We start from the raw sequence: 477265 nt of genomic DNA, 5'->3' as shown, positions 1-477265 counted from the left end.
CAGGGACAGGGGACCGGGGCGTGGGGACCTCCGCCTCGGCGACCCACGGGGGCAACCCCTGTGGATGTGGAGGGTGGTGGCGCGCCTTCGGGCTCCTCGCACGCCTTCCCCAATTAGGATCTGCCGCCTGACGTCACGTCTGCCGGAGATTGGCTGCTCAGGTCTGACACTCGGGGCCACGGGAGAGAAACTTTTAAAAGACTTCGCCGCCGGGGCTGCCTCGGAGTGTCCCGCGCGCTCTCGCTTGCTCTCGGCCACCCTCGCCGGGCCCCGAGGCGGCGCGCGCTGCACCCCCCTGCCGGGCGCGCGGACCCTCACCTTGCACGGCCCGCTCCCCTCGCCCCTCCCCGCTCCCGGGGCTCCGCGCTCCCCACCCCCACGCCCTCCTCCTGCTCCCAGCCACAATCGGCCGGGGTCTGGGGCCGCTCAGCCGCCCGCAGAGCCTCCTCCCTCGCCACCGACTTGGCCTCCTCCCGCCTTTCCCGGGCTCTCGGCAGCTCTCGGGGGAGCCTGAACGCGCGGGGAAAGGCGAGCCGCACGGCCGGGGGAGGGAGCCGGACCGCGCGCGGCCGGTCGCGTCGGCTGGGGCCCGCGATGGCGGGGGCCTGGCTCAGGTGGGGGCTCCTGCTCTGGGCAGGGCTGCTCGCGTCCTCGGCGCACGGCCGGGTGCGGAGGATCACCTACGTGGTGCACCCGGGCCCCGGCCTGGCAGCCGGCGCCTTGCCCCTGAGCGGGCCCCCGCGTTCCCGGACCTTCAACGTCGCGCTCAACGCCAGGTACAGCCGCAGCTCGGCGGCTGCCGGCGCCCCCAGCCGTGCCTCCCCCGGGGTCCCCTCGGAGAGGACCCGGCGCACGAGCAAGCCGGGCGGCGCGGCCCTGCAGGGGCTCAGACCGCCGCCGCCGCCGCCGGAGCCTGCGCGTCCCGCGGCCCCCGGCGGGCAGCTCCACCCCAAGCCCGGCGGCCACCCGGCAGCCGCCCCGTTCACCAAACAAGGCAGGCAAGTCGTGCGCTCCAAGGTGCCGCAGGAGACCCAGAGCGGCGGGGGCTCTAGGCTGCAGGTTCACCAGAAGCAGCAGCTGCAGGGGTAAGCCCACACCCCCTTCCGCCCGCCCGCCCGCCCGCCTCGCGCGCGCCGCCCGCGGAGGGACCTGCGGGGTCAGGGCCACTCGGAGCCCCGCGGTGGCCAGGGCGGTCGCGCGCGGTGGGTCGGCTGTCTCTCCCCGCCTCCGCCTGCGCTGAGCGCCGCGGGAAGAGGGGAGTGCGGTGAAGCCCAGGAACTTTTACTGACGTGAAACTCCGAGTGCATTGTTACCGAGCTGCGGGTAAACACAAAAGGCATTTCTGCCTGGGGCGTAACCTTCTGCGCACAAACCCAACTGCTTCTAGAAGACGGGCGTAAACTTGAGGTCACTACAGTTTAATCCCTCAGCATCAATTAAACTCTGCAACTGAGTTTTAATTTTGGTCTAGGTAATGAAAAAAATGTTTCGAGGGCGGGCTAGCCGTCAAGATCCAGCTCCTGTTCTGTGGCCTGGAACTTTGCAGCATCAGAGAAATCATGGGCTTGGACTTCGCTGCACCTGTGGGGTCTGCTTTCCTGGGGTGGGGTGTCTTGGTATTGATAAAAGTTTTGGTTGGAATGTTTCTGTTATTGGGCGCTCATAGTGTCTTCCCTTTGTGAGAATTCATCTCAGGTTGGGGTGTGGGGGAAAACTTGTTTTGCTTAGTTGGCATGTTTTTTTCAGGGGTGATTCCAGGCCGTGTGCCCTCACTCCTTTTTGGACAGTTCTCTCTGAAACTCATTTCCAATTTAAAATGTTGGCCCAGATAATAGAAAAAATAAATTTGGCTCTACTGTAATTTGGGGGTAAGAAAACCATTTGTTGGGCCCTGTTCTCCCTTCCTGTATAGCCCTAGGTTATGCAGGCTTTTTGGTTCTCCCAGCATTCCCTGATATATGTATGGGCCTTGCCCCTCTGCTTGGGCAGCTTTGGGTTGGGCATCCGGGGTACCTGTTAGGACTCTCTCTCATCCAGAGGGTTGCAGAAGCTGGAGGCTGGCCTTTCTGGAACATGCTGGAAGCTTGGGTTCTTGGGAAGGGGGTCTTTCTGCTGCTGGACTCAGCGATCTTGCTTTGTTTCAGGGTCAATGTCTGTGGAGGGCGGTGTTGTCATGGCTGGAGTAAGGCCCCTGGCTCCCAGAGGTGCACCAAACGTAAGTTGCCATGTTCATAGTGGCCCTGCACAGTAGGCAAAGGTGGGGGAGGTGTCCACATGGGGGCATCTCACAAGGGCCTCTTGAAAGGGCTCGAGGGAAGTTGAAGTCTGAAATACAATCCATCCAGGCTTCATTACCACCTAGGAAGGGCTGAGTCAGGGTAATGTTAGTATCAATGCCAGCAGCAATACATTGTACAGAACAGTGCTGTGCATCCAAGACTTCTCTGAACTCAACGGAGATATTCATCACTCGGGCACATCTGTGAATCAGGAGTTAGGAAAAAAATTTCCATTTGAGGATATGCCGCATGGCAGAACCAATGTAATTAATTTGAGCATGATACCAACAAATGAAAGACATTCTTTACGGTGATGGCAGGAGGGGATTGGGGAGTAGAGGGCCCTATTCTGGAGTAAAACATCAATAGTTTTTATAGCTTCCTGAAAACAGCAACCAGAATCCTTCATCCTTGAGGCCTGATGGTTTTCTAGAATGCATTTCTCTGCTGCTCATCAGAACTGACGGATGGGGTTCTCTGCAGTGCTTCTGCATTTCACATGCATGCCCAGCAGTGTTTTTAAAAAAATGTGTTAATGATGCATATAGATTTGAGAACACTGGAAAATTTTTCTCCTATGCATTGTGAAATTAAGGATCAGATTAAAATGTATTTTGAGGCTCTTCTTGACGAATTGATGCTATCGGGTGCTCATTGGACATAAAGGAGTCTTACCTTCTCCCTCAGAAAAAGTGAAGCATTCTTAGTTGTTCTTTGCATAGAGATTGAGGCATTCCTATGTGGATTGGAATTGTCCAAAATTTCTGCTGCTTGAATTTTAAAATACAGGTGGATGAATTTAAAAAATTTCCGATACAGTCAATCTAGTGACCTTGTTTGTTAAATGTCTTCAATCCTGAAGGAAACAGAAAGGCTTTGGCATACTGGCCTTACTTTTGTAAAAAGGGGAATGTCCACAGGTTTTATGATGTCTTATGATCAAGCAGTAATTGCAGGCATGAACAGCCTTCTGACTATTGAACTCAAACCACTAGATCAGAAATGCTCAGGGTTCTAGGCATTTTAGATTAAGTCATAATTTTTCATTTTGTAACTTCTTAAATTATACTTGTCAGAAATGTGTTAGCATTTGTTTAGAATTTAGCATTGCTCAGGCCAAATGACACGCCCCCACTCCCCTCAGTAACTCATTCTGTCCAAAACCTGCTATGATATGGTTTGTCTGTAACATGGAGATAACTCATCTGTTACAGCACCATTGCAATGGGATATTGCTGAGTAAAGGTTAAAAATACAGAATGGGGCCTGGTGCAGTGACTCACGCCTGTAATCCCAGCACTTTGGGAGGCCAAGGCGGGTGGATGACTTGAGGCCAGTAGTTCGAGACCAGCCTGGGCAGCATGGCAAAACCCCATCTCTACTAAAAATACAAAACACTAGCCAGGTATGGTGGTGTGTGCCTGTAATCCCAGCTACTGGGGAGGCTAAGGCAGGAGAATTGCTTGAACCCAGGAGGTGAAGGTTGCAGTGAGCCGAAATCGCTCCACTGTACTCCAGCCTGGACGACAATGACTCTGTCTCAAAAAAAAAAAAAAAAAAAAAAAAAAAATTACCCGGGCATGGTGGCGCATGCCTGTAATTGTAATCCTGGCTACTCAGGAGTCTGAGTCAAGAGAATTGCCTGTACCTGGGTAGAGGAGATTGCGGTGAGCAGAGATTGTGCTGGGCGATGCAGAGAGACTCCATCTCAAGAAAAGAAAAGAATTCAGAGCAGGATTTTACAGATAGGCAGAAGCTCCTTGATGCCTGTTGGAGAGAATGCTCTAAGGCTTTTTAATAAGTTTGCTTGGCAAATGATGCAATTGAGTTCTGTCTCTGAAAAGAGGATAGGCCCCCATTTTCAGGTTGCTTGGGGAATTCGGGGATCCAAAGATGTTCTAGAAGATCCCAAGATGTTCCGGATCTTGGGGAATCAATTCATGGCTTCCTGCTTCTGCAGGCAAGAGAGGCAAAGAAGTGTGTGCCTGGGTTTAGCTGGGTTTGCCCCCTGGTAATCCAGAGAGATCACAGAAGACTGCTGGTCGGAAAAATCAGTGTTGAAGTTACTTACAGGGCTCTAGAGGAGGTTGCTATATTGGTTTAATCTTACGGTACCTACAACCGATGCTTCTAGCATTTGGCTTAACTTTTCCCGCTGGCTTCTAGGAGGTAGCCCTTGGACAGTACCAGCATCTAAGCAATGTGACATCACTTTCCTTTTCTATGGTTTTCAGCATTCAGAAGTTGAACCTTCCTGTACTTCCCAGTTTAACAAATGAATTTAGGTACAAATGCTAGAAACTTAATTCACAGCTCTCTTCAGAAATAATTGTGTTTTTAAAAGGCATGCTGGGGTAGGTCAGCGTGCGATCCAAAATAATGTCTCTCTGAGATGGATATTTAAAATAGGGGACTTACTTTGCATGTGTCTGGGAGATCCAGAGAGCTGAGAGAGCCTTCTACCTTCAGATGGGACCACTGCGGTTCCTGCTGATGCTATAAACCTTGTGTCCATGACTGAGTAGTATGATGCCAGGAAAGACTCCTGGCTTTGGGGTCAGAAGACCTAAATTCAAGTGCTGAAGCCCTCACTAGCTGTGTGGCCTCGGGGAGTTCACTTGACCTGCCTGACCTATATCTTCCCACTCAGAAATGACTGTGCCAAAACCTTGCCTTCTTTATAGGATGGTTGCAGGTATTAAGATGAAAAAAATGGGTATGAAAGCCTTGGTGAAACCAGAAAGATTAATATTAGAGATTAGTATTGGATCAAGCCAAGTAAATTCTGTCTCCTTTATCGATAACTTGGTTTTCTTCTGTTTGTGGTTTCCTTCTCTCACTTCCTTATTATGCTGAGATTGAACAATTACACTTGGGTATAGTTTATTACAGATAAGAGTACAAAAACCAATGATATGCCCACATGAAGTTCCCCCTTATAATAGTCATCATAAAATATGCATGTACATTTAAATGTATAACCCAGGATGTCTTCTAATTGTCATTACACGTTGAAGATAATGAAGAATTTGAGTTTATATAGGTCATGTCCAATTGATGCAAAAAAAATTTCTGTGTAAGAGATTGGAAGTGTTCATGTTGTTCAGTATTTGCCTAATCCAGTGAAGAAAATAAGGTATCCCTTTGAGCAAGCCTGGTTTGTTTTTAGTTGATTGAAACCTAATTTAAATGGACCATGATCAAATGCTTCTGAAGACAAAGATTTAGTGAACCTTAAATTGCAAATCAGAGAGATGTGAACAAGCAAGCGGCAGACCCACACAAGGGCAAAGAATGGGTATGTGCACTCACCAAAGTGGTCCTCTAGGTTGTAGCTGCCCAGTCACTATGTAGAGACGCCTGGTTGCGTGTTAATGTTGCTTTTCCAGACGCCCTTTGTGTGTGGATCCCTAGGAATTGAAATTATCGTGTGGGATGTGTCGTTTTAGTTAATATTGGATGACTCTTGATAGCGTTACCTGTTTTGGACAAAAGAGATGGAGAGATGGAACACATTTGTGCTCTTTCCAAGGAATTAACATTTAAAGGAAGGTTTTGTGGGTTAGGGACTTTGTCTTCCAAGTGGGGCATTAAACCCCTGATGTGTAACATTTTTGCCTCCTATCATTTTTGTAGTTTGTTTTTTTTCTGTGCCCAAACTGCACCTCCCCCCATGCCCTGCATTGGTTCTTCCAGTCTTTTTGCCCCCGTCTCAGGGTAAGTGCAGGCCAGACCGAGACATTGCCGGTAGGCTCAGCTTTAATGAGAAGACCGGACATGGGAATAGGCAATACAAAAGAATGAGAGGAGAGTGAGGCTGGGCTGGCAGGGTTATGGGGTAGAAGGAAGAGAGATGATGGCAGATACAAATCCAAAGCGGGTGCCTGGCACATTGCAGGCCTTCCATACACGCATGGATGGTTCTTTCATTTACTATTTAGCTTTTACCATGTGCCAGTTTCTATGAATAGAGGAGAAACACAGCCAGCTGTAGGGAGTGCAGGTCTGTTTTTACTCACTTAACTCATGGCACATCAAATGACTTGTTCTCTCCTTAGCGAGAAACAGAAAATCGATATTCCATTGCTTTTCCATTGGCATTCAGCCCATGCTACTTTGGGGGAAAAAACCCAACTCTAGACATTTTCCTTAAATTATATGCAAAGGAGACAGAGTCACATGCACCCTTGGTGCTCAGAGATGCAGTGGTGGATGGCATCATCCAGGAGGGTGTGATGTGGCTGGAGTTCAGGTGACCTAGAGAACTGTCTCAGGCTGTCCCCCATCCCTCTTGGCTTGGCATCGTGCTTGCCAAACTTGGGAGTCGAGCCCAGAGTGATTATATATTTTTTTGTATGCCTGCTATGGCCATTGGCAGCTGCTTTGCCAATAGATCTGCAGTGAGGTTTACCATGGCAACTGCTAGGAGGGCCACCCCGGCCCCCATGTGGGAGGGTCAGCTGGAGAATCTTGTCATGTGACGCAGACAACCTCGGTGAAGAGAGAGGAACCCAGAGGTCAAGTTCACACTAGGTCAAATATGTGTTCTCAAGACTAGTTAAAATCCGCATTTAGGAACCATAAATTCTACACTGTAATAGTGCTTAAACCTTCATGATGAAGCCCTCCTCCAGCCCATGGGCCTGCTGAGGACGCTGCCTGCCCCCTGCCTGCTCTGCTTTATCGAAGTTTTTGCTGCCCAGTAAACCCTGGGCCCTTAGGAAGCCTGACTTGTTGAAAAGACCTTTGACAACCACAGGGTTTTGCTGTTTCTGACCCTGTTATTTGTTGTTTTGGATATTTCAGACATACTCAAACATGTTCGAGAGCTCAAATTTTCCTAAAGTGCAGATTTTGCTTCCCAGTCCTTCCTAGCAATGAACAGAGGCAACTTGGAGTGCGAGGGCTATGTCACCACCCTTTTAATACGGACCAAAATCAGGTCCAGCAGAGAGGAGCTGCCGATGGGGTGGGGGTAACTTGCCCGGTGCTGTGGAGCTTACAGAGAGCATTTTCTTGATCTTCACACCCTGTAGTGTCATTGAGGCAGGCATGCTTTATTACCCCTATTCCAGACAGTGGGGCAGTGCTCAGATGCCACTGCAGGTCTTGTGGCTCTTCCTACTTCCCTGGGCTTCCTGGACGTTCAGTGCTGTGACATTCTTTCTTGAGGTCTTGGTCTGAAAACTGTCCTGACAGTCCTCAGTTATCTGGATTGGCTTCCACTGCCTGACTTCACATCATGATTTTCCAAGCTATGTGAGTTTTCTCGGGCTTCTGGAACAAGTTCCACAAGCTGGGTGACTTAGAACGATAGAAGTGTATTGTCTCACAGTTCTGCAGTCCAGAAGTCCAATGTCAAGGTGTTGATGGGGTTACTTCCTTCTGAAGGCAGTTCTAGGCCTCTCTCCTTGGCCTGTAGATGGCTGTCTCTTCCCTGTGTCTTTATACATTGTCTTCTGTGTGTGTCTGTCTCTGTGTCCAAATTTCTCCTTTTTATAAGGACATCAGTCACATTGTATTAGCGCCTCTGCCCCCTCCACCAATGATCCCATTTTAACTTGATTACCTCTGTAAAGAACCTATCTCCAACGGTGGTCACATTCTGAGGTACTTGGGGTTAGGACTTCAACACTTTTTTCTTTGTTTTTGTAGGGGGAGTACAATTCAATTCATGATGTAAGCCTGTGGATGCCTTGCACATAGGCTGGAGAGATGGGCTATTCAGAGTTGGCTCATTCCTGGGGCACTTGGGAACCCTAGCAGCTTACCCAAGGATGGGTGGGCGGGGCTTTGACTGGGCCCCTGCCACACAATCTGTGACTGTGGATCTAATTTGGTTACTTTTCTACTGCAGCAGCTCTGGCTGCTCCAGGGGGTGTTAGGAGAGATGAGGAATTGGCCACAGGTAATTTTGGTGATGCCTCAGGCCATTTTTACTGGGGCTCTTTTAAAGAGATTCTAGATTGGTGTTTCTTACACATGAATGTCCAGCGGGACCACTGGAAGGGTTTGTTAAAATGTTAAAACTTGTTAAATTCAACAAATTGAATCAAAATCTTTGGGGTTTTTAACAAGCATCCCAAATTATGCTGATGGAGGTGGCCCACAGTTTGAGAAACTGATCTGGAAGGAACTCAGTCCTGGGCAATATTTATGACCCTTTATGTGGTAATTTAAAGGCCAACCTCAACGCTTAACAATTTAGAGAAACCTCTCAAGCAAGGCAGGAACCCTCTAAACATTGGGATAGCTCGGATTTGAAGAATGTATATACAGTCAAAGATTGCTGCACATGCAGTTTTTACATCCAGTTTTTCTTTAGTTAGTTGAATGTTTAATGTATATATGTGTATTTTTGGGAGAGCTGGAAATTTGCAAAATTGTTGCTGCATCAGTGATTATGTAGAGTGCCTTTTAAAAAAGATTTAAACACTTTGGAACACTTGGGTGTTTTTTTCCACTAATTTTTTTTTAATTACAAAATTTTTAAAGTTATATATATGTATATTTTTGCGAGAGCTGGAAGTTTGCAAAATTGTTGCTGCATCAGTGATTACATAGAGTGCCTTTTAAAAAAGATTTTTTGGAACATTTGGGTGTTTTTTTCCACTAAATTTTTTTTTTAATTACAAAATTTTTAAAGTACACACAAACATAGAAGCTGCCCATCAGGGTCATGTTTTTAAAAGCTCCCTGATGTGGTAGTTAAGTACAATGATTTTTACATAAAGGAGAAACTGTGGTCTTATCTTTCTCTAAATGCATGGTTTACTAATGGTTTCCTGCTTTCTTAGTGGAGAGAAAATATTACATAATTTGTTGGTGTGACACAAATTGGTTGTTTTGGTACTTATGGAAAAATACATCAGGGCTGTATTTGCAAGCATACCTCAGATATGGAGGGTTCAGTTCCAGCAAATATCTCAATAAAGTGAGTCACAAATTCTTTGGTTTCCCAGTACATGTAAAAGTCATGTTTATACTATATTGTGGACTATTAAGTGTACAATAATAGCATTATGTCTAAAAAGGCAAGTGTATACCTTAATTAAAAATATTTTGTTACTAAAAAATGGAATGATCAAGTGAGCCTTGAGTGAGTCGTCATCTTTTTGCTAGTGGAAGGTCTTGCCTTGATATGGATGGTTGCTGAAAGTTGGGGTGGCTGTGGCACTTTCTTTAAAATAAGAAAATAATGAAGTTTGCTGCACTAATTGACTCCTTTCATGAAAGCTTTCTCTGTAGCATACAGTGCTGTTTGATAGCATTTGGCCTACTGTATAACTTCTTTCAAAATTGGAGTCGGTCTTCTCAAACCCTACTGCTGCCTTATCATCTGTTTGTATAAAATTATAAATTCTTTGTTGTTATTTCAACAATGCTCACAGCATCTTTGAATAGATTCTGTGAGTAGATTCCATCTCAAGAAACCACCTTCTTTGCTCATTCATAAGAAGGAGCTCCTCATCTGTTCAAGTTCGAACATGAGATTGCAGCAATTCAGTCCCATCTTCAGGCTCCACTTTTAATTCTCTTGCTATTTCCACTACCTCTGCAGTGACTTCCTCCACTGAAGTCTTGAACTCCTCCAAGTCATCCATGAGGGCTGGAATCAGCTTCTTCCAAACTCCTGTTAATGTGGATATTTTAATCTCCTCCCGTAAATCATGAATGTTCTTAATGGCATCTAGAATGGTGAATCCTTTCCAGAAGGTTTTCGATTTACTTTGCCCAAATCCATCAGAGGAATCACTATCTATGACAGCTATAGCCTTATGAAATGTATTTCTCAAATAAGAAGACTTGAAAGTTGAAATTACTCTTTGACCCATGGACTACAGAATGGATGATGTTTTAGCAGGCATGAAAATGACGTTAATCTCCATGTACATCTCCATCACAGCTTACAGGTGACCAGGTGCATAGTCAGTGAGGAGTAATATTTTGAAAAGAACCTTTCTGAGCAATAGGTCTCAACAGTGGGGTTAAAAAATTCAGTTAACCATGCTGTAAACACACAGACTGTCATCCGGGCTTTGTTGTTCCATTTACAGAGCACAGGCAAAGCAGATTTAGCATAATTCTTAAGGGCCCTGAGATTTTTAGAATGGTAAATTAGCTTTGGCTTCAACTTAAAGTCACCAGCTGTGTTAGCCCCTAAAAGGAGAGTCAGCCCATCCTTTGAAACATTGAGGCCAGGAATTGACTTCTCAGTTTTCTTCAAGAACTTTTTCTTTGCATTCACAACTTCGCTAACTGGTGTAAGAGGTCTAGCTCTTGGCCTGTCTTGGCTTTCTACCTGCCTTCCTCACTTAGCTTTTGATTTAAGGTGAGAGATTTGTGAGTCTTCCTTTCACTTGAGCCCTTAGAGGCCATTGTAGGGTTATTAATTAGCCTGACTTCAATATTGTTGTGTCTCAGGGAATAGGGAAGCCCAGGGAAAGGGAGAGAGATGAGGGAACGGCTGGTCGGTGGAGCAGTCAGAACACACACAACATTTCTCAGTTAAGTTTTCTGTCTCATATTGGGTATGATTTGTGGTGCCCCAAAACAACTACAATGGTAACATGAAAGATCACCGATCACATATCACTGTAACGGATACATTAATAGTGAAAAAGTGTGAAATATGAGAATTTCCAGAATGTGACACAGAGACAGAAAGTGAGCACTTGCTATTGGGAAAATATTGCCAGTAGACTTGTTGCATGCAAGGTTGTTACAAACCTTCCATTTGTAAGAAACACAGTGTTTGCGAAGTGCAGTAAAGTGAAGCAAAATAAAATGAGGTCTGCCTGTATATGTATATACTGATGTGTGTCTGTTAATTTTTCCTGCCTGTTATGGATTGAGCACATCATGTAGACACAGTCCATTGGATACTGAAATTCTGTGCATACATCGCCATCGAGACCCATGACTGTGTGGTTATAAGAAGGAGGTGCCACTGCTTACTCCCCTCCTCTCCCTTCTATCTTACCTGCTTTTGTTGCCTTTCTCCTCTTCCTCCCCTTACTTGGTCTCAGTTTGGTTTGTCCTGAATGGCAGGCATTATGGCTCAGTGGTTGGAAGTTCAGTCTTTGGCATTAGAATAGCTCCTAATTGACCTTAATACTTCCTCACTGTGTAATCTCAGACAGTCAAGCTTGAGACCTGGAGCAGGGCTAAGTTAACTCCATTCGCAAAATAGGAATAATGATGGTCTCTGTCATCATCCAGGGGCTTGCTATGGGGCTGCATTAGGTAATATATTAAAAGTGCATAGAGAGCAGGGCCCCTGCAGAGTAGTTGACAAAAATGAGCTCGCAGCACCTTTCATTTGTCTGCTCAGGACCACTTCCTCCTGGGCACCACTGCTTCTTCCATGCCCGTCTTCTGAGATCCTTGGGGGCTGATCCTGTTTGGTGCTCCCTAAGCAGATTCTATTTGATGCTCCCTAAGCACTCTGATTTCACTCTTAGTTGGCTCTGGGTATGGCTGAGCCAGGTGGAAGAGGCATCTGTCCCCTCATCAGTGTTGAGCTCCTGGGAAGCAGGTCCCTTGCTTTGCCACAGTACAAGTGCCACAGTACAAATGCTACCTAGGAATAGAATAGAGTTGAGTCAAACTAGCATTTCTGATTTTGCTGTTGCTGATGCTGTCCTCTAAATACTATAGAAAGAATTCTTTCTGTTTTCTTTGTTTACTCTCACCTTTTGGCAATAATTTCCACTTGTTTTTCTTTCCTGCATTTTCTGTCTGTACTTTTCCTTGCCCAGCAGACACTGCTGATTATGACAGCTTTTTCAAGGGCACAGCACCTTACTCTGTTTCCTCCTGCCTTTGCTCTGTAAGGCTGCTCTGGCATGGCCCAAATTGAGATGACTTTTCCTTTCTCCCTGCCAATTTTAGAATCTTTCTGTTCAACATCATCATCTGATAGAGATTTGGGACTAAGTAAAATGAATGTTGTATGATTTTCCCTGTAATTTTAGATCCCCAAATACTGTTCTTGGCCAACTACACTATTCCCTGTGGCTTTTTTACTCCACCACATTTGAGTAATATTGTTGGCATGGTCATAAGTAAACAGTTTGAAAATGTCGTGTTTTGTAAACTAGAAGATGGATGGGCTGGTTTTTTAATACATGCTCTTGGTTCTGCTGGGCCAAAGGAAAGATGAATTTGGTCAGTAGATGGGAAGATGAATTAGAGGAAGGTGTTGCTATCCGAAGTTGATGTGGCCAACTTTAGAGATCAGTTATTTAGAGGTGAAAACCGAGTGACTGGAGGCAACTCTTCAGAGGGATTTGGATAATGCAGTTAGAGGGAATTTTTATAGAGGAGATAGCATGCTACCAGTAAGAAGCCGCCAACAGAAAATATGATAATAAAGTAAGGAAAATAGAAGGATAAGGATCTTTTGTCTTTGTAAATTTAGACATGTTTTTATTTCTTTGTAGAATTACCAGACAATTCCAATGTGGCTTTTAATCTTTCATGAACTTCATTTTATTATTGCTGTATATATATATGTGTGTGTGTGTATGTATATGTGTATATACATGTATATGCGTGTGTGTATATATACGTATATGTACGTGTGTATATATACGTATATGTACGTGTGTATATATACGTATATATACGTGTATATATATGTGTATATATATATATATTTGAGATGGAGTCTTGCTTTGTCGCCCAGGCTGGAGTGCAGTGGTGTGATCTCAGCTCACTGCACCCTCTGCCTCCTGGGTTCCAGCGATTCTTCTGCCTCAGCCACCTGGGTACCTGGGATTACAGGCACCTGCCACCACACCTGGCTAATTTTTGTATTTTTAGTAGAGATGGGGTTTCACCACGTTGGCCAGGCTGGTCTTGAACTCCTGACCTTAGGTAATCTACCTGCCTTGGCCTCCCAGAGTGCTGGGATTACAGGTGTGAGCCACCACACCCAGCCTATTATTGCTATTTTTAATTAAATGTAGCGTCTCCATCCTCCCATATGCATTTCATGTTCACACCATAGCGAGTAGACAGTTAACACTTAGCATCTTCAAAATATGATTATTGTAAAAGCTATTTAAATAAGCCGAGACTTATCACTTCACCTTCATAAATCATTCAAGGATGACGATACTTCTGCCTCTTCACTGGCTGTGAAACTTCAAGCAGATTAATGAACTCCTCTGAGACTTTTCTCAACCTTCAGACGGGAAGAGTACCCTCATCACACAACTTCATTCATGTTGTTGTAAATATCAGGCATACAAATCCTCTTTGCTCTGAATGCTTGTCACATTGCATCATAGACATTTATGTATTGTCTGGCATTCCTGCTTGAATGTGAGCTCTATGAGGGTAGGGATTATACTATAGTCATCTTTTTGTCTTCAGTACCTGGTAAGCATGTACACCTTTATGGAATGAATGAATGAATGAATGAATGGATTGATTTGTTGTACTTTCACCAAGCTCCTATATAGTAGGTTTTGGTACACGGAAGGTGTTAAGATGACTTTTTCTTTCTCCCTGCCAATTTTAGAATCTTTCTGCTCAATATCATCATTTGATAGAGATTTGGGACTAAGTAAATGTATGTTGTATGATTTTTTTTCCCTCTAATTTTAGATCCCCAAGTACCACGTACTTGAAAAAACTAAAACAGGGTCACAGGCTAGAGAGTGACAGGAGGTGGAGATGGAGGTGGGGAGAGGGCTAAAAGAAGGTCTCTATAGGAAGTGACATGTGAGGCCTGTGTGATATGAAAGGGTCTGAGAGAAGAGTATTTTAGGCCAACAGAATGGCTAGCATAAAGGCCTTGGAGTGGGGATAGGCCTGGCTTGTTGTGGGAACATAGGTTATTATCGTTGGGTTGTCAGTGAGTGCTGCTGTAATAGGTGATATAAGATAGGGTTGGATCCCAAGTCAAGTCTTATAGGCTGTGTGAGGCCACAGATAAGATAACAAGAGGGGACTGTACAAGACAAGCACAGTCATCACAAGTACTATACAACACGAGTGCATGCAAGTGTATTTTATTACTAAGAAATTAAAGAAAATAAAGGATTTAGTATTTTTTAAGGCATGGAAAAATATCTTACGTAGAAAATTCATTAGATCACTTTGATTGCTATTTTTTTATTGATGAGAAAAACTGCATGTGGAACAGTGAAGTACCCAAGTCCACACACAAATTATTGTCATAGCCTGACCACCTGCCTGGTGCCCAGATTGCCAGACCAGCCCTGTGCTGATTGGACTTCTGGGCCTCTGCCGAGCTCTGGTGGAAAGGCAAGACCTTCAGCAGGGAGCTGCGAGGCTGCGGTTTAGGATGAAAGTGTGAGGGTGAAGAAAGCCAAGTCACTGGTCACTATTGTGTTAAAAGCAAATTAATGGGGATCCTTACATGGTACTAAATTTTAAAAAATGTTCAATCCTTTAAAAATTGATTAAAAATTTTATTTTGATGATCATAGAAAATCTACAGAGAGCTGATAGGTTGTGTTAAAGTGGGAGTTAAATATTTTTGGAACATTTGTATGCTGTTCTGAGGTTTTGTTCATCCCCCCACCTCAACATCTAATTTACAAGTTGGGTTAGTCATTGACTCCGCCTCCCATTTTGTAGTAAAGATCAAGTCAAATGAGGCTCATCACAATGCTTCACAAAAGGGGCCGGGTGTGGTGGCTCATGCCTGTAATCCCAGCACTTTGGGAGGCTGAGGCTGGTGGATCACCTGAGGTCAGAAGTTCGAGACCAGACTGGCCAACATAGTGAAACCCCATCTCTACTAAAAATACAAAAATTAGCCGGGCGTGGTGGTGGGCGCTGGTAATCCCAGATACTTGGGAGGTTGAGGCAGGGGAATCACTTGAAGCAGGAGGTGGAGGTTGCAGTGAATCAAGATTGTGCCATTGCACTCCAGCCTGGGCAACAAGTGGGAAACTGCATCTCAAAAAAAAAAAAAAAAAAAAAAAATGCTTCAATACTTTACAGAAGGGACGTATAAACATAAAGTGACCTTATTAATAAGGTTTTTATAACCATTTTGTACACATTTTTTTTTATAATGTGTTGGTGCATTCCTTGTCTTGAAAAATGGAATGCATAAAAGGTACCCATTTTCAATGAGTTTTTGGTAACTAAAGAATTGGTGTCTCTGATGTTTATACTGACCATCAAGTTTACCAACAGTGTCTCTGGTACATCTCCTAGAAGTTGGTTTGAAAATAAACAAAAATACCTACATCTCCACTTTAATTCTATCCTCCCTGGAATTTATTTTATTCTCCTAAAAGTAGGGTTCGTGCAAAGACAAGAATTCTTTCAAGAGAGCCCTGTTTCTTTTATTTTGAGGTAGTGAAAAGGTTATGTTAAGTTAGTCCAAAATTTCATAGTAATTGAAGGTGAAATAATACAGACAATAAGTAAATTAAAGGTAGAGACTGTTTTTGTTTTACTTTTTCATTCATTTAGGAGATTGGCCTACACAGCAGTTCTCTTTATATACAATAGACCCTCGGTAAGGTTTCTTGATTAGTAAGCATTGCAAGTTTCATTTGTTTCTGAGTGGAAGACCAGCTGAAATCCATTTAAATCAATGAATACTGAGATTATGTTATTAAATGGTTCTTTTTGTTTTATGAGAATGTATATTACAACAAATGTCACTGTGTAAGTTTGGAATGCTGTGTTTTGAGTGTTAGAGGCTCTTTTCTCTGGCAAAATTTTCCGATTTCTTCTTTTAATACAGAGTGCTTGAATGGCACTTCACAGACACTTAGCCTCGTAGCTCTCAAAGTATAGACCCTGGAATGGGGCATCAGCTCCGCCTGGGAACTTGTTAGAAATGCAAACTCTCCAGCCGTGTTAAACCAGGAACTCTGGGATGGGGCCAGCCATCTGTGTTTTAACCAGGCCTCTTGGGGATCCTGATACAGCTGTGGCTTGAGAACCACTGCTCTAGCAGAACCCATCTCCTCCTCCCTTTCCACACCCCCCCACTCTACTGTGATGACTTGTGGTGTGATGAGGGGGACAGGGAAATCAGCTCTTTTGGGCTCCAGGCCTTGAGAGCAGAGGCTTCATTTATCCTTTCCCCCTTCATTTCTGCCTGAGGATGAGTTTGTATGGTATAAAGCCCAGTGGAATGGATCATTTTCCCCAGTCTCAGATGGGAACCTTGGAATCGGATAAGATGTAGCTGTGTATGTTGTTACTGTTGTTATTAATTGTTATTCAGAGACAAGGTCTCACTCTGTAACCCAGGCTGGAGTGTAATGGCGTGATCATAGCTCACTGTGAACTTGCACTCCTGGGCTCAAGCGATGCTCCTGCCTCAGCCCCCAGAGTAGCTAGGACTACAAGTGCATGCCACCATGCCCAGCTATTTTTTTTTTAACTTTTTTGTAGAGGTGGGGTCTCGCTGTGTTGCCCAGGCTGGTCTTGAACTCCTGGCTTCAAGTGATCCTCCAACCTTGGCCTCCCAAAGTGCTGGGATTACAGGTGTGAGCCACTGCACCTGGCCACCATGCACATTAATACACATTCTATACTGTATGCTCACTGAGGAACGGCAAAGAAACCAGTTTTCATTCAGTGAATATACCTATAAATGTGTTTTGTACCTTTAGGTCGTCCTAATTCTGTTCTGTTCCTTAACATAAAAGATGCCTAAACCACACTTCTTCATATTCTTCAAAGCCACATTTATCAAGGTGTGGTTCCAGGACCTCCTACAACAGAACCCCTGTGGGATGCGTAACAAATGCAGGTTGTGGGGCTTTCCCACAGACCTACCAAATTGGAACCCCTGGTAGTAGACCCCTTGGCCCTCATTTTCACAAGCACCTATCTGACTGATCCACACTGAAGCTTGAGGGCCCTGAGTTTAAAGTACATATGCTGGAATATAAGATATCAAAAGTGAAGAACGATGAGAAAGATACTGCAAAATTAATAAAAGTAACAAAGGAGCAACATTTTATTTTAGAAATAGGTGCCATTACTTGTTTCTAAAATAATTTGAAACTGAAATGAAGAACAAGCTGTTGTCTAGAGCATACTCTTGGAATTGGCAGGGATTGTGCTTCCTCGTGTCAAGATCAAGAAGCTCAGATGCAGAGGAGACAAGGCTGTGCTGCTCAGTTGTTCCTTGGGGTCATGCTGACTCCATCCTGGAAGTTGCTGGAGGAATGCATCATATGTTTGGAAACAGCCCACTTGAGGATTTCAGCAATGACACACTTTTTTTATTACATGTGTATTTAGGAGAGGAATTGCCTATTATAAGACTAGGGCCCTTTGTAGAAGGAGCTAAAAAAGGAGCTGGTTTGCTTGTCCTGTGAAATAGGGACTGTTTTCCCCATTGTGCATCTTTTCTTTTCTTTCCACAAAATAAATAAATGCAAAGACATGTCACTTGAATGTTGTATAAAAATCAGGTCTTTTAAAAAATACTTGTTTCTCTCCAAGTAGAAAGGGCATTTTTTCCCCAGGGGAAACTTATTAAAATCATCAGTTATTGTAGTAATAGCTATGCCTCCTTAAAATAAGTAGATTTTTTTTTCTTCCCAGTGCCAGTAGCATGTAGCTATTTCCAAATATGTTAACTTTTGATGAAGCATCCAAATGTTTAAATATCATATAAAGGCCACAGTTCTAAGAAATGGTGTTAAAATTTTGAGAAAATTCAAATTTGAGGAATTACCTAAATACTAAGTACATTAAAAAGTATTTGTAACATTAAAAAAAATTTATGTCAAATATTTTTTAATGTCAAAAATATTTTTTAATACTTAAAAAACTTTAGCACTTTGGGAGGCTGAGGCGGGCGGATCATGAGGTCAAGAGCTCGAGATCATCTGGCCAACATGGTGAAACCCCGTCTCTACTAAAAATATAAAAATTAGCTGGGTGTGGTGGCGTGCGCCTGTAGTCCCAGCTACTCGGGAGGCTGAGGCAGGAGAATCGCTTGAACCAGGGAGGTGGAGGTTGCAGTGAGCTGAGATCGCGCCATTGCACTTCAGCCTGGGGACAGAGCAAGACTATCTTAATAAAAAAAACAAAAAACAAAAACAAACTTTAGTCCTTACTCCTTCAGTCTCAGTTGGGAAAACCATAGAATAATGAAGACAAAGTTACAGATTAAAGCAATAGCTCCATGGCCAAAGTGGACAGTGGAGTTATTAAATAGTGTATTTAAATAGACTTTTGAGAGAAGTTTTAGGTTCAGAGCAAAATTGAACAGAAAGTACAAAATTCCTGTATACCTCTGACCCCACATACACACAACCTCTCCCACCATCAAAATCCTGTCTCTGTCCTGTTACAATTGATGAACCCCTATATTATCACCCAATGTCCATAGTTTATATTAGGGTTCACTCTTGGTGTTGTATATTCCTTGGGTTTTGGCAAATATATAATGACATACATCTACAGTATCATACAGAATAGTTTCACTGCCCTAAAAATCCTCTGTGCCCTGCGTACTCATCCCTTCTTCCTGTCTAAACCCTGACAACCACTGATCCTTTCACTGTCTCCATAGTTTTGCCTCTTCCAGAATAACAAATGGTTGAGATCATACTGTAGGTAGTCTTTTCAGATTGGCTTCTTTCACTTAGTAATAGCCACTTAAAGTTCCTCCGTGTCTTTTCATGGTTTGATAGCATGTGTCTTTTTAGTGCTGAATAATATTCCATTGTCTGGATGTACCATAGTTTATTTATCCATCATCTGCTGAAGGACATCTTTGTCACTTCCAAGTTCTGGCAATTATGAATAGAGCTGCTGTAAACATTTTTGTACAGGATTTTGTGTGGACGTAAGTTTTCAACACTTTTGTGTAAATACCAAGGAGTATGATTCCTGAACTATATAGTAAGAGTATGGTTAGTTTGGTAAGAAGTGGAAACTGAAACTGTCTTCCACAATGGCTATACTATTTTGCAATACCAACAGCAACAAATGAGAGTTCCAATTGCTCCACTTCCTCATCAGCATTTATTGTTGTCATCAGTGTTTTGGATTTTGGCCATTCTAATCGGTATGTAGTGGTTTTAATCTTGTTGTAATTTGCAATTCCCAATAATAACATCCCAATAAATAACATGATGTTGAACATCTTTTTATAAGCCTGAGGTACTTGAGCTTTTTTTGGTAAGGTATTTGTTCAGGTCTTTTGCCCGTTTTTTAATCAAGTTGTTTGTTTCCTTATTGTTGAGTTTTAAGGTTCTTTGCATATTTTGGATAATGGTCCTTTATCAGACATGTCTCTTGAAAATATTTTCTTCCACTCTGTGTCTTTTCATTCTTCTCAGTGTCTTTTTTAGGACAGAAGTTTTTATTTTAATGAAATCCAGCTTATCAATTCTTTCTTTCATGGATTGTGCCTTTGGTGTTATATCTTGTTTTATTTTATTAGCTAGGACTTCCTGTACTATTGAAAAGGAGTGATGAGAGAGAATATTCTTGCCTTATTCATGATCTTAGCAGAAAAGCTAGTTGCTCACCATTAAGTATGATGTTAGCTGTATGTTTTTTATAGATGTTCTTTATCAAGTTAGAGAAATTCCCTTCTATTCCTGGTTTGCTGCGAGTTCTTATCATAAGTGGGTGTTGGATTTTGTTGAATGCTTTTTCTGTATCTATTGATATAATCATGTGATTTTTCTTCTTTAGGTTGTTGATGTGATGGATTATGTTGATATTTGAATGTTAGACCAATCTTGCATACCTGGGATAAATCCCATTTGGTTGTTGTGTATAATTGTTTTTATACATTGTTGCATTCAAATTTGCTAATATTTTGTTGAGGATTTTTGTATCTGTGTTCATGAGAGATACTTGTCTGTAGTTTCCTGTTCCTTTGCCTGATTTTGGTATTAGGGTGATGCTGGCCTCAGAATGAGTTAGGAAGTGTATTCTCTTCTTCTATCTTCTGAGAGAGATTATAGAGAATTAGTATACTTTCTCCCTGAAATGTTCCTAGAATTGAACCCATCCTGGCTTGCTGTTTTCTGTTTTGAAAGGTTATTGTTGATTCAGTTTCTCGAGTTTTGGCAGATTATGTCTTTTAAGGAATTGATCCATTTCGTTTAGGTTATTGAATTTGTGGGCATAGAATTCATAATATTCCTTTATTATTCCTTTAATGTTCATAGGATCTATAATGATGTTCCTGCTTTCATTTCTGACATTAGTAGTTTGTGTCTTCTTTTTTTCTTAGTTAGCCTGGTTAGAGGCTTATCAATTATATTGATGATTTCAAAGAGCTAGCTTTTGGTTTCATTTATTTCTTTTGTTTACTTTCTATTTTCAGTTTCATCGATTTCTGCTCTAATTTTCATTAGTTCTTTTCCACTGCTTACTTTGGATTTAATTTGTTGCTCTTTTTCTAGTTTCCCATGGTGGAAGCTTAGATTATTAATTTTAGATTTTCCTTATTTTTAAATATATGCATTCATTGTTATGAATTTCCCTCTAAACACTGCTTTCACTGTATCCTGCAAATTCCATTAAGTTGTATTTTAATTTTCATTTAGGTCTAAAATATTTTAAAATTTCTCTTGAGATTTCATCTTTGACCCATGCTTTGTTTAGAATTATGTTGCTGTACCTCCAAGTATTTTGGGATTTTTCCAGTTATTGTTATAAATTTCTAGTTTAATTCCATTGTGACCTGAGAACAGATATTATATGATTTTTACTCTTTTAAATTTGTTAAGATGTGCTTTATGACCCATAATGTGGTTTGTTTTGGTGAATGTTCTATGTAATCTTGAGTGAAATGTATATTCTGCTGTTGTTGGATGAAGTAGTAAATAGATGTCAGTTATTTTCAGCTAGTTGATGGTCACATTGAATTCCAACTGTGTCCTTACTGATTTTCTGCATGCTGGATCTGTTCATTTTGTGATAAAGGAGTATTGAAGTTTCCAACTGTAATTATGGATTCATCTGCTACTCCTTGCATTTCTATCAGTTTGTTTGTTTGTTTTTTTTGAGACAGGGTGGAGTGCAGTGGTGCAGTCTCTACTCACTGCAACCTCTGCCTCCTGGGTTCAGGTGATTCTTGTGCCTCAGCCTTCTGAGTAGCTGGGACTACAGGTGGATGCCACCATGCCTGACTAATTTTTGTATTTTTTGGTAGAGATAGGGTTTCACCATGTTGGCCATACTGGTCTTGAACTCCTTATCAGGTAATCCGCCTGCCTTGGCCTCCCAAAGTGTAGGGATTACAGGCGTGAGCCACCGTGCCTGGTTATCTATCGGTTTTTGCCTTACGTATTTGGTGCTCTGTCGTTAGGTGCATACACATTAAGGATTGGTTATGTTTTCTTGGAGAATTGACACTTTTATTATTATGTAATGCTCCACTTTATGCCTGATAACTTTCCTTGCTCTGACGCCAGCTCTCTGTTAAACTAAAGTAGCTATTTCTGCTTTCTTTTGATTAGTGTTAGCATGGTATATATTTTTTCATCCCTTTACTTTTCATTTATATCAGTCTTTATATTGAAAGTAGCTTTTTGTAGACAACACATTGTTGGGTTTTGTTTTTTGATCCACTCTGACAGTCTCTGCCTTTTAATTGGTGTATTGAGACCATTGATGTTTAAAGTGATTATTGATATAGTTGGATTAATAGCTACTGTATTTGTTACTGTTTTCTATTCATTGCCCTTGTTTTTTGTTTCTCTTTTTGTCTTCTACTTTTTTTCTGACTTTTTTTTTTTTAAGACAAGGTCTTGCTTTGTTGCCCAGGCTGGAGTGCAGTGGTGCAGTCTCATCTCACTGCATCCTCCACCTCCCAGGCTCAAGTGATCCTCCCACCTAAGCCTCCCAAGTAGCTGGGACTGTAGGTGTGTGCCACCACACCTGGCTGATTTTTTTCTTCTGTGTGTGTGTGTGTGTGTATTTTTTTTTTTTTTTTTTTTGAGGCAGTGTCTCACTCTGTCACCGAGGCTGGAGTGCAGTGGGCGATCTCGGCTCACTGCAACCTCTGCCTCCTGGGTTCAAGCAATTCTCCTACCTCAGCCTCCCAAGTAGCTGGGATTATAGGTGCCTGCCACCATACTTGGCTAATTTTTGTATTTTTAGTAGAGACAGGGCTTTACCATGTTGATCAGGCTGCTCTTGAACTCCTGACCTCAAGTGATCTGTCCGCCTTGGCCTCCCAAAGTGTTGGGATTACAGGTGTGAGCCCCTGTGCCTGGACTTGTGTTTGTATTTTTTGTAGAGATGAGGTTTTGCCGTGTTGCCCAGGCTGGGCTTCAACTCCTGGGCTCGGGCTCAAGTGATCCCTCTGACTTAGTTGCCCAAAGTGCTGGTATTACAAGCATGGGCCACCATGCCTGGTCCCTTTTGTGGTTTTGACTGAGCATTTTATGTGATTCTGTTTTTCTCCTTTCTTAGCATATAAGTTATACTTTTTTTTAAACTTTTTTAGTTGTTGCCCTAGAGTTTGCAATGGATGTTTACAACTAATTCAAGCCCACTTTCAAGTAACACTATACCACTTCACTGATAGTGTGAATACCTTATAATAACAGAATAATCTTGATTTCTCTCTCCCATTCCTTGTATCATTGCTGTCACTCATTTCACTTACATATAAGCACACACACACAATTGAATGTATTGTTGATATTATTTTGAGCAAACTTATATATCAAGAATTAGAAAAATAAAAGTGTTTTAGTTTACCTTCACTATTCCTTCTCTGGTGCTCTTACTTTCTTTGTGTAGATCTGATTATCTGTCCTATATTGTTTGTCTTCTCTCTGAAGAACTTCTTTTAAGGCAGGTCTTTGTTGTTTGGCAGGTCTACTGACAACAAATTTCCTTGACTTTTGTTTGTCTGAGGACATCTTTATTTCTCTTTCACTTTTTAATTTTTGTGGGTACATAATAGGTGTATGTATTTATGGGGTACATGAGATATTTTAATACAGGTGTATAATGTGTAATAATCACATGAGAGTACATGGAGTATCTGTTATCTCAAGCATTTATCCTGTATGTTACAAACAATCCAATTATACTCTTAGTTATTTTAAAATATGCAATAAATTATTGTTGACTATAGTCACCCTGTTGTGCCATCAAATACACAGAACATACTCATTCTGTCTAACTATATTTTTGTACCCCTTAACCATCCCCACATTGCCCCAGTCACACTACCCTTCCCAACTCCTCTAATAACTATCATTCTGCTCTCTATCTCCAAGAGTTCAATTGTTAATTTTTGCCTTCCACAAATGTGAGAGCATAAGAAGTTTGTCTTTCTGTGCCTGCTTTATTTCACTTAACATAATGACCTCCAGTTCCGTCCATGTTGTTGCAAATGACAGGATTTCATTCTTCTTCTTTTTTTTTTTTTTTTTTTGAGACGGAGTCTTGCTTTTGTTATCCAGGCTGGAGTGCAGTGGCACGATCTTGGCTCACTGCAACCTCTGCCTCCTGAGTTCAAGTGATTCTTCTGCCTCAGCCTCCCGAGTAGCTGGGACTATAGGCGCGTGCCACCACACCCCGCTGATTTTTTTGTACTTTTAGTAGAAACGGGGTTTCACCATATTGGCCAGGTTGGTCTCAAACTCTTGACCTCATGGTCTGCCCTTCTCAGCCTCCCAAAGTGTTGGGATTACAGACGTGAGCCACTACGCCCAGCTGATTTAATTATTCTTTATGGTTGAATAGTACTCAGTTGTGTATATGTACCACATTTTCTTCATCCAAATCTTGGCTATTGTGAGTAATGCTTCAATAAACATAAGAGTGCAGATATTTCTTTGATATACTGATTTCCTTTCTTTGGGGTATATACCTGGGAGTAGGATTACTGGGTCGGATGGTAGCTCATTTTTAGTTTTTTGAGGAACCTCCAAACTGTTCTCCATAGCAGTTGTACTAATTTACATTCCATCAACAGTGTATGAGGGTTCCCTTTTCTCTACATCCTTGCCATCATTTGTTATTTCCTGTCTTTTGCATGAAAGGCATTTTAACTGGGGTAAGATTATATCTCATTGTGGTTTGATTTGCATTTCTCTGGTGATCAGTGATATTGAAAACCTTTTCATATGCTTGTTTGCTATTTGTATGTCTTCTTTTGAGAAATGCCTATTCAGATCTTTTGCTGATTTATTGGATTATTCAAGTTTCTCCTATAAAGTTGTTTGTGTTCCTGATATATTCTGGTTATTAATCCCCTGTCAGATGGATAGTTGGCAGATATTTTCTCCTACTCTCTTGGTTGTCTCTTCACTTGTTGATTGTTTCCTTTGCTATACAGAAGCTTTTTAACTTGATGTGATCCTATTTGTCCATTTTTTTTTGTTTGCTTATAGGATATTACTCAAAAAATTTTCACCCAAAGTCCTGGAGAGTTTCCCCAAAGTTTTCTCATAGTAAGTTCATGGTTTGAGGTCTTGGATTTAAGCCTCTAAATTTGTTTTGATTTGGTTTTTATATATGATGAGAGACAGGGATCTAGTTTTATTCTTCTGCATATGGATGTTCAGTTTCCCCGGCACCATTTATTGAAGACTGTCTTTTCTGCAGTGTTTTTGGCACCTTTGTCAAAAATGAGTTCACTGTAGATGTATGGATTATTGCTGGGTTCTCTATTCTGTTCCGTTAGTCTATGTATCTGTTTTTATGCCAGTATCATGCTGTTTTGGTCACTATATTTCTGCAGTATAATTTGATATTGGATAATGGGCTTCCTCCAGTTTTGTTTTTTTTTTGCTGAAGATAACTTTGGCTATTATGGGTCTTTTGTGGTTCCATATAAATTTTAGGATTATTTTTTCTGTTCCTGTGAAGAATGCCATTGGTATTTTGATTAGGATTGCATTGAATCTGTGTATATGGCTTTGAGTACTATGGACATTTTAACAATATTGATTCTTCCAGTCCATGAACATGGAATGTTTTTCCATTTTTTTGTATTCTCTGTAATTTCTTTTTTGTTTTTATATTTATCTATTTATTTTGAGATGAAGTCTTGCTCTGTTGCCTGGGCTGGAGTGCAGTGATGTGATCTCAGCTCACTGCAACCTCTGCCTCCTAGGCTCAAGCAATTCCCCTGCCTCAGCCTCCCAAGTAGCTGGGATTACAGGTGCCTGCCACCATGCCTGGCTAATTTTTGTATTTTTAGTAGAGATGGGGTTTCACCGTGTTGGCCAGGCTGGTCTGGAACTCCTGACCTCAAGTGATCCACCTGCGTCGGCCTCCCAAAGTGCTGGGATTACAGGTGTGAGCCACGGCACCTGGCCAATGTGTGTGTGTGTTTTAATTTAAAAAGTTTTATTTTCATTTCAGGGGCACGTGTGCAGATTTGTTATGTAGGTAAATTGTGTGTTGTGGTGGTTTGGTGTGCCAGATTATTTCATCACCTGAGGAATAAGCATAGTACCTGATAGGTAGTTTTTTGATCCTCACCTTTTTCCCACTCTCCACCCTCACGTAGGCCCAGTGTTTTTGTTCTCTTCTTTATGTCCATGTGTACTTGCTGTTTAGCTCCCACTTGTAAGTAAGAACATGCAGTATTTGGTTTTCTGTTACTGTATTAGTTCACTTAGGATAATGGCCTCCAGCTCCATCCATGTTGTTGCAAAGGACATGATCTCATTCTTTTTTATGGCTGTGTAGTATTCCATGGTATATATGTACCACATTTTTTCCTATCCAGTCTACCGTTGATGGACATGTAGGTTGGTTCCATGCGTTTGCTATCGTGAATAGTGCTGTGATGAACATATGCATGCATGTGTCTTTATGTTAGAATGATTTATATTCTGGGTATATACCCAATAATGGGATTGCTGGGTGAAAAGATAGCTCTGTTTTAAGTTCTTTGAGAGAACGCCAACTGATTTCCACAGTGGCTGAACTAATTTACATTCCCACCTACAATGTATAAATATTCCCTTTTTTTCTGCAGCTTCACTGGCATCTGTTATTTTTTGACTTTAATAATAGCCATCCTGACTGGTGCGAGATGGTATCACATTGTGGTTTTGATTTGTATTTCTCTAATGATTAAGGATGGTGAGCATTTTTCATGATTGTTGCTGCATTTATATCTTCTTTTGAAAAAATGTCTGTTCATTTCCTTTGCCCATTCTTTAATGGGGTTGTTTGTGTTTTGCTTGTTAATTTAAGTTCCTTATAAATTCTGGATACTAGACCTTTGTCAGATGCATAGTTTGCAAATATTTTCTTCCATTCTCTGAGTTGTCTGTTTACTGTGTTGATAGTTTCCTTTGCTGTGCAGAAGCTCTTTAGTTTAATTAGGTTCCATTTGTCATTTTTTGTTCTTGTTGTGTTTGCCTTTGGCATCTTTGTCATGAAATTTTTTCCAGGGCCTATGTTATCTTTCAGGGTTATCTTCCAGGGTTTTTATAGTTTTAGGTTTTACGTTTAAGTATTTAATCCATCTTAAGTTGATTTTTTTGTTTATGGTGTAAGAAAGGGGTTCAGTTTCAATCTTCTGCATGTGGCTAGCTAGTTACCTCGGCATCATTTATTGAATAAGGAGTCTTTTCTCCATTGCTTGTTTTTGTTGACTTTGTTGAAGATCAGATGGTGGTAGGTGTGTGGCTTTATGTCTGGGTTCTCTATTCTGGTCCATTGGTCTATGTGTCTTTTTACAAAAGTACCATGCTGTTTTGGTTACTGTAGCCTTGCAGTGTAGTTCCAAGTCAGGTGATGTGATACCTTCAGCTTTGTTCTTTTTGATTAGGATTGCCTTGGTTGTTTGGGCTCTTTTTTTGGTTCCATATGAACTCTTAACATATTTTTTTCTAATTCTGTGAAGAATGTCATTGTTAGTTGATAATAGCATTGAACCTGTAAATTGCTTTGGGCAGTATGGTCATTTTAATAGTATTGATTCTTCCTGTCCATGAGCATGGCTTTTTTTTTCCATTTGTTTGTGTCAATTGTTATTTCTTTCAGCAGTGTTTTTCAATTCTTGTTGTAGAGATCTTTTGCCTCCCTGGTTAGCTGTATTCCTAGGTATTTGTGTGTGTGTGTGTGTGTCTTTTGTAAATGGAATTGCATTCTTCATGGGGCACTCAGCTTGGATGTTGTTGGTGTATAGAAATGCTTCTAATTGTTATACATTGATATTGTATCCTGAAACTTTGCTGAAGTTATTTATCAGATCTAGGAGTTTTTGGGCAGAAACTTTGGGGTTTTCTAGATATAAAATCATATTTTCTGCAAATAGAGATAGTTTGACTTCCCCTCTTCCAATGGAATGCCTTTAATTTCTTTCTCCTGCCTGATTTCTCTGGCTAAGACTTCCAGTAATATATTGAATAGGAGTGATGAGAGTGGGCATCCTTGTCTTGTTCTAGTTCTCAAGGGTATGCTTCCAGCTTTTGCCCATTCAGGATGATGTTGGCTGTGGGTTTGTCATAGATGGCCCTTATTATTTTGAGGAAAGTTATTCAATGCCTAGTTTATTGAGGGTTTTTTTTTTCAAGCATGAAGGGTGTTGATTGTTATCAAAAGCCTTTTCTGCATCTGTTGAGATAATCATGTGGTTTTTGTTTTTATCCCTCTTTATGTGATAGATCACATTTATTGATGTGTGAATGTAAGACCCAACCTTACATCCCAGTAATAAAGCCTACTTGATTGTGGTAGATTAGATTTTTGATGTGCTGCTGGATTTAGTTTGCTAGTATTTTGTTGACGATTTTTGTATCTGTGTTCGTCAAGGATATTGGCCTGAAGCTTTTTTTATTTTGTTTCTGTTTGTGTGTCTCTGCCAAATTTTGGGATCAGAATGATGCTGGCCTCGTAGAATGAGTTAGGGAGGAGTTCCTTCTCAAGTTTTTGGAATAGTTTCAGTAGGAATGGGGTACAACCTCTTCTTTATATGTCTGGTAGAATTTGGCTGTGAATCTATCTGGTCTTGGACTTTTTCTGGTTGCTAGGCTTTTTATTACTGATTGAATTTCAGAACTCGTTTTTTGGTCTGTTCAGGGTCCCAATTTCTTCCTAGTTCAATCTTAGGAGGTTGTATCTTTCCAGGAATATATCTATTTCTTGTAGGTTTTCTAGTTTGTGTACATAGAAGTGTTTGCAAGAGTCTCTGAGTTTTTTTTGTGTGTTTTATTTCTGTGGGTTCAGTGGTAATATCTTCTTTATCATTTCTGATTGTATTAATTTGGATCTTCTCTTTTTTTTCCTTAGTCTAGCTAGTGGCCTATCAATCTAATTTATTCTTTCATAGAACCAACTTCTGGTTTCATTGATTTTTTGTGTTTTTTTGCTTCTCGGTTAGATTCAGTTCAGCTCTGATTTTGGTTATTTCCTGTCTTCTGCTAGCTTTGGGGTTGATTTGCTCTTGTTTTTCTAGTTCTTCTAGGTGTAATGTTAGGTTGTTAATTTGAGATCTTTCTATCTTTTTGATATGGGCAGTTAGTGCTATAAACTTTTGTCTTAACACTGCTTTAGCTATGCCCCAGAGATTCTGGTATGTTGTATGTATGTTTTCATTCGTTTGAAATAATTTCTTGATTTCTGACTTAATTTCATTGTTTATCCAGAAGTCATTCAGGAGCAGGTTATTTAATTTTTATGTAGTTGTATGGTGATATGGTTTGGCTCTGTGTCCTCACCTAAATCTCATCCCAAATTATAATCCCCACATGTAGAGGGAGGGACCTGGTGGGAGGTGAGTGGATCATGGGGATGGTTTCTCCCCTGCTGTTCTTGTGATAGTGAGGGAGTGCTCCTGAGATCTGATGGTTTTAAAAGTGGCAGTTTCCCCTGCACACTCTCTCTCCTGCTGCCATGTAAGATGTGCCTTGCTTCCCCTTCACTTTCTGTCATAATTGTAAGTTTCCTGAGGCCTACCCAGTCATGTGGAGCTATAAGTCAATTAAACCTCCTTTGTTTATACATTACCCAGTCTCAGGTAGTATCGTTATAGTGGAGTGAGAACAGACTAATACAAATGGTTTTGAGTGATCTTCTTAGTGTTAGTTTCTGTTTTTATTGTGTTGTGGGTCCAAGGGTGGTTGGTATTATTTTGGTTTTTTTGAATTTGTTGAGAATTGTTTTATGGCTGATTGTGTGGACAGTTTTAGAGTATGTGCCATGTAAAGATGAAAAGAATGTCTATTCTGTTTTTTTTGTTGTTGAGACTTCTGTAGATGTCTGTTAGGTCTACTTGTTCAAGTGTTGAGTTCAGCTCCTGAATGTCTTTTTTAGTTTTTTGCCCTGATGATCTGTCTAATACTGTCAGTGGGTGTTGAAGTTTCTTGCTATTATTGTGCCATTATCTAAGTCTCTTGGTAGGTCTCCAATAACTTGTTTTATAAATCTGGATGGTCCTTTGTTAGGTGCATATATACTTCGTATAATTTAAGTCTTCTTGTTGAATTAAACCCTTTACCAGTATGTAATGCTCTTTTATGTCTGTTACGTAATGCTCTTGTCTTTTATATTTTTATTTTTAATTTTTGTGGGTACACAGTAGGCATACATATTCCCAGGGCACATAAGATGCCATGATATAGGCATGCAATGCCTATATCAAAAAAGCACATCATGGAGATTGGGGCATCTGTCCTTACAAGGACCCCCTTATCTGAGTTACAAACAATCTTAACTACATTCCTTAAGCCATTTAAAAATGTACAATCAGGTTATCATAGACCAAAATCACCCTATAGTGCTATCAAACAATAGGTCTTATTCATTCTTTCTATTTTTTTGTACCCCTGAACCATCCTGACTTCCCCTTCAGCGCCTCACTACTGTTCTCAGCCTCTGGTGACCATCCTTCTACTCTCTATGTCCATGAGTTCAATTGTTTTGATTTTTAGACACCACAAATAACTGAGAACATGTGATATTGGTCTTTTTGTGCCTGGCTTATTTCATGTCACTTAATGACTTCCAGTTCCATCCTTGTACTTGCAAGTGACTGGATTTTATTCTTTTTTATGGCTGAATAGTACTCCATTATGTACACGTACCACATTTTCTTTATCCATTCATCTGTTGATGGACACTTACATTGCTTCCAAATGTTAGCTATTGTAAATAGTGCTGCTTCAAACTTAGGAGTGCAAATATCTCTTTGGTATACTGATTTTCTTTCTTTCGGGTGTATACCCAGAAATGGGATTGCTGGATCATATGGTAGCTCAATTTTTAGTTTTTTGAGGAACCTCCAAACTGTTCTCCGTAGTGGTTGTGCTAATTTACATTCCATAAACAGCGTATGAAGGTTCCCTTTTCTCTTCATCCTTGTCAGCATTTGTTATTGTCTGTTTTTTCATATAAGCCATTTTAACTGGGGTGAGATGATATCTCATTGTAGTTTTGATTTGCATTTCTCTGATGATCAGTGATGTTCATTTGCCTGTTGGAATTTGTATGTCTTCTTTTGAGAAATGTCTGTTCAAGTCTTTTGCCCATTTTTGATGGGATTATTAGTATTTTTTCTATGGAGTTGTTTGAGCTCCTTACATAGTCTTGTTTTTAATCACTTATCAGATGGGTAGCTTACAAATATTTTCTCCCATTCTGTGGGTTGTCTCTTCACTGTTTCCTTTGCTGTGTGGAAGCTTTTTAACTTGATGTGATCCCATGTTTCCATTTTTGCTTTGGTTGTTTATGCTCTTTGTCTTTTCTGATTGTTGTTGGTTTAAAGTCTGTTTTGTTTAAAATTAGAATAGCAATCTCTTCTTCTTTTTGCTTTGTGTTTGCTTAGTAGATTTTTCTCCATCCCTTTACTTTTAGTCTGTGGATGTCATTTTATGTGAAATGGGTGGGTATCTTGAAGATAGTATACAGTTGGTTCTCACTTCTTTATCCAGCTTGGTACTGTGTGCCTTTTAACTGAGACATTTAACCCATTTGCATTCAAGGTTAATACTGACATGTGTGGATTTGATCCTGTCATCATGTTGTTAGCTGGTTATTATGCAGACTTGATTTTGTAGTTGCTTTATAGTGTCAATAGTCTGTGTACTTGTGTGTTTTTGTTGTGACCAGTAATGGTTTTTCATTTCTGTATTTAGCACTCCCTTAAGGACCTCTTGTAAGGCTGGTCTGGTGGTAACAAATTCCTTTAGCATTTGCTTATCTGAAAAGGGTCTTATTTCTTCTTTGCTTATGATGCATAGTTTGGCTGGATATAAAATTCTTGGTTGAAGTTTCTTTTCTTTAAAATGCTATGTTTTGGCCCTCAGTCTCTTCTGGCTTATACAGTATTTGCTGACAGGTATGCTGTTAGTCTGGTGGGGGCCCCTTTGTAGGTGACCTGCCCCTTCTCTCTGGCTATCTTTAATATTATTTATTTTATGTTGATCTGGGTGAATGTGATAACTGTGTATTTGGGGATGATTGTCTCATATAGTATCTAACAGGGGTTCTATGTATTTCCTGAATTTGAATGTTGGTCTGTCTAGTGAGGTTAGGGAAATTTTTGTGAAGCGAATGATATCCTTAAATATATTTTTCAAGGTGTTTACTTTCTCACTCTTTCTTTCAGGGATGCCCATGAGTCATAGATTTGGTCCCTTCACATAATCCCATATTTGTTGGAGGTTTCATTTATTCTTTTTTTTTTATTTTTGTCTGACTGGGTTAATTCAGAGAATCAGTGTTCAAGCTCTGGGATTCTTTCCTCAGCTTGGTTAATTCTGCTGTTAATACTTGTTATGATATTGTGAAATTTTTATTGTGAGTTTTTCAGCTCTATCAGATCAGTTTGGTTATTTCTTAAGATGACCGTTTTATCCTTTGGCTTCTGTGTTATTTTACTGTATTCCTCAGATTCCATTGATTGAGTTTCAACTTTCTCCTGGATCTCCACAATCTTTGTTCCTATCCGTTTTAAGAATTCTATGTCTGTCATTTCAGCCATTTCAACCTAGTTAAGGACCATTGCTGGGGAACTAGTGTGGTTGTTTGGAGGTAAGAAGACAATCTAGCTTTTTGAACTGCCAGAGTTCTTGTGCTGTTTCTTTCTCATCTGTGTGGGCTGATATTCCTTTAATCTTTGAAATTGCTGTCCTCTGGATGAGTTTTTTTGCTTTTATCTTCTTTGCTGCCATTGGGGGTTTGATTGTGGTCTAAAGTGGGTTCAGTTGACTAGGTTCAGTTGACTACTACGCTGTGTGCTCTAATTCTGTGGGGCTGGTATGGGGCCCCCAGCTTTGTTCCTTGACCCCTTTGGGTTAGGAACCTGGTGTGCTGAAGGGGCCAAGGTGTTCCCGGTCCACTGACCTCAGTACTCTGATGGGGGGTGCCAGCCAACACCTTTCCTCAGAGCAGTGGCAGTGGGATCCATGCTGGCTTGTGTGTGCAAGAAGCTGCAGTAGCGCGGTGGGGTGCACATGTGTTGGTTGGGGTGGGGTGCCAGTAGGAGCCTTTGCATTAAGTTTTCATAGGCACTATATCCTGGCAAAATATTTTACCATTGTATTTTGGGCTGTGATCCAGTGAGCACCATTTAAGAATGTTAGCCAGCAGATAGGCTCTTACTGTACTGCAAAGCTTTTTTGTTTTAGCACAGTGGGTAGGAGTGCTCTATGTTGGGGATTAGAGAGATGACTCCCTTACCTGGTTTGTTCCGGTGTGTTGGAGGAGGCCCCTCCAATCACTGGCTCTGTGCTTGCATTTCTTTTGTTACGAGTTCTGGTTCATGAGGATCCCTCAGGCAGGGGCCACAGTTGGCACATAGGCCATATCCTTGCTGTTTCCTGTGGAGGGAGGCACACTCCGGTCCTCTACCAGCCTGTGAACCCAGGCATCTTACTTCTCTCACTGACCTGAAAGTGAGGGCTCCTCCCTGCTTGGGTACAGCAAACAAGCAAGCTCTGCTTGGCTAGGAGCCATGAGGGTGAGTGAGGTTACCTAATCTGCTGTCTGGGTGCTTCCTGGGGGAATATGGGGTTGCGCCTGCCTGCAGAGTTCAGACAGAAACGGGATCACTCAGATGGAAGCTCTAGCATGCATGACCCATCTGCCTACCAGTGGTGGGGGTGGGTGGAGATGCCTGCCCTGCTGTCCAAGTGTTATCCTGGGGCAATAGGATATTGTGCCCCTTGGCAGAATTCAGATAGAAGAAGAACCAGTGGACTAGAAGCTCTAGCAGGTGTGGCCTGCCTGGCTACCAGCTTTGGGGGTGGGTGGAGTGGCCTCCCCTGCTGTCCGGGTGTTTCCCAGGACAACAGGAGGTTGAGTCTGCCTGCTGAGTTCAGGCAGAAGCAGGACTGCTGGGTTGGAAGCTCTAGTAGGCGTGGCCCACCTGGCTATGAGCCGACTGGGAGAGTGGAGTCACCTTCCCTGCCGTCTGGGTGTTTCCCAGTACAGCAGGAGGCTGTGGCTGCTGGCTGAGTTCAGGCAGAAACAGGACTGCTGGGCGGGAAGTTGGCACTGAGCCTTGTCTAGCAAGGGTGGGGTGAAGGCGGCTGGAGCAATCTTATTGCTTCCAGGTACCCTGACTGTGGCCTCTACTGGGGTTATGGCACTGGTGCCAGTTTGTTCTGGGGTCCAAGGCTTGTATAGGTGTCCTTGGACTTGAGAGTTGCCTCTGGAAAATCTCCAGGTGGCTCTGCTTCAGTTTAGAAGCATGGTTGGGTGTGCAGGGGCCTAGAAGGATTCTCCGATTCCCAGTCCTGCACAGGTCCTTGTGGAAAGTGTGAATCCCCTGAGGGGTTCTCACTCACCGTTCACTTGTTGGGGAGCTTCTCATGGGTCTGTGTTGGCTCCAGATAGGCTCCTGCGCGGCTTCACTCCTCTTTGCTCTCTGTGTCCCCTTGCTGCCTTGATGGATCCTGGAGTAGTTTCATGGATGATCAGCTTGTAGGATCAGTGTTCAGTTTGTTTCCCTCTTCAGTTTCTTGCATCAATGTTTTGTAGTTTTCATTGTAGAGGTCTTTCACTGCTTGGGTTAATTCCTAGGTATTTTATTTTATTGTAGCTATTGTAATTGGGATTACTTTCTTGATTTCTTTTTCAAATTGTTCACTATTGGCATATAGAAATGTTACTGATTTCCGTATGTTGATTTTTATATCCTGCAACTTTACTGAATTTGTTTTATTAGTTCTAATAGTTTTTTGGTGGAGTTTTTAGGTTTTTCCAAAAATAAGATCATATCATCTGCAAACAAGGATAATTTGACTTCTTCCTTTTCAATTTGGATGCCCTTTATTTCTTTCTCTTGTCTGATTGCTCTAGCTAGGACTCCCAGTACTATGTTAAATAACAGTATAAAACTGGGCCTCCTTGTCTTGTTCCGGATCTTTTCCCCATTCAGCATGATACTAGTGTGGGTCTGTCATACAGACTTTTTGGCTTTTATTGTACTCAGGTATGTTTTTTTCTATACCCAGTTGTTTGAATGCTTTTTTTCATGAAGGGATGTTGAATTTTATCAAATGTTTTTTCAGCACCAATTGAAATGATCACATGGATTTTGTCCTTCGTTCTGTTGATATGATGTATGACATTGATTTGCATATGTTGAACCATCCTTGCAACCCTGGGATAAGTCCCACTTGGTCATGATGAATGATCTTTTTAACGTGTTGTTGAATTTGGTTTGTTAGTATTTTGTCTAGGATTTTGGCATTAATGTTCATTAAGGATATTGGCCTGTAGTTTTAAAAAAAATTTTTTTTTTTTTTTTTTTTTGCATGTGTCTTTGGTTTTGGTATCATATACCAGCCTCATAGAATGAGTTCAGAAGTATTGCCTCCTCCTCTATCTTTTGGAATAGTTTGAGTAGGATTGGTATTAGTTCCTCTTTAAATCTTTGGTAAAATTCAGCAGTGAAGCCACTCGGTCCTGGGCTTTTCCTTCCTGGGAGACTTTTTATTACAGTGTTGATATCATTACTCGGTCTGTTCAGGTTTTGAATTTCTTCATGATTCAATCTTGGTAGGTTGTATGTGTCTGGGAGTTGATCCATTTCTCCTAGGTTTTCTAATTTATTGGCATATAGTTGCTCATACTGGCCTCTAATCCTTTGAATTTCTGTGGTATCAATTGTAATGTATTTTTTTTTGTCTTTGATTTTATTTATTTGGGTCTCCTCTCTTTTTTCTTAGTTTGGCCAGAGATTTATTGATTTTGTTTATCTTTTCAAGAAACCAACTTTTTATTTCATTGATCTTTTATATATATATATTTTTCATTTAAATTTCATTTATTTCTGCTCTGATCTTTATTATTTCTTTTGTTCTACTAATTTTGGATTTCGTTTGCTCTTGCTTTCTAGTTCTTTATAATGCAGCATTAGGTTGTTTATTTAAAGTTTTTCTACTTTTTTGATGTGCTCATAGCTATAAATTTTCCTTTTAGTACTGCTTTTGCTGTATCCCATAGGTATAGTATGTTGTATTTCCATTATCATTTGTTTCAATAATCTAAAAAAATTCCTTCTTAACTTATTCATTGACCCTCTGATCATTCAGGAGCATAATGTTTAATTTCCAGGTGTTTGTATAGTTTACAAAATTCCTTTTTATTGATTTCTAGTTTTATTCTATTGTGTTCAGAGAAAATACTTAATATAATTTCAGTTTTTTGAAATGTTTTAAGAGTTGTTTTGTGGCATAAGATATGGTTCATCCTTGAGAATGGTCCATGAGCTGAGGAGAAGAATGTATATTCTGTAGCCATTGGATGAAATGTTCTGTAAATATCTGTTAGGTCCATTTGGTCTATTGTGTAGATTAAGTCCATGATTTCTTTGTTGATTTTCTGTCTGGATGATGTGCCTGTTGCTGAAAGTGCAGTGTTAAAGTTTTCAGCTATTATTTTGTTAGGGTCTATCTCTCTGTTTAGCTTTACTAATATTTGCTTTATATATCTGGGTGCTCCAAAGTTGGGTGCATATATGTTTACAATTGTTATATTCTCTTGCTTTATATCCCTATATAATGACCTTTCTTTTCTCTTTTTGTAATATTTGTCTTGAAATCTGTTTTGTCTGATGTAAGTATAACTATTTCTCCTGTTTTGGTTTCCATTGGTATGGAATATCTTTTCCATCTCTCTATTTTCAGTCTGTGTGTGTCTTTGTAGATGAAGTGTGTTTCTTATATGCAACATAGCGTTAGTTTTTTTAAATGCATTTAACCACTCTTTGTCTTTTGATGGAGAGTTTAGTCCATTTACATTCAGTGTTGTTGTTGTTAAGTAACAACTTACTCTTACAATTTTGTTATTTGTTTTCTGGCCTTCTCTTCTTTCTTTTCTTTCTGTTTTCCTTTTAGTGAAGGCAGTTTTCTCTGTTGGTATGTTGTAATTTCTCGCTTTTTATTTTTTGTGTATCTGTTGCATGTTTTTAGATTTGAGGTAACTGTGAGGCTTGCAGATACTGACTTATAAACATTATTTTAAACTGATGACAACCTAACACTGATTGCATAAAGAAACTTAACAAACAAGTAAAAAGAAAACTAATAACTTTAACTTTCAAACAAGTAAAAAGAAAACTAATAACTTTACCTGCTTTTTAACTTTTTGTTGTTTCTATTTATATCTTATTGTACTGTGTATGTCTTGAAAAGTTGTAGTTATTATTTTTGACGAGTTCACCTTCTTTCTTCTGAAAATATTAGTTTACACACCACAATTACAGTGTTGTAACATTCTATGTGCTTAACATTACTAATGAGTTTTGTACCTTCAGGTGATTTCATATTGCTCCTTAATGTCCTTTTCTTTCAGATTGAAGGACTCCGTTTTAGCACTTCTTATAGGACCAGTCTGGTGTTGATGAAATCAGCTTTTGTTTTTCTGGGAAAGTCTTTATTTCTCTTTCATGTTTGAAGGATATTTTTGCCATGGATACTCTTCTAGGGTAATAGTGATTTTCTTTCAGGACTTTAAATATATCCATGATACTCTCACCTGGCCTGTAAGGTTTCCAGTGAAAAGCCTGCTGCCAGATGTATTGAGCTCCATTGTATGTTATTTGTTTCTTTTCTCTTGCTGCTTTTAGGATCTTTTCTTTATCCTTGACCTTTGGGAGTTTGATTATTCAATGCCTTGAGGTCGTCTTTGGGTTAAATCTGCTTGGTGTTCTGTAACCTTCTTGTACTTGAATATGGATATTTTTCTCTAGGTTTGGGAAATTTCTGTTATTATTCCTTTGAGTAAACTTTCTACCCCAGTCTCTCTCTCTACCTCCTCTTTAAGGTCAGTAACTCTTAGATTTGCTCCATTGAGGCTATTTTCTAGATCTTTTAGGTGTGCTTCATTCTTTAATTGTGTATTTTTGTTGTTTAGTGTAACTTATAATTTTTCTTGATTGCTGGATATGTTGTACTTGGTATTGGTTCCCATGGAGGTTTCTGCTCAGGGGTTTCTGTTCCAGTAAATTGTATTTCTCTGTATTTGCCTGTCTGTTTGTCCAATTTTGGGGCAGCTTTGTGATCTCACTTTTGCTTTGTGACCTCACTTTTCTGATGGATCTACACAGAGTTGATGATTTTTCAGTTTGTTCAGCTTTTTACTTGTTAAGATGGAATGATGACTTCTAAGCTCCTTATATGCAGGACTGGAAAGTAGAAGCTCAAATTTTATTTTTAGAACAATAAAACTATAAACATAAGCTCTCTGATATGGTTTGGCCATGTCCCCACCCAAATCTCTTCTTGAATTGTAGCTCTCATAATTCCCATGTGTCATGGGAGGGACCTGGTGGAAGGTAGTTGAATCATGGGGGCGAGTTTTTCCTGTGCTGTTCTCATGATAGTGAAAAAGTCTCACAAGATCTGATGGTTTTAGAAAGGGCAGTTGCCCTGCACATGCTTTCATGCCTGCTGCCATGTAAGACGTGCTTTTGCTCCTCCTTTGCCTCCCCAGCCACGTGGAACTGTGAGTCCATTAAACCTGTTTTATAAATTACCCAGTCTTGAGTATGTCTTCATAGCAGTATGAAAATGGACTAATACAGTAAATTGGTACCAGTAGAGTGGGGTGCTGCTCTAAAGATACCCGAAAATGTGGAAGCAACTTTGGAATTGGGTAACAGGCAAAGGTTGGAACAGTTTGGAGGGCTCAGAAGACAGGAAAATGTGAGAAAGTTTGGAACTTCCTAGAGACTTTGAGTGCTCAGAAGACAGGAAGATGTGGGAAAGTTTGGAACTTCCTAGAGACTTGTTGAATGGCTTTGACCAAAATGCAAATAGTGATAGGGACAATAAAGTCCAGGCTGAGGCAGTCTCAGATAGAGATGAAGAACTTGTTGGGAGCTGGAGCAAAGGTGATTCTTGTTATACTTAAAAAAAAGACTGGTGGCATTTTGCTTTTGCCCTAGAGATCTGTGGAACTTTGAGCTTGAGAGAGATGATTTGGGGTATCTGGTGGAAGAAACTTCTAAGTGGCATACTGTTCAAGAGGAGGCAGAACATAAAAGTTTGGAAAATTTGCAGGCTGATGATGAAATAGGAAAGAAAAACCAATTTTCTGGGGAGAAACTCAAGCCTGCCATAGAAGTTTACATAAGTAACAAGGAGCCCAAGACAGTGGGCTTAATCACCAAGACAGTTAATCACCAAGTTAATCACCAAGACAGTGGGGAAAATGTCTCCAGGACACGTCGGAGACCTTCACGGCAGCTCCTCCCATCATAGGTCTGGAGGGAAAAATGGTTTCTTGGGCTAGGTCTAGGACTCCCCTGCTGTATGCAGGCTAAGGACTTGGTGCCCTGAGCTCCAGTGCTCCAGCTGTGGCTGAAAGGGATCAAGATACAGGTTGGGCCATGGCTTCAGAGGGCGGAAGCCCCAAGCCTTGGCAGCTTCCACGTGGTGTTGAGCCTGCGGGTGCACAGAAGTCAAGAATTGAGGTTTGGGAACCTCTGCCTGGATTTCAAAGGATGTATGGAAATGCCTGGATGTCCAGGAAGAAGTTTGCTGCAGGGGCAGGGCCCTCATGGAGAACCTCTGCTAGGGCAGTGCAGAAGGGAAATGTGGGGTTGGAGCCCCCATACAGAATCCCCACTGGGGCATTGCCTAGTGGAGCTGTGAGAAGAGGGCCACTGTTCTCCAGACCCCAGAATGGTAGATCTACCAACAGCTTGACCATGTGCCTGGAAAAGCTGCAGACACTCAATGTCAGCTCATGAAAGCAGCCAGGAGTGGGGCTGTATCCTGCAAAGCCACAGGGGTGGAGCTGCCCATGGCTGTGGGAGCCCACCTCTTGTATCAGTGTGACCTGGATGTAAAACATAGAGTCAAAGGAGATCATTTTGGAACTTTAAGGTTTAATGACTGTCGTGTTGGATTTCAGACTTGCATGGAGCCTTGTAGCCCCTTTGTTTTGGCTAATTTCTCCCATTTGAAATGGGTGTATTTACCCAATGCCTGTACCCTCATTGTATCTAGGAAGTAACTAATTTGCTTTTGATTTTACAGGCTCATAGGTAGAAGGGACTTGCCTTGTCTCAGATGAGACTTTGGACTGTGGACTTTTGAGTTAATGCTGAAATGAGTTAAGACTTTGGGGGACTGTTGGGAAGGCATGATTGGCTTTGAAATGTGAGGACATGAGATTTGGGAGGGGCCAGGGGTGGAATGGTACGGTTTGTCCGTGTCCCCACCCAAGTCGTATCTTGAATTGTAACTCCCATAATGTGTTGTAGGAGGGACCTGGTGGGAAGTAATTGAATCACAGGGGCAGGATTTTCCTGTGCTGTTCTCGTGATAGTGAATAAGTCTCAGGAGATCTGATGGTTTTATAAAGGGCAGTTCCCCTGCACACGCTCTCATGCCACCCACCGTGTAAAATGTGCCTTTACTCCTCCTTTGCCCTCCGCCATGATTGTGAGGCCTCCCCAGCCATGTGGAACTGTAAGTCAATTAAACCTCTTTCTCTTTATAGATGACCCAGTCTTGAGTGTTTCTTCATAGCAGTATGAAAATGGACTAATACATTTTCTAAAGCATCCTCTGATAATCCTTCCTTTTATTCAAGTCTTAAGTTAGATCTTTGGAACATAAAGGCAGATTGTTAAAACTATACTGCATAATTTTCATCTAAGACACTTGTTTTAAGGCATTTTTTCCCATTGAGAGGATTTTGAGATTATGAAGATGACACTGTACATTTGTAATATTTTTAACTTTTTGGAGCACTCAAGGGAGGTCCCCCAAGAACACTCTTTAAGAATGACTTTTTTTGGAAATTACCTACTGTGTGATAAGGTGTCAGGGGTAGAGTGGCTCCACACACAGCTTAGAGTTTTGACAGCATAAGACTGTCTGTTTCCACTTTATTGCTAGTGATCATCTCATTCGACTCCTGATACTACAAGTGGTTTTGGCCAAGTCTCTCTTTTTTTCGATCTGAATAAATTTCAGCTTCTCCTTTCATCTTTCCTTCTGATAGTTTTCATCACCCAGCTTGCTAGTAAAACACACGGCTTTAAAGGGCCATCTGATCTTGTGAAATCTCCTTTCCTGATGGTTTTTCAAAAATAGGAGAGCAATCTCTCTGGCATGTTTTAACTCAGCTGCACTTGTAGCAGCAGCTTGACCTGGACCTGTGGGGGGTCAGGACGAGAGAACTGAAACTCAAACTCCCATTTTATAGAGGAGAAAAGTAAAGCTCAAAAGAAAAGAAGTGACCTTCCAGTTTCTGTGGGCTCTGATTGCCCTTTTCTACAAAAAGAGTTAAAAACAATTCAGGGCCAGGTGCGGTGGCTCACTCCTGTAATCCCAGCACTTTGGAGGCCGAGGCGGATGGATCACCTGAGGTCAGGAGTTTGAGACCAGCCTGGCCAACATGGTGAAACCCCATCTCTACTAAAAATACAAAAAAAAAATTAGCTGGGCGTGGTGGCGCATGCCTGTAATCCCAGCTACTTAGAAAGCTGAGGCAGGAGAATTGCTTGAACCCAGGAGGCGGAGGTTGCAGTGAGCTGAGATAGCACCACTGAACTCCAGCCTGGGCGAGAAGAGTGAGACACTGTTTCAGAAAAAAAACCAAAAAACAGTTATGCTCATTTTTTCTCTAGGGCTTGATAACATGTAAGACAAATTTTAAATTTACTTGAAAGAAAGTGCTATGTAAATACTGACTATCATTAAGCTTATATTTTGGATAAGGTATCTTATTTTAATATTGCTAAACTAGGATTGATATAACTACTAGTATTAAAAGCATAGAAGGTCAAATCTGTTTTCCCCTGGAACACAGGAGAACCCCCTACTTTTGAACAAGTGATGTTCCATTAGATCTTTATCAATTGATGGGTTGGAACATGGATTTTCCTTTGCTGAGTGACATGGTACTGTCTACTGAGCTCTTAATGTGCCAGGCTCTGGGCTGACAGCTCTACATGGATTACTTCAGGTAATCACTACAGTAAGCCCATGATTGGCTATCATTTTATTTTATTTTATTTTATTTTATTTATTTTTTTTTATAGAAAAAACACTTTATGTAATCAAGCTGGTTATAATTAAATTACTTACAATAGTCTTTCTAGAGTTTGGGCTTTCATATTAAAAATACACTAAAGAATGGGTTAGAACAACAAAATTTTCTTAAGGTATTGATTTACTCTTCATAAATTACAAGAGATTTTAATTTTTAACCCAAAAGTTTAATTTTTATTGTGTCTCACTGTTTTCAGCTTTCTCCCCCGATCAAGAAGGCCTGATATAATAACTCTCTTCTTCAGTATTTTTGTCAGCTCCTGTAGCTTTTTTCCTTCAGATTCTAACTGATGTTGTGGACTGATGCTAAAAATGTTTTATCTTAAAGGTCTAAAGGAAATGTTTTTTTCCAATATAACATCCTGTGCTCGTGGCTTTAAATTCTTATATAAAATAGAAAACTTTCACTTAGAACACAGGACACACTCTTCCTATGTCTAAGTAATTCAAGCCATTTTCATTAATTTTAACTTGCAGCCTATCTAAATGGACTCCCCGTAGGGAAAAGCAATCACATTGCAGAAGGTCTTTTGTTTGTTTGTTTTTGGCTATCATTTTAACCTCCATTTTATCGATGAGGAAACTGAGGTTTAGAGAGGATAAATTCTCACAGCACTCTTCTGTCTCCTAGAGGAACTCAGTACAAAGGCCACAGATAGTGCTTGCCCTAGTTTAGAGCCCAGCTACCAAGGCTGGAGATGTTTCTAAGGGACAATGAGCCCTCTGCCCTGGCTGCTGAGAGTCTGGATTTTCCAGACTACAGATGAATCAAATGCAGTCATCTGTGTTTACAAACTCACCTAATTGATCCAACAGGGTTAGAAAGACATGACAGATTCATTTGTTCATTGATTCAAATAATATTTATTGAGTACCTACCATGTAGTAGGTACATGTCAACGTGGAAGATGTTGAGGGGTGGCAGCGGGCACTCTCAGTGATGGATGGGGCCCTGTGTAACCCTCCAGGAAACTTCTTGGTTTTACATTTGCTCCTTTTTAACCTCTTCTTTTCTTCTGGAAACCTCAGGGAAGATCTCAGTGTTCTTTCACCCCTTCTGTATCTGGCTTCTGATTGGCTTCTTTCCTCCCTTCTCATACCTATAAGCTTCTCTGCCTGTCTGTTTCTGAAGGAAGGACATCGCTTATTTGAGGGTTTCTAAGGGTGTTTTTTTCCTATCAATTGCAAGTACAAAAAATGTTCCTTTTATCTCTCCTGTGCCTAGTACATGGTATGTAGTCAATAAATATTTCTTTGAATGAATGAACAAATAAATCTCTCGTGTCTTTCTGACCCTGTTGGATCAATTAGGTGAGTGTTGTAAACATAGATGATTACATTTGATTCATCTTTAGTCTGGGAAATGCGGGCTCTCAGCAGCCAGGGCAGAGGACCAGTCCAGCACTCCTAGGATGATGTTGGTGAGGAAATAGATGGACTAGAGGTGAATGCAGAGGCAGCCAGGGCTGAGGGGAATGGATGTGTGCAAGGTGTGGTGGGAGAGGGGGTGGTGGACTTAGAGGCAGTGGTGTGCAGATCCTTTGGTTGTAAGTGGATGATACACAGACTGACTTAAATAAAAGAGGTTGTTTATTGGCAGGTAACTGGGAATCCTAAGGTTTATGCTGACATTAAGCCTGATTGGCTCTCCAGGGGTTCAAATGGTGATACCGTGACCTGAACCGGCTACATCATTTGCAGGGCTCAGTGCACAAGGAAGATGTGGGAACTCTTGTAAAAATAAAAATCAAACAAATTTCAAGATGATGACAGCAGAATGTTAAATCAAGCACAGGGCCCTTCTAAGCACAGCACCTGTGGGACTGCACAGATTGCAGTCTCATGAAGCTGGCCCTGATCAGGATCCTGTCTCTCTCAACAAGTCTCAGCCCTGGTGATCTCCATTTGTCTTCATTCTCAGATAGATTTTCTCCATGTGACATCAAAATGACACCAACAACTCCGAACCTTTATTGTCTTTAGACCTAATGATCTCAGAGTGTAAGGCAAAATTCTGAACCTTTTTTCAGAGCTTTAGTGAAAGTCCCAGACAGAACTCTGATGGGTGATTGGCCAAGATTGGGTCATGTTCCCATCCCTGAACCAATCACCTGGCCAGTGGTTTGCATTGCTCTGATTGGCTAGGGTTGTGGTGATGGGGGTATGATGGGAAGGCAGGGCTAGCCCCATGTAGCTCTTATGGACGGTGTGGGTGCATTGTGGAATGGGAGGGGAAAGTCCCCCAAGGAAGGGATGCTGGATGGACAGAAAGTTAGGACAGCATCAGCTATAGCTGGGGAGGTGGGAGACGGAAAAGTAGCCCCACATCACCCATCTTGTGATGAGAGCAAGTGGGTATATGATTGGACAGGGGGGTATAGTTGCAGAAGATGTGGTTTCTGACAACAGATAGTTGAATGAGTATAGAAAAAGGAGAATGGTGAAGTGGGGATATCTTAGGGTGGGGGCAGATGGAGAGGAAGGAAAGGAAGACCCTTGGGACTTCTGGCCTATAGGTTAGGGTGGCTGTCCTTGCCTGCTGTTCACGTATTGAGGGGGTTGCCTCAGCTGGGCCAGCCTATGGTCACCCTGGGCCAGATTTTAGGAATTCTTGTAGTTAGTGAGGAGATGAGAAGTAGGAAGCTTTCCATCAGTTTCCTTCCTCTGGGAGGCAGAAGGAGCTCTGGGGCCATTTCCCTGCCACCCACTTTGTGATCTTGGGCAATTATATTACCCAAAACTTAGCTTCAGTTTTGTCATCTGTAATGTGAGAATCTTATAATTCCCAAAAAGTTAGTGGGAACTTGTAAGATGCTTGGTCTAATGTCTAAAGTAGGTGCTCAGGAAATACACACTGTTGTTGTTGTTAATATTGGTTTCAGGGCTTTCAGGAAACAAAGGTCACTGCTGTGCCACATCCATGCATTTACATACTCCTCCAGAATACCTCTAGCCATATTTACAATGGAGAACTAGAATAATGGTTCCCTCAAAGATACCAGCTCCTAATGCCTGGAGCCTATGAATGATACCTTATGGCACAAATACTTTGAAGATGTGATTAGGTTAAGGATCTTGAGATGAGGAGATTTTCCTGGATTATCCAGGTAGCTTTATAAGGCATCCTTATAAGAGAGATAGAGATTTGATGTGCCCACAGAGGTGGTAAAGGCATTGTGAAGATGGAGGCAAAGATTGGAGTGTTGCAGCCACAAGCCAAAGAATGCTGGCAGACACCTGTAGTGTACCTGGAAGAAGCAAGGAACAGCTTCTCCCTAGGGATATTCAGAGGGATTGTGGCCCTGCTGAAACCTTGATTTCATCCCAGTAATACGGATTTTGGACTTCTAAGCCTCCAGAGCTGTGAGAGAATAAGTTTCTGTTGTTTAAAGCCAATCAGTTTATCATAATTTCTTAAAACAGCCACAGGAAAATTGTACACTCTTTTGAGGTGGACCTTTGTGACTTGCTTTGGTTCTCGTGTTTAGCATGATATTGCACCTGCTACAGTTTTCTGGTTTAAACTCTGGGGAGTCAGATGAGACTTTCAAGATGGCAATAGCCCATGCCGTTTCTACCACACTGAGCCCCTAAAGAGCCATAGGAACCCTAGGATTCAGGTTATATGGAGCCAGCTCTTTAATTCTGAGATAATCAGCTAATGGTGCAGTTACAACCTGAGATGATGTATTTCATTGCGGAGTCTCTAGACTGAATGAGGCATGAGTAATTTTTAAGTTTTAGAAGAACAATTATCTATTCTTATAGTTCACACTTCATGGAAATTGTTGGTTGAATATGAGTAACAAGCACAAGACTTATTTCCTCAATTCTCCAGTATTTAGAAGTGTGAACACCCTTCAGGATCAGCCTGTCCCACCTTCCACATGCTGCAGAGGTTCACTAAGCAGAGGTCCACACCCTCATCTGAGAATTTACTGAATTCTGCAGTGATATTAACATTGTTTGTTCTGCCTTTCTTGATAGGAATATAATTATCCATATAGGATTAAGAATAAACAAAATGGCACTTGAGTAGTTGTATTCTGTCTTTGTTTTGGGGGTAATATTGCATAATTTATCCTAAATGCTTAGACCTCTTTTTTTTCTATTTCTCAGAACAGAATTTAATATTTTTGTACCACTATCAAACTTTGAATTCCAAAATGACGGCACATTTTGGACCAAGATTCAGATGATAAGTTCATTCCAGAAAGGTGGTGTTTGGCCTTGAAATGATGACAACAAAGCATTGGAACATTGCTATAACTGAGTCCCCTATTGAACTCTAGATTGATATTCTTCTCCGAAATCCATGTTAGAAGACAATTTTAAAATAAGGATATAATTATGACTCAGACAGATATAAAATGAACATTTGTGAGATTTTAACTTATTAATTAATGTGGGAACCAGTGAGATGTTTCAACACGTTCAAAAGAATGCCAAAATGAATTTATAAATAGATGCAAAATGGGTTTACCCATAGGGCAATAACCAAATTGGATTCCAAAGATACAATTAATTTCCATTTTATAGTCACAAATCATTTGCATAATTATCAGTTTTCTACATCTTACATGGTGTATATTACTCAAAGGTAATGAAAGGCAGAGGTAACTTGGCAGGGTGAGTTAGACCTTTTTTTGGGTCTGTTTCAAAGTCTTTTACTGTTTTTCCAGTACATGCTTTACTCTGACCCGTGGATCAAATTCTACTTGGAATAGCACTGTGGTAATGTGGACAAGGAGAAGCCCAGGGACAGAGTGTGCCAGTCATAGAAGTGTCTGGGGAACAAGTCCCTTTCTCCTTTCAGTACAGGGACTTGTCAGTTGTATAGATTCTGAGGAACCAGTTGCATTGTAGACATGCCATCATCAAGGACTGTGTGCTTACTTTTGAAAGATCAAATAGTGTAGTGGTCAAGGGAGCAAACTTGGGTTCACATTCTAGCTCTGCCACTTACTAGCTGTATGACCTCTCTGCGCCTTAGTATCCTCATTGGTAAATGGGCATAATATGGTACCTACGGCAAAGGTAGTAGGTAGCTAAATACATTAATATCTGTGAGGCAGTAGACTAGAACCTGGCATTTACCTAGCATTAGATAGTTGTTAGCTATTATTAATTTCCGAGCAAGAATAATAGCACCTGTAATTCCAGCTACTTGGAAGGCTGAGGCAGGAGGACCGCTTGAGCCCGGGAGTTTGAGGCTGCAGTGGGCTATGGTCATGCCACTGCACTCCAGCCGTGGTGACAGAGCAAGACCCAGTCTTTAAAAAAGTAATAGCAGCAATCAAGTGTAAGTCTTGCATTTCACCATTTTGGGAGCTGCTTTATGATCTGATGCTTATTGTACTCTATCAATATTCCATGCATATGCAATTGACAGAGGCCTCTGGCCAATAAGCTCGTAAACTCTCTTGTCTACTGGATATCGTCATGGTCTCTGGGCATTTTGCAGGACTGGAGCACTTCTAGAGCTCACATTTAATTTTCAAATGTCCACATAGTGATGAATGTTTATCTCAGATTACACGGAGGCAAAACACAGGGTATTAATTTTTTTTTAATGTAATGTTAGTTTCGTTAACTTTTCTGTAAAGTACTAAGGGAGTTCCATGTAAAATGCACTTAGAAACACACTGGGTGAGTTTCACAAAACTTCAGACTGTTGGGTTGGAGTCATATTATTCTTTAGTATTTACTTATGTTGTTTACATGAAAACTGATTTCAGAGTGACTGTACCTGGGTGATTAACCACATTTTCATAAATTTGGATGCTTTTCATACACTTTCTAATGAATGTTTGATAAACTGTTAAATAAATGAGTATGTGTGTGTGGGAGCGATCTTCAGATTACCTGTTTTGCACAGTAGTGCAAAACAGCTGTGTGGGGAAAAGTTATATGTGTCATTAGTAATTTTTATGACTCAGTTTGGTATTATGAGTCTACCTGTCTGCACAGCATTTTCATCTTGGTGGGAGAAAATTCAAATTAACTCAGCTTTTGGGTGGTGACACATCATGGTGGATGTAAAAGTTTTCCGTGAAAAAATTACTCAGTTCCTTTGACTGTGTAGGCTGTTGGATGCTGTCTTTTCTCTGGACAAGCGTGTGGCATTGGCTCTCAGTGGACAGTTCATCTCTCACAGATGAACAGTTTACTTTCAAAGATTATAATAGCTACTCCCCCTGGCTCAAAGTAGGATTACACAGTTAATAGAGAGAGCTGTAGCAAAGTTTGGAAAGTGTGATGACAACATTATGGCTTGAGAAGAAGAAAGTGCCGATTTTCCTTTGTTTGAGCTTGTTACTCATTTTGCTTTTTATCTCATATCATATAACTTTTTGCAAAAAGTTACTAAACAGAAGATATGATCTCATATGTTTCTCTTTTAATAAATATTTGCCCACATTAATACCTGCAACTACAGAGGATTCAAGCCAGTACATTTTAAAAATGGATCTTAGGCGGCCAGAATTGGATTAATCATACTTTTTGGCTCATTACACACTATTGTTCTTACTTGTAAATAAACTGTCATGATTCTAATGACTTGAATACTTTTTCTTGAAATATAGTTGTTTAATTTAACTTTTCCCTAAATTTGGCAAAATAATTGCTGTCTGAACTATCTAAATATAAAGCTAGCTTTGGACAGGTTTGGAACATGTTTTAAAAATCACACATAGGCTTTCATGATAAAAATCAGGGTTTGAGATCAGAGGATGAACTCATGGACTTCTTTGACCTTTTATTCTTGCGGAACTTCAGAGTTGAGTGATCCATTGATGCTTGGTTAAGTGACATGGGTAAGGGTTCAGTCAACTGTTTTCAGTTGTTGTAACATGACAGAACATGCTAGCCATCTTCAGTGGGCGTCCTCAAAACAGAAAGGGATGGCTTTAGAATTCTGTTTGGAAATGACCTAGGAAGTCAGTCATCTAATCTAGCTTCTCCAGCCCTGCTGCAACCCAGGAGTCCTCTGGGTGCCTCTGCCACAGGCAACTTAGCCTGCACTTGAATCTTTGTAGGGACAAGAAACTCACTCCCTCATGACCAATCCTTTTCTTTCAGAGACAACTTCAATGATTAAAAATAAAATTGGTTTTGTTGAGCTTAAATGTGATTCCTTAACACTTCTACTCATTTGCTGGTATTATTGGCCTCCACTTGTAGATGACACAAAAACAGTCCTCCTGCTTATAGGGAATTCTTTGTTGCATATAAATTCTGACTTTTGTCAGAATTTGCGTTTTCTCAGGGTGCTTCTCTCCGATAAGATCTTACGGTATCTGCTCAATTCAACAAGTTGAGAATCAGTTACATGCCAGGCACTGCACTGTCCTCAGTGCCTGGGTGGGAGAGGTAGGGACACAAGATGAGTTGGTTCCTGCCATCCAAATGTATGCTGCCACGTGAAATGCATTGGAAAAGCACACAGATTGATACAAGAGAGAAACCCAGTGCCATCGGGGTTCAAAGGAGAAAGAGTGGTATCAAACTCAGCTGTGCTAGAAGAGCTTCAGCATCAGGAGGGAAGGGAGATAGGCAGGTAGGATATTTTTGCAGGTTGAGATGGGAGAAGGGCATTCCAGGAAGAAACCAGTGTGGACAAAAGCCCAGGGATGGGAAACATGAGTTTGTCCTAAAGAAGGGGAGTATCTTATTTGCTCAGCATGTAGGATGCTTGCAGAGAAAGTGAAGGATTAGATGGTAGGTTGATCCCAGAGCTCAGACAGGCTTGATCTCTCTGCCTCAGTTATTTGTGTGTTGGTACTAGGATTCCGTTGCAGGAGCACAGACCTGGATTTGATTCCAGGTATTGCCACAGAGCTTCAGCAGCCTAGTCTGAAAATGGAGATTTGTGTCCATTCTAAGGATTCCAGGACATGTAAGGGAAGAATCCAGCACTCTGCCTGGTACACAGCAGAGGAGATCAGTGACAGTTGTTATTGCTGAATGTGATAGGCCTCAGGAGAAGATCCTGCAGGGGGTTCAGGGTGGCGTGTGGAGGAAGACCTGTGAGAGATGCTCCTCCAGCGGGAAGGGAAGGTGTGCGTGGCAGTGCTGGAGTGGGAGTGGGGAGTGGGAAACAGGGCTGGCATCAGTGGGGAAGCTGGAGTCAGCAGAACTGGAAGCAGATTTAATGTACTGGGCAGGAGGAAGAGGAGAAGTCACCTCAAGTTTTTGTTGGGGAAGGAGGGTTAGGCAAGAGTGGTTAGTTTGGTATCGGGTGCTTTGAGGTGCTGGTGGGCCTGCAGATGGAGAGAGCCCACAGCAGCTGGCAGCGGGGGGATGCTGGGCCTTAGGAGTGAGTCAGGGAGGTGGAAAATGCAGCATGAGGAGGGTCAGGATCCAAACGGTGTGCTAGGAATGCGGGCACGTGCAAGCAAGGGAGGGTCCTTGATCATGTAGAGCCTGCACTTTGGCGTGGGTACTTGGAAAGCAGCCAGCACCCAACCAGGGCTGGCATAAAAGCAAAGAAAGGAAATAATTCAAGAGACACGGGGAAGGGAAAATTGGTGGAGACAGCCTGACAGATGATTCCCAGTATCTTAGAGTTCTCAGGAAAAAACTGAAAACAATCTTCACATTGTTTTTATACACACACATATGCACACACACTCCCTCTCTCTCTCATATATACAAGTTCAATCCAAACACCATCTATTATTTGGTCCTGTTAGTTTCCTCAGAAAAACCCTCAGGAAATCCTTGCTCTCCCAGAGATTGTGTCTATGTTTAGAAGATTTTTAGAAAAAGCCTATTGTTAAATTTTAGTTTACTGGGTAGTCACTAGGAGACCATAGAAATGTAACCCACATGTTGGCTGTATTGAGTGGCCTTTTGTTTTACTGAAGATCGTGTGGGGAAAACAGGACTCCATCTTTGGTGAGTGGCTCTTCCTGGTACTGTGAACCCAGGGAACCCAAGAAGGGAAGCGCTGGGGGTCAGGGATCACATGGCCTGACCCCCTTGTGAAACAGATGAGGAAACTGAGGCCTAGGCCATTGGAACCAGCTCAGGGTCACATGGCACATGGCTCATTTGAGGCAGAGCCTGTGGCTTGATGTTGGGCATTCCTGCTACTTGAAGTTACCTATTTATCCCAGGCCAAGAACCTCTGGGCTCATTTACAAGTGGATGGCCCAAAGAGGGGACTTCAATTAGGAGCGTGTATGTGTGTGTGTGTGTGTGTGTGTTGGGGGTTATTCAGGGACCATTCATTACAGAGCTTGACTGTGGGAAAGAGTAGTCAGATCCAAGTGATTATTGTAGTGCCCTCATCATTTATTAGCAGATCTTTCTAACAAGTGTCCTACAGAGGAGAGTGCTAAAACATGAAGGGTGAAACCATTGTCATCAGAGGTCTTTACGTAGAACCTAAATATCCACCCACTCGAGTTAGCAAGAGTTAACATTCACTGAGGACTGATGGTGTGCCTGGCACTAAGTATGTTTTCTATGGAATGTGTCTCATTTCATCCTCTTAGTGTCTTTATGAGATAGGTACTATTATTATGCTAATTTTACAGATCAGGAAACCGAGGCACCAAGGGATTAAGTAACCTGCCCAAGGTGACACAGCCAGTAAGTGGTAGAACCAAGATTATACCATCTGTTAACCTCAGAGTCTGCACGCTTATCTAATATTAGTGAATCTTTTTTTTTTTTTTTTTTTTTTTGAGATAGAGTTTCGCTCTTGTTGCCCAGGCTGGAGTGCGATGGTGCAATCTCGGCTCACAGCAATCTCTGCCTCCCAGGTTCAAGCAATTCTCCTGCCTCAGCCTCCCAAGTAGCTGGGATTACAGGCATGTGCCACCATGCCTGGATAATTTTTGTATTTTTAATAGAGACGGGGTTTCTCCATGTTGGTCAGGCTGTTCTCGAACTCCTGACCTCAGGTGATCCACCCATCTCGCCCTCCCAAAGTGCTGGGATTACAGGCATGAGCCACAGTGCCCGGCCACATTAGTGGTTCTTAACCTTGCTGCGTATAAGAATCTCTTGGGAAAATTAAAAAAAATTCCAGTTCTCAGGCTACATCCCAAACCAGTTGAATGAAACTCATAGGAGATCTTGCATTGGTATTTTCTTTTAAAGTTCTTCAGCTGGGCTTGGTGGCTCATGCCTATAACCCCAACGACTCAGGAGGCTGAGGTGGGAAGATTGCTTGAGGTCAGAAGTTCAAGACCAACTTGGACAACATAGAGAAACCCCATCTTTTAAAAAATACTTAGCTAGGTGTGGTAGTACGTGCCTGTAGTCTCAGCTGCTTGGGAGGCTAAAATAAGAGGATCGCTTGAGCCGAGAAGTTTAAAGCTGCAGTGAGCTATGATCACACCATTGCACTCCAGCCTGGCAACAGTGTGAGACCCTGTCTCCAAAAAAAAAAAAAAAAAAAAAGCTCTTGAGATGACTGTTACTCATAGCAAGGTTGAAAACCACCAGGGTGCGCCACAGCTGGTGGAGATGTTGTAGGGCAGTGCCTCTCGAACTAATGTGCATAGGAATCTCCTGGGGGGTCAAGTGCACATTCTGACCTAGAAAACGTGGGGTGGAGCTTAGTCTGCATTTCTCACACGTGTCCAGGTGATGCTGTGCTACTGGTCTTTGACTTTTCTGTCTTGGTTGAAGGCTAATCATTGTGGTTGTGTCCAACTCCAAGATTTAATGGCTGTAGTGATACTTATAAGAACACATGATTTGGCCAGGCGCGGTGGCTCACGCCTGTAATCCCAACACTTTGGGAGGCCGAGGTGGGCGGATCATGAGGTCAGGAGATCGAGACCATCCTGGCTAACATGGTGAAACCCCATCTCTACTAAAAATACAAAAAAAAAAAAAAAAATTAGCCGGGCATGGTGGTGGGCGCCTGTAGTCCCAGCTACTCAGGAGGCTGAGGTGGGAGAATGGCGTGAATCCGGGAGGCCGAGCAAGATTGTGCCACTGCACTCCAGCCTGGAGACAGAGCGAGACTCTGCCTCAAAAAAAAAAAAAAAAAAAAAACACCACATGATTTTACTGTGTGTCAGCCTAAGAACATTACATACATTATCTCTTGCCCTCTCAGCAGCCTCTAAAGGAGGTATCATTTTCCCCCTTTTATAGATGAGGAAATCGAGGTCTATTGAGTTTAACCCTAGTCCTAACCTGAGTCTTCGTAATCTTACACCTGTGGGATTAACTACCATGCTATGTTGCTTTCCTATACATGTCGATATGTATTTCCTATATACATATCGATACAGTTACCAAGAACATCTTTTATGGCCTTGTCTTTCTTTTCTAACTTGATGGATTATGTTTGGAACTCTCTTAGTGTATTCAGGATGCTATAACAAAATACCGTAAACTGGGTGGCTTATAAACAGCAGAAATATTTCTCACAGTTTTGGAGGCTGGGAAGTCCAAGATCAGGATGCCAGCTGCTTCAGTGTCTGGTGAAGGCCTGCTTCCTAGACAGCCATCTTTTTGTTTATAACTTCACATGGTGGAAGGGGCAAGGAGTCTCTCTAGGACCTCTTTTATAAGGGCACTAACTCCATTCATAAGGGCTTCATCCTTATGACCTAATCACCCTCCAAAGGCCTCACCTTCTAATATTGTCATACTGGGGGTTAGGATTTCAACATATGAATTTTGGGAGAGTGGATACAAACATTCAGCCCATGATACTGTTCATTTATTTAATAAATAGTTTTTTATGCCTACTGAGTACTCAGAGCTGTGCTAGATGCTGGGGATGCAGTGGTGTTAAGAGCAGACATCTACTATGTATAAAGTAGAGTGGTTGCTGCTGTTGTTTGCTTGGCTACTAGTAGCCTCTAGTAGAGGCTACTAGAGGCTACTAGAGCTTCACAATAATATCTGCATGGCACTTTGGAGTTTTCAAGGAACTTGCACAACAAACCCATGAAGAGTTATTATCACCCACATTACACAGATCAGGAAACTGAGGCTCCAGAGGTTTATGTGTAGTCCAAGGTTGACTGTCTAACTTGCAAGGGGCAGAGCAGAAATGTACACCCAGGCCAGTCTCGTGCAGTTCCTACTATGCCACACTGCCTCCCACACTACACAGGGGTGGTATGGGTGGAACTTTTTTTTGTTTTTTTTGAGACAGAGTCTGTCTCTGTCGCCCAGGCTGGAGTGCTGTGGCACAATCTTGGCTCACTGCAGTGTCCGCCTCCTGGGTCCAAGCGATTCTCATGCCTCAGCCTCCCGAGTAGCTGGGATTACAGGTGCACACCATCATGCCTGGCTAATTTTTGTATTTTTAGTAGAGACAGGGTTTCACCATGTTGCCCAGGCTGGTCTCGAATTCCTGACCTCAAGCAATCCGCCCACCTCGGCCTCCCAAGGTGCTGGGATTACAGGTGTGAGCCACTGCACCCAGCCTGGATGGAACTTAATCTCCATGCTGATGCCAATCAAAACTCACGTGGCCAGATGTGTTGGCTCACTTCTGTAATCTCAGCGCTTTGGGAGGCTGAGGTGGGAGGATTGCTTGAGGCCAAGAGTTTGAGACCAGCTGGGCAACAAAACAAGATCCTGTCTCTACAAAAAATAAAAAAATTTGCAAGGCATAGTAGGGCATGCCTGTAGTCCTAGCTTCCCAGGAGGCTGAGGCAGGAGGATCACTTAAGCCTGGGAGTTTGAGGCTATAGTGAGCTATGATTATGCCATTCCAGCCTGGCCAACAGAGTGAGACTCTATCTCTAAAAAACAAAAGAAAACCCCACACACATGCTATTCCTGAATCAAATGGAGAGTGGCTTCCCCTGGGGTGCCTAACCAAGCTAAATGCTTTTGGGATGATGGGATGGTCGGGATCCTGTGCCTTCATTCCCCCGCCTTACCAGGTGGGTTCAGAGGATATCAGGGGTTGAAGAGCCAGGGCAACACCAAAGCTGTGACACCCTCAGGACGCAGCTGGACCCAGAAGATGTGCAGACCAGCTTAGGTTTGTTCTAGTTTTACTTGAATGAATTGTGGAGAACACAATTCTAGTTGTGGAGAACACAAACATTTTGACCATAGCAGGACCCCCAGAGACCATATTCCAGGAACCCAGCAGTTACTGGCAACTTTTCTGGTTCCAGGTGTCCTTGTTCTTGCCTCCTTATGTTGGACCTGGTAGTGGTTTATGAGAAAGTGTTGTATGTTTCTTTATGAAGTATGTTTATGATGTTCAGACTGTTTCCAGTAAACTTTGTTATCAGTACCAGAAAGGCTTATTGCATTTGCAGGATATAAATTCTAGATTTGAGCATGGTTCCTGACTTAATGGACCATACTAGTCCCTTGAAAAGCTTATTGAATTATAACTCTTGGACTCCTCCCCAGATCTAATAATCAAATGGATCAGGCCTGGCGACCTCTGTTTTTGAAAGCTCCCCAAGCCATTTTAATGTACACTAATATTTAAAAACCATGGTTGTTGGCTGAGCACGGTGGCTCACGCCTATAATCCCAGCACTTTGGGAGGCCGAGGTGGGCAGATCATGAGGTCAGGAGATCGAGACCATCCTGGCCAACATGGTGAAACCCCGTCTCTACTAAAAATACAAAAATTAGCTGGGTGTGGTGGCGGGCACCTGTAATCCCAGCTACTCGGGAGGCTGAGGCAGGAGAATCGCTGGAACCCGGGAGTCGGAGGTTGCAGTGAGCCAAGATCGCCACTGCACTCCAGCCTGGCAACAGATTGAGACTCCGTCTAAAAAAAAAAAAAAAAAAACCATGGTTGTTATGAACTGAATTTTTGTGTTGCAAAAACATATAACTGAATGTTCTGAACTGCAAAATTTCTATGTTGAAACCCTACCCCTGTGATGGTATTAGGAGGTGGGCCTTTGGGAGATAATTTGCGTTAGGTGAGGTACTGCAGGTGGAGCCCTCATGACTGAAATTGATGGAGAGTCATACAAGAGCTTTCCTCTCCACTCTGTTCTCTCCCATGTGAGGATACAAAGTGATGTTAGCAGTTTGCAACCCAGAGGAGATCCCTCACCAGAACCTGACTACGCTGGCACCCTGCCCTCACACCCACAGCCTCCAGATCTGTGAGCAGTAAATTTCTGTTATTAGCCGCTCAGTTCCTGGTATTTCGTTATAGCAGCCTGGGCTAAGACCATGGTCTGGACAAGTGGTTCTAAAAGTGTAGTCCCTGGACCATCAGCATCACCTGAGAACTTGTTAGAAATACAACTTACGAGGCCCCACTCAGACTTACTAGAAACTTAGGGATGGGTCCTGCAAAGTTTTAGCAAGCCCTCCCTGTGATTCTGTTGCTTCCTAAAGTTTGAGAACCACTAGATCCTTGTGATTCAAAATGTGAGCTGTGGACCAGCATCATCAGCAGCATTTGGGGGCTTGTTAGAAATGCAGGGTTTCTGGCCCCACGTTTACCAACTGAATGAGTATCTGCATTTTAGTGAGATCTGGGCATATTCACATTTGAGAAGCTGCACTCTAGATAGTCGTTTTCTTTCCTGGATGTGCATTTTAACCTAAGATGCCTTAAAAAGATACCAAGTCCTTGCCTCCACCCAAGGTGATGAAGACAGAATCTGTGAGGTTGAGCAAGGCCTAGACGTGTGTGGAGACCCCTGGTCTAAGAGTTGGTGCCTAGATTGGAGCCCAATTTTCACACCTAAAGGAAAAGGGGTCGGGACTCCCAACACTGCTTTCTCCTTCCTCCTTTCTGCTCTTCCACCATCCCAGAATGTGACCCCACACCCAGGCTCCAGGAGGGAAGGCTCAGGTCTCCCTGCCTCAAAAAGATCCAGAGGCGGCCGGGCGCGGTGGCTCACGCCGGTAATCCCAGCACTTTGGGAGGCCAAGGTGGGCGGATCATGAGGTCAGGAGTTCAAGACCAGCCTGGCCAATGTGGTGAAACCCCGTCTCTACTAAAAATACAAAAATTAGCTGGGCGTGGTGGCGCCAAGATCACACCACTGCACTCCAGCCTGAGCGACAGAGTGAGACTCTAAAAAAGAAAAAGAAAAAAAAGATCCAGAGGGAAAAGTTCTCTTTATGTTTTCAGGGTTGTGTGTGTGTGAGAGATGGAGGGAGGCACAGACAACAATGTTGTGTGTGTTAGAGGGATGGAATGCTTTATCTGGCACCAGGCCACAGTGCTTCTGACACCTGATGTATGTAAGAGTCACCTTCACAATGCAGATTCCTGGGCTCTACTCCAGAGAGCCAGTATCAGTAGGGCTTGGGAGGGACCCAGGAATCTGCATTGTTAGCAAGTTCTCCCAAATTCTTATGTGAAAGTCTAGGGTCCTGCTCTGAGACAAACACTACTCAAAGGCTGTGATCTGGCTGATTCTCAGAATTACTTGGAGAAACTAAAAAGTACAGGGCTCCAGGCCTTGCCCCAGCTCTTCTAATTCAGTAGGACTGACGAGGCCCAGGAATCAGAATGTTGTAGTGTAAACATATCTGAAAGCAATAACTTAAGCCTACCCTTAGAATGACCCTATATGGCAGATGCACCTGAATGTGTGTACTGAGCTACGGAATTCAGGATTCATTCCTTGTCTGTGAGGGACATCTGAGCCCCACGCTCATCCCATGGAGCATGAGCCGTGCATGAGATTGAGACCTTTGGTTTTGGGTTAAATGGAGGTTGCCAGATGGAGGTGGAGGTTGTTGGGGGAAGGGTGCTAAGTGAAAATGCGATGTAAACTGCATGCTGTTTGCAAGTGGTCGCAGGTTTCCTGCCCAGCACACTGCCACTGGGCCTTGCAATTATCTTGTCCAGCCCCTCCCGCTGGACTGTGTGTAAGGCAGTCTCCTGTGTGGCCCGCTGCCACTGGACTCTCTCCTGTCTGTAAGTGCCCCATAAAACCTCATGCCTCATTTGCTGCCTCCAGATCTCTTCTTGTCATTTCTGTTGAGGTTAATAGGGGTTCAGCATAGTGCACGTTTAATAAGTACTCTGGGTTTTTCAAACTGTGTTCTCAGAAACCCTTAGGATTCCCCCAAAGTATATTGGAGGCTACCAAGGGGGAGAGGTAAGAGGAGAACCAAGGTTGTTGACAGGAGGGGGGTTCAAACACTCACCCCGCTTCATCTGCTTCGTGTATTAAGCTTCAGTGTAAAATTGCATTTGAAAAGAGGATTTTTTTTCCAAATCTTGAAAACAAGTCATAGCTGTTCATTGATAAGGGCCTCTTTAAAGTTGGCAGTGTTCTCCTTTTGAGCCACAGTTCAGGACAGCCTCTCGCCCTTGTGACCACCCGTCCTTTGTGACACACTGACCTTTAGTCCCTGAGCTGCCTCATACCTGGCCCATGACGCTAACTGTCCACAGTGACCCTGACTCCATTCACATTGTGAGATTGCCTGGCTCTGCCTTTTGCCCCAATTACCAAATTCCTTTACTATTGAAGGAATGCTGGGCACACCAGAAATGTGCTTTGTACAAATCATAGTACCTCAAGACAGTGAGTCTCAAATATGACTGTGGCTTTCAAATACTTCTCTGCACCAGAGTCATCTGGAGAGCTTGTTAAAGCCCAGATTGCTAAGCCCCAAACCCAGAGTTTCTGATTCCATGTGTCTGAGGTGAGACATGAGAACTTGCATTTCTAGAAAGATTCCAGGTGGGACTGATGCTGCTGGTCCAGTGACCACATCTAGAACAACTGCCTGAAGATTAAATAATGCTGGATACAGCTTGGGTCCAATTCTCCTGTTAGGTGTTTTCTCACTGAGTAGTTCTTCCTTTGATGTTAAAATATGTGAGGAGAAGAAGTGGCTTTCCCAAAGGGTCAACAATAACTGGAATGAAGAAATCAGTGTCAATTAGGATTATGGTTCAGTCCTGCTCTGCACTAATTAGGTTTTGCTGGACTCACCTGCCCAGCCAACAGCCATTTATGACATTGTTTCTGCAGGACAGTGCATTGCATAGTATGGTCCCCGTGCTGCTCATCATATAGGCCCTGCCAGAATGGGTGGCAATGACAAGGATCTGACAGTAGCTTCTTATTGCCAGGGCTTGATCAGAATGTGACAAGTCATTGCTGAACATTGGTTACCATAAAGGCAAAGGCAAATATTTTGTCTTCCCTGAAACAAATAGTAAGAGGAGAAAGTATCCTGTTGTAGAAACTCCCATTTTTGTAGAGATTCCATCTTTTCAGTCTTACACACTTGCAGAAAGCTGGCATGGTGGCAAGGCAGAGGTGTCCTGTCAGTGGCCAATCAAACAGCAAACACATGCTCATGGTCACTGCTGTCTAGGTCAGAGGCCTTCAAAGCTTTGATCAGATACAACACCAGTCACTGTTGGGAAATCCTCCTGGACACGTCCCCTCAGTTGTTGAATGTTTTGACCAGGCAAATGACTATAATTATTGTTATATTAAAAAAAATAGCCTTTGAGTTTTTTAACCTCTGTAATGGTTCAGCTCAGTGGTGGAAAATATTTAACTTCAATTTTCAGCAGTACACCTGAGTGACTTTATTAACTACCCTTGAACAAATGCAAGGGGTGAGTTAATAAGGTGGTTACATTTGTGCAGGTGGTGGAGTGGGCATCTGTGAGACGGTGGAAAGAAAATGTGTGTGTTATGTTGGGTGGGTAAGGACAGGTAAAACCACCTTCTCCTTTTCTGTGTGTGAGGCTGGCTGGCTGCTTTAGGATAAATACTTCCAGGTGAGTGTGAGCACAGACGCTGCTAGGCACTGTCTGGGAGTACCCTGGAAGGTCAGGCCCAGCGTCTCTTCTCCATAGTGCTCTTGTGGGTGGATTTTCCAGCTCTCTTTATCCTGCCTGCTGAAGGAAGTAGCAGATAATCAAAAACGTAAAAAGAGGTCCTGGGCATGATGCCCTGAAAAAACATTTCTATCACTGGGCTGACCACTTTGGTTTTTTGTTTTGTTTTGTTTTCTTTTTTTTTTTTTAAAAACGGAGTCTCACTCTGTCACCCAGGCTGGAGTGCAGTGGTGTGATCTTGGCTCACTGAAACCTCTGCCTCCCTGGTTCAAACGATTCTCATGCCTTAGTCTCCCAAGTAGCTGGGACTACAGGTGCATGCCACTATGCCTGGCTAATTTTTGTATTTTTAGTACATGTGGGGTTTCGCTGTGTTGGCCAGGCTGGTCTTGAACTCCTAACCTCAGGTGATCTGCCTGCCTTAGCCTCCCAAAATGCTGGGATTACAGGCATAAGCGACTGTGCCTGGCCTAGGCTGACCACTTTGGAAACATCGCATTCGATTTTGTCCTTCCCTTACAATACGTAGAATAATAAAAGCTAGCAATGCTGGCAGGCTTCCTGAGTTCCAGACTTTGTACTAGTTGCCTGACATTGAGGTGGGTTCTGTTAAAATGGGGTTGTATCATAGAAACATTGAATATGCTTGAATGACGACATGTGCTTGGCAGAGGTAAAGAGATTGTGTTAAACAAAACGACCTGCTCAAATGTAGAAAGACATTTTGAGAGCCAGTATGTTGGTCCTACTGAGTAGATTTGCAAGAGTAATTATGACTGTAAGTGATTTTCATCTTAGGAACTAACTTCACTCCCTGCTTTGCTCCGCCTCCAAATGAGGCTTTTTTCAACCATCCCCAATTTATAGATGTTGCAGTTGAGGCTTAAGAGGGTTAAATAACTTGCTAAAGGTCATGCAGCCAGTTAGCGATGGAAGTCAGATTTAAACCTATAAACCTACGCATTCCGACTCTGAAGCTTATGCTTGTCGCCAGTGCTGGGGCATGCTGTAGTGTACGCAGAGCTGTGCAACCAGGTGACGGCAGAACTTGAAGCGCTGTCCACGCAAGGAGTAACTGCAGGAGTGGGTATATTGAGTCAGAAGAAAAGAAGTCACAGGCAGGGTGGTAGAGCTTCCTTCAAACATTGTGGAAAGGGGAGGCAATGAATGTAGCTCTGGGCATCCATTTTAACTTGGAAAGTTGTCAGAATCAGAATGTCACTTGTGTCAAAACCCTGACAAATAGAGCTGGGAGAGGCCATGAAAAGAAGGTTCTCACACATATATGCCTGATAACAAGAACTGTCACAAAAACGTCTGCAAAAACCACAACCTTGCACAAAGGCCGTGGCAGTCTTACACACAAAAACGTATTTCTGCAAGGACATCTGCCCAGCAACTGCCTGTCCAACGTTGGGTTGACGCCACCGTTGTTACTGATCCTTGTACCCAAGGATAATTGTCTCAAAACAACTTATATAGCCATCCTTATTTTTCCTTGAAAAGCCCTCGTTTTCCTTTATCTCCCTGAATACGCTCACATGGATTCCCATTGCAGTGCCCATTCCTTAATAAATATCTTTTTCTTTTTTTTTTTAAAGAGAGTCTGCCTCGCTGATTGTTACTTAGGTTTGATAAGGTAAAGTCTTTTAAAGATGGAGCTGTTCCAACTTCAGTGGGCTGTTTGCAGGTGGAGATCCTTGTTGGAGCTACTTGTGCAGAGAGATTGTAGGTGAGTTTTAATCCTAGGATAAAGTCCTGCCCATCCTGACAGTCAGTGACAGTGACTTAAGCTTTGGCCACACTTTGGCCAGTTTGTTTGTATTTGTCCTCATAGAGTTCTGTGGGCTTTATGATAAGCTGTTTGATGGAATCCCCTTATATAGGCATGGCGATTTTTTTTTTTAAACAGCTTTATTGAGATATAATCCACATACTGTACAATTCTCTTAACGTATATAAGTCAATTTTTTTGTATATTATTTTAAAAATTATGGTAAAATTGGCCGGGTGCGGTGGCTCATGCCTATAATCTCAGCACTTTGGGAGGCTCAGGTGGGCAGATCTCTTGAGGTCAGGAGATGGTGAAATCCCATCTCTACTAAAAATACAAAAAATTAGCCAGGCTTGTTGGTGCGTGACTGTAATCCCAGCTACTCAGGAGGCTGAGGCAGGAGAATCACTTGAATCTGGGAGGTGGAGGTTGCAGTGAGCCAAGATTGTGCCACTGCACTTCAGCCTGGGTGACAGAGTGAGCCTCGGTCTCAAGAAAAAAGGAATAAATATATATAAAAGCATAAAATTTGTAAAATAGTATTTATTGTGGCTAGTATTATCAAAGATGAGTATTTTTCTGTACCTGGTAACTTGGCCAGGAAATCATTGGAAAGCTGGCTTTGTATTTGTATTTGATAGTATTTAGTGCTTGAAAATGCATGGATATGGAGGCCTATGCTGGGTCTTCTCCCTGCATCACAGGATTCATGAAGTTATTAACCATATCTGTGCTGATTTTTATTTTGATGACTTGTTCATAACACTCACAGCTGTGAGTGTTAATGCAGCAGGCTCAGCATGGTGGAAGTAGCAGAAGCCCTGGAATGAAGTGAGGTGACTCTTTGGGAAGATTCAGTTATCCCTGCAAGATGACAAAATACCTAAAACCAACACAACGATTTATTTGCTTATGGTTTTGCAATTTAAATTGGACAGGGCTCAGTAGCGACAACTTGTCTCTGCTCCATGTATCAGCGTGGACGGCTTGACTGAGAGCAGAGGATTTACCTCCAAGGTGGCACACTCATATCACTGGCAAGGTGGCACTGGCTGCTAGTTGGCTGGGGACCTCAGTTTTCTACCAGGTGCACCTTTCCACATGGTTGCTTGGGCTTCTCCATTACGTGATGGCTAGGTCCCAAGAAGGAAGAAGTGTTGCTGCCTGACCTTCCTGATGCCTGGGCTCTCAGGTCTTAGTATGGCACTTCTGCACGTCATTGTCAGAACAGTGACAAGTCCAGCTCAGGTTCAAGAGAGAGGGAACATAAGCTCTCTCTCTTTTTTTTTTGAGACAGTCTGTCTCTGGCTGGAGTGCAGTGGCACAGTCTCGGCTCACTGCAACCTCCACTTCCCAGGCTCAAGCAATTCTCGTCCCTCAGCCTCCCAAGTAGCTGGGCTTACAGGCGCCCGCCAACATGCCTGGCTAATTTTGTATTTTTAGTAGAGATGGAGTTTCACCATGTTGGCCAGGCTGGTCTTGAACTCCCGACCTCAGGTGATCTGCCCGCCTTGACCTCCCAGAGTGTTAGGATTACAGGCGTGAGCCACTGTGCCCGGCCGGCTCTACCTTTTGATGGGAGAAGCAGCATAAAGTGGTAGGGAGGGGTAGAATCATTTGAGGTCATCTTTAGAGACTAGCTACCACAAAGACACAATGGTCTTTTTTCTCTTTCTTCCTCATTCTCACTCCACAGAAGCCTGTCCCTAATCATTGTGTGAGCCAGTGATGGCAAATACTGGGAAGAAATCTAAGAAAAAATTTTAAAATCAGTACTAGGAATACGTAGTATTTAGGAGATTGTGGCTTGGTCTCAAACTCCTGACCTCAAGTGACCTGCTCATCTCAGCTTCCCAGAGTGCTGAGATTACAGGCGTGAGCCACTGCACCTGGCCTGCTCTTAATGATTATTTAAATTTATATTTGTTTAGTGATTACACATTATTTGCTTACTTCTGACATAATCTGAGTCTCTCTCGGATCAGAGATTACAGGAGAGGGAATATATTTACTAGAATAATTTCTCCATTCAGAATGTCAGAAATAAGAAAGCCTTTTTTTTTTTTTTTTTTTTTTTGAGACAGAGTCTTGCTCTATCACCCAGGCTGGAGTGCAGTGGCGCGATCTTGGCTCACTGCACCCTCCACCTCCCGGTTCAAGTGATTCTCCTGCTTCAGCCTCCCAAGTAGCTGGGAGTACAGGCATCTAGCCACCACATCCAGCTAATTTTTGTATTTTATTAGAGACGGGATTTCACCATGTTGGCCAGGCTGGTCTCAAACTCCTGACTTCAAGTGATCTGCCCATCTTGGTCTCCCAAAGTGCTGGGATTACAGGTGTGAACCACCATGCCTGACCTGAGAAAACCTATTGAAAAATTTTAAATTTTATATGTTACTGCTCGGAAAACAGAGCTTTGCTTGTTCCTTTCAGCTATTCCCTGATGAGCCCTTAAAGTCCACAATTCTGTTTCAGCTTAATTTCTGAAAATAGTTATACCACATTTTCACAGTAAGAGAGCTAGTAGCCAGATGCATCATGTGTTTTGTTTGCAAATGCATCATCTGCTATCCAGCTTCCTTCCATGGAGAGGAATGGCCTTATATTTTACAGTGAGGCTTCAACTGCTGCTCCCTTTTGGCATGTCAAAGTCTAATTACTATGGTCTCTGTAGCAGGGGCTGTATCCACAGCCTGCGAATGTTTGTGTTCTACAATGATACTTGGGCATCAGTGACATTTGAAAGGGGTGGTTTTTTGAGACGGAGTCTCACTCTGTCGCCCAGGCTGGAGGGCAGTGGCATGATCTTGGCTTACTGCAACCTCTGCCTTCTGGGTTCAAGTGATTCTCTTGCCTCAGCCTCCCAAGTAGGTCTCGAACTCCTGACCTCAAGTGATCCGCCCGCCTCGGCTTCTCAAAGTGCTGGGATTACAGGCGTGAGCCATCATGCCCGGCCTTGAAAGGGTTTTTATTTTAGCATCAAAAATCTATGGCATGGCTTGGATTGCATTTCTTCTAGGCTGTTCCATCCTTAGTCACATAATGCTACTAATTCACCTGAAGGAATGCTGTCAAAATAAATCAAATGGTAATTTTAAAAGACTCTGTCTCATCCATTGTAGCTTTTACTCAGTTAAGAACAGTTTGGAAATATGAGCCTTGAGCATGAGAACACTCATGTAGCATTTTATTTTAGTTTAATGCTGCTGTTTGTCATTTTGCCACTATCACTGTTTTACGCTGAATGGTTAAATGTGAGAAAGAACGAACAAAATGGTAGCATATTGTGCTTTACTCACTGAGAAAGGCTGTTTTAGGTTAATGTAAAATTCCAGTAGTAGAAAGAAAATTTTATCCCACATGCAAATGTGACTTGTCTCTCAAGAGCTTCTTTGAAGGTTATTTTGGAGTGTGTGGGGGATGAATTTGGTGCATAGGATAATAATAATTGACATCTGTCTCGTGCTACTCTGAACCAGGAACGGTCCCTAAGTGCTTTGCATGTATTAATTAATCTACATGTAAGTGCTCTTTGTATTATTTCCATTTACAGATGAAAAAATTGAGATGTGAAAAGATAATAGAAACAAGGCCACACAGCTTGTCAGTGTTGAGCTGGGGCTTGATTTTGACTGTCTGGCTTCAGTGGACTCTGGCTTTTAGCCACTATATGACACTCGCTAATCAAAGTAAGTTATGTTTTCTTAGTCTTTTTTTCCCCTTTATTTGAAACCAAGTTTCAGATGTTGATTTGCAAGTTGGCAGTCATTTCTGTTTTATAAAGCTTATTTTTTATTGCCCCAGTTTTCAAAAAAGCTTTTCTTGTTTAACATTTTTGGCTGATGAAAATAAAAGTCAACTTTTCAAATAGATTATACGTGTTGATAATAGTGCTAGTCATATGAACCATTCATAGTATGTTAAGAATAAGTTTCAAAGTAAAAATAATGTAAGTTCCAACATAGTACATTTATCATATAGTTGAGTGAATAGTACTCTGTCTCACATATTGTTTAGATTGTAGAAATTACAGCCCTTAAAAATTTAAGTATGTTTAAACTAGCCCTTTAGTGAATTAACATTTCTTTTTTAAAAAAATATTATTGATTTTTGCCAAACAATAAAAGTAATAACAGACTGTTTTAGAAAATCTGGAAACTATAATATGGTATAAACAAAAAATTAACACTGTGTGTAATTTCACCACTTATAGGTAGATGATTCATGTTAGCATTTAAGTCTATTTGCCTTCCAGCCCTCATTCATGCATTTACTCCTTCCACGATTACTTACTGATTATCTTCTAGGCGCAGGGCAAAAGCAGCAACTAAAATAGTCTTTCTCCCTGTGGAGCTTATACTTTATTGGAAGAAGTGGACAATGACCAGATAAATATGCAATATGATGTCAGGTAGGGAAAAGTGCTTTGAAGAAAAACAAGGCAGGGTAGGAGAATAGAGGCACAGGGGCTGCTGTTTTGGGAAGGGCAGCCCCAGAGAAGGCTTCCCCACAGGAAGGGAGCCTGTGACTGTCTGGGGAAGGACATGACAGGTGGGGACACAGCCAGTGCAAGGCCCTGTGATGGAAGCAGGCTTGGTGTGTCTGGGGACCAGCAAGCAAGCCAGGGTGATGGGAGTGTGACGCTCAAGGGAGTGCTAGGCAATGACATGGGAGAGATGGCAGAGGTTTGCAGGCTGTAAAAATAAGGGCTTTGCATTTCATTGAGTGAGGTGGAAGCCTTTGGAGGGTTTGGGGCAGAGGAGTGATGTCATCTGGGTTTGGTTCTAACAGATTCTTTCTGGTTGCTCTGGTGAGAATAGACTGCAGGGGATAAGGTGGCTGAGAGAAGGGTTTGCGGGGGAGGTGGTGAGAAAAATGGTCAGATTCAGGATGTCTTTAAAGTAGAGCTAACAGGATTTGGAGCTGGATTGGATGTGTGTTATGATAAAAACAGAAGAGTCACATATAGTGATAACTTGGTGTTGTAGGCTGAAATATTGCCCTTCCCTGATTCACATGAAGTCCTAACTCCCAGTACCTCAGAATGTGAGCTTCTTTGGACATAGGGTCATTGCAGATGTAATTATTTAAGATGAGGCCATACTAGAGAGTGTGTATGTGTGACGTAATCCAGTGGACTGATGTCTTTATGAAAAGGGGATATTTCAGCATAAGCATATATAGAAGGAAGATGTGAAAATATAGCAATAAGGACATCTGTTAAGCCAAAGAACGCTTGAGGCTACCAGAATCTAGGAGAGAAGGATGAATAGATTATCTTTCAGTCCTCAGAAGGAACCAGTCTTACTGACATCCTGATTTCAGATTTCCAGTCTCCAGAACTGCGAGGTAGTAAATTTCTGTTGGTAGTAAATTTCTCATTTTGTGACACTTCGTTATGGCAGTCCTAGTAAACTAATACACTTGGTGAGCAACCTTCTGAATGGCCGTCCCTTTTAAGGCAGTGAATGCCAGGAAGGAGCAGGTCTCAGAGTTTGGGGTGGATGGAGGGGACACAAGACATGCTAAGTTTGAGAAGCCTGTTAGATACCCACACGGAGGCGTCAGTGAGACCGTTGGATGTGGAAATCTGGAGTTCCAATAAGAGGACAAGGCCAGACATCTAAATTCGGGCACTGAATTAGATCACCAGAAGAAGGGTCCAAGGATCAAGGAGGCCCTGGGAAATTTCGACATTTGGAGGTTGGGGAGAGAAGGAGGAGACAGGAGACAGAGCAGAGGATGGCAGTGAAGTGGGAGAAGGCTGGCAGGGTGCGGTGGCTCAGCAGCCATGGGAGGAAATGGGGAAGAGGAGGAGGGACCAGGTCTCTGTGGCCAGCATGGCTGTTGGTCAGGAATGGAGAGGACCAAGAACTCCCACTGGATTTAGTAGCCTGGAGGCCACTGATGACTTGGACAAGAACAGATTCAGTGGAAAAGTGGAAAAGTGGATGCACAAGGCTTTTTTGAAGGGAGTTCAAGAGGAAGTGGCATTACATCATAAGCATTATCCCATGTCATTAAAAATCTTTTTCAACCACAGGCTGACTAGGAAGAGTGTATGGGTGTGTGGGGGGGACGAAGACAAATTGGTTAATGAGCACAAACATACAGTTAGATAGAAGAAAGAAATTCTGAGTTTGATAGCAGAGTAGGTGGCTAAAGTTAACAACAATGTATTGTATATTTCAAAATAGCTAGGAGAGAGGACTTGAAATGTTCCCAACGCACAGAAATGATAAATACTCGGGGTGATGGATGCCCTAAATATGCTGACTTGATCTTCACACATTCTCTGCAGGTAACAAGATATCACATGGACCCCATAAATATGTACAAATATTATGTATCAATTAAAAAAACTTTTTGAACATTGTTTTTGATGACTGTATCACATTCTAGGATTTTAATCCTTTTTTTTTTTTTTTTTTTTTTTTGAGATGGAGTCTTGCTCAGTCACCAGGCTGGAGTGCAGTGGCTTGATCTTGTCTCACTGCAACCTCCGCCTCCTGGGTTAAAGTGATTCTTCTGCCTCAGCCTCCCGAGTAGCTGGGACTACAAGCACGTGCCACCACACCCAGCTAATTTTTGTATTTTTAGTAGAGATGGGGTTTCACCGTGTTGGCCAGGATGGTCTCCATCTCTTGACCCCATGATCTGCCTGCCTCGACCTCCCAAAGTGCTGGGATTACAGGGGTGAGCCACCGCGCCCGGCCTAATCCATTCTTTACTTGTTTTATGGGTGGGATGGTTCTAACTTTCACCACTATATTGGTTGTGATATTGCAGTGGACATATTTGCATACAAAATTCCCTAGATTAGGAATGACAAGACACAACAGGATGATTATTTTTAGGGCTTAATCCTAAAATATGGCCAGTCATTTACAGAAAGTCTGTACCAGTGTACACTCCCCTTGGCATGTAGGAGTGGGTTTGTCTCACTGCACAGCTCCCCTCCATGTAGTTTTGAATTGACTAGAACATCCAGAAAAGCATTAAATTACAGAGGTGATGGTAGGGGTTATGGGCTGAATTTTGTTTCCCCAAAATTCTTCTAGAGAAGTCCTAATCCCCGGTATCTCAGAATGTGACAGTATTTGGAATTAGAATCTTTAAAGAGGTAATTAAGTTAAAGTGAGGTCATTAGTGTGGGCCTTAACCCAGTATGACTGATGTGCTTGTAAGAAGAGGCAATCTGGACACAGAGACAGACACAGAGGGAAGACCGAGTGCAGTCACAGGGAGAAGACGGCCATGTACAAGTCAGAGTGAGGCCAACTCTGCTGACGCGTTGACCTTTGAATTTTAGCTTCCAGAATTGTGAAAGAATAAATCTCTGTTATTTAAGCCCATGACTCCATGGTACTTTGTTATGGCAGCCTAGCAAGCTAGTACAGTGGGCATTAGTATTTTGTTCCTGATTTACAGGATGATGTCTCTGGTGGTTATACTAAATCATACTGGACCTGCATACTAGACACATATATTTAAGAATATATTATAATTTATCCTCCCAAACCCGATCTCTTACGAAACATAAATCCTGAATCAGTGGGGTCTATTCCCATTTTGCTGCTCTGTGGCAGATTTTAACATTAACATTTGGCCTCGTCCGTGTGTTATTTATTTCTCTCCGATTTCAGGTCTCCTGGTTAACTTCATGGTCTCAGGGAGGTCTTCCCTAACTCCCCGACCCCCACTGAGATCACCCCCCATCAGACACTCCTCTTTCAGAAAGGCTGGTAATAGTTATAATTACTTTCCCTGTGGGGTCTCCCTGGCTGGGTTGTGAATGCCAGGGGGTTGTGAAGGATGTAAAAACATCATCTCTGTTTCCAGTTCTAGCCACAGGGCGTATGACAGTGCCTGGTGCAAAATTGAGCATAGAATTGCCACTCAGTATTTTGTTGAATGAATAAGGCATGAGTCAAACTTGGCCACTTGCCCAAGGGCACAGAGCTAGGATGGGGTGGGGGGGGGCTTCACACTCAAATCCCTGTGACCCCAGAGCATAGCTCCCTCTCGTACCTGTCTGCTCATCAGTAGATGAGCTTGGGCAAGGAGGTGTGTAGTCACATTTTTTGATTCTCTGTCTTGGGCTCGGTAGTAGCTCCTCAAGGAAACAAACCATTTCTAAGAATTCTTTGTATTCTTTATGGTCCCTTGAATATAATAACTTACAAATATTTGCCAATTGTCCAATTAAGGCTGCCATGTTCCTCTTTCTACACCTTTATTATTATGACACGTAGCTGTATGGTGATTCTTTTTCTGTACTTGTGTCTTTCCTATTGGACTCTGATCTCCTTGAGAGCAAGAAATTTGTCTCCATCTTTTGTCTGCAGTTCTTGACACAATGCAGGCATTTAAGAGGGGGCTGAATTGGATGAATAAAGATAACATGGATGGGATTAAAACAAATTTAAAGATTATTTAGAAAGGTATTGTCTTCCTTTGAATGAACTCTAAAGATAACAGTTATAGCAATATATGTGCATAATAGTTTACAGTCTGTAAAACCCAAGATTTGTCAAAAATATGTACTCATCATACATACATACTAGCATGAATGCACAAAGTAAAATTATACTATTAGAGAAGGTGCTTAAGGAATGAATGGCAGTGAATAATGAAATAACGTGTTTTAATTCACATTATCAATGCTTTAAAAGCTGGTAGTATCACTTTATAGTTCTAATTTTGAATGGCTGTTAATACCATATTCTACTCAACCTTTATGGTTCTTTTAAATTTTTTCTTGGCACAAATAGCACTGCTGTGGACACCTACATATATGTATGCCCAGTTATTTCCTTTTTTTGATTATTAGAATAAATTTCTAAAAATGAGGCTACTGAAATATTTGAAACATGTTGTTAAACTGCTTTCTAAAAAGGCTTGTACCATATTCCTTACCTCCTTTGCAGCACTTAGTACTAATATTTATATTTTCTAAAAAATGAGCCGTGATGTATCTCCTTGTTTTAGTGTTCATTTCTTTTGATGAGTTTGTTAATTTGGACATTACCCTATAAGTTTATTTACTAATTTCATTTCCCTCTGTCTAAATTATCTATTTCTGTTCTTTTTTTCATTTTTTGATTTTGGTCTTCGTTTGTTAGAGGCAACTTTTATTAATTTTTTTATATAATAGCATTTTCAGAAAAATTTTTTTTCTGGGTTATTTTTTCCCTTTTGCTATTTTAATTAATGTTAAATGCTTATATACACTAAACTGTAGATAGATATTTTAACTTTTTCTTTTTTTTCATTGAATGCCTGTGATTAAAAAAGTTATACATGGCAGTAATAAGATCAGAAACAATCCAGGAAAACTGCTGGTTGTTTTGTATTACATGACTTGTGATTTAATTACATTATATTCTGTGAGTGCTTTTACAACTATTGACGGTATTGGGAAGAGTGTGTTTGGCCCCAGCTGACCACCTATTTTAAATTACATCACATGGTTAAAACCACTCCTGCTGAGCTTAGGTTTAGAAAACTTCAAGCTTCCAGAACACAGCTCTTGGGGAGCTGGGAATTCTGGGGCTGTGTACTTGACATAAAGGCATTAAACTCCTGAATGAAACATGAGATTCTGTACCCAGCCTTTGTGACTTGTAGTCCCTTTAATTTTTGCTATGCTCAACTATCTGGTTGGTGAAGTTGTTACTCGTAGATTAGAAAGGCAAATAGGGTAGGAAAATAGGGTGGAAAGAATGCTTGTGTGACTTGACGGTCTGACTCCGAGGGAAGAGAGAGAACAATGAAAGCAAATACCCATCCCTCACAGGTTTCAAATAGATTTTCGTAAGGATGAAAGACCTGTACAGATTTATTAAATATATTGGTGATTGATGGGCATGGTTCACGTATTAGAAAATTTTGTTATGTGGAATTCTTCATTATTCCAGAAGACTGGATAGAAAAGGCATTGGGATGTCATGCTAATTTTTTTTTTCTCTTTAGGGATTTTAGAGGAGGCTGACCCAGAGACATTTACAACGAAACAACAGCATTTATTTGGGTTTGGTACAAGGAGCAAGCAGACAGAGTAGACTAAAATGTGTGACCTCATGCTATATTTCTTGTGATCTGATATCACTTAGTGTTATTGAATAACTTCAAAGGGCAGCTGGGAATTACTGTGAAGACACACACAGCAAAGCAATTTCTCACCTGCTGTCTCTGATCACAGAAGACACAGTTAGACTCACATTTCTCCCCAGGACACATGCGGTAGACATGCTGCAACTTGTTTGGAGAGAAAGGCAAGGGGCAGAGTGTCACACTGTTTGCACTGTGTGGACTGAGACAAGTTTTAAATATAACTAAGGGTTACTTTTTTAGAATTAAAAGCAGTAGAAGCTGAGCTTCAGGGCATGGGTTACTTCCTAAAAATACAATCGCTGAACTTTTAAAGAACTCTAGGATCAGCTTGTCAAACTGGAGTATATACAAATGTGAAAGACATCTGAGACTCTTTACTACTTGGCGCACAGATTGAGAATTAACTCAATTTTGACTGTTTCAAATGATGAAAATATTTTCAGAAGACCAACCTGGTAGCCAGGATGGCGTAGGGTTTTGTTGCTTAACCTGCTCACCTAGATCTTGATGTCAGTGGGCTTTCTGCAAGCCCACTATCTGAGTTCATCGCTGTCTTGGTGGCAGTTTTGGCCACTTTTTTTTTTTTTTTTTTTTAAGAGATGGAGTCTTGCTATGTTGCACAGGCTGGACTCAATGTCCTAAATGCCTACAATAACCTCCTAAATGTTATGCCCCTTGTGATGTTCTCTTCTCTTTGACCTTGACCAGTTTGCTTCACTGTCGCTACTCTTCAGAGTTCCTCTACAACACATTGGATCTGGCTTCTGAACTTGTTTCTATCTGTAACTATAACATAAGGTTAAATGTCACTACAGACTTTGTGTCTTTGCAGAGTTTACTTGAATTTAATTTTGATGGAAAAACATCTGCTTTGAAGGATTGGAGACTGCTTGATTGAATAAATCGCAAATCAAGTCTGCAAGTGTAGATGTTATCATGTAATGAATTAAGAGACCATTGGCCATCTTTCCTTTATAGACGTCCTTAAATCCCCCAGCATCATTTGGAAAGTAGTGCCTCTATGTTTATATCAGTCAGTCAACCAAGTTTAGGCTCCTATCCCAGGCTACAGAAAGTTCTGCATAAGCCACTTAACTGACCTCACAGCTTATAACCTAGTTGGCAAATAGGAGAGAACTGTAAGAAGTTGACTAGCATGTGGAATGTGAATGATGACAGTGGACAAGAGCCAGATGGTACAAAGGTCGTGATAGGGCTGGGTGGGTGGGTCTGTTAGTCACTTCTCACACTGCTATAAAGAAATGCCTGAGACTGGGCAATTTATAAAGAAAAGAGGTTTAACTGGCTCATGGTTCTGCAGGCTGTACAGGAAGCATAGCAGCTTGTGCTTCTGGGGAGGCCTCGGGAAACTTCCAATCATGGCACGAGGAAAAGGGGGAACAAGGCACATCACATGACTGGGGGAGGAGGAAGAGAGAGAGTGGGGATGTGCCACACACTTTTGAACAACCAGATCTCAGAATCACCCACTCACTCACTATTGCAAGAAGAGCATGGATGGGATGGTGCTAACCCATCCCATAGTCCAATCACCTCCCATCTCTGCCCCATAGTCCAGTCACCTCCCACCAGGCCCCACCTCCAACTCTGGGGATTATAATTCAACAGGAGATTTGGTAGGACTCATACCAAACCCTGTCAGTGGACATTTGGGAGAGACTTCATACAGAAGGGTGGGAGAAGGGTGGGCTTGAAGCATTGGAGGTTTTAATTGTTCTCATTGGATTGAGGGGCCTGTGTTCCTGCATAGGGCTCCCTCTGTGCAGAGACAAAGAGGTGGGAATCCCAGAGGATGGGTGAGCTTCTGCAGGGGCAGACCAGTGAGAAGTGAGGGTGGAAAAGGGGGTTTGGGTTAGATGTAGATGGCCTTAATATTTACCCTTGGTCAGCTAAAATGTGTGGAAAGTTTTTGAATGAAAGGGAAAAAAATGATTCAAAGAGTAGCATTTTAGAAGACTAGTCTGTCTGCAAGCCTGGATTAGGTTTTTGTTCCTAACCTACTACTTTTCAGACTTGGCTGTATATTTCAGTCACCTGGGGAGTTAAAAAAGTACTGAAGCCTGGAGCCCTCCCCCGCTAGAGACTCTGATTTAATCTGTTTGGAGTTAGGCCTGGGTTTGGGGAGTTTTAAAAGTTCCCCAGGTGATTCTAATGTGCAGCTGAGCCTGAGAACCACAGCCCAACCCACTGATAAGATCTTGATCTAGCCTCCACTCAGCCTCCACTCATCGAGCTGAACCACAGCACAGTGCTGGCCAGGAAAAAGCAGAATCCACTGATGGGGAAAAAATAAAATTAAATTAAAAAGTACTTCTGGCTGGCTGGGGGCAGTGGCTCATGCCTACAATCCTAGCCCTTTGGGAGGCTGAAGTGGGCGGATCACCTGGGGTCAGGAGTTCGAGGCCAGCCTGGCCAACATGGCGAAACCCTGCCTCTACTAAAAACACAAAAATTAGCTGGGCATGCATGCCTGTAATTCCAGCTACTTGGGAGGCTGAGACAGGAGAATCGCTTGATCTGAGGGACGGAAGTTGCAGTGAGTCAAGATCGCACCACTGCACTCCAGCCTGGGTGACAGAGTAAGACTATGTCTCAAAAAATAAATAAATAAATAAAAATAAAAGGTACTTCTGTGACAATATTTATAATATTCCACATAGTCCAACACCTTAGTTATAATAACAGTTTTCACATAAATGCTATGCATTTTTGCACTGGCCGTGAAGTAGATGGGGACAAATGTGTAGACTTTTGGCAGTGTATAGACATGGAAAATGACATCTAAAATTGCAATAAAAATGGCAAGATAAAACACTTTTATCATAGCCAAGAATTCAATAGCCTAAAAGCAATTACAGCGTGAAAACTTGCAAGTATAAAAATATAAGTCCTCAGAAACTTGCTGCTGGAAGACCTGTTTCCAAATGCTGTGTGTCAGTGATTCTCAAACCTGAGTGTGCATCGACGTCGCTTGGAGGGCAGTCACTGATTGCTGGGCTCCAGTTTCAGATTTAGCAGGTGTGGGGCAGCCCAAGGATATGTAGTTTCAAAGTTTTCCCAGATGATGCTGCTGGCCCGGGCACCATACTGTGAGAACCACTGATGCTTGCTGTCATGTAAGAAGTGCTACTGCATGGGTCCAAATATCATAGGAAAAAGGGCTTGATAAATGTGGTAGAAGGACATGAGTTTTTTGTTTTTTTTTTTTTTGAGACGGAGTCTCGCTCTGTCGCCCAGGCTGGAGTGCAGTGGCGCGATCTCGGCTCACTGCAAGCTCCGCTTCCTGGGTTCACGCCGTTCTCCTGCCTCAGCCTCCCGAGTAGCTGGGATTACAGGCATCCGCCACCAAGCCTGGCTAATTTTTTGTATTTTTAGTAGAGACGGGGTTTCATCGTGTTAGCCAGGATGGTCTCGATCTCCTGACCTTGTGATCCGCCCGCCTCGGCCTCCCAAAGTGAAAGTTTTGCTTTTTATGTCAGATGAGGGGCTTCTCTTGGGAGTTAGGGAATCTGTCCTCCTCCAATTCAATCCAGCCCCTCCTCATCTCCATGCTCTAGGGGGCACCTGTCTGAGTCTAGTTAGGGTAGGTAGAAGAGAAAATTGTCTTTTCATTCTCCTAATTGTCCTTTTAAAATTTACTACAAAGGGTGGTATTATATACATAGCCGTAATATTATGTAACATGTTCTTTATTTTTCTTCCAGTAGAAAATATTTGTAAGTGCAAAGTTTTGTTTTTTTTTTTAAATCTTTTATGACCGTCTCCCCACCCCCTTTACCCTACCACATGAAAAATTTGAAGAGTTAAAAAATTTGCTAACCATCCATGTCTTCCTTAAAACAGGTTCTTGCGGCTCATTCTTGGTGGTACGTTGGAGGATGTCAGTCCTTGGCCTCCACCTAGGTGCCAGCTTTTGCACCAAACAGCCTTCCTGGTAGAAAAGACATTTGCATTGTACCTTGGGCGGGAGGAGAAGTGGAAATCATTCTCAGATGTTAAAAAGAAACATGTTTCTAATTGAAAGCATTACGAGAGGGCACACATGAAAGTGCCTGGGTGGTGAGCTCAGGCAGAGGCACAGCTTTGAAAGCCCAGCTCAGTCTTTGCTGTGGCCACTTCCGTTCTCTTGGGTGGATCCCATTCCCATTCCTGTGACACTCCAGAAATAACCATGGCTGAGCAGGGACCCAGGACAGCATCTCAGATATAGCAACAAAGTTTGCTCAGTTGGTCAGGAAACTCTTGATAGTTAGAATTCTGAATTCTAGAAGCATAGAGCTTTTGAATTAGAATTCTAGAAGCAGAGTGTGGGAACAGCCTTTATTCTCATATTGTGGAGACCATTTTAGAACAAATCACTGCTGCCCTCCTCATAACCCCCAAACATACACAAGTGCAGAGGCCAAGGTTAAGTGGCTTACTCCAAGGTCACCTAGGGAGCTGGCTCCATTTTTTTTTTCTTTTAAAGAATCCTTCCCAACTTTCTGAAAATTTGTCAGCTTGGTATTCTGACACCCAAGGGCCATTTTAGAAAAATCATTACTTGCTGTAATGAATAGGCATCATATTGTAGAAAGATGTGAAAAGTATCTTCTCTCTTTTATAGAAAATCAATAGGTTTCAAGGCTTTTAGGTCTTGGTCTTTTGGATCTTCATAACCGAGTCTCCTATTGTTCGTTTTGCTTGTCTATTTTGTAATTGCTTGGTGGACTGAAGCTTGTATTGAACTTTATGGGAGACTTGGTAGTGTGATCTGCCTCAGGACCAACAGTTTATGTAAAAGGTGAGCTGACAGCAACAGGGCAGCATAATAAATGTATTTGAACAAATAATGAAGGGACTGAAGGAATCATGGCCATAAGCTTATGACATTACATAATAAAACTTAAGTCAGTAGCATGTACACTTCTTTTTTTTTGAGACAGAGTTTCCCTCTGTCATCCAGGCTGCAATGCGTGGCACCATCTCGGCTCACTGTAACCTCTGTCCTCCAGGTTCAAGTGATTGTACTACCTCAGCCTTCCGAGAACTGGGATTACAGGCCCCTGTCACCACACTTGGCTAATTTTTGTATTTTTAGTAGAAATGAGGTTTCACTATTTTGACCAGGCGAGTCTCGAACTCCTGACCTCAAGTGATCCGCCCAGCTCAGCCTCCCAAAGTGCTAGGATTACAGGCATGAGCCACTGTGCCCAGCCAGTAGCATCTAAACTTCTAAGTTTAGATGCCTTAAACTTAGAAGGCATCTTTTGCCTATCATAAAACCTACTTACTCTACTAATGACCCACAGCCCTGATAACTTTTCTTTTTAAATTTTTAATTTTGAGATTGGGTTACATTCTGTTGCTTAGGCTGGAGTGTAGTGCCGTGATCATGGTCACTGCAGCCTCGACCTCCTGGGCTCAAGAGCCTCCTGAGTAGCTGGGACTATAGGTGCGTGCCACCATGCCCAGCTAATTAATTTTTTTTTTTTTTTTGGTAGAGACAGGGTCTTACTGTGTTGCCCAGGCTAATCTCAAATTCCTGGGCTCAAGCGATCCTCCCACCATGACATCCTGAAGTGATGGGCTTACAGGCGTGAGCCACTGTGCCTGGCCTGATAACTTTAAAACTCTGTTTGGTCGTGAGTGTGGTGATTCAGAGTACATACATCCTTGCAAATAGGAGATAAAGAAGTTGTTTCTTTTTGGTTGCCTTTCATTATTAAATTAGGAATGGTGCCTAGCACACTGAATTTTTATACAAACTAGCAGGTGTATTTTGGGCGACTCTTAACCTTTCTGCCCTTGGTTTTCTCGTTTTCTCATATGTCAAAGAGTAGATTGGACTAAATTTCTGACACAGTCTCTCAAAGATCTGATAGCCTATACAACATGAGGTCTGTAGGAGAGCACTTTTTGGGGTTGGGGATTGGACTGAACTTTTGTTTTTTGCCAAGTCTTGGCAAAAAACTTAGGCTTAAAAATTTTTAACTGAAATTTTAAGTTAAACGTATATTTAAATTTAAGCCACAGAACATAACTTTAAAATAATGGCAGAGCTTTTCTTACGATTTTTCCTGGATTTTCTGATGCATTTCTGGGAGGCAGATACAGTAAAATGGTTAAGAATGATAGCTTTGGAGCTGGCTCACTTGGTTTCAAATCCGAGCTCTTCTACTGAGTAATAATTATGTGATGTTTAACAAATCACTTAATCTCTGTTTCTGTTTTTTCATCTGTAAAGTGGGCACAATAAAATATCTACAAAACACGTTGCTGGGAGATTAAATTTGTTTATATATTTTAGAACAGTGCCTGTCACATAGGAAGCCATTAATATTAGCTCTCTTCCCCCTCCTCCACCCAACTGCCCCCCCTTCCTCCTTATGAGTATTCATGTGGTTTTTTATTGGAGAACAAACAACCTGATGCTACTGTTAACCCTTTGGAAAAATTAGGAAGTCTACAATGTTGTTCTTCAAAGCCGTGCCTTCTGTTTTCTTTCTGCAGCTAGCTGTGTTCCGCCATGTCAGAATGGAGGGATGTGTCTCCGGCCACAACTCTGTGTGTGTAAACCAGGGACCAAGGGCAAAGCCTGTGAAACAATAGCTGCCCAGGACACCTCGTCACCAGTCTTTGGAGGGCAGAGTCCTGGGGCTGCCTCCTCGTGGGGCCCTCCTGAGCAAGCAGCAAAGCATACTTCGTCTAAGAAGGCAGACACGCTACCAAGAGTCAGCCCTGTGGCCCAGATGACCTTGACTCTCAAGCCAAAGCCTTCAGTGGGACTCCCTCAGCAGATACATTCTCAGTGAGTGTCTCGAACTTTCGTTTAGCTAAGGATCATCTTAATTACTCTCTTGGATGCCTTGCTTTAAATCACTGTCCCTTTCCTGCACAATTTGCAGAAATCACTTGGATAATAATGTTTTTCTTTCCTTTCTTAAGGCTTTACACGTTAGGCTTACACATGGAATCTCTTAAAAATATTTGATGTGTGTATTTCGCCTCTGCAGGAAAATTTACCATTAAGTACAACCCATGGCAACCATGAGGATTATAGGGATCAAGACTGGAAGGGAATGATAAAAATAGTTATTTGTGATAAAGTTGTTAGTTAAAAAATTCTGTTTTTGAGGGGGGAGCTGCTTTATAGAGTTTTGAAATAATAATTAAAAAAAAGAAACTTATTTTTAAAGTTATCTGGAAAAGGTAAAAACTCAGCTTGCACAGAGAAACTATTCAAATGAAAGGGAGTCCTTGCAAAGAGAGAATTTCTCAACCTCAGTAGCAGGTTAAGCGTACCTTCTGTTAACACCATGTTTATCTTGCAGTTGCCGTGTGGGTCCATTTTTGGTGAATGAGCTTGTTTTCTGTTTATGGGAACAAGGTTTTTTTTTTTCTCAGTGTTAGGAAGTAAGTGCTATTCTGAACAAAATGAGAACTCAGAGAAGAAAGATTACCCCGTTCTCTGAGTTGCATTACAAGCAGCCACTCAGCTGCACCGGGTCCTTAAACAAATTGTCTCCTCTTAATGAGCTATTCTATATGGATAATAAGATGCAGAATGTACTGCAACTATCACTTGTCATTTGTCTAGGAATGTAAAATACAGGAAGTTCCCAACTTAAAAATGGGCTTGACGTAGCAGTTCATTTGTAAGTCACTTGCTTGGAATTTAGAATGCTTCTTCCCTCTGTAGAGACAGCTTCCACATGGTGATTAGTATCCAGTCAGCCCACAGAAGTTATTCAGTCTGTTGCTATAGATGAAATTATCCTTATTTCTACTTCCCCTTTGAATAGACCACCTACTGTTTCTTCTGAGTGTGGTCTTTTTCTTTTCTCCTATTCCCTCCTCAATCCTCTCTCTTTTTTTTTTTCTGTTTTTCTTCATTTTTCTCTAATTTCTTCTTGTCTCATAATACTTCAGTTCTATTGTGGTAGCTAGATTTAGGGACTAGTTTGAAATGCTACTTTGCTATTGGAAAACACATTCTGCAGCCCTCAACAAGAAGCAAAGGTAAGATAGGTGTAGCTAATACTTAGTAAGGGCTTACTATGTGCCAGGTACTCTTTTAAACGCCTATTGTGTATCGTTCACTTACAGCTCACAAGGACCCTATAAGGAAGGTAACATTATTAAACCCATTTTACAGATGAGAAGACTGAGGTACAGAGTGGTTAAGTAATTTGTTCAAGGTCCCACAGTTAGTAAGTGACAGTATTACAATTTAAACAGAGGCAGTCAGGTTTCAGCATCCATGCCTTGAAGGAAGGAGTTGGCAAAAATTTTCTGTAAAGGGGCAGGTAGTAAATATTTTTAGCTTTGTGGGACATATGGTTTCTGTTGCATCTACTCAGTTCTGCCATTGTAGCACAAAAGCAGCCATAGACAGTGTACGAATTAATGAGTGTGACTGTGTTCTAATAAAACTTTATGGACATTGAAATTTGAATTTCATATAAATTTCACAGGTCATGAAGTATTATTCTTTTTAAAATTTTTTTCTCAACCATTAAAAAACATAAAAGTTATCCTTAACTTGTGGGCCATATGTTAAGGATATGGGCTGGATTTGGCCCATGAACTGTAGTTTGCTAACTTTTTCTCTAAAGGATAGTAGTGCTTTTTTGTGTGTGCCAGAACATGAATATAACTGTGTCCTTGGAACGATATAAAGCTTTGATTATATCATAGCTAGACGTCTCCCTTCCAGCATTGTTTTGGATATTAAAAACAAAAAACAATTCTGTGTTGAACTATGCTTTGGCGATCAAGAGTCAGATTACTGTGAATTGCAATTAGTTTTTTCTAGCATTATGACTTACATAAACTGTAAAGTAATTTACAAGCAACATTATTCATCTTGCATATCACCATCACACTGTTAGAATTTGACCCTCTATGATGTATATATATGGATTGTTAGTAAGAACCATATGTCGGATGTCAGATAAAGGAACAGTCTATTTTTTTTCCTTCCTTTTGGTAGCCGTGGTGTAATTTAGACAAGAATGTTGTGAGTCAAAGAGGAGGGTAAGGTTTCAGCTCTGACTCAGCTTTGGTAAAATAAAGTCGTTAGGCAGTTTGCTTTGGAGACTTCATCTGCTGAATGAAGATGCTTTTTTATGGTAGCATTGTTATAGGCATGTGTATATGGGTGTGCCTACTGGTGTGCTTTTAAGTAAAGAGAAGAGATGAGAAGAGATGGCCTTGGGTGCTATCAATCCTGATATTAATAAACTGTATAGATTGCCCCATTATCTAGTCACTGCAGAGAAGATTAAGATGTACAAGATCCAGTCCTGCTCTTAAGGAGACTTTGAAATGACAAATGAGCTATACAAAGGAAACTATACAAAGCTATACAATTAGCCCTTTGATTAATTTAGATTATGACATAATCACAGTGAGTCATGTTTAATCAAATGGCCAAGGAATCACATGTGATAGGCCCATTTTGGCTACTTTTGAGAAATGTTACAATCCTTATCTTTAAGATTGCCTATTTTAGGGTATTTCAGGTTTTGTGTTTAACCAGTAAAGGAGGAGATTGATTAAGCCTCCTTAAAGTATTCAACTATATACATAAATATGTCTAACATGCCAAAATGTTTAGTGTTACGTTCATTGTGTGTCACATGAAGTGCTATCATCTTGATCACTTATTCAACAAGTATTTATGGAGCATATTTTGTGTATGAGGGCACAGTCCTGGGAGCTAAGGATAGATAACACTAGGCAACTAAAGTGGAACTTACAGTTTAGAGAGGGAGAGACAGTTGATAAATGACATAATTAAAATATACATTAGATATTCATGAGTGCTGTGGAGAAAATAAAACTGCATTAGTAGATAGGACATGCTGGGTTGGTGTGTGGTGGGGAGGAGTGAGGAGTGTGGCAGTTTTAAATAGGCTGCCAGGGAAGACCCTACTGAGAGGCGTTTAAGCAAAGGCCTGCGATAAGGGCATGAACCCTGCAGATATGTGGGGGTGAGGCAGAGGCTTTGAGGCAGGAGTGTGCCTGGGGTGTTTGAGGAGCAGCTAGTTTGGCAAAATTGTAGTGTTAAAAGCACGTATTTTAGGCAGGTGGAGATTAGATGAATTGGTTTTACCTTTGGCTGAATTGGTTTTAGGCAACTTGATTTAGAACCAAATACAAATAAAGTTCCTTAGGAAATCAAAGGAAAGAGCAGTTGTTTCCAGATTTTGGAGTGTTAGTACAGTGGAGTCCAGGGATGGCTCCTTAGAGAAGGTGTCTGAGAAAAGATGGTTGAATTCAGATACATACAACTGGAGAAGGGTGTATCCAGGGGAGGCAATGATGTGAGGCTAGGTAGCCTGGCATATTAGTTTTCTTTGGTTGTGTAACAAATCACCCCAAAATTTAGCAACCTAAAATAACATACATTTATTGACTGACAGTCTGTGTCAGGAATCCAGGGGCTGCAGCCAAGCAGTCAGCAGGGGTGGCAGTCATCTGAAGGCTCCACTGGGGCGGGGGAATCCACTGCCAAGATGGCTCAGTTTCATGGCTGTTGGCAGGAGGCCTTAGCCCTGGCACTGGCTGTTGGCAGAAAGTTTCACTTCTTCTCTATGTGGACCTCTCTGTAGAGCAGCCTAAGTGTCCTTACAATGTGGCCATAAGCTTCTCCCAGAGTGAGTGATCCTAGCTTAGGGAGAGCGAGGAGAAGGCCACAGTGCCTTTATGGTCTTGGTCTTAAGGATGCCACACCTTCACGCTCACCTTATTGTACTCATTAGTAGTGAGTTGCTAAGTCTAGTCCTCACTCAGAGGGAGTAGAAGTATGCTGCACTACTTAAATGGAGAAATATCGAGGAATTCGTGGACGTATTTAAAAATGACCATATTTAGGATATGATTTAATTAGAACTTGATAAAGATGAAGATTAATGGTAATATAAGATAATATAAAGCTCTAAAGGTTGCTTGAAAACCAAGCTACTAAGATTTCAACAAAACAATTCCAAAAAGACACAAAATAGAGAAAAAAGTAATGGAGGGAGGCCTCGTAGCTTAAACAAGGCCTAAGAAACACATTAACCAATCACAGTATTTGGATTATGTTTCTATCCTGATTCAAACAAACTGTTAATAAAAGAAAAAGATAACGACGATTTATAGGACAGTCATGAACATGCTAACGTTGATTGGAAATTTGATGATATAAATGAATGATTGTTGATTTTGGGAGCTGTGATGATGGCATTGTAATGTTCATAAGGAGGAGAATCATGTTAAAGTATTTACAGATGAAATGATATGATATGTGAGATTTTATTCAGAATAATCCAGTGGGTTGAGGTAAAGAAGTAATAAGATTGGTTTGAGGTGGTAATTATTGAAGCTTGATGATGGGTACATAGGGGTTTCTTACAAAATTCTTTTTATATTTTTGAAATTTTCTGTAATAAAGAGTAATAAAAAGATGAAGTTTCTTATGGTCCTGAGTGTGGTCCTGAGTCTTCAAAAACTTAATGCTATGATATTTCCAAGGATGGAAGAACTTCTGGGATGTTCCTTGAAGTATGCCACCTCCTAATTGACAACAGTAACAATAAAACGTAAGCTCATTCCCTATATTTGTAGTAAAGGAAAAAAAATCCCATTATAAAGCTATGCCAATAGTTAAACACTTTGGGGAGAGAGTTCAAGCTTGTTGCAGTACTGATAGTTATTACTGGGACCTTGTCTGAACTTATTAAAGGATCCAAGGAATTGGTCAGTACTCAAACGGACGATTTCCTTAAATGATCTCTCAGACTGTAGGAGGGGACCTTGCTGAATATTGAACCCCCAACTCAACCCCACCAACTCTCTCCCAGGTTTCTCTCGTGTGCTTTCCTGTACTCTAAATGTATATATTTAGAGTTTTGCCTGGAGAAAATAAGTGTTAATAATGTCTAAATCCTTGTCTGTGGATTGTTTCACGAATGCTTATATTGCAGGAGGTACCCTTCTCTCGTGGAATAATAGCATTTGCCTTTGTAAAGCCCTGAACATTTTGCAGAGTACTTTCCGTTCCTTATGGTATGTGGTCTGCCCAACAAGTCTATGAGGTAGTTGAAGGTTTTGATCCTGACTTTATTATGTGGAAAAAAAAGGCAGTGAACGAAAGTTGAACAAAACGAACTCACTCCAAGGTGCTCAGTGCTCAATTCATGACACCTGGGGATGGGATGCGAACTAAAAATTTGAACCAATCACTGATTTTATTGTGTTATACACATTTATTTAACTTAAAAAGATGGACGTTAAATTGAAATTACATACAGAAAAGTACAAAAGTCAAAAGTGTACAGTCTAGTGATGATCCCAAAGTGAAATCATATTCATGTAAGTGCCATCAACATTAAATAGAACATTTCCAGTACCACAAAGCCCCTTGTTCTTAGACTCTACCATCTTCCTCCTCACCAGAGGGAGCTACTCTCTTAACTTCTAATGCCAGAGATCAGTTCTGCCTGTGTTTGAACTGTATGTAAATAATACGGCGTGTTTTTTTTCACTCAGTGTTATGTCTGAGATTCATCTATGCAGTTGTGTGACTATAGCTTGCTCATTTATATTATACCGCCAATGCTTACCACATCATGTGAATATACCACAATTCATTATTTATTCTGCTCTTGATGGATGTTTGGATTTTTTTCAATTTTTGGCTCTTTTTATCCCAGCTTGACTAAGGTATAATTGACACATAAAAATTGTATGTATTTACAGTATACATGATATTTTAAAATATGTACACATTGTAAAATGATTACCACAATCAAGCTAATTAACATATCTCTCATCTCACATAGTTACCATTTTTGGTTTGTGGTGAGAATGTTGAAGGTCTACTCTCTTAGCAAATTACCAGTATACAGTATTATTTACTGTAGTTACCATGCTCTTTGTTAGATCTCTATAACTTACTCATCCCTCGTAACTAACATTTTATACCCTTTGACTATTTTTTGGCTCTTAATACTGCTGTGTAGATATGTATATGTGAAAATTCTAGAAGAAGGCCAGGCATAGTGGCTCACACCTGTAATCCCAGCACTTTGGGAGGCCTAGGCAGCTGGATCATGAGGTCAAGAGATCAAGACCATCCTGGCCAACATGGTGAAACCCCTTCTCTACTAAAAAAAATACAAAAATTAGCGGGGCGTGGTGGCACGCGCCTGTAGTCGCAGCTACTCAGGAGGCCGAGGCAGGAGAATCGCTTGAACCTGGGAGGCAGAGGTTGCAGTGAGCTGAAATCGCGCCACTGCTCTCCAGACTGGCGACAGAGCAAGACTCCATCTCAGAAAAAAGAAAAAAGAAAAAGAAAAAGAAATTCTACAAGAAGACCTTTTTGAAATAATCACCAAGCCTGACTGGATATAGCAGTGTGGTAGTTTGAGAAGGACTTCCTAATCCATGAAAACCATGTAAAGTTTGATCATATCATTAGCTGTTGGTCAGACCTATTTTGTTGTTTGAGAAAAACAGACACATGGGGAAAATGGTGAGGTGAGGTAGTGTGTTGAGGAGCTGGAAGTGAGCAGCTCTTAATTTTTTCCTCCTGAGACTGAGTTCGGAAGAAGAGTAGACCATGGCATCAAGGTGGGAGAGATAAGGACAGAGTTGGGGAGGTCACTGCCTCACACTTCTGCTCACATCGCTGGGTCTGGTGGAAACTCAAAGTTTGTATCTAAAAATGGGAGGCGTTGGGATAGAGTTTGCTCCCTAATACAATTGAAAGAAATCAGGATAATGTTTTGGTGCTATGTAATAATAGTAGTTAATATGACCAGTTATTCTGTGCCAGACACAATTCTGAGTACTTTTTGAGTGTTGTCTCATTTAATCTCTTCAAAACTATGTGAGAGGCCTGGCACGGTGGCTCACACCTGTAATCCCAGCACTTTGGGAGGCTGAGGTGGGCAGATCATGAGGTCAGGAGTTGAAGACCAGCCTGGCCAACACGGTGAAACCCTGTCTCTACTAAAAATACAAAAATTAGCTGGGCATGGTGGCGAGCGCCTGTAATCCCAGCTGTATCCCAGGAAACCAATTCAAAAAGTCGCTGATTGGAATTAGCAAAACTTTACTTAATCATCCTGGTCACCATCCCAGGCCAGTAAATAGTTCAGCTGTGGCATCCCATTCTTTATGGTACTTGTAGCGAATGATGGGACCCACTTCTTGTATATCTCTGGATGTCATAAGGGTTTTTCATTGATCAGACCATATTTAATTTTCTGTATCTTATGTTCTTGACCTTGCAGTGTTGAGTCTTCTTGCTCCTTGCACTTAGAATGGCTGTGATAGACATAAGGCATGTTAACAAAGAAAAGGGTGACAGCGAAGCCCAGGCAGCCAGCCTTTTGGGAAAGTTACTGAAACTGGTACTATAAATCCAGTTTATGGGCTTGAAATTTTCTAGTGCTCATGAGTATTCAATTAAATATTGATATGAACCTTGACACAAGTTTGGCTCAAGTGCTGGTAGAAAGCAAACAGGGACATTCGACAAACTTTAATTATTTTTCACTTAGAGGTCATACAGTTCTAGAGTAGTGTGAGTAATGGAGTTAGCTCTTACCAAAACACAGAAGAAATATTTAATCAATATTAGTATCTTTGAATAGAATTTATCCTGGGCACTTGCTAGTTATTATTTGTCCGGGCGTGATGGCTCACACCTGTCATCACAGCACTTTGGGAGGCTGAGGCAAGTGGATCACCTGAGGTCAGGAGTGCAAGAACAGCCTGGCCAACATGGTGAAACCCTGTCTCTACTAAAAATACAAAAATTAGTTGGGCGTGGTGGTGCACGCCTGTAATCCTAGCTACTCAGGAGGCAGAGGCAGGGGAATCTCTTGAACCCGGGAGGTGGAGGTTGCAGTGGGCTGAGATTGCGCCACTGCGCTCCAGCATGGGCAACAGAGTGAGACTCCATCTCAAAAGAAGAAAAAAAAAAGAAAGTTATTATTTGAGCATAATGAAAAAGAGAACAAAAATTAGGGACAACTTTCCCTTCCAACTTTCCAGAATTTTCAACCAGTACAAACCATAAAGTTTTATAACTGCAAGTGTCTGAATGCCTGGCCCACCGTCACTCAGCAGGGCTGCAGCAGAGTTATGACTTGAACCCAGGCTTCCTGACCTTTTGTTCCATGTTCTCCTTGCATCGTTTACATGTCAGTGTCTGACTCCGCTTCACAAAATAATGGAAAAATACTTTGCACAGTATTTTTGAAGCCCCAAATTCAAATAAAAGGCATAAAGGAGTGAAAAATTGTAGTTATTTTATGAATTCTCAAGTAAACCACTGTTGTTTGAGCAGAAATTGTTCATTTTCAAAACAATAAAGATTCACCTAAAACATATTCTGTTTCATGAAGGAAATGTGACAACCTATTCATTATAGTCAGTTACCAATATAGAGAACTGTTCCCAAATCTTTAGAATTAGCTGGACTGTCTACTGTAGACACAGAATTTATTTTTTAAAAAACTCTCTTTTAAGGGCTTTTTTGACATAGGCATGACTTTGATTGCTTTTAGAGCACTGCCTTTTGTTTCTTTGCCTGACGTTGGTGTTTTGCCAAGTGCTAGTATTTGGAGGTTTGATGGACAGCATTCGAAGTGAGGCATCAGTCTTCCTTAATTTGTTCAAAGCCTCTTTATGCAGCAGCTAATCCTTCCTAATTATATTTCTAGGAAGGATGTTCTTAACTCAGACAGGAAGAAGACATAGACATTTTGACATTAGGATGCACTTTACTCCAAGAAAAGAAATTTGGAAGGAAACACTCTCCAATTCCCATTCCTTACTCCCTGGGCACAAGCAACCATTTTCCCCTGCCCCATTTGTGAAGCTCTTTTCTCTCCCTCTCCGTTCCTCTTTCATTCCTTGGCTCCTATTTATCTCCTGGCTTAATGAAGCTATTTTGAAGGAGCTAAAAAAAAATTCAGAAAAAAAACCATTTCCGTGTAACGAGGCAGGCATTTCACACCTTAATTGCTTTAACGTCTTGAAAGGTGACCTGTGAGTCTAAACAGTTGGAAAATTTAGTGTGCATATTTGAAATGCTTTACATAAAGTTGAAACACTTCACAGTCTCCTTGATTAATTTCTTTGTTGCCGTGCTGCTTTGTATTAATTTAATTTAGTGACTTTTGTGTGCAAGTAAATATGTAAGTCAGTGGCATTATGTTTATTAGATTATTTTCCTTTAATATTTTAAGCAGACTAAATGCGGCTTCTGTCAAATGAATCTTTAATAAATAAATTGCTGTCTGTGAAGTCTTAGTGGCTCTGAATGGTCTTATGAAGTGTGATCTTATCACCTTATGAAATAATTTTGTGTTTCTTAGTTTTTTTTAGTGAGGTTGAACATTTTCCACATTTTTATAAGTCCTTCATATTTTTTATGTGGATAATATCTTCATACCCTTTTGTGTTACATGTGCTTATAATTTTCTTTAATTTCTAAGAGCTCTTCATGTTAAAGATTGTTTTTATCAAATATTTAAGAATTCTCCAAGGGAAGGTACTTTTATGCAAAAAATATTATTAGTACTCTGATTTTTTTTTAATCCTCAAATTTGGAAGAAACGTCTTAAATTGGATTGTAAAAAATTCCCCCTTGTCCATGAGGACAAGAATACAATCTGTTACTCATTGACTGGGTAATTTATTTCAGAATTCTTTGGTCTTCTGAGAGGCTTATTGACTTACACAGACATAAATCGTAATATACTACTGAACCATCTATAACTTTCCAAGTTCTCTGTGCATTTCTAACTGGTTGCGTTATCTCGGGTTCACCATAGTGAAGATAGAATCTCAGTCCTCCTGGCCCCCAGAACACAGATTCTCAATAGTTGATTCATTCATTCCATCAGCAGATATTTACTGAGTGCCATCCACATACCAACTACTGTTCTAGGTACTCCAATTGGAGGGATCAGGCTAATGTGTCTGAAAAATAGTGAATAACATAGCATAATACCTAACAAGCTGCTAAACTATGTGGTGTCTAGTATAAATTCTAATGGTGGGTAAAGAAAGAGGGAGATTGGCAGGGCCTGGAGGACTGGACTAAAGGAACATTGACCAGAGTTAGAAGGAAAAGTGAAGGAGAGTCTGGCCTTTAAATAAATAACAGGTGGACGATAGGGTGGGAGTGATTCTCCTTTTGGGGAATTGATCTCTTTGTGGGGATTGAAGAATAGCAGGAAATGAGATTGGGTGAGCAGGTCCAATTATGGAAAGCCTTGACCGTCAGAGGAGCTCTGTGTGGGGCTCCGAGGAATACAGAGATGGCTCTGATAGTCACTGAAGAAGTGTCAGGCTCACCCCGGAAAGCCAGGTCAGGTGGTATGCTAAGAGAGTGTGAGGGAAGGCCTGGGAGGCTGGCTGCTGGGCAGATGAGAGAAGAGGGAGGCCTAGAGGAGCTGGCCCTGTAGAGTGTCTGTCTTGCACAGGGACTTGAGAGGAGAGGGATCTAATTCCCTTTAAAACAGGAAGGATTCAGACTGCCAGTCAAGAAAACAATTCCTTTGGATTCAGGTTAAGGAATTATGTGTAGTCTAATGTTGATCTATCTCTCTACCTATGTTAAATGGAATGATATGTAATCTTATCCTCTTTAGGAACAAGAAAGTAAGGGATGTCGTTGACGACTTCCTGTTCTTTATTCCACTCTATCCCTAGACTCAAATTCATCAACCCATAATCAAAACCAGATTTGATTTCTTTCTGTGTTGATCAAACTAACACATCATGCTCTGTAGAATAATCAAGGTCTTTTTTCCTGTTTCGAATGTTCAAGAGTTTTCTACCTTTGTTGGCTTTACAGCTTTGCCATAACTACTTTTTGTTATCTCTACCCCTATCGATATCAACCTCCGTGTATCTTCTCTATGTTTTTCTTGCTACACTAGGAGTGATCCACTCACCTATATTCCTCCTTCTTTAGGTGACAGAAGTCCTACATCTTTGATTATCCTGTATTGGTGAACTGGAAAGGAACCTTGGGTAATCACACACAGATGTATAATAACCAACAGGTTGTTAGGCTCTAAATGTCTTCCTAGCTGGACTGCATTCTCATTAGTTATTATTTAAAATAATATAAAATAAGTAACAGTATGACACAAAAATTGCATGTTTATTTGATACTATTAATAAATAAAGCAGTTTTTGTTTCAGACTTATATTCATTTAATTTAGCTATTAAGGTCTAAAGTTGCTAGGAAAGTTTTTGTGATTTGCTTTGTGAAGTAGTGTAGTAACATGCTGCTTGATAAAAATAATAGTAATTGCCTTTCACAGAATCAGAAATGCTTTTCATACCTAGTGAGGAAATGCTATGCTTCTTTTTAAAAACTTACATATCCATATCAGCTTTATGTTTAGATTAATTTAGGATGTTCATAAAAAACAAGGATTTGATCAAGCTCAGCTTTATGTTCAAATAATTTAGGATATTCATGAAAAACAAGGATTTGATCAGGCTCCATTAGGACGTCTTTGACAAGAAACCAACAGAAATGATTGGGACTTTCAATTTCACATATATTTATTGAATAATTACTGTGTGCCAGGCACTGTGCTAGCAGCCAAACTAAATATTCTTTAGTTTCAATGAATAATTGATAACTGGAATGTTTCTTCCATCATTTCTAGTATAAGTGGGGTTTTTTTTTTCATTTTTAGTAGAGAGCTATATTTTTATAGGACAAAACATGTAATTACTGTCCCCTCTGTTGATATTAAGTCAAATATTTTATCTGTTCAGTCAAAGCCCAGTTCTGGTGTTAATGGGCCTGGATTCAATTAATTAAAGGATTAACTTACTGTATCATTGCCTGTGTGCACCAGGCACCCTTCTGAATTGCAGACAGCATGTAGGAAGATCTAACTAAACTTTAACTTTACAAGTACAAACCACTTCTAGGTGTTCTCAGGTGTGAACAATCAGATGCAAGCAGGAAAGAGATCAGAAACACTGACAATAATAGTGCATGAAATAATAGCTCCTATGGAGTTTTAGAAGAAAGGGTTGAGCTGACTATGGTGGGGAAAAAAGGGACCTTTTTTATTTATTATTATTATTTTTTAATGTGTGTGATGTTCTACAGAAACAGCAATCTGAAAGCTAACTGGCTGCAGCTGGATGGACTTTTTTTTGTATGGAGATGCTGCCTCTAGTGTTTAGGAAAAAATGCACACTAGAAAATAGTGCAACATTATCGTGCCATCTGTCTTGAAAATGAATTATTTTTTATTGTCTGCTTTATAGTAGTTCCCAGACAACGAAAAAACTTCAACTAGCTTTGGTGCTATTTTGCATATGGACAATTTCAGCAGGCAGAAGCCTTTAAAGTTGTATTTCAAAGGGCCTCAGGAGTTATCGATGTGATGTGATAAGACTGTTTGCCATAAGCCTCTCAAGAGGCCACGGCCCTAACCCCCTCCCCGGCTCCCTGGGGGACGAGAGCGGATGGAGTCGTGTTTGCACCATTCACCCTCCTAATTGGGTTTGTGACTGGCTGTTAGGGCATCTTTCTCTCAGATGGCATTTTCGTCTTTAATTCAAAGTTTCACTTTCTCCTTAGCAGCGTTCTGGATTGTTTTTGAGGGAATGATGGCATGGATACGCAAATCTACAGAGTTAGAAGAAAGAGACAAGACTTGAAGGATTGTTGTTCTAAAAAAAAAAAAAAGGCTAAAATGCATTTATTTCTCATACTTCTTTAGAATAACTTCAAATGAAAAAGAATACTGAAAACATTTTGAGAACCCATGAAAACACTTGTCGGTATTAATATAATTAAGGTATTTAAGTTTAAATGTTTAAAGCTGATCTTTGAGGCGTTTTAGCTGGGCTTCTACTTAAAATTTTGTAGTATGAATGTATATCAACTATTTATAAACTAGCTGAAGGCAGTGAAGCTATTAATGTTTGGATTTTAAAATTTATAAGGATCAGAAAAAGGGTTTTGTATTCCATATCATCTAGAATGATGACAGGCCTGGAAGCATAGGACAGAGCTGGCACATTTTCAAAGGAATTCTTCCCTGGTCTGGATACTATAATGAACACAATTGCATTTTGGTGGATTTATTATATACAGTACACAACATGTATAACCATTTGCAAGTTGGGTTTGCTTTCTGGTTAGAGGTGCACTGGTTATAGCTGATTATGGTATAGGGTTTGAAATAGCATCTGGTTAAAAATCTGGGGGGCTGACATTTCCTCTCAGAGACTGGTGAAAATGAATAAATACGCAATATGGAAATATCCATGCCAATCATTTAGTAAAAGGATTTAAATAAAAAAAAAATGGACGCAATTTGAACATTTACGATTATGCCAGTGGGCAGCAGGTGGCAAGCTTTGCTTTTCAATGTTCTTCGGTTTTATTTTTATACCACAGAATGCCAAAATTTGAAGAGGGTGGTTTGAGTCCACTGGAATATGTCATTTCTTGGCAGTGCAACCTCGAACCACCTCCTTTGCTCATTGTGCATAATTGCCTTTCTTTGGATGCCGTAGCCGACCCTTGGTTCACCTTGTTGCCGATGGATAGGAATTAATTCATATGAGCAATGCTCTATTCTCTTGTGATTTTAGCGACACGTTGCTAATGGAGAAAATAAATTAGAAACAAATGAGTTTCTTAAAGCAGTCCTTGTATGATTTACAAGAGATTTTTTTGTGTAGTTTTACTTAGTTCTAAATGACACATATATTGCTTTTAATTTAAAAAAATTCTAACTTGGCTATATACCTTGATATGGAGATGAGAAGTAAGCAAAACTGCGTAGAGTTCCATGGAAGTGTTTTGAAAAATTAGAGAGGAAAAACACATTTTGAGACCAGAATGGAAGACCATTATCTTTCCATAGGCTAAACTGTGTAGTCAGGATTTGAATTTTAAATCTGGAAAAGAGACCAAGCCTGAAATGGGAGTGATGGTGAGGTGGACACCAAATTATTTTAGAGTCTACTGTATTTGTTCATACTTTCTAGATAAAAAATTCTTTTTGGGTTTTATGCATTGTGAGAAATTTGGAAGAATGGAGAAGAATGCAAAAACATATCAAATCACTGTAAACATTTAATAGTCTACAAATATTTAACACTTGCTGTGTACTCAGTTTTTTGTAGGCCTTTTGTTAGAATTGAGTTCACATGGGGTATAATTCTATGTTCACGACTTGACATTCTCAACCTCAGTTCAGCATTTTTTCTTTTTAGAAAAGAGATCGTTCATAATGATTATAATTTACAACACACATATTTTAAAGGACAGTAATAAAAAAACACAAACTGTTGTACCCACCACCTAGCTGAAGAAATAAAAACACTGTCATTATCTTAGAGGCTGTTAACATGGTCCTTAATTCCTTTATCCTTTTTTCCCAGAAAATGATTATATCAGTTATTTCCTGCTTTTCTTTATAGTGTTACCACATTTTTAGGTATATCTGGATACTGTGCTGTTTAGTTTTTGACTTTTAAACAAATGTCATATTGTTTGTATTCTTCTGAGACTTGCTTTTCTTGCTCAAGGTGTTTTTGACATTCATCTGTAACAGTGGCTCTCAAACTGGAGCATGAATCACAATCGCCGGTGGAGGGCTTGCTAAATAAAATACGGCTTGTTGGGCCCCACCTCAGAGTTTCAGGTTTGGTGGGTCTGGGGAGGGGTGGAGAATTTGGATGGCTGACAAACTTGCAGGTGATGCCAATGCTGAATGCTGCTGGACGGGTCCGCACTTTGAGAACCACTGATTAAAGCTGGGGATTCTTTTACTTTTTATAGTATTCCATTATGTCAGTATACCACAATTTATCATTTCTACTGATAATGAACACTGGGTTGTTTTTAGTGTTTTGCTGTTATAACAGTGTCATGATGAACATTTTTTTTTTTTCTTTTTTTGAGACAGAGTCTCACTCTGTCACCCAGGCTGGAGTGCAGTGGGGCAATCTTGGCTCACTGCAACGTCCACCTCCTGGATTCGAGCTATTCTCCTGCCTTAGCCTCCCAAGTAGCTGGGATTACAGGTGTGCGCCACCACGTCTGGCTAAGTTTTGTATTTTTAGTAGAGACGGGGTTTCACCATGTTGGCCAGTCTGGTCTTGTACTCCTGACCTCAGTTGATCCACCCACCTTGTCCTCCCAAAGTGCTGGGATTACAGGCGTGAGACACTGTGCCCAGCCTCGTGATGAACATTTTTCTACAAGTCTTCTGTTGCATACTTTAAAAAATTTTTTTAGCATGTAATAGAAAAATATCAAAATGCTTCCCTCATATTAAGGGTAAGTGTTGTTTCATGAAATTTTTGTTTTTGGAACACACACTGCTATGTAAAATGCCTTTCTTACAGTGAACTCGTCAAAAAATGCTTAAAAGCCTCTTGTCCAGAGTAGTTACATTGATCATGCTTTCTTTATAAAATGGGATCCATTTCTATCTCATTGCTATATTTTTCTAGATTTTCTTCTAAAAGCTTTTTCTTTCACATTTCCTGTAATGTACCTGGAAATGATTTTTGAGTATGTGTGATTTTTTTTCCATGTGGCTAACTTACTGTCTTAGCACTATTTATTGACTAATTCTCCCCCTGTCCCTCTCATAAAAAAAATTATAAAAAACTACCATATCATATTTGTTTCATTCGAGTTTCTAAATATGTAAGTCTGTTTCTCCATCCTCTATCCTACTGTGTTGGTCTTTTGAGTATCCTTAAGTCAGTGCCGTGCTACTGAAAGTGCTGTAATTGTGTAGTAAGTCTTGGAAGGTATAATAATCGTCTGTGTCTCTTGTGCTGGGTTCTGGCTGATTTCTTCTAGTTTATTAATCTGCTATTTAGTTCTGTTATACCCACTGTCATCTTTTCAAGTGTTATTTTTTAATCTCTGAAAGTTCTATTTGACTCTTTTTTCAAATTTCCTTAGTGTATGTTGTCTTATTTAGTCATATTTTTGACATCTTTCTACATATTAAATATACATTGTATATCTTATAGTTGCAGTCTTAATAATCTGCAGTTGTTACTGGACTGACTTGGCACTTTTATTTTTCCTCTGATTCTGGCTTGTTTCCTTGTTCATTTTATGATTTCTGATTGTGAGTATTCATTGGAATTTTATTCTAGAATTCCTGAAGATATAGTTTTTATTTTATTTATTTTTTTGAGAAAGGGCCTCACTCTGTCGCTCAGGCTAGAGTGCCGTGGCATGATCATGGCTCACTGCAGCCTTGACCTGCTGGGCTTAAGCAATTCTCCCACCTCAGCCACCCAAGTAACTGGAGCTACAGGTGTGTGCCACCACACCCAGCTAATTTTTAAAATTTTTTGGAGAGATGAGGTGTCATTATGTTGCCTAGGTTGGTCTTGAACTCCTGAACTCAAGCAGTCCCCCTGCCTTGGCCTCCCAAGCTGCTGGGCTTACAGGGCATGAGCCACCGCACCTGGCCAAGATCCTGTTTTAAGGAGGGTTCCTACAGAGGAGAGCACTTGTGTCTGCTTTTAACAAGTCTCCTAGTGGGGTACTACCCATTCGGGTCGCTTTTAATTAAATGTTGGGGTTGTTATTGTTTTGATCACTCAGATACTTTTTAATTTGAATGCCAAACCAACATAAAGGCGAACTTGTGGGTTAGGAATTCTCACCTGAGATTTATGCTGTTGCTTGTTTTCGTGTTTACCCAAAGCTCAAACTAAGACAGATGAGACTCCTCCTGTTCTCTCAGCGGCGCAGTGTTTGGTTTTTTGGTTTCCCCTGCAGAAAGTTTTAACATGAGGGTTTCTAATCTAATCTTTTACCTTATGCAGCACCAAGCTTTGTCTCCATGCCCCATGAAGCATGTTAAAACCTGTAATCTAGGCATCCAGAAATGGCAGATGCCCCTCCAGGGAAAATTCCTGTTCTGGAGCCAACTCGTTTCCCTGGATTCATGCTCTCTGGTCGTTCCTGGCCTCTGAAGATTTCTCTTACTTTCTTGACATCTCAGCCATATTTTATATTTTGTCCAGCAATCTTAGTTATTTTATCCTGGCAAATTTTCTCTGGACATCTTATCCTCTGTTTTGCCAGAAGTAGAGATCCTAGTTAATTTATTTTAAAGAGTTCGAGTTCTGAGAAGTAGAAAATATTTGGAGGCTAGACCATAAAGTTTCCTGTGCTGCAAGGAACCCATAGCACTGTTGAATGACTATACGCTTGAGTCTTTGGAAAGATTCAGGTGTTCTTTTCCTTGTCATTTATGACATGAGAAGTCTTAGGAAAACTGTCTTTTTTTTGCCAGAGCCTCATCTAACGAGTGGCCAGTGAGCCTGGGAGATGTGTAGGATCCTCTGGGGCTGCTTCTCCCATCCCTGCCTCTGGGTGCCTGCCTCTGGGCACCTGCCTGGGACATCTGTGCTCAGGGCTCTGCCTCCAGTTCCCGCCCTTCGTCTTTTTGTCCCCAGCCTAGTTGTGAAATCTCATCTCCTGATTCTTCATTTTGCTTGGTAGTTTCATTTGGGCAGTCTGTAGTTCTCACAAACATGTACTCGAAGAGTACTGATTAGTGTGTTCAGAGGTTAAATTGGCCTTTGTGTGTTATAATCCCACTCTTCTCTTTGAGGGTTTGATGAGAGAAAATTGAAGTTCTGTTCATTATCGTTCTGGGAAGAGTAAATGGATAGTAATTTAGGGGTAGGAAAGGGGCAAATGCATAGTTGTTGCTTTTACTCCAGTAGCATCTGACAGGAGGAAAAAAAAAAAAAAAAAAACAAAACCCGTAATTGTTCTTACAAAGGAGAGTTGTTGGAGAGAGAAACCCCACCTGTATATATTTTTTAAGCTGTAAATACTCCTGAATGAATTTTGGTAGCTTTGGTAGCTATAAGGGGAAACAGTATTATATCCATTTTGAGTGTGCTTCTTACCTCTTATACTACATTTATCATCTTTAATTCTGCTTTAGACTCATCCCTTGCAGTGGCCCCCTGTAACTTGGCAGCCTGCAGGGCATTGCCAAATATATCGAGACACCAAGTAAAATATCTTTTGTAACCAAAATTAAAATCAACTGTATTTTTGGCTGACCAGTTCTAATCCCAGACTTGTCTAAATCATTGAGAAATTATATGTTGTGTTTGTGGGGGGCCATAATAATATAATCATAGTCAATTAAATTAAATTGAGGGAGTGAATGGAATTAAATATTTTTTTTTTACCGTGTATTTCTTTTTCAGAAATCTGAGTTGGAATTTGATAACCATCAGTTTATTATAACAGGGTCAGTACTGGAGTGATAATGGGTTCGGAAAGGCAGGTTCTGGGCAAGGGAAAGCTGATAATGGTTGCTTACAGTTGAGGTTTTAGATGACGAAGCTTGGTTTTGCATGTGATTTAGATTGGGACTGCACCAAAATGAGGAAGGAGAGTAGGTGTAAAATCTTGGGAGTGCAGGGGAGGAATCAAGGAGCTGCCAGAAAAGAGAGATCGAATGGGACAGGTTTTGGAGTCTGGGAGTAGTTGGGGAAGGCTAGGTAGAGTAGAGCATGGAGGCCCGTAGAGATTTCATTCCTTGTCATGGAAGAAAAATGAGCAAGGGTTACTTGAAGGGTAAGCAGTGGGTTTGAGATCCTGGGTCCTGATTATAGGAGGCAGTAATCAGTTGTTAGTGAGAGCCTGAAAGCAGGAGGGAGCTGCTCAGAGAGAATTCACAGGGCATCCAACCATGAGTGTAGACCCAGATGCTTGGAGCAGTGGGTATCAGAAACTCAAGCTCCTGAGAGTGCTGTCTGCCAACACACATGATGATTAGAAGACCCTTCCTTGTGGTTAAGGAGCTCACAGGTCAGTGGAAGACATACCTGCATTCTGTGCATGTGTGTACATGCATAGAATAATATTTCTTTGTAATAAAGGTAATGAGAGGAGCTTTGCAGCAGGTGATCTGGGAGTTCCAAGAAGAGGGATGTACCTTTTCGTACTCCACGGAACCTAAACTCATTTCAACGCCCTCGGTAAACACGTTCATCTACTGCTTGCTCAACCACATAGGTCACTGCTCTCCAATCCACGCCTCACTGTCTCTTCCCTCTTCATGCACCTTTTCTGCTCCACACTTTGTGTTCCTGCCTGTCAAATCCTCCCTTGAATGGCAATGTCAGGTATTTTGCCTGCATGATTTGTAACAGAGGAGACATTCAAATGATTGAACTATTTACTGGACAGTACAGGCATAGAGCAGTTGGAACAGAGCCGGCTGCAGTGCTGGGTCACCTGCTTTTCTGGAGGTTATTCCCTTAGTGCTTGTGCTGTGTGGCGGGGAGGTCTGAGGGAGGTTTGGTGGGATGGTAGTGACACCTGGGGGACTCAGGATAGCAGCTCTTTACCATTTGCTATGGAAGAAGTTTGACAATTTTACAATGGTCACACTGTGCTGGTACCTACCAGCTGACTGTCAGACTGCCTCACAACTACCCCACCATTAATACCTTCCTTTTATAGATCTGGAAAAATTAGTTTTAGAAAAGTCAAGTAACCTGCCAAAATGACAGCTAGTAAGTGAGAATTAGACTTTGGTTCCAAGCCTGTCTGACCTCAAAGAATGATTAAGAGGTCTTTACCACCATACCACATAGCCCACCGAGTAGAGTCTTGTGTTGCTCACTGTCTTGTCTTTTTTTTTTTTTTGTAGCTAGATGGCTATCTAAATATACAGACTGTGTCTTTTCTTTTCTTTTCTTTTTTTTTTGAGACGGAGTCTCGCTGTGTCGCCCAGGCTGGAGTGCGGTGGCACAATCTTGGCTCACTGCAACCTCCGCCTCCTGGGTTCAAGCGATTCTCCTGCCTCAGCCTCCCAAGTAGCTGGGACTACAGGTGCCCGCCACCATGCCCGGCTAATTTTTGTATTTTAGTAGAGATGGGGTTTCACCATATTGGCCAGGCTGTTCTCGAACTCCTGACCTTGTGATCCACCTACCTCAGCATCCCAAAGTGCTGGGATTATAGATGTGAGCCACTGTGCCTGGCCCAGACTGTGTCTTTTCTGTATTCCCAGTGCCTAATCTGGAATGGAGCACATGATAAATAGCATTCATTACTTTATTTATTCTGCAAACTCTTAATGAACACCTGCTATGTGTCAACCTTTGTATTAGGGCATAAAGAGATAAATAAGGCAGGATAGTCACCCTTAAAGAACCCACAGTTTACTGGAAGTCTCAGTCTCTCCCTCTGTCTCTCTCTTGCTCACACACATATATAATTATAATGATAAAGATATGTACCAGATGCATCTAGTTGCATTTGTTTGAAGAGGTGAGGTAACTGAGAGTGAAAATGGTATGTGTATCCTTTACAGGATACTACCAAACTGTTTGCTATAGTGACTATACCATTTTGTTTTCTTACCAGCCATGTATGAAAGTTTTAGTTGCTCCACATCCTCATCAGCACTTAGTATTGTCAGTTTTTTCTTTGTGCCATTCTAATAGGTGTATAGTCGTAGCTCAGTGTGGTTTTAATGTGAATTTTTCTAGTGATCAATCTTTTCACATGCTTTTGAGTATCTTTGCATATGCGTACTTGCCATCCATAGATTTTCTTTGGTGAAGTGGACCTTTAGCCCATGTTTTTAATTGGGCTATTTATTTTCTTATTTGTTGATATGACTGACTTTTAACAGAACTTTCTTTTTAGGAATTTGTTAATTAGGTTTCAAGTACATTTGATATAAACAGTTTATAAAATGCTTCAAACAACATGCTCTAGGAGTGGTTGCCAGGGAAAACTAAAATGGACTTTGATCCCGACTGGGGCAAGAGTGATGAGGATGAGGTTTTTTGTGTGCTTTTCTTTAGTGTGGTTTTGAAACAGGAGGACAGAGCAAAGGGAGAGAAATAGGAGCCAAAAAGCTCAGGAGGGACTTTGATCTTCAGTCTAAAAGGGAAAACAGGGATTCTTTTGGTTGCCAGTGGAAGCTGGAAGGATTAGACATGCCAAAGGGATGGTTTACTCTGATGAGAAAAGCAATTGGACAACAACAACAAAAAACACTGCAAGGCCCAATGCCTATCCTTTTCAGCCCAAAATTGGAGGAGGCCAGACCAATGGGAGGTTTCTGTCACTGAAGATGAGGTCACATTATTTTGTCATCCAGACTGATCTAAGCAGATACTTTTAGGAAAGGTAAGAATGCCTTGATCTATGCCTAGATATTTACAATAGGCGGCAATTTTTGATATTTATGTTGTTACGCTAATAAATTGGTATTTTTTAAAACAATATTTGGCTGATTATGTAAAAACTATTTTGGGAACGAGTCTACATAAAGCTAAAACACTCCCTGCCTCCTGTCTCCTGACTTGCAGGCCCTGTGCCATTGGGAAAAAAAACAGCCAGGCCTATGGGTTAAGACCTTCTGGACATCTGACTACCTGCAGCCCAGCACTGTCTACACAGTTTGTGTACATGAGTATTTTTATGGGGCATGGTTACAGAGCTCTTCTCAGCCTCAAAGAGGCCTGTAATCCCCAAACAGCTGTGAACCGCTGTTCTAGAGGGTGAGCTTGGCAAATTCGCTACAGTGATGGCACAGCAAATGTTCCATGTCTCAGCTTGAAAACATTATGGCAGGAAGTCCTGCGTCAGATGAAATTAGGTATACATTAAAGTAGTGGGATTGAGCCCAGAGCCTTTTCAACTCTTGTATATAACAGCTTTGATTCTCTTCCTGACATAATGAGTCTATAATAATTGGTCAAGAATTTTTTTTTTACTTATTAAAAGAACCACCTCAGATAATATGTTCCTGATTATGTAACTATAATTATAAAAAATCCTATATTATTGTGTTTAATAAAAGTCAAAATTTATAGGCTGGGTCTAATATATGCATCTTGCCATGCTATATATTGGAGAAGACAGTAGAGTGTAAGCTATGATCTTTTTGAGAAGACAGGAGCCACATGCGCAGACCATGAAGTCCAGAGGAGAGTGGTGGAGGGAGAGAGTGTTTCCGGCTAGAATGGCCGGTTTTAGCTGTGAATGGAAAGGTAGTATTTGATGGACCAAGAGGAGAGGAAATCTGTAAGCAATTGCTCAGAGGAGGAGGAAGTAGAAGAAGGAATTTGGATGAGCATGTTTTACGTGAAGTATTCCTATTAGGGGAGTAGCCATAAGTGAGGGTGAGAATGCAACACAGGTGAAATAACATTTTGGGAAATTTATCCGGTGGTGGAGGACCAGGCGGTGGAGGACCAGGCATAGAGAAGGGAAGAGACTAAAATGAGAGACGGTGTTTAAATAGTTAATGCAATCACATAGCCATGAAGAGGGAGGGCTTAAGCACAAAGGAAGGGATAGCTAGGAGGGCCCTTGTAGAGGGTGGAGAAGGCAGGCTGTGCCCTATTCAAGGCAAGGGAGGCAGTGGGTCAGGTGATTCCACTGACTCTTAGACTCTATATCCACAGTATAGATTTCTGTTCTTTTTTTTTTTCTTCAAAAGGCTTTAAAAATGTTGAAAAGGAAAGCATTTAGACCTTTTATGAAATAGAGCTGTGAAAGGAAAAAGTTTTTTTTTTTTTTTTAATTATACTTTAAGTTCTGGGATACGCGTGCAGAACGTGCAGGTTTGTTACATAGGTATACATGTGCCATGGTGGTTTGCTGCACCCATCAACCTGTCATCCACATTAGGTATATCTCCTAATGCTATCCATCCCTTAGCCCCTACCCCCCGACAGGCCCCGGTGTGTGATGTTCCCCTCCCTGTGTCCATGTGTTCTCATTGTTCAACTCCCACTTACGAGTGAGAACATGTGGTGTTTGGTTTTCTGTTCCTGTGTTAATTTGCTGAGAATGATGGTTTCTAGCTTCAGCCATGTCCCTGCAAAGGACGTGAACTCATCCTTTTTTATGGCTGCATAGTATTCCATGGTGTATATGTGCCACATTTTCTTTATCCAGTCTATCATTGATGAGCATTTGGGTTGATTCCAAGTCCTTGCTATTGTGAACAGTGCTGCAATAAACATGTGTGCGTGTGTCTTTATTTATAATCCTTTGGGTATGTACCCAGTAATGGGATTGCTGGGTCAAATGGTAATTCTGGTTCTAGATCCTTGAGGAATTGCCACACTGTCTTCCACAATGGTTTGACTAATTTACATTCCCACCAACAGTGTAAAAATGTTCCTATTTCTCCACATCCTCTCCAGCATCTGTTGTTTCCTGAGTTTTTAATGATAGCCATTCTAACTGGCATGAGATGGTATCTCATTGTGGTTTTGATTTGCATTTCTCTAATGGCCAGTGATGATGAGCTTTTTTTCATGTGTGTTGGCCACATAAATGTCTTCTTTAGCGAAGTGTCTGTTCATATCCTTTGCCCACTTTTTGATGGAGTTGTTTCATTTTTTTTCATGTAAATTTGTTTAAGTTCTTTGTAAATTCTGGATATTAGCCCTTGTCAGATGGATAGACTGCAAAATTTTTCTCCCGTTCTGTAGGCTGCCTGTTTACTCTGATGGTAGTTTCTTTTGCTGTGCAGAAGCTCTTTAGTTTAATTAGATCCCATTTGTCAATTTTGGCTTTTGTTGCCATTGCTTTTGGTGTTTTAGTCATGAAGTCTTTGCCCATGCCTATGTCCTGAATGGTATTGCCTAGGTTTTCTTCTAGGGTTTTTATGGTTTTAGGTCTTACATTTAAGTCTTTAGTTCATCTTGAGTTAATTTTTGTATAAGGTGTAAGGAAGGGGTCCAGTTTCTATTTTCTGCATATGGCTGGCCAGTTTTCCCAATACTATTTATTAAATAGGGAATCCTTTCCCCATTGCTTGTTTTTGTCAGATTTGTCAAAGATCAGATGATTGTAGATATGTGGCATTATTTCTGAGGCTTTTGTTCTGTTCCATTGGTCTATATCTCTGTTTTGGTACCAGTACCATGCTGTTTTGGTTACTGTAGCCTTGTAGTATAGTTTGAAGTCAGGTAGCATGATGCCTCCAACTTTGTTCTTTTTGCTTAGGATTGTCTTGGCTATGTGGGCTCTTTTTTGTTTCCATATAAAATTTAAAGTAGTTTTTTCTAATTCTGTGAAGAAAGTCATTGGTAGCTCGATGGGGATAGCATTGAATCTATAAATTACTTTGGGCAGTATGGCCATTTTCACGATATTGATTCTTCCTGTCCATGAGCATGGAATGTTTTTCCATTTGTTTGTGTCCTCTCTTATTTCCTTGAGCAGTGGTTTGTAGTTCTCCTTGAAGAGGTCCTTCACATCCCTTGTAAGTTGTATTCCTAGATATTTTATTCTCTCGGAAGCAATTTTGAATGGGAGTTCACTCATGATTTGGCTCTCTGTTTGTCTATTATTGGTGTATAGGGATGCTTGTGATTTTTGCACATCGAATTTGTTTCCTGAGAATTTGCTGAAGTTGCTTATCAGCTTAAGGAGATTTTGGGCTGAGACGATCAAGTTTTCTAAATATACAATTATGTCATCTGCAAATGGAGACAATTTGACTTCCTCTCTTCCTATTTGAATACCCTTTATTTCTTTCTCTTGCCTGATTTCACTGGCCAGAACTTCCAATACTATGTTGAATAGGAGTGGTGAGAGAGGGCATCCTTGTCTTGTGCTGGTTTTTAAAGGGAATGCTTCCAGCTTTTGCCCATTCAGTATGATGTTGGCTGTAGGTTTGTCGTAAATAGCTCTTACTATTTGGAGATACTTTGCATCAATACTTAGTTTATTGAGAGTTTTTAGCATGAAGGTGTGTTGAATTTTGTCGAAGGCCTTTCTGCATCTATTGAGATAATCGTGGTTTTTGTCATTGGTTCTGTTTATGTGATGGATTACGTTTATTGATTTGCATATGTTGAACCAGCCTTGCATCCCAGGGATGAAGCTGACTTGATCGTGGTGGATAAGCTTTTTGATGTGCTGCTGGATTCGGTTTGCCAGTATTTTAAGGAGGATTTTTGCATTGATGTTCATTCATCAGGGATATTGGCCTGAAATTTTCTTTTTTTTTGTGTCTTTGGCAGGTTTTGGTATCAGGATGATGCTGGCCTCATAAAATGAGTTAGGGAGGTGTCCCTCTTTTTCTATTGTTTGGAATAATTTCAGAAGGAATGGTACCAGCTCCTTTTTGTACCTCTGGTAGAATTTGGCTGTGAATCTGTCTGGTCCTGGACTTTTTTTGGTTGGTAGGCTATTAATTACCGCCTCAATTTCAGAACTTGTTATTGGTCTATTCAGGGATTCGACTTCTTCCTGGTTTAGTCTTGGGAGGGTGTATGTGTCCAGGAATTCATATTTCTTCTAGATTTTCTAGTTTATTTGCATGGAGGAAGTCAAATAGTATCCTCTGATGGTAGTTTGTATTTCTTTGGGATCATTGGTGATATCCCCTTTATCATTTTTTATTGTGTCTATTTGATTCTTCTCTTTTCTTCTTTATTAGTCTGGTAAGTTGTCTATTTTGTTAATCTTTTCAAAAAATCAGCTCCTAGATTCATTGATTTTTTGAAGGGTTTTTTGTGTCTCTATCTCCTTCAGTTCTGCTCTGATCTTAAGTTATTTCTTGTCTTCTGCTAGCTTTCGAATGTGTTTGCTCTTGCTTCTCTAATTCTTTTAACTGTGATGTTAGGGTGTTGATTTTAGATCTTTCCTGCTTTCCCCTGTGGGCATTTAGTGCTATAAATTTCCCTGTACACACTGCTTTAAATGTGTCCCAGAGATTCTGGTATGTTGTGTCTTTGTTCTCATTGGTTTCAAAGAACTTATTTATTTCTGCCTTCATTTTGTTATGTACCCAGTAGTCAATTCAGGAGCAGGGTGATCAGTTTCCATGTAGTTGTGCGATTTTTAGTGAGTTTCTTAATCCTGAGTTCTAATTTGATTGCACTGTGGCCTGAGAGACTGTTTGTTATGATTTCCGTTCTTTTGCATTTGCTGAGGAGTGTTTTACCTCCAGTTATGTGGTCAGTTTTAGAATAAGTGCGATGTGGTGCTGAGAAGATTGTATATTCTGTTGATTTGGGGTGGAGAGTTCTGTAGACGTCTATTAGACCTGCTTGGTCCAGAGCTGAGTTCAAGTCCTGAATGTCCTTGTTAATTTTCTGTCTCGTTGATCTGACTAATATTGACAGTGGAGTGTTAAAGTCTCCCACTATTATTGTGTGAGAGTCTAAGTCTCTTTTAGGTCTCTAGGAACTTGCTTTATGAATCTGGGTGCTCCTGTATTGGGTGCATGTATATTTAGGATAGTTAGCTCTTCTTGTTGCATTGATCCCTTTACCATTATGTAATGCCCTTCTTTGTCTTTTTTGATCTTTGTTGGCTTAAAGTCTGTTTTATCAGAGACTATGATTGCAACCCCTGCTTTTTTTTTTCGCTTTCTATTTGCTTGGTAAAATATTCCTCCATCCCTTTATTTTGAGCCTATGTGTGTCTTTGCATGTGAGATGGAAAAAGGTTTTTTTTAAACCACAAGGGATGACCCTTGCATAAATTAAGAGCCGTAGCATTATTGCAGGCATTGTGTTGTTACCTGACACCATTTTGGAGTGGTTGATTCAGAGATCTGTTGTAAGGATAAGAATAAAACAGACATTCAGAAGCAGAGGAGGATTTCAGGCAGTGACTGGTCTTCATGGAAAGAGATGAAGAGCACTTATTTAGTACAAAGAGCTGTGTGACCATAACTGAATCCGTTCCTTAGAGTACTGGCTGAGTGCTAGCAGGAAAGACATCCAGAACCTTCAGAGGATTCTGGGAGTGCAGTAAAAATCCTTCAAATTTCTCTTGGAGAGGAATAATCCTGTTGTCTTCTAATAGTAGAGAAAAACAGGTGACTGGATTAGAAGTGGTTATTAGAGTTAAATGTTGACCAGGCACATTGATGCCTAATAGCATTGCTTTCCACAGCAAGGTACTCACACTCAGAGGAGCATGAGACATTCCACTAAGGCTGCAAGAAGAAAAAAAAAAAAGAATAGATGTTGTACTTATGTTTACTTCTGTCTAAAAATAGAAATCAACCTGTATAGTAGTCGACATCCAGACTGACCCTGGTCCTTCCTGTGGTCCAGATGTCAGAAGATCTGCAGCCTTGCTCGCAGCTTGACATTTCGAGGGAAGTGTGTGTGCTCTGTTGACAGGGGCTGACTCTTCAGAGAGGATTATCTCTACCTGATTAGGTAGACTTACAGATGATAGGATATTAAAAAGCCAAAAAATCTTACAGTATTTAATAATGAGATTGAGAATGATGCTGATAATCTCTAATACCACAGATGCTAATGAGCAGATATCTTAAAGGAACTGTTGAATGTGAGTTAAGAATGTTTTTTACAAAAGACAAACATTTTGAAATTGCTGGCCTTCTGCATGATATTTAGCTATGAGTGGTCTTGTTGCCCTGCAGATAATTTAAAAGTTAATACTCATAATCTGTCCTTTCAAAGTAGAGGTGATACGTTAACAATGAATAAGAAAGTAACCTTTAAAAAAAATCTGGTGATCTGGTGCTACACAGAGAGCACTTGTAAAATAAATGTATAGAAATAGTTCCATTGTGACATGATTTTCATTCCTAAAAACAATACGTGTGCATTACATGTTAACTCATATTTGCATACTTAAAAATATTGGAAACAAACTAAAATCTTCCAGAGAGTTTAAAACCCAATAAAAATTTGTCAAAATGTAACATTTTCCAATAAGTTTGTAAGACCAATGAAATGACACTGGGGAAAATGGAAAGTTACTAATTTTAGCCAAAAAGCTTTTGAGTAGTTAGTGTATGAGATTGAAATATGAGTATTATGACTTTGTAAGTACATTTCTTCCAATTGCATCAATGTGTCTTTTTCAGATATCTCTTTTGAGCTAGACCAGACACTAAAACTAAATATTAACATATACTGGACTTAAAATGAGACCTCTGAATTGCCATATCAGTAAGTGTTAAATGAAGATTAAAAAAATGAAACCCATTGAATCATGCCGCAGTCACTAAGAAACATTTTTTTAGTGATCAAAAGGGTTAATAAAGGAAAACTATTTAAAAAAATTTAAATTTCATCTTTATCTCAGTCTTCCAAATTTCTATTTTTGAGCATGTTTTGCAATGTACATATTATATAGACAGCGTAGTTTTAGAATATATACTCAATCAGAAGTGTTACAGCAAAGCTAGAAGGAACTTTGAGATTCTCTAATCCTGATATAGAACATGCATATAATTTGTAAATAATGTATATTTTGGAGGTTAGGCTTTTTTTTTCTTTCTTTTTTTTTTTTTTAAATGAGACAGAGTCTTGCTTTGTTGCTCAGCCTGGAGTGCAGTGGTGTGATCACAGCTCACTGCAGCCTGGGACTCCCAGGCTCAAGCGGTCCTCCCACCTCATCCTCCTGAGTAGCTGGAACTATAGGTGTGGGCCACTGTGCCCAGCCAATTTTTACAAATTTTGTGTAGAGACAGCATCTTGCTTTGTTGCCTAGGTTGGTCTCGAACTCCCAGACTCAAGCGATCTTCCTGCCTTGGCCTCTCAAAGTGCTGGGATTATAGGCATAAGCGTTGTTTCTTTTTTTTTTTTTTTTTCTTTTCTTTTCTTTTCTTTTTTTAGAGTGGTGTATGATCCAAATAGGTGGCCACTGGTCTACAGACAAAAACCTGCTGAGAACCTTTTAATAAAATCATCCTGGTTTCTGAGGGGTTGAGGAATGTTCTGTTTCCAGGCCCAGGACTCTTAGACACTATCTGTAGCACATTCAGGTGACAATATGGGTTGAGATGTATCTATAGGACCTAACAGGTAGAGGAACTTCTATTCTTCGAGTAGATGTCAAAAGGTAAAAAGTAGGATCGGAATCTTTCTCCATGTGGAGAAAATTCAGATTCCAAGAAAGAGTACACAGAACTCACCTGTACATTAGACTCCAAAAAAATGCTCAAATTAATGAACTGTTATGGAGTCTTAAAAAACATACAGAACTCTGCTTTAAAAAAAATAGGAGAGAGATCCTCAAGTTTAAAGCAGAGTAGTACTTCAAAATTTCATTAATTTTGAAGTATTACTCTGCTACAGATAGTGTCTAAGAGTCCTGGGCCTGAAACAGAACATTTGGGTTCAGGTTCAGGTTTCCTCTTTATTCCATTCTGGCTTTATGATCCTGGCAAATTATTGAAACTCTTTTTTTTTTTTTGAGAACGAGTCTCGCTCTGTTGCCCAGGCTGGAGTGCAATGGCGAGATCTTGGCTCACTGCAACCTCTGCCTCCCGGGTTTAAGCGATTCTCCTGCCTCAGCCTCCTGAGTAGCTGGGATTACAGGCGGGCATCACCATGCCCAGCTAATTTTTGTATTTTTAATAGAGACGGGGTTTCGCAAGACTGGTCTCGAACTCCTGACCTTGTGATCCACCCGCCTCGGCCTCCCAAAGTTCTGGGATTATAGGCGTGAGCCACCGTGCCCGACCTGAAACTCTTGAGGTTTCCTCAGCCAGAAAATGAGCATGGTAATTCTTCACACCATGATTATGAAGCTCTATGAGTTGGAGCAGAAGGAAGTGCTATAAAAACGATAGTCCCCGCCCATTGTGGTGGCTTGTGCCTGTGATCACAGCGCTTTAGGAGGCTGAAGGAAGAGAATCATTTGAGGCCAAGAGTTCGAGACAAGCCTGGTCAACATAGGCAGACCCAGTCTCTACAAAAAATACAAAAATTAGCTGGGTGTGGTGGTGTATGCCTGTTGTTCTAGTTACTTGGGAGACTGAGGTGGGAGGATTACTTGAGCCCAGGAATTTGAGGCTGCAGTGAGCTATGATTATGCCACTTTAACTCCAACCTGGGTTTCAGAGCAAGACCGTGTTTCTAAAATAAGAAAAAAAAAACACACACAAAAAACTGTAGTCCTCTGCAATATTACTGAGTGAGGATCGCCCGAGACTTGAGAGGCAGTTAGGCAGTCCCCTTCATTCTGACTATGGTGGTCCTCTCCTAATTGAGACTGAGAATTCTCTAGATGTGCCTGTTAAATATTTGCGTGGCCCCGGAGTGCCATTCAGAGCTGGATGATGGCTCAGTTGCCCTTGAGGCTGCTCTTGGGTTCCCAGTGCTCGTGTTGCCAAGTTGTGTGAAGTGTGCAAAGCTGCTCTGGGTTTGCAGAGCTGGCCTCATGTGTTGTGGAGAGGATCCTGAGATGTTGGTGACTCATTCAAAGCCACTTTGTGTCTGCTTCTACATCTTGCTCAATCTGCTAGGCTTACTACCATCTAAGTCCTAGAAGGCCTATCAACTCTCCCCAGGAAATGTAGAACCCAAAGACATAGGCACATACTTTCATTTCCTTTTTAAATGAATACAGTCTCTTTAAAAGTTTTATTTGAATACCAATCCATGGTTTGCACAAGCCATTTGAATTTTAAACATATGTGTGTGCAAAGCTGGGAGTCAGCATTGCATGTCTCAGTCCAGTTTTATAGTCATTGACTTTTAGGGTTATAGCCTGGTCTCATAGCTGTGCCTTGAGTGGAAAGGCTGGTAAGGACTTCGATGTACTTTCCTGTCCAGAGTTTTGAGACTTTAGCCAGGACTAGGGCAGCTTTCTGGGTGTCCAGCGGAGGGCCGTGTCATTTGACCATTGCTATGGGAAAAACCCATGAGCTGTCTCATTCCAAAGTTTACCTATTGCCAAATACTTGGGTGTGTGGCATTTGGAAAAAATATTTAGTGATGCAGTGATTCTTTGAAGAGGTGTCCTCTAATGTTTACTTTTTAAAATGGTAAACCAATTTTAATATTGTTCATACCTAGCTAAGACTGAATTAGATTATTTAAACATATTTAAACATCATCTCTGTAAGTGAATGGGAAAATAGGAACCAGACCAAACCTCTGTTATTGAACGCTAAGAGAAATGGATTTTTTTAAAAACCCAAATAATTAAAATCTAGTGTTACATGTGAGTCTAGGGACTGGATTTACTATTTGGCAACTACATATTTTGTTGGCAATAAACTTATCGTCTAAAAGAAAATGTGTAGAGCCAAGACAGAGGCCCAAGTAAAGAAGAAAGTGTGATGCTAAGGGAAATTGGTTTATTGAGGAGAATGTATCTTCATATACTGTTTGTAAGTTTTCTGTATGGAGGATTTCTCCCTTTTCACCCATGTATTTATTTAATCATTTAGTTATAGTACCTTAGCCTCATTTGTTTTATTCTTCAGGTTATATTATTATTTTCTTGCTCAAATTGTTCCACCTTTAGTCATTGTAAGCTCTTTCAGGTTGACTCCTGGAACAAAATATAGTTTTTAAAACATGTTTTTTTTTTTTTTTTGAGATGGAGTCTCACTCTGTCACCCAGGCTGGAGTGCAGTGGTGTGATTTCGGCTCACTGCAACCTCTGCCTGCTGGGTGTAAGCGATTCTCTTGCGTCAGCCTCCCGAGTAGGATTACAGGCGCATACCACCACGCCCAGCTAATTTTTGCATTTTTAATCGAGACGGGGTTTCACTATGTTGGTCAGGCTGGTCTTGAATTCCTGACCTCAAGTGATTTGCCTGCCTCGGCCTCCCAAAGTGCTGGAATTACAGGCGTAAGCCACCATGCCTGGCCTAAAAGATTTCAATTTTTAAGGGCAGTTTTAGGTTCACAGCAAAATTGGAGAGGAAGGTCCAGACTTCCTGTATACCTTGGCCGCTCCAACCCCTCTCCCCATCCCATAGGCATAGCTTTTCCCATTATCAATGTCTCCTACCAGAGTGGTACATTCGCTACAAATGATGAACCTACATTGACACATCATTATTCCGCAAAGTCCTAGGGTTCACCCTTGGTTTTGTACATTCTGTGGGTTTGGACAAATGTATAATGACATCTATCTATCATTATAGTATCATAATGAGTATTATTGAGAGGTGACAGCGTGCTGGCAGCCCTCGCTCACTCTCGGTGCCTCCTCGGCCTCGGCGCCCATTCTACTGGATGAGTATTTGCCCTCTGGGTTTCCTTGATTAGAGTATAGAGGGGCCTGGCTATTTTGCTATATCCAGGGATCCATAGCCGGCAAAAGCCGATAATTCCAAGGAACGCCTGCAACTGTTTTAATGTCTTAGGGCAAGGATAAGCCAGTATAGGCTGTATTCGTTCCTTGCTGAGGGCCCTGGTCCCTCTGGCTAAGATTAGGCCTCGATATTTGACCTGCTGTAGGCAAAGCTGGGCCTTCGACCTAGACACCTTGTACCCTTGATTAGCTAGAAAGTTCAAGAGATCTAGAGTAGCCTGCTGGCACAAGGCTTCCAAACTGGTAGCCAAAAGTAAATCATCCACATATTGAAGGACCAGAGTGCCTGGACTTGAGGAGTGGCCTAGATCTTGGGCCAGTGCCTGACCAAACAACAGGTGAGGGCTATCCCTAAACCCCTGGGGCAAGACCGTGCACATAAGTTGGGACATGTGATCTGTGGGATCCTCAAAGGCAAAGAGGAACTGGAAGTCAGAGTGCAGGAGAATACAGAAGAAGGCATCCTTGAAGTCCAGAACTGTGAACCATTCTGTTTCCTCTGGTATTTGAGAGAGCAGGGTATAGGGGTTGGGTACAACTGGATATAGAGGAATTACTGCCTCATTGATGAGCCTAAGATCTTGCACTAGTCTCCACTGACCGTTTGGTTTTTGTACTCCTAGAATTGGGGTGTTGCAGGGACTGCTGCATTTCCTTACTAAGCCTTGAGCTTTCAAATGTTTAACAATATTCTGTAATCCTTTATGAGCTTCAGGCCTTAAGGGATATTGCCTTTGGTAAGGAAAAATGATCAGATCTTTTAACCTGATTTGGACTGGACAGGCATTTTTTGCCCTTCCAAATTGTCCTTTCAATGCCCATACTTCAGGGTTGATTCCTTCCTCAAGTAGGGGACAACAAATGGGTAACTTGTTCTCCATATTCGTGTAGATAATAGCTCCAGCCTTGGCTAATATATCCCTCCCTAATAAGGTGTGGGACTTTCAGGCATAACAAGAAAGGCATGTGAAAAGAGCAAAGGCTCCCAATTACAACTGAAGAGGTGTGAGAAATACCTGATTACAGGCTGTCCCAGGATTCCTTGGATGGTAATGGACCTTGAGGACAGTCGTCCACGACAGGAGATTAACACTGAGAAGGCTGTGCCAGGGTCCAGGAGGAAGTCAATTTCCTGGCCCTCAATAGTTAAATGTACCCGGGGCTCAGTGAGGGTGATGACATGAGCTGGCGCTTGCCCTGGGCACCCTCAGTCCTGTTGTTGGATCATCTGGTTGGGGGCTTCTGACCCAGGGAAACTTCATCCTCTGGGGCAGTGCACCTTCCAGTGATTGCCTCAGCATTGTGGACATGGATGAGGGGGCAGCTTGTTTCTCACTGGACAGTCTTTTTTAAGGTGTCCTAGTAAACCACACTGATAACAAGCCCCACCAGATGATTGGCCTGCTCCATTTTCTGTCCTCTCTGAACCACCAAGGTTTGTTTGTCTGAGGGCCATGACTAAGGCTGCAGCCCTTCTCTGATCTTGCTTTTCCTTTTGGGCCTGTTCCTCTTGGTCCCTATTATAGAACACTGAGGTTGCCATGTTTAATAATGCCTCTAGATTTTGTTCAGGGCCCAGGGCTTGCTTTTGGAGCTTTCTCCTGATATCTGTGGCTGATTGGGTATTAAACTTATCTTTTAGAATCAATTGACCCTCGAGTGATTCAGGTGACAGGGGAGTATATTTTCTTAAGGCCTCCCATAGCCACTCAAGGAAGGCAGAAGAATTTTCTTCCTTTCCCTGAGTTATGGTGGACATCATCGAATAATTCATGGCCTTTTTTTCTAATTCTCCTTAGTCCTTCTAGAGCACACGTCAACAGATGTTTACAACTCCAGTCCCCATGATCTGAGTCAAGGTCCCAGTGGGGATCCATACTGGGGATGGCTTGCTGACTGGTGGGGAATTTGTCCCTTTCTTCGGCTATCATTCTATCATTTACTTGACTAAGATACCAGGTATCTCCAAACTCTTGGGCTGCAGCTAAAGCCGCATTCTTTTCATTAAAGGCCAGGGTTTGATCTAACAGTAGCATGACATCTCTCCAAGCGAGGTCAAAGGTTTGCCCTCGACCTTGTAGGACATCTATGTACCCATCAGGATCATCTGAAAACTTCTCCAGGTCTGCCTTCATCTGCTTTAAATAAGAGAGGGAGGAGGGGACATGTAGCCAGGTTGGGCCAAATTCCCCTCCCCCTACAGCTTGAAGGGGACATAACCCATAGCCTGGGGGTTTTTGTGGTCCTTTGGAGATTTCTTTGCTTATTTCCTTCTGGGCAGGGGAGATTAGAGAAGGATTATCATTAATAGAAAGGGGAGCTATAGGGAGGCTAGGATATGGGGGAAAGCTGAGAAGTCCTCCTGTGGGATGTAACTTGTAAGCTTTGCATAGTTGTGTATTCTCTCTCAGTGAAAAGAAAGCTTGGACATAAGGTATTTCACTCCATGTGCCTTCCCTCTTACAGAAAAGGTCAAGCTGCAGGATGATAGTATTGTAATTTGTACTTCCCTCAGGTGGCCATTTTTCCCCATCAGAGAGAGAATATTGGGGCCAAGCCATAGTGCAGAAAAAAATGAGCCGCCTCTTTTTCAGGGTTTGTGGGTCAAATTGGTCCCAATGACTTAGGATGCATTTCAAGGGTGAGCCTCTGATGCCTGCATGTTTCCCATCTGAAAGACAAAACTGCCTGCGGTTTTGTTTTGTTTGCGTTTATTTGCTTTTGGCTTTGTGGCTTTCGGTTTTCTTTGGTAACAGAATGGCCTGGATGTTAGGCAAAACGCTGCCCTGGGCGATGGTGACTTTGCCCAGTAGCTTGTTCAGTTCCTCGTTGTTGTGAATTGCCAGCTGGAGGTGATGAGGGATGATGTGCATCTTCTTCTTGTCCCTTCGTGGTTGCAAAAATGTGTCCGGGTTTGGCGGGTTCTTGGTCTCACTGACTTCAAGAATGAAGCCGTGGACCCTTGCAGTGAGTATTATAATTCTTAAAGGTGACGTGTCTGGAGTTTGTTCCTTCTGATGTTCAGATGTGTTTGGAGTTTCTTCCTTCTGGTGGGTTTGTGGTCTCGCTAGCTCAGGAGTGAAGATGCAGACCTTCGCGGTGAGTGTTACAGCTCATAAAGGCAGTGTGGACCCAAAGAGTGAGCAGCAGCAAGATTTATTGCAAAGAGCAAAAGAACAAAGCTTCCACAGTATGAAAGGGGACCCGAGCAGGTTGCCACTGCTGGCTCAGGCAGCCTGCTTTTATTCTCTTATTTGGCCCCACCCACATCCTGCTGATTGGTCCATTTTACAGAGAGCCAATTGGTCTGTTTTACAGAGAGCTGATTGGTTCATTTTGACAGGGTGCTGATTGGTGCATTTACAATCCCTGAGCTAGACACAAAAGTTCTCCACATCCCCGCTAGATTAGCTAGATACAGAGTGTTGATTGGTGTATTTACAAACCCTGAGCTAGACACAGAGTGCTGATTGGTGCATTTACAAACCTTGAGCTAGATACAGAGTGCCGATTGGTGCATTCACAATCCCTTAGCTAGACATAAAGATCCAAGTCCCCACCAGATTAGCTAGATACAGAGTGCCGATTGGTGCATCCACAAACCCTGAGCTAGACACAGGGTGCTGATTGGTGTGTTTACAAACCTTGAGCTAGACAGAGTGCTCATTGGTGTATGTACAATCCCTTAGCTAGACATAAAGGTTCTCTAAGTTCCCACTAACCTCAGGAGCCCAGCTGGCTTCACCCAGTGGATCTCGCACTGGGACCACAGGTGGAGCTGCCTGCCAGTCCCGCGCCGTGCGCCCGTACTCCTCAGCCCTTGGACAGTCGATGGGACTGGGCGCCGTGGCGCAGAGGGCAGCACTCGTCGGGGAGGCTGAGGCCGCACAGGAGCCCACGGTGGGGTGAGGGAGACTCAGTTATGGCAGGCTGCAGGTACCGAGCCTTGCCCCACAGGGAGGCAGCTAAGGCCCGGCAAGAAATCGAGCACAGTGCTGGTGGGCCAGCACTGCTGGGGGACCTGGAGCACTCTCTGCAGCTGCTGGCCCGGGTGCTAAGCCCCTCGCTGCCCGGGGCCGGCAGGGCTGGCTGGCCGCTCTGAGTGCAGGGCCCGCCAAGCCCACGCCCACTCAGAACTCTAGCTGGCCTGCAAGCGCTGCACACAGCCCCGGTTCCCGCCCATGCGTCTCCCTCCACACCTCCCCGCAGCCGAGGGAGGCGGCTCTGGCCTCGGCCAGCCCAGAGAATGGCTCCCACCGTGCAGCAGTGGGCTGAAGGCCTCCTAAAGCGTGGCCAGAATGGGCGCTGAGGCTGAGGAGGCACCAAGAGCGAGCGAGGGCTGCGAGGGCTGCCAGCACGCTGTCACCTCTCAATATCACTGTCTTAAAAATCCTCTGTGCTCTACCTAATCATAAAAGTAAGAAACCTAGGAGTGTTTCTCTCTTTGGTTTCCAATTACTTTGGCCTGGGATAAACTGGGACTTCTCAATTCATTCCAGGCCATTTAACAGTTAATGAGAAGCATTTCATGGTTTTCCTAAAACTCTTGTAGACTAATAATAACTATAATGAAGTATATAGAAATTCATTAATATTTATAAAAGTAATAAACATTGAGTAATGGAATTATGTTAGCATTAAAATTCAATTATTAATTATATTATTATTTCAACTAATTTTGCAAAAGACCATTGACTGTAGGTTCTTAGAGGCTAAAACAAAATTAGAAGTCTACTACCCCACCTCCTTTGTTTTACAGATGAGAAACTAAAGCTTCCAATGTTTAAGTGATTTGTCTAATCGAAGCCAGGACCAAAACTCATCTAATGACGTCTAAACATAGTACCTTCCACTGAATCAAACAGTTGGGTCTTCCTGTTTTCCCTTTTTTTTCCCCCCTTCTTTTCAAGAATTAATATTATGAAATATTTTCCAGATATGGAATCACCAATTTATAATGATAAATATGCAAGAAGATAAAGATAAATTTTGCATATTTTCTTACATTTGTGTTTTAAATTGATAGCTGCTATCAATGGTATGTTAAAAAATACTTTAGTGAATTTCATATTTTGATACAGCTTTCAGCACAGATCAGCAATGTCTCTCAAGTTTTTTGATTATACGTTTGATTCCAGAAATTCTGTTTCACTGGTACTAATTCAATGTGTTTATTCTTCTTTTGAGAATGGTACCTTACTATAAATGTCGCAGGAGAAAAAGCATTGCCATTTAAGCTAAAGAAGTGCTGAATATGACCTGCATGCGTTGAAGTGGCAATGCTGCAGTGAGAGGTTGGAAAATGTGTGATGCTGTCTTATAATTTTAGCTCGGGTTTATATAAATGTGGGCATTTATCTTGTTATTTTCACAGCCATACACATTTACTGCCACTTGAAGTTATCCTTACAAGTGATCTTCATTAAATTAAGTTTGTCTTACAGGAGCAGAAGGAAAAGGATGATGTGAATTTCACCTTTAAAAGGCAGCACTAGGCAATGCAACATTTAAGAAGTATTTTTTGCTTGTGCCCATAAAAAGCTGTACCATTTTGTTGATGGATTTGTTACTTTGTGTCCTATTAAGTATAAAATGTGACCATATATTTTGGATTCCAAGGTCTTTTCTGGTTTGTTGAACACATTAGTGCTTAAGATGATGATTTAAATTAGTTTTAATGTACTTGGGTAATGAAGCGTACAGTGCTTTGAAGCCACTAAGGGAGAAAAAGAAGAGATATTTCAGCCTTCCCCAGTAATGAGATCCATAAATCAAAAGAACGAACATGGAAACTGCAGGCAAGCCTAGGGATCTAATTTCAAACACCTTAAAAGAGACTCCTTTTTTGGTTTAGGTTTGCCATGTCCGTGGTGCCCGGTGGAAGGGCTGATATGGAAAATTTGGATAAAAAACAGAGAACCTCTGTAGGATTAAAACAATGGAGCCAGATGCTCTCAGTGTTAGCCTTTGGATTTGAGAGGCTTGTGTTTAAGAAGCCTGGGCCTGAAGAGGTAGAAATACAGGGGGTCAGATTGAGTTACAGATACATACATGTTCAACTACCAAATACATGTCATTTAAGGGAATCATAAGATGACTTTGCAAGAGGGAGACTTTTTTCCATGAAATAATTATAATAGACTTTTCAAACTAACTCTGAAGTGAAATTTTGAGCATAAAAGCTTTTCAGCTGACAAAGAGAAATGACATGAATGTCTGAGAAAAAAACCAGACACATCCCTAAAACAACAGAGAAATGCCTTCTAGACTTTAGATACATCTATGGCAAATAGGAAGACAAGCTATTTCTAGACCTCTAGCAGCAAGACTGGCCTTTTACTCAGTTCTTAAAGAAAGAAAATAGCTAAGAGAAGTTTGGAATAAGAAATCCAAGTTCTTCTACATGTTGTTGGTTCAGGCAATGTCAGAGATTTTTTTCATAGCTTGTTTCTTGGAGGCTGACCTTGGACTGTGCATGTGGACCTATTTTTAAACTGCAGACTCCATTTCACTCCCACGTATTTTACCCTTCTACTGTTCAAGTGCTAAAACCAGGGATTATTTAAGTTAGCTTACTCTCTGTTGCAGGCTGGGATGAGAATTTAGGATTCCAAAATTGTGTTAGAAGTGGGTTGAGTGGAAATAAATGTGGAGAGGCTAAATGACAGTTGTGTTATGGATCCTTTTCCTTTTAATTTCCCCTTTTTTAAAAAACTCACTGGAATCCTAGAATACACACAGATAATTGATGTTATCTGTAGGGATATTTGCATTCAAGGTAAGTTTCTTTTGATTTTAGTAACATGTGGCTTTTGATTATTATGGAGGACAATTTAAGCCCAAAGTATAATGGTACAATTATTTTGCCATTTAGGTTTGTATCTTAATTTGGGCTGTGCTGAAATCATCTTGGTGTGTGTGTGTGTGTGTGTGTGTGTGTGTGGGATGTGTGTGTATGATATATGTGGGTAGGTGAGATAGGGAGGGAGGCAGGGAGGGAACTTTTAAATACTGTTAGTTGTACTGAATTTTAAATTCAGATCTCTGTGTGTGTGTGTGTGTGTGTGTGTGTGTGTGTGTGTGTGTGTGTGGAAAGAAATGCATTTGTCATGGCTAACTGTGGTCTTTAATAGCAAAGTGACCAGAGCATGAATTATTTTCTTATTCAAAGAAAAATGAGGGGATCAGAAGGGCCACTGGTTTTCAAACAAAAAATAGTACAAGGTTTACGTTTTTAAAAAACTCATGTTATAATGATTGAAATTTTCTTGTTTGGCAGCCTTTTCAAAAATTAAAAATTATATTCCTTTCATAAATTTTTTTTCTGAAAAAGCTCTTGCAAACGATTATATGAATCAAAACTGAAAACTAATTGTAAACATGTATTTGATTATATCAGATCATAGACCAATAACAAGGATGTTTTTGCCTGGTACTGAATTGTAGAAAATGGAGTTGGTAGGACACATTCCTTTAACTTTGAGGGATGATTATGGATAAGGCAATTGAAGTGTTTATGGAAGATAATTTAGTCTATATTTAGGAAAGACTTCCTTTTTCTAACCAAATGTGGTGGGTTTTAAAAATCTTACAAATATATATTACAAGATGGATTGATGATTCTGGTCCACCCATTAATCCACCTATTTTCTTAATGCCTTTCAGACTAAGATGCGTACATCATGAGTATATTTTTACCTATAAACACTTTAGCATGCATGTCATTAACTAGAGGTCAGTATTTGCTTATAGTGTTCTTTTTAAGGTAAAATTTACAGTGTACTGAAATGTACAAATCTTATATGCACCCTTTGAATTTTGAGAAATGTATACTTATGTAATCCAAAACTCTATCAAGGTAGAGGACTTGGCCAGTATCTAAGTTATCTCATCAGTTTTCTCAGTCCTACCACAGAGACAACCACTCTTCTGATTTTTTTCACCATAGTTTTCACTATTCTAGAAACTTCATATGAGATTATACAATGTGTACCCTTTTGTAGAAGGCTTTTTACTTACCATACTATTTTTGGAATATGTTAATACTGTCGTATGAATAAGCAGTTCATTCCTTTTTATTGTTAGGTGATATTCCATTGTATAAATATATGGCAATTTGTTTGTCCAGTCATCTGTTGATGAACACCTGGGTTGTTTCTAGTTTGGGGCTATTATAAATAAAGCTGCCATGATCATTCTTGTGAAAGTTTTCCTGTGGACATATGCTTTCAATTCTGTTGGGTAAGTACCTAGGAGTAGAATTTCTGTGTATAAGGTAGGTATGTGGTTAGTTTTATAAGAAACTCTCAGATGTTCTTTCCAAACCGGGTTACCATTTTAACTTTTCTACTAGGAGTGGATGAAAGTTCTGGTTGCACCACATCTGGGCTTACAGTATAGAATTGTCAGTCTTCTTCATGTTAATCATTCTTCTGAGTGTATAGTGGTATCTCATCATGTTTTTAATTTGCATTTCCCTGATGACTAATGATATTGAATAGCTTTTAATGTACACATTAACCGTCTGTATATTCTCCTTTGTGAAATGTCTATTGAATATTTTGCTCATTTATTAATCAGCTTTTTTTCTTAATGAGTTGGAATTTTTTATTAATATATATCCTGGATACCAATCTTTTATCTCTCAGTCTCATACACACACACACACGCACACACACACAGCATTTTTTTCCTCTTACTGTGTTAGTTTTCTTAACAGTGTCTTTTGGTGAGCAGTTTTTAATTTTGATGAAGTCTGATTTTGTATGATTATTGATTTCTGTGTGTCGCTCAATAAATCTTTGCCTAGTCTCAAATTTTAAAGATATTTTCCTATGATTTCTTCTAGAGCTTTGTTGTTTTAGCTTCTGTGTTTAGGTCTAGGATTAACTTTGAGTTCACTTGAGTGTAGTGTAAGGTGAGAATCCAGGATGCTTCATTTTTTTTCTTTATACTGATATCTAGTTGTTAAGAATCATTTGTTGAAAAGAGTTTCTTTTCTCCTTTGGAATGCTTTGGCACCTTTTATCAAAAAATCAGTTGACCATATATATGTGAGTCTATTTTGGAGTTTCCAGCTATTCTGTTGATCTGTTGTTGATCCTTATGCTAGTACAGTAATCGCCTCCTTATCCATGAGTGGATATGTTCCAAGACCCCCAGTGGATGCCTGAAACTGTGGATAGTACAAAACCCTCTATGCTCTGAGTTTCCTATCTGATAACCAGATAGCTACTAAGTGACGAATGTGTGGGTAGCATATACAGTGTGGATATGCTGGAAGAAGGCGTGAGTCATGTCCCAGGTGGGACACAGCAGGACAGATTTCACACTACTCAGAATTTAAATCATGAATTCTTTACTTCTGGAATTTAAAACTTACGAATTGTTTATTTCCAGAATTTTAAACTTCTGAATTGTTTATATCCATTTAATGTTATGAGACTGAAACCATGGGTAACTGAAACAGCAGAAAGCAAACCACAGATAAGGGGGGACTCCTGTCCCACACTGTCTTGAGTACTGTAGCTTCAAAAGTAAGTCTTCAAATCAAGTTGTATAAGCCCTCAATTTTGTTCCGCATTTTCAAACCACTTTTTGACATTTATAGGCTCTTCATATTGCTGTACGAATTATAGAATTAGTCAGTTTCTTTCTTTCTTTTTTTTTTTTTTTTTTAAGTCTGATGTGATTACAATTTGCATTGTCTTGAATCTGGAACACCTGGTGAAAAGTATTTTCATAATAATACTTAGGCGTTATTTGCTTTCACACTCATTGTCTCAGGAGTACAATGGAGTTTTCCAAAGGATACATAATGTGTGATATTGCAGCAGATTGAATGCAGAAGCAGATAGGCAAATCAGGCTGTCTTCTTTTATGCTAAACATTAATGATATTTGCAAAAGTGTAAAACAATGCAAAGCTTAATACATTTTATTTTAGGAAAAATAAAAATTATTTTAACTTTTAATGGGCTTAATTTTAAATGAATTAATATGTTAACATTTTTAAATTTTAAATTCCTTCTCTGGTAAATTTTGATAGCTATAAACTACATAAATATTAAAAGTTTTTTGGGATCCTCTGTTGTTTTTCAGAGTTTCAAGGAGTCCTGAGAATGAAGGGTTTGAAAACTGCTGCCGTAGCTCAATTTTGGGACAATTGATGCCTTAATAATATTTATTTTTTCAATCCATGAACATGGTATATCTCTACATTTATATATGTTTTATGGTTTTCAGTATAGAGATTTCTGAACATGTTTTTTAAAATATATTTCTACGTATTGTATATTCTTTTTTTTTTTTTGAGATGGAGTCTTGCTCTGTCGCCCAGGCTAGAGTGCAATGGCATGACCTTGGCTCACTGCAACCTCCGTCTCCTGGGTTCGTGACTCTCCTGCCTCAGCCTCCTGAGTAGCTGAGACTACAGGTACCCGCCACCATGCCTGGCTAATTTTTGTAATTTTAGTTGAGACAGGGTTTCACCATGTTGGGCCAGGCTGGTCTCAAACTCCTGACCTCATGATTTACCCGCCTAAGCCTCCCAAAGTGCTAGGATTACAGGCATGAGCCACTGCACCCAGCGTCTAAGTATTGTATATTGTTTACACTTACGTAAATGTAATATAACTTTAAATTGAGTTTTCTGCTAATATATAGAAATACATTTAATTTATATTTAGTGACCTTGCAGCCTCCAAAATTTCAGAATTCACACATTAGTCTGGTAACCTCAAATTCATATTGTCAAGAACTATGAAAGGTTTGAGATTTTATCTTGCTTTCAGGCTAAAAAGTTAGCCTCCCACAGTTTCATGGATGCTGACAGAAGACAGGAGAATCCTGGGTAGGAGATAAAGAACTTTATTACTCATGGCATAGCAGGCAGCATGAGCTTCATGTTCAGATTGGGTCTCCCTAAGCTTCATGGGGTAATGCAGAGTAGCCCAGGTCGATGTTACTCATGTAGTAGGTTTGTGTCGCAGTTGAGGAACCCTAAGCTTAGGAAATAGCATTCTTTAAAAGGGGTTGCTAGCCAACTTTGCCTAATCTTTGTGCCAGAAGGAGATGTTATTTTCATTTCCCTGGATAGCAAACAAATCTTTCCTTTGCCACAGAAGGAGATACTATCTGTTTTCCAAGACTGTGTGCTATATAAACATTCTTGAAAAGACAGGCCAGAAGAAAAGCTGATAAAGATATGCAGAAACATAGAAGGCACATGAGTAATTTTTTCCCAACTAGTATTGTTGGGATTTTCTTCTTAGTCATGTCGTGTCAAATACAGTTAGTATTGTGTCTTTCCAGTATTTATGCTTCTCCCCTTTTGCTATATTGTACTAGCCAGGACTGCTAGTGTAATGTAGAACAGGAGTGGTGACAGTGGTCATCTTTGCCTTTTGTTCTAGGTTTTAGGGTGAAAGTATGTTATTTTACCAATCAGTATAACACATTAACAAAATAATCGTTGCAGAAACGGGGTCTAAAATGAGGAAATTATCTTATATTACTGATTTGCTGAGTGTTTTCTTTTATCATGAAGGCTTGTTGTATTTGCCAAATGCATTTTCTGTATGTAGTGTGATCATCAATAAAAATACGATTATTTTTTATTCCTTTATTCTGTCAGTATCATTAATTAAATCAATTAAATTTTAAATGTTAAACCAACCTTGCGTTACTAGGATAAATTCCACTTGAGGCGAGGCATGGTGGTTATACCTGTAATCCCATCTTTGGAAGGCTGAGGCAGGAAGATCACTTGAGGCCATTAGTTTGAGACCATCCTGGGTAACACAATGAGACTCCATCTCTACAAAAAATAAAAATATTAGCTGGGTGTGGTGGTGCACGCCTGTAGCCCAAGCTACTCAGGAGGCAGATGTGGGAGGATTACTTGAGCTCAGGAGTTTGAGGTTACAGTGATGATCATATCACTGCTCTCCAGCCTGGGTGACAGAGTAAGACCTTGTCACCCTGTTTATCTACAGAAAAAAAAAAATCCCACTTTGTCAGGATGTATTAGCCTTTTTCTATATTATGAATTCGATTTGTGGACCCTTTTAAAGAATTTTTCCATGTATGTTGGTGAGGAATATTGGTCTGTGAGGGTTTGGTATCATGGATATGATGGCCTCCAAAAACAAGTTGGGAGGTGTTTCTTCTTCCTGTATACTTTGAAGAGTTTTTATAAGATGGGTTTTCTATCTTTCTTAAATATTTGTTAGAATTAACTGGTGAACATTTGGTCCTGGTCTTTTATTTATGAGAAAGTTTTGAAAAAATTTGCTTCACTAGGTATAGGATTATTTATATTTTCAGTTTCACTCTGTGTCATTCTTTTTATCAGTCTGACAGATGAAAATAATCTGTTTTAAATAACAGTGAGGTTAAATAGTAGTAGTTTATGACTGTTTGTGTTTTTTTCCTCCTATTTTCAGGCCAGTTTTCTATTAGGTCATGTATCTTTTTCTTGTTGAACTCTTTATATAATACTATGAAGTTTCTGATATCTATCTATATACCAACCTATAATCAATATTTTCCCTATTTTTCTTTTATTTTGTTTATATGTATTTGCTATGCAGAAGATTTTAAATTTTATGTAGTCTTATCTATTAATTTTTTCTATATGGTTTTTGGCCCTAATATCATACAATTGTATTGAATCACAACCATGCTCACTTGTTTATATGTTGTCTATAGCTGCTTTCTTCCTGTAATGGCAGAGTTGAGTTGTGACAGAGACTGCATGTAGCTCTGTGATCACTTTTCACTGCTGCTTGGCACACCAAAAATCACAGTTACCACATTTAATTATTTTAAACTTAGAAATTGTCAGTGTTTTTAGTGGCATGTGTGTTAACTTACGGTGACTTTTTAAAATTTTTTATCAGTGTAAATCCTTGATGTCAGAAGAGCAGAAAAGTAGACTTTGAATGTCATACTTTAAAGGCATAGTGGAGTATGGATTATTTTGTTATTAAATTAGATGGCAAAGCATTGTGTTTATTATGTAATGAGACTATAACTGTGCTAAAAGAATATACGGTATGCTGACATTACCAGACTAATCACTTATCACAATATTTTCAACTCACAGAAATGCAGTGGTGAAAAGTTAGAAAATTTAAAATCAAATGTTTCATTATAGCAGAATATCTTTACACAAAAAAGAAAATTCAGCTGCAAACAAGGTAAATTTCCAAGTGACTCCTTTGTTATCCAAGCCAGGAAAGCCATTTATTGATGGTGAGTTATTAAATCATGTTTGATTGCAGCAGCTGAAGAAATGTGTTCAGAGAAAACAAAATTGTTTAAGACTCTTCTTAGCCTTGAGAACTTTGGGATGCTGAGATGAGAGGATTGCCTGAGTCCAGGAGTTCGAGACCAGCCTGGGTAAACTAGAGAGAACCCATTTCTACAAAAAATAAAAAAATAAAAAAATAGCCAGGCATGGTGGCATGCCTGTAGTCCCAGCTACTCTAGAGGCTGAGGCAGGAGGATTCCTTGAGCCCAGGAGGTCGAGGCTGCAGTGAGCTGTGATCATGCCACTGCCCTCCACCCTGGGCTACAGAACGAGACCCTGTCTGAGGGCTAAGATTTATTTTTTTCTGAACAGGATAAATTGACTTTAGCTACTATTATTGAAGACTGAATGGTTTTGGAAATTAGCTTTAGCTGCAGAGTTGATAATGAATTCAACATAAAACTATAAGGCAAAACAGTGCTTACATGTGAAACTTAATATTGAAGTAAAGTCACTTAGATGCCACCTAACCTTGTTTTAATCGCTAGTAATATTAAGATGCTTTATATACTTCTTATGCTGTCAAAAATAAAAATAAGAAATGAGCTCTCTGTTTGCATACCAGTTGTAGCAGATACATTTTCTTAGCTCAGCTAAGTACTGTTGACCTTCCATATCCATGAGTTCTGCATCTGTGATTTTAACCAACTTTGAATCAAACATGTCTGGGAGAAACAAATGGCATCTGTACTGAACATTCACAGACACTTTTTGATCATTATTCTCTAAACAATACAGTATAACAACTATTTACATAGCATTTACATTGTATTAGGTATTATGAGTAATCTAGAGATTATTTAAAATATACAAGAGGATATGCATAGATTATAAGCAAATACTGTGACATTTTGTATTAGGGACTGGAATATCCACAGTTTTTGGAATCTGAGGGAGGTCCTGGAACTAATCTCCCGTGGATACCAGGGGACAGCTGTACCAGCAGTGCTTTTGGACCACAATGCAAGTGGAAAGGAAATTTCTATAATTCAAAATCTATTTAACTGTGCAGTTGAAGAGCTTCCACTTGACTTTAATTGCAAGTGAAGAATCTGAAATGTAGCAACATACTAAAAGGAGGATATCAAGAGAAGAATATAATAAAAGTTTTTAAATGCCATCCAAGTAATGAATATGCTTAAATAAAATCATATGCTCCTGGATGACAGTATTTTTTCCATACACAAATAGGTGTGTGAAAAGACGTTTTCAAAGATGAAATATGTAAAATCTCATTACAGATTAGCATTAGCAGAGTAACATTTGCAATTCTTTTTTTTTGTGGGGTGGGGGGAGGGTGTAAACATATGTTTTTATTTCTCTTGAATAAATGCCCAGGAGTACAGTTACTAAGTCATGTAGTAGTTGCATGTTTAGTTTTTTTCTTTTAACAATAAACACTATTTTTCGATAATTTTTAGATTCACAGCCAAAATGAAGGGAAATAGATATATAGCCCATATACTCCCTGCCCCCAAATGTGCACAGCTTCTTCCATTATCTATTACCACTCCCACACCAGAGGGGTAATTTGTTATAAATGATGAACCTACATTGACTCATCATCATCATCTAGAGTCCATAGTTTATATTGCTGACTCTTGATGTTGTACATTCTGTGGGTTTGGACAAATGAATAATGGCATGCATCTGCCATTACAGAATCCTAAAGAGTATTTTCACTGCTCTAAAAATCCTCTATGCTCCACCTATTCATTCTTCCTTCTCCCCTAATCCTTGGCAACCACTGATCTTTTTATTATTTTGATAATGTTTGCAGTTGATTTTGATCATAAGGAATACTAACTTTGAGTCCCAATTAAGCAAATTGTCATCCCTCTACCAAAAGAATATCATTCTTCACATTAGGAGGCTTATATACAAATAATTATACTGTGTTATTAATATTATGTTTTGAATTTTGTCAGTGAAAAATGTGTGTGAAATTGTTTTCTCTCATTAAGTACCCTCTATGATACCCTCAATATTGCCTTTTGGCCCACAACTAAAATATATACTACATGGGTCTTTATTGAAAAAGTTTGCTAACCCCTGATTCATATCAGTGTTTAACTATTCTAACCATTTAGATCAAAGAATGAATGTTTTTGTGCCTCAATAAATGTCAGTTTCAAAAACCAACAGTAGTAAAGGAAATTTTGTTTGGGGCTCAGGATATTTTGCCCTCGAAGTTAAGCTTACTTAAAGTTTACTCTTGTTCTGAAATTTTGTTAAGTTGTCTGGGAGAGGGTTGAGCAGAATACATGACTGTTGATTCCTCTCCTTGTACTTGTTGGGTATCCCTGGTACCCTGAGATGATGGCCCCACTCAAAGCCAGACTTCCGAGAGCCTGGACTGAGGAGAAAGATGCCCTTGGCTCTCTGCACTGATTCCTCCCTCCCCACCCCACTCCATTCATACCCACACCCTCTCCCTCTAGTCTGCACCTCTTCCTCCTGTGCATGGGAATATCTAATCCCTCAGTTCCCAAATTTCTGCAGATGAAGCACCCATTCTTGTCATTCCCACTGGTGATCCATTTTGATCTAGAAGATACTGTTGTCTCCTAGGAAGGCAACAAGCAAGTCTGAGCTGCCTGCCCCAGAGTTTTTGCTGTTTGCTAAGGCATCTCTGGGATGAACAGGAGGCAGGTCAGTGTTACCTGCTGACCTTGAAACCCTTGGTGTGTGTGCAGCACAGCCTGGAAGTTGTCAGTCAAGATTGTTCTCAAGCCTCATAGACTCAGGTTCCTAGTACAGACATCTGCATCCAGACCAGTTATCTGCTCACAAAACAAAGTTGAAGAGAACAAGAGTGAACATCATGCAGTTTCGATTTTTGCCTCTTTGTTCTCCCTTTCCCCCATTTTCATCCACAAATGCTTACTGTCTTCACCATTTTGTGCAATCTTAATTTCTCTGGGTTATTTATAGGGGGTGGGTGGGTGCAGTGCTTATGACTTAGAATGGAAGACGGTATTCCCCGAACAGCTCTCAACAGCTCTCAACAGTCTGAGGGAGACCCTCTGGGTACTTGGTCTGTTGATCCTGTTGAAAAGTGAGCATAGCATGTGGGAAAGTGACTCATGGATGTGACTTCACCATTGCCCTCCTTTTAAACTTCTTACAGTGAAAGCATAACCCAGTTCTGACAAAGGTTTTCAGCCAGGGCTGGGCCTGCCTTTGACTCAGCGATGTGTCACATTCTCTCTGCCGGAAACTCGCATTCTTAACACCAGTCATCGTGGTCCTGGCAACACACTTTTTGGAGAGGTGTTGGTATTTGGTGGGTTTATTTTTTTTTCCAGCTGCCCACAAAAAACAAACTCAGAAATATCTATTTTTTTTTTCCTTTGAAAAGTTTGTTGGAATAGTGTGTCATTTCTCCATCTGGAGCTGTTGTTGCTTTGCCAAGGATAGTTTGCTTAGGGCCATGGCAAGGTGACGGTGGCCCTAAGTGAAGGGTAAAATAACTGGGGCAGCATGCCTGTCTGGGACGGCAAAACCTCTGAGCTGCTGTCAGGCAGTGGGTGGCTAGCCGTGGCTGGTGGCCACAGGCCCTCACTTCAACTGTGGCTGGGATTTGCTTAAAGAAGTCCTTTAAGTTTCTTAAGTAATGTCTGCCCAGTCACTCACCTAAGTGGAGACCTCTTTACTGTTCGGTGATTTTGTGCCAAGAGAATGCCTAGACTTGCCAGCCCACATTAGAAACTTCTCAGAAGCCCAAGGGCCACACCTAATTTACAAGAACTGGAGCCCCTATTCCATTCTTTGACTGCTGCTTACAGCTTATGGGAGAGGCATGTTCTAACGGGCTTCTTTCCTTCTAATTTGTAGATCCTGTGCAGGCAGCTCCTTGAAGGCAGGGCCGTGCCTTTCTTGTATGTTTTCTCAGAGTGTTGAGCTCAGAGGAGACCCCAGTAGAGAAGGCACTGTGGCGTGGGGGAGTAACGCCTGTCTAGTAGTCAGGGGAATAGGGTCAAAACTCCATGTTGGCCACGAGCTGTAAGATCTTGGCCCAGTCAGTTCATTTCTCTGGGCATTTCCTCATCATCCAATTGCTGGGCTGAGTGATTCTCTAAAGCAGTGGTTCTCACCCTTGCTAGATGTATCAGAAACACCTGTGGACCTTTTATTCTTTAATCACACATGATCTGGCCACAACCCCTCATAGTGGGTTCAGCAAGTCTGGGTGGAGCTTGCAGAGTAAAGATTTTTCCAGAGTTCTTTATGGCCAGGGTTGAGGGCCACTGTGTGCAGTCCCTGACTAGATAAGCAATGGGAACAAAGAGTGAGTCATTAAGGCCACTTCCAAACTCACTCACATGGTTTTGGGTAGGTCTTGGTTCCTCACGGCTTTTGCCGGAAGGCCTCATTCATACCTCAGTACCTGGGCCTCTCCATAGGACAGCTAGCTTGCCTTCCTCACAGTGAATGAGAATGTGGACAAAGTAGAAGCTACAGTCTTTTTGTAAACGCAATCTCAGAAGTGATGTCCCATCACATTTGTCATATTTTATTCATTAGAAATGAGTCCCTTGATCTGCCTTATACTCTAGGGGACAGGATTCTGCAAGAATCTGGACTACGAGGCGGTGGGATTATTGGGTGCCATCTTAGAGGCTGCCTTGCATAGCATCTAGGAGGTGGCTGCAGAATGGATTTTGGAGCAGGAACAGGAGGAAGGGAAGCAAGGAATCAGAAGGGTGTGGTCCATAAGCTAATGGAAGGAGGATAGAATTCAAGTATAGGCTAGGTTATGATGTCGTAACAACAAGTCATAATCTGAGGGGCTTGAAATAACAAAGATTTATTTCTTCTTCATGCAGATATTAATTAAAGGCTGTTTTGGGCTCTGTGCCATATCATCACACGTGGGACATGTTCATCACAGGTCATTTGGGGATTCTTCTTTATGTCATTTTCACTGTGGGACCCAAGCTGACAAAGCAGCTTGAATGTGGAAAAACTCCAACTGTGCTTCCCCCACTATACTCTCACAAAGCAAATCTGACACCGGATGTGTGGGGATTTCTGCCCACCAGCAAGCAAGCAGTCAGTTCTGCAGTGCACACCAACTGAATGTCCTTTAATTGAATTCTGACATTGTCTACCTGGAGACAGCATCGGATCCCACAGGTTCAGGGCTCAGTCCCACGAGACTGCCCCCCATTTCAGATACCAGTTGCAAGTCTGAGCCTCTGGAACTTCTGACCAACCAGCGTCAAGTTGGGGTTCCCATGATCTGCTGTTTGGGTTTGATTAATTTGCTACAGTGGATCACAGAACTCATGGAAACACGGGTTTACCAGTTTATTATAAAGGATATTGCAAAGGATACAGATGAAGAGGTGCTTAGGGAGAGGTATAGGGGAAGGGGTACAGATCTTCCATGTCCTCCCGGGATGCACCACCCTCCAGGCACCTCCACATGTTCAGCTATCTGAAGCTCTCTGAACCCCGTCCTCTTCGGCCTTTTATGGAGACTTCATTGGATAGGCATGATTGAAGCATGGAGTGGGGAAACCTACCAAGGCCTGTCCAGATTCTTCTCAGCCTCTCTGTGCAGCATTCCTTCTTCCAGGGTCTGGGGCAGCACTCCTGAAACAGGGGCCTTAGGACGTGCAATCAGACAAGGAAGGTCCTCGAATTTGTTCACGGTCAGTTTCAGGACAGAAAGGCAGGGGGATATCTGAGTATGTTTTTAGTTTCTAAGGCTTTCCTTGGGGAGAAAAAGGTGCAGGTGAAAGGAAGGCAGAAGGTCAGTGAGAGAGAGATTTGTTTTCTGAGGCCTAAAAGTGCCCCAACATGAGGTGATAAGGACTATGGGAGTTATGAGCCAGAAACTGTGGTTGAAAACCAGTATATTAATATATATGTCATAGTATCATGCAAGTAGTCTCGGAAACATTGCTGGTTGCCATGGCAGAGGGAAAAAGTTATGGAGAACCATGTATTAGCTCTTAAAACTTCAGTCTATGTTATTTCCATTCACATTTCATTGGCCAAATTATGTCATATGGTCTACCACCACTTCAAAGGGGGTGAGGGTATGTACTCCTGTCATGTGTCCCGAGAGTAGAAGTCTGGAGATATTTGGTTAGCACCAATGACACCCCTGGAGGGAGTAGTCAGTAGTGTTGTCCTCCACAGAGCCAGGCAACGTGACCACTGAACATGGTGTTTGGGTTGGCATTCATGTGGTCATTGTTAATCTTAATCTTGGCCAGTTCAGTAGTTGTAGAAAAATGATGTATAACCTGATTGCATGGTTTGAGGAGTGAATAGGAGATGAGAAGGTGCAGAGAGCTAGAAGGAAAGAATTGTAGACATTTCTTACCATGAAGGAAGTTTGAATTACCAGCCTTTCCTCATTCTTTTTTATTTAATCATAGAATGGTGTCACAGTGGTTTTTTTTGTTTTTTGTTTTTTGTTTTTTTTTTTACCATGTACAAATCAGCAGATTTTTCTTTGACTATAAAGGACTCTGTGCTTTGATAATAATCCAGAAATGACCAGAGGAAGTTTATCTTGTGTGTGTGCTTTCAATATTGTATTTAAATAGGAAATCACCCCTTTTTTACAGTTTTCATCTTAAGCCAAACAAAGTCAAAGTATTATGAGAACTGCAAAACTTTTTGAAGAAACCTATCATACATTTATTTTTCTTAGTTTTTCTTTCTTCTTCCCTTATTAACTGGTTTTGGAAGTTTGGAAATAATTAAATTTTATTCAGTCTCCAAAGTTGCTCTGAAACATCAGTTTTTCTTCTTTCTTTCTTTCTTTCTTTTTTTTTTAGACAGAATCTTGCTCTGTTGCCCAGCCTGGAATGCAGTGACACAATCTCAGCTAACTGTAATCTCCGCCTCCCGGATTCAAGCAATTCTTGTGCCTCAGCCTCCTGACTAGCTGGGATTACAGGTGCCTGTCACTATGCCCGGCTAACTTTTGTATTTTTAGTAGAGACAGGGTTTCACCATGTTGGCCAGGCTGGTCTCGAACTCCTGACCTCAGGTGACCCACCCGCCTTGGCCTCCCAAAGTGCTGGGATTGCAGGTGTGAGCCACCGTGAACAGGTATAAGTCATTTTGCCACTTTTTCCATTAGTTTTGGTTGGCCAAGTAGTAATATTCTGCACATTTTATTTCTATTGTGAGCTAATGGTCTGAAGTCGAAGTGCAGATCATCCGAAACTGGATAATTGAGATGTTGATTATATTTGGCTTCACAGAATTTTAAAAAGTATATTTAACATATATGTTGTCCTGAACTAAATATAAGCTGGCACTTCATTAACATTTAAGAATTGATAGAAAAGAGACGTAGCTGCAAACCAGGGCTGATCTGCCCAAGTGCAGCAGCGATGATTATTTTGCCACCATTTTCTTCTCATCAGTCTCTCATCTCTTGTCATGGCCTTTTTCACTCCTTCCTCCAGCAGTTTCAACTGACTCGGTTACTTTCTCTAGGCCCTGTACTAGGGTGGAGATACTGAAAGAGCTGGTGGTACCTGCCTTAAGAAGGGTCAAAAAAAGGCTGGGCATGGTGGCTCACACCTGTAACCCCAGCACTTTGGGAGGCCAAGGTGGGTGGATCACTTGAGGTCAAGAGTTCGAGACCAGCCTCGCCAATGAAAACCCTGTCTCTACTAAAAATACAAAAATTAGGGCTGGGCGCAGTGGCTCACGCCTGTAATCCCAGCATTTTGGGAGGCCGAGGCAGGCGAATCATGAGGTCAAGAGATCGAGACCATCCTGGCTAACACAGTGAAACCCTGTCTCTACTAAAAATACAAAAAATTAGCCGGGTGTGGTGGCGGTCACCTGTAGTCCCTGCTACTCGGGAGGCTGAGGCAGGAGAATGGCGTGAACTGAGGAGGCAGAGGTTGCAGTGAGCCGAGATTGCACCACTGCACTCCAGCCTGGGCTACAGAGCGAGACTCCGTCTCAACAACAACAACAAAAAAAATTAGATGGGCATAATGGCACCTGCCTGTAATCCCAGCTACTTGGGAGGCTGAGGCAGGAGAATCGTTTGAATCTGGGAGGCGGAGGTTGCAGTGAGCTGAGATCACACCATTGCACTCCAGCCTGGGCAACAAAGTGAGACTCCATCTCAAAAAACAAAACAAAACAAAACAAAAAACGGATTAAAAAAAGATGTTGTGGTGGTAAAATTTCAGATAACAGATAGATAGGGGCTGGAGAGAGCCAACTGCTGAGCATCTCTAAAACCTTTCTTAGACACCTGTAATTCTAGCTCCTCAGGAGGCTAACTTTATACACAATGACTTAAGATGTCAAGGAAAAGTTAGCTTTGATTCAAATATGGTGTATGATCCTCGCATTGCAGGTTTTTGATGATCTGTGGATAATTGAAGTTTGATACATGATTTAAAAATATTTTTTGGGGGGGCAACATTTTCTAAAAGGTAAACCTTAGGTATACATTTTGATTTATTACTGACTTGACATTCCAATATTTAAACTTCAAATTTTGAAATGCAATAAACTTACTCCTACTGTAATTTAAAATATCTTGAGATAGCTGCAAAAACCATCTATTTGTCCTATCAAAGAAATTGACATTATTCAGCTATGAGAGTTATGCTGGAATTATGTTTATAAAAAATTCCTTCCCACTTTCTTGGCAAGATACAAGAATGATGGGCTGTAAAATTGAACCGTTAAAATGGCCTTATGCGTGTTTGGACCAACATCTGACTTTGAAGTTACTCAACTGCCTGTTACCAATTTACCTACTTTACTGGGTGTTATGTTTTTGTCAGTGGGGGTTATTAAATTTAATACTCTAAGCAAGTGATATAATCCACACTTTTTAGCACATGATGCTATTCTGATAAAAGTCACTTCCAGGTACTTGTAAGTGAAATGCTTTAGCAGGCAAATTCTTCTAAGGGTGTTTTTTGTTTTTTTTTTCTAATCAATATAAATGTGCTTCTTTATTTTTCTAGGCATTAGGTCCTCTTTTCAGGCTATGATATATATGTTGTTCAGCTATTATTTGCATGCAAGAGTAGACACCAAAAGTTTCTGATTTCTTAGTAATAAATTAAACCTCTTTGAGCTGTTCAAGTTATTATTGCCCATGTGCAACAGTAAAAAGGAATATTAAGGTATGTTTGGAGTTGTATGTGACAACCAAAATGAGTGATGGAGGTGTAAGTCTCAAATCATTGAGGTTTATTGAGCAGGATCGGGAGCTCACCAGGGAAAAATGTGACTTACGGAAGAATCTGTGACGTTTTTTCCGAAGAGGTTCATAGGAGGTTTAGTATTTATACATTTTCCTTAAAAAAGAAGGTAGGGTATGGCAATGGGACAACTGATTATGTACTTGTGAGACTTGAGTTAGATCTACATTTTATGTAAGAGAAAGTGACCATTTGAAGAAGAAGAGAAGAGAGGAAGGAGAGGTCTCAAGGAGAGGTGAAAGAAGGATTAATCTCATCTTGTCTTTGTTCTGTACCTGGGAAGATAAGCTAGTAGTCTTTTGAAAATGTTGGTTTCTGTTTAGCCCTTAGGGAAGAAAATCTAATGACTGTTAGCGAGGGAGGCGGTATCGTGAAGTATGTCCTAATTTCCCATCCTTTTTTTTTCTGAGAAGGGGTTTCACTCTTGTCACCCAGGCTGGAGTGCAGTGGTGTGATCTCAGCTCACTGCAACCTCTCCTCCCGGGTTCAAGTGATTCTCCTATCTCAGCCTCCTAAGTAGCTGGGATTACAGGCCTGCGCCACCACGCCCAGCTAGTTTTTGTGTTTTTAGTAGAGACAGCGTTTCACCATGTTGGCCAGAATGGTCTCAATCTCTTGAACTCGTGATCCGCCCACCTCGGCCTCCCAAAGTACTGGGATTACAGGCGTGAGCCACCGCGCCCAGCCCTAATGTCTCGTCTTTTTATGGCTGTGACTTCAACTTCCAAGAGGTCTGTGGCATTCCTTTGGCCAAGAGGGCATCTGTTCAGTGAGGCGAGGGGCTTAGAATTTTATTTTTATTTCTCGTATGTGTTTTGACTGTAAGTGGTTAGGAAAGATGAGTTTTCGTCTCTCCTCCTCTGCCAGTTGAGATACACTTCTAGGGCTAGAGAGGTGATACTGCTGTTTTATAGGGAAGACGAGTCATGAATTCTAAAAGAGGACACCATCAGCTGTGATAGTGTAAGAGGGCCACATGGCTATGGAGAATGTTCCATATAAGCTTCACACACTGACAACCAGGGCAGTGCTATGCTAATCAATGGGAAAGTTGTTGTATTGCTGCTTTAAAATTATTTCCTTGAGTCCAGCTTATAGCTGGTAACTGGGATTCCAAGGGATTACCAAGGGGGATACAAAGCTTTCTCCATTTACTGATTTGCTTTTGGAAAAGTGTATTAGTCCATTCTTGCACTGCTATAAATAAATACCAGAGACTGGGTAATTTACAAAGAAAAGATATTTAATTGGCTCAAGGTTCTGCAGGCTGTACAGGAAGCATGGCAGCATCTGCTTCTGGGGAGGCCTCAGGGAGCTTTTACTCATGGCAGAAGGCAAAGTCGGAGCAAGCATCTTCACGTGGCCAGAGCAGGAGGAAGAGAGAGGGGGGTGAGGTGCCACATACTTTTAAACAACCAGATTTGTGAAAACTCTATCACGAGACAGCACCAAGGGGATGGTGCTAAATCATTTATGAAGAATCCACCCCCATGATCCAGGCACCCCCGAACAGGCCCCACCTCCAATATTGGGGATTGTAATTCGACATGAGATTTGGGTGGGGACACAAATCCAAACCATATCAAAAAGCATTGTTGTTTTTTACTTTTATTTACAAACAAACCCCAAAACTCTCAAACATTATATTGTTAAAGAAAAATCCTGTTGAAATTGTAATAACAAAAATTGTGTTCTCTTTTGAACAAGATTACTTTTGCAACATCTTGGTGGGTGTAAACATTGAGGTTTAGGCAAACAAAAGGTGGGCAGCTTGGGTATCAGTTCACTGAAGGCAGGAACCGAGCAGGAGGTGAAATGGTGAAGCGGGTGAACTCACCCTTGTAGATTTTGAGGTTGAGTGGCTTACAGCATGTTCATTCAGGAAGAGAGGCCAGTATGCAGTTGCAATTGCTTGGAGCCTGGAGGGAGGTGACATCTAGGTGCATAAATTTTGGAGACATTTATTTGTCACTGATGCCTTTGGAGACAGTTGAGACCCTTCATTAATCATGAAATGCGATAACTGCTGTTCTAATAGCATGAACTTGGTGTTAATCACAGAGCCAATATTATTAAGTGATGTTAAGTGTTGGGAACACAACCAGTATTTTCTCTTAAGGAAATGGGAAGTCTGTGTCTCTGACCTCACAAATAAATATTCTAGAGGGTGGAGTTGACAGAATTTTAGTGAAGCAGGTATCCAGTTAGCACAGGCACACAGTGTCAACCAACTATGAATTTTGAAGCAGTTAGACCTTACCTAAAATTAGCTGTGCTGTTAGAGTGAATAATAATGCTAATAATGTGACCAGAACCACTGATACTAAAGCCAAGCTTATCTTGATTACCTGTGTTTTTACTGTGTGAGGGGAATAATTGTGGGAATAATTATCAGGAAAAAGTTTGGGGAACAGTAAACATTGTTTATATGGACGATTATCTTTAATTCAAATAAGAAGCATACAATAGTGGTATTTATAATCCAGTCAGATTTTATAGTCACAGTTTAACCACAGGTAAGCTTGAGTTAATTTTAATGAAATTCTTTAATGTATATTTGTCTTTAAAAGTAGAAATTTAAGAGTAGCATATCACTAAGCTGGAGTCTGTATTACATAGTCAGTTCAACAAGGTGATTACCTTTGCCCTCCTGTGGTATTGGGATAGAATAATTTTTCTTCTCTTCTCTTTTCTTTTTTTTTTTTTTTTTTGAGACAGAGTCTCGCTCTGTTGCCAGGCTGGAGTGCAGTGGCATGATCTTGGCTCACTGCAACCTCCAACTCTCTGGTTCAAGCGATTCTCCTACCTCAGCCTCCCAAGTAGCTGGGATTACAGGCGCACACCACCATGCCCAGCTAATTTTTGTATTGTTAGTAGAGATGGGGTTTCACCATGTTGGCCAATATGGTAATTTTTCTTTTTATCCTGTTAATTTTATTTTCTTTGTTTTGCCATTCATATATTCTGACTAGTGTTGTAATACTGTTTATTTAGCAATATTAATTAAACACTTTGCATCAGGCACAGGAGATCCAAAGATGAATAAATGAGGGTCTTAGTCCTCAAGGATGAAACATGCTAGTGGAGAAAACAAATGAATAAGGCAGAATCGCAGGACAGGACAGTACATGCTGTGATGGAGAGTATCACAGTGAAATGGGAGCACACACATGGGGATGGAAGAAGCTTTCTGGATGTTTCCAGCTGTATTGCACTAAAACAACACCAGCAGATGGGATATAGCAATTCATTTATTCAAACTGATCATAGAGCTTAAAAAGCTAGGCAATTTGGAGAATTAATACAGAATTAATATTAGGAAATCCAATGTTAATAGAAAGGGTGTGTGTGAGATTAGTGGTGGTTATTCAGGCATTTCCATTTTTACCATATGATAAGATCTGAACCTTCTGAAACTTGTGGTAGTAATAGAAGGACCCATTTTTCCTTCTGTGAAGGACCCATTTTTCTAAACCAGTTGCACCCTGCTTTCTGTGGCACTGCAGACTTCTCCCAGTTCTGGTCCTGCATCCTTTAAAGGTGACAAGGCTGTCCTGGACTGATGGAGCCACCTGGGGCCATCAACCTGCCACCTCCTTTCTGTCTTCTTAGGAAACCTGTCTGTTTTTTCTTCTGTTTACACACTTGCAACACAGTTAATTTTCCAACAGATTGCCTTTTCTTTTCATATGTACATATGTTCTTCTTAATCCATATGCTTCTTTACTTCTTTTGACTTGCTATTCTTTCTTTCTCTGTGTTCCAAATGTAGACTAAAAAACTTTAACTATGACTAGCAGCAATGAAAAGAATATAAATGATATTACTGTGTTAAGAAGGCAGAGACCACTTTTTTGTTTTGTTTTGTTTTGTTTTTTTGAGACAGAGTCCCCCTCTGTCACCCAGGCTGGAGTGCAGTGGTATGATCTCGGCTCACTGCAACCTCTGCCTCCCGAGTTCAAGTGATTCTGCTGCCTCAGCCTCTTGAGTAGCTGGGCTTACAGGTGTGCGCCACCATGCCTGGCTGATTTTTCTATGTTTAGTTGAGATGGGGGTTTCACCATGTTGGCCAGGCTGGTCTCAAACTCCTGACCTCAAGTGATCTGTCTGCCTTGGCTTCCCAAGATGCTGAGATTACAGGCGTTAGCCACCACGCCCATCCCAGACCACATGTTTTAAAGTAGAACCAATGTCCCCATTTGTTTAAGCCCTTGAAAAGGCCCGAGAGTCCTGCTTAAATCCTCCATGTCTTTACCTTAAGGCAGAGCTGTTCTCATTGCAGAATGTCACCATTTGAATGGGAAGCTCTAGAGCTCGAGAAACTATCAGTGACTGAAAAAGGAAGTTACAGAAGGTTATTCATGAAGGAAACATTCTTTTATTTCATGACCGCCTGATGCACTGTCAGATTGAGGAAGCCAACATTCCTAATGGGTTTCTTGACCTGAAAGGACATTGGATACTCCAAAAGAGGAAGCTACTTTAATAAGGTTGGGGCCCCCCTGACTGGTAATAATTGGTTAACTTGGGGAGACCTTGCCGAGTGTTAATTAAATTTGCATTACAGGTGGAGGAATCTGATGTCTGGAAGTACTTTCTCATTCCATTTAAAGGGTAAGCTGCAGATCTCTAAGGCTCTCTTTGTGACTCTTAAGAAAATAGCAGACAAAGAAGGCTTTTGTGGGATAAAGAAACATGGAAAGTTTCTTGCTGAAACTTGATGAGTCTGCATTTGCAGCACATACATGTATCAGATTTTTTTGTGTGTGCCCAGATAGGCATTTTTGCTTTTAAATTTTCAGCTGAGTCTGATTACCTAATTAGTTCAGATTGGCCCTTTCTTGGGGAGACAGGGAGGAAAGAAGCTTTGAAGTTATGAAAGGGACCATGAAGCAGACAGGGTTCTGGGGGTTGGGAAGGTGCTGCCGGTGGGAGGCGTCCTGGAGGTTTCTGTCTTTATCCTCATTGCTTCTGTAGCAGTTCATGCAGAGGACCTGTTAGGGATCTCGGGTGATAGCAGTCACTGGGCTTTAGGGAACTCTGCTGGAGAGCCTGCAGGCAAGTGGATCAAAAAGTCAAACTGTTCAGAGGGGTGTAACATACAAAGCAAGGTCACATCCCTTACAGTCCGTCTCCTTACCACATCCCACTCTCTGGAAACCACCATTGACAAGAGTTTCCTGTTTATTCTTATAAAAAACTTCTGTGTGCAAACAGGCACACAGTGCTTTTAAACACACATGATTTGTTTGTTCTCATTATTCAGATTGTACCGCCTGACACCCTTGACTCTGCTGTTCACTTTTGCCAGTCAGTCCAGCTCGGTCCATCCCACAGCTGCGGGGTAGAGTCCACCATGATCCAGTTTGTTTCACCAGGTTTCTGTGAGAAACAGCTGGATGTTTTTGGTTTCCAGCCTTTGGGGGTTGAATGATAACCCTCATCCCCCAAAAAGATACGTCCACATCTTAATCCTCGAACCTGTGAATGAGACCTTATTGGAAAATTAAGGATCTAAAGATGAGATCATCCTGATGTAACCATGTGGGTTCTAAATCCAGTGGCAAGTGCCCTTAGAAGACACAGAAGAGAAGACACAGGGAGAGGAGATCTTGTGAGGATAGAGGTAGAGATTGGAGTAATGCAGCCACAAGCTGAGAAATGGCTGGCGCCCCTAGAAGCTGGAAGAGGCAAGGGATGATTCTCTTTTAGAGCTGCCAGAGGGAGTGTGGCTCTGCTGGTCCCTGGATTTCAGACTTCTGGTCTCCATACCCGAGAGAGAATACATTTCTGTTGTTTTAAGCCACCTAGTTTATGGCAATTTGTTAGAGCAGCCCTGGGAAGTTAATACACTGCCCAAACTCTGATCTAATGAACATTTTTCTTATTATGAGAAATAATGAACACCTTCTCTGGACACATCTGTGCACATCTGTTAAGTTTACCTTCAGGACAGGTTTCCAGAAGTAGAATTTTGGTTCTAGGTCCTGAAATATTTTCCCCCTCAGATGTATTTCATATCACATGCATCCTTGCCTTAGGAATAATAATGCAAGTAACAGTAGCAATTACTGTGTGTTGAGTGCTTTTTGTGTGTCAAGCATTGTACCTACATTATCTTATCCTGACAACAACCCTATGACACATTAATTATTATCCTCTTTTTATGGATGCAACACTGAGATTTAGAGTATTGAAGTCACTTGCATAAGATCATATGCTTACATAAGAGGCGGGGGGCCAGGATTCAACCCAACCTCTAACTCCAAATTCTGTGTTCTTAGCTATGATGCTGGGTTGGGAAGATAATCACATTTTAGACTTTTTGGCCCGGTGTTGTATGGACGTGGTTTGGCATGTTGTGGCCACTGGGTGTGGTGGGTTCTGGGAGGTGACAGACTCAGTTGTAATTACAGGAAGAAGTCTGGTCTGGCAGGCAGCACGTGGAATCAATCCATAGTGCATTGGGAGTCTGGTGAAATAGCACCATTCAGATGGTCCATCTTGGGGTAATGGGATCCCAACAGGTGGATAACATCCAGGAGTTAGAACATCAGTGATAGTCACAAAGCTGCAGTTATTGTTAGCTCTTACTACATGTCAGGCATTGCTCTAAGTGCTGCATGTGTATTCACCCACTGTGAAGTAGGTACCGCGTTAGCATGGAAGGGAACCATCAGTAAGTCATGGGATGCAGCTGCTTGGCATTCAGGTACAGATCAGCTCCTCCTGAGTGAGGAGACAGCAAGAACAAGGCTGAAAATGGAGGTACCAGGTAAGTTCAAGAAAGAGACCTCAGCTCAGGCTACCGGGGGGGTACCCAGTTAATAGAGTTGCAAGATGGGAATACATCTCAGGAGAGAGGCAGAAGTTTAGTTACCAGAACAGGGGTCCTTCATCAGAGGTCAACATGGCATGACTTAACACCAATTCCAGAATCCATGTGGTGCCTGCTCTAAGGAGTGTAGCAGCAGCAGGGTCAGGAGGGGAAATAATGGAGCTTGCCATTGACTTCCTCAGGCTTATGACCTTGTGGTTACGGCAACAATACATGAGACCCGAAACTGCGGTGAATAAGTCCTTGATACTAGTGTGCCGTGTTCTCATTTATTTCTTTATTGCAACTAGTGAACACAGGGTTCAGCTGTAAGACTTCTGGGCAGCACCGCACGGTAGGCTCTCTATAAGCTTAGTGATGTAATCCTTTAACTATTTTTATCTTTAATACAATTGTTATCTCTACTGGCTTTATTGGCAAGTTTTAATTCACAAGGAGCATTAAGAAGCGTGATTTCTGTTGGCTCAGTAAAGTCATTTTCACTTCCTTGTCTCGTTGGGCCACCTGCCATCTCTTAACTTTTGGCAAAGGAAAATAGACTAACACATTGTCTTTTTATTTATTTATTTATTTTTTTGGTGGAAGAATATCCCCATCTTGTGGATATTTGCATTGTGTTATAGCTTCTGTGGTTATAAATACAGATTCACCTAGTGTGGGTGGGCACTTGATTGCAGTGATTGTTCTTAGAGTCTTCCTTGGTCTCCAATTTTACCAGCATTTTGGATTCTGGACACAGAAGCACCAGGCTGTCCCTTTATGCTTTTTTTTTTTTTTTTTTTTTTGGAGACAGGATCTTTCTCTGTCACCTAGGCTGGAGTGCAGTGGCATGATCATGGCTCCTGGGCTCCAGTGATCTTCCCACCTCAGCCTCACGAGTATCTGGGACTACAGTTAGTGCCTGGCTACTTTAAAAAAATGTTCTGTGGAGGTGTGCTCTCACTCTGTCTTCCAGGCTAATCTTGAACTCCTGGCCTCAAGGAATTCTTCTGCCTCCACTTCCCAAAGTATTGGGATTACAGGCATGAGTCACTGCACCTAGCCTCACTTATGTTCTATTTACCTTTACCACTGTCTTGCACTTTCAGCATTTTCAAAGTCCTCTCAAAATAATGGTTTCCTTTGCTTCTCCAAATAGACTTAAGGAATAGGTTATACATTCTACTTTAAGATGAGAGAATTGTTTTGTTTTAAGATGAGGGAGTTTATTGTGTAACACAGAATAAATCAGTCTTAGACCTGAGGCCAGAAATCTCTGATTTTCTTGACTTCAGATCACTTACCACTCCCACCCTCTGTCCTGCCCCCAACTTCAATCATGGAAGAAAACAGAATGTAAATGATAGCTGTGTTTCAAACCATCTTTCAGAAAGCTGACCACAAATATAAGTCACATTGTTTATAAAGTGCCGATGGAGTTTATCCAAGCAGAATTTGCTTTCCTTTAATTATTTGTTAAGTGCATTTCTCGAGTTTTCAGAAATGGAAATGTGTTTACTTTATGAGCCATACCATCATGTTCTAATTACTATTTTAAGAAGTTAAAGACCTCCAAAAATTGGATGTGACTTAAACATACAATGTATGGTGTCAGAGTAAAGATTAGGACTTGGACTGATGTTGTCTGGTACACAGGAAAAAATTCATTACATACAGTTAAAATGAATTTTTAAAAATTTGGTGCTGAAATAGTAAACTTCAGTCTTTAGGCATTCACTTTGGTAAAATTCCTGGAAAGCACCAGGCGTGTCAAGTGCTATAATACAAAGTTTTACAAATGGGGATTTGAAGTGATTGCTTTTACGGCATGGAATAATGCCAAAGAAGTCTCTTGTTAAATATGGACAGTGAGCCGGGCGCGGTGGCTCACGCCTGTAATCCCAGCACTTTGGGAGGCCGAGGTGGGTGGATCACGAGGTTGGAAGTTCGAGACCAGCCTGCCCAACATGGGGAAACCCCATTTCTACTAAAGATACAAAAATTAGCTAGGCATGGTGGCACGTGCCTGTAATCCCAGCTACTCCGGAGGCTGGGGCAGGAGAATCACTTGAATCCGGGAGGCGGAGGTTGCGGTGAGCCGAGATCATGCCACTGCACTTCAGCCTTGGCAACAGGGCGAGACTCCATCTCAAAAAAAAAAAAAAAAAAGGACAATGTGTTCTTGGGGACAGAGTCTTGAAGTAGAAAATGCTTAGGCATATTCTTGATTTGCACATGCTGACGCCTGCATGTGTTCCGCTCTGTTTGGAAATGTCTCCCTAGACTGTAAGCTTCATGAGGGTAAGGTCTTAGTCCATCTTGTTTATTACTGGATCCCTTGGCTTAGAACAGTGTACAGTAGGGACTTAATATGTATTTGTTGAGTGAATTAATGAACAGGTACATAAAGGTAGCAAGAAATGAATGTAGATCTTTATTAGTGACAAATGAGTGAAACTACAATTCAAAAATTAGGGACTTGTATGCTATTTGATCATGGTCAAGATGACAAGAATATATCATTTAAAATACTATATAATTTAAAAATAATTGTGCATTGAAAATGCATGACAGGCTGGGCACAGGGCTCATGCTTGTAATCTCAGCACTTTGGGAGGCCGAGGTGGGCAGATCACTTGAGATCGGGAGTTTGAGACCAGCCTGGCCAACATGGTGAAACCCTGTGTCTACTAAAAATACAAAAATTAGCCAGGTGTGGTGGCAGGTGCCTGCAATCCCAGCTACTCAGGAGGCTGAGGCAGGAGAATCGCTTGAACCCAGGAGGTAAAGGTTGCAGTGAGCCAGGATCATGCCACCGCACTCCAGCCTGGGTGACAGAGCAAGACTCAGTCTCAAAAAAAAAAAAAAAAAGAAGAAGAAGAAAAGAAAATGTATGACAAAGTGGGAAAAGCTTGGATTTTTTCATAATGGGGACAAAATATGAGATTGGAGATGACATACCTAGCAGAGTCCCTGGCACATAAAACCAGCATAGAATATTTATTTTCTGTTCTCATTAGTGCCTTTTAGATCAAATTGAGAAGGAAACAGTAGAGTCAGCGATACTTGAGTAGGGTGATTTTGCCCTCCACGTGACATGTGGCAATGTCTGGAGACATCGTTGGTTGTCATGGCTTGGGGGAGGGTCCTACTGGCATCTAGTGGGCAGAGGCCACCAATGCTGCCAGTGCATCCTGCAGTGTACAAGGTAGCCCCCTACAACAGAGAATTACCTGGCACTAAGTGCCAATAGTGTTGAGGCTGAGAAACCCTGTCCTAGTCACTCATAAAGCTATATTAAAATATTGAGCCAGATAAAAATTGTGTCATTGTACACATCTCATGTTGAATCAGATATTACTAACTAAAGTCTATTAATATGTAGCACATAAGTGAATTTTCTCATTTCTTTATGCTATGGTTCCTGACGTAAATTACTTTTGTTTTTAAAAACTGATGATTTCTGTCAATATCAGGGACAGTTTTCACCAGTATGTTTATATATTTTAAAAAAGATACCATTTGCTTTTCAAACAGTGCAGTAAACGTATACCTAATGAAGCACTGCTGAGCTGAGCAAGCACTATTACTTGATAAAGTTACAACAGCCACACAAGAATGGAACAACTTGTCTGTAGTTTGATCAAAATACACTTGATTAAAATACATTTGATCAGTTTGCTGATATATATTGAAATGAAACATAGTTGATGTTATGTGTTTTATATACATTTAACCCGCATTTTAGACCTACTAGACTTAAAAGAGTTTCTATTTTCTCTGGAAGAATATTATTAATTTCTGCAGCAGAAGAGAGTTGGAAAATTAGGGTAATTCCATTGTTTCATTTACTCTGTCTTTCAGACATGGTGAAATGTTTCATATTTGAGTAATTGGAGTGAGTGGGAAAGACTTCGAAGATATTCTTTGTGTTTATTATCATTGGCTTGAAAGTTGGCCCTTTTTCCTGGACATTTCATGGCACATCATTAACTCACTTGGTGGGATCACAGGTGTTGCCTTTGGTGGACTGATATTCTCATAATGGGGATCTGATGTATGGTATGCCGAATCTGTCTTCGCGCTTGTGACATTGCTCTTAACTCTTGAGTGCTATCTCAAGTGTAGTTTCTTGTGGTGAAAATCGATGACATTTACTAAATGCCGAGTGCGTATTGGGCACATTACTAAATGCTATTCGTGAATTACCCATTTCATTCTCATCACAATGTCATGAGGTAGCTACTATTATGGTTCCCATTTTAGAGATAGGGAAACAGGCTTGGAAAGTTTAAGTGATTTGTCCATGGTTGTGTAACTAGGGGGTAGGGAGGCTAGAATAGGTCACGTTACCCTGTTGATGATCTTTGCTGTCTTCAAAGGAGGGGTTGAGGCGGTGGGGTGCTTTGAGTGAGCATGCAGAGAGAATTCTGACCTTAACTCTGAAGTCCAACAATAATAAAATAGCAATGAAATATAACTCAACGCTATTTCATATAGCTCTGCAAGGAGAGGGAAGGCACTTGCTGGTAGAGTTGGGTTTAAAAGGATTACCTTGTTGAGTCAGTTTTCCCTCCCCTTGGCTAGCAGTTGGGGCAGAATGTGGAAATACAGATTTGCAGTAATGCATGTGACCTGAGATGATGCTGCTTGAGTCAGGCTTGGCTTCCATAGTGTGCACAGACTTCTTCATGCCCCATGCTGCTCTAATTGTACTTAAGAACCATCTAGGATTGCTATGCCTCTGGGTAGCAGCACTTTTGTGGAGCCTCCCTGTCCAGGTCCAGAAAGCTGTATGAATGGAGGTTTGCCCTGTATTTAATGTGTGTCTAGATGTGTGTGTATGTATGTGTGTGCATGCAATGTATGTTTGCATGACTCTCATTGGTGGTCATGGGGAGTGTGTCGTCTCCTCCCATGGACACTTCCTATATTTCTGGTAGCCTCTGGTCCTGTGGGGCTGTAAGTAGTTAATTGTTCCTAGTTCTCTCTGGTCTATGAGCAGCTTAAGCATAGATATTGTGTTAATACTAGTAGTAACAGAGACCCTTTGAGTTCTGGTCTCTCTCTGTTTTAATGATGAAGCGACTAAGCCAAAGATGGATAAATAGTGCCTGAGGATACTCAGCCCATGAGTAGAAGAGCTGAGGTTCCTACGTAAGGCGGTCCAAGGTCAACATCTGTGCTCTCTTCACTACTCTCTGCTCTCTCTTTTATCTTTGCATCCTTGGCACATGGTAGTTAATCAGTAAGTCTTAGCTGAATAAATGCTGCTTATGAACACTTCTAGGTGGAAATTAAGCATTGCTTTTACCAGAGTATAATGCTGAGTTGTAATATACTCAAGGATGGTGGCAAGAATCCCCTGTACTTGGTGCCGAATCCTCTGACTAATCGCCCGAAGGAAGTTCTGTGTTCTCAGAGCATCTGTCCTATTTGTGTCTCTTGGGTCTGGATTTCCCAGTCTTTAGTCCAGTTTCATAATCTGCCTCCTGAGCTCTTCCAGGGAAACTGTCTGAACTTTACTTGATGCTGTTTGGAGTTCCATTTTCAGAGTGAATTTTCATTCTGACGTTCCCTGATTGGGGCCTCCCCTGTTGCCCTGGGAGGGAGTCCTCACATTACCCCCAGTTCAAGAGACAGCACTGGCCAGGCATGAGGCACCTCTAGCTGTGTGACTGTGGAGAGTGGCCTTTTTACATCTTGAATTTTTCATCTACAAATTGTGAGGGAAATTACCTACTACAAATTGTAGTAGTAGGTAATCTTGTTCTGTAGTTCTTTGCCTTTAAAAAAAAATATGGACCCCTTTAACAATCTGCCAAAAACACACCTTGTGCTGTGCGTGCACGTGCACACGCACACACACACACACACAATTTGTCACAGAATTCCAAGGCACCCAGAGACCCTGCTCACTCAGATGCCGTCCATTTACTAGTTATCCATATGTAAAGGATCTATTCTTTATTGAGTTCTGTCTGTCTTTGACAGTCTGTGGCATGCCATGATAAAGTTCTTTTTAAAATACCAAGTTTATTGAAAAGATAGTCTTGTGTTAGAACTTGTAAAACTCACAAACCTTTCAGCCTGGGCTTTGAAGCAAAAAAGGAAGGTTTAGAATTACAATATAGACTCCCATCAAATAGGTGTTGACAACTCCAGACGTTAAACCTTCTGGGTTATTCCTCACTCCCTGCCCTCTGACTTTTTATCCCATTCTCTCATCATCTGTATTATATACAAACAATGGGATGAATGTTTTTTCTTGGAAGGAATAAGTACTGGAAGGATGTTTCATAGGTGGAATTTTAGCCTTAGAGAGAACATCAGTAATTTATCTTCAGTTTTAGTTTAAATGGAAGGAGTATTTGAGGAGCTCCTGGATCCCACAGAAGAACTTGAAATCCTCTCTCCCCATTGCTCTCGAACTCTGCATACAGCAGCTGCCTCCAAAAAGTCCCCATTTCCACGACCCTAAATTACCACCTCTCTTACCACCTCTCTTCCCCACCCTCCCAACCTACCTGGACCTACTTTCTGCTAGTATATTTTGTTCTTTATTATAAAAATCCCACCTGCCCTCAAGGAACTGATTCATAGACCTGCACTCCTTCCTTTTAGGGGGAATGTTTCAGTCACTTATAATTTCATAAATTCCTTTCATTTCTGTCACAGGTGGAGGGGAGGGAACCCAGGGAGCAAGAGACCACCCCACAGAGCATCCACTCTATTAGAAGACCATGTGGCACCCACACGAACTCCAGCAGACATTTTCTGAAGTGGAACTTATCTTTCAACAAACTAGCATTTTGTTCATAACATTCTAAGCAGTCCCTGGTATATTTGAATGAAGTTTTTGTTTCACTTACATGTATTTTCAAAGGGAAATAAGTGAGTGAAATAAAATATTTGATTTACAGCGGTTAAGATGGTTAAATGCAAACGTTTTTGACTTGCCCCTCTTTCCCCTCCATATTGTTTTCCCCTGCTCTGCATCCTATTCAGTGAGATAGCCTGTTGTTCACGGATTCTAATGGGATTTTATTTACTGCCCGGTGGAAACAGTTGAAAAAAAATTACACAATTGGAACAATTCAAGGATTTTGAAACATTCTCTTGGCAATTTTTTTTTTTTTTTTTTTTTTTTGGCAACTAGGATACGCCTGCTCAAAACATTTTTAATGTTTTACCTTCGTGGGCTCCGCATTTGCCAGTGTAAACGTTTCCAAATTGTTCTCTTGATTTCATTCTTAAGACCCTAGGCAATGAATATAACATATGTATATATGTGTGCACACGTGTATATACATATATGTGTGTATATATAAAGAGAAATTACTCGTTTCTTTGGTTTAAAAATACAATGATTTCTTGCAAAGAGAAATCATAATTGTGAAGCTACAGTTATCAGAAGCCAGCTAATTGAATTCCACTGAGAACTATTAGAGTCATATACAGTAATGATGATGATGATTATCATCATCTCAAATCTTGCCTTGGCATTCATAAGAAATCTCATGATAGCAATATATTTTAGAAATGTGGACATAACTAGTTCTTTTTATTTTCTTTTTAACATTTCAACAAAGTGGGACTTAGAACTTAGCATCTCCTGAGTCCTACATAAGTAATTTAATGTGAAACTTAAAGATGTAAAAAGAGATTTTAACAGGATAAATGGGTTTGGCAATATAAGGTAGTGGGTTAGTAATGTAAGTTAATGATATATAACTTTCAATAAAGCTTTTAGAGTTTTTCATATTTGCAGACTATTTACATTTTTTTTTTATTAATAGTTCTGCAAAACAACTTGTTTGGAATAAATTAATTTTGTGTCTCTTCTTCAATGACATAAGAAGGTTTAATTAGCCCAATCATGCAAAGCAGTGAGAGAGTCAAAATTTAGGGGATTTCTGTTTCAGTTTCCTTCTTCCCTTAAGATTTTTGTCTCTGATACTTTTTTTTTTAATTTTAAATTTTTGCTGTATCTAGGAGACCTAATGTAAGATATTGGAACAAGCAGTTGTCTCTAGACTTGTTTCTGCCATTGTTGACATTTACTTAATTTTTTGATGTTGCATAAGTTATTTAATTTCTTTGGCAATCAGTTTCCTCACTTGTAGAATGAGGAGATTGGACTAGGTGATTTCCTATGTCCCTTTTAGCTGTCTGAACACTGCTTTTCATCGGCGAAGTTACAACTGGCCTCCTTCAAGAATGTAGAGTACTAGACCATTATCACATGAATTACAGATAAGGTCTGGGGAATTATATAAAGTCATTTACTGTAATTGGCTTGCAGTACTCTGTGAGTACCACATAATAATGCTATTTTATTATTCAATGTGTTAGAGGTTACAGATTCCCCAGTTGCCAAGGATGTGATGAATCCCCTTGGCCTTGGCAAACAGACTGCTTTCATGAGTTGCACTCTACATGGTTATAAACCCAATGGCTTTCTGAGCTAATGTGCAAGATAATGCCATCTTCCAAATGAAAAAAAAGTTGCATTTACCCATTCCTCTAACGAGAACATATTTCTCCTCACTTTAAAAATAACTCCATTACCAAATGTAAATATGCATAATGAGATGGAATTATTTCCAAATTTATACACTATATAGTTTTTCTAGTGTAAGTAAACTGTTGCTATGAAACCAAAAACTAAGAACTTTACTGCCCCTTTTGTAGTCTAATTACTTAAAAATTAACAAAGAATGGTTTTATTCTGTGCTTTTTTTTAAAGCAAGAAAATATATCAGTATATAACAATAGTGATCTTGAATAAAGGAAATGTGTTTTTAAGATATAGATGGGGCAAATTTTTCTTATCAGACTAATGGCACTACAGATAACAATTATAAACTCTGAACAAAATATAAAGTGAACTATTTGAAGGCATTTGAGAGCAATAAAAAGCAGACTGAAATTGGAGGGAAGTTAACTAAAGAAAGAAGGGACCCCCAAATGTCTATATATAAACTCTGCCCAAATTTCTTGGCTGATCCTGGGGAGACTCCAAAGTTCCTAGTGAAAAGCAACAGCTGGAAAGCTGAAAGAACTGAGCTATTGCACACTATAGAGGAAAGATAATTTGGAGTTTGAATCTAGCCAAGTAACTGCCTGGGCAACAAAATAATCAACATTATTTAGAGTAAGATAGAGAGTCTCCACAACATAATATTCATGATATCCTGTACCTAATAATAACCATGAGAAGAAGAGGAAATTTGACTCAGAGACAAGAGATAAAACAGTCAGTAGAAAACAGCTCTAAGATGACTGAAGATGTTGGAATTAGTGCACAAGACTTAAAAAGCATATATATAAATATGCCCAAGGACTTAAAATATGATCTTAATGAAACAAAAGATGGGGGAATTTTTAATAGAAAAATAGAAAACATTAAAAAACAGGTGGAAGTTTGAAAGGGTAAGTGGCCTTGAAGATAGATCAATATTAATTATTTAATCTAGAAAACAGAGAGAAAAATTACTAAAGAAAAATGAATAAAATCTCAGTGCATTGGAGTAATGTCATGTAATTTAACACATATGTAATTGTAGTCTCAGAAGGTAAGAAGAGAGCAAATGTAACATGAAAAATGTTTAAAGAGATAGTATTAGACAGTCTTGCAGATTAGGTGAAAAACATAAATTTAGAGATCAAAGAAGCTCAGTAAACCCCAGGCAAGATTAATAAAAAGGAAACCACACCTGGGCACTGCATAATAAAACAACTGAAAACCAAAGATAAAGGAAAATCTTGAGAGCAGCCAGAGTCATAAGACATATTACATAGATTGGAACAATAGTACAAATGATCACTTCTCATCAGGTACAAAGCAGGTCATAAAATGGTGGAATGACATTTTTAAAGTGCTAGAAAATAAACTATCTATACTCAGAATTCTGTATCCGAAGAAAAATCCTCCAAAAATGAAGGTGAAATAAGATATTTTCATAAAAATGAAAATAGAGACAATTTGTTGTAGTACATCTCTACAGCAAAAATTTCTGAAGGAATTTCTTTAGGCTTAAGGAGAAGGGCACCAGATGGGAACTCAATATAATAGAGTGGTGTGGGGTTTATTACAAACATACATGTAATATATGTAAAAATGTAAGGGTTTTGCAACAAATGCTGTTGGGATCTCAAGAACTGTGAGTTCTGCCAACCTATTATCCTCACAAGAATGACAACAGGCTCATTGGTGGCAATTTTAATGGTGCTTTGTAGTTTTCAGAGTTTTTAAAGTGTATGTTGGTTCATTCTTAGAGTCATTCTCACAGGATTATTTGGGAGAAGAATTTAGCAGATGATGTTGTGAAAATCCACTTGTAAGAGAATGGGAAGGAATTGGTGGTGATGGGTGTAGGTAGATCACATATGAGAGTGACAGAAAGTAGCTGAGCACAGTGGTGCATGATTTTAGTTCTAGCTACTCAGAAGGCTGAGGCAGGAGGATCACTTGAGGCCAGGAGTTCAAGGCCAGCCTAGGCAACGCAGTGAGACCCTCATCTCTTTAAAACAAATCAAAACTAAAAAAAGAGAAAGTGATAGCAGGTGGTGGTGGTGGTTTTCTATCTGAGAAGTCCTGCTCTGATAACTTGGTGACTCTTATAGGGTAGAAGGAGTGGGGATGGAAGGGAGAGGAAGATACTGATAAACCCAATCCTAGTAGAAACAATGGCTCTAGTCATTGTTTCTATGGAATCATATATGCCTACAGATTCTATAGAATCATATTTGCCTATAGATTCTGTAATCAAAACTTTCTTGAAGGAGTCTTGATGTTAAAAATTATTCTGCTTAAATGTATCCACCATGGTCTCTAAACTTTTAAATTGCGTATGTTCATCAGCTAAAATGTTTCAATATTACCCTATATATGCATCTTTTAAGGCAATATATTAATAATATAAAGCATCCTAAAAATAATTCAAGTGGATGAAATAACTACAGATGAAATAAAAGTCAGTATGTAAAGTTCTAGTATTTTTCTCTTGTATCCCAGCATTGTATTTTGTACTCTTTGGGTATGGTGCCTAGTTTGAAGACCACTGCAGTGACAATCAAGCAGGATCATTGGAGTTATTTTGTTTCTGATCATCTGTTTATGCATTTACATATGAAATACACGTATCATTTTACACCATTGGAATACCATGTTTTTTAAAAAATCATAGACATTGTTAAAATTCAACTTTGTTTTTTAGCTTTTCCCACTTTATAATGGTACCACTCTCCTTCACAAATAAGTAGTATTAATAATGTGGTGGATAACCTGTGTTTTTCTTCTGTCTATATAATTATCTTTAACTTTTTTATTGCTTAATAAACAATAAGGATATAGTATATTAATGTTTCTACACCTTGATTTTCTCACTTAAAATACAGCATAGAAGTTCCTCCCTAGCATTGACAGGATTCATTTTTAGTGGTTATATATAGCACTCCATTTTGTTAAATGTGCTGATTTATTGAACGAATCTTCTGTTAATGCATATTTAGTTTCTGGTAATAACAGTCATTCAATAACCATGTTAAATATATATCCTTACATACTAGACTGTTATTTCTTAAAGAATGTGATTAGTAGGTCAATGAGTACATCAGTTTTTGATTTAACTTTTTGTAGATTGATTTCCAAAATCTATTACAATTCTTGTTTCTATTAGGGATTCCAGAGTATACTTCTCCCCCCACTTTATATCCCCATCAGCAATAGTTCTTTTAAGAAAAATTGTTTGCTAATTAATTAGCAAGCTTAGTGCAAATGTAATCTCGTTATTTTTGCCTTTTCCTCAGTACTGGTGTGGGTGGGCATTGTTTCATATATCACAGTCATTTAGATTTATTTAGTGAATTGCTTATTCATGTCCTTTGTCCATTTTCCTATTGGGCTTTGTTTTATTTGCATTGAATCACCAATTTGTCTTGTTATCAGTTTGTGGGAAACTTCTGTATCTTATGCCCTAATTTTTCGTGTGCATTGCAGATATTTTTCAAATGTATTATTTAACTATTAACTTTATGGTGTCTTTTTATATATAAATGAATTTTTTCTGAGACAGAGTCTTACAGGTCTTACTCTGTTGCCCAGGCTGAGTGCAGTGGTGCAATCTCGGCTCACTGCAACTTCTGCCTCCTGAGTTCTAGTGATTCCCCTGCCTTAGCCTCCTGAGCAGCTTGGACTACAGGCGCATGCCACCACACCCAGCAAATTTTGTATTTTTTTTTTTAGTAGAGACGGTGTTTCACCATGTTGGCCAGGCTGGTCTCAAACTCCTGACCTCAGGTGATCTGCACACCTTGGGCTTCCAAAGTGCTGAGATTACAGGTGTGTGCCACCGCGCCTGGCCCACAAATGATTTTTACTTTATAAAGTCGATGTATTTTTTCCAAAAGTCAAACTTGAATTATTTGTTTAGAAATTCCAATGCGAAGTAGGGCAACTAGCCTCAGAGCAGGGCTCTCCTGGTATATATGGGAACTGTAGAGGCACTACCTTCACCATGTTCTCGGAACAGACCTACCAAGTTGGGGCTTAAATTGGGTACATACCCAACTGAAGTTTGGCTATGAGTCCTGTTGTTCTAGTATAAGAAGATTTACTTGTTCAGATTTTGCAGCTTCTCATATAATTTTGTACTTGTGCTCCAGACATATTGAAATAAGCCGTATATTTTTTTCTCCAGATATATTGGCTTTAGGGAAAAAAAACCCTCCAACATTTTCAGCAGTGTTAGAGGATCTTGCAGGTCCTGTAGGGCAGTAGATATTTTGTTTCAGCTGGATCAAGCCCTAAAATGGGATTGGAACAGATGTTTGAATTTGGTTAAATGCTTTCAATATTTATTACTTAGGTGACCTAGTTTAGCAGCAATTGTAATAGAAAAAAAACAAGGCCATTTGAGAAAAACAGAGTTTATTGCATTCACCTTAAAAATTGAAAGAATTTTCCCTTTTTATTTAGTTTATTTTATTTAGCTTGAATGTGGGAAAATAAAACCTGAGAGATTCTCTTCCTAACTTGAACAGATATCTATTTATATATTACATTTAAAAAATTTTCCCGTATGAAATATTTTTTTGGTGTGACTGGAGAACAATTTTGGAGCTACAGTTCTTGATGTGCTGGTTGAACTCTGAAAGCTGGAGGACTATAGAGATAGCTCATAGAGTCCTATACTTCATAAATGAAGAGACTGAGACTTAGAAGAATTTGGTAGCATTTGAGTTAGGGCTCTCAGAGATTCAGCGGCATGGGCAGATGGATGATTTGAGTTTCCCAGATCCCATGTAGTACTGTTTATTCTTCCCCTGTGTTGAGCACCGTGTGCCACGTGGATGCCTGTCCTGGAGAAGTAGGTGCTTGGGTCCTCCTACTCATTGGATTTATCCTTGACTCTGTGGGTGCCTCTCATAGTGCTTTAGTGTCAGGAAGGCGCTGGCTAGTAAGAGGGAAAATTGTGAAAGAACAACTTATCTGACATCTTCCCACTACCTTTTCCATTCTTCTAGGCTTAAAGGTCACAAGGGGGAATAGATAAAATTAGCATCTGAAACCAAAATCCATGACTGTCTCTTGCTTCCATTAGGGTGCGAGGTGGAGAGTTGAAGAAAACAATCATGTAAATCAGCCGCTACAGCAATGCAGTGGGAGAAGAATCTGGGGAGTGAGCAAAATTAGGCAGGAAAGTTCTCCCAGGAAAGTGGATAAAGGTTATGTCTGACATCTGGCAAACTGGATGTTAATTCCTCACAATGTGATAAGAGGAGCATCACTGGAGAGCATAACATGTTCCGGCTACAGAGGCTGACAGCTCATGCTGTGGTTTATGAGAACAGCTAAGTGAAGACTGCGAGAGTGCAGGAGGAGTAAAAATGAAGTTGATAACATGTGGGATAGAAGTATATACCTAGCTGCTACTCCAGAATTGGCATCTCAAACGGTTACCTAAAAGGGGATAAAGACATATTTGAAATTGGCTGAGATGAACAAGACTTGACACTGTGTCATCCAGAAATATGGAGGATGGGGGCGGGGAGGGGCAAGAAACCCAGCTTCTTTTTCCCTCATTCACTGTGGTACCTGACTTTTTTTTTTTTTTTTTTTTAAGGAATCTAGGGTATAATTGCCTTTTTTATATAGTTTTTTCTTAATTTTTGTAAAGTATATGTAATGTAAAACTTGCCATCTTAACCATTTTCACTGTGCAGTTCATGGGAGTACATGCACTGTGCTGTACAACCATCACTACTTTCTGTTTCCAGAACTTTTCATCACCCCAAGGAGAAACTCTGCCTATTAAACAGTAGTTCTCTCTCTCTCTCTCCCCCCCTAACCCCTGGTGATAACCTCTACTCTATTTTCTGTCTATAAATTTGCCTATTTTAGAGACCTCATAGGAGTAGAATCAAATCATACAGCATTTGTCCTTTTATGTCTGTCTTATTTCACTTAGCATGATGTTTTCAAGGTTCATCTGAGTTGTAGCCTGTGTTAGAGTTTCAGTTCTTTTTAGGATTAGGTAATATTCCATTGCATGGACAAACCACATTTTGTTTGTTCCTTTGTCCCAGGACATTTGGGTTGTAGATTCTGCCTTTTGGCTGTTATGAATAATGCTGCAGTGAACAGTGGAGCATAAGTATGTTTGAGACCCTGCTTTCAGTGCTTAGGAGAAGAATTGCCAAATTATATGGTAATTCTGTGCTTAATAGCTTTTTGAAGAGCTGCAAAACTGATTTTTCATAGTGGTTGTAGTGCTAGGTTCCTTGACTCTTACAAACTCATTAGGTATTAAAGAGTGTGAACAGCTGACCCTAGGATTGCTGAATGGGACTTTGCAAATCTGAGCTCATTGTTGACAAATAACTTCAAAAAAAATTTTAAGTGAAGCTTATATTTAATGAAACTTTAGAAAGTAAGCTTTGCTTTTTTCTTAACTATACACTTAGGCAGTCTTTGAATAGAAATCTAATATTATCAGAGGGATGAAATTCTGTTTTTGTTTGGTCCTTACTAGAAGAGGAGTGGAAGAATCGAATATCAGGTATTGTGCTAGATATTTTCACCCATCATAAAAAAAAATCACTCTTCCTCACTGTTTTCGCATTAACTTTGTGAGGCAATATTACCCTTATATCACTATGAGGAAGTTGAGGTAATTCTTCCCTTCCTTCCCGTGATAAGTGGTAGAGCTCAGATTTGGTTCTTAGAATTCAGTTAAAAAGTCTCGTGATTGGCATTTCCCCAATAGGCTAGGAGCCTTAATTATTCAACTGTTTACATTTTGAATTTTTTTTTTTGGATTGTATTAGTTAGGTTTTCTCTGGCCCTTGTTAGTTTAGATAAATAGGAGATGGCTACAATTTCTTTTTAATTTGGTTTTAGATAAGCTCTCCTGAGTAACCAAATGTAGTAGCTCATTTTTTGAGGAACTCAGGACTTTAGTTATTAACAATATTTCTTTCAATGGTTGCTTGTTAAATAACTTATTCAGTTCAAGGTTTTGATGATTTCAGTGTACTGTGCTTTTCAGAATTTTTGAATACAGTTACCTCATCCTTTGCAGATAGGATATCTGCTTTTTTAGCATGTAGCTTTGATAATTAAACATAGAAGAGTAGAGGATATGTCTTGTGTCCAGGCAACTTGAGTATAGGGCCACCTCTCTGGCCTAATGGGGCATCCAGAGGACACATTTGGAGGTTGTGCAGTTTTGATCTCCTCCTTCTCCAGGGTCGAAATTTCTGTGTGCCTGGCCCCATCATCTCTATAAACCTGTCTGTCATTGGCTCTTCATTCATATCTGTTATAATAGTTTGGTGATAGTAGCCCACGTTTAGAGCACTATTTTTTAACCATGGAACTACTGACATATTGGGCCAGATACTTTTTTTGTTGGGGTGCGGGGCTGTCCTGTGCATTATAGGATATTTAGTGGCATCCCTGGCTTTTCCCCACTAGATGCCAGTCTGCCGTCTCCAGGTCTTGACACTTAAAAATGTCTCCAGACATTGCCAAGTGTCCCTGAGAAGCAAATACAGCCCCTGGTTAAAAACCACTGGTAAGGGAAGATTTGGAATTACTTGGTTGTGTTGATCATGTTTATTAATGAGCATTACTAAAAATCCCTTGTTTTCTGTATTTTTTCCCTCAAATATCTACCTTCTTTCATTTTAATTTCTCAATCCCTTTTGTCTCTTTCATCTCATTTAGTCTAAGACAATTTTTATTGGTCTTTCTCTTACATTTTCATTTCTCCGATTTTCTCATGACTTTGTGTTTGCTTGTTTCATTTTACTTTTGCTGTGTTTTTCTGGCATACTCTGGTTTTCCCATATTCTTTACTGGCAGTCTGTATATGCTGTTTGTATGCACTGTCTGTATGCACAGTCTGTTTACTGAATGCACAGTCTATATGTTGTATGCACTGTCTGTAAGCTGTATACACTGTATGCAGTCTGTATGCTGTATGCTCTGTCTGTATGCACAGTCTGTAATGCTCTGTATGCACTGTCTGTATGCTATATGCACTGTGTATGCACAGTCTGTATGCTGTATTCACTGTCCCTGCATAGTCTGTATGCTGTATGCACTGTCTGTGTGCACAGTCTCTATGTTGTATACGCAGTCTGTATGCTGTATGCGTTGTCTGTATGCATAGTCTGTATGTTGTATGCACGGTCTGTATGCATAATCTGTATGCTGTATGCACTGTCTGTATGCACAGTCTCTATGCTGTATGCACTGTCTGTATGCACAATCTCTATGTTGTATACACAGTCTGTATGTATAGTCTGTATGCTGTATGCACTGTCTGTATGCATAGTCTGTACGCTGTATGCGCTGTCTGTATGCACAGTCTCTATGTTGTATACACAGTCTATGCTGTATGCACTATCTGTATGCACAGTCTCTATGTTGTATACACAGTCTGTATGCTGTATGCATTGTCTGTATGCATAGTTTGTATGCTGTATGCACTGTCTGTATGCATAGTCTGTATGCTGTTTGCATTGTCTATATGTGCTTCCCTTTAGTCTCTTCATCAGCCACCTGTTACCTCCTACTTCTGTTTTGGTCTGATAGGTGATTCCATATGGATGGGGTCATGGACATAAATCCTCGTCTCCCTTTGTGTGTGTGTGTGTGTGTGTGTGTGTGTGTGTGTGTGTGTGTGTTATGCTGCCATGTGGCATCTTCGTAATGGTTTGCTTATTCTTTGCCATTCCCTGTATGCATATTGCCCTTGAGTACACTCCAGGGGGAAGAGGTTTTCTGCATCAAATCATAGCTGACACTTTAATTTACTTGAATGCCCATTCTGCTTGTTGAGTAGCATTCACCCATCCTTCTCAACAATTTGAAGGCAGGTGGGGTGCAATTGATCACTTGAATTTTGTGGAGAAGAACTGGCCCTGGCAGCCTGAAGGTGACCCCTGCACCTGAATCTCTGTTTCCTCTTCTGCTTTTTCTTACTCCTGATTATAAAACTAAGGACCCTCAACACAGGGCAACATGTAAGATTGTGTTGGACTGGACTTCTGTGGGAAACTTTTTGCGGCCTATTGGGGGTTCCTTTCTGTGAGGTCCAAAGCCCTTTTCTTAACTGGAAAGGGCCTGTGTTCTGCCAGATCCTCCTACCCTCTCTGCAGGTCAAATAATGGATTTAGTAGAAATATGGAAAAGTTTAATCCATCTGTGCGCCAAAAATTGCCACTAGGAAGGCAGCAGTGTAAACAATGTGTGACTAATTCTTTCTTTTAAGGAAAGCAGTTTTATGTGATTGTTTCCCTGCTGCTTACAAAGATACAGAGGTTTCCACAGATTCAAGTCTTCAGATGGCCAGCCAGACCCCAGCCTCTGGCCTGTTTCTCTTGTTCTTTCTTTTCTGTGTGTCACTAGTATGTCCCCATCACATAATATGCAGTCATATTTTGGCTCCTACCATTCCTAACACCACACTGTTGATTTCTCTGGCCCTTGTTGGTTTAGATTAGTGACCTTCAACCGAACCCAGCGGCCTTTCCTAATTTCTTATTCCTTTGGTTTTCTGCAGTAATTTGCAGGTGATCTTCTCCTGCTTCCTCCTAGAAACTTTCTTCCATTTACCATTTTTGAACTGACTTGATTCTTGTTTTTCTCCTCTTCTGACTTTTTGGCCTCCTATATTCTCTTTATGTCCCTACCATTAAGTGTGAGTATCCTCCAAGACTGTGTGGCTCCCTGTTGTTTTTCCTGAAACATTTTTGCATTTGAAGATGTTGGCCTCTCCTAGAATGTCACTATTCCTAAACTCAGAGGCTTTTCCCTAACCTCTCCTTAGAGATCCATCCCGCATTTCTGTTTCTAAACTAACATAGTCATTCTTGCCCTGTCATAGAGTGACCCTTTCTTCTGACGGACATGACTCAGCACGCCGCATTGCACTTACTTTTCCCCTCGGCTTTGAACCAAAAATATCCTTCCAGTGGGCTTGAAACTTTCAAGTTGCTGGACTCCTTCCCTGGCTGTCCCCACCCCTTTGTTGATTTGATCCTCAAGTCCTATTAGTTCTTATAGTTACCTCCATATGGCCCCTTCTCGATTTATTCACTTTAGATATTGTCTAAAATGTTTTGCTCTAGTAGATGAAGACTTAGCTTATTTACTTCACCCCCGTCCACCAGCCTTCCTCTCAAAGTCATTATAGGCACACTGGGAAATACTGAGGGTTTACATCCAGACCATCACAAGAAAGTGAGTATCCCAATAAAGCAAGTCACATGAATATTTTGGTTTCCAAGTACATGTAAAAGTTATGTTTACACTATACCTTAGCCTATTAAGTGTGTAATAGCATTATGTCTAAAAAACAATGTACATTAATTGTTTAAAAATTGAAATTAATTTTTAAATTAAAATTAAAAATACCTTACTGCTTGAAAATGCTAATGATCATCTGAGACTTCAAATCATATGTGATCTTCTGCTTTTTTTTTTTGAGACAGAGTCTCACTCTGTTGCCCAGGCTGGAGTGCAGTGGCATGATCTTGGCTCATTGCAACCTCCACCTCCTGGGTTGAAGTGATTCTCATGCCTCAACCTCCCGAGTAGCTGGGGTTACAGGTGGCACCACACCTGGCTAATTTTTGTATTTTTAGTAAAGATGGGGCTTTATCATGTTGGCTAGGCTGGTCTTGAACTTGCGACCTCAGGTGATCCACCCGCTTCGGCCTCCCAAAGTACTGGGACTACAGACTTGAGCCACGGCGCCCAGCCCCATAATCTTTTTGCTGGTAGAGAGTCTTGCTTTGATATTGGTGTCTGCTGACTGATCAAGGTGGTAGATGCTGAAGATTGGGGTGACTTTGGCAGTTTTGTAAAATAAGACAACAATGAAGTTTGCCACATCAATTGACTTTTCCTTTCATGAAAGATTTCTCTGTAGCATGCAATGCTGTTTGATAGCATTTTACGCACAATAGAACTGCTTCCAAAATGAAAGTCAGTCCTCTCAAATCCTGCTGCTGCTTTATCAACTAAGTTTATGTAATATTAGAAATCCCTGGTTGGCATTTCAACAACGTTCACAGCATCTTCAGCAGGAGCAGATTCCATCTCAAGAAACCATGTTTCTTTGCTCATCTATAAGAAGTAGTTCTTCATCCCTTCGAGTCTGATCATGAGATTATAGCAATCCAGTCACTTCTTCAGGCTCCACTTGTAACTTTCATTCTCTTGCTTCTATTTCCACCACATCTGCAGTGACTTTCACTGAAGTCTTGAACTTTTGACCTTTGGGTCATCCATGAGAGTTGGAATCAACTCCTTACAAATTCTTATTAATGTTGATATTTGGACCTCCTCCCATGAATCACAAATGTTCTAATGGCATATAGAATGGCAAATCCTTTCCAGATGTTTTTCAATTTACTTTGCCCAGATCCATCAGAGGAATCACTATCTATGGCAGCTGGAGCCTTAAGCAATGCATTTCTTAGATAGTAAGACTTGAAAGTCAAAATGACTGCTTTATTTATGGGCTACAGAATGGATGTTGTGTTAGCAGGCACCAAAAAAGTTAACTTTTTTATACATCTCATTCAGAGCTCTTGGGTGACCAGGTGGATTGTCAATGAGCAGTACTATTTTGAAAGGAAATCTTTTTTTTTTTTTCCCTGAAAAGTAGGTCTTAACAGTAGGGTTAAAATATTTAGTAAACCATGCTGCAAACACATGTGCTGTCATCCAGGCTACGTTGTTGTAGAGCACAGGCAGAGTAGGTTTAGCATAATTCTCAAGAGCCCTAGGATTTTTGGAATGGTAAATGAGCATTGGCTTCAACTTAAAGTCATCAGCCACCAACAAAAGTCAGCCTGTCCTTTGAAGCTTTGAAGTGAGACATTGACTTCTTCTCCCTTGCTTGAGTTGGGGAAAACAGTTGTCTTCATATATAGGCTTTCAATTGAGATAACACTGTTCAGCCCTACTTCTCATTTTCACCCTTTACTTTACTTGGCTTAAGTATTTCGAACCTTTGTGTGGTCCCCTGTGACGACTGCTTCCTCTGTGTCTGTACTCTTTCAGAGTGATTCCTGACCAGTGCACTTGAACTACCGGGCTGTAACCCATTAGGGAACTAATGAAGTCGTGAAATACGTGTAGTGGCTCAAGATTATATGAAAAGACTAGCTTAGAAGAGAACATGTCAGGGTGCCCTGCACATCGTAAGGGTAAACACTGTTTTGTAAAATTTGTTTTGGTTATACCCAAACACAGACATACATGTAGATATGTATTCGATCTACACATAAAATGTACTTTTTACCATGGGTTGAGGTGAAAGATGTTAGAAAAATATTTTTTAAGGCCATGGCTTGCTTCACCCTGTTACAACAGACAGTGTTTCTTGGTGCACTTTGAATCTCTTACAGATTTGTTGAAATGTCTCTTGTGTGTTTATTAATGGATGATATGAAACATTTATTAAGCTGTGTAGAACAGGTCTGGATCAATCAGAAGGGATGCTGGAGCACAGACCCTGAGTTCTCCACCTCTGTCAAATGTTAACTCTTTATAGGATTGAGGAGATGTCTTAGGGGGCCCAGTGGATGGGACAGGGAGATCCACCAGTGGAGGGGCACTTAGGGCATTGGGATAGTAGCTCTTCATCAGTACAGAGTATTTAAATATTTTAAACCACTAGTGTGCCTGTACAATTGCATAACAGCTAGATATGAACCCTGGATTTATATCTTTTTAATTTCTTACCTGTAACTTTAAGGGTATCTTTGGAGGAAGGTGAAATATGTGGGTGCCCCTGCCAACCACTTTGAACCAGAATCCCTGCAGTTTGTAATCTAATTTTCTCTTTAAAAGTTTAGCCCTCCACTTTGAAAAATTACGGTTACATTGCTATGACTAATTTGATGTTCACTGGTGATAGTAAAGCTTTTTTTTTTTCTGAGAAGAGGGAAGGGAGGAGGAAATCCCAATTTAAATGGAGAGGGACTTTTTCCTGAAATACTCGGGGTAACAGAAGGAAAGGAAGAAGTAAAAAGGATACGTATTTGTAAGACTGCGACGTGGTCTGAGGTGGAAATAACTGTAAATAATGAAATTAGAGGAAACAGTGGACACCAACCACGAAGGAGAAAGTGAGGAAGAACGCTCAGGATAGTGATTTCATATAATGCTTGTAGGATGAGTAATGGGACAGTTTCCTCTACTTGCCTCGGCAGGGGTCCTGTCCATGGCCTTGCTTCTGTCTCTGTGGGGCTGTGGGGCAGAGGGGCATCAGCCTGTGGGGTACCTGTGCACGCACCTCGTGGGGGGAAGCGGGAGAAGGTAAGGGATTGGGGGCAGCTGTGTGTAGCTCCATATTTGCAGTGTGTTTGTCATTTGAGGAATATGTAGACAGTGGTGGCACTTAACTGCTGATTTCCTTAAGTTAGTGATGGCTGAGGGCTGTTAACTTAAGTTCTAGACCTAGTACAGCTTGGTTTTACCTTGTTTGTTTATTACATTTCTGTTACATTCAGGGAAAAAGGGCCCATCCACATGTATGCTTTCAGCTCATTTCTTGTCCTCTGCTTCCTCAATTCAGAGGGGGGACAAGAGACAACCTCAAGTAGAAGGCATTATCCCATACTCTTACTTTTCTGGCTGTGGTTGGGGCACGAATTAGGTGCAGTAGCCCAAGGTCTCCTGGAAAACTGGGTTTTCCTTTCTTGAATAGGAGCTAGCCTGTACATCTCTCAGCGGGTCAGAGTAGCATGGTGACAGGGTAGCATGACCAGAGGGCAAATTGCTTCCGAGATGCAGAGGATTCCTCTTTCCAAGAGGTTGATAGAAGAGACTTGTGGTTCTTATCAGTCACAACCAGATGTGTCCAGCTGTTTCACTTGCTGCTCTATCCCAACCAAACACACTTAATGTCAAAACAACACTTACATCATCAAAACAAAAGTGTTCACAATGTTAAGCCTCAGGCTTTAGTAATTTAGTCATTAGTCTGGTGACAAAGGGAGTGCCCTTGTGTGGTACTGCATCTGGGAAAATCCAGGCCCAAAATAGATTTTCCAGGCTTTCCTGAGACCACAGGTTTTAAAGGGGTAGATCCAGATTACTGACTAAGAGGGAAGCAGCCTAACTCTAGCCTCTTCTATTCCTTTATCTCTCATGAATGCCTTTTCCCACAGAATAGCTCATTCACCAGCTCCAATGAGAATGAATCTGATAGAGTGAGACTATTCAAGTTTCTTTTACTGCTTTTGATATGAGACATTGTATGGTGGTGTTTTAGGTGGCTTGACAATTTGCCTTTTGCACTGACGGCCATGGCGTCATTTCTTCCCCTTGTTCAGATAGTCATTCCCTCCTTAGGGCCGGTATTTTGGGTCAGATTACATTAGAGAGCATGTTCCCTTCTAAAAGCTCAGCTTTCTGCAAAACTGCACTGTCCTAACAATTTCAGTAGCAATTTTGCATATTCTGGAATTAGTTGGTATATCTTCTTTATATTTTTCATTCCTCTTCCTCAGGGAATAGCTGAATCTGGGCAGAGGCTTATTTTAAAATATGAATTAGATGCAGTGGAAGAGAACTGTCACAGGAAACAAGGGTTGGGCCAGGAGGGTGAGCACATAGTAATCATGTTCAGAAGTTCCCAGAAGTCTTGACTCGTGCTATTAAAAAGATAATGAGAGTATAATTATAAAACATTTAACTCAAATAGTACAATTTATATTATTATGAGACACAGCATAAAAAATTGTTTCCCTAAAGTGGCATCGTAATTTATATTTCAAAAGGAAATTAACATTATTATGTTTTTAGTTTGCATTTGTTCAGATTTTTACAACCACTTTTTTCTCAGCTCAGTGTCGCAGAGATTCTGCAGTACAGATTAGGTAACTGAGGCTTAAAGAGATTAACCAGCTAACCTTTAGCATTAGGCAGAGTTAGAAGGTCCCACTGTATCATACAGGCTTTAATTGTTTATGATTGATTTTGCTTAACTAATACAACGTGGGGATTTCTTGCATAATTCCCTTCCTGTACTTTCTTCCCTATTTCCCCCTTTCCCATTTCCAGTGCTGCACTCTTACTAAATATATACCTGTCTGTGTAAACATCTTTGTCTCTTTTCCCTTTTTAGAGATGGGGTCTCACTCTTGTCATACAGGCCGGAGTGCAGTGGTGCAGTCATAGTTCACTGCAGCCTCAAACTCCTGGGCTCAAGCGATCCTCCCATCTCAGCCTCCTGAGTAGCTAGGACTACAGTCATGCACCATCATTTTCTTAAATATAAATGCCATGTTTTTGTGTGAAGGCTTATGGCAGTTGTGCTCTGAATCCTCTGATAAAAGTTACCTGTGATGACCTATTTATCATTACGCTTCTTAACTAGACAGGCAGGATCTTTTTCGTGAAGGACGCTTCTGAGGGTAAGCCATCATTTACCTCCTTGTATGTCATGAGTGGTCAGCGACAGTCTTTGAAGGAAAAAAATGAGACTTGCTTGGAATTGATGCTCCTTTCTACATTTAACTCGTTTCTTATCCTTTCCCTATTAGCTGACTTTTAAAAGCCCATTATTTAATTCCTTCTCTTTATTTTGTTTCTTCCCAGAGTGACTCCTCTTTCTTCCCAGAGTGTGATGATTCACCGTGGCCAGACCCAGGAATACGTGCTCAAGCCCAAGTACTTTCCAGCCCAGAAGGGGATTTCGGGAGAGCAGTCCACTGAAGGTTCTTTCCCTTTAAGATATGTGCAGGATCAAGTTGCGGCACCTTTTCAGCGTGAGTATAGTCTTATCAACCATTTTCCTAAGTTATGGTATCAGAGATTGGAAACACTTTGTTCAGTGTAGACGGCTTTAATGTGTCACAGTAAATAAAATTCAAGAGTCATTAAAAAATCCACATTGGTTCCTAAAGCAACCAGACAGCAGAAATTTAGCATGGTTTCCTTCTTCTGAGGAAAAGCAGTTTTTCCTGGGTTTTGGAAATGAATCTGAAGTGACCTGCCTGTCATTCTGTTTCTGCAAGATGGCTTCATGTCTAAGACATATTTGCTCTAATTTTGGGTCCAGTCATATGTCTGACATGTTTACATTGATGAAATATTTTCTTTAGTAAGCTAGCCAGGACTCATGCCTTGTGAAACGTCTGAAATGTCCTGCATAGCTCTCTGAGGTTCTCCTACAGTGGATATTTTTACGTTATAAGACCCACCTAGTTTTTAGTGTATCAAGCAGCTGGCGTGGCAGATTTCTCTGAATTTGTAAAGTGCTATTGTATCAGTGGCCAGCTTGGTTAATATCTCGCTATGTGGGAAGCTCAAGGACAAGGCCTGGCTCAAAGGGTGGGGAATGTGATGATTTGTGGTTTAGGTATTACAGAGTGTCTGCTGGCAGCATCTGGAGAAAACGTTCTGGAGTAAGGCGCAGCCCATCCAAAGGCGAGAGCTAGACACACGCTCTCGTTCCAGCAGCTTCCTGCCCTGTCACATGTTGACTGATTGCCTGCACCATAGGTAATGAAAGAGAATGCCAGTTGTGAGGTGGGAAAAGGACCATCTTTCACCACTGGGAATAGTATGAAGAGTTGAGATACAGTTTTTACTACCATTTGGCACTAGTGAAGTCCGTATTTGTTGTGGCTTTGGTTCCCTACACCCACTCCACCTCCCCGTTTCTGTACTGAATCTAAAGTGATTGACTCGTCCCTCAGAATTGGTCATTTAACAAAAAGAGTATCTAACAGCAGGTTTGTCCATCCACTTTTCATCTTTTGGAAAGTCCTGCTCAGTGACCGGTGGCTAGACCCCAGAACAATGGTTTGGTATGGTTTATTGGGATGTTGAGGGAAGTGAGCCCTGGGGATCTTAGGGAAGAATACAGAAACCATTTAGATTGTTAGGAAAAAATCACTTCCAAGTCATTTGCAAAAGAATAGATGCATCTATTTGATTCTTAAAAATCCTTTGATATTAGTACTTAAAGAGCCGTTTCTCTTAGGTGAATATTTCTTGAGTATATGTATAATATTTTTCTAATACTAATTTTAAAAATTAAGTAAAAGATGTACTTCTTATTTCCTTGGGGTTTTATATAGGTGACAATTTTTTTAAAAAGATCTCCCAAATCAGAGTGTGATGGGAAGAGAGTTTTTAAAGTTTACGATTATACTGATAAGAGAAGAGAATTCTGAATTATCTGGAGGTATCAGGAAAAGATGGTTAGAGAACACTGGTATTAAGACTAGAGACTAGACTGTGGTTTTGATTTGTTTTCTGTGATTTGTTATTGGAATGAAAATTCCCACTGTGTGTGTATTTCCACCCTCGTGTGTATATATGTATTTTAAACTCTCAAATCTTGGTTGAACTGTGTTCTGAAAGATGAAATTATATTTTAGAAGAATGTGAAGATAAGTTTCTTATCTGTTCTGTCCATATCTTTCCCACTCATCCTGTTTAAATATATTTTCTACATAGTAAGGAGCTAGTAAAAGAATGTAGACCAATATACATTATCACAGTGATGGTGTTCTCTGCTCAAACCCCCTAAAAGATGGCTGTTGTTCAGAAAGAAGCTCAGGAATTAACTGAAAGAGTTAAGCATGTAGGAAAGACAAGAAGGGAGATGTGGCTATTTTTGCTGAGGCCAGAGCTCTACCGAGAGCTGGAGGGCTAGTTGGAAAGTTTTTAAAAGAGGTAATTTGGCAGGACCATGAAGGATACTGAAATGGGAAAATGGAGTAAGAACCACAAGAGATCATTACAACTGGAAAGGAGGTACAAGTAGTAGGAAGGACCTAAGCATATTGTCTCTGCATACTCCCGTTCTGTGGTAGGTAAAAGAGGAGGCTCCAAGGAAGCCTTACATGGAACAGAAAGGAAGGAAAAGTTAGTCAGAGAAGTCTGAGGAAAAGCAGAAGCTTTTAGCATCTTCATTTTCATATTTACAGAAGAGATCAAATGCAAACATTAATTTTTTATTGTGCTGAAAGATTTGAAGGTCAAACAGAAGCTGATAGTTCTGATTCTTTAGAAAAATAGAAGATACTAAGATCATTTGAGCATGATGTATCTTGGAGTGAAACTGAAGAAGTGAGGTATGTCATTGTAGTCCACTGCCATTACTTTTGAGAAGCTACGAGAACTAGAGAAGAGGTTGAGAACTAGAGGTTGGCAATAACGAGTGTTATCTTCTCCCTTTAAAAGTGATTAAAAAGGGGGTCTACAGTAATGACCAGTTGGTATGTTTAATATTGATATATTACAAGAGCAATAATAATAATGCATACCTTGAGCTCTAAGCACTGTGCAACTTTTAGCTCATAATAGGAGACAGTAGTCTACAAGCCCAAGGGAATAAGGATTTGCTCTCGACACTTGGTAAAAGAAAAATAACAATTGTTTTGAATAAGCAGGAAAGAGATGAGGATGGAGGTGATGGATTTAGTAGAGTAAAATACATTAATGGGTCAAATGCAGCACTCTCCAGATAAAACATTATAGATAGAGAGAAACTAACCAAGTTGCTAGTGAGGTGCTTTCTTTTGGGAGGGATGACTATTTTATGGGGTTTTCCCAGAGTTTTGATAATACGATTCACCATCCCTGTCCAATGTGTACACACTACTTTTCCTAATTTGATTCTGTATATTTACCAGTCTTCTTAGTCACTTTCTAGGTAACTTGACATCCTATGTTGAGTGTTCTCTGGTCATTGGTAAAGGATATCTCTTTTTTTTCCAGCTTCTTTTCAAAGTTCATCCATGTTGTAGCATGTATCAGTATCTTATTCCTTTTTATGGCTGAGTAATACTCCCACATTGTATAGAGATATATCTCTCAATTTGTTTATCCATTCATCAGTTGATGGACATTTGGGGTTGTTCCCACTCTCTTGGCTATTATGAATAATGGAGTGCAGTGGCGTGATCTCAGCTCACCACAACCTCTGCCTCCCAGGCTCAAGCGATTCTCCTGCCTCAGCCTCCCGGGTAGCTGGCATTACAGGTGCGCGCCACTACTGCCCAGCTAGTTTTTGTATTTTTAGTAGAGACGGGGTTTCACCATGTTGGCCAGGCTAGTCTCAAACTCCTGACCTCAAGTGATCCGCCCACTTCGGCCTCGCCAAGTGCTGGGATTACAGGTGTGAGCCACTGTGCCCGGCCGGTAAAGGATATCTCTGGTGATAAATTAATAACTTGTGGTGTTCTGCTTTATTTGTTGGCCTTAAAAGAATTTAATTTGCATCAGTATCATCTAGAGCAGGGATTGGCAAACTTTTAGGGAGTACCTTAGACTTTGTGAACCAATAGGCAAATCGAGGATCTTAGGTAGATATTTATATAGCTATTTAAAATGTATCTATTAAACATGTAAATATCATTCTTACCTCTCAGGTTGTAGATCAGGTGGCTGGATTTGGCTCATGGGCTATAGTTTGCCAATTCTTGATCTAGAGACTCACAGTCTCTCAATCCACTGAAAACATCTAGATATTGGACCTGATTGTTTGGTGCCTGGAACATGACAAAAGCAGCCCAAGAGACCCTGCCTCTAGCAGCTGTCCTTCATTCTCAGTGTCCCCATCAACCCACCCTCCAGAGCATGACAATTCTCAGATACATTTCCACTTAGTTTGAAGGCACCCAGAAAAGCATGAACTACCGGGAAACTGCTTGTGTTAGATAAGTCTAGTTTCTTTTAATTTTAGAATAATGGGCCACACAGCAATTGGGAAAGGAATGGGATGTTACTCCTGGTTGCTTATAGAAAACCTTTTGATATTGGTGGAAATATTTTTATGGGATGAACCAGTCCCAACCATATCACAACACAGTATCACATTAAGATACTGCATGAATTTCTCAAAAAAGTTAAATATAGAGTTATCATGTAACCCAGCAATTCCACACCTAGCTATATATCCAAAGGAATTGAAAACATATGTTCGCACAAAAACTTGTACATGAATGTTCATAGCAACATTATTTGTAATAGCCAAGAGAGTGGAAACAACCTCAAATGTCCATCAACTGATGAAGGGATAAACAAACTGAGAGATATATATATATACATACATACATACATATATATACACACACACATATGTATACACAAATATATATACACACACACACATATATATACACACACACACAATGTAGGAGTATTACTCAGCCATAAAAAGGGAATAAGATTGATACATGCTACAACATGGATGAACTTTGAAAACAAGCCGAGTGAAAGAATCCAGACACAAAAGAATCCAGACTACATGCTATATGAGTCCATTTCTATAAGATGTCCAGAGTAGGCAAATCCACAGACATGTAAAGAAGATTAGCGGTCGCCAGGGACAGGGGAGAGTAGGAATAGGGAATAGTTATTTATAGGTAAGAGGTTTCTTTTGGGGTGATGAAAATGTTCTGGAATTAGGTGGTCATGCTGGTTGCACAACCTGAAAACACTAAAAATAAAAAAAACCTGAATTATACACTTAAGGGTGAATTTTGTGGCATGTGAATCATATCTCAATTTAAAATAACAAATATTTATGAAAAATTATTGCCAAGTAGCTAGTTATGAGACTCAGTTTCAGCTCCAAGGAATTGAGCCCATAAGCTCTCAGAAGTCTAAGGATGGTGTAGGGTAGGGGTGGGGGTCTGCTTTATACAGTGTTTTCATTGGTGACTTGTAGGAAAGAATTCAGTATGTAAACCAAATTCTATTGTGTTTAGTTTAGTATTTTTTTTTTAACGCAGAGGAAGAAAATGGAAATGACATGACATTTGGAAGACCATCTTATAAAAATGGTCAGTCAAGATTAGAATAGTACATGTTCAGGAGCAAACCCAAGTAACTCACACAAAAAGAGATTAGTTTGACACAACCTGCTAGAAAAAGTCCTTCAGGGTATAATAAGAGTCTACATCATACTATGTGCTGTCGTAGTAAAAATGATATGGAATACTTTATAATATTAAAGTCAGAAAATAATATTTTAAGTACAGTCTATGGTGGAAAGAGATGTATTTATCATCAGGGTTATAAGACACCAAAGGACTTACTAAGATAGATTGTAGAGCTACTTATAAAGGAGATCTTTAGGATGAGCAGCAATGGCCATGTAACTGACATGGTTCCCTAGACAACCGGTTTCCAGACTGTGCAAAGAAGATCTAAAAGATTAGGGAAGCTCCAATTTAAGCATTTGCCTCCTTAGTCCCTTTTTCTACTACATAACTTTAATATTTGGAATGATTTAGAAATTTGAACTTCTCTAAATTGGATTTCTCATTGCTAATTCCGGTTATCATTCTCTCAAGATGGGCTTAGGTTTTAAATAGGTTACTTATATTTCAAAGTCATCTAAAGTTTTAGTTCTTTAAATTCAACAAAGCAGAAATTTTACATTTTAGGAATGGCAGATGTCATGTTTTATACAGTAACTTCTTAAAGGTCTTTAAACAGATATAGCTCAGGCTCTTAAAAAAATGTACCAATTTATCTCCTGATGTGCTAACGTGGGGGAGAAAGAGAGAGAGAAATGACTGGCATTTGCAAACACATAGTACTGTTAAATTGCAAAAAAAGAAAAGTAAGGACAAGCCCACTGTTTACCTAAAGTGTTAAACAATTTCAGGAAAGGCAGATGTCATGTTTTATACAGTAACTTCTTAAAAATCTTTAAACAGATATAACTCAGGCTCTTAAAAAAATTGCCTAGTTGTCATCCGATGTGCTAACGTGGGGGAGAGAGAGAGAGAAATGACTGGCATTTCTAAACACATAGTACCATTAAATTGCAAAAAAAAAAAAAAAAAAAAAGGTAAGGAAAAGTGAGGTCAAGCCCACTTTTTACTTAAAGTGTTAAACCTAACCTTTTTTGTTTAAATAAGCAACCGTAGAAGTGAAGAAGCACGCACAGGGTCCCTATTAAGTGACTTCTGACAGAAGAAAATGTAATTCCCACCTGCACTGGCACCTGTCACAGGAGACATCTTAGCCCTGAGTTCTGGTCTGTGCTGCCCTCTCTCAGTCTTTGCACAGGCTGGGGCAGCTTGACTCCCAGCCATCAATCACGGGCTGACTGAAATCTGGCACCTCCATTTGAAGATAGAACAGCTCCCGGGTCTCCTGAGCTCTGGTCTGTGACAGATGTAGAGTCTGTTGTTCTCATAGTAGCAGCTTTGTGGCCTGAACTCCTGAATCCCAGTTCTGGCCTGAACACAGTCCATAGTTCCACACTAAGAAAAGTATGGATGCTTTGGACACACGAGGCCTCTTCTTTTTAACTTTTATTAATACTATGGTTGAATGTCTTGCTTGTAGCATTAGCCTTCAGGCTTCAGTTCAGACTGACATCAAGAAGCATGGCAAGTTACGAAAACATCTCAGGGTTTGATGATAAATGGTTATGTCTCCCCTTGAAAAAGGAAGTTCATGTGTCTGGGGCGAAGATTCTTTATGGTTGCAGTCTGATACCACAAAGAGGTTACCAGTAAGGTTGTCTAGGTCTTCCTGGTTGCCCTGAGTGAGAGAGCAGAGTGGTTTGGCAGAGACTTAGAGGAGACATTCAAGATTTTTGCTTTGGCGAAACAAAGCTGAATGTTAGGAGATAGGCAATATTTAACATGGACAGGTCTGCTTATGCCAGCCACTTCAGGGAGGTGGGCAAGAACATTGCTTAAAGGCTCTGGATGCCTAGTGCCAGTTACAGAATACTCATGGGAGGTGTCCCTGGCGTAGTTGAGAGCACCCATTATGGGATGGATGCTGCAGAAGACGGGAAAATCCTTGGGGTGGCAACTGGATAAAGGCAGATATAGTAAGTATAGATGAAGGGAATTGGAGCAACATTCTTATGCATGGGATGAATTGCAATCTGGAGATCTTCAGAGGAGGAGCCATTTAAAAATGCTGTTGAGGAAGAGTCTGGTCCTGAGAACTGTTGTGGCCTTAATGTGGATGTTGAAGTTTAGGATGTGGATGGTATCACACTCATGTGAAGAGAGAACAGAAGTAGCAGCAGGAGAAATCCAGGGTTTGGGCAGCTCTGCTCCTCTGAGACATCCTCGCTGATAGGTCCTGACAGATTGATTGGGAACCTTACAGGGCAGAGCTTTGCAGATGGACCAAGTGGGTCCTTGGGAGAGAAGACTTCCAGAGAACACATTCTGCAGCATTGAAAGCCCTCCCTGCATGGAGACTACCTTTAACTTGTGTGCAAAAAAAAAAAAAGTGTCTTTGGGATTGGCTTACACCAACCCAGTGGGTACTAAAAGGCAGTGGAAGTTGGACCAGCCATAAATGACCTTACAAGAGCTGATGAAAACCAGCAAAAACTGCTTAAGCATTTAAGAGGAATATGAGGTATGAAAACAAACTGTTTTAAAGAAGGAATAATGATAAAGCTTTGTGCTTTTTTTCCTTGCAAAATTAGCGAGTTCCTTAAGCTACTTGTCCCATGCACAATTCTGTATGGGAATCGGGAACCTTGAGCCAGTTTCCCAGCTGTATGATCATGTGGATGTTAGTACTAAAGATTCCTGAAACAAAGGCATCTACTTTTCAATGATTTCTGGCAAACTTTTTGGTTTGAAAGCCTAGACAGTAAAACTACATTATAACCGTGTACAGACTGACACCTGAGAAGGCATTCTGGTGAATGTGGATGAACGGGGTTCTGCTGAGCTGGTATCCTTGGGAATCCAGATTTCATTCAAGGACAGGATATGATCTATTGCAAAGAAAAGTTCATGAGCGGTCTTGCCATGCATGTTATCCTGGGTTAGGGCGTGGAGGGGAGGATGGTATATCTGGGAGCTATTTGATAACATCCCAGTTCAGGGAAGCCGTACGAACATGATTATTCTCTTTGCCCCCTGATAGGCCACACGAAGTTTAAGATAGCTGTGAAACAGTAGATATGGATTGGTTATAAATATTTCCAAGAAGCTTATCCAGCAATATGAAAACAGCAAAGAAGAAAAACCTTCTAGGGTGAAGGATCATGTAGTTTAAATTCCTCGATGAGCCGCCTTCACTGCCAGAGAAAGGTTTTAATTCCAAGGGCCCAAGAGTTTATAAGAAACAAGCAAATTCAAGGACATTTCTGGGTGTTGAGACTGATTTTAAGAAATCAATACTGTATGGCTGCAGAATATTCTGGAATCAGACTGATTTTTTTTTTCCCCCTAGGGAAAGGTAATACAAATGAATTTATTGTTTGCATGTGGGGAAACTGTAAAGCAAAGAAAAAGAAAAGAGATGGTGCCTCCTCAGCCTTAGGATATCTTTGCCAGAAATTGAGGGTTTTAGTTGATTTTACTTCTGGATTGGGAAGAAATTTTGAGGAAATTAATCATTATTAGAACAGAAATGGTAGTTTTGATTCAAAATAAAATAGGCCCACGCAAAATACTGCTCATGAGATGTTTCCCAGGGACTTAAAGTAGAATACTTTGTCTTCTCATGAATTAGATTCCGTATAGAAGAGTCCCCTTAATGTTGAAAATGACTGCACTGGAGTAAGTCCGTCCCCACTTTGACTTAAGGATCCATAAATACCTTTCTTTTCTTTCTTTTTTTTTTTTTTTTTGAGACGGAGTTTCTCGCACTGTCGCCCAGGCTGGAGTGCAGTGGTGCGATCTTGGCTTACTGCAAACTCTGCCTTCCAGGTTCACGCCATTCTCCTGCCTCAGTTTCCCGAGTAGCTGGGACTACAGGCGCCTGCCACCATGCCTGGCTAATTTTTTTGTATTTTTAGTAGAGGCGGGGTTTCACCGTATTAGCCAGGATGGTCTTGATCTCCTGACCTCGTGATCCACCCGCCTTGGCCTCCCAAAGTGCTGGGATTATAGGCGATAGCACTGCGCCTGGCCCGTAAATACCTTTCTTATATTTTATATGTGACATTTCTTAAAAAGGGCTTTGTGTTATTTTCTGTGATTTTAGTTCTGCATTGTTTGTTTTTTAATATCTCCTGAATATTAACCCTACTCTGGCTACCCTAATTTCTTTTCGTTCCCATACAAAGGAGGTAGAAGTTAATACATGACTGGAGAACAACTTTCTTTCCTAAGAGGTAATTGCAGTATGGTTATATTAATTCTTCTGACAAGCAAACTTTAAATCAAGAAATACGTACGTGTATATATGTATGATGGCTGTGTGTATATATACACACATATATTCAATCAAGTATATATGTGTGTATTTTTTTAACTTTTAGGTTTAGGGATACATGTGAAAGTTTGTTACATAGGTAAACATGCGTCATGGGGTTTTGTTTACAGATTATTTCATCACCCAGGTATTAAGCCCAGTACAATAGTTACCTTTTCTGCCCTTCTCCCTCCTTTTACCCTCCCTCTTCAAGCAGACCCCAGGGTCTGTTGTTCCCTTTTTTGTGCTCATAAGTTCTTATAATTTAGCTCCCACTTACAAGTCAGAACATGTGGTATTCGGTTTTCTGGTCCTGCATAATTTGCTAAGGATAATAGCCTCCAGCTCCATCTGTGTTTCTGCAGAAGACATGATCTCATTCTTTTTTATGGCTGCATAGTATTTCATGGCATATATGTACCATATTTTCTTTATCCACTCTGTTATTGGTGAGCATTTAGGATGATTCCATGTCTTTGCTATTGTGAATAGTGCTGCAATGAACATTCATTCACATGCATGTGTCTTTAAGGTAGAACGATTTATATTCCTCTGGGTATATATCCAGTAATGGGATTGCTGGGTTGAATGGTAGTTCTGCTTTTAGCTCTTTGAGGAATTGCCAAACTGCTTTCCACAGTGATTGAACTAATTTATACTCCCATCAGCAGTGTTGTATGTGTATTTTTTAAAGTAATTTTTTTTGCAATTAAACATCATCTTTATTAAGCAAAGTACTATGCTATTAAGAGACTACAAAACTTCATTAGTACGTGGTTGACTACTCAGACTTACATGCAATTTCTTAATATTTAGCATGGTATGAAAGTCAGGAAAAATAATTCCCAAATCTCTCCCTGAGTAAATATAATTGCATGGAGCTAACTTTGGTGATTATCATCGTTATTTCTCATTAGATCCACTTTCTGACCACTTTTAAATACATTTCCTTTTAGTTCTGTTGGAAAACTTTCTAATTAGTCTGATTTTCTTCAGTGGAAATAAATTTTATAAAGTCTTTTTTTTTTTTTTTTTTTTTTTAGTTTCTTATATTATCCATACAGGAAGATCCATTAAGAAAAAATCTTGCAGCCCAAACTGCACTTCACAAGTTTGCTTTTCCAAGGTTCTAGCTTTTTTTCTTACTGAATGAAAATATTTTAAATACGCAGTGTTTTGTGAAAAACATCATAATTATTTGAAAGTCCTTGTATCCTATAAACAGATTTAGAAAGCTTTGGCAAGAGAAAGAAAAGCATCCGGAGAGCAGGTGACAGGGCCGTGGTTGTGCCTGTGTTGATGGCGTCTGGGCTTCTTGTGTGGGATTGAGTGCTCTTCCCTAACGAGGCCTGGAAGCACAGGCACCCGGCAGCTGGGCTCCTTGTTTAACCAACACCCCGTAATGGCTGCAGGTGCATCTCATGAGTGCAACTGCTTGACTCAGATCCAGCAGAAACCAAGAGCTCTTCCTCCCACGCTTTCAGCTTACATTCCATGGAGGAGCTGGCTGGAGCACGCATCTGCTTTACTTTAGAAGGTTACAGCGTAATCCTCCCCCAAACAAATTCTTTTGATTTATATTTTTTCCTTTATTCAGCAGTCAAAAATACTGTACTGACCTTTTGTGATTCAGTTAGGTACATGCTTTCTGGTCCAAAGAGTTTTTTTGTTGTTGTTTTGGTTTTGGTAACTGTAGAAATTTAATGAAAAGCACTTTAGTTAGTCTTTATAGGAGAGAGAAGGTGGTGGATATAGTTTTGTTAAGAATGATTCTCTGACCGATTTGACTTTCTCCCCTAACATTTTATTCATCCGAGAATAAATAATAGACATGGTAGATTGTATAATATATGCATAGTTCTTTCTAGTTCTTCCCCCCACCCCGCCCCCCTCCACACACACATCTTGTCATGGCTTCCTGTGGGTATAGTGGATTTTGCACGTCCCCTTGACTCTGGGCTTGGCCATGTGACTTGCTTTGACCAATCGAGTGTGGGTAGAACTAGTCTATGGGTTCTGAGTGGGAGCTTCAATAGGAATTGCGTGTTTCCTCTCTTCCTTCTTCTACCATGAAAAAGGCAATGCATCTGGTCTGCTGACATGCCGACTCCCTTGAAATCTGTTGTTTTTTGTAGATTACCATTTCAGCAGGGCAGATTTACTTTTTAAAACAATCTGGACAAATCAATCATTAGTCTTAGAACAGATGATAACTATTGTAATCAGACAGGTTACCTTTTGGTAAAAGTGATATTATGGGTGACCTCACCTTCTGGCCACAGTGGACTGGAAAACAGGTAGGCACTTGACTCAAGTAAAACCAATCTGAGGCTGGCCAGCTGCCTGTAAGGTGGCCTGGCAGAGGCACTTTCCCAAACAGGAATGATGTTGATGAAATTAGATTAATCAGAATCTCTCTTAAGGAATTCCTAAGTTAGAATTGAACAGTAAGTATCTAGAACAGAAGTATAATACCAGAAAGAAACAGAAGTAGCCAGAGAAGTAGCCAATCCTACCACGTTAATGTTGGGTACAAGAATGAAGTTCAACAGCATTTCTGAAGTGGGGTGGGAATGGGGCAGCATATAACGGGGTTGCTACAAGTGCTACAGTTTTCTCTGAAAACTGTGTCTTAGCCTCCATGAGGTTTGGCTTATATGGCCAGCTGGTTCTTGCGTTCTGGGTTCTCTTGAGACGTCTGTCTCCTTCTTGCTGTACCCAACCACACTTGAACATCCTGTTGCTTGAGATAACGTGCACCCCCTTGTTGTTTTGTAGGCAAGAGACCTCAGCTAATACAAGTTCTATTTCTACTCTGCTCTCTAACAGCTGCATGTCCTGATTATTACGCAAAGCACCAAAGCTTGTCTTCTAGAGAGGGAAAACCCAGCTGCTCAACTTTTCCTCACTCCCTTTATAGCTCTTAGTCCTGTCCACATTCCTTTACTTCTAAGCAAGCTTGGCATATGGAAAGAGGAGTGGGTGGGTCAGTTCCATCAGTTCCCCGAGATCCCTGCAACACTTGGAGAATTGTTCTCCCTGGCCTGTGGGTTACTAGGACCTGATGGTATTGCTGTATTCATGTCTAAGCTTCCATTGGAATTTTTAACAGAAACATTCTCAGGTCTGGGGGATTCTTGCCCACATGGAATGGAGAATGTCCACCTTCAGTCAGTGAGTGTAGATTGGGAAACCTTTTCAGTAAGATTCCTGAAATCCCATCATACCTCCTGTTCATTCATCTTTTTTTTTTTGGTATGGGTTTTCTGGCAACCGCAATGCAGTATGTGTGTAAGTACATAGCAGGCATGCTCTGCCATGTCTTGAACATGGAAATCTGGCAAAATTAGATGCCTCTCTTTGAAGGGGTTTTTCAAAGACTATTAATGGAGAAAGTGATTCATGGTGTTTCTTGTCAGAGATCCCAGTTTCCAAACCACACCTTAATATACCTTTAGAACATATATACCTAATGCTAGATGACAAGTTGGTGGGTGCAGCGCACCAGCATGGCACATGTATACATATGTAACTTACCTGCACATTGCGCACATGTACCATAAAACCTAAAGTATAATAATGATGATGATAATAATAATAATAATAAAAGAAAAAAATAAATAAAAATAAAAAAAAAAAAAAAAAAAAGAACATATACTCTGAGCAAGACAATACAAACAAATGTGCTGAAGGTATTGTAAATTGTATTCTTGTTATCAAAGATCAGGTAGTTAGGAAATTTGGACATAGGCTCCTTTGTCCCAGCAAAGACATGAGGTAAGTTCCACCCTCCTCCTTCTCATCTATTTAGCACTTTCTGCATGCCAACCATGGTACTAAGCACTTTACATGCATTAATTAAATATGTTACATTATAATACTTGTATATTACTTGGCTACTACTTAAAATGTATTCCTTAAATTAGGAACCAAAAATTGAATTTAAAATTACAGAAATCAATCTTATTCATTGAAAAAAAGTGCCACTTTAGCTCTTTGTGTAAGTTATCTTTAGGCAAGTGCAAAGTCAAGATTTGACTTTTGTAGATATTTTAAAATTGTATTATATTTAAGACTTTTAACACAATAACATGTTTTAAAAATTTGTTATGTGACTATAGAGCTGCTAACAAGAGTTGTTTAGCTTAACAAAAATTACGGCTTAACAAAAATGCGGCCAGGTACGGTGGCTCACGCCTGTAATCCCAGCACTTTAGGAGGCCAAGGCGGGCAGATCACTTCAGGTCAGGAGTTCGAGACCAGCCTGACCAACATGGTGAAACCCCCATCTCTACTAAAAATACAAAAATTAGCCGGGCATGGTGGTGCATGTCTGTAATCCTAGCTACTTGGGAGGCTGAGGCAGGAGAATCACTTGAACCCAGAAGGCGGAGGTTGCAGTGAGCCAAGATTGTGCCACTGCACTCCAGCCTGGGTGACAGAGCAAGACTCCGTCTCAAAAAAAAAAAAAAAAAAATATTCAAATGCAGAATAAACCTTTCTAATCAGTGCGTTCCTACAGCTGGTTGATGTTCATTATGACGCTTGTCAAACAAAGTCAAACAATCAGGTTGTATCTGGAAATTATGGTGGAACCAAAGTCCACAGTAGAATCTTGCTTTATTCTAGAGTCTTTCATAATAGTTATGTTCTGAAAGCAAACATCCTAAGATGAAAATTTTCCTAGATTTAGAAGTGGTTATAGATGTTGCTCTGTAGTATATCATGGTTTAAATGTCACTACTGGTTTGAGCTTTTCTAACAGTTGCTCCAGTTAAAACTGACCATGTGTAAGTATTTTTTCTTTGATTTGCATAGAGTTTTACAGCCTATAAATTATATCCATACAAATTATTTCACATGGCCCCTGCCACAGTCTTGTGAGTTAGATAGGTTGGATGGCGTTATTCTGAGTGTGTTTTTAGGTGCTCTGGATTTCAACATCCTAAAGGGTAGAACTTGTGGGTGGTTTTATTGTATTCTTTCCCTTTGAACTTCTTATTATCAGTTTATCTTCCAGATAAAGATCTTAAGACTTGTTCTGTAGGTCTGTTGTGAGAATGAAGTGAGATGAAGTCTATATAAGATATCTCGCATAGTGCAGAACACATAACACAGGTGCTCAATCTATGCTTGTTTCTCTCTCCCTCATCCTAATTTCCCAAGTGTATAGCATTCACATTCCTAAGTGTCATATATTTTTCATAGTAATGCTCATTACAAGTGTAGGAGAGGCATTGGGGCATATTGAGGAAAGAAAGAACAAGGGCTTGCATTAAAATCCCAGCTAACAGAACGACCGTGGTCAAGCTTCTGATGAACATCTCTGGTTTCCTTGCTGGCAAAATGGATATGATTGCAGCTTACATGATTGTCATGTGTATTTGCTCTCTGTAGCCTAGTAGGCACTCAGTCCTTGTTTCTCAAGTCTGCCATTCATGTATACAGTGCTTTTGTGCATTTAGTAAGGTCCATAATTTCTGTTGTTCTCAGAATCTGGGCAAAAAGAAAAGCAGAAGGGAAGAAGAACGTGTTATATGTGTGTATGTTTATGTTAGTTATCAGTTGCTGCATAAAAAATTACTCCAAATTGGTCGGGCATGGTGGCTCACGCTTGTAATCCCAGGACTTTGGGAGGCTGAGGCGGGTGGATCACGAGGTCAGGACTTCGAGACCAGCCTGGTCAATATAGTGAAACCCCATCTCTACTAAAAATACAAAAATTAGCTGGGCGTGGTGGCAGGTGCCTGTAGTCCCAGCTGCTCGGGAGGCTGAGGCAGGAGAATCAGTTGAACCCGGGAGGTGGAGGTTGCAGTGAGCCAAGATGGTGCCACTGCACTCCAGCCTGGGCAACAGAGCAAGACTCCGTCTCAAAAAAAAAATTACTCCAAACTGTAGTGGTTTAAAGCCACAAACATTACCTTAGAGTTTCTGTGGTTCAGGAATTTAGAGGGACCTCAGTTGGTTGGTTCTGGCTCAGTTTCTTTCATGAAATTGCAACCAGGATATCAGTAAGAGCTGCAGTTATCTGAAGGCTTGACTGGGCCTAGAAGATACTTTCAAGGTGGTTCACTCATGTGACTGTTGGCAGGAGACTTCAGTTCTTTGCCCCATGAGTGAGTGTCTCCTTAGACTGCTTAAGTATTCCCATAGCATGGGAGTTGGCTTCCCCAAGAGTGAGTGATCCAACAGAGACAGACCACGACAGAAGCCACAGTGTCTTTTATGATGTAGTCTCTGAAGTTGCAAAGCATCATTCCATTTTTTTTCTGTTATTTATTTATTTATTTTTTAGAAACAGGATCTTGCTATGTTGCCAGGGTTAGTCTCGATCTCCTGAACTCAAGCAATCCTCCCCCTCAGCCTCCCAAAGTGCAGGGATTACAGGCATTAGCCACCATATCTGGTTTGTTCTTAGACAAGATTCACAAAAACCAGCCCATGTCCAAGGGGAGATTAGACTTTTAGATTTCACCTCTTAAAGATAGAAGTATCAGGGAATTTGTGGACATATTTTAAAACCATCACAGTGTTCAACAGAAGGGGCACTCTTTTGATGAGAGTCAAAGGAAATGAGGAAGCTGAAAATGGGCAACCTAAAAAGAATTAGCTGACAGCTGGAAAACTTACAGTGTACAACTATACATCAGTAATTTTTTTATTGGCAACTAATTGTTTTTCAATTTTATTTATCACATAATATTGGAGTATAGCTAGCTATATATGATGATTTTGAGAAAAGGATATTGAGGCTGAAATCTTTCCTAATGATGAGATCTATTGAGTTTGGCTGTAGTAGTACTGTAGGGGGAGTAGTTGGGGCCATTGGATGCAGTCATTTAAAAACTGAGCCAGAGAGAAGTTTGTATTGGAAAAAAAAAAAATGAAGTAAATGACAGAATCAGTATTCTGCAAGCTTAGATTCCCTGAGACTCTAATTCTAAATTAATTTAGAGATTTTAAAATGCCAATTTTCTATACAACTAAGTGCTTCAACAGATTTTTGTCTCCATTGAATCCATCAAACTTGAGAGATGTTTTGGCCATTGCAAAAATGTTCATATCTTTGACTTCCTTGGTGCTTCTTAAAATATAATGCATTCAAGTTATAATTTTATTTTTGTTTGCTCTGGATTTTTATTGCTTATGTGAAAGAATTGGAATCCCTTAGAGGCACATCAAGACATCTACTTCTGGCCTGGCAGCTCCAGTGACTCAGAATGTGTGTTCAGAGCCCAGGAGGTTTTGGTTTTCTTCTCTGCCTTGTCTTTTGACTCTTTTTTTTTCTTCTATGCAAAATTTAAATTTCTTGAAGTGTAATAAGTCATTTCCTTCACTATGTCTGCCTCTGTGTTGGAATAAAATTCCCAAGCCCTCTTTATGAAGGTGGTAGAAGCCTGAGGCATTCAACTCCTTTAAAGTTTTGTGACTTCCAGCTATTATTTGTTTGAGTAAAAGTCATTTCTCTGCCTTTCCCGTTGTCTGCCCTTCCTGTTGCTTTCCCTTCCCATTGTCCGTCTTCCTGTGAATTCTCAGCCTCAGTTCATACCAGGCCTCTTCGTTTCCAACCCCTGTATTCCATTCCCATGACACTCCCCTCTTACCACATTCTCTCTTGCAGTCCTAAAAAGAGAATCACCAGGTGGGACATTTGTTATAGACAGAAAAGAAGGATAAGAATATAGACTATTTTCTTTGGCCTGACTGAGGCCAAAGGAAGGTGGGAAAAGTAGAGAAATATCCATAGAAGTGTCTGCAAAGAGTCAAGAGACAATGGAGGGTTGAAACATTTGGTTGTGCCTAGGTCAGTGAAAATCATGGAGGGAAGGAGTATTTTAGTTGAGTCAAAAGGGTGGAATGTGGGGAAGAAGAGGAAAAGGTTTTTAGGGAAAGGAAACTGCATGAGTGAGGTGTCTGAGTGGGGACCTGTGGACAGTGTGGCTTGGCTCAGGCCCTGGCTTTACATGGAGATGTGGTGGGAGGCGAGGCTAGGTTGGACCTAGGTAGGAAAGGGTCTTACTTTCCTTTAAGGGAGTTTGATTTTGTTGGAAATATTTGTCATAACAATGATATAGGATCCTAATTTTCAAAGTGTGTGGTAGAGATAATTTGGGACGCTTGAGAGGAATGGCCCCCTGTTTAGCTTATGAGTAAGCCATCAAATATGTTCCTTGGTAAACAAATAGCCCAGTAGATATCTATCATTTAGTCAAACTTGCTTCTCCACATACAGATAGGTGTTATTTATAGAAATGGTCAAATGCCTCCGTTTACTTGCTCTTTGAAAAACAACAAATGTGGGGATAAATAAAACCTAACTGTGTTCCAAAATTAAGGGACAGAAACTTTGAGTCATGTGAAAGATATGTAACCCACTGTTGTTGTAAAGAGCCTATGCAAATTAGGCAGATTGCATGCGTAGTAGAGATGGAAGACAGGTAGATGTGTTGATTGCTCTGCTCCTTATTCTGTTTACAGAGAGCAGTGAAGTCAGTGTTCTTGTCAGTTGCACATCTGCACATCCGGGTCATCCAGCCACATGGCTATGGTGTGGAATTTAAAGCTGTGCTGCTGCGAAGACTGGCATAGAATCTTTGAGGGAGGTAGCTATTTTTCATTTCTGAAAAAAATGTATCTCTTAAATGGCTTTCCCCCTTGGGAGACAGACTCTTAGAGTAACATCTTGAACTGTGATGCCTTTCACTCTCTCCAGTTCCCAAAAACCCAGGGCAAACTCATTGAACCCTCACCAAGTATGGCTCCCATGATTGTCAGTATTCTAGATTGTGGCTGTGGATTACATTCTTAATTCAGAATTAGGAGGTTGGGTACATTGAGCTCTCACTCCCCCTTTCTTTTTTCCTCCTTTTTATGAACGGATTCAAGACCTTTCTTCTTGGAGGATGCGTTTCTTCAACTCTCAGTCACAGCATTTCAAATACTACTATCCCTTCTGGATGGGGCAATGCTGGTAGGTTCTCTTAATATTCAGAATTAGGAGCAGAGAAGGGATTTCCAGATGTGTTTTAGATGAGGGATTTCCAGATGTGTTCTAGACAGGTGAGTTTTAAAAGTCATTTTGAAAGAGACACCTGGAACAGCCTGGAACAGAGACACCTGGAAAGAGACACCTGGAACAGCCTGGTATGGTTCTGGAGCCAAAGACTGGGAAAAGAAAATACAGTTGGTAATAAAAGTGGAGAATGAGCAAAACAAATCCATTGCTTTTTGACATGTTCATGGTCTGTCCTTTTTTGTAAAATATTTTTCTTCAACATTATAGATCCTGAAGGGGTTCAACTGTCCAGGCATACTTCTTCAGTTTAGGGATGCGGAACACCCAGAAAAGTTCAGGACAGGCACCGGACTGCAGTCCAGGGCAGAGGCGACAGCACTTGCTGTCGGCATTCCAGTAACCAGAGGCAGCAACAGGGCACACACCTCAGTTCAAGTGGACCCAGAACCACACCAGGCTGTCCCACGGTGTCTCTTTCAAAAATTGAATACCTTACACAGATTTTATCTATAAAGTTAGAAGTTTCCATCATGTGTCAAGATGATTCTTGCATAATATGTTGTGAAATTTTAGTAGCAAATAATTTTCTGTTTTTCTTTTCAAAAGTACTTGAGAAATTGCTATTTCCTATTGTGTATTCAGTTATTCTCTTTAACATATTTAATTTAAAATGGTTTTACTTTTAAAAAATATTATTGGCTATTTTTTCGGGTAAATTTTTAGGGGAAAAATGTCTTTTGTAAAGATGGCAAGGTTTCCAACCCATAATGACTTATGCTTTTTCTTGATCTGAGACTTAGATTTCTGTCACTGGTGTAGCAATTGTTTCTCTCTCTGCCTCTTTCTTTAGCTACTCCTGCTCAGTAACTCAAGAGATGGAGCTGAAAGGTTACTCTGGATTCTTACCTGTGGAACTGCCCACATCAGTACTAGTGATCTCATCTGAGTTTCTTTCTTGGAGGGTTTTCCAGGACTGGGGCTGCCTGGTGAAGTAATAGATTTGATATTAATTTTTATTTACATAGCACCTTTCTTGAGGAACACAGAGCAGTCTATGGGCATTATTTTAATAGTCCAGGAGGAGTTAAGCAAGCCTGGAGAGCTGAACAGTAAAGTCCTGTTATTCTAAGCATTATTTAATATTTTTATGATTTGTCCTTCAAAGAATTCTTGGCCTTCGGGTAAGCGATGGACTGCAAGTGGGAGAATGAGCTGTTAGCTCAGTCTGTCTCACACCCTGAAGAGTGTACACGTGACTTGTGTTTTGAATCAGCCTGTAGGTCTCTTTAAACTGGGTGGTGGCTTTAAACCACAGAGAGGTTGCTTCTTCCCAGAGGATATTGCCTGTGCTGGTTGGTCCCCATTGTTTAAGTTGGATGCATGCTAATGTGCTGTCGGGGCATTCTGGACGAATGCTGAGGAGACTGTATTTGTTCATGACATCTGATGTGAGTCTTGAACTTGTTATATTTATTTCCTTGGCTGTCTTTGCTTTTGGTCACATCCTAGTCTAATGACCGAACAAGGCAACCGTGCCCTTTTCTAGACTGATGTCTGTTTGTCAAGCACAATTTTCACATTTTTATATTTTTCTCTATTGTTAACAACCCCGAAGAAGAAATGAAAGCTGTTTATCACGGGAGGAGGGGTATCGGCTTCACTTCCATCCCATTCACCATTCACTCTGAATATCTGTGGTTTTTTTTAAACCGAGTGCCAGTGCCTCTTCTTGGAGGTATAAATTTGCACAGTGTCTGGCAGACGCTGCAGACAGGATGTTGACTCTTGAGTATCTTGACTGACTAGGAGGCCCAGTGGAGGTGCTGCATGGCTCCAGGCAATCTGTGCCTCTAGCCAAGGCCTCTAAAACTCAAAGTTTTAAAGTGCTTGCTTAAGATTTTGGGGGCTGATTCACCTAAAGGGATCTAAAAATTGCATTTTTTTTCCTCCAAAGGACCAAACACAGAAGCTGTGCCAGTGGTTTCCCTGTTAACTCCTGACTGGCCTAAATTTTGCTTCTCAGACTTATAATTCCTAATCACCTGGTAGGTGCCACTCAGGATGGTCTTCTGCCTCTGGTTAGTCCTAAGCTTGTTTTCTCACTGGTGCAGCAGGACCTTAGACCAAAATGACCTCCAGCATCCTGTGAGTCTTGGATCTCTGTGGGATCCAACAGTCACCCTTGCCCCATGCTTCGGGTTACTTTGTGCCTACTCTCTGCAAGGCATCAGGAGTCCTTGAGTATTACCTTATTCAAGACAAGCAAAGAAGATGCTTCTGATAGACCAAATGGCTTTTGCGGGAGAGCTTGTGTCCACTGTTAGTGAATTCCTACTAAATTCTTGAAAGGTGAGTGGTATTGCCTTCAGCGTGTCACATGTGAGGAATTTGAAGCTCAGAGCATGGATCTTTGTTTGATGAACTTTAAAACTTAAACTTTTTACACTATACCCTAAATATGTGGGAATGATTTTCAAGGAGTAGAGATGGGAGAACATATTTTCTAATCCATCCAGCATTTATGAAGATCCTGTTAGAGCTCTGGATAATAATCTAGTGTCAAAAGCAGTAGTGCATTTTCACTACCAATTTTGAGAAGATTGGCATGAAAACCTAAAGCTAATTATAATGAAGAAGTAAGTGCTTCGTGGAGATGGGAGGACCCGCTTAGAATACAAGTGTCTGTTTTATAATTAGATTACTTTATAGCAGAATGCTTGTAAAACACAAGCATTTTTATTTTTATATGAAATAAAATATAGCTTCTGCTTCCAAGAAGATGTGAACATTGTAAAAATCAGAATTAAGTCATATGAAACTGTCTGTGCCTTTTGAAAATCCAGACGATTCCAAGCCAAAAAAATTTTTTTTTTTTGGCAAAGAAATATGAGAAGTTTTTAATAACAATAGGCCCGGAGAATCTCCAGTGCTTATAAAGTGACTACTGTAGCTGGGAGGTGAAATGGGAATAATGATTAAGTGCTTGCTTTCTTTGGATGTCTCAGTTTGCCTAAGTGAGCATAATTTAGGTGACTGTGTGAGCATCTGTGTGGCAGCTGCTGGTGCTACAAGTTAATGCCAGAGAAGACAAAATAGTTGGCACACGGATTCTAATTTCATGATTGTACCAGGAGCCAGAAAAAATAGGAGTTTATATTCTTTTGAAGTGGGAAAATGTTGTCTCTTTTTTTCTTAGGTTTCACACACTTGAACACACAAAGTATCCTCAAGATATTTGTAAGCATTGTCTGACAACTTAGATTATAAGCTGATTTGTTTGTGCTACTGTGAAAAAACAAATCAAACTAGGTGAATTTTATCTGCTGGTGAAATCAGGATTCCATGGTGTTTTTTGAATTTCTAAGGTAGACTCCCAGATAACTTTAAAATGTCCTGTGAGCATTTAAAGGAGGGGTCACTGAAGTGTTTAAGTAAAGTTTGATTGGAACACAGCCATGCCCACTCATTTACATGTTGTTTTTGACAGGCTGCTTTCCAGCTAAGCGGGTCCACAGAGTTGAATAGGAATAGAGTCCTTTTGGCCTGCAATCCTAATATAGTTACAGTTTGGCCCTTTGTAGAAAAAGTTTGCTAGCCCTCTATTTAAAGTATTGACTGATAGTAGCATCCTATCGGATGTCATTTTGCAAGGTGCCAGAAGGCCTGCTTGGCCACTAGGACATCTTGCCATCTCAGACAACATGTCTTGATCCTCCAGGGTTAGAACCACTGGTGAAGGAGAAACTGTCTTGGAAAACCATTTGAAAAGAATGGAGGACTTTCTCCTCCAGAGGAATCATTTTTCTTCGTCTAAGTGAGGTGGCCAACCCAGCTGATGGGTTCAAGTCCTTCTAATTTTAGCTTTCTTTGATTAAGTGGCATTGATCTCAAAGATAACTTATTTGAAGGGCTGTCATGTGGAAGAGGCATTAGATTGTGAGGCCGTGGGGAACCAAATTAGGATTAATGTGTGTGCAAGTTACTGTGAGGCCAGATTTCAGCTCAATAAAAAATAGTACTTGCTGGGAACTGCCATAACTATCATGTGCCTTTGTGGGTAATGAGCTGCCCGTCACTAGAGATTTTCAAGTAAAGGTTACACGACCACTTGATACGTGGAATGCAAAACAGTGGATGAGAGATGGTTGTGTTAGAAAACCTCTGGGGCCCCAGTCCAACCTTGAAATTGGAATGGCTTCTTTAGTTAAAGTTCTTTGTTTCCAAGCTCAGCTTATGACCACAATTTTAATTTGTTGAGGGTCTTATAGAGGCATCTTGGGATGATTTTCTGAAAATATATTAGCCAAACCAAAGCAGTATAAAGAGGGACAAGCTTTTCTGGTGGGCAAAGATGACATAAAAAAGGCTGGCCCAGAGCCTCTCTCCCCTTTGGCCACTCCAGTCATGGAGTGGCGTCAGAAGGGCACTGCTTCTTGACGGCCTTAAAGCCTCACAGATGACTGGCTCTCTTCAGCTACTGCTACCATCTTTGCTTTCTGCCTAGTCTCCTGGAAAGAGGAAGGACCTGGCTGGGGGCCTATCACAGATGTAGCAATCAAAACAGTGTGTGTCTTGCAATTTGCCAGAGACTTCAGGTTGGGATCCGGCAGTGAAGGGCAGGTCTGGGTGAGGCAGAACTGCACGGAGACAGTGCAATTCTGCCGTCATAGCACAAAAGCAGCCATAGACAGTACAGAAATGAATGAGGGTGGCTGTGTTCCAGTAAACCTTTATTTACAAAAGCAGGCAGTGAGCTGGATTGGGTCCCTGAAGTGTAGCTTGCTGACCTCTGATAGAGACGTTGAAAGCTAGAAGTGTGTAGAAAATACCAGTTTCAATTCTCTCAAGTTTTGGGAAAAAAGTGAAATGGCACGTCCAGAGTCACACCATGGTTGAGCTGGGATTGTAAACCAGGATATACTTTTAGTCTAGGGCTTATTTTGTGATACCACATAGCCTCGGCTGTGTGGTTAGATGATAGCATTTGGTTTTTAAGAGAAGGCCACGCGAATGAAAGAAAGCTCCATCCCCAGTGGCTGCTCCAGGTGGTCTATGAATAGAGACAGTGAGAGCCCAAGAGTGTTATTTTTAGGGAGGCAACCCTTTATCCCTGTGACCTGGCTTACCCCTTTAAAGATGGGCCCTGTTCACAGGAAAACAAAATATATGTTGCCTAAATTCTTATGGAGAAATAGTGCCCTGGAGTTGTGAAAAAGAAATGGGCTCCCGCAGCTGCGTCACAGCATTTGATCACTTCAGCCGAGAGTGCCAGGAGATTTGAGACAGATGTTTTCAGACATGCCGCATGCCTAAAACATTTCCAGGGGTCGGGCTGCAAATAGTGACTTAATAAGTGGAGAAACAGGGAAAGTATGCAAGTTGAGGACACAAGAGTTTATTCACCGCTAGGTGCACGGCCAACCCCTTTGCATTACATCTGCCTGTCAGGGTTGGCTCTTTAATCTGTCGTGCCCTCGGTATTGCTCTTTGTCTGCCCGTGAATAAAGTGCAGCATTGTGGTTAGTAATCCCACTCCAGTGACTCGACTTCAAATGTGGTTTTGGAGTGCATCCCAGAGTTCTGTTTGCTAAGCTTCCTACTCCTGTTTCAGAGACACCACTGAATACAGAGCAGCGAGCACTGAAGGCTTCCCTCTTTCCTTAAACCTGTCGGGTTGTGGGCTCTCTCTTTTCCCATCTTACTCCTTTCTTTTCTTTTTTTCTGTTTTTTTAAACCTTCCAAGGCAAGTTCATGGATACTAAGCTGATGTGTTTGTTGTTCTTTTTCTCCCTGCCTCCGCTCCTAGTGAGTAACCACACTGGCCGCATCAAGGTGGTCTTTACTCCGAGCATCTGTAAAGTGACCTGCACCAAGGGCAGCTGTCAGAACAGCTGTGAGAAGGGGAACACCACCACTCTCATTAGTGAGAATGGTCATGCTGCCGACACCCTGACGGCCACGAACTTCCGAGTGGGTGAGTTCCTCCACGGTCCCTAACTGTCCTTACTGAGTCGAGTTTTATGAGATTGTAGCATTTAGACACCCCCTCCATTCACACTGTTCTCTGCTTCAATGGGTGTCTGTCTATGAGTACGAATATGTTTCTTTCGTGGGATCTTTTAAATTACTTTCGGAATAATTTTTAACCTGATTTTTGGTTTCTTAGGGGAATGGCAACTAGAATATTTTCCCTTATTGCTTAGCATTTACACAGCCGTGTGGTAATGGGAATATATATAGTAGAAGAGAAGAGAGTAGGTTTTAGATTTAGACCCTAAGGCATGACTTGTGCTGATAAGCTTCAAATTTTATCAGCCCAGTGATAAGTGGAATTTGTCTTAGATTTGACTCATGTAATAAATTTTGGAAGGTGGTGATGAAATTTGAAGTTTTTACTTCAAAAATAGCCAAGCTCTAAAACAAAACTCTGAGAATTGTCAAAAACCTGTACTTGGTTGTAGAAAAGGATACAGAGTTGCGTCTTTTGCCACGTTTCTGCTCCGTCTCACAAGACTGAATATAAATTGATATATAACGTGGATTTAGGGAAGACAGACTGGTAGATTACTCTCAGGACTCCTTTTTTACGTGGATTTGGGGAAGACAGACTGGTAGATTACTCCCAGTACTCCTTTAAGTTAATTTAAATATGAACTAGTAGTTGCTGTCTGCAAGAAAGCCTTGTTGGTTCGTTTTGAATTTTTGTTTTTTACTTTTTTGCAAATGGAGAAAGGATTGCGGTCCACGGAATGCTGTCATGTTGCCATGTTGTCATGCAATACAGTATTTTTGTCGCAGAAAAATGTATTTTATTATTTTTGACCAATTATGGTTTGCCATGTGTACTCAAATAATCGCAGACACCCACGTTACTTTCTGAGTTACTCACAAGAATAACCCAAATGTCAGACAGATAATAACACTGGCTAGATCTGGTCTTTTTATGGAATATTGCTGTTTAGTCTTGGAAGTGTGTGCCTGAGGGGGTGGTAGGAGAAGGGGTGTCTGTGTCAAACTGATTTACATCAAGACAAAATAAAGGGACAGCTTGAAGTTCTTATTAGCTCTTTGATTATTCTGCTGTTTTATTGTGACTCCCAATCCTTAGGAGGTCAAAGCATATTTTTGATCGTCTGTACTTGGAAAAAATATGTGCCCATAGATACGATTTAAAAGGGCATTGTGAGCTTCCTGGCTATGATAGGGGTACTCTGGGCATAGTTTTTAAAAGAATTTAGCTGTTAGGTGCCAAATGGCACATTATGCTTTGCAGGGCAGGGAGCCAAGTCTAATGGGAAGTGAACTGATGATCAGGAAACTGGATTCTGGTCCCGGTCCTGCCACTAACTAGCTAATCCATAGGGCATGCCAGTTAATATTTCTGGGCCTCAGTTTTTCTCATTCATAAAATAAATGGGATTGTACTTAATGACCTCTAAAATTTAGTCCGTCTCTAAGATTGTATGACTTTTTATCAGCAATAAGTAATACTATTTTCTGGCTTTAAAAAAAATTTTTTTTGGAAGGCTACAGACAAGGAGGGGAAAAGAAAAGGCAATTCCAGTAGACTATCATGAGTCTGATGGCTTTTCCCCACTTTATCTTTCTTGGTTGCCTTCCTTACTCACTGCTCCTTTCCCTCCTTGTGTTTATTGTAAATCTTTACAGTAGCAATGACAAAATAATCAAATGGGTGGTAATTTTTTGGCTTCCAGTGTATTCATTTTGAAACTAAATATTTTGAAGGCTTTGAGAAACAGAGGAAGTCTACTTGTTGAAACACACCGCATGCTTTCCTTTCTGGCACTGAACCAGATGTTTAGGAACAGAATATACATAGCCTATTCAAAATACAAAATGAAGCAAAATTATTTACAAAAGCATTTCAAAAGCAGAACTCCACTCTCCATATAGGATTGGCAGAGCAGTTTAATTTTTTAAAAAGTAGAGGATGGGGTGAGAAGGACCCATAGTAATAAATAGTTTCACATTGGAAATTGTGGGAAACATTTCATTTATATTCTGAGCTATTTCCCTCTCCTGTTTACGTTTTATTTCAAATATTGGATAGTTTGAGGGACAATTTTTATGATATTTCTTTCTTTAAGAATGGTAATTTTGTAGAACTTATAGACTGTGATCCTTTGAAAATATAGAAAAAATTAAAAATGTTTATGCATATATCTTTTTGGGACTTTACTGGTTTAGTATAATTTTATTATTTGCAAAAAGTGGTTTTCTAATTTTTTTCTTCTCTCTTTGTACTTGTTTATAGAATACTAAATCTTTTGACAAAAAAGACGTATTTGGAAAATAAAGTTTGGGGAAAATTCAAAATTTACTGTCACTTGTCAGCTACTCCCTTTGATCTCTAATATTTGTCGGTATTTGAAGGTGAGGGCTGGCAAACTCTTTTTGTAAAGGGCCAGATAGTATAAAATATGTTTTAGACTTTGTGGGCCATACAGTTTCTGTTACAACTACTCAAGCCTGCCATCATAGTGTGAAAGCAGCCAGAGACAATATGAACAAGAATAGGTGTGGCTGTGTTACAAAAACATTTGTTGGGCTGAATTTGGCTTGAGTGCCATTCTCTAAGGAGTCAACATAATCCAGGGAAAATTATATGGACTTCATAATTAGTTTTGATAATCAGAATAACAGAAATAATTTCCAACATTTGCATGGTGATTTACAGTGTTTGTTTGTTTGTTTGTTTTTCTGAGGATGTGGAACAGACATGATCATCACCATTTTTTCAATACGGAAACTTAGGTTCAGAGTGTTAATTAAGTGAGCTTGCTTTCGTTTCTGGGCAAGTCAGTTAGCTATGCCTAGAACCTAGATATCCTTATGCCATCTGTTTTCTTACCTACCTGGAGTCTGACCGTGATGTATAGGAGGGACAAGGTGAAGGACCTCATGGAGTTGTGTCTTGTGGGAGGGCTGGCTGGGATAATAGAGAGAGAAAAAGCAACTGAGAGTCCAGCATACCAGGGCTGAATCCTGGGGTAACATTGGCTCTATGTGCTCTTTGGGCCGAGCTCACCTCCTCCATACAGTGGAGGTAGGTCCTAATAGATATGTGGAGGTTGTTCTTTTACAGGCTTGTGGGATAATTCCTTCCTTCCTTCATGCCGCTTCTGTGTTGGTCTTCTGGTCTGTGATGAGGGTGAGTCGGGGCTTTCCAGGTGTGAAAGGCAGCAGGTATTTTCACTTGACTATTGAGCATGCAGTCTCTGTTCTTGAGTATTCAGTGGGAGAAATAATAAGTATAACTTCCGCTTAATGCGACTGTAAAAGTGAGGCCCAAATGAATATGGTATCCAAAGGAAGCACTCTGAGATTCTAGAAAAGCCCATTTTTATGGATAGTGATTTTGATATGGTTTAACAGAATAGTTACTTTAAATGGTATTTCCTATGAAGCAGGTTTCTAATGATAATGACTTTTTTTTTTTTTTTTTTTTTTTTGAGCTCTGCCTTGCTGTTTGCCCCACCCCTGCCTTTTTAAAAAATGGAAACATATCCCTCATTGGGTGGGCCAGCAGGTTCACCATTGTTGTTTTAAAGGATTCTTAACATTTTATAGGGCTAAAATGCAGATGACCTTCTGGGATTTTTAAATTGTTTATGAAGCCTTAAGTTCCTCTGACAAGAAGAACGTATAAATTCGTGTCACAACTAGAATATTTCAAATGCAGTAATACTGTCACTTGGTATAACTTATTTGTGGAGACATTGAAAAGTAGTCATGATGGTCAAAATAACACATTTGGTTTATGTGATTCTAAAGACTCATGTTCTATTAGCACCAATTGAATAATTATAAAAAGCATTTGACCATTTAAAAAGTATGTTCTCATACATTATTTCTAAAAAACATTTGACCATTTAAAAAGTATGTTCTCATACGTTATTTCATTTGATGCTTACTGCCTCTTAGGCACATGGTAGTATCCATAATTTGCAAATATGAGCACTGTTGCTTTACTGGCTTGATTAAAGGTTATTTCAGCCAGGTTTTCTTATCCTAGAGTCACAATACCTCTGGCTTTCCCATGCTGCCTCCTATGACCATATATTAAGTGACTATGTATAAAACATGGTAGTAGATTTTCTAAGATAAGCAAATCATAAAGCTGCCTTCTAAGAGCTTATACTTTGAGGAGGAGATGAAGGGTATATGTAAATAACCCTAAATTAAGGTAGAGAGCTGCTAGCAGGCGCCCAGAGAAGGGAAATATCACTTCTAGCTGAGGGAGGATGCTTAGAGAGAAAAGAGATGGCAGGCAGCTTTTATGTTTAGTTCACCTTGCTGTCCCTGTCTAGCAAGCGTGTTGTCTCATGGTGAGGGGCTGAGTACATAAATGCAGATGGCCTGATTGTGGACTGAAGGGAGATGTGGAACTTGAAACATTGGTAAGTTCCAAAATAAAGATGCATGGGGGAGTAGTGGGAAGAGAGAAGCAAAGTTGACATGGGAAAGAAGAATTTACCCCCCTAGAACTGGGCATGGAGATGAGAAGGCAGAGATGGTTTCTGGGAATTGGGAATAGTTTCACTTAAATGTGGGACACATGAAAAGTAATAATGGTAGATGACAAGTTGGGAAGGCAGATCGGTGCAAGGCTGTGGAACACCTTGAATTTCAAGCTTAGGCATTTGGATTTTACTTTTTGAGGATTTACTAAAGTTCTCTGAAAGAAGTTGATACTTGTCATTTTGAAGAAGAGAGAAGTGCTTTCATTTTTTTTAGCTAGGAAACTCATGTTTTAAGAGGCTGAATAAGTTTCTGAATGAATGACAACCTCTGGCGTCCTGTAGCTGTTCTGGGGCTTGTCTGATGCTCTGCACTGAAAATCTCCCCGGAGATTTCACAAAACCAGCCTAATACTGTGGTGCTGGGATGAAGAACAGAAGCAGTTCGTGCTGCTAAGCTGACTGTGTAGGTTCTCCTCATAAGGAGGGAAGAAAATTTTCTCTCGTTGAGGCATTAAATAAACTGACGTAACTGCTTAAGAGGGGCAAGCATATAGAGTTTTTTCTGGAAACTTAGCTCAGCCACTGAGTTTCATATCCTTTGCCATTCGTCATTGTTTGGACTCCTTGATGTTTGTCTCACACAGAAACCAATGAAAATGCCACCGTGTCACCCTTTCACTGGAGAATGTATTTTCCCCTTAATACATTATGCAGGTATATCTCAGGTTTTAAAAGATGTTTCAATACAATACTAAAAGAAAGTGGTTGCTTTTCCTTCAATTTAGAATGCCTAAGAACTTATCAAAGAAACCACTTCCACATACATTTAGCTATATCAAAGAATTTTATTTTCTAATACTGAATAAATGTCATAATGTAGAGCGTTTTGCTTTTATGTATTTATTTTATTAATTAATTTTTTTTTTGAGATAGAGTTTTGCTCTTGTGTCCCAGGCTGGAGTGCAGTGCCACCATCTCGGCTCACTGCAACCTCCGCCCTCCAGGTTCAAGTGATTCTCCTGCCTCAGCCTCTCGAGTAGCTGGGATTACAGGCACCTGCCACCATGCCCGGCTAATTTTTTGTGTTTTTAGTAGAGACGGGGTTTCACTATGTTGGCCAGGCTGGTCTTGAACTCCTGACCCCAAGTGATCCACACACCTCAGCCTCCCAAAGGGATTACAGGCGTGAGCCACCACGCCCAGTCTTTTCCTTTTTATTTTATTTAAGCTGTAGACCACCTTTAAAAGGCTGGTATTAGGAACAGTTATTCATTTAACATGCATTTATTGAGCACATACTATGTACCAGGTATGGGTTCAGGTGATAGCAGTGCACTAAATAAAAGTCCTTGCCCTCCTCTAGCATTACAGAAACAGTGTGGCTACAGTGTGGATGAACCTCAAAGATGTTATGCTAAGTCAAATAAACCAGTCACAAAAAAACAAATACAGTATGAGTCCATTTATATGAGGTGCCTAGAGTAGTCAAGTTCAAAGAGAAAGTAGAATGGTGGTTGCCAGGGGTCATAGGGATGGAATGGGGAATTGTTTAATGGGTATAGAGTTTCAGTTTTGCAAAATGAAAAAGTTCTGGAGATTTGATACAGAATAATGTGAATGTACTTAGCACTACTGAACCACAGCACTTAAGAATAGTGAAGATGGTACATATTACATGTATTTTACCACAATTATAAAAACACATTTTAAAAATATAGTATATGTGTACACTACTGTCAAATAGATACTACCAAAAATATACTGTAACAAACATTATATGTGAACTAATGTCAGGAAGTTATAGACACTCTGAGGGAAAACAAAGCTGAGAAGGGGGATGGAGAATGGGGAGTGTTGGTGGAAGGCATGGTTGCTATTTTAGAGAGCTCAGGGAATGAAGGGCTCTCTGATGAGATAACATTGGAGCAGGGACCTGATGAAGTGGCGATGAGTGTTGTGAGGAAACATCGCTTACATTGTCATCAGACTCTGACCCTGCATTTTATTTTGTCTAAACCGTGGAGCACCCCCCCCAAAAGGCTGACATTTGGAATATTCTTCCAGACTTTTCCTGTCTCCCATCTTGAGTTTGGTTTCATCGACCTGCTTTGTATCAGGGAATCAAATTAATATCTGCAGATAAAGAGCCTTATACACAGAGGAAAGAGGCAACCAAGTCTTGTTCTTTGGGTGAAAAAAAGGATACAGTCCTGGAATTCTTGCAGGAGTCTTGGTGATTTATAATAAGAAGTAAAGGTCTTAGATTTAAAAAAGGTTATCAAGAAAGTGGTGTCACCTTTCTTCAGCATTCAGCATTCTTTTTTTTTTTTTTTTTTTTTTTTTTAGATGGAGTCTGACTCTGTTGCCCAGGCTGGAGTGCAGTGGCGCGATCTCGGCTCACTGCAAGCTCCGCCTCCTGGGTTCACACCATTCTCCTGCCTCAGCCTCCCGAGTAGCTGGGACCACAGGCGCCCGCCACCAGGCCTGGCTAATTTTTTTTTTGTATTTTTAGTAGAGACGGGGTTTCACCATGTTAGCCAGCATGGTCTCGATCTCCTGACCTCGTGATCCACCCGCCTCGGCCTCCCAAAGTGCTGGGATTACAAGTGTGAGCCACCGTGCCACACGGCCCTTTCTTCAGCATTGTTTTATGGAGGGCAGATCACATGAGTTTGGTATGGAGCTTGCTTTTAATTAAGGGAAATAAAATTGGTTCTTGCTTGTGAGTGGTGTAGAGGGTGTGTGGTGGTGGTGGGCAGAGGGCAAGAGGACCCTGGGTAGAGGAAGGGGTTCGTGGAAAGGTGATTCCATGGGTTACTTGGAACAAGAGGGGCAATAGGTTGACCTTAAGGGCCAGAATCAGGAGAGAATAAGGTCCTATTTGGTTGAAGAGGAAGACAACTGAGGCAGAGAAGGGCGGTGGGGTGGGGGGCAGAGTGGTTGTATAAGAACATATGTCTGTAGCCAGGACAGTTTTTTAAAAATTAAGCTTAACTAAAAGAGGGGTCCGTGGTTTGCCAGATCTGTGAGAAAAGCACGTGTGATAGATTGCTCCTTTTAAGCCATGCCTGGCCTGTATCGTGGGAGTGGATGGGGCTCCTTGAAAGGGTTGTGCTAGGCCAGCCTGGAATAAATAACCTTTCAAAATTCCTTGGAGTCTCTAACACAATGTCACAAAGTGTGTATTCTTTCCTAGGCTGTCAGCTTGAGCATACGGAGTGATCTTTGGAAAAGTCTAAACTGCTTAGCATAGCTTGCAGGGCCCTGCTGCCTGGCTCCACGGCATTCACTTTGGCCGTGCCCCTTCTTCCAACCCAATCCTCTACTTCTGCCAAACTGAGCCTCCAGGGATACCAAAGGTCCCCAAGTGCTCTGGGGTGTCTTGTGCTCCTGTGTCTCTGTGCACACTGCTGTCTCTGCCTGGAGGGTACATTTCCCTACCCAGTCTGCTTGGGCAATCACCCACTTCTTTTTCAAGACTCAGCCAAGTGAGGATCATGCTACAGAGCCTCATTTCCCTTATTTGTTGACATGCCTGTTTCTTCCACTACACTCTAAACTGATGGGGAACAAAGACTCGTCCACTCCATCTTGGCATCTCCAGTGCCAGCACAGTGCCTCACTTTGGAGATGCTGAATGCATTTTTGTTGACAATAAATTGTTTATGCGGCTGCCTGGGCTGTGAGGTGTACACAGAACTTACCTGATACAGCTTCATTGTTAGTTCTCAGGCAAGTAAAATCACAGAAGTAAAATAATTAACTGAGAAGACTATGTTAAGAGTTTAGGGGCAAGGAAATAGGATATTCCACTGACCACAAGATGCATGAAAAAGGACACCCTGGTAGCAATTTGCATGGAGCTTTAAGTTTTTAACACTGACTTCACTGTACTTTCTACTCATGGGCAAAGTGCAATTAGATTTTCATACCTTTAGTACAGGTGTTCCTGCTGCACAGAATTACTGCTCCCTGCTCTTGCATCCATGTAAATACTGACAGTCTTTTACGGAAGAACCTTAAGTTCCATTTCAAACAGTTCTGCCTGTGCTGTTTTTTTTTCTTTCCTATTATACCTCTAGTCATTACTATGTCATTTGACACTTGGTTGTCTAGCTTCAGATATATTGACTGGCTCCAGGACCCTGGGTTGGTAATCTCACCTCTCTCATTCTTGACTTCCCCGCATGTGAAACAAATCATATGATATCCTAACCTTCCTTGGAGGGCTATTCTGAGGCTCACAAGAAGGGGCAGACTGAAGGTGCATATGGACTCCTTGGATTGATTGGAAGACCTTTGTTTCTTTCTGAAGATGATAAGTCCTTTTCTTAATTCTCAAACTCCATCTTGTGTGCTGTGGGGTAGAGGCGTTGAGAGCGTGTGCTTATGTCTCCTGGAGCTTGGTGCTCCCTGTGCACCCCAGAGACAGTGGTTGCTTTATTTACTGATCCTAACAGCACAATGGCATCAAGAAGGATATAGAAGGACATTTCTTTACCCCTTCACTTTGGTGCTCTGGTAGGAGCGCACAGAAGGTTCTGTACTTGTTTACACTTAAGCTTGCTGTGGGTAGGTTAGACCTTGCACAAAAATAATATTAGGCTTCAATATCATATGGCCAAGACAACATTGTAGCACCATGTCCTCTCTGCCTTGGATCATGCTTCTTCTTGAGTTCACTTGCTTCCACAGGAAGCTGTTGCATGTTGCCAAGCCTTCTGGCAAGGGTAAAAGCATTTAAACAGTGTAATACATTTTGGAACCAAAAGCTGTGGTCAGGAGGAAAAGTAATCATCTTGAATAGATGGGGGCATCTCCAGTGATGTATGATTATAACATTTGATCCTACTTTGTGCTATTCACTTTGCTGTTGGTTGCGTAACTTACCTCTGGGCTCCTAGGTTAGAGTAAATTTAAGGAAGCTGGACTTAAAATAGATATTTGCAATCACATTTATGCGATGCAGTATATATACCTGCAACATTTATTGGCATATGAGTTGATCTCAATTTTGCATCTGTAGTATAAAAGTCAAGTATTTGTACCAACTTTTAACTATCAAGAGGTGAGTATATGTGTGTATGTAAATATGTATTTCCAGGTGGAGAAAGAATAATGAATTTGTCTATTGTTGGAAGGCTTCCTGGAACTAACATCACAAATGATGTGAAAATGTTTTTGAGGTCAGCCACATAGTCATCTTCATGCTAAGCAGTCCAGGAAAATAAAATAACTACCAAATGGAGAAGGATAAAGTTAGTGAGCATTTTAAGATTCATTCTCCAAATTTGTATCATAAAGAAAGAAAATAAGAAGCATCAGATACCCTTCCATTGCCAATTTAATGTAATGCTGTCATTGATATACTTATTAAAACTTGATTTTCTATTTAGTTGAAGTGTATGGGCCTAAGGAATGGTTTACTGTTCAACCTCATTATCTTGAATTTAGACTCATGCAATACTTACTGAAAGACTGGCATGACTGAGTGTTGGCTTTTCCTGAGAGTTGGTTGGGGAGGAAAAAAAACTTTACGCAATACTGAGAGATTTCATCACTCTGAGACCAAACTTCATTCAGATGCCCATCAGATTCAATAAGAATTGGGGACTTTATACGTTTTCCTAGTGCAGAGATTCAGCCTAATTTTCATCAGATTCTCCCTAGAAGAGGTAAAAACTTGTCATTAAAGTTTACTACAGTGAGGAAAGCAGACCACTGCCCTTCTCCTGGCAAGTTAGGAAGTATCCTAGAGCATTCTTAGCTAAAGTCTTATTTAGCAAGATTAGAATATGTCACTTTTTGCCACTGCATTGTCCTTTTCTGAAGAAAGGGTGATTTATGAGTCCTCTGGATCTTCTTGTATTAATAACATCTTGAGCCAGCTGTTTTATTGGGTGTACACAGAGGGTAATTAGAAACATCTGAGAATCCCATAGTGTGCCCAGAAAACCATGATGCTGTGTGGAAATGAAAAAAAATAACATTAATGCCAAAATTGTGTATTTGGTAAATAGATGAATAAGTATTGAACAAAATTTACTTTGTATTATACCATTTTCCAAAAAGAAGCTAAAGTCTAAAGGCTGAAAATATCCTTTTATTGAAATACACTCACTGCAGAAATCATAACCTTATTTGGTAAAAGCCTACTGACTCTGCTGTTCATACAGTAATTATCATTTCCCTTCTGTCAAAGCCTATCATATTTTGGACGATTTTGTGCCAGAAGAAGTATTTCTTCTTTTTACCTGGCAGTTACTTGAAAATTTTAGACTTCTGAAGGATCTCATTTAAGGAAATTAACTCTTAAAAGCACTAAAAGGACTAATAGTGTCCAATTTATGTAATAGTCTATCCTAGAAATCGGGTTGGGATGTAGGAGTTTGGGCTTTATTTCAGCTGGTTATTTGAAATTTGATCTGCTGCAGTGGTGGCTGAGTTTGAAGTATTTGTGGATGCAGCAGCGACAGCCACTAAGTTCTTGGGGCTTAATTTAAATCAGGCACTGCTCTTCTTACTCTCAAGACAAAATCTAGACAAGAAAACCGAAAAATTTGGTGGTGGCTTGTGAATGATTCCTTTCATTTTCATTCACAAATAACAAGCCCCTATGAGAAGTCAATGTTGAGTCACACAGACATAGCCCAGGCAGACATGGGCAGAGCGGAGGGTGGAAGCCTCCAGTGTCTTTCCAGCCTGTCTTGCTTTGCATATCCCTATTCAGTATGCCATTTTTATTATCTTTAATCATTTTTAATGGATTCCTCATTGATCACATGTATTAGTCAGTTCTTGCATTGCTATTAAAAACTACCTGAGACTGGGTAGGTTATAAAGAAGAGGTTTAAGGAACTCACAGTTCCACAAGCGGTACAGGAAGCATGGTTGGGTAGGCCTCAGGAAGCTTACAATCATAGTGGAAGGCAAAGAGGAAGCAGGCACATCTTACATGGTTGGAGAAGGAGGAGAGAGCGAAATGAGAGGTGCTACACACTTTTAAACAACCAGATCTTGTGAGAACTCATTGTCACAAGAACAGCAAGGGGAAGTTCGCCCTCATGATCCAGTCACCTCCCACCAGGCCCCTCCTACAACACTGGGGATTACAATTTTATATGAGATTTGGGTGGGAACAAAAATCCAAACCATATCATTACAGAGATGAAGTGGTAGCTAATTGTGTGTTTTGCTAGAGGTTATCAGTGACTTAATGAAGCCCCTGGAAGGAGAAGTGGATTCACTCGTGTAAAAATGTTTACAGGGTAGGATATAATTAGTAACTCAGAAATGTGACTTCAAATGCCTGCCTTCTTCAATCCCTAAATCAGAGATTCTCAGTACTGGTAATATTATACAACAGAATCTAGGAATGCTCAAAAGGTACAGATGCCCAGCCTGCACCCCAGGGTCTCTAAATCAGAATTTCTCAGTGTGCTTTGGATATGTGTATTTTGAAAACAAATAATGTAGGCAGTTGTTATACTTAGCTTTGGTGGAGAACCAATAGTCTAAACCAGTGCTTATCACCCTTTGATGTCCATAGGAGTCATTATGGATCTTATTAAATGCAGATTCTGATTCAGAATCAGAATTCTGGGTAGAGCCTGAGATTCTGCATTTCTAGCACACACTCTGAGGATGCTGTGCTGCCCACCTGTGGATCACTCTGTGAGTTGCAAAGGTCTAAACTATTATTAATCTGCTCTGATAAAGATATGTTATCATCAATTAATGATGTTTATTTATCGAGCTCTTAAATGAGCCTGATACTATATTAGGAAATGATTTATAAATGCCAAAAGAGACTCAACCATATCATCAAATATGTTAACCTTTTTCAAATCTCCTACCTCAGGTCCTGCTCCTGTTAAGGCTGAGGTTTCCTCATTCTGCGAGGCAGCGTCTCAGGCAGAGTCCTACCAGGGTGGCTTAAGCCTGTGGAAAACTCATGCATGATTGCCATATGAAATGCTGGGAGGGCAGGCTGCCTTCTTAATTCATCCTACCATTTCAGCTCACTCCCGTCTGCCTTGTCTTCAAAATTTTTCAGGGGATGGTGAGAAAGTGTTTTTGTTCACATGTCCCCTAAATTCCAAGGGATATGTGTCAAGCCCTCCAAAGAATTTTCACCTTTTTTGCTCCAGTGGAATAGACTTGGTTTCTGCAAGCGCAGCCAGCTTCTCAGGAAGTGAAATGACGGATACTGCCTTTTGTCTTCAGCTTTGGGATGTAGCCCAAATCCCATAACAGAAGTTCAATTCCATAGTCTGTACAATATCTCAACAAAACATTACCAGCTGCCAATAGTGTGTTGGTCTTATATGCAAGGATGATACTCTTGGTTTACTAGTAACAGGACAGATATTTCGTTATCTTTCCAGGAAGGTGGAAGGGGAGATATATTTGCATAGGTCCATCCTTATTCTAGTTAAGTCCTACTTGGGATTGATGTTAAGCATTTTGACGATGTTTGAGGATACCATCTTTAATTTGAGACAAGAGAAGCTACACTTAGATTAATTGAATGATATCAATTAGTTTAAACCTGTCATGTAGCCATCATTCTTTCTGATAACATATGTTCTCTATGCTGATAACATATGTTCTCTATGCTGAACTTGCCTACCTGAATCGTCCAGATTTTGACTTATGAACATGATGCTTGAGAGTACTTTCAGCACAGAGTTGAATTAATAGAAAATAAAATAGAGTGAAGATGAATTCGTTCACTGGTATCACAAAATTGCAACTTTCCCTTCTGTGTGTCATCAAAACCTCATTGCGTTTCCTTCACCTCACTCTGGCCTCTTCCTCTTTCCACGTGGTCTACTAATACCTAGCTTCTTTCTCTTATTCCCCGTCTCCAATTCTCTTATTTCACTTGCACCCATCAGGCATATCGTTAGCTGGGTGCTTACTTAGCTCACTCTGTTACTCTGAAATATCTGGTTCACACTCATAATGCAGAAGTGAAGTGGAAAAACTGTTTGTCTATCAAATAGTTCTCAACTGGGGCAGTTTTGCACCCCCACCTAAGAGACACATTTGGCAATGCCAGCAGACATTTTTGGTTATCCGAATTTGGGGGTGCTCCTGGCATATAGTGGGTGGAGGCCAGGGATGCTGCGTGTGTCCTGCATTGTACAAGAGAGTTCCCATGGGCCGGGCGCGGTGGCTCATGCCTGTAATCCCAGCACTTTGGGAGGCCGAGGCGGGCGAATCACGAGGTCAGGAGATGAAGACCATTCTGGCTAACACGGTGAAACCCCATCTCTACTAAAAAATAGAAAAAATTAGCTGGGTGTAGTGGCGGGCGCCTGCAGTCCCAGCTACTCTGGAGGCTGAGGCAGGAGAATGGCGTAAACCCGGGAGGCAGAGCTTGCAGTGAGCTGAGATCGTCCCACTGCACTCCAGCCTGGGCGACAGAGCGAGACTCCGTCTCACTCAAAAAAATAAATAAATAAATAAATAAAATAAAATAAAAATGGGAACTCCCATGGCAGGTAATAATTTGGGCCCAAAATGTCATTAGCAACAAAGTTGAGAAGGCCTGCTCTAAGCATTGCCATGCTTTCCTATCAGACAACATCTTAGACCCTGTTTCCTATTTTGTCCAGGTCCTTGGAAAACCCTCCCTCTTAATCGCAAGATTGTTCTGTAGATGAAACCTCTAGCCTTCTGTCACAAATGTCTTCCTTTGATGATGGTGCCAGAGCAAACCCACAGCTTGCCTTTCAGCTATCCTTGTACATCTGTTGATCTAGTCAAGTGGACCCAGGCTCCTAGAGGCTTGATTTACATTCGATAATTTGTATGAGGTGATCACATTGGATTTCAAAGGGTGCAAGGATTGAGATGGTTTGGGATGTGATGGGCCTTCATTCTGAAGATTCTCTGGAAACCAAAACAAGAAATGACAAATGGGAAACCATTTAGCACAGGAGACATTTTTTTGCACGTCTCAGAATTGATCGTATAACAGAAACTGCTTTTCAGCACTAACCATTGCTACTGTGGATGCTCATTTGCAATGTGTCTGAGCTGTGGCTGTTGGAAAAGGAGGGAATTCTGAGTGTGTTTATTTGAACGATAGCATCATCACACGTTCAAATAAACATAACACCTTAGGAGGGTATGGGTTTGTTATTTCTAACCCAAACATCTTTACACATGCCTTTTGAAGGATCATTTTGCCAAGTTTGAAAGAAAAAACTATTCAAGCATTAAAAGTCCGACATATTATTTAATTCATTGAAAAGAGAAAAACCTCTTTGGGGCCAAAAAACTCTAGGTCAGCTGGACAACAATGTGTATCATGTTTTTAAAGCATTCACTTTTGGACCAAGAAATGGCCCTAGAGAGCAAGTAAAAGACATTGCCCTCACCTGCATATAAAGTCATATAGCAGTCTTCCCTTATGTTTTGGTCATCTTGCCCAGGAAACTTGGAATTTTCACAGTTATTTCTTTTATCCTTTTTTACTTGAATGAAATGCCTGTTCTTAATTCCCTTGATGTGTAGGGGGTTATATTTTATTGCTTATCTTTATGAGACCCCCAAACCCGTAATTTACATGACTGATTTTTTCCCCAATTGTATCGTTTTTTAGTTGTAAAATATACATAATACAAAATTTATTATTTAAGCTGTTTTTAAGTGTATGTTTTAATGGCATTGAGTATATTCATAATGTTGTTCAGCCATCATCACTATCCATGTAGTAACTTTTCATCATCTCTAACAGAAACTATACCCATTAAGTAAAAATTCCCCATTCCTTTCTCCCCTAGCCTCTGGTAACCCCTGTTCTACTTTCTGTCTCTATGAATTTGAGTATTTTAGAGACTTACTATTTCTCCTTTTGTGACTAGCTTATTTCACTTACTTTGCTTTCTTTTCTTTTTTCTTCTTCTTTTTCTTTCTTTCTTTTTTTTTGAGACAGAGTCTCACTCTGTTGCCCAGGCTGGAGTGCAGTGGCTTGATCTTGGCTCACTGCAACCTCCGCCTCCCAGGTTCAAACGATTCTCTTGCCTCAGCCTCCCAAGTAGCTGGGATTACAGGCATGTGCCACCATGCCTGGCTAATTTTTTAAAATATTTTTAGTAGAAGCAGGGTTTCACCATGTTGGCCAGGCTGGGCTCAAATTCCTGACCTCAAGTGATCCACCTGCCTCAGCCTCCCAAAGTGCTGGGATTACAGGCATGAACCACCACACCTGGTCTCACTTACTGTGTTTTCAAGGTTCATCCATACTGTAGCATGTTTTCTTTTTAAGGCTGAATGCAGTTCTGTTATTTGCATACACTACCTTTTGTTTATGCATTCATCTGTTGATGTATATATTTAGGTTGTTTCTACCTTTTTGCTATTGCAAATAATGTTGCTATGAGCCCTGATGTATAAGTATCTGTTTGAGTTCCTGCTTTGAATTTTTTGGTGCATATACCTAGAAGTGGAATTTCTGGGTCAGATGATAATTGTCTGTTTAACGTTTTGAGGAGCTGCCAAACTGTTTTCCACAGGGGCTGTGCCATTTTACATTCCCACCAGCAGTGTGTGAGGGTTCCAGTTTCTCTACATCCTTGACAACACTTATTTTCCCATTCTTTTATTGTGCTTCAGCTTACCCTTTTTTCTGTATTTTATTTTATTTTTCTTCCCATAGGTTATTGGGATACAGGTGGTATTTGGTTGCATGAGTAAGTTCTTTATGGTGATTTGTGAGATTTTGGTGCACCCATCACCCGAGCAGCATATTCTGTACCCTATTTGTAGTCTTTCATCCCTTGCCCCACTCCCACCCTTCCCCCAAGTCCCTAAAGTCCATTGTATTATTCTTATGCCTTTGCGTCCTCATAGCTTATTAGCTCCCACATATCAGTGAGAACATACGATGTTTGATTTTCCATTCCTGCATCACTTCACTTAGAATAATAGTCTCCAGTCTCATCTATGCGGCAAATGCCATTAATTCCATCCTTTTTATGGCTGAATAGTATTCCATTGTGTGTGTGTGTGTGTGTGTGTGTGTGTGTGTGTGTGTGTGTGTGTGTGTGTATCACAGTTTCTTTATCCACTCGTTGACTGATGGGCATTTGGGTTGGTTCCACAATTTTGCAGTTGTGACTTGTGCTGCTATAAACATGCGTGTGCGAGTTGGAAAAACCCTTCTAGACATTGGCTTAGGCAAGAATTTTGTGACTAAGAACCTGAAAGCAAATGCAATAAAAACAAAGATAAATAGCTGCGACTTAATTAAACTAAAGAACTTTTGCATGGCAAAAGGAACAGTCAGAAGAGTAAACAGACAACCCACAGAGTGGGAGAAAATCTTCACATTCTATACATCTGACAAAGGACTAATATCCAGAATCTACAAGGAACTCAAACAAATCAGTAAGAAAAAAACAAACAATCCCATCAAAAAGTTGGCTAAGGACATGAATGGACAGTTCTCAAAAGATGATATACAGATGGCCAACAAACGTATGAAAAAGTACTCAACATCACTAATGATCAGGGAAATGCAAATCAAAACTACAATGCAATACCGCCTCACTCCTGCAAGAATGACCATGATAAAACAATCAAAAAACAGTAGATGTTGGCGTGGATGTGGTGAACAGGGAACACTTCTACACTGCTGGTGGGAATGTAAACTAGTACAGCCACTATAGGAAACAGTGTGGAGATTTCTTAAAGAACTAAAAGTAGAACTACCATTTCATCCAGCAATCCCACTACTGGGTATCTACCCAGAGGAAAAGAAGTCATTATACGAAAAAAGATATTTTCCCATTTTTTAATAAAGTAATAGCCATACTAGTGGGTATGAAATGGTGTCTCATGGTTTTGATTTGCATTCCCCTAATGATTGATGATGCTGGCCACTTCATGAGCTTATTAGCCATTTGTATATCTTCTTTGGAGAAATGTCTGTTCAAGTCCTTTGTCCAATTTTGAATTGGTTTGTCATAGTTGATTTTTCAAGAAAAACCTGGGATTTCCATTTAACAAGCTAAATACTTAACTACAGCATTATCTCTAGCTGATGTTGATTGTGAATCTTTAGGGAGACCTGAGTTTTAATACTGGTGCTGCCACTTGGGCAAGACTCAAATTTTTAAGTCTTAATTTTTTCCTCTCTAAAAGGAGGAGTTCGGGAAGTAGATGTTCAAGATCCTTTGCAGCCCTAAAATTCTGTCGTTTTATTGAATATGAAACCTATCTATGCAGAGAATGCTAGAGTGTAAATGAGATGAAGCTATCTTTATGATGTTTTACACTGAAAATATTTACTGTGCTTTCCAAGGATGTACAGTATGTTCCCCTTTGTACTTTTTTGGGCTCTGTTTTCCACTTTGAATCAAAGGATGATTTTGTACAACTCCAGTGATACATTGTGTGGTGATGTGTCATCAGCTTGACAAGTTTCATCAGAAAAGTTAAGGCCTGAAAGATTTGGAAAACTTTTAAGTGACTCTGTATTTTCCTTGCTTGGTTTTTAAAATCAAAGTTCTTAGAGTTTGGCTAGAAACAGAATGACTCCATGGTGGCCTGAAGGAAGCACAGCTTGTTTGGGGCAGGATGAAAGGATAGAGTCAGGTTGGGCCAATAAGGCTGCAGAGGACTAAGTTTTTAGTTTAGTTTTTTTAAAAGAAAACTGGAATGAGAGCCTGCAAGCCTTAGAATGTGCTGGGGTCCTGCTACCAATGATAGCAAATGTATCATTCACATTAAAAACCTGATCCATGAAGGATTTAAATTGCCTCACTGCGGGGAAAAAGTCAAAAGCCAACTTTAAACTTAAGGAAAATCATTTTTATGATAAGCGAAAAGGTAGTTTTCCTAATACATATTTGAATTTGTTTATGTCTTGCCAATTCCTGGTAAATTCTAAGTGAATTCTGAATTTGTCTAGATTAACAGCACCTTTAATTTTTTCTTCACATGGAATTAAAGAAAAGGCCAGACATGTGAGCATTCATCAGCAGTCAAAATACAGCCTTGAATGGCACTTATGCCAGAGATCCGCCCGGCTCCGTGTCCCCAGAGGTGGCATCAGTGGCACCCTTTTCCTTTAGGAGACTGGAGGGTGGAGGAAAAGTTGGGGTTTTATTCCCCCAGCCCCCTCCTGCAGGGTCCTTGAAGGTGGTTTATGTTCCTCCACCTCAGGCCACAGCGCTGTCAGGAGGTGTTTCTCTGTGCCAGTTCTTTGCTTTTGCAACCCCAGGGTTCTTGCTGTGAGTTTCCCAGAACTCTGCCTATACCTTTGTCAAGAGTCTCTTTATTAAACTGTCTTAAATTTTACCCCACTTGAATGTGCCTTTCTTTCCTGACTGGCCCTTGACTCATACCAAAATTACATTAGCTAGGCCTGTAGGTAGATTTTTTTTAAGTTGATCTGTATGGCATCTGTAAAAATAATGGAATTAGGTTTTTTGAATATGTAACACGTAGTGCCAAATTTAGAAGGGACAAGAGGACCTACTGTAGAGTGAAGAGTCAGTTTTCTTCCCATTTTTGTATTCCAAACACTAATTTCTCCATCCCAGTGAGTAATACTCTTTCCCATTTCTGTCTTCTCCCAGAATCTGAATGTACTGGCATATGTGTATGTATATATCCTCGAAACTGCTAGAATATTTTATTTATTGTATTGTACTATGCATTGTTCAGTTAGCAGTCCTTATCAGTACAAATAAATCTGCCTTGTTCTTTATAAAGGCTGCATATTCCATCCTGGTATATAATATAACTTATTGAACTGGACTGAATTGTTGGGCAGTTGACCTTTCTTTTTATTATTATTATTATTATACTTTAAGTTTTAGGGTACATGTGCACAACGTGCAGGTTAGTTACATATGTATACATGTGCCATGTTGGTGTGCTGCACCCATTAACTCGTCATTTACATTAGGTATATCTCCTAATGCTATCCCTCCCTCCTCCCCCTACCCCACAACAGTCTCTGGTGTGTGATGTTCCCCTTCCTCTGTCCATGTGTTCTCATTGTTCACTTCCCACCTATGAGTGAGAACATGCGGTGTTTGGTTTTTTGTCCTTGCGATAGTTTGCTGAGAATGATGGTTTCCAGCTTCATCCATGTCCCTACAAAGGACAGGAACTCATCATTTTTTTATGGCTGCATAGTATTCCATGGTGTATATGTGCCACATTTTCTTAATCCAGTCTATCATTGTTGGATATTGGACCTTTCTACTTTTGCTGTTATCATCCAAGTGACAGTGAATAATGAAAGTCTTAGTGTACATTTGTGACTATCTAGGATAATTCTTAGAAACAAAATTGCTGCATCAAAGGGTATGTGCTTATTTAATGTGAGTAAATATTTGCCAAATTATCTACCATAGAAGTTGAACTAGGCCGGGCGCAGTGGTTCACACTTATAATCCCAGCACTTTGGGAGGGCGAGGTTGGTGCATCACTTGATGTCAGGAGTTTGAAACCAGCCTGACCAACACAGTGAAACCCCATCTCTACTAAAAATACAAAAATTAGCTGGGCGTGGTGGTGGGTGGCTGTAAGTCCAGTGACTTGGGAGGCTGAGTCAGGAGAATCACTTGAACCTGGGAGGTGGAGGATGCAGTGAGCTGAGATTGTGCCATTGTACTCCAGCCTGGGCGACAGAGTGAGACTTCATCTCAAAGAAAAAAAAAAGTTGAACTAATTTGTTTTCCCAGCAATATATGAGCTTGTCTGTATCACCATACCCTTTCTAATACAGGTTATTATCATTATTATTATTATTTTGAGACGGAATCTCACTCAAGATTGGAACTACAGGTGTGTGCCACCACGCCTGGCTAATTTTTGGATTTTTAGTAGAGATACGGTTTCACCATATTGGCCAGGCTACTCTCAAACTCCCGACCTCATGATCTGCCTGCCTTGGCCTCCCAAAGTGCTGGGATTATAGGCGTGAGCCACCACGCCCGGCCTCTAATACAGATTATTAAACACTTTGAACTCTGCTTCTCTGATAGATTGGAGCTTAAGTTGCATTTTGCTTGTGCGTGAGATTAAGTTTCTTTTCATGTGCTTAAAACAGAGTTTCTCCACCTCAGTGTTATTCACATTTGGGTGGATAATTCTTTCTTTTGAAGGTTTGTGCTGTGCATTGTAGGATGTTTGTAGCATCTTTGGTCTTTACCCATTAGATTCAAGTAGCAACCCCGCATCCTACCACCACCAAGAAGCTCTCTGGGGACAAAACCACCCCTGGTGGAGAAGCATTGGTCTAAAAGCTTTTCTCCTTTGCCTGTTTTCCTTTCCCACTGCACTTCTGGTGTTTCAACTTTGCTTATGGTGTTTTTGCTATTGACTCGTTTATTTCTTTTTAGGCCATACAAAAATTTTATATTTTTTTATGTAGTCATATTTGTAAATATGCTGCTTCTCACTTCGTACAATTGATAGAGAAATTGATTTTTGATAACGTTTTGTTAATCAAATAAAGGTACCAAATTCTTCTTCCTTTAATCAGCTGTGATACTTCCCTTCAGTCCTAGACAGCAAACCAAGGGAAACCAGAGTAAGCCCTGAATTTTATTGATGACTACTAGCACATAGATGTATTGGAGAGGATCAGAAATCTTAAATTAATAACAACTACCACTATCAAGTCTCTTCCGTATGCCTAGCACTGTTTAGGTACCTTGCACATATTATATCTTAGCCTTGAGACAGAGCCCTGAGTGATCTGGATGTATAATCATTTTAAAGGTGAGGAAACTAAGGCCCGAAGAGGTTAAGTCACTTGGCCAAGACCACAGAGCAAGCAGGTAGCACAGCTAGGTTTTGAACCCAGATCCTTTAGAATCCCGGGGTTGTGCTTTCACCTTATGTGTGATGTTGTCTCATAGCTAACTCTGTGCTGGGGTTGACATTAAGCTTCAAGGGAATTCTCAGGGAAAAGACCATATTCGTCGTGCTTGTGAGATCCATCTTACTTCTCTTTGGCTTGGACAGATCCGCAGAGTACTTTCTTCCATCGCATCTGACTCAAGTTGTTCACTGAATCTTGGGTCTTGTTCTGAGTTTTGTATTGTACTTGTGCAACTATTTCCTCCTCACCTGTAGAATGGGAAGGATAATACCTGCCTCATAAGATGATGTGAGGGTTACATGACAGCATGGGTTTGCAAAAAGGCTTTGTGATCTGCAGAATAATGTCCATATATTAAGTATTATTATTGTTACTGTTAATTGCTTGCTTACCATACTTCATATATTTGATTACATCAAAATGCAACTATATAACTATATAACTATACAACTATATAACTATATAACAATTGAACATATTTTAACATATTATAAAATAGAAGACATTGGTATTAACACATGTAACCAGTGTATACTTAATTTCTTGAGTATATTAAACTTATCAAATATTATAAATTGATAGCATTGCCTAGTACTTCAATATTTTTATGTCATTTAGCTATAATTTCAAGTCTGATTCAAACCGATTATCTTACTATACATATACTTAATGAATTTTAAGAGAATTCAAAGAACTTTGATTCCATTTGATTTATTATTTGGGGTTTTCATGAAGAAATTTACAAATTTGACAGGTCTGCAAATGACAGATTTTACACACTTGGCCATTACATTGGTGACTGAAGAGCAGAGGTTTTGTTTGGACTCCAGGCATGCAGGGGAGGCAGACATAATTTTCCCCCTTTCTAGAGTTCTTGGCCTTGGAAATTTAATATCTACTTTAATCTTAAATGTAGAGATGCTGAAAATCGTGTAAGTCAAACATCAAAGGTGTTTAGAACCTAGAGACTTGTTATTGTCTGTGATTATTTTAGATGTTTAGAATTGAAATGTGGCTAATGCACGGATGAGGATTAAGAGCTTTGGAGGCTGTAAGCAGTGAAGGAAGGAAAACTGCATTTCAGTGGCTCATTTACTGTCATTGGCATGTTTCTAACTGTTGAAAGCTGATGTACCAAAGGATCCTGCGTGCAGGAGGAGTAAGCATTTTGTAGAAATCAGTAGGGAACTGTTTTGAGAAGTGAATGGGAAGCCCTTAGAGCTGAAAGTAGCTTAGAGAGCATCCCATTCATTCTTTTCATTTTATAGATCAGAAAATTGAGACCCAGACAGGGAGGTTATGACTTCAAGGTCATAGTTGGTGGCAACACTCAGATGTGGACCCAGGCTTCTGACTCCTGTTGCATTTCCAAGTGAGATGGTTTTTGTAAGATTTTTATATCCAGAACATTTTAAAATTGGCCATCTATAGGATGATAGTACTGTGCTGGAGATTTCTAATGCAGTTTGCATGTGTACGAGGAGCATCGGAGAGAGATCTTGCCCCAGCTGAAAAGCCAGTATCTTTTTCTCACTGACCTGTGCCCACCCAAATAAGGTGAGGGTGAGAATCACTGGGTTACTGGGAAAAGCTGGAATGACCATAGTCAAGAGAGAATATAGGCCACGTGCGGTGGCTCACGCCTGTAATCCCAGTGCTTTGGGAAGCCAAGGCATGTGGATCATCTGAGGTCAGGAGTTTGAGACCAGCCTGGCCAACATGGCGAAACCCTACTAAAAATACAAAAATTAGTCAGCCGTGGTGGCATGCGCCTATAATCCCAGCTACTTGGGAGGCTGAGGCAGGAGAGTCACTTGAACCTGAAAGGCAGTGATTGCAGCAAGCCAAGATCATGCCATTGCACTCCAGCCTGGGCAACAGAGTGAAACTCTTGTCTCAAAAAAAACAAACAAACAAACAAACAAAACAAAAAAAAACAGAGAGAGAGAGAGAATATATATGCATAAAACAGAGTATTCCTCAGTCATTTTGTAAACCTTTGTTCAACAAAAGAATGAATAGATTGTGTTGTGTAAACTTCAGATAGAGATTGATAGACTATCAAACCCAGATATCCAGGGATTAAGAATTTCAAATGCAAGTAGTCACGTAGAAGAAATATTCTGGGGCACTGACAGGCCCTCCCATCCCAGCCACAGAAGGCTACTTACTGCCCACCGGAGCTTTTGCAGGGCCTGATAATGATAGACATCGCAGTTCTGTGCCACTTTTTGGAATTAATCCAGAGAAAGAATTGAGACAGGGATAAGACACAGGGCATCCCAGATGAACCCAAATAGGGGTGACTTACAGTTCCCTGGTTAATTCCTGGAGGGGGGTCCTGAATAACAGGCTCTTGGATCATGCAAAGGAAGTAGAGTAATAAAGGACCTATGATTCATTGACATTGTGGTTGTCGAAGGAGGCACCTTCTAGCCAGAAAATGGAAGATTTCTTTCCAGTGATTCATATGTATTACCCAGAACACTTTGACTTCCTGGAATTTAAAATATAAACTCAAGTCTCTTGGCAATAACTTTTAAACACTGCAGATCACTGGCTTCTCCTTCCCTCTCCCTTTTCCCCTAACCCCGATCCTTTAAATAGATAGCAGTATACGTACATGTTAGGTAGCTGTGATGACAAAAAACTTCAAAATGATGCACAGAGTGTACCTTCTTTCTTTTCTGTGATACTGATGACACATTCTCAGTCCAGCATGTTATAACCATGCAATAGGAAACACAGTTCTTTGGAGAGCTCAGTTAAGGTGAAATGAAAATACCTATCATGATTCTGTGTCTCATGGCTAGGCAGGGTGCAATGACATGGGAATGCAGGGGGCCTAGGGTCTGCCTAATCTCAGCCCTGTGTGTGCTTCTGTGAGTGAGGGAACAAAGTACCTGCCTAGCAAGCTGTGGCCTGGGTGGTGACAGCTATGTTTTGCTTGCTTCCCTCTCCTAGGTGAGCAGTATGCTTGCTGCTGTGGCTCCGCAACTCAAGGGCGTCCTATCACAAATAATGAAAAATATGGGTCCTTTCAGCATACAGATGACTTAGTGGTAATAGTCCCTTTGAACCTTGAGTGCTTGCTTATAAAGTCAAGGCCCAGCCAATCCAGCAGCCACTTCACTGAGCTCTTGAGTTTGAGTTATCAAAAAGCTGTCACCTGTTACACTTCCTGTCTAACACCTTTTAAAGGTAACATCACTGCCTCCACTTCCAGAAAAGAATTTCTGTTCTTCATCTCTTCTATTTCTTATTCTTTGTGTCCAATTCATTCAACTCTTAAAATAATACTTTCAAATAATATCCAGAAAGTGTGGTGATTGTGTTTCTAACCCCCACCCTCCCCAAGCCTAGTGAAGCTGCTTATTTCTCTGCGTCTTGGATCTATGGGTGGTCCCATTTAGGCTTCTTTAGTTTCCTATGTGATCATCTTCAGGATTATTAGAAGAATTCCCAGATTAAAAGTATGGTGAAAGATTTGATTCGGAGCTGGAAGGAAAGGAAAAGTAATGTTCACTGAGTATCTTCTGTGTACTCAACTTAGTTTTAGCCATTGTCACATGCTATTTGTCTTCATCCCGAGAACAATGGGTATACTATTTCCATATACTGATTAGAAAACTGAGGCCTAGCAAATTCATTTTATTTTATTTTATTGATTTTTGAGATGGAGTCTTGCCCTGTCGCCCAGGCTGGAGTGCAGTGGCACAATCTCTGCTCACTGCAACCTCCGCCTCCCAGGCTCAGGCAATTTTTCTGCCTCAGCCGCTTGAGCTGGGATTGTAGGCACTCGCCACCACACCTGGGTAATTTCTGTATTTTTAGTAAAGACGGGGTTTCACCATGTTGGCCAGGCTGGTCTCGAACTCCTGACCTCAAGTGATCTGCCCACATCGGCCTCCCAAAGTGCTGGGATAACAGGTATGAGCCACAGCGCCTGGCCTCAAATTTAAATAGAGTATTCAATCCAGACAAAGAATTCAACTGTAAAAATAACGATTATGGACAATTTCTATTTCTGTAGCCACAAAGAGAAAATTTATTAGGGGCTTGAGGAGACTTGCCCCTTTTAATTGTTGGTGGATGAATGGCAAAACTTGAATTTAATGGAATCCAAGTGTCTTGGACTGCTTTTGAGCAGGTCATTCATGTGGTTAGAGCAACGCTGCTTCCAAGGGAATGTTTTGATTGATTGTGTCAGCGTCCTTGGGTGGCCCTTCCCGGAGCTTGAATGCCTGTGTAAGTTTGGTTTCCTCTGGCTGGCTAGCTTCTGAGCTTCTACAGATGAGGTACCACATCTTCTCTCTATTTTGTTCTTCTAATAATGTCTAGTGATATAAATTAATCAGTGTGGAAATTCAGCACAGGTGGGTTCACCTACTATAGAAAGAGGCTTTTTCAGCTCTGTTGAGAGTCACTAGATATTATAGACAAGTACTATCAACTAGGTATTTGGGCCTCGTGATTAGTTGCAGTTATTTCTGCCTCATTATTACTGGTCATTGTGGTACTTAGCTCAGGGATGGAAGGTAGATTTTATTTTATGTACCTACTCTGTCTGTTGCTGACCAGTACAGTATGCTGAGAATTCAGAGAAGACATCTAGGTGCAGCAAGAGCTATGATAGGTTAATAATTTTTGTTAGAGGAGAGGAGAGTGCAGCACCTACCCTATATATGCTGCTGTCATGGTTGTTGCCAGCAGCCCAGCAGTTACCTCAATGAAAACTGGGTCTTTCTTGCCCCTCTTGACCACTCCAGAAGTTATTGGGACAATGTGCACACTTTGGAGATGGCATGGTAGACTTTGAGTATTGACTCTGCCATTTATTAATAGTGTGCTTTGAGAAGAATTCTACATGTCTCAGAATCTCAGTTTTCTTCTATAACTTGGTGTAAAGTGGTATCATTCACAGGATGGCTATAAAGAGTAGGTGACATAATAGCTATAATACCCTGTAAAATAGAAATCCAACAATTGTTAGTATCTTTCCCTTACGTAGAGGTTAAATAGGAAGCTTTATTTTTTATTTATTTATTTATTTTTTGAGCTGGAGTCTCACTCTGTCTCCCAGGCTGGAGTTCGGTGGCGCAATCTCGGCTCTCTGCAACCTCCCAACCTCCACCTCCCGGGTTCAAGCAGTTCTCTGCCTCAGCCTCCCGAGTAGCTGGGATTACAGGCGCCCGCCACTACACCCAGCTAATTTTTTTGTATTTTCAGTAGAGACGGGGTTTCACCATCTTGGCCAGGCTGGTCTTTAACTCCTGACCTCATGATCCACCTGCCTCGGCCTCCCAAAGTGCTGGGATTACAGGCGTGAGCCACCGCGCCTGGCCAGGAAACTTCTTTATAGAGACTTTGCTGTTCTTGCCTTCTGCAAACAAACGAGCACATGAATGAAAGGAGAATGTTAATATTAGCATTAAAGTAGATATGTTATTTCCTTCACTTTTATGTACTAAATTATTAGCTGCAAAGGATTAATAGATTTTAATTTATTAACAAAGTAAGTGGAAACTTTTCAACAGGTTTATTTTGGGCATATTAAAGAACCTGCATTTTAGACTAAACATTCATGATCGCTTTTATTGATGATCAGTCTTAAGAATTATGAATCATTTGGTTAGTTAGTAAATAAATGAGAAATACAGTTCTCATTTAACTCTGTATTTATCCCCCCCTGGCTTTTGAATTGTTTCTTTCAGATGGGAACCGAGTGACTTGCCAAAAGTGGTCATGCTTGCTAGCATTTCGTGATAGCTTCACACGAGCTTGAGAAGCACATGCTGAGGAACTTGACACTCATCAGTTTTAGAATAGCGTGACAGCCATAGATAAATAATTTCTGTGTTTTGTCTTCCTCAAAAGAGCACATTTGGAGGGAGACAGTTTTATCATCTTAACTACCTTTTTTGTGGCTGAAGTGTTGAATCTAAGGTACCAGAATAAAGGGTGAAGTTTTTAAAAATTTTGCATGTTTATTTAATAGATTTGTATTTGTTCATATGTATGTGAATAGGTTTATACATAAGAAATGGCACAGTGATAGTGGTCAACACCTTAAAAATAAAAATTAGTTCTTCCTTAATCATTATTTTTCTTGTTTGCTTTAGGAATTCTGAATGGATGTCATGACTGTATATCTAATAATTACTTAGGAAATCCTCTCAATCTCTAGGCATGGGGCTATGAAAACCAGAATTTTCCATTTTAATCATAAAAACTCTGAACATTTTTATGCTAATGGTGAAAGCGGAAACTTTGTTCTTGTCCTCAAATCAAGTTTAAGCTTTCCTGTTGGTTACGCATATCCTTGCCAAGTAAGATTCACTCTCTTTCACCTGCCTGGTTATTGATCAGCTCATGAGCAGATGGAAGATCTAAGCATAAATCACTCATGAAGATGATGAATAAGCTGTAAGTTTATTCACATGTATACCCTTTCTTATCCAGTGATAGTAGAAGCTTCGTATTTAAGAACGGGATTAATGACATAATTTATTATTGTTCCTTGTTCTTTTTGTTAAAGGGAATAAGAATATAAGTGAATAATTAATTGAATTTTGTAGGAAGTGTTCAGAAAAGACCTGCCAGATACAGACAGGAACCTTGTCATTAAACCCAAGGCCAGCAGACATTGCACAGGTGTGTGTTAGAAGCGAAGGCAAACGGCTTTGGGAAAGAGAGTAACAAAGTGTTCCTTTTAGATCTGAGAAACAGGAAGCTTTTTTTTTTTTTTTTTTTTTTTTTATTTTTTTTTTCCTTCTTTTATTATTATTTATTATTATTAAACTTTAGGTTTTATGGTACATGTGCGCAATGTGCAGGTAAGTTACATATGTATACATGTGCCATGCTGGTGCGCTGCACCCACCAACTCGTCATCTAGCATTAGGTATATCTCCCAGTGCTATCCCTCCCCCCTCCCCCTACCCCACAACAGTCCCCAGAGTGTGATGTTCCCCTTCCTGTGTCCATGTGTTCTCATTGTTCAATTCCCACCTATGAGTGAGAATATGCGGTGTTTGGTTTTTTGTTCTTGCGATAGTTTACTGAGAATGATGATTTCCAATTTCATCCATGTCCCTACAAAGGACGTGAACTCATCATTTTTTATGGCTGCATAGTATTCCATGGTGTATATGTGCCACATTTTCTTAATCCAGTCTATCATTGTTGGACATTTGGGTTGGTTCCAAGTCTTTGCTATTGTGAATAATGCCGCAATAAACATACGTGTGCATGTGTCTTTATAGCAGCATGATTCATAGTCCTTTGGGTATATACCCAGTAATGGGATGGCTGGGTCGAATGGAATTTCTAGTTCTAGATCCCTGAGGAATCGCCACACTGACTTCCACAAGGGTTGAATTAGTTTACAGTCCCACCAACAGTGTAAAAGTGTTCCTATTTCTCCACATCCTCTCCAGCACCTGTTGTTTCCTGACTTTTTAATTAAGAGGCTGGCTTTACTGATTTATTTATTGAGACAGGGCCTCACTCCGTCACCCAGGCTACAATGCAGTGGCCTGATCTTGACTCACTGCAACTTCTGCCCCCACGCTCAAGCGATCTTCCCACATCAGCCTCCCAGGTGGCTGGGACTACAGGTGCATGCCACCACAACTGGCTAATTGTATTTTTTGTAGAAACAGGGTTTTGCCATGTTGCCTAGGCTGGTCTCGAACTCCTAGGCTCAAGTGATCCACTTGCCAAGGCTTCCCAAAGTGCTGGGATTACAGGTGTGGGCCACCACACCCGGCCTTTAAGAGGCTTTAAATTGTCACTTGACATTGATAATATTCCAGTATGCTAGAAATGATGGCAAGAGTACAAGACATGGCCTTAAAATTATTCTGGACATGATATTAAACGTCGTAAGACAATTGGAGACTGACTAAGGTGGCAGAACTGTTCAGTCTTTTGATAATTGCCATGACCTTATGGTAGAAAAAGCACTGGAAGCAAGGGTGAGTGGGGTAGGATGATGAAAAATGGCTTAAAGGATACAAACATGCGATTATTAGGTAGAAGGAATAAATTGAATGTATGATAGCAGAGTAGAGTGACTATAGTTAGCAAAAATGCATTACACTTAGTTGCTGGACACCCTAAATACCCCGACTGGATCATTGTGTGTTATATATATGTAACAGAATTTTATATGTACTCATACATTTGTATAAATAAAAGAAGCAGCACCTAGATTTTAGGACTTTCAAATAAAACATATAAGGTTTGGGGGAGAAAAAGAAAATAAATTAGCCTATGTGAAAATCATTGATTTCTAGTTAATAAAGATTTGATAATTGTTTCAGAAATAGACTAGAATGGCCATATCATTAACTAGGTCATAATTTATGGAAAAAAGCTTATTTCATGTCTCTCCTTTTTATCATAGTGCTCTATCCAGAAAAGATGCTCAGAGAAAACAGGTGTATTGATTCTTTTTTTTTTTTTTCTCTCAATATGTCTAGTAAAAGTCAGGGCACACACTCACTATAAGAACAATGATTATTAAGTTGACTTGTTCATTAAGATTAAGAATAATGGGCCGGGTGCAGTGGTTCATGCCTGTAATCCCAGCACTTTGGGAAGCTGAGGTGGGCAGATCACGAGTTCAGGAGTTTTAGACCAGCCTGGCCAACATGGTGAAACCCTGTCTCTACTAAAAATACAAAAATTAGCTGGGTGTGGTGGTACATGCCTGTAATCCCAGCTGCTTGGGAGGCTGAGGCAGGAGAATTGCCTGAACCTGGGAGGCGGAGGTTGCAGTGAGCTGAGATTGCGCCACTGCGCTCCAGCCTGGGTGACAGAGCGAGACTTCCTCTCAGAAAAAAAAAAAAAAAAAGATTAAGAATAATGGCCCAACTATGAATAAATCTGAAGTTTGGTTCCCATACCGGGAACCAAAAGAGCATTAATGATATTGGGTGTATATTATTTTCTTAAGATGTGTTTAGGATATGGGCATATCTTGCTAATGCTTATTTATAGTCTTCTAGTCTGTGCTTTGACTTTATGCAAGATCTACAAATAAATATTTCTGATTACAGAAAAAAGCATCATTTCTTATTTTGATATCATTTGGAATAAAAAATGACCCAAAAAGCTCTACTGGGAAAAATACTCTTAATTGATCCATGTATAAACCCAGAGAAAGTTTAACTTTGAGTCTTTTGGCCTCTGTCAGGAGGCTGGAGAGTTGGCTCCACTGAGGTTCATTCCAACGATTGACATTCATTTGTCACCTACTTAGGGCATTCCCAGCAGTTTTCTAGGTATTGATGAGAAGATACGTACCTTTGAAGTTTGTGTACAGACAGTTTCCTTAAGATGCATATTTGTGCAAATGGGTGCTGAGAAGCAGGACCACCTGAACCTTCAGGGAGCAGTCAAAAGGAGGCCTCACTTAAAGCAAGTACGTAGAATGGTGGTGGGCCCCAAAATCGAAAGAAGGAAGAGTGGGAAGCGGGATTCTTTCAGAATCTAGCCAGGAGGATGGCATGTGCATTAGTATGCAACCAAGATAGGGAATGTGATATGTTCCAGAATCACAGATCATTCAGTTTCATGATCTAAATGGAGAGTCATAGAAAAATCCTGTAGGGAAGTGAACTGATTGGTTGAATATGCATATCATAATGTCCCTCCTGGGTATGGTATGAAGAAAGCATATTGGAGGGATTATGAAAAGAGGGAGAGGGACTATTGAGAAGGCTCTGCTGTAGTCTGTGAATGATATAATAGCTTGAACTTGGACAAAGGCATTGAGGAATGGAGAGAATGAAATAGGTGAGACGCTGAAGAGAGAAGCAGTAGTACTTAGCTACAATCGATGTCGAGTTATGGGACAGAGAGGAATCTAGGCTTTGATGTTTATGGTTCATAAGGAATATTCTTTAAAATTTAATAGATTATAGGACCATAACAGCTTAGAACTGAGAAAGCAATTATATATCAGTTAGGCCTTTCATTTTACCGACTAGAAGAGCAAGTTGCAGAGAGCCACACTGAATTGCTCAAGGTTATTTAGCTTTGTGATGCAGACCTACAATGGAACTGAGATCTCTTGTCTCCCAGTATGGGGACCTTCTGACACACTAGACTTTAAACTTGTACGGTAACCTCTCTGCGGAAAAGGTGATTTTGTTGCACCCAGGAATTTATCATCATCATTATTATTATTATCATTATTTTAGTAGACAGAGTCTCTTTCTTAATGAATATAATGGACTTAGATAATGTGAATCACCTAGTAAAGTTTGCTTAAATGCATCAGTTCCATAAAGAGAAGGAGTACAGTTTTAGAAGTGAATTGGCGAAAATGCTTTATTCCAATTGGCTTGTGAAAATAAGGACTTAAAAGCTGGTAGGTTTCCAGCTTTGATGGTATCGAGCCTATTAGTAGAATTAAAGGTGTAAAATGCATTCTTCTTTCCCCATTAGCTTTTCAAGTTTCTAATTCAGTTTTGGAAGTTACCTCTTCCATCATAGCCTGACTTTAAAAGTAGATACACACCCCTCTATGAGTAATGTATGGTTTTGTTTTTTTTTTTCTTGTTTGGATCAGATCTGCTATAAATTATACAACTTTATGTTGAGATCAATTTGGTAAATTTATTAGTTTATAAGAATTAGATAAGTGATTGTATTTTGTAAAAATATTTCATTATATATTGGTTAAAAAAAGTACATATAAAATGTATGGTACATTTTAATTCTGAATTAAAACCTCCTCATAGGGTTGCCTTAACTTCAGTATCTAGCCATAAAAGGAAAGGAGAAAGAGAAACGGGAGGAATACTAGGGAAAAGTTGCTGAAATTCTTCTTTGTATACCCAAGTAGTTTCTCTGATGATACTTGGTTTATTTAGGAGAATTGCCAGAAGGATTTAGAAATGTTTCTAGTCCTTATTAATGATGGTAGTTTTAATTTACTTTTCTTCCATGTCTTTGATTCTTATCCTGTACAGAATCTAGACCTCCAGTTGTTTTATTGTGGTAACTGAGTATTAGCATATACACAAGGATGTTTCAAAAGTCAACTTAGTCTAATTCTGAGCTACATCTCAAGAGAGTTAATTAGAAACATACTCATGGGCCAATACTGAGGTTTAGAAAGAATTATCTTAAGGAAGTCAGTTTTGATACATATTGTCTTGATTTAATGGAATGTTCCAGATTCAGGAAGTATATATGGAGCCCTGAGGAATGAATAGGCATATTTTAATAACCTGAACTTGACATATCAAGTTATTTAAGTTAAATGGAAGGAGACATGTTGGCTCATCTCATCAGTCGGTAATGAATCACGTGGCCCTGAATAGCTTTAGCATTTGATTCTGGAAAGCTCTGCTGTGTGATTTTAAGCAGTGTGCAGTAGAAACTCCAAAATCACCTCCATGTAACTGACTTTCCAAATTAACCAACACCCTCTACTCCCTTTTAAAAATATGCTGACTGATGCCCATGGTGTGCCGAATACTCCTGGCTGATAGCTACTGCTGGGTTGACCCCACACATGACACCACCCAGATCTGAGTTTTGTTTCTACTAAGAGTCAGTTCTTTTGTCCCTGCCTGAAATTGCATTATTTAATTAAATGTTATGTAAACTGATTAAAAAGTGAATGCCAAAAAAAGAATTATTTGCATGAAAATTAAGATGAATAATCTGGAAAGAATCAATAAAAGTGAATCTCTAATATAATATTGACTGCTGATTTAGGGCTAGGCAAGACAACATTAAAACTTTGGAAAGCAAATTATAAAAATCAGGAATTTGGCATCCAAACGACTTCCCAATTAAAAAAAGTTTCATAAAAGCCTCATTTGTTCATTCAAAAAAAAAAAAACCCAAATATGTATTAGGTACCTACCATGTATTAAGCATTTTGCTAAGCTCTAGGGATGAGCAGCTGAAAAAGATAAGGTCCAAAAAATGTTTCTTTCTTTCTGGAACTCATATGCTTTTGGAGCAGTCAGATGTGAACCCAAACAATTAGAATTCTGTCTGTCCTGCCACATGCATTTGTTGCTTTAAGAGCATGTGGCAGGGAGTGGGAGCTTCCAGCTTTGCCCTGGCATCTTCAAGAATGGCCTTAGGAAAGAGGTCATGCTTAAGCAGAGGTGTGGGTGAAAGTACTAAGGTGGGGAGGTAGGTTGGGATGAAGAGGAAAGAGGCTGTATAGAACCATGTGTGTGGAGGAATGTGGAGTGGTCAGAAGAGTCCAAGTGTTCAGGATGACTGAGACTAAAAAGAACATGATGACAGCAGCAGGGAGAGATGAGACTGGATAGGTTGCAAGAACTGGATCAAGAAAAGCCCTTCTGCCATGATTTGGTTTAGATTTCTTCCACTGGTGGTATAGAGAATCTCTGAATTAATTAAGCAGGAAATTGATGGCTGTGGCTTTCAGCTCAAATGAATCTGTATCTTTGAGGGAATGATCCAGTTAGAAACTATTTGAGGACCTTTTTGCTGCCATCGAAGTTTATGATAATATCTAAAAACCACCATCTAGCCCCTGTTAGGCGTTCCTATCTGTGCATAGATGTAAGAACAGAAAATGGAGGCTGAGCACAGTGGCTCATGCCTGCCATCTCCACATCTTGGGAAGCTGAGGCAGGAGGATTGCTTGAGGCCAGGAATTTGAGACCAGCCTGGGCAACATAGTGTGACACATCTCTACAAAATTAAAAAAAAGAAAATTAGCCAGGCTTAGTGGCACATGCCTGTAGTCCTAGCTACTTGGGAGGCTGAGGCAGGAGGATCACTTGAACCCAGGAGTTTGAGGCTGCAGTGAACTATGATGATGCTACCACTGTACTCTAGCCTGAGGGACAAAATGACAGAGTGAAACCCTGTCTTTGTCTCAAAAAAAAAAAAAAAAAAGAAAAAAGAAAAAAAAGAAAATGGGTGTTGTGTAAAATAAGCAATCTGGATTTTTAATCTATCAGATTATAAAAATGAAACTTTTGATGTCTTACAAATTTTTAATATTTAGTATTTGTGAAGAGCCATTTGAAACCAATCAGTATTTGGGATTGTGTACCCACCAGAGGCCAGGAGGCCTCTAAAACTAGTTTTCCCTGGATGTTTTTGTGTTACATGGAGATTTAAAGGTCACAGTCCACCTGGCCTTTTTAGCATGTTGAAAGAAAAAAAAGGCATCAGGAGCCTGTTTTCCTGCCTAAGGGTTTTCCAGTTGAGGTATCTAGAAAGATCTGAGGCTGAGCTTCTTAAATGTCCATCTCTTCCACAGCTACACAGGCTGTTATGTATGCTTTGGGATGGTTAATTTCCAAGTCATAGTGATTTTGACACCTTGCGCTGCATCCAGTCTCGCCTACTTATATGCTGTCAGTGACAGTTTGCTACTCAGAAGAGAGGACTAAAAGGGATCCGTGCCCTTTAAAAGAAATAAAAGAGCAGCATAGAGAAAAGAGGCCTTGGCTGTGGCAGCAGAGTTAGGGGGAGCCATGGGAAAGTAATGATCCATGGAGGGTGGGAATGAAAAGGAGTTGTAGTCGGGCCTTGCAGATTTTTGTTTATAGTAGTGGTTCCCAAACATTGTCCACCCAGAATTTATTCCTTTTGGCATTTGCTGGAATTTTATAGACCCCATTTCATTTTATTGCCCAGTGTGTTTCTTCTTTCATGTCCCATGGGGAACGTTTCTCTGCTTTTGTATGAGTCCTAGGTCTCCATGCCCTTCTTTAGCTTGCATTCTTCCTCTGTTCTTCCATTCCTAACTCCACCCGAAACTACCACATTTTATTTTCCTTTTCCAGCACGTTATGTCTCTCTCCCCCTTTGAAGCCTTCTGTTCAAAATAGCTGCTTATCTTTAGAAAATAGGAAAGGAAGTTTTATTTAATAACTGATATTAAGATATTTAGATAACAGTTGGAAGCAAAATTTGTTACAATCTGTACTTAATACACTGGGTAAAAGCTCCAGATGGAATGAGTTAAATAATTAAGCAAGAAAGAGAAGAAAATAAAATACCAGCATGAAATAGATTACTTATCAGATACTTGGAGAGGTAATAGCTTTTTAAGAATTGAAATCATAGAACATATAATAGAGAATAGCACTTACAAACTTAATTATAGAAAAGCAGCAAACAAAATTTGTGTAATCCAAACAAACTAAAATAAACAGGAAATAGATTGACAAAGATGTTTTCATCAATAAGACAAATAGAATCTTAAAATTTATGATCCATAAAAACCAACATGAGAGTAATTTAAAAATCATTAACATTCTAAGAGATAGGTAAAATATGTGGATAAAAAGATAGTTCAAACAAGGAGAAATAAAAGCAGTAAACAGATATGTGGGGAAATGTTCAAAATCTTTAGTAAAGACATGCAAAATCAGCATTGTGGTAATATAATCAGATAGTAGGAAAAATATTCACAGCTCAGAAGTTACCTTGAAAGTAGTAAATTGATAAAAATATTTAGAAATAAAATCCAATTTTGACATGTTAATTAATTAATCGATTCATTTATTTATTTATTTTCTGAGATGGAGTCTCACTCTGTCACCCAGGCTGGAGGGCGGTGGTGGATCTCTGCTCACTGCAAGCTCCGCCTCCCAGTTCACGCCATTCTCCTGCCTCAGCCTCCCAAGTAGCTGGGACTACAGGCGCCCACCACCACGCCCGGCTAATTTTTTGTATTTTTAGTAGAGACCAGATTTCATCATGTTGGCCAGGATGGTCTCGATCTCCTGACTTCGTCATCTGCCCACCTCAGCCTCCCAAAGTGCTGGGATTACAGGTGTGAGCCACCGCGCCTGGCTGACAACATGTTAATTTAATATATTAATATAGTGCTATTGATGTTATTGATTGACATATTCCTTTTGGAAATTCATCTGTTGATATACTCAGAAATTCAACAGCCCAGCACTAGATTCTAGAGAAAGTGGTGAACGAAATAATCCACAGTATAGTGCATGACGTGACCAGCTTCCCAAGATGTGGAGATGGCAGGCATGAGCAGGCATGAGCCACTGTGCTTAACCATCCCAAAGCTATTATGTATGCTTTGGAATGGTTAATTTCCAAGTCATAGTGATTTCGACACCTTGCACATCCCTTTTGTTGCTGATATGCTGGTTTGCTTTCCCTTTTATATGTTCTCATTGTGTCCTGCCATAATAATTATGAAGTTGATGAGGATGGCTAACGTTTGCTGAGTGCCTGCTATGTGCTGAGTTCTGTGTACTGTGAATATATGAATTCATTCAGGTCACACAACAGCCATATGAGCTGGATACAATGATTTTTCTCATTTTACAGGTGAAGAAGTGGGGCGGAAAAACATTAAATAACTTACCCAATGTCCTGCCAGTAAGAAATAATGAAGTTGGGATTCAAACCCCTGGAGGTCTGATTCCAGGCTGTTGCTCTTAATGTCTATGTTCTGTTTTCTCCCCATGATGAGAGTTACATTAGTGTAATCGACTCATGTTATATTTTCTTGTTCGCTATATCTCCTAGCACATTGCCTTGCATACTAAGCAATTCGTAAATGTTAACTGAATGCATGAGAAAATAATTACTAAGAATAAAACTTTGTGCTTGTGGAGGATGTTCTTTGGAGCTTTATCTCTAATAGTTAAAAAATGCAGACAAGGCTGAGCGTGGTGGCTTACACCTGTAATCCCAGCACTTTGCAGGGCTGAGGTGGGCAGATCACTTGAGGTCAGGAGTTCGAGACCAGCCTGGCCAACATGGTGAAACCCTGTTTAGTACATAATTTTTGTATGTACTAAAAATACAAAGATTAGCCAGGAGTGATGGTGGGTGCCTGTAATCTCAGCTACTTGGGAGGCTGAGGCAGGAGAATGGCTTGAACTTGGGAGACAGACGTTGCAGTGAGCCAAGATCGCACCACTACATTCCAGCCTGGGTGACAGAGTGAGACCTTGTCTCAAAAAAAGAAAGAAAGAAAGAAATGCAGACAAGCTAAGTGCAGTAGAGGAATGGCTATATAATTTACCATCTGCCAATGGAATATTATATAGCTACTAAAATCAATCATTAGGGCTCTGTAGCAATACATGGCGCATACCAGTATGAAGGCTATGTCGTAAGAAAAGAATGCATATGTAAACCGTAGTGATTAAACTGTAATCTGAACATTCCTCTAGGCTTTACAAATTTGTGGGTATAGATAATGTAATGATCAAATCACATTACGCTAGCCGAAAGCCCTTGCTTGCTTACCTGCACCCCTCTGCACCCCCTGCAAGTGTTTCTGATGATCCCCAAGGGCTGCTCCCCAGCCTGCTGAATTACAGGGATGGAAAGGAACCTGTGGATTGTGTCCCTCAGCCACCTCATTTTTGCAGATGGAGACACTGTAGCCTACATAGTGATTTTGAAGTTTTTTAAGATTGTTGCCGAAGGAGGCCTCAATCTCAAGGTGTTTGGTGTTTCTGCAGCCAACAAATGTTGCTGCGTTTTTCCTAAGGGTGACAGAGCCTTGAGGTTTAGGAATCATTAGGAGAGAGTGACAATGACAGCATCTGTGAAGAATGTGAAGTGGAATTTTATGACATGCCTAATATATGGAGCTCCTTAGTTTATGCAAAGTGTAAAACTAGATCAAAATAGATAGCGCACAGCAATGGCGAGGTTGATGATAAATGAACAGGAAGCTATAAACAAAGTTGAGATGATGAATGGCCTCATCCCATCTGGTGTGTGTGATAGTGCTTCATATCTCCTGGGTTATAAACAGAACATGGTATTGAAGCATTTACTAATGCCCACCAGCATTAAAAATTTGTGGTATTTTTGGAATTGTTGTTTGCATTAAGGTTGATCTTTTGCACTTGTTGAAATCTGCATTTACTTTAACATTAGCTTGATATACCTGGTATTTGATAGGTGGGGATGGAATGAAAATGGTCTTATTAATTTTCAAAGCAGGTAACAAAAAGAGTAATGTCCTATTTGCTTGAATGGACTAAACCGATGGTTAAAATAGTCTTTAAAGTCAGTGATGCTTGAATGGTATCTTACCACCATGTTGGTTTGTTGATGATAATAGTCTTGGTAGATTCTGTGGAGGAACTTCCTTGTAATGATGTCTCTCCACCCCCAACATTTTTGTAGGTATTAATTAGTATGTTTCTACATCTTCTGGCATGCTTTATTTTCCTTTTTTCTTTTTCTTCTTTAGAGATGGGGTCTCACTGTGTTGCCAAAGCTGGTCTCAAACTCCTGGCTTCAAGTGATCCTCCCACCTTGGCCTCCTACAGTGCTGGGATTTCGGGCATGAGCCACCATGCCTGGCCCCCAGCATGCTTTTATCTGCTGTTTTAAAAAAGTCACCTCTTTGTCTAGAGCAAGCTTGTCCAACCCCAGCCCATGGGGTGCATGCGGCTCAGGATGGCTTTGAATGCGGCCCAACACAAATTTGCAAACTTTCTTAAAACATGAGATCTTTCTGTGATTTTTTTTAAAGCTCATCAGCTATCATAAGTGTTAGTGTATTTAACGTGTGACTCATGACAGTTCTTCTTCCAGTGTGGCTCAGGGAAGCCAAAAGATTGGAAACCCCTCATCTAGAGTTTAAAACTAATGGTTACTATGAATATTTGTGAAGTCTTTTAGTTCTTGTGATATTTAAAATAGAAAACACCTTCATTATAAAAGAATGAAACGATAATGTATTTTTACATCTGATGTCAAATAAATGCATATATTCTTAAAAAAAAAAACAAAGAGATGCTCACTGATGGGGAGTGCTGGGTGCATCTTTAACTTTTTTAAAGCATTTTCTCTTTGGAACTCTGTTGTGTCTTTTGCGTGTACTATGGAGAGTACTAGTCTCTTCTCTCACATGTAAAAGAAAATCCCTGTACCTTCATAATGATTATATATTTAGTGAGTTTTAAGTTAAAACTTTTAGAAATTTAATTAGAATCTGGCTAACGGGTTATTTAAAAATGTAAAATAAGGTTTAAAAACCCAAAGCCAAGTGTCCAGTGCACATTGAAAGCGTATCTAATAGAAGATCCTGTAGCTATCCTTGTTTTTCCCCGGTTCTGTCTCCTGTGATTCAGATCTGCCTGGGTCCTAAGTTCTAACTTATCATTTATATTCTTTGTGTTTTACTCTGTCTACTTTTACAGACTGCCTTATGTCCTTATGGAAATGAACAGGAATCGGGCAGGTGTCTGTATCTGAAACCCAGCTTGTCTCCCTTTCTCCCTGCCTCTTACACTCCAGCCACATCAGCTTCCTCTCAGTTTTGGAGCCTTTCTAAAACACCTCACCTCAAGATCTTCACTCATGTTATTTGTTCTTCTGTAAACACTCTTCTGCCAACTTTTCACCTTGCTGTATTCTTCTCCCTTTAGGTTCAGCTTAAATCTCACTTCCTTGGACAGGTTGTTCTGGACCACCCTAACTCTGTTTTTTTGATGGAGTCCGAGTCAGTATAAGTTAACAGACAGATAATCAAGAATTGAAGATAGGCAGTTTTAGAACACAACAACTGTGAATCTCCACATTCCATAGGGACAAAACTAGTCCACATTCTTCTTTCTTGGTCATGTGTAGGACTAGGCCTTCCTGGTTCCTCTGTTCTAGCTTTAGAAGAAGGTAACTGTCTTCTTGGAGCCTAGCCTTTCTTTTTTCCCCTTGGTGATGCATGCTGAATGAAAAGGCAGGCATATAGGTTTGGTTTTGTGTAGCGTGGCATAGTTTTTTTTTTTTTTTGACAGGGTCTCACTCTGTCGCTGAGGCTGGAGTAGTGCAGTGGTGCAATCTCAGCTCACTGCATCCCCTGCCTCCCGGGTTCAAGTGATTCTCATGTCTCAGCCTCCCAAGTAGCTGGGACTACAGGTACATGCCACCATGCCTGGCTAATTTTTGGTATTTTTTAAAATAGAGACAGGGGTATGCCTTGTTGACCAGGCTGGTCTTGAACTCCTGGCCTCAAGTGATCTGCCTGCCTGGGACTCCCAAAGTGCTGGGATTACAGGTGTGAGTCACCATGCGCAGGCCTAAGTAGCATAGGTTCTTAAAGTGAGCAATGGTTTGCTGCAGCATTTAATTATTATATAACGTATTTGTTATCCTAAAAAAGAATGGGGGAGAAATAATGTGGTAACTTAACTTTCTAAAGATATTGCTACCCATCACCAACCAGCCCTGCAAGGGATATCAACAAAAATGCTGAAGGCCTTTAAGGGAATATTATTCTAATCAGAGACAAGTGGGAAAGTCAGATGAAAATCATGTGTGTGTCTGTTCTGCAAAAGGACAGATACAGGTTTTCCTTCAGATGGAGGTTTGTTTTCCCTGCTCTGCCTTTGCCACGATAACTTGAAATGGTCTGTCTGCTGGCACAGAAAGCCAGGGAGCGGGTGGAGTGGCCAGGACCCTGCTGCAGGAAGGTCAAGAACATTCTTAGAGTGCCTTTTGGGAACCAGCAGCCGAAGTATTTTTATGGTCAGCTAAGATAACAGGAAAGAAAGAGGCAGGGTCTACCTTTTTATGGTATAAATTTTTAGAAAATTCAGTTTGCCCACATTTATATACAAGTCATGAATATTTGTTCATCTAAACAAGGTTCCAATTCGTGGCACAGAATGTGAATATTACTGTCAGCCCAATTACTTGAGTACTGCAAGTTATTTTACAGACCAAAGTGAATGGTGGAATACAACTGAAACGCCTGACTTATTTAAAACCTCCAGCTTGTTGTTCTTCCAGCATGGATCCTTTTGCTCATTTTGACCTTTTACAGTTGTACCGTGAGATACTTTCAGTGACTGTCACAAAATTATACTTTCTGGAGTAACAGGCTGAAGGCCCTCATACCTCTTGTTAATTGCAGTAGTTCCCAGGTGACTCTGTGATGCAATATAGTGAATTATGGTGATGACCAGCAAAGTGTCAAGCTAACAAGGTTATGGAATGTCTCAGCCAGCATTCTACAGCTCACCTTCCTGTAATATTTTCTAAAATATATGCCCCATGGCTAGCCTTGTAACCAGCATACCACAAGCATCTCAAGTCAACCTTAACGATAACTTACTCTTTTCCTCTTGATGTTCTGAGGTTTTATAGAGCCTGGGCAGCACAGATGGTACGTCACTAGATGATGTTTTGAGAGTGGCATGAACTTTTGAAACAGAAGGAAACTATTCATAGTTGAATCCTAAAGTTCGTAGATCTATTTTCAATTTGTTTCTCTGATATAAATGACTGTATAGGTATAAAAAGACTGCCTGCCACAAAGGGTTCGATACATACTGAGCTGAGACAAAGAGCTTTATATTGTCATTTAGATTTTAGAAATGCTAGAACTGGAGAATAGATATTTTATTTATTATTCATAAAGGGTTATAAATACTGGACTTTTATTGATTGAAATAAGTCAAGCAGAAACCATTCCCTTTATAACCAGAGAGACACAGGGTTATTGGAGTTTAGGGATTATTGCTGTATCCACGTATGCTAATATAGTCCTTGAAACAACTGTATGGAGGTTATCTCGGGGTTAAAGGTAGATTTAAATGAGACTAAGTTCATGATAGATTTCAAAGTCTACTATTGATATTGGAAATACCTTGTAAAAGTCAATTGGTTACTGTTTCTTTGTTAAAAAAAAAAGGTGGTGTTGGCCGGGCGCAGTGGCTCACACCTGTAATCCCAGCACTTTGGGAGGCTGAGGCAGGCGGATGACGAAGTCAGGAGATCGAAACCATCCTGGCTAACACGGTGAAACCCCGTCTCTACTAAAAATACAAAAACTTAGCCAGGCGTGGTGGCAGGTGCCTGTAGTCCCAGCTACTCGGGAGGCTGAGGCAGGAGAATGGCGCGAACCCGGGAGGCGGAGCTTGCAGTGAGCCGAGATCGCGCCACTGCACTCCAGCCTGGTCGACAGAGCGAGACTCCGTCTCAAAAAAAAAAAAAAAAAAAAAAGAAGGTGAGATATATATATATATGTACACACACACATATACATATGTATGTGTATACATACACACACATTGTATTCTAGTATAGATTGATTATAGGGAGCCCTCACTTTGCATCATAATAATCAATTAAAAAATGATGAGTTCTATGCCCTTAAGAAATTTTTGCCAAAGCATTAAAAATGTTTTCGTATAGGTTATTAATATATAGGGAAATGAAAAAAATACTACAGCTAATATTTATTTAGTACTTGATAATTTAAAATGTTAGAAACATTGAGAGTTAAATGTTTCATTTCTTTGAGTAAAACTTGGGAATAATTTCAACATGTTTGCTTTTCATTGTATAACTTATGATATAGAATATTTCTTTTCTTTTGTGAACTGTCGTACTCCTTTTTGAGTTTGTACAAAATGTTGGAAGCTGATCCAAAGTTGTGAAATACCTGAGAGTTCCTTTAATGTTAATTCCTTTGGGAATCTTCATCCTGTTCATTACAGCCACCTTCCAATTTCACGTCCAGTGTTGTCACTTTGTATTTATTTGCTGTACTTTCTTTTTTGGTGGCTCATACTGTCTTTCGATTATCCACTTTTGTAAAATGTCCTGTGATTTTTATCCCTCTGAGATGAGGAGACAACAGAACTACCTGCTTTGCTGTTTGTTCCTGAACTGAATACCAGATGTGCAGGGACCAATCACCGACAGGCTTTCAAAGAAGTGACATGATTGGTCATTGGTCGTGATACACATCTGTTATTCACATCATGATTTGCGAACCAAAGAGCTAGCAGTGAAGTTTGTATTTGATGCAATTACTCAGTTAATATACCGTGGTAACTGAAGTCTGAACCACATCGTTGGGGGACTGGTATTATTTAACTAAACTATGGTAACGGAAATTCACGCGTATTGGAACCATATCAAGTGAGGAGTGCCTGTATTCCAGTTTTAAATTATCTGTAGTACATTTAAAGCTTGGCCTAGCTACCTTTGCTTTACCCATTACACACTGAGCCTGTCCAGTGTAGCCAAACTGTGGTGTAGAAAATCAATTCAGAATTGAACTGAGAGTTTTGAAGTCATTGATTCAACCTTGGAGTCAGCTTTGACTTTCTCTTTTCTTACCCAAGACCTCACAGAGTAGTTTGGGCACTAGTGAAAGTATTTTTCAGACCCCATCCAGCATGAGGAGTTTTGACTTGATCTGCAGCCTACGCCCTGAAGAAAGTTTCTGGGTTGTCACCTTTGCAGTTTTTCCAACTCTCTCCTCCCTCCTCCACTTTCTTCCCTCTTCCTTGGCCTGCTCTTTTCCTCCTGTGTCCCATAATCAAGTTCTACTGATTTTCCCTCCAGCCTTATGTTACTGCATGTTTCTTTCAGTTCCTGTTGCCATCATCCTAATTATATGTTTTTCAACTTGAATTTCAATTGTTATAATAGTTTCCTAACTGACTTTCCCACTGTACTCTCTCTCCTTTCCAGCTAATCCCGCATGCCATCACTGGAGTAATCTTCTGGAACACTCTTGCAGCTTTACTTAATCCTCTGCTTGAAGCCTCCAGAATAACTTACTGATAACAGAATAAAACCCAAAGCCCTTATCAAGCCTGTAATAACTTCCTTTGTCTAACACAAGCCTCCTTCTTCGAATTTATCACCTGATCTCTTCCCTTCCCTCAAGAACCTGAGGTTTCAGTAACATAGGTTTACTCATTATCTCCCAAATATGCCCACCACCTCTCCTTTCCACGCATTGTCTTCCTAAAATGCACTTTTTGATGTTGTCTGAATCTTGACCAGTTTCAAAAACTTATCCTAAATGATCTCTCCTGTGAAGTCTATTTTAACTTCCTAGAAATATCTTTTCTTCTCTCTGCAGTTTCAAAGGATTTATATTTCATACTTTCCAGTTACCGCTTATTTGCTGATCTATATTTTTAGTTATGTGTTATTTAATTTCTCCATTTAGCTTTTAAGTCCTAGATGGGCAGGGACTGAATCTTCTATACCACCAAGAATGGCATTTGACAGAGTGATAGGTATAAATTTGTCCCTTCCCTCATTCAGTATTTTCTGGTTTTTTTTTTTTTTTTTTTTTTTTTTTAGCATTTCTTCTAGACATTGGGCTATGTGCTAGCAGTAAAACATAACAAGGTAACTTCCTGACCTCACAGAGCTCTGGTTGAGTGAGGCATACAGAGAAGTAGTCAGTCAATTGTAATGACATAAGTTACATGGAATGATGGATAGTGAATCAGATTTGTGGAAGCAAGAAGATAAGTGTCAAGCCTAGATGAGAGGCAATGGGAATGCTTCTAGAAGTGAGGTTCAGGCAGTCTGAAAGATACATAGGAATCAGGTAGTTGACGGGGGCCAGATGGAAAGAATGTTCCAGGCAGAGGACTCAGTGTGGATAAAGCTCTGGAAGGGTGAGAGCACACTGAGGAACTGAATTAAGTTCCATGTGGCTGTATTGTAGAGAATGAGGTAAGATTCCTAAGTGATGAGGTTGCAGAGGATCCCTGTAATGGGCAAAAAGTTGACATCTTTGGTGAATGTTCAGGAGGGAGGATTTCCAGGACCAGATGTTTGAGTAGATAAAATGAGGGGGCAGCACCCAGGTGTTTCTTAAGGATCGTTTGGTGGATGGAGATTTTGGAGGGAAGACGATGAATTCAATTTTGGACATTTTGAACTTGAGGTGCCTATGAAATATGTACATGGTGACGTATAATTGTAGACAGTTTGAAGCTCGGAAGAAAGCTTTGACCAGAAAATAAAAATTTGGGTGACATCAGTATATGATAGGATGAAATCATAGAGAAAGATTGTGTAGAGTCGGTGAAGAAGACTTCAAGACCAAACCTTAACACACATCAGTATATAAAGAACAAGTAAAGAGAGCAGAGTCTGCAAAGAATGTTAAGATGGACTAGGCAGGAGGAATGAGCAAAATAGGTGAGTGAGGCGTCATGGAAACCAAGGGAAGACTAAAATCCATCCATTGGGTCTAGAAACGTGGAAACCGTTCATGACCCTAGCAAGAATAGCTTCTGTGTAGAGGAGCGGCAAGGAATGGGAAAACAGAAACTGGCCCAAGATAGATTGTAGCGCATTGAGAAGTCAACAAACAATTATGGTGGAAAGTTTAGTTATGGAGGAGACGATTTAAAGACGGTAGAAGCTGGAAGGAAATGGAGCTGAGGGGCTTTTATTATAATATTGTCTAAGCTGCTGGAAATCTATGATGTTTAAAGGCTGATAGGAAGAATTCATTAGTGATAAAGAGGTTGACCATAAGCTAAAGTAGCCAGAGTTATAACTCCTCTTAAAATTCTTTGCCCAGTCTGTCCTGTTATCTTTCAGTATTCTAAATAAGTTAATTCCAAACTAATTTTGGACTTCACTGAGATCTTGTTACACAAGATTGCAAATTCCTATAAAGTATGATTCAAACTATTCTACTTATTTGTTCTGGGTAGCATTTAGTGTCTTAAATAGAGAAAATTTTCAACAAATATTGTTTTCATTACTGTCATTTGTTTCTTTATTTTTTTAGCAAATATATTTAATTTTTAATTTTTGTGGGTACATAGTAGGTATATATATTTATGGGGTACACAAGACGTTTTTTGATACAGGCATGCAATGCGTAATAATCACATCATGGAGAATGAGGTGAGCAAATATTTATTTAATGTCCATTGTATGCCAGACATTTTTCTAGGTGCCAAGGATATTAAAGTTACCAGGCCATACATACCTCTTGTTCTTGAGGAGTTTATCATTTAGGGAGTCAGTTAATGAAATAATTATGGATTGCAAATGGTACTTAAAATGGTATGGTGATAGACAATAATCCTGAGTGGCTACTGTATATACACTCTTTTCCTATGAACTTTTCTTTCCATTGTTGGAGGGAGAGTAATTACAAGCTATTAAAGAGTTAAATTACTTAAGATGGAAAGAAAAAGGTAGTCAGTAACGGAGACTACTTTTGGCATAGTGAGTTTACTCCTCTGTTTACCATTTCTAAAGTTCATGGGACTCTGATGCCTATAATGGGCTGTATGTTCTGCAGGTTTTGTTGATTGATCGTTACTTAGCCTCTGAGAGACTAACCGACTCTCCACGTTTTCTCTTTTCCCTTTCAGTAATTTGCCATCTTCCATGTATGAATGGTGGCCAGTGCAGTTCAAGGGACAAATGTCAGTGCCCTCCAAATTTCACAGGAAAGCTTTGTCAGATCCCAGTCCATGGTGCCAGCGTGCCTAAACTTTATCAGCATTCCCAGCAGCCAGGCAAGGCGCTGGGGACGCATGTCATCCATTCTACACATACCTTGCCTCTGACCGTGACTAGCCAGCAAGGAGTCAAAGGTAAGCTTTTTTCATTCTGCCCATTTGCCAGACCTCTGTTAACCTGCCAAACCCACATAGAAGTCAAGTATCTGCGGATGGCCAGGGCTGGTATTGAAACAGAAAGGAGTACATGATTTGTGGCCTGAGAAATGGCAGTAGAGGCAGAATGTGGGCCCAGGTATGTAGCTGCACTACTTTCTAGGCCATAGAGAGTTAGTATCTAGGAAATAAGAAAATAAAAAGGAGCCCATTCTTCTCTACTGACTCTTACCACCAAGAGCTAATAAATGTGCATGGCACTGTTCTGACAAGGCCTGGGAAATAGAAAGATGAGCAAGACAGTGTTCTGGCCCTTACAGCATTAATAAGCTAGTGGATCACACAGTACCTGCTGGTGAACTTCGAAATTGAAGAATGCTTGGTTTTAGTTGTAAACAATCATTTAACCTCACTGGACTTCAATTTGTTCATCTGTAGGGGAAAGTAAACTAGGTCACTTGGAGCTCAAAAATTCTATGACGAATTCATCCTTTTAAACCTGGCATTTTTATAAATGCACACTTTTAAAAAGGGGATCATAGAAGTTTACTGGCTCTAATTCTTTAAAACCTGAATCCTTGCATCAGGAGATGAGATTTTGTTTGAAAGCTATGGAAAGTAGCTTGTTGTAGATGTAAAATAATGCACTTTGGTATTTTGTGTGTGTGTATGTCACAAGAAGCACCAAAATAACAGGTACTGTATTATTTAAGGGTAAGAGAATTGTGCCTTGTAAAATTGGGTTTTCTCTTTTAATAGAAAAATGTAAATCCTAAAACTTTGATGATAGAAATTTTATGAGAAATTCAAAAATAATCAAATGCTTGATCTTTCTGATTAACATTTGATTAAACCTACCTACTTAGAACAAGCAGCATGAATTTCATAGCTTTATGACTTTGGAAAAGAATATTTTAGTCTCATGAATGTGTTACTATTAAAAGTTTTAATTTCTCTCTGTAATTGCAAATTTAAAAAAATATATAAATTCAGGCTTAATTTTTATTTTGCCTGTGCCCTTAAGAATTGTGATGGCTGGCCGGGTGCTGGTGGTTCACGCCTGTAATCCCAGCACTTTGGGAAGCCGAGGCAGGCGGACCACGAGGTCAAGAGATCGAGACCATCCTGGCCAACATTGTGAAACCCTGTCTCTACTAAAAATACAAAAATTAGCTGGCCCTGGTGGTGCACGCCTGTAGTCCAGCTACTCGGGAGGCTGAGGCAGGAGAATCGCTTGAACCCGGGAGGCGGAGGTTGCAGTGAGCCACCATTGTGCCACTGCACTCCAGCCTGGGCGACAGTGTGAGACTCTGTCTTGAAAAAAAAAAAAAAGAATTGTGATGGCTGGCTGGGTGCGGTGGCTCATACCTGTAATCCCAGCACTTTGGAAGGCTGAGGTGGGCGGATCACCTGAGGTCAAGAGTTCAAGACCAGCCTGGCCAACGTGGTGAAACCCCGTCTCTACTAAAAATACAAAAATTAGCCAGGCATGGTGGTGGGCATCTGTAATCCCAGGTACTCGGGAGGCTGAGGCAGGAGAATCGCTTGAACCTGAAATGCAGAGGTTGCAATGAGCTGAGATCGAGCCATTGCACACCAGCCTGGGTGACCAGAGTGAAACTCTATCTCAAAAAAAAAAAAAAAAAAAAAAAAAATTTTGATGGCTATGCAGCAAAATGCTACATGTGCATGCGTGTTTATAAAATTTACTTTCATGTTTTAAAACTTTTGATTTGCCTGTTCGTTATTCAGGACTAACAAGTTTTCCTCCCAATCTGTTTTAGTGAAATTTCCTCCTAACATAGTCAATATCCATGTGAAACATCCGCCTGAGGCTTCCGTCCAGATACATCAGGTTTCAAGAATTGATGGCCCAACAGACCAGAAGACAAAAGAAGCTCAACCAGGCCAGTCCCAAGTCTCATACCAAGGGCTTCCTGTCCAGAAGACCCAGACCATACATTCCACATACTCCCACCAGCAGGTCATTCCTCACGTCTACCCCGTGGCTGCTAAGACACAGCTTGGCCGGTGCTTCCAGGAAACCATTGGGTCACAGGTAAGCATCATCACCGAGCCTGCTTTAGTAATGTCTTACAGATATGGTAAGAAACGTTCCAAACATTCCAGAAATGTTTCTGGAAGTCCATGATTACCTGTTTCTATTTTTTCAGTTAGGATGATCTGTGTATAAAACATGCGTCAGGCGTGAGATATGGTACAGAATATATATTCTGCAAAGATGCTTGAAAATATTTTTGCCTTTTGCAATAGTTTTGTTCATGAGTTTTGAATTCATTGTGCAATAATAATTCATGTCATCTTTGACAGGAAGTAATATTTTATGTTATCTTTTATTTTCTTATAAAAATTCAGGCCAGGTGCTGTGGCTCATGCCTATAATCCTACTACTTTCGGAGGCCGAGGCAGGTGGATTACCTGAGGTCAGGAGTTCGAGACCAGCCTGGCCAACATGATGAAACCCCGTCTCTACTAAAAATACAAAAATTAGCCAGGCGTGGTGGCGGGCGCCTGTAATCCCAGCTACTTGGGAGGCTGAGGCAGGAGAATCACTTGAGCCTGGGAGATGGAGGTTGTAGTGAGTCAAGATCACACCACTGCACTCCAGCCTGGGTGACAAGAGCGAGACTCCGTCTCAAAAGAAAGAAAAAAAATTCATAACTTGCAAAGTATAGTGTGTGAGTTGTTTGAAGTATAACTTTAGGCCTATATTTATATCATAAAGTGAGAGAAAGGCAAAATTTTCTTTAAAACTCATCATTGAATGTGCATAGTGAAGACAACCTAAAAGTGTTGGTTCCTCCACTTCATTATGTGATAATGATGGAGGCTTCGTGCTGTGGTTTCCCTCCTGTCTTTTGGTTATGGGTTAAACCCCTCATGAGAAGACTAGATGAGATACATTTATTATTATTCCTCTGCGATGTCTTGAATATTAAAAATATATCGTGTGTGTGTGTGTGTATGCGCGTGAAATACTTGGGAGTAATAGAACTAATTGTCACTGCTTTAGAAACCTGGACAACACTTTTAGATACTAAGTCAATGGTAGGATTGTCACCTTTCTTCTAGGAGAAGGAGGGAAGATTGTAGACCTGAATGGAAGGCAGCATGTGGGAATGGAAAGAGCATCCTTGTGGAGATGTAAGACCTTGATTAGAGCTGTGAGCCCAGCACTCGGTAGGAGGGAAGTAGCTTCCTTATCTGCAAAGTAGAGATAAGATGTGGGGCTCATGAGACTTTGTTAAGATTAATCAAGATAATGTGAGCCCTACTTTGCAAATATTATAGAACGATACAAATATTAGCTTAGAGAATATTTATCAAGATAGAGTCAAACTTAAGCAACCATCTACTATGACTGTTTTTATATCATGTGCTTTCAGTAAGATAGGGGACAGCATCGATCCCACAAACACAGCCCTCATTGGCCTGTGGACACCTGAAATGCGACCACAGGGGACTTAACATGGCTTTTCATTCCCCAGTTTTGCAAATGCTTTTGGGAGAAGGAACATCAATTTAAATTTAGCTTAAAAGTAAAGACAATGTTTATGCTAAGGGTAGATTTTGATAAAGACAGTGGGGCTGAAGATAAACTTTATACACTTCACAGCTTTGCACTGAACTAGTCTTGGAGAGGGAGGACAAATTTGGTGCCATTTGCATTGTTTATTCATTCCAGCTTAGGTTGGTCATGGAGAAAGGAAAAAGCAGATCTTTTTAAAGTTGTGTGCCCAGTACCTTTCTCCCCGTTTCCAAGTTGGAACACAGATGATAAAAAGCAAGAAAATGAGGCATAACAAACTTGTTATTCTTGTATAATATTAGGTGATTGCTAACAAGAAAAGATGAAAAGATCCTATTGACTTGTAAGCCTAGAGTATACAATTGAAATGAATTGGCTAATTGATGGAGTTACCCAAATAATTAAAACTCAGTGGAATACTTTTGTCTTATCTGCATACATCTCTGACTTTTGGTCTAAAAGATCCAAACAGTGATCTCAATTCTTAATTCATTTTGCATGTGTACTCACTCATACACAGCTTCAAAATAAGACCTATTTTTTGGAAAGCATTCTCAGCATATATTTATTGGTCTTCCTGTTCATGAGGAATGTTGCTGGATGCTAAAGACTGCCCAATTAATTTGTGCAATTAGGGTGAACCAGGCATTTAAAAAATACATTACTGGCAAATAATCGATAGTGTTTAGGTGTATCCTACTATCCTACAAAGGATTTTGAAAATATTTATGCTTTCTTGCTGTGGTTGGTTTGCAAACGTAGCTATAGCCAGGAGGTATAGGTAGATTTTAAATGGCAGATAATCCAAAACAAAAACAAAACCCTGGATAAATGCTCGCTGTTGCTTTGCTCAGTGGAGCCCTCTTATTAATTGCAAATGTCAAACATTGAGACTTTCAATGCAATAATTACCAATAAACATCTATGTTTATATGTTGCTATGAGAGGTCATATACAAAATAACTTTGACAGAGATAGCCCTTGTTTCTGTGGCACATTCTAATAATTAGGTAGTAAACTTGGGATTGAAAACCCAAGATGAACTGTGATCAACGTATTTAAATTCAGGAAATCTTTGTAGAGTAGAATTTCAGAACTGTTTGGAGGGTGGAGGAAAATGGATGATTGATGAGGAAACCAAGCTCACAGAGCAGAAAGGGAGAGTAATTAAACAGAGGAAAGAGAACAGTACAAGAAATGGGCAAGGAAGAGTTGTCAGAAGAGATTAGAGAAGTGAAATAGCTTGGGATTCTTGGCAGGCTATTGCACAAATATTAAGCCTCTTAAATCTGAGGCATAGTGCAGTATAAATGACTTGCTGGCAAGGTCAGCGTATCAGGAAGCCCCTTTGACAAGTGATCAACTCAGCATCATTAATAGTGGCGCAGCCTGACCTTATGTGCCTCCTGCTGTGAGACAGTATAGAGTTTGCAGAATTACCCGTGAAGTGTTCTTGCCAAATATATCTAACCTGATTCTAATCAAACCCTTAGACTTAACCCCAAGTTTATAGGGAATACCAAGGGTAAAGAAACAAGTTAAAAACATCACACTCAGACAGAAAAAAACAATCAGACATTTACAATATAGGGCATTATTGCCTGGTTTCTTAAAAAAAAATCAGAATATAAAAGAAAGTGAGATGATGCTTCTGGAAAGAGACACAAAAAATAAGTGTAATGTATTCACCTTAATTAAATCTTGATTGTTTTAAAAAAAGCCAGATCTAAGAGATATTTTGGGAATAGTTGGGGAAATTTGAACTTGAGCTCTGTCTTAGTCCATTTTGTGTTGTTATAACAGAATGCCACAGACTGGGTAATCTATAAAGAAAAGACATTTATTTCTCACTGTTTTAGAGGCTGTGAAGTTCAATATCAAGGTGCCAGCATGTGACCAGGGCCTTCTTACTAAGTCACCCCATAGCAGAAGGACAAGAGAACACAAGAGAGCAAGGGGGGTGCTGAACTTGCTTTTATAACAAGTCCACTCTGGTGATAACTAACCCACTCCCAAGATAATGACATTAATGCATTCATGAGGGAAGACCCTCTTATTAGGTCCCATACTCCTAACACTGTCGCTTTCAGGGGATTAAGTTTCTAACACATGAACTTTGGGGGACACATTCAAACCATAGGAAATGTCATTAGATGATATTTTGGAATTATTAGTTTTCTTATGTGTGGTAATAGTATTGGGATTATGTAGGAAAATATCCTTATTCTTTTTTGTTTGTTTGTTTTGAGATGGAGTCTCTGTGTGGCCCAAGCTGGAGTGCAGTGGAGCAGAGGTGACACTGCAACCTCTGCCTCCCTGGTTCAAGGGATTCTCCTGCCTCAGCCTCCCGAGTAGCTGGAATTACAGGCGTGCACCACCACACCCAGCTAATTTTTGTATTTTTAGTAGAGACGGGGTTTCACCATGTTGCCCAGGCTGGTTTTGAACTCCTGACCTCAGGTGATCCACTCGCCTTGGCCCCCCAAAATGCTGGGACTACAGGCATGAGCCACAGCACCCAGCAGGAAAATGTCCTTATTCTTAATAGATGAATGCTGAAAGTTTTAGGGATGAAATTCTATGATGTTCATAATTTACAGGCACACTTTCTTTTATTGCACCTCACTTCTGCTCTTTGTAGATAGATATTGTGTCTTTTACTAATTGAATGAAGGTTATGGCAGCCCTGCTTATTGGCAAGCAAGTTTTTCTGACAGCATGCTCTCACTTTGTGTCTCTGTCACATGTTGGTAATGTTTGCAATATTTCAAGACCTTTTCATTGTTGTATCTGTTATGGTGATGTGTGATAAGTGATTTTTGTTACTATTGTAATTGTTTTGGGGCATCACAAACCACAATCATATAAGATGGCAAACTTAATTGATACATGTGTATTCTCTGACTGCTCTACCAACTGGCCATTCCCGTATCTCTCTCCCTCTCTTCAGGCATCCCTATTGGCTGAAACACAACAATATTGAAATTAGGCTAATTGGTAATACTACAATGGCCTTTAAGTGTTCAAGTGGAAGAAGGAGTCACACATCTCTCACTTTATTTTTATTTATTTATTTATTTATTTTTGAGACAGAGTCTTAATCTGTTACCCAGGCTGGAGTGCAGTGGCACGATCCTGGCTCGCTGCAAGCTCTGCCTCCTGGGTTCACACCATTCTCCTGCCTCAGCCTCCCGAGTAGCTGGGACAACAGGCGCCCGCCACCACGCCCGGGTAATTTTTGTATTTTTATTAGAGATGGGATTTCACCGTGTTAGCCAGGGTGGTCTCGATCTCCTAACCTCGTGATCCACCCTCCTTGGCCTCCCAAAGTGCTGGGGTTACAGACGTGAGCCACCACACCCGGCCACATCTCTCACTTTAAATCAAAAGCTAAAAATGATTAACCTTAGTGAGGAGGGCGTGTTGAAAGCCAAAATAAGCCAAAAGCTAGGCCTTTGCATCAGTTAGCCAAGTTGTGAATTCAAAGGAAAAGTTCTTGAAGGAAATTAAAAGTGCTACTCCAGAGAGTACATAAATGATAAAGTATAACAGCCCTGTTGCTAATACGGAGAATGTTTGAGGGAGGTCTAGAACCAGTCACAACATTCTCTTCAGCCAAAGCTCAATCCAGAACAAGGACCTAACTGTCTTCAATTCTCTGAAGGCTTGGAGAGGTGAGGAAGTTGCAGAAGAAAAATCTGAAGCTAGTAGTGGTTGGTCCATCTGCATACCATAAAAGTACAAGGAGAAGCAGCAAATGCTGATGTAGAAGCTGCAGCAAGTTGTCCAGAAGATCACTGATAAAGGTGGCTACACTAAGCAGCCTTATACCTGAAGAAGATGCCATTTAGGACTTTCATAGCTAGAGAGAAAGTCATTGCTTGGCTTCAGAGAACAGGCTGGCTCTCTTGTTAGGGGCTAATGCAGTTGGTGACTTTAAGTTGCAGCCAGTGCTCATAGGCTGTTCTGAAAATTATATGGCCCTTAAGAACTATGTTAAATCTACTCTGCCTGTGCTGTATAAAGAGACTAGCAAAGCCTGGATGACAGCACATGTGTTTGCAGTTTGGTTTACTGAAGGTTTTAAGACCACTATTGAAACCTGATGCTCAGAAGAAAAGATTCCTTTCAAAATATTACTGCTCATTGACAATGTACCTGGTCACTCAAGAGCTCTAATGGAGATGTAGAAAAAGATGAATGTTGTTTTCATGCCTGCAATCACAACATCCATTCTGTAGCCCATGGATCAAGGAGTCATTTTGACTTTCAAGTCTTATTATTTAAGAAATACATTTTTTAAGGCTATCACTGCCATAGATCATGATTCCTCTGATGGATCTGGGCAAAGTAAATAAAAAGCTTTCTGAAAGGGTTTGCCATTCTAGATGCCATAAGGAACATTCATGATACATGGGAGGAGGTCAAAATATCAGCATTAAAGATATTTAATTAAATTAGATACTGGAAAAAGTCAAATCCAACCCTTATGGATGACTTTGAGGGGTACAAAATTTCACTGGAGGAAGTCACTACAGTTATGGTGGAAATAGCAAGAGAACTCGAGTTAGAAGTGGATCCTGAAGATATGACCAAACTGCTGCAATCTCATGTTCAAACTTGAATGGATGAGGAGCTGTTGCTTATGAATGAGCAAAGAAAGTGCTTTCATGAGATGAAATCGACTCCTGGTGTAGATGCTGTGAACATTGTGGAATGACAACAGTGGATTTAGAATACGCTATAAATTTAATTGATAAAACATTAGCAGGACTTAAGAGGACTGACTCATTTTGAAAGCAGTTCTAGCATGGGTCAAATGTTGTCAAACAGTATCACTTACTACAGAGAAATATTTAGTAAAAGGAAGAGTCAGGCAAAGCTGCAGACTTCACTGTTGTCTTATTTTAAGAAATTGCCACAGCCACCCCAACCCTCAGGAACCCCCATCCTGATTGGTTGACAGTCATCAACATCAAGGCAAGACCCTCTACCAGCAAAAAGGTTATGACTCACAGAAGGCTCAGATGATTATTAGCATTTTTAAAGCAATAGTGTTTTAAAATTAAGGTATGTACTTTAAGGCATAGCACTACTGCAAACTTCATAGATGACAGTATAGTGTAAACATGACTTTTATTTGCACTGGGAAACTGACAAATTCATGTGACTCACTTTATTGTGATAGTAACTTTATTGCAGTGGTCAGGAACTGAACCCACAACATATCTGAGGTATTGCCTGTAGTTTCAGAGGTATTTCACACACAAGTAGCACAAACTTGACTCTTGAGCAGTTCATATTGTAGGTGATCATTGTATTATCCTTTGAATATCTCAGTATATTTGAAAATGTTTTAGAAAGAAGGGGGAAAATGTTAAAATTTCCTAGACTTATAAATAGAATAGTATATTTTAAAGCCAAATTTAAAAGCTCTCACTATAGTACATTTAGAGACTTTTTAGAAACAAACTTAAAGTTTTTAACTGTTTAATGGGGCTGTTGGGTGAGTGTGAGGTGACATGAGGCCAAGGAAGAGAAATTGGCCTTGTGAAATGACCAAGGTCTAATCTAAGAAGTCAAGATTAAAAAAAGGAGATGACTATAGGGGATTTTGTGAAGAATCAAGCATCAGGATTGCATTACAGGCTGTTGTAAAGACAAGGATCATGAAGAAATGAACTATTCTGAATTTTCTTGCTTCACAAATCTGCTAAATAAATGCTCACTAGAGTTGATTACTTGACCCTTAGCAGGGAGGATTGTGAGAAGATGAGCAATGACATCTCTGTTACAAGCAGCCTCATCCTTGATTAATATTAGGAAGGGTGTACTCTTAATTATCAGTCAAGGAAGTCCAGGCTGTTTTAGAGATGGAATGCTAGAGAATTAATGGAGAAAATTCAGTGATCAGTGAATAGATTTGCTGATGATAGTTAAATTCATGACACAGAGGACATTTCTTTGGATTGCATTATAATGAGAAAAGAGCGGGAATGATGGAGTTAAAGGTTTCTGTAATGTTTTCTCACCTTGACAGAGAATGCCAACCTGTAGGGAAAAAAAAATTCTATTGTTTTGTTTTTGTAAAAAGTTATGTTTAGTATTTCAGAGTTCTAAAAATATGTTTAACAATCAAATAAATTATTGGTTTTTATGTGAATCAGGCTGTCTATATAGGCAGTCTCTATAGGCATCACTAAATCTCCTATATTCAAAGAACAGAAATTGATCTCATAGAACTATATAGGGTGACAGACAGGAGTGGTTTTCTTGAATATAAATCAAGTATGAAGTAGTTGGCAGGTCCTAATTTTGGCAGAGTTAGGTTTCTGTGCTACCTGGAGTAAATTGTGGTAGTCTACATATATGTGAAAATATTTGCAAGAGTTTGCTCACTGACTGTTAGAATGACAATCCCAGTGGTTACAATCACCAGCCACTTCAGGGTAATCTCACTTTTCACAGGCTTCAAACCTGAACATTTCTGTGGTAGTTATCATCTCTGAGGAGAGGCCAAGTTTCAGAAAATACCCCTCCAATCTATTTTTGTGTCATAGGAACATTAAATATATTCATCTTTTTTACATAAAAATCAATTGTATAAGGGTGTCCTTTGTTTTTAAATTGGTTCTCTTAACAGTGACCTAAATTAAAAGCTTATTTGGCATCTGACTTTTTGATTGTTTCAAACATGTTTTATTGATTGCCCAGTTGCTGGAAACAAACATTAGTGACCTAGTTATGCCAGATGGTATGAAAAGGCCTTGTATGGGAAGCATTTAGAATCACAGTGTAGAGTTCAGGGTCCAGCTTCCATGCTGAACCTGCCCATTGCCTGGTTGCACAAGCCTGTGCTCTTTGTTGAACCCAGGAACCTGCCTCGTAATCAGACAGAGGCGTTATAAGGGGAGACAAAAAATTCAGGTGCTTCAAGATTTCCTATTTCAAAATGCTGAAAGATCAGAAAATTTCACATATAAATACCTGAGGTAATTAAAAAGCAGGCTTTCCAGGACACTGGAAAACCTTGATTTATACAGAATATGTTTTAAGTACAGCACTCTAACACAGATAAAGATGATCAAATAACACATGAACCCACTTTTATAGTTTGCAACTATAAAACTCTTAGAAAAGATTTTAAAAACCATAAGAAACAAACTTTAAAATTAAGGTCTTCAATACATATTCTACAGAAGAAAATAAACTTTATGTGGGTTAGGAAGAAAGGAAAGGACCGGTAGTTGATGTGGAATCCTGAAATTATTGGGAAAACTCTTTTTTCCCTTAATTATTGGCCATATACATAATAAGCCCTAGGGCAAAATTGGGTTAAAGTGACACAAGAACTGTTAGGGATTCTATTAGAGATGCCAGAAGTTGTTCCAGCAGTTCTCTTTGGACAGGAAAAATGGAAACAGAATGGACTATTGGAGAAAAAGATTATTTAATTGAAGATAGGTCTCTTTTGGCAGATACGTTCAGTAACATCCTAAGCTCTAAAGCTTAGCACTGGAACACACACACACACACACACACACACACACACACACACACACACACACACACACACACACACACACACACACACACACACACACACACACACACACACACACACACACACACACACACACACACACACACACACACACACACACACACACACACACACACACGGCCAAATAGATATACTTAGCTTTTGTTTAAAAAAACTTAAAAGAATAAGCTTAATGGAGAAATTAACAGGAAAATATGAGCTCATTGAAGTGGAAAGTATCCTAATTGCATGGCTGAAATTACTTTTTTTAAAAAGAGTTTCAATACTTTTGTCACAGGACTTTGAATAAAGAAAAATATTTCTTGGTTTCCACTGGACAAAAGCCAATAAGAAGCTGGGGAAATAGATGTGATGCCTGCCAGCTCCACATGGGAGAAAAAAGATAGGTAGATGGTTGGGTAGACGCAGATGAGATGGGCACTTTGGAAATCTTTTCTCAGTGGTGAGAAATGGTGTTCATTTAGGGGAGCTGAGACATTGAGTTCTGCTCAGAAACCCGCTCTTGAATTTCCGCAGCATCTCTTCTGTCCTGACAACGTGAATATTATTGGGATGAAGCCTAAATCTATGATTAAAAAACAAACAAACCTAGTTTTATCCTGACAGAAGTAATGCCAGAATTATTGTAACACTTTTCACACTGGTTATTCCTTAAACTCAGTCCATAAACTATGTAAATAGATTAGAAGTCTAAAGAAAAAAATGGTTATAAAACGTCTTACTTATGTGGAAGGGGTTCTGAGTCAGGCTGGGTCAGTAGAGGGCAGAGGTGAATTGTGACTCTCTCTTCCTCCCCATCGCCTGAGGCCACATGCCCTTAAGGATAGGGCCCTCCCAGGTGATCTTGGACCAGTGCAGTAGCCTGCCTTCTTTTGGAGGAGCTGCTGGGCAGTGACTGGGGAAGGTGAGGCTGAGGCTACTAGACATCTGTCTTCTTGCTGAGCAGAGAGCTCAGTTGGAGTGTGTGCTGATTGCATTTGCTGAAGTTTGGCTTCCTTGAGGTGGAATAAGTCATTAACACCAGGCACTTCCTATGCCATCTGGGCTTTTCTTCAGTGTCCCACTCAAGTACTCCTTTGCCATAATCTAAGAAATATTTAATTGAGTGTTAGTGAGTCTGGTTGTCTCTTGTGGCTCTAAAATGGCTGCTGTCTGTAGCCATCCGTGCCAAACCTTACCTGTGTCAACAGCTGAAGGTATCACCGAAGGTGTCCTACACATCTCAGCGATAGGTGCTGGAACTCTTAAGTGTTTGCTGGTCTTGTTCCAGCAACCTCTGCCAGATTGACTTTTATGCAGGGGCCCTCTAGCCTGGAGTCAAGAAAGATCAGTAAAGACAGGGGTAAGATCCAAAGAGGAAAAACACCGCATGTGAGAGAGAACATGTCTGCATGTCACTGGGCTCCTGCCAGTGGAGAGGAGAACTGCTCGTTTTACTTGGATTGAGAATGTAGGGCTGGGACATTAGGATAATCAAAATATAGATTCTTAGAACTTCAAAGAATGGGTTGTGACCCAGACATTACCCTTCCTGCGGCCCAGTATCCAGTCTTTACCCAGGCAGATGTCTTCTGGGAACCAAAGAGGCTGTCAGCTTTAAGTGTCCACCTGCCCTGACCTGTTTAAGAGAAGCAAGTCTGTGTTTCTTCATTGGTTCTCCTTAAGCCCCTCCTCTCAGATTTTTTTTTCATTTTATTGGCAATTAAAATGCCTTTATCGTGACATGGAATATCAAATTACCATATTTTATACCTCTAGGGCTCTCTAAAATAATATACCTATTAATAATTAGACTCCTGTTTCTACATAGGAATAAGCATTGAAAATAATAGTTATGGAGCAGCTCAGAGTGGAAGCATGTTGAGCTACTTCTGATATTGGCAAAGTGGTAAGATTTTATGGTCACTGTGTTTGAAGATGACAGTTCTGAGCATGTTGGAAATAGTTTTAAGAGACGATGGCTTGAATCGATGGTTGATTTTGGCTCTATACATTATAAGAAAGGGTTTCAGGATTTATAGCTGGCATTTCGAGGCTCTGATGGTCTGATGTGGCTTTGTGCTATCCCTCAGAATTGAGATTTGCTAAAATGAAGAGGAATCATCTGGTTTACTAAAAAAATCAGTCCTCTGAAATCTGCCCCATAAAGTTGTAGTGAGAGAAGCAACATTTTTTGCCGTATATTGAAGAGGACAAAGTTCTTCCCTGAACCTTCTCTAAGACCATGATAGTACTGTTTTTTTCCTTTCTCATCCTTCCATTTTTTTCCCTCTTCTGTCTCCTTTCTTAAATAAAATAATTTATATATAGAATTGAATGTTCTGTTTCAACAAGGTCACTTTATGAGACTGTGCATTTACTCTAGTGACACTGCCATTGTGCAAATAGCTTGGACATGTCTGAACAAGATTTGCCACCATTGAGAATATTTAAAGTGTGTCTCTAGCCTTGAAGAACATTCTCAAATTCAAAATATTTTGTATATTTCTAAATATTTTAAATAAACAGAGAGCAGTGCCTCCAAGATGACCACTTTGCAGAAGACTGGTTTAGAATCTGCAAGCTCTAACGGAGTTGTTAAAGAATATGGTCTTAACATTCCGTGGCTTTGAGATAAGCCTCTTTTTTTTTTTTTCTTTTTCTTTTTTAAGATAGGGTCTCACTCTGTTGCCCAAGCTGGAGTGCAGTGGCAGGATCATAGCATGCTGCAACCTCAAACTCTCGGGCTCAAGTGATCCTCCTGCCTCAGCCTCCCAAGTAGCTAAGAGTATAGGTGTGTGCCACCATACCTGGCCATGGGGCAAGCCTCTGTAAGACAATGCATTTTTAGAAAACTGACAGCTGATTTGACCTTCAAAACAATCAGGAGAAACAGGAAAAGTAGACATTTATGTCTCCCATTTATTTATGTGAAATTTGAGGCTCAAAGATTGGGACTAGCTTGTGTTGGTATTTCCAAGACAATAGCTCTCTTTCCATTTTGGCAAATTCATCATATCTCGGCCCTCAGTTTCTTCATTTTTCAAATAATTGGATTGGCTAAGGAGACTACCAAGGTGTCTTTGAGCCCTCCAAACCTCTATGATGATTTCTACATCTTTGCTCTTTTCTGCAATCTTAGACACCACTGGTGCTGACATATGCACAGGCCATATGGACAGGTCAATGTCAAATAGAGTGAATGAATAACCTATACTGGTCTCTCAAATCCTACTGACTTGGAAGACTCCTCTTTAGTATCAGTTTCTCTGAAAAGCTTTTTAATACTTCTTCAACCCACACTTCTCTCTGTTCCTTAAATCTTTATTGCATTTAGAATCTAATCAGACAGTTTTGAATTTAAATATTTTAAAATTGTTGCTTTTGTGCCTCGTTTCTCTTCCTCACCAGCTTGCACTTTTTATAAGGCCAGGATCACTTACGAATTGATCTCAGAACTAGGCACAGATGAATTGTGGGTAAATATATTAGGTTAGTCTAGGTTGTGCTTCAGTAACACATTAGCATAACAAAGTTTACGTTTTGTGTGCATTAGACATGTTAGAGGTGAGCAGAGGACTCTGCTCTGTATATTTCAGGGACTTGGGTTGCTAGTGGTTCCATCATGTTACTGCCATGTTATCCAGAATATATGGCTTCCTTAATTCCTACAGCAGGGAACGAGAGGTTCTGCAAAGGACCACACTCATTCCCTTTCCCATAGCCACCTGTTCAGGATGAGTCCCATGGCCATACCTGTTAGTGCTATGGATAGAATTATGCCTCCCATCCCCAAATTCATATGTTGAAGCCCCAAACCCCAATGCGACTATATTTGGAGACAGAGCCTAAAAGGAGATAACTAAGGTTAAGTGAGATCGTAAGGGCAGGGCCCTGATGTGATAGGACCGGTGAGCTTGACCTCTCTGTTGCTTTCCCCACACACTTGCACAAAGAAGAGTCCATGCGAGCACACAGCCAGATGGCAGCCACCCACAAGCTAGGAGGAGGGGCCTCACCAAAAATCCACCATGTTGGTACCATAATCTTGGGTTTCCAGTCTCCAGAACTGTGAGTAAATTAAAAAAAAATCTATTGTTTAAACCACCCAGTCTATGGTATTTTGTTATGGCAATCCAACAGATAGTTTTGGAGCTAGGAAATGTGGGGAAACAAGTGGCTCTTTGGGGAACAATGGATGTTTCTGCCAGAAGAGTCAGGGCAGTGGACAAGACAGACATGGTGCCCTGCACCCAGGGATCTAAATGAACCTGTTAGTGTTATTTGTGGCTTTCAGTTTTTCTACATGACTTGCAACCAAACCACAGGTAATTATTAGTTTTGAGTTCTGTGTACTTGGAAGAGACACAGAAAAAACTGAAAGCTTAACCAAATGAGGCACGCATTACAATTTCACATAGTGCTATGAGGCCTAAAATGTTTTTGGTTCCTTTCATTATCTCTTTATAGACATGAAGCTTAATATAGAAGATTTATCTCAATATGGTTGTAGAAATAAGCGTTGGAGGCCAGGCACGGTGGCTTACGCCTGTAATCCCAGCACTTTGGGAGGCCGAGGCGGGCAGATCACGAGGTTAGGAGATCGAGACCATCCTGGCTAACACAGTGAAACCCCATCTCTACTAAAAATACAAAAAATTAGCCAGGCGTGGTGGCAGGCACCTGTAGTCCCAGCTACTCGGGAGGCTGAGGCAGGAAAATGGCGTGAACCTGGGAGGCGGAGCTTGCAGTGAGCCAAGATTGTGCCACTGCACTCCAGCCTGGGCGACAGAGCAAGACTCCATTTCAAAAAAAAAAAAAAAAAGAAGCATTGGAGAAGATAGGCATTCATGTTCATCATTTTGGGGGTGATCAGGTTGCTGTGGTCATAGTAATCATGGCTATATGCACATCTTTATTCCCTCTCTCAACATGAGTCTTTCTTTTTAGACACATTCCTGGTAATTAAACTTAAAATAAATTCGATCTACTCACCATCTAGTACTAGGATTTATCACATGATTTGTGTTGTTTTGCCCCAAGGAAAGGCTGACAGGAATTATGATGTCAGAATATAATCATGACAGTACTGTACTTAAATTTTCTTTTTGCAACTTAAGAGCAAAACACACATATCACAGCCTGGAAGAAGACTTGACTGCTGAAATGTTCAAATCATTGTAGAGGTGGAGAAAATAGGTAGCGCAAATTCTATCTTTTCTTTAGAAAAGATGTCAAGTAGAATCATAAGTTTCATGCTTAAGAGGTTTTTTTTTCCTTCATATATTACTTTAAAAACCATTTTTGCCTTAGTGTAACTTTTAAAATACCACTTCATAAACTAAAGTAGTTGTCTGGAATTCCTTGAAGCCCATGGTTTGGCTTCAGCAGGTTTTAAACAAATACACTGTCAGAAATCGCTGTGGATACAGTTCCAGCAGTTAATGCTCTAGTCACAGTAGATACTTTGTAAAATCAATAGCCTGAAATATCAGAGGATTATAGTTGTATCAGATTCCCCAAATGCCTGACATTGTTTTAATTACTCTAATAAAAGAAAGCTGAGTGGACTTAAAAAAATAAAAAAAAGAAAGAAGAAACCCTTGCCTATAAAGAATGTTCTGCTCAAGCCAAAGCAAATTTTTTTTACAAGTTCTCTTAGAAAATCTGGAAGTATTTATACATTTTCCTCTTCTTATGAGACAATGCCTGTTACCCAGCCAGTTCTGCATCGTACAGTGCTCTTTATAACAACGACCCTTAGAACAAGTTGATCAAATATATTGCTCTAGTTGCATTAGTGATAGGGGTTAGAGATTTAGAACTTTTTACTTTTCGATGCATAGAAATAAGCATATTTAATGTTCTAGTACTGGGACACTAAAGAGTGTTCATGAGATTTTCTAGTTTAATTTGGAGCCATAGTTGATTCAGGGGCTAGAAAAACACTATTTTGCTCAGAACATTGTCAGGAGTCACTTTTCCAGAGTGGAGATGTGTTTATATCATAGTGAAAAGACAGTTTAACAGGAGCGAAGAAGAGGAAAGACGAAGTTTGGATTGATCCAACAACCTGTTACATGCAGTCAGTACTTTTCCCATAAGGGACTTCATTCTGATTCTTATGAAAAGAAGTTCAAGATTTCCAAAAAAAATAGGATTAACATTCCTCACCCAGATTCATAGTATTGATAGTGTAGCTTTTGTTTACTAGAATACCCCAAGGCTTTGTGCCAGAATGTTAGAGTAATGTGCTTCTGAATGTGGATGGAGGCAAGGATGGCACCTGCATGGGTGGAATAATTTATGGGACATACCTGTGCAGTGTAGGTTGATGGATTATAATGTGACTTTATAATGGTCACAGCCCAGTACACCCAAGATCTGCATTTCCATGAGCATCTTGAATCATTTCTGAGATCTTGCCTATTGATAATTATATCATTCATTATAGCTACCCAATATAATCTAGAATCGAGCCATTTAAGAGCCATAACTGTTCTCGGGAAGGTAGAGCTGCCCTTTGTGTGTACAGGTTAGCAGGAAAGGGCTGGCATGAGGTAGGGTGAGGAAAAGGCAGCCCGTTATTATGGTTATCCTTGATTAGGTTGGCCCAGGTCAGAGTATGAGGATACCACCAGGCAGGCTGTGGCAGCACGGAATCTAATGTATCAACCTGGCAGACAGGGGGCACCTGAGGAACACCAACCTTCATAGGATTGCCCTGCCACATAGCTCCTTGGCTGCCCTCAGCCTTGCCCTGGAGCTTTCATAAAATCATAGAACTTAGGCACTTAAATGAGTATTAGCAAGTAGTCTTTCCTTACAATTTTATGGGTGATGCAACTAACATCCAGAGAAGTAAATCAGTTTGCAGTTGAGTTTGTGTGGGAGGTGGGGAGTAAAACTGAAGATTTTAGTGTCTAGTCCAGTCTTTGTACTTTTTTTTTTTTTTTTTTTTGAGATGGAGTCTTGCTCTGTCTCCCAGGCTGGAGTGCAGTGGCGCGATCTCGGCTGACTGCAAGCTCCGCCTCCCAGGTTCAAGCAATTCTCCTGCCTTCGCCTCCCAAGTAGCTGGAATTACAGGCACCCGCCACCAAGCTTGGCTATTTTTTTGTGTGTTTTTAGTAGAGACTGGCTTTCACCATGTTGGCCAGGCTGGTTTCAAACTCCTGACCTCAAGTGACCTGCCTGCCTTGGCCTCCCAAAGTGCTGGGATTACAGGTTGCATTTCACCATCTAGTAGAATACTCTTTGCTTCAGTGTGGCAGCTATGGCTCCAGAATTTGTGCCTCTTTTGTCACTCTCGTGGGAATCAGAACTCTTCCCCCAGAACACAAAATGAAGGACTAGAGAGAGGTCACAGTGGAGGGAACTACACACATTACAGAACACTCTCAACTCTGGAGCTGATGTAGAGGGCACACTCACTGTGAGAGCACATCTGTAATCCACTGCACCTGGCCAGTCTTTCTACTATTGCACCGACTCTTAGGCCATTTCTTCTAGGGATGGAGGATTCATAAGAAACCATTGCTATCTAAACCTGAAAGGACAGCTATATTCTCTGGGACCTGACTTAGTTAGAGAGTCACATGCTGTGTGATGTTTTGTGATTGGGCCATGGATCCTTGAGGGGAAGGAGCACAGTGAGCTCCACTGCTGATGCTTCATGGTCTTGGTTCTCTGGCACCAAAACATGGCACCATGACAAGTAGGATCATGATGTCCCCAAAGCGAAATCATCTGCCGCTTGAATGTCAATATTTACAAGTTGAATTATTGGAATTCCATGATACCATGTTGTGCTTCTTAAGCAGAGTTAAAATGAAATCCGTATAATGACATGCCCTCCACAGCATTAATTCACTGAGTATTTCTTTACTAGCCAGAGCACTTTTGAGAAAACCTGAATATTTTTAGCAAGATCTTAAGAATATCTTTTTCTTTTATTTCTATATCTAACTTACATGTTTATTTTATACATGTCTTCTCTGTAGTCTGAATCTGGGATATTGTATATCGAATAACTACTAGATAATTGCTCTTTTGTTAAATAAGCCCAGGTTTTTAAAGGAGGAGCCTGGGGGAAGAGATCTAATACAAGACCAGTGGGGCTTGGCCATATGGCTGTCTCACATAGAGTCCGTCTCACAGTTGTCTCAGTCCGCTCAAGAGCTCCATGAAAAATGGATGTCTCTAGTTCCATTTTATAGAAGACGAAATAGGCAGAGAGGTGTTGAGAGTTTTGCCTATAATCATGGAGGTGGTAATTGGCAAAGTGGGGATGTGAATGTTTTTGTATTTTCAAAAGCTGCCCTCTTGCCATTTACCCAGTTATGGGTCATCCTTACATTGCTTTTCACTGAGTTCAAGGGGAATGTGGTTGTGCAGAAAAGTCTGTTTCCTGTTCATAATGTGCTAATGCTGCAAGACAAGTAGATATCTGGGAGCTTGCTTTGTGTTCAGAAGTCTTTTTACTGTGGCTGGACAGCATTTGTTGAGATAAGATATTATTCGTGCTGAACTTAATTCCTTTCTGCTGTTTGTTTGAGAAAAAGTACAGTCAATGGGCCTCCAATCATCTAATTTCAAATTTTTGTCTTCTCATTATTCCTGATTATGTTTATCTCCAATATAGTTTCTTCCTTTTCCTCCCTGCAAATGATGTAATTTATCCTGGTAATTCTTTTTTACATTTCAGGGGAAGTACTAGATATAGAACACTTTACCTTTATAAAAACACTTATCTCTTTCTCCTTTTCCTCCTCTTCATCCTCATCAGTCTTTCTGTACTTACCATTGTTTCAAAGATGCTAATTATTTCATTGGAAGCAATATAAACTTTTGCTTTGAGAAAAGGAACTATGATGCGTCTTTTCCCCTGTTTCCTGGTTGATTTTTGTATCCAACTGTACGTCTAATCTCAAATTTGGAAAACCCTCCATGGTTTAGCTCCACATCTTCTCTGACTCTGCACACCCACTCTTTGTTCCTTCGTATTGACCTGCCTTCCCCTGTCTTTACCCTCCTGCATTGCCACTGGCTCTTCTCCCAGCTGGTGGTTGGTGTTATGCTTAGCTAGAGCTGTTCCATCTCTTTGGAATCTCTCTCCCGGGTAGAGCCATTGAGTCACTTCCTTGTTTCAGTTCTTGCCTAAACACAGTCCTACTTACTCTTGCAAGAGTTACAATGAATCAGACTTCTGTTTTATTTCATGTTTTCTCTCAGTACAGTCTCTACAAGTATTTTTTAAGACCTATATCACTTTAACATTTAGGGTTTTGGTTATTTACTCCTTTGGCTCTAAAAGATGTTCTTTAATGAAACTTAAAATATTTTATACTTTATTGTATAATGGTCCTTCATAGCATAATAAAATGAGTTATATACATGTAATGAAGACAATTCATAAGAGTATTTCAGTTTACCATTTTTTAGTGTTTTAAATAGTAAGATTAAGTAATAGGTTCCTGACATGTGGCTGTCTTTATGGAGTGGCCCTTTTAATAGTTAAATATCTGAACACTTTTAATAAATGTGTCCTGAGAGTTTATCAAATGGCTAGTACTTTAATGCTGGTTGTAGGTTTTACCCACACCAGACACCAGTTGAGGAGGATGATTGGGGCCTGGAGTCCAGCCCATGCTCTGCTCATCAAACTCTATGTCCTGGTGCTGGTCACATCCTAGAGCTTCCCTTTTCTAATCCCCACACGGGGGTTGATGGAGTCCCAGTATCTGTGATTGGACAAGCTCATTTAATCTCACAATCCTTTGGGGTTGGGATTACTGGGTTAGAGAGGTTGGATGATCTGCTGAACTTCTCACTGCTAGTAAGAAGTACCTGGGATTTCAATCCAAGTCTAATGATTCCAGTCCAGCACTCTTACCACCACTGCTGGATCCTCCTTCCCCAGGACTCTGCACAGTGCAGCAAACACTCTTGGAATGAGGGTACATTGTAGGCACTATAGGTACCAGCAATTTTAATACCTGAAAATTAAATCTTATAAAACCTTATGAAACCATATTCTACCATCTATCACAATCTCTTCAAATCATCATTCAGCTCTGAAGCAACTCCAGTGGGGAGTTTTTAATTGACAAAAATTGTAATCCTTGGTTACCAAATAAGTTTTGAACTATCTTTCCTGTCACATTGATAGGCAGATGTAAAAGTGACTGTGATCATAGCCCAACTTTGAATATCAGGGAAGTGCTACAGTATTACCTCAAAAATGAGATTAAAGTCTGAAAGTATGTGTTCCCAATCAGGCCAAGATTTAGATACATACATTACCCTGCGATCTGTAATTTTTGACAACTAGCTTCAAAATTAAAGGTTTTTTTCACTATTGCTTATAATAATTTTGTGTTGTAAATGTAGTAACATGGATATTTGTGGAATAATTGTAATGATTCTTGAATAGCCTTACCATCTGCATCACAGTGTTCATACAGATGTGCACATAGGAAGGGTTGGAAAGTTATTTTCATGCACTTAATGTTCCAGGAATCATGACCAGTGCACTGGTGAATCAAAGCTAGGAGTAGCTTTGTTTGTTTTTCTTCCTTTTGCCTTATTTGTATAAGTCCTGTAGTTAGAGGCCCAGGCAGTATGAGCAGCTCTAGAGATGTGGAAATGAGGGAGGAGGAGATAAGACAAAAGGAGGTGGTTAGGAGGCTGTCTGCCCAGACGCAGTCCTATTACAGATGTGAGAGCAGCAGAAACACTTGAGTTTTGCTGTGGTGTGTAGTAACTTGTATTTCCTAGATGGGATAATGTAACCTATCAGTATGTAGTGACCACAGAACCTTAGACCTTGCAGAAGTCGTAAAGGTCATCTGCTTCATATCCTGGGCATCCCTGAGAGATGGGTTTCCATGGTCAGCTCCTAGTGAAGTCAGCATCTTCCACTGTTGAGGAGCATTAACTGTTGAAAAGATCTTCTACTTAATGAGGTTGAATCCACTCTTTCTCTGATTCGTAGCCTTTAGTCCTGCCAATACCAGTTAAGCATCCCAAATCCAACAATCTGAAATCCAAAATGCTCCAGAATCCAAAATGTTTTGAGCACCAACGTAACACTCCAAGGAAATGCTTGTTGGAACCATTTAGATTTTGTACTTTTGGGTTTGGGATGTTCAACTGGTATTTGCAAATATTCTAAAATCTGAAAATAACTGAAATCTAAAATACTTCTAGTCCCAAGCATTTTAGATCAGAGATCCTTAACCTGGACCTTTATCATGCAAGAGGCTTCCTCTTGCTCAGGATATCTGAACACTGCCATCATGTCTGCACCGTAGTCTCACTGTTCCGCCTTTCCTCAGTTGATCCTCACAGGACCTGGTTGCCAGAACTTTCATTTCTCTGCTTGCACTGCTTCATCTAGGTCATGCATGGGCTGAATCCTGGGACGGCTGTGTAGGGTTGTAGTGTCCCTTAATCTGCAGCCCAAGGTTGTGTGAGCTTTTTGAGGCACTGTAGCTTGTTTGACCCAATAGGATTTTTGTTTCGGATTTGACTTAGCTAAATATTGGGTTGTAAATTTAGCACATTTCTCCAGGATTACTTATTCGTAAGACACATCCTGAAATGATAAGGCTTTCCATGTTAATGTAGTGAATAATTCACAAAGAAGGAATTCCATTTGTGTTTTTAACTTGTAAAACATCACCTCAATCTGTGTGTAAAAATATAGTTAGCGTGAGCCTGTATCCGTGTGATTACATCTCACCAAAAAGCAGAACCTAGCGGTCATAGACAAGGATTTTCTGAATGCTGATCTCATCCTATTCCATGTGGTTCTCTTCAGTGTGGCCTTTTGGTGTGGGAGAGAGAAGATCTTTCCTCCACCTTCTTTTCCTGTAGGCATTTCCTACATCCAGGTGAGACCCTGTGGTGTTCGGTGGTCCCTTGGGTGAGAGCCCTGAGTTTGGCCACAAAGATCTCTCAGATGGAGTTTGGCTGCACATTGAAGCCTCTTCATAGTTAAATAACTGAAGGGCATATGTAGAACTTTGAGTCTTGTTATAACTGTGACTTCATCTCTTGTAGCTTATTCTTATACTGTGCAGACCCAGTTTCAAGACACACACAGTGTTGTGGTACCACCTACACTACCATTTATTTAAACAATTTGGATGGCTTATGCTGCTCTTGGCTGTGGACCTGCAAAAACAAAGCCGTGGGATAAAGCGGCCTGAATCATGTAATGAAAACCTTGTACCTTTCTGGAGGCCCAGTTGAGAAAAAATGATTTATTTTTGCCCTACCAAATAAAACATTCTAGGAATCCAAGGTGAAAATTGGATTTTAACTGCTACTAACATTTTGAGCATATAAAATCAGCAAGTGTTGAGTGTTTTGCTTGATTAGGAGACGAACCTAAAGAGTCCAGTGCAAGAATGATCTGCATATGATGTGAACTGGTGTCTTACATAAATTTTATAAAACTGGAAATAAACCCTAAGCATGCTTTGGCAGCCAGGTTGCAACAGTGGGGACCTCTGTGTTTTTACAGAATCATTTTGTTCCCAGTCTTAGGCCTGGGTCATTGTTCGCCTTTCCTCCCTTCAGTCCTTCATATTTCAGGGTTACATGTTTTGTGATTAAGCTCAAGGAGTATGGAAACTACCTGATTCCAGCCCCAAATATGTGCCTGTCTTCTCTCAGGTTCCCGTTTGTTCTCACGTTGGATCTGTCTCTCCCTCTTCTTCTCCCCACTCTGCGTGTACGTGCCTGTGCATGTTTGTTTTGCCATCTCTGTGACTACCTACCCACCTACCACTTCATCACTCTTTTTTTGGTCCAGTCTTCCCCCGTGTCTGAGACTGTTCATCTGTGGCCCTGCCGCTGTTGCAACCTCAGGGACTTTCCCTCACTGCACGTGGTTAAACACTTCGCTGAGAGCCCTGTCTTCAAACAGACTTCCCTGGGTCAGTGCGTTGGTATCTGGCACACAACGTCACTCATTGTTTATCCAGTTGTGTTGTTTTATAAGAGAGTTTCCTTATCTCAAGGAATGCGTGTCACGTGTCTGCAGGAGTTACTGCCCCGATTTCATGAGATGTAATGGTCTTGGGCTTTACTGACTTAACACTAGGGGTTTTTCAGTGCCTTCCCCAGAATTACGTGGTTTTTCAAGTTCATCTAAAAAAAAAAAGCAATTGTTTTGGTATGCCTACTTTTGCTTAACTCAAAATGTCTTTAACACCGGCTTTTATATTAGGGAAATTCATTTTGTCTCATAGAGTCATTTCTTATGGAGTCTGGTACTTTCGAGAGGGCAGTTAGACTAACCTGTTTGATTGACAGGACCATTTACAATCTACTCCACTCACACGCCTTCTACTCCCTGGGGAATCCGACAAACATTAGGGGCATCAAATGGGACATCTGGAGTAGGGAGCTTTTATCTATAATAATAATAATAATGATAATGGTAATGACAGCTGACACATGTAAGTGCTCAGCTATAGTGTTCAGCATTGCACATGCCTTTTTTCTTTCATGTTTCGTGACCCTGTGAGAAAGATACTATTATGCACTCTATGTTATGGGTAGGAAAATGTCTAAGATAATGCGTGTAAGAAGTCCTACAGTCAGAGTTCATACTTAGGCCTCTCTAACTCCTGAGTCACATTTTTAATCACTATCATATACTGCCGTTGGACAGCACACAGCATCCTGTTGAAATCATTAAAAATAATAAAACCTTAGAACATCAAAGCTATGATGTAACTAAAACTTAGCTGGGCCTTCTGTGGTTTGGTCTTGTTTTACAATTTGGATATGTAGTCACTTAGCACCTCAATCAGAATGCTGCATGCTTGGACCTGGCAGGAAAGAAACGTTGCCCCTGGAGGCCTGCCAGGTGACTGGTGTCTACTACCTGCTGTCCTTCTGAGGGCCACCACGTGCCTGGACCTTCTGTCACCACACTCTGCTCACTAGCCTGGGGTATGGATGCTAAACTTCCATTGGTTTTCTTTTTTTTTTTTTTTTTTTTTTTTGAGACAGCATCTCACTCTGTCGCCAGGCTGGAATGCAGTGGTGCAATCTTGGCTTACTAATCTCCGCCTCCCGGGTTCAAGCAATTCCCCTGCCTCAGCCTCCTGAGTAACTGGGACTAGAGGCACGTACCACCACGCCCAGCTAATTTTTTGTATTTTAGTAGAGACGGGATTTCACCATGTTGGCCAGAATGGTCTCGATCTCCTGACCTCGTAATCTGCCCTCCTCGGCCTCCGAAAGCGCTGGGATTACAGGCGTGAGCCACCTGCCTGGCCCCTCCATTGGTTTTCACATAGCCATTGCTTGCCTGGATGGCCTACAACTAGCTTGTTCCTTAGTTCCCTAGGTTGTTTGTTCCTTTCTTCATGCAGCGTTTCCTGAGCATTTGCAACGTGTACTGTCTCCTGGAATATAAACATAAGACACATACACATTTAACAAAAATGCGTCGCAGAGGCAGTAGACTGTATAGACAGTGCTGTGGGGTAAAAAGGAGGGAGGAACTCATTGGAATTAAGGAGATAGGGGAGGTTTCATAGTGATAGTTCTTCAGAGCTATTAATACATCTCATGGGTTGAATAAAGTTTATTCTGGGAAAGAAAAAAGGAGAGAGTGTTCCAGTGAGACATGCTCCTTTTGGAAGGACATGGTTTGTTCAGAAAATAAAGAGCCCTTTGGTATGTCTGCAGGATAGAGGTGGATGGGGACAAGAGATTGCCTTAGGTGGGAATAGGAAGGACCTTATAGATCATTCTAGAGTGTGCCGTTTTCAGACAATGGAGAGTCAGTTTTTAATCGGTAATGTGATCAGATTTGTCTTTGGAAAGACAACTCTGGAAACTGTTGGGAGGATTTTTGTAGAGGCTGAGGCAGAGGAAGGCAGAATAACCCCTTGGATGCTCTGCGTTTGCACAGGAGACAAAAATGTGGGGTGTGTTAGCCTGCACAGCAGGGGTGGAGAGTCAGGTGGTCCTCCCCTCAGGCTGGCCTTTGGATGGGTCCACAGAGCAGGATCTGTTTTCTTAGGCACTTCCTCGCCCCATTGAGGTGGTGTAACTTCAGGCCCCTGCCTCTCAGCTTTTTCTCACTTCCTGTGGTTGAACAGGAGTCTTACCTGGTCTTAACACTGGACAACCAGTGTTGCACCAGTAGCCTCTAAGTCCTACTCTTCTGCCTGCACAAGCTGGTCTCACTTAAACATGCTGGCACCTTCCTAGCTTGGCTGACCTCCCTGGGTCAGAACACTTGGCTGCCTGGAGCCTTTGTCTCTGCTAGAGCTGATTTGGCCCAGCCAGTAGTTGTTTCTTCTGTCCTGTCTGTGCCCAGGCCTTGGGGTTATAGGAAGACCAGAAGCCTCTTGTAGGTGGGACCTGTGTCATCTTCTCACATTTTACACACATGCCATACCCTTAGAGTTATGTTCCGTGATGATCCACACAAGAGATTTAAACAGACAGATACAACTAAAATCTAAAAAGCCTATATTGATCTTACACACTGTGAGGCTCTTATTAAGAAAAAAAGGCATTGGAAACGTAAGTTTTATAAAGTACTCTGAGCAGTGACAGATTTTCTTAGACTAGAAACATCAAGGTGCTCCCATTTGGAAATGTACTTGTTCATTTTTGTGTTGTATTGATTTCTGTCCAGGTATTTTCTTTCCAAGTTTTATAGTTTTTTTCCTTTCTGATTGTGTCGATAACAAGGGAACTGGTTTATAGTGTGACTGTGAGGAACAGCAGTGCTCTAGGGCTGGGCATCCTGCACTCAATTAACCTTCATATTTCACACCTAATCATTGCAGTGTGGCAAAGCGCTCCCTGGCCTTTCAAAGCAAGAGGACTGCTGTGGAACTGTGGGTACCTCCTGGGGCTTTAACAAATGCCAGAAATGCCCCAAGAAACCATGTAAGTAATGTTTCCTCACTCCTTTGCAGGTTAATGTAGCATATCTGTTTTTTATGATTACTCCTTTAATGATGAGGCAATATTAGACTTTCAAAGAACTCTCCTACTGAACTCTAGAATGTAGTACTATGATGTGCATTTCCAGAAAATTTACAAGTCTGAAAAAGTTTTCATGTCAATTATTTTGTAATAAGCACAGTTATTAATTATCCTCTTTAGCTGGATTACTTATGGGGAAAAAAAGTCTTAAGTGGTAATGAGTTAAAATGGACTTTTTGTCTCGGGAAGAGAAAATAAGATCTCTTTTAAAATGGTAAATAAATGTTTCAAACCCTATAAAAAGTGCAGTTGTTATTTCCTAGGTTTAAATTCCTTAAATGAGATTTTTATTAATATCCACAACTTATGTTGTAGTTTTTGTTATATTATCGGTTTTCAAATTTCATTAAAAGGAAAGTTAAAATGGAGAAATAATTGGTTGTTGATTTGTAAAAGAGAAATTTATAATCCCTAGGACACAGTTCTTTCCCATTTTTTCTAACACTGGTTTTATGCTGTCACAGACCTCAGCAACATTAATCTATATTAACACCCCCAGGCTTTGATTTGCTTTTAAAGTATTGTTCAGAACCTGTTGATTTGAATAAATCAGGTTTACACCTTTTTAATACTCTCTTCCTGACAATAATTTGTACCTTTAGTTTTTCAGTGTAGTATTAACTCTGGATAACTGATTTCTGATAAATACTTTTTTTTCTTTTTGAGACGGAATTTCACTATTGTCGCCCAGACTGGAACACAGTGGGGCAATCTCGGCTCACTGCAGCCTCCGCCTCTTGGGTTCAAGTGATTCTCCTGCTTCAGCCTCCCAAGTAGCTAGGATTACAGACATCTGCCAACATGCCCAGCTAATTTTTGTATTTTCAGTAGAGATGGGGTTTCACCATGTTGGCCAGGCTGGTCTCCAACTCCTAACCTCAGGTGATCTGCCTGCCTCTGCTTCCCAAAGTGCTGGGATTACAGGCGTGAGCCACCGCACCTGGCCATAAATACTTTTTAGAGACAGAGGTGACTGGGTTTAAGTTGAGCTTTCTGACCCTTATTCATCATGTTTTTGCCAAGAGAGCAAGTGATATTTTTGTCAGTCATCTTTCTTTGCCTCATATAACTGAAGTTTTTATAATTTTTTTTGTTCTTTATACTGCAAGAAATTTCTCATTTGCTTTAAATGAATAATTTTTGTTTACTCCTCTTATCTGTTGATTTGATTGTATTCTTAAATGCCTTTTAAACCTCTATATTCAATCTAGGATTTGCCATCTGGGCATTAGTATTCCATATCTCTTTCTTACACTATTTGTTCTTCTACCAGTATAACAATTCATTTTAAGTAATTGTCTCTCATTTGGACTTCTTTGTCTCACAAACTTACAGATTTTCTAAATGCCTAAAGCAAGTAATTTTATTTATTTTATTGATACTACTCATCTCTTTTTAGAAGACTAACTTTTGGAAATGCCTATCGAAGTTCCTCATAATTAATGAATTCTTCATTTACAAAAATAATCCATGTAAATAAGGACATTTTCAGTACTGAGAGAATTTTCCAAGTAGATGTTCTAAGCTGATTCAATGATCATTTGCAATGCAAATTTCCAGGAAGTAGGTTGAGTGTGATGGTTCATCCTCACTGGAAGATCCATTTGCTTAAAATTATTTTGGCAACCTGACCAAAGGGATAGCTATGATACATTTGGTTTGATTTAAAAATTTTAGTGTTTGAAGTTAGGTAGACCTGAGTTCGACTCCCAGCTCTTTCATTTGCCATTGAGTCTTACAGCTCATTAAGCAGGAATCTATACCTAAAACATTGAAAAGGCGTTGCCATCTTTTTTTTTTTTAAACCTGCCTCTTCTTTGTTTACTATGTCTGTCTGTCTGTAGGAATATTGAGGAGGATGATATGTTTTCCACTGTTTGGTCTAAGGATTAAGGATGAGGGAAGTTAGGTTCATAGAACTTTGTTTTGGGCCTAAGTCTGTGTTCTCTAATATTAAATACCTTCCCCATCTTTCTTATTTTTCTTTTTCATTTACCCCCTTCTTTGTGTATCTTTTGCTTAGCTGCTTCTCTTCTCTCGTGTCCAAACCCCAAAGTAGCAGGGATGTGATAGACATTAAAGGTAAAGGGATTCCTCCTGTCCTTGTATTTTTTTTTAATCCCTAACTTCCACTCTTGACCTTTTGTCATTTTTGTCTAGAATTGCATCATTTTTATCTAAGATGAGTTCACTGATTTCTGTGGTTTGTGAACTCTATATTTTAATCTTGATAAGGACTTAGTTGAATGTGAAAGTGCAAAGTTGCTGTCACTTTTAACTAAATGTTGGTGAAAAAAATCCATATGTTGGCTCATTTAATGTATAAAACTGAAGAGACTGCCTTCACTTCAGGAAGGGCAAAGTGGACTGTGAATGAAGTAAACTGTTAACATCTTGACATTTATTCTGTTTGTGTCCTCTTAAGTGACTCACTCCCAAGAAACACACTCAGGGTCACATTCTTCCTGTGTCATTTAAAAAGTTTTCCTTTCCTTGGTTGAGACTCCTCTCTAAATCATATTCAGTTTGGAAGGAAGCAGACTTTCCTTGGCTTTCTACGCTATGGTTTTGTATTCCACACCTCTTTTTTTTCACTCAAACTAGTTTTCAAGTGGCTTTTATTTAACATTTGAAGTTTTTGTTTAGCCACATACAGAAAGACCTTTCATTGTTGATCATTTTTTTGCTGTGAAAACTTAATTTTAAATCTGCAAACGATTTCATTACATAGTTTGTGACCCATTAGAAATGTGCTTAGCATGAACAAGTCACTTGTCCTTTAAAACTTTTGAGAAGAATATAAAATCCTAAGCTGAGGAGGACTGTAAGAGATTGCCTGATCTGGCTTTCTGCCTTGAAGTAGATGACTGTTGAAACTTCTAAAACAAGTTAATATCCATCTCTTTTGACTTTGAGGAATTTGCAGCCAGAGATCCCACAATCTCTGTAGGAAGCCTGCCCCAGAGGTCTATGGGACAAGACAGACCTGAAGCCAAGGAGCTGAATGGGGGGACTCCCACACGCCCATATCTCCCCTCTTTTAATTTGCCTTTCCCAGATGCCTCACTCTGATCTTTTAGGCATTCGGGGGAATCTGAAGAGAGGGGAAATACAGCAAAGAAAAGAATTGAAGGAGAAGAGGGACACCCTAGTACATATTCACCCTGTTCCTTTAGTGGTGACAGATAAAGAGCATATGGGGGGGCTGAAATAATTTTATTTTTTAAAAGAAAATTTCCCTTTTTATTTTCTACTTTCCCCTTTTACTCCTCTTTCAGGTCTTTTTTAGTGGTCTAATCTTTCATCCCATTTTGATTTAGCTTGTTTTCTGTTGCACAGTAGCCTCTTAATAGAAGAATTCCTTACTGCAGGACATAGCAATGGCATTTGACACTTTGGGAGTGCTTATCACACTTAGGCCCTCTGGTAGGCATTTTTCATGAATTATCTCTAAACTGCAGAAGAATTCTTCCCTGCTCAGTAGATGGGAATACCCTCATTGTATAGAATGTCTGTGTGAAACCCAAGAGGCTTGTTTCCCAAGGTCACAGCTATTGATAGGAAGAGGATTTGAAACCCACTTCTGCCACATCCCAGAACTTTGGCTGCATCCGCTATGCCAGGTGGTCTCTCAAATCTCACTCTAGAGTATCAGAATCTCAGGAAATAGGGTTTTGTTGAGAAGTTGGTGATTGCAACATTTGTATTGTTTGCATATTCTGAGTGCAGCCCTTTTAATTTCCTGACTTCCTCTCATCACCTGCCTGTTCTTCTCAGGTTCATAATAGTGAGAGTCATCTCATGACTGTGATACCCGAGCCAGCAATTAGGATGAGTGTATAATTTATTGTCTAAACTGGGATGCTTTGGGGAGTAAAGTACTGTTAATTAACTTTGCTGGAATAACAGACATTACCCAGAATGTTCCAGGACGTGTAGTAACCCTACCTACAATGGATAAGAAAATCCAAAACCTGAAGCACATCAATGGGGAGGAATAGATCCTTTGTGATGGAAATATGTAATCACTAATTAGAATAAAATGTACAACAATCTTAGGATTGTTTCAGTTAACATAATAAAGATTTACTGATAATTTGTTGGGACTTTATTGCAAAATAAGAAGTATCCTGAAAAATAAGCAGAATGGGAAAGAAATTATGGAGATATACATTGGTATTGGTTTCTTATACTAATAAATGAATAAGTAAGTTTGCTGATGCCTTAAATGGCTTCAGATATCACTTATAATTGTCTAAGATTGTAAGAATTTAAGTATGTAACAAAGCATTTCTTCCCTTACAGCTTATCATGGATACAACCAAATGATGGAATGCCTACCAGGTTATAAGCGGGTTAACAACACGTTTTGCCAAGGTAAGACTAACTGAATTCATTGATGTGGACTCAACAGTTGTTTTGGCTTTTTAGAAACTTCAGTTGTTTGCCACGGCTTGCGCATTCGCCCAGCCTGTCACAGTGAACCACTTCGTGTTCACTCCTTTTGGCTAAGGAAATGTAAGGAAATAAGTTTAAAATATGGTTATTGGAATTGCTTTACTACCACTGAAGCTTGATGCAAGTTTTTAATCTAAAAGAGTTTGGATAGAATTTAAAAGAGTTTGGATCACGTTAGAGAGCACACTGTGGTTTCCATGCTAGTCACCTCATATCCTTGCATGGGTGTGTGCACACATGTGCTTGCTGGCACCCACATGTACTTAGCAGTTCTGCTTCATTGCCAATGCATGGTTGGGCAACAGAGTTCCCTTTTCTCCTCTCATCAAAATGTTGTTGGTCATCTCAGGAACTAGATATCAGAGTAAACACATTTTGCCTAGGCAATAAGAAAAGCGATATAGCTAAGTGTGAAATGCCCTGAGTACTTTTGCTTGGTTTATGTTGAACAGTACAGCAAAGTTGTACAAGCAGGGGGAAGCTAGGAGATTGTCTGGTCCAGTGTCTACTTTATAAATGAGAAAACTCAAGCTCAGAGAGGTTAAGTGACTTTCTTGTGGCAGCATAGAGCTGAGATTATAACTTGAGTTTACCAAGGCCTGGTTTAGTACCCATATATGATATCATATTTGTTTTAGTTACTTTATGGGAAGACCAATGCTTCTAATTTCCCTTTACATGTCTAGGATGAAGATGTTGTTATTAGTAACTTGGAAATATGTATACATTGAAACTGAGAAAGCAGAGAGCCTCCCAGAGTCTGATACAACCAAAAGCCATGTTGAGAACATGGCACATGTCTTCTGATTTGTGTTCTGAGGCTCTGTATCCTTCACCAGCATATGTATTTAGTATAGAGTAGATTAAGGTCATGTTACAGAGTATAGGTTAACCCCCTATTCAAATGGCTCATGTCAAAGGAATATCTTGATTACCTGAGAATTTTCTCAAGTAAATTATCAATCACCCTATTCAAATGGCTCATGCTAAAGGAATGATTTTTTATCTTGATTTTTTATCTGAGAATTTTCTCAATTGTCTATAGTGCATCTGTGTAACTTTTATGATATGTAGAGTCTTTGGTAACATAAAATAATTTATTTAGAAATGCACATATAGTCTGTCTTTAAAAGACTTTGTCTTAAAAATATTGTAAGCCCTCATCGTGTGTCACAGAATGTTGAGAAAATTAGAATTAACCACTTAAGGAGAGGACACCCATGACACATTTTGAGAAACATCTGCAAAACTTAGTAACATGGGAATAGTGGATTAATCTACATTATTTTAGAGTCAGAATTTAAGGTATCATTGAATTAATTAGATGGATGAATGAGTAGATTAAATTAAATAATGAATAGATTTTAAGATGCATATTTTACAATATAAACCAAGTTACTGTTTTATAGATTTGGATAAAAGTCTATAGCCTTAGCACATCTGTAGGATGCATTAGTAGAAATAGAATGAACAGGGCAGTGGAAGTAACAACCTTGTACACGGTGCCCATCAGACTGATTTTGGGGTTTGGGTGTTCAGTGTTCATTATTGTCTTTTGGTTAATAAAGTCAACCAAGTTTGTGAAGGGCCTAGAAACATGAGTGTGTTTAGCACACAGAAGTACAGACTGAAGAGAAATATTATGGCTGCCCTAGAAACACGCCTTTAAATGTTTGTAAACAGGCCACTAAATGATTAACTGTCCTACAAAACAAGACATACCTAATAACAGGGGACACTTCAGGAAACTAGGTGTCGAGGGGCTAAAACTTATGTGAAAGGCTGAGATGTAATTCCTTTCTTTTCGTGCACAGTCTCTGTCCCAGGGGACAGATGGTAATGATAGCATCATAGAACTGGAATGTGACTATGGGCCATCTAACCTTATATACTGCTCAGGGTAAAAATACTCTATCATATCCCTGGCCAATAGTTATTAAGAAGCTGTCAAATCACCTCTATGGACAGGAAGCTTAGTACTTCCAAAGACATTTCATTACAAGGTTGTTGGGGAACTCTATTCTGCAGAAAAGGCTTTCTTGTGGTTGTTCCATTAAACTAGAGGACAGAGGAGGGTCCTTATTTACCCTTCACTAATCCAGTCCTGCATAGCTAATTGTTAGATACATTTTCCAGAATGTCAGATGCTCCTAATTTCTCTTAATGTCAAATGGATAAAATATACATATGTTCTCTTGGTATGGTGTGTTTGTGTTTATTTGTTTGCCATTTTTTACCATTCGTAGATATTTGAAGACAGAAGGCTTACTCTCTCTTAGATAGTTTTATGGTGTTATTTCTTTCTTATGTATTTAGCATAATTCACAAGAGAAGACATTTGGTCCTGAAGTTTTCTTTTAGAAAGTGTTTCAGTTATGGAGCAAATTAATAGCTATACTATTATTCAGATTTCCCATTACTACTTTGTGTCAGTTTTAATAATCTGTATTACCTTAGAAAGCGTCATTTTATCCAAAATGTCAAATTTGTTAATATGAAATGTTTTCCTAATATGCTCTTTTCTTTTTAATTTATATAGCAACCCCCCATCCCTTTTAGTTATATTGCTACTTGTGCTATATTTGTTTTTCTTGAATTAGGCTTGCCAGTGGTTTATCAATGTTACCAATTTTTTCCCCCAAAGAATCAGTTATTTGCTTTGTTGAAAACATTTGTCTATTTCACTAATTCCTGATCTTTGTTTTCTTTTCCTCTACCTTTTTGTTCAATTGCTACTATTTCTAATTTCTTTAGATGCATACTTAGGTCATTGATGTCAGCCTTTCTTCTTTTTCTGAAATATAAATAAAAGGCTGTAAATTTCTATCAGTCTAGATTCTGACTTTAACTGTGTCCCTTAATTTTGTGTCATATTCTTATCTTTAAGTTCAAGTTTTTAAAAAATTTCCTTTTATTTTTTATCAGCATATAATAATTATACATATTTATGGGGTATGTAGTGATGTTTTGATACTTAAAATGTATAGTAATCAGATCAAGGTATTTAGCAAATCCATCATCTTGGACATTTATAATTGGAACATTCAGTGTATCTTCCTTCCACCTATTTGAAACTATATAGCTACAAAACACTAGAACTTATTCCTCCTATTTAGCTGTTGTATTAGTCCATTTTCACCCTGCTGAAAAAGACATACCTGAGACTGGGCATTTTGCAAAAGGAAGAGATTTAACTGGACTTACAGTTCCACATGGCTGGGGAAGCCTCACAATCATGGTGGAAGCCAAGGAGGATCAAGTCACATCTTACATGTATGGCAGCAGGCAAAAAAAGGAGAACTTGTGCAGGGGAACGCCTATATTTAAAAGCATCAGATCTCGTGAAACTTACTCACTACCACAAGAACAGCAAGGGAAAGACTTGTCCCCATGATTCATTACCTCCTACCAGGTCCCTCCCACGACATGTGGGAATTCAAGATGAGATTTGGGTGGGGATACAGCCAAACGATATCAGCTGTCATTTCGTATCTTTTAACAAATCTCTCTTTACCTTCACCTTCCCTCTACCCTTCCCAGCCTCTAGTTATCTTCTGTTCTACTTTTTACTTCAATGAGATCAACTTTTTTTCACTTCCACTTATGAGTGAGAGTATGTGGTGTTTAACTTTCTGTTCCTGGCTTATTTCACTTAACATAATGTCCTCCAGCTCCATCCATGTTATACAAATGACAGGATTTCATTCATTTTTATGACTGATTAGTATTCTGTTGTGCATATACACCAAATTTTCTTTATCCATTCATCTGTTTTTGGACACCTAGGTTGATTCCGTATCTTGGCTATTGTGACTGGTGCTGCAATAATAAGTTCAATTTTTAAAAATTATTCTGATTTTGTTATTGACCCATGGATTATTTAGAAACGTATTGCTTAATATGCAAATACTTTTGAAATTTTTCTTATTCTATCAGTTGTTGAGAGAGGTGTTAAAATTGCCTGCTACGATTATGGAATGAATTTTTTTCTTTCACCTCTAGCAAATTTCAGTCTATGTTTTTTTACCTTTACAATGGGTGTCTTATAGACAACATGTAGTTGAGTCTTGCATCTTTTCTACATTCTGATATCCCTGCCTCTTAATAGGGGTGTTTATTGCAGTATAATCTAAAGTATTTGATCCTGGCATACCCCAAAATTGGGGCCTAGCCTGAGAGGGTTTTTGGCTCTGCTCAGGAAAGAATTCAAGGCTGAGCCAGCAGTGAAAGAAAGCAAGTTTATTAGAGTAGCAGGTACAGCAGAATGGCTGCTCCATAGACAGATCAGGGCTATCCCACAGGTGGGGTGGCCCAGCATAGTAGCAGCAGCAGCAGCATACAGCAACAGTAGCCATCCGGAGCAGCAGTCCCCGTAAATTGCTGGCTAGCTATATTTAATACTCACTCTTAATAATATGCTAATTAAGGGGCAGGTTATTTAGAATTTTCTAGAAAATAAATGGGGAGTTCCTGGAGCCATGTAAGATAACTTCTGGGTCACTGTCATGGCATTTGTAAACTGTCATAGTGCTGGTGGGAGTGTCTTTATGCTAATGAGCAGTGAGGGCGACTAGAAGTTGCCTTCATGGCCCTTAGTTGGTTCTGGCCGTTTTTTCTGCTACATCCTATTTTGATTAGCAGGGTCATGATTAGTGCTCAGAAAATAAGTCCTGCTGATCTCCTACCTCATAATTATTGATGTGGTTAGATTTAGGTCTATCTAAACATCTTTGTCTGATCAGGAATTTTTTTGTTCTTTTCTTTCCCTTTCCTTAGAATTCCATTTTATCTGTTGGCTTTTTACCAATATGTTTTTGCATCATTTTACTTTTTTTTTTTCTTTTTTTGAGACGGAGTCTTGTTTATTGCCCAGACCGGAGTGCAGTGGCATGATCTCAGCTCACTGCAACCTCCGCCTCCTGGGTTCAGGTGATTCTCCTGCTTCAGCCTCCTGAGTAGCTGAGTAGCACCAACACACCTGACTAATTTTTGTATTTTCAGTAGAGATGGGGTTTCACCATGTTGGCCAGGCTGGTCTCGAATTCCTGGCCTCAAGCAAATCACCCATCTCCACCTCCAAAAGTGCTGGGATCACAAGTGTGAGCCACTGTGCCTGGCCTTTTTGTACTATTTTAAAGGGATTGCTCTAGGAATTATAATGTATATAGTAACTGATAGACCATTTATATTATAATTCCTAGAGCAATCAGGAATTTAACAGTTTAAGTTTTCATAGTCTATTTAGAGTTAACGTAGTACCTCTAAACAGAAAATATAGAAACCTTGCCTCCAAGTAGCTCCTCTTTTTGGCCTGAAGATCAGTCCCCTACTTATGCTCCATGCCACACCCTTAGTGATAACCACCATGAGAGTCCCCCAGACAGTAGTAGGATTTCCTCTTACTCTGTGTTGGAATTATTTATTCACATTATATGTTGTTGTTCACCTCTTTCTTTTCCTGACAGGCTGATTTCTCAGACATCAAGGACCCAGTCTTACTCACTTTTGTGAACCCAGAGGCCCAATTTTTAAAAAATAGATTTGATGTGGATGAAGACAGGGTTCATTTGTTATTGATGATATAAGAAGCTCTTTTTTTTTTTTTGACAGAGTCTTGCTCTGTCGCCAGGCTGGAGTGCAGTGGCACAATCTTGGCTCACTGCAGCCTCCACCTCCCAGATTCAGGCAGTTCTCCTGCCTCAGCCTCCTGAGTAGCTGGGATTACAGGCGCACACCGCCATGCCTGGCTACTTTTTTTGTATTTTTAGTAGAGACGGGGTTTCACCATGTTGGCCAGGAATGTCTTGATCTCCTGACCTCGTGATCCGCCCACCTCGGCCTCCCAAAGTGCTGGGATTACAGGCATGAGCCATCACGCCTGGCCAAGAAGCTCTTATTATAGCTTTATTTTATTTGGTCAAGTACCAATGACTTACAAATAAAACCAACATATTTTTAGTGATTCATGATAAACTATGTTTGTAAGCCCAGAAGTCATAAACTTATAAAGAGGGAAATAAATAAATAATTTAATGAATTAATTTGATTTTAATAACTAAATTTACTGTGTGCCAGATGCTTTGTTTAATAAGCACTTTATATCAGTTATCTCCATTAGCCTTTAAGTTTTCTTTTTAAAGTAGGTACTATTATACCCCATTTTACAGGAGAAATTGAGACCTAGAGAGGCTAAGTCATTTGTGCAGCATATTGCTAATAAGTGCTACATGTAGGAATTACACCAAGGTAGAATGAGGCCAGAACTTATGCTATCAACCATCTTGTTCTGTTTTAGGGAAAGGGAACTCACCTTTATTGATCATTTACTATGGGTTAGTTCATATGCTATGTACTTGGTTTAATCTTCAAAACAATCCTATGAGATTTGGGCATTATTAGTCCCAGTTAGACACTGAGACACAGAGCAAGTAAATAACTTTCCCAGGGTCACAAAGATAGTTAATAAGCCCAACCAGGGTTATACTCTCTCTCTTTTTTTTTTTTTTTTTTTTGAGATGGAGTCTTGCTCTGTTGCCAGGCTGGAGGCAGTGGTACAATCTCGGCTCACTGCAATCTCCGCCTCCTGGGTTCAAGCGATTCCCCTGCCTCAGCCTCCCAAGTAGCTGGGACTACAAGCGTGTGCCACCACGCCTGGCTAATTTTTTTGTATTTTTAGTAGAGACAGGGTTTCACCATGTTTGCCAGGATGGTTTTGATCTCCCAACCTTGTGATTCGCCCACCTCAGCCTCTCAAAGTGCTGGGATTACAGGTGTGAGCCACTGCACCCGGCCCTAACCAGGGTTATACTCTCACACCACCTATGGCCACCTTTACCAATTATATATTTGTTTATATTTTGTAAAGTATCACTAATGCAGATATTAGCTAATTGGAAGATATGCCGTCAGTTGTGAGAGCTAATAGAAGTCAAAGCAATTAATATTAATTTTGTTTTATTTGATTAAAAAGTGATGGTTATCAGCCAGGTGTAGTGGCTCATGCCTGTATTCCCAGCACTTTGGGAGGCTGAGGCGGAAGGATTGCTTGAGGCCAGGAGTTTAAAACCAGCCTGGGCAACAAAGCAAGACCCTGTCTCTACAAAAAAAATAAAATAAAAATTTGCTGGGTGTAGTGGTGCATGCCTGTAATCCCAGCTACTGAGAAGCTGAGGCAGAAGGGCTGCTTGAGTCCAGGAGTTCGAGGCTGTAGTGAACTATGATCGTGCCACTGCACTGAAGCCTGGGCAACAAAGTGAGACCCTGTCTCTAAAAAGAAAGAAGGAGGGGAGGAAGGAAGGAGAGAGGGAGGGAGAGAAAGTTGTACAATACATTTCTTCTACTGGCTGATTAGTGTTTTGAACAATTTATATTAATAAAAATACCACTTTAGAAGCGATAGAAGTGCAAATTTGCGAGTAATCACTTGCTGTCTATTTTGTATGTTAGAGTGGAGACTTATTCAAGTAATTGCATGAGGTTTTTTTTTTTTGCATTTTCCTCTGTTGGTACGGCTGACTGACCCTCAGCAAACTTTGTTCATACTGAGCATATTAGATGGTTCCGCCTTAGTCAATTCACTGATGGTCTACTGGTAACACCAAATCCCAGCTTAGATCTCTGGAGGATATTTGTAAAGCAGTGTTATACTTTTTGGCAATGATTCTAGAGTGAAGTAACACACAAAATTCTGTTTCATGGGTCCTCAAGGAGGCACTGCTAAATTACATTACAAAGGCATTTGACTCATAATATGATTTCATTCAGGAAATCTATTAAAATTACTATTGAGAGAAGGGCTTAATTTCACTCCCTTTGTGATATTGATGGTCAGTAAAATGAAATCGAACTTGCTCACATTACATATGTACATTCAGTTTTCCTAGAGCCCTGAAGCTTTTTGATTTTGTTTTCCTAAAGGTTTTCAAAAGGAGCCCATTTAGCATCTAATTGCTTGTGCCTTCCGCATTGTTCTTGCAGTCTAATGTCTTCTCAGTTTACAAAGCACTTTTAAAATTAAAGTGGTTAATAACTAGAATTACATTATTTCCTTCAACTAAGTGAACTAATGTCCTGAAACAACTTTTACTAATGTGCACTCGGTAACAAAGAACCAACTGTATACATGTTAATTTGAGGAGCTTTCAAATAATTGCCTTCAAAGTTGTTTTTTTTCCTCCTCTCTAGTGGTGCTGCAATTATCTTTTCAAACGAATGATTTATTACATATACACACACGGAGCTCCAAAACAGCCTTGCTACCCTCAGCATTATGGAATTGTTATAATTTGCTTCATTTATCATAACAAACAATACAGTTATATGCTCTGATGGATCTAGAGCGGCATTTGTCATTTGATTATTATGCTATAAAGGTCTGATGTAGAACTAGAATTCAATGAAATAATACCTCGTGGAAATAATACTAAGAGCTCCTACGTCCATGCTGCTTTTCTTTAATACTTAGTCCTTCCCTGAGTGGAAATACTGAGTACTCTCTTTTGTCCATATTTTGCCATAAGTGGGTTCTTAAAAAGTTAGATGTAAATCTAAGTTTCAAAAATAGAATTTGGTTCTGAAAGTACGTGGGGAATCAGTCTGTTGAGTGATTTTATTAAAAGCAAGTATCTCCTTTGACATACCAAAGTCACTCACCAGTTTCAGTTTACAAGGATAAAATCAACTTAGTATTATTTTCTACATTTTTAGCACGTACTGTGGGCAATACCACAATACCTCAGCACGTGCTGAATGTAATTAAAAGACGTCTACACTTTTATAATTCAGTGTGTGTATATTCCTTTTTCATAGATCATCTCGAAGACTTTTTAAATGACTCAGTATTCCACAAACATTAATCGCTGGGGCACTCCTAGCTATAGACTGAAAGTATGTGTGATGAATGATGGGTAAGACATCGTTCCTGCCCTTAGAATTTAGTGTAATGAAATCACTTTGAATGAGCAGGATGCAATGTGCTTTATTTACTCTTCGAACTAGCTGAATTTTAGCTGGCTCCCTATGAGCCCATTAAAGGAAATAGGAAAGAGCTAGCCACATAAGTTTCTTTCAGCATCGTTTTATTATACTCGTTCTGCTTTAATAAAATAAATTTATGAAACCGATACATTGAGGCACAAGAATACTCATTACCAAAACTTTCAGCGTAGGCTCCTTTTAGATAAAATGTTCCTCGGAGTGCATCTGAAACCACATTTTGTTTGGAGAAAAGAAGAGATAATGTACATATTTTCAGGGGGCATATCTGTTATTAAATGAGACTCCACAGCCTTGATCAATATTCTGCATAAGGACTTTTTGGTTACAAAGCGCTTGTCTGGACTGTAGCTTGCGTTTCAGACCTCTTAATGATTACCAAAAAAATATTGAGTGTGAACTGCAGTACTGTGAACAGGTAAAGGCAGATTGGTCTTTGAATGCTTTGAGAACACTAGATAAATGAGGACTAGAAAGTGCAGGTGAGACCCCCAAGAAAGCCTGCCTGGCTGGAGAAAAGAATGTGTCTTGTAGCATAGTGCCGGATTAAAACAGACAGGTAGAATGAGGTGAAATGATTGAGAATTTTAAGGCAAAGCTCTTATAATTAATCACACCATTTGCATGCGATTAATTATGGGCTTTGTGATATGTGCTGGGAAAACAATTATTGGATTTGTTCTGCTTTTAACATAATGTTAAAGAAAAATATTGTTCATAACATTTGTTAAAGAACAGTAAGGCAGACTTTATTCAGGTAACTGTTGTAACAGGTATAAGAACTACTGCAGTGGAGTTTTGGGGTAGGGGAGAGAAATTGGGCTCAACTCTGAAAATAAGGAAAAGTAAAAATGTATCACCAAGGAGTGAGGGTGAGAGTGTGGTATCAGTGGATGAAAAATTACTAAGAGGACACATGAGGGGTAAGGGGGGATTCTGGCTCAACCAACCTAGGAGGATATTCTTGCTGAAGGCAGATCAGGGTGACCAGACATTACCTAGGGGTTGGTGGAAGATGAGGAACCCAATCAGATATCCAGCATGGGGGAGTCTGGCTAAACTAACTTAACAGGGTATTAGCTAAAACTGGACAATGCAGCGACAAATACAGAAGCATACATGAAGTCAGAGCCTAGTTGAGAAGAGGGTTCAGAGGAGCCTGACTAGAGTTTGATCAAGGAGAGCATCTTTGTCGATGAAACACTGAAAGGCCATTATGGCAACCTCTTGGATATTTGGAAGAAAATGGATTTGTGGCTTAGACCAGAGTCATTATTTTACAGGTATTGTCAAAGGTGTACTTAATGGAAATAAAGCCTTTTTCCCTCATATAGCTAATAGTTAAATGAATTTACTGTCATTTTTCTGATGGCAGTATTTCTTGTATCCTGTGCTTGTTTTCTGCATTTGTTTCTTCTTTTGGGGAGGATTTGCCAAATAAAATCCAGAACACCCAGTTAAATTTGAATTTCAGATAAACAACAAATACGTTTTTAAAGTAAGTACATCCCAAATTATTTATTTGAAATTCAAATTTGACTGCTATCTTGTATTTTTATCTGGTTAATCTGTATTTTGAGGTTATATTCTTTAACAGATCCTTTAGTGAGGGTCACTAAAGTATATACTTTATGTGTCTGAAAATATCTTTATTTTGCACTCATTTTATAATGAGACTACTCGTGTGTACAATTCCAGGTTGATAGTTGTTTTCTAGTGGTGCTTGACTACATTATACCAAAGTCTTCTGACTTCTGTGTTTTGACACCACTTCCTTTGTAGATAATGTGTTTCTCTCTTTTGAGATAATCTCCTAATTCTTTATGTTCTGTAGTTTTATCACTATGTGTCTATATTTAGATTTATCTTTATTTTACTCAGTGTAATGTGAATCTGAAAACTCATGTCTTTTCCTCAAATTTGAAAAGTGTTCACCTATTATGTCTTCAAATATCACTTTCCACCATGCTTTTCTGCTGAAACTTTCATTAAACAGAAGTTGGAGTGTGTTTTTCATGGCTCTTAAAAAATCTTTTGTCTTTTTATTCTCTTTTTTGCTGCATTTTGAATGGTTATCTCAGTTCCATTTTCCAATTTTCTAATTTCTGCTTTACTATGCCCATCTAGGCTTTATCTCATTTGTTACATTTTTAATTTTAAGACTGTTTTTCATTTCCAAGGTTTCTAATAAATTATTGTTCATAGCTACCTGTTCTTGTTTTATATTCCTTAAGTATTCTTTTAGGTTAAGGCATGCTAAAAATCCTTAAAGAACCTTGGTAAGACCATTTCGTAAAATTATTCTCATCTAGAGAATATTTGTGTTCAAATCATTGGCTTCAATTAGTTTCTTAGCAAACAAGCATTAAAATTTTTAACTGGGTTTATAAACTCACTTTGAATCAGAAGTTTATTTTCATCCTCCCCACCCTTTTCCTTTTTCTGTCTAGCAATTTTATGGAAATTTCCACTTGGAGTTTGGGGCCATTGGTCTAGAGCTAGATTATAATGGTAGCTTCTGACCCATGGAGCTTTTCTTCTTATGATATTGTTTGCATAAGAATGTGATAATTTTCCTTTTTCTAATATTAGTAAATTTACTTTTTGTTCATGATTGCCTTATACAACTTTTCAATCTACTTATTTATATATTTTGCTAACTTGTTTTTTTATTTTTATTTTTTATTTGTTTATGCTAATTTTTGTTGAATGACTATTCAGTGGAGCCGTTGTGTTAAGTACATTGGATACAACCTTGTGAGATAAGTAGTGGTGTGTGTGTGTCTGTGTGTGTGTGTGTAGCTCCCTCTTTTCTAGAGCTTATCACTACCCTTTCAACTTCAGATCAATTTTATCTTATGAACTTTCAAATAATTCAGTAAGTGTTTTCTTTAGTGTCTGGCTTCTTTCACTCAACAGTATATGGCCAGTACAATTTTTATTTTTAGAATTCTGCCTTATAAAGTGAAAATATCCATTGATGTTTTTATTTAAACACTTTTTCCCCTCTTCCATCTTGTTCTTCTCTGACTTCTCTGCTTAGGCACCATTGCCCCAAAGTTAAAGCTTTGTCTCTAAAGTTGCCTTCAGTTGCATTATCATAAGTGAAATGCTATGTTTATTTCTTTCTGGAAGGTTTTTGGGAATATGTAAGAGAGTGATGTGGGCATAAAGATGAAACTTAGATGAGATCAGGCACATTCAGGGTGGTATGGCTGTAGACACAAGCATTCCTATACACCAATAATAGACAGACAGAGAGCCAAATCATGAGTGAACGCCCACTCACAGTTGCTGCAAAGAGAATAAAATACCTAGGAATACAACTTACAAGGGATGTGAAGGACCTCTTCAAGGAGAACTACAAACCACTGCTCAAACAAGTAAGGGAGGACACAAACAAATGGAAAAACATTCCATGCTCCTTTATAGGAAGCATCAATATCGTGAAAATGGCCATACTGCCCAAAGTAATTTATAGATTCAGTGCTATCCCCATCAAGCTACCATTGACTTTCTTCACAGAATTAGGAAAAACTACTTTAAATTTCATATGGAACCGAAAAAGAGCCCGTATAACCAAGGCAATCCTAAGCAAAAAGAACAAAGCCAGAGGCATCATGCTACCTGACTTCAAACTATACTACAAGGCTAGAGTAACTGTATATGCAGAAAATGGAAACTGGACCCCTTCCTCACACCTTATACAAAAATTAACTCAGGATGGATGAAAGACTTAAATATAAGACCTAAAACCATAAAAACCCTAGAAGAAAACCTAGGCAATACCATTCAGGACATAGGCATGGGCAAAGACTTCATGACTAAAACACCAAAAGCAATGGGAAAAAAAGCCAAAATTGACAAATTGGATCTAATTAAACTAAAGAGCTTCTGCACAGCAAAAGAAACTATCATCAGTGCAAACAGGCACCCTACAGAATGGGAGAACATTTTTGCAGTCTATCCATCTGACAAAGGGCTAATATCCAGAATCTACAAAGAACTTAAACAAATTTACATGAAAAAAATCAAACAACTCCATCAAAAAGTAGGTGAAGGATATGAACAGACACTTCTCCAAAGAAGACATTTATGCGGCCAACACACATGAAAAAAAGCTCATCATCACTGGCCATTAGAGAAATGCAAATCAAAACCACAATGAGATACCATCTCATGTCAGTTAGAATGGCGATCATTAAAAAGTCAGGAAACAACAGATGCTGGTGGAGAGGATATGGAGAAATAGGAACACTTTTACATTGTTGGTGGGAGTTTAAATTAGTTCAACCATTGTGGAAGACAGTGTGGCGATTCCTCAAGGATCTAGATCCAGAAATACCATTTGACCCAGCAATCCCATTACTGGGTATATACCCAAAGGATTATAAATCATTCTACTATAAAGACACATGCACACATATGTTTATTGCAGCACTGTTCACAATAGCAAAGACTTGGAACCAACCCAAATGCCCATCAATGATAGACTGGATAAAGAAAATGTGGCAGATATACACCATGGAATACTATGCAACCATAAAAAAGGATGAGTTCATGTCCTTTGCAGGGACATGGCTGAAGCTGGAAACCATCATTCTCAGTGGACTAACACAGAAGCAGAAAACCAAACACCACATGTTCTCGCTCATAAGTGGGAGTTGAACAGTGAGATTACATGGACACAGGGAGGGGAACATTACACACCAGGGCCTGTTGGGAGGTGGGGGGCTAGGGGAAGGATAGCATTAGGAGAAGTACCTAACGTAGATGGCGAGTTGATGGGTGCAGCAAACCACTATGGCACTTGTATACCTATGTAACAAACCTGCACATTCTGCACATGTATCCAAGAACTTAAATATAATTTTAAGAAAAGATGAAACTTAGAATCTATTATTCTTGGTATATGTTTTGCAAATAATAGTAGAAAACCAACAGGTAAAACTAAGACTGCGGTCAACCAGACTTGATAATTCAGTTCTTCAAAACACTTAGAAATATTTAATATTCCTTTTGTTTAGCCTGCCAGAGGTTAATCATAATTTTCTATTGTATTTTCATTTAATCTCAGAAACTGTCATGTACTTAGTTTGATGCCAGATCATGTTTTACAATGGTCAATGGCTCAGTGGGAACGGATAGATAATTTATTGATTTGAAGGTGTTAACTGTTCTGGACATCCTCTTAGAACTACTGCTGTACTTTCTAGTTTAAATATGCACAGTATTTTCAGTAAGAATTTAAACAGTTTTTGATCTGGACCTGAGCACCCTATTTTGGCATTTGCAAATCAAATTGGGACCCATTCCTGTGCATTTTAGAATTATTTTTCTGGTGTGTCCTCTTACTATGCTGGGATAGGATTCAAAAAGGAAATGTCTGTTTATTTTATTAACTCTTCCTCAGGAAAGACAGTGGTGAAGTGAGTTGTTAGCACATTGTATTTTTCAATAGCTCTTTGACCTTAATCTCTGTGGCTATAAAATGAATGGGAAGATGCCTACTGTATTATGAGTAATGAAGAAAGCCCATGATGGATTCATGTTACTGTTAATATTTCAAGGAGAAGTTAATGTAATATCTGTAGACTGCAGTCATGAATCCAAGACCAACAGAGTAAGTGTGTGTTACTAGCAGCATCATCCATGTGTAGCACACATGTGTCAAGAAATAAATCCAAGCTGTTCTCTGGGCTCTGATAATTCCTTTATCATGTTACCCCGAAGACAGAAGAATCGGAAGGAGAGGAGTTGCTGCCACAGTGGTTTGACTTTTTTCACTGAGTCCAGTGATTGAATCCATCCTATGGTGGATGGTCATTTTATAATCATGGGACAGTTACAGGATGGTGGGTAGGCTTTAGCAGCAGCGGGGCCTAGATAGAAGCAAATATAATCACGAAGAGACTCCTACAGTAGTCTTTGAAGCTGGCCCCAGAGAGCAGCATTTCACAAAAATGTTTCCACAGATGACCAGTTCAGAGGGATGTTAATAGATTGTGTGTTAAAAAGGGTCCCACAGCCAAATGTGTGGAAAAACCAAGTTAAACACAGAAAAACAAGAGATTTTGCCAAAGGACTCCTTGGGTTTTAAATATGCTTATGTATATAGAATAGGCAGTATTTCTCAAACATATTTGGCTGCAGAATCCCTCTTTTAGCAGAGGTCTCACAAAGTCTGTGTTTTGTATAAAATACCTTGGGTAAAATTGCTCTAGAACATTGATTTTCAAATATTTTTTCTTGACTTAATCTCCTAGAATAATTTTGAAAAAGTTATGTGTTCACATATCTTTAAGCTGACATCTACATTTTCATTAAAAAGTCAAGTGGATGCAATAGGTTAATTTCTGGCACGTTTATATTGTATGTGTGCATTAAATATTTTCATCAAAACTTTGGAGCTGCAGAATTGGTTCATGCCATTGATAAACAGTCTCTGCCATTTAACCTAATTGGTAAAGCCAGATCTTTTTATGAAACAAATCAGACTCATTACTTTTACTGTGACTCTATCCTGGGGTTGATATATTTGTGAATTGTTCATTTATTCTGTGCCTGTGAGAATTTTACCTTTCAAGACAGTGTACTTAGAAAGGCCTAGAAAGATTCTGGATTGACAAGAGGTATGCCTTGACTTGGTCAAGAACAAGAAGGCCCTGAGGAAAGAGGAAGATAGGAAAGGAAGATTGGCAAATATATTCTTAGGCAGATGACTTCAAAAAGAAACATCTGAAGGCTGAAGATCTATAGATTAGTTCCCTTAAAAGTATCCAAGCCTGTGTGTACCCTACAGAATATCTTCATGTTCCTTCGTGGATATGTGTACCCAGTGCAAAGTTGTTCTTTGGAAGTTTAAGAAATATATATATTGTCTTAAAGTGAACTCCTCTACTTAAAGTAAGTAATCCTTATTAAATAACTTAATAGTCTGGGAAGAGTATTTGTATTAAGAGGTATTTTTCTGCTTTCAAGTGGAAGGCATACTGCTAATGGAATTCTGTCATGGAATTTATATTTACTAGCAAAAGCTGAACACACACAGATGAATCTCCAGAAAGCTTCATATTTTCACACAGTAGAAAGATCCTCATGTCCTGTTCTTACCTTGTCCTGACTCCTGTTGGACATGCCTCATTTCCTGTATAAACTTGCGTCACTAAGAAAACAGTAAATTCTTACTCACTTTGTTAAACATACATACTTTCCTGTAGGAGAAGAGATGCATAAAAATATATTCATTTCTCATAAGGGCACTTGTGCTGTTCGTAATATATTATGCACCAAATGTCATACTTTTTTTATTCCCTGGCATTTTCAGCCGTGGCAACTGGCAGATTGTTTTGAAGTTAGAGAATATTTAAACTGCAAGTAACCTTGGGGATAATATAGTTCAGCCCCTCTGTGTTACAGGGGAGGACACTGAGATCAAGAGAAACTCAGAGACTTGCTCTGGGTAACATAAAATTTTGTCCTAGTTGGACCAAAAGCTAGATCTTAGTGGAATATTCCTCCTATTATTTTCCCCCATCCTCTTTATCCTTTTTAGAAATATGGCCTTGGACAAAATTATCTCTGTAAAATGGAATAATTATTCTTGTACTGCTCACCATCCAGAATTGTTGTGAAGTTCCAATGAGGTACGGTGTACTATAGAAATGTAAAGAATCATGGTGAGGTAGAAGGAAGATGAAGGTCCTCAGTTCATTGTCAGCTTATCGCATCATTCCCATGTACTGAAATACTTAGGCTGTTTTATGTTGAGTTATTCATAGGGTGTCTCTTGTTATGCATGTATGCCTGATTACTCTATATTTTTATACTACCTGGTTAATAGAAGCCCAGCCCTCTTATTTCTGTTGTATTAGGTTGAACCGTAGGACATTGCCAATATTTGACCATTTTAGAAGAAGAGCGGTTTTAGAAGAAAAGCAGTTTTGTATTCTTGAACTTCATCTGTGAGCTGAAGTATGTGGTAGGCTATACAGGCAGAGATACCTGTAAATGTTTTAAATAAGTGGAAAAGTATGTAAAGCTCCTTCATGTTAGCTGTAGCTTCATGGATTTTGCCTACTCTAGAGGAGCACATGGGTCTGTATGAATTTCTTTCCTAGTTTCTGTTTCTATAAACTTCTAGACTGCCTGCCTGAACACGAAAGCTCATATGGGAATAGGGAATGGGTGACTGGCTGTATGTGGGTGCTGAGCCCCTTCAGCCATTTATTTTGGCCTTCATGCTTTAACTCAGGGAGTTGTGCTGTATGCATTGGTTATACCACTTCTTCAAAGGACAGACTTCCAGAGTTTTCCAGAGAAATTTGTCATCTATAGAGGGAGAACAAGGAATAAATTCATGTATTTTTCAAACTAAATATTAAAATACTTTTGATTTAGTTAGAATCCGTTAAGGAAGGTTTGTTGACCCTTTAAAATATGAGACTCGGCCAGATGCAGTGGCTCACACACTTTGGGAGGCTGAACACTTTGGGAGGCCGAGGTGGGTGGATCACTTGAGGTCAGGAGTTCAAGACCAGCCTGGCCAACATGGTGAAACCCTGTCTCTACTAAAAATACAAAAAAAAAAAAAAAAAAAATTAGCCGGGCGTGGTGGCACGTGCCTGTAATCCCAGCTACTCGGGAGGCTGAGGCAGGAGAATCGCTTGAACCTGGGAGGCGAAGGTTGCAGCGACCTGAGATTGTGCTGCTGTACTCCAACCTGTGCAACAGAGTAAGACTCCATCTTAAATAAATAAATTTAAAAAAATGAGACTCCTGAAACACTATATTGTTATTTGATATTATTCAAAAATAAGCTATTGATAAAATGACAAATATTGTCATCAGGTTTTATTTGATTAAAGAAAGAAGATAGCTTTAGGCAATGAAGTCTAAATAGAATTCTGGTTTACCATTCACCCATCACGTTCCGTACAATTGTTAAGTCTGAATAGAATTATGGTTTACCATTCACCCATCATGTTCCATACAGTTGTTAAGTCTGAATAGAATTATGGTTTACCATTCACCCATCACGTTCCATACAGTTGTTAAGTCTAAATAGAATTATGGTTTACCATTCACCCATCACATTCCATACAGTTGTTAAGTCTAAATAGAATTCTGGTTTACCATTCACCTATCACGTTCCAAACAGTTGTTAAACTTTGGCCTGATGATGTCTTCACTTGGAATGTTCTTCTCTCATCCAGATACAATGCGTTCAGTTCAACCAATGCTTTGTTCTTAACGTGTTTGTGAGTCTCTGACGTCCTTCACTGTAATTTAGAAAGCTTGTGACTATCTGTCTAGGAAAATCACTTAGACAGTTGCTCCTGTTTCTTAATAATTAGAAATGTCTTATTAATGTATTAATTTCTGAAGTCCTGTATTAAAATTATGGGGATAAGTTGTTTGTTGGCTGGGAAGGGGCACAAAGAACTTTCTGAGGTGATGGAAACATTCTTTTTTTTTTTTTTTCTTTTTTTGAGACAGAGTCTTGCTCTGTTGCCCAGGCTGGAGTGCAGTGGCGCAATCTCGGTTCACTGCAAACTCCACCTCCCAGGCTCACGCCATTCTCCTGCCTCAGCCTCCCATGTAGCTGGGACTGCAGGCGCCACCACCACGCCCGGCTAATTTTTTGTCTTTTTAGTAGAGACGGGGTTTCACTGTATTAGCCAGGATGGTCTCAATCTCCTGACCTCGTGATCTGCCCGCCTTGGCCTCCCAAAGTGCTGAGATTACAGGCGTGAGCCACCACGCCTGGCCAGAAACGTTCTTAATCACAATCTGGGTGGTGGTTACACCACACGTGGATATGCAAAAATTCATCTAGTTGTATACTTAAGATTGATATATTCTAGTGTATATACGTTAAATATAGGAAACAGACATCTGATCTCTAATTTGTAGTAGTTCAGGAAATATAAAAAAACAGATGAACCAAGGCAGTTGAAGTTTTTCTGGAAACTGTGACAATGTGTCACAAAGGAAGGCCCAGGCTTCCTGGGTTCTTTGGGCCAAAATTAGGGGAAGTGTTGGTGCCAGTGCCGGTGGCACAAGCTGATTAAAACAGTCATAACAGGAAGAGTCTTACACGATTCTTCTTCTTTGTGGGTGTTTCTGTTTCTTCCTGTCTATACCCGATAGGTTTGCTTGGTCATTTTTGTTTGTTTTCTTCCGTCTGAATTCCTGTCCTCCATTCCCATGGCATCAGAGTCAATGCAGTGAGCAGTGTGGAGAGTCAAAGAAGGGGCCTTGGAAGAGGGTACTAGGCATTGGTAGTTAATCAGGTATTTATGAGTCTGGGGGGAAACCTCTGCATTAGCCTGGCAGCTAGCTGCAAGGCTGAGATGGTGCTGTTATAGAAACCACCTAGCAAGGGAAAATTCTGGGTCCTCAATCTTATCATGGAATGTGTAGTGGTGCAGCCAATGAACAGGAGTACAGGCCATTCAGGGGAAGAGGAATGCTAATAATCATACCCTAGTGAGGATGTGAGGGGAAATAGAAGAGTGGAAATTTTGTCCAGGCTTCTTGACCACAACTGGCTGGTTACCCAAACTTGAGGTTTTACTTGGGACATATAATAGGGCTTCACTTGTACCATGTAAGCTCCAACTGGACTTGGCACTCTTCCTGGTCCTTCATGGTGGTTTTCTTAAAAAGAATGAGTTATGGGGGAATATTTTCAGTTATATGCTGTACATAAAAGTGCATTAGAGAACAACACACACTTCAATAAATAATGAGATGGTCAGGTGCTATACTGTGTGCTGTACCAGGTGTCATCTAGCTGTACCAGTTTCCAGCTACGTGCAAGTTGGAACACCATAGAATTTATACAGCAAATATGCATTAACTTATCATTTGAATGTCACGGAAGGTATCATATTTTATCACTGAAATTAACTTAAAAATTACATGCTCTGAGTAAAATATGTACGTATAGACCACGATGCCTACTTAGAACATGAAATATTCATGTTCAAATAATGTTAATATTTGCTTAAATAATGATTGAGGGCTGTATTTTCTTTTTATGTGATGATCCTGATAATAATGTTTTGCTACCATTGTTTCCAACTTTTTTGATTTTCAATTAATTACCTTTGCAAGTGACTATATAATCTTTCTTTGTAAAATCACTTCATTTATATCCCTCCTCTTTCAAATCACTTTGATTTCCCCCTGGATCTCCATATGCAGAGTATCTTAAGTGTCTATTTGTAGCAGTGATTTCTTCTTTCACTCTATTTCTGAATCTTCTGCTGCTACTGGGTATTTCTACTTGGGTATCCCAATGTGACCTTGTACTATAAAACTGAACTCCTCTTCTTCCTGCCTTCTTTATTCCTCAGAACTCCTTCCGCAAAACCAGCTGTGATTTTTTTTTCCTTTTTTCTTAGATTAGGAGTCTCCCAGACATCCTTGACTCCTGTCTCTTACTTTCTCATGGTGTGTAGTCCAGTCAAGCACCATGCAATGTCAATTGTTCTTAAAAAAAAAATGATTTGCCATTCTTTATCTTCCTGATTGTTCTCACTGTCACCAGACTGGCTGTTACCAACCTCATACTTGCATGACCCCTTCAAGTGATCAGACTTTTAATCTCTTCTCAATAAGCCATGTGTTGGCCAGGTGAATTTTCCTAGAGTCTGTCTTTCTCCTTCTCAGAAACCTTTAGTATAGCTCCCTGTTCTCAATGAAACGGAATCCAAATGCATCCTGAATTGTACCAGCTCTGTTTCCAACTATTTACCTTCCTGAATCTTCTTTTCCAGCCAGTGGTTTGACTCATTATTTCCTGAGCCTCCATCCACTGGCCACACTCTGTGCTCAAGCTCCAGGGTTTCCCACACAAGTCATTTCTTCCCTTCCTCGCCCATCCATCCAGCTCCTGCCCAGACATCAGCACTCTAAAGTCTTACCTCCTTCTCAGTGCCACAGTCTGCCCCACCTCCAGCTTCCTTCTGTAGCTTTTACTGTCTGTATAGGCAATTTCATAATTTAACTTCCAACAGTTTATGACAGTTCTTTCTTGTGATGACTTGAACTGCTTTTCACTTCTTTCGTTTTTCAAATATTCATATGTACAGTTAGACTGTCAGTGCTTCCAGAGTGAGAGTCTTTGCCTTACCTATATGCTGCATAATGCGTAACATAAACTAACATGAAAGCAAAAGCTCTGTGAAGGCCAGAATTTTTATCAGTTTTTTTCACTAGTAAATCCTTAGCACCCGGCATGTAGTAGGTATGTAATAAATACTTGCTATATAAATTGTAAATGTTCAATAAACATTAACTGATTTAAGATTATTCACACCTGCTACATCCTTTTTTCACTATAACTAAAAGATTATTATAGTGAAAAAGGAAGTGAATGCAATGTATAGCCAGAATCTGCTCATTGGGGCTTGACCGCTCCTTCTAAAGAATTGTGTTTTCCTGCAGATATTAATGAATGTCAGCTACAAGGTGTATGCCCTAATGGTGAGTGTTTGAATACCATGGGCAGCTATCGATGTACCTGCAAAATAGGATTTGGGCCGGATGCTACGTTTTCAAGTTGTATTCGTAAGTAATAATCACTTTTTATTCTTATTTTGGATTAATTGTCTTTGGGGTTTTTCCAAAAGAACGGAAATACTCAGTGGCCCACTGAATGCTTGTAAATATGCAGGAAAACCTCATCAATTAAAATAACAAGGAGGGGGCCCGCCTGATGTAGTAAAATAAATTGATATCATGGAACCTTCTCTAAAATGCATTTTTATTGTGGTGATACAAATATAATAGCTAAAACTCTGAATAGAGACTAAGCACACTGAGGAAATATGCTCTGATGAAAAGAGAGAATTAAAATGGACATATCAAACTTTTTTGGTACCTGAGAGATGACAGTAAGTTTTTCCTTCATAAATACAGTATTTTAAGCATTCTTTAGGTTTAATTAAACTGTGTCCCAGCTTCTGCCTTTAATTATTCCAAATTCTGAGTCACTGGACTCTGATTTAATGAGGTTTCACTTCTTTCTCAATTGGAAGAGTCTGGAAAATAGTTACCAAGGCCCTGTGTTTTAGATTTTCTAATTCAGTTCTAATTTCAGATATTGTCTTGTTCTTTAAACCCACCAAAATGACCCTAAATTATACTGTTTTGCCTTAAAAATGTTTCTGAGAATTTCCCTTGTTTCTGATAAGGGTAAAAATCCTTCATTAAACCACATGTTCTAATATTGGTTCTGAAGTATAGTTTCACCAAAGAGATACTCCCTCTCCATGTAAATTAATCCATGTAATCACAACAGATCATATGCCATTAGAGAGGAATGCATTTTAGGTGTAAAGTTCTCAAATGCAGATTTGAGATTTTAAGACTGTCTTATTTTTAAAGTAATCAGGCCCATTATTACAAAAGTAGGGAAGCACTGCAAGATTTTTTTTAAAGAGATGGGGTCTTGCTATGTTGCCTAGGCTGGACTCAAATCCTGGACTCAAGTGATGTCTGTTCAGCCTGCTGAGTAGCATGACTATAGACATGGGCCTTGTAGCACTGCAGATTTTTAAAGATTATATACAGTTTAAATGGATGCATGGCAGAAAACTATTAGGATAATTTTAAGAGCAACTGTGTATTAGTTTCTTTCCTGCAAGTTTTTGTTTTTATCTATCTATCTATCTGTCTATCTATCTATCTATTTTTGAGACGGAGTTTCACTTTTGTTGCCCAGGCTGGAGTGCAATGATGCGATTTCCACCCACTGCAACCTCCGCCTCCCGGGTTCAAATGATTCTCCTATCTCAGCCTCCCAAGTAGCTGGGATTATGGGCATGTGCCACGACGCCCAGCTGATTTTTGTATTTTTAGTAGAGACAGGGTTTTGCCATGTTGGTCAGGCTGGTCTTGAACTCCTGACCTCAGGTGATCCACCCACCTCAGCCTCCCAAAGTGCTGGGATTACAGGTATGAGCCACTATGCCCGGCCACTTTTATTTATTTTTTAATGTGGCTTTGGTATATAATGAGCTGCATCTTTCTTGTCCCTAGTTTGAAATTTGCTATTTGGTTGACGTGTTCTTCATGAGTATACTGCCATTCATTTTCAAAGAAGCTTATCTCTCTAACTCTTTGCCCTAAGGTGAGATATGTAGAGGTGATAAAATAAAGACAAATGTAGTAAAATAAAAATGACATGGATGAAATTGGAAATCATCATTCTCAGTAAACTATCGCAAGAACAAAAAACCAAACACCGCATATTCTCACTCATAGGTGGGAATTGAACAATGAGAACACATGGACACAGGAAGGGGAACATCACACTTCGGGGACTGTTGTGGGGTGGGGGGAGGGGGGAGGGATAGCATTAGGAGATATACCTAATGCTAGATGACGAGTTGGTGGGTGCAGCGCACCAGCATGGCACATGTATACATATGTAACTTACCTGCACATTGCGCACATGTACCATAAAACCTAAAGTATAATAATAATAATAATAATAAAATAAAATTAAAAAATGACAGTCTCATTTATTACTTTTAGGTGAGTTTGTTGAGTCTTTTGAAATGTTATTACTAATTACTACTCTTTTCCTTTAAAAACTGTCAGTTGCAGATTAGGAAGTTTTACACGTAAGTCCTCTTTTCTATGTTCTTTTACAAACAGTTCTGATCATGAAGCAGACAGACACCTAATTACAAGGCTTTCCTAACGGGTGGTAAAATTAGACCATAAAATTACATTTGCACACAAAGTACCTTTGAAACTGATGCAAGGATTTGAAAATTTCAGGCCAAAAATCACATTGTTGATGACATCCGGATAACTTAGGGGATCGTTTTTGGCTGATTTGAATCACATGAACAAATATTTTAAATCATTTTGTAATTTAAACATAAAGATTGTAGAGTTTGGATATAGAGTTTGTTGTGAATGCTTTTTCCACCCTTTTATAATTTGACTCGTAGTCTGGTTACAATTCTTATATTGAAGGTTGCTGATTAGGTAAACTTGCAGAACTAGTCACAAAATGCTCTGTGAAACTTTGACTAGATCTGATGTCTAGAGTTAAGGGCAGACATCCAGGTTTTAATAAGATTGTAGAAATCTGCCAATGAGATTTTTGAAACACTTGCACATTTCTTTAGCATTTATTTTCCCTGTCATTGCCCAAATAATTCTGAACTTATTAAACAACCATCCATATTCTTATTTGAAAAATAAATAATTCAATTTTATGGTTCAGCTATAAGTATTAAGAGACGTTTGTTGCTAGTTAAGTGTTCCAGTTGAGAGTTCGAAGTGAAAACCTGGGCTCTTTACCAGTGTTGAGTGAGAATTATTTCTCTTTCCTCTGAATTTACCACATGTAACATCACAGAGACATACAGAGTTTGTGATTTGAACCAGTCCAGTCTGATTTTCAGGTGAATTCTGTGAAGAGCTTGATGGGGGAAGTCTGAAGACAGAAAGAATTAGGGAAGAAGGTGACACTTACAGAGTAAAGGAAAAAAATGGAAAGATAATGGTATTTTTGGTAGTCACAGGGAAGTAGCAGAAGGGGACCGGAGATCACACACGTGTGTGCATACACACACACACACACACACACAGAGACACACACACAGGCACTCAACACAGTGGTTGCTAAATGTTTGCTCTGGAGAGAGATAAAACCAGCCAGGGATGAAGCCTGCAGGCAAATGGAGGACAAATGACAACATTTGCTAAGACAACATGAATTTAGGCCATATGCAGAGCATACAAGGTGTGGCTGACTCTCTGAACTCCTGCACATGGTTATGGCCAAGGAACAACGGGAAACACTTCCTCTTCTTGAATGCACTGAACTGAGATGAACCCCTCAGAATTCCTTGACTCCAGCCAAAGGTTGCGACAATTTCACTTTCCTTGCCGCTTGCCTTGGCTTAGCCAAGCTAAAAGGAAGAAAGTAGGCAAATGCTGGCATTTGCTGCCTCTGACCTCTATGTTTGAGGCTTAGGATGGTGTAGCAGCATTCTCCAGACCTGTTGCTACCTGATTTATGGGGAAAGGTGGAAATTCAAGGACTTTTCAGAGCAAATTCAAGAAAAGTATCATCTTTGCAATCCAAGTAGGAAGACTTTCTGGCTTTCTGAACTCCTGCAGGAACTTCAGAGCTCCAGGATGAGTGTTGCTGAGAGTGTGTCCATAGGTTCAGTAAAAAGGCCCAGATAAAAGAATTCTGAGCCTGGGCTTTTGCCTTTTCATAGTATTCTTTACCCATCAACTTGGAGCTAGTTGACAGAAATGGAGGGTTAGAGAGAAGATGCGCTCAGGAACTTCTGCCGTAGTCCTGGAAATCATGAGATAAAGGGCAAATGCCTTTTAAAAGCCAGTCTTAATTAAGTACATCATTCATTTGTAATTTCCTGAGCATCTTTATGAGAAACATACCGTGGTTATCTTATACATTGGGGAACTAAAGCTAGGAAAGTTTAAGTAGCTTCTCACACAGCTAGTAGCTGAGAGTTGAGATTTAAAACAGGATTTGTGCCTCCAAATTTAGGGTTCTAGATCAGGGGTTGGCAAATTATAGCCCATGGGAAAAAAATCTGTTTTTGAAAATAAAATTTTATTGGAACACAGCCATGTCCATTCATTTACTTATTGTCTAATGATGCTTTTGTGTTACAACAACAGAGTTGAGAAGTTACAACAGAAATCGTATGGCTCACAAAGCCTAAAATACTTATTATCTGATGCTTGACAGAAAAAGTTTGCTGACGCTCAAGCTAATTAACACAGTCCAATAGAACTATCTGAGATGATGGAAATATTCTTTATCTGTGCCGCCTCATACAGCAGCCACTAGTCATGTATGGCCTGTGTAATTGAGGAATTGAATTTTTACTTTTATTTAAATTTTATCCAAGGAGCAACATGTGGCTAGTGCCTAACATATTGAGTGGCGTAGTTTTGTATCCTTTTTGGCAAAGCCAAATGGATAAATTACTGCTAGCTTTCCAGCTTTTCCGTTAAAATGGGCTTTCCTTCCAGACTTGATATTTTTTGCCCATTGTTCTCCATTGGTAACATTGTTCTCCACAGCACCCCGGCTGGGAGCCTCTGTCATCTTGGACTCTTTTCTATCTTTTGGTTTCAAAGGATGACATTTAGTCTTCATAATTTATCTTATGCCCGTTCTTTTCTTTCTACGTCCTCTGTGGCCATCTCAGGTTAGGCCCCTAGCCTCCCTCACTTGGAGGTCTCATGGCACCGTGGCCCGGAGGTGAGACAGAGCTGTACAAGCTGCTTGTTCCCAGATAATTACAGTAAACGAAGACCATGACAATAATAATTTTTATTGCAAACTTCGTAAATGCCAGGCACTGTGCTAAGCACTTTATGTGAATTATCCCATATAATACTTACAAGATCTCTATTGGATTTGTCCTGTTATTTTTCCTAATTTAGAAATGAAGGAATTAAGGCATAGAGGGGTTAGGGATCTTTCCAACAGTCATACAGCCCATAAACGGTAGAGCCTAGATTTGAAACTGGATCTGTCTCACTCCACAAGCTGAACCTTTAATCAGGAAATGGAAAACAGTCTGAAATGCCAGGAGTAAGTCATTTATTTAAGGAGAACTGATACTTTAATCTCACCTGCCACACTATAGAATAGGCGACCTAACTGCAATGGCCTTGAATTATTGTTTCTTTTATTTTGGTTCTCCACAAATTTTTTTTTTTTTTTTTTTTTTTTGAGAGGGAGTCTTGCTCTGCTGCCCAGGCTGGAGTGCAGTGGTGCAATCTCAGCTTACTGCAACCTCCGCCTCCTGGGTTCAAGTGATTCTCCTGCCTCAGCTTCCTGAGTAGCTGGGATTACAGGTGTGCGCCACCACAGCCGGCTAATTTTTGTATTTTTAGTAGAGATGGGGTTTCACCATGTTGGCCAGGCTGGTCTCAAACTCCTAACCTCACGTGATCCTCCCACCTCTCCCTCCCAAAGTGCTGGGATTACAGGCATGAGCCACCGCGCCCAGCCATGAAATGGTTTTTAATGACACATTTCCCAGTCAAGAGTGCCCAGTGGTTCTTACTGCCCTAGGAAAGCTGCCTCTCAGACTCCTCATAGCAGCTTTACCTGCTTCCTAGACCTGTATCCTAACACTCATCCCCATAGATACTAAGCTGTAAAGGGATTAAATGCTAATGTGGAATTTCATCCAAGAAATGATTAGGGATATTACAGATGTGGGTGGGAGTGATTGCAGACTAGTAAGGTTAGCTAGACTTTTATACCCTTGCTCTTTTCTGAAATCCTCCCTACTTTTCAACTTCTAAGTACCAGATTAATTAATATATGCTTAATATTTGTCATTCACATTTTAACCCATTTATGCCTAGTGTTCCATTATTGGAACACTAAGCTTGTGGGAGTTATTTATATCCTGCTCAAGGTCATCTCAGTAGGTCTGATTTTTCACACACACACACACACACAAATTTACAACCTCCAGCATAAATGGGTTAATACATTAGAGTAGTATGTCTTTGAAAGTATAATCTGAGTTTATTATACAATCCTGTAATTAAGGCCATAATTAAATATAAGTTGCTTAATATATCACTGAGGAACCCAAATAATAGTACCTTAGCTTTTTACTCTTGTTTTGTAATTGAATTGCCATCACCATGGGCTGTATGGTTATGATTCAGTACTATACTTGGGTACAGAGCTATATGCTTGTTACCAGTTTGAAAATTTGTCTTATGTCTGTAGCCAAGAGCAAAAAAATTACTTTCCTGGTGGATGTGGCATTTTCAGTAGGTTTTATGCTTCTGAAGTGCTTTTCCCTTTAGATAAAGTATCAGAATCTTTTTGCCGTAATTTTAGTAACACATCCTGTACAAAATAGGATCTGACAAAGTACTGTTTCAGTGTACAAACATGTAAGAGCCTACAGGCACCCTTTATTATCACTCCTCAGTTTCATTCGATTCTACAGCTGCTTCCCCTATCCCTTAGAAATCTTTTGGTATTTCTAGTTTTCTTTAGTACAGCATAAAACCTTATGACTCAGTAGAATATATAATCACATGTACCATATTTTAAATAATAAATGTAGTACACTAATGTGTTATCCTTTACAATTAATCTTCCAATCTGAGGTTAAAGATATTCAGACAATAACAACACCAATCTTACAGCATTCTGGGTAGCATATTGTTTCTGGGTTTATGCATCATGTTGACCGGAGTGTGAAAATACTGGAGATGTTTAAGAAACAGAATGCAAGTCATTTGAAATGACAGAAAGAATAACAGGCTATTTAGGTCCTAAAATAGGGGCAGTTTTAAATGGCACACCCTGTCAGGTATATGTGGCATAAATGAACAGTTTTGGCTTCAAATAGTTGTAGATTAAAGAAAATGTGAATCATGAAAGCATCAGTAAAATTTAGGTTTGGGAGAGGCTTTAACATGGTTGACTAGAGGCATCTGGTGTTCACCTCCTCCACAAAGAAGTACCAAAATATCAAGTAGATAACCACACTTTGAACATCATCTAACAGAGAACACTGAGGTTCAACAGAGAAGTGACAGGAAACACCTAAGGCAGGGAAGGAGAGGGAACCAAGGCAGCCTGCTCAGCCAGGATTAGCTGGGAGCCTGGAGAGGCCTCCCCAGTGTGAGGAAAGGGTAATTGAGAGACCTCCAGTGATCCACATTCCCATGTGAATTCCTGCAATCCTAGCCACGGGAGAGCCCTTTGGCCCTCACAGACTCTGAGACTAACGTAGGGAGCTGCCTAGAGACCTCGTGATGGAATTGCTGCCGAGAGGGAGCTCCCGCATGCTGGGTCGCACACACACCTTCTGAGTCTTAAGCAGGTACCACCACCATTGGCACCTGAGCACTCCACTCAGAGGCCTCAGGTCAGGCCCACCCAACGTACCACTACCATCACAGCTGGCACTCACCTGTACGTACCACCTGCAGGCCTGGGGACTGGCCTGTCTAGCCCATTGTAGCCACTACCAACACCAGCATGGACTTCGTGGGAAGCAGAGGGTTGTCTCACCACTGCTGCTGCCATCACCTATGCTACACCCACTGCCCAGGGACCTGAGGACCTGCCTGGCTAACTGCTATCACTGCTGGCACCTAAGCAAGCCATCTAGAGACCCAAGAATTGGCCCACTTGGACCCACTAACACCAATGGCAGTGTACGCTGCCCTCGGGCCCAAAGACAAACACACTTGGCCCACCTCTGCTACCACTGGGGCTGAGGACTGGCCCATCTGGTAGCCTCATCCTCAGCAGAATCTTACACAGAATCCATTAACAACTGCATCCTAAGGCACTGAAGAAATCAGAGACACCACTGATGCCATTTACAACTGAAGAAATCTTATGGAGACTACACTACTGCATGTGCCCAGAATCAAAGCCAAAGTGCCCCACCCAAACAGCACCATAGATAACATCTTCAGGAAGTCCTCCCCTAAAAGAGATGCTAGAGGAGGCTGGGCGCAGTGGCTTACGCCTGTAATCCCAGTACTTTGGGAGGCTGAGGCGCAAGAATCACGAGGTCAGGAGATCGAGACCATCCTGGCTAACACGGTGAAACCGCGTCTCTACTAAAAATACAAAAAACAAAATTAGTTGGGCATGGTAGCCGGTGCCTGTAGTCCCAGCTACTCAGGAGGCTGAGGTGGGAGAATGGCGTGAACCCGGGAGGCGGAGCTTGCAGTGAGCTGAGATCGCGCCACTGCACTCCAGCCTCGGTGACAGAGTGAGACTCAGTCTCAAAAAAAAAAAAAAAAGATGCTAGAGGAATTGGGTAAGGGAAAGGCAAGTCAGAAAACCTCATTTGTATGGTGATATGATAGAGAAGAGCTTTGGTTGGGTTTGGGGAATGGGCGGGCGGGGGGACACCAAACTGATTCAGCACCTTTGACTTGACCTGGGCCTGGTTCTGTAGAATACACTCCATCCATATTTGCATTAGAAGATGAACCTCTTGAAGGCAGGGCTGTGTTTTGCTGATTTTCATATTTGCCACGTGTGCCTAGCAGAGTATTTAGCTGTTAGGTTGATGAACTCTTATCTACTAAACGTATAGCAGAAGATGAGGATTAAAGTTTAGGTATTGGATGGCTATAGCCTTGTATACTTTTGCAGTGTTTTCCGAGGAGCTGAGCACATCATCTCTTCCTTCTCCGGTGTACTGTCTGGCTAGAACAAGGGCCTTGTGTGGCACTCCAAATCAGAAACCACTTTCTGCCTCCCATTCATGTTCACTGGCCTAGGGTGAGACCTGACGGGCCCTGCAAGCTCTTACTTCCCTGGGATGAGAAGAGCAGATGCTGGCTTGCAGCATCAACCATGTTCCTCATTCTCCAAAGTACCTGATTATTCACTAAATGCTGCCCTAGAGTTATCTCTACTGTGGTTAAATATAGAAAACTAGGTAGTGATTTTGATAGTAGGTGACTATGTTTATTTGGAAAGGTGGGTTTTTGTTGAAATGTTTCTCTTCGTTACGCACACATACCTAATTGCATGCTTGCTAAAATGGAAGAAGGGACCAGAGAGGGACAGGGACAATCACTGTCACGACTTTTGGTGCCTTGACTCTAAAACTCATATGGTAAACTGATTTTTCTTCAAGAAAGGTGATGCTCTAAATCTAGACAGATTTATCCTGAAGTATGGTTTTTAATTCATACCTTAGGGTTCATTTTACTATCATTTGGAAAGCCAATGTAGTTTTGGTTTCTCGTGTAATGTCAGGCTTTATTTCTTTGCTTCAGCTGATCCCCCTGTGATCTCGGAAGAGAAAGGGCCCTGTTACCGACTTGTCAGTTCTGGAAGACAGTGTATGCACCCTCTGTCTGTTCACCTCACCAAGCAGCTCTGCTGTTGTAGTGTGGGCAAGGCCTGGGGCCCACACTGTGAGAAATGTCCCCTTCCAGGCACAGGTAAGACATGCCCAGCTGTATGCGCACATAGATTCCCAGCCACATGAGTACACGGGACGTCTTTGGCAACTTGGGTCATTTGTGGTTTCTGACTTTAATTTTTAATAATACATTGTAAATATTTTATCACTTTTGTAGAAACTGTACATGTACAATGTTGAATCAGTGGGAAAAAATTATGCACAAAGAGATTTTCCCATTTCTGTGTGATATCAGACTTCCTTTTGAATATTAAGAAAAGCCATTATATTTTATGTTCAATTTCCAGGACTGTGAGTCTGATATTTAAGTGTAGAGAGACCAGAAGGCTCTGCTGGGCCATGTGCTTTCCTGATGATTGGCTGCTCATCAATTCACAGTAACTAGACTTTGTGCAGGTTGACTCATTTACTCATTTATTGAGTATCATGCTTAATTTCTTTAATTGGAAATGGAGGGAATTATATTCATGATTGAATTTACGCTATGAAGATTAATAACTTAAGGACAGAACTTGCCAAAACTCCTGAAAACGTCTGTGGGAGTTGAGTATTAAGAAGTAAAGTAGATTATTCTTTATCCTTCAGTTTGGTACATAATTGCCTTATGCCCTGAGAAGGCAAATTTATCTCTTTAAATACCTTACTTCTACCAATGAACCACCAACTTCTCAAGCAGGATCAAGTAGAGTTAAGTGAAAGAGAAAGACACGTAACCTGAAAGCATTAGACCTGATATTAACAAGGAATGGCCTCAATGTCACTTACTTGGAGTGGACATTAAATAGTCTACTCAATTGCATGTTTGATAAGATGCTTTCCACCTAGGAAAGTGTCTTAACTCTCACAGGGCCATGTAGTGTCTTAAAGCTGTAACTTATACCGTAGCAGACAAGATTTAAATATAAGTATCATGACTCACCTTTGTTCATGGTTAGAACCAGAAAGAACTGTGTTAAGGCAAAGGATAATAGAACATTGATGGTATATTGGTAGACTAGATAATGTTAGGCCTCCAAAAGATTCTAGTACCCTCTTGTGCCCTTGTGCCATCCGATGCACTCTTTTTTTTTTTTGAGATGGAGTCTCGCTTTGTTGCCCAGGCTGGAGTGCAATTGTGCAATCTCGGCTCACTGCAAGCTCCGCCTCCCGGGTTCACACCATTCTCCTGCCTCAGCCTCCCAAGTAGCTGGGACTACAGGCACCCACCACCGTGCCCGGCTAATTTTTTTTTTTGTATTTTTAGTAGAGACCGAGTTTGACTGCGTTACTTGATCTCCTGACCTCGTGGTCTGCCGGCCTCAGCCTCCCAAAGTGCTGGGATTACAGGCACAGATCCACTCATTGTTAAAAATTAATAATCAAGTAATCTTTATAATTTATAGACACGTTTCTCTTGAAGTTCAGTTTTTAAAGCTTTCAGTTTGTGAATTTATTATGCATATTATTTTGTGTCTGTATAATGTGTTTTTAATTTTTTTAATTTTTTAAATTTTTAGCTTTTAAGTTCAGGGGTACAAGTGGAAGCTCAATTTTGGTAGCTTTGTAATCCTTACATGAAGCATAAATTGAGATGGTGACTGGAACTCAGGGATACTCCTCTCTAGTACTATCAATAAATTTGAAAATAATATTCAAGATAAAATTTTTGCACTTAAGTTTTGTTTATAAGGTGATTTTCACTAAAAATATTTAGTTCATTAATTCTTTAAACTTGGTTTTTAAAGTCATGTTTTCGTCTGGAAACATGTTTCCAAGTAAAAATTGTTTTTCCTAGTTAAACATAAGAATGAGGTTCTACCATTTAGTGTGTGATCCTTAGAAAAACAATATTTTTGCATACTATAAGCAGTATTTTTAGAGTTTCCTTTTTATTGAGAACTAATTTTAGGTCCCAAACATTCAATAGAAGATCTCTTGTTCAGTGAAAGTGAGAAATGACTTATTTTACATTCAGTTTTAAAAGTATAAATAAAAAAGTTAACCATAAGCTCCTTGGTGTCTGCATTTGGTAATTTGCCTCCAACACCAACACCAAAGGGATTAGGTGGATTTTTCCTCTGAAGGCCACACACTGCCTTACCCCACTTCTCCCCCTTGCCTTTCCCCTTCACTATTCATGGGGATTATGCCGTGGAGGTTAGCAAATCACATGTGCTGAGTCTACTATTTTTTTTTTTTTTTAAAGAATACAAAACCACCTTTTTTCTGGCAATGATAGTGATTCCAGGGCACAGAATATCTCCTTGGCCTCTGGGTAATTAAATGAGCTGGTCGCGGCCAGGCTTTTGCCCAGCTGTTGTTCCTTTACTTGAAAATAGCTGCATCTTGATTTGGCATTTCCCTTCTTTCTTGATTTCTACCTATCATCTCCAGCATGTCTCACTTCTCTAGACTCCTCCTCACTATCCCGAGATTCTCCCCTTCAGAAACACTTCCCCTTTTCCGTCCTCTGTAATCTACATCCTCTTACCAGCTGATACATGGCATTTTGGTGGAGCCCTTTGTGTTCTTCAACTGGAAGCAAACAGTGATGATTTCAGCATCTCATTTCCCTGAACAGTGATTTTTTTTTAAACTTATGGCTCTTCATCTAACTTAGACAAATGTCACTGAGTTCTTTGTTAATAACTAATGAAATTACATCAAAGTGGGAAAAAAAGCCTGATTTTTGCCGATAACACATATACATGCAACATGAGATATATAATACACAATAGTGTCTTCTATATATAAAATATCTCCTAATGTATAACCTAATATGATATATAGTATTTTCTAATTGGTTGCTGACATATATGGGATGGAGGGCTAACTATATATGTATATAGTTACCCTCTGTATCCATGGTTATGCATCAGTGGATTCAACCCAATTGGTTGGTTGAATCTGTGGATGCAGAACTGGATATGGAGGGCTGATCATACTATGCAATTTTATGTAAGGGACTTGAGCATTGCAGATTTTGGTATCCACAGGGGGTATCCTAGAACTAATCCCTCATGGATACTGAGGGATGACTATATATATAAAATATGATATATAAAATATATGCTAAGTATATGCTATACATAATATGCATATTCTGATTTGGTAGGATAAGGAATTAACAGATGGAAAAATGTTTAGTAAAAAAAGAGTTGGATTTTTTTTTGTAAATATGCAAGTTTATCAGAAATTCGAGCAATTTGCTTACATTTTGCACCTGTTTTTGAAGTTTTAAAATGTAACTATATTAGTGATGATTTATTAAGAGCTATTCATCATGATATTTTCCTCTGTATAAGTTTGCACTGTTAGATTTTTAAAAGGAATATTTTCCCATCCCAAATCTAGCTGCTTTTAAGGAAATCTGTCCTGGTGGAATGGGTTATACGGTTTCTGGCGTTCATAGACGCAGGCCAATCCATCACCATGTAGGTAAAGGACCTGTATTTGTCAAGCCAAAGAACACTCAACCTGTTGCTAAAAGTACTCATCCTCCACCTCTCCCAGCCAAGGAAGAGCCAGTGGAGGCCCTGACCTTCTCCCGGGAACACGGGCCAGGAGTGGCGGAGCCAGAAGGTGAGAGCGGTAATGGATCATAGACTCTAGACATCTATCTGTGTGTCTTTGCTTTGATTTCCCTGTTTGTAACCCTCTAAAACAGAGTTTCTCAGCCTAAGCACTATTGGCATTTTAGAGTGGAGAATTATTTGATTGGGGGCTGCCCTGTGTATTGTAAAGTGTTTAGCCACTGCTCTAGAATAATATGTACCTAGTAGATAACAGTATTCCATGCTAATTTCAGAATGTTCTCCTGATGTTTGGGGGCTACTTTATCTTGGTGTTTATTCCTGGAGAGTGATTTAGATCCTTCAGGGAATAGCCTGAATTAATTTCTTGTCTAGAAGGCCATTTAACAAGTATTTATTTATGAAGTGGAATCCACAGACTTTCAAAAAGTTAAAGCATTAAGGTCTAATGGGCAGTCAAGGATAATGGAGGGTGAAATGAAGGAAGCTAAGAGATTGTCAGTTGAAGAGATCTGGTGATCACCTAGTGTGGTTCTTCCATTTACCCTCTGAGAAACCTGAGACCTAGAGAGGGGACATGACTTGCCAGATGTCATATAGAGAACATGTAATGGGACCTGTGACCATGGAGCACCTTTTCCCAAGGAAATAGTTTAAGGCCTTATACTTGAGAGGGGGTCTAGAGACAATGGACTTTGACTGTCTCTCTGGCATTCAGGATATAGGGTCATCCCTATCTCTTTATATAAACCCAGCAATATCTGATACTTCACATATCTTGCTTACAAAAATGTTCACCTCAGAAGGAACAAACCTTTTAGATTTGTATGGAATAGATGTATTTTCTCTAATAAAGCTCCTGTTGGCTTTTCACAGTTGATTCTTAGGTCAGAATTCAGGGGGCCATTTTTGGGTGCTGTTGAGGAGATACAGTGCCCAGGCTAGTGTTGTGTTGGGAGCTTGCCACAGCCTTCTTCTTGGTAAGGCAGGCTTTTTTCCTGAGCTCTGAACGTTTGTGTGTTCTGGCCTATTTGATTCTATGCTTTCACTCACTGCATTTCTTCCTTGGTGAGGCAGAACAGGCAAAACCTCAGCTGGAATCAACAGTATTAATCAGTTTGCCCCTGGACACTTAGTGTCATGACCAGATGTTTGCAACTGTTCATTGTTTGCACAGGCAGGAGGAAATGGGCTGTAGTTCCAGATTTTGCCTCAAGACCTTCTTCGTGGTGGGTTAGGCAGAATAGAAGGTTAATTGACTTTCTCCAACCCAAAGAATATTGCAGCAATGATTTTAGTTTGTCTGGTACCCTGATTGCTTTCAGGATTTAATGCTCCTACCCAACCTGTAAACTAATGTTTTTACAGGAGACATTGATTGACTTATGAGAAAAATCCTGGTGAATGTTGATCCAGGGCTTTAGAACTAATATGAAGGACTGATTAATGAAAAGCAAGTCTTTAAAAATACAAAGGCATCACCAACACCCTCACAATAACGTTTATGAATGTGTAATGTATAATTTGTTCAGTATATTGATGCTAATCTCTAATTGGCTCTTCCTGGCTTGTGAGATTCTTTTTCGTAATTTAGTTAGCATATCTTTTTGAAAATATTCACGGGGCTTCATTAAAGATTGGAATACATCAAGAATGCGGCACATGCTGTCATGTCTCTTACTGAAATAAGCGACATTCTTTTTTAACACTGACACCAGAAAGCATTTCAAACATTATATACCATAAAGATAAGCCTTTAACCAATTAATGAAAATGTTTGTTTTCTAACATATGGAAAGTTCCACATAATTGAAATAAGGCATAAAATGATGTACCAGAAAGTATTGCCTTCTTCTTTTAATTTTAATTTTGAAAGAGTTTGAAAGACTTGTTCACATCTTCTCCATGTGCTCCAGTAGCTGAGGAGTAACAGCACTGAGGGTTCTCTGTTAGTCATGTGTAAAATTCCCTAAAATGGCAGATGATCCTAATTCTGCGTTTGCTTTAGTTTGATGCTTAATCCTTTTGCAGAGATACTGGACTTCTATTGCTTTTTAAAAATTGAAATATAATAGACTGAATTGTCTTAAATCGTGCTAATACCCTTTTTCTTTTCTGGTTTTAGTGGCAACTGCACCCCCTGAAAAGGTAATTTATTCATTGTTTGCAAGTCTTTTTTTTTTTTCAACCCTGAAAGTGATTTTTTATTAGAATATGTACGGATTTTTTAGACTTAAATATAATAACATCTCTATTATGCATCATTTGGCTTGAGTTGATATAGCATTCAGTTATTCAAAAAAATTTATTGAGCCATTGTTATAGATTGGGACTCTTCTCAGTGTTAGGAAAACAATAGAGAACAAATAGGACAAAAATCTCTACTTTCATGAAGCTTCAATTCTAGTGAGAAAAAAATGGGGAACTAAGGGAATCAAGGGCATAAATAGAATTCAGTGTCACCTGATGGCCTGGACCATCTGTGAAAGAAAGGCTGTGACATGCTTAGATAATCATGTATTCTTAGAGCACATATATAGTTAGTGAGGTACTTCTTAATTCAACTAAAATTTAACATACATGTTTGAATTGAGTTTGAATAAGAACAGAACTTACACTTAAAAATTATGGTCAAATACTAGAATGTTGCTTTTTGAAAAGTCAGTCTATTGGCTTTTGGGCATAGATAGGGGCTATGAACTGTGAGACGTTTTAGTAGGAAATGTAAACATTTACTGGATCTAAGTCCTATTTATGTAATATTGTTCCTTCTCTGAATCTGGCTTTCTTTATTTAATGAAAACAATTCATTCATTTTCATTAAATGAATGAACTTTATGTCGGAGAACTACTATGATATATTGCTAGACTAAATTATCGTTGCATTTTGGAATGGGATCTCAATGCATGTAACAAGCTTTAATTTTCTTTTTATCTCCTTCTCCATAATAATTACATGAAAATTAGGTAATTATTAAATATTTATACATTTATGTACCATTCTTGAAGCTGACAAGAATGCATTATTAGAATTTAGATGAGGCAATACATACATAAATTATTTTAAATAGTATTCTAAATCTTTATCTTATAATTATGGGATAGAGGAACATATATGTCATAACATAAGTGCTGAAATAATCAAGAAAAAGAGACTTACAATTTTGGAGTGATAGCACTTGTCCAGAAAGAGGTTATAGTATTTTGAGCCCAAAAAAAGTATAACAGATATGCATACTTTATGTGCACTTTTGAAGCTCTTAGCATCTCTAAAGATCAGTCACAGTGAGTAGTTTGCAGTTTTGTTGATTTTGAATTTAGTTCTGGTTGATGTATTGAAGTAATTATTTAGCTTGTAGGTGGACCAGCCAGCAGCCTGGCAGCCTCATCACAACTTAGTTCTTCTGTCTTTATGATTGAATTTAATAACTCTCATTAAAAATCTAAAAGAAACCCTAAAAAATTTTCTTGTATACTTTTACTGCATTTTATTTGGGGAGGAGATAGTACGAAAAATGCAATCATAGCCTTTGTTGTCTTGGTACTTACGAAAGTCTCATGATGTTATGTGATGGATGAAGAAAAGAGAGGATGCCCAGAGATGTGCAAAGGTGTGGTGGAGGGGACAGCAAGGGTTATGAAAGACTTGGTGAGAAACTGAATTAGGGACTGCTTTGGAAGGCTTAGAGTACCAAACTGCCATTGTAATCAGTGGGGAAATACCCTGCTTCTTGACTGGACCCTATTTGTTAAACGTAGAAGTGGTATAGATTAGGAAGTCTGCTGCCTCACGGTGATGGGGGAAATTCTGTAAACTGCAGTAGTGGATTAACACCTGATCCTGGTCTGTTCCTTGTTGGCATTGGCCATGGCTGCAGGGAATGGGGTGCAACTGAGACTGGTCGAGGTCATCTCTAGTAAGTAATAGAAAGCTAGTTTTAAGAAGACAGGGGAAATGTGGGAAAAACTATTAAGTGCTCAGTATTTGTAGGAGCTGAATTTTGGTAGGACTACTCAAGTTAAGAAGAAAGAGGAAGCCAGTTAGATTATTACAATAAACTGAAAATGACAGTGAGTCCAGCCTAGGGTGGTGGGGTCTATGGATATGAAAAAGGGTGAACAACTGTAAGAAAAAAGTGTCAATGGACGGGGCTTGCAATGAAAAATGAAAGAGGGAGGACTAAAAGGTGACTTTAAACCTGGATGGGACAGATTAATGACTGCACTGGCAGAAATGAAGTTGGAATGAGAGCCTGGATGGTTTTGGAAGGGTGGGCTGGAGGTTATCTGTGGGATATCTAAATGGACTTACCCTGTAAGCATTTATGCTTGCAAAGTTGGATTTGTGATCAGATATCCAGGAAGACTATCTTAGAAAAAGCAGAAAAGAGGTTATATTTGAAGCCAGGAGAAGATAAGATATTAACAGAGGCCAGAGGAGTAAGCTTTCTGGAAGAGGACAGAACCAAGTAACTCGATGAGTACTTGAAGGTAGTGATGATATGAACTCCCTGGTCACATCTGGTGTGAGTGAAGTCACAGATCCTTAACGAGGCTAATTGTTCAGTCTGCCTGAGCCCTGCACAGTTGTAAATGGAAGCTGAGCCATGGATGATGGACTGCTTCTTTGCTTGAGGTCCAGGGGACAAGCATGGGCACCAAAATGTGCGATGAAGCCCCAAATCCTTCTCCAAGCCAGCAAATTTCTGTTGCTCTGCCTGGCTACCACTGTTCAGAGAGCTGGAGTTGTAAAGTTATCAGACGTGAGGTTAAAGGAGGCCGTAGTGACTGACTGGTTTAAAATATTTTAACTTACCATGTGTTCTTTGTTATGGCACATCTGCTATATCCATTATTTAATCTGCAAACTGTGGCTGGTCATCTTAGTGGGGCAGAGCCACATGTGAATGAGGCAGTAGTCCTCGTTGGGGGTCAGTTTTGCCCTGTTGCAGACCAAATATGGACCCCTGGGCCAAGACATTTACTTACAAGGTCAGACCTTGGGCCTCAGGGAAATGGCTGAAGATATGTGCATGGATCAGCACCGCTGGGAAAAATTTAGGGCTTCCCGTAGTAGCACCACATCAAAGGTTCTTTTTTTTTTTTTTTTTTGTAATTTCACACAATTATACATGTAAGATCCTATGATATTTCTTTGCCTTTCTAAGAATATAATTAATTACATAAAAATAGTAATATGTGGGAAACTAAAAATAATTTCCACTTTCGATTCTTTTTTTTCTTATTCTCTTTTAAAATACAACCATCCAGGAAATACCTTCATTGGATCAAGAGAAAACCAAACTTGAGCCTGGTCAACCCCAGCTGTCTCCAGGCATTTCCACTATTCATCTGCATCCACAGTTTCCAGGTAGCCTGTGTTGATCTGTGCTGTTTGTAAGAGTATTCTGAATAAAAATATAAGACAGGAAATTTTTGTCTTTGATTTTGTTTAGTAAATTACTAGACTTCATAGCTGAAGTTCAGTGTTAAGTATAGTAATATACTTATATAATGTTAGCATAATTACAGCATTGTAAGTATTGTAGTGGGAAAGATAAGGGTTTTTTTTTACTGTTTTCTGTGATCAGGAGTAGTATATACTATTCAAACATTATGGAAGGTTATCATTTGATGAACGATCATTTTTCTTTGCTTCCACATCACTGTCAGATATTCTTGCTAAATGCTGAACCCAGAGCCTTGGGACATAGAACAGTTCTTTATATCTGACAAATGCTGTGATATATTGCTAGACTAAATTATGCTTGCGTTTTTAAATGGGATCTTAGTGCACATAACAGGCTTTAATTTTCTTTTTATCCTCTACTTCCTCATATAGTAGTGATTGAAAAAACATCACCTCCTGTGCCTGTTGAAGTAGCTCCTGAAGCTTCTACATCTAGTGCCAGCCAAGTGATTGCTCCTACTCAAGTGACAGGTTGGTGCAGTATTTTTACATTATATATCACATGGAGGAGACATGGGGCTGAGCTTCATTTTAAATGTAGTATCCATTATATAAGCTTGCTCATGGCAGGGTTAGCCATACTAGCAAATATTTGGAAATCATCTAAATAAAGTTAAAAAGGAGGAGTATGTGTAAATAAATTATAGTATATATGAAACAGAATATTACATAGTATTAAAATAATGTTTGAAAAGGGTAGTTAATATCATGAGGAAATATGGCATAATCTTTGTTAATAAATACAGAATACAGGCTGGGTGCGGTGGCTCATGCCTATAATCCCAGCACTTTGGGAGGCCAAGGCAGGCAGATCACAAGGTCAAGAGATCGAGATCATCCTGGCCAACATGGTGAAACCCCGTCTCTACTAAAAATACAAAAAATTAGCCAGGTGTGGTGGTGCGCACCTGTAGTCCCAGCTACTTGGGAGGCTGAGGCAGGGGAATCGCTTGAACCTAGGAGGCGGAGATCGCAGTGAGCCAAGATCATGCCACTGCACTCCAGCCTGGTGACAGAGCGAGACTCCGTCTGAAAAAAAAAAAAAGGGCTGGCACGGTGGTTCATGCCTGTAATCCCAGCATTTTAGGGGGTCAAGGTGGGCGGATCACTAGGTCAGGAGATTGAGACCATCCTGGCTAACATGGTGAAACCCCATCTCTACTAAAAATACAAAAAAATTAGCTGGGCGTGGTGGCAGGCATCTGTAGTCCCAGCTACTTGGGAGGCTGAGGCAGGAGAATGGCATGAACTCAGGACGCAGAGCTTGCAGTGAGCTGAGATTGCGCCGCTGCACTCCAGCCTTGGGGACAGAGCGAGACTCCATCTCAAAAAAAAAAAAAAGAAGAATACAATGTAATGATTACAATTTTACTTTTAAAATTTCTACAAACACAGAAAAAAGGAAAGAAAATGCATCAGTGTTCAATTCTCACCAGTTAATACAGGATCATGGATAATTACGTTCTTTAATATATTTTTATTTTCAAAGTTCTGTATAATAAACATATTATTTTAATCATGAGTGAAATAGTATAAAATGTTTTATATTTTGAAACAAATGCAAAATTCTAAATGTCCATATCCTTAATGTGCATTGAGCTCTTATAAATCAATAGGAAAAATACTAACAATAGAGAAATGGAAAAATAATATAATCAGATAATTTATAGGAAAAAACAATACCAAGAAGCATATAACAGAAAATTTCAACTTTCCTGGTAATCAAAGAAAGGCAAGCTAACCTAGGGTAATACCTTATTCCTATCAAATTAGTATGTAAAACGCAATCAAACTTTTTTTATTAGGGTGAGATTGAGACTCTCTCACATTGCTGAAGGGAGTATGTGTTGGGGTTCTCCAGAGAGACAGAACCAACAAGATATATCCAGATATGTAGAAAGAGCTTTATTGTGAGGGATTGGCTCACACCATTCTGAAGGCTGAGAAATTCCAGCCAAGGAAAGCTGGTGTTGTAGTTCCAGTGCAAACCCAAAGGCCTGAGAAGCAGGGGAGTTGGTAGCATAAGTCCCAGGCTGAGTCTGAAGGCCTGGATGCCGGGCATGCCAGCATCTGAGGGCAGGAGAAGATGGATGTCCCAGCTGGAGTAGAACAGTTTGCCTTCCTCAGCCTTTTTGTTGTGTTTGAGCCCAGCCCCCAGTAGATAGTATAGCCACCCACACTGCTGAGGGTGATCTTCTTTACACAGTCTAACAATTCAAAGGCCATTTTCTTCCAGAAGCACCCTCACAGACACACCCAGAAATATGTAATCAGCTATCTGGACATCCCTTAGCCCAGTCCAGTGGACTCATGAAATTAACCTTCACAGAATATAAAGCACAAACTGGCAATATGTATAAAAAACTTTAGAACTATTCAGAACTTTTGACCCAGTAATTCTATTTTAAGACATCTTGTCTAAGGAAATAATGTTCCCAAAGGCTGTGGGTAGTAGTTTATATGAGTGGTTACCTATCACAGACAATGTATAATACAGAATAAATAGAAATAACTGAACATTCAACTACAGGGAAATAGATAATTATGTTACATCTATACATTGGAACATTACGTTGCCACCAAATATAGTATTTTTGAAGAATTTTTATTGAAGTATAGCAGGAAGTAGTCATATAATATTGCTAAATTTAAGAGGAAGGATAAAAAACTGAATGATATAAAGTATTATACCAGTTTTTTTAAAGACATATATACGCAGAGAAAATGCTGGGAGAAAATTCACTAGATATTAGCAGGGATTATTTTTTTAGTGGGATCTGAGAGATTTAAGTGGTTTATTTTAGATTTTTTTATTTTCCATATTTTATAAACTCAACAGTTATTTTTAGAGTCAGCAAAAATGTCACTAAGGGGCATCATCATCAACTTTAACTGAATTTATGATACCACTGCAGGATAAGGTTGACAATGTGTTATAGGAGCTAAATGGAAGAGTTTGGAGCCTCCTTTAGAATATTCCCACCTCAGAAACATGTTATGGTTCCTTTCTAATAGAAATGTTCTCATATGTTAAGCTTTTGGCCACTTAGTGAGTCAGTAGAACAGGAGCCTCGCCCTTCAGGATGCAGCTGCAGTCACCTAGCCACGGCTCCAGATCCAGACATCCCTGCACTCTCAGGGGCTGGGAAGCCCCTGTTCCCCCACAGGCTCAGAAGTGCCTGCTCTCACTCCTTGGCCTCTCCCCGCTGCCAGCGCCTGCTCCAGGGTGGAGCAAAGTTGTGGCCAAGCCCAAATGCTGTTGCAACCCAGCCAGGTGTGCATGTGCTTGGGTCAGCGCTGACATGCCAGCCCCCTGCCACCTTGGCCCCCTCTGGACATTGGGCACCAATGAGCATGGGAGGGAGGCTGAGGGGAAGCTGAGGGTAGCTCAGTATGGGCTTGCAGGTGCCCCTCAGCATGAACAGCCTGGGTGTGTGGACAACATGTTGATGGAGGGAGGCAGACAGGTTCCTGGGTGGAAAGGGGTGAGTCCTCAGTGAAACCCCACCTTCAAGCCAGGAATGGCCTGAAGCCTGGGGGCCAGGCTGCCAGTTCCAGGTGTAGTCCATGGTCCAGAGTGAAGACTTCATTGATAACAGTTTGGCCAATCAGATGGTGTTTTTCTAGGCCCTCCATGACCACCCATGGACCAATCAGCACACACTTCGTCCATCCTGAGCCCATAAAAACCCTGGACGCAGCCAAACTCACACAGATGTCAGGACTACCAGCTGTGAGAAGGAGCTACCCACTTCGGGTCTCCTCAGCTTTTCAGGATGACCTGCCTACAGAAAGGAGCTACCCACTGTGGGTATCCTGAGAGCTGTCATGTCACTAAATGAAGCTCCTCTCCACCTTGCTCACCCTCCAGTTGTCTGTGTACCTCATTCTTCCTGGATGTGGGACAAGAACTCAGAACCCACCAAATGGTGGTACTGAAAGAGCTATGACACAAACGGGGCTGAAACACACCCCCCTGCTCACTATGTTGAGGGTGCCGAGAAGGGGAGAAGAACTGTGGCCCTTTGGGGAGCCCAAACCTAGGGGCTCCCCAAGCCAGGGCTGTAACAACCTCTTTGGTGCTGTGTGGTTTCTGGCGTCTCCAAGCTTTCGGGCAGCACTGTGTCCGCCATCTCCAGATGCTGGTGCATGCAGCAGAGGTTACTGGCAGTATATCTGGTCCAGCCGCAGCCTCACATGAAGCCTGCACCTGTGCCAGCACCTGGAGCTGCCCAGCCCACCACAGCAGCTGGGATGCCTGGCTGTGTGTAGTGGCTGGACCCTGTGCTTGCTTGCTCACACACCCCTCACTGCTCCACACCTGGCTTGCCCTTGGCAAGTGTGGGATCTGGGCTGGCAGCGCAGGCCAAGCACAGCTTGCTGGGCTGAGTGGGTAGAACAAGCTCAGTGCGTACAAGCAAAACTTGGGCAAAGGTGCCACCAGCCACAGAGGTTCTGGCTGGCAAAGTGATACCCCAAGGATCCTGTGACAAAATGATAGTGATTTTTTTTTAATGGCCATGGCTAAAATTGTTATTCTCTATTCTGAGGTCATGTATGTGTCTACCCACTTTACTGAGTACACTGATAAGAGACTGCTTTGTGCTGCAAAGTATACAAGCAAATAATACACTATTTTGGACAGCAAGGATCTTCTAATTGTTTATAGTAATGTTAAAAAGAAAAAAATGCAATAAGATATATTGTAATTCACTAGTTCTTTCAAAATACTGCATTTCCATTTTTTCAATGTGAAGATAAACTCTAGTTTTGAATGGGCATGGCTGACTTAAATGGACAAACCTCTTTCAAACTAACTTTGTAGAGGTTAAGTTCAGTTAGATAAATGCAGTTTCAACATTTAAATGTAGCTGTGTGAAGGGTAACAAATTGAAGTTACTCAGCTTCAACTGAACTACAGAGCTGGTTAAAAAAACAATGAAAGTAACCTTGCTATAGGAAGTTGTTAAAACACAACTTGTTAGAAGCTTAATTTGAATCTGGCAGAAATACAGGGCTGACATCTGCTGTCACATGTTTGAAGCATGAATATATCCTTCCAGGAAACAAGTGATGCAGATTTTCTTTTCATGCAACAGTTGTAGGTACTTCCACTTTCTGTAGTAAAAGAATATTTCTGAAGGAATCCATAGGGGGAACAGTATACATAGTCTTTGAATTGAAGTGGTTTGCAACTTTAGAGCTACACTATGCACAGTGATCTGCATTAGCACAGGAAGACTGTTTTGTATCAAATTTAATTTAAATCAAAATGTGTATGTTCCCATCGGTTTCATATGGGGGCCAAACACAGATTTAAGGAGCATTCTCATCAGTTCTCTCAGGAATATTGCATAATAATGTTTTTGTCTCTAAAACACAGAGGAGGTGAATATTATTTGTTACTGTTAGTTTCTCCCATGATTGAAGACAGGGATAGAATAATATGTAAGAGTCTAAAATAAATATCATCAGCTCCACATTGTTTAGTGATTATATCTTTACGATGGTGAAATTGGAAGTAGCCTTTTCAGATTTAGCCAAACACACTTTGACATGTGATAATTATAAAGTGAGCCACATATCTGCAGGAAATACGTGTGATATTTTCCACTCTTAACAGCTGACTTGGTGGCTTGCAACATTATTGGCCTACCTTTTTCAAGTGAATTATATGTTTCAGCATATAAATTCTTGATTTAGCATAGTGTCTTAATAGCTAAAGGATAGGTTGGAAAAATCAAACTTTTATTTCTCTGGCAGATATTTACAAAGTGGAAACATCTGTTTCAATTGTTGTGGGACAATCTATGCTCACTGTGGGGCAGTTAGGAAGCCAGGGCATTTTTGTAAACCTTTCCATGAGTTAACATGTGATGCCTTCCTCTGGCTCTTCCTAAACTTTCTCCATGGCTCTTGCAGACTGGCCAGAAATTATTCTTTGACTGAGTTAACTGCCTTGTGGAAACCTCTGTAATTATTATGGCCCAGACATTTAAAAAAAACTATTTGCTCATCAGATCTTTTCCAGAACTCAGAATTGACCCAAAAATGTTTGTCCCTCAAGCATATTACCAGTGTCATTACTGCCTCAATAAACTGTGTATGCGGATAGAAAATGAACTCTTTTATTTCCATGTGAAATCATCATACTTTAGTATTTCCAGACTCCATACATTCATTCATTCATTCATTCAGGGAATCACATGATGAAGAAAAAAGCTAAAAGTCAGCATAGTCATTTTCATATTTTGCTAAAAGCTTTCTGTTTCATTTAATTTTAGAAAACAGAGTAAAGATACCACACTGTTAAATCTACCATTGGCCTTGTTGCTGGTATAAATAGAGTATTTGGTTTTCCATCATTGGCTTTCTGTCATGGCTCTTTTTCCATATTCTAGATGGACTCCAGCAAAAGAAATAGAAAAAGGTCCTTGACCTGGTGAAGATGAGGTTTTCAGGGAGCAGATATAGTAGGGAAGAGTAGGGGCTGTCCTGTGAATCAGGTGGCATTATGAAGGACATGTGAGAGAGTCCAGTGGGGAGCACTCACTTAATCATCTCTCTGCAAAGCCAAGAAAGCCAAGCATGCTAAAAAGACAAGACGTTCCCATTTACCAGCATACATACCCGTGACACAAGAAATGAGTGCTGTCTGTGTGAGGCTTGACTCTGGTATATCAGACAGAGCCCAGTTTCTAGAGTTTATATTGACACAGTTTGCTCAAAGAATCATATTCTTCTACATGAACTGATCTACTCAGTGGGAAAAGGTTTGTATGCCGATATATGAGTGACCACTTAGGAAAAATATAAAGCATCTTGTCTTTGCCCTAAAAAACAGAAAATGCAGAAAACTTTTCTTGTTCTTTAAGACAACATTCTCAGGACTTGTGTACTGTCTATGTGCTCAGGAATGAAAACCTATTAGAAAAGGAGAGATAACACAGGGGAGATGTGGGGGAGACATGTTTTATATGTTTTAAAGTATAAGTACCAGTAATTTATTTTTTTACCTGATATTCAACTTTTTTTTTTTTTTTTTTTTTTTTTGAGGCAGAGTCTCGCCCTGTCACTCAGGGTTCAAGCAATTCTCCTGCCTCAGCCTCCCAAATAGCTGGGACTACAGGCGCCTGCCACCACACCTGGCTAATTTTTTGTATTTTTAGTAAAGACGGGGTTTCACTGTGTTGTCCTGGCTGGTCTCAAACTCCTGACCTCACCTCAAGTGATCCTCCCTCCTCGGCCTTGCAAAGTGCTGGGATTACAGACGTGAGCCACTGCACACAGCCTCTGATGTTCAACTTTTTGATAAGTAGTGAATAGAAAGCAAACAGGGGTTTTTTGAAGGTGTGATAGTTGTTTTCTGTCTGCCTACAAGAGTGGAATCCTTGGCTCATGCCTGTAATCCCAGCACTTTGGGAAGCTGATGTGGGTGGATCATGAGGTCAGGAGATCGAGACCATCCTGGTTAACATGGTGAAACCCTGTCTCTACGAAAAATACAAAAAAATTAGCCAGGCGTGGTGGTGGGCGCCTGTAGTCCCAGCTACTTGGGAGGCTGAGGCAGGAGAATGGCGTGAACCCGGGAGGCGGAGCTTGCACTGAGCCAAGATCGCGCCACTGCACTCCAGCCTGGGTGACAGAGTGAGACTCCGTCTCAAAAAAAAAAGAGTGGAATCCTGCCTGGCAAAGGATGGAAGGGATCTCTGAGGTCAAACTAATGACAGTTACATTAATTAATCACTTGTGTAAAAATGGGACAACGTAGAAATCAAGTATGTTTCAGAAAGTGTCCCTTTTTCCTCTGATGTATCTCTTAGTACCCTCTAGTGGTGTCAGGCTAACATTTTCTTACATGTAACGTGATCCTGATAGACAGGTTCAGCATTTGCAAGCCACGACTCTATATACTTGATGTATGAGGTAATCAACTAAAAATCAACAAACATTTTTTATCAAATTCCTACCTCCTAGCTTCTATCTAAGATATTGGATTGGTGGGAAAGGCCATTATTACTCATTTTATTCCTAAGACTAAAGAGTTATAATTCTTCACTATTTCTCCTACCTCAGAGCTGACTTGAGAAGAAACACTTTAGCTATGTTGGCAATTTGTGGCATAGGAATATATCACATTTTAATTAAGCATCACATATTTTTGAAGACTTGTTCACACATATAAAGAAGTTCCATTCTAAGGCTGTCCCTGCCAAATGACAAATATTTGGTAATCACCAAATTGGTATTGTGGGAGTGGGTTAGTGACTACCCATCAAGCTTTTCATGAAAACCCCAGATTTATAGCCTCTTAATTTGTTCTGAACCCTTGTCCTGAATATATTAATTCACCTTCTAATTTTTTTTTTTTTTGCAAATATGGTCAACATGTCTTTCTGCTTTATGAAAATGTCACAGATGAGTATAAAGATAGGTCAATAACCACCCGGGAAAAAACCCAAGAAATCTAAACACCAATAACTTGCAAAGGAAGCTTCTACGTATAATATAGAGTCGTGTGCATCTCATGCTGTTTCACTAAAAAATTCCTATAAACAGAAAAGAATTCTTACCTGAAAGTCTATGAGTATAACCTGGTGAAGATTACCTTTTACCTTCAGATTTTAGGTACCTACAAGTTATATTTTTAAGGAAGACTTTTCGGATTATGAAAGTGCCAAAACATGCTTAGTGTAAAAATTTTGAAAAGTACCAAAAAAATGAAGAAAATGCTAATCCTAAAAACCATAAAACTTGGATTTACTTCCCTCCAACCTTCTTTTCTGTGTGTTTTGTAGTATAATGGAGATTATATTCTATATTATAATTTGTGCCTCACTGTGTTTTTTTAACAAATAAGCATTTTCCTATCTTGTTAATGATTGTATGCTGTGCTGTATGTATAATTCGTTGTTTTGTGTTATTATTGCCAGTCACTTAAGTTTAGGCAGTCATATTAATTACCCGTGTTTTTAGCCTTTTGAATTATTTTTCCTATAATTTGATAATATTTTGAATGTAAACAAATTTATCTTCCTGAAAGTGAATTAACATAACTAGACTCACAAAAGGTGTAAGTAATTTGTAAATACATGGGGTGTGTATACATTTCTCATATATCCAGGTGACTTTGTGTAAAATACTGAAGTTCATATGCTTCCTTTTTCAAATGACTTGCATGAGTAGTCTTAAAGTCACAGCACAGTGAATACTTTATGAAAAATGAAGCATGTGGTTTTGGTTTTGGAGAGCAACCTCAACCCCAATTTAGGTCATTTCCATAGTGAATCTTTGTTAAAGCACTGTTTTCCACATCCTTTTGCTGCAGAATAGGCAGTGTGTTATTAGCGAGAATAGCCCACCTGCTTTTCTTCTCATTCAAACCACAGACTCTCTAACAAAGCTGTGCTCCTAGGTTGTCATGCTCAGAGGCATCAAACTATTTACCTTGGAGGGTCCCTTGGCCTCATTCATATCAACCTCTCTTTTGAGCTTTGTTTACTATATGATGACAGATAATAGCCCAAGGTAGTATTGGTATAAATGTGTTGGTTTTTAAATATATTCTTAAATGACTTCAATATGAACAATAATGGTAACTTTTATTGAGCACATATAATATGCCAGGCATTGGCTACATGCATTATTTAGAGTATCTCTTTCATTCTCATACTTTGAAGTTGGAACTCTGATTATTTCCATTTTACACATGTAGAAAAGTGAGGTGTAGAATGGCGAGGTCACTTGCCCCATGCTGCAGAACTGTAAAGGGCAGCAGCATTTGTGCCTTCACGGTCTTCAAGCCAGTGCTTCTAACCACCAGCTGTGCCACCTTCACTAGGCCATTATACCTTCTTACATAGATCATTGGAAACAGAAAATCTTAAGGGAGTAATTAATCTCAGAAGGCCCCCTTCGAGTCCTTGGGTTTTTTTTGATGGACTCCACCTAACCATGGACTCCTAAGACCCTCCCTCCACCGTAGTGTATGTCTGTGAGTAGACTGAGAGTAGACTGAGAACTTGAACAGGGCTAATCTGTACAGGATATGTAGAAGAAGCCAGTCTTATATAGGGCTCAGTAAGGGAGTAAGGGAGGAATTTAGCAGAAAAGATTTGGGAAAAGATTCTACTTTACCACTAGAAATAAAATATGTTCATGTTGAAATTGGCAAATAATAGTAAGATACACCAAGAAGTTTTTCTTTGTTTAGAAGCGGGAGGTCTTTGGGGGGATTAATGATAAATTTTGGAGGAGATTGGATGTATTTGTTGAAACTCAAATATGGTCTGCTAAAGAATGGAAAGTTACAATGTGTTTCTTATCAATAGATAAGAAATCTCTTATCTATTGGTGATTCAAACTCTTATCATCTAAGATGAACTACAGTGAATAGAAACTCATTAATAGGCCATTTTGGAAGCTGTTTTATTAATAATTGATTTTCTTACAACTTACAACATGGCCTTTTTCTGAGTTTCTACTCACCTCAGTTCATCTTAAAAATGTTTCACTAGGAACTATTGATGGCCTTGGGTAGGACTAACTAATCCATAAAGTAATCACATGAATTTATACTTGATTTCAGAGGTCACCTTTGTCTTCTAAATGCAGAGCTGGCAATAATTTGCTAGTTGGTCAGGAAACACAAAGTAATACTTTGCAAGTAGCAGTGAAATCTGTTCATTTCTGTGGGTTTTTTCACATTATTTTATTTACTTTTAAAGAAATCAATGAATGTACTGTGAACCCTGATATCTGTGGAGCAGGACACTGCATTAACCTACCAGTGAGATATACCTGTATATGCTATGAGGGCTACAAGTTCAGTGAACAACAGAGGAAATGTGTGGGTAAGAGACAATTTTGATTGACTAAATTACTAAATATCAAACATTTGCACATTAAGAACATTTTTTTCTTAAACCAACTTAACCATTTTGGGAAAATGTTACTGGTTTAATTTTTTGAAAGTTTATCCCTTAGCTAAGGGAGCTCAAAAAAAGGTTTGCTAAACAACTGGAATTCTCTTACCTCTTTGTTCAACATTTGTTTACCTCGCAAATGTAATACATTTACATAAAGGTGAAATAATTTCCAAAAGTTTTTTGGATAAAGTAAACAAAATATGAATTACAGAAACAGCTACCTAAAAACATGTATTTAGCAAAAACGAATTAACATTAATGTATACTGCAATAAAGAATTACATTCATTTATGTACATAAGACTCAATTTTTTTAAAGGGATTTTAAAATTGAAAATCCATATGCTGGCCTGAAGGTGTCAGTCAATTTAGAAATTTAGGGATCTCATATATGCTCCTTTCGGGAAAAAAAAAAAGTATCTCAGAAAGATATGCAGTAGAGTTAAATAAATCATTTTAATGTAACTCTAAATTTAATTTCTCTTTTTTTTTAAGAAAAAAAAATTCAGCACTAAATTATAAGGCCAATAGGAAGCAACAAAGGCACATATCTAATTAATACTACTTTAGTATATGTGAGTTTTGCTATTTGGTGTGTGTGTATGGGGGAGAAAGGAGACAGCCACCTGGTCCATAATTTGGCTATTTCCCTGTCATTTGCAGACATTATATGTGTCACTTTCAGAACCTAGAATATTAAGTTGGAAAGGCAACAGAGATGACCTAATCCAGCTCCACCCATATGCACAGAGGAAGAGTCTCTTTCATGGCATTTCTGACTCCCTACTGACAGCTAATTCCATTGCTTGGATGTCTCTCGTTATCAGGAGAATCCTTCTGTGTTGACCTGAAATCTGCCTCTTTGATACACCAGTGTCATGGTTTTGTAGTTTTAGCCTTTGAAGTGATACACAGTAGGCTGCTTCTCTCTTCCAGGAACAATCCTTCAAGTACGCGAGGAGAAAGATTGTGTCTCCTTTTGCTGTTGTTCTCAGTTACAAAGGTTGGGTGGTACCCAGGGAATAGTATGATGGTATTTTACAGAGCAGGGAAACTAAGTTCTTGCTACACAGAACTAATTTTTTTATATGTATTTTTGTTAACAGATATTGATGAGTGTACTCAGGTCCAACACCTCTGCTCCCAGGGACGCTGTGAAAACACCGAGGGAAGTTTCTTGTGCATTTGCCCAGCAGGATTTATGGCCAGTGAGGAGGGTACTAACTGCATAGGTAATGGCAGCATTCTTCCTGATTACAAATTCTTAGATCTGAGTTTTTAGATCCCCTAAGACTATCATCAGTTCAGTGCTTATCCAGACAACCCAGAATTTTTTATTAAACAATTATCATGACAGCAGTCTGCTAGATCCCAGGTGATATAAAAATGGATTTTTTTCCCCTAGCATTTTTGAAGAAAGAGTGTCATATATGTGCATAGACAAGATACATTAAATGTTACTTTTGGACCATGCTGCATGAATCAAAACTGGATGATTTTGATGTGTGTCAAACAAATCAAAGGGAAAATAGAAATCGGTTACTGGCCAGGCGCCGTGGCTTACACCTGTAATCCCAGCACTTTGGGAGGCCGAGGCTGGCGGATCACCTGAGGTCGGGAGTTTGAGACCAGCCTGACCAACTTGGAGAAACCCTGTCTCTACTAAAAATACAGAATTAGCCAGGCGTGGTGGCGCATGCCTGTAATCCCAGCTACTTGGGAGGCTGAGGCAGGAGAATTGCTTAAACCCAGGAGGTGGAGGTTGCAGTGAGCTGAGATCACACCATTGCACTCCAGCCTGGGCAGCAAGAGCGAAACTCCATCTCAAAAAAAAAAAGGAAAAAAAAAGAAATCAGTTACTTCGTTATTATATTTGAGCTAAGCTGGGAGATGGGAGAGGTTTGAAACAATATTTGGAACACAAAACTCAACAACGCTATCTGCTCTTCATAGATGTTGACGAATGCCTGAGGCCGGACGTCTGTGGGGAGGGGCACTGTGTCAATACTGTGGGGGCCTTCCGGTGTGAATACTGCGACAGCGGGTACCGCATGACTCAGAGAGGCCGTTGTGAGGGTGAGTCAGCTGAGAGTGTTCAGCACACGTGACCGTGATGTTCAGGGTTGGTAGGCACCTTGCCTGGTTCTTGTTTCCTTCTCACACTCCATGGGTGACACCAGTTGATCCAAGCTCTTTCTCCTTCCTAGATTCACAGGCTCTTTGCCTCTTCCTTTCACTGGCTCTTTTCGGATTATTTTCCATCTTCATGCTCTCATTATTTTTCACCTCAATATCTGCCTTTCTGGTATTTGGAATGAAATCACCATAGAGTGATTAATTGCATCATATTTAGTACAAACACAGGCTTAATTACAGAGTCCGGACCATTCATCTGGGAACATGGTGCGGGTGTAGCCAGTGTTGGTTTTTTGTTTTTGACCTTTTCACCTACTTATATTCCTTTGTCTCCACTGCTTTCTTTTACATGTGTTCTGGGACTTTCTCACAGACTCCCTAAGAAGCATGGTCTGACAAACTTTGGTCAGATTCCAACTGTGCTTGATAAAATTTCCTCATTATTGACCACAGCAGTGAGTTTTCTTTCATTATAAAAATGTTATAAAAAATATTTATAGCATGGTCACAATTATTATCCTTTTCATATTTCTGTTCACGTTTGTGTCCAAGTTGCTCTGGTTCTTTCTGAAACCACCGTAGTGAGGCCAGGCACGGTGGCTCACACCTGCAATCCCAGTGCTTTGGGAGGTTGAAGCGGGTGGATCACTTGAGGCCAGGAGTTTGAGACCAGCCTGGCCAACATGCTGAAACTCCCTCTCTCCTAAAAATACAAAAATTAGCCGGATGTGGTGGCGCACGCGTGTAATCCCAGCTACCTGGGAGGCTGAGGAAACAAGAATCACTTGAACCTGGGAGGCAGAGGTTGCAGTGAGCCGAGATCATGCCACTGCATTCCAGCCCAGGTGACAGAGAAACACCTTGTCTCCAAAAAACAAAGCAAAACAAAACAAAACACTATGGCACTTTTTTTTGCAATTATTTTCATGAAGAAATACACTGACCTTCTGCTAAAAACCTGCCATGGAAATAGGAGGGTGAAGGAACACGGGATCTCTGAGGGTATGGGAGCATGGTGCTGGTTCCTTGGGGTTCCCTGCCTGGCTGTCAGCAGAGTCTAGTAGATCTGGGCTCTGTTAGGTGGGGCAGGATGGACTAGGTTGGCACAGCCAGCCCTCAGCTGTCCCCTGGCTTCTGTATGTTGGTTTTCTTCACCGCTCTAATGACCCAGGCCTGGAGGGAGAGCTAATTAGACATTTTTTGGCAGCCTACACTTTGCCCCTCCTGCTGGTGTCTTGCCTCCACCCCTTCGTTCTAATCTAGAGAGAAGTGGGAGTGTTTTATGTTGCTGGATCTCTGATCAGCATGGAGTCTTGTACCCTCCCCGAGGGCCACGAGGCTACAGAACAAGCACAGGTGTAAAGTGTCTCCACGCTGCTCTTCCAGGGAACTCTCCTCTGCTGGAGAGATGCAGCATGGGATCAGCTCACCACGCCCACGCTTAGTAACTGCCTGACCTGCAGCCGCTGACTTTGCCCCTTTGAAACGTAGTACATCACCTGTAAAATAGGAACCATGAAGTTAACTTCCAGGTTTTCATGAAAATAACTTCGTGTTGCCATAACTTGTATGATGCCTGTCACTTTGTTAGTTTTCAAGAAGTTATAGTTTCTTTAAATCTCCCCCGTCCCTGACTCCTTTTGTGTTTGTATAGATCTCAAGTACCTCTGTAGTTGCGGGGAGTGCTTTAAAAAAACGGGGTAAGTTTATTTGACAAGCATTTATGTGCAGAGCAGTATCCCCCAACCCCCAACAAAGAAGTCAAATACTGATTCTTTTTTTTTCCCCCTTTCTTTCTTTCTTTCTATTTTTTTTTTTTTTAAAGACAGTCTTGCTCTGTTGCCCAGGCTGGCATGCAGTGGTGCAATCTCAGCTCACTGCAAGCTCCACCTCCCGGGTTCACACCATTCTCCTGCCTCAGCCTCCTGAGTAGCTGGGACTATAGGTGACCGCCACCATGCCCGGCTAATTTTTTTTTTGTATTTTTAGTAGAGACAGGGTTTCACCGTGTTAGCCAGGATGGTCTTGATCTCCTGGCCTCGTGATCTGCCGACCTCGGCCTCCCAAAGTGCTGGGATTACAGGCGTGAGCTACCGCGCCCATCCCAAATACTGATTCTTAAGTTCTACATACGGGTCAAGAATGGGAAGATAAGATACTTAAGTAATAGGATGGAAAGGAATAGAAAAGAAATTGGAAAATTATGTACTTAAATTGGAAGCTTGCAGGAGAATATTCGGTAATATTCAATATATGAAAATTACTTGGGAGAAAGATGACTAGCATTCCCTGAGTAAATAATATATGATTCTATCCCCATGAAAAGTCTTGAAAAGAAGAAGAAGCCAAGCAACACGGCTGTTTTCAAATTTCATCATGGACTAGAACCAAACGTCCCCAGGCTTCTGGCTCACAGAAAATTCTCTCAGCTGTCACTAACGAAGTTGCTTTCAAATAGCACCAGTCTCCAAGGAGTCTATTGTAGTTTACAGACATTATCTCATGCATCCTTATTTTATTCTGTTAAGGTATTACAGGGCAGGTAGTTCCTAATTTATAGAAGAGGGGAAAAGCAGAGGTGAGAGCAGCTAGAAATTCAGGGACGTTATCTTGTATTGCTCAACATTGCACCTTATTTATTGGGCCAGCCTGTCTCAATGGCATTCTCTGATTTAGCAGTTGTAGTTCTATTTTTTTGAAATATCCCATCCAGAGGAGAATGTAATGCTATTTGGAAAATGAAACTGGCAAGCACCATCTTTTTGTAGAACAAGACGTCCCAGAACATCTGACCTAAAAAAACCACTATGTGTCATTGGCTATTGGCAAGAATTTTTACTGATAGAAAAAAAATTACAACACTGACCTGGTGCTTATTTTGTTAATATCATCTTCAACTTTTTCACTTTAAGTATCTTTTCACATGTCTAATGATATGCAATGGGAGATAATTTTTAAGTATTTACTAGAATGTAGACATCACATACTTAGACACGTATTTAGTGGACCCATTATATATTTCTTTCTTTTTTTGTTTCTGTAGTTTATGTCCTGAAAATCTGTTTACATTTTAAGTACAATTAAAGGTCATATATACATTGTATATTAGGATACTTAAACATTAAATCCACTCATATCAGTTCAAGATCCACCTCAGAAAAAACACTTATTTCAAATGCAGCTAGAAGCCACGGTGTTAACAGTTATTTTAAATTGTTTGAACTCTCTCCTATATCTTTTTCCTCATTTTATTGTTTGACAATTCTTAAAAATGCCTCAAGCTGTCATAGTAGTTATCTCTGCACAGACTTAACCATATTTTAGGTGATTTTTTTCTCCCCAAATTGGAAAGAATGATGATTAATAACTTCAGTCAGCTATGAATATGAAAAGTAAGGTGTATTTTTACCAGAAAATATTACCATATGGTCATATCACCATGTTTTCTGAAAAGGCTTGGAAGTATGTGATGAGTTCACTCTCTCCTCATGTTTTTTTTTCCACCTCCAAGGAATTCCTGTCATATGAAAGGTTTTAAATTATTCAAACCTAGGATGTTCTTGGGCCCATGAAGCCAAAGTGAGAATTTCCCTAGAGCATCCAATGTCTGCAGAGAGAACCTCTAGCTGGGTGGATACATGGCTTCCTCACACTCACCCCCATTCCTTGTATTTCTTTCTGGAAAGCTGTGCTATTACTTGAAAGGTTTCATGTCCAGAAATTGGCCCTAAAGGAGCTGCCAACTCCCAGAGTGGAGAGGCCAGGTCCTGCTAGTTGAAGAATTGGGGCCAGGTTCTTCCTTGGAATGTATGCAAATATTTTAATCCAGGTATACTTGACCATGCATTATTGCCATGTATTTAAGTATAGACCCAATGTCTCACTTACCCAATTATTGTTTTTCCCACTGAAATGTAGATATAACATGCTTTCTCCCTCTGCCTTCATCACAAAGTAAGATTTTGCTTTGGTAATCTGATAAAACGTTCATGACCTAGCTTTTTGATTTTTCAGATATTGATGAATGTTTGAATCCAAGTACTTGTCCAGATGAGCAGTGTGTGAATTCTCCTGGATCTTACCAGTGCGTTCCCTGCACAGAAGGATTCCGAGGCTGGAATGGACAGTGCCTTGGTAGGTACTATAGTGTACTTATCAAAGGTTTGTTTCTTCTGCATGGCCCATTTTCTGATAGAGTGGTGTAATGCCAATGGAGCCCTCTTTCAAAATGAAAAAATGAAATCTTACATCATTCTAAGAAAAGTTCCCCGTTAACTTTTAACCATTGAGAAAATAAGAAAATGACTTAGCATGAAGGATGTAAGATTCTAGATGGGGAAAATAATTAGGATTGAAACAAACTGTTATTCCTAATGAGATAAATATCCAAAACCAAATAAGATAGTAAGGTCTACAGGAAGGAAGAGAGATGGAGAGCAAAACACTTAAAAAGAGAGAATAAGCATCTACCACAGACAAGTAGAATTAGGTAACACACACACACAAATTTTCAACAGAAGTAGCAAAGGTAGTGCTTTAGGCACTGAGGAAGACAGAGTAATAAATTTGCTTTGATTCTAATTACCTGTGCTGTAGTTAGCTCTGCCCCTTAATGGTTTTCATTTGTGTCTACCATGCAGTCTTTTTCCCTAAAACTTGAACTCTTTTCCACTCCATACCAGAACTCTGAATATGTGAGTTAAACTGTTCATTCCTTCCTTCCTTCTTTCCTTTCTCCCTCAAATGCTTGAGAACTTACTATAGGCTATGCATGGTGGCTCATGCCTGTAATCCCAGAACTTTGGAAGGCCGAGGCACGAGGATCACTTGAGGCCAGGAGTTTGACACCAGCCTGGGCAGCATAGCAAGACCTCATCTCTACAAAACATTAAAAAACTTACCTGGGCTTCGTGGTGTGTGCCTGTAATCTCAGCTACTTGAAGGCTGAGGTGGGAGGATCGCTTGAGTCCAGGAGTTCGAGGTTTCAGTGAGCTATGATTGTGCCACTGCTCTCCAGCCCGAGTGACAGTGAGACCCTGTCTCTAAAATATGAAACAAAAGGCAAAACTTACTGTATATCCCCAGAGTTGTACTAAGTTCTGGGATATATTGAGAGGAAAAACTGATATGACCCCTTCCTTTTGGTACTTACTGTCTGGTGGGGGAGACTGACATGCACTCAAAACGTCTCACAGATAAATGCAAACTCACAGATTTGAGACAAACACTAGAAAGGAGGGTTCTATGATGCTGTGAGAGCATATGGTAGAATGAGCTGCCCTTAGGAAAATTCTTGAATTGAGGTTCAACTGGTGAGGGGGTGGGAGGGAGAACATTTCAGGCACAGTAAACAGCATTTGCCAGAGGCTTGTGGAAGGAGGAGAGAGCAGAAGGCCAGTGTAGCTGAAGGCCAGAGAACACAGGAAGATTTGCTGCAAGATGAGAGGACAGACCACGGAAAAATTTAAAGCCCTCTTAGTCCTGTTAAAACTGACAGTCTTCATTCTCATAGCCCTGGGAAGACATTTAGGTGTTTTAATGGGGGTTGCAGAAGTACTCTCAGTTTTAAAGCTTTAGTCTCATCACCAAGCAGCATCAGCTCAGACTCTGTAGCTGGTACGGAGAGCTCCGTGTCCTGAGCCCCTAGGCCCATCCCCAACCCAAGAGTCTCTGCCGATGGAGTTGTGAGATGTAGTCTTTGAAGAAAAGATTTTTATTCATTAGTTGTTTATTTGATAAGCAATTGATTTTGTAACTGGTGCTGGCCAGAAAGTATTAATATATATGGTTTCAGTTTTCCCATTTGGCACAAATTTCATACTTGCCTATCAAGGTTCCATGCATATTCTCATTTTTACATCCTGATAAATAATCCAGGAGCAGAGCCTGAACTCTACCTTAAATAACTAAAATTCATAATAGTAGTATAAACACAGCCCTGATTCATGAATTTATTACTGGAATGTGACTGACCAAATTGGCAAGTGATTGTTCTTCAATATAAATAATACTAAATGAATTCTTATACCTATATGTGCACACACACACATATATATATATAAACTTTAGTGACAGAAGCACAGCACCTCATTTAAAATTAATTTTACTTTTGTCAACCAGATGAGTAGAGTCATAAGCAGAAATATTAGATCACTGCATTTCTCAATTCAGCCAAAGTCCCATATTTAGCCCCTTGTTTTGTTTTTGCATTGCTGAGGTCATGTATTTCCTATTGTTAAATGGAGACAGTGTCCTTTATCTTTCTGCTTTGGGTAAAATTTTAGGCTCTACATAATCTACAGATGAAGCCACTCCCCCAAGATTTAATTGCAGTTCCATCCATTGTTCATATTGGACTTGCAGCTCTTCTAAATTTCTCATGAGGGCCTTTGCAGGTTATACTGAAATAGATTTTCCATCTTAATTTTTTATAGTAGTAGAGCTTTCAAATGTCGAGAAGTTGACTGTGACAAAAAGCAGATATTGCAGCATGCCTTTCTACTTACATTGAGCCAATGGGTGGATTGGATTTTTCTGCTAAACTCTGACCATGTTAATGACTGCCGAGCCCTAGCTTTGTACTTCTGGTATTCTAAAATACCTTTCAGAAGGTGCAGTCTTGTCTTAAGCCTAGTTTTGAGTTGAGCTCATCACTAACATAACTGGATATATATTCATTCATTTAACAAATACTGAGTATCTACCTTGTGCCAGGTATTTTTCCAGGACACTGGGGATTGAGAGTGACTAAAATAGGCCGGGCGCGGTGGCTCATGCCTGTAATCCCAGCACTTTGGGAGGCCGAGATGGGCGGATCATGAGGTCAAGAGATCAAGACCATCCTGGCCAACATGGTAAAACCCCATCTCTACTAAAAATACAAAAATTAGCTGGGCGTGGTGGCACGCGCCTATAGTCCTAGCTACCCAGGAGGCTGAGGCAGGAGAATCGCTTGAACCTGGGAGGCGGAGGTGGCAGTGAGCCGAGATTGCACCACTGCACTCCAGCCTGGCGACAGAGCAAGACTCCATCTCAAAAAAAAAAAAAAAAAAAAAGAGAGAGAGTGAATAAAATAAAGTTTCTCCCTTCATTGTAGTTATACTCTGGTGCTTACATTGTGCTTACAAATAAACACATAAGCAAGTACAATATATGGGATGTCAGATGTGATACATGATGTGAAGAAAAGTAAAGTAAAAGATTTGGAGTCTTTAGTGATCCCATGGTGGTCAGGATAGTCAAATCCTAAGTTATTAACATACTCTTCCTGGCTAGTCATTTGTTTTGTCTCTAACCGTTACCTGTGATTATATCCTTTTAGTTCCGATAATATAGGATATATTGATGATTTTTTTGCCCCAAATTTTAATGAAAATTCTCCATGATAACGTTAAAGACTTTTTTTTTTTTGAGACAGAGTCTGGCTCTGTCGCCCAGGCTGGAGTGCAGTGGCACGATCTCGGCTCACTGCAACCTCCGCCTCTCGGGTTCTCGCCATTCTGCTGCCTCACCTCCCAAGTAGCTGGTACTACAGGCACCTGCCACCACGCCCGGCTAATTTTTTGTATTTTTAGTAGAGACGGGGTTTCACCATGTTAGCCAGGATGGTCTCGATCTCCTGACCTCGTGATCCATCCACCTCGGCCTCCCAAAGTGCTGGGATTACAGGCATGAGCCACCATGCCCGGCCATTAAAAAATTTCCTATAATCATACCATTTTGGTGTAAAATCCTACATTTGGCATTTGTTAGTTGCCATCCGTAGAGATGATAATGTCTATCTCACAGGGCTGCGGTGTTCCATAAATGTTAGTATCTTTTTTTCTACAACTCTCCTCTCACTGGTATGTGTTTTTACATTGTTATAATCAAATATATACAATGTTTTATATAACATTTCTTAAATTTGGCATTATGCTCATGTGTTTTTTTCTAAACTGGTCTGTCTTCACGTTGATTTGACTGTCTTTCTATTGAATGACTTCAGTAAGCGTTGCTATTCAACCCCTATATTCTGCAGGGATTTTATACCAGTTACGCTTGCTGCTTCTTTCACAGACTAAATGATGAACTTGGTGAAACCATTAATGGCCTCTTTGTATTCATGCCGTGTAAGCTGGGTCTTACTGATTGATGCTTCTCCTTGATTTATAAATTAGAGCAGAAATTGTTTTGGGCAGAAATAGGCAAAATGTTAGCAGGTGTTGTCTGAGGGACTACATTTTTTCCCTAGTGTTTAGCTCAGGTCATACAATCCCTCATCCTCAGTAGTTTATTATCCACTTCAAATATCTATCATTTCAGACTCTACCTAACACACATCATCCCTAATGCTTTTTGGCAACTCTTGTTGGCTCTTCTGTTAATGTAGCTTCTTCTTTCAAGTTGTGGATTTCATTCTTCTCTAGAGAGTCACGTTCATCATTCAGCACTGTATTCCTTGGACCTGACATTCAGCCTGGAGTTGCTGCCCACTCGATCCCCACCTTTAATGACTATTTCGTCACTCTGGGTTCTGGCCAGTTCCAAATGGCTGTTTCAACCAAGTCCTTCCTTAAGGGAAGCCAGCCTGTCAGGTACTCAACTTACAGGTTCTTCTTGACTTGTGGAGAGCTGGCCTGATTCAAACCCGATGAGAGCCATCCCCCAAGGAAACTCTCTAATATTTAATTATTTAAAGATACATTTGATATTGCTAATGTAGAGATCTTAGTTCCCTGAATTTAGACAGAGTTTGGGCTACATGACCTCTCTGAAGCTTAGTTTTATTATCTGTAAAATGGGGATCGAAATACTTGCTGTTTAGGGTTTCTTGCCAGAATGAAATAAGCAATATGAAGCACCTAGTAGGCATCTGACACATGGTGGAACCCCGTCAATGCTACAACCCTTCTTCCCCCAACTATTACCCTCCTCTATACTGCTCTTGTCCTCAAACATAAGAGATGCAGTAATAACTTGTACTTGGTAAAGTAAATTATGAATCACATTCTTTTTTTTTAGATAGAGTCTCACTCTTGTTGCCCAGGCTGGAGTGCAATGGCGTGATCTCTCGGCTCACTGCAACCTCCACCTCCAGGGTTTAAGCGATTCTCCTGCCTCAGTCTCCCAAGTAGCTGGGATTACAGGTGCTCACCACCACGCTTGGCTAATTTTTGTATTTTTAGTGGAGATGGGGTTTTACCATGTTGGCCAGGCTAGCCTCGAGCTGCTGACCTCAGGTGATCCACCCACCTCAGCCTCCCAAAGTGCTGGGATTACAGGTGTAAGCCACCGTGCCCAGGTCAAATTCTATATAACTATATTCTGTTTGGCTTTTTGAAGCTTATGTCATATAGTTTTTTAATTCTTCCTATGTCATTGGAGCATTCTCTCTTTTTTTTTTTTTTTTTTTTTTGAGACGGAGTCTCCCTCTGTTGCCCAGGCTGGAGTGCAATGGTGCGGTCTCGGCTCACTGCAACCTCCACCTCCCGGGTTCAAGCAATTCTCCTGCCTCAGCCTCCAGAGTAGCTGGTATTACAGGCGCATGCCATTATGCCCAGTTAATTTTTGTATTTTTAGTAGAGACAGGGTTTCACCATGTTGGTCAGGCTGTTCTTGAACTCCTGACCTTGTGATCCACCTGCCTCAGCCTCCCAAAGTGCTGGGATTACAGGCGTGAGCCACCACGCCTGGCCTTTTGGAGCATTCCCTTATGAATGTAAATAATTTTGTGGTTTCCATTCTATATCTCCCATCCAAATACTAACTGGGCCCACCCTGCTTAGCTTCCAAGGTCAGACTAGATTGGGCATGTTCAGGGTGATATGTCTGTTGACTCCCTCCAACTTCTTAGTGTTCTTACTTAGCTGGAATACACTTCTTGGAAGCCATGATACTTCTCTGTAGGGTCATTAGTGATTCCTAACAAATGTTTAGGCATCTATAATAATGCTGTTGTTTCCATTCCTGTACTTTATTGTCTCTGCTCACCTTCACAAGGCAGAATATGCCACCTATTGGATATATGCAGCTAGGCTTTTGGGGGTTGTCTTGCTTTGTAGTTCAGTTCGTGATAGAACTTGTGACCTGGTAACAAAGTTCTGAGATTTTGTCAGTGTAACCTTTCTTTTTTAATCCCTGATTAAGTTGAGAATGACTTTCTGACTCCCATTTAAACTCTATGAATGTAGGTCTTGAGTATTTGAAGAATTTAGTATCATTCAATCTACTTGACAACTGATTAGCTACAGTCTTAACCAAGACCTGGCACAGAGAAGTTGAAGAATAAACTTGGACAGAAAACATGGAAAACTCATTGTTCTAGAAGTTCTGTTCACCCTAGGATTTATTTTCAGATTTGAAGATTCAGTGTTAACTTTCATGGCTTATATGAGTATTCATAGACTAATCCGAAATTGAAGACTTGGTACAGCAGGTATTTGTTTTATAGAAGATTGCAAGTGAGTACAACATGTACCTTTTTCATATTTTATGTGCAAACGTTAGCCTTATCCCTAAATTATTATATGCTGAAGGATGCTTCTAAGCAATCACTAAGCTATTTATTGAGCTGTTGTCTATGTATCTATATGCCAGAGAAGATTGGCAATTATAAAAACAACAACAAAAAAAAAAACTTTTGAAAGCAGCCAGCATGGTTTGTGGGAACATTAATTATTATAACAAAATCCTTCTCATTATATAGTTTATGAAGGTTTTGACATGATGGCATCATTTGCTCCTCACGGTAGTCATCTGTGTAGTACAAGTGTGGAAATTGATTCCCAAACAAGTGAATGGGCTAACTAAAGGTTATAGGTAATAAATATCAGAACTAGGATGTGACCCCTGATCTTTTATCTCTAAATCCAGTGTTTTGTTCTGTACAATGTCTCATGTACCCTTGGTGTACACATAAGAAAATTAAAGAACAAAAAAATATAATGAAGACAACAAGGAAAATAAAAGAGCATAGAAAGGAGAAAGCCACATGGGCTGGAATCATCCCTTGCAAGCAGCAGTAACAATGGCTCGGGGATTCTAGAGTTTGAGACAGCCAGTCTGCACCATATGTAGTGGCAGTTGAGTTTTGCTGAAAGATAAAATGCTCCTTTGGAAAGGTGAGGTAGGAAGCCAATAATTTGGTGGAATTAGTGATTGGATTTTTCTGAGATCATCCTTGGCTCTTTATGTAGGATGTGCATAGCATTCATTGATTCTTCTCCAGTTCTGCCAAGCCGTGATGATTCTTTGAGGATTATGTAACAAAGGTTTGTCAGCAGCTCTGCTGCTACTACCACATATTTTAACTTCATCAGAATTGACAGAGGGGGTGTGAGATTCTGAGGGTCTACTATACCTCAAATGCAGTTGAGGTGGTTTCATCACACTGGCTGGACCAACATCTGTCTCTCATTTTGCCGTGCTTGCTTTTCTAAGCCAAATGTGTTCTCCCATCTTCTTTACTATAAAAGATTATGTGTGAAGAATAGTTGAGGAATCACTAGAGTAATGACACATTTGGGGTAGGGGATAATCCTGTGTTTTCATGTAGCTGTAGTGCTAGAATAGGATGCTTTATCCCTATCTCAAGTGGTACTCACTTACTGAAGCCTGTATTGGTGATTAAGGAACAAATTGAGTTTGGATAGCCTTAGAGAAATAATTGGTTATGTTGACATACTCATCTCATTGAAAGTACAGGAAGTAATACAGGTAAATGACTGCTCCGGGACAAATTCTAGCCAACCCCAAGCAGCTGCTACATGAAATGTAAGTGAGCACAGCCTGGGGAGAACATGACTGGGTGACATCAGCCACTGAATACCCTCTGTACATGGTGGGTTATGCCCACCAGGGAGGGGCTTGAGACAGTCTGGTATGTTCCCAGGATATTAGCAAGGGAAATTTTAAATTTTAAAAGGTTCTTCACCCAGATGAATTACACCCCAAGGCAATGAGACAATGAGCCAGGTGGGATTACTGGCCAGCTGGGAGTCATCTCTGTGAAATTGTGGAGAATTGACAGTTATCAGAGGATACGGAGAGAGTAATGTTCTCATTTCCCCACAAAAAGAAAAGAAGGTGGAGGCCAGGTGCGGTGGCTCACGCCTGTAATCTCAGCACTTTGGGAGGCCAAGGCGGGCAGATCACAAGGTCAGGAGATCAAGACCATCCTGGCTAACACGGTGAAACCCCGTCTCTATTAAAAATACAAAAAATTAGCCGGGTGTGGTGGCGGGCACCTGTAGTCCCAGCTACTCAGGAGGCTGAGGCAGGAGAATCGCTTGAACCCGGGAAGCAGAAGTTGCAGTGAGCCGAGATCGCACCACTGCACTCCAGCCTGGGTGACAGAGCGAGACTCTGTCTCAAAAAAAAAAAAAAAAAAAAAGAAAAGAAAAGAAGGTAGAGTCTGGGAATTACTGACCACTGAGCTTCCTGTTAATCTTGACAAAGAACTGTAGAATGCCTGATTCAAATGATGAGATGAAACATTTTTAAAAGGAAGTGATGATTATAAGAACCAGTCAGGATTCATTAAGGATAAATCATGCTAGACTGTCCTGACTGCCTTTCCTGATACAGTGATTAGATGAGTAGACCAGGAAATCCTGTGGGCATGGCACATCTAGTTTTCAACAATGCACTTGTTAGAGTCTCTCTGGGCACTGTAGATGAGAAGGATCAATTTGGATTGGGTGATAGGATAGTAAGATGGATGCATACATCTTTGAACTATCTGCCTACCAAGTCTGACCTGATACCTCTGGCAAGTTTCTTACCCTGGGAGGTTTAATTAATTGATTGAGTGGTAAATGCCAAATTGTTATGTCTCAAAAGCCCATTGGTAAATTATTTGAGATTTAGAATCCATTTTTCTTTTCTTTCTTTTTTTATTTTTTGAAGCGTCAAGGTCTTGTCCAGGCTGGAGTGCAGCAGCATAATCACAGCTCACTGCAGTCTCTGACTCCTGGGCTCCAGTGATCCTCCTGCCTCAGCCTCCCAAGTAGCTGGGACTACAGGCACGCACCACCACACTCAGCTAATTAAAAAAAAAAATTTTGTATGTGGAGACAGGGGCTTGCTGTGGTGGCCAGACTGGTCTCAAACTCTTGTCCTCAAGCAGTCCTCCCACCTCAGCCTCCTGAGTTTCTAGGATTATAGACAAGAGCCACCACACCTGGCTAGAACCAATTTTTCTATCAACACTGTTTTTTATTATATTTCCTAACAGATAAAACGCAAAGGCCTGTTGAACTCATTATGTATATGCACTGGAAGAATTTGGGTAATATGAATATTCTGTAAGACCATATCTTAGAGTAAGACAAATTTTGAGCTCTACCATGAAAACCAGAGGCATAATCACCTCCCTCTGCTTCAGGGAAAAGGCAACCATGGGGTGGGTGGTGGGGCGGGTAGGGACCACCTGCTTCCTTCATAACCCATTTTGTGTTGCTGTAACAGAACACCTTGAGACTAGGTCATTTATGAAGAAGAGAGGTTGGTTTATTTATTTCGCTCATGGTTCTGGAGACTGGCAAATTCAAGATCAGATGGCCACTTCTGGTGAGAGCCTTGTGCTGCGTCTTAATATGCTGGAGAAGTGGGAGGTGAAGCAAGCGCATGCAAGGAGAGCAAAACACAGAGGCAACCTCACTTTATAACAATCCACTCTTTTGGGAACAATTTCATTCCCACGAGAACTAACCCAGTCTCGAGAGAAAGACATTCATCTATCTTAATGAACCAATCACCTCTTAAAAGCACGACTTCCCTATGCTGCCACCTTGACAACCAAGCCTCAACATGAGTTTTAGCAGGGACAAACCATTTTCAAAGCATAGCACTTCTTATGGCATTGATGGGAGATCTTCCCAGGAGTTGTAAGCTAGAACTGTGGGGACCAAGCCTTCTGCTATCATTACCACCCAGGGCCCCACAAGTTTGTGTCCTTGACTAAACTGAAGAACACTGAAAGCCATTGAAGGTTTTTAAAGTAGAGGAGCCAACACCATTTATCGGATTTGTATTTTAGAAAAAAGTTTATTCTGTCTGCAAGCTGGATAATGGATTAGAGAAGCCAAGTCTTAGAAAAACAAATGAAAAGTTTTTAATTTTCTCACGTGGCAGTAACTCAGGTGAGAAAGAATGAAAGTAGGTGATTTGAGAGATATTTGAAAGGCAGATTGGTATGCCTGGGCAATAAACAATGTGAGGAAAGAGGGAGAGTAAAAGTAAGGACTCTAGAAGAGGGAGAGTAAAAGTAAGGACTCAGGTTTCTGACTTGGGCATTTGAGTAGATAATGGTACTAGATACTGGTATGGAAAATGACATAAAGACAAGACAGGGGAGGGGTCAGTTTTGTCCATAAAGACTCAGAGGTACCTGGGGGACATCAAGGAGATGTCCAGTAGACTTACCAGCTGGATGCATGCTTCTACAGTTTAGGAGAGAAATCTGGGCTAACGATACAATGCTGAATTAATTTTACACCATTTGCATCTACCACGTGTTTTTATTTGTGGTTGCTCTCTGGAGACCTTCCTTCTTTGTAGAGATTCTTTAGTGATATTTTACTGTCTTGCTATTTTTTCAGGAACATAGTCTCATTAAGGCAATGTACTTTCAGTTCAAACTGTTCTATCTACGGTGATTGGCTTGACAGAATTCTAGTTCCATGCAATTATGTCTATAATAAGTAAAGAAAGAATAAACACATCAGGCTATCCTAGATATTTCAAGGCATTCTGCTTCATCATTAATCATGAGTAGCCTAGAAAAATAGAAGTTTTATAAGTATCTCCTAAATGGTAATCTGTGGTGTCTGTTAATTTACTTTACCTAGAGAAAGTATGGTCTTAGAAACTGATTTTGCTGTTATATTCTACAGCCTTATAAATCACTTTCCCTGGTGCATGAATAATTAAAGAGAGCAATCCATACATTTCTGAGCTTGTTAACATTTTTGAAACAAAACCGGATACTAAACATGACATTTTCCTGTTGCTGTCTGGAATTTCTATGCCTGGTGTCTAGGCTCATTCCCATTATTTACTTTGGCTCCAATGCTTGGCTTCTTCTTTCAAGTTGTTTGCCTTCAGTGTTTACAGAAGTGGATTCCCACAACCAAGGAAAGGGTGGTTAATGAGTCAGTCTGGAAGTGCTATTTTTGTTGTTGTGGACTAGAGTCAGTTCACCATAATTAGTGATATTTTGTGAAAGCAACGCAGAGCACCTAGGCGGTGCCATTTCCTTCTCAGTATGAGCAGGCTCTTCTCAGTATGAGCAGGGAACACACCCGTGTGCACACTCACAGATAACGTGTTTGCCGTGTTTTAGTACAACTCCATTTCTGCATTCCACTGTAAGAAAGAATACAGTCTTAATACAATGCAAATGCATGCAATCTAGACTCTGGATTTGTATTGTCAGTGTGCTTGTGACTGCCTTGAGGGTAGAAAGCTTTGCTGCTTTCGTGGTGTAGTGAGCATTGAAAAGTGAAACAGATGCTGTCATGTGTGTTTTCCTCCTTGTTTGCCTGCCTTAGGCTTAAGATGCTTTGATTATGTTGTAGACCCCTATAAGAGTAAGCCTAATTGTGTTATTGTATGTGTAGTTTTAGCATTTTGTGATTTAAGTTTTTCCTCTTTAAGTTTTTGCTTATTGATAATACCTCACTAGTGTCTGTCACTGCGACATACAGTGGACCTACCCAGGGCCATTCAAATGGAGCACGGAACTTACATATTTATTTATTTTTGAAAAATAGTAATATGGAGTAGGAACTTAATATTTTTTAATGAAGTAAATTTTAGATGATTGTTTTCAATATAAATGCTGTGTTAGCAAATAATAAAAACAAACATCAACTCATACATTCTCTCTTTCTTTAACTGTTTCTATCACTAGATTTAACTTTGCCTGTGACAGAAACTTACAGTCAGATTAAAAGGATAGGCTTGGGTTCAAATCTCAGAACCACCATTTTCTATGTGGCATTGGGCTGGTTATTGAACTTCTCTAAGCTTCAGTTCCTTCCTCCATAAAATGGTTGGCCCATAAGGATTTTGTTCGGATTAAATGAGATGATGTATGTAAAGTTTTTAATGCCCACATGTAACAAGTGCTTGATAAAGATTAGGTGCTATTATTAATATCTACCTCTTCAGCCTGTACCCTACCTTCAAACTGCCCAGTAGGCTTGTGTTTGTCCCTTAGATTACTTGGTTTTTATCATATGGATTCCCTGCCATTTGAGAGCTTTTTATTAGACTCTTTTTCACCTTTCTGTTAAAACTTCCCTGTGATTTCTCTGGGTCATGAGTCATATATTTTGCTTTTGTGAACTCTCCCATCCTATTGAATTCATCAATTTCCAAAATAGACCTCAATCCATCTTTGGTTCTTTGGAAAATTCTTTCTTGTAGAGATGTTGCACTAAATCTCCCGTCTCTTCCTTCCTCCCCCCTACAACAAGCCATCTTTACTTCTTGAATTTATTCATAGAGCATATTTGGTTCTGAGTTACTTTCAGAAGGTAAGTTAAAGTATAGAACCGTCATCCATTTAGCTCACGACAAGCTGCTTTTTCTTCTTTGGGCTAATTTGAAAGTTTATCTTTAAGAATCTGCCGGGTCTTCTGAAGGTCTACTGTTTCCATTTCTAACCAAATTTAACTTTATCCATGTTTTCTTTTTCTTCTTTTTTTGTTCTTTCCATTACGCAACATTCTTCAAGATGTGGACGAGTGCCTGGAACCAAACGTCTGCACAAATGGTGATTGTTCCAACCTTGAAGGCTCCTACATGTGTTCATGCCACAAAGGCTATACCCGGACTCCGGACCACAAGCACTGTAAAGGTAAATACTGTGATCAAGTTTCCCATTTTTATTTAAACTTCATTTAAATATAGATTAGAGCAATTAGCCTTAGAAAAGGGCACCCTGCTACCTGTGTTTATTTTGACCGAGCGACTTAAAGCACATATTTGTTGGCTTGGCTGAAAGTGGCTCCTTGCTGTGGTTAAATACAGAGCACATCTATTTACATAAAGGGAAACAATGTATTTTTAGAGAGTGTCTGTGAGCCACAGATCTGTTCATCTAAATTTGTTTTTCTCATTATAAAAGCAATACACACAGTTGCACAACTCTGTGAATATATTAAAAACCATTGAATTGTACATTTTAAATAGAATTGTATAGCATGTGAATTATTTCTGAATAAAATTGATATTAAAGAAACCAATATACACTCACTTTAGAAAATTTAACAAATAGAGAAAAAAGAAAAGTAACAATCTCACATAATCTCATTAATGAATATTCATATTTCATGGATATTGTATATAAAGATGTTGTTCTATGTAGAATTTTATATCTTGCTTTTTGCCATTTAATAGTATACCTACCATAAGTGTTTTACATTCCATTCATAACTTTTTTCAAACGTTATTTTTAGAGGCTGCACAATATTCTAGTATATTGCCATGTCACAGTTTTCTTGCTCTTCTTTAGGTATTGAACAAACAAAAAATTTTCAGCTTCTCGTTAGTGAACAAAACTGGTACAGGTCTTTTTTTTTTTTTTTTTTTTGAGCTGAAGTCTCACTCTGTTGCCCAGGCTAGAGTGCAGTAGCGTGATCTTGGCTCATTGCAACCTCCACCTCCCAAGTTCAAGTGACTCTCCTGCCTCAGCCTCCCGAGTAGCTGGGATTACAGGCACACACCACCACACCCGACTAATTTTTGTTTGTTTGTTTCTTTGTTCTGGGTGTATTTTTGAGATGGAGTCTTGCTCTCTCCCCCAGGCTGGAGTGCTGTGGCATGATCTCGACTCACTGCAACACCCGCCTCCTGGGTTCTAGCGATTCTCCTGCCTCAGCCTCCTGAGTAGCTGGGATTACAGGTGCCTCCCACCATGCCCAGCTAATTTTTGTATTTTTAGTAGAGACGGGGTTTTACCATGTTGGGTAGGCTGGTCTTGAATGCCTGACCTTGGGTGATCTGCCCACCTCGGCCTCCCAAATTGCTGAGATTACAGGCGTGAGCCACCACACCTGGCTAGGTCTCTTTTAAAAATAAACTTTTGTCTGAACTTTAGAATTATTTCCTTATTCATGAAAGTGGAATTATTGGGTAAATGTTTTTTTTTGGAGACAGAGTCTCGCTCTGTCGCCCAGGCTAGAGTGCAGTAGTGTGATCTTGGCTCACTGCAACCTCTGCCTCCCAGGTTCAAGCAATTCTTCTGCCTCAGCCTCCTGAGTAGCTGGGACTACAGGCACCCGCCATCATGCCCAGCTAATTTTTGTATTTTTAGTAGAGACGAGGTTTCACCATATTGGCCAGGCAGGTCTTGAACTCCTGACCTTTTGATCCACCCGCCTCAGCCTCCCAAAGTGCTGGGATTACAGGCGTGAGCCACCACGCCTGGCAAAAATGTTCTGAATTTTTTTACTATTTGTTTTTTTTTTAATTGGCGTGTAATAATTGTCCATATTGTGCATATTTATGGGGCACACAGTGATGTTTTGATACATATATTGTATCATGGTCTTTTTACTATTTTTACAGGAGAACATTCTCATTTCAAATATATATTTATTTTAATTCTAAAAAGGTTTAATATTTTTTATATGCTCATTCCCTTTAGCGATTCTCTGAACACTTCTAATTTTTAAACATCTATTTTATATACTTAACATTTATATTTGTTTTTAAAATTTCCGTTAATATCATTTCTCATTTATCAGGCTTTTTTTTTAATCAATGTATATGAACTCTTTATATATGTAATACATATATAAATGTATGTACACGTGGCCGGACACAGCACTTTGGGAGGCCCAAGGCAGGTGGATCACCTGAAGTCAGGAGTTCGAGACCAGCTTGGCCAGCATGGCGAAACCCTGTCTCTACTAAAAATACAAAAATTAGCTGGGCTTGATGGCATGCACATGTAATCCCAGCTACTTAGGAGGCTAAGGCACAAGAATCACTTGAACCCGAGAAGCAGAGGTTGCAGTGAACTGAGATCGTGCCACTACACTCCAGCCTGAGTGACAGAGCAAGACTCAAAATAGAGTCTCAATGATAATAATAATAATAAATATGTGTACATTATGTATACATTTTTGGTGGTACACTGTTGTAATTTCTCCAAGGCTTCCCTAATTTTTCTTTTTACAATTTTTAAAAAATTTTTTCTTATAGCCAAATCTGTGGATTTTTTTCTTTTCTGCTTACTTTTACATCTAAAGGTATGTTCTAGCAAAGGGTAAAAGAGGAAATAAGTAAAAATTTTCTTCTTAAGTGTCTTGATGTAAATGAAGGATCTAGGATGATCATTAATTTTTCACTATGGTAGGCAAGTAGTAAATGAATACCCTGGTATCCTGTAAGAATCGAGGCCTCTTCTACTGGCAGTAGGGAACGTGCAGGCATCTGGATTTGATGCCTTGCTCCCATAATACAACAGAGCAACAGTGGAACTTGGCCACTCCTAGTGGAACATCTAACGTGGGCACACCTCCATTTCTCCTGGTGCCTTCTCTTTTGGCTCACATCCACAGTTTCCTAATGACTCCTTAAGCCAGGCATCTCCTCAGACCAAATTAAATATGAGAAGTATCTGGAAAGGTATTACTTCTCCCTCCATACACTGGATCAATGGTGGATGAGGATCTCAAGCCTTAGGAGTCATGGTTAATCTTTGATTGCTATATCTAGTTTATTTTCATATCCTGCCATTTTATCTTCTTTCATCCTAATCTGCCTAATTTTTTTCATCTGCTTGTTAATAAAAACTCTTGTAATCTGTCCTGCTCCTTCATATTCCAAACTTACTTGTCACAGTTGCATTCTTCAGCTAGCATCCTCTGACCTATCCAAATGAATGTCACAACTGCCCTGTGAAGATTCTGTGCTTATTTGGACCCAAGTACTTGTTCAAGATTATCCTGCCTTTCATATTCATCTTCTTCCTCACTGCTTACCTGTTGTGCTCTTCCAGTGGTTCATGGTATGACCTTGGGTGAATAGTCTCAGGTTTCCAGACATTGTGTCATCCCTAAAATTAGGGGGTCAGCCTCTCTAGTGGGATGCTCAAAGTAGGCACATGTTGAATGAATGGCTCGTTACCACTGTCTTGCTCTTGGCCGTTGCCATCCCAGCTGAGCCTGGGAAAGATTGGTTGGGGAGACAAGACAACTAACAGCAATCTAATATCCAAGATTATAATATATATATAATGTCTAAAGTCTAGTATTTAGTTTTTTTTAAAAAAGGCAGCATATCGGATGCTAGTCCTGATGCATAGAAGCTGTGTGAGCTTGGATAAGTTATGGCGTCTTACTTCACTAAGCCTTACTTTTCTCATCTGCAAATAAAAGGGAACAGTAATGGTACCTCCTAGAGTTGATATGAGGATTGCAGGAAATAATACAGGGACAGAGATCATGCAGAGAGAATGAGTTAATGCAGGGGCAGAGCATGACATGGTGGTGGTGGTGGTGTTTGCTAAATTAGAGGCATAAACAAAGTTTTGTTAAAGCCAGGAAGTGTGTGGCTAACTCTGCTTGTGTGCGTCTGGGAAAGCTTCACAAAGGTATTGCTATTTGAACTTGGTCTTGAAGTATTGAATACAAAGGGGAGTAAAACTTGGCAGGCAGAGGAAACAGCATATGCCAACGCTTAGAGGTGAGAAAGGGCTATTACTTACACTTGACATTTAACCTTGACCTCTACTCTGATTCTAATGGCATCTTCCCATTACAACCTGGGATGCATTAACTCATTCTTCCCACATTATCTCTGTCCCTGTATTATTTCGTGCAATCTTCGTATCAGCCCTAGTAGGAAGCATTATTGTTCTCTTTTTTTTGCAGATGAGAAAGCTCACACAGCTTCTACACATCAGAGCTAGGATCTGATATACTGCTGTATTTATTTATTTATTTATTTATTTATTTATTGAGATGGAGTCTCGCTGTGTCACCCAGGCTGGAGTGCAGTGGTGCGATCTCGGCTCACTGCAACCTCTGCCTCCCAGGTTCAAGCGATTCTCCTGCCTCAGCCTCCCGGGCAGCTGGGACTACAGGCACGTACCACCACACCTGGCTAATTTTTGTATTTTTAGTAGAGATGGGGTTTCACCATGTTAGCCAGGATGGTCTCCTGACCTTGTGATCCGCCCACCTCGGCCTCCGAAAGTGCTGGTATTACAAGCGTCAGCCATCATGCCCGGCCCTGCCTTTTAAAAACAAAACAAAACAAAACAAAAGCAAAAAACTAAACACTAGACTTTATTTGGATTTCACAAGTTTTTCCAGTCACATCCTCTTTCTGTTCCAGGACCCAATCCAGGATACTACATTGCATTTAGTTGTCTTGTCTCCCCAATGAATCTTTCCCTAGCTTTCATGATCTTATCTGTCTTAAAGAGTATAGGCCAGAATCCTGTAGCTTTTTCCCCACTCTGGATCCATCGGATGTTTTTCTCGTGATTAAACTGGGGTCATGGGTTTTTGGGAAGAATAACATAGAGGTGAAAGGCTCTGGTCATCACATAGTGTCAGGTGTACATTCACATGTCAGGGGTGTGTGATATTCTTGGCACAAAAGAAAGAAGACATTTGTCCAGCATTCCTATTTTATTAGAAAGCTTTCTTTTGGCTCAGAAATGTTATCCCTCATTAGAAAAGAAAAATATCTTTATCCCTAGAATTAATCTATCTTTGTTCCCTTGGTCATTTTAAAGACCCAAAGATCACCTTGTTCAAGATAACTGTGTTGCCTCAAGTTATTCCAAGTGTATGTGTCATTACTTGTCATGAATTACTCCTGACATTCTTAGCAACATAAATGAGTCAGTTACGTAAGATGTCTGGCATACCCTGACAGTCCTTGGAATGGAGGGCCTATCTCTGCTGCAGACATCTTCACATTGGAATGCTTAATTTGTTGTCTTCTATGAGAAAGTCAAAAGGATTCCAAAGCACTAAAAATGTTGTCAGATGTTATGTGAGATCCAGCCAGCTACAAGAACTATTGTTGGTCTTCAGTTCGTGAACTGACATCTCAAGTATTTTATAGAATGTGCTAAAAGAAAATAGTGACGTAGGCTGATCTTCGCCAGCAACCGTTCCTAAAGCTAAGAGACTTAGAGTGTTTGAACGGTATAAAATAATCTTTAAAATGAAAGTTACCTTGTTTAATTTCTTTATGGACAGACAATATTGGCAGCCAGGAATTATTTATAAATCAGAGACCAAGAACACAATTGGTAAAACAAAAGTTTTTAATCAACTAAAGTAATTGCTATGAAATATTAAATAAACAAATTTTTTAACTCCAATTACATTAATACTTTGTGTGAACTATTTCAGGAAACTATTTCAATATTTCAGTAGCAATTTCAACTATTTCAGGAAGGGATAACCTGATACCTTGCTTATATCTGGATACATTTTAAAAGTTAATGCCCCATTAGAGGTTAAGAAATGGAACTTTGCGGCCACGTGTGGTGGCTAACGCCTGTAATCCCAGCACTTTGGGAAAATGAGGCAGGCGGATCATGAGGTCAAGAGATCAAGACCATCCAGGACAACATGGTGAAACTCCCTCTCTACTAAAAATACAAAAATGAGCTGGGCGGGAGGCTGAGGCAGGAGAATCGCTTGAACCCAGGAGATGGAGGTTGCAGTGAGCTGAGATAGCGGGCCACTGCACTCCAGCTTGGCGACAGAGCGAGACTCTGTCTCAAAAAAAAAAAGAAATTTTGCTCAGGGGAAACAGGTAATTGTCAATAATACTTGAGTGAAAGGCCTATATAGTTAATTGAGTTTTCTTGGCAAACACTTTTAGATGCATTTTAAATAAGAAAATTTGAAGAAAACAATAGTCATACATTGATCTATAGGACATGGTTTTTAAAAAAACATATCCCCCTATTTTATTTATTACTCCCTTTAGATTAGGGCTCCTTTCTCCTTCTGTGAGTGTAAGGCTAATGTGTTTTATATCTATTCCTTCGGTAATCTTCACAACAAACCTGTCATGTAGGTGATGAAGATCAGTTGTACCTACCATGTTTTAATAATCATAAACTCTTGTAAGTTGGCTAGCCATTCAGCAGAACATTCTGAGGCTGTATTTGCACGGACAAGGCAAGACAGAATTATCTGCTTAGGTCAGACCAATATAACGGCCAAACAAAAACATCTGGAAAACTCTACTCTTACCAGATGTGTTCAAGTTATTGATGAAGCCAGTCCTTTACTTCAGTTGTATAACTTCGTATACATGACATTTTCTACGACACTTATTAAGAATTATCTTCTTTCTCAGTTAGTGGTTTTATCTTCAGTCAAAGCATGTGTGAAAATCCTCACTTATCACTTTCTCCTTTGGTATTCAGCAGTCATCGTAATTTCTCTTGGCTTTCCTTGTTACTTCGAAAATGAGCCAGAGTTCTTTATACAACTGTTTGACCTTATAGTTCAACTTCTAGATGAAGTAGAATTATCTGTTTCCTTCCATAACTGCTTATGTTTTTGGTTTTTTTTTTTTCAAATTCCTAGTCGAGTTTTACTTCTGACTTCTTTCATGCAACTAAACAGGTCTACAAACTGTCTAAGCACCATTATATTGCATCAGGTTCTGCCTTCTGTTTGCAACTCTAAAATATTTCATGTTGTATTCCAAGACATTTATGGTGAGGAGTATGATTATTATAAGTAGCTTATTGATTTATTGTCTATTTTTAGTTATTTCCATTCTATAGATGAGTATACTGAGGTTGATACAACAGCATGGGTGGAGTGATACATACTAAAGTGTGTAGTGCCAGACATAAGAAGTACTATTATTTTTGTAACACTAACCTCAGAATGCATTGCAGGGAGCGCTGCATTCTCCCGGGTAGTCTCTTTTTCAGAAAAATTGCCATTGTTGTGTTTTCAGATATTGATGAATGTCAGCAAGGGAATCTATGCGTAAATGGGCAGTGCAAAAATACCGAGGGCTCCTTCAGGTGCACCTGTGGACAGGGGTACCAGCTGTCGGCAGCTAAAGACCAGTGTGAAGGTAAGAGTGTAGTAACATGAACTACTGAAACTTCAGCTTAAAGCACCTGGTCTGAAAAAATGTACACTCAATCAAGTGAGTTTACTTTTTAAAAATTACCTAGATAATTGCGTTATAGTGCCAGAAAGCCAGGGACTTAAACATAAGTTAGGAAAGTCAATAAAACAAGATTGAAAACAGTTAAATTTGAAAACCTATGGCATTAGCTATCAATGGCTAGGCATTAGGATTAAGAAGAAAAATTATCGCTCTTTGTGTAATTCTTTACTACAGAAGGTAATTTCCATTTAAACATGTAAATTAATTTAAAGGTTTTATATACTTGGATTTCAACAATTAGAAAGTCATTATATCGGGCTGCTTTATGCTGTGGAATGTTAATAACCTTAATTTTTGTATTTACCGTTGAAAAATTTTTGCCTTTTAAAAAAATCACTAAGAAGACTTCTCAGTAAAACTGTAATAATGTCCCCCTTAGAGATAAAGTTTGCAAAATATGTTCTGTTCCTATGGGTGATAGTGAGGATTCTGGATTTGCTAGGGTTGACCTTAGACTTTTTAAAGGAATATTTCATTGAATTTCACACAGAAATACTTCACTTCCCAATAAGTATGTGCTTCCTGAACTTGAAGATATTATGATCTCACCTGTGTCAACCACAAGTGTCCAGAGTTCTTGAGAGGAAACACCATTTCTTATTTAAGAACAGAATCCACACTGTATAAGGCCATTGTTTCATAAAGAAACAATATCCACGTCTTCATGTATACTCTGAATATTTGAGAAGCAAAAAAGTCTCCTGAGATAGTATTACAAAAGCGACAATACATGATGGTCATTACTTGCATCAACATTGTCTTTCTAGAATTTACACTGATCCAATTGAGACTGATTGAAAATGTTTTTGAAGCACCACTTCTACAGTTTCTTTGTATTCTCTTGCTCATAGACATTGATGAATGCCAGCACCGTCATCTCTGTGCTCATGGGCAGTGCAGGAACACTGAGGGCTCTTTTCAATGTGTGTGTGACCAGGGTTACAGAGCATCTGGGCTTGGAGACCACTGTGAAGGTAAGAATTGCTCCTGATTTCAGAATCATAAAATGCCCAGATCGGAGGGAAATCTGGGCATCATCTCAGCCTTGATCTTTGAACCTCATCTCTTGATTTCATAGTGAAGATATTAGATCCCTGCAAAGTGTCTTCCCTGGGGTCACATAAATAATTCAAAGAAGGGAGTAGAGTCCAGATTATCTTTGCACTGCTTGGAGCTGTCTTTTAGACTTGTGCCAGCCAAAGGCATAAAAGAATCAGTTTAACTTTACCAGCTATAGATGGTTTATCCTGGGTACATAGTTCTGAACTGTAACACCTTATTTATGCAGAACCAACTTCTAAATGTTCCAAATAAGTACATACAACTTAATTTTCCAGGTAATTAGAAGGTTTTTCAGAGCCAAACATCAATTCAGTTTTTGGCTTTTTGCATAAAACATTTCTGAAAGATATCCCACGTGTCCAGCATCGTGCAGTCATCAACCACTTTCACTACTTGTTTGGCTAAGAAGCTCTCTGCAGTGGTTGGGTGACTGAACCAGGCCTGCTTATGGAGATGGGAATATCTTCTCCCAGTGAGCTCCTTTTTCACTTTTACCACCAGTCTGTCACTTGTGAACTTCCTCTGTGTTCATTGTCCACCTAAGTAACAAGCTTTTTCACAGCCCACCTGAGGCTTCGCTGCATTTAGAGCCTGTCAGTTGTGAAACCAGAAATATGCATGTTGGCAGGGTCCGAGTTTTTGAAGGAGGGTCTGAACCCCACCTTTGAGAGAAGTGGATGAGCCTTTTGGTGAATGGTTTCATGACACACACATTTCAGCAGCCCCAGATCCTTTTTCACTACCAGTCCAGTTAATTGGGAAAGATCCATTGTCGTTTACAGCATCTACATTTCTGACCAGAGAACTTGGCACAAGCAGTCACAAGTGGCTGAGCCCCATATCCTCCTGCTGCTGGGAGTGTAAATGACCCAACCCTCGGGAAGGCAATTTAGGCAGCGTTTTAAAGGCCTTAAAGTGTATACTGTTAAAGAATCAGTAAATCAACTTCTAAGATTTTATCCTAAGGTGATCATGTTCCTCAAAAAACTAATAACACCAATGAAGAGTTATAATCAATATACCTATTGAGGCTGGGCGTGGTGGCTCACGCCTGTAATCCGAGCACTTTAGGAGGCCAAGGCAGGCGGATCACCTGAGGTCAGGAGTTAATGAATCAGTAAATCAACTTCTAAGATTTTATCCTAAGGTGATCATGTTCCTCAAAGAGTTAATAATACCAGTGAAAAGTTGTAATCAATATACCTATTAAGGCCAGATGCGGTGGCTCATGCCTGTAATTCCAGCACTTTGGGAGGCCGAGGCGGGCGGATCACCTGAGGTCAGGAGATCGAGACCAGCCTGGCCAACATGCTGAAACCCTGTCTCTACTAAAAAAATACAAATATTAGCTGGGCGTGGTGGTGCCCAGCTTATATATATATACACACACACACACACACACATATATACACACATACACACACAAACACACACACGCACACACACCCCTATTGAGAAATAGGTCCATTAAGTGATAATATAAGATATGACTATGTATGAAAAAGTTGTGTTTTGGGAACTCTCTAATACATGGGTAAATGATAATGATTCTAGGTAGTGGCATCCCAAGGTGGGAGGGTTGGTCGTGTTGGAGGGAGACATTTATGGAAGAATCTATTCTAGAACTAAGTAACTGGTAAGGTATATTCTAGGGCAGTGGTCCCCAACTTTTTTGGCACACAGGGACCAGTTTCGTGGAAGACAGTTTTTCCCTGGACGGGGTTGGGGGGATGGTTTCAGGATGAAACTGTCCCACCTCAGATTATCAGGCATTAGTTAGATTCTCATAAGGAGCATGCAACCTGGATCCTTCACATGTGCAGTTCACAAGAGGGTTCGCCCTCCTATGAGAATCGAATGCAGCTGCTGATCTGTCAGGAGATGGAGCTCGGGTGGTAATGCTTGCTCCCTGCTGCTCACCTCCTGCAGTGCCGCCCGGTTCCTAACAGGCCACGGACCTGTACTGGTCCATGGCCCAGGGATTGAGGACCCCTGTGCTAGGGCACTGAAAACGTAAACTGACCATCAGCATCTCTTCTGTCCTGATTCCTGGCCAAGCCAAGAAGGAACTGCACCATTGATTAAGTGTTGGGTAACTGATGTTCATCGGAGGGCATGTTCCTCGCTTTGTCTCTTTTAATGTGTAAGCATCTTAACAGAAGTCTAAGGTTTTTATTCCAAAAACATCCATTGCATGAAAAGTCAAACAAAAGCTTTTAGCAAACTCGTTCTTCATTATTAATGTATATAAGATATGATTATGTTCCGTAAGAAAGCTTCTTTTGGAATATATAATCAGGCCCTTTTCTTTTAAAGTCAGGACTAGTTTCTCTAGTGTACTGGGTTATAAATAGGACTGGAGTCCATCCAACTAATTTAGAGCTGCCTTTGAAACTATGTTAGCACTTCAGCCTGCTAATTCCCAACTAGCAATGTTTCCGACCCTCCCCAGTGATATTTAGCCATAATTAACTGAGCTGTGACTGTTCACGTGCCTCTCACAGCTGTGCAAGGAAGAGCCATCTTTCTTGTTGGCTTTTATGTTTACATGTGTCATTTTCCCCTAATAGCTCTGGCAAAGACCTTGTTTTCTTATTGTCCTGTCATCCTGCTGGCCTCCTCGTAGAGTCAGAATCCCAAGTGTTGTGCCTGCTTCTGTGCGCTACTGACTCCAGCATGCTTGGTAGCCAGTCATTCTGTGATAATGAGCATGCCTCCATTGTCCTCATTCTTAGGGGTCTGGAGCATCTCGGCTTTCAAAGGCTCTGCCTGTGACTCGTTCCCTCCAAGCACAGTCTTTCATCTCCCTGTCTACCTTAACCTTTCCCCAATCCCTCACTAAGGTTGCTCCCTGCAGTCCTTTACAAAGCTGAGAAGATGACTCACTACTTACAATGTCTTTTCCTTTCCCTCTGTGCCCTTTGCTCTTGGTCATTTATTTGTGGACAAAATTTTAAAAAGGTAGAAAGGTGGGATAGTATTTCTTTCTGGTATTTCTTTCCAAATCAGAGGCATTCATACATTCACTTATGTATTCGTTCAAATATTTATTTAGTGTGGAGCTTGTGCCAGGCACTGTTCTAGGCATAGGGCAATAAACCAAACAGAAATTCCTTCGTTTTGTAGATTACATTGTAGTGTGAGAGATAACAAAAAAATACAATAAATGGCTGGGTGCAGTGGCTCACGCCTATAATCCCAGCACTTTGGGAGTTCCGAGGCAGGTGGATCATGAGGTCAGGAGATTGAGACCATCTTAGCCAACATGGTGAAACCTCGTCTCTACTAAAAATACAAAAAAAAAAAAAAATTAGCTGGGCGTGGTGGCGCCTGCCTGTAGTCCCAGCTACTCAGGAGGCTGAGGCAGAAAAATCGCTTGAACCCAGGAGGCAGAGGTTGCAATGAGCCAAGATCGTGCCATTGCACTCCAGCCTGGGCAATAGAGCAAGACTCTGTCTCAAAAAAAAAAAAAATATATATATATATATATGATAAATAAGTAAAATATATAGTTCGTTAGATGGCAATCAGTTTTACAGAGAAAATAGAGTGGGGTATATGGGGTGTGTTGAGGGAGGGTGGTGATTTTAAATAAAGAGGGAAGTAGAGGCCTCGCTGGGATGATAACACTTAATCATTTATGGGTAGAGCATTCAGTTCAAAGGAATAGCAGGTGCAGATGCCCAAGGAACCAGCTGTGTGGAGACCTGAGGAGCACCACGTGGGCACTTTCCATTTCGATGCCCAAGATGAATATTCAAAGGAAGATATCTGAAAGGCAATTGGATCTATGCATTTGGAATTTAGGGATGAGTTCTAGGCCATGAAATTGATTGGGAATGAGTATAGCTAGAAGAGAGATAAATCCCGGGCCCTCCAACATTCAGAAGTGAGGAAATGGGTAAGAACCAGCAAAGGAGATTGAGGAAAACGTGGCAAGTGAAGAAGGAGAAAACCCAGAATCCAAGAGAAGAAAGTATTTCAAGGAGGAGGGAGTGATGGAGTGTGTCAAATGTTATTGCTAGGTAACAGAAGAACCAAAAGTTAACCATGGGATTTTTAGCAAGCTGGAAGTAGTTGGTGACCTCAACAAGCTCAGTCTTGGTAGAAAGATGACAGTGATTCACTGTTCCTGCCCTTAAAACCTGTTACTCTACTTCTAGGAAAAATATATATTTTCGCACTGCCCCAGGTGGTGGTACGAAATAGTACCATGTTGTGCTCTCTTAATGTTCAACCTTTTTATTGCTTTGAAGACAGATAAAGGCCTTGCAAAAAAAAATTTAAACTAAACCTAACCCTAACATATGCTCAGCTTTCTGATGTATATAATTATTTATAAACACTTAAAATAATGCTCTTTTCCCTCACATTCATTATTTGTCTTAGATTTTGGAAAATAAATGAGAATCAAATTGCTTTAAAGTAGCATGAACAGAGCCGGGCATGGTGGCTCATGCCTGTAATCCCAGCACTTTGGGAGGCCAAGGCGGGTGGATCAGTTGAGGTTGGGAGTTCGAGACCAGCCTGGCCAACATGGTAAAACCCCATCTCCACTAAAAATACAAAAATTAGCTGGCCGTGTTGGCAGGCGCCTGTAATCCCAGCTACTGGGAAGGCTGAGGCAGGAGAATCGCTTGAACCTGGGAGGCAATAGTTGCAGTGAGTCAAGATCACGCCACTGTACTCCGGCCTGGGTGATAGAGCAAAACTCAGTCTCAAAAAGAAAAACAAAAACCAGCATGAACAGAGCAACATGCTTCCATTATGCTGAGGCAAACATCTAGGTTATGAAGTGTTTTTTCTTGTAGAAATTCATATTCCCAGGATTCTCTTATGATCTTTTTTGAATTGAGTTTTTTATTTAACGCCACTGATCAAATATGCTTCTCCTCGCTTCATTATCTGCATTTCCTACAAAGCAAAGAAAGAAAGGTTAATGGGAAAAACTGATTGTCAGTCGGGTGCAGTGGCTCACGCCTGTAATCCCAGCACTTGGAGGCCGAGGCGGGCGGATCACAAGGTCAAGGGATCGAGACCGTCTTGGCCAACATGGTGAAACCCTGTCTCTACTAAAAATACAAAAATCATATGGGCGTGGTGGTGGGTGCCTGTAGTCCCAGCTACTTGGGAGGCTGAGGCAGGAGAATTGCTTGAACCGGGAGGCGGAGGTTGCAGTGAGCCGAGATAACACCGCTGCACTCCAGCCTGGCAACAGAGCGAGACTCCATCTGAAAAACAAAACAAAACAAAACTGATTGTCTACTTTACACCCATTAAAATAGTTGTAGAGCTATCAGAGTAAATGTGGAACAATCGGAGTTCTCATACGTTTCCTGTGGGAATGTAATTGCTACAGCCACTTTAGATAACAGTTGTTCAAAACTTAAATATAACCCAATTCCATGACCCATGCATCCTTTTCCTGGGTATTTACTCAAAAAAGGCAAAATCATATGTTCACACAAAGACTTATGATTATAGAAATATTTATAGAAACCTTATTCACAATGGCCCAAATGGAAACAACCCAAAATGCTTATCAAAAGGTGAATGAGTAAACAAATTATGGTGCATTCATCCAATGGAATTCTACCCAGCAATAAAGACCAGAGAACTACTGATACACACAACAACTTGGGTGAATCTCAAAACTATTATGCCGAGAGGAAGAAGCCCCAAAGCACAAAAGGAGTGAGAGGGAATGTGTTGGGGATGGAAATGCCTGTTCCTTGACTGGGATGTGGTCACAAGGATGTGTATACATTTGTCACAACTCATTGAGCTGACTCTTAAGTAGATCAATTTATTTTATGTACATTATACTTCAGTAAAGCTAGAAAAACACATTAAAGAAGAAGTTGAGAACCTGCCTTAGTTGAGACAAATTCACATCACCTTTGTTTTATGTTTTAGGGTCGGTACCCGGAAGCATTTTAATTCTGGGTGAACAGTCATTATAATAACATGTTTTTATTTGATAGAAAGAAGTGATAAGGCACTCTCTTATTTCTCTTTTGTTTGCCCCGTGAATAGTACAGAAGCCTGTTAACTGGTTGATTGGATTCTAGGAGAAAAATGAAATTTGGTATCACCGTACTTGAACCAGACAGCCGGGCGTATTAGACAGATGGCAACAGTCTCCATATTCACTTCTTCCTGGAATCTCTCATATTTTGGCAGCAATTACAATTATTTGCAAGAAATGCCATAAAATGCCAAATTCTGAGAAAACAAAGAAGGTTTTGTTCCTTAGCTTTCTTCATTGCTAATAACTTAAATCCTCACATTCACAACAGAAGAGGGCTCATGGAGTACATTAGGAATAATGAGCTTTGACTAGGGGTAAACATGGTAATCAGCAGCCCTCGAGAAAGATCTGCTCGCGTTCATGAGGTGAAGGGGGGCCATTAATTGTCTTTCATTCTCACAGTCAAAACTCGTTATTGGTTATGTATACCACTTTTAGTTGCGCATTTGCTATGAATTTTTTTAAACATTTTTTAAAATCCAGGCTACCTCAAACCTGTTTGTTACAGCTGCTGAATAAGTGACTTAAACTAGGTTTTTGATCTTGCTGTTCTCCTCCTGTTCAAAAGTCCCTCTTCTTCCGACTCCCCCATATTCTACCCTACTGTGAAATTTACTATAAGTAAATTTACAAATATGCTTCTGTTACTCAAAAATTTTATTTTAAACTTTATGATATTCTTTGTCTAAATGCATATGACCCCTAAAGTTGATGCTACTACTTTGTCAGATAATTATATTTTGTGACAATTCTTATGTTACATTGGTTTGGACTTATAAAACAATGTAATATTTTATGTTTAATAATACAATATCATTTGTTTATTTTATTGTTAATAATACAATATAGTTTGTTTCTTTGAACAAACATTTCTCTTGGGGGCAAAGACCATGCTGAAAACTTTCAAATTTTTTTCTATAATGCATAATACAGGAGTTTGTATAAATAGATCAAGTGTTGCTCAAGATATACTTAATAAGTATTTCTGAAATATTTTAAGTCTTTATCATCACCAACAATATAATCAAGTAAATTATTATTTGCTACAGAATTTTGACTTTTCCTCTTCCATTTAATTTCATTTGATGTTTAAAAGTTCCATTTCTTGGCCAGGTGTGGTGGCTTATGCCTGTAATCTCAACACTTTGGGAGGCTGAGGTGGGCGGATCACTTGAGGTCAGGATTTCAAGACCAGACTGGCCAACATGGTGAAACCCCATCTCTACTAAAAATACAAAAATTAGTTGGGCGTGGCACCGGTGCCTATAATCCCAACTACTTGGGAGGCTGAGGCATGAGAATCACTTGAACCTGGGAGGCAGAGGTTGCAGTGAGCCGAGATAGTGCCACTGCACTCCAGCATGGGTGACAGGGCAAGACTCCGTCTCAAAAAAAAAAAAAAAAAAAAAAAATTTTTAAGTTGTCATGTATTTAAAATTATGTATTATAAATGATGTAAAATAGTGTACCTTTACATGTAAGAGAAATGTCTAATTTTCCAATATGTGATTTATTTAGTCTTTAAGAAATTTTAAATCGGGTTTTAGATATCAACGAATGCTTGGAGGACAAGAGTGTTTGCCAGAGAGGAGACTGCATTAATACTGCGGGGTCCTATGATTGTACTTGTCCGGATGGATTTCAGCTAGATGACAATAAAACATGTCAAGGTATTTCTTGCTCTCTTTTTTTCCCCAGTCATTATTTACATAATTCTTCAATTCTGCCATGTTTCCAGATGATAGTCTGTGGTTTTGCCATGTGATTTATATGTAAATAGTCTATGTCAATTTTTGATATTAAAATACCTGTCTTGGGTCCGCATCAAGTGCAGGAAGGTGTTGCTTTGTCCAGCATAGTGTCAACTGAAACTCACATGAGTCAGAGCCGTGTCCTCACTGCGTGCTTCCATACTGAGGTCACCTGTACTTTACTGTTTATTCCATGCTGTAACCTTGGTACTGGGTTCTAAATTATCTTTATAGCATCTTTTATGGGCATATTTTATTTTGTCTCCTAGGTGGTATTTATCTGTCCTTTTCCGACACTTTTTTTATCCAGTGCCCACCATTGCTTTTTTTTTTTGAGACAGAGTCTTGCTCTTGTCACCCAGGTTGGAGTGCAGTGGTGTGATCTTGGCTCACTGCAACCTCCACCTCCCAGGTTCAAGCGATTCTCCTGCCTCAGCTTCCTGAGTAGCTGGGATTACAGGTGCCTGCCACCACACCTGGCAAATTTTTGTATTTTTATTGGAGACGGGGTTTCACCACCTTGGCCAGGCTGGTGTTGAACTCCTGACCTTGTGATCCCCCAGCTTCGGCCTCCAAAAGTGCGGGATTACAGGCATGACCCACTGCACCTGGCTCACCATTGCTTTTTCTCTTCCTAAAAAGCCTCACTAATAATTTGGTCAAAATCATGAAGAAGGGGATCTTACATTTTTTCAATGTGCTGTCACGTTTAATCTTCCAAACTGTACAGTGCATGAAGGGTACTAATAAAAACACAGCAACACAACACAGATACTAATAATAACAATCACAGCAGCTGTAACTGAGCTTCTTCAGTATGCTGAGTACTGTAGGTATCTTGGTATCTCTTCGAATTCTTACAGCAACTTCAGAGGTAGCTTTTCTTGTATTCATTTTGTGCATGAGTAACTGAGGCTCCGAGAAGTTAGTGAGTATGCTGCTCTCTAATGAGTGGTAAAGTTGAGATTTGAACCCAGTATCTTTTCCCACTACTCTTCCCTACATTGCCATACCAATTATTGTTATGTTTATAGCCAAAAGAAAGAAGAAAGTGAAATTAAGTGATTTCTCTCACAAGGTAGCCCATTGAGTCATTTCGACACCATGGCTAAAAAAATTAAATTCTCTAGATTCTCTATCCCAACATTTTTAGATATACCTGACTTGACCCACAAGCTTTCCTCTATTTACTAGTGTTAGTAAACCCATGTTTATATTTTCCACTGAAAATTCACACTTATTTTACCTTTATATCTGTTTATTTCTGATACCTGATAAATATTATTTTTTTCTTATTGTTTATCTACCGTTATGGAACTGTGTAGTGTATCCCAAAGCAAAAATAAATTAAAAAAATTGTTGGAGTTACTTTTTACCCACTATTACTGAATATGTATGATTTTTTTAAAATTCTGGATTGCCATAAATTATATCTCATCTCACATGTCCCAAATAACAGTCTTCCTGTGGGAGAGGATGGTATCTACTCTCTAAGATAGTGGCACTGGAATTATATATCTGTATTACCAGTCACACCCAGCCATGTGTCAGAGAGATGAAAAACATGGACCTTTGCCACAAGGTTTTAAAAAATTATTCCTTTACTGATCCCAAGATTTAAATATACACCTTCCTGCACTTGATGTGTACCCGAGACAGGTATTTTAAAAATCCCAAGATTTAAATATACCATGTACCTCATTTGAGATCATATATTTATTTGCCATCCTCATGCAATAAGGTGAAATTCAATTTTTTCCAGTGCAGAAATTAAATGTGCTTGGATTTAATGCAAAAGAGAAGGAACATTTGAATTATAAATATATGTGAGAATATTTCCACTTTGGGACTATTACCTTTTAACAAAATGAATCTTGATTTATATAAAAATACCAAGAGATGGAAATTAAAAAAAAAGGAAAACAAACCCTGAATCTTGTTTTTATTATAGGCTTTTTGGCTTAAAAGTATATTTTCTTTTCTAACTCTTCTCGTCACAATTTGTTTTGGCCAAATACAGGCAAAACCAAATCTTAATAAAAATGAACCAAGATTTCATATTGCATAAATTTAACTTCTAGAGTTCAGTCACACGGAACTGATTTAGTTATCTGGTTCATTAATTGCACTACTCCATTCTCTCAATATATTAAATTTGTGTCTGTGGTTTGATATCACCTCTCAAATATGTGACTACTCCAGAAATACAGGGTTTTATTGACTATCAGTCATTATTAAATTGTCTTCATTCTCTGTCACATTTATTCCTGTTTTCCAGAATAAGTTAATATGTCTGAAAAATGTAGATCCAAATAAATGAGAAGCATTTCTGAAGTAGGTCTTAGTACTGTTTAAAGAATAGTGTCTGTGAATCTGTTTTATCACCCACCACCTCCTGTTAGAAGCTGTACATGATGGCATATATATACTCACCTCATTTTGAATTATCCCTTTTCGCTCTTTCACTAGAGGCAGTTTTGTGATCTTTCACTCTGCCTGAAGTTAGTAGCGTACTTTTCTCTAATCCCTTGATCATGTCAGCATTCTGTAGAGAGGTGTAGATTTCAGTTTGTTTAAATTCTGAAAATGTAATTGATGGCAATGCAAATAACCATGGACATGTTTGAATAACAGTGTGTGATAGGCATAAACTTTAAACCTTACCTAATGTTCTGAAAATACTTCTATATTCAGTAAGGCATTTTCAGTTGGAAGCATGTTTAAGATTTTCTTTCCCATACAAAACTAATGATGATATACAGACAGTATGGAAATTCCATGTTAATAGTCTCTTCAGAAATGTGGCAGGATACATTTGAGATTCAGAATGCAGTTCAGTTTCATGTTTTGATTTACGCATGCCAAATTATGAATTTCTGTGGAATCGCGGACCCATGAAAGAAACCCAACTTAAATATAGTCTGGCTTTCAGCTCGAAGTTACTAGCAGCATAGTTTAGAAATGCCTCAATAAGTACAATCGAAATTGAATGCATATGTTTCCCTAGTTCCAAATATTCATGTTGTTCTTTCTTAGCAGTTTCCTGGAAAAAAAAAAGTCTAGGAATTCATCTTCAGTTCCTGTCATCAAACTTTTTAGACAATTATTTGTGTTAATCAGTGACTTTTTTGATACAAAAACTTTGTGCACATTATTCCCTATGCAAAGTTGCAAAGCAGGTAGTTTTTCAAGGACCACACTGAGGCATAGGATAAAATAAGAAGAGGTGTCTCAGGTAGCTGCTAGGGCTTAATAAGATGGATATAGGTCCTGAGCTTGATCCCCAAGCCAGTGGAACTTCATGCCACCTTCTTCCTCAGATAGAGTTAATTCTTGGGCAGCAGGTTGGAAATAAAGAGTTTATCTGAGGACCAAAAGGAGGTCAAAATTCAAAAAGGATGGCCAATCTAAGATATTACCAATAGGTAGAGAACAAACATAGACAATATCAGAGATTTTATAAAAGAAGTAAAGAATTTCACAGAGTAAAATCATATTGAGAAATACATAAGTAGAAAATGATTCATTGGCCTTCCTTGAAATATCTAAAAACTAGTGACAGTAACAAGAATAGGAGAATTGTTAAGAAAGTATGAGTAATTCCTGTTGGGTTTCTTATTTTTATTCAGCGACGGGCAGGCCAAATAATCTGAATTATATGGCAGATGGAAGGGTAAAGAGTTCAAGATTAAATAAAGGAAGACGGTTAAACCAATAATTGCCAGAATTTCTGTTGCACAGGAAGATCAGCAAGTCAAAAAGAAGAACTTCAGGAGATTCTGGCTGTAGGGAAAGGGATGACTTTATTGAAGACCACTGGGTCAGTGGCTAAGCATGTTGTAGCAGCCAATAGGAAGAACGTACAATCTGTATGTACCTTTCCCCTGTTCTTATTAAGGTTTGCAGTATTCATGTGGGTTCCTGTACTGAAGACCTCTTTTGTAAGAGATAAAGGGAGGGCCTACGAGACTTGGGGAAGATAGGAAAATGACCTTAGTGGAGCTATGCCTCCTGAATGCTGCTGCTAAGGACGTGTGATCATTTTTATGACCCCCAATTAACTAAAAGAACCTTCACCAGTCACCATTCAGTTAGCGGAGAAGGAAAATAACTGAGAAATTTTGTGCTGGACAAACATTCATAAGACCCTGCAATGTACCCAATAGGAGTCAGGAACTCAGAGCTTTTCAACTGAGATCACTTATCAAGGAGCCATCAGTGTAATGAGGGACACAGATGAGTAAACCAACAATTAGGCAGTTGCATGTATCAGAACCATTGTGAATAGGTGTACCTTTCTCTAGGCGCTTTATGTTGTCATCTTGGGCACTGTTAGCCAATATGATTAGAACTGGTTTGAAAGAGCCTTTTACTTATAGTAAACAGTCCATGTGTTATCAGTGTTTGGAAGTAGCCCTTGACCCTGGCCATGGGGAGCACAATTACACTGAGGACAAGCTGAGCATAAAGTCGACAACACAAGTGTATGGCATGATCTGTTCATGAGTCTTCTTAATAGTAATTACTGCTTTTTGACCCTTCATTGTGTGGTAGGCACTGCACTGAGCCCTGATTCGCTGATTTCATCATCGGAAACCATGCAAATACGAATTTGCATGGTCTAACAGGCCTTCTCGGCCAAGCATGGTGGCTCACCTCTGTAATTGCAGCACTTTGGAAGGCGAAGACAGGAGGATCACTTGAGGCCAGGAGTTCCAGACCAGCCTGGGCATCATAGTGAGACCCCATCTCTGCCAAAAATTTAAAAAATTAGCCAGGCATGGGGCCAGTACCTTAGTGCCAGCTACTGGAGAGGCTGAGGAGAGAGGATTACTTGCGCCCCAGAGTTTGAGACTGCAGTGAGCCATGATCATGCACTGCACTGCAGCCTGGGCAAAACAGTGAGACCCTGTCTCTAAAATAACTAAATAGGCCTTCTTTTACTTGTATTTTATTTCTGTTACCCATTTCCAATGAGTTATAGATTGGAGTCTATTTCATTTATATATTCAGCAGACATTTGTGAAGTGCCATGTATGAGCCAAATACTATAAATAAGACATGTCTAGCCTTGCCCTTAAGAAGCCCACATCCTAGGGATGGATAGGCAGGAATGTAGCAAGGTGCTACAGACTATAACAGCTGTGTGCATGGCAATGGGAGAGGACAAAGAAGGACACAGCATTCTCACCAATGAAGTGCGTCTCTCAGAGTTGTGGAGTATTCCTCAAGCCCCATGTGTCTAAAATAAGGGTAACTTTGGGTTGAACCTATGAAATTGCTTTTTTTGCAGGTCAAAAATGATTGTACATTGGCTATTTCCTAACTCAACCTAAATAGTTTCTCTCTCATAACTCAGCTTGTCCTGTGGTTGATTTATGAATAAATGGTAGAGTTGTGCCACTAAATAAATGTCCAGCCATGTCATAATAGATTTCTTTACCATCTGTTTGATAGTATATGGGAATGAAACCGATTTTTTTCAAGTTTTTAAGACTCTCTTTTAAATTACAGATATTAATGAATGTGAACATCCAGGGCTCTGTGGTCCTCAAGGGGAGTGCCTAAACACAGAGGGTTCTTTCCATTGTGTCTGCCAACAGGGTTTCTCAATCTCTGCAGATGGCCGTACGTGTGAAGGTAAGATAAACCATACGAAATCATATTGTTGTGTGATAAAAGAGAGAGGAGATTGCTTTCACTTATACAAAGACTTAAAGACACTAAGAGGTACTGCATAATTCAGAGCCTCAAAGCATGTGTGCATCAAAGTAAACCATACCTGAAAGCATAGCTCAGGGGTTGCTGGGATTTACGAACAGGATAACCTAAGGTTATGATGATAAAAACACTCACAGATGGCTCCACGACTGGTACTGAATTAATGAGTCGAAATGTGCAGTGACTGATAGGAGACATGTAGGAGACCTAAAGGAAAACTGTGGCAACTTCCCTTTCCCCTGGGACTCTGCTTCTTTTGATTGTGCTTCATGTAGATGGTCTTGATCATTCTGTGTATAAAAAATGTCTTGCGGCTGGGTGCGGTGGCTCACGCCAGCACTTTTGGAGGCCGAGGCAGGTGGATCACTTGAGACCAGGAGCTGAAGACCAGCCTGGCCAACATGGTGAAACCTCATCTCTACTAAATATACAAAAGTTAGCCAGGTGTGGTAGTGGGTGTCTGTGATCCCAGCTACTTGGGAGGCTGAGGCAGGAGAATCACTGTAACCCAGGAGGCAGAGGCTGCCGTGAGCCGAGATTGCACCATTGCACTCCAGCCTGGGCGACAAGAGCAAGACTCCATCTAAAAAAGAAAAAAAGAATGTCTTGCTTGATTTTTCTGTGTCACTGTGAACAAATCTTCTAGAATTCTTCCCCTAATATCCTTATTTCCAAGGCAGTATATTTACTTACCTATCAGTATTTATTATCTCCTAAAAGCTAATTAAGTTGTAAGATGTTAAGATAATGCTCTTGGCTTCCTACTTACAACCTCTGTATGTTTGCAAGAATACAGCACTGGTTATTTTCATAAGATTTGTGTTCTTGAAGACCTGTTATAGCTTGCTAAATGGAGGAATAATTTACCTGAACCATTTTAAAAGTAAACTGAAAAGATTCCCGTAATCATAATTTCAGTTGATCTCTTTTGAGAATCTAGATTATTGAAACAGCTATATTTTAAAGAAGTAAATTGCAAAAGTTTTGTTCTGGGTCTCACATAGTGCCCAGATTCTTTGCTCTAAAAAATAGTGCAACAGGAAGTATCTGCTCTCCTTGCTAGTACCAGAATGGAACCAAGCCGAGTGCCAGCAACCAGGTTCATCTGAAACTAATTATTATATTGGGAGGAATAAACTGATCTTATAAAGAGCAGAAGATTGTTGAAATTACTCTCCTGCTGAGCAGACAAAATATGGATGCCAGATTTGACTAGAATTGGGAGAGAGAGAGTTCAGAGTGGATTGAGCAAACAGATTGAGGGGTTTGGAAGGGATAGGAAGTTGGGAAATGGAAGAAAGCATCATAATAATGTGGGTGATGAGAGATTTAGAAGAAATCCATGCTTCAGTGGTTCAAGTTTTATGTAAATTTTATATTTGGAGCTTCGAGACCAGAGCTTTTAGAAAAGACACTCCATGAATGCATACATTCTTCTGCAGAGATTATATTATTCCTCAGCTTGAGGGATAGGGTGCAAGCCCATCCGAGTCACTGATGAAACAGATTTGCAGAATTCCTAAACTCCAGAAGGATGCAGGTTTGCTTTTTGCTTAGCTCTAAATCATGGATGGTAAAGGCTTGCTTCCTAAAAAATGGTCTGTGGTATAACTACTGATGGTTGTGCCATGCAAAATTATATTCAGAAAAAAACATAAGTAACCTCAAGTGCTCACTAGTCAAAGCTGTTGTTCCAAAAGAATATACTAAACATAAATATATTCACATTTATTTTGTCTTTTGCACTTACTAATGATTTAATTCTATACTTTTTTAACACAGATTTCTGCAACTTGAGAGTTGCATAATCACTGTAATTTAGTTGCAGCTCTAATTTTGTTGGTCATTTACTTGGCAAAGACTTTAATTTAAAAATGTGGTTTTAGAAAACTTGTAATGCTTTATAAATTACTGTACTCATTGAGTATACTCTTTGTGACACTTGGTCCGTACTGCCTTGACTCCAGAACCTGGACAATTTTATAAGTAATGAAATACAAGTTAGAATATTCTGTTGGTATTATACATGGTAGTATAACTAGAACTCTCCATAATTATTATGCATGTTATTCTCTTTCTGGGATAAGTTCTGCATGAATTTTATTTTTTATGGGCTTAATCCAATATTCTAAATTGGTCCAAATTTCCCTTTGTTAGACTCAGTCTGAAACTTATGGCAATAGTGCTATGTCCTGATTTCTACCTCTGGCTGTGCTGCAGGACAAAGCCAGCTCATGTGATCAGTATTCAGCAGTGAGGCTGATGTGTGATTGAAATTTAGCAATGGAGCAGTTGTACGTAGTACTTGAATTAACACTGAGAAGAAGTGGGTGGCATTCTTATCTCATGCCCATTTACTGATTTTCTTCTGAGCTTCTGTGTGAGGAGCTGAAGCCGCATTGACACCAGGGCTGACCTGCCCTGCTCTAAGCAGGGCTAAATAACTCGCACACAGCTGAAGGAAGGAGGGCCCTTCCCTGATTTCCCATGACTTGGAGAAGTGTCAGCATCTGGTCATAGTTAATGAACCACAATGAAGAGGCAAACTCTGTCAACATGAATTGTCTTAAGTGTAGCATGGCAGCTTCTATAGCAATAAAAATGGCACCACTGGCTCCTTCCTTTCCCTTACATGTATAGGTTGAGTATTCCCAATCTGAAAATCCAAAATCTAAAGCACTCCACATTCTAAAACTTTGTGAGTGCAGATATGATGCTCAAAGGAAATGCTCATTGAGCATTTCAGATTTTAGATTTTTGGATTAGGGATGCTCAACAGGTAAGAATAATGTACACATTCCAAAATTACCACCACCCCCCGCAAAGAAAAATCCCAAATCTGAAATACTTCTAGCCCTAAGCGTTTTGGATAAGGGATACTCAATCTGTATATGGTACTCTGGGATACATACCTGGGAGAGGAAGGAGAAACACCGTGGTTCTCCCATATAAGATAAAGAATGGTGTAATTCACAGTTCAAGTAAAGTGGAAAGTAGGTGGTGGGTGGGCAGCTATTTGTCATTTATTCACTCACGTAACCAGTATTTACTGAGTTCCTATCTGGTTCCAGGCCCTGTTCCAAGGGTAAAACATACAATTCTTGCCTACATGAAGCCTACATTCCACTAGGGGAATTGGGGATAAAGAAGCCAATGGTATATGTAGGATACATTAAGTGTTTATAACATAGCATAGTTGCCCTTTCTGGATATAAATAAGTGCAGAGTGTAACGTGTCATATATAATATAATACACAGGATATTTTTTTCAAATCCCAGACTTAGATGTCAGGAAATTGCAGGGGAACAGGACTCTTCTGATTGACTTCTGCTACACTTCCCTTTCCTCTCTCAGTTATAGTTCATCTTCTCCTGCCACCTTCCTTTCACGCTATAGCCAGAGCTTTTATCTTGTGTATTAAAACAAAGGAAACTTTTTCTTTCACTCAGCTCATTGTTTTATGGTCCATTTGACCATATCCATTTGTTTAGCAAAAAATCATAATTCTTTTGCCTTTTTATTTTTGCCCTTTTTTACTGTGGAATTTTAATTCACATGAAAAATACTCATCATCAAGTCTGGGCAACATAGCAAGACTCTGTCGCTACAAAAAAATTTTTTTTTAATTAGCTGGACATGGTGGCTCATGTCTATAGTCCCAGCTACTCAGGGGACTGAGGCGGAAGGATCGCTTGAGCCCAGGAGTTCAAGGCTGCAGTGAGCTGTGGTTGCGCCACTGTACTCCAGCCTGTGTGACAGAGCCAGACCCTGTCTCTTAAAAAAAAATAATCTGACCAGGCACAGTGGTTCACGCCTGTAATCCCAGCACTTTGGGAGGCCAAGGCAGGTGGATCACCTGAGGTCAGGAGTTTGAGACCAGGCTGACTAACATGGTGAAACCCCGTCTCTACTAAAAATACAAAAATTAGCTGGGTGTGGCGGCAGGCGCCTGTCATCCCAGCTACTCATGAGGCCGTGGCAGGAGAATCACTTGTACCCAGGAGGCAGAGGTTGTAGTGAGCCGAGATTGCGCCATTGCACTCCAGCCTGGGCAACAAGAGTGAAACGACATCTCAAAAGAAAAAAAAATCGTTATCATTGCATTCATAAGCTGATTAGAGATTCGGTCTCTTTATCATCAGTAGAATGCGTGTGGAAGAAAATTAGGAAAACTTATGGTAATCAGATTCCTAGGGGTCACTGTGTCTGTCCCATGGCCCATGGGGAAAAACCTCCTGATCTCTGACTTTGTGTCGCCTCTTTTCCATGCCTCCTTCCTTGCTGCACTTGGCCAGGAACAATTGCGCTCTCCCAGTCGTGTGCCCAGGCTGAGCAAGGGTTTGTGTGACTGCCGTGGAGTGCGGCACACCCCCCATCTCTAGGCTCCCTGTGCACTCCATCCTGTTCACATGATACAGCGGCCATGTTCATCTAGCAGGGACCCCAAGGAGCCCACCCACACAGAAGGAGCACCAGCAGCTTATAGGACCTGGCACCTTTCCCTCCAGTGTTGGCCAGGCTTGGTTAGTCATGGCTAATTAGGCCTCCAAACCATGGCCAAAATCACTCCCTGAAGTACTGTCTTTTAGAAAGCATCCCCATTCATTCCTTCATTTGACAGATATTTATTAAGTGTCTACCTGTGTGCCATCCATTGTTCTAGGTACTGGGGCCTTGTCAGTGAAGAACAACGGAAGATCCCCACTTACTTGGAGGCAATAAACTAACAGATAACTAAGATGTTAGAAAGTGTGATAAAGGCTGGGCATGGTGGCTCACACCTGTAATCCCAAGCACTTTGGGAGGCTGAGGCGGGTGGATCACTTGAGGTCAGGAGTTCGAGGCCAGCTTGGCCAACATGGTGAAACCCCGTCTCTACTAAAAATACAAAAATTAGCTGGTTGTGGTGGTGCACGCCTGTAACTCCAGCTACTCAGGAGGCTGACGCACGTGAATAGCTTGAACATGGGAAGTGGAGGTTGCAGTGAGCCAAGATCATACCACTGCACTCCACCCTGGTGACAGAGCAAGACTGTCTCAAAAAGAAAAAAAAGTGTGATAAACTCTGTGGAAAAAAAAAAAAAGAAAAGGTAGAGCACAATATGGGGGACCTGAAGGGTAGAGCAAGAAGTGGAAAGCTGCTTTGATGCTAACTGGGGTGATCAGAATCGGCTATTCTGCTTCTGTAAGTGAAAGAAATACTAAAATTTTCTGAGTGAAGAAATGAAGCCATATGAAGTGCCTGTCATGTTCAAACTGGTCTTCTACTGGCTAAGTGATGAAAGCCCATCAATAAATAGGTAAGGGAGCATGAGATGGCAGCTGAGGACTTTCTTCCAACTGTCAACATGAATTCTATTATCCAGACAAGAATAGAAAATCAGATAAAGTACAACGCCAAGAGTTGTAAACACTTGATGTAAACTATGGACTTTGGATGATAATGATGTAAGAGTTCATCAGTCATAACAACCGTACCAGTCTGGTGCAGGAGACGGGCAGTGGCAGATGCTGGGGGCTGGTGTGAGGGAGACAGGGTATAAATGAAAACTCTCTGTGTAATCTTATTGGGAACCTAAAACTGCTCTTAAAGTCTTTTTGAAAACTCAGACATATTTTTGGCATTACCTTTTTTTTTTTATTGGAAAGGAAAAATGAAAACCTTTCATTTTATTAATAATTCTATATTCCACTCCTGTATTTTCTTCTCTTGGATGATGATGGTGATATTATTTCTCACTTTTCAAAATAATACCCTGGACTGAGTATGGGATCAGCAGCTTCTCCTGCTAGTTTTCAAAAACGATTCTACTATTTGATTGAAAAATTGAGCACTGCAAGATTGGAAGGGGGCTTCTTGTCACATCTCGCCTGAACTCTGACTCCCACAGTATACCCAAAGTATTCAGGAATCAAGTCCTATTGCTAAACATCTGTAGAGACTAACCCCATAATCTTCTTGGGTGTCTACTATAAATCACTTCTTGCCTACACATTCATCTGAAATGGAAACTGGTAAAAATTGCCAATGCGTTGACGTGTACTGAGAGTAGTGATGTCACAACCGAGAGAAGATGGATTCAAACTCTCAGGCTAATTTTGTATTCATTGGGAACCAGAAAACACGATAAAGACAACATTGCCAAATCAAAAAAGTAACAAATTGGAAGCAGACGTGGGGTTTGTTTTCACACTTTTAGGTACATCTTCTATGAACGGGAGAGAATGAAAGCGTAAAGCCATGGACGGTGCCCCAAGGCAGTTGGTGGTTTTGTGGCATGGATATAGAACTTTATATCTGTCACCAAAGAGAAAATGTTTTTGAAAATGATTTAGCCAAGTGGGATGCTGAAGAACTCTGACACAGTAATATATTACATGTGGTGTGCTTAGCCCAAGATTTTCAGGTTTTTAGGAGTTTTTGGGTCTGAAACTGAAAACTGTACTAAGAGTTGATGATTTTAGTATTTCTTAGTAGAGAGAATTTTAACAACAGAATCCACTCTCTTCCATGTGTAAAAAGAAAAAGGATCATACAACATTCTAGGTAAAGAAAGAAAGTGGCTTCCAGCTATAAAAGCTACTGTTCACACTCACTCTTCCTGTGAATGTACTTCTGCAGAAGTGAGTGAAAATGAGTGTTTAAATCATTAGGGAGAGAGCTGAGGAAATTTTTCTGGAATGAGTTGCTTTTGGACTTGAAATGCAAATTTTCCATGCATTGCTTGATTGTCTTCCATATATCAACATTTGTATAAAGAAATTCCTAATAGTAGCAAAAAATTCGAGAGCTCTTCCTAAGCCTTCTTTTTTTTTTTTTTTTTTTTTTTTTTTTATCACTGCTGACCTTTTCAAACCCCAGAGCTATGGAAATCATCTGTTCATAGAAGGAGAAGTAAACACTTTCCTTGCAGCCAAAAAATAGGAAGAAGACTGCCAGAAAGTGAAGTCTGTGACTAGGCTAGCTGACCCTGCATACCGTATACTGACATCCACTCATGCTCTGGGTGCTGGGCATCCTACATCTGACTCCTTTGATGTTAACAACCCGAGTCCTTTTTAGATCATGAAAGGTTATTGTAAGCAGTGTTTTTGTACCGAGACCTAAACTGTAATACTTCATACACATATTCCAGAAACAGTTACTTTTTAGACATCTGATAGAATATTAAGCAACTATCTTGGTCTCCCACTATGAGTGGACTGGAGATACATTATATATCTGATTGCATGATTTTATTAAAACAGTAGCAAGAATAATGTATAATAGCATTCACTGAGTTCTTATTACAAGCCAGGCACTATGCTAAGTGCGTTGCACCTGTCTTCTCATTTAATCTTCACAATAAACCTGTAAATAGGTTAACTATTAATTGGTTTAATTTTGGCTGCAACAAACAGCTTAGAATGAGGGCATTTATTATACAAATGAGAAGTATAATACAAGATTGTTACCTCTTGCCTCCTGTAGGTCCCTATTTGAATGCTGTTTCCTTAGTGAACCGGTTTCTGACCCTTCTTTCTCAGATTCACTCACCCTGTAATGAATGAATTAATTCACTTCCTGTTCTTTTTTTTTTTTTTTGCTTTTTTTGTTTCTTTACCACCTTATTCTACTTATTTACCTTGTTGATTGTTCTTTGTCACACTCCATTGCTAGACTTTAAGGCCAGTGAAATCGGGATTGTTTTCTGTATTTTTTACAGCTCTGTATGCCATTGGGAATACAGATGCTACTCAATTTATGATAGGGTTATGTCCTCATAAATGGAAAGTCAAAAATGCATCAAATACAACTAACCTACCAAACATTATAGCTTAGCCTAGCCTGCTTCTAGCACGTTCTAAACATGCTTAGAACACTTACACTAGCCTAGTTAGGCAAAACCATCTAGTACAAAAAAAAAAAAAAATTTATAATGAAGTGTTGAATATCTCATGTAATTTATTGTACTGAAAGTGAACAACAGAATGGTTGTATGGGAACTCGAAGTACAGTTTCTACTGAATGCATATTGTTCTTGTACCTGCATAAAGTAAAAAAATCGACCGGGCGCAGTAGCTCACGCCTGTAATCCCAGCACTTTGGGAGGCTGAAGCAGGCAGATCACCTGAGGTCAGGAGTTGGAGACCAGCCTGGCCAACATGGTGAAATCCCATCTCTACTAAAAATGCAAAAAATTACCCAGACGTGGTGGCACGCACCTATATTCCAGCTTGGGAGGCTGAGGAAGGAGAATCGCATGAGCCCGGGAGGCGAGTGAGCCAAGATCACACCATTGCATTTCAGCCTGGGTGACAGAGCAAGACTCCATCTCAAAATAAACAAACAAAAAATCCTAAGTGGAACTATCCTAATTTGGAGACCATCTGTAATTAGTTGGGGCACAATACGTATTTGGCAAATGAATCAAGGGGAGGAAGGGACAGTCTGTAGCTCATCCTGGGCTACTAGGAAACATTCTTAATAAGATTACTCCAAACTGAGTGTGATGTACACCTCTGTGAAGCCTTCCCTATTTTTTGAAGACTTAATACTCTAATGCACACCCTGCATAACTACTGGGTGTAGTAGTGGCTAAGAAGTTATGCTGGTGAGTTTGGCTACATGGGCTTGAACTCTTGTTCCAGCACTTCTAAGCTGTGTGAACTTGGTGAGTGCTTCAGTTCCCCCTCTGTATAGTAAACATAATAATAGCACCTAAATGGAGTCGATGTGTGTTGGCAAGTATCCGCTGAGAATGGAGTAGCCCATAGAACATACTCAATGAATGTGAGCTAGTGTTACTATTTTAGCACTTTTTATACTAGTACCTTAGTTACAGCAGTCCTTCCTTATCTGCAGTTTTACTTCATGTGGTTTTAGTTACCATGGTCAACCACGGCCTACAAATATTACAGTATTTTGAGAGAGACAACAATCACATAACTTTTGTTACAGTATATTGTTATAATTGCCCTGTTTTATTATTACTATTAATTCTTACTGTGCCTAATTTATAAATTAAACTTTATCATACGTATGTATGTGTATATATGTATGTACGTATGTATGTATACTGAAAAAAAACATAGTGTATATATATGGTTCAGTACTATTTGCCGTTCCAGGCACCCACGGGGGATTTTGGAACATATCCTCCACCAATAAAAAGGAATGACTGTATTGTCATTGGTTTTCTTACTATGTGAGCATCTAAAAGGAGGGAAACATTTAACAACTATTTTATTTTTATATTGTCAATGCTTACAACATATATAACATGCAGATTAAGTAAGTATTTGCGAGTAAAATTGTATGGTATTTCCAAGTTCGCATCCTGATATTGATGAATTACCATATTCTATCTTTTTTTTTTTTTTTTTTTTTTTTTGAGACGAAGTCTCCTTCTGTCGCCCAGGCTGGAGTGCAGTAGCATGATCTTGGCTCACTGCAACCTCTGCTTCCTGGGTTTAAGCAATTCTCCTGCCTCACCCTCCTGAGTACCTGGGACTACAGGCATGTGCCACCACACCCGGCTAATTTTGTTTGTTTGTTTTTAGTAGAGACAGGGTTTCACTCTGTTAGCCAGGATGGTCTCTATCTTCTGACCTTGTAATCCGCCCACCTCGGCCTCCCAAAGTGCTGAGATTACAGGCGTGAGCCACCGCACCTGGCCTCTATTTTTAAACTCCAAATTTATTTTAAATCATATAGAATATATTACAGTAATTCATTTATATATAATTTGCTCTAATTCTTCACCCTTTGTTTTCCCTAAGAGTTTCATATGGCTGTTTTCCATTCACCCACGAAGTAGTTCCAGCTTTAAGTCATTCCCTGTATCAAGGGCTAGTAAGCTGACAGCCAGCACTGATGCTTGTTTGCATTTGAGCATTGGAGCTGTTATTTCTAGAGGTACACTGTCTATTTTCTGTGGTTTTGTAACTGATCTTTCTTGGCCTCCTATTTGAATATAGAAAGAGAAAAATTAGAATAGTGAAAAAAGTGAGAATTTTTTGGCTGATTTTATGTTGCCTCTGAGGCCTAAGTGTCAAAAAGATGAATCTGGGGTTTGATATGTTTGGCCTGTCTGTAGGGCTTTCTCCCAGTCCTCACTGGCAGCACCTTTTAGTGTAAGAAAAGCTATATGAAAAGAGAAAGCATACAGCATGGATCTAAATTTAGAAGACACTTATTTTTCTTAATCCCAGATATAAATATGTAAAACTATTAACATTAATTCCGAGACTATTCAGTGGTTATATATAATTATGTAAAGACAAAGTAATAGAGCATTTTAAAAACTTAGAACAATGTAAAACAAAATGTATATTTCAAATTCATCTTTTGTGAGTAATTGGAAGAAATTTGCAAATGAAGTTAAGATTTTCCCTTAATATCTAAAGAACTTTTTCTGAACATCGTGGAATTTATTTATAATGGAGCTAAAACACTCCACTTTTTTGAGATTGTTCCTTATATCATAGTAAACTGTAATTCTTTACCTACAGGAGTAGAAAGGTGGATTTTGGGGGCTTTCTTCTTTTTTTCCTTTAAAAATTTTAGAAGTATTTCTTTTCTATAACAAATTCAAATCTTCCCATACACTTTTTCTGTTTTATACACTGTCGGCCCATGGTAGAAATAAATAGGAAGAAAATGTCTTTAAATTTAGAAATATACTTTGATTCTCTTTTTCTATAAAGAATCACAGATGACTTATAGTGTTTATAGTTTTTGATTTTGTTAAAAAAAAAAGTGTTTTGTGTTTCATTAAATATATACTACTTTTCAATCTAATTCAGAATATTGCTTTAAAATGTCCCAGATACTCAGTTTTGAATTTTTATGTATAATATCAAGGTTTTATTATAATTGAACAAACATCTGGCACACACAATGGCTTTCTCGCGCAGTACCTCTCAACTCCACCCCGTTTCTCCATTCATGGAGTGGGAAGATACATGCCCAGTACAAACTGCGTGTTTGCAAAGCTGTTAATGACGCAAATGCCCTTTCCAGATACAAAACCTGAGCTTTGTGAGCTCCCTCAATGAGGAAAACTGTTTGGAACAAACCACTTTCCCCATTTTCCTGGTCATTCACTGAATGAGCTTGTTGATTCAGTTCGAAGTGTAAATGCTAGCATACTTTTATTGGATTAAAAAAAAAACACTTAATCTAAACTGACTTCAGTCATGAAGATATTCATTCTTGACCTTATTTGGGATGATAAAGAGAGAATCTTCTATACATTTACCCTGCTTCTTTGTCTTCAAGGCCTATTGGAAATGAGAATGAGGGATGTAATTTATTTATTTATTTTTTTTTTTGAAGGCGGAATCTCACTCTGTCACTCAGGCTGGAGTGCAGTGGTGCGATCTCAGGTCATTGCTGCCTCCACCTCCTGGGTTCAAGCGATTCTCCTGCCTCAGCCTCCCCAGTAGCTGGGATTACAGGCACGTGCCACCACACTTGGCTAATTTTTGTATTTTCTTAGTAGAGAACGGTTTCACCATATTGGCCAGGCTGGTCGTCTCAAACTCCTGACCTCAGGTGATCCACCCACCTCAGTCTCCCAAAGTGCTGGGATTACAGGTGTGAGCCATTGCACCTGGCTGATATAATTTAAATACTTTAAAAATTCTTAGGACTCTTTGGTGTTCAAAAAAATCAAAATGTTTAAAAATGCATTTTATATTTTACCCCTCTGTAAAAAAACGTTTAGTGTTTATTTTTAAACGTTTGAAAGGACATGTGGAGTGGGGAAAGGAACCAGGCCTGGGAGCCCACTCTCAGTGGTTCAGATAGACTCTGGGAAGGGGGTGAGTCCAGTGAGGGCCCTGGAGACCTGGACTGATCCAGACCTAGTGTCTCCTTATGAATGCTTTACAGTAAACTATGACCTATCTTTTGAACATGAAATAGGTCTTACTTCCATCTTCTATTATTTTTAAAACATTCATAATTCCAAAGCCTGATGTGTTCGAATTATTATTAGGATTGCATTCTGTTCTGAACATATAACAATGCTGTTATAATTCTAAGAAAATGATTTTTTAAAAAATCCATAATAATTCTCCATCACCTTCTACAAGACTAAAGAATAGTAGAATACTGAAGACAGAGGATTCAAATAACTCCCATGACATAGAGTGAGTCATGTACAAATGGAGTTGAGTTTTTAAGGAAAGATATATTAAATTACATGTGTTTCTTATTTTTGCTTATATTCCTATTTTTTTTAAAAAAGTAGCTTGACTTCGCAGTTGGAGAAAAATAAGTTATAGGGTATTAGAATGTCTTACAATAAGCAGATAGGAAGTGGTGGTCAAGATGACTACTCAGAGTGCCTTAATATTTCAATCTAATGGATATGCCACAATACCTCTAACCCATGGGAAATAGAAAAGCAAAGTTAGCTTTTGAAATGGTAAGAGAGTCTCTAACCAGGAAATGTAGCAGTGTGGATTATCTCTTTTTTTTTCAGTAAACATTCAAGTTGGTGTTTAAAATGCATGTTGAGGGCCAGGTGCGGTGTGACTCATGCCTGTAATCCCAGCACTTTGGGAGGCTGAGGTGGGTGGATCACGAGGTCAACAGTTCAAGACCACCCTGACCAACATGGTAAAACCCATCTCTACTAAAAATACAAAAAGTAGCCGGGCGTGGTGGCACGCTCCTGTAATCTCAGCTACTTGGGAGGCTGAGGCAGGAGAATTACTTGAAACTGGAAGGTGAAAGTTGCAGTGAGCCAAGATTGCGCCACTGTGCTCTAGCCTGGGCAACAAGAGCAAGACTCTGTCTCAAAAAAATAAATAAATAAATAAATAAAAATAAATAAAATAAAAATAAAATGCATGTAGAAAAGTGCCTAAATCATAAGGTGACCACTTGATAAGCATTTATGGTGAGCATACCTAGTAACCAGCCCCCTGAACATCCCTCAAACTTCCTCGTGGTTATTCCCCACCCTCATATCCAATACTCATACATAGCACTTACCACTATCCTGACTTCATTACTGTAGATTCGTTCTGCCTGGTGTATTAGTCTGTTCTCACACTGCTAGGAAGAAATACCCAAGACTGGGTAATTTATAAAGGAAAGAGGTTCAGTTAACTCACAGTTCATTGCTGGGGAGGCCTCAGGAAACTTACAGTCATGGTGGAAGGCAAAGGAGGAGCAGGTACCTTCTTCACAGGGCGGCAGAATGGAGTGAGCACAAGCAGGGAAAATGCCAGACACTTATAAAACCATCAGATCTCATGAGACTCACTCACTGTCATGAGAACAGCATTGGGGAAACCGCTCCCATGATCCACTTGCCTCCACCTTGTTCTACCCTTGACACATGGGGATTATGGGGATTACAATTCAAGGTAAGATTTTGGGTGGGGACACAGCCAAACCATATCACCTGCTTTTGAATATTAGCTACATGTAGTCATAATATGTACTCCTTTGTGTCTGGCTTCTTTTATTCAACATTGTATTCGTAAGCTTCATCTGTCTTGTCATGTGTAGTAGTACATTTATTTTCATTGCTATATAGTATTTCATTGTATACTACATTATGTATCCATTCTACTGTTGATGGTCATTTGGCTTGCTTCCTATGTGAGGCTGTTGTGAATAAACTTCCTGTGAATATTCTTGAACATGACTTTTTGTGGGCATAATCACTAATTTCTGTTGGATATCACTAAGAAGTGTAATTTCTGGGTCATAGAATATATGTATGTTTCACTTGCATATATATAGCCAGTTTTTCAGAGTACCAGTTTGCACTACTACCAGCAAAGGGTAAGAGTCTCAGATCCACATTATCATCAATAATTGGTATTGTCATTCCTCTTAAGGTTTAGCCATACTGAGTAAAAGTATCTCATTATGGTCTCAATTTGTGTTTCCCTTGTGAAGATATATCTTTAACAACTTGTCATACCTTTATTGGCCCTTTGGATATTGTTTCTGTTATCTAATTCTGCATAACAAACTTCTTCAAACTGAAGTGCTCAAAACAACTATTTTAATGGCAACTTCAGGTGAACTCAAGTTGTTAATTTTAATGAAGTCCAGTGTTTTAATTGTTTTATTTCAGATCAGTATTTTTTATGTCCAGAATCTTTGCAAACCCTAAAGTCATTAAGGTACTGTTACGTTGTCTTCTAAAAGCTTTATCGTTTTACATTTTAAATTTGGATTTGTAAGGCCCCTGAAGTTTTTTTGCATATGGTGAGAAATAGGGGTCAAGATTTCTTCATTTCCTAAATGGACATCAAATTAGGTCATCACTATTTATTGAAAAGAGTGCCTTTTTCCCACTAATCTGAAACTTTTTTATTAACCATAGGGTCAGATATATATGAATATATTTCTGCATTGTTCATATTATTTAATAGGTTCATCTGTCTTTGTATCATTTGTACATTGTCCTAGTTACAGTAGCTTTATAACGAATTTTAATGTTTTGTGCTGTCAATTCTAAATTCTTCAATTCTGTTCTTGAGATTGTCACAGCTATTCTTGGCCCTTTGCATTTCTATATAAATTTTATAATCAGGTGATCAATTTTTACAAAACTCTGCTGGGATTTTGATTGGAATTGAGTTGAATCAATAGATCAATTTGGGGAGGTTTGGCATTTTACAGTATTTAGTCATCTAATCTGTGAATACAACACACCCCTCTATTAGGGTTTCTTTCATTTGTCTTAGTGTTTTGTTGGAGATTTTTGTATAAAGTCTTGCACAGCTTATTTAAGACTTATTCCTAAGTCTTCAATATTTGCATGTGGTTGTGAATGGTATTAAAATTTTTTTACCCTTATAATTGTTTGTTACCAGTATATAGAGCTAAATTGGATTATTGTACATTGAACTTGTATCCATGACCTTGCTAAATCTACTTGTAACTTGTAGCAGTTTATATGCAGATTTCTTTGCATCTCCTACATTTACAATTATGTTGTATAAGTAATGCCAGTTTTATTCCTTCTCTTCTGATAAGCATACTTTTATTTCCTTTTCATGTCTTACTGTACTGTCTAGGACCTCTACTGCAATGTTGAGTAGAAGTGGTGACAGCTTGCTTGTCTCTTTCCTGATATCAGCAGCAAAGACATTTAATATGATGCTTGCCATAGGTTTTTTTTCTTAATAGATATTCTTTATTAGATAAAGAAGTTCCCTTATATATCTGGTTTGCTAATGTTCTTTATCATGCTTGGTTTTGAATTTTAACAGATGGTTTTTCTGCATCTGTTGAAATAATTATATTATTTTCTTCTTTATTCTGTTAATGTGGTGAATTACGTTGACTGGATTTTAAAACAAGATAAAAATTAAAAATTTGTTTTCCTTGTAGCAGTCTAAGCTTCAGTAATCTAGGGCTGATAATACAGGTCTATAATACAGGGACCCAGACAATATCTATTTTTTTGCTTTGCTTTTCTGGACTCAGGTTTTCTCTATCATGGTCTCAAAAAAAAAAAAAAAAAAAAAAAAGTCCTTGAAGAATTCACCAGTAAGGTCATTTGTGCCTGGAATGTTTGTTTTTGCTTTCTTTTCTTTTTGTGCCTATGCGTTATAAAGGTTTTAAAATTGCAGTTAAGATTCCATTCATAGATAAAATAATATTCAGGCTTTTGACTTTTCATGTCAGTTTCACTGAGTTTTGTTTTTCAAGGAATTTATCCATTTAGGTAAAATTTAATGTTTATTTGCACAAAATTATTTATAATATCCTCTTCTCCATATGTATGTAGTGATGTCTTTTTTAAAATTTCAGTAATTTGTGCTTCTGTTTCGCTCTTGATCAGTTTTCCTAGGGTTATTAGTCCTTTCAGAGAAACAACTTTTGTTGATTTTTTTCTCTTTGTTTTCTATTTTATTAATTTTTGCTTTTATATTTATTATTTTTTCTATATTTTTTATATTTACACTTTGGGGTTTAAATTGTCTTTATTTCTAACTACTTGAAGTAGATCTTTAAATCATTAGATTATCAATCTTCTAATATTTGTGTTTATAGGTATATATTTCTTTCTAAGAATGGCTTTATCTGCATCCATAAGTTTTGATATGTTATATTTTGTTATTTACATAAAATATTTCTAAAGTTCATTGTCATTTTTTTCCTTTGACCAATGAATTATTTGGAAGTATTCCACTTAATATCCAGATGTTTGGGTATTTTCTGGTTAACTTTTTGTTACTGATTTCTACCTTAAAACCACTGTGGCCAGAGAGTATACTCTAAATGACTTCAATCCTTGAAATTTGTTATGGCACAGAATATTATCAATTTTAGTAAATAGTCCTTGTCTGCTTGAAAACAATTTATATTATGCAGCTGGACCTATATGTCAATTAGGGCCAGTTTGTAAGTTGCGTTGTTAAAATCATCTATATCCCTACCGAATTTTGTCTGCTTACTATATAAATGACTGAGGAGTATCTTATAATCTCCCATTATTATTATGGAGATTTGTCTGCTTCTTTAGTTTGTCATTTTTATTTTATATATTTTATGAAAGTATAATTAAATATAGAATTGTTATATCTTCCCGGCATAGTGACCCTTTCATCTCTTTGAAATGTCTTTTCTTTGTCTGTACCAATGCTTCTTGCCTCCGAGCTATTTTTGTCTTTTATTAGTATAGCTACACGTGATTTTTTCCTTTTTTCCCACCTTTCCATATTCACATTTTGAAAGATTTTTCTCTTGTAAGCAGCATATAGTTGTTTTCTAATCCAGACTTATAATCCTTGTCTTTTAATTGAAGTAGTCGGTCAATATACATTTAATATAATTAGTGGCATTTAGGGGCTTTAAATCTATACTTTACTTTTTGTTTTTTATTTGTTTAATCTGTTCTTTGTTCCTTTTTCATTCCTTAATTTTATTTGCCTTATTTTGGAGTATTTTAATTTTTTATTTTACCATCCCCCCCACTTTGTTTCTCTATGATTTTTAACCGAACAATGTATGAAAGGAAATAAAATGCACCAAAAATTAAGATGTTTCAAATCTCAAATATATTCACCCAAGATCTACTTTCACATAATAAAAAGTGAAATTATATACAAAGTTATTTGTATACAGTAGAAAAGTCCATCATAAGATAAAAACCATTTTTCGCTGGCGGTTTACCATTTGTATTTGAGGAAGGGATTAGGTCCAAAGTGTTTTTATTTTTCATTCGATAGAATCTTTGAATTAATGTTCAGAAGATTTTACTTTTGGGCAGAGTCTCCAGACTTTTATAAATGGAACAAATATAACTTTGTATGTAAGAAAACTCGGCTAGATTAAAAAGCATTTTAAAGGGTTTTATGTGTATTTTTTTGTTTTGAGAGTTTTGGGTTTTATTTGCTTGTTTGTAATTGCAATTGTTGAGAATTGCAGTGACCTCCTAACTTAAATATGGGTATACTATTAATTAATAATTATCAGTAGCATTTTATCTTACATAATATAATTTCAAGCAAAACACTTAAAACAAGTTTTTATTTTCATTCAGAAAAAAAAAATGTTGCAAGTTTTCAATATTTTAAAAATATTTATGAATATGTATTTTATTTTTGTTTGTACAGTTGTATTTCACTCAAATGTTTATTCCTGTTAGGGTGGAATATATATTTATACACAAGTAAAATAATTAAAATATTTATTTAAGTATCCTCAAATAGTAGATTGCAAGTATGTGATTTTTCTGATTTTAAGAGTAACATAAGCCAGGTGTGGTGGTCGGTACCTGTAGTTACAGCTACTTGGGAGGCTGAGGTGGGAGGATCATTTGAGCTTAGGAGTTTGAGGCCAGGCCAGCCTGGGTGATGTAGTGAGACATCATCTCCAAAAAAAAAAAAAAAAAAAAAAAAAAGAGAGAGAGAGAGAGAGACACTCTCATTATAGGAAATTTAGAAAATTCTGAGAAATATAAAGAAAAAAATCACTTATTTATCAACCAGTGTTAATTAATATTTGACATATTTGTTAATAGTTTTTAGTATTTAAAAATGAAATTATATGGTGTATTTATTTAATTTTTTTTTTTTTTTTTTTTTTAGACGGAGTCTTGCTCTGTCGCCCAGGCTGGAGTGCAGTGGTGCTATCTGGGCTCACTGCAAGCTCCGCCTCCTGGGTTCACGCCATTCTTCTGCCTCAGCCTCCCAAGTAGCTGGGACTACAAGCGCCTACCACCACGCCCAGCTAACTTTTTTTGTATAGGATTAATGAGAGGGAGGAGGAGGGAAGACTGTTTTGACTGAAGGATCTCTCTAAAGAAACAGCGTTTGAGCTGAGCTCAGGGCAAAGCCTCTGAGACAGAGAACTTGGTGCACTCAAGGGAGTGGAAAAGGCCATGCCTGGTTCTGAGGGAGGAGGTGGCAGTCTACAGCCATCCCACCCTAAATACACCTCTCATCTGATCTTGAAAGCTGAGCAGGGTCGGGCCTCATTAGTACTCAGATGGGAGAGAGAGGCTGGGGAGGCAGGAACAGAATTTGCAACTTCCCACAAGAAATGTGGAGTTTGGGTGTTATTCTAAGTGTAACTGAAATAGGCTGATAGATTCTGAGCAGGACAGTGATACACTATATTTCATCTTTCTAAAAAGATGCACATTTTTTCACCTTTAATACTGGGGCACTTCCTACAGTTGAAGTGATTTTTAAAAGGCAGTGCAAAATAGTTTAATTTGTAGAGTTTTTTTTTTTCTTTCTTAGTGGTACAGAAAATAATTTTGTTCTTTTTAATGAGTGGAGTCTTCTATTTGATTTAATTCAGTAATTTATATTTTTTAAGTACAGTGTTTCTGTTTTCCAGGTTGCTTTTTGGCAACGGGATTAGAGGAGCAGGAGAAAACTCAGGATATCTTCTAGGATACTGTTATAATAGCTCAGGCCAGACATATTGGTAGCTCAGGCTAGAGCAGTGGCAACATGATGGAGAGAAATGAATGACTCAAAAAATGCTTTGGAGATAGAGCCTAGTGCTAGATTAGAACATAGAGTTGAACCCGATGTAGGACATGGAGGAGAAGAACTGTTGAAGAGAGGTCATAGGTCCTGGCTTTAGCAAGTTGGTATTTGGTGGCACTATTTGCTGACATGGTAAAAAAATGAAGCAATTTTTTTGTAAAGATGAAGAGTGTGATTTGGTTATATTAAATTAGAGTTGCCTGTGAAATATCCATGTGGGTGTGTCCCATAGGGAATTGGATCAAGTTAATTCTAATGTTCAGAAGAGAAGTCTAGTCTGGAGATAAAAACTGGGAGTCATCAGATCTAGACCGCATTTGAAGCCATCAGAATGGATGAGACCACCAAGAGGGATCATAGAATGAGAAAAAAAGAAGGTCTAGGACTAAGCTCTGAGAAACGCCAACATATAGGGGTCAAGTAAAAGAGACCCTGTAGGAGGAGTCCAGGGAATAAGAGGAAACAGAGGATATGGTACTGTAGAATCCAAGGGAAAAAGGTTCTTCAAGGAGAGAGTGGTCAACCGCATTGAATACAACTGAGAGCTCTACTAAGAGGACAAGAAGAATCCTTTGGGTTTTACAAAATGGTGACCTTGTCAGGTGCTGTTTCAGTGGAATCTTGTATTCAGGAGCCACTCAAGAATGAATGAGAACTGATGGAGTAAACACAGCATGCGTACATAAGTCAAGAACCTTGGCTATTAAAAAGGAGTAAGAAATACGGAATGATCCAACAGAGAGGGAAAGAAGGTGATGCAGGGGCAGAGGCCAGATGGACAAGCTCAGACAGCATGTGGCAAAGGCCTTTATGCCATTACCCATGGAAGAAAACTGAAGAGGTTTAAGCAGAGAACTATTTGATTGGACTGTTTCATTAGGTAAATTATTCTGTCATTGTGGGAGATGAATTTGGGGTCTTTAATGAGTGCCTGAAAGCACAAAACTCAGTTTGGAAGCCATTGCAGGAATTCGAGTGAAAGATAATGTGTCCTTGAATAAAGTTGGAGAGGAAAGGAGAGACTGGAGATATAACCAAAAGATAAAATCAGAAGAATGTGGTGACTGGATGGGGAGCAGTAAACAAGGATGACTCCCACATTTTTGGGTAACTAGGATGATATATGTGATTTTTAGGATGGTTTCCAACAGGATGTCTTTAACTGTAGATGGTGAATACCTGTTGTCTACATAGTGGTTGACAAAAATGGAGCAGTGTTGGTTTAGTTTCTCTGGAATATAGGATTGAGGCTTGTCTGGGTAATTTTTACAGAATAATTTAAGTAGGCTGGGCATGGTGGCTCACATCTGTAATCCCAGCACTGGTTGGCCGAGGTGGGAGGATCACTTGAGCCCGGGAGTTTGAGATCAGCCTGGGCAACGTAATGAGACCTCATCTCTACTAAAAATTAAAAAAAAAAAAAAAAATGCCAGGCATGGCAGCACACACCTGTGGTCCCAGCTATTTGAGAGGCTGAGGTAGGAGGATTGCTTGAGCCTAGGAAGTTGAGGCTGCAGTGAGCTGTGATCATGGCACTGCTCTCTAGTGTGGGCAACAGAGTGAGACCCTGTCTCTAAAATAAATAAGTAAGTAAGTAAGTTTTTTGAAAGTAGTACATCTCCATGCTGGGGGAAAAAAAAAAAAAAAAAAAAAGATGTCTCATTGGCCAGCCTTCTTTTCTAGAATGAAATTATGGGAAAGTTGAATTTCAAATAATTTGTTACCTATGTCATTTCTTATTGCTTATCTTAGGCTGCTAGCTTTCAAAACAGACTTGTGACCATCAAGGTCCCCGTGTTTTTTCCTGCCCTTCTCTGTCAAGGGATAGCATGGTAAGTCAGACTCGGCTCAGGGACGTCGTCTGCTGTTTCTGGCCTATTCCCATCTCCTAGAATAAAGTTATTTTCCATAACACATATGGGCTATATTCCCCAGCCTTGTCGATGTTGCCAGACCTCAGTGGACCTTTTTTAAAAGGATCTTTCCATATCCTATTGTATTGCCTGGACCATCTCCAAATCCAGTTTTTAATTTCCTATTGGCTAAATTTTATTTTCTTTCTTTAGGCCTTGTGCTCATCTTCCGCTTAATGCTGGCTTCCCTCCTGTGCTGTGAGAGAGACCTTAATCTCTTATGGGCCAGCAGCAATGCCATTTTAAAATTCTTTTGGGCAGCTATTCAGCTGGTTTAACATCTTTCACTCCCACTTCTTGGCTGAGATTTACTCTCTCCTAGTCGGCTTCCATTCCTTTCAGAAAGGAGTGTGAGGGCTGCATTTCCACTGTAAGCCCCTTTTCTTTAGATCTGTTTTCCTAAGATTCTGGCACCAAATACTTAACCAATTTCAGTTGGTTAAGAAGTTCTGAGCTAAAATAGTGGGCCATTTTCTTCTTATGAAGAGTTCCAGGAGCACCGTTGCTAGACATGGTCCTGCCTAAGTCCTGGGACCTCCTGAGACTTGCAACCATGGGTGCCTGATGTGCTTTCTTCCAAGGGTCTCCTACAAAAATATCCTCTTCATGGCCCACAGTAGTTCTAGTATCTAGATTTCAAATATGATGATATTTCTTGTATTAAAGGACAGAGATGTCCAAGTCTTATTTAAGGACAAGAAGACTTGATAAAACTGGAAGCCGGTAGGTGATGAGTCGAAGAGTAACAGATGGTGTGTTCTGACCTCCATCTTCGTAGTGGACAAACTCCAGTGTGCTTGTTGGGCTCACAGTTTGGTTAGTTCTCTTCACCATCTAGGACTAACCTTTTTTAACCATCATCATGGTGACAGGTAAGAGAATGTGATGGCTAGAACCACAGACAGATTCAGAGGATTCTTCTCTGACCAGGCCCTGTTCCTCTGCCAGCTCTCCCGCTAACTGACTGTGTAACCTTGAGGCAAGTCACTTCCCCTTTCTAGCCCTCAGTTTTCTGGTTATTAAAATGAAGAGATTGAACTGGATAATCTTCAGGTTTCCTTTAAGTCAAAATAGACCATATGATTCATCTAAAAATGTTCTAAGACAGGAAGGCCGTTTCTTCACAACTCTCAGTAGCTTTGGAGATTTTCCTATGAATTATCCATTATCAAAAAATGACACTCCCATTCCCACTATCCACTTCTCTGGAGCATCCTGGCAGCAGAAAGAAAGCTCATTAGTGAGCTGCTTCCCCTAATAGATGAGTATGTTTTGCTCAGAATAAGGAAGAAGGAAGTCAACAAAATAAGAGAAGGAGATGTTAAGAAACTAAGAAGGAGCACTTTCCTAAAAATGCAAAACCAAAAACTGAAGAATATATCTGAAAAAAGAATACCAACTCATTTTACTAATGAAATAGACACAAATACCCCTTTCTTTCCAATATACATCGTTTTCAGAATATATACAGATACACATAGACTTTTCTGCATGTAATACAAGACACCTAATGGAACCATTGAGATTTGTTATGAACTTTTGTGTTGAGTTCTTAAAATTAAAACAATTTTAATTTTTTGGTTCTTAAACAAGATTTACATGACCCCAATCTCTTTTAGGAAACCCTGCCTTCTTTCCATACTTGTTATTTATTTCATAGTTCACTTTACGTAAATGAGAAGGTGACACAGGTGTCTGGCCTTATACCTTTATCTGAGAATTCCGGAGTGCATGGGTTCGAGTTCTACTCTTGTATGTAGACTCCCTGAATACAATCAGTAGGTTTTTAAAAACTTTTGGTTCATTGAGAAAATGTCTTAAGTAGAAAGCATCTGGACAAGGAAAATGAATCTGCCAAGTAGATCAATAAAGACCCTCAAAAGCGTGGGTCTATTAGTCATTGACAGCATTGCTACTTTTTAAATGAGCCACTGGTAGTTCCTTTCACCCAGAACTATGTTCTATTTTTCTTTCTGACATTTACGTAATTTTTTATTGGGAAATTCACATCAGGGATCGATTCTCCTTGGTTTGTATAATTCTTTCTTGACTTTATTTCCATTGAAATATCAATATTTATATCTACCTTCTTCAGTAAAGTATAAATAGCAACACTTGCATGATGAATCAGCAACTTTTGTAATACCACACTTGATTTTTCTGGATTGACAATTGACAATTGATCACTAGACAAATCACGCCTGTAATCACTAACCCGTTGGATAGTATTACCAATGATATCATGCATGGCCCTTACAGATCACTAAGCAAAATTGCTTGGTAGTTTTAACAGAATTACCCTTCATTAAGTGAAAACATATGATATTTGGATGATTCAAAATATAGTTTCATTTTCCAAATTCAACTTTAGCAAAAAAGGATGACTTTCACTTGTTCATTTAGTCTTGCTGGGACTTCTACTCTAATGCAATAAATTTTCTTAACATTTAGCTTTATTTCTCTGGAATTACTCTTATTTGTAGCAGTTCTTTTCATTGTATGTATATACAGGACTAACAATGGAAAAATATCTCAGAGAGCTCACATCATCAAAGAAAATTCTAATGAAATAATGTTTTTTCTTGTAGAGGTCATTGAAGTGAAACAAATGTTGTCCTCTTATTAAGCTATTACCTCACCTCATTGTTGAAAACATGAAACTGCTGAGAGTTACATTATATCATTTTTATAAAATATTAGTTGCTGAAGAGCTAGTTTCCAGCAGGCATTCCACGTTATTTTTTCCTATTCATTCAAATCCAAAATATTGCTCATCTAAACTTTCTCGGTTAATCACTGTTACGGTAAGTCTGAGACTGCAAGACGCCCAGTAATTCATAACCGGCTTGGGGCTTGTTTACCTTCAGGTCAATTATTTGGTTCCTGTGCACAGTAACAAGAAATCATCATCTGCTGTAATTGCATAGAATTAATAAAAAGGAAAGCAAGAGATTTCCCTTCAAGAATCTGGACTGAAAAGCCACCAGGTTTCTAGTACATACCTTCTCTTTCTCCTCCTTTGCTATCCTTCCACTCATTTTAGTAGAGAAATAAGTTGCTGGTGAGGTTAAGTTAAAGGTTCCTCACCCTGAGAAATAGCCCTCGATAAGCACAGCAGTGGCACAAAATGCTCTGGGAGCGGAGAGGAGAGGCCCTGAGATCTGCTCGTGGAGTAGTTAAAGAAGGTGCTACAGAGGAGGTGTCCGTCGGGCTGACTCCTGAAGGGCCAAGAGGCATTTCTAAGTAAGTCCAGGGGAAAGGGGTGGCATGGAGATTCCAGAGACGGAAGGAGTATGCACCAAGTCCATGAAAAATTAAAGAGCATAGGTTTTCAAAGACCTCTAGTATGCTAACTGAGCCAGAGTGCAAATTGGGAAGGAGGTTGTCTGGAAACTGTGGCCAGACATATAGGCAGGAAGCAGATGAGGAAGGGTGCTCCATGCCCTACTAAGGAGTGTGGTTACCCTTTAGCCAAGAAGAGATTCTGAACACTCTGAGCAAGGGAATGGTACTGGTGAGTTTGCACTTTGCAGAGAGCACATTGGCAGTTTTAGGTGGAGAATGGATAGAGGGAGGGAGGCAAGACTGGAGATGGGAAGATGACCCACCAAGAGTATGAGTATCAGGAAAGACAGTAAAGATGGCATGACAGGGAAGGACAGAGAATAGGAGAAAGTGAAGGGTGATATTAAGATTTCTGGCTTGGGTGACAGATTGGATTTGCTGATGAAGGAAATAGGAGAAATGGAGTTGAGATGAGGAGGGGAGTGATAATAAATTCGTTTATTATGAATATATCCAATAGGTATTAGATAAGTGGTTCTAAAGGACAGAGGTAAATTTTTGAGAGAGACTGGGAAATCATCAGTATGTAAATGGTAATTAAAGTATTTCCAAGTTTTTTTCCGGCCCTTAAATCCTGTGGTTCCATGAATAACATAAATAATCTCTTTGATGTACGCCCATCTCAGAAAGCCTACAATTAGCAGTGGCCTGTGTTAAGTGATTTGGTGACGCGATGCGGTTCCTCAAGTCGTGATCAGTAAATAAATTGTGATCTCAGCCTCATGCTGACATTGAAAATCAATCAGAACAGATTTATTGAGTGTCTTTTTTGTGTTTAGTGTTGTAAGGGAGATTCATTTATTAGATTGGAAATAATTTCATTGATTTGTCCTTTTTTTTTTGAGACAGAGTTTCTCTCTTGTTGCCCAGTCTGGAGTGCAATGGCGTGATCTCGGCTCACTGCAACCTCTGCCTGCCAGGTTCAAGCAATTCTCCTGCCTCAGCCTCCCAAGTAGCTGGGGTTACAGTCATGCGCCACCACGCCCGGCTAATTTTGTATTTTTAGTAGAGACGGGGTTTCTCCAAGTTGATCAGGCTGGTCTTGAACTCCCGACCTCAGGTGATCTGCCTGCCTCGGCCTCCCAAAGTGCTAGGATTACAGGCATGAGCCACCGCGCCGGGCTTCATTGATTTTTTAATTCAAGTCACCAAGGTCAGGAAATGGAGTTTAGTAGGAAGACAGTGAATACAGTTTTAGGCTTGATAAGTTTAAGTTCATGGCAGAAGATCCAATGGAAATGATTAAGAAATGTGCTTGCACCCCGTCTCTACTAAAAATACAAAAAAATTAGCCGGGCATGGTGGCGAGTGCCTGTAGTCCCAGCTGCTCAGGAGGCTGAGGCAGGAGAATGGCGTGAACCCAATAGGTGGAGTTTGCAGTGAGCGGAGATCGTGTCCCTGCACTCCAGCCTGGGTGACAGAGCGAGACACCGTCTCAAAAAAAAAAAAAAAAAAAAAAAAAAGCTCCAGAGAAGAATCTTGGCTGGAGAGGAGGATGGGGGATTTATCCCAAGGAGCATGGTCATTGAAACTGGGACAGTGTGGGAAGGGTGGAGGAAAGGAGTGCTGAGCACACAGCAGATTTCAGGCAGGGCCGGAGCCTTGGCAGACACCCACCTTCAGGCTGCCAAAGGGCAAGGACAAGCTCAAGATAGAACAAGAAGAATATTCTGTCACTGAACATGGGAAGAGTGTTCAAGGAGTGGGCATTCAGCCAGACTCGGAGGTCAGGGGTGACTGACCAGAAGATGATCATGAGATTTAACGGTGAGCTGGTCATTGGTGCTTTTTCTCATAGGAGTCTCAGTGGCATAAAGAGTTAGGAAGTAAGATTGTAGATCATTGAGGAGGAGGAGGAAGAGGAATAGTAGTAATAATAATAGAGTTGATGTGTACTATATTGGATGCCTCCCTACATTACATGCCAGGCAGTCTTCAAAGCACTTTGTACGTGTTATTTTGTTTAATGCTCACAGTAATTGTAGGAACTTACCAATATTATTAATATTATTCATATTGATACTATTATTTCCATTTACAGATAGACTGTAATAGGAAATAAAGACAATGAGTATAGGCAATCCTTTGCGACATTTTGAGTGATACAAAAAGTTTAATTCTCCCCAAACTAAATTCTGTCAAGTGAAATTGAACTTGTCATTTTCTTTAGCATTTGTTATCTGATTTCATTATTTCAGCATAAAAGTACAATCTTCACATATATTTGGATGCTGTCATTACATTTTCTTAATTGTTTCTCCAAAAACTTACATTTTGGCATGACTGTTAAGTCCAGGGGCAGAGAAAGCAGAGTTCCAGGCATGGGTGGTGTGAGATGTGGCAGTGCCCAAGGAGAAGAAGAGCACAATGGGCGATGATATGATCAGGTGAAAACTATTTTCAAGCAATTGTAACATTTTTGAAGGCAGTGAGGGTAGGATCCAGGGGAGGAATAACTGAAGATGTTGGAGAAGGATGAGCAGGTGGGAACTTGTGGCAGAGACTGGTCAGGATGGGAGAAGCAGCCCCGCCAGAAGGGAGAAGGGACGTAGGTTTTTTGTTAGTTTGTTTTGAGTTGAGAAAATAAGTTTAAAAGAGAAAGTGCAGCTAGGTGCGGTGGCTCAAGCCTGTACCCAGCATTTTGGGAGGCTGAGGCAGGCAGATTACGAGGTCAGAAGATCGAGACCATCCTGGCTAACATGGTGAAACCCCGTCTCTACTAAAAATACAAAAAATTAGCCGGGCGTAGTGGCAGGCGCCTGTAGTCCCAGCTACTTGGGAGGCTGAGGCAGGAGAATGGCGTGAACCTGGGAGGTGGAGCTTGCAGTGAGCCGAGATTGCGCCACTGCACTCCAGCCTGGGCAACAGAGTGAGACTCCGTCTCACTCAAAAAATATAGATATATAAAAATAAATAAATAATAAAAGAGAAAATGCTCAATTGTATTAATAGTAACTCTCCGCAAACTAAATTCTGTCAAGTGAACTTGAACTTGTCATTTTCTTTGTTACCTGATTTCATTATTTGAACATAAAAGTGCAATCTTCTTCACATATATTTGGATGCTGTCATTAACATTTTCTTAATTGTTTCTCCAAAAACTTACATTTTGGCATGACTGTTAAGTCCAGGGGCGGAGAGAGCAGAGTACCAGGCGATGGGTGGTTTCAATGTGGCAGTGCCCAAGGAGAATGGGAAGGAAAGAACGGAGAAGGAAATTAGTAACTGTTAAAAATAAAGAAGAATTCTATCTAAAAGTCTGTTGTAACTTTGCCATTGAGGCATCACTTTTATAAGAACATTTTTATTAATGAGAAAAAAAGGCACAAGGTCACTCTCATCAGGTTTATGGAGAACAAAATGAATTGGCAAGTCAGTCAATCAGCTGAAGCAACCTGGACGGTTAGGACCTTGAGTGGCTGTAAATTGGTGGCATAAAATCTTTTCTTTTGGCACTGGGACTGACTGGCTACCCTGCTGACTTCATCAGACTCTCTCTTGACTTCCGGAGGGATGTTGTGTAGTCTGGATCAAGGTTATCCGCAGGTTAAGTAAACCATTGCTCATTTCCACCTGTAACTATCAGATGCAAATACTATTAGCATTTACTGCAACTAAAACAAGCGACAATATTTTCACATATTTTCTCTGTAGGAATATAAGGCTCCTTGGAAATAACGACTTGAAAACATTTAGGTAATAGTGGGCATGGCACTTGCAGCCATCATTTCAGCCTAAAAACATTTCCTAAGGAAAAGTACTAAATGTTTTTTTCATAGAACCCAACATTTTGGCTGTTAAACCATTTTCATCAAAACATTTTATTTATATGTAAAATGTTTTAAAAGCTGTTTTCTGTGTAAACATGTTCATCTCATCATCACACACTAATCAGGATGTGTTGAGTGCCTCTGTTTATCCATTAATATCTGGTGTTTGTCAGCCTGTGTTTGTTTTGTGTCTGATGTTCCATGTCTTTTTTGCAGATATTGATGAATGTGTAAACAACACTGTTTGTGACAGTCACGGGTTTTGTGACAATACAGCTGGCTCCTTCCGCTGCCTCTGTTATCAGGGCTTTCAAGCCCCACAGGATGGGCAAGGGTGTGTGGGTGAGTTTTTAGATTTTTTCCCAACGTGTTTCACATGTCCCTAGGGAAAAGAAATCAGTGAACAACAGGAGCTTTTAAGCAGGTAATTTGGGTAGAGCTTTATCATAATTTGATTTTGTCATACAATTTGAGGATGTGCAAAAATATCCTATGTTGGCCGGGTGCATGGCTCACAGTTGTAACCCCAGCACTTTGGGAGGCCAAGGTTGGAGAATTGCTTGAGGCCAGGAGTTTGAGAGCAGCCTGGGTAACATGGTGAGATCTTTTCTCTATGAATAAAAATTTAAAAAAAGAATTTGCCAAGCTTGATGGTGGATGCTTGTAGTCCCAACTACTTGAGAGGCTGAGGTGGGAGGATCTCATGTGCCCAGGAGTTTGAGGCTGCAGTAAGCCGTGATCATGCCACTGCACGCCAGCTTGGGCAACAGAGCAAGACCCTGTCTCAAAAAAAACAAAAAAAAATCCTATGGCTTCTGAAATTGTTAGGGACATTAAGAAATATAAAAGTATGACTTTACATTTAAATGGATTTTAACAAGAACATCTGTTTAAACTCTTAACTGAGTATGCAGAACTCTAGACTCCCTTCAGCACAGGAAGTAGAGTCTGGTGTGTGGTATAGATTGTCTGTCTTTGAAATGCACCCCCTTAGACAGTGCATTTAAGGCAAAGTATTGCCAGGAGCTTCAGTGTCCAGGAATGATACCTGTAAAAGGATGCTTTGAATTGTGCAACTGTATTTCCTCAGTCTGTTCCGGGATTGACAGGGCTGGAAGGAATCTTGAATATCATCATATGTCCTGGAATATGGTCCAACAAATGCTCACACAGAAAATAATTTGTATTTCATTGTCTGACAGGATGTGATTTCTTCACGTCAGACTCATTATGAAACATATTTGCAATTAGAGCAATTAAATGGGAAAGAGAAGAAAGGTTATCAAATTCAAGACTTTATAGATAGCAAGACTTTTCTTTTTCTTTATTCTTAGAGAAAAATAGCCATGGTCACTACATGGCAGATGGAACTTGAGGAGTGTATTGCCTATTTGGTTTGAAAATTTGCAATTAAAACATTAGTTCATTTGCCATCCATATTAAACTTGCAAAACAAAATTTTTAAGGTTTAATGATAAGGTCACTTAAATAATAACTGCTTTTGTGGAATTATGAAATTCAGTTAATTCTCAACCAAAAATTATTTACAAAGCAATGATGTGGTTTCATGCATAAGCAGTAGCTAGTCAAAAACATAGATAATTATTCAAGAATTATTCACAACAAGACATAGTTATTTAATAATATAGCTAAGACTATCCTAATCTTAGTTCAAACTCCTGCTTTGGCCACCTTTTCACCAAAATACAGTTGTTTGACATTTGGATAATATTTTCACCAGATGGGTCTTGTGATGTGTCCACTACTTTTCATCTTAGCTTTACCACTTCCTTCTTTATCTGTTGTTTCCAGCAACGTCAGACTGATTGTGGTTGCCCATGTCACTGTGCAATTATTTGACTGTTGTTCACTTCTTCTGCTAGGAATATCCTCCTGACCTCTCCTTCCCTGAGCCCTGGATTTTTCTCACTCATTCTTGAAGACTGAGGTTCAGTGTCATCTTCCAGACACCATCCCTGCTCCATTCCTCACTCTCAAGCTGAGCTGTGACCTCTGCTTCCAGAGCACCTTCAGCAAATTCTATTATAGCACTTACAACCTTTGGGGGAATAATTTAATAATGCGTATACCACCTGCAGCCCCCTTCTGCAAGGCTATGACCTCTATATGATAGAAAACTTTCTCGCTTCTCCCTGGGCAGGGCACGATGCTTGGCTTATTATAGGTGCTCAGTAAATTTTGTTTAACTACCAACTGTTTAAATATCAGATGTTGAACCATATCTGGAAACAATGTCAGCTATCTGGAGTCCACATAGCTCCAGAGCCCCTGCTTAATGTTCGTTTCTAACCAGCCAGATGAGCACACCAAACCCATGCTGACATTTCAGCTTGGCACACAAAATACCACCCTTAGAGAAGGAATATTTGTTATCATTTTGGTGAACTCAACAAATGTCATTTTATTTGTATTTGTATTTATTATTTCAAAAATATTTATTAAGCACCTATGATATGCACTTCACACTGGGTGTTCTGTAGAGCTACAGGGATGAGTCAGCACCTGCCCCATTATCACCTACTCATCCTTCAGCTATTTGCTCCAGTATCATTTCTCTAACCTACCCCCACATTTAAGGTCTGCTGTTCCATGCTTTCACTGAGCTCTGAACTTTTCACTCCTCACACTCACTGAAGCATGTACGATTATTTTGTTAATTTCCCTAGCTCAACTGTAAGCTCCATGAAGGCAGGAGTTGGGACTGCTGGCTCATCATTGTTTCCCCACATATAGGCCGTACAGGCCTGCCCCACAGAAGTAAGCTAGGAAATATTTCTTGATTGAATTATTGCAGTCTGATGGGATAGAGTTTATCAGCCATGTCAATAATACATGTTGGAAAGTACAAAGTTCCACTGGACATTTACCTAAAATTGATCAATGTGAACTGGCAATTTCTTAAGTTTTTCTGATCTCAATATGACTGTGTAGGTTGATTAAATATTTCAACTGCTTTACTTTCTGTTATGGTATTTTTCACAAGTGAAATCAGTTCATTGGATTTATATCTCTTTATATATAAATGAAATGGAAAACTGAGATAATTATCCAAATAAGATATATAAGCTTTTTGTCCAATTAACTGGGTATATCAGGTGAAAGGAGGATTTTTTTTTCCTGGAATGATTTACATAATTGCTCAAATTTTTAACTTTGTATAAACCTTCTCAAAGTATGCTCATGAAAGCTAATGTTTGTACATGTTTAATGCATAAGACACGTGAGCATTTCAGACTTTAAGTCAGGTGCTTTACTGAACTGGATACTCATGAATAAAATGTTGTAGGAGGAAAGAGGATAAAAAGCACTATTGGACAACATCAAATATAAAATTAGCCTTTCTTTAGGGCTGTGTACTTGCAAAATGTTGAATAAAGTGTACTTGTCCCTGAGATTCCTTGACTGTATTTTAATTATGTATATTTAAGTACAGAAGAAAAACATTTAGCAAAATAGAAATTACACAGTGGAACATCAATAGAATTTGAAAAGGTGTCATGAGATCAGTGATTAGTTATTGGACCAATTTGTTTCACATGAATGATTAATGTAGCCTGATGAGTAATCTATAAGGGTCTTTCCTTCATTTCTCAAAGGAATATGTAATCTGAATTCTATTGATAATTATGGATGCTTTGGTTACCAGAGAACTGTATTTTCAGATATTTAAGTATATTTTAAAAGCTTTTTAAATGAACTTAATTCTGTGGTTACTGAAATGTCAGTGATTCTAACTTTGCTTGAATTAAGAACTGAGAGTAGGCCAGGCGTGGTGGCTCACGCCTGTAATCCCAGCACTTTGGGAGGCCGAGGCAGGCGGATCACTTGAGGTCAGGAGTTCATGACCATCCTGGCCAACATGGTGAAATCCTGTCTCTACTAAAAATACAAAAATTAGCCGGGCATGGTGGTATATGCCTATAATCCCAGCTATTCAGGAGGCTGAGTCAGGAGAATCACTTGAACCCGGGAGACAGAGGTTGCAAGTGAGCTGAGATCACGCCACTGCACTCCAGCCTGGGTGACAGAATGAGAGACTCCGTCTCAAAAAAAAAAAAAGAGCCGAGAGTAGAGTGTTGGGTCATTTAAGGCTTCATTATGTTGAAAAGTCGGGAATGATAAAACTAGATGGTCACTGGGCACATACTAGTTTTGCAGTACAATTCCAATTCCAGGGTATCCTTTAAAACTAAATTGGGAATTGGCCGGGGGCAGTGGCTCACGCCTATAATCCCAGCACTTTTGGAGGCCGAGGTGGGCGGATCACGAGGTCAGGAGATTGAGACCATCCTGACTAACACGGTGAAACCCTGTTGCTACTTAAAATACAAAACAAATTAGCGGGGCGTGGTGGCAGGCACCTGTGGTCCCAGCTACTCAGGAGGCTGAGGCAGGAGAATGGCGTGAACCCAGGAGGCAGAGCTTGCAGTGAGCCAAGATCGCGCCACTCCACTCTAGTCTGGGCGACAGAGCGAGACTCCGTCTCAAAAAAAAAAAAAAACAACGAAAAGCCTAAATTGGGAATTGTCTTGAATTTTCATAGTCCTTTCGTACAGACCAAATCTGACAGCTCTACCTTAAAGAGCCCCTTCCCTAAAAGAGCAGAAGGGGTTTGACTGCTCTCTGGGGATTGCCTTCTTTTCAGCAAGACACTGTTAGCCCTGGCACAGCTGGTAAAATACAGAGCTGTCATGAACGAGGCACACATCTCACTTGGTCTATGCTCCCTTTTCCAGATGTGAATGAATGTGAACTGCTCAGTGGGGTGTGTGGTGAAGCCTTCTGTGAAAACGTGGAAGGGTCCTTCTTGTGCGTGTGTGCTGATGAAAACCAAGAGTACAGCCCCATGACCGGGCAGTGCCGCTCCCGGACCTCCACAGGTAAGTCCCAGTGACACTGTGCAAGGGAATGACAGGCTCCTCTCAAAGACCTGCACCCACACAGCTTTGGGATAAATGCTGGAAGTGAGATAAGAAGCAGCCAGCTGTCCTGACACAGTGCTGTCTCTGGAAGCTTCCATGATCTTCTGTGCCTGCTTTGTCAGTGGAATTAAGATGTGGGTGATGACTCTTTGGGCTAGATGGCCTCTAATGTTCTATCCAAACCAGAGACGCCTCCAGTAAGGTAAAGGATCCAAAATGATGAGGACATTTGCTGGGGATTGCTTAAAATTTAGAGAGCTATCAGCTCAGGATTTAATATGGCACCATCTCATTAAGTTGCATAATCCTCCATACGTTCTTGGCCCTTAGAGAAATGTGTCTTGACACTTCTCTAAATTAAAAGCAACATATAGGCCTCTTAGGATCTACAAAGACTTCCACTTGGAATTCTTAAGGTGTTTTTCCAGAATTTGGCCTAGAGAGTAGCTATGTTTGCATTCGCTTAAAATTTGATTTAGGCTGTGTCGTCACCATGCAAACTGAAATAGAGAGTTGGACTGTTTTCCAGATAAATTAATCAACTTCCCAATCACCCTTTTAGTTTGTGCCATGTAGCTATAGCTTGGTTGTATTTTAGGGAAAGCAAAGGCCCAAATGGTCCTTTGAGAGCCAAGTAAAATGAAACATAGACCATTTTTTTTCTTTCTCAGTCAGTTTTATCCATGCTTCCATAATAGCTTTCACTGCTCCTCTGGAGGGTACACTTGTTCTGTGTAAAATAGCTATCTTTGCAAGTAATAGGAAATGAAATATGAAAATATTTTCACCCACACATATTTCCTCAGTTATTAAATATAGAAAGGTAAAGGGTACAGAATTAAATGAACAGACTGTAATTCAAAAACTTTGTGAAAGAGAAGAGACAGGTTATTACTGGTGAGAGGATTTCTCTTCATTCAAGTGGCCACCACAACAATAAATATTCCATAAAGAAGAGACTTTTCATTTTAATTGGATCTACAATAGCAAAAAACAAACCTAAAAATCAAAAAAATCTGGTTGGCCACTAACAAAATTGGTTAACTAACTGTCTTTTTCTTATTTTTGTTTGGTTCCATAGGGTAGCACCTCACCTATAGTGTTATTTTGAATGAATTAATTCATATGTCATCATATATAGCCATTAAATGGTCTAGGTGATGCTTAGATAGTCATGATAAAGATAAATGTATGTGATACAATGTTAAGTGAAAAAATACAGGATATTCCAATGATCACACTCTGTAGAGGAAGGGAGAGTGAGAATACATAAAAAAGGTAATTGTTGGACCAAACCAATAACTAGTTGAGCTTCTTCATTTGTATAGTTCCTGGCAGCTTTTACTTTTATCATGCCTCAATTTGTGTAGTTGATGGTGAACTTTTATTATATGGAGTCTTAAGACTGTCTTATGACAGTCTTCATTTTAAAAAAATTTTCTAGCAGTATCCTGAGAGACTGAGTTTAGCCATAAACTTAAGCAGAATCCTTCTGTCTGATTTCATCAGAGCCAATAATTGATCAGTTATTTGAAAAAGGTGATTAAAAACTGGAAATCATAAAAAGGTAACATTATCTTCTAAATTTAATTTTTAACTCAAAGGATGTAAGTGCATTTGGCCAGGTGTGGTGGCTCACGCCTGTAATCCCAGCACTTTGGGAGGCCGAGGCAGGCAGATCACTTGAGGCCAGGAGTTCTAGACCAGCTTGGCCAACAAGGCGAAACCCTGTCTCTACTAAAAATACAAAAATTAGCCAGGCATGATGGCATATGCTTGTAATCAGTAAGGCAGAGGCATGGGAATCACTTGAACACGTGAGGCAAGGTTGCAGTGAGCTGAGATCACACCACTGCACTCCAGCCTGAGCAACAGAGCCAGAGTCTGTCTCAAAAGAAAAAAAAAAAAAAGTACATTCATGCACCAATCTTTGAAGAGAAAGGCTACGGTCTTTTTTTGTGTAGAGGTTCATTTGTGGAGTTTGTGCGGCTATCCTGCATAAACCCCATCTGTTTTGTGTTACTTACACTTTCTTTGTAGAAAGGAGTGAGAATCTAAAGCCTTTTTCAAAACAAATGAATGTAAAATCCCTCTAGATTTTTACAGTTTTTCTCAATTTTTTTACACTTGTCTTGTCCACACCTAATTTGATAGCATTTCTTTTACTGAATCAACTTTATCTAATCTTTCTAAAGCTTTAACTTGCCCTAGAAACAGCTCTTCTAGTCACATTCATATTGTACTGGTTGATGTAATATTTAATTAAATTATGTAAGTATAATAATCAATACACTGACACAGAACATTTGAGTATATACCTAGGTGAGTCTTGGTTTTCATACTGCGCAGCCTATAGGAGCAGAAGTGTGTGGACCTCTGCAAGAATAGCCATTTGGCTCTGAGCATTCTCCCTTCCATGAGCATCAGCAATGATATTTTACAGAGGGCAAGAAAACATCAGTTAACACAACAAGTTGGTTAAATGTAGGCCAGTTAAGAGAGTTTGTACCCTGTCCAGTAAAAGAATCTCCTATTCCATAGACGAAAGCATTTTAAACCAAATTTAAATAAAAGTTTTTAGACTAGGATTCAAATTAATTTCATTATATGCATAATATACTGTAGCTGAGAGCTCATCCTTCCTGAAAAGTACTTAGGAAGGGAAAGATAAATTTCCAGTATAGGCTATCACATTTTTATTCAGCTATAAAACTCCCCCAGGACAATCTATATTCCAACAATGAGCAGTAGCATGATAATCTGATGTAGTATCATACTGAAGGCAGAACTAGGGCTATGGGGTAGGATATTAGGAAGGCAGATTTCAGGTCAGTATCCAGAAGAGCTTTCCAATAACTAACAAGAGCTAGTCAGCAAAAAGCTGCCCCACAAAATACTGGAGTGCTTGCCGTGGAGGCATCCAAGAACAGGTGGGATACCCACTGGCAGAAGAGCACCCACTTCCAGCAGGGTATTGCCCCAGATGAACCTTTAAGGTACTTTGGAACTCTAATGTCCTAGGGTTTTTATTTCTAAACTTTCTTGCTTCCCACATATATATTTTTTAAGTCTGTCTTAATGTTTTTTACTGCCTGGGCCTTTGGCCACTAATTTACATTGCTGTGCATTGCCTAAAAGCATCTGAAAAAGAAGTAACTAAAAAATGTCCATACCAGGCCACTTCATCACATTTAAGAAGGTATGGATATGAAATATAGTCTGATGCTATTATTTCCTTAGTGCCTGTGATAATTGCTCAATAAAAACTTTATGTCTTTGGGCACTCTAAGGGAAGCAGTAAATATTTAATCTTGGCAACTGCAGCCTTCAGACCTTACCCACAAAATGCTGTTCTCTTCCTTGATTGGTGTACAGAGGAAATTCTGTGGTAGGAACTGCATCTTATTCTTAAAACAGAAGGTATAATGAAAAGAATACAATGAAAAAATATATATATTATAATCCATACAAGTATTCTCCACTTTAAGAAAAGCAAACAAAATCAGGAAGTATAAAGCATATAGGTTGGGGTGGTTAGTTATATTATAAAGTAATTCTTCACTTTACTCAATAATTTATCATAGGATTTCTTTAAATATCAGTTTTTACTAATACATTTCGCTAATACATCTTATTCCCACATCATGAGCTATATCCTAGACTTCTGCGTTTAGAAACCACCTTAGTGATTTTCCAGCTCAACTTTTTATTTATAGGTAAAGACACTGAGGCCCAGAGAAACATCTGAAATGTTATTCTTAAGGTTATATAGCTAACGAATGGCAGAATTGGTCCAGGAACCCAACTCAGGATCTTCTCACTTCACCATTTCTAATTTTAGGGCTGAGGACAACAAGACATCAAATTCTTCTCAAAATTGGCTTTTTTCATCTTGTTTTTCATTATTAAGATAATACACATTAATCATAGAAAATTGGCAAATACAAAAATAAATTTTTAAAAAGTCCCCTGCAGTATCACCATCCAATATCTGTCACCATGTTGACCTCTGGACTCTGAAAGGACATCCGTATTCCCCTGTCTCAACAGAACCGTCTTCCATTTGACCTTCAGTGCACTGAAATCAGGCCCTCTGACTTTTTATCTAAGTGAGCCGTCAGTGAGCTTCTATATGCTAAACTCTTTAGTCTCATCCCAGAGTCGTCTTCTGAAACATTTGACAGTGGTTTTTCATCTTTTCCCCCGTCTTTGCCCTGTGATTGATTTCACGACATTACTGTTCCCTGCGTCCTCCTGCATCTTGGACTAGTCTTTTCCTGTCTCATTCTCGGGTTCTTCTTCTCCTGTCCATTCCTTAAATAATAACATCCCAGGCAGTTACATGCTTAGCTGTCTTCTTATTTATGTTATTCCCCTGGGATATTTCATCTACTTTGGAGTCAACCATTACTTATATGATGTTGCCTGCTAAGTAAATATCTTCTGCCCCCACTTCTGTTCTGAGTGTCATGCTCCTATTTGCAGCTACCTATTGGACATTTTCTTCCAGGGTGTCTTGTAAGCCTCTCTGGCTGACAGTTATTCAAACTTAAATTAATCACCATTTCCTCTCCTTGTGTCTATTTATTTATTTATTTGTTTATTTTTATTTGTTTTTGAGATGGAGTCTTGCTTTGTCACCCAGGCTGGAGTGCAGTGGCGCAATCTTGGCTCACTGCAACCTCTGCCTCCCGGGTTCAAGTGATTCTCCTGCCTCAGCCTCCTGGGTAGCTGGGATTACAGGAGCATACCACCACGCCCGGCTAATTTTTGTATTTTCAGTAGAGACAGGATTTCACCATGTTGGTCAGGCTGGTCTCGAACTCCTGACCTTGTGATCCACCTGCCTCGGCCTCCCAAAGTGCTGCGATTACAGGCGTGAGCTACTGCACCCAGCTATGTCTATTTATTAATTGCTAGACATCAATACTAGAAATTCTGAAGTCATACTTTTTTTTGTCTCCCCATTCGTCATCCAAGCAGTCCATCATAACATCCTGCCAGTTCTAGCTCCAGGGTGTCCTTCAAATCTCTCCCTGTTCCGGATGCTGCTTCCCTGGGTCAGTCTTTCATCATCACTTACCTGGATCATTGCAGTAGCCTCCTACCTTTTCTCCTTGCCTCTCTCATCAATTCCTGATCCACATTGCTGCCAGAGTTAATGTTTTCAAAACATAGATCTAGGTTTAAATCGTTCAGTCTTTCAACTGCTTACCACTGCTTTATAGCATGAAATCCAAATGCATTAGCAGGGCAGCAGTACCCTTTATCCTCTATAATGTAAACGGCTTGTTTAGCTTTCTCTCCTATACTCCCCATACCTACATCTAAGCCCATGTGCTGCTCATGGTTACCCCAAATAATTATGCTTTCCCAAGATGATGACTTTGCCACTACTAACTCTTCTGCCTGCTGTGCCCTCCCCCTTGTAAGCCTTTCTTTTTTTTTTTTTTTGAGATAGAGTCTTGTTCCATTGCCCAGGCTGGAGTGCAGTGGCGTGATCTTGGCTCACCACAACCTCCACCTTCTGAGTTCAAGTGATTCTTGTGCCTCCGCCTCCCTAGTAGCTAGGATTACAGGTCTGTGCACCATGCCCACCTAATTTTTGTATTTTTAATAGAGACAGGGTTTTGCCATGTTGACCAGCCTGGTCTTGAACTACTGACCTCAAGTGATCTGCCTGCCTCGTCCTTCCAAAGTGCTGGGATTACAGGCGTGAGCCACTGTGCCCGTCTTCTTGTTAGCCTTTCCTGAAATATCTCTCAAGCCTTTTTAAAAAAAGTCTGCTCGACTGTCACCGAGTTGTCACACATTCCCCAAATCCCCAAGATGGAATCACAAGATTCTGCCTCTCTGCTTTCAACACGCCTTGTTTTTGTGGCTAACAGTCTCTGCGTCTTATTCTCTGCATCCACTGCAAAACAGCTCACTGCTTAGCACGGTGCCTGATGGATGGTAGACACTCAGTAACTGTTGAATAAATTGCCTCTCCACATTAGAAGCACATGTCCCTTTCATAACCCATCCCTTCCATTCCTAGCTACTTCTACAGAATAAAAATAATTTTTCATTTTTTTAAAGATTTAATAGGGGCACACTTAAGTGAGGAAATGTCTATTTACACTTCCGTGTAGGAAGTGCTGCTTCAGATTGCTTGAGTTAAATTAGAAGAGGTTAAATTAAAAGAAAAAAAGAACATCTCCCCACTGCCAAGGAACACAGAATACAACTCATCTTGGTAGTTCTGACAATTGAACTCAAACAGCATCCCTGTTCCCTTCCTAGAGAGGTACACTATAGGTTTTGTGCAGGTACAGTTTTTTGGTTTTTTTTTTTTTTGTTTTGTTTTTGAGATGGAGTCTCACTGTGTCACCCAGGCTGGAGTGCAGTGGCACCATCTTGGCTCACTGCAAGCTCCGCCTCCCAGGTTCACACCATTCTCCTGCCTCAGCCTCCCGAGTAGCTGGGACTACAGGCTCCCACCACCATGCCTGGCTAATTTTGTTTCTGTATTTTTAGTAGAGACGGGGTTTCACCATGTTAGCCAGGATGGTCTCGATCTCCTGACCTCGTGATCCTCCCACCTCGGCCTCCCAAAGTGCTGAGATTACAGACGTGAGCCACCGTGCCCGGCCGTGCGTGTACACATTTTTTTTAAAGGCAGGAAACCACATGTAACAATCAGTCAACTGTTATATTTGGCAGAGTCTGTTTTTTAAAATGTGTTTAGTTAACCTGTTAAATAAATTTAACATTGAAAGACTTTTATAAAAATTATTTCTGATTGGGAAAAAAAAAGACTTTTGGTAGGAAAAAAATATTAAAGAAAGACCACAGTATTTATAATGCAAATATTATAAAAGGCCATAAAACTCCTGAGGTCGTATTGTGTTTTTGTAATGGATCTATACCATAAATGTAGGTAAGGCTGAGGAAAATATGTTCATTTGTTTAAAAAAAAATATTTAGTCAAGTTTCTTCCCACATCCAGCAATGACAATGCGAAGGTATCATCTTTTTGGTATAAAAGCCAAACTGCTTTTGTAAGATTTTCCGCTTGCTATAGATAGTACCTAAAGTCATATCTGAGTTTCTGATAAAGAGATGTCATTGTTTTAATGAACTGACGTATCAATCAAAGTGACAAACTAAAACTACACACACACACACACACACACACACACACCATTGTTATCTTCATTTATTTTTATTTTTTGAGACAGGATCTCGCTCTGTTGCCCAGGCTGGAGTGTAGTGGTACGGTCATGGTTCACTGCAGCCTTGACCTGCTGGGCTTAAGTGATCCTCCCACCTCAGCCGCCTGAGTAGCTAGGATTACAGGCCCATGCAACCATGCACAGCTCATTTTTAAAATTTTTTTGTAGGACGAGGTCTCATTATGTTGCCGAGGCTGGTCTCATTTTATCTTCTTAATAATACAAGATATACGCACACTGTTGCATTAGAAATGCATTTTGGATCCTAGAACTTGCTATAAACTAAACCTGAAGAGGAGTGGTTTGTACATTTCCTTTTAAACATTTCCATACACTTTGTGTGTCACTTCGGATTTGCTTTACTCATGCATTTATCCTCGCAGGCCCTCACGACGCCCTAGTGTCAGGAGTGTTACGAGCTTGTGTTGTGTGGCATCTGCTCATTCCCCTATCTCCATATGTGCTTCCTATTCTGACTCATCTCATTGTACTCCTCTCGTTTTTCTTTCTCTGCAGTACAGCTGTCCCTTGGTATTTAAGGGGGCTTGGTTCCCAGGGTCCCCACTGATACCAAAATCCACGGATGCTCAAGTCCCTGATAGAACACAGCATAGTATTTACATAAAACATATGCACGTCCTCCTGTATACATTGAATCATCTCTAGATGACTCATAATACATAATGCTATATAAATGACATGTAAATTGTTACACTGTACTGTCGTTTTATTTGTATTATTTGTTTTCATATGCTTTTTATTTTTTCAAATATTTTTGATCTGCAATTGATTGAATTCACAGATGTGAATCCCATGGATACAGAGGGCTGGGCCTAGTATATTTTATTTGGCTTTCAGGAGCCCCTTCATTCATCCATTTCTGCTCATTTTTCTTCTCCCTGCTTTTCCACTCTAGAGTAGTATCCCCGACTTTCTCTTCTCCTCACCCTCTCACTGACCCAGGCTCATCTTCTCCATTCTCTTGTAACGCCTTCACTAGATGTCAGCTCCACCAGGCAGCCTTCCCTGATAGCCTTGTCTACCCATCCCTCTGCATTGAGGCCTAGGTGTGTGTGTGTGTGTCCAGGGAGTGAAGCCTCCCGTTCACTCCTTAAGACCTCTTTAAGAGCAAGAACTATGTGGAGAGATCCTCTTTTAAAGTGTTTTTACTCTTGTGCTTTTTTTCCCTAAACTTTACTTTGACTGCTTTGACATGTTTTACCATCTGAAGTTATCCACTTTCTGTTACCGAAAACCAGGGGTTTGGTCTAGGTTCTGCGGCTAACTGCACAGAAAACCAATCACTGAGACCACAAGTATTGCCACAGAAGAAGGTTTTAATTGGGTGCTACAGCCAAGGAGATGGGAGCTCAGTCTCAAATCCATCTCCCTGATGGACTAAAACTAGGGGTTTATGTAACAGGGAAGAAATGTAACAATGTGTAAGAAAACAGGAGCAAGGGAGGGACAGGGAAGCAATCATGATGAATCAGGGGTCAGCTTCTCATTGTCAGGATGTGGTGATCTGGTGAGTTTCAGTTCTTTGATACTTTTTTTGAGAGGCCTGAAGGTCATTTCCTGAGAAAGGAACTCAGATAAAACAAATGTTAAGTTTCAAGCTTTAAGATCAGAAATGTCTGCCAGGCGAGGTGACTCACACCTGTAATCCCAGCACTTTGGGAGGCCAAGGTGGGCGGATCACGAGGTCAGGAGATCAAGACCATCCTGGCTAACACGGTGAAACCCCGTCTCTATTAAAAATACAAAAAGTTAGCCAGGCATGGTGGCAGGCACCTGTAGTCCCAGCTACTCGGGAGGCTGAGGCAGGAGAATGGCGTGAACCCAAGAGGCAGAGCTTGCAGTGAGCCAAGATTGCACCACTGCACTCCAGCCTGGGCAACAGAGTGAGTCTGTCTCAAAAACAAAAAAACAAACAAAAAAAACCACATTTCTCATTTTCCAAGTTCTTGTGTGAGAAAACTCGAAACAAAGCATATGAATGTCTAAGTTTTCCTTGACATCTCCTTGAAATATTACAGAATTCTTTCTCATTAAAAACATTAATGCCTGTAGCATTTTTAAAATAAAAAAGGACATAAAGCGTCCTGGGTAATTCTGTTGAAAGTAGTTTACTGAACATCATCACACACACAGAGTTTTATCCATTGATCTCTTTTCAAGACTATAGGCAGCTGTTTCTTCGGGGGTAACTATTTACTTATGTGTATTAGCAGTGGTACTCTTGGGTCATTGTAATAATTCTGACTGTTCCAAAAAGATACAGAGAGGATTATCTCATAAAAACCTTCAGTACACATTGTAAATGGAAAGGGAGAGCCCATTTAAAAAGCTCATGTCCACTTTGACCAACTACATGTTGTAGATTTTCTCACCCCAACAGTAATTCCTAAGATGAGACATATATGGGGAAACGCTAAAGATGGAAATGGCCCTAAAAGCAAATGGCCCACACCCTCTTTAGGCTGATGAACCAAGAGAGAAGGAGCTCCCAGAAAGGGCTCGGTATAGGTGGTGCCTTCAGCTCAAACCTACTCTTTCCTATTCAGAGCCAGGGGACATGACTGCACTATTTGTGGCCTTGTTGCTGAACCCCCAGCAGCAGAGATTATCTGTGGCCCTCTTCCCATTTATCTCAAAGATGAAAAAAAAAAACAGAGAATAAAGGGCAAAGCAGAACAAACCCATGCTATGTGAGATAAGAACCTGAGTTCCAAAGAAGGGTTTTGGGGAAAGCAGTAGACATAGGCCACTTGGAACCGACATTAGTTTTCTCTTCTGGGAAGTGAGGATGCTGTATTTACCAGCACCTTCTATCTCATATAGTTACCCTCTGGATCACATGAAAAGGCCTCTGTAAAAGTTCCTACAGAAAAAAACATAGAAAATGTCCAAAACCACACTTTCTTGTTGTTACCGGCCACACCTCTAGAATAAAATATGAAAAACTTGATCTTTTTACGCAAATGCAAAGCCAGCCTCTTAATGCAAATTGAAAACTTAAATCTGAAAATACTGAAGGAGGAGTAATATATTTTTTAGAAGTCTGTGGCATGAGATATGTAGTACAGCTAATCTTATTCAAAATGTCTTTAAGAAAAAGAATATTCATTTTTTAATGCTTGCCACTTTCTGTAGCTATTGATTTGATCTTTTAAAATTAGTTTCCAATATAGAAACCCTCCACCCCTGGCAGCAATGAACTAAACTCATATAAGAGTTTCTTTAAGAAATTACATTATCACATATTTACTGACCAGAGTTTTATCCCAATGGAAAAATGCTCTAGGAAGTTAATTACTTAAAGACTAGGAAGATAGGGAAATCGTAGCTTTTCCCAGAATGACCTTTGTGGACTAGTTTTTAAAAAAGAATTTGCATTTCTTTCCAAACACAGATGAGGGCCTGACTAGCCCTCAGCTTCAGCTGTATAAACATTGAACTTTCAAACGTCTTAGAAAATAAGACCAAAACTTATAACAACCAGTGTAAAAAATAATTATATTATTCATTATTTCCCTTATGGGAAATAATCTGTTTCTTTCCCCAAAAAGGCAAAGATTGTTTTATTTCTTAGTTTGTATGCTGTGAGTGTAACAAACATTTCAGTAAACAAAACAATGTTTACCATATATGTATTTGTCTATATATATGTGTGTGTGTGTTTAAAATACATAAAATTATATTTAAATATATTTCAAATTTTAAATTTATATATATTTATAAATTTTGACGTGCTTTGACTCAAGAGAAGCCTATAGTTTCTAATTACCTGTGAGTATAATCTTCATTGAGGCTTTATTACAAAGTATTCCATTTTATAATAAACACTATGACATACTTACAACTTTGTACATGAGGGAAAAAAATTTGAGCCTTCTTTTAGCACAAACCGTAGAATAAACCCGATTACCAAAACCCTGTTGCTTTTTTGATTTGTGTTTCTCACTATTATTTATTAACAGCTAGCTACATTTCTGGACCAGCTGAATAAAATAATTGAGCAGAATTGGTAGTAGTAACAGGCTGACAATTTATTCACCATGTTGAGGGAGAGATTATAAAATTTTCTGTAGGGTTCATAATTGATTTAATAACAATTTAAAATACATACTCTTAGTTTTCCTAAGTAATTCCAAGTCTAGGAGCTTGGAGGCCCTTCTAACGAAGATCCCTTCTGTTAAGAGTACGCAAAGTGAATTTCAGTCCTCTGCACACTTGAAGCAAGCTAGACCAGATGAGGGAAGTGGCAGGTTTTACCCAATTTCACACACAAGGAAATGATTTAAAACCACTTCGTAAACTGCTGCATAGAAATCAGCATTCGAGTTTTTCCTGGACACCTGTTCTAGGTTTGCATTTGTCATCAGCTATTAATGCTAATTTGCAGTCCAAGCTGAAATCTGTCAAAGACAAAATAATCAGAGAATTGGCCAGAATCAACTAGATGAGGGATCTTTATATTCTCACTGATACTCTGTGTTCTGAGAGGAGTGTATATTTCAGAGGTTTGTTTGCTGCTTTGCTTGCTTTTAATGCCAGAAGAGGAAAGAAAGGGCAGCAGCTTTTCTGATAGAATTTTATGAGTTTATATTTTAGAAACACGTTTACTATTTAATATATTAATAAAATTTCCATTGTCAACTAGGCCCTGCCAAAATAAACATATAGGAAGCTATTGTAAAAATAATTTATTTGATTTCCCTGCTAATATAATTATCTACTAACTTCAAAACAAAGGTAAGTGTAAGTATGTGTGGACATTAAACTCTTATCCTCACCAGTAAATGTCTTCCTTTTGACCTTACAGTTTGAGTCCAAGAATCTGGAAATAGTAGAGTTCTAGTGACAATATTTCATTAGAATTAATCTAAGTAATTATTATGACAGTAGTCAGCTTCTTATTTGACGTGGCATTAAATAGAAACAGTTAATACTTTCAAACTGGATCATAGGCAGTAATTTGAACTCTATAGCATACAGGAGAGAAGGGATGTGACTACTTTCCAAGTCTAGTCACAAAATAGCAACCATTTTTTAAAAGCACAGACTTGTTCAAAGATTTCGTATCTGATTGAATTCAATCAATTTCATTATTCTCTGAAAGTGGGTGGATTTTGTTCTTATCGTTTGTATTCTTTCATATCGCCTTGCTCATGTTTTATCACACAGAGGGTTAAGCTGAATCTGTTAGAATATGTTTTCCTCTGGGACACACTTGAGCTGGGACTAGAACCCAGATTTGAAATTCTACCCTGAGGCTTAGCTGGCACTCATTATTTCATTCAAAGTCATGTATTTGCAACAATTTAAGTAGTTAGATTTTTCAGTGATGAAAGGTTATTTAATAGGCTCCAGGTTACGACAGTATTTTCCTAGTTATCTTTTGTGCAGTCTTCAGAAAAGATTGGGAGCATGGTTGATTCCAATAACTACCTAAGGGTTAAATATTATGTGTGGGCTCAGACCCCTGGTCAAATATTTGGGAAAATTTTTATTGATTTAAGTAGGTGTTATAGCTCAGTAACAAATGGCCCTATGTTTGGCAAGAAAAGCAGATATGGAAACTCACAGCCAAATCTACAAGAATAAAATAATTGGTTCACGTAAAAGGAAATGGTTTTGACAGATTTACACTCTTGGGGTATGTTAGAATTCCACCAAAACTCAGGATTCAAGTGCATTTTTATCTCAAAGTGGAAGAATCTGACACTGAAAGTGGAAACATTTTCTATAAAGCAAATGCTATTGACACGGTCACTCTTTCACCCATTGCATTCTCTATGTGTTGTCTTAGGTAGTTCTGATGTGTCCTATTGTCACTCTACTTTCTCTACTCCATTTAGATGTAGATGTAGATGTAGATCAACCCAAAGAAGAAAAGAAAGAATGCTACTATAATCTCAATGACGCCAGTCTCTGTGATAATGTGTTGGCCCCCAATGTCACGAAACAAGAATGCTGCTGTACATCGGGCGCGGGATGGGGAGATAACTGCGAAATCTTCCCCTGCCCGGTCTTGGGAACTGGTAAGAATCCGCTAAGTGGTAGAGTCACACTTGTGTTTGATCACGTGGTGTCCCTGGACCTTGAAATGATAACACTCACTCCCACAGCCAACTCAAGGCGACTTACCTGATAGTGGGTTTCATTCAGGGCTACAGCCAGCACCTGCATCCCATCTTAATATGAATCCTTGAACTTGTCTTCTTCAGAGTGTACTGTGACAGGTTCTGTGTGATATTTTGGCAGAAAGTTAATTCAGTTTTATTCCACTTTAAAATTAAAATCAGTCTTTTTTGCTAACAATGATACAGCATTATCGTAACTAAAGTTTGTGTACTGAAGCTAAGATTTTGTGTAATTGATTCTTACTAAACCTTTAAGATACTATACATCACAGTAGTAGAAAAATAATAGTTATAATATCAAGTAAAGCATGAGTAAGAAAATATTAGTGAACTTGGAGGTTTTTTTAATTAAAAAGTGTAAGAAAACCTATGAAGTCATTAGATTTCTTTGCACTTAATCCATAATTTTTTGAGATTGTACTAAATTTATTTGCTGGAATTGCCTTCAAGTTACTGAGTCTGAGAAAGCAAAACTGAATTTGAAACATGCGTTCATGGAAGATGTTGATTCTTTTTTTTTTTTCAACTTATTTCTTTTCTTGGTTTTGTCTCTTCTAAAATCAGCTGAGTTCACTGAAATGTGTCCCAAAGGGAAAGGTTTTGTGCCTGCTGGAGAATCCTCTTCCGAAGCTGGTGGTGAGAACTATAAAGGTCAGAATCAAGTGGAAACAAATTTTCAGCACATTGTATACATGTCAGATATTCAAGTGAAAGCATGGCTTGTGTTTCACAGAATTAGAGTTTTTTTTAGTCATGAAAACTGATTACAAAGTCCTTAATTCTACCATTAAAAGAAAGTCCCTATGGACTTGCAGTCAGAACACAAACTGTATGATGCTGGGAGGTAGACATTGGGAGGTGAACTTCTGAGTTTCTGTCTCTTCACCCCTGAGATAGGAATAATTTCTCAAAGGTTATGATGATTAAATAAGATATATATCTGAAAGTACTTAACAAATTATGTACCTAGTAGATACTTACTAAATATATTATTTTATTCTAGATGCTTAATAGAAATCATATCAATTATGATCATATAAATTTGACCACTATTTGTCTTTATGGTCATCAACAAAGCTAAGATTCTTGTATTTTTAGACTTTATCCTACTGTTGCGGGGCCTTTTACCAGTGTCCACAAGTTCATAATGAGAAATGGAAGAGAAGATAACCAAAGTAGACATGTTTTATATATTTGATGCTACTGTTATATAATTCTAAAATAAATGTGCAGCCTTTCAATTTTGGTGAATATCCACATGTATGAGTATTTCCTCATTAACCACTCACTTTTGACATTTTCATGATAGAGATATTACCTTTTATATACAAAGTGATTTTTTTTTCCTTTATAGTTTAATACTGAGGACTGCTAAGTAGCTGGGAAACAGACTGTAAAATCATTTTTATTATCCATTTTTGGAAAACTAGTGTTTGAATAATATGGTATAATTCAGTAGCTGGATAAGAAATTCCGTTTGTGTTTTTTTAAATACATCTATGATTTGGTCCAATTAAATAACGAGAAGATTTGGTTTATAATATGTGTTGAATGGTTTCCAAATTCACAAATACACATTACTATGTTTTTGCAGGGATGTAGTTAAATCTCACTTCATATTAAGGTACAGAACTCTGATTTCACCATAAATTCATCTTCTCTTTTATATGAAAATAAATTCCTCCTCTTCCTATTTTAGCAGTGCTGTAAATGGTTGGAAGAAGATTGGATTCAGATCCAACCAGCCATATGTTCTAGGCTTGGCTTTGCCATTTTCCATCTGTGTAACTTTAAGCAAGTCATCTATGGAGTCTTCAGGTTGTAAAATGAGGACTAGATGACATTAGCTCTAAAATGCTAGAACTAATGCTGATAATAGCAGTAAAAGTAATAGATAACACTTTTGAGTATCTGCTTATGCCAGAGTATATACTGAGTCCTATCCATGGATTATCTCATTTCATCCTTCCACTCCTATTAGGTAGGTGTTCCTATTGTCTCCAATTTATCATTGAGTAAACTGAGATAGCAAAAGCTATTAATTCTATGAGGGAATGGGTCTGCTAACCCCCTCAGCAACTTGTGCTTGCTTTTATCATCAAGAAAGACTTGCATTCAAGTTCCACCAAACTTTATTGGAAACTTTCTACATCTCAACAAGTGAATGGTCCAGAATATACATTACAGAACACTTTTCTTAAAAGGTATATATCCTTTTGTTGATGCCACTATGGAACCATAGACCATTTCATCAAATATGAGGTAACATCTCAGAAACCATATTTACAAATACACTTCTCCAATAATGTTTTGGCCATTACTTCTCAAATATCACAGACAAACTACATGTGTTTATGTTTTTATGCCTGCCAATTAGGCCTTATTTTAAGAAGGTTATATTGCTGTTTCTGTAGGATTCTTTGGAATGTAAATATTATAATATCTAACTTAAAGCCCCAAATCTGGTTAGACTCTTTTTAATTGAAAGATCAAACCTAACTCCTTTCTGTATTTCTCAATTTTTTTCCCCATAGATGCAGATGAATGCCTACTTTTTGGACAAGAAATCTGCAAAAATGGTTTCTGTTTGAACACTCGGCCTGGGTATGAATGCTACTGTAAGCAAGGGACGTACTATGATCCTGTGAAACTGCAGTGCTTTGGTAAGCTTTAAGGGGATATAGTATGTGTACTGTGAAAATATACAGATGGAAAAAATAACTATGCTATGTAGTAAAAACAATTTCCTTGAATCTAAGTCATATGTTGAAAAGATGTGTAAATGTTTTAGGGATCTTTTTCTTAAGCACAATTTAAGAAAATAAAAAAAAAACACCTCCATACTACCGTTTGAATGTATTTCAAACAAAGAGTTAATATTCACTGTGGAATTATGATTCAGGCCACTGGTATAACTGAAGTGTTCTTTTGGTCTGTGGAACCTCCTGTTTCATCACTCATACCGTGCAAGTGAGAGCCATTTTAAATACTGACCCAGACTTTAATGCTTAAGCAGAAAACCATATACACTAGGCAGAAAAACATAGCAAAAGGGAATAATTTTAAAAGTTATCATAAAGAGCCATTTTATCTTAAATTTCTAAGCATATCCTGTTCATGGATGTTTTCTTTCCTTATTTAATGTCAGCAGCAGCAGCAGCAATGTTGTTTTTTCAGTCAGAGCAGCTTACATTTTTATAGACAGAGCCACTCTCTTTTGGATGATAATGTATGGTTAATTAAATGTGGCAGCCTCTGGAATCTGGACTAAATATAGAAATGTGTAAAGTTTGGTAAGTGTATGAGGTACAACTGATGGCTGATTTTCTTTAGTAATACTTTTTTTTTCTCTTAAGATATGGATGAATGTCAAGACCCCAGCAGTTGTATTGATGGCCAGTGTGTTAATACAGAGGGCTCTTACAGCTGCTTCTGTACTCACCCCATGGTCCTGGATGCGTCAGAAAAAAGATGTATACGACCGGCTGAGTCAAACGGTGTGTTTCCAGGAGATGCAAACCTCTGTCCAAATAAATATCATAAGATTTTCCTTTTAACTAAAATGTGAACTATTGGAAAATAGAAAAGTGGATTCCTTGGGTATTTTGAAATAACTAAAATGAGATACTTACAGAAATAATAATAAGATGCATATCATCAGTATGTAGGAGATTTAATAGCCTGCACATACTCCTTAAGTATGGACTATGGAGTGGCTGAGCAGATGGCAGAGTTGTTCCATGGCTGAAGGTTCATCATCCCTAACCTGCAAAGACAGCTGAGGGAAATGTCATTCAAGGAAAGATAATTAGGTGTGCTCAGTGGAGTGGAGGATGTGGATAAGGCTCAGCAGAACAGAGGGTGGAGTTCAACAGGGTGGTGGAGAGCCCTGAAGTCCACTGACAAACTCCTGTCCTCCCTGATGCTACTGATAATTGGCAAAAAGCCACTGATAATTGGCATAATCTGTCATTCGCCTCAGGAGACTGCTTTGGATGAAGTCAATTGAAAGGTAGGAATTAAAGACGCTAGGATGAAGGGTCACTAGTCCCGGGCTTTGGCAGATTAAATGGATAACAAGGCATGAATCCAATAACTGTTACATGGAAAGAAATGGTAGGGTTTGACAGGAGTAAATGAAAAAGTGAAGATTAGGAGAGTGAGAAGCCTGATGGCTTATGAAGGACAGGCAAGATAGGGGGCATTTTATATAAAAGTAGGAAGCTATAGAGGGAACTATTGTGTCAGGACCGAATGGGCAGGTGGAATTTCAGCTGATGGAATGACACCCAGTTGGAGATGACAGAGAATTGATCCATTGAAAGACCAGACTGGATTCACACTTTTACTTGGAAGTCACTCTTAGAAATAGAAATGGAAACTTTGAGACTTGCTGGCTTCCAACACAGTGTTTATAAATAGGAATAACTGTGCGATTTTCATGGAACTATGTCTTCCCTTTCAGAACAAATAGAAGAAACTGATGTCTACCAAGATTTGTGCTGGGAACATCTGAGTGATGAGTACGTGTGTAGCCGGCCTCTTGTGGGCAAGCAGACAACGTACACTGAGTGCTGCTGTCTGTATGGAGAGGCCTGGGGCATGCAGTGTGCCCTCTGCCCCATGAAGGATTCAGGTGAGCCCATATCCAATTCCTTCTGCAGGAGGCCTTTGGGGACAAGTTCATCTCACCTCTTTTGCAGCCTGACATTTCTCTTCTATATCTTTGCCTTCACTCTTGATATCTTACTTTCATCACGTGTGTGTGTGTGTGTAGGGCAGGACTGCATAAACATTTGGCTCCTGGTTTACCTCCACTCCCGACCCTGTCATTAATTTTTGAAACCCTCATTCCATTACCCCAATGAATGATAAATGACCCAAAAAAACATAACTTAGTAATCAGTGGCATAGGCTTAGAATTTATATTTCCTGGCAGTTCATTTTTTACTACAATTCTTCACATTCCTAACAGTTTCTACTTAGACCAAAACGTATATTAGAGACGGTGGAAATTCATTGTAGGTCAAAGTCCAAATTTTCGTGTCAACCTCTATATATGGAGATATAAGAAACAGGTTAGAACAAAAAGGGAAAAGTACAGAAAGTAATCGAAGAAGTATTTCAACAAATCTTTCCTTTCAAGTTCTAGATTTATCTGGGTTTAAACCTTTGGTAAAATGGAAAAGATGAGGCAGGCTAAGCTCCCAGTTTCATCCCCTCTCCCAGTTTGGAGGAGGCCTGGAAGGTGCTGGCTTTGTGCTTCCTCGCTAGGCTGTTTGGTGACCGTTGAGTTGTGCACTGATTGCTGGTTTCCCTTTTTACCATCATAGCACCTTCTCATTAAAGGAAAGCACTTGAAAGTGTCCAGTATATCCTTTTGTAAAGTTGACTTGTTAAAGCTAGAAAGATCATGTGCAAGTAGAAAGCAAAGGAGTTTATTATGAATATATTCTCAGAACGGTCGAGAGGGGAAAAATTGCTTGAAAAGAGGAAATGCATTAATTTTTAGTTAATTCAGTTAGAATATTTCTTTCAAGCTCTTTAGAAAATTAGCTTTGCAGCTTAGAAATAACTTAAAACCAATGTAGCATGAAAGAGAAAATAATTGGGAATTCCCGTAAGAAGAAAATGAATAGCCAAGGATAAAGAGCAAATACACAAAGCACTAGATGGCAATGATAGCAGCCCAGAATTGGAAAGAGGGCAGGTCTGGGGCCAGTTGGCACTGAGTCTGGAATCCAGCACTGCCATAGCAGCTGCATGACAAGGGGAAAATAACTTCACCCTGTACAGCTCATTTGTAAAATGGAGGCATCTACATCTGTCCTGTTGGGTTGTTGCAAGGGCTGGGAGGATGTAGATAGAGCAGGGGGTAATTACTAGCTTTACGGGTTGTTTCGGGCCCTAGAAGCAGATGCCACGGGGAGATAAAAGTGAAATCACTAAGTTAATGTGAGTTCAGTGAGGCTTTTGAGTCATTTTCTCACAATGCTATACTACCTCAAATCTTTTTTATTTATGCAGTGGTTTTATATTGTCTAATTTTTTTCCAAAAATCACATGTATTCCTCCTAAAGTATTAAAATAGTCAAAGAGGTTATATTCCCCTCCATCTACCCCATCACAGTTGAACTCTGCTCCTTAAAGACACTCATTTTGACAGTTGGGTTTTTATCATCCTAGCATTTTCCTATACATTAATTATCATTATATATTTATATTAGTTATTGCTGTATATTAATATATTTATATCCAACAGAGTATTTATAACTGAAGTCTATATCATCAATCTAAGCTACACCTTGCTTTTTATTTTGCACTTCAGCATCCCTGAGATTGGGGTCATCTGATAATTATGACATATAACAATGTCCACAGGTTATTTTTCCCAATTTTTAACATCTATTATATCAAGATACATTTTACAATCTAGGATCCCTTAAAATTGATGAAAGTTAGAACTTAAAATTTTTTTATATTGATATATTTAGGGGTGCAAGTGTAGATTTCTTACCTGCAAGTATTACATAGTGGTAAATAAAGTCTGTGTTTTTCGTGTACCCATAACAAGAATAGTGAACACTGTGCCCAATAGATAATTTTTCAACCCTTACCCCACTTTCAGACTCCCACATTTTGGAGTCTCCAGTGTATATTACTCCATTCCATATGTCCATGTGTACCCATTGTTTAGCTACCATTTATAAGTGAGAACGTTCAGTATTTGACTTTCTGCTTCTGAGTAATTTCAATTAGGATAGTGACCTCCAGTTCCACCCATGTTGCTGTAAAACACACGATTTTATTCTTGGTTATGGCTTAGTGGTATTACATGGATAAAGAAATTTTCTTACTGAGGCATTCCTACAGGTGCATATGTGGAGGTTCATTGCAGCATTGTTTATAAAAGGAAAATCAGGACTGGGGCAAGATGGGGCAGGGAAAAGTTAGGGGAGGAAAAAAAACAAATGCTCAGCACAAGAGGTGGCTAAATAAATCACGTGCATCTATAAAACAGATTCCATGCAGCTGTTTAAAAATTACCATCTTTTGGCCACGCGTGGTAGCTCATGCCTGTAATCACAGCACTTTGGGAGGCCGAGGCGGGCGGATCATGAGGACAGGAAAGATCAAGACCATACTGGCTAATACAGTGAAACCCTGTCTCTACTAAAAAATACAAAAAAATAGCCGGGCCTGGTGGCGCATGCCTGTAATCTCAGCCACTCAGGAGGCTGAGGCAGGAGAATAGGTTGAACCTGGGAGGCAGAGGTTGCAGTGAGCCGAGATTGGGCCACTGCACTCCAGCCTGGGTGACAGAGCGAGACACTGTCTCCAAAAAAAAAAAAAAAGTTACATTATTTGAATTTAAATTAGTACAACCTTTATGGAAAACAGTATGGAGATTTCTCAAAGAACTAAAAATAGAACTACCTGGCAATCCCACTAACTGGGTACCTACCCAAAGGGAATGTCTTCATCCATTCCTCCACTGATGGACACTTAGGTTGATTCTATCTCTTTGCTGTTGTGAGTAGTGCTGCAGGAAACACACAAATGCAGGTATCTTTTTGATATAATGACTTCATTCCCTTTGGGTAGGTACCCATAAACAATGCTGCAGTGAACCTCCATGTATGCACCTGCAGGAATGGCTTAGTAAGAAAATTTTGACAAATAAAAATACCAGGCTAAGTGTGTACATTTTAAATTTATGATATTATTCTGGCTGGCACCATGGCTTACGCCTGTAGTCCCAGCATGTTGGGAGGCCGAGGTGGGTGGATTGCCTGAGCTCAGGAGTTTGGGACCAGCCTGGGCAACATGGTGAAACCCCATCTCTACAAAACATACAAAAATTAGCCAAGCGTGGTGGTACACACCTGTAGTCCTAGCTACTTGAGAGGCTGAGGTAGGAGGATGGCTTCAGCCTGGGAGGCAGAGGTTGCAGTGGGCCAAGATGACACCACTGCACTCCATCCTGGGCAGCAGAGCCAGACCCTGTCTCAAATAGATAAATAAAATTATTCCCCCAAAATATTGTAAAAATTTACACTCAATTTAATTGACTAGGTTTAAAAACCTTCAAGTATTTTGTTATGAGAAATGAATTTTTGAATAATGTAGCAATATTTTAAAAATGAATTTTATTTTAAATATTAAATCTATTCTAAAAATAGGCATTTCAGAATATTGCATAAATTGTTTTCAACTAAAGTTTTCGAAAACATTTTAAAAAGTAGATTAGGACAAATACATATGAAGTATATATTATATAATATTTTTGGAAAAATACAGAATATCAGGGGAAAAAAGATACCACATGCCAAATTAAAAAAAAAAAAGATTAGCTTCATTGCTATACTGTTTCTAGTTTGTATATCCACAGTTATTATGATAAAATGTCCAAGAAGAATCTCTAGTGTACATGGTCAGCCAAACCAAAATCAGTACTTTCCAATCCGTTACTTTTTAAAACAATGGTAGTTTTTATGTTAACTTTATTATAATTTTAACCTCCAGCATACAAATTCATTGACATTAAAGATGCTGGGTGGGCTGGTTGGCGAGAACAACTACTTAGGCTCTTGAGGCCCCTGTGAAGGACCCCAGGGTTCCAGGAAACGCATGTTGAAAACTACTTTTGAAATGTATCTGTTGGAATATATAGGAATTAGGGAGGCAGCCCCAAAGGAACTTTTTTTTTTTTTTGACAGAGTCTCGCTCTGTCACCCAGGCTGAAGTGCAGTGGCGCGATCTCAGCTCAGTGCAACCTCCACCTCCCAGGTTCAAGAGATTCTCCCACCTATTACAGGCGCGCACCACCACACACACACAAAAAATAATTTTTTGTATTTGGTAGACACAGGGGAACTTTTCTTTCATACTACCAAAATTATGGACCTAGAACTAGGCTTATGGATCTATCTATTCTGAATCCAGAGAGAAGTACACAGTGAAATTAAACTTTTCCACAGGTCCTGTGATTAGTTGGCATTCCCTTCATTGGCACCTAATCGTGTAGTCACATTTACACAAAACCGTCTCTTGTTGCAAAGCACATGTTTGCTGGAGTGGAGTGAACTAAGAGGAGCCCCAGGGCATCAGGATTAGCACACGTACCCTTGAACCAGGTTGCCCTGCCTTTGCATCCTGGTTTGGCAACTTTTTATCCCCATGACCTTGTTAATTTTCTCTCTCTGTACCTCAGTTTCTCGTGTGAAAATAATATCTGCCTTTCAGGGTGGTTGTGAGAATTAAATAATACATGAACACTTCAAATAGTGTTTGACACATGGTAAGTTTTCAGAAGATACTAACAACTATGGCTGCCATTAATAGGCGTCTCAAATCGAATGCATTTTCAAATGTAATTAAAATCCAAAGGATCTTATAAAATATACAGTTACCTAATAGCATGTGAACACAAATTAAGCGTAGACAAATGCAGAAATAATTGTTCTTAATGTAAGACTTTCTGTTCTAGACCACTGCTTCATAAACATTAATGGGCATGTCAGTTACCTGGGGGAGCTTATCAAAAAACAGATTCTGGTTTCTCACTTGCAAAAGATGGGGTGGGGCGGGAGACACAGGATTCTGCATTTCTGATAAGTCCCAAGCTGCTGCTGCTGCTTCCTCTGAGGAGGAAGCAAAGCTCTAGAGACATCTAATAGCATCTAACTTTATTTTGTTAAAACCTACGTTAATGCTGGTAGTTATTTATCATAAAGGAAGCAAAGAATATGTGAATTTTAAAACTAGTTTGTTCATAGTTTCTGCCGTTGAACCTTTTAAATATACTGTTCCTGGATATCTTTATCGTTGAGAAGGACCACATTGTCTGTCTCTTCATCTAAGCACTAGACTAATCCCAGCCTGTCAGACATCATGCATCCCATTTTCCTTAGGAGTGCGGTACTGCTTTGGGGAACAATTCGTTACTGATGGAATCAGTGCTGGAGGAATTTAAGGAATAAATCGTACCACTTGTCATCAGCTTTAAGCATTAAAGTGCAGTGTAAAGTAAAGCTTTGGCTCCAGAGCGAGCTTTCACACTTCTGGTCCAATAGGTCACGGGCACTAATTCTTGCTAAAGCAGCAACTACATCTGAGAGTACTGGTAGGTGCAGGAGGGTAGGAGTGGCTGCTTAAATATTGTTCTCTGAAGTTAGATGGCATCTTGCATATTGGTACCACATGCAGGGGAAACGAGTGTGATGGATTGTGTCAGGGGAGCTTTACATAAGGAGAATTGCATAATTGTAGAATTCATACATTTCTGGGGCTGCTTAGGATCCCATTTCAATGCTCCACTAAAGTCTCAGAGGCCAGACCGCAGACTGCACTAGGAGGAAGTTCCTGATTTTTCCTCCACCATGGATGTATCATGGACTGACCGTCTCCCCATTCAGACTTCTGGAGGCCTTCCTTGCCCCATTGCAGCCCCTGACTCCTCTTCTCCTTCCCCGTTCACAGTACCCGCTGATCCTGCCCACTCTTAAAATGATTTGGGTGACTAAACTGTTTTGGGAGGATCCTCAAATTTGTGGTCTTTATTGGGATGTCATGTCAGCCTCTGAGAGACAAAGCTGTTTGGGAAACCAAGTCAGGAAAAATGAGCCACTGTATCCATTTCATAAATGAAGACAAGAGTGGTCATTGTTTGATCTTGCCGAGAATTTCTAGCGCTGTGCGAGAAGAAAGTCATAGAGTTATCAGAACTTTGAGGCCTTTGGTTGGATGTGGAGTTTATTGGATATGGATTTTCTGTTGCTTGGTTTTTCTGAATCTAAGTGATAATAAAAATGATAACTCACATATACATAGCACAATGCCAGGCACTTTCAACATGTTTTCCATCTATTGAGATCTTTAACTTGCCAAGCCACCTTAGATATACAGTTACAGTAGTCCTCTGCCTTACCTGGTTTCAGTTACCCACAGTCAACCACGGTCCAAAATATTAAGGGGAAAATTCCAAAAATAACTCATAAGTTTTAAATTGCATGCAGTTCTGAGTAGTGTGATGAAATCTGGTGGTGTCCCACCCAGCACGTGGACCATCCCTTTGTCCCTGGTGTCCATACTGTGTATGCTACTTGCCCGTTAGTCAGTTAGTGGCACCTCCATTATCTAATAGAAATCGATCGTATGTATAAGTTTGAGTACTACCTGCAGTTTAAGGCATCCACTGGGGGTCTTGGAACGTATCCCCAGTGGATAAGGGAGAATACTATCCTTCCTTTTTCTGACAGAGGATCTGAGGCACAGCAAGGTTAAGCTGCCTGTCAGTGGTCATGTACCAGTAAGTGGAAGATTCAAATCCAGGCACCCTGGCTCCAGAATCTGCACTCTAACCTCTTCAGTGTTACTCGAGTCTCTTTATCTCCGTGATCCCAAAGCACATCTTAAATAGTCTCCCTTAGAATAGAAAAGTAACAAAGTGAAGAATTAAAGCTGAGATTTTAAAATTGTCTCACACATTGTGTGCTAAAAGAAAAACTGATTTTAGAGCTAACAATGAGCATAATAAGGGGCAATGTGTCATCAAATCTGTAGCCACAGACACATTGGCATGAATAACAAAAAACTATACATTCAATGGACTAATGAACTAAAGGAAGTCAATAATTCTCAGTAAATAAAACTTTTAGTGATGCCTATCACTTAATCTAAAATGATTTTTTAATGTTTTTATTTTTTGCTACTTTTAAAAGTATAAGCTTAATCACCGGGTGTGGTGGCCCACACCTGTAATCCCAGCACTTTGGGAGGCAGAGGTGGGCAGATCACTTAAGGTCAGGAGTTTGAGACCAGCCTGGCCAATGTGATGAAACCCCGTCTCTACTAAATTAGCCGGACATGGTGGTGCATGCCTGCAATCCCAGCTACTCTGGAGACTGAGGCACAAGAATTGCTTGAACCCAGGAGGCGGAGGTTGCAGTGAGCGAAGATCGTGCCACTGCACTCTAGTTTGGACAACAGAGCAAGACTTCATCTGAAAAAAGATAACATAAGCTTAAATGTTCTGGAAAATGTACGTAAGAATCACAAGATAGAGGGTGCCATTATCTCATGGAAATCAAAATCTGTTGATCTGCAAATGAAAGAAAATTATACATATTTGAGCATTTGAATCTGAAGTACCCAGGGATACCAGTGTCTTTTTATATTGTTAAAATAATTAGATTTCTGATAAGTAAATTGTTAAAGTAATTAGACATTGTAAGTAAACGGAACAAAGACTTGATAAACAGGACAACTAGTGTGTTGGGAGAATGCCACCTATTGGCGATGTAATGTACTACAGCACAGGTAATCTGACTACTCAGGTGTAGAAAGATGGTTTTAAAACATGAGGTCCCAAAAGAAACAGAAGGTGCCACAAAATAAATTGAAAAATGTTAACAAAGTTTAATAAAACACGAACACTGATCAACATACAGAGGCATGGTCCTCTCAGTGTTGCTAAGAGAGCAGTTTGAAGAGACAGACTTACACATCTGAATCAAAAATTCTAGTTCTGGGACTGATAAAAGAACAAATGGATTTTGTTTAATGCCTATTGAATAAAAGAATAAAGCACAAAGGCATGATGTGAATAGGCACTTAGTGAGGATCTGTTGAGTCAAAGCAATGTCAATATGTATCCAACTTCCTTTGAGAAAGGTAGACTGTGCTATAGGGGAATAGAAGATATTTGTCAGAGTTATTCATACTCCTTTAAATAATGCTAGGAAGAATGATCATTACTGTATATAAATTATATGCAGCTTGTGGTTTATAAGAAGAGATAAGTAAATGATCTGAAACGAAATCTAAATTATTTATAATTTACCTGTTTTCAGTTTTAGTTAAATTACTTACATGTTCTTTATTTTATTATTTATTGAACGCCTACTATGTACTAGGCAAACAATTCTGGAACAGGTGTAAAGTTGTATTTAATGAAATGCATAATTAGTATAATTTATTCCTAAATATTATGTATTTTAAATCTGCAGATGATACTTTAATAAATTCGCCATTTGCTGTGACAGAAAATTTTTCAATCCTTCCTAATATCTAACCTATGCAATTATTCATATCATTTTGCAAAAGTAAAGAATTTGGAATGTCTTCAAACAATTCAGCTAGTGATTTCTTCCATATCCGTGCATGGCTCTTACATGTTCCCAAAGATCTCAGGGCAAGAAGTTTCGTAATGCCCTTGGAGGTGTGAAGGAAGACAGGGATTTGACTCATGGACTAAACTTGAAAAAATATTGTAACTGGGCCATAGTTGCAAAAGGCCTGTCAGCAGTCACGGTTTAAAGGCTTTTCCAAGAAATATGTTTCCAAAGAATGTTAATAATCACTTTGGAACACCCTACTTGTGAAACAATGAGTGGTCACTGCCTTTGGTTTAGGCAATCCAGGGATCTCTTTCTGCTTTTGGTCCTGGCTCTGTGACATTGCACTGGGCACATTACTTCAACCTCCCTTATCCAAAGTTGAGACCTCTTTGTGAGGTTATGATAATTAATACAATCAGTATGAAAGCATTTATCCTTTCAATCATAGATCCTGAACATTATAATTAAAGAAACAGTAACCGCTAGTCACTTACAATGGAAAATTAAAATCAAACTAGAAAGATACAAAAGGAAATCGAGTGGCCGTCATGTGTGCACAGAGAATATCTATAAAACAGGCAAGCATTCCAGTTCTGTGGGACTGAACTCTTGGTATCCATGGAACTAGATTGAATGGATGTTATATGAAATAGCCAGTAAGCCAGTTATGTTTGTTCCTCATTGAAAGGACTCTTGGCCAGGCACAGTGGCTCATGCCTGTAACATCAGCACTTGGGAGGCCAAGGCGGGCAGATCCCGAGGTCAGGAGTTTGAGAGCAGCCTGGCCAATATGGTGAAACCTCATCTCTACTAAAAATACAAAAATTACCTGGGTGTGGTGGCGTGTGCCTGTAGTCCCAGCTACTCTGGAGGCTGAGGCAGAAGAATCGCTTGAACCCGGGAGGTGGCAGTTGCAGTGAGCCAAGATTGTGCCACTGCACTGCAGCCTGGGCAACAGAGCAAGACTACTTCCCAAAAAGAAAAAAGAAAGGACTCCTGTATTTATTTAGAAAGCTTTCTCTCACCCCTCCCAAAGAAAGGTTGAAAATACTTTTACTACTATCAAAAGATTATTGCAAAATAAAATTCATTAATGAATTCAAATTGAAAGTAGCTCTTTGATGTAATATGATCCGTATGTTAATTTCCTCACTTGAAATCCTAGTGATTTCTTCCATATCCATGCATGGCTCTTACATGCTCATGAGGGTTAAATGTGATAATGCATGGGAGAGGATTGGCCTACAGTAAATGCGCCATAGCCAAAGGCGTTAGCAATTATTATGAATCAAATCCAGTTCTAGGAAATGAGTCAGCGTTTATCATGCACTGCTCCCTGGTTATCCAGTGCTAGAAGTCTCTTTGAAAGGGGCCAAGAATCAAAAGACAATGAGGGATAGGAGGTTGTTCAGGGAATTGCACAGACCCGAATACCCCTGTGTACTTGCAGAGAAGCTCCACCTGTGCCCGGCCAGGCTCCTACAGTGTAAGTTAGGAAGTCAAAGAGAGGCTTTATGCACACAAAGGACCATTATGTTAGGTTTTTTTGTTTTTTGGTTTTTGGGTTTTTTTTTGAGACGGAGTCTCGCTCTGTCACCCAGGCTGGAGTGCAGTGGTACGATCTCGGCTCACTGCAAGCTCCGCCTCCCGGGTTCACTCCATTCTCCTGCCTCAGCCTCCCGAGTAGCTGGGACTACAGGCACCCGCCACTACGCCCGGCTAATTTTTTTGTATTTTTTTTTTTTAGTAGAGACGGGGTTTCACCATGTTAGCCAGGATGGTCTCGATCTCCTGACCTCGTGATCCACCCGCCTCAGCCTCCCAAGGTGCTGGGATTACAGTCATGAGCGACTGCGCCCGGCCTATGTTGGGTTTTAATGAACATTCAATGTACTCAATTTTTAAATGTTAAAACCTAGATATTCCTAAGAATTTGATTTCAACTTTCACATTTTATCATCCTATTTATAAGTCCAATAACCTTCTATAAAATAAGATCAATTTTATTTGTTGACTGTTTATATGTCTCAAAGAATGGATTAAACTTAAAAGTTATTTCTACATATAAATTCCATTAATTAAAATTTTGAACCCTTTGGTCTCCATCTCACAATCCTAATAAGCATTTTCCTCATAAATATTTAATTAGCTCTTATAAATCTAATAAACCAAACTTAAAACACAACAAATTGAATTCCCTAATAAATTTAAATACTGTTTACCAACCTAGTCAAATTCTGCTAATCCTCATTCAACTTAAAATCCATAATCTAAATTCAGTTTTGAGTTGAAATTGCAAGGCCTGTCAGGTTCTCTGATTATATGATTCTCTTAGGCACTAACACATATACAATAACAAGAAAAGAAAAGCCCTCATCCTAAGACGTGTCACAGAAAGTGTTAGCATTCTAAGCTTAATTAACTTCATTATTTCTGTAGCAGAATTACTGTGTTAGGCCAGCTGAGGTTAGTGGCTGAAGAAATTCTGGACTCTGATTGCCAGTTGGCAATGAGAGAATGAAAACCAGGACTTGGGACCTGCATCCTCGCAGTAATGAGTCTGCCCTGCCCACAATAGGATGCCAAGCACCTTCTTGCTTCTTTGCTTGTAACAGAGGACCCCAAGTGTTTCTCATGTGTAGTGTTTTTATAATCAATATCTTCCATTGCAGTGACTTTCAAGGGAATAATAGGACAGAAAAAATAAATAGGACCTTTTATCCAACTATACATGCCCTCCTGTAGGAATCAGATACCTTCTCCTAAGGGGATATCCTCACCCCACTGAGATTCCCTAGCAGATCAATAGCTGCCAGCAGGATGGGGCTTTTATGGATGGTCAGGGCCTCTTTTATTAAACTGGGGAAGAGTTACTGGATTTGTGAAAGGGGCTAAATAAGCAGGAATGAATGGCAGAGAAGCCAGATACAAAAAGCAGGGACAGTACATAAGAGGAAAAATACTAGATGCTAAATTGTGGGTTTTTTAAAAAATAACCACGTTTGGGCAGGTGCATTGGAAGGAAAGAAAGCAGTGGGCAAGGAAGCCACATTCCAGTTATGATCCTATTGTAGTCATTGAAAGCAGAAGAAAAGTAAACATGGTTTGCCTCAAGGTAAGAATAGTTAAAGTAAAATTTTTAAAAACCCTGATAGAGGGGAAAACTTACTCCTTCATTTCTTGCTAAACTGCTGAAGACAGAACTCTGGAGGAGTGTCCTGGAACAAGCTGCCATTCCCAAACCCCAAATCCCTGGATTGCGGGTGAGTCAGCAAGCATTTGGAACACCGGCCAGGGAGGACCAGTGGACCTTCCTAGACTGCACTGTAGCATGAACTCTCTGTTTTGAAAGCTGATCGAAGCTATTGCCTCAGTGTCCTCACCAGCCATTAGAGAACAGTTCAAGGCGAGAGAAGTTTGATTAATGGGTTACTCGTTGGTGACATGAGCACTTCTGAAATTTTACTTGTACAGCTTGAGCGTTGGAGTGTCAGTTGTATTCGTGGCACTTTTCCTAAGAGCTATACTGCATGGAAGTGCTAGGAAAGTATTTGGCCACTCTCTGTTATAAAAAATACTCTGAATAGAAAATAAATTTCATTATGATAATAATCTTACTGATGTCCTATTAAAATCTTTCTAGTTTGAGCGAAAGGAGAGAAATTCAGGCATGCATGTAAACAATCTGATCCTAAAAAGCAACACTTATTTGTAGTTAACAAGTGTATCAGTCTGTTTTTACACTACTATAAAGATACTACCTGAGACTGGGTAATTTATAAAGAACAGTTCTTCATGGCTGGGGAGGCCTCAGGAGACTTATAACCATGGCAGAAGGCGAAGCCAGACTCTTCTTACCTGGCAACAGGACAGAAAGAGAAAGAGCGAGGAAGTGCCACACTTGAAACCATCAACTCTCCTGAGAACTCCTTCACTATCATGAGAACAGTGTGGGGGAAACTGCCCCATGATCCAGTCACCTCCCACCAGGTCAGGATTACAATTCAAGATGAGATTTGGGTGGGGACAGAAAGTCAAACCATATCAACAAGCAATCAAATTTATCTCGAAAGTAAAAGTCTTAGAAGTTTAACCTTTCTCCTTTGAAATCAGAGATTAGGAATAGGCATTCAGTTTTCTAGAATCGCCCATTCAGTATGACTAAATGATTTGTTCTAGTGAACATTTTACTTTCATATATATATATATATATGTGGTTTTTTTGTTTTTTTGTTTGTTTTGGAGACAGAGTCTCGCTCTGTTGCCCAGGCTGGAGTGCAGTGGCACAATCTCAGCTCACTGAAACTTCTGCCTCCTGGGTTCAAGCGATTCACCTGCCACAGCCTCCTGAGCAGCTGGGACTACAGGCGCACACTGCCACACCTGGCTAATTTTTTTTAATTATTATTTTAGTAGAGATGGGGTTTCACCATGTTGCCCAGGCTGGTCTCGAACTCCTGAGCACAGGCAATCCACACGCCTCAGCCTCCCAAAGTGCTCGGATTACAGGCGTGAGCCACCACGCCCAGCCTACTTTCACATATTTTAAATAAAATTTGCTCTTCTTTTTTTCCCTTTGAAAATAGGGCTAGTTGAAGCATACTCTAAGAAGAATGAACTGTGATGAGTCTGTCTTTGAGAAAATGACTGTGCATAATTGCTTAAGCACTGTTCTAGATTTGAGGTTTTGAATTCAACTAACGTTTGAATTTCTTTTGACCTCTTCTTAATGAACCTAATAATACAACTATGGCTAGAACACAGCTGCTGGCTGCCCATGTCTGTTAAACAGTGACCTCGTGGCCAGAGCAGGCAAGCCGGGCAGAGGAGGGATGAAGTAAATTTTATTCTTTTATGCCGCAGACAGATTGTGCCCTTTATGATTGGGAGAAAAACATCTAGAAAGTTCTTAGAATGACCAGGTTCTTGTATTTACAAATCTGCAGGGAGGAGAAGCTAGAAAGTAATTGTTTTGCTCAGCATCAGTAGCCACTACCTTAAGAAAGAAGCAGATTACAAAACATTAGCTCATTGGGAGGGCTTCTGACACAACAAAGCCTTCTTTATGCTTCTTTCTGGGCTTCAAGTCTCAGTGGCAGGCTGAGCTGTTGTGAACAGTTGTGCTGGTTGTGCACTGCTCAATTCAAGAAAATACTAGGTTGGTGCAAAAGTAATTCAGGTTTTTGCCATTGCTTTTTTTTTTTTTTTTTTTTTTCCCCAAGACAGAGTCTCATTCTGTTGCCCAGGCTGGAGTGCAGTGGCGCAATCTCGGCTCACTGCAAGCTCTGCCTCCCAGGTTCAAGATTCTCCTGCCTCAGCCTCCCAAGGAGCTGGGACTACAGGTGCCTGCCACCACGCCCAGCTAATTTTTTGTATTTTTATTAGAGACAGGGTTTCACCTTGTTAGCCAGGATGGTCTCAATCTCCTGACCTTGTGATCCGCCCACCTTGGCCTCCCAAAGTGCTGGGATTATAGCCGTGAGCCACCGTGCCCGGCCCTGCCATTACTTTTAATGCATTCATGTAGTAATCTGTGAGCCCCTTCCAAAGAAATCACTGCCAGAAGCAGAAGTTACTAGGACTGTATCTGATAGTGAACAGATCTAGAGGAGAAGGAAAGAGGAGGGTCATCTGAGATTGAAGTAAATGGCAGAATACAAAGAAATCATAAAACAGAATCAGGATTTCAAAATAGTACATCTTTTACTTTGCAGTGATGTCTTACTTCCTGTTATTGAATGGAATACATTTTCATGACTAGTCATTGACTATGTTTAGTGTTCTTTTCATATTACATTGATTATCTAGAACTTGCTCTTCCAATAATGATAATGGATAGTGGTATATGTTTGTTATTCAGAACGTTGAGATCTGAACTTCTGAATATTAAGAGAGTTTTAAATATTAGAACAGCTTTCTCTGCTATGAAGCTTTAAAAAAATAAGCAAGATTAAAATACGTTAAAACACAATTTTCTTTATAATTTAATAGCTTATTACTTTTAGTAAAAGAAAACAAAATTTATCCTGGCTTGACCTTTGGAATATCATAAAATTTCTGTAAACTTCAGTTTCCTCAGCAAAATAATACATGGGAAGATTAGATGGCAACGCTTACAGTTTGTTAAATTACATGTTTGTCATCATTCTGAAAATATCTAGATGGGCACCACCTGAAGGTAACAGCGTCATCTAGTGGTGATTACCTTATATTACAGCCACAGGTTTCAAAGACAAATTGTCTTTCCAAGAGTTTTGCAGCCCATGATAAGAATGTTTTCTGCTCAGGCGGGATGCAGTGGCTCACACCTGTAATCCCAGCACTTTGGGAGATCAAAGCGGGTGGATGACCTGAGGTCAGGAGTTTGAGACCAGCCTGGCCAACATGGTGAAACCCTGTTTCTACTAAAAAAATACAAAAAAAAAAAAAAAATTAGCTGGGCGTGATGGCACACGCCTCCTGAGGCAAGAGAATCACTTGAACCCAGGAGGCAGAGGCTGCCGTGAGCTGAGATCACGCCATTGCACTCTAGCTTGGGGGACAAGAGCGAAACTCCGTCTTTAAAAAAAAAAAAAAAAAGAATATTTTCTCTTTAAAATCATAGAATATGCAAGCTAGAAAGGACCTTTGAGATCATCTAGTCTTATTGCCTCATTTTGCCAGTTAAAGTTAGTTGAATTCCAGAGTTAACATATTAAATATTTTCCCCTCCTGTATTTTTTGTTTCTCCTGACTTTTTAAAAATTGCAGTGAACTTCACACAACATGAAATTAAGCACTCTAAACTGAACAATTTAGTGGCATTTACTACATTGACGATGTAATGCAACCTCCCCTTTATTCTTAAGCACATGCTTAGTTCGTTTTTAAACAATTCTTACTTGGTTAATGAAGAAAAAAAAGTTCTTTGTATGTATAACTTAAAAAAAAATTTTCAGCTTGTCAGATTGTTGCTTCAGAGTGGTATTTAAAGAGCAGGAAAGGGGAAATGAAGTGGTTTACCTGTCCTTGTCCTTGCAGCTGAAAAAATATGAAGTAGATCAGTTTGGAAATTTAACATGTTGAATACTCTTTTCAGTTGCCTCTTTGTTTATTGTGTTGTTCAGTCTTGTCTCTTATCAATTTTAGAAGCCTCATTCCTGATTTCCTCTGAAATTGCCTGGATGTAAGAGTTAATATATTTCCTATGCCCCAGATACATTGGTAACCATTATTTTAAGGTTATTGTGTGTGGCATAATTTAATACTATTACAATAGTATAAATGTTTGAATCCAGGTTTTAAAATGCAAGGAAACCACTATTTTTTTGGCGTTTCTACCCAACAAATCTCTTTTTTCATTTTGTCTTGCTAAATAAACAGCAGTCTGTTGGGAAACTCTGGGAGTACCTAAAATGAGAAGGGTAACGTTAGGTGAAGGTTGGGAGTGGGGAGAACGTGGTTGGTCTATGGCCCGTGAGTCTCCTTAGAGTATTAACATTTACAGGAGTCCCACAGAATATAAACCTTGCCAAGACTTTAGACTTCATTACTTCCCTGTCCTCGACAAGTACAATTTAATTGAACATTAAGCAATTTGATCTCTTTCACCTAATAAATCGAGCAAATTCAATAAACATAAATCCTGCTAATGATGGAGCTGCCCCTGGTGGAGCTGAGCTCATCAGCATTCATGGTTATTACTCTCCCTGGAATTTTAGTCACAAATGCTTATTGCTGAACTAAGTGCTTACCTGATGCTTAAAGTCTAGGGAGTGTGTTTAATAATTTTTTTCCCAGGGTTTCAAAAGGACAGCTGGGGAGTAGAAAGAACATGGTTTGGCAAATAGACCACTTTAGGTTCAAATCCCTCACCTGACCTTGGGCAAGGCAAGTTATGCTATTAAAAAGTGTAGTTTTCTTATTGGAAACAAAAGGAGCTAATTACAATTATTTTGTAGAATTCTGAGTTTTAAATGAAGCAGTGTATGCAAAAGTAGTGTCTGGTGCATAGGAACTTAATAGTGCATGTTAGCTAACTCTCCTGTTTTTAATTGTTCGGTAGCCTGCATCTATAGCAGTTAGCTCCCTACTGCTTTCTTTCTTTTTTTTTTTTTGAGACAGAGTCTCACTGTGTTGCCCAGGCTGGAGTGCAGTGGTGCAATCTCAGTTCACTGCAACCTCCGCCTCCCAAGTTCAAGCAATTCTCCTGTCTCAGCCTCCCAGGTAGCTGGGACTATAGGTGCACGCCACCACACCCAGCTAATTTTTGTATTTTTGGTAGAGACAGCGTTTCACCATATTGTTCAGGCTGCTCTCGAACTCCTGACTGCAGATGATCTACCCGCCTCGGCCTCCCAGAATGCTGGGATTATAGGTGTGAGCCACGGTGCCCAGCCTAGCTTCCCTAATGCTTTCTTATCTATTATACATGCTTATGACTCTCTCTGAGTTACCTTCCTTCCTCTTCTACCTGGTTAACCTCCTGGCTACAGATGGTGTTTTCAAGCTGAAGCCTTTCCCAGCTCTTCCAGGATGACTTTAGTCATTGTATCTGTGATCCTGATAAGTTATTGCCTGTGCCCTGATTGACTATCGTCACATCTTTCCATACTCTCAAGCCCCACCCTGTCCGTAATATTCTCAGCCTTTGGTTATAGGAGTGCATCAGCCAGTCAGTCACCGAATGAAGCAATGAATGAATCACTTTTAATAGAGTTAAGGCAAAGAGTACCTTAATTCCGTGCAATAAATGGAGAAACGAAGGCTCAAAGAAATGTGTCCAGACCAAGGAACTAAGAAGTGGAGAAAAAAGGACTAGAACCCGTTTTTGGATTCCAAGTGTTTGCAGCGTATCCAATTTTGCGTCACAATGCCGCATATTTTAGTTTCAGGAAAGGAGTGTTGCTGCCTATTCACCAGAGACTGTAAGCAGTAATGTGTTCCAGGATAAAGAGCAGGACAGACACCCAGGCAGACGTCCAGTCTCACAGTATTGTGGCAATACCCACGGAGGTCTCTCTTCCACCGTTCTTTACTGGTACAGAGTGGAATGTTCCGTAAATGGCCAACATTTTTCTAATTTCATAGCTTTTGCTAATTTCATTTAAAGAAAAGTGCCCATTGGCCGGGCGCAGTGGCTTATGCCTGTAATCCCAGCACTTTGGGAGGCTGAGGAAGGCAGATCACGAGGTCAGGAGCTCAAGACCAGCCTGGCCAACATAGTGAAACCCCGTCTCTACTAAAAATACAAAATTAGCCGGGCATGGTGGCGCACATCTGTAGTCCCAGCTACTTGGGAGGCTGAGGCAGGAAAATCACTCGAACCTGGGAAGTGGAGATTGCAGTGAGCCGAGATTGCACCACTGTACTCCACCCTGGGTAACAGAGCGAGACTCCGTCTCGGGGGGAAAAAAAAAAAGAAAAGTATCTATTATAATGCTGGCTTATCAGTCACTGGAGGAGACATTTCATTCTCTTTATCTCCTCCCTCTGTTTCCTAGTTGTGTGTTTTAAACACCATTGTCATTAATCCATGTTTAAACCTGTAAGAAAAATACCTGGTCTAGAAATTGTAATAGCATGTGACCTACTTTTCTGTTTCTTTTTCTCTTTTTTTTTCCTTTTCTTTTTTTTTTTTTTTTTTAGATAGGGTCTCACTCTGCTCAGGCTGGAGTGCAGTGGCACGATCACAGCTCACTGCAGCCTGGACTTACCTGGGCTCAGATGATCCTCTAGCCTCAGTGTGCCGCTATGCCTGGCTAATTTTTCAATATTTTTTTGTAGAGACGGAGTTTCACCATGTTGCCCAGGCTGGTCTCAAACTCCTGGGCTCAAGTGATCTGCCCACCTCAGCCTCCCAAAGTGCTGGGATTACAGGTGTGAGCCACTGCGCCCAGCCCTGACCTGTTTTTCTTAATGCATGAGAATTGGTCCTTGTTTCTCTTATATTTAAAAATAACACAGTTCAAACTTCAGAGCATTGCATTTTTAGCCCTGATGTGTGCAAAACGAAATTGCAACCTCTCTACCATTTCTAAAAACAGCTGAATTTAATTTGCCTCAGTCAGAACTAAAACTTTACCTCCTGGTCTCCTCACATGCCAGGGTAGCATTGTGACATGTGACTGTCCAGACTGCCCTGCACATGTGTCTGTCATCAAGAATGGATATTTCTTATAGTAAGGATATGGTAATGTTCCTTCCATTGCTGCCAACAGCAGGGGCCCCACACCCACAGGCTCCAGGGGATAATTTTTAAACCTTTTCTTTTTTCAATTTAAGATGAAAAGCAACAGCATTTGTCATATGAATCAGCCATGCCAGGGAAATTAGTGTGATCAATGGCCTGGATCTTGTTTAGACCACTTAGCGACGGCGTCCCATAGCATCCCTTGTGTATCTTTCATAGCTTTGATCAAGAGCTAAGCATTTACGCTTGGAGCATGGGGAATGCAGTGGGTCGGGGAGGGTCTTTGAGGTGTGACTGTTTCCATTTCCTGTTCATTTCACATTGGTATTTGGCTAGATTCCAGATGGACACATTGTATGGGGTCTCAAATGGGATTGCCTCCAAAGTGCACCTCTCAGGGCAAGCCCTGCTAAGCAAAAACTTTTCCTCTGCACCAAGCCCCAGATAAGGAGGTGACTATTGTTCTTGATGCACATAAGTCAAGGGTGTTTTGGAGAAAGAGAAAGATTCTAAGGACAGAAAATGTGTTCATCTCCACATGTTGAGCTGGATGAAGTAGCAGCCAAGAGTTTCTTGTGGGAAGTTATGGAAATAGTTCAGGGATCTGCTGCTATTCTTGGGCTCTGTACTCTCAGCCAACCACAGTTCATGCAATCCCCCAAGCTGGACTGTAGCAGTGACCTAGTCAACGAGATAACCAATGCCAAGCACCTCCAAGCTACAATGGGTTCTACTTGTGGCTTGGGGTGCCCAGAGGCCCAGCACATGCTAGAAATTTGCCTGTACAGAGATCCTAAAGAGGATGACTTGCCCAAGACATTAAAATAGTTCCTGATATTTCCGTTGCTTTCCTGAAAGATGGTGAAATCCACTTCTATAAACCTACTCTCTTCTATTAACTTATTCTCTATGCAAGACATTTCTGATTTAGGCCTATATTAAAAATTCTTGGACATCAGTTTTTCCCTTGTACTTTGAGTTCTGATGATCTAATGTTAAAATGTACTATTGTTCATATTCATACTTTATCACTGCGCAACCAAGTAATTAAATTTACCGAGGCAGGCAACAGTTTTGTGCCTTGTTTGAGAGGAAGTCTAGGAAGACTTCTCTATTTACTGAGCTAGTTTCCCTCTACCTATTTAAAAACTCCAAATAGTCTTGAAACGAGATTTAAAAACACCTGTGGACCGTTCTTCCATTTTTCTTTACTGCACAATTATTTGCCTGTTGATCACTGCTATTACATTTTGTTAACATTAAAATGTAAATCACTCACTCATTATAATACTGTCTTTAAAAAAAATCTTCATTTATTTCCAAATGTTCACTAGGGACTTAGCGATGTCACCCACAAGAAAAAATTGGATTCTCCATTTTCTTGGTGCTTCAAATTTTTAAAATAGTTTCACAACATTATCTCATTTTTTTACATGTCAGTAACACAGATGTAGACAAACAAGAATTCTTGTTCCTGTGTTACAGATGTGGAAACTGAGGCTTTCCCAAAACTGCTAAGCTGGGAAGTAAGTGGTGCAATCAGGACTTGAGCCCCAGCTTCCACCTCCAAAGCCCATGTTCTTCCCATTACCCCACGATCCTGGCCAAGAATCAGGGCAGATGTGCATGATGGGAAGGGTGGCGTGGATGGATTAGGACAGACCTGTGCAGGCTCCCAGAAAAATAACTCAAAATACATTTCCTGGTGATGATGGGACTTTAGCACATCTTCAGATACAAAAGAGAAGACATGGTGCAGAAAGGATGTTTTGATCACTGACCAAAACTGTCTTGGAGCTTGGAATGTGAATATGTTAGAGAAAAGTGAAGCAGCAAAGGGCAACACACTCTAGCATTTTAAGAGGAAAAAACGCATGGCAGGGGAAGAAAGGAAAAGAAGGAGGACGTGGACTATCCCAGAAGTACCTCCCCCAACCCATTACCCTCCACTGCCCACTTCCCTAGCCTTGGGCTAGTCAGAAGACTTCTTTAGGAACCATTTGGTAGTCCCAAAAAACAACTTAGTTTTCTTTCTTGATGCCTTTGGGTATGTGCTTTTAAAAATTAATCAAACATTCTGCAACATAATTCCTACGTACCTATTTAGTTTCAGTTCAGGTCCACCTTTTGCAGGGAGCTGTTCCTAAACATTGCATAGGAACAGGAGCCTGCCCTTCCTCTTCACCCTCACCTTCAGTCCTTTCCTCTGGCGTTGCTGTAGAGTGACAGCTTAGAGACTCAAGCCCATCTAATTTCTTTGGTGGAGGAAGCATGCCTAGGGGAGTGCACTGGATTGAAGGTGGCTGCCCTGGCCAGCCCCTGATCATGGCATTCGACATCCCTGGACCTCAAGTCTCAGCAAGGCTTCTCTGACAGCCAACAGGCATCAGCAGGATGCTCAGTCACCTCTGGATTTCGCTTTATAAAATAAGTACCTTGGCCAAGCACGGCAGCTCACACCTGTAATCCTAGCACTTAGGGAGGCCAAGGTGGTAGGATCACTTGAGCCTAGAAGTTGAGACCAGCTTGGGCAACATAGTGAGCCCCTGTCTCTATAAAAAATAACAAAAATTAGCCAGGTTTGGTAGCTCATGCCTATAGTTCTAACTACTCAGGAGGCCGAGGTGAAAGGATCGCTTGAGCCCACGAGTTTGAGGCTGCAGTGGACCACGATACCAAAATGGTGCCACTGCATTCCAGCATGGGTGGTAGAGCGAGACCCTTTTTTTTTTTTTTTTTTTTTTGAGACGGAGTCTTGCTCTGTCACGCAGACTGGAGTGCAGTGGCACAATCTCGGCTCGGCTCACTGCAACCTCTGCCTCCTAGGTTCAAACGATTCTCCTGCCTCAGCCCCCTGAGTAGCTGGGACTATAGGTACGCGCCACCATGCCCAGCTAATTTTGTATTTTTAGTAGAGACAGGGTTTCACCATGTTGGCCAGGATGGTCTCCATCTCTTGACCTCGTGATCCACCCACCTTGGCCTGAGGCATGAGCCACCGTGCCCGGCCGACCCTTTCTTTAAAAATAAGTACTAGAATTAATTTATTTTTCACATCTCCTCTAGATCACAACTGCGGCTTCAATATAAAATATGGAACGAGTCTCTCTTTCAGATGTACAACAAATGTATATAAAAAATAATGGGAGAAGATGACCTCAGCTCTTGAAACTTGTAAACATTTCAGCAATCTTGCTCTCGCAAAGAAATCCTTAATTCTGCGTTTTCAAACTTTAAGCAGAACTGACAGCCATTTGTGCTCTCTCTGTTTAAAGTAGTTCTTTTCTTTTGAGTCAAGAATCTTTTTCCAGGTTCGGCTATTTCCTTAATGAAATTAATATTTCACACAGAATGGTTTGATGCAAAAGTGCTGGGACGTCTGGAGTCTGGATGTTGTTCCTGGAATGCTTCCACATAAGGAGAATTTTAGACAGGGGCAGCCAGAATCCTACCCTATCCAGTGGTTCAAGGTCTTTTCTGGCCTTACACTTGCTTTGGGCAGTTCTCAGAATGTGTGTGTGCACGTGTGCACACCTTTGATTCATCACCCTCATTCCTCCAGTCATTTAAGTAGGAGCTGATAAAAGAAAGCCTTCAGGGTTCACAGTATTGCCTTGATGGGTTTTTTGTTTTTGTTTTTTTTTTTTGGATATTGCAAGAATAAACACAATAGAGGAAAATTCCAGGCAAACGTGGCCATTGCCTTGCGCGACAATAGAGGAAAATTCCAGGCAAGTGTGGCCATCTGGACAGGCCCCACTCATGTCCATCTGGTCCTGGGGCCTGTAGCCTGCCTGCACCTCACAGTCCTAACAGAGCTGTTGACATCTGTGGAGCCCCAGAATTTCACCAACTGCTAGATGTATCTTTGGAAAGTGTATTTTGTGGAACATACTCAGAACATGAGGCTGTCCTTTCTACAGCTTTCCTCCCTAGACCTTCTCAATAACTCTGTTCTTAAATGTAGACAAGAGCCTGGGATCATGAAAAGCGTTGAAACCTCAGTAACCCCAGGACAAATGGAGAACCCAAATCCCGTGCACTGGTGGGTCCTTGGGGGAGGAGTAAAGGGGAGTCTAGAAGTCAGGGGGCCATGGGGCTGACCCAGTGTGGAACGGCAATATGGCCTCAGGAAGTGAAAACCACAGATGGGTCTAGCTGGGGTACAGAGATGGTGAGGACAGGAATTCCAAAGGAGCTGAGATCGTTGCAGGAGAGACAAATGTGAAAACTGTGCACTCTGGAGCTTCATTTCTGACTTCAAGTCAGGTTCTGCCACATGGCAGCTGTCATGTAACCTCTCTGTGCTTTTGTTTCCTCACTGGTAAAATGGAGATGGTAGAACCTCTTCATAGGATGGTGTGAGTGTTTTAGTGCATTGATGTGTGTTAAGTGCTTAGAACAGTATCTGGCACAGAGCAAGCATTATATGACTGGTAGCTGTTGTTATTACCACTGCCACGGCTGTTCTTATTATCGTGATTATTATGACTCTCAGCATAGCTATAATGCTATCCATAGAGACTGTAGAGTTATAATAGTGGCTACTAATTTAAGCAGCATCCTTGCCTGGTGCTGTATCATTTTTGGACACCAGAGATATATTTATTCCTGTCTCTAGAGAGCAAAAAAGCACCTGTCTGTCAGAATGACTACTTTCTACTTTAAAAATGTTTTTGATGATAACTCTTGATGGGTTTAGGTAAAGCCATCCTTCCAAAAGGCCTGAAGCAATCTCAGATGGCTCCATTTTTTCAGCCCTTTACTGCTCTGGGATGTGGTCCACCCACTGTTAAGCTAATATTTTTGATCTGCAGTTTGGAACCTTAATTATGCTCTACAGCAGTCATTGTACATGGATGTATAAAATTCCCATCAGAAGATATTCAGACACTTTCCAGGCTCAGTGGTACGCAGGAGATGGAGACACACGTGGAAGGGTGTGCTGGCAGATTCCTGCTGCTCTGAGCTGCGAGGGGTGGGGCAGGTGCCAGCTAACAGTGATGGGGCCTGATGTTGCTTGTCCACTCCTTAGATGACTATGCTCAGCTGTGTAACATCCCCGTGACGGGACGCCGGCAGCCATATGGACGGGATGCCTTGGTTGACTTCAGTGAACAGTATGCTCCAGAAACCGATCCCTACTTCATCCAAGACCGTAAGCAAAATAACCTTGTTCCTTTGATACTAAGTTGTGGTTGAAGATTAATCAGTGGTCCTCAAAATGTAATGGCAACTTGTTAGCAATGCAGCATTTCTGGTCCCACCCCAGACCTGCTGGTCAGAAAGTCTAGGGTGGGACCCAGCCATCTTTGTTTCACAAGGGCAGTCCTTCTGCACGGGTGAGTCTAAGAACCACTGCATCATTCGTGAGCCGAGATCACACCACTGCACTCCAACCTGGGCAACAGAGCGAGACCCTATCTCAAAACAAAACAAACAAAAAGAACCATTGCATTTGATGAATAGTCTTGCTGGTGGGGGTACTGTTATATTTATTTTTCTTAAAGTTTTTAGATGGAGTCTCGCTCTGTCACCCAGGCTGGAAGAACCATCTCAGCTCACTGCAACCTCCACCTCCCGGGTTCAAGTGATTCTCCTGCCTCAGCCTCCCGAGTAGCTGGGATTGCAGGCGCACACCACCACACCCAGCTAAATTTTGTATTGTTAGTAGAGACTGGGTTTCACCATGTTTGGTCTTGAACTCCTGACCTTGTAATCCACCCGTTTTGGCCTCCCAAAGTGCTGGGATTACAGGGATGAGTCACCATGCCCAGCCTATCATTATAATTTCTATAACAAAATCATTTCTTTTCTCTTTAAGTGGTGGACTAGTTTGAGGGCCAAGGTTTCCATAAGAGCCCAGTTGCATTGCAGCCTTTTTTTTCCTACAGGGAAATGCAAATGTTAACTGTACAAGTTGATCATTATTGTAAGTGTTTTAGAGTAGGAGGTAAGAAAAGAATTGCCGTTTCGGTCAGAAATGACTTTTTAAAATACATTGGTGAGGGGATTTATGGAGTAAGAAATAACGTGTGCCAACTTTTCCTGGATTAGTGAGCACAGCTTTCATGGGGGAGGTGGGAGTGTGTATCTGCAAATTTTGATCCCCTTTAGAACGTAAATGCTGTGTGAGGAAGCCTACAAACACACAAGCTCAATTCAGACTTTTCAAATACAGACAATTTGAAGTCTGAAACAGCAGGAGGTCCACAATGAAATATTAGTAGATAGTCTCACTTCAAGAACAAGAACAGGACAACGCCCATTTCGAGAGCCTCATCCACAGCTCACAGAGGGGCCGTCCTCACATGTGTAGCTTCACCACAAATTTTTTTTCTTTTTGAGATAGGGTCTCGCTCTGTTGCCCAGGCTGGAGTGCAGTGCCATGATCACAGCTGATTGCAACTCTGCCTCCTGGGCTCAAGCGATCCTCCCACCCCAGTCTCCCGAGTAGCTGGGACTACAGGCATGCGCCACTATGCGCGGCTAATTTTTGTATTTTTTCCGTAGAGATAGGGGGTTTCACCATGTTGTCCAGGCTGGTCTCGAACTCCTGGACTCGAGCGATTCACCCGCCTCGGCCTCCCAAAGTGCTTACAGGTGTGAGCCACCATGCCTGGCCTGCACCACATTTTTAAGATAGGTAATTGCTGGAGTTTGACTTAGGACTTTAGAGAAAAATGCAGTGAAGCTTTTTTTCTGTCCTGGGCCCTGTCACCTGTGCACAAAGCGTCCTAGCCAGGACCTAGTTCTGGGGCAACAGCATGAGATTTCTAGTTGAATTTAGGAGCTATTTCAGTTCTGCATCAAGAGCTTTTATTTTTTTTTCCTTCCCTTCTCTTTCTCTTTTCTCTTTCTCTCCCTTCTTCATTCCCTCCTTGTCCTCCCTTCCCCCCCCCTTTTTTTTTTTGAAGGATGTAGTGTGTTGATCATCTGGTAGAATTTAAAGTGTTTTAAAATGTCCATGATAAGAACATTCTATTAATCCAGCTAGGCTGATTAACACACACCTGTGTAACTCCCACACAGGTCAGGAGCAGTGCCAGCCTCCAGAAGGCCCCTGGCGCCCTTTCCCACCCCCCTTCCTAGGGTAACCACTATCCTGACTCCTAACACCATAGATGAACAACACTCTTTCTTTTCATCCACAGCACATAACCATGCAGCTCTTTATGAAATGGACCAGAATGCACTCACAGCTACAAGACTGTGCACTTAGGTTTTGATGCTTCTCTGTATATGTTACGGGTCAGTAAACGTTTACTTAAGAAAAAAGGAAGGGAGAAGAATTATTAAGGTTGAAAGAAAGCCCAGCTTGCCCCATAAATCAGGAATACCAGGTTAAGTCTATATGCAACTCTGACAATCCCGTGGCTTACAGCTTTCCTCCCTAGACCTCCTCAATAACTCTGTTCTTAGATGTAAGCAAGAGCCTGGGATCATGAAAAGCATTGAAACCTCAGTAACCCCAGGACAAACGGAGAACCAAAATCCCAGGCACTGATGGGTCCTGAGAGTCTACAAGTCAGAAGCCTCTATGGCATTATAGTTTGGATTCCAGGAATTTTCATGTTGAAATGTCTGGCTTATGTACCTTCTTTTTAATACTGGCATTGCTTTAAAGCTTTTTTAAATTTACTACACATGTTAAGAAATAAACATGTTGGTGTCACATCAATCTCCTATTTAGCAACATAGGAAATTGAGATGCAGTTCCAAGACCTCCAGCTTGGACGATGTAATGGCCTTTACATTTCTTACAAGTTGCAGAGAAATATTTCCCCCTTCCCAGCCAGTTTTCTGACCTCCAGCAAGGGCTTTTGGAGCCTGCTGCAAAAATGATCGTGTTGGGTAGATAGTAACATAGACGGAGGCTGAGTGAGGTTTCTTATCGCCTTTATGGTTCACCATCTCTGTTACCTTTAGGGAGAGCAGTACTTCTAAAACTGGAATTTACTTGAGCAGAGAATAGGCAAACTTTTTTTCTGTAAAGGGCCAGGTAGTACATTTTCTTTTTCTTTTTTGAGACGGAGTCTATAGGCTGGAGTGCAATGGTGCAATCTTGGCTCACTGCAACCTCCACTTCCTGGGTTCAAGTGATTGTCCTACCTCAGCCTCCTGAGTAGCCCTGGGATTATAGGCATGCACCACTATGCCCGACTAATTTTTGCATTTTTAGTAGAGATGGAGTTTCACCGTGTTGGCCAGGGTGGTCTTGAACTCCTAACCTTGTGATCCACCTGCCTCGGCCTCCCAAAGTGCTGGGATTACAGGTGTGAGACACCACACCCAGCCCAGATGGTAAAATTTGTAGGCTTTGCAGGTCATGTGGTTTCTGTTGTAGGTATTCAACTCTGCTGTAGTTTCACAAAAGCAGCCCTAGATAGCACAGCAGCAAATGAGTGTGGCTGTGTGTATTTACAAAAATAGGTAGCAGGCCAGATTCGGACCAGAGACTGTAGTGTCCTGACCTGTTTTAGAGTCCTGCAGAAGTATTTTGGGGAGCCTGCCTGATGTGTGGGGAGTTTCAAGTTTTACTTTTTATGTTTTAATTTCTGTAATAATAAAAAATGTATTAGCTATGAAGTAAAAATCATTTTGCTGTGATACATGGGATCTGAAAATATTGTCATAGATTAAGTCTTTATTTTGTGTAAGTGTTTCTTAACTGGCTTTGAGTATGCGGTGTCACTTTTTTTTTTTTTTGAGAATTGGGGTCTCACTATATTGCCCAGGCTGGTCTTCACCCCATGAGCTCAGGAGATTCTCCTGCCTCAGCCTCCTGAGTAGCTGGGACTCTTGTTCTCCTTTAAAGTTTTAAAATGGGCCTGCCATGGATGTATTGCTCAATTTTTTTTTATGGTACAAATTTTTTTAACTTTTAGGTTCAGGGGTACATAAAAAGGTTTGTTACATAGATAACATGTCATGGGGGTTTGTGGTACAGATTATTACATCACCTAGGTATGAAGCCCAGTACCCAATAGTTACCTTTTCTGCTCCTCTCCCTCTTCCCACCCTCCACTAGTGTCTGTTGTTTCCTTCTTTTTTTTTTTTTTTTTTTTGTGGTATTTGGTTATATGAGTAAGTTCTTTTTTTTTAATTTTTTAAATTATACTTTAAGTTCTAGGGTACATGTGCACAACGTGCAGGTTTGTTACATATGTATACATGTGTCGTATTGGTGTGCTGCACCCATTAACTCGTCATTTACATTAGGTATATCTCCTAATGCTATCCCTCCCCACTCCCCCAACCCCACGACAGGCCCTGGTGTGTGATGTTCCCCATCCTGTGTCCAAGTGTTCTCATTGTTCAATTCCCACCTATGAGTGAGAACATGCGGTGTTTGGTTTTCTGTCCTTGCGAATAGTTTGCTGAGAATGATGGTTTCCAGCTTCATCCATGTCCCTACAAAGGACATGAACTCATCCTTTTTTATGGCTGCATAGTATTCCATGGTGTATATGTGCCACATTTTCTTAATCCAGTCTATCATTGTTGGACATTTGGCTTGGTTCCAAGTCTTTGCTATTGTGAATAGTGCCACAATAAGCATACATGTGCATGTGTCTTTATAGCAGCATGATTTATAAACCTTTGGGTATATACCCAGTAGTGGGATTGCTGGGTCAAATGGTATTTCTAGTTCTAGATCCTTGAGGGATCGCCACACTGTCTTCCACAAGGGTTGAACTAGTTTACAGTCCCACCAACAGTGTAAAAGTGTTCCTATTTCTCCACATCCTCTCCAGCACCTGTTGTTTCCTGACTTTTTAATGATCGCCATTCTAATTGGTGTGAGATGGTATCTCATTGTGGTTTTGATTTGCATTTCTCTGATGGCCAGTGATGATGAGCATTTTTTCATGTGTCTGTTGGCTGCATAAATGTCTTCTTTTGAGAAGTGTCTGTTCATATCCTTCGCCTACTTTTTGATGGGGTTGTTTGATTTTTTTTCTTGTAAATTTGTCTAAGTTCTTTGTAGATTCTGGATATTAGCCCTTTGTCAGATGGATAGATTGTAAAAATTTTCTCCCATTCTGTAGGTTGCCTGTTCACTCTGATGGTAGTTTCTTTTGCTATGCAGAAGCTTTTTAGTCTAATTAGATCCCATTTGTCAATTTTGGCTTTTGTTGCCATTGCTTTTGGTGTTTTAGTCATGAAGTCCTTGCCCATGCCTATGTCCTGAATGGTATTGCCTAGGTTTTCTTCTAGGGTTTTTATGGTTTTAGGTCTAACATATAAGTCTTTAATCCATCTTGAATTAATTTTTGTATAAGGTGTAAGGAAGGGATCCAGTTTCAGCTTTCTACATATGGCTAGCCAGTTTTCCGAGCACCATTTATTAAATAGGAAATCCTTTCCCCATTGCTTGTTTTTGTCAGATTTGTCAAAGATCAGATGATTGTAGATGTGTGGTATTATTTCTGAGGGCTCTGTTCTGTTCCATTGGTCTATATCTCTGTTTTGGTACCAGTACCATGCTGTTTTGGTTACTGTAGCCTTGTAGTATAGTTTGAAGTCAGGTAGCATGATGCCTCAAGCTTTGTTCTTTTGGCTTAGGATTGTCTTGGCAATGCAGGCTCTCTTTTGGTTCCATATGAACTTTAAAGTAGTTTTTTCCAATTCTGTGAAGAAAGTCATTGCTGTTTCCTTCTTCGTATTCATAAATTCTTATCATTTAGCTGCCACTTACAAGTGAGAACATGTGGTATTGGGTTTTCTGTTCCTGCGTTAGTTTGCTAAGGATAATAGGCCTCCAGCTCCATCTATGTTCCTGCAAAAGACATTATCTCATTCTTTTTATGGCTGCCTAGTATTCCATGGTGTATATGTACCATATTTTCTTTTTTATCCCCCAAACTTATGCCAAATCTCATTTAATCTTTACAAGGTAGAAAAGTGTTCATTCATTACAAAATACTTCTACTGAGTGCAGGCATTGTGTTCAGTGTTGGGTCTGCCATTCTACATAGCATCGTTTCTCTATTTTTAAATGAGGAACCTGGTTTCAGCAAAATCAAGTGACTTGGCCAGAGTCACAGGCATGAGCAGAAGACCGAGTTCCTCTGATTCAAATCCCATGGTTCATTTCCACAAAATAAACCTATAACTGAGTGGGGCTTTAGAGATCCTAAAATTCAGTGCTTTTACTTCATACGTGAGAAAAATAAGCTTTCTGCCCAAGTTTACAATGTACACATAGGGAAATGGGAGTGGGAACTCAAGTCCCCCAATACCAGTGTATTGTTCTTACCCAAACAGATAATTTAAGATTCACTTATTGTATATTTTTTGGTCATCTCTAAAACCCACTTTCTTCTCTGAAGGACATCCTCTAAAATTTCTTCTTCACCTATCTCCCCTCAGGGCACCTGATCTTAGAATGTAAGAGAAACTCTGACCAAATTTGTCTCCATGTTGACCTCAGGCACTTTAGTCATTGTTGAAACTTCTTTTTTGTTGTAGTTAAGAGAAGTAACAAGTAAGTCTTTATTTCCTTGTTTAGAAAAAAAAAAAAAAGCTGGCTAAGTTGGTTGCTTTTTGGTGATCAACGAGACCAAACTCCATATCCTTGTCCAATTCCTCCGAGTTAGACCTTATTGCCCTCCATAAGCAATGATATTTTGCTGCCCCCTGCAGTTCCACTGTAGAATTACTTCAAAGGCCAGATAGAAAGTTCTAGCCATATTTTATTTTTTTTTGAAGCTACTTTGTGGTACTATTGGGAAGAGACAGGAGATGAGAGGCCACATGACAGTGTGTTGGGTCACTGTGGATTTATGTTTAGAACTTTCCTCTGCAAAATGAGAGCGAAACACTCTTGATGCCAGGCTAAATTGTTTTTATATCACAAAAACTCTAAAGTCTAGCTCTGACTTGGTTTCAAGAGATCTAAACTATAAAAAGAGCCAAACAAGAGTTTCTTTGTTTCCTTAAAAAAAGACTTTTGGTTTTGTTTTTTTTTTTGGTGTGTGTGTGTGTGTTTTGTTTTGTTTTTTTGTTGTTGTTTTTTTGTTTTTTGTTTTTTTGACAGAGTCTCGCTCTGTTGCTCAGGCTGGACAGTGGCCGTGATCTCAGCACACTGCATTCTCCACCTCTCAGGCTCAAGCGATTCTTCTGCCTCAGCCTCCCGAGTAGCTGGGATTACAGGCATCCACCACCACGTCCGGCTAATTTTTTGTATTTTTAGTAGAGACAGGGTTTCACCATGTCGGCCACACTGGTCTCGAACTCCTGGCCTCAGGGGATCTGCCCGCCTCAGCCTCCCAAAGTGCTGGGATTATAGGAATGAGCCCAGACTTTGGGTTTTCTAAACACAAGTGTGATGTTCTTTCTCATTTATCAGGATGTTTTGAGGCCCTTTTACTGAATTTTTCCTTTGATCCCCTGGGAGCCCTTTTGTAAGGCTCATTCCGTAGCCAGAGCAAACAAACACATGGCAAAGCCAGCCTGCTTCTCTCTGGTCTTACAAACTCCGGCTGAAAACGTATTGCCTCACACTCTTATGGACCTTCTTAGCAAATGCTTACTAGACTCCGATAGTGAATTCTGTTGGTTCTGTCCTGAGAGTCTGACATTTGCCCTACTGCGAACTCAGGAAGTTTGGAACTTTGGATGAACACTTTTAATAATTAAGAGCAAAAACGAAAACCATACTTGCTTTCTCATTTTATGTGATTTTAACATAGAATATCAGAATTCAAAATGAGGCTACTCTGTACAAAATATACAAAATATTTTTATGCTGTTTTACACAGCAACATTCAGTATTTCTGATGCTAACTTTAAGATGTCTGAAATATATATGGACATATATGTGTCTATTTAGAAAATGAACCATCATCTAAATATCATTTAAAAAATGATATAGGAAGTTGAGAAGGTCTAACTTAGCTTCTGCCCTTTCCTTTCCAGGTTTTCTAAATAGCTTTGAGGAGTTGCAGGCTGAGGAATGCGGCATCCTCAATGGATGTGAAAATGGTCGCTGTGTGAGGGTCCAGGAAGGTTACACCTGTGATTGCTTTGATGGGTATCACTTGGATACGGCCAAGATGACCTGTGTTGGTAAGAATGATGTGTGTTTTATGGGACATTAATTTTTTCCTGACACCACATGTCCATATCTCAGTCAGTAGAGAACATTTAAGATAGATTTGCTGAGTTTCAGTTTGGGAAGATGAGAAAAGTTCTGGAGAGGTACATTAAGTATGGTATGAATATACTTAATCCCACTGGACTATATACTTAAAAATGGTTAAAATGGTAAATATGTTCTGTATATTTTACCACAATTCTTTTTTTTTTTTTTTTTTTGTGAGATGGAGTTTTACTCTTGTTACCCAGGCTGGAGTGCAGTGGGGTGATCTTGACTCACCGCAACTTCTGCCTCCCAGGTTCAAGCAATTCTCCTGCCTCAGCCTCCTGAGTAGCTGGGACTACAGGCACCCGCCACCACAACCGGCTAATTTTTTTTTTTTTTTTTTTGTATTTTTAGTAGAGATGGGATTTCACCGTGTTAGCCAGGATGGGCTCAATCTCCTGACCTCGTGATCCGCCCACCTCGGCCTCCCAAAGTGCTGGGATTACAGGCGTGAGCCACCATGCCCGGCCTCTTCTCCATCTTGAAGCAGTCCTTTTGCCCACTTTGTTTTTGTTAGTTTTAATCCGTGGTGTGTCTGTAAAATAGGTAACCTAGCTTCTTAACAGATGTTTCAAGTGAGTGAGAGCCTAAATGGGTGTCATGTAGAAAGAGGTCTGCGAATGTTACCGAAGGCTTTAGACAGGCTGTATGGAGAGGCCTCTGCATAGGTATCTGGTTCCTCTTGACAAATCTAGCAGTTCCTCCATACCTATGGGAAGGAATTTGGAAGTAATATAGTTCCTGTAACTTCCTTGAGGTTCTACTAGAAAATATCAAGCTCACAAAATGCTCATGTTTTGCTAGATAACAGTGAAAGAAGTTCTAGAACCTCCCTGATAATCTACCTCTTTAAGATCTAAAAAAAGTCACCTTTATCTTGTCTGTGATTGAAGCAATGATGAGAAAGCTTCCTTGGGGTGGTTGGGGGAAGGGCCTCAGGTAAGCCTCAGGTTATGTGTCCTCACAGAGCAATATCAAAGATCGTTTATCTGCATGGCTTGACTTATTGCAGATGTAAATGAATGCGATGAGTTGAACAACCGGATGTCTCTCTGCAAGAATGCCAAGTGTATTAACACCGATGGTTCCTACAAGTGTTTGTGTCTGCCAGGCTATGTACCTTCTGACAAGCCAAACTACTGCACTCCATTGAATACCGCCTTGAATTTAGAGAAAGACAGTGACCTGGAGTGAAACAGAATCTACATAACCTAAGCCCATATACTCTGCACTGTGTAAAGGAAAAGGGAGAAATGTATTATACTTGAGACATTGCACCTACCCCGGAAGGCTGGAAATATAGAAACAGCGTGGAGTTGCAAGTCCTCTGAAGACAATGAGAGGATTTAGGATGAGCCCGACAGGTGTGGCAGACCAAATGGACATTTCTCTGAAAAACCAGTATATATAGTCTGTTCATATGTAAAATTCAATGGAAGAGAGGTGGAACAGTGCTGTTATTTTAAACAGAAGGTTGTATTATTATGTTGTTTTGTTTTTTTACTATTGCTTGATTAAATTTGGCATTTAAATAGTGGTGGAAATATTTTATATAATTTTCATTTTTTGGTTGTGCAGTTCCTTGGCTACTGTTTTTCTTTTACTTCAGTTTTTTAAAAATCTCAAATGAAAAAGTCTTCGATAAAATATCGTTAAGCTGTATTATAAGTAATTGTTACACAGGGTTATGCAATTCCCGGCCTGGAGCATTTTTGAAATTCAAATTGTCTGTCCTGTGGAGCAGGCAGTGATTTTGTTTCAAAACTTTGTATACACATTTGGAGAAAAGTACTTTATATTTTCAGTGTTTTGTCTGATTTTAATGTCCATTCTTAGCCAAGCTGCTAGCAGGTGTTAATTGGATCCCTTTCCTTCATTGAAATGGAAGAGTTTATAAGCTTACGTTAGTATTGTAATATGTAAAGTAAGCCCAACAAAAATTTTTAAAAATTTGATGATCCCCAATATATCTACCATTGTATGTTAAAGTGAAATAAATCACCATTTTTGTAGAAAAAATTCTACCTGAGAGTAATTGTCAATGAGTACATGGGTATAAGTTGTATCCCACTCTCCCCACTTTTATTTTTACCAGTGGTCTTCTGTTAATGTAGTGTCTTTTACAAGTTAATCATTAAATTTGTTAGATCTTGTTATGGGCTAAATTGTTTCCCCTAACATTCATATGTGGGAATTTTAACCTCTAATACTTCAGAAAGTAACTAGATTTGGAGATCAGATCTTAAATGAGGTAATTAAGGATAATGAGGTCATTGGGATGGCCCTAATCCAATATGACTGCTGTCCTTGTGTCACCCACAGAAAATATCTGAGTTACTGGTGGCAAATCCGTGTAGGTCTGCAGCAACCTCAATTCTTGCCTCCTCAGAAGAAAGAATTTGACTGAGGGGCATAAGGCAGAAAAAGAGATCAGGCATGTTTCAGAGCAGAAATGGAAGTTTATTTAAAAAGGCTTTAGAGCAGGAAGGAAAGGAAAGTTCACTTGGAAGAGACCCAAGTGGGCACCTGAAGGCCAAGTGCAGTGTTTAACCTTGAACCTAGGTAGGATTTTACAGGCTGGCCCCTTTCCGTGATTATTCCCTTAGGGTGGGCTGCCTGCACACACAGCGCCCTCCTTACACTTGGGAAGTGAGCACACACAGTGTTGAGGAAGCTGTACACATACCCATCTGAGGCTTTCTTCCCTTTTCTGGTGGTGTGTCCCTGGAAGGTCATACTCCACCGTTTTGTCCTTAATGTGCATGCCCAGGAAGTTGCATCTCTTTGGCGCCTGCATTCAGTTAACACTTCAGCGCAGCAGGTGTGGGCCATCAGGAAGTGCCCCCCCCACCCCCCCAGCCTCGGCTGCCAGTTGATCACTTTTAGAGAGGCAATGTGGTCACTGCCGAACCACCACCTGACATTCCTAGTGGGTGGGGGAAGAACCCTCTCCTGCCCCGTTCATGCCTGTCTAACTACCTGTAACACTTATAAGAAAAGATTAGGACACAGATACACGGGAAAGAAGTGAAGACACAGGGAGACAGTGGCCACCTGCAAGTCAAGGAGACAGGCCTCAGAACAAATCAACCCTGCTGAAACTTTGAACTCCAACCAACAGCTAGCCTCCAGATTTGACAGAAAATAGATTTCTGTTGTTTAAGCCGCCCAGTTTTTGGTATTTTGTTACGGCAGCCCTAGCAAACTAAAATACATATCACAGGAAAAATGAATAATAGCTTCCACAGTTCCAGTCCCTGCTTATACAACCACAGTAATGCCATTGTTTCATTGTTTCATACTTTAGCCGAAATTCACTTTAACTTGAAAAAGCGTCTGAGTTTTTAAAAACAAACTATGGCTAGTCATATCCAGCAGAAATATCTGCCCACGTAACATTTTTTCTGAAAGGTTTTGCATTTTAATAACTACGGTAGGCTGGGCGCAGTGGCTCACGCCTGTAAGCCCAGCACTTTGGGAGGCTGAGGCGGGTGGATCACCCGAGGTCAGGAATTCGAGACCAGCCTGGCCAATGTGGTGAAACCCCATCTCTACTAAAAAAAAAAAAAAAAAGACAGAGAAAATTAGCCAGGTATGGTGGTAGGAGCCTGTAATCCTAGCTACTCAGGAGGCTGAAGCAGGAGAATCGCTTGAACCCGGGAGGCAGAGGTTGCAGTGAGCTGAGATCGTGCCATTGCACTCCAGCCTGGGCAACAAGAGCGAAACTCTGTCTCAAAAATAACTAAATAAATAACTACAGTAGGCAAAATAATGACACCCCACAGATTTCTGTGTCCTAATCCTCAGAACCTGTGGGTATGTTACCTTCCATGGCAAAGGGGAAGTAAGGTTATAGATAAGCTGCTAATCACCTGGACTTAACAGGAAGATTATCCTGGATTATGTGGGTGGGCCCAGTGCAATCACAAGGGTGATTTCATTGTGATTACACTGGGCCCACCCAGATAATTCGGTGATTTCTTCCAAAAGGAAGAGGACCTTAAAAGTAGAAGGAGGCCAGTCGTGGTGGCTCACACCTGTAATCCCAGCACTTTGGAAGGCCAAGGCGGGTGGATCGCTTGAGCCCAAGAGTTTGAGACCAGCCTAAGCAACATGGTGCAACCCCATCTCTACAAAAAATAAAATAAATTAGTTGGGCATAGTGGTGCACACCTGTAATCCAAGCTACTCGGGAAGCTGAGGTCAACTTCCAGCCTATAGAACTGAAGATAACAAATGTGTATTGTTTGAAGCTACTGAATTTGCAATGATAGAAAGCTAATACAATCTCAAAGCTTCATATCTTGCCTGTCTCTTGGAACATCTTGTAGCTGATGTTTGTATAGGGGAAATGTGTGACCAGTTTCCAGCTGTTTCCACTTTCCAGCATGTGTTTTTAATGCATTTTCATAGTGCCTTCCACGTCTAGACCTTGTTTTACCTAGTGTTGAGCAAGTCCCAAAAAAGTACAGCAAGTGTCTAAAACTGTACAGAAGAAAGCCACGTATGTGTGAGAAAAACAAATACGGAAGAGAAGATACTATTGCACACAAAGCAACTTTGATACTAAGAGATGCTTTAAGCATCTTACAGTCTAACATGATAGTTTTATTGCATTTCCATTGTCTTTGTAGGAAATTAAGGGACTTGACTGAGGTGTATCATGAATTCTATTAGCATTTTCACACAGCAAATTTTCATTTTTACAGATTACTTATATTAAGCAGGAGATGCCTGTGCATAATGAAAATACATAGCTTGCTTTATTTATTTATTTATTTATTTAATTTTTTATTTTTTTGAGACGGAGTCACGCTCTGTCGCCCAGGCTGGAGTGCAGTGGCGTGATCTTGGCTCACTCCAACCTCTGCCTCCCAGGTTCAAGTGATTCTCTCCCCTCAGCCTCTCGAGTAGCTGGAATTACAGGCGTGAGCCACCACGCCCAGCTGATTATTGTATTTTTAGTAGAGACAGTGTTTCACCATATTGGCCAGGCTGGTTTTGAATTCCTGACCTCAAATGATGCACCCCCCCCCACCCTCCCAAAGTGCTGGGATTACAGGTGTGAGCCACCACGCCCAGTCAAAAATACATAGCTTTAAATGTGACTATTTTTAAGTAAGTTTTGTTGCATAAAGTTTGTTTCACAATCTTAGAAGAAGAGTTTTCTTTTTGTGGTATATAAGATTCTTTTAGCTCCTTTCAGAAGTTACTGCAATTTTAGGCTTAATGCCAGTGGCCCTCACAGGAGGTCTAGGCTTCTGTGGCAGTGGTCCTAATTCACTGGTCATGAGGAGACAGGCACATGGTAAGATGTAGTCTAGTCATTCATTTGACATGTATTTTCCAGCTGCACTTAAGCATCTTATACCCAAGTAAGAACCATTTCTCTTCTTCTGCCCACCCATGGAACTGGTCTCCATACCTTAAAATACTATCAGTAATATTTTATTCATTTGTCGTAAAATCAAATGTCATTCCAAAAAAACTAAATCTGGCCATCTAATTTAAACCTATGTAGTTTGAAGTTATGCTCTTGAAATTTGCCATGCTAGTTGAAATGAGCAGCAAGTACTAATCTAGCAAACTAAACCCTTAAATATATCAAAGTTCTTTTGTACAACTTCGTATTTCTATTTAAAAAGTTTATAGAGGCCGGGTGCGGTGGCTCACGCCTGTAATCCCAGCACTTTGGGAGGCCAAGGCGGGTGGATCATGAGGTCAGGAGATCGAGACCATCCTTGCTAACACGGTGAAACCCCGTCTCAACTAAAAAAATACAAAAAATTAGCTGGGCGTGGTGGCATGTGCCTGTAGTCCCAGCTACTCAGGAGGCTGAGGCAGGAGAATCAGTTGAACCTGGAAGGCAGAGGTTGCAGTGAGCTGAGATTGTGCCACTGCACTCCAGCCTGGGCAACAGAGCAAGACTCAGTCTCAAAAAAAAAGTTTATAGATACAAAAGCATATCATAATTTAGCTTTAGTGTTTTCACACAGAGACTTTCTTACTCTAAAATTGTACTTCAATTCTGGTAAATCTTAATGACTCCATGTTGCCAGAAATAGGTATAAGAAATGAGGTTCATGAATATTTCATTTGAGTCACCAGCCTTAGTTAACATATATGTCAGTGTTTCATGTACTACTTTGTGGAGGCAACCTGTAGCCGACCAGACTATGCTACTCTAAATATGCTTTTTTGGCACAATGATTTTTTTTTTCTTTTTGAGACAGAGTCTTGCTCCATCACAAGGCTGGAGTGCAGTGGCATGATCTCGGCTCACTGCAACCTCCGCTTCCCGGGTTCAAGCAATTCTCCTGCCTCAGGCTCCCGAGTAGCTGGGACTACAGGCGTCCGCCACCACGCCCGGCTAATTTTTGTATTTTTAGTAGAGACGAGGTTTCACCATGTTGGCCAGGATGGTCTCGATCTCTTGACCTCGTGATCTGCCTGGCTTAGCCTCCCAAAGTGCTGGGATTACAGGCGTGAGCCACTGCGCCTGTTCGGCACAATGATTATTTTGATCTGATTATTTTCAGAAACAACAGACAGTAGAGGCTCTGAAAACAGCATAGGATACTTTTTTTTTTAATAAGGGAAATTTATAAAGAAAATTTCCATTTGTGAGGATATCTCCCTCTCTGTATCAGAAAGATGATGGCTCTGGGACTTAAACTTGCATAATAAGCCTCACAGTTGTTTACCATACTTTCCCTATTCACCTTCTCATAACTTGCCTCCTCCATAGCTTTCTTCCTTTATTTTAGCTGGAGATGGTATTTAAGCCCAAATTCTAAGCCTTCCATGTATATGAGATACACATGTTTATACACTTCTATTTGTTTTTCACTTTTAAATCTGTCTTTTGTTACAAAGGCCCTGGTGCAGAATTCAGAAGGGGAGAGGAACAGGGATTTTTTTCCCCCTCATCTACAAGACCATAACCATAGATTTATGAATTGTTCTAATTACTTGCAGCACTAAAATTCTATGATGCTAATACTCTCCAAATTTCAAAGAAGAATGACTTAAATATGTCCTACAGCACCTATTATTTACTGCTCAAATCTTTGGCAAGAAGAAGAAGAAAATAGAGATGGTTGCCAAAGATCAATATCAAAGTGATGGGTAATTGCAATTATGAGAAAAAGGGAATAGGGAAGGTATCATCTGCAAAGTGCAGCGATAAATCACATTCTGATAAGGCAGAAGACATTTCTCAGGGAAAAAAGCTCCCCGAATTAGGATAAAACATTTACAATCATCACAGGAACGTGAGGGTCCTCGGACCAGCTTTCACTGCCTTTAAGAGTATGGCTTTGCCATGGGCCGGGAGTGGTGGCTCATGCCTGTAATCCCAGCACTTTGGGAGGCCGAGACGGGTGGATCACCTGATGTTAGGAGTTCAAGACCAGCCTGGCCAACATGGTGAAGCCCCATCTCTACTAAAAGTACAAAAATTAGCCGGGCGTGGTGGCAGATGCTTGTAATCCCAGCTACTCAAGAGCCTGAGGCAGGAGAATCGCTTGAACCCAGGAGGCAGAGATTGCAGTGAGCCGAGATCGTGCCATCACATTCCAGCCTGGGGGACAAGAGTGAGACTTTGTCTCAAAAAAAAAAAAAAAGTATGGGTTGGCCATTACCAAAAGAAGAGGTGAGAATGTTTGGGGAACTTCAGGCCCGGTAAAATCAGTGTGGCTAGAGCAGAAAGAGAACCCAGGGGGAGTGGTAGGTTATGCTCTCAAAGAAGCCTTATCATGTGATGTTTATGGACCAGGGTCAAGTTTTCCTTCCTACTAAGATGTCTTTAAAGTTCCCCCTCAACCTTTAGTCATCTCAACTTTTTCAGTCCCATTCCCAGACATTTCTTTGAATGATGAATATTTTTTCTACTATCAGTAAGCAAACTTCTCTCTTCCTCTCTGTAGGAATTGTCCTCCCTGGTTCCTTCCCTTGCGACGTTCATAGTTCTCTGCAGGTTACCTTAAACTATAAAAATCTCAGACCCTTCTAAGGCACATACAGAACAGGATGTCATGTTGCTCCTAAGCCCTGCCTGGAATGTCCTGCTCTTGGAAGAGAAAACAGCCCTTTTCCTCTCACCATTTGCAGAGGCCCAAAGAGCAAAGCAAAAAAGGATAATGAGATGCTCCTAAGGAAATGGCAAGGGGCTGGGCTTTGGGGAACATGCCCAGCTGGGTTCAATTTCAGCATCCTTCCTTTAAGACCAAGAAGCTCCTAGCAGGTGGGTTCCTGGGGGCGTTGCATACTCACCAAGGTGCTCAGCCTCTCAAGGATAGAGAGGGAACAGAGAAGAAAGCGGCTGAAAGGGGAAAATGGTTCGTACAGAACTTTCCCACGTAAGAGAACTTAGCCTCTGCCAAGATTTTAATAGTGAAAAGGAGTTGCTGTTATTTCATTTATTCTATAAGCATTTGTTAAATGCTTATTTTGTACCAGGCGTTGTGCTAGCCCTGGGAATATGGAAATGAATAACTAGTCATCTTTGACCCCATGGCTAGCTCAGAAGACAGATGGGACTAACCATAAGGAAATGAGGTAAGTATAGTAATTAATAGAACCTAGAATTCAGTGTTATGGAAACGAAGCAGAACCAACTGATTCTACCGGAGGGCGTGGGGATGTAGAACTCTTTTGTTTTTTTTTTTGAGACGGACTCTTGCTCTGTCGCCCAGGCTGGAGTGCAGTGGTGGGATCTGGGCTCACTGCAAGCTCTGCCTCCCGGGTTCACGCCATTCTCCTGCCTCAGCCTCCCGAGTAGCTGGGACTACAGGCACCTGCCACCACGCCCCGCTAGTTTTTTGTATTTTTAGTAGAGATGGGATTTCACTGTGTTAGCCAGGATGGTCTCGATCTCCTGACCTTGTGATCCACCCGCCTCAACCTCCCAAGGTGCTGGGATTACAGGTGTGAGCCACCACGCCCCACCGGGGTTGTAGAACTCTTAAGGAGAAGATGAAGTAATTGGAATTGTATGGGCTTAAAGTTCACTAGGAAAAAAAAGAGAACCACACAGCCACTTCACCTGCTCCTTCCTTTTTGTCAAAGGATGTATGTCTGGTCTTCCAGAAATAGCACTGGACTTGGCATCTCAGAGCACCTACCTGGGCCCTAATTTCTGTCTCTTCCATGGCCAGCTATACAACCTTGAACAAGTCTCTATCTTGTCACTTTTTTTTTTTTCAGTCAGTAATGTGAACTCTGAAATCCTTACTGTGTCAAAAACATCAAATTCTTTTTTTTTAATCAAATAATCTTCTTTCCCAGCTTGATTTCTTAATCCTAGTTAACTGTGATCACATTAATGATTTGCTACCTTAGAATGGCTTAATGAAACCCTTGGGCCATAGCCATCCTCTGCAGAGCTGGGTGTTCCAAATGGACATTCCACAGATGCATAAAAACAGGTGGTAACTGCTCTAACAACACAGGGGCATTCTGTGAATTACAGCTTCAACATTTGAAAGACTTGACGTGAAAAAAGATAGATTGGATTCTAAATCCACTGGCATTTTGACAAGAAATTTCAACTTTACTTTTGCCAACATAAAAAAAGAAGAGCTTCTTTAAATGCAATTTTAAATGTCTTAAATTTCTGAGTGATCTTTAAAAAATTTAGAAGTTTTAGCCTCCATTTGTGCAAATTTTTCACTGATGGTGACTATAAGAAATCCGAGAGATTAAATTAAAAGTCTCGATCAGGAACTGCAGGTAGTCATTTCAAAGATAAAACCTACTTAAAAGTTTGCAGATGTAAGCTCAAGTTTCTCAATAACACTTTAAAAATACTTTATTAGGAAGCGTTATAAAATTATTCAATATTTAATTTTATACCTACTACATAATCTTAATTTTACTAGTATTATATAAAGAAAATTTAATTTTTTTAAACTAAACTCCACTTAAAGGCCTCAAATCCCCTCCCATTATTCCTAGTCTGCCAAATAGACATCCTGTGAAACAGATGTTTTGCCAATCTGTGAAAAACATTGGGAAGCATTATTTTAGGGTGTATACCTATGGGTGGAACACTTCATTTTATTCAATAGTCATCCTTTCACTTTCTGATCTGCAGAGACAGCTGTGCTTTAGATAAATTTTCATCCATGCATAGGTCTGTTTCTGAACTCTGTGTCCAATTCCATCACATTTTTTCTATCTGTGCATCAATGTTATACTGTTTTCATATTATGGAGTTTTTGTAAGTCTTCATTTCTGATAAGGCAAATTCCTCTAACTTTTTTTTAGGAGTATGCTCACTCTTTGATTTTTAAATAATTAATTAGCAGACTTTATTTTTTGAGCAGTTTTACCTGTATAGAAAAATTGAAGGGAAAGTATAAACAGCTCTCATATAGCCCATCACCCCCACTCCTGCCTCCAGGTTCCCTCATTAATATCTTACATTAGCGTAACACATTTGTTACAATGGATGAGCCTCTGCTGATACTTATTATTAATTAAAGTTTATAGTTTACACTAAAGTTCTTTGTGTTACACATCTATGGGTTTTGACAAATGTATAATTACATGTATTCACCAATATATCATACACAATAGTTTCAGTGCCCTACAAATCCCTGTGCTCTCACCTGTTCATCTGACCCTCCCTCACTTCCCCACCACCTGAACCCCTGGCAACCACTGATCTTTTTACTGTCTCCATAGTCTTGCCCAAAAAATATGGTTGGAATTATACAGAATGTAGCCTTTTCAGATTGGCTCTTTTCACTTAACAATATGCACTTAAGGTTCCTCCATTTCTTTTCATGGCTTAATAGATCATTTCTTTGTAATGCTGAATAATATTCCATTTTATAGATGTACCACAGTGTATTTATCCACTCACCTATTGAAGAACACCTTTGTTGCTTCCAAGCTTTGGCAATGAGGAATAAGATTATTCTAAACATCTGCATGTAGATTCTTGTGTAGATGGAAGTTTTCAGCTTATTTGGGTAAACACTAAGAAGTACATACAGCTGCTGGATTGTATAGTAAGAATATGTTTAGTTTTGTAAGAAGCTGCTAAAATGTCTTCCTGAGTGGCTGTACCATTTTGCATTCCCACTAGGAATGAATGAGCGTTCCTGTTGCTCCATATCTTTGTCAGCATTTGTTGGTGTCAGTGTTTTGGATTTTAGCCATTCTAATAGGTGTGTAGTGTATTTCATTGTTTTAATTTGCAACTTGCTAATGACGTATGATATAGAACATCTTTTCATTGCTTATTTGCCATCTGTATGTCTTCCTTAGTGAAGTACTGTCTCTTTTCAAGTCTTCTGTCCATTTTTTTAATTGGGTTGTTTATTTTCTTATTGTTGGGTTTTAGGAGTTCTTTGTATATTTTCCATATATCTTTTACCAGATACATGTTTTACAAAGATTTTCTCCCAGTCTGTGGCTTCTCTTTTCATTCTCTTAAACCCATTGCTTTTTATAAATTTAGGATCTGTTTAAGTCAAAAACAAAACCCTGTTGGGATTTTTATTAGAATTATATTGATTCTATAGATAGTTTGGGAGAAAATAACATCTTTACAATATTGAGTCTTCTGGTCCATGACATTGATTTAGATTTCACTTAATATTTGTCATAAATATTTATAATTTTCTTCATAGAGGTTTTTACTAATATTTTAGTAGATTTATTCTAAGTATTATATTTTGTTGCTGTTGGAAATGTTATATTTTTAAAGATTTGTGTTTGATATTTGTTTCTGGTGTATTGAAATAAAATTGACTTTTAGATACTGATCACAACCTTGCTAAATGCTCTTCTCAATTCAGATAATTTATCCTAAGATTATTTGGGGATTCTGTGAATGGCAATTTTGTTTCCTCCTTTCCAGTCTTCATATTTTAAATTTTCAAGTCTATTAAACTAGTTAAAACTTACAGGGCAATATTGAATTATAGAGTGATGATAGCAGGTATACTGATTTTAAAGAAAATCCTTTTACTGTTGCTCTATTAAATATAATGCATGCTTAAATGTTTTTATGTATACCTTTTCTAGGGTAAAGAATGTTCCTTTCATCCCTAATTTGCTAATGGGTTTAATGTGAATGTAAGTGTTGAGCTTTATTGAGGGTTTTTTTTTTTTTTTTTTTTTGCAGCTAAAGAAAAAATTCCTTTTACCTTTGTTGCCCACAGAAACCAATTATAACTCAAGAATAAACCTCTGACTTTGAAACATGCCTGAACTGGCCTCTGCTTGACAGCACTACCCAGTGGGTCATCTCAGAAACCCAGGCCTCTCAGGATTATCAAAAATTTTCATTGATTTATTGAGATAATAAGATATTTTATTATTCCCCATTTAGCCAGGAAATTGTTAGCCAATTACTGGAAATTATAATTTGATTTATCTTAAGCAGTATGTAACTCCAAGTGCATACCTTGGTGCAAAATTAAAACCATGAATTAAACATATTTCCAGTGGAGTTAGCCTAGGAAACATTCAGTTCAGAGGCACTGGACGGACAAATGCAGTATCCTAGCATATAGGAAAAGCAAAGTTATTTCATTTATTCTGGCAGCTGAGCCACCCCACACCACATGCAATGTGCCTATATTGAAGACAAAACGCTCAACAACCTGGAGAGGGGATGAGGGAGGGAGAAGTAGAAAACAGGAAGACAATAGCAATAGTGAGATTCTCTAGTGGCAGAGCATAGCAAGTGGATGTTGTCCAGTGAGCCAGTGGAAGCACTGCTGTAGTGTTTAAGAGTCCAACTGTATTAGAATCCATTAATTTTTCTGTGTTTATCATATACTAATAGTAAAATATTTACTTTCACTGTGTGTATTAGCTTGAAATAGGCATCCTTGACATTGTTTTCTTGCTGGATGCTTTGTCCCAAGTTTTTACTGACGCCTTTGGTTTCAGGTACGTTGGCTATTGTATAGAAAATTGTTGGCCGGGTGCAGTGGCTCACACCTGTAATCCCAGCACTTTGGGAGGCCAAGGTGGGTGGATCACCTGAAGTTAGGAGTTCAAGACCAGCCTGGCCAGCCTGGCCAACATGGTGAAACCCCACCTCTACTAAAAATACAAAAATTAGCCAGGTGTGGTGGCGGGGGCCTGTAATCCCAGCTACTAGGAAGGCTGAGGCAGGAGAATTGCTTGAACCTGGGAGGCAAAGGTTGCATGGAGCTGAGATCATGCCATTGCACTTCAGCCTGGGTGACAAGAGCAAAACTCCATCTCAAAAAAAAAAAAAAAAAAAAAGAATATTGTTCATATATATTGTTTTGCTAGTTCATTTCTATTAGTGTTTATGAAAGTTTATTCAAATTTATTTCAAGTTATTTACTTTTGCTTTCCATTATTTGTTGGAAGATTGTATTGATCTCTTTATGTTGTTCTATGTAGGATATAGGATTTCATTTACCAATAAATTCATTTTGTTTTATAGTCTACTCAGTGCCAAAAGTCACAGATACTGAAATCTTTCTCTCTCTCCTTCTCTCCTTCTCTCCCTCTCTCCCTCTCTCCCTTCCCTTCCATTCCCTTTCTTTTTCAAAATCTCACTCTGTCACCCAGGCTGGAGTGCATTGGTGCAATCTCGGCTCACTGCAACCTCCACCTCCCAGGTTCAAGAGATTCTCCTGCCTCAGTCTCCCAAGTAGCTGGGATTACAGGTGTGCGCCACCACGTCAGGCTAATTTTTGTTATTTTAGTAGAGACAGGGTTTTGCCATGTTGGCCAGGCTGGTCTCGAACTCCTGACCTCAGGTGATCCACCCGCCTCAACCTCCCAAAGTGCTAGGGTTACAGGTGTGAGCCACCACACCCGACTGAAATATTTATTTTTAACCACATGATATTATTTATTTGTAGAATTAGTAGAACATTGTTACATAACCATAACCAGTGGTTTTCATCTGGACACCTGTATCTGTAGAATCACTTAAAAAACTGTTTAAAGGCAGACGCGGGTGGATCACGAGGTCAGGAGATCGAGACCATCCTAGCTAACACCGTGAAACCCCATCTCTACTAAAAATACAAAAAATTAGCCAGGTGTGGTGGTGGGCGCCTATAGTCCCAGCTACTCAGGAGGCTGAGGCAGGAGAATGGCGTGCACCTGGGTGGCGGAGCTTGCAGTGAGCAGAGATCGCGCCACTGCACTCCAGCCTGGGTGACAGAGTGCGACTCCACTTCAAAAAAAAAAAAAAAAACAATGTTTAAAACAAGTGGGAAGAAAACTACTTCGATTTTTTTCCCCCAGAATTTCCTTGTAAAGTTGGCAAGCCTTCTATTTCAGTAAATAAATAAATATAGATATAGATGTAGACTAAATGTAGATATTGACCTTATACTGGATGCCAATTGTGTGCCTTCATCTTCACATTCTTAAGAATTTTATGTAGTTTGCACAGCAGTCTCTGGAATTTATTTTTTTGTTTTGTTTTGTTTTGGTCTGGGCCAGTCCCTGGGAACCAGCTGCTTAAACCAGTGGGTACAAGAAAATCCTGTGGTCTCCGTACCCTTTCCCATTGGCACTGTTTCGATGGACTACAAACCTGCAGGAGAAAGCAAACAGAGATCTGGATGGTGTTTGTTTTTAGTGTCAAGGAATGACATCACTGCCTGAGACCATGACTTTGAGCAAATTGGTGGATGGGCACAGAAAAATCAAACCCTGGTTAAGAGGCCACATCATTAGCACACAGAGAACAGTATATGTGCATTTCAAAAGTAGAAAACATTAACCTTTTATGAACTTTGGGTAAACTTGATGGTGTTTGTCAAGGCCAAAAAAGTGCAGTTTGTAAAACATGCATGCTATGCTTGGGCCGATTATTTTTCTTTTAGACTAAATCTGGTGATAACAATTTTATTTATTTTTCTCCAGCAGGTTGGCAAAGGCACTTGCTTGTTTAATATCAGTGAGTTAGGGTTTCTTCCATTCCTTTCTTTGTTTCCATGGGTTCTAAGCTGTCCATCTAGTAGCCAACAGTTATAAAATCAGAGGTAAAAAATAACTTAGATATGGCCAGTTGGGACTTAAAGGTGAATCTGTGAGGTTCACTCTCCATAAGGGTGTGAATATGCAGTGGGCTTGGGAAAGCAGGAAGGGGTTGAGTGTGCCGGCAATATGAGGGCATTAATGAGTCAGATTCTCCCCTCATCAAGTACAAGTAACTCTTTTTTTTTTTTTCAGACAGTTTCACTCTTGTTGCCCAGGCTGGAGTGCAATGGCATGATCTCGGCTCATCACGACCTCCGCCTCCCAGGTTGAAGCAATTCAGCTGCCTCAGCCTCCCGAGTAGCTGGAATTACAGGCATGCGCCACCACGCCTGGCTAATTTTGTATATTTTGTAGAAACAGGGTTTGCCCATGTTGGTCAGGCTGGTCTTGAACTCCCGACCTCAGGTGATCCACCCACCTTGGCCCCCCAAAGTTTACAGGTGTTAGCCACTGCGCCCGGCCCAAGTAACTCTTAAACTGGCTGCTTATGGAAGGCTATGATCTTCTTCAGGATCACAAGAAGACCAACCAATTACTTTCAAAATCAAGAAAACACAATACAAACTTGTATGGTAGGTTAGCATTGCAAGTTAGTCACTAAGCTTGAATGAATGCATTTGGGACTTGGCAGTGGAAAACATAAAGACTGACTGGGGTCTTTACATCGTATTTGCGTGAGAGCTCCACCACTGGATGGCAGTAAAAATCCTTGGAATCCCGTCTAATCTTTCATTTTCCTTCTACTCATTAGCTAGCCTTTTTTGTCCATTTAAAAGTGCCATACTTTTACAGTTAACTTTGACCAGAACACCTTAATGTGATATGCATATGACATGCTAGGCTCAAGTTCCAAAATTTAAAAATAAGAAAAAAAAAGATAATTATGTGCGTTGTAGTTACAACAAGATAAAGGGATTTGGATGATCACAAGAGTCATGCAGTTTCTTCATTAGTTAAGATCAATACTCAGTTACTCTCATTTTTAAAATCACATTTGGTTCAAGGTGATTAGGTATTGATTACACAGGTTTTATGGGGACTTCAAACTTCTAAATGTGGGGGGAGAATAATGGTCTCCAAATAAGGACACAGGAGTTATTTTTTCACTGGTTATCTTCAGAATTGAACAAAAGGTTGTATAATCCCCAGAGTACACTTTCAAAAGAGGACCCACGGGCACTTAAAATTCTCTATGACCAAGGCCAGGCGCGGTGGCTCACGCCTGTAATCCCAGCACTTTGGGAAGCCAAGGCGGGCAGATCACGAGGTCAGGAGATCGAGACCATCCTGGCTAACATGGTGAAACCCCGTCTCTACTAAAAGTACAAAACATTACCCAGGCATGGTGGCAGGCGCCTGTAGTCCCAGCTACTCGGGAGGCTGACGCAGGAGAGTGGCATGAACCCAGGAGGTGGAGGTTACTGTGAGCCAAGATCGCACCACTGCACTCCAGCCTGGGCAACAGAGCTAGACTCCATCTCAAAAAAAAAAAAAAAAAAAAATTCTGTGTCCAAAAGTGAATTTAGCATCTTAACTTCCCAGCTTATTCATCTACGCATTCATTCATTTACTCAACAAATATTTATGGAAGACCTACCAGACTAGTGTTGCACATTGAGAATATAGCAGCGCAGACAAGGCTCTTGCTTCCACGGAGTTTAGATAATCTCCGCCTTGTTTAGTTGTCCAACTCAGACTCTGAAAGTCACTCACTCCCCACTCCCTTCGCCTCATCTCCCCTTCCATAATGGTCTTCCAGATAAATCTTTTTTTTTTTTTTTTTTTGAGATGGAGTCTTACTCTGTCGCCCAGGCTGGAGTGTAATGCAGTGGCACAATCTTGGCTCACTACGACCTCCACCTCCTGGGTTCAAGTGTTTCTCCAGCCTCAGCCTCCCGAGTAGCTGGGATTACAGGCGCATGCCACTGCATCCAGCTAATTTTTGTATTTTTAGTAAGAGACGGGGTTTCACCACGTTGGCCAGAGTGGTCTCGAACTCCTGACCTCAGGTGATCCACCCACCTCGGCCTCCCAAAGTGCTGGGATTATAGATGTGAGCCACTGTGCCTGGCCTCTTCCAGATAAATCTGCATGTCTCCTGCTTGCCTCCTCAGCCTCATCTTGGGCTGTGTGCCCTCTTGCTGTCTCCCTCTAATAACCCAACACACAGTCACAAGAAATTTCTTTTAATTCCGTGATTGTAACTCACTCTTTATCCCTTTGGGACTTGGCCACAATTGGTTCTTGCTTGGAATACTTCTCTTCTTCTTCCTACCAATACTCCTTGGTCTGACTAAATGCCCCTTCAGGTGTCAGATTAACTGTCACTTTTTCAAGGACACCTTGGTTATCTGGATTCTCACTGCTAGCTGGCCGGTGGTTGGCAGCTGCAGAATCTCACATGGGCATGTGCTTTCTTGGACCATTCCTGCCACCACTGCAAGCGGGTCTTCTGGAAAGCAGACTGTGAGATGGGGATTAGCACATAGGGATCGAATTAGGGAGTGTTCTTGGGAAAATACCCCTAGAAGAGAAGAGAAGAAAATCAATATTGGGTAGAAGAAGAAGAAGGATTATGATGCAATCTCAAAAGACTTTCTATCTCATTATAACCTTCCAAAGTTCTGCTGCTTACAGGTTTTCTTTGAAACGAATTGCATTGTTGATATCAAGAGTATTATGCACATTCCAGCAACAATTTCTTGGTGTATGAGCTCCCCATTGAATGACACATTGGATGAACACCACTGAGATGAATATCTCTGTCAAGGTTTCTGGAAATTTTGTTGTTCCTCTGCAGGAATACCTTTTATTCTTATAAATTCAGTGGTTATACTTTAAAAGTTTTCCCATAAAATATTGTTTTTTAAAAAGAAATTATTTATCATTGAGATATTCTTTAGTCTGATTTTCCAGTATGATTTTTTTCTTTAAAGTGCTTCATTAAAAAGCAGTTCTTTGGCCAGGCATGGTGGCTCACGCCTGTAATCCCAGCACTTTGGGAGGCCAAGGTGGGTGGATCACCTGAGGTCAGCAGTTCAAGACCAGCCTGGCCAACATGGTGAAACACCGTCTCTACTAAAAACACAAAAATTAGCTGGGCCTGGTGGCGGGTGACTGTAATCCCAGCTACTCAGGAGGCCGAGGCAGGAGAATCACTTGAACCCAGGAGGCGGAGGTTGCAGTGAGCCAAGACTGCGCCATTGTACTCCAGCTGGGCGACAAGAGCAAAACTCTGTCTCAAAAAAAAAAAAAAAGCAGTTCTTCAAGAATGTAACTATTGAAATAGAATTCAAAAAATGCCATAAGCTGAGACATGATAGAAATACCTATACTTTCACCTAAATGCATGGCCAATACTAAATTGTTTCTTCATACCTTCTGTAATGTTTACTATGTGACTTCCCAAAAAATTGCTGACAAAAAAGTGAATTTTAGTTTTTGGCCTTTTGTTTTACAATTATTTCAACATTTTTTGTTGTGGCAGGAAGAACCAGAGACCCCAATGGTTTGTGGCTCTTGTTTCTTAACTGTAAAACAAAAAACCTCAAAAGAAGTTTCTAAGCAATTATTAGTAGGTTTTGTGAAATTTCTCAAAAAGCTGCTGAAATTTTTCTTCTATTTTGAATGTTTGGCTTTCAAATATCTTGTTAATCATAATAACTTTATATTATTACTAGTTAACATCTTAAGACATAACATGCCAGCCAACTAGGAAGAATTTTATCATTAATGGCAGTGGATATAAATTCATAATTTAAATGGTCTTTTTGATAACTTTGGATTTGACTTTGGATTTGACTACCTGCTGGTCTAATTATCCTACCATTCTTTTTTTTTAACCTCATATTGTGGCTGATGTAGAATTTATATTTAGAATAGAAGGGTTTGCTCTGCCATTTTCTTCAGGTTTATTTTGCTGTTGTCCTTCTCTCACCTATTTTTTTACAGAAATATTTTTAAAGCCATTTTTCCAATATGAGGGTTAACTTAGTTAAAATTAGATGATATTATCTAAAAATCCCTTTGCTGGGCACATGTTAATGGAAATGTCCAGTCTTACAGGAAGCAATCAATTGAGCCAGCACTGTTATCCCTTCCACACTTTTTTTGAGACAGAATCTCACTTTGACACCCAGGCTGGAGTGCAGTGGCACAATAATAGCACACTGCAGCCTTGACCTCTTGTGTTCCGGTGATCCTCCCACCTCAGCCTCCCGAGCAGCTAGGACTACAGGTACACGTCACCATGACCGGCTGATTTATTTTTATTTTTATTTTTAGTACAGGCAAGTTCTCACTATGTTCCCCAGGCTGGTCTTGAACTCCTGGGCTCAAGCGATCTGTCCATCTTGGCCTCCCAAAGTCCCGAGATTTCAGGAATAAGTCACTGTGCCTGGCCCCTTCCACACTTTTTTCTCCACAGGATATCTTGAAATCACTGGGACTTGGGCACTGTCATTATAGCAGTTAGCATACCCTGACTGAGAGAACATCAAGAACAAGCTTGGAAAGTATGGGGTCCTGTTCAGCCACATCTCCCCATTCTGCACTTCTACAAATGGCTTTTTGAACCTCAGTACAAAATTTTACCTTTGCTCCTATTAATTTTCTCTTCTGTTGTTGGTCCCTTACTTTAGCCTTATGTTAAGATGTTTTGAGATTCTGATTCTGACTTCCAGTATGGTTGCTGTCTCTTCCAAGTTGACATACACTCTCCATCTTTATTCAGGATATTAATGTAACTATTAAGAAGGATATCTCTTTAAGACAAAAAAGAAGTGCAATACAAAAAAACAACTTCCTTTTGCTGAGTTGCTGAGCCCCTTGTGAGGCTGACAATGGCAGGATGGTTTAGTCTGTCGTCTCCAGAGGGTTTCCTGCCAGGGGACTTCTGGATTTCAGGATCGGGCAACATGAGTCAAACAGCTCTTGGAGCTCTTTATTCTCAAACCTTCTCTGCAAATCAGAGCTGGAGATTTCAGAATTCCCTCCCTGCGTTCCTCATCACCAGTACCACTCCCCATTTTCTCAATTTTTCATGAGTCCCTTCAAAGAGAGATATTTAAATACAAAGTCTTTCCCAGATTTACCTTTTGCTGATTTTCCATTTTTCCCAACTAGGCAATAAGACTTCATTTTGTTCACTCATGCATCACACAGAGTATTTCAAATAGTTTGAAGCCAGAATAAGCAAAAAGGGATGATGCTAAGAGGCCACCAGGGCCGGGCGCGGTGGCTCACGCCTGTAATCCCAACACTTTGGGAGGCCAAGGTGGGTGGATCACTTGAGGTCAGGAGTTCAAGACCAGCCTGGCCAACATGGTGAAACCCCGTCTGTACTAAAAATACAAAAATTAGCCGGGTGTGGTGGCATGCACCTGTAGTCCCGGCTACTCAGGAGGCTGAGGCAGGAGAATCGCTTGAACCTGGGAGGTGGAGGTTGCAGTGATTCGAGATAGCACCACTGCACTCCAGCCTAAGCGACAGAGTGAGACTCCATCTCAAAAAAAAATTAAAAAGGCGGCGACCAGGTTTCTGTGTTTGGGGGCTACATTGAAGAAATCTAGTGTTTCCTACCTACTTTCCACGGTGGCGGCGGGGGGGATTTCTGAATGAAAAAAGAGATTAGATCCATCCTTGAGCATGGTGAGTTTGAGGTGCCTGGAAACATCCACATGGAGATGCTGAAAGTGCATGAAATTGACTCGTCTGGAGCTGAGAAGGTGGACTGGCTTAGTGCTCTGCAATGTGCAGATAGAATATCTGTGGGTACTGAGTCAGGGCTCTCACAGTGTTGGTCTCAAGGCAATCCTGGTCCTTAGAATCGACATGGAAAGAGGCACAAGGCAGAAAAGGCCGTCTTTCTTTCCATGTCTATTTGACTCTATGATCACAGACAACACACGTTAAAAATCATATTATAAGCTGCTCTTAGAACTTGATCGCTTGAGCTCACAAGTTCAAGGCAAGTCTCAGCAACATAGCAAGACCCCATCTGTACGAAACATTTTAAAAATTAGCCAAGCATGGTGGCATGTGCCTGTCAACCCAGTTACCTGGGAGGCTGAGGTAGGAGGATCACCTAAGCCCAGAAGGGTGAGGCTGGAGTGAGCAGAGATCGTACCACTACACTCCAACCTGGTGACAAAGTAAGACCTTGTCTCAAAAAAACAAAACAAAACAACTCCCACCTCCAATAAAAAACCCTCACCAACCCCAAATCTAGACAACTAATGTCCACTTTTGCCTGAGATTTTTGTTTTGTTTTTTTTGAGACACAGTCTCGCTTTGTCGCCCAGGCTTGAGTGCGGTGGCACGATCTCGGCTCACTGCAACCTCCGCCTCCCAGGTTCAAGCGATTCTCTTGCCTCAGCCTCCCGAGTAGTTGGGACTACAGACACATGCCACCATGCCTGGCTAATTTTTTGTATTTTTAGTAGAGACAGGGTTTTACCGTGTTAGCCAGGATGGTCTCCACCTCCTGACCTCATGATCTGCCCACCTCGGCCTCCCAAAGTGCTGGGATTACAGGCGTGAGCCACCGCGCCTGGCCTTGCCTGAGGTTTTTAAGTCAGCTTTACCCATCCTACTGACTGGGGATGGGTAGAGGGTAGGTGGATGGGTTGATAATTTCCACCTTCATAGCAATCACCCTAAGCCTTCTATCTTGTTCCAGTCCTACTCTTATTTTGCTTGTGTCTCTGCCCACCTTCAACCTCCTAACTTTGTGGTCACTCTTTCGAATTCTGTCTGTGGTCTTTGCATTTGGTATTTGAACTTGATTTCCCTGCTATTTCAACCTTCAGTTACCCCCAACCTCAGTTACCATCATAGATTTTTCTTTGGAAGAAATGCCTTTGTATTAGTCAGGATCCATTCAGCAGACAGAAGCCACACCAGGTAAAGGAACAGGAAAATTTTAATATGAAGAACTGCAACTAGGTAAAAAGCCGTTAGCTAGGTAATTGAGAAAGGAAAAAGATCTCTAAAGTATCACAGAGGTAGGTGGCAACTGCAGTCATCAGCTAACACACTTTCAACTGAGGGAAAAGAGGGAAGAGATTGGAATTATTAAACTTAGAAACGTAGAGTAGGAGTCTTGGAGACTCAAATTTTCTGAGGAGTTGGTACTGGCCAGCTGGGGCTAATGTCTCTGAGTGGGTACAAAGGAGCGTGTTTTATAAATGGGACAAAATTGAAAAGCAGATTCAGCTGCTGCTGTGAGAAGGCCGTGCCTCTGCCCATATGAAGAAGCTTTGCTCAGGTGACATCACAGGAATAAGCAGTAGACAGGAGGCAGTAAGTTCTCTCTTCTTCCTCCAGCCTTGCAGGCTCCCTCTACCACCCCGGAAAGAGCCTGAAAGGTATCTGGCTGGAAAAATAGAAATGCCGTTTGCAGTTTCTGTCCCAGCAACCCAAAGCGAGGTACAGAAGGGTATTTGAATTTGAAAGATAGTAATGCTGTACAGCCTCACTCTTATTCTAGCCCATTGTAACCCAATTCTTATTCTGACCTTAGCCAGTTCCCACTCCTCTCCAGCTAATTACTTCCCACTGCTGCCTCCAGTAGAGAATGACATATTTACCATTCATTTCCCACTGTGTTCTCCAAGTCTCTGCCCTTGCCCTGGTAATTGCAAGCAAATTGTTACTATCACTTTCCATTCCTGATTCCACATTACTGCATGAGTAAATTACAGTGCTCTTCAAGCAGGAGTCCACCTTGCTCTTTCAGCATGGTGAGGACAGATGATCTGTCTTACAAGCAGCTGCAGGATCTTTTCCTTACCTCAAATCCTTTCTTCAGAGAAATTTGGAGGTAATTCCGAGTTTCTCTTGGGCTCCCTTCAGCAGCTTCATTTACTCAGGCTGTGGTCTGGTTATTGAATGTTGCATAACAAATCACCCTAAATTGTAAAGGCTTGAAACGAGAACGAGCAGTTGTCTTTTATGGTTTCAAGGCATCAGAAATTAGGAAGCAGGTTGGCTGAGCTGGGTTGGGGTCTCTCATGAGGCTGTAGTCACTTGGTGGATGAGGCTGGGGTCATCTTGAAAGCTCTGGCACCTGGGCTAGGAAGACTCAAGAAGCTGGGGATAGGAACAGCTGGGGCTCCTTAGGTATCTGTCTACTTATTTAGACTCTCCAAGTGGTCCTTTTCAGAGTATCTTGATTTGTACATGGAAGCTCATGCCCCTCAGAGCAGTTCTCCCCAGAGAAGCCAGGAGAAGCTGTATGTCTAACTTCACTCAGAATTATCCTCACTTCTGCCACATTCTGTTCATCAAGGCAGTTATAAAAGCCCACCCAAGTTCAAGAGGAGGGAACATAAACTCTACCATTTGATGGGAAGAGTGTCAAAGAATTTGCAAGCACTTTGAAAACCACAAGCAGCACCTCTGGTTTAGGGTTACTGGGAAACTCTGAACCATTGTTTTTTCTCATATCTAGAATTATACTCTTTCAAACAGGCAGGATTCCTGACTATACTATGTGGCATGCTCTCCTTCCTGCACATGAATATGTAAAACAGCAGAAAGAAGGGACATTCAGCCTGGACACTACAGTCCTCATGCTGGTCCAGGATCAGAGATAGAATCATCGGTGCTTCCTGACTGGTTCCAGGAAGACCTTTTAGGATTGTTGCCTGAAGAGTTAATTTGCATGTCAAATCTACAAAGCTCTGGGGCAGACTGCAAGCCACTGCAGCTGGTTATAGTTGCCACTCTTTGCAGGCACCTCCAGGAGGGCACATAACTGTCCACGTATTATGCTGCAGCATATCACATCAAATATGGGGTCTGGCCTGAGCAGCAAACATCCACTACTGGGAAAATGAGGCTGATCAGGCTCCATTCATGAAGATCAGAGCAACTGGTGCCTTCCTACAGGTTTCAGCCATGATAGAATTAGAGGTATGAGTGGTAGCACCAGATTTCTGTATATGGCTTGGGAGTAACAATTGGGTTGGGAAGAGGAGCTAGGGAGTTTGCCTGGAAGCTGCTTTCGTATAACACAGATCCTATTTTACTTTGAGTGTATGTTTATTTGGGATAACTTCAGAGGTGGAGGCCAGTGGATGTCATGGGTGCCAAAAGCCTACTCAGGTCACCTATTGGTGCCATTATTTGGGCCACTATGATGTTTTAAAAATCAAGTCATGGTGGCCAGGTGCGGTGGCTGACTCCTGTAATCCCAGCACTTTAGGAGGCCGAGGTGGGCGGATCATCTGAGGTCAGGAGTTGGAGACCCACCTGGCCAACATGGGGAAATCCCGCCTCTACTAAAAATACAAAAATAAGCCAGGCGTGGTGATGCGTGCCTGTAATCCCAGCTACTTGGGAGGCTGAAGCAGGAGAATAGCTCGAATCTGGGAGGCGGAGGTTGCAGTGAGCCCAGATCACACCACTGCACTCCAGCCTGGGCGACAGAGTGAGACTCTGTCTCAAGAAAAAAAAAAAAAAAATCAAGCCATGGCTAAAGAAGCCTAATGACCTATTAGCAAACGTACAGACCTCAGACCTCCATATACTTCCCTGCCTTTCCTGTTTCTAACAACCTTGAGATCCTTACCACATTCCTGCTCCTTATCAGTCTTGAGATCCTTACCACATTCCTGCTCCTTATCAACCCTGAGATCCTTACCAATTATTTCTGGGAGGCTTTCGTCATGGAGATGATGTGCACCAGGAGAGCACCCTCACAATGTTACACAGCAGTTAGGAGGCATGTTTTTGCTGCATGGGTGTGCTTGATTTTTGAGCCTAAGACTTCCACAACTCCATTGATACAATTTGTGTTGACTGTTAATAAGACTCTCCACCTCCTCCCTGGAAGAACCGATGTTCTTTATAATGAATACGAACAACAACTCTTCCCAACCACCCACTGCATCTAAGATAATTCTTCCCCACACTTGTATCTATTGTCTTATCCCTGATGCCTATAACTACTCTTTGGCACCTGGTCCACAGATACATGAAATTGTATCTTTAGGAGGCAGGGAACATTGTCTAGATCTTGAAGTGACCTATGGTCTGAATGGTTGTGTCTCTCTCAGATTCATATGTTGAAATCTAACCACCAAAGTGATGGGATTAGAAGGTGGGGACTTTGGGACGTGATGAGGTCCTGAGGCCTCTGTCTTCATGAATGGGATTAGTGCGTTTATAAAAGAGGCCCCAAGGAGCTGCCTTGTCCCTTCCACCATGAGAAGATGCAGCAAGAAGGTTCCATCTATGAGAAAGCAGACCCTCACCAGACACCAAATCTGTAGGCATCCCCTTCCTAGTCTCTAGGAGAGTGAGAAATAAATTTTTGTTGTTTATAAGCTACCCAGATTTTGATATTTTATTATAGCAGCCTGAACAAAGACAGAGGCAAAAAGCCACAGCAATAAATGAAAAGTCACATCGGGCTGGGCGCGGTGACTCAAGCCTGTAATCCCAGCACTTTGGGAGGCCGAGGCGGGCGGATCATGAGGTCAGGAGATCGAGACCATCCTGGCTAACATGGTGAAACCCCGTCTCTACTAAAAATACAAAAAAATTAGCCAGGCGTGGTGGTGGGCGCCTGTAGTCCCAGCTACTCAGGAGGCTGAGGCAGGAGAATGATGTGAACCCGGGAGGCGGAATTTGCAGTGAGCCGAGATCACGCTACTGCACTCCAGCCTGGACGACAGGGCAAGACTCTGTCTCAAAAAAAAAAAAAAAAAAAAAAGAAATGAGATCACAGGTTGGGCGCAGTGGCTCACGCCTGTAATCCCAACACTTTGGGAGGCCGAGGTGGGGGGATCACGAGGTCAGGAAATAGAGACCATCCTGGCTAACATGGTGAAACCCCGTCTCTACTAAAAATACAAAAAAAAAATTAGCTGGGCATGGTGGCGGGCGCCTATAGTCCCAGCTACTCAGAAGGCTGAGGCAGGAGAATGACGTGAACCTGGGAGGCGGAGTTTGCAGTGAGCCAAGATCGCACCACTGCACTCCAGCCTGGGCGACAGAGCGAGACTCCGTCTCAAAAAAAAAAAAAAAAAAAAAGTCACATCGTAGGTGTGTCTCTCTGTCTGATAATGAGTGTGGCCTTTGCATTGTCCCAGCAGTTTTGTGAATGCCAGTAAGTGGCATACTGTGAAAACTCATGGACCTGCATGATACCGTGTTTGCAGAGAACTATTGTGTGGAGCTTCCAAATTCTTTTCACATGCTCATACTTTTAAAAATATATACAAATAATAAGTGTGTGGCCTACTGGATAAAAATAAGATTCTGCTTTACTGGGAGTCAACCGATCTTAAACCCCATCCTGCTTTCCACAGAGCTGAGGGCATCTCTTTCTTGGCAACCTGTAAACCTTGATTGTGTAGTTGTTAGGAACTGCCATAGGGCTAGGGCAGTGGTGACAAATGACCACAAACTGGATGGCTTAACTCAGCAGAAATGTGTTCTCACAATATTGAAGGCCAGAAGTCTGAAATCAAGATGTTGGCAGGACGGTGCTCCCTTTGTATTTCCTACAGGAGAATCCTTCCTTGCCTCTTTCTAACTTATGGCGGCTTCAGGTATTCTTTGATGTTCCTTGAATTGTAGCCACATCACTCCAGTCTCTTCCTTTGTCTTCACATGGACTTCTTTTCTGTGTATGTCTGTGTGCCCTCTCCTCTTCTCATAAGAACACGAGTAATTGGATTTAGGTCCCACCTTAAATCTAGTATAACTTCTCCTTCAGATCCTCAACTAATTACATCTGCAAATATTCTATTTCCAAATAAAGTCATATTCTGAGGTTGTAGATGAACATGAATTTTAGGGTACCATAGTCATCCCACTGCAAACATTCAGCCTAAAAATTCTCCTTGTGACTTCCCAGTGCTGAACTATTCCTTTTTATTGTGTTACTTACGTATTCAAACATAAAACACGAACTCCCTATGTTTATTGTTCCTTTGCAAGTGCAAACCAAAACAAATGCCAATTACATGCAAATGAAACAGTGAAATGAATATATTTGAATGCATAGCATTAATTTAATGTGACAGATGACTTTTTTAAGATTAAATTGTCCTGCACTCATATGAGTTGCACTATCTGCTGTGGTGCACTTTTTTCAGAGTCTGTCTTGCTTCTTTCAGTGATGAAAGAAGACAGACTTCTTTCATCACTGTTCTCTCTTCTAAATATTGTATATTTTGGTTCATACAGCTCTCCACTGTTTCATTTTCTGGGTACAAATGTGTCCTCTACTTATTTACTTACATAAATTTATTCTCTCAAATCACATGACAACATTTGGTTAAAAGGTGGTGATCAGATGATCCAAATATTTGTATATTAATGCTTTTTTTTTTTTTTTGAGACGGAGTCTTGCTCTGTTGTCCAGGCTGGAGTGCAGTGGTGCGATCTTGGCTCACTGCAAGCTCCGCCTCCCAGGTTCACACCATTCTCCTGCCTCAGCCTCCCGAGTAGCTGGGACTACAGGCACCCGCCACCACGCCTGGCTAATATTTTTTTTGTATTTTTAGTAGAGACGGGGTTTCACCGTGTTAGCCAGGATGGTCTCGATCTCCTGATCTCATGATCTGCCCACCTTGGCCTCCCAAAGTGCTGGGATTACAGGCGTGAGCCACAACGCCTGGCCATTAATTCTTTTTTTTTTTTTTTTTTTGAGGCAGAGTCTCGCTCTGTCACCCAGGCTGGAGTCAGTGGCACGATCTTGGCTCACTACAACCTCCACCTCCCAGGTTCAATTGGTTCTCTGGCCTCAGCCTCCTGAGTAGCTGGGACTACAGGCACATGCCACCACACCTGGCTAATTTTTGTATTTTTAGTAGAGATGGGATTTCACCGTGTGTTAGCCAGGCTGGTCTCGAACTCCTGACCTCGTGATCCACCTGCCTCAACCTCCCAAAGTGCTGGGATTACAGGCATTAGCCACCATGCCTGGCCTGTATACTAATTCTTTATAAAGACTGTCATCATTTAAATAACATCCAAAATTAAATATTTTTTTCTAGAGAATATAGAAACATCTACATGTTGCCCCTATTTTGAGAAAACTGGTGTTTGGCCCTAAATCATATGAACTCTTGGCATGTGTGTTCTCCATCCAATTTGCAATAGCATCTTCCACAGACTAACCCTGAAAAATATCATTTTAGAAAAACAGAAGTGGGATACCTGAGCTAATTTATATTTAGCAAGGGCAGCTAAAGATTCTAGCCTTGTTATCCCCAGATCTGAAGAAGAAGCTCCCTGTTTGTCATCAGCTAATTCCTGAGGTTTTCTAGGCCCAGAATTTTGGTGCCAATTTCCCACTTTTCATGTCCTGCTAACCACACAACAAAAGGGAGAAGAGCAATCTTTGGCTAACCACCAGAGCAGAATTCTGAGAACTGTAAGTTCTTCATCTTTATTTTGGCTTACCTTGATCTAGGCTTTTCCCTCATCTTTAGAACCAGTGTCTTTGGTATCTGGATAGGAATGGGAAGCACGTTCTAAATCTCCATTGCTTTGTCTGTCCAGATCCCTTCCTACCTTCCTCTCCCACACGCAGCCTCTTTGACTTTGGTCATGGTCAAGAGATGTGGGCTGGGCCAGTTGTATTACATCTGGTCACAGTGATTGTTACAAGAGGTGGGCATATTACCCAACCCAATCTGAGTCCTGCCTTAAGAGTTTTCTCACTGGAGGTGGAATGAGGGGGCCCCATTCCTCTCTGTGAAGGCTGTGTGGTTGTGAGTCCAGAAGAGACCGATTTCTAGTCTCATGAAGAATCCAGTCGGAGTGTGAAGTAGAGATGAAAGCTAGAGGAAATGAGTCATGATGGTGCTCTGTGTTGGCTCCAGACATCCTAATGCTCCTCCACCTTTGTTCTCCTAAAGTTTAGTTAATGAGTTCATAAAATTCCCCTTTCTCATATAAGCCAGTTAATTTGGGATGTCTTGTCCCTTGCAGCCATGAATTGTGACTGATTCATTTCATTAAAAAAAAAACTACCTCACTCTTGACATCTAACCCTCTGTCTACTACTAAAAGAAGCCGATCCTTGGATGGGTGTGGTGGCTTACACCTGTAATCCCAGCACTTTGGGAAGCTGAGGCAGGTGGATCACGAGGTCAGGAGATGGAGACCATCCTGGCTAACACAGTGAAACCCCGTCTCTACTAAAAATACAAATAATTAGCCAGATGTGGTGGTGGGTGCCTGTAGTCCCAGCTACTCGGGAGGCTGAGGCAGGAGAATGGCGTGAACCCAGGAGGCGGAGTTTGCAGTGAGCCGAGATTGCACCACTGCACTCCAACCTGGGCGACAGAGTGAGACTCCGTCACACACACACACACACAAAAAAAAAAAAAAAAAAAAAAAAAAGCTGATCCTTGATCATGTCAGTTATCTTGAATCACATTAGGGTCTCCGTTATAATTTTCCATGGGTAGGGATGGGTTCTGGGGATTTGGGTTCCCAGAAGTAAAAACCTTACTACCTTTTGTACTAACTCCCTTCATTCTGGGAAACCATGATGGTCTTTTGAGGACATAAAACATAAGGCAATATTCCCTATTGTTCTGTGAGCAAAACTGTGCAGCACCTTAAGTCTGTACCAGATGCAGTATCAGAAGCAGCAAGGGACTGGCAGGTTGCTGACTAGAGCCACAGGGATTTCAGTCTTCTCTCATTTTCAGTCCTCCTGCCCCGGACACCTGCCAACATTCCTTCTCAACTCTTGACTCCAGCAGTGAAGCACGTGGCCCAGCCTAAGTCAATCAGAACTTAATCCAGTCAAAGCCAGTTAGACTTTGGCTGGCCCTTCTGGAAATGTGGTGTTCTCTCTTCAACACTAGATTTGAATGTGAGAGGAGGAGTGGTTGGAGCTGCCATGACCATCTCTTGACTATGAACAGAGCCAGCCTGAGAATGACTAACATCCTTGGACCTGTTGCCTCAAGCCGCACCCAAAGTTTTTGTTTTCATTTGTAAGGGCACATTAAATAATGAGACCATAGATTTAATTAAATATGATAATAGTTAAAACCATGTTCAAGGTACAAATGTATCACCTCAAAGGACCAGATTCCTTATGATGACTCGGTCTGCAACATTTAAAACAAAGCGGAAATAAGCCTGCCCCCAAGCCTCATCTTTGAATTCCACATACATTATGGGCTAGATAGCTAAAGTAGCTGAAAAAGTCTCCGATCCTGCACATCAGAATAACAGAATAATAGGAACTGCTTGGCATGCTATTCTGATAACAAGAGCAGGAGACCAATTGTCATCATCATAGTAGTTATAACTGTTACAACAACTTACTGAAAGCTCTTGGGCTAGGAATTGTGCTGGTATATTGAATAGTTACCTTTAATGCTAAAACATAGGTACTGTTTTAATTTGTAGTATAGATGAGGAAATTAATATAATATTAAGATGGTTTAAAGGTCACCCAGATGGTAAGAGGCAGTTTAATTTCAAGCCAGGTTTGACTCCAAAACATATGTTCTTCCTACTTTTTCCATGCTTCCTTTCCTATTGCATCACTTGGCTGAGGGCCCACCCTAGCATACATAGTAAAAGAGATGTCTTGTCCACCAGATTGCTTAGTTTGATACCTTGGGAGACACCTTCATCAAACTTCTTGAACTCTTTCAGGCCATCTCCTCAATCCTGTTGGGTCACTGTGGCCCATCCAAAGTATTAAACATGGCCCTCCAGAACTTCCAGTGGCTCTGGATTTGGCATTTGTAAGATGCTTTTTTTTTTTTTTTTTTTTTTTTGTGGGGGGACGGAGTCTCGCTCTGTCGCCCAGGCTGGAGTGCAGTGGCACGATCTCAGCTCACTGCAAGCTCTGCTTCCAGTTCACGCCATTCTCCAGCCTCAGCCTCCCGAGTAGCTGGGATTACAGGCGCCAGCCACCACGCCTGGCTAATTTTTTGTATTTTTAGTAGAGACGGGGTTTCACCATGTTAGCCAGGATGGTCTCGATCTCCTGACCTCGTGATCCGCCTGCCTCGGCCTCCCAAAGTGCTGGGATTACAGGCGTGAGCCACAGCACCTGGCTGTAAGATGCCTTTCTATACATAATATTTATGATATGTGTGCCCAAATCCACAATGCCGGAAGGGCTGCCTCAACCAATCCAATCCTAGTTAACTATCATGATGGGTTTATCATAGGTATACCCACTTCCTAAATCTGCAACAAATTTTGGTGGTGGTAAATACCTTTTATAATCCCTAATCTTTATCCCTTGACGTACTTCCCATCTACTTTAATCACAATCCATCAATGATACAGGAATTCGATCTGATATCTGATAGTGACCTGTAGTTCATATCCTGGCTTTAGAAAACACATCTACCTCATACCCACTTCCCATAGCCAGATGATCAAACTGTATCAACTCATTTCTGAAAAACACCTCTACTTATACATCCAAGTGTCTTTGCTTTACACTTTTCGGCTTTATGATCTCTTTTTTTTTTTTTTTTTTTGAGATGGAGTCTCGTTCTGTCGCCCAGGCTGGAGTGCAGTGGCGCAATCTCGGCTCACTGCAAGCTCCGCCTCCTGGGTTCATGCCATTCTCCTGCCTTAGCCTCCCGAGTAGCTGGAACTGCAGGCCCCCGCCACCATGCCCGGCTAATTTATTTTTGTATTTTTAGTAGAGACGGGGTTTCACTGTGTTAGCCAGGATGGTCTCGATTTTCTGACCTCGTGATCCACCTGCCTCGGCCTCCCAAAGTGCTGGGATTACAGGCGTGAGCCACCGTGCCCGACCTGATCTCATTTCTTAAACCAAACCCCTGATTTTGATGTTTAGACTCAGTTCTTCTTCTTCCTTTTTCGGGTACCTGACACGTTGTCATGTATTGGGTTTTTTAAATGGGCCATTCATCATACAAACAAAAAGTAGAATGGTGGTTGTCAGCAGCTACAGGGAGGGAAAAAAGAGGAATTGTTGTTTTCAAGGATATTGAGTTTCAGTTTTACAAGATGAAAAAAAAAAAAAGTCCCAGATATCTGCTTCACAACAATGTGAATATATTTAACTCTACTGAACTATATACTTAGAAATTGATTAAAATGTACATTTTATGTTAGGTATATTTTACCACAATTTTTAAAATGCAAAAAAAATTTTTAATGCACTCGGGAAGAGAAATGGTCCCTCCATTCAGACCTTTTCTAGGAAACTCAAAATAAATTTGCTACTATTAGGACAAATTAGAACAGACTTTAAAGAAACTTTACACCACAACATGTATTCCAATACGGAACCTTGATGTTGGCTACAGCTATAATCAGAATTCACTCAATACTTTCATAACCTGTTCCTTTGGGTACTCTGTTGTAGTAGTTTAAAAGATGTGTTTTGACCTCTGGGTCACCCCAATGACACCTTATAATTGGCTCTCAAACTTCAGTGTACAACAAGAATCACAGGCTTATTATAAATGCATATTCCAAGGCTTACCCTAGACCTACTAAACTAGCAATCTTCTGCGGCCGAGGCTCAGAAATCTGCAGGTTCAATAAACTCTCTACATTCTCTTTTTTTTTTTTTTCTCTTGAGACAGAGTCTCGCTCTGTCACCTAGGCTAGAGTACAGTGCTCAGAAATCTGCACATTCAATAAACTCTCTACATTACTCTTTTTTTTTTTTCTTGAGACGGAGTCTCGCTCTGTCACCTAGGCTGGAGTACAGTGGCACGATCTCAGCTGCCTGCAACCTCCACTTCCTGGGTTCCAGTGATTCTTCTGCCTCAGCCTCCCAAGTAGCTGGGATTACAGATGCACACCACCACGCCCAGCTAATTTTTTGTATTTTAGGAGACACAAGGTATCACCATGTTGGTCAGGGTGGTCTTGATCTCCTGACCTTGTGATCCACCCACCTTGGACTCCCCAAGTGCTGGGATTACAGGCGTGAGCCACCATGCCCGGCCCTCTCTACATTACTCTTATACAGGCTGTCACTGGACCATGACTTGAGAAGTTCTGCTTTAGAAAGTATGCTTCTTTTGGGGGGGAAGGCCAAATGTTTAATTTTATTTCTTCTCTTATGGCTCAAGCTCAGAGCTTTGTACTTAGCGGGGACTTACATGGGGTTGAAAAAATACAGTTTAAAAAAAGGATTTTGCTGGCCTCATTGTCCAAATAAAATACAATTTGTAGCATGTGGTTTCTTTCAGAATTAATTGCACATTAATACTTGATATTTCAGCAAGCTGTATATTAAGGAGCTATAACATGATGCAAGTTCCAAGAATGTGACTTTAGTGCTTAGTGTTTTAAATCTAGACTCTTAGATGCTCTGATCTCATATAGCTCTAAAAAGTCATTTCCTTCTTAAACTTTTCATCCTCTTCAGCCTCTAAATGGAAATTAAGCCTGCCTAGTTTCAACCTGATTTACAGCTTTTAATCTGTGTTCTTAATGAGGTATTAGAGAATATTTATAATGTTATTGTGTAGTCTGTCCACAGAAGAATAACTGTGAATATATGTTTAAAATTCCATATAATTTAGAACTCAATGTTTTGCCTGAAAAAAGAGCTCACTGATATATTGAGCAAGCGTTTGGATTCGCCTTATGTAGATTAAATTCATAATTTTATTTTTAACAGAGTCATTTACGTTTATGACATCACAGGGAAGTATAATGACAGTCTATCAGTTTCTACTTAGAAATAATAAGATAATTTGTTCTTCATGTTCGGAAGATATTTGCCTGTCAGATGGGTGGCTAAAAAGATGACTTTGAAAGCCCTTTTTAACCCTGAGGGTGTGAGTTTACACCGCCAAAGTAAATTCTTGATGTACTTAATATTACTTGGATGTGAAATGTAGTTTGCTCCCCACGTAGAACATAATTTTTAGCCCCAAATTTGCCTGTAAAAAGTGAAGTTTATAGTGGTTTTGTCTTGTGTATTTTTTTATATGACATCATGCTTTAGAAATATAAACAAATGGAAAATCAAAAATTGGATCAGAGGGTAACACCGTAATGGATTTGACTTTTAACTTCTCTAGAGGACTGATCTATTAAATGTTTTCTTTCTCCTCAGGACATTTAGGTCCCTGAGTTGCTCAAGTGTGCATAATGGTAGAGAGATGCCCTGATCTTTCTCAAGGCAGTGCACTTCCCACTGGTTTGAAAGAAGAAAACTTAAGTTGTTTTGTCTATTTTACCTTTGGGTAGCACTGTCCCTAACTGTCCTATATTAACCACCTGGTGTATGATGTCTACTTTCTTTTCTGTTTGTTTGCTTGTCTTTTTGAGACGGAGTCTCCATCTGTCGCCCAGGCTGGAGTGCAGTGGCGCGATCTCAGCTCACTGCAAGCTCCGCCTCCCGGGTTCACGCCACTCTCCTGCCTCAGCCTCCCGGGTAGCTGAGACTACAGGTGCCCATCACCACGCCCGGCTAATTTTTTGTATTTTTAGTAGAGACGGGGTTCTACCATGTTAGCCAGGATGGTCTGTATGATGTCTACTTTCTTCTTTCTAGGTCAGTCATCCATTGTGTCAGACAGACAACAGGGGGCCCTCACGATCCCACTCTTGGTAGTCACAGCCTTGATCCCTCACCTGATCACAGGAAGGACCTGTGACTTGCTTCTAGCCAGCTGAATGCAGCAAAGGTGACTTGTGTGTCCAGGATCACATGTACATGATTACCTTATGTAAGACTGCAAATCATCTTGATAGGAGCTCCTCTCCTATAGCTGGCTTAGCCAGACATGGATTAGCTGGGTCACTGCCTCATGGCCTTAAAAGGCTGCAAGAAGGTATTAGCTGGAACTTTGGTCATCTGAGGCTGGACTGGGGAACGATGTGCTTCCAAGCTCATGTGGTTATTGGCAACATTCAGTTCCTTGCAGGCTGTCAAACTAAAGGGCTTCAGTTTCTTGGTGGCTGTTGGAGCGAAGCTACCCTCAGTTCTTTACCATGTGGTCTTCTTCATAGGCAGCTGGCTTCTTCAGTGGCAGCAACGAAGAGGTTTTCTTGGTCATTCTGAATACTCAGTTATTTTTAACTTGCTTCATCTAACCAGTGTGAATTTGCACCCTACAATTTGTTAGAATTATAAAGCTGATGGTTGTGTTCACCTTGCCAATCTTAATATAAACTCAATTGCATAATTATGTGTGTCAGGGGAGTATGGAGTATATTGACCCCATTGTGAATTCAAACTAATCTATTGTATAAGTAAGGAACCTGTATAGACTATTAATTCAGTAACCAACCTACTGCTTGACTTTTTACTCGACTACAGTGACTGCCAAAACGAAAAGTTTAATTGTTGTTGGATAAATCAGTTCCATTGCCCTGCTCTCTCCCCTCGTTTCTTCCCTCCTTCCTTCCAAATACTGCACACAATCAGCTAATATTTAGGTGTGCGTGCTGTCGGCGCCCATGGCAGTTCCTTTTGCCTTCAGATAGGTGCCATGAGCTGTCTCTACCACGGCCTGTTTTGTTTCCTGTGTATTTTACTCCCAGTGATGGTTTTGCTTCTTCTTTGCCTCCAAAGCTTCACAAACAACCTTAGCGTTGAGTCCAAAGGCATTTCCCAAAGGAACATACAACTAGCAGAAACTGCAAAATGAGAGTCTATGTTTCAGAATTAGTAGGAAAACTTTTACCATAACACCAATTAGAATTTCCTTTAGTTATTATGACATCAGATTTTAGCTTCAACAAAACTGAACGAGCTCTAGACTTTATTATCGGCGAGTCTTAAGTTGTATTTTTTGTTGTTGTTGTTACACAAAAACTCGTGCTGTTTTATTTTAGGTGCATGGCAGAGTGACAGAATACCAGTAGAAACCAAAGCCTAGTGCAGGGAAGGTGGTCTGCTTTAGATTTTCCAACTGAACTTTACCAAGGCTGGGCTTCTCTTGGGAGATATTGTGCACTGTTTTATTTGTGCCAAGAGTTTTGTAATTTGCAAGGTAACTTTAACATTATGTTTGCTGAGAATC

General features: G+C 40.2%; 1 protein-coding gene across 23 annotated transcripts; it reads left to right on the top strand.

The window, feature by feature from the left end:
* The first annotated feature begins 221 nt into the window (after positions 1-221).
* LTBP1 (latent transforming growth factor beta binding protein 1) lies at positions 222-443309 on the top strand. Of its 23 annotated transcripts, none has more exons than XM_054475443.2 (34): positions 222-1085; positions 2145-2215; positions 77863-78160; positions 163939-164108; positions 188319-188486; positions 234982-235206; positions 237012-237286; positions 262148-262250; positions 266655-266726; positions 288258-288380; positions 297615-297782; positions 301256-301324; positions 303401-303423; positions 306547-306646; positions 307118-307216; positions 317473-317598; positions 318779-318904; positions 319626-319748; positions 323823-323942; positions 336532-336654; positions 343755-343877; positions 344828-344950; positions 352617-352739; positions 358335-358460; positions 386756-386881; positions 391297-391440; positions 404564-404746; positions 405413-405499; positions 407383-407511; positions 408205-408345; positions 409314-409484; positions 433176-433298; positions 441065-441214; positions 442303-443309. In XM_054475443.2, the coding sequence occupies exons 1-34, from the start codon at positions 595-597 to the stop codon at positions 442482-442484; spliced, it is 5004 nt and encodes a 1667-aa protein (XP_054331418.1). In that variant the 5' UTR covers positions 222-594; the 3' UTR covers positions 442485-443309. The 23 variants fall into 23 exon arrangements, with proteins under 23 accessions (XP_054331418.1, XP_054331414.1, XP_063504894.1 ...); XM_054475439.2 differs by having other exon boundaries at positions 301097-301324; XM_063648825.1 differs by having other exon boundaries at positions 462-1085; positions 307121-307216.
* The last annotated feature ends 33956 nt before the right edge of the window (positions 443310-477265 follow it).

The sequence above is a fragment of the Pongo pygmaeus genome, chromosome 12 (assembly GCF_028885625.2).
Source record: "Pongo pygmaeus isolate AG05252 chromosome 12, NHGRI_mPonPyg2-v2.0_pri, whole genome shotgun sequence".
NCBI lineage: Eukaryota > Metazoa > Chordata > Mammalia > Primates > Hominidae > Pongo > Pongo pygmaeus.
Note: the sequence above shows the minus strand (reverse complement) of the source record. Positions and strands in the feature narration are given on the sequence as shown.

Coding starts and splice junctions, on each gene's coding strand:
- LTBP1 (XM_054475439.2), top strand. CDS start 595: ATGGCGGGGGCCTGGCTCAGGTGGGGGCTCCTGCTCTGGGCAGGGCTG. Junction 237,287..262,147: donor AGGAAACCATTGGGTCACAG/GTAAGCATCATC, acceptor TAATCATTGCAG/TGTGGCAAAGCGCTCCCTGG. Junction 303,424..306,546: donor CAACTGCACCCCCTGAAAAG/GTAATTTATTCA, acceptor ACAACCATCCAG/GAAATACCTTCATTGGATCA.